Source organism: Aotus nancymaae, unplaced genomic scaffold (genome assembly GCF_030222135.1).
Source record: "Aotus nancymaae isolate 86718 unplaced genomic scaffold, 86718_ANA_hifiasm-v0.15.2.pri h1tg000019l, whole genome shotgun sequence".
Lineage (NCBI taxonomy): Eukaryota > Metazoa > Chordata > Mammalia > Primates > Aotidae > Aotus > Aotus nancymaae.
In genome coordinates, this window is record NW_026988431.1 from 51,165,001 (window position 1) to 51,702,540 (window position 537,540).

A 537,540-nucleotide genomic window follows, 5' to 3' on the forward strand; every position below is an offset into this window, starting at 1 on the left:
CATATACTGTTATAAATTATAGTGCTTAAAGCAAGATTAGGCAAATCTTTCTCGGTGAGTGGTGATCTGCTTAGACTGGCAATCATGTCACTTTACTGGCTAATTTCACAGGGTAACTATTTTCTGTTGTGAGCTTTTGAGAAGTTGAAGTCTGACAGTATGTGCAAGAATTTGGACTTTGGGTGCTGTAGTCAAAATCTGAAAGTTGAAATAGTTGCCTTAGTAGGTACCTGTGTTTTACTCTAACAACCAGAAGATAATTTGCACCCTGAGCCACCACGTGGAAGCTGAGATTCAGTAAAATCCGAAGTACAATGGTTTAGACTGCTTAAAAGTAGAATCCCATCAGAGCCATCCTCAAAAGCAAGCCAAAAAATAAATAAAAAACCACTGTAGATTTAAGTGGCAGATCCCTACAAATAAGTAGATTCAAATTAAATGTGGATGAATTTATACACATAGAGTATAGTGTTCTTACCTTATCTGACCGCCCAAAATCCTGGCTGTATGCTTTTTTCTGGGATCAACTAATTTATGGTATACTGAGAAAAAAATGAATTTCAATAGCAAGAATCCTCAATAGAATTATCTTCTTTTGGATCTCCTGGCATTGTTAGTGAAAGCAAGCTATCTGATTTCAGTTTTGCTTACCATGTGCCCATAGTACAAATAAATATAAGACTAAATGCAAAGCATTCTAAGCAAATTATAATGTTTAAGTACTGCTGTGTTGTGTGGCATTCTGATCAATGTAACTAATAACATAATGGCCCTTATAAAACACTGTGGTACTGTAAATCACATGTGTAGTACTTATGACCAAGCAACACAGTGAAAATATGTTGTAGTAGTTATTAGCCTAATCCTATTAATTCAGATCTTAACTGGAATCTTAATGTAGTTGAAAATGAATGGCACTGAGAGTAACCACAGATATTGAAATTGTTAAGTGATTTGTTGTTATAAAAAATTTATAAAATGAATACTTATCTTAGCAAAAGAAACTTTTTTAATATGTCAGAACTCCTCATTTACATGTTGAAAGTTGTTATTTCTATGTCTCTCTTGTTTTCATTAAATTAGTTCTAAGCATCTTTTAAAAGACATTTGGTTAGGAATTTCTTAATTCACAAGTAACTATAGATATTGTCATTCTTTCTAAACTAATTTTTAATTTAGACTTTTCACTAAATCAAACTGACCTTATACTTAGTCTGCAATACATAGTACCTTTTCCCTTTCAGTTCCTGATAATTGTTGAAAAAGCATATTTCTCCAGTCATAATTAGTATCTTTAAAAATCTAGCATTCTAACTAGAGTATAAACTACAGGATTATAGAGGACTTAGTATCCACAATGCCTAACACATAGTAGAAACTCAGTTTCTTGAATTGTTGCATGGTGAATGAATAAATCAATGACCAATTTCCCTTTATTCTTTTAAATTCATGCTAAGTAGCTTATTTTGAGCTTGCAATGAGATTCCAAATAATCTCATTGAAAGTATAACCCAACTTTGTTAAGGGCTTTTCTAAGACAGGCCCTTACCTATTAAGCTGTTGCTCTAATGAATTAGGCTATGCAAAATGAAACCTAGGAATGTCAAAATACTGTCAAAATTTGCTAAACTACTTGCTAGATTCTTTGTTGTTGTTTACTTCCAATTTTTTTTCTCTTGAGTTGTCCAGATATTTGAATGCTATCAAATTAACATTTCCCTGAAAGTGATTAATGTATAAGCTACATTTATTTTATTTCATATAATTAGTCTAACTGCAAATTGAAACCTGAGATAGATTAGTTTGCATGTGTGTATACATTTCTGTATCTGAAATAATAATAATCCTTTATTTTCAGTCTGTAAGCCACTAGTAATTCACTCTGTCACATCATTTATACAATTCATCTCTTAATTTCTTAGCATGCTGATATGCAATACAGAGTTGAAAGCATTGCAAAAATGTAGATAAATGTTGTCTACCCAGCTCCCTTTATCCACTCTCTGTTATCTCAGAAAAGCTATTGTATTAGCATAGCAAGATCTGTGCCATGCAAATTCATTCTGTTATGCAGTCTTTTCCTTTGAGTGTTCTTAAATCAATAACATAATTGTTTGCAAGTATTGCATCCAAAATAAAAGTCAGGCTACACACCAAAACTGGTCCAGGATGACTACTTTGCCTTCCACCCTTTAAACAATAGGGGCTCATTCAGAGTGCACTTCATGAGTTGATTTTTCACTTAGTGAATATTGCTGGTACATTGGTGATAGGTGCTTGCTCTTTGTTGAGCCACTTTGGTGATAGGTGCTCACTCTTTCTTGAGCCACTAATTCTTTCCACTTTAGTCATTATAGGAATGTTACATCTTTCAGTAAAAGTCAGCTAAATATTTAAAGTTCATGTTTACAATGTCCCTTTTTTTCTAATTCTAAATTATAATTTAGAAAACAATGAATAGTATTAAATCTTTCAGTTCTATTTTCTTTCTTATTCTTTGACTTAAATACTTGACCTTGACTTTCTCTTTTTCTCTGTATGTGTTTGAAAATGTTCTAACTATACTTTTATAGCATATAATTAAAAAGCATTTCAACTTCTATTTCTCTCTATTATTGAATGCATTAGCATAACTGTTTACATTTTCTGTGTATTTTTATATTTCATTTGGTATGCATTTAAGGGTGCTAATTATATTTTAAATCCATTGTAAGCATAGGAGTCTTTCTTTGCATTTGACTTCTCTCTAATAGGAATTTCTTATTTGTGGTATAAGTATAGTAGCTTTTGAATTCTTTTTACCCTTGTGTTTATTCAAAGCAGCTCTACCCATCTGTTAGTTTTTTTACTTCAAATATTTTTGTTTCCAAAAGTGTCAGGCAGCCCTTTCTAAATTATTCATGGGAATGGTGGACAGTGAAAATATGAACATAATAAAAGGCAGTTCAAGTGAAGACAAGAGCAATCCTCAAGTCTCATTTATTTAAGTTTAAATTCATCAAATCTTCTGCCAGAGCTGATTGACAAGCAGTAAAACAGATTAGCCTTAATTTATTTTTCTTTTTTCTTTCTTAATAATCATTCAGTGAAGGTGAGGTAAAGAGTACTAGTAACTGAAAGGCAAGCTGGTTACCAAACAATGTTCTAAGTGTCCTACACATAAATTATCTAAATCATCATGAACTCTCTAAGGTTTGTGCTGTTATCCCTGTACAATAGGGAAGACAGGAAACAAAGGCACAGTGCTTAATAGCTTGCTCTATAGCTAGTAAGTGGTGAAGAAGCCAGGATACAAACCCAGGCAATCAGACTCCAATACACATTTCCCTCTTTAAATAGCCTGCATAAATCACAACCCTTAGAATCAGTGTTCAAAAATAATATAATTCTCTATGAACCCTTTGCCTGCCTCTCTGGAGCCTGCCCTCCAGCTCCTAAGAACTTGCTTACTATAAAGTTTTCCTGTCCTAACTTAGATCTAGATCCATACTAAGTTGCCTCACATGAGTTTCTAGGACACCCAATAGGTGAGGTACTCCACTTAGAGGCACATTTTGTCAGGGTGTCTATGTCCTTTTTGTATAATCTGTATTTGTCTTTCTCCCTACGGACTGCCTGGTCAGTGTGAGATATTCATAGTGTGTCCTCCACAGCCAGCCTCGAGAGTCTGAACCAGAGCCAGACTAAGCATCTAGTTTCTCAGGTTCCTTTCTCTGGGGTTTTGCCTGTCCCTGTGCTTTGTAGTTTCTGGGATAGAACACACTTAGCACTGAGTCTGAGCACACCCAGACAGAGAACTGTTATAATCCTTTCTTTCCCTCCACTGTGGTTCATCACCTAAGACCCATAGACCCTAAGACCCTTTGTTTGTTCTGCATACCGTTTATAAGAAAGTAGAAATGAAGCTGAAAAGAGAAGTTAGCAGGTATGAGGACATCATTTAGGAGTCACTATTCAGTTGGCATGTGGATTCAAGTAGGTTAGACAGAAGTAAGACGATTGTCCTTTCGAGCCCTCATCCTGAATTGGCTACTCATTGTAATATGCAATATTATTTCCCTCTTAGATTTAAACATTTGAAAATCCCCCCTCCTTCATCTTACTTTATTAGGTGGTTCCATTGTAAGATTTAAAGTGTCCCTTTTAGAAATTTGTGTATCTTACAATTCAGGATGCGATTAAAAAAAAAGAGAAAGAAAAATAAAAAAGAAATTTATGTTTCCTCTGTATCAGATTTGATCGTTCTATTAAAACATCTGTCATAATATTTTTAATATTTCTGTAGTTTTTTAACACATTAGCTCTAATGTTAGAGTGATATTTTCTTTAAGAAAATCTGCTTAGCCTGAATACATTTCTTCATTGCATATTTTTCCTCAAGTTCTTATTTAGTTAAAAAAAAAAATCACTCAAGAGCACTCAGTCATTTATCCTAGTCATCTGTCTTATTTCCCTCAGCAGTGATTTGTCCTTTATAATACCCTTGATTCTATGTCTGCAAGAACTTGATTGATAAATATTTTTAACCTTTCCCTTAGATTCAGTTTTATCTATTTCGTATTACATAGCATCAACCTGATTCCCAGTTTCAATGATTCCAGTAAAAGTGTGCTACTTCATTTCTAACTTTTTAACCAAGCAAGGCATCCTTCCTTATTTTCTGAATAGCTAAGTCATAATGTTTTTGCTTCATACACAATCAACTGTACTCTTTATGGATTTGGAAGCCAGTTTAGATAACATTTTACTTATTTTCAGTAAGATGTTTATGTACATGAAATGTAGATGTACTGATACCTATATAAGCATCATTAGGCCTCCAGTGGCTGACTTTCATGTGTGTCCTTACTGATTTAAATAAGTTCTATTTACTACACACACAAATTTCAAAACCAACCCAAAGCTACGCGCTTTCTATTCAATCAGATACTTACAATATAAACTAAACATTAGGAAGCTGACACACATATTGAACGCCCACAGGTGTACAGTCCTGAGAGTAACCTAGAGAAGCTAGTACAATCGTGAGGAATCAATTGTGCTCTACTAGAAATAGCCCTAGCTAGCTTCCTCTAGCTGAAGTAACAGAATGAGGTTGAGTCTCAGCTCTGCCATTTCCTAGCTCTGTGACTGAATAAATCACTTAAACTCGCTTCAGCCCTAAAGTGGGGAAGATGATAAAAGCTGGCTGGAAACATTATAACATAAAATGGCAATAGTATTTAAAAAGCACTCACGGCCGAGCGCTGTGGCTCACACCTGTAATCCCAACGCTTTCGGAGGCCGAGGCGGGCGGGTCACGAGGTCAGGCGATTGAGACCATCCCAACCAACATGGTGAAACCCCATCTCTACTAAAAATACCAAAAAAATTTAGCTGGGTGTGGTGGCACACACCTGTAGTCCCAGTTACTCGAGAGGCTGAGGCAGGAGAATTGCTTGAACCCAGGAGACAGAGATTGCAGTGAGCCGAGATCGCACCACTGCGAGACAGTGCGAGACTCCATTTCAAAAAAAAAAAAAAAAAGTACAAAAGCACTTCAGGCTGGGCATGGTGGCACACTCCTGTAATCCCAGCACTTTGGAAGGCCAAGGCAGGAGGGTTGCTTGAGCCCAGGAGTTCAAGACTAGCCTGGGCAACATAGTGAGACCCTGTCTCAAAACAAATTAGTCAGGCATGGCAGTGTACATCTGTAATCCCACCTACTCAGGAGACTGAGACAGGGGGGTCACTGGAGCCCAGAAGTTTGAGGTTGCAGTGAGCTGTGATCAAGTCTCTTAAGAAAAACTAAAAAAGTCTCTCAAGTCTCTAGAGCTGCACTGCAGTCTCTTAAGAAAAAAAAAAAAAACTTTATAACTAAATTTAAACTGTTGTTATTACAGTAACACAAAAGAATATAATGATTATTCTTTTTTCATTCATCCCTTTAGTAACTTTTATCAATTCAAAAAATATTTACTGAATATTCACTACATCCAGGGTACTGTTCTAAGCTGTACGAATAGATCGGTCAAAAAGAAAATCAAGGTCAGGCACAGTGGCTCACGCCTGTAATCCCAGCACTTTGGGAGGCCGAGGTGGGTAATCACCTGAGGTTGGGAGTTTGAGACCAGCGTGACCAACATGGAGAAACCCTGTCTCTACTAAAAATACAAAAAAATAACCAGGCATGGTGGTGCATGCCTGTAATCCCAGCTACCCAGGAGGCTGAGGCAAGAGAATCGCTTGAACCCAGGAGGCAAAAGTTGCAGTGAACCGAGATTGCGCCATTGCACTCCAGCCAGGGCAACAAGAGCAAAACTCTGTCTCAAAAAAAAACCAAAGCCCCTACACTCAAAGAGCTTACATTCTAGGATAAGGGGGAGACAAAATAAAAATGAAAATAAATAATAAAATACACTAAATTGAAATAGAGTTTAGTGTTTTCGCATCCTGTGTGACTCTAGGTGGTTTCTTTGAACCAGCTTTCCCCATCTGTTAATAAGTATGATAATAATCTATCAACCATCCAAATAGGTAGTTATGTAGTGTGTGTGAAACCGTTTTATAGACTTTATAAAATATTAGTTATTGCTTTTGTTTGTCTGGTTTTTTAGCACAATTTGGCATACTCACCATAGTATGCACCTTTAGAGATGCAGAATTGAAGGATATGGTTCTCTGTTGCTCTCAAAGAACTTACAGTCAATTTAGGAAAACATGACAAATGTACCTGAAATGGTAGCAGAGTACAAGCTACAGTAACGTATAGTTATGGGCTAAATTATTTAGGGTTATTAAATGAGGCACAAATTTACATGCAAGCAAGGTGTGTATTTTTTCTGTTTTCATTAGATTGATTGACTTTATTGAAACTTCAGAAACTATGTCTTATATGTTTCTTTCTAAGATCAGCATAAAATTTGTTTTACTTAAGTTTTCTGTGTTCTTATAGCAACAATTAAATACTAGCACAGAAGCAACTCTATTTGATCATGTTATTACTATTGTCTGTGAGGAAAAATTTTTCTTTCTTTTCTTTTTTTTTTGAGACAAAATCTCACTCTGTCACCCAGGCTGGAATGCAGTGGCACAATCTTGGCTCACTCCAACCGCTTCCCAAGTTCAAGCAATTCTCATGCCTCAGCCTCCCAAGTAGCTAGGATTACAGGTACCCACCACCAGTCCCAGCTAATTTTATATTTTTAGTAAAGACGGAGTTTCACCATGTTGGCCAGGCTGGTCTCAAACTCCTGACCTCAGGAGATCCACCCACCTCAGCCTCCCAGAGTGTGGGGGTTACAGGCGTGAGCCACCATGCCCGGCTGGAAAAATTACTTTCTACACATACATTTTATGATTTTTTTCAAACTAGCTCTAAGTAACTCAAGTTTTAAAGCCTATGACACTTACCATAGGAGACACTTTTATTGAAAAATTTCTGTCATTAAACAGCTTTTTATTTTCTCAGTTTAGCAGCATTTTCTTGATTCTGCTGTCCTGAGATAAAAATGCTCCTTGGTGACTACACTCCTGCTTTTTCTCAAAATTGTTCAATTCAGATATTATTTTAAGGAAGTTTGGCATAGTGATTAAGAGTAATTATCTAGAGCCAAACTTCCCAGATCCAATGCCACTTACTAGCTTTACATCCTTAACCTGTGCCTCTATTTCCTCCTCTATAAAATGAGGCTAATGAAAATGTTTGGTCACTGGAATGAAAGTAAAGCAATTAGAATAGTGCCTACCAGAGAGTAGGTAATATGTATTATATAAGTGTTTGTTCTACTATACTTCAACTCTCTATAAAACTGTACTTGTTTTTACTTTCACAGCATCCTAATTTTAGTATAAAAATAGGAGATTCTCATTCTTTCTTAGCATAAAAAGTGAAATATCTACTGAAAAATTTTAACATCTTTACAAAATTAATTAAAAATTTGACAAAATTTAATCACAAGGCTAAACAGTGGATAAAATTTTCACTAAGACTTATTCTGATAAGTTTGTATCTAAATAGCAAGAAAAATACCCCCTAAAGAATATAGTCACAGTCATTATTTGGTATATTGCAACTTTCTTTTTTATTTTAAAAGTTTCTGTGGGCCAGGCGCGGTGGCTCACACCTGTAATCCCAGCACTTTGGGAGGCCGAGGAGGGTGGATCATGAGGTCAAGAGATCGAGACCATCCTGGTCAACATGGTGAAACCCCGTCTCTACTAAAAACACACACACAAAAAAATTAGCTGGGCATGGTGGTGCATGCCTGTAATCCCAGCTACTCAGGAGGCTGAGGCAGGAGAATTGCCTGAACCCAGGAGGTGGAGGTTGTGGTGAGCCGAGATCGCGCCATTGCACTCCAGCCTGGGTAACAAGAGCGAAACTCCGTCTCAAAAAAAAAAAAGTTTCTGTGAATCGATTCTTGTGTGTTCATTTCATTATATGAAGAGGAGTAATATCACACACAAAAAAATTGATTTTGTCCATCTGTTTACCCCAGCAGGTGTCAACCAACAGGGGAGCTTCTTTTTAAGGCCAGTTCTTGGTAATGATAGTAACAGATCATCTACATGAGGGAAAATGCTTGTCTCTTTGCTAAGCCAGAAAGAACTACATCTAGTTGGTCTAAAAACTACATTCTGTTTTATAGTTACTAGTTCAAAAGATGGCCAAGAATTATAATTTTATAATAGTTACATTTAATTCAATCTTTTTTTTTTTTTTTGAGACGGAGTTTCGCTCTTGTTACCCAGGCTGGAGTGCAATGGCACGATCTCGGCTCACTGCAACCTCCGCCTTCTGGGTTCAGGCAATTCTCCTGACTCAGCCTCCTGAGTAGCTGGGATTACAGGCACGTGCCACCATGCTCAGCTAATTTTTTGTATTTTCAGTAGAGACGGGGTTTCACCATGTTGACCAGGATGGTCTCGATCTCTTGACCTCGTGATCCACCCGCCTCGGCCTCCCAAAGTGCTGGGATTACAGGCTTGAGCCACCGCGCCTGGCCTCAATCATCTTAAAGTCTACTACATCTTCTGATTTTAGAAATGTCACAAGAGTACCTTTAAAGGAAACTGTGCTGCAAAAATGCTTCTCATGATACATGTATGATTCTTGTCTGTGGAATCACAAGCTGAGATCAGTTAATACCATGCAAAGTTTTGTACTATACTTCACCATATTCTTTGCAAAATGAAACAGTATAGCAGAGATCAAATAGAATGGTTATAGCTAAAACCTATATATTATATTTGAAAGATCTACACTTACTGAAATGAAAACTGATGTTGAGTTGAATAAGCCGGCAACACTGTCTACCTGTCCATATAGCTTACGTTTAATTTTTAGCAGAAGTAAAGAGATAAATCTGTTTACTGAAGATCAAACACAGCTTAGTGTTCACATCCGGAAAACAAGTTAGCAAGTGCCTGAATCAGGTTCTGTTGATATAAGATGATGCTGATGACTTAGCCTAAGTAAAAATATTCTGCCTAATTACAAGATTAGCATTTGGAAATTGTAATTACCTATTAATGGAAAACAGATGAAATTCAGATATTCTTTGAAACTTATATTGTTACCATTAGTCAGACTCAATCTTATTAATAACTTTAATGATGTCAGAATGTGTTCATTATAACAAATTATTAGCCCTATTAAATTTGACCAGAACCCAGTTTGAGCGTGTGGATATTTATCACCAAGGCATACCACGTAATCTCTTTGGCCGTAAGATACATGGCTGTAACATATTCAGAGCTCAGTACTCTAAGGATACCAAATTACAGATTACATGTTAATATGTATTTTAAATAATGAAGCCAGGTGTAGTTTCTAAATAGATTTTACCCCTCCCTAATTTTTCTTTCCCAATACATATTGTTAGCATCACTGGCAGACTTACAGACTTTGATCTTACTCTTAGAGATTCAGAATGGGCATCCAAGAATTGTATTATTGAAAATTTTATGGAAAATTAGCCTTGTTTTTCTCTGCTCTTAGAAACACACTCACACATATCTTTAGTGTAATTGGCCTTTTCTTGAAAGTGAATTATGTGGTATACTGTGTCCTTTCTTTTCTATGTTACTAACATAGAAAGGGTAGTGGGAGGGTAGTGGGAATGGAGGATTAATACAACATACATGATTAAAATGTTTTCTAAACTACAGCTGGTCTAGTATAATTTAGGTGGTGTAAAATTAAGAAATGGAATGGACATTGCATAAACAATGTAAACCTTGATTGTTTATGCAAATTTAGTACGATTTGATAACTTACCACTGTTTTAAAATAGAGAAAGCTGAATTTGTGTATATAAGATCATAATCTGATCAATTCTTGACATTTTCACTCTATTATAAACTATTTTAATTCAAGATAAAGAGCAGGACCCAATCGAAATCATCTCCAATGCCAAGAAAAAAAAATATTCTCTGTCATTCCCTGTCAAACTGGATACAGTGCATTAGACAATACATAGGGCAAGGGAGGTTGAGGGAGAACGAAAAGTTAAGATTGTACTAGAAGAGAGCCAGAGTTCAAGAAACTCATGTAACAAGAATCTGCATCCTGGCTGGAAAACCAAGCAGAGGCTAAGGTAGAGGATTTGGGCAATGTTGTACTAGAGCCCAGGCTTTAAAAGTATGAGGCCATAGAGCAAGACTATATACATCTGAAGAAGATGCATGAAATGCTGGCCCTCGCCCCAAGAAGCAATGTATTACTGAGTCTTTTGCCTTCTGAGTCAAGGGCTCTTTCCATACTTTCTCTTTAAGGTAGAACTAGTCCCAGGGTATTACCAGGAAAGATAAGTCTGCAGTGTGATAGGTAGATTAGGACATAAACTGCAGGCAGAAACAGAGTGATTCGGATATCAACACTTTAGTAACATGGTGACTTTGGGTGAATCACTCAACTTCTAAGTCTTCATTTTCTCATCCATGGAAGAATGTAAACATTGTTAATGTATGTAAAGCCCTTATCACAGAGCCTGGTATATACTGAGCATTCAGTAGAGGTTAGCTATTGTTATTAGAGCAAAAGCAACAGTAATGATGGTATACCACTGGCTAGTGAAGGAGAGATAAGGGTAATGGGATTCAGGCTGTTCCTTGCTCCCTCTTCAAAGTAACAGTATCTCACTTTGATTTCAGAGAAAATAATTCTGCTTGTGACAAAGAATATTAATTGATAAAAATACCTTTATAATTTTAAGTAACATACAACTCAGATGCCTACCATGTATTTCTGTATGCTGATGGTGAATTCACACAATTTGTTGTGAATATAGAAGTTGGGATAACTCAGACTTTCCAAGTATATAAACAACTACTGCAGAGTTAGGAATGGTAAGAAATGGTTGGAATGAGAGGAAAGTAGAGAATTTAGTCATCTTATTTAATCCTGTCCAACCAAGGTAGGATCCTATCCAGTTCTAGCCAAGGTAGACATTAGTGCTTGTGATTTGGATTAAGCCCAGCTGTAGTGCTTCTGCTGCAAAGTAAACACTGAAGTCCTAACATGTATCCTTGTTGGGCTTCAGAGCCAAAATACCTAGAGAAATTTTAGGAAATTACCACATTATGGTTGTTTTTGTGAAATGACAAAAAAATTCTTCATGTAAACAAAGATTAAGTCACTCTGCAAAGAATTATTTTAAAAGCACTAAAATATAGATCACTGGAAAAAGAAAAACTTTATGTAACGGCAACATTCTAGGTACCTTAGTAATTTTTATTATATTTAGTTATACCCAGCCCTTGTTCCTACCTACCGTATATCAAGTTGGTTATTAAATATAAGTTGTTTTATAGTTCCAAGATAAGATTGCTTTGTATTCGTTATCTTTTTTTAGAACTTTCAGGTCAGAAGTGCTATTGAAAAGCACCTACTTTGAGGATTGAAAATAATGTCTTCTCTTTGTAAAATAACTTGAAATTGTGTTTTATAAGTAAAAAGAAAAGAAAAGACCCTTGTAGATTTTCAACCCCTATCTAAAGCATCATGTTTTTTAACACAAAACACACAAGAAGTATATTGTACTTTGCAATCCAGTACACATATGCATATGTACACAAACCTGAAAAAATACAAAATAATACTTACCCATTACAATTTTTTTTCTGATTCCATTGCTTCTTCAACAAAACAAAAGCAACCCACTAATGGGTCATGATGCTCAGTTGGAAAAACATTGCTCTGAAGTGGCTTTCTGCTGTGTTTCTTCCTTACCCAAATCACTCTCATGCTATAAATACAAAAGGATGAGAAATGTCCTTTTTCATCTATGAGTATATTTAAACTCAAGATAGTAAATGACTTCACATGCCAATGGAGTTGTTTTAGGCAAGTTTTTAATGTAAATAAATTTAGTAATATAAAATGAAGTTAAGCAATTCAAAACTAGAAGCAAGTAGATTTCTTTAAAGTGGTATTCTATGTGAACTAAGTAAATACTTAACTGATTATAGCTCATTTTCTTGGAAGTAACTGTGAGCTTCTGGAGGACATTAAGTATTCTCACTTAGGATATTATTAAGTCTATAGCTAATGTAAATTAACAGCTTTTATGTGATATGTTATATGTGTAGGTGATGTATTTCTTCATGGCTTTGGTTGGAGTTTAAGGTAGGTCAGAAATACCTTCCTTTTTAGCACTGTTTTTCAACACAAATCACTAACCACTAATGGAGTTCATATTTATGTGCATTTGATAATGAAGCCAAATCTGGCTTCATGATGATTTAGAATACAGATACTTTGGAAACACTGGGTTTGATTCCAGACCACCCCGATAAAGCAAATATCTCAATAAGGCCAGTCACACTAAATTTTTGTTTCCCATAAAAGTTATGTTTACACTGTAGTCTATTAGTATACAGTAGCATTATGTCTAAAAACCAACATACATACCTTAGTCGAAAATGTACTTCATTGCTAAAAAATGCTACCGATCATCTGAACCTTCAGCAAGTTATAATCTTTTTGTTGGTGGAAGGTCTTTCCTCAATGTTGATGGGTACTCACTGATCAAGGTGGTGGTTGCTGAAGGCTAGGGTGGCTGTGGCCATTTTAAATAAGACAACAATGAAGTTTGCTGCATTGATTGACTCCTTCTGTAATGAGAGACTTCTCTGTAGCACATGATGCTGTTGGATCGCATTTTATTTATCTTAGAACTTCTTTCAAAAATTAGAGTCAATCCTTTTACCCTCTTTGCTCATCTGTAAGAAGCATTCATTCTAGTTTCATGAAATTTTAGCCATTCAGTCATATCTTCAGGTTCCACTTCTATTTCTAGTCCTCCTCCTTTGCCTAGCTGATACTTACCAGTCCTTCAGGTCTCACCTTAAGTATTGTATCTTCAAAGGAACTGAATTCTTATGTTACAGTTTGATCAAATCTCCCTGTGATGCTCTATTCTAGTACCTTATGCTGTCCTTTCATAGCATTTATCACAGTTGTTGTCTTTCGGGGAGACGGTGGGGGTTGAGACAAGATGTTGCTCTATCACCCAGCTGGAGTGCAGTGGTATGATCTCAGCTCACTGCAGCCTAAACCCCCCAGGCTCAAGACATCCTCCTGCCTCAGCCTCCAGAGTAGCTGTGACTACAGGCGAGCATCATCACGCCTGGCTAATTTTTTTATTTTTTTGTAGAAATGAGGTCTCACTATGTTGCCCAGGCTGGTCTTGAACTCTTGGGCTCAAGCTATCCTCCCACCTCGACCTCCCAAAGTGCTGGGATTACAGTATGAGCCACCATGCCCAGCACAATTGTTAATCATTCATTTTTTTCGACAAATATTTATTGAGCCGCCTCTATATGCCAGGCATTGTTGTAATCCTGGGCCACAGTAGAAAACAAAACATGGAGTGCACATTCTAGTGGGAAGAGAGACACATAATGAATGAATAACCAAGTAAATGGGTACAGACATACCTTGTTCTATTGCACTTGGCAGGTAACTGTGTATTTTACAGATTGAAGGTTTGCGGCAACCTTGTATCGAGCGAGTCTATTGGTGCCATTTTCCCCAAAAGTATATACTCATTACATGTCTCTTTGTCACATTTTGGTAATTATCACACTATTTTAAACGTGTTCATTATATCTGTCATTGTGATGACTGATCAATGGTCTTGGATGTTACTGTAGTAGTTGATTTGGGGCACGATGAACTGCAACCGTATAAGACAATGAACTTAATAGATAAATGTGTATGTTCTGACTGCTTCACTGACTGGCTATCCCTCTCTGCCTCTCCCTCGCCTGGAGGCTCCCTATTACTTGAGACACAATATTGAAATTAAACCAATTAATAACCTTACCATGGCCTCTAAGTATTCAAGTGAAAAGAAGAGTCACATGTCCCTCACTTACATCAAAAGCTAGAAATGATTAAGATTAGTGAGGAAAGCATGTCAAAAGCCCAGAGAGGATGAAAGCTAGGCATCTTGTGCCAAACATTTAGATAAGTCATGAATGCAAAGGAAAATTTCTTGATGGAAATTAAAGGGCTACTCTAGTGAACATACAAATGATAACAAAACAAAACAGCCTTATTGGTGACAGGGAGAAAGTTGGAGTGGTCTGGATAGAAGATCAGACCAGCTACAACATTTCCTTAAGTCAAAGCCAAATCCAGAGCAAGATCCTAACTCCCTTCAATTCTATGAGGCTGAGAGAGGTGAGGAAGCTGCCAAAGAAAAATCTGAAGCTAGCAGAGGTTGGTTGGTGAGGTTTAAGGAAAGAAGTAGTCTTCATAAAATGAAAGTGCAAGATGAAGCAGCAAGTTATGCAGAAGATCTCACTAAGATCACTGATGAAGGAAGCTATACTGAACAACAGACGCTCAATGAAGAGGAAACAGCCTTCTATAGGAAGAAAATGCTACCGAGGACTGACATAGGTAGAGAGGTGAAGTCAATGCCTGGTGTCAAAGCTTCAGAGAACAGGCTGACTCTCCTGTCAGGGGCTAATGGAGCTGGTGACTTTTAAGTTTGAAGCCAGTGGTCATTTCCCATTCTGAAAATACTAGGGTCCGAGAAGTGTGCTAACCAGCTTTGCTTGTGCTCTGTAAATGGAACAACAAAGCCTGGATGACAACACATCTGTTTATAGCATGGTTTACAGAATATTTAAAGCCCACTGTTGAGACATACTGCACAGAAAAAAATACTTCTTTCAAAATAATGCTCATTGACATGTAGAAGGAGATTAATGCCTGCTAACCCCACATTTGTTCTGCAGCCCCTGGAGAAAAGAACTAATTTCAACTTTTCAAGTCTTAATGTTTAAGAAATGTATTTTGTGGGGCTATAGCTGCCATAAGTAGTAATTCCTCTGATGGATCTGGCCAAAGTAAATTGAAAACCTTCTGGAAAGGATTCACTGTTTTAGATGCCATTAAGAACATTCATGATTTATAGGAGGAGGTCAAAATAGCAACATTAACAAGAGTTTGGAATAAGTTGCTTCCAACTCTCATGGATGCTTTGAGGGATTCAAGACTTCAGTGGAGAAAGTTATAGCCTTTATGTTGGAAATAGAAGAAGAACTAGAAGAGAGACCTGAAGATGTGACTGAATGACTATAATTTCGAAACTAAACATGAAGAGATAAGGAATTGCTTCTTATGGATGAGCAAAGAAAGTGGTTTTCTGAGATGGAATCTACTCCTGGTAAAGACAGTGTGAACACTGGAAATTACAACAAAGGATGTGGAACATGACATAAACTTAGTTGATAAAGCAGTGGCAGGGTTTAAGATTGACTCCAATTTTTGAAAGAAGTTCTACGATAAATAAAATTCTGTCCAACAGCATCACATGCTATAGAGAACTCTTTCATGATAGGAAGAGTCAATCGATGCAGCAAACTTCATTGCTGTCTTATTTAAAATGGCCACTGCTGCCCTAGCCTTCAGCAACTACCACCTTAGCCTTCAGCAACTACCACCTTTATCAGTGAGCAGCCATCAGCATTGAGGCAAGACCCTCCACCAGCAAAAAGATTATGACTCATCAAAGGCTCAGATGATCATTTGCATTTTTAGCAATAAAATGTGTTTGAAATTAAGACATATACATTGTTTTTTAGGTGTAATGCTATTGCACACTTAATAGACTACAGTATAGTGTAAACATAACTTTTGTATGCACTAGGGAAACAGTAAATGTTACTGGGTTTATTGCAATACCTGCTTTAGTGTGATGTTCTGGAACTGAACCAAGAATATCTCCAAAGTATGCCTGTAGTATATGAAATGATGACAGGTCACAAGGAGAACAATGGAGCATGGTAATGGGATAGGTTGGGGGAGGGATGTTTTTATATATAGGAAAGACCTATGATAATATAACTGATAATATAACTTTTGAGTAAAGTCTTGAAATAAGCATAGGAACACCTTTTGAAGTTAATACTTTCTTATCTTTTTTTTTAACAAATTGCATTCTTATACATTCATATTCTTAAAATTCAAATTGTTTGATGTTGTATCTCCTTGATAATTCTTCACAATAAGAGATCTACACTATGCTAGTAGCCCAGCACAGTGACTTACACTTGTAGTCCCAGCTACTCAGGAGGCTGAAGCAGGAGGATCACTTGAGCCCAGGAGTTGAAGGCTGCAGTGAGCTATGATCTCGCCACTGTCTCGCACGAGTGTCTCTCTACATATTAAAAATAATAAAAAATAAAATGCAAATATTATAACATCTTGCTAATCAGTATTAGTGAATTTGGATTAAATAGCATCTTATTACTCCTACTACTGTGGTATTTTTTAAGTTAGTATTTTCACCAGAATATCACAATCATTTTACACTGTTACACCTAGATTTTCAGGGTTGTTTTTTTTCTTTTTGTTTTTTAATTCTTAAAAGATATTGGACTCTTGAAATACTTCTTTCTGTGTCTGTTTGAGATGATCATGTGAGTTTTGTCTTTATCTATCCTACATCTATAAACATTTAAAATCATGATGATTTCTTTGTAAAGATAGTAGAGAGTAAAACAAGCCTAATTTATACTAAAACTAGAAAAATCAAACTCTCAGACATAATGAATTGAGACTGTCTTAAATAAACATCAAGCAAAAATACAATTCTATTATTCCTCTCTCCTCAAACTAAGTTATAGTTTTCTTGTTTCAGCATCCATCTTTCATATCAATGTAGAGCCATGTGTTACCTGTTATGAGTTATTGTTTATTTGTAAGTCCAGTCTTGTCTATCCACAGTAAGATATCACTTTTATAACCTCCCCCTCCCTTCATTCCAATTGTTTCTTTTTCAGCAGTAACTTAAACTAATAAGGTCAAACTTCAAAAAACTTGTAAAGTGACCAGGAAAACCTAGTTAGTAGAAATGATTGTGAATCAGAAGTCTAGTCAGTTTCATCCCAGAAATCTTGTATTTTCTTTTCAATGTATTTTATGTCCTCAGTAATAGTTTATCAGTCAGGTGTTTACTAAAAGAAATATATCTGGGGAAAGGAGTTGAGAATACTATTGTATTCATTAGTATATTGAAGGTTATTGATACAAGGGAAAAAAAGCCAAAAAAAAAAAAAAAAAAAAACCCAAACTTTGCTGAGAAAAAGAAAACAGACATGTAGGGAAGATGTCAACATCATATGGCATTTTATGATTGTGGATTAATTTGTGTATGTGTATTGTTAGAATTCACTAGTGATAGATTTCTAAAAATCTATTGGAATAATGAGATCATATCAAATAAGTTACTGCCTTGTGGGCACAGTCATCAGAATATCTTTGAGGATTCTGATATCTTGAGTATGATTTTAATGTCTTGATTATGCTTTTAAATATAGTATATGGATTCCCAGACATAAAGAATCAGGATAAGCCCAATGATTGTTATTCAGCCTGCCAACACCGATCTATAGATTGGCATTTGCGAACCACTGCCCTGTTCCATTCATTTTGTAGCTAATAACATGAGATGGCATATTATATTTTTTCCAGATGAGTTTGGTTTAACATATCCAAGTTATTGTTATCTCTTTCAATGGAGTCAGTTTTCAAGACATATAATAAACTACTTTATAGCACCACTCAATTTTGTTTTTGTTTTTACTTTACTAAAAACCATTTAACCAAGCTTGATATCACACCTTGTTCACTAGATATAACTCCAAATGCCTAAAAGTGCTGACAGAAATGCTGTCTACCCTCCAAGAATTGAGTATTTGACGAAATTTAGATTCTAGTAGTCTCCCCATCCACAATTGTGCTTTCCATGGTTTTAGTTACCCATGGTACAGTACAATGAGATATTTTGAGAGAGAGACCACATTCACATAGCTTTAATTACAACATATTGTTATTTGTTCTTTTTTTATTATTGTTAATCTCTCACTGTGTAATTTGTAAGTTAAGCTTTATCATAGGTATGTATATATAGGAAAAAAAATAGTATTTCTCTGGTTTCAGGCATCTGTTTGGGGTCTTGGAATGATCCCTGTGGATAAGTAGGAAGTACTATATTTAAAAGATTGTGTGGTAGGCTCTAAGAATCATGTTGTGGGTGTGTAGTAGGCTATGAAAATCAAAGTATTAAAGCAATGTCCACATCATTTGTATAAGTGATATTTGAGAGAAACACTGAGGTGTTTTGGTTTGTTTATTTAAAATCAGTCACATTGGTTCAAGTCTTACCTTCTCAACTGAATTATAGCACCTTGCGTGCAGAAACCATGTCTTTCATATTTATATGTAATCTCAGTGCTGGTACGGTACCTTACACAGAATAGTTACTCCCAATATTTGATGATAATATTTTTCTGCTAATGATGTCACTACACTAAACTAACAAGGCTTTTTTTTGTAATAAACAGCACAGATTTGTTTGAGCAGTCAAGTTTGTGATATTGCCTGTAGGTATTAAATGACTAATTTAACTGATCCATTAGCCTTATTACTAACAGATTTCGAGGTAATAGATATCAAATACTATTCCAGAAATCTTGATTACCCTTCATTTTCTCATCATTTTAAAAATTACAGATTTTGCTCTCAAGCTTTCAGCGTTTTTACTCAGAAAATGTTTTCCTTAGCAAAAGTCAAGGGTAACCATTTAGCACACCTTCGTGTCTGTCGTTCACATTCTTTTGCTTGGGTGTTCACCTTTGGAACCAGGCAGATTTCCCACAGCATACAAAACTACATGAGGATGCAAAGAATCAAGATCATTCAAATAGGAAATGAGGTTTTTTCCCCTTAAAAATTAATGTTTTCCATCTATTAGTATATCTAGATATAGTAAAATTCTAGCTATAGTTTAAAGAAATCTGTGCTATTTTAGAAGTTTTAGAAGCAATTACTATGGAAGAATAGTGATATATCAAATTAATACAAATTATTTTGGATTTTTTAAAAAGAATAAAAACCCCTAAAGTTCAGAAGTTCAACTACGTGTACATTTTTAAAGTTTTATTCTTTTTTCAGTTATTTAGTATTTATTTAATCATTTAACTAATCTATAATTTAACATTTAAAGTCAAAAAGACATTTCACAGATCTTTTATATATTGAAAAGCCATGTTTGAAGGAAAACTTTTTGCTTTTGGTTTGAAAGTGCTCTAAATGAGAAATCTATTTTTTTCTAATTTTTATGTTATAGTCTCTTAGGTGGAAATTAGGTAAATTATAAACATCTTGGCCCACATATCAGTAACTGACATTTGGACATACCTGCAGTATACGGAAACCTATTCAGTTGTGCATTTTATAAGAACTTGTCTGTGATTTATTTTACCTTGAAGGTGGCTATCACACATGAAGAATACTACCATAATTTATCTTGCCCTGCAAAATAAACAAAAACTTTGTGCGCTTTTCTTTTAGTTCATATTTAAATTTGTGACTGACTGACTGACTACAGAGCATTACTGGTATGTCTTAAACATATTGTTTAATTCATTATCATAAAGTTCTATTGAGAATATTCACTATTCTTATGTGAATATGCAGTCACAGGTATATTCATGTAAGAACCACATGAATCTCTCTGGGGAAAGGGAATAGAGAAGCTTGATACTGCTCAACAGAATTAAAATTTTCAAACAAGAACATAAAAGGAAGGGCAGGTCTGAGCTTTCAGAAATGACCTGCAAAACAAGCAACCACCTTGCTATGTGAGGAAGGAGATGCTTGAGCTTTATTCTGGTGGGCTGATTTATGGGCCGCTAAGAAGTAGTGTCATTTGTAGTCTTCTGACTCAGCCCCAGAAAAACTTTTTCCAATTTCCTTAATCAGCATTATTCTTTATTCGGCATATACCTAAGTCATGTTATTGGTTCCCATCACTTCCTAATCCCCATCAAGCTAGAGTCAGTGATCCTGCTCTGTGCATCAAGGTTACCCTATACTGTTCTGTTCACATAGCAAAACACTAAACCACAAATCATAGGCAACCACTGAATAAACTTTATGATTTTTTTAGTGTTCTCTCATCTCAAAAATTGGGAAACTGAGTCACAAATTGGTTATTTACACAAATCACACAGGAGGACAGAAACTATATCACACGACTGGGAAATGTCTGTGGGTTTGGAATTCACTTTGGTCAATAGCATTGAAATTTTATTTTTTAAATCATATCAGCTGAATTAAGTTACCACTTCCTGAAAGAGGTAGAGCACAGCAGCTCATAGAGCAGTTGCATCACAAAGTGAAGGAAGACAGGAATCAAGCAAAAGAATACATTAAAAACCTAATTGACATTATTTTAAACGTGAATCTGTATACAAGCAAATGTTGAAAGCTTCTTGAAGATATTTACAGTGTGCTGCTTTTCTTTCTATATTCTTTTCCATTTTCTATTTGGATGAACTCCTCTGCTTTTTGTCATTTAAATGATAATAATAATGTGGGGTCTACTAGAATGTGAGCTGCTAAAGAGCAGAGACCATCTCTCTGTGTGGACTTTGGTTTACCCAGCACCTAGCACAGAGTGATTTGTGTAATAATTTGAAAATCAAAGATTATGATTCTGTAAGGAATCCTAAAAACTCAGAGTAAAGGGTTCATTTTGAAAATGCAGAATTTGATCCTATTAATCTAGAAAGGCAGTTTAATAAAATCATTAAACCTGTTTATTGTCTGAATGTACTTGTCTTTGTTTTTGCCCTCAGTAAAAAGTTTTATTGAAATTATTAAATTCTTTTTAAGATTTTTTTTTTTTTTTTTTTTTTTTTACTTTAAGTTCTGGACATGTGCAGATCTTGCAGGATTGTTACATAGGTGTATACATGCCATGGTGGTTTGCTGCCTCCATCCCCCTGTCACCTTATCTCTCCCCAATATCCCCACCCCCCCCAACAGACCCCAGTGTGTGATGTTCCCCTGCCTGTGTCCATGTGTTCTCATTGTTCAACACACACTTATGAGTGAGAACATGTGGTGTTTGGTTTTCTGTTCTTGTGTCAGTTTGCTGAGAATGATGGTTTCCATATTGATCCATGTCCCTGCAAAGGACATGAACTCATCCTTTTTTGTGGCTGCATAGTATTCCATGGTGTATATGTGCCACATTTTCTTTATCCAGTCTATCTTTGATAGGCATTTGGGTTGGTTCCACGTCTTTGCTATTGTAAACAGTGCCGAAATGAACATACGTGTACATGTGTCTTTATAATAGAATGATTTATAATCCTTTGGGTATATACCCAGTAATGGGATTGCTGGGTCAAATGGTATTTCTATTTCTAGATCCTTGAGAAATTGCCACACTGTCTTCGACAGTGGTTGAACTAATTTACACTCCCATCAACAGTGTAAAAGCATTTCTGTTTCTCTACATCCTCTCCAGCATCTGTTGTCTCCAGATTTTTTAATAGTGAATTAACAAATTACTTTGATAAAATTCACATTTACAAAGAGAAAGCTACCACTCAGCAGAGGAAAAAACAGATAAATCGATAGCATTGCTGAGGGTCCTATCCAAAAGATAAATTAAAACAATACCAAATTGAAAATTATGAAACCAAAATGTATTTGCATTTGTGCATATTTTAATATGATTATGTTTCAGTAATCTGTTTTGCCTGTGTAACATAAATCTTAATCCAGCAAATATTCTTCAATTTTTGTTTTGTAACATTTATAATCAAATCCCAAATCTTTGATGTTATACAGAAGTTAAATTTTCAACTTTTAGTTTTCACTTTAATTATTCTTACTTCACCTTCAGAAGCAATTAGTTCCCCTAAAACAGCCCTTGGATTTTTCAACAGATGGAAGTTTATCGTAGATCAAAAACAAAGCTTCTGTTTCAATGTAGTCCTGCCTAAAGGCAGGAGAATGGACAAGAAGACTTCTTAAAGTACCCTCCATATCCCTTTGTTTTATTTGTAAATCTCACTGCTCTTTAGTGAGATAAAATAGATGGAACCTTCATGCCATAAAAGAAGATAGAAATTACACATCTCCTCAACTATCATATTCTGTAAGTTGTTTTTAACCTTTATTATTGAAAAGGCAGGCCTAGAAGTATAGTAAACAATACAATACTTTAAAGTTATTATTTCCCAACCCATGAAAAAAAGTTTTTGTTTCTCCACTTTATAGTTATGGTGTCTCTCCATTATTTTTACTGTAATTGTATTGCCAAATCAGGTATGAGATTAGATGTTGGATGTTACATGTAATCTGCACAGAAATCAAATTATTTAACCTCTAAGTCTACAATACCCCCTCCTGCTGGTTTGCTGTTAAATATTCAGTATTTCCTTGTCATGAATACAAATGGAGGACAAATTAGAATCTACAGACAGCTGACCTAAGCTTCAGATTAGAGACTGGGGGGCTTGTGCTATTTTAAATGTTTTAATTATCATAGTCCCAGTAGCCATTTGAAGGACACACTAAAATCGTTTTCAACAAAAGAAAAAGAAAAAGCTCATCCTCCTTCTTCCTCTTAATATGAATGTTTGAGTGTGATTACATTTGCACTTCCATTGGAACTATGCTAATTTACTGCATTAAATTAGGTCTATTAGTGGTAGTAATTTTTTAAACACTAACCATTCTCAGTAATATTTTCAGTTGGTGTGTTTGCCTTGTTGCAAGGATGATATATGTTTCTCATTTTATTTCATAGACAATAGATCTTCTGTATTTAAGTATAAAGCCTCATTAAAACAACAGATCTAGTAATTCCCATTGAATATGGTAAAAATATATGGGAATAATAGACTAATTTAGATGTGAGAGCATGTATTTGCATTAGCAAAGAATAAAGAACCCATGTGAAATGAGCTAAAAATACCATTCTGGGAATAGAAAATATTTAATGTGTGACAGTCTGCGATTTATCTTTAAATATTGCTGCTTACTTAAAAACTTTTACAATTTAAAGGGAAGGTTATGGATTAGAATGTTGTATTCATTGATTAAATAAAAATGTTTATAGGTATTTATAGAGCAAAGAAATAAATGTAATTTTTAAAAAAATTTGTTCATTTAAAAAGTAACTTTATATTAATTTTATTCTCAAGAATATATTATTCTGATGCCTACAGTCTTGAATTTGCATTTTTTTGTTTCTTGTATATGTTGGTGTAATGTTGATTTGATTAGTTATGCCTGACTAGTAAGCAGTAAAACATTTTTATATACTCTTGGGAAATAAATTTGGCAGAAAATCAGCATGAGTAGATTTAATTATCACTCTGAGACCTTTTCCTTTTCTAGCTTAGTGATCCTGAAACTCCATGTGTCTCTCGGAAATCTGTGTGGACGCTAAGCTTCGCTTCCCAATTTGTTCCTCCATGCAATGATAAGCCAAGCAATTACTGGTTTATTGATTTTTCATCATGGCAAATTTAAAGTTGATTTTTTCCTGAAAAGGCAGGGGTGATTAAGTGTTTCCCCTCGGTTTAGTACAAGAGAGCTATGTGGCAGAATCTAATATCCTGAGGTCAACCTCTGCAGGCAGATAATACGGTGTCTTGGCCACGTGTTAAAGAGAGAAATCAGGGCTACAAATGTGATAGGATATATGTGGAGACAGTTTAATTTGCTCCATTTATATGAACAAGTCATGTGGCACATGCTTAGAAAACATCATTTTGAATGGACTTAGAAGTGAAGCCCATGTGGGCAGAAAGAATAAGTGAGTACAAACAAGAAAGATGCTATTGGTTATTAAGGGAATTTCACTATCATTTTAAATGAAAATAAGTAAACCATTGGTATATACGATTTTTAAAGCATGAAGAGAAATCCACATATACCATTGTGAGGATTTGCTGGTCTGTAAAATGCAAAAATAACCTGTCTTTTAAGAAAATTATGATTAAGCGATGCATACTAGTTTTAAATATATGTATACATTCTAATCTTTGCATGCAGTTCTCTGGCAGCAGTATATTTTTGTGATTTGAAAGGTAGACATTTTTTAATCAAATACTGAATACATGATTCCAAAATGATTTATGACTATCTTGAACAATTTTTGGAAATGATATTTTTCCTAGAAGTTACTAATTATAAATAAGAGTATACATAAAGAGAGACATAATTGTGGTGAACTTTAAACCTAAAAATGGTGAGAAATCTCATCTATAACTTGACGGAATACTTGCTATAATTCTTAAATAAAATGGAAGTGTTCTAGTTTTAGCTTTTCCAGTTGTAGCAAGAAAATGTGTTTGCTAGAACATAAAATATAAGATGCAGATTCATCTGTACATGCTAGTTTTTCTTAGTCTAATATATGAAAGTTAAATATTTAACAAAATGTTTAACAAATTTAACCTGGTCCTAAATCTACAAAGCCCATTTTCCTACTAGTTTTATCATTTTTCATTATAATTCCTCAATATTTACTCATTAGCAGTTTATCTTTATTCTTCCTTTATCATCATGTTTCCAGAAAGATTCTAATTGTTTTTTCCTGGTAGCCTAAAAATGAAGATTGTAGGCTGTTTTATGTATCTTGTTTACTAAAAAGTCCACTTGGATGTGTCATAATTACCTGAAGTTAATTGTATGTTGTATTTTTGGTGAATCACTGAAATTATTCCATGGTTTTAATATTAAAATATTTTTATTTCTAAAATAAGACATTGGAATCCCTTGGAAACAATGGTGCTAAAAGCAAATATTTTATTATATACACAAAGCCAAGCTTACTTGAATATGTCTTTTAAAATCTAACACAAAGTATATAAAATGAATATATTAAGATCATTCATAGCATCTATTATCTCACTAAGCACCAATGCAATGTATAACACCATAATTCTGCTTCTGATTAAGTCTTTTCCTGTGAATTAAAACCCATGTGGCTAGATTGCACTTTACATTCAGGAATCTCTCTTCCATTTGGTTTATCAGTATTTGAACTCGAAAGATTTGTGATTTTTATTTTTTCTCACGTATGACAGTAAGTGTCTGGCTACTTTTTTGACATTGGTGAATCTACCATCTCAAAGTTATGTTTAGAAAGATATGTGAATTATTTTTAGTTGTGTGATAAATTTACATGAGCATGTCATTTTCCAATACAAGGTGACTTTAATAAATTCCATCATTGTGATTTTCACTGACTTAACAGTTTTTATTTAGACATTTTCCTCTAAAACAACAAAAATTACAGAAAATTTTCTAACCTTAATTAAAAAGAATCTTCTACCTGGATTGATGTGAAGTCATATGCATGTAAAATATTCATATGGTGTTTAAAATAATTTAGTTGGGGCATGATTTTTAAAGGCTTATCTGTAAATAGGAAATAAAAAGCATAACATTTCATTAAAACTGCTTGCTTAACTGTTTAACTCATTTCTCTGAGTATTTAGCTATACTCTACCACATCCTTATCCCTTTCTTAGAACCGTTACAGATATTTTCAGACTAAGAAAATGCACATATATTGTATTGCTCTTTTAAATGTTTGTTCCTCTTCCAGCCTTCAAGTAAGTGTTAGTTGATCTAATGACTAATTGATAAATCACATTCTAATGTCCCTTACCTGACTTCTAGTGTTGACTGAGCAGCACTGACCTCTTACAGTTAATGGTTGTTCAAAGGGAGAGGTCATTATGGAAACTGGATCGCTGCCTTGCTATTTCATTCACATCCTTCTGTTGGCAAAACCCCCTATCTGTTCCAGGCACCATGTTAAATGCTAGGGCTGTGAAGATAAATTAGGCAAGCTTCTTTTTCTAAAGAAGTTTGCAGCCTATTGTGGGGGGAGGGGGAGGAATATGTCATGTGCATAAACACGTATAAAACAAAGTAGAAATAAGCTCCAATAAAGAAATGCTGGTAGACTGCTTGTGAGAAGGGAGAGATTACTTGCAGCTGAGAGAATTGGGGAATGCCTTGAAGAAATTGCTTACATTTTTCAAATCTGTCAGTATGAACAAGCCTGGAGTAAACATATAGGTGGTGGGGGAGGTGAGAGAACATTTTTTAAGTTTGTATTAAATGCCTTTACCAGTGCTAGAACCAAAACATAGGTTACCTAATTTTAGCTCCACAACAACCCTGTGAATTATGTATTATTTTTATTTTATGAATAAAGCAATTGGACAAGTTAAGTGACTTCCTCAAGGTCCTACAGCTAAAACATAGTAGAGATTGCACTGGAAAATTCTTTTCCCAACCTTATACTCAGAGCTCTTTTTGCTGTGTTACAACTAACTAGTATAGCCCACACAGCAGTCGGATCTGGATCTTCCACAGCAACATGTAACTACACCAGTGCTTCCCAAACCTGGCATACATCAGAATGACCTGAGGGTCTTTTAAATATCTCGATTGCAAACACTGTATATTTTTCCTAATTTTGAGGAGTCAGCCCAAGAACCTGTGTATGTTCTTAAAGTTTCTCAGCTGATTCTTATTTTCATCCAATACTGTTGCACAGATAAGCACTTGAAAACAACTGCTGTAAGCAGTATAGCTAACCAGTTACAACCATGATTTACCACATACTACAAGAATGAGTATGTAGTCATGTATTCATATTTAATCACATTCTTTTTTTACTGGTAACTGATTTATTTAAATATTCAACCATTATTTCCAATCAGAATATCTCTGAATCCTGAAAAATAGCACACCATACTTCTTTGATACTATGGCACACTTTTTATTTTTTACATCTTTTAACATGTCTGAAATCAGAATGCATCTTACAATTAATGTCTCTTAAAAATCACTGTTAGCCAGATAGCAGTTGTGACTCTTGATGTTATTATCTATATGATGAACTTGGTTGTTATTCCTGGCCGCATGAAAGAAAGCTCAACTAAGTCCTCAACTGGCTATCAGGTAAACATTTAAAGATCACTTGAGGGGCTGGGCGTGGTGGCTCACACCTGTAATCCCAGCACTTTGGGAGACTGAGGTGGGTGGATCACCTGAGGTCAGGAGTTCGAGACCAGCCTGGCCAACACGGTGAAACCTCGTCTCTATTAAAAATACAAAAATTAACCAGGCACGGTGGCGAGTGCCTGTAACCCCAGCTACTTAGGAGGCTGAGGCAGGAGAATCGCTTGAACCCTGGAGGTGGAGGTTGCAGTGAGCCACGATCACGCCATTGCACTCCAGCCTGGGCAACAAGAGTGAGACTCTGTCTCAAAAAAAAAAAAAGGCTGAATGGGTGTCAGTAACTTGGAAGAAAACCCCAGAGAATAATGGAACCCACTGTTAAGATAAGACTGCCTCACAAATATTCTTGATGGCAAAGAGAACATAATTGTACACAAAAACATGGACACTGACAACCCTTAAATGGCAGAGTCACGAGAGTTATATTCCAAATGTGAAGTTTTACAGCTATCCTAGAAAATGTGTTTCTCTCATCTTGTCTTTTTATATATGTGCAAGAGTGATATAAAATTTTTGAAAATCTGTTTTATGTCTGAAAGAACTCTCTTAATAAGTATAAAAAATTATATATAATAGGAAAGTATTGTGCCACAGTTTAATTGACAGCTTTATTTTTCTTACTGTTATGTCAAAGAATTGTGTATTACAATTAATGGCATCTTAGATTTGATGAAATCTATTAGTACCTGTATCGCATTATTTTATTGTACAGTTTTATCATTTAGTTTCTCTGTTGTGACCTGCCATCCATGTTCAGCTCAGATAAGCAATTCTTTGTGATTATGACTGACAAGAGGATGTTTTTTCTCAACCAGTGCTGAGCATATTGGAAATTGTAGACATTAAAGGAGCTGCTTAGAGATTAGAGTATATCAAGATGTTGTTAGAAACTTTATAAACTCTAGCAAAGGGTCCATTAAAGAAATAAAATTTCCTGATAATTTTTTAAATAAAATTAATTTTCTTTTTGACAGGTGAAAGAGGCCATTCCCATATTAACCTCTACTGTTAAATGAGTAGCTTATTTTTAACTAAGTTAAGCCGAGAGATGAGTCCCTTTGTTTAACACGTCTTAAAGTAAAAGTTAACATCCTGCCTTTATCTAATTGCCATCAAAGACATTAGTCTATTTGGCTCTAGCATGATTCAATTGCATGAGGTCATGCAGCCTAGCTGTAATAACTTAAAGTGCTTTACTTGGTGATAAGGAAATATATTAAAATGCTCTCAGGTTTATTATTGCCTAAGGTCATGCTTTATGATCAGTCTATTTACTGAAGTTTTGTTGTAATAGCACTAACCTGAACTCACATTTTGAAGTCTTTCAATACAAGACACATGCTAAGTTTTAAAAATTTATGCTTATATTTTAATTCACTTAAAGTTTATTATTTTCATTTTTACCGCTTGGTAGTGGAGTTGGAAATAGTTTTATTATCTTGTCACTAAAGCATACATAAAAGGTTTTTTCCTTCAGCCTTAATTTTGAAGACAAATGTTAAAACTTTAGAAAAACTCTGCTATATGAATGGGAAGGCTTTGATTTAACTTCATTTTTACTTTGATTTCAAATCTTTCTTTATACTTTCATAAATAACCAAATGCAAGCAGGTTCTTCCAAGTCCACTCTTTGTATCCCTCATGAGCACGTGCTGCTTCATTAGGCTGGCTCAACCACCTGGTGTGGAATCTTTAGCCGCAAGAGACTCTCTTAACATCTGGCATTAGCTATGATCTTTGTATGTGTATGCTTAATCTTTTTATTGACATTTTATAAAGAAAAAATGTGGACAAATTTTGAAGGGATATAGAGCAATACAAAATAAAGTTATAGTTTATTTTGATATATATATATGGAAGAAATAAACCAGTAAATGAAAGATGGATAAGTATTTCAAATTAATTTATCTTCAAACTTAGTGTGATATATGTTGTATAAAATATATTTATGTAAAATATTGTTAGTTGAGTTATTAACCTAGGGTCAAATACAGTCATCTTTAAAAAGAAATTATACACTTTGTTCTGCTATTGAATACATTATCGTAGCTTTTTTAGTATAATTTCTAATAGATTAAAATTTAAGACGATTTGATAGTAAAACAGGAAAAGGGATTAGTATCTTACTAACTTTCTGAAAGATAATGTAGTTGAGTTTCTGAACTAGGGAATATTGAGATAATGTATTAAAGTGAATGTTTTCTTATCACAGAACAACTAAAGAACATTATCCATTATGTGCTGAAAAAACATAAATGGAGTTATCGAATAAACTTAACTGAACTAGTTACAGTGAAAACAAAAGTACTATAGCTTGTTTTTCTATGAAAATCTCTTTCTTTACTACCTTAAATTTTTTAAGAGATTAAAAGAAGCTAAATTATTATTAATATAATTCTTTAAATTGTCTTTTATATTTAAAATGGAGCAAAACTGGCACCCTGTGCAGAAAATAAAAGTAATATGTAGTGATCTATCATTCTTTTATTTGTATTTTTATAGATATATTTATTCTATTTAGTAGTAGTTAATATTTTTAAAAAGCAAATTAAGGCTGAATTATGAAATAAGGTAGAGCTGCCATTTGTTTGTTTAATTTAGGTAAAGTAGACATTATGCTTCATAATATATATATACATTTACTTGGGTATGGGACAGTGTTGAGAATATGTGTGATAGATTTGTAGGTGAATGGAGAGGAATTTGTGCTTGGAGCCCAAGAAATGGAAACCGACTCTGATATCAATCTGCTGAGCTGCTGAGTGATCTTGATTAGTGTTCATATTACATATGTGCTGCTAAGATTGGGAAGATCGTGCAGCTACTAAATGCATTGCTATTATAACTTAAAAGGACAAAGATTAACAGCAGCATTGAATACTAATGTAATGTAACAGATTTACCAAGTGTAATTTTAGCAGTTGAAGACAAACTTCTCTAATAATTTGTGGAGGGATTGGAGATACCATTTATTATTCTGATATTTATGAGGTCAGTACGTTATAGAAAACTGTTACTTTTCAGTTATTATGTTTTGCTGCCCTATTTTGATTTTAACTGAAACTGATAATTTTATCATGGTTTTCCCAGTTAATGTGGTTTATATGATAGCTATCTCATTTCCTGTTGTCTACTAGGAAATAGCCCAGAAGAAAGAGGTGTAAAATAAATAAAATAATAATTACAGCAGTACATTCACTGAAAACTGATTTTCCCATTTAAGATTTTTAATTTGGCAAATGTTAAAATGAGAAGTGTTCTTCATGTGGATTCCTAGTAATGATCAACCTAGTTTTGATCAACCTAGTGATCAAAAATGGTTTATGGTACCTTTATTTATGGAATGATAGAAACTTGAATTGACTTTCACAGTCAGATCACTTGGTCTATTACAAAATCATCCAGGAGTATTGGAGAGGCAGGATTTTGCTTTGTTTTGGTTTTTTCTTTTTTTTTTTTTTTTTTTGGTGGTTTTTTGTTTGTTTGTTTGTTTGTTTTTCTGGTGTTTCTTGCCTGACTTAGGTATGGCTCTTCGATCCCAAATGAAGAATGTTAAGCTTTTGGTATAATTGGCTTTGTTAAAATAAAATTGTATGTTTTAACTGATTGACAACCAGTAAAGGGGGACTTTAACTGAAAATTTTAGTTAAATTAAGTTAGCCATTTTGAATGTTTAGCAAATTAATATTTATGGACAAGTGTTTGATTATCTTTGATTATCAAATTATATGCTAAGTAATAAAAGTAAAGATAACTCAGTATAATTTTCAGGTATGATTATAGAACATACCAACAGTGAAAAACTTTTACTTTTGACACCTGGTGCTATGGGTTGGAATATTCTGAGTGGAATGTTCTTTAACCAGAGGTTTTTGCCTTTTTTTGTAGAATATGAAAACGAAGGTGATGTTTCAGAGAATATTTTAGATCTCGGTAGCATTTTTTATGCTTTTCTAAAACCTGTGCGTATTAGTCCATTTTCACACTGCTATAATGAACTACTTGAGACTAGGTAATTAATAAACAAGTTTAATTGACTCACAGTTCCACATGGCTGGGGGAGGCCCCAGGAAACTTAGAGTCATAGCAGAAGGCAAAGGGGAAGCAAGGCACATCTTACATGGCAGCAGGAGAGAGAGCTCGAGTGAGTGAGGGGGGAACTGCCAAACACTTTTAAACCATCAGATCTTGTGAGAACTCAGTCACTATCACAAGAACAGCATGGGAGAAACTACCCCTATGATCCAGTTACCTCCATTGACACATGATGATTACAATTCAAAATGAGATTCAGTTGAGAGCCAAATCATACCACTCTAAGTTGTATATATTTAATATAAACTTTTCCTAAGTGTTAAGTAATAACCTAAGACAATTTTTAAAGCCATAATATATTTTCAGTCAAATAGTACTCCTATTATAAGATTAGATAATTTTGAACAAATCTGATCAAAGCTACTATTTGACGGTTTTCGTTACAGAATGCTCTCTGGATAGCTGCAGATGGTACAGGAAATTGTTCTAAACATCTTCTGCTCCCCAATATAGACCAGAAATAGGCTGGGAAGTGGAGAAATTATCATATTTTTCTCCCTCTGCCACTTCCCCATAAGGAAAGTTGTTGTTGTTTTTTGACAGGATCTCACTCTCACCCAGGCTGGAATAGAGTGGTGCAATCTTGGCTCACTGCAACCTCCGCCTCCTAGGATCAAGCAATTCTCCCACCTCAGCCTCCTGAGTAGCTAGTACTACAGGCGTGTGTCATCATGCCTGGCTAATTTTTGTACTTTTTGGTAGAGATGGGGCTTTACCATGTTGTCCAGGCTGGTCTCAAACTCCTGACCTCAAGTGATCCACCTGCTTTGGCCTTCCAAAGTGCTGGGATTACAGACATAAGCCACCATGCCTGGCCTCCAGAGTGAATTGTTTATGCATTTAGTTTCTGATTATGCACACACTGCCCACAGTCACTCAGAAAACTCAAGTAAGTGAAATGTGTTTTAGTGACAGCTTAAGTCAGATGTCAGCAAACTAACACCAATCAGCCAAATCCAGCCCACCACCAAGTTTATAAATAACGTACTATTGGAACAAAAGCCACTTGCATTTGTTTACATATTGTCAGTGGCTGCGTTTGTGCTGCAGCTGCAGAACTGAGTAATTGTGACAGAGACTGTATGGCCTACAAAGCCCAAAATACTAAATACTTACTGTCTTACCCTTTACGGAAAATGTTTGCCGACACCTGGCTTAAGTAAGAAAGTAATTCTAATAGCAAAATACAATTACAAATATAATATGAAATATAATTATATATCTATATATACATACACATATATGTTATATAGCTACAAGTATACATTAAAAAAATTATTTGGGAAAGATCTGTTCTTTTCTGGTATCTGTGTACCTCTACTCCTCTTGCCTAGCTCTTTTGCCCTGCTTATTAAATATTAGCATTACATTCTTTATAAAATATATCAAGAGGTACAATTGGGGCATAAAATTTACTTTATGAATAATTACTCTTCCTCTGAAGAAGAACTGAATTTTGATTTTATGTATTTGTCATATTTTGCATACCCAGATTTCTATTTAAACAGGGTAGACTAGAGGTTTTCAAACTTTAGTATGCCTCAAAATCACCTGGAGACTGATTGTTCCACTCCCAGATTCTGATTCAGGGAGTCTGAGATAGGGACTAAAGATTGCATTTCTAACAAGTACCACGTCATGCTGACACAATTGGTCTGGAAACTACACTTTGAAAACCACTGCAATAGACCTTGATTATAGTAAAAGAGTAATAGGGACCCGTGAAAAGACAGCATTCATTGAAGTAGCCTGAGTCTTCTGAAGATTTGCCACCCTTTCCCAGAGTTGGCCTTGTGGTATTATGGAGATGAATACTGTTTTACAAGAAGTGCTGAAGACTGCCCTCATCCATGATGGCTTAGTATGTTGAATTTGCAAAGCTGCCAAAGCCTTAGACAAGTTCCAAGCCCATTTTTCCATGCTTGCATTCAGCTGTGATCTGTGATGAGCCTGTGTATGTCAAGTTGATGGTAGCCCTTTGTGCTGAACACCAAATCAACCTAAGTAACGTTGGTGACAGTAAGAAACTAGGAGAAGAAACAGGCCTCAGAGGGAAAGCCCTATAAAGTCATTGGTTGCAATTGTGTAGTAGTTAAGGACTATGGCAAAGAATCTCAGGCCAAGGATATCATCGAAGAGTACTTCAAATACAATAAATAAGCAAATAAAAAGTTTGGCTCATGGAGAAAAAGAGAGAGGGTTTGTTAAGCAAAGATGAAAAGCAGAATATAAAATAGAATATATACTATGAAAAAATTTTTAATTTAAAATTTTAATTTAAAGTTTTTTAATTGTGGTAAAATAATACATAACAAATTTTAACCATTTTAAGTATATAGTTCAGTAGTGTTATATATATTTACAATGTTGTACAACAGATCTCCAGAACTTTTTCATCTTGCGAAACTGAAACTCTATACCCATTAAACTATAACTCCCCCTTTCCCCCTCCCCCCAGCCCCTGGCAACCACCATTAGAAGTGTACCTACTTTTTTTCCATAAGTTATTGGGGTACAGGTGGTATTTTGTTACATGAGTAAGTTCTTCAGTGGTGATTTGTGAGATTATGGTGCGACCATCACCCGAGCAGTGTACACTGCACCATATTTGTAGTCTTTTATCCTTGCCCGCCTCTCACTCTTCCCCCCAAGTCCCCACAGTCCATTGTATCATTCTTATCCCTTCGTGTCCTCATAGTTTAGCTCTCACATATCAGTGAGAACATGCGATGTTTGGTTTTCCATTCCTGAGTTACTTCACTCAGAATAATAGTCTCCAGTATCATCCAGGTCACTGCAAATGCTATTAATTCATTCCTTTCTATGGCTGAGTAGTATTTTATATATATATATACACACACATATATGTCACAGTTTCTTTATCCACTTATTGACTGATAGACATTTGGGTTGGTTCCATGATTTTGCAGTTGTGAATTGTTCTGCTATAAACATGCGTGTGCAAGTATCTTTTTCGTATAATGACTTCTTTTCCTCTGGGTAGATACCCAGTAGTGGGACTCCTGGGTCAAATGGTAGTTCTACTTTTAGTTCTTTAAGCAATCTCGACACTGCTTTCCATAGCAGCTGTATTCGTTTACATTCCCACCAGCAGTGCAGAAGTGTTTCCTGATCACCGCATCCATGCCAGCATCTTTTGGTTTTTGATTCTTTGATTATGGCCATTCTTGCAGGAGTAAAGTGGTGTTGCATTGTGGTTTTGATTTGCATTTTCCTGATCATTAGTGATGTTGAGCATTTTTTCATATGTTTGTTGGCCATTTGTATATCTTCTTTTGAGAATTGTCTATTCATGTCCTTAGCCCACTTTTTGATGTGATTGTTTGTTTTTTTCTCACTGATTTGAGTTCTTTGTAGATTCTGGATATTAGTCCTTTGTTAGATGTGTGGATTTTGAAGATTTTCTTCCACTCTGTGAATTGTCTGTTTACTCTGCTGACTATTCCTTTGCCATGGAAAAGCTCTTTAATTAAGTCCCAACTATTTATCTTTGTCTTTATTACATTTACTTTTGGGTTCTTAGTTATGACATCCTTGCCTAAGCCAATGTCTAGAAGAGTTTTTACAATGTTATCTTTTAGAATATTTATAGTTTCAGGTCTTAGATTTAATTCCTTAATCCATCTTGAGTTGATTTTTGTGTAAGGTAAGAGATGAGGATTCAGTTTCATTGTTTTACATGTGGCTTGCCAATTATCCCAGCACCATTTGTTGAAAAGAGTGTCCTATCCCCACTTTATGTTTTTGTTCACTTTGTTGAAGATCAGTTGGCTGGCAGTATTTGGGCTTATTTCCAGGTTCTCTATTCTGTTCCATTGGTCTACGTGCCTATTTTTATACCAGTACCACACTGTTTTGGTGACTATCGCCTTATAATATAGTTTGAAATCAGGTAGTGTGTTGCTTCCAGATTTGTTCTTTTTGCTTAGTCTTGCTTTGGCTATGCAGGCTCAATTTTTGTTCCATATGAATTTTAGATTTCTTTTTTTAATTCTGTGAAGGATGATGGTGGTATTTTGATGGGGATTGCATTGAATTTGTAGATTGCTGTTGGCAGTATGGTCATTTTCACAATATTTATTCCATCCATCCATGAGCATGGGAGGATATGTTTCCATTTTTTTGTGTCATCTGTGATTTCTTCTAGCAGTGTTTTGTAGTTTTCCCTGTAGAGGTCTTTCGGCTCCTTCATTAGGTATACTTCTAAGTATTTTATTTTTTTGCAGCTATTGTACAAGGGGTTGAGTTCTTGATTTGATTCTCTACTTGATCACTATTGGTGTGTAGAAAAGCTACTGATTTGTGTACATTAATCTTGTATCTGGAAACTTTGCTGAATTATTTTATCAGTTCTAGGAGTTTTCTGGAAAAGTCTTTAGGGTTTTCAAGGTAAATGATCATATCATCAGCAAATAGTGGCAGTTTGACCTCCTCTTTACCAGTTTGGATGCCCGTCATTTCTTTCTCTTGTCTGACTGCTCTGGCTAGGACTTCCAGTACCATGTTGAAGAGGAGTGGTGAGAGTGGGCATCCTTGTCTTGTTTCAGTTCTCAGAGGGAATACTTTCACCTTTTCCCCATTCAGTATTTTGTTGACTGTGGGTTTGTTATAAATGGATTTTATTACACTGAGGTATGTCCCTTGTATGCCGATTTTGCTGAGAGTTTTAATCATAAAAGCATGCTGGATTTTGTTAATGCTTTTTCTGCATCTGTTGAGATGATCTTGTGATTTTTGTTTTTAATTCTGTTTATGTGGTGTATGACATTTATTGACTTGTATATGTTAGACTCTCCATGCATCCCTTGTATGAAACCCACTCCATCATGGTGGATTATCTTTTCAATATGTTGTTGGATTCAGTGAGCTAGTTTTTTGTTAAGGATTTTCATACCTATGTTCATCAAGGATATAGGTCTGTAGTTTTCTTTTTTGGTTATGTCCTCTCCTGGTTTTGGTATTACAGTGATGCTGACTTCATAGAATGAATTAGGGACGGTTCCTTCTTTCTCTATATTGAGGAGTAGTGTCATAGGGATTGGTACCAATTCTTTGACTGTCTGGTAGAATCCTGCCGTGAATCCTTCTGGTCCTAGACCGGCTCCTCTGGCCACCCTCCTGATAGATCCCTATGGTGCCAGGCAGGAGTGGCCTTTTTGGAAAACCAGTGAGATCCCAGGGCCTTTCTGCTGCTTCCTCAACCCATGTATTTCACTCAGCTCTCTAAGTTGACTGAGCTCCAGGTAAGGTCAGAAACTTCTCCCACAAATGGACCTTCAGTTTCTCCATTGGGGGTGTGTGTTCAGGAGAGGAGGCTCTCCCTTTCCCCACTTCTGCAGTTGGGGCACTCACAGTATTTGGGATGTCTCTCAGGTCTTGCAGGAGCAGTCAGCGTCCTTCAGCAGATCTGTGGCTCTTCTCAGGATTGCTGGTTTGTTCTTGCAGTCATTCTGGAGCTAAAATTCACACTGTGAGCTTCCACAACACTGCTCTATCCATCCAAGTCAGAGCTGCAGTCTAGTCCTGCCTCCCGTCCGCCATGATCAGATCAGGCTACTATGAAAATATTTTAATGGTATAGCCAATGAATGTAAGGTAATATGCAGTGAAAATTTGTTAAGAGTAGGATTAAAATGTTCCCTTACTATTTCATATTACTTTTTAAATTGTGTGACTTAGATTTACACACTGGTCTTTACTGGTTGAGTGGCCTTGGTCATATTATTTAACCTCACTGAACTTCAGTTCTTGAAGTAAAAATGAAGAAAACAATGCCTATCTCACAGGGATTTTATAAGAACTAACTATATGAAAGCACTTTGGAAGGTATCCAAATGTAAGCTGGAGGCTATATAAATACAAAATTTTGATTGTTGAAGGATATAGAAAGCAAACCTATTATGAAATAATCTCACTGCTAGGATAAAGGAAACCTTTAAAGTCTGTGAGAGGGAAGAGATGATCAAGACTGTCTTCACTAGTTATTAAGTGTATTAGATTCATTTGTTAGGTATTTCCTTTAAATTCTGACGTTTGGCCTTCAAATTTTTATTAAGGTGTACTGTTTAGGCTTTTGAGGTTTTCATTTGTCAAATTTGTTAGTTCTTGTGTATTACTAACCCAGATATTTATGTATAGCTTTGGCCTGTTAGCTATCAATGGAAATCAGAAAATCAATAAACTTAATAGTTGTTCATTGCACAGTTGATGCATTTGCAGGACTATGTTGAGTACTGTCAGTGAATAATCAATTCAGTCAAAATCTATTACCAGTTCACTGCCAATTTTTTTATAGTGTACTGTTTTATTTATGACTTTCATAGGTACTGCAGCACTTTTTATGAGGTAGTCTTTTGTGGGATTCATACTACTTGTAATTGTGATCCTTTCACCTAGTTGGAAGCACCTGTCACCCTGGAGGTATTCCTAGACTAGCCCTCTCTTGGTGTAAGAAGGGCTCTAACTCAGGCCTGGTTTCTTTCCCCCTAGGATTAATTTCATCAAATTCATTCACTAAGCCAGTCTATATTTACCGAGTGCCTACTCTGGGCTGAATACCATGGGAGCACATATAAGAGCTCTTCTGTGTTGTATCATCTAGTGGGCGAGAAACTCTATAAAACTATAATATAAAGAGAATAAAATAGATGCCATTGGGGCTTCAAATAAACAACTTTAATCCATAGAGCTTTGGGAAGGTTTCATAAGGAGTGGCATTTTAGCTGAATTTTGCGGAAGTAAAATTCATTTTGTAAAAAGTAGATGATAGGTATTCCAGCCTGAAGGAATAAGCTGAAAGGAAGTTTTGCATGCTATAGAAGTTCATAGAAGGTTTCTAATCAGACTTATATAGGTTCAAGGGAGAAGACAGATTGTAAACTAAGGGTTAAGAACAAATAAGAATTAGGTAAATGAAAGGGAGAAAGGATAGGAATGTTCCAGGTAAAGGGAATAGCATTTGTGAAACCTATAAACAAGAGAATATCGTTCTTCAAATAATTGAAAACTAAATGAAATTTGACATGGCTGAAACCAAGTGATCCATGTAGGAAAATGAGGTGCACCAAGCATAGAGGTCTTATCTTGCAGAGACTTATAAACGTTCCCTAAAAAAAGCAAATAAAAATCCAAAAGAAATTTGTTAGGTCTATTGGGGAAACACTAGAAGACAACGATGTGGGCAAGGATTTTTTGGGGTAAGGCCTCAAAACACATACAACAGAAGCAAAAGTAGACAAATGGGATTGCATCAACCTATAAAGCTTCTGCTCAGCAAAGGAAACAATCAACCAAGTGAAAAGACAAGCTATAGAATGGGAGAAAACATTTGCAGACTATCCATCTGAGAAGGGATTAATAACCAAAATATGTAAGGAACTCACATGTTCAAGTCAGCAGCAAATAATAATAATTCGATTAAAAAATCAGTGAAAAGGCCAGGCACAGTAGCCTATGCCTGTAATCTCAGTGCTTTGAGAGACTGAGATGGGAGTATGTATCGCATGGAGCCAGGAATTTGAGGCCAGCACAGTCAAAGTAGCAACACTGTCTCTACAAAACACAAAACAAAACAGGAGGGAGGTTGGTATTTAGAGACTCTCATTGTACAGCCTTTTTCAAAGCATGTAACTTAAAGAAGGAAAAACGAGCAAACTACCAGAATAGACATTTCTGAAAGGAAGACGACGTGCAACTGGCCAACAGCATATGAAAAAATGCTCACCCTCACTAATTATCAGGGAAGTGCAAATTAAAACCATAGTGAGGCATCATCTCACCTCAGATAAAATGGTCATTACTGAAAAGACAAAAATAATGGTTGCTAGCAAGGATGCAGAGAAAGAGAAACCCACATACACTACTGGTGGTAATGTATAAAGCCACTATGGAAACCAGTATGGAGGTTCCTTAAAAAACTAAAAGTAGAACTACCGTATGATCCAGGAATCCCACTGGTAGATATGTATCCCCAATAAAGGAAACAGTAAATGGAAAAAATATCTGCACTCTCATGTTTATTGCAGCACTAGTCCCAATGGCAAAGATACAGAATCACCCTAAGTACCTATCAATGGATGAATGGATTTTTTTAATGTGGTGTATATATACACAATGGAATATTATTCAAATAAAATAAGCCAAGCACAGAAAGACAAATATTATATGTTGTCAATCACATATGGGAGCTAAAAAAGTAGATCTCGTAGAGGTAGAAAGTAGAATTGTGATTACCAGAGTCTAAGAAGGGTGGGGGATGAAGAGAAGTTGGTTAAAGAATACAAAAAAAAAAAAAAAGCAGATAGAAGGAATAATGTTCTAGTAGTTCTAGGAATAATGTTCTAGTAGTACAGTAGGGAAACTGTAATTAACTATAATATTTATTATATATTTCAAAGTAGCTAGAAGAGAAGAACTGTAATGTTCCTAACACAAAGAAAAGTGTGTGAGGTGATAAATATTCCAGTCACCCTAATTTGATAATTATACATTATATACATGTATCAAAATAGCACAGGTACCCCCAAATATCTACAATTATTATATGTCAGTATTTTTTTTTTTTTGAGACAGAGTCTTGCTCTGTCACCCAGGCTGGAGTCAAGTGGTGTGATCTCAACTCACTGCAACCTCAGCCTCCTGGGTTCAACCAATTCTCCTGCCTCAGCCTCCCAAGTAGCTGGGACTACAGGCATATGCCACCACACCCAGCTACTTTTGTATTTTTGGTAGAGACGGCATTTCACCATATTGGCCCGGTTGGTCTTGAACTCTGACCTCGTGATCTGCCCACCTCGGCTTCCCAAAGTGTTCAGATTACAGGAGTAAGCCACCACTCCTGACCCTATATCAGTATTTTTAAAAATTGTTCAGGGCTCACAGAGCAGGGTTTTATAGATGGTGTTATAAATGTTGTTCTGAAAAAAAGCATGAATAGCAGCATCTTAAAAGTTGATGGCCTGTTTTATGTGGGAAATGAAATTTGACAATTCTTGTTTTATATAACAGGATTAGGATTATTCTGTGTTACTTAAAAAATGCAGGAATGCTTGGGTGTCCAAATTTTCACCAGAAGCTTTTAATGAGAATTCGAATAATATCTCCGTTTTTAATCCAGGGCATTGGTCAAGTGCAATGGCTCACTCTTATAATCGCAGCACTTTGGGAGGCTGAGGCAAGAGGATTGCTTGAACTCGAGAGTTTGAGACAAGCCTGGGTAGCATAGTGAGACCCCCATCTCAACTAAAAAAAAATTAAAAGTAGCCAAGCATAGGGGCACACACCTGTGATCCTAGCTACTCAGGAGGCTCAGATGGGAGCATCGCTTGAGCCCAGGAGATCAAGGCTGCGGTCAGCTATGACCATGCCATTGTACTCTAGCCTAGATAATAGAATGAGAGAGTCTATCTCAACATTTAAATTTTAAAAATAAAAAATAATAACCCAGGGCATTGGGGATTTTTGTGGGTTTTTGTTTTGCTTTAAAAAAAAATTAGTCTTTCAATCAGGATAATTACATTGATTTGGAATTTGCTTCTAAGAACTGTAGCCAGTTTGAAGGCTATGATAATCAGTTGTCTGGCACCCAGTCACAAGGCCAAAGATCTTCTTATCTATCTTATTCGTTTTCCTTCTCCTCTGTTTCTCTTTTTTTCTTCTTATTTCTCCTCCTATTGTTTCATCCCCTTTATGTCACATTTGCCTCTCTACCCTCTCTATATATTTCCTAGCCCCCATTTTTCTTTCTTAACTGTCTGCAATATATAATGAAAGTCTGTGTCAAACATGTCATACCTAATGAATGTCACCTTGTTTTTCTGTTTTTAAAAAAATGCATATATGATAGTCCCCCTTTTCTGTGATTTCTCTTCCTGTGGTTTCAGTTACTCACAGTGAACTGTAGTCTGAAAGTATGAAATCAAAAATTCCAGAAATAAACAATTCATAAGTTTTAAATTGTGGTGAGTAGCATGATGAAATCTCACACCGTCACACATGAACCATCTCTTTGTCCAGTGTATTCACAGTGTATACACTGCCGCTCATTAGTCACTTCGTTGCCATCTTGGTTATCAGAACAACTTTTACAGTATCTCATCATGTAGGCATTTTATCATCTCATGTCATCACAAGAAGAAGGATGTACGATAATATCTCTTAAGAGATGGGATCTTGCTCTGTTACCCAGGCTGACCTTGAACCCCTGGGCTCAAGCAGTCCTCCCACCTCTGCTCCCTGATTTGCAAATATTTTCTCCTATTCTGTTGGCTGTCTTTTTACTTTCTTGATTGTATTCCTTGAAGCACAGTTGTTTTTAATTTTGATGAATTTCAGTTTATCAGTTTATCTTTTTTTTTTTTTTTTTTTTTTTTTGAGACAGAGTTTCGCTCTTGTTACCCAGGCTGGAGTGCAATGGCGCGATCTCGGCTCACGGCAGCCTCTGCCTCCTGGGTTCAAGCAATGCTCCTGCCTCAGCCTCCTGAGTAGCTGGGACTACAGATGCACACCACCATGCCCAGCTAATTTTTGTATTTTTAGTAGAGACGGGGTTTCACCATGTTGACCAGGATGGTCTCGATCTCTTGACCTCATGATCCACCCGCCTCAACCTCCAAAGTGCTGGGATTATAGGCGTGAGCCACCGCGCCCGGCCTATCAGTTTTGTTTTTTTTTTACTTCAGCTTGTGCTGTGATATTTAAGAAGACTTTGCCTAACCTAAGATCACAAAGATTTACTACTATAATTTCTTCTGAGAGTTGTATAGTTTTAGGTTTTATATTTAGATCTGTGATCCATTTTGAGTTTATTTTTGTGTAGTATGTGAGAGAAAGATCTTACTTTATTCTTTTGCATGTGGATTATTCCAGTTATCCCAGACCCATTTGTTGACCTCATTCAGTTTTTAACTGTTTTTGTTAAGCATGGCATATATTCAAAAGCCTCTTTATAGGATGTGTAAAGGGTAGTGTAGACACCTGCACACATCTTCCAACTTGAGATACAGAAAAATGAAAACTTTTCTGCAAAATTCTTTAATCTTGCCTCTTCTGAATTTTATGCCTATTCTTCTCTTGCTTCTCTGTATGCTGTCACCACATCTGTGTGTATTTCTAATTTTACAAATTTAAGTAAGCCAAGGTGGGAGACAGGCTTGAGCCCAGGGTTCAAGGCCAGTCTGGGCAATATAGCAAGGCCCCATCTCTTAAAAGAGATTGTATTACTGTTTTACAAATTAAAAAATTAAAAGATGTTATATTTTACAAATTAAAAAATAGTATATAAATTTTTATGACTTGCTTTTTCTGTTCAACATTATGGCATACCATAGTGTAGTAATGCCTGTAGTTGTAGTTTTTTCATTTTCACCATTGTATAATATTCTATTTTTAGACTATAACAAAATTTATTTATTCTCTTGTTGATGCACATTTGGTGACTTCAGATTTTTTGCTGTTACAAACATAAACATACTTGTACCTCTTTCCTGGTGCACGTGTGCAAGTATTTCTCCAGGGTACATATATGCCTGGGAGTAGGATTGCTGAGGTACAACACGTCTTCAGTTCACACATCTCCACTTCAACCATATATTGCCATATTGTTTCTAAAGTGATTGATACCGGTCCTCACTTCCCTAAATATTCCCTAACATTTCTGGTCGCTCCACATTCTTGCCATACTTGATCTTTCCAGACATTTTGATTGTTGCCAGTGTGTGATTTCATTGCCACAGTGTGATGACTATAAAACGTTATCTGATTTTGATTTGCAAGGTCATTTCCAAGATTGCTAATGGGGTTGAGCATCTTCTCATGTATGCATTGGTCATTGGTATTTCTTTATCTGTGACATGTTTATTCAGGTTTTTAATTACATGTTTCTGTTGGTTTATCTTTTATTAATTTTTTGTAAATTAATGTGCATTACAGATACCTTCTCTTAGTAGGTCTTAATTTTTATGTATTCAAATTTATTAGTCCTTTTATGTTTTATACTTTTTATGTCCTGTTTCAGAAAATTCTTCCCTAAGTCAAGGCCATAAGCGTATTCTCCTATATTGTCCTTTAAAAACTTTATAGTTTTGTCTTTCTCATTTAAATTCTTAATCCACCCGGAATTGATTTTTTTAATTTTTGTAGGGTTTTAGTAGGTGTATGTATTTGTGGGGTACATGAAATGTTTTGATACAGGCATGCAATGCATAATAATCAAATCACAGAGAATGGGATACCTTTATCCTTTGTGTTACAAACAATCCAACTATACTCTTGTAGTTATTTTGAAATGTATAATTAAGTTATTATTGACTATAGTAAGCCTATTGTGCTATCAGATAGTAGTTTTATTCATCCTTTCTAACTTTATTGGTATTAATTTTTAAGTCTTAATATCTAGTAAGACAAGTCCCACACTTCAATTTTCTTCTACATGAACAATTTGTTTTTTTAAATCTTCGTTCTTCCATATGAATGGGTTTTTCAGGTTTCACTAAATAGATTAAGTAAATGACCAACTCAAATGGTGAGATTTTTATTGAAATTACATCGACACCATGGATTGATTTGTGGAGAATGATGTGTTTATGATACTAAGTATTTTTATCCTGGGACTTGGTATAGCTCTGAATATTTATTTAGGTTTTCTTTAGTATCTGTTAATAAACTTGTACAATTTTCTCCCTAAAGAATTGATACATCATTTGTTGGATTTATTCCTAGATGCCTTATATTTTTTGCTATTAATATTGTTATCTTTTTAAAAACTACATTTTCTGTTCAAGGCTGCCATATAGAAATGAAGTTGATTCTTGAATATTGATTTTGCACCTAACAAGTTATCTGTAGATATTTTTGGGTTTTCTATAAAAACAATCATCTTATCTTTTTGTCTCTTTCTTTCCACTTGTTATATCATTTATTTTTCTTATCTTAGTGCACTGACTACAACCACCAGTAACCAGTACCTAATAGAAATGGTGATAGTATCATCATTCTGTTTGTGATGATTAGGTTATTGCTTTTTAATATTTAACAATTAAGTGTTATACTTGCTTTATCTTTTTTGAGGGGGTGTTTGTTTTGGTGGATTCCCTTTGTTTCAGATCAGAGATGTTTCCTTCCTTTTCTTGTTTTGTTTTAATCTCAAGTAAATGTTAAGTTTTTTTTTTTTTTTTTTTTTTTTTAAGCGATAGAGTCTTGCTATATTGCCCCAGGTAGAGTGCAGTGGCATGATCATGGCTCACTGCAGTTTTGAACTCCTGGGCACAAATGATCCTCCCACTTCAGCTTCCAAAACTGCTGGAACTACAGGTGTGCACCCCAACACCCAGCTAATTTTTTTTTTTTTTGGTAGAGACCAGGTCTGACCAGGTTGGTCTTGAAATCCTGGACTCTGGCAATCCTCCTGCCTCAGCTTCCCAAAGTGAGGATTAGAGGTGTGGGCCATCACACCCAGCTGACTTTAGTTTTTTTAGTTTAATTTTTATCTTTTAATCAAAAAATGTTATTAATTATATATTAATATATCTTATGTGTTAAACTAAATTTGAGGTCCTAGAAGATATATTAATGTATCTTACGTGTTAAACTAAATTTGAGGTCCTAAACATGGTTATGATGTATTATCTATTTTTACACTATTTGATTTTATTTTTATATAAGTTATGCATATGTATGTATATATATGTGTGTGTAGTTTTTTTTTTTTTTTTAGCTCCCTTACCCTTTTTGCATCTGTGTTCATGATTTGCTTCAGTGGTCTTTTTTTGTACTGTTCTTGACTGGGTTTTAAAAAGCAAGATTGTGCTAGCCTAGTAAAATGAATTAGGAAATCAGTTTGTGTAACATCAAAATTATCTTTTCCTTGAACATCTGATAGAACTTTTCTGTAAATCTTCTGAGTATGGTGTTTATAAAAAATTTTTTTGTCAAATGATTCAATTTCTTTATGGGTTAAAGGACTACTGTAACTTCATTTTGGGTCATAGTGGATTTTATTTCTACTTCCTGTGCTCTCAGCAATACATTTAATTTGATTTTTTTAAATATTTTATTTAATATTACTTCCTGTTACGGAAGTATCATTTAGAAGTGCCAGTAGAAGTATTATTTAGATAATTCATCATATATCTCCCATAATCTAGGAAACAGTTTCTTCATTTAACTGCCCTCCCTTTCCAATGTGACAACGTCATTCCATTAAAACTGCTTTTGTCAATATCACCAATACTCACTAATTTTCTAAATCTAGTGTAATTTTTCTAATCACATGCAAACTCTGAGCAGCATTTAACTCAACTAACCACACTATTCTTTTGGAAATACCCATTTTTCAGTTTATATGACATAATACTGAATCTAGGTTTTCTACCAGCATGGCCATTCTGTCTCCTTTTCTTCTCCTTGATTTCCAAGTGTTGTTTACAGGAACTCAGTCTTTTTTCTTTTCTGTCTCTGTATTTTTCTTCTCAGGTGAATTTATCATTTTTAGTATAAATACTTTATGTGTACTTACTACTTCCAAATTTTTATCTTAAGCACAGGCTTTCTCTTCTGAACTCCAGACTTACAGACGATTTTGTTTAACATATAGTCATCTCAAAGCTATCAAACTGAACTCTTAACTCCACCCGCTCAGGTCTTTCTCATCTTAATAAATGAACCATCATTTATCTGGTTGCATAATTCTCTTACCTCCCACAAATTTTTGTTAATTCTACACCCAAAGTATGTCTCTGTCTCCTGTGCTAACCCTGATCTGGGTGTTCACTATTTCTTGCCTGGACTTCTGTAATAGCCTCACAAGTAATTGATTACTCTACTGTCTTTCATTAGAGTGACCAGTGGTTTCTCTACTCTCTCTTATATTAGAGAGTGACCGGTGTTTTCTCTGCTCTCTCTTGTGCTAGAAAGGGACCAGTGGCTAGTTCAGACGGAGTACTCTGGGAAGATCTCCCTAAGGAGCTGATATTTAAGCTAAAATCTGAATAATGAGGGATTTGCCACCCAAAAAGCATTCTAGATGGAGGGAACAGCTTCTGTAAAGATTATAAGGTTAAAATAAGTTTCAAATGCTAAGAAACATGAAGTAGGCCAGTTTGGCAAGGGGTAGAGATTTGGTTAAAGAGTTTAGCAGGAGCCAGATTACACAGGGCTTTGTAAGTAAGTATATAAAATGTGAGTTTTATTCTAAATGTGGTAAGAGGCCAATTAAAAGTGATGCTTTGAATTTAAGGAGTGAGAGAGAATTGAGGATGTGACATATGAGTCTGGTGTTTGAGGAAGATGTTAAGGCTAGAGTGAAAGATTTGAGGGTTATCAGCCTACAGATGGTATTTATATGTTACCCACAGAGATGATATAGATAAAGAAGAGAAAGGAGCCTAGATTGAGCCTTGGAGTACTCTAATGTTCAGAGGAACCAGTAGAGAAAAATGAGGAATTGTGACCAGTGAGGAAAAGGAAAACCAGAAATGTGTGATGTCATGGAAGCCAAATGAATAAAACTGTTTCAAGAATGAATAAGTGGTCACTTCAGTTGAATGATGGACTGGAGCATAAATAGAACTAGAATCCTTCTATAAAAGTCAGCATTGAGTAGTTTCAAGAACAGTCAAAGGTAGCTTTTAAATACTCTCTAGAAATTCTTATGAGAGGTAAACAAATATCTTCCACTTCTCCAAAAATGAAAAAGAGAATCCTCAAGTTTCCTTCCCTAACAAAGTAATGCTACGTCTTTAGCCACAGTAGCCTATGTTCAGCTCCTCATTACTGAGTTCCTTGTGAATATTTAGTGTGATCCAAACACTGTTCTTTTTAGACTTTCAAACATATTATTTGGATCTCTAATTTATGCTAGTTTGACCCATTTCTATTTTGTAGCAAAATTTTAGGGTAGTTGATAACCTTTTGGACCAGATCAGGTTTTTTTTCAAAGCTTACAGCTTCACAGTGTCTCTGACTAGACAGACACAAAGAAATAAATATGTTCTCCTAGCAATCAGCCATGGAGGAGCAATTAAACTTGTCTTATTTACAAGAATCCTCCTCCTTGTAGTCATCACTTTTGAACAGACTATTTGCAGTCAGTGATTATTTGAGGTAGTGCTTGGCTTTTTGAATGTGTTTACTATAGAAGATTTTGAGAAATGGTCAGCAAGGAGACACTGAAAATTATCTTTTAAATCCATTTTCTGAGTATTTGGGTAAAATGGCTTTCTGATGTGTTGGACAGTAATTGCTTCCAGGGAATTGTTTTTACTGTCTACCTAATCACTGTCTTATTGCTTCTGGATTATTGACCTCCTGTGTCCATCTGGCTGCCAGGATCAAGCCCTGAGTCAGCCTGTAAAAACTCTTCTTGAAATGTTTAAAATTAAATGTGGATTTGCAGTGGTTTCATTTTCAAAGGTTTATGTTTAGTGCTAACATTGTTATGTGATAGTTTTGTGATTATTAAATGAGTTTAAGTAGACCTAAAAGTGTGTTATGCATGTCTATGTATGTGGCATATATAAAATTTTTATTTATAATCAATCTTAGTCTTCATGGGTTGGAATTTTATTCCCATATTTTTTGCCTGGATTGAAATTGCATGCTTATCTAACATAACTAGTATTCCCTTGTTATTCCCTGGTTGTGTAGTTACAGATACTACAAACTGGTAAACATACCTTAAGAGGTTTACAGATTTCTGCATCTGTATAGATTAATACATCTTCTGCCCAAATTTTGAGACACAACAGAATGATTGCCACTACCATCTCCCCACTCCCAAAGATCACATATCTTTAGACGACTAGTCACCTATTGGTGGTAGTTAATGTTATGGCTCCATAAGAATTAAAATAATTGAAGTAGTAACAGATTGCTTAGAAATTATGTTGTTATGGTTAGAGATTATACCCTAGAGCCACTGTCATCCCACGCTAGTCACCAACAGATCTCCATGTGAAGCTCGAGACTACTGGACATGTTCTATTTGTTGTCTCCTTACCTTCCTTTTTTTCTACTGCCCCTTTTGCTCACATGTTCAGAAACCCTTGTCCTGCCTTATCCCCAGGGTTTAACACCCACACAGTCCTGGTCTTTCCATCAGTTCCTCATCCACTGGGTTTTTCCTTTGTCCAAGTTTTTCAATGCTACAGGGTCCTGTTTTCATCTATGAAATAATAAACTCAGCTCTGCTTAAGTGCCACCTTTGCCCAGAGATCATATTTGCACTTTAGTATACACCATATCTTTACTCAAAGAAAGGATGGAAATTTAATGGGAAGACTTGCCTAAGATGATATCATTAGTTGTAAAGCTAGAACTTAGAGTGCTAATATTCAGTCACTTACTTCACTTGTAAATAGAGCTGGAGTTGCCTATGATATTGCAACTTTATGACTTAAAGCATTGTATTTCTCGTGAAAAACACTTAGTAAAAACAAATTAATGGTTAAAGATAATATTGTTTGTTCCTGTAGCTGATTTCCTTCAAAGATGCTGCGGAATGGGCTAAAATATATATCTCATTTCCCATTTATTTCTTTGTTTATGCTATGCTTCCTATATCTGAATGACTGTATGTCTCAGTTTAATCTAGCAAATGAGACTAGAATGATTTGCTTTATTGATATGTTAATATATTAGAAATAGGTTAAAATGTAGAAACTTTTCTCTTTTTTATTAAGGGTACAGTCATTACTGATGTGAGATTTCCAGCTGAAAAGTTTGCTACCCTTTTTTTTTCTGTAAGTAGAATTTTTTAAATGAAATCATTAGGCTATCTCACCAGAATATTCTAATTGAAAAAAATTAGACAGCTATGCATAGAAATTCTAACTCTGACTGATTATCATATAATTAATTTCATATCATTTTCATTATGAAGATTTAAGGTTTGTCCAAAATAAGCAGCAATAAATAATAATCATATATTCCTCGATACAGCTTGGCCAACTGTATTTCAACATACAAAAACACACAAGGCCTACTTTTTTTTTTCCTTTGAGACAGGTCTCACTTTGTCATCCTGGCTCGAATGCAGTGGCACAATCACGGCTCACTGCAGCCTTGAACTCCTGGGCTTGCAAGTGATTCTTCCACTATAGCCTTCCAAAGCACTAAGATTACAGGCACCAACCACTGCATCCAGCCCCACCCTACTCTCATAATAAAGATAATGTGGCATTTAGGGCTTGTCTTGATTAAAAGCCAAGAATCTTATTCCAATTTCTTTGAAAGAATAAGCTGAATTGAGGATAAAGTACTGTCAAAATGATGACTAAATGGAAAGGAGATTATAATTACAGATTTCAGAACACAGTTTAGTATACATATGTATGTTATTCTTAAATAATGGTTTGAGGAGTGGAGATTATTCATCCATTTGATTTGAGAGCTCCATGCTTCATTTTTTCCCTGGACAGTTAGAATTTTCCCTCATGGTTCAGACTCTTAAATATATATATTCACCCTAAGTCTTTAAAGTCCCTAAAAAGTTGCCTTCTCTATTAGGCTGTTATCCTTTATTCTCCCTTTTGATTTTTCTGTCATTAGTAACACCTGAATACATTTTCCTTACTACACTCATTGACCAAAACAGAAAAAAACTTGGCATTAACATTGTTTTTAGCCATTTAGACCATTATGTTCTTATGTGGCAACTCCTTTATAAAGTAACATGAACATGACTCAATTTTTGGCTCTAAAATCAGAAGAAATAAAGATTTGCAATAGCAGTATCTATTGCTGAGCAATAACATTTTTATAAATTGATCTGTTTGCAGAAACAATTTTTAAAGTTGATATAAGTAATAGGTATTTTTTAAGTGTTGTACCTAATAAACTATGAGAAGCCTCTTACTTTATTAATCATTTGTATTTCAACTTATTTCTGGAATTGTATTATATATAATACTTTGCATCCTAATACTAAATTTCAACATATAGTAGTAGGAGCAAAGTTTCTATTCAAAGTCAATTTTATATGAAATGAGAACAACCTTGAATAATTAAAGTAATTTTTAAAAAGAATAGTTAGATGTCTTATACTCCCTGTTTTAAGACTTACTATATAAAATTACAGTAATCAAGACTGTATATTACTATAAGGATAGACATAGGAGGGAACCTTTAAATGTTCATGGAAATGAAATTAAAAGATAAAAATTATAAACTGTATCTCTCATTGTAAGCTCCATCAGGGTCTAGACACTCTTGTAAGCAATGATATCAGCCATTTAGTTCAACCCTAAAACACTGAGGGTCCTGGGAATGTAACTATGTTAATGAAGTCTTTTTTACATTATTAACTGAGAATGAATGGGTGCTTAAGATTTTTTTATGATGAGGAAATAAAAAAAGAAGTCAGAAGGAGCCAAATCAGGACAGTAATGTGGATACCTAATGATTTCCCATCAAAACTCCCACAAAATTGACCTTGTTTGATGAGAGGAATGAGCAGGAGCACTGTCATAGTGGGAAGAACTCTCTGGTGAAGCTTTCCCAGACATTTACCTGCTAAAGCTTTGGCCAGTTTTCTTAAAGTACTCTCAATAAGTACATATATCATTCTTTGGCCCTTCAGGAAGTTAACAAGCAAAATGCCTTGAGCATCCCAAAAAAGTATTGCCATGACCTATGCTCTTCACCAGTCTGCTTTTACTTAGACTGGACCACTTCCTCCTGGTTGACATTGCTTTGATTGTGCTTTGTCTTCAGCATCATACTGGTAAAGCCATGTTTCATCTACTGTTACAATTCTTTGAAGAATTTTATCTCACCTGTTTATAATTTCCATTGAAATCCCTGCTCTTGTCTGCCGCTGATGTGGGCACAACGTTTTTGGCATTCATCATCAATTGGAAAGTTTGCTTAACTTTAATTTTTCAGTCAGAATTATGTAAGCTAAACCAGTTGAGATGTCTGTGGTGTTGGCTATTGTTCGTGTTGTTAATCATCAGTCCTCTTCAATTAGGACACAAACAAGATGATTTTTTTGCGAATTTATGTCCCTGGTCTGCTGCTGCAGGCTTCACCTTCAATATCATCTCATCCCTTCTTAAAATGATTTGTAAACTGCTGATTTCTTTGGGACATTGTCCCATAAACATGTCATAAAACATCAGTGATTTCACCATTCTTTCACCCAAGCTTCATTATAACTTTAATGTTTCTTCTTGCTTCAGTTTTTACAGAGTTCATATTCTGATAAAGGTTGTTTTCAAACTGATGTTTCATCCTTCTTAGTCCCTCAAACTAGATCCTGTTCAGACATGTTATAACAAGTTAGTACAAGTTTATTTTGATGCAAACAAAATTGAAATCCATATTAGTTTTTCTATAATGTGCATTTTCCATGAACTTTTCAAGACTCCTTATATAGAACAATGAAACAGGGTAGAGAGATCCTGTTCAACCCTCACATATATGGTCAATTAATTTTCAACAAGGCTGGGTGCGGTGGCTCATGCCTGTAATCCCAGAACTTTGGGAGGCCAAGGCAGGCGGATCACAAGGTCAGGAGATTGAGACCATCCTGGCCAACATGGTGAAACCCTATCTCTACTAAAATACAAAAAATTAGCTGGGCATATTGGTGCATGCCTATAGTCCCAGCTACTCGGGAGGCTGAGGCAAAGGAATTGCTTGAACTCAGGAGGCAGAGGTTGCAGTGAGCGAGATTGCGCCATTGCACTCCAGCCTGGCAACAGAGCTGTGTCCCAAAAAAAAAAAAAAAATTTTTTTCAACAGAACTACCAAGGCAATTCAATTGGGAATGGAAAGTCTTTCAAAAGATGATACTAAAAAAACTAGATATTACCGAAGAAAATAAACATTGATCCTTACCTCACATCATATGTAACAATTAGCTTGAGTTTCACAGCAGAAAAATGTGGGACCCATAAGAATTAGCTTGAAACGTATTATAAACCTAATTATAAAAGCTACAACTATAGAACTCCTAGAAAAATTTTTGCAGCCTTGAGTAAGCAAAGATTTGTTGGATAAGACACAAAAAATGCAAACTTTTTGCCTTTTGAAAGATACCTTTAAGAAACAAAAAGCGGCGTGGCGCGGTGGCTCACGCCTGTAATCCCAGCACTTTGGGAGGCGGAGGCGGGTGGATCACGAGGTCAAGAGATCGAGACCATCCTGGTCAACATGGTGAAACCCCGTCTCTACTAAAAATACAAAAAATTAGCTGGGCATGGTGGCACGTGCCTGTAATCCCAGCTACTCAGGAGGCTGAGGCAGGAGAATTGCCTGAACCCAGGAGGCGGAGGTTGCAGTGAGCTGAGATTGCGCCATTGCACTCCAGCACTCCAGCCTGGGTAACAAGAGCGAAACTCCGTCTCAGAAAAAAAAGAAAAGAAAAGAAAAGAAACAAAAAGGCAGCTGGGCATGGTGGCTCACGCCTGTAACTCCAGCACTTTGGGAGGCCCAGGCAGGTGGATCACCTGAGGTCAGGAGTTCGAGACCAGCCTGACCAACATGGAGAAACACGTATTTTCTAAAAATATAAAATTAGCTTGGTTTGGTGGTGCATGCCTGTAGTCCCAGCTACTCAGGAGGCTGAGGCAGGAGAATTGCTTGAACCCAGGAGGCAGAGGTTGCTGTGAGCCGAAATTCCACCATTGTACTCCAGCCTGGGCAACAAGAGCAAAACTCCGTCTGAAAAAAAAAAAAAAGAAACAAACAAACAAACAAAAAGGCAAGTCATAGAATGGAAACAAATATTGGCAATACGTATTGACAAAAGACTTCAATTTAGTATATATAAAGAACTCATAACTTAATAAGACAACCAATTAAACAATGAAGAATAGATTTGAACAGATCATTCAGAAAAGAATGAATGGCCAATAATCTTACGGAAGTTGCTCAATATCATTAGTCATCAGAGAAATGCAAATTAAAACAGCAGTGAATTACAGTATACCAATCAGAATGGCTGTGAGTTAAAATCTGATAATGCCAACTGTTGATGAAGGTGTGGAGCACCAGTACTCTTCTACACGGCTGTTGGGAACATAAAATGGTATAACCACTTTGGAAATCAGTTTGGCAGTGTCTTATAAAGTTAACCCTATATCTACCATACAGCCCAACCATTTCAATATTAGGGCAGTATTTACTATCTAAGAGAAAAAAAAAATGTTCACACAAAGAGTTGTAGATGAATGTTATAGCAACCTTATTCTCAAAACCCAGAAACTGGAAACAACCCAAATGTTCATCCACGGGTGAATGCATTTAAAAATTACAGATATTCATATAATAGAATTCTAGCATTACTACAGATGTACCCAAAAACATGGATTTATCTCAAAAACATTTTGCTGAGTGAGAGACATCAGATATGAAAAAGTATGCAATTTATATGAAAGTCTAAAAAATGCAGACTAATCTAAAATGGCAGGAAGCAGATCTGTGGTTGGCTGGGGTCAGGGTAGAGATAGAAGTTGACTGCAGAGTGACACAGTAAAATTCTTGGCGACAGTAGACATGTTCTGTATATTGATTGTTACGGTGGTAACACAGGATTAACATATACCAGAACTCATCAAATTATATGCTTTGATGGTACAGTTATTAGCTATATTTTAAGTGCAATTTGAAGTATTTGGTGATTTCTTTAAACCTTTTGATTTTATGTGATGCACTTCATTATTGATATTATAGCAAAATACTCTGCTTTTAGCAAAGAGAAATTAATATCATCTCCCATCTGCTACCATCCTCCCTACCCCACCTCTGTTTAATCAAAATTGTATATAAAATTGATAAATAAAATAAGCACATACAGTCATAACTATTAATCATGTAAGGTTAAGATTAAAAGGCTACAGAGCCACCTAGTGCAATGGAAAGCATAGAGGATATTTGAAGTACTAAGACTTGGTTTCATATACAAGCTCTAGCTCTAATAGTATGTCTTAAACTTAGAAATGAGTGTATAATTTATTACCAAAAATTATGATCTTTTAGGATCAAGTGAAACACGCAGGGGCACTTTGCAAACACAACAAATCCCTATACTTACCCACAACAAGTAGTCAGGTCTTAACTGCTTGCAAATTAAAAATTCTAAGTAAGAATTAGTTTGATTTGCCAGTGAACTCTGAGAGAGCAATTGCAAATCTCATCCAGAAATCTCCAACACCTAACTAGCACATGGCATAAATACATGTTAACTAAATTAATTTTAATTCCTATTTCTGAACCCCAGTGTTTTTATTAGCTCTGTTCAGAGAAATTAAGGCACATGGGGCCATAGACTATTTTCTCTAAGCTTATGAGCCAAACATAATATGTTTACAAGAAGAGGTATTAGATCTTATAACTTTATACTGACTAATGTTCAAATATTATTATTTAGGTATCCATTTGCTTCTGACATCATAGAGGAACAGATCACAAAAGACTCAGACTTAGACTGTCTGCTTCTCCTTGCATAACAAGTCCCCTGGTTCAGGGAATCCAGTCCTTAAAGAATTTAGCATAACTGCTTCTAATCCAAGTAGGACTTTTTATGAAAGATGAAAGCTAAATAACCTGAAAGTAAATAACCATGAGAGGAAATAAAAGATTAATTCAAGTCAGTCATCACTGTATCTGTATCTTACGAAGTTAAAATCTGTATCTTACGAAGTTAATAATTCAAAATCTTTTTTGTTGTTGTTGTTGTTGTTGTTGTTGGTAAAAGACTTCTGAATATACTCCCCACTTCTGAATCTACTCCCAGTCCCATGGTGTTAGAGGTAGGTTGCAACTATGTAACTCAAGGGTAACTGGGCTGGCACCAACATCAGCACTGCTAACATCTTCCAGTAAGTTTTGGTTAATTAATATTAATGCCATACATATACCCTTTCTCTAGCTAGTGGGTGGCCAGACATAAAAACTTGTAAACAAAGGCAAAGACATTAATGGGATGATGCAAGAAGAGAGTTGGAGGTTTTTCTGTTTAATCTCCTCTGCACATAGGAATAACCCTAATCAATGCTTTTTGGGGAATATAAGGAGAATACATCTTGTTGCCTTCTGTAGGATACAGAACTAAGTAGACTAGTTGCCTCTGGGTTCAATATTTATTTCTGGAAACTCTCTCTTTTCATTTCACTACCATTCTCTAATAAACTGATACATCTGCTTTGTAAAATATAAGACTCTGGAGTTCTTATATGTGCTTATAAAAACACTCTTTTAGATAGTTTTTCCAATCTCCTGATATTCCTCATTTCCTTCTCATTGATTTTCAAGTTCAACACAATTTTTTAAAAATAAGGATTTAAACATGAGACAGTAAACTTGGGTAAAGAACTAAGGGCTTTTGAAATTCAAAGTTGTTATTTCTGTTTTTAGTAGCTGTTTCATCCTTGCAAATATGTATAATAATTAGCCACTATTAATATTCCTATTTTCTCTAATTCCTCATAAAAAGTATAACTTTAATACAACAATACATTATGTATTTATCATGAGAAATCATAACTTTATATTTGAACCCTAATTTCAATATGATTTTGTGAGATCTTATTTTTATATTAATGTCTGTATTGTGTAATGTATGTGGTATGTGTATATATATGTTTATTTTAGACACATTTGACTACATTTATATATTCATAGAGATTTATGTAGAAGCATTTAAAAAACAGGCATAGTCAGTCATAGATGTTCATTATATATAAAGGTTATTGGGGATGCAAAGATATAAAAGATAGAAGAACCTAGTAATTGCCTTTAAGATCAGAGCACAAAGCATTAGTTTGGATTTTACAAGGCCAGCCAGCAACAAAAGAGCAGTAATTTATGAGCTCAGCGTAAAAGAATAGCATAATTGCATTAAAAATTAATGCTAATGAACACTAAAATGGGGAAGGTGGTTATGATGAAAGTTTGTATTCATCTTTCCTGGTTTGAATGATGGCTAGTGGCTTGATTAATGGCTTAATTTCTATCAATTAGCGGGGAAAAATCTCCTGCGAGACAAGGGTAAATTGAGCATTGAATTACATATCTTGCTTTTGTGTGCTAAGAAAAAAGAGCTGCGTATCTCTGATATTAGCCACAGTGACAAATGTGGTGTGCCCTGCGATGTCTGCATTAGCTCTCCTGACAGGCGAGTTGTGTGTGGTTATGGGGTGTTTGGAGATGGCTGGCAGACAGCATTCACTGCAAGTTCCTTAGAAACACACAACTCTTCCATCTACAGAATTTTAATTAGAGTCAATAAGGATTCTAAAATTAAAATGGACAGCAAACAGCAAGTGCAGAATCTGTATTCTGACCTATTAATCTGGTATACCTCAAACTATATTCCTTTTTCCTACCCTATTAAAATAAGAAAACTTCCAGTAGCTTTGGTTTTGTTGGGATTATGAATTCTTACCACTCTATTAAAGTGGGTTTAACTACCTATGTTGATTACATTTGCAATAAGCATAAGGCAATAGTCTATATTTTGGAACTATGTAGTGGTTATTGGTTTAACCAAATTCACAGAAACCATTCTTGTTTTTGTAACGATTGCTGAACAGTAAATAAAGAGCAACTTAAAGTGACAATTTTCTACTTAGGTTGTTTGCAGTCTTAAAGGGATATGTATATATCTCTTTAAAATTTTCAAATGTTGAAGATTCTGAAAATACACATCTGTAACCTAGCTCAAGAAAATGCCAGAAGAGTATGATATTATATAATATATGTATATTATATATGTGTGTGTATATGTATATATATCTCCCCTACAAATAAAGCTATGTTGTATTTTACTGAAAGAGTAAGCATTAAAATGCAAAATAAAGAAGATAATACCAAGAATATTAACTATTTATTGTAAATGGAGTCGGGAAAAATAATTTGTTGCTTGGCAGGAGTGGGTAAAGAATTCATTTGACTGAAAAATAATGACTAGGTCACAATTCAGGAATTGAGTCCCAGTTCTACCACCAGCTAGCCATGTGACAGTGGCCAAGTTATTTATTAGCCTGTTTCTCATCTTTACAGAGGATAACCGTATTATTCCTCGTGGTCCTTATATTTAAATGAGGTAATCCACGTGAAGTGCTCAGCACAGAGTGCCTTAAGTTTCTGTTGCTGTTACTGCTTCTGCTACTAGAACAGCTCATCTGGCTTTTTAAACAATGACTTAAATGAAGAATTCACTTCTATGACCTTCCCACTGGAAAGATGTTACATATATTGATGATCAAAACAAAAATTTCTGTATACACACACACACACACACACACACACACACACACACTAGAACAAAACATGTTTGCTTTAAAACATGGTTTCTACCACATAACTGTCATTTTGGGTAGTTTGTGTTATAAGATATTCAGTAGGAAGTGACAGGATCTTCCATCTCTTGAGTCACTGAAGCCTGGGTAACCATGTGTCAGCAAAATACCATTTCTCTACTCAGCCCACAACATTCAGTGAGTCACGGGGGCCTCCAGTGTCTTGCTGCGTGATAAAATTCAGCTGGGCCTTTTGTGCCTCCTTATAGATGTGTGCAGGCTGGTCCTCCATTGCTTCCACTCCTCTCCTCCTCCGATCATTTCCATATCCTGACACACCACAGGTTTACCAGAAGATGTATGAGCTAAAGCCAGTTTCTGCTTGCCTGAACTCAAAAATATTGCCAGCTTATTATAAACTATACTGTCAGAAATGTAGAGGTTTATGTAAGAACATTTTAGCCAACTTCCATGTCTTTAGTACTATTACTAAATTAGCACCTTAGTATGAACAGCTATCATTTCTTAAGTGCTTTTAATGCTTCCCTACCCCTGTGCTGAGCACAAGTATCATCTCCCAGATTTTTGTGGCTTGCCTTTTCATGTCATTTTTGCCTTCTGAAATATCACCATGTTAGAGAGTTCTTCTCTGGTTACCCCATCTGAAATAGTTTCCTTTCCTCCTTTCTAGCCCTCTAGCCTGCTCTATTTTCCTTGACATTACATTATTTACTTGTTTATTATTTATCTCCCCCATTAAATCATAAGCTCATGAAGGAAGAAACTCTTACTCATTTCCAAGTCCTAGTATGTGGAACAATGCCTGGTACATTGAATGTACTCACTTATTTGAAAAGAGAAGGAGGGAGGGAAGATGAGAGTGGAGAATCTCTCAACTATCCTGTGATGTAGGCTATTATTATCTCCATGCCATAGATGAGAAAGCAAAGATCAACACAGTTTGAACCACTTGCCCAAGGCCACACAGCTAGTACACAGCCGAGGCAGGGTTTAACCCAGATCGCTCAAACCCAGAGCCCTTAAAACTCACCACTGAAAGACATTTATCTTTTTTTATTTTTTTATTTATTTTTGAGATGGAGTTTTGCTCTTATCGTCCAGGCTGGAATGCAGTGGCACAATCTCGGCCCACTGCAACCTCCACCTCCAGGGTTCGAGCAATTCTTCTGCCTCAGCCTCCCAGGTAGTTGGGATTACAGGCGCCCACCACCACACCTGGCTAATTTTTGGTATTTTTAGTAGAGACAGGGTTTCACCATGTTGGCCAGGCTGGTCTCGAGCTCCTGACCTCAGCCGATCCTCCCGCCTTGGCCTCCCAAAGTGCTGGGATTACAGGTATGAGCCACCACGCACAGCCTAATTTTTTAAGTTACACAAACTTTTTATAATTTGACATTTTCTTCCATGAAGTTTTATTTTTTAATGGCAACTTTACTGCCCTTTAATTTTCAGTTATTCAACAAATGTTTATTGACTGCTTACCAAATAATAGAGCACACTCCACTAAGTTCTAGAGGTGACACAAAGAGGTATGTTCCCTCTAGCTGGGGAGAAGCTTTCACTCAAGAAGGGATTAGCAAGGCATCATATGCTGAAAGCCAAATAAATTACAGAAAAGGTTCTCTTCCTCACAGGTGGCAAGGAGTGGCATCATCAAAAGGTAGATATCAGGCATGGCCTTAAATGACAGGGAGTATTAAGAGGTGAGAGCATTCCAGGTGAGAAGAGCTGAATGAGACGTTCATTGTAGATTTTGTTTTTAATAAAGCCTAGCCTGATGTCCAGCTCACTTGCACTTATTGAAATATTTAACAGAAATTCTTCTTCATTGGTACAGTCACATTAACATTATTCCTATTACTTAATCTGATATAGTAAGCAATTTAAGGTGAGTTTGTCTTGGATCCCTTCCAAGTAGAGTTGCTTTCAGAGACACTTCAGGAGCCTCATCGGCATTTGTAACATGGTCCTGTAGCATAAACTTCCAGAAGATTAATAGAAAAACCCTATTCCACTTAAGTTTTCTCATCTTTTAAGTTATTTGTGTTTATCAGTTCTGGAATTTTGTTCTTGGCAATGTTGGTCTCATGAACAACCTCAAAATGTTGGAGTTGGATGGATTTCTAATGCTTGCCTTGTATGGGTTTTGTAAGAAACATTTAAAATGTATTGTTTTGAAAGGGAAAACAATTGAATGTGCTCACTTATTTGAAATCTGTGTTCATGAGGAATTACCTTTAAAACTTTAAAAATCCAAGTAAGCTTTATGAGATGTTTTGTTCTCAAATTGTATTGAATAGCCAGCTTTACCGTACAAATGTATTGCTGTTTGCTTTTTTTCATTCTTGTAAAGCACTTGAAAATGCTTTACATTTCAGTTTTTTTGTTATCTGTCTTATAACATAAAAAGGAATTTTATAAATGTTTCATTCTTGACTAAAATTTGAGTTAATTTAATATGAAAATAAGATAATCTTTTGTATTATTCATGCATTTGTAGCAATACTATTAGTATATAATTTTTTCAAGAATAGTAACATAAGTAATTCAGTAACTGTGGGGCCAACTGACCCAAATTTTTTGTAACATAAAATGGATTTTAACTTTGGGGAGATTCATAAAATATTAATATTTAAAAGGAGTCAGCTGAAGTTGCTGGTTAACTTGTCATCACATCTGGGGCAATAGTGCCATCTGCAGCTCTCAGCCTGGTATTGCTGTTAGAGAAGATTGGCTTATGTTGTAATCTACAAATGCAGTACGAAAAGACTAAAATTTTCTTTTCAAATGAAAGATTTATATTGGACCTTCTCATCTTTATTTATTAATTTTAAAATTTGTATAACATTTGATAATATTTTAAGAGAAAACTCGGTAAATGTTATAAAATGCGAAATTGTCAAATACAACTTGAAGCAGGAGAGCCTAATTTTTATATTATAACATCAACAGTAACTAATAAAATATTTTTTTTAATTTTTCATCACAAAAGGAAAATGATTTTCTATACTTTGAGTTAGTATTGATTGTTGTGGTCTATAATGACTTGGCTTTCTGATTTTATTATTTTTTATTTTACTATGAAGTATATATCCCTTCTGTTAACATCTGGCAAACAACATATGGAAGTCATTTTATTTACCAATAATGTGTTTATTAAAAAGTCACCAAGTGCTAATGGTTATGTTTCCTTCATGTTTACCATGTAAATGTTTTAAAACATCCTATAATACTAATTCTCCCAGTAACTTTGTTGCTTGTCTTTAATTTTACTTCATGGCTAATAAATACAAGACGCTATGTGTGTGTTAGGCATATATGCAGCACGTATAAACAATAACTCATTAAATTACATTTTCCCAATCTTAAAATTGGCTCAAGATTGTTAAATGACAAATTGACTAACCTAAGAAACTGAATTTAAAACAATGTAATATATATTATTGATGTGTTTTTTTCTACTTCCCAAAATGACAGGGTTATACTCAAGACATACATTTGTGGACATTGACATTAGAATTTTGAGTAAGAAGCAATTTAAAACATTTTTGTGTCTATTTTCATACAGAATAGAGCTGAGGTATTATAAAGCCGAAAATGTAAATCTCCCGTGAATCATTCAAATTGTAATTTAAATATCATCCTCTTACAACCAGTAAAATTATTCCCACATTGAAACACAAAAGCTGTGTTGGTGTATTTTCGTATTGTAAGTAAGGCAGACTGGCTTTCTCCTGTCTGCTCTGTCACTTTGTTAGTTCTGAAGTGATCTTTAAAGAAGTACAAAGATAATGTCCTATTTTTCTGTAATCTTTCTCCTTCTTTCCTTTATAATTTTTTCAATGCTATTTTGTTAAGCATACTAGCTTTGACAAGCCTCTATGATAGCACTTTTATTTGTATTAGGAGCTGGTTGTATGTCCAAATTTAAAGCTACAAACATTGCAAGCTTTAGACATCAAGTACTGTTTGTGAGGTCACCTCTGACATTTAATACTAATGATGTCCTTTGCATTCCAAATAGAGAATATGTTTAGAGAAAAAAATTCAAGAGGTCCAACATTTCATTCATATGAGACATCATCCTGAAGTCAGAAATATAATGTCTTTTGGTTGGGAATTAGTGACTATGAAATAATCCTAGTGAAATTAACTAACACTTGTACAAACAGATATTTTCATATTGACATTAAAATTGGATTACACAGAATAGTACTCATGACTTTCCTCTGCTATATTAACATTATTATACATATAATTAATTAAAAATGTATCTGCTTGTATGAGATGTGTTAATATTAATAAATTATCTGGGCAAAGAACTTTCTGTCATTTCATGTGCTTAATTAGTACATTGCATAATTAAAATCTAGAGGAGCTTTCATTGTATAAAGCATGTGGGACTATTTACTCCTACATGGCACTTGGACAGTGCTTGCTTTTATTACGTGGGAAGATATATTTTTCCAAAGATGGGAGTATTGGCTGTGGTGTCTGCTACTTCCAAGCATTCCATTCTCATGTGATTTCTCACAAGAGAAAAGACTGGTTTCAGCTGTCAGGGACACATCTTCATAAGAGCCATCTTTTCCATAAATGGACTGGAGCTTATATAAGACAGTGTAATTATAAATTGTTATTTGTCAAAAGTTGAGAAAGATTTTGTCAGATAATATTTTTGTTGAATATATGAAACCAGATTTCCTTTAATACCTTTATATTCATCTATATAACAACACTTAACCTTTTCAGAATAAAGCTGCTATAAAAATTAGTTTGTAAAATACTCCACCTTCATATCAAACCAGTTATTACTATTATTAAGTAAATGTGACTATTATCCATGAGCCCTAAATCCCAAAGTGTTTTTTATTTTTTTATTTTTTTATTTTTTTTATTGCATTTTAGGTTTTGGGGTACATGTGGAGAACATGCAAGATTGTTGCATAGGTGTATATGTGACAGTGTGATTTGCTGCCTTCCTCCCCCTCACCCATATGTGCCATTTCTCCCCATGCCATCCCTCCCTGACTCCCCACCCCCCGCTGTTCCTCCCCTATTCCCCCCCCAACAGACCCTAATGTATAGTGCTCCCCTCCTTGTGTCCATGTGTTCTCATTGTTCAACACCCATCTATGAGTGAGAACATGCGGTGTTTGCTTTTGTGTTCCTGTGTCAGTTTGCTGAGAATGATGGCTTCCAGGTTCATCCATGTCCCTACAAAGGATGCGACTCATCGTTTTTGATGGCTGCATAATACTCCATGGTGTATATGTGCCACATTTTCCCTGTCCAGTCTATCATCGATTGGCATTTGGGTTGGTTCCAGGTCTTTGCTACTGTAAACTGTGCTGCAATGAACATTCGTGTGCATGTGTCTTTATAGTAGGGCGATTTATATTCCTTTGGATATATACCCAGTAATGGGATTGCTGGGTCAAATGGAATTTCTATTTCTAGGTCCTTGAGGAATCGCCAGACTGTCTTCCACAATGGTTGAACGAATTTACACTCCCACCAACAGTGTAAAAGTGTTCCTATTTCTCCACATCCTCTCCAGCATCTGTTGTCTCCAGATTTTTTAATGATCGCCATTCTAACTGGCGTGAGATGGTATCTCAATGTAGTTTTGATTTGCATTTCTCTAATGACCAGTGACGATGAGCATTTTTTCATGTGTTTGTTGGCCTCATGTATGTCTTCTTTTGTAAAGTATCTGTTCATATCCTTCGCCCATTTTTGAATGGGCTTGTTTGTTTTTTTCTTGTAAATCTGTTTTAGTTCTTTGTAAATTCTGGATATCAGCCCTTTGTCAGATGGGTAAGCTGCAAAAATTTTTTCCCATTCTGTTGGTTGCCAATTCACTCTAATGACTGTTTCTTTTGCTGTGCAGAAGCTGTGGAGTTTGATTAGGTCCCATTTGTCTATTTTGGCTTTTGTTGCCAATGCTTTTGGTGTTTTGGTCATGAAGTCTTTGCCTATGCCTATGTCCTGAATGGTTTTGCCTAGGTTTTCTTCTAGGGTTTTTATGGTGTTAGGTCTTATAAATCCCAAAATTTTTAAGTGTCTTAGCTAAGCATACAGTCGCTCCTAATTCAGTTATATATTCATATCAGCCTAAAATGAATTTAAACAGCAAGGGTGTGAGTCATTATGTTACATTTTTTCTGCCCAGCTAGCATGTGAAAAAAATGAAATATAAAAATATGAAAATACAAAAATATGAAATTGTGCATGCACAATGGCTATTTATTAAAGCAATAACTATGAAAGCAAAAGAGTAGAAACAACTAACCATCCATAGGGCATTAGTGGAAAAAACTGTCATTAAACTATAAAATAGAATACTATGTAATTATAAAACAGAATATAGAACTCTCTTAGCTGCTATGAAGTGAGATTGAAGAAATATTAAGTGAAAAATGTAATATACATAGTAGTATGTAGTATGCATATTTTATGTAAGCAAGAAAAGAATATGTGTATTTATATTTTCAAAATAAACAGTGGAGGGGTAAACACAAACTTAGTAAAAACAATTACCTCTAGATTGAAGTGAGAACTAGGGACATTCTAGACTTCTGAATGATGTTTTAAATTTTGACCCTAGAATCGTGTAAATATTTTTTGCTACTAAAAAATTATTATTAATCACAAAGCAAAACCTAAAAAATTTTTTTCAATGAACTGAAACAAATAAACCTAATTGTATATTATATCAAATTGATAGCATAATTATGCAGAGAATTATTTTATGACTTTGAAGCATAGTATTTTGGCATTTTATCAGTGGAATAAATCCTAAGATCAGAGACCATAACAGAAGTTTAAACTGTGGTTAATACACCTTGTTATTAATAGTAATAGTTTTCCTGTTATTTTGAAATTAATACATATACATATTAAGAAAAACAAATACTTTTGGTCATTTCATTAGGTCCTAAGATTTTTACAGTAAGAGAAAAGATAAACAAATATAAAATAAAATACTTTTATAATCCTAAAATCTTTAATTTGGTTGGTAGTATCAGCATGAACTCATACTAACTAAATACCCCTAGTACCCAGATTGTTGTCTGTAAATATCATTTACCATGATAAAGAGCCTGGTTTCTTTGGAGAAATGGCTATTTTCAGCTCTGGGACAGAAACTGTTCAAGGTGATTCTACAACTCTTATTAAGCCATAACTACTGGGGATTATATTGAAAGGATATAGGAACCAACTTCAAGAGGACCCCACTACCCAAAAATGAAGCTTTTGAAGCATCAAAATAAGAAAATGACTACCATGGACTGAAGTACATTAAATAAACAAATATTCATGAATTCATGAAATTCATCTTTGGTCACCTTTGTACCAAAATTGATAAGTAAAGAGAAAGAATCAAACATTTATTGTGACTTTCCTATATAGGCTGTATTTCACAGTCACTGAATATGCAGTGAGGAAATGTTCTTTATTATAGAAGAATCAGAGCTAATAAATGCAGGAAGAATGATAGAATATCACCATTTTACAACCTCTAATGAAATAATGACTCAAAGCAACAAACAATGTTGCTAATTTAGTAAGTGAAAGATTGATGGAGAACTTTCTAAGGGGTCAGACTGACTCACCTTGTCCCCACTGATCAATCTTAACCACTAAAAGTAGGAAATGTGCATCCTGATACGATGTAATAGGAATTACACAGCATCATCTATGATGTATTCTTGACCAAAAGAAATTGAACCTTAATGTAATTAAGCCTTTAGGTTTTACTAGTGGTTTACACAAAACACGGGAAATAGAGGAACATGTCACATAACATCGTGAGGATAAAATCAGCCAGATCCAGAATGTAGAAATTTTACAAGATACGTGATTTAGATTCTTTAATAAATAAGTGGCAATGAAAGGGAAAGACAGTGGACTGAAAGTGACAAAAAGAGACTTAAAGTACTTATCAACCCATTGCAATGTGTGGACCTTGTTTGGGTCCTATTTCAAACCAACTGTAAAAAGACTTTTTTACAATCAGTGAAAATTAAATATGGACTATGTAATCAAATTAAGGAATTATTGATAATATTTTTAGTTGTGAAAATTATAGTCAAATTATTATTCTTTTTAAGTTCTTATCTGTTGGAGATGCCTACTAAAATATTTAGAGGTAAAATGGTCTGATGCCTGGGATTTACTTTTAAATATTTCAGATCCACCCAAAAAAACTGAGATGTAAATATAGATAGATTAAATAAGAATAACAGAAATTTAATGGTTATAGAAGCTGAGCATTGGGTACAGGTGGATTCACTGTGCCCTTATTCCTTTTATATGTATTTCCATGATAAAATGTTAAAATAAAAGTTTAATAAAAAGCCTGCCCACCAGATTAGCTGAGATCATTGTAGCAGTGCCTTCTTAGCAGTGTTTTATGTTTTGAGTATGAGTCTTAGTTCATAGAAATGTTATATTTATGGATCTCAGAAACAAAAGAGTTTCTTGTGGTAGCTTATGTCCTTTTATCCAATTAAATTTCGTAAGTAGTAAAATTTCTTCATAGAAAGAAAGAACATTACTTAGATGCAGTGTTATTAACAAGCTCACACTAAAATACCCTGACATTATACCCTCTTTTTCAGACCAAGCCACCCTGGTAGAACAAGTAAAAAGAGTAAAAGAAATTGAAGCTATTGAAAGTGATTCTTTTGTTCAGCAGACATTCAGATCAAGTAAAGAAGTCAAAAAGGTAAGTTTTTATCCACACATTATGTAAATCTGTGGATTCCAACTGAAGAGATGCTTTGTTAATGGAAACATAATATGTGTTTCTTCTAATAGATGAAGTAGGCCAAGAGAGTGTCAGCCATGTGGCTAAGAGAGAGAAAACAAATGAGAGAGAATCACTTAAGTCACTTTAATACAAGTTTAACTTGCATTAAAAAAATACTATAAAATGTGTCTGATGTCATTTTTATTTTTAAATTCACCAAGAAGACAAAATGATATGTCAACATGATAGTTCTATAACAGTAATACACATTTCCTCACATATATGATATTCTTTTCAAATGTATACATCTACTTTTTGAATTGACATTGCTAGAGAAAAGTTACAAAGGGCTTTAATAATAAAAACTAATACCCATATTATCACATATATCTTCATTCTTTGCCCAGACAGTTATCACTTATTTGGCTCTGGTAGAGGAGCTTTGATTGATATTGTATATCCATTGAATATTTCAGATATTCTTTTTTTTTTCTTACCCTGAATACCTTCTGCACACAGGTATTCTTTCATTCATTAGTAGGACTGCTTTTAGGAATTAGGTTTCTATAGGAAACCTAATTGAAGTAAGAAAAGGCATTCGAGGAAATACATGTATTCTTTAATAGCATTCATACAACAAAAACATGGCTGTAATTAACACTCTAAAATATTCTACATCCATAAATTGTATTAATGGCCGTATAATATCCTGCTGAGATCTCCTGATGGTTATTTTTCCTCTAATATTAAATAAGTAGTTGTAACTTCAGAGATTTTACATACATGTTTATTATCTTCTTAAAATTTTAAGATGAATTACTTGTTAAAGGTTAACATTGTTTAATATGTGTTTCCAAGTAACCTCCTGAAAATAGTCAACCAATTCAAATTCCCACCCAGAAGTTCAAGGAGGTAGCTGTCTCCCACGGATATCTTGGTTAACACCAAATCCTATCAAGTCTGTCATGTTTACTGACCTAATAGGTACAAATTGGCCTGTTTCCATTAGCACTTAGTGAGATGAAAGTCTTTTCAATTACCATATGCTTTTTAAAATAATTTATTCAGGAGAGATGTATTGAGCATATGCCAGGCACAGGGCTAGATAGCCCTGGATCATCTGTGGCACTTGCATTGCCATTTCGTTGATTTCCTTTGAACTTTTGGTAGTTTGTCACCACAACTCCTAAAAAAATGGAGCTGTGAAATGGACATTCATAAATACAGTTGCCCATTTTATTTAATATTACTCTTACATATTATAAGGCTCTTCATGTATCATAATGGAATTACTATAATTCATTTTGAAACTTTTTTCCTCATATTGGTTTTCTGAAGTTTAACCTGACCTCCCTCTTCTTATTGGACTCTCTGATGATAAACTAGCATTCTCATTCTGTGGAAATGCTTATTCCTCCATAGTTGATACACTGGGTTTTAACTAAACAACTTTTTCTTGCTTGGTGTACTAATTGTTAATTTTTCCCCTTAAACTTATTTTCAATTCAGTGCCTCCAAAAAAGCATGCATTGAAAGGTAGGAAGTGGTGCCAACAGGAGAACATGCTAGAAAGCTTCAGAAGGTAGCATTTATCTTGGTGAATGTACAATAGTCCAAAGTCTTACTGAACTTTTATTAGTCACTGCACTTCAAAGGGATCAGAAGACCAGTGATAGTCTAACAATGAATAAATTCACACTTGACTGAAATATAAAACAAAGGGACAGTTATTTACTTTAGAGAGTGATATCCCTTCCTAGATTCTAAAATATCTGTATCTGCAATATAAGGGAAGGATTCAGGTTGCCCAAGAAGCCGAATTATTTATGAGAAGATTACTTAGCAAAAGGAGATAAATTATCTTGTGGACTCTTTTATCCAAATCATAGAGAGATATGATGGACTATTCCTGATGCATAGCAAGGATTCACTCTCTTGAGGACTGAAGTACCCATGACCCTAGTTTCAACATATTTTTCTCCTGGGCAGTTTTGTACACTTTGATATAAGTTTGTATCTTTAAAAAAGGCTTTTCTATGCTGGCCACCCATTCAGTTGGTACAATCTTTGTTTAGCTGTATTAATTCCACTAATTAAGCTAGGGAGCTTTTACCAGAGAAGTAGCTATTACCAGTGACATGCTAGACACTGTGTCTCCTGCAACACATATTGATTTAACTAGTTTAACTCTCTGAAATCATATTTCTCTTGTCTGAGTAAATAGGGAATCTGATAGTCACTGATATGTCATTAACTTGAGGAACCAACATGCAGCTTGTTTTCAAACTTAGTATCAGTTATTCAACCCTAATGTTGTTGTATCTGGCAGATACCCACCTATGTAGAAAAGATGGGAAAATAACCCTGTGCAGCACGGTCTTTTGGCCCACTTAGTAGATTTTAGAACTAATTTTTACAAAGTAAACCACCAGGTGGCAGCACTACTCAACGCCAGATGTTTCCTAGTGGCCATTTTGAGGTTTTGTTTCATAGTCAAGGGAAAATTTTCTCTTACAGTTTTTCTCACTTAAATAAAGAAGCAATTAGTGGTTCTCTCTACAGATTTTTTAATTGCCCATTATTAAATAAATAACTTCCAGCAGGGCACGGTGGCTCACGCCTGTAATCCCAGCACTTTGGGAGACAAAGGCTGGTGGATCACGAGGTTAGGCGATCGAGACCATCTTGGCCAACATGGTGAAACCCCATCTCTACTAAAACTACAAAAATGTGCTAGACATGGCGGCACATGCCTGTAATTCCAGCTACTTGGGAGGTTGAGGCAGGAGAATTGCTTGAACCAACCTGGGAGGCAGAGATTGCAATGAGCCAAGATCACACCATTGCACTCCAGCCTGGTGACAGAGCTAGACTCCATCTCAAATAGATAGATAGACAGACAGACAGACAGACTTTCATATTCTGATCTAACTTCTGAGAGCTTCACCTTCTATTACGTGTAAGTACCTCTCAAAGAAATCATCAATGTACTATGTAGGTAAAAACAAAATGAACTTGCTTAGTTTATATGGTAGAATCTTATCTCTGCTACCTGCAGAGGTGGTATCCACATCTTTTATTACTAGAATAAAAGTACTACACATCTTTTTAAGGCAGTTTAACATGGATAGCATCTCGTAGCTAAGCCCTATCACGCCATGGCTAAGATACACAGAATGATATGCTCTTATAGTCTCCGTAAGGCAGTATAGAGTATGAAAAATCAATGTCCTAAACCTCTTGGATTAGCGTATTTCCCACTTTCCCCTATGCAGAGTATTAGGCCTTTTAAATGTCCTTAGTTGTATAAAGAGTCAATGTAACATCACTTAGGTCCACAAGCCTTCTAGGCCCAGTGTGTTGGAGACATACAAATGTTTGAGACCTGGTGAAAAAATTACTGGCTCCTAAATATAAGAATAAAGCTTCCAAAACAAATTTTTAAGTATTTGTTTAAATGTCTGTAAAAGTTAATATTATCATTAACATTGGCATCAATTGTTAGATTTCGTATTCATAAGCATCTTAACATTTGAAAACAATTTGTAGAATACATTTCTCTTTCTAAAAATTCCTAAATGTACATGACTGTCCAGATATCTATCCCTCAGATATCTAGCCCCTTTGTCCACAAGGGAATAAATCTCTCCTATGAATGCTGATCAGCTTCCATTAAAATAAAAATTTTAAACTGGTATATTTTAATGTGATAAAATACATGCCTTAAAAAAAAGAAATGGATCTTGATATCGTCATCCCCAGAATAGCTCAGAACTTGTCTCCTCTCAACTCTCCACAGCCGCCATCCAAATCCAAATCATCATCTCATTCTTTAACTTTTATAGTAGCCCTCTGGTTGTTCTTCCTGTTTTTCCTTTTGCATTTCTCTAGCCCAGGACCCATGCAGCAGCCAAAACAGTATTTTTCAAGAATTAAGTAGACTTTCACTACTGACCGTCTGACCATTACAGAATAACTGTACCGAATTTGCCCTCCCACTATAAACAGCTATAGAACTTGACAAGATTCGTGAGACATTGTTTTTAGGAATGTTACAATAGGCAGCCCAGGAAGGTGATCCTTTAGAGAAGGGAAATAAAAGGTGAGCCCCACAGTTACCGGACTTTCTGCCTGAGGGCATTTTCCTGTTGTGGTGCTTGGAAGTGACACCCATGCAGAGTGGTGGTGTGGCTGAATTAAGGAAGAAATAGCCCAAGTTCTGGACTGCAGTATCCCGCTGTCCCTTTTGCTCACTGTACACCAGCCCCTCTGGCCTTTTCTCTGATCTTCAGAGACACCAAGCTCTTCTCTCTCAGAATCTTTGTCATTTCCCTCTGGCGAGAAAACTCTTCTCCCTCTTCACATGCCTGACTCCTTCTAAGTCTTCACGTCTTAAATTTCACCTCCTAGAGAAGCCATCCCTAGCCACCCAATCTAAAGTAGATGTTTTTCCCTTCCTGATCCCCATCATTCTTTGTCACCACCTCGTATATTCCTTTATAGCACATACTACAATTTGTGATTATGTATTATTTTGGAATTTATAATCTGTCAACTCCATTGGCAACATGTAATCACCACTTGGGACAGAGACCATATCTATTTTATTCTGCCTGCACACCCAGTGCTTAGCAATTAGTAGTGCTCAATAAATACTGGTTAAATAAATGGATTTCCAACTCCAAAACAAATTAAACTAAGAACAATTTAATTCATGCATATTTTATTCTCTCTATATTTTTCCCAGTGACATCGTTTTGGGCTTTGTTCAGAGACGTGAAATGTTCAGAAGTAGATAAGTTAAAAGAAATGGAAATTGAAAAATAATAGGTGTGGAACAAATAGGTATAAAAAAAGCTACATAACAGAAGTAATCTCTTATTCTTGTTTTTATTTAATTTTACTTTTTAATTTCAGCTTCTCATCTAATCCATTTCATATTATCCCTATAACCTTGCTGCTAATCAGTCACTCCCTGGCCTTCTTTCTCAGGGAAGAATATATTGAAGTTTAGCTGAATAAGCACTAGCCTTCTGACTCTTTCAAGGAAGAAACAATGATTCATTAGTTGTATCCCCAACACTTGGTACAGTGCATGGTACATGGCGAATACTCAGTAAAGGTGGAATGAATTGGGAGTCTATGGTTTGCATGATGATACAAGAAATCCTAAAATTTCTTTTTATGCCAAAGATATATCATACCTTTTTTTTCAAACTTTTGTATATATTTTGTAATGTTTTAAGTAGCTCCAAGACAACCTTTGAGTTCATCGACTGATGAAGGGATAAATAAAATGTGGTAGATCCAAGCAGTGAAATATTATTTAGCAATAAAGAGTAATGAAGTACTGATACATGCTGCAACATGGATGAACCTTAAAAACATTATGCAGCTGGGCACAGTGGCTCACACCTGTAATCCCAGCACTTTGGGAGGCCAAGGCAGATAGATCACTTGTGCTCAGGAGTTCAAGACCAGCGTGGCCAACATGGCAAGTTTCTACTAAAATTACAAAAATTAGCCTAGCGTGATGGCGCGCACCTGTAATCCCAGCTATTTGGGAGGCTGAGGCAGGAGGATCACTTGAACCTGGGGAGGTAGAGGTTGCAGTGAGCCGAGATCGCGCGACTGCACTCCAGCCTTGGCGCCAGAGCAAGACTCATCTCAAAAAAAAAAAAAAAAGATGCTAAATGAAAGAACCAGTCATGAAAGTCTACATGTTGTATGGTTCCTTTTATGTGAAATATCCAGAAAAGGTAAATCCATAGAGAAATGCGATTAATTGTTGCCTAGGATGGAAAGGTTGGAAGAAATGGGTACTGATTACTAATGGTAGGAAGTTCTGTGGGGCATGATGAAAATGTTCTAAAGTTGATTCTGGTAATTGCACAACTCCGTGGATATGCTAAAGCCATTGAATTATGTACTTTAAAGGAGCAAATTGTATGGTATATGAATTCTATATGTCAATAAGGATTTTTTTTAAAGATAACCTTTGAATTTACTTTTCATACCTAAAGAGGCCAACTCAGTGCTAGAAGAGATTTGTTGCAAGCTTGTTTTGATTAATAGAATTTAGAAATATGAAATATATGTATATTTCAATAGTATAGGCACATAAGTACCAATTTCTTAAGAAAAATATGCTCATCATAAGAAGTGATGAATATTTTCTCAGCATTTTTGTGTTTGTTATTCCTAAAACAAATACAATATAGTTTTTTCTATATTCTATTTCTATAGATAATTCTATTCCTAAAAATAGTTATTCCTAAAACAAACAAATACAAAAATAAAATAATTGTTTCTAAAACAAACAAATACAAAAAGTAGGGCCTTTTGGAGATGAATATCTTCTCAAAGGAGACTAATCGAACAGTTGTTATTCAAAATCAGAAATATTATTGAAGTGACACTCTAAGTGTATGGTGTTGGATAACATGTGTTGTTTCTTTCAGTCAGTGGAACCTAGTGAAGTGAAACAGGCAACTTCAACATCAGGACCAGCATCAGCAGTTGTTGAACCACCCAGTACTGAAAAAGAAATAGATCCTAGCAGCATCCCTACTGCTATCAAGTACCAGGATGACAATTCCCTGGCCCATCCAAATGTAAGATCCTTAAACTTTAAGAATGTCAATTGAAGTCTAGTTAACTGAAATTAATTCAAACTGTTATCCTTTTGTGCTAAGACCAAGAACACCATTGGAGGAAACAGGTTCATATTCCCTTGTCAAAAATAGACATGTGGCCCCAGGCCTTTAGAACTGTTATCTATATTGAAAACAGTAGGGTCCAACTCATGTTGCCTAACTTGTCGAATTATTCTGTCTATGGTTAAGAAAAATAGATAAAGAGAAGCTTTTTTTTTTTTTATGAATTGATCAGCACCATGAGAAGTATTTGTTTAAAAATCTAGCACTAAAAGTTCTATGTCTAACTTTGCTGTCTTCTATGAAACGGTGTAATTCCTCTGTGTTTTGGAAAAGTTGTAGGAAATAAACTTTACAAATGTAAGGTACAAAATTGTTAACCAATGATGTTGATAAAAGTAGCTCTTTTACTCCAAGAATTTCTGAGCATTACTAATTCTAGATAGATAGTCATCATTTAAGAGGTCATCAAGAGTTAAACAGTATCCAAATCTTGTGTTGAGAGATACATTCTACAAAGATGATTTCTGTCATATTTGGTCAAATTCAAGTTATTGGGAGACAAAAACATTTTTTCTTTTTCTTTTTCTTTTTTTATTTCAGTTATTTATCGAGAAAGCTGATGCTGAGGAAAGATGGTTCAAGAGGTTAATTGCTCTCCGACAAGAAAGACTAATGGGCAGTCCTGTGGCCTAAGTTACATATATATCTATATAGATAGATATATGGATATATAGATACAGATATAGATATAAAACTGGATTGGATTTAGCAGTAACATTGGAAATTTAGGTTTTTAAATCCCAATATTAACTTTTTACTGTTAAAAATAATTTTGCTGATTATATATAAAGGTAGTCTCATTTCGTTTGTCTCCCATGCAGGCTTGAATATTTGTTGATTTGAATTAAATCAAACATTGTGAAAATTAAAACATAAAATTTAAGATTGCATGAAAATGTTATACTGTTAATAAACTAATCATAAATAAGTCAGTGTTAAAATGAATGGTACATAGTAGTGTTTCTTAGTACAATTCAAACAATGTCAAGATGTTATTTAAAGACACAATTTTCATTAATTATGCATATACGAGAATTGAATTACATGCTATAAATATGAGATTTCATCTTCCATCTGGTATTCAACCATTTTTAAATATTTTATTTCACCTTATTGCAAATTTTTAGGCACAATAAAAAGCACCCTAAACAATGTAAGCAGAATGTGTATGTTGACGTGTTTATTTTAAAAATTTTTGAAACTTAAATAAACTGATGATTTTGCTTAGAGATCAGCTTCTACTAGATGCTCCTTTGCAACATGTGAGCAATCTCAACTCATTGTCTTAGAAATCACGTGTTCATGCTAGACCTAACTAGTTGGCCAGATACCCATGATTGAGAAATCATTTCTGAGAAAACTGATAAGAGCTCTCACTTCAGTCTTTAACCCACTGCTATTCCCTGTGGAGAAAGCCAGCTAATTGTTTTGATAAGGTTATCTGCCATTGTAGAATACCTTTCTCTAGTAGCTGAATGACAATGAACTATGCATTCCATACTGAACATGCCAGAGATAAGGACTTTTAGGCCTTGCTTTACAAAACTGGTTTTTAACAGCTGACATGAATATTTCCCATTTCTATTTTCTTCTCTTATCCAGTCATGCTAATTTAGTTTCTGTGAAGACTGTAGCTCAGAAAAAAAGATAAGCACGAAAAGTCTTCAGGGTAGGACTGCCAACATACAGGACATTTTAAAGCCATCTTCTTTATATTTCTGGGAGTATTAAAATTCAAATCTCTGTTGAAAATGAAAAATATAAAACTTACAGTCAATTGCAAATGGTATGGAAAATAAGTGATGGTTAAATATTTGTTTTAATACAAACATGCTTTCCCATTCTAAATAGATGCTAGTTTTCTTTTTTCCTTAGCTGTAAATAAAAGTGCCCCAAATGGACTGAGGTCTGTGTGGTTTTTAATATAGATGTATACAATTTTAGACTTAAAAAAGGGGTTACAGTTTATGAAATATTTTGTATTTCATACTTCATATAACTTAGAAACTATAGACGTGCTGTCACCTTATTAGAAAGTATATTTTAGTGGTCTGGGCAAGAATATAAGTTGTCATTTGGGCCACTAATGATTCTTCAGAGAAGCTGGGCTGGGCAGTTTTCTCAATATGCATATCTTCCTTATCTGTAAAAGTTTGAAAATCTGGTCTCCTTCAATTATATTTAATATCAGTGTTCCTCTGTGGCAAGTATCCCAAATACAGAAGCTTGAACTGTGACAGAATTGTATTTTAAAGCTAAGTTTTTCATGGAGGTTAGAAAATCAAATGTTTAAAATGAACTCAACTATGGTCCCTACAGGAACTCAGTGACTACGTCCCTCCTCCCTGATTTTCAACATGATTCATTTTTACATATTATTAACTTCATTTACCGGCATTTCTATCAGAGACCACAATATTACCATACAAGCCAAATCAAATGTAATGAAAAGGACTGCATAGAACATGATCAAACATATTGCCCAACTCAAGCTAGCCTTCTTCAATATCCTTATATAGTGAGTCTATAAAAGAGAATAATCCCTTTCACGTCACTTGATTAATGATAACAATTTGGACGTACATGAGACCTTAAGTGTTTTTTGAAACATTGATATCTAACAAAATGATGGATACTGATAATACAAGTTGAGTTTTTATTTCTGACAACTGAGTGTATTCTCAAGGAAAATGAAATAAGAGCATTTTTCCTGGCACTCTCTACCTATGAGGAGGCAAAGAGCTAAAGATATGCGCACAGAATACTTTGAGTCATTCACCTCCTTTGCTTCAGCATCCTCACATGTGAAATGAGTATACCAACAGCAAACCTGCCTACTTTGAGTTTTCAGTAAAACGACATAAAAGAAAGCCCTTCATAGAAACTTCTGCTATTTATACCAAGGGAACATTTGACATGATAGACATCTTAGTGAAATATGGAACAAGTAGTTGCTACACCCCAACTTGAATGTATCTAAATACATTCTTGTGTGTTCTTGAACTGCCATGGTCAGTAATTGCCATTCTAGCTGTTTCCTCAGCCTTCCCTGATCTTCTTCCCTGCCAAGGTCATAAGAAACCTTACTTGCTCTGCAATTAGTGACCTACCATCTACTAATGGGTAAGTAGATTGAGAAATCTCAGATCTTATTCACAGATTTACCCATTTATTCATTATTATCATTTTGAGTACCTAGTTCATGCTGGTCACAGTAAGATGTGCTTGAGGAATGCACACCTGAATCCAGTAGGGATCCTGTCCTCAAGAGGCTTGGTTATAAAGCCCAGACATGTAAATGATGTCAGAGATATAGTACTTAGTGACAGAGGAGTTGCAAAGAAAGGAATTATTGTAAGTTAGAAAATTAAGGAAGCCTTCATGGAAGAAATCACAACCAAACTGAGTTTTGAAGGGCAAGAAAGCTGGAGCCCCAGGAACTCCTGGTCACCCACTTATATCTTCCTGATAGCTATTCTAGAAGGCTGGGAACTACTGCAGTTTTAACATAAGACAGACAGAGTCCCTCTCATGAAAGACTCAAGTGGACCTGCTCAGTCAATCTTATCAAAAATCCAGGCAAAATTTCAGGTTCCTAGTAACCCTCTGACTCTCTCTTTCTTTTGGTAGAGAATAAGCTGAATAAGATAAGTCTTCGTTTGGCCACAAGTGTCAACAATCTTGCATACTACCACTTGTCAGCCAAGATGACAGATTCTGCAGTGGAGCTGAAAAGAGACTTTCAATGCTGATAAAAAAAGAACTGCATCTGCCAGTAAGGGCTTGCACAACCATGTGGACCACTGTGTGTTCCGTTACTCTCTGTTATTCTACTCTGTATTGTTATAGAAAGCATCATTTTGAAACTAAAAGACATAATTCATTTGCTTGTGGTTAGGTCCCTCCCCAGATTTTTCTTTGATTTGAGCATCAGGTGAAAATCTTTAAGTGAGCAAATACGATAGTAACAAAAACTAGAAATGAAATAAGTTATAGGACATTTTTAGCCACTAAACTCTAGATGAGTTTATCTCAAATACTGGTACCCATGTTACTCTTTCCTCCTTTCCCCACCCCAAAAATCCTTGTATTACAGGAGATTTTGAATCAACTCTTGGCCATTACTCAACTGATACAATGCTTGGATTATTTAGAAACTTTTTTAATGCCATCCTGTAAGCCTTACTCTTTGGAACACCTTTATAGAATAATGGAAAAGTTTTGATAAGCAAACATTTGAGTTGGTAGGGCACAGCAGAAAAACAAACGGATATAAGAAAGAACACTTACTAAATTCTGTAATCATCTTAACATTTTATCATAGAGATGGACATTGATTAATATATTCAACTCTATTTGGTGAGTTTTTTCTAAATCAAAGAAAATACTGTCATGATATATTTCCAAGTTACTTTTGCTACCATTGTTTCTCCAGAATCTGGCCTAATGTCTGACATAGAGAAGGTCTCAATAAATGTGTTTTAATGAAGAATTAATTAGCCCATCTTAAATAAGAACTCTGTTTAGCAGTCTGGTTATTTAAATTGCTCAAGCTATTTGGAGCCAGTGCAAAAATAAATAAATAAATGTTATAAACAAATTATTTTGGTTTCTCTGATTTATATCTCCAAATGCTCTGAACTGACAGGGGCTTTCAGATGTCATAGGGAAGTACACTGTACGTGGTGCCTTCTTTATTCCATTAGGAACTAAACAGTGGGGCTAGAACTGAAGCAGAGATCTTATTAGTCCTGCTCTTGCACAGACTTTTTCTAGTCTGATTTTTTTTTGTATACATATTTCAAAATGTGTTGATGTAATCATTCTGCATCCACCAACTAGCACCTATTATTGCTCTGCTTCCAAAGCTATCGGTCAGTTTTCAAGAAATAAAGACTACCAATGGAGTAAGACAACACTTTAAACTCAACAATGTAATTGTTTTATTTTTAGGTCTTGAGAAGGAACAGCAAAATGATCCCAGTGCGGTTCTCAAAGAGTGATGAACTGAACTGACACTCTCTCCTTAGCATCTTGTATTTTTCTTCAGGCTTGTCATCTCACAGTGCAAAAAACAGTAAGTTCAGGCTCTCTTTTATAATCTTTTAAAATATGAATGAGGCTCCAGGCGTGGTGGCTAACACCTGTGATCCTAGCACTTTGGGAGCCAAAGCGAGCAGATCACCTGAGGTCAGGAGTTCAAGACCAGCCTGACCCATATGGTGAAACCCCATCTCTGCTAAAAATATAAAAATTAGCCAGGCGTGGTGGCAGGTGCCTGTAGTCCCAGCTACTGGAGAGGCTGAGGCAGGAGAATTGCTCAAACGTGGGCAACAGAGGTTGCAGTGAGCTGAGATCGCGCCATTGCACTCTAGCCTAAGATATAAGGTGAAACTCCATCTCAAAAAACTAAACTAAAAAGTCAATTTGTAATTAGGATAAATTGCATGTATGCTAGTACTCTCCATCATCCCTTCACAATCATTCTGGATTCCTCTTTTCCCTGCAGTGTCCCGAGAGGCTGACTTTCACAGACTGCATCATCCAGTTTCCCTTGCCCTCTGGCTTCTGGTTTCATTTGGTCAATAGTTGGAACTCTCAGGAAATTAAAAGGAAAAAGGAGAGAGAATTGGGTATCTACCCCTGGGGGCCATGTTTCAGTATGGCTGCCTTTTTTTTTTTTTTTTTTTTTTTTGAGATATAATCTTGTTCTGTACCCTAGGCTGGAGTGCAGTGGCACAATCTCAGCTAACTGCAACCTCTGCCTCCTAGGTTTAAGTGATTCTCCTGCCTCAGCCTTGCAGAGTAGCTGGGACTACAGGCGCATACCATCACTCCCAGCTAATATTCGTATTTTTAATAGAGAAAGGGTTTCAACATATTGGCCAGTCTGGTCTCAATCTTCTGAACTCAAGTGATCCACCTGCCCGGCCTCCCAGGGTGCTGGGATGAGCCACCATGCTGGGCTGGTGTATCTGCTTTTCTAACCCTTGTAGGCTAGCCTCTGTCTCAAGGATACAGCTCTCACCATGTTAAATCAACAGCTCCGTCCTTATATCTCTTCAGACCCAGGTGCTGAAATAGTTTCCTGTAGCTACTACTCCCAAATTGGTTCCTTTAACCCTGCCCATGTCCCTGTATATAATGACTTCATTAAAGTTTTGAGTATGTCATCTTTTCCTACTGGGGCCAAAGCTGATAAAATTATATTCAAACACGTTGTATCATTTTAGGATTAATTAAGTATATCAACTAGTTTTGATAGCACAACAGAAACAATGAACAGTGACTTACCTAAGAAAAAGATTTATTTTTCCCTCAGCTGAAAGACACTTAAAGGTAGGTATGGTGGTTTCATATGTCAGGGACCTGGGCTCTTGTTTCACAGGTCTCAGTAAGTGGCTTCCACTGTATGGTTCTTAGTAGCTGCTGAAGCTCAAGCCATGAGGAATGCACTGCCTCCCTTTAAGGAGATTCCGAAATTAAACTTAAAAGAGACTTGTAAATTTACACCTCATCGGCTAGACTGAGTCAATTGACTGCTGTCCTGTTGCAAGAGAAGATTTGGAAAGGTAGTAATTCCGTTCATCCACAGCAGAAAATACCCTGATAATTATAAAACTTTAGAAAATATTTAAATCCTGGAAAAGAATCTGGCTACATAGCACATCTACCAATTCAAATTTCCATTAACTCATAGAATACTGCTAGATGGCATAATTCCTTTCCCAGCTCTCCTAAGGCTAGTAGACAAGCACTCTTTTCACAAAGTTATACTAAATAGTAGCAAGAATAGCTTTATGTAGAAACATTTCCAATATGAAGTGAACGAGGGACATATAGTGCCTGAGAATTCCTAATTACCATCACTCCTCAGCTTTCTATTCCAAGACAATGCTAGTCAGTTAACAGTAGCTCTCTGAAACTGATTGTATCCTATTTAGAGAGATCTGGCATGAACGTTTCAGCTTGACTTTGTCATAATGATATGATCTCTTGAGGAGTGGGCTCAAGGGAAAGGAGGCACCAAATCATCAATTTAATTATGGCGCCTGATCACTTCCTTGCCAATTTAAGTAGTTTTATGTTTTTACTCAACAAAACATTTCCTTCCTTAAAGGAAAAAAATTTTAAAAAGAGCTTTTCATTCATCTTATATTCTAAGCACGTGGAAGTGGCTAATTCCACTCTAATTCTATGTTTACCAACCATTCTTTGATCCCATGATTTCAGTCTCCACCAGCAGCGGCTTCCTATCAACAGATCTTTTAATTTACTAAATATTAGATTAACCAGGTGCATGAACTCCTGTGAGTGAAGCAATAAATATGGATTTTTTTCAGCCTGCACTTGGTCCTGAAGAGCCAAGAGAAATGATCTATGGGCGAAAAAAAGGTATAGTCTGGCTCCGTCTGACCTTAGGAGAAAAGGTTTGAAAAGGGTCTGCTGCTGCTTCTATTCTTACCTGGCTAACTTATCAAGGCAGCAGACCAGCTAGAAATTAAGTGGCAGAGCCGGGCGCAGTGGCTCGTGTCTGTAATCCCAGCACTTTGGGAGGACAAGGCGGGCGTATCATGATGTCAAGAGATGGAGACCATCCTGGCCAACGTGATGAAACCCTGTCTCTATTAAAAACACAAAAATTAGCTGGGTGTGGCAGTGCTGTAGTCCCAGCTACTTGGGAGCTTAAGGCAGGAGAATTCCTTGAACTCTGGAGGCAGAGGTTGCAATGAGCTGAGATCGCACCACTGCACTCCAGCCTGGCAACAGAGCAAGACTCCATCTAAAAAAAGAAAAAAAAAAGGAAGGAAGGGAGGGAGCAAAAGAAAGAGGGAGAGACAAAAGGAAGAAAAAGAGAGGAAGAAAAGAAAGAGAAAAAGAAAAGAGAGAGAAAGAAAAGAAAAGAAAGATTAGTGGCAGAAGCCCCGCTGGTAATAGAGGTGCATTTGCCTGGAGCTTCCTCTTGCTTCTTATTTTCCTGGGAATCAGATAGGTCATCGGGAAGCAGCTGGACAGAAAGTGGATTTAAAAAAAAAAAAAAAAAGGAGCTACTTAAGAACCCCATACCAAGAAGTAACAATATGTGGTAGAGTTGTTACTGTCTGTAATGGTATTATAAAACACGTCTGCAGACTTTTTGATGCTTCTCCCATTGAGAGGTGAAGATATATGTCCCCTTACATGACTCTGTGTCAATCATAGTGACTTGCTTATAGCCAACAGAATACATCCAAAGTGACACAGCATAATTTCCAAGACTAGTTCAGTAAAGGTTTGTGTCTAATTTTCTTAGGATGCTGATACATTTTGGCTGTGTGAAAACAGACTCATATAGTAAATTGGTACCAGTAGAGTGGGGCAGTGCTGTAAAGATACCCAGAAATGTGGAAGTGACTTTGGAACTGGGTAGCCAGCAGAAGTTGGAACAGTTTGAAGGGCTCAGAAGAAGACAGGAAGATGTGGGAAAGTTTGAAACTTCCTGAGACTTGTTGAATGCTTTTGACCAAAATGCTGATAATGACATGGACAATGAAATCCAGGCTGAGGTGGTCTCAGATGGAGACGAGGAACTTGTTGGGAACTGAAGTAAACATGACACTTGATATGTTTTAGCAAAGAGACTGGTGGCATTTTGCCCCTGCACTAGAGATCTGTGGAACTCTGAACTTGAGGGAAATGATTTAGGATATCTGGCAGAAGAAATTTCTAAGCACCAGAGTATTCAATAAGTGACTTGGGTGCTGTTAAAAGCACTCTATTTAAACAGCAAAAAAGTTCAGAAACCATTCAGCCTGATGATGCAGCCTGAAACCCATTTTTTGACAGGAAATTCAAGCCAGCTGCAGAAATCTGCATAAGTTAAAGAAGCTAAATGTTAATCACCAAGACAATGGGGGAGATGTCTTCAGGGCATGTGAGAAACCTTTGTGGCAGCCCCTCCCCTTACAGGCCCAGAGGCCTAGGAGGAAAAAGTGCTTTTGTTGGTGGGGCCCAGGGTCCCCCTGCTCTGTGCATCCTAGGGGTTCGATGCCCTACATCCCAGTCACTCCAGTTGTGGCTAAAATGGGCCAAGATACAGTTCAACCTGTGGCTTCAGTGGTTGCAGGCCCCAAGCTTTGGCAGCTTCCACGTGGTGTTGGGCCTGTGGGTGCACAGAAGTCAAGAATTGAGGTTTGGGAACTTCCATCTAGATTTCAGAAAATGTATGGAAATGCCTGGGTGCCCAGGCAGAAGTTTGCTGCAGGAGTGGGGCCCTCATGAAGAACCACTGCTAGGGCAGTGCAGAAGAGAAATGTGGAGTGTGAGCTCCCACACAGAGTCCCCCACTGGGGCACTGCCTAATGGAACTGGGAGAAGAGGGCCACCATCCTCCAGACCCCAGATTGGTAGATCCAATGACAGCTTGCACCATGCTCCTGGAAAAGCAGACACTCAATGTTCAGCCCATGAAAGCAGCCAGGAGGGACAGTATCTTGCAAAGCCACAGGGGTGGGAGTTGCCCAAGGCCATGGGAACCCACCTCTTGCATCAGTGTAACCTGGATGTGAGACATGGAATCAAAGGAGATTATTTTGGAGCTTAAAGATTTGACTGCCCTGTTGGATTTTGGACTTGCATGGGACATTTAGCCCCTTTGTTTTGGCCAATTTTTTCCATTTGGAATGGCTGTACTTACCCAATGCCTGAACCCTCATTGTATCTAGGAAGTAACTAACTAGCTTTTGATTTTACAGGCTTATAGGTGGAAGGAACTTGCCTTGTCTCAGATGAAACTTTGGACTGTGGACTTTTGAGTTAATGCTGAAATGAGTTAAGACTTGCGGGACTGTTGGGAAAGCAAGATTGGGTTTGAAATGTAAGGACATGGGATTTGGGAGTGGCCAGAGCAGAATGATATGGTTTGGTTGTGTCCCCACCAAAATCTCATCTTGAATTATAACTCCCAGAATTTCCATGTGTCATGGGAGGGACCCGGTGGGAGGTAATTAAATCATGAAAGTGGGTCTTTCCTGTGCTGTTCTCATGATAGTGAATAAATCTCACAAGATCCAATGGTTTTAAAAAGGGTAGTTTCCTTGCACATGCTCTATCTCTCTTCCCTGCTACCGTGTAAGATGTGACTTGTTCCTCCTTGCTTTCTGCCATGATTGTGAGCCCCGCCCCCCAAGACATGGAGGGAAGTATGAGTCAATTAAATCTCTTTTCTTATAAATTACCCAGTCTCGGGTATGTCTTTGCTAGCAGTGTGAAAATGGACTAATACAGATGCTCACTGCTGAAGCCCTGAGCTTTCATATAAGATGACCTACTACTCTGAGGCTGCCATGTTCTGAGAAAACCCTTGCACTAGTGTTATGGGATTTTAGTGTTCTAGCTAACAGTCCCAACTGAGTTTCTAACCAATAACCAGAATCAATCACCAGACATGTGAGTGAAAACCCCTGCAGCCATAGAGTCTTCCCAGCTGAAGCTCTAGAGATAAGCCATCTTCATTTCCCTGTCTAGATTTCTTACACACAGAATCTGTGAGGATAATAAAATGGCTCTTTCATACCACAGAGTTTTGGGGATAGTTTGTTACAAACAACAGTAACAAAAACACCAACTCTATTGAGTCCCTGAAAATCTGCTTGAATCACATAGTTATAAACACTGATGTTCATATTAAGGTCTTCTTAAAGCTGGGTGGTCACTACCATTAATAGAGAGGCTACATAGCATGATGCTATGAACATGAGCTATAGAGCTAAATTTTGGCAAGCTACCTCCTGAGCCTCTACGTCATGATCTAGTAAACAGGAATAGCAATTTCTGTCATACAGATTTCTCATGTGGATTAGAGTTGATAAAACACTTAGCACAATGACTAGCAAAGAAGCAGAACCAATTTTTAAAATAGTTTAACAATACTATAATTTTCTGATTTTAAGTTCCCTTTATTTTATGAAGCTTTATTTTGTTAGGGATTTCCTTATTTTATGAATTATAATCACTATATACTGCTATGGATGAACATACCTGTAAGAGTGTTTTGGTTCAATGACCAATATAATTAGAAAATGAGAGTTCCAGGAAAAACAAATACAGGGTTATTAGTGCCGTTGGCTGGAAATTGGCGTGTCCTACCAAGCTGACTGCCATGAGTAAGATTGAATGAGCCATGATCATCAGAGTGACTGAAAATTAAGAAAGAAAATTAATTCCCAAAGGAAATCACTGTAGATCTCATTATTTCAGGAATAACCTACCTTAGGACTTTAATTAAAAATAATATTTATTCAAAATAAATTAGTGCTGGCAGGTTTCTGCAGAAACTGTAATCTTGGTTATGCTAAATTTTCTTGTATTAAGGCAAACATCATTAATCTCATTTGAGATGCCTCCCTGTCTGACAGTCCTTACAGCACTAGGGCAGTTTCTTGGAGAAGCCTTTTTATCTTCACAAAAGAGTTATAACTCATGCAGATACCTAATGTAAAAAGGTCTGGGTAATTACAGCCATCACATTAAGATCTACACTGGCATTTTATCATGTTAGCAAGCATCTCATAGTAAATTTGCTCTCAAAAGGAGGCCAATATCTCAACATTACCATAAAATTAATAGTGGTTATTTTATTATTTTATTTATTTATTCCTACCAACCTTTGTTTCAGAAAAGTGCCAAGTGTTTTATTAAAATTAATAAGATACGACCAGATAAAACAGAAATTTCAGCAAGCCACTGGAGAAAATGGGACAAAAGAAAGAATGAAAGTAGAATAGTGATTGGCTGTGTCCCCACCCAAATATCACCTCGGATTACAATCCAAGTTTTAATCCCCACATGTCAAGGGAGCGACCTGGGAGAAGCCGGTTGGATCATGGCGGGAGATTCCCCCATGCTGTTCTCATGATAGTGAGTGAGTTCTCACAAGATCTGGTTGTTTGATAAGTGTCTGGTGCTTCCCCCTTCTCTCTTGTCTCTCACCCATTACCGCGTAAGACGTGCCTTGCTTCCCGTAGCCTTCTGCCATGATTGTAAGTTTCCTGAGATCTCAGGTAGTATCTTATAGCAGTGTGAAAACAGACTAATATAGAAAATTGGTACTGAGGTAATGGGGCATTCTTATAAGATATCCAAGAATGTGGAAACAACTTTGGAACTGGTAACAGGCAAAGGTTGGAGCAATTTGGAGGGCTCAGAAGAAGACACAAAGATGAGGGAAAGTTTGGAACTTCCTGGAGACTTGTTGAATGCTTTGACCAAAATGCTGATAGGGATATGGACAATGAAGTCTAAGATGAAGTGGTCTCAGATGAAGATGAGGAACTTGTTGGGAACTGGAGCAAAGGTCGTTCTTGCTATGCTTTAGCAAAGAAACTGGTGGCATTTTGCCCCTGCCCTAAAGATCTGTGGAAATGATGATTGCATCATGAAGGCAGTTTCCCCCATGCTGTTCTCATGATAGCAAGTGAGTTCTCACAAGATCTGGTTGTTTGATAACTCTCTGGCACTTTCCCCTTCTCTCTTTCTTGCCTGCCGCCATGTAAGACATGCTTTGCTTCCCCTTTGTCTTCTGCCATGATTGTAAGTTTCCTGAGACCTCCCCAGTCATGCAGAACTGTGAGTCAATTAAACTTCTTTCCTTTATAAATTACCCAGTCTCAGTAGGATCTTTATAGCAGTGTGAAAACAGACGAATACAAATAGGTAAGTAGTTAGAGGGAATGAAGTTAATCTCCATAATGCATACTGTAAAATTTTGTAGTCATATACTTTCAAGTTTGCCAGCTGATTGTTTGGTCGTATTTCACATCTTATATCACAATTAACACTAAGAATTTTGTTCTGTAGCTATTCTGATTATTTTTGTACAAGTTACTAATAGATATTCATAATGAGTTAAATAGTATCCTCCCTTAAAATGCACATCGACATATAAAATGTGAATGTGAAATTATTCGGAAATAATATGTTTGCAGATGTAATCAACTTAAAGATGAGGTCATAGTGTATCAGCGTGGGTCCTAAATCCAGAGACTGCTGTCTTTATAAGGAGAAGGAGCACTGGACTCACACACACACAGGGGAGAAGGCCCTATGACGATGGAGGAAGAGATTGGAGTGATGCAAGGCAAGCCAAGTATCAGCAACCATGAAAAGCTAGGAAGAGGCAAGGAAGGATTCTTCCCTAGAGCTTTCAAAGGAAGCATAGCCCTGCAATGGCTTGATTTCAGACTTTTAACTTTCAAACCTGTGAAAGAATAAATTTGTGTTGTTTTAAGCCATACAGGTTGTGGTACTCTCTTAAGGCAGCCCTAAAAGACTAATAAAATGCTTAAACATTTTTTTTTCCAGAGAACCTAGAGTGCATACTCAATATTAATGTAAAAGTTTGAAGGGAAAAAAATAAGGTAAAAGAAACAATCTCCTAAAAATATTGCCTAGTGTTTTATTTAACACCCCGGACTCTACTGTAGATGAGAAAACAAGTAACAAGTCAACTAATGACGAATATTATGAGAAAAAAATTGGAAGCAGTCACCGTTAGTTTAACAGATTGTTTTTATATAAAAATATGGGCTTTTGATATTTTATTATATACATTATTAGAGTCTAATTTTGCCAAAGCTATACAGGGAGGACTGTTTTCATAAATAAGAAATTGAAAGGCAGGCACTTTAAAGCAGAGGCCAAAATGATTTCAATCTATTTTAAGACTTACCGAGAATTAAAAGGGTAATATAATACCCAGAACCTGATAAAGCTGTGCTAACGTTTTGTGGTCCAAATGAAAAATTAATCTGTAATCTAAATATCCTGCAGAAATAAAACAACTGTCTCATGGCCCTGGAATTTTAAAATATGACCCTTCATTGATATGGTTGGTAACTGATGTTCACTCACAAAGACCTACTGCTAGGAGTCAGGGCACTTTGCTTCTCAGCTCTTACGACACAAGACCTGCCATCAACATAGTTTTGAGTTACACTCAAAAGGCAGAATGTGGATGTTACTGAGATCATGTGTATCTTTCATGCCATGAAAACTCACTCTAACTAGATCACAGGCTTGCAGCCTATGGGCCAGGTTCACCCAAAGATTTGTTTGGCCTGCTATTTTGTTTTTAATTAATTGCTAACTTTAATTTTTCTTAATTTTAATTAATTGCTAACTTTAAAAATTAGATTTTATATATAATTCCCTATTGCCTGTGGGCATGAATTTCTTTAGGACAATCATCTAGAACTGAATAGCAGTATTCCTTCTGCTGGAGGCAAGCCCAACTGTGCCCACCATGCCAGTCCCTGTGAATATATAGCACAGTGATAAGAGTTAAGGCCCTCTGATTGTGTGACCTTGAGCAAGTAGTTTTTCTTCTTTGACCTGCATCATCCTCTTGTATATAATAGGCATACTTATAGTGTTTATCTCATCAGATCGTTTGGGGGATTAAGGGAGTTAAAATTTATAAAGCACTTAGAGCACTGCCTGACACACAGTAGAAACTCAACAAATGTTAGTTTTTAAATTCTTATTAATTCTTATTCGCCTTATCATCTTACCTAGTTCACTTCGCTCACATTTTTACTTGCCTGATCTCTATTGGTGTTTGTGTTTTTGACTCCAACTCTAGGTAAAGCCCTATCCTCAACCGGAGGTAAAGGAGACAGCTAGCCTCCTGTGTGTTAGGCAGTGAGTGGGGCCAGCTGAGGTTACACCCAGTGATTAAAAGCCCAGATTCTACACTCGGTATAAGCTCCAATCCCAGTTCTTCCACTTTCTGGCAAGACAGGCTTTGGCAAGTTAGTTAATTCTCTAAAACCTGTGCTCACTTATGTAAAATAGTAGTCAAACTGTTGTGAATTGCAGGAACGGAAAACCAGACACCCACATTTTCTCACTTGTAAGTGGAAGCTAAGTAAGAACACATGGACACATTGGGGGCAACAACACACACTGGGCCTGTGGGAGGGGGCAAAGGGAGGGAGAGCATCAGGAAGAATAGTTAACGGATGCTGGGATTGATACCTAGGTGATGAGCTGATTTGTGCAGCAGACCACCGTGGCCCACGTTTACCTATGTAACAAACCTGCACATCCTGCACATCTGCCCCAGAAATTAAAATAGGAGTTGAAGGGAAAAAAAAAACTGTTGCGAATCAATGTGCCTAGTACATAGGTTTTAGCTTTTATTATTGACAACCTATAGCAGACCCCAGCATTTTCCCACCCACCAACAACCTCTGGCCTTGGCTGTTTTATTTCTCCCAACAGGCTGCCAGTGCCATTCAGTGGTCTGCACCTTGCTGGAGGCCGTTTTCTCAAGGGAGTTTCTAGGTCTTTGGGAGATATAAATTGGGAGGAAATCAGGTATAGCTTGGAGCCACTCATTCTCAATTCCCTAGCTCCCCTCTACCTTGTTACCCTAGAATATATATCACAAATGGCATTAAAACTTACATGACCTTATGACTGTTGCATCCTTTCTAGCTTCTTGAAACTAAAAACAATTATTTTGTGATTATTCCTACCTTTTCAAATAGTGAGGACATCTAAAATGTGACAAAGGGACGAAGGCATTCCAGGTTCTTAATGCTTTCCAAAATAATTTACTTGTCCTCTGGACAGACTTCAGTTGATTGCCTTGGCAGTGGGGCCTCCAAACTACAGCATGGACGCTCTCCAAATCTTATCAAGGATTTAAAAATAACACTCTAGACAGCCACATTAAAGTGTTCCTGAGAACAGATGACCTCAACAGTATTTTCTGAAGAATGCTTTCTACTATTCAACTTGTTTTAGGTTCTATAATTGTAAGATTTTTTATTTTTTCAAAGGAGTGTTTCTAAGACAGTAGCAACTATCAAAGTGTTGACTCAACAGAAATATCTTTCTTATAAAATTATTGTCTGTAGAAAAAAGGTTTCAGAATCTCAATGACAATAAAGATTCAAGCATAGCTGAATGTTAAATTGATTCTTAAAACTTAACCAGGAAAAACACAAACGTGGCCATAGTAGCCTTATTTTTTAAGCCAAAAAAAAAGCAATCCAAAAATCTGTCAACAGTAGATGGGTAAATTACTTGTGGTAAATTCAAATGCTAGAATACAACAAAGAAAAGAGTAAACTATTGCTACATGTAACAACAAGGATGGATTTTGCAGACATAATGTTAAGTGAAAGAAACAAATCTCAGAATACTGGTTACCGTAGAGGGACCCTTCTGGTCCCTCTATTAAAAAGTCTTAGAATTATAGAACCTAAACATGGATGGGAAAGGAACACAAGGGAATTTTCTTGAGTATTGGAAATGCTTTATATCTTCAACTGGGTGCTGTTTATATAGGTTTACACGTCTCTAAAGAGTTATTGAGCTATACATTTAAGTGCAGTAGACTTTACCATGTTTAAGTTATACTTCAATTTAAAACATAAATTTTAAAGACTAAGAAACCTTTGGATATGGACTTTCATTCTTATTCTTTTTTTTTTTTTTTTTTTGAAACGGAGTCTCACTCTGTCACCCAGACTGGAGGGCAGTGGCGCGATCTTGGCTCACTGCAACCTCCGACTCCCAGGTTCAAGCAGTTCTCTTGCCTCAACCTCCTGAGTAGCTGGGACTACAGGCACACACTGCCAAGCCCAGCTTTTTTTTTTTTTTTTTTTTAGTAGAAACAGGGTTTCACCATGTTTCTCAGGCTGGTCAAGAACTCCTGAGCTCAGACAATCTGCCTGCCTCAGCCTCACAAAGTGCTGGGATTACAGGTATGAGCCACCGGGCCTGGCTGGATGTGGACTTTCATTCATCAACTGCACATGGTTCCATTATGGGCTGTGCGTAAAGTTAGAGTTTTTGTCACCAAAAAAATTGGTATATTTGTATTTGACATTGCCGCTCAAATTATTTGCCTTTAGAGTAATAGCATTTGTTTTGCTCATTGAATAACAGTTTCAGTGTTGTTTTGTTTTTCAGGAAAATTGAAAACTTCTTTATGTACTTAAACCAAACAACCTAAGTTTGGATACCACCAGCAGCTTTACATTTATGTAATTCCACACCATCAAGTCCTTTTTTATTATCATGAGTCGGCTGTGGGTGAGAAGGAAATGCCCTTCAAAATGGTCAGTTCTGGATCAGAATTCACATTAAACCACTCACCAGCTAGAGGGCCACTTATAGCTGAATCATGCCAGCTAAAAATCACTTCCCCTACCTGAACCTGTGTGTTTGCACCTGCAAAATGTAAATAATGCCTACCTCGTAGCATTATTGAAAGAATTAGTTGGAATAAAGTTTACAAAACTCTTGGTAGATACTTTATAAATAGGAACTATTACTGAATAGAAATTAGCACTTAACCTAAATCACTATTTATTCTTTTCAACTTTTATTTCATGTTCATGGGGTACATGTGCAGGCTTGTTACATGAATAAATTGTGTGTCATGGGGGTTTGTTGTACACATTATTTTATCTCCCTGATAATAAGCATAGTATCTGGTAAGTAGTTTCTCAATCCTCACCCTCCTCCCACCTTCCACCCTCAAGTGGGCCCCAGTATCTATTGTTCCCTTCTTTGTGTCCACTTGTAGTTCATATTTAGCTCCCATGTACAAATGAGAATATGCAGTATTTGATTTTCCGTTCCTGCATTAATTACCTTAGGTTAATAACCTCCAGCTGTGTTCCTGTTGCTGCAAAGGTCGTCATCTCATTCTTTTTTATGGCTGTGTAGTATTCCATTGTGTATATGTACCACATTTTCTTCATCCATTTCACCATTTATGGGTATTTAGGTTGAATCCATGTTTTTGCTACTGTAAATAGTGCTGCAATGAACATATGTGTGTATGTGTCTTTATGGTAGAAGGTAAAGGATTATTTTTAAAAGATTATAAATTACATCCCTAAGTATCCAAGCCTCAAATATGTACAACAAAGGAACGAGGGAAAGGCCAAAACTTTTGTCTATGCTTATTAAACAACAGTATAATCTTTGGCTCAGCCCTGACCCAATAGCAGGTCTTGACTTCCTCTTCAGATTTTTCTGGCATCCTTACCCACTCCGGCTCACCCATCCATCACTGAAACAGAACATTCCCCTGCTTCTCTCTCACATTTTCCCTCACTACCACCTGAATTCTAGGACCCCACTCCAGGGCCCAGAGCCCCAGCTTCTTGCCTATAGCATCTTTTCACTAAAGCCAATCTCTTGTTACCAACCTCCCCAAAAGTGGTCTTTACTCAACAGTTTTCACACTAAACTCAATTATAATTTGTGCAAAATAAACCACTAGTCATAGGCATACACATATACAGGTAAAAGCTATAAAAGTAAATATGACCTTAAAAGTCTGCCGCTTTATTTCTTTGTTAACTCAGGTCTTCTTTAAATTTTTACTTCACTGGAGGAAATATTTGCTCTAGAGAGTGTATTTCTCGAAGGTAGAGGCATGCTATTGGCATTTAGGGAAAGACAGTTCATTGTGCCAGACTGTGTCACACATAGTGAGATGTTTAGTGCCCTTGGCCCTACCCAGTGAGGGCAATAAAGATGACTTCAGTAGTGTAGCATGGATAGCAAGCAACTACACCTGGGCATTGCCTCCCTGGAAGAGGAAACAGGGTGACTCCCAGTAGAATGTAAGCCCAGAAGATAAATTAAGGTTGATTGAAAGAAACTAAAATTACATTTCTTGCACATGAGTTTGGGGATGAAGCTTGGCACTCAATTAACTCCTATGTAGTGGAAAGAATTCAGGATTAGGAACAGCATTGCCATGGACATGAATGCAACATCTAGGGGAGCACCAGTCAAACCATAACATTACAGCCTTGTATGTCCATGAAGACAAATTTTCCATTAATGGAAGTATCTTGAGAGGGAGGCACTTTCTAATTTGAGCAAAGATGCCATATGGACTAGAGGCAGCCCTTTTGGGAGTTTGAAGACCTTGGGATCTATGCTCTTTACATCACTTAATTGCTATGCACTATTTTCCCATCTTTCAAAAGGATATAAAGCAAAACTGTTAGAGGACTGGTAAGTCAGCTGACTGGAAAGAAGGTAAAAACAAAAAATAAAATGAAACATATTTTTGAGAAAATGACTGCATGATACTTTAAATTTCTTTTTAATTTGAAAGGAGGATCGTGTGGTTAGAGAGAGGTTCTGAAACTATCTTAGTTCATGAACCCTTAGTTCCTCAGTAATTTTTTCATTGTGCTCCCCAGGTCTAAAGAAATACTGAATAGGTTCGTTATTGCATAATTAAGGTAGAAACAGCGTCTTTCTGACCTAAAAACTCAGTAACTTTAAAAAATAATGCACATAAATGGAAAGAAACATAACATTCTTAAATAATCATACTAACAGATGTGTGCCTGCCTGCCTGGCACAGCACAATTTTTCAAACCTTAGAAACAGACTGAATATTGTCACCAGTCTTTCCTGTTCCACATTAACAGGTACTTCATTTTCATTACAGCAACTTGCAAAAACCTACCTTTCCAATGATGTGACATCATCTAAAGCAATGTAGTGCAATCTAATATTGAAATATGTGAACTGCCCTAAACAAGGACATTGCACAATGTCTAACACATGCCAAGTTTCTCTCAAAATTTGTGCCATAATCCCTTGTGAGTTCGCTATGGCATCTCACTCCCAGAGGATCTCTGTGCACTGTTTAAGACAAAGGAATTAGGACAACGAAACCCTAGACACATAGAAATTAACTGTAGTAAAGGTGTTTGTAATGGCCTAATACTCATGACTTTGAAAAGCTATTATTAAGTTAAAAGTTCAGCACTAAAGAGCCTGTTTATTCTCTTTTGGGCACTTGAGATAATGTCTTCAGAAGCGTTTTGACAATTCTGAGGTGCTGTAACAACAATATTTGTAAAATTAGCTGGTGAAAGAACTGTCCACTAGAATGTAAGTTCCAAGAGGCCAGGGAGTTTTGTATCCTCAACGTCTAGAATAATGTCTGGGATATTACTAGTTCTTAGTAAGTATTTGGTGAATTAATGAAAGAAATATGAAATCATTCACATTTTGAAGTCTTGGTGTTTTTAATAGAGTTGCAGAATTGGCTTGGGTGTCATGCGTTTATATTTCCTTGGTCAGTGTCCTTCCAAATGAAACTTAAGCAACAGTGTAGTTATAGTTTTATATGTAAAAAAGTTTACCACACATATTTGCTCAATAAATAATTTTTTAAAAAGGGAGGCAAAGTATGGATGGTGGTGAGAATATAGGCTTTGGTATAAGACAAATTTGGATTTGAATTGAGTAATATCGAATTTCAATTATCAAAATTTAATCAAATTATCAAATTTCAAATCAATTATTGAAATTCAGTTATCAAATATCTCTGGGTCCCAGCTTTTTTATATGTAATATAGGAATAAACATAATATTATGTATGGTTGTTGTAAGGGTTAAATGAGAAAATATACGTGAAGCACTTAGTGCAATGCTTGGAACATGTGAAGTGTAAATGAGAACTATTATCCTACTACGCAATTTTCAGTTTACTTGGCTCATCTCATTCCTCACTCAGGAGGTGAGTTTTAAGGCATATGAGTAGAACTGTACATTATACACACCAGGCAAATGCTACTTTAGGACTGCACTGGTCTGGAATGCTTTTCCACTAAACATCCACCCTTCCTAAGAGTCTTTGCTCAAATCCACCTTGGTGAGGCATTTTCGTGTTTATAATTGCACCTCTCCATTCTCCTTGCCCTGATCAGCTTTTCTCCCTAGCACTTATCACCATATAATATACTATTTTCTATTTTGTTTTAGTCTGTCCTTACAAGAACATAAACTCCAGGAAGGAGGAGATTTTTGTCTGTTTCGTTCAATGATGTCTAAGGTGCAGATCAGTCCCCAACACTGGGTAGTCACTCAATAAATATTTGTAGAATTGAATTTATGTGATTTGAATATATTTCGACTGAATTTTGTAGGTTTTAGTTTGGGTTCATTTAGCTTGTCGGCATCATTTTAAAAAATGATTGCCTGCTTTCACCCTGCATCTTTAAGTATGACTCATCACTCACATACCATATAACCAGCACTCACTGGGGAAAGCTCCAGGTACCCAGCTCAGTTCAATTAGCTGTGTGACTAGCTGTGTGAACCTTAGCAATTTATTCAGCTTCTCTGTGTCTTGAATGCATCATCTATACACGGGGATAAAAGCCATCTCCATATAACTGTTAATAAGGATTCAATGAGGTAATGCATAGGGAATGCCTACAACAGTGCCTGGCACGCATTCAATAAATATTAGCTATTATGATTATATTTACAGCCAAGTCCAGGACCCTCTCCTCTCAGTCCTGTTATGCATCTCTATTGCTCCCATGCTGGGGTATTCAAAAGGATATAAATATCCTCCAGACCCACCCTTTCTTTCATTTCCACCTCTTCCCATCAGTTCTGAAAATGATGTCAAGGTCTCTTCAGTGCCAACTCTCCTCTGTCCTCCATTTTTTTTTTTTTTTTTGCATTTGTCATTTGTCATTAGATCCAAACTGTATTCAGAAGCCTCAGCTAATTCCCTGACTAATCTGTGCCTGGACTGAAGCTTTTATGTTTTAATAATGTGATTCTAAGAAAAATTCCCATAGAAGCTAAAGGGTAACATTACAAATTTTCTTGGCCTTAATCCAGAACTATTTTAATACTATCTTTTATCACGTAAGTTTTTTTTTTAAGTGTGTCCTCCTTAACATCTCATGCTTGTACTATTTTAAAGAGAAAAACAATTTCAGGTCTTATAAAACAATTTTGTTTGCCTTGAAATTTATTTAGAAATTTTTGTGTATATGCTCTCTGAGCTTTATGCTGAGTCCAGAGGAAAAGAAAATATGCTCTTCCCTGGATGGGCTGTGCCATCTCATCTTGGGCTGTGAAGTCTGCCCTGCCCCATGCCACCAGTCTCAGGAGAAGGAAGCTGCCAGACAACTTGGCTAAAAAAGTGGGGCGGGGAGTAAAAGGTCCAAAGGATTAAATTCCCTGCTCCCAAAATAACCCCTGAATACTCCTGTCACCTCCAAATCAGGCCCTGCACACTTCTTCATACTGGCAGAGTGCCACCTCTGTGGCCTGATCCCAAGGGGCCCTGATGAGCTATGGGTGCCCCTTTTTCTCTGCAAGACAGTCCCGTAGAGAAGCTGGAGAGCCCATTGAATTAAGGGTGGACATGCAAGATGTATTTTCTCTTTTCTTATACTCTTATCATCTCCTTACTTCATCGCTCTTCTGTCTTCTTCTCCATCTGTCTCCAGGCTCCTGAAAGACCCCGTGATAATGTTTTCTAAAACTTAATAATTTGAGTCCCACTATCATGATGTTCCCCTCCCCTGCTCTGCCTACCCACCTCCGCCCCACCATATCCAAATCCCACCTGTTCTATTTGATAGCTTACTTTTTCACTTAAAAATGTAAAATCTAGCTCTTAATGTATAGCACTGCTTTAAATTTAAAATCAGTTTCCTTGCCATAAAAGGAAAGCTCCCTGATAAATGTAATGAAAAGAAAAATATATAGTAATAGAATTTTAGTTGGATATGGCTGCTTGCTGCAGGCCTGTACTTAACTTCTGCTGTTAGGTTAAGAAATGCTGAAGAATTGTTAAAAACATATCAGCATCGAAGTGAGACTTGATCTTCGAAATAAAGACACAGAAAGAGAACCAAACTTTCTGTGAAAGTTTGTTGAAATCTGATAGGCTTCCTTCATCTCATTTCCTTCAAGAAGTAAATACACTACTTGCTAACTGTACTAAAAAACGTTTTGCACATTTTTTTTCTCATTATTTGCTCACAGCTCTTGACCAACTACCAGAGAATGTTTCGGAAACAGAACTAACTCCTGTGGATGACAGAATGCGACCGCTGAATGGGACACTGGGTGTCACCTGGTCCAAATCTTGACCCATTTTCATTTTCCCCGAAAAAAAGACTTGCGGCTCGGAACTGAAGGAGACATGCCCAAGGTCACAGAAAGGGTGGTCTAATGTTTTGGTTCCTGCAGCCCAGAGAACAAACTATCCCATCCCGCGGGAGCCTTGGCGAAAACCTGCCCCGTGGCGCAAGGCCAAAGTTCTCGCCTCCACTGTGTTGATCGCGGTTGCCTGGGCAGCGGCGCATTGTTCCCCGCCCCGTCCTGGTGACGTCACGGAGCAATGTCCAATGGGAAAGGAAAGCGGCTCGGCGTCACGCACCTCCTTTCCCGGCGGGCACCGCCTGCGCCGCGGCGAGAGAGTCGTCGTCAGTGCGGGAGGCTGGGTCGGGTTGCGGCCGCGGCGCGTTAACATCGTTTTTCCAGTCTGTCCGCGGCTGCCGCCGCCCGAGACAGAGCCAGAATGTTCAGGATGCTGAGTAGCAGTTTTGAGGAGGACCCGTTCTTCTCGTAAGTTGCGGGAGCCAGGAGCTCGAGGTCGCGCGGGAATTCAGGGATTTCGAGGGGAGCTTTTTTAAGGGAAAAGATCGAGTTTTAGAGGGCGAAAGAGAATTCGGTGTAACTCAGGAGGCAGTTTGAGGGAGACGAGAATTTGGAGGCCTGGGAGGGAAGGGAGAAGGGGACTTAGTGGTGTGTGAAGAGAGGGAAGAGAAGGATTTGGGCGCGTGAGGTGGAGATAGGATGGTTTGGATGTGTGAGGTGGGGGGAGGAAAGTTGAGGGCATGAGGTCAGGGCAGGAGGGTTGAGGGCGAGAGGTGGGGGAAGGGTTTGGGAGTGTGAGGTAGGGGGAGGAGGGTGGAGGGAGTGAGGTGAGGAAAGGGTTTGGGAGCATGAGTTGCTGGGGAGGAGGGTTGAGGGCGTGAGGTGGTGGGAGGAGGGTTTGGGGGAGTGAGATGGGGGAGGGTTGAGGGCGTGAGGTGGTGGGAGGAGGGTTTGGGGGAGTGAGATGGGGGGAGGGTTGAGGGCGTGAGGTGGTGGGAGGAGGGTTTGGGGGAGTGAGATGGGGAGGGTTGAGGGCATGAGGTGGTGGGAGGAGGGTTTGGGGGAGTGAGATGGGGGAGGGTTGAGGGCGTGAGGTGGTGGGAGGAGGGTTTGGGGGAGTGAGATGGGGGAGGGTTGAGGGCGTGAGGTGGTGGGAGGAGGGTTTGGGGGAGTGACATGGAGGGAGGGTTGAGGGCGTGAGGTGGTGGGAGGAGGGTTTGGGGGACGTGAGGTGGTGGGAGGAGGGTTTGGGGGAGTGAGATGGAGGGAGGGTTGAGGGCGTGAGGTGGTGGGAGGAGGGTTTGGGGGAGTGAGATGGGGGAGGGTTGAGGGCGTGAGGTGGTGGGAGGAGGGTTTGGGGGAGTGAGATGGGGGAGGGTTGAGGGCGTGAGGTGGTGGGAGGAGGGTTTGGGGGAGTGAGATGGGGGAGGGTTGAGGGCGTGAGGTGGTGGGAGGAGGGTTTGGGGGAGTGAGATGGGGGAGGGTTGAGGGCGTGAGGTGGTGGGAGGAGGGTTTGGGGGAGTGAGATGGGGGGAGGGTTGAGGGCGTGAGGTGGTGGGAGGAGGGTTTGGGGGAGTGAGATGGGGGAGGGTTGAGGGCGTGAGGTGGTGGGAGGAGGGTTTGGGGGAGTGAGATGGGGGGAGGGTTGAGGGCGTGAGGTGGTGGGAGGAGGGTTTGGGGGAGTGAGATGGGGGAGGGTTGAGGGCGTGAGGTGGTGGGAGGAGGGTTTGGGGGAGTGAGATGGGGGGAGGGTTGAGGGCGTGAGGTGGTGGGAGGAGGGTTTGGGGGAGTGAGATGGGGGAGGGTTGAGGGCGTGAGGTGGTGGGAGGAGGGTTTGGGGGAGTGAGATGGGGGAGGGTTGAGGGCGTGAGGTGGTGGGAGGAGGGTTTGGGGGAGTGAGATGGGGGAGGGTTGAGGGCGTGAGGTGGTGGGAGGAGGGTTTGGGGGAGTGAGATGGGGGGAGGGTTGAGGGCGTGAGGTGGTGGGAGGAGGGTTTGGGGGAGTGAGATGGGGGAGGGTTGAGGGCGTGAGGTGGTGGGAGGAGGGTTTGGGGGAGTGAGATGGGGGGAGGGTTGAGGGCGTGAGGTGGTGGGAGGAGGGTTTGGGGGACATGAGGTGGTGGGAGGAGGGTTTGGGGGAGTGAGATGGAGGGAGGGTTGAGGGCGTGAGGTGGTGGGAGGAGGGTTTGGGGGAGTGAGATGGGGGAAGGTTGAGGGCGTGAGGTGGACAGAGGAAGATTTGGGGGCATGAGATGAGGTGTGGGAGGAGAGTTGAGGTCATGAAGTGGGGGGAGGAGAGTTAAGAGCATGAGGTGGGGAGGGAGGTTGAGGGCGTGAAGTGGGAGGAGGGTTGTGGCGTGAGGTGTGGGAGGAGAGTTGAGGTCATGAAGTGGGGGGAGGAGAGTTAAGAGCATGAGGTGGGGAGGGAGGTTGAGGGCGTGAAGTGAAAGGAGGAGGGTTTGGGGCGTGAGGTGTGGGAGGAGAGTTGAGGTCATGAAGTGGGGGGAGGAGAGTTAAGAGCATGAGGTGGGGAGGGGGATTGAGGGCGTGAAGTGAAAGGAGGAGGGTTTGGGGCGTGAGGTGTGGGAGGAAGGTTGAGGGTGTGATGTGGGGGGAGGAGGGTTGAGGGCGTAAGGTGGAGGAGGGTTTGGGAGCGTGAGGTGCTGGGGAGGGTTGAAAGCCAGAGGTGCAGGGTGGAGGGGATGAGGGTTTGAGGATGTGAGTTGGTGGAGAGGATTTGGTGTGAGATGTGGGGAGGAGCGTTGAGGCTTTGAGGTAGAGGAAGGAGGGTTGAGGGTGTGAGTTGGTGGGGAGAGTTTGGGAGCGTGAGATGGTGAGAGGAGAGTTGAGGGCATGAGGTGGATGGGGGAAGATTTGAGGGCTGAGGAGGGTATGAGGGTGTGAGGTGTGGGAGGAGGGTTGGGGGTGTGAGGTGAGGGGAAGGGTTGAGGGCGTAAGGTAGGGGGAGGAGGGTTTGGGTGAGTGAGGTGTGGGAGCAGGAGGGTTGAGGGTGTGAGGTGGACTGAGGAGAGTTGATGGCTTGCGGTTGGGGGAGGAGGGTTGAGAAAGGGAGGTGGACAGAGAGCTGAGGATATCAGGTGTGGGAGGATTGGGGGCATCAGTTGTGGGGAGAAGAGTTTGGGGGCTTGAGGTGGAAAGAGGGCCGAGTAGCCTCCCTTCCTCACGCTGCTGGTGTGCCTGCTGCTCTCCACTTGGTCAGACTTTGGGTGCTCGCCATGGCTTCCTAGAGTCCGCCTTTGCAGCTGCAAGGGCTTTGCAAGTGACATAACTACCATCTCGGTGAAACTTTTGGTGAGAATTATGTTCACATAATTGCAAATGGGAGCAGGGAATATTTTATAGCTCCTCTTTAAACTGCAAATAGGAGCAGGGAGTATAATATAGCATGGCAGTTCGTTGAAAAGGGAAAGTTTTTAAAACAGCATTTTCCCTGTGAGTGGGGAATGTGTCTGTGAGAGCACAGCAAAGTTGGAGAGTTGTGCTCTCTCTTCGAAGGTGTTGCAAGTTTCCAAGTGCGCTGTTTCCTTTGCTTACTTTGTTACAGAGCTAACCTTGTTTGTGAAGGGACTCCTCTTTCTGTCAAAACTAGAAATAGGACAGGGAAGTTGATGGGGGATGGTGTATTTAACACCTCAGGGAAGCAAGTGCCATTCATTGCCTTTTGAAGGTTCCCAGTGAAATAATGAGATGCCCTAGGAAGAAGGCATCCAGAAATTAGTTTCACTATGATTTATTTTTCTGAGTTGTGAGTTTTTTTTTTAATTCTAACTTTGGCGATTATTGTAAACATATTGACATAGTCTAGTTGCATCCTTAAGAGTAGAAATTTATAATACTTTTTAGCCTAAGTGTGTTTTGCCAGTTCGAATTTTGAATCCGTGTCTAGTTTATTTTGATCCCTTAAATTTTCTAGGTTTGCAATTTGGAGAGCATTTTTAAAAAGGTTTTAAAATAACAGTTTATTGCACATATTTTTCAAACAATGTGTGTGGGGGGGGGCTCTTGTGTGTATTTGTTTGAGACAGGGTCTCACTCTGTTTCCCAGGCTGGAGTGCAGTGGCAGGATTTCGGCTCACTGCAGCCTGCACTTCTTAGGCTCAAGCGATCCTCCTGCCTCAGCCTCACAAGTAGTTGGGAACACAGGAGGGAGCCACCACACCTGGCTAATTTTTTTGTAGAGATGGGGTTTCGCCATGTTACCCAGAGGGGTCTCAAACTCTTGAGCTCAAGCAGTCTGCTTGCCTCAGCCTCCCAAAATGCTGGGATTATAGGCCTGAGCCACTTCGCGCCAGCCAATGTTTTTGTTTAAATAAATGATTAGACTTAAACGTGTTTGTACTAATTTAAAACAAAATAACAATAATTAAAAAGATAATGAACAATGGGAAAAGGAAATGATTAATATAGAAAAAATGATTAACTTTTTTCCTGAAGGTTATTTATTAAGGCATTCATGAACTCACACAAATTTATTATGCCATTTTATTTAACTTGTTTAGGAGCTGTTTGGGATACAGACAGTGTTATTTTAACAAGTTTAAATTTTTGTATTATTGTGATTCTCTTTTGAAAGCTAGTGGCCAGGCACGGTGGCTCATGCTTGTAATCCCAGCACTTTGGGAGGCTGAGCAGGGTGGATCACCTGAGGTCAGGAGTTTGAGATCAGCCTGATCAACATGGTAAAACCCCTACTTAGAAAAAAAAATACAAAATTAGCCAGACATGGTGGCGCACACCTGTAATTTCAGCTACTTAGGGGGCTGAGGCAGGAGAATCGCTTGAATCTGGGAGGCAGAGGTTGCAGAGAGCTGAGATCATGCTATTGCACTCCAACGAGTGAACTCTGTCTCAAAAAAAAAAAAAAAAAAAGAATATTTGAGCCACAGAATATTATTTTGTAAAATCCATAGATTTTATTATTTTGTGTTATATAAGCTCTGGCTTTCAAAAGAATTATAGTAATACAGATTCATAGGTTATTGAGCTGTTGAAGTTGTTCAGTCATTTGTATGTAAATATGACATGATACAATGGTTAACAGCTGAGAAGATTATGATAGACAGTTTTTGAGTTGTATTATATCCTTGGTTATACCAAAAGTTGTTTTATATCCTTCATTGTCACAGTTAAAGATTCCATCCTCAACTAAACTGTGAATGTGTAATGAGTATAATATCTTCTTTAAAATGTCTAGCAGAAGTGTAATTTAAACTCTTGAGTGATTCTTTCTGAGCAAAGGCAATGAATTCAAGAGTCAGGGTCAGAAATAGTAACAGACTACAAATAGTAAGCATACAGAAGAACACTCTACCTCCATACTTAGGATGGAAAGGACTATCAGTTGCTCTTTCAGTTATCACTGTCTATAGCCTTTCTCAAATGCAGGGAGCCATATCATAAAAATTTAAGGTAAAAGTGTTGCAGTTAACTTTTTTTTAAAAAAGGCTAATCTCCTTTATTTATCACAAAACTTTTGCATAGACCTTTTAAATATACAAAGCAATGGCCAGAACTCTGCTTACAGACTATCATCTTTCATTATCACCATATTACAGTTAACTTTATAAAATTGATTCATACTTAACAATTTCTTTTCTCCACAATGAGTTATATGTAAACACACTTTTGGGATATGGGAGAAAAAGAATGTGAGTTTATATTTATTTCAGGTAATCTATTTGACCCACCCCTTTAACCTCAACCCTTAAACAAAATGAGTATCCATTTCTTAAGTCAAACAAAGAACTCATAAAGGTGACAAACTCCTTATTGAATCATCCACTGACCTTAGGAACATAGAGAAGTAAAACACATAGCCCATGCCCACCATCTTTTATGTAAATATTATCCCTGTTGCTAACATTGTGTCAGGCAGGTCATAGAAAAGAGTCAGTAACTATTGTTTAATGGTGAGTTGCTTTCCTTTATTCTCTTTTTTGTAGTCAATTTAGTATTTTGTTGATTATTAAAAGTAATTATCATTTGCTTCTAACAAATAACATTGTTGATGTTGGCATTTTCTAATTAGAACATTACCATTTTCTAAATAGTCCATTAGAGTTGCTTATATTGTTCACAAAGTTAGTCAATATAAGCAAACTCTACTGATTTACTAATTATTTAAAAATGGACAAAAAATGTATGCTTCTTTGATATAAAAATAGAATTACTAAATAGTATGAGACTGTTAAAATGCTGTGGTTAAATTGTTAATTACTTAAAATATTTGAGTAAAAAGTAATTAAAATCAGTAATTTTGAATTCAAATATATTCAGTTTCAATGTTTACCTAGTAATAATGCATCTTAAATGTTTCTTCAGAAAAGTAAAAGGAAATGTTAAAAGTGAAATTTTAAAATTTGGTGTTTTGTTATATACTTGGGATTTTTAAACTTTGGTATCTTATGTCTCAGGACTGAAGTTATTTCATTGAATATTTGCATCACAGTATATTCAGATATACCTTTTTAAAACAATACCTGTTACTTGGTTAAAAACACAAAGGTTAAAAACTAGCACTTCCTGGCATGCAGTTTCTATCACATTTTTATTTGCTAAGAATATGTATATAGTTAAGTAGATACATATAGATGAGAGGATTTTGAGGTTAAATGGTTTTGACATCCTATACCCTAAAAAACATTGATTATATAGTATGAAAGTTTATAAATATCTAGTATGATAGGCATGGGCAAGGACTTCATGACTAAAACACCAAAAGCAATGGCAACAAAAGCCAAAACAGACAAATGAGATCTATCATTAGACTGAACTGGCAACCAACAGAATGGGAAAAAATTTTTTGCAATCTACCCATCTGACAAAAGGGCTAATACCCAGAATCGACAAAAAACTTAAACAAATTTACAAGAAAAAAACTCCATCAAAAGGTGGGCAAAGGATATGAACAGACTCTTCTCAAAAGAAGACATTTATGCAGCCAACAAACATATGAAAAAAAGCTCATCATCACTGGTCATTAGAGAATTGCAAACCAAAACCACGTTGAGATACCATCGCACACCAAGTTAGAATGGTGATCATTAAAAAATCAGGACACAATAGATCCTGAAGAGGGTGTGAAGAAATAGGAATGCTTTTATACTGTTGGTGGGAGTGTAAATTAGTTCAACCATTGTGGAAGACAATGTGGCGATTCCTTAAGGATCTAGAAGTAGAAATACCATTTGACTCAGCAGTCCCATTACTGGGTATATACTCGAAGGATTATAAATCAATTCCATCATAAAGACACATACATGTATGCTTATTGAAATGCTATTCACAATAGAAAAGACTTGGAACCAACCCAAATGCCTATCAATGATAGACTGAATAAAGAAAATGTGACACATATACACTGTGAAATATAATGCAGCCATAAAAAAGGATGGAAACCATCTGGAAACCATCATTTCCAGCAAGCTGACACAAGAACAGAAAACCAAACACTGCTTGTTGTCACTCATAAGCGGGTATTGAACAATGAAAACACATGGACACAGGGAGGGGAACATCAAACACCAGGGCCTGTTGGGAGGTGGGGGAGCTAGGGGAGGGATAGCAGGAGGTGGAGGGGCTAGGGGACGGATAGCAGGGGGTTGGGGGGATAGGGAAGGGATAGTCTTAGGAGAAATACCTGAGGTAGATGATGGGGTGATGGATGCAGCAAATCCATTCGTTATGGGTATACCTACGTTAACAAACCTGCACATTCTGCACATGTATCCCAGAGCTTAAAAGTATAAAAGAATAAATTAACATTTAAAAAAATAATAAGTTATTTTCCCCCAAAAAATTGATAATACAAATGTTTTGATCCTATTTAATTAGATACAGTTGATGTTGAATCTTATTATAGAAAATAAACTCAAGCTACCAATAGTAATTTCTATAGGGTGTCTTTCTTCACTGAAATATTCAATTTGTTTTTTTCTTTAAATGTCAAATGTGGGATTATTTGTATAAAATTAAAGGATTTAGATGCTAAAAAAAAATCTAGTATGATCCAGAATTTTCTGTTTGGTACAGAAACAAGAACTTTGACTCTTCTGAGCTACGAAAATGTAACACGCAGGTCTACAAAAAATAACTATGTTACCACTTATCAGCTATTGGAGATTAAAAGCTCAGAAGCAGGCTGGCAAACCTGTCAACCTTATTTTTTTTTTTTTTCTGAGACAGTCTCGCACTGTTGCCCGGGCTAGAGTACAATGGAGCAATCTCGGCTCACTGCAACCTCCGTCTACCAGGTTCATGAGATTCTCCTGCCTCAGCCTCCCAAGTAGCTGAGATTACAGGCACACACCACCACACCTGGCTAATTTTTTGTGTTTTTAGTAGAGACAAGGTTGCACTATGTTGGCCAGATGGTCTCGAACTCCTGACCGTGTGATCTGCCCGCCTCGGCCTCCCCAAAGTGCTGGGATTACATGTGTGAGCCACCGCACTCAGCCAACCTTAATTTTTAATCATAAATTATTGTCTCTTCTTTAAGCCTCTCAACGCTTCATATGAGCATCATATATCTGATGATCAGTATTTGGTCAAAGTACTGCCTATATTCAAAGGATGTTACTTCTATCTCCTTATATATATAATTTCTATTTTAAAGATTTTTATAAATTTGTATTTATTTTATACTTTGGAAGTAGTTGGATTTATTAAAGAACATTGCTCTGTCCTATCCACTGATGGAGTTGAAAGTGAATGTATTCTGTGTAAAAGATGTGGGTTAACTTTTTTCTTGATGGAAAACATTCTCATTGTAGGAAGCAAAACTGCCACTTTAGATAAGCTTTTGGAAACAGTGTTCAAGGTTACTAACATTTGTTTCAGATAGACAATCTGAGGTAGAGTCTTCGCCAAATTGTGATAGCTTTGCTCTAGTTAATATTCTGCCGTGTACATCTCTCATTCTAAACACTTAATAAAAGAAGCTTGAGAATACTCAGCTAAAATTATTGATTTTCAAGGTCCCACTTTATTCTAAGACCCTGAATGTCTACTGTGACGTTACCTACTATAATTGTTCTTAGGAATATTTTAATCTATAAATTTCTTGTAAATGAACTTTGCAAATTATATCATATTTGAAAGAATGAGACACTGTAAGCCTTGAGCTGAAAGGATTTCTGAAATAATCTATAAATTTCTTGTAAATGAACTTTGTAAATTATAATACCGTATTTGAAAGAATGAGACACTGTAAGCCTTCAGCTGAAAGGATTTCTAAGGTATACTATTCATTTGGGGCATTCTTTGGTTCATGAGGTAAAAAACATTGAGTTAGGAGCTAAGAAACACAACATGACTAGGAGATGGTTGCTGGGTCAAAGAATGTCATACGGTAGTGTGTACCCACAAGATAATGCCTACTTGTGCCAATTAATATTGTAAATATCTGTGAAAAAGGAGATAACTATTTATAGAATATCAAAGGAGCATAATCATTTCCACATTTCTTTTAATATCAAAGGCTTCTGCCACACCAACACTTTGTACTTCAAGACAATGGAAAAATACAATTTCTTAATAGAAATGTAATTCATTCTTTAAACATTTCTTTAGTTTTTACTATAGGCCCAACCCTGCAGTTTCTCTTAAATTTTTAGGAGTCTTGCCCCTGCCCTCAAGATCCTTCTTTGAGTGTTACATGCATTATTTCTAGTATCAAAACTTGGATCTTGTCTATTTTCCTTATAGACCAGTCTCCCTCATTGAAACTAGGGAACATTTCTTTATGATTAAGAGACCTATAACAATCTTCTGGCTAAGCTTTTGCCACTACCACGTATAATGGAAGGGGGAAGTTTCCCTTAATGAATGGGTCTGCCATGTCAGTTATCTGAGAACCTTATGTAGTAAGGTAATGCTTTTTGCTTAGAAGCACAAGTATCTATATTCTTATATAGATCAAAGGGAAGTGTAACTTGGGCATAAGTGTGTGTGTGTGTGTACATATGTATTTGAGAGAGTTTTAAAAACAGTAACTCATTCTAAAGGGAGATATACCAGCCCTTAAACACACATACGTGCATACATACATCCAAACATACACACACACATGAGCGCGCACGCACTATGTTGAAATCATTCCCAAGTGACCTGGAATCAATCTAAGAGTTAAGATATAAACACTTTCGAAGGGGAAGTAGGCAACAATTTATTTTACCTACCTTGTGATATACTCTGAAGGTAAATAATATAGAATAGAAAAAGTATGTTTGAGACCCAAGTTTATTCAGTTTGGTTGTGGTTTGTGTCAGCAATTCTAAAAGAGGTAGTAAAGTCATTATTTTAGTGAGTAAAAGCACATTTTTATTGACTTAAATGAAAATATATCCTCATGGAAAATTTGAGAAGTATAGAAAGTTTGGTAACAAAAATAATCAACCCATTATTTTGATGTATTTTGTTTCCAGTTTCCACACATGGATTTTTATTTTCCAAAATTCGGACCACACTTTATGGTTGAATATTCAGTGCTTTTCTGCAACATATACCATGAACATGTTCCTAGTCTTTAGATATTCATTAAAGCATGACTTTAGAGTCTGCAAAATATTGCATCCTGTGAATGTACAAAGCATAGTTCTCACATAAATCTTTAATGACATTTTCAGATTATTACCTTAGACTCTTTTGTACATGAAATGACTAGTTTGTACAGTATGAGCTTTTTTTTTTTTTGAGACCGAGTCTTGCTCTGTTGCCCAGGCTGGAGTGCAGTGGTACAATCTCGGCTCACTCCAACCTCCATTTCCTGGGTTCAAGCAATTCTCCTGCCTCATCTCCCATGTGCCACCATGCCCCAGCTAATTTTGTATTTTTGGTAGAGACTGGGTTTCACTGTGTTTGCCAGGATGGTCTCAATCTCCTGACCTTGTGATTCACATTCCTTGACCTCCCAAAGTGCTAGGATTACAGGCATGAGCCACAGTGCTTGGCATAGTATGAGCTTTTTGAAACCTATTTCCATTTGTTTTGCTAGAAGAATGTTTATTTTCAAAAGAGAACATTATGAATGGGTTAAAATTATAAAAACTATTAATTTTTCATTTGAGAAAAAAGGCCTAGATTAGATTAACTTTAAAAATATTAAAACAACTCTGTGCTACCATAGAGTTTTTTTAGCTCTGATATAAGTGAACTCACACTTGGACAAGAGAAACATTAAAGTCTTACCTCCAAGCAGCTGCTGTTCTGGGTAGACAAGAAGTAAACTCACTGCAAGTTTCAGCCAGATTTCTTCCTGTATGGTTCAGACAGGTGCAAACACCAGACTGTAGGCTCACTTTTGTTTAATGCTTCTTCCAACAGGCAGCCATTTGTTAATGTCACTCAAAAAATTAAAATTTTCAGCATTTGCTGCATACACACATATTCAAATAAACATTTAAATATTCTCCTACCCCTATATAAAGAGAGAAAAACCTGGACAAATTTTAAATGAGCCATATTTAGTTGATTCATTTTTAGCACAATTATGCAATGAGAAAAATTAATTTTACTAATTATTGTTTCTGTAGAAAAGTAATAGCTGTTTAGCACTCCCTTATTCAAAGAACGAAATTCAGTATTTCCTGAAGTATTTTTCTTTATTGTAGTCAAATCACATTTACATGTCTAAAGGAAAAGTTGACTGGTTTTCCTAAATAAGTATATATTAATAGGAACAAGTATTTTAGCCTCCATACTTTAATCATACTCTAAACTGTAAATGTTCAGTGAGTTTGGAGCTCTAAGCAAAAGGACCTCCTTTTGATATGCCTATTTTAAAACATCAGATGGTATAAAATCCTTTAACCTCATGCAGTTACATTTGTTAAGAATTATTTCGTACATACTGCAAAGGTATAACAAATACTTGGGAATAATCTGGTTTTTAAAGTAAGAATTAAAAAATGTTCCATAGGTAACTCATTTATGCATCTTAGAACTACTTAAAACTCTGTACCTTCAAATAAAAAGTAGAGTTGGGGGAGAGGAAGAACATTAGGAAAAATGGCTAATACATACTGGACTTAATACCTAGGTTTTGGGTTGATAGGTGTAGCAAACCACCATGGCACATATTTACCTATGTAACAAACCTGCACATCCTGCACATGTACCCCAGAACTTAAGTTTAAAAAAAGAAAAAAGATTTTATGAGGTGGAAAAAAAAAGTAGAGTGATACATACACCAAATTTTGAATTGTTAATTTTAAAGTAACTTTTGTTTTTCATAATTTGATTTTGGAAAACACAAATCGACCCCCTTTCTGCCTTCTAGTGTGCTAAAACATGAGGCGCTCATTGTACTATTAACCTATACACACTGAGATTATAAATTAAAATTAATTTATAAATTGTCACAACTTCTTCATAGTGGTCATTGCATATAGTTCTGCTAGAATAGTGATTCTCAAATTTTTAACAGGTAGGAAATCTAGGAATGGTAGTCTTAAATTTTCTTTACCCCTCAAGACAAAAATTCAAAATTAAATCCTACAAGAATTTGGTATGTAGCTGGGTACAGTTTCTAACACCTGCAATGTGAGCACTTTGGGAGACTGAAACCAGACTTGGGCCCAGGAGTTCGAGACCAGCTGAGCAACATGGCAAAATCCAGTCTCTACAAAAAAAAAAAAAAAAAAAAAAAAGAAATCCAGGCATTGTGGTGCATGCCTGTAGTCCCAGCTAAGGAGGCTTAGGTTGGGGGATTGATTGAGCTTGAGAGGTCAAGGCTGCAGTGAGCCATGAGCATGCCACTGCACTCTAGCTGACAGTGACAGAACGAAACCCTGTCTCAAAATAATAATCTGGCATATAAGAGGCTTAGAGGTTACCACTTACTGCTAATAACAAAAACTGAACAACCTGAAAAAACAACTTTTGTTATATCTAGCAGAGAAGTAAGGTCACAGGGCAGATCTCTGCCCATGTAATTGGAGATGGGCAAATCACAGAATACAGAGAATCACAGAAAGGCAGATACAGAGAATCACAACTTAACCGGAGCAGAAGGCTCCTCAGGAACCAGTGCACGGGTAGGAAAACCTGTAGTTGACAAATAACTGGAGACTCAGTGTGGGCAAGTGTCAGAGTTACAAACTCCATGGTCCCCCGTAATTTTGTGAGTTTTAGCTGCAGGAGCTCTGTTAGGTTCTAACAGTGAATATTGGAGAAAATCATCCCATGCTTCCAGCAGAACAGAGGGAAGGGGAAAGTAACCATTAAATATGCCAGATCATTCTGTTTTTCTTAGCAAGGCCTGCAGTCAGAAGAAACTTTTTACCAAAGCCCAACATACCTGGGTGAAGGGAAATACCCAACTCCAGTTCCTCCAGCCATCTTACCACACTGGAGGAGGACCAAACCACACTGGTAAAGTTTACAAACCAAGGTACACTCTCAGCAAAAGACTGAGTTAATCTTATGACTACAGAACACTTTACCTCAACACCTTACCACAGCATTACTAAAGGTCTATTTATTGCAGTTTGCTTTACTCAGTAAATATGTACTACTTTCAACAAAAAATTATGAGGCATACAAAAAGGCAAAAAACAGTTTGAGGAAACTGAGTAAGTATCCAAACCATGTTTCTGGCAAGGAATATTGGAATTATCAGACTAGGAATTTTTCTTTTATTCTTGATGGAGTCTTGCACTCTGTCGCCCACGCTGGAGTGCGGTGATGTGATCATGGCTCACTGCAGTCTCCTCCCGCCAGGTTCAAGCAGTTGTGCCTCAGCCTCCTGAGTAGCTGGGACTACAGGTGTGTGCCACCATGCCTGACCAATTTTGTATTTTTGGTAGAGATGGGGTTTCACCATATTGGCCAGGCTGGTCTATAACTCCTGACCTAGTGAGCCACTTACCTAGCCTCCCATAGTGCTGGGATTACAGATGTGAGCCACTGCACGCAGCCCAGACTAGGAATTTTTTAAAACTATGATTAATATGCTAAGGGTTTTAATGGGAAAAGCAGACAACATGCCAGAACAGATGTAGGCACAGAAATGGAAATTGTAAAAATAAAAAAATGCTAGAGATTAAAAACATTGTAACAGAAGGCTGTTGTGTGGTGGCTCTTGGCTGTAATTCCAGCACTTTGGGAGGTTGAGGCAGGTGGATTACCTGAGGTCCGGAGTTCGAGACCAGCCTGGTCAACTTGGTGAAATCCCATCTCTACTAAAAACACAAAAATTAGCCGGGCATGGTGGTACATTCCTGTAATCCCAGCTACTTGAGAGGCTGAGCCAGGTGAATTGTTTGAACCCAGGAGGCAGAGGTTGCAGCGAGCCGAGATCATGCTATTGCATTCCAGCCTGGGCAACAGAGTGAGACTTCATGTCGAAAAAAAAAAACAATTGTCACAGAAATGAAGGATTCCTTTTATGGGCTTATCAGTGAACTACGAACAGCTTAGGAGAGAATCTCTGAGCTTGAGGATGTGACAGTAAAAACTTCCAAAAATGCAAATCAGAAAAGAAGACTGAAAAAAAACCATAATATCTAAGAACTCTGGCAAGAACTTTAGGGCAACTACAAAAGTTGTAACGTGTAATGGGAGTACCAGAGGACAAAGGAACAGGAGCAATATTTGAAGACGTGAAGACTAACAATTACCCCCAAATTAATGTCATACACCAAACCACAGATCTCAGAAACTTAGAAAACATCAAGCAGAATAAATGAAAAAAAAAAAAAAAAAAGAAAAACAAAAGCACACACACAAAAACAAAAACTAAACCTAGGCATGTCATATTTAAACTGTAAAAAGAAAAAAAAAAAACTTGAAAGAAGCTAGAGGGGGGAAAAACCTACAGAAGAGCAAAGAAAAGAATTATATCTGACTTCTCTTCAGAAACTATGCAAGCAAGAAGAGAATGGCATGAAATATATAAAGTGTTGAGAGGAAAAAAAATAACCCCAACAACCTAGAATTCTGTACCCTGCAAAATTATCCTTTAAAAGTCAAGAAGAAATAAACTTTCTCAGGCAAACAAAAATTTGGTGAATTTGTTGACAGTAGACCTACCTTGCAAGAAATATTAAAAGTTCTTCAGCGAGAAGGAAACTCATATAAGTCAAACTCTGATCTACATAAAGAAAGGATGAGGATAACTCATCAGAGGATAAGTTAAGGTAAAATAGACACGTTTATGTTTCTTATTTATTTATTTTTTTTTTTGAAAGAAAAAGGGAGAGAGAACAGGAGTCTTGCTCTATTGCCCAGGCTGGAATGCAATCTAAAAATAGGTGTTAAAAACCTCTTTTTTGCTGATAATTGTGCTTAACAGCAGAGACAGGAAGGAATAAGAGAAGAAAATAACAAACAGCCAACCAATATTTCATTAAGTCTGTGAAATGCTATGCAAATGCTGAAGAGTGATTTTACTTCCAATTATGTGGTCACTTTCAAAATAGGTGTAATGTGATACTGAGAAAAATGTATGTTCTGTGGACCTGGAGTAAATAATTCTATAAATATTCACTGAGTTTACTTGTTCCAGGTCTGATTTCAAATCATAGATGTCCCTGTTAATTTTCTGTCTCGTTGATCCTTCGAATATTAACAATATGGTGTCAAAGTCTCCCACTATTATTGTGCGAGAGTCCCAAGTCTCGTTTTATAAGTCATTAAGAACTTGTCTTATGTATCTGGGTGTTCCTATATTGGGTGCATATATATTTATGATCATTGACTCCTGTTGTTGCATTGATCCTTTTACCATTATGTAATGTCCTTCTTTGTTTCTTTTAGTCTTTGTTACTGTTAAAGTCTATTTTGTCAGAGATGAAAGTTACATCTCCTGTTTTTTTGTTTTTTTTTTTCTCTCCATTTGATTGGTAAGTTTTCCACCGACGCTTTGTTTTGAGTCTTTGTGTGTCCTTGCTTATGAGATGGATCTGGATACAGCGTACCGATGGGTTTTGACTTTTTATTCATTTTGCCTGTCTATTTCTTTGATTGGGGCATTTAATCCATTTAAATTTAGGATTAATCTTGATATTTGTGAGTTTAATATTGTCGTTTAATGCTAGCTGGCTATTTTGCCCATTAGTTGATGTAGATTCTTCATTATGGAGATGCTCTTTACCTTTTGGTAAGTTTTTCGGATGACTGATACTGATTGTTCCTTTCTGTGTATAGTGCTTCTTTCAGAAGCTCTTGTAAAGCAGGCCTGGTGGTGATGAAATCTCTGAGTGCTTGCTTGTTCGTGAAAAATTTTATTTTTCCTTCGCTTATGAAGCTTAGTTTGGCTGGATATGAGATTCTGGGTTGAAAATTCTTTTCTTTGAGGATATTGAATATTGACCCCCACTCTCTTCTAGTTTGTAGGGTTTCTGCTGAGAGATCTGCTGTGAGTCTGATAGGCTTCCCTTTATGTGCAACCTGACCTTTCTCTCTAGCTGCCCTTAGAATTTTCTCCTTTATTTCAACCCTGGTGAATCTAACGATTATGTGTCTTGGGGTTGCTCTACTTGAAGAATATCTTTGTGGTGTTCTCTGCATTACTTGAAGTTGAGTATTGTCCTGCCTTACTAGGTTAGGAAAGTTTTCCTGAAGAATATTTTCCAGCTTGGATTCATTCTCTTCATGTCATTCAGGTACACGTATCAAATGTAAATTAGTTCTTTTCATATAGTCCCATATTTCTTGGAGACTTTGCTCATTCCTTTTTACTCTTTCTTCTCTAATTTTATCTTCTCGTTTCATTTCATTAAGTTGGTCTTCGACCTCTGATACCCTTTCTTCTACTTGATCAATTTGACTGTTAAAACCTGTGCATACTTCGCGGAGTTCTCATATTGTATACTTCAGTTCCATTAATTTGCTTATATTCCTCTCTAAATTGTCTATTCTAGTTAGGATTTCGTCAAACCTTTTTTCAAAGTTCTTTGTTTCTTTACATTGGGCTAGGACATGTTCTTTTAATTCACAGAAGTTTCTTTCTTTCTTTTTTTTTTTTTGAGACGGAGTTTTGCTCTTGTTACCCAGGCTGGAGTGCAATGGCGCGATCTCGGCTCACTGCAAACTCCGCCTCCTGGGTTCAGGCAATTCTCCTGCCTCAGCCTCCTGAGTAGCTGGGATTACAGGCATGCGCCATGGTGCCCAGCTAATTTTTTGTATTTTTATTCTTTTTTTTTCTGGCAAGTGACACAGCGTTAATGTGAAAGAAAAAAAAGAATGAAGAAGAGGAAGAAAAAGGAAAAGAAAGAGAGAGAATGGGAGTATTGCTTTCTTGCCCAGGCTAGAATGCACTTTATTAATGGGTATTGAAAACCTCTTTTATACCAATAATTATACTTAATGATGACAGGAAGGAATAAGGGAAGAAAATAACAAACAAGCAGCCAATCAATATTTCATTTAAGCCTATAAAATGCTATACGATTACTGAGGAGTGAATTACTTCCAATTATGTAGTCACTTTTGGAATAGGTGTGAGGTGGCAATGTATGTTTTGTGTATTTAAAGTGGAGAGTTCTATAAATGTTTATTAAGTTTACTTGTTCCGGGTCTGAGTTCAAGTCCTGGATATCCTTGTTAATTTTCTGTCTCGTTGATCTATAGAATCGTTAGCTCTTCTTGTTAGATTGATCTTTTTGCCATTATGTAATGTCCTTCTTTGCCTCTTTTGATCTTTGTTGCTTTAAAGTCTACTTTATCAGAGGCGAGAATTGCATCTCCTGCTTTTTGTTTATTTGTTTATTTTTACTCTCTGTTTGGTTGGTAAATCTTCCTCCTTCTCTTTGTTTTGAGTCTTTGTGTATCGTTGCATGTGAGATGGGTCTGGATGCAGCATACCAATGGGTTTTGGCTTTTTATCCAATTAGAATATATATAAGTTTAATACTGGCATTTGATGCTAGCTGGCTGTTTTGCCCATTAGTTAGTGTAAATTTTTCATTGTGTTAATGCTCTTTGCTTTTTTATATATTTTTGGAAAGGCTGATAATGGTTGTTCCTTTATATGTATAGTGCTTCTTTCAGAAGCACTTGTAAAGCAGGCCTGGTGGTGGTGAAGTCCCTAAGTACTTGTTTGTTCACAAAAGATTTAATTTTTCCTTCGCTTATAAAGCTTAGTTTGACTGGATATGAAATTCTGGGTTGAAAGTTCTTTTCTTTAAGGATGTTAAATATTGGTCCCCACTCTTTTCTGGCTTGTAGGGTTTCTGCTGAGAGATCTGCTGTAAGTCTGATAGGTTTCCCTTTATGGGTAACCTGACCTTTCTCTCTGGCTGCCGTTAGTATTTTCTCCTTCATTTCAACCCTAATAAATCTGGCGATTATGTGTCTTGGGGTTGGTCTTCTTGAAGAATATCTTTGTGGTGTTCTCTGTATTACCTGGAGTTGAATATTACCCTGCCTTGCTAGGTTGGGAAAGTTTTCCTGAATGATATCCTGAAGAGTATTTTCCAACTTGGATTCATTCTCTTCGTCACATTCAGGTACACCTATCAAATGTAAATTAGGTCTTTTCACATAGTCCCATATTTTCCTGGAGACTTTGCTCATTCCTTTTTATCCTTTTTTCTCCAATCTTGTCTTCTCGTTTCATTTCACTGAGCTGGTCCTCGACTTCTGATATCCTTTCTTCTGCTTGATCAATTCGACTGTTTAAACTTGTGCATACTTCGTGAAGTTCTCGTGTTGTGTTTCTCAGCTACATCAATTCACTTATATTCCTCTCTAAATTGTCCATTCTCGTTAGCATTTTGTCAAACCTTTTTTCAAGGTTCTTAGTTTCTTTGCATTGGGTTAGAACAAGTTCTTTTAATTCACAGAAGTTTCTTATCACCCACGTTTTGAAACCTGCTTCTGTTATTGGAACACACTCATTCTCCATTAAGCCTTGTTCCGTTACTGATGAGGAGTTGCGATCCCCTGTAGAGGGAGAGGCATTCTGATTTTGAGTATTCTCTGCCTTTTTAGGCTGGTTTCTTCCCTTCATTATATATTTATCCCTCTGCCGTCTTTGTAATTACTGACTTTCTAACTAGGTCTCTGAGCGGACGTCACTTGTTGATTCCCAGCGCCGAAATCTGAGCAAACCACTGCGCCGGCCAAAACAGCGGTGTTAAGATTGATGGTGCTTTTCTGCCCGGGAATCTCTGGACTCTGCACCAAGAACTGCCGCACTAAGGTGCCAGCAAAACCGCCGCGCCGGCCACAAGAGTCGCCCTGGCGACCCGTGGGGCTCCTCCGCTGAGAATCTCTTGGTCCGTGAGCAACAAATATTCGTCTGAAAGTGTGGCGTCCTCTCGTTCTCTGCACTTTCACTGGGAGCTATGAGCCCGAGCTGCTAATGATCAGCCATCTTGGATCCATTTTTTGTATTTTTAGTAGAGACGGCGTATCACTATGTTGACCAGGATGGTCTTGATCTCTTGACCTCGTGATCCACCCGCCTTGGCCTCCCAAAGTGCTGGGATTACAGGCGTGAGCCACCATGCCCGACAGAAGTTTCTTATCCACTTTCTGAAGCCTAATTCTGTTATTGGAATGCACTCATTCTCCATCAGGCCTTGATCCCTTGTTGATGAGGAACTGTGATCCCCTGTAGAGGGAGAGGCATTCTGATTTTGGGTATTCTCAGCCTTTTTACACTGGTTTCTTCCCATCATTGTGAATTTATCCACCTGTCGTCTTTGTAATTACTGACTTTCAAATTAGGTCTCTGAGTGGACATCCAACTTGTTGATTCCCAGCACCGGAATCTGAGCAACCCACTGTGCCGGCTAAAACGGCGGCTTTAATATTGATGATGCTTTTCTGCCCAGGGAATCTCTGGTCTGGCTTCCTTCTTGAGTCCCTTTTTCAATCAGCTGAATAGGTGACTCTGCCTTCCCGGAGCTCCAAACGTCGACCAAAAGGGGACCCAGTCCTGTTTACTCTGCAACAAGAACTGCCGCGCCAGGGCGCCGGCAAAACCACCACGCCGGCCACAAGAGTCACACTGGCAACTCGTGGGGCTCCTTCACTGGAAATCTCCTGGTCCGTGAGCAACAAATATTCGTCTGAAAGTGTGGCGTCCTCTCGTTCTCTGTGCTTTCACTGGGAGCTACAATCCTGAGCTGCTAGTAATCAGCCATCTTCTATGTTTCTTACTCTTAATTGATCTAATAACAGTTTGTTTAAATAGTAATAGGCACACACACATTTAAAAGATTGAATGCCAATCTACCTCTTATATTCTTCTTCCCTTTCTCCCAGCTGTATCTTCCTTCTGGCCCCAAGTCTGCTCAGTAATTTATGGCAGCAAAATGTTTTTTCTCCTTTGTGTTGCTAGTTTAAAGCAGTAGTTGAAAATGACTGAATGTGCCAGGGGAAAAAACTTAATTTTGCAGTCACTCTACTCTTTCCCTCACTTCCTTTTTGGATGATAGATTATTGCCCCCAGGTGCTGTTTTGCTGTAGGGGAATCTCAGAAATGGAGGAACAAACAAAAAAGATAATGTGAGGACACAGGGAGATGGTTGCCATCTGCAGGTCAAGGAGAGAAGAGGCCTCAAGAGAAACCAACTCTTCTGACACCTTGATCTCAGACTTCCAGCCTTCAGGACTGTTGTTTAAAAAAGAAATACGGAGAAAAAAAGAAAGGGAAGAACAAGAAAATTAGCCAGAGAAGCTAATTTAATAGAAAAAAGATATAAGTCTATTCACCCTTATAGTGAAAGAGTTTGAGAAGCATGTAAAAACAGGAAAGAAACTTAAAAATAAAAGGGCAATGCAAGGTCTGAGAGACAGAGATGGAAAACGGAAGTCTCAGATACTGAACCAAACTTTAGGACCAAGTACACATACAGCTACTCCCCCCTAATTCATGTCTATGGACATAACTTTAAATACTTTTATTCATTTCCTGACATTAATTTATCTTGTTCTAAATATGTAATTTCAAACATTTGATAAAAACTGACATCATGAAAGACAGAAGCTACACTAACCAAACAGAAGAACCAACACTTAAGGAATCAAAGTTAATGAAACAAAGAAGATTATAGAAAGTGTATTTAAAATCTTCAGGAGACTTTCAATACTTCTGTGACCAACACAGCTCCAACTGGACCAACTCTCTTGCAGATAACTTTATAAGCCCAGGATGAAATACAAAAACAAGTTACTGGAGAAGATACCAGAGAATGACCAAAAGCTGGAAAAACCTCTCCATTTGCTGGAGACGTCTCAACAGTTGAACAAAAGGAAAGACAATTCTAACCTAAAGGCAGGCCCCATCTCTTACATTTAGAGTGATTAAAACTGCTCTAAAACCTTCTAAAGTCTTTTTTACCTAACAACCAAGGACAGTGTGCAGAATAACCATAGTCACTGGAAAGGAAGGGAGCGAAGTCCCCAAAAGGAGAAAGCCAGAGAAAAGTGAGCACCAAATACTGTGAATAAATTTTGTACAAATCTCTGTCTAAGGCTTAACTACATCTGCATGAGACAGACTCAGAGCAGTTCAGCTAAGAGGGATAAATGAACTAAATGGAGATGTGAGCTACCACTCAAGAGACAGAATTTGAACTTTAAGGACAACCAGATTAGTTACCTACCTAAAAAAATACTCTGGAGGAATATATCAAAATCCAGACTCTCTACAACATAATATCCACAATGTACAGATAAAATCCAAAATAAGGAGGCTGAGGCAGGAGAATTGCCTGAACCCAGGAGGCGGAGGTTGCGGTGAGCCGAGATCACACCATTGCACTCCAGCCTGGGTAACAAGAGCGAAACTCTGTCTCAAAAAAAAAAAAAAAAAAATCCAAAATAACAGGAAAATGTGACCCATTCTCCAGATAAAAAATAAGACACTGATCCTGAAAAGACCCATATGTTAGAATTAACAGACAAGAATTTTAAAGAAGTTGTTAAAATTTTGCCTAATGAAGTAAAGGAAAATATGCTTGCAAGGAATGAAAGGATATTAATTCTCTATAGCAAAAGAGAAAGGGTGTATGTGTATACTTTTTTATGTATACACACTCTCCAATAGAAAGTCTAATGGGTGTACAATCTTTTGGCTTCTCTGGACCACATTGGAAGAAGAATAATTGTCTTGGGGCACACATAAAATACACTAATACTAACTATAGCTAATGAGCTAAAAAACAACATCTTAAGGTTTTAAGAAAGTTTATGAATTTATGTTGGGCCACATTCAAAGTTGTCCTAGGCTGCATGTGGCCCATAGGCCACAGTTGGACAAGCTTGATCTAGAATGATACAACATTTGAAAGAGAAAATTCACTGGATAGCCTTAACAGCAAAATGGAGATGACAAATGAGTTATTAAAATTGAAGATAAATAAATGAAAGTTAATATGAAAACCAGAAAAAAATTGGGGGAAAAACCCTTTAGGAATCTATAGGAAAAAATCAAAATGTCTAACATTAGTATAATTGGAGAAGAGGGTGAGAAAGGGCATAAAATTAGTTGAAAAAATAATAATGGAATTACCCAACATGGTAAAAGATAAAACTTTAGAGAATCAAGAAACTATAAGCAAACTCTAAGCAGAATTAATATGAAGAAAACCATGCTTAGGTTCATCATAGTCAAACCTTTAAAAGCAAATGACAAGAAGAAAAATCTTGAAAATAGCCAGAGAAAATGATACATTGACTGGATACAAGAGAAAAACATTTGAGTTACCTTTGACTTTCAGCAAAAGCAAGAGGCCAGTAGAAAGGGCAATAACATCTGCAGAAAGAAAAAAAATATCTATCAACCCAGGTTTATTTTTTGAAAATTTCCTTAAAAAATTAAAAATGAAATAAAATACTTTCAGGTAAAAGAAAACAAAGAGAATTTATTTCAATCATATCTATAGAACAAGAAATGTTAAAGTTCATTCTTCAATGAAGGGAAATTATACTAGATAGCAACTTGGATACTAACGAAGGAAAGAACAATCTTGAAAATGTTAAATATGTGGATATATATGAAACATCTTGCAGGGTGTAGTGCCTCAAGTCTTTAATCCCAGCTCTTTGGGAGGCCAAGTTGGGTGGATTGCTGGAGCCCACGAGTTCAAGACCAACCTGAGCAACACAATGTGACCCCATCCCTACAAAAAATACAAAAATTAGCCAGGTATGATGGTGCACATCTGTAGTTTCAGCTACTCAGGAGGCTGAGGTGGGAGGATCAATTGAGCCTGGGTGTTTAAGGTTGAAGTGAGCTGAGATCATGCCACTGCTCTCCATCCTGGGTGACAGAGCAAAACCCTGTGTCAAAGGAAAAAAAAAAGAAAAATACCTTGCTATAGCTCAGATGTTTGACCCTCAAAATCTCATGTTGAAACCTGATCCCTCACCAGGGCATGGTGGCTAACGCCTGTAATTGCAGCACTTTGGGAAGCTGAGGTGGACGGATCACAAGCTCAGGAGTTCAAGACCAGCCTGGCCAACATAGTGAAACCCCATCTCTACTAAAAATACAAAAAAAAAATTAGCTGAGTGTGGTGGCGGTACCTGTAATCCCAGCTACTCAGAAGGCTGAAGCAGGAGAATCGCTTGAACCTGGGAGGCGGGGGTTTCAGTATGCCGAGATCATACCATTGCACACCAGCACAGGCGACAGTGCAAGACTCCATCTCAAAAAAAAAAAAAAAAAAATCTGACCTCTCATGTTGATAGTGGGACCTGTTGAGAGGTGTTTGGGTCATGGTGGAGTGGATCCTTCATTAATGCCCTTCCTAGGGGGTAAGGTGGGGTAGTAAGTGAGTTCTCATTTTATTGGTTCCCCAGAGAGCTGGTTGTTGAAAAGAGCCTCTCACCTCTCCACCCCTCTCTTGCTTCCACTCTCACCATGTGATCTCTGCACATACTAGCTCCCCTTCACCTTCATCCATACGTAGGAGCATCCTAAAGCTCTCATAGAAGATAATGCTGGCTCCATGCTTCTTGTCTGCAGAACCATGACCCAAATAAACCTCTTTTCTTTGTAAATTACCCAGCCTCGGATATTCTTCTATAGCAACACAAAAATTGACTAAGACAGATCTTCAGAGTTGGGAGAGGATATTATCTTTAGAAGTGTCAGAGGGTAGTTCAGCCATTTAACAAAGAACGAGAGATACAGAAATTAATTTTTTAAAAAAAACTGAGTTAAGCAGAATGTTTACAAGCAAAGAGTAAAATAGTAAGCTTGGAAATTGAGCCAAGGACTTTCTTCCGACATTCAGCACAAAATCACAGAAGATGAGAAAAATATGCTTTAAAAAAAAGTTTGACAAGGAAGGAGAACAGATAAAAATAAGGTAATAGTAAATACCCAAAGAAGTAATTTAGGAACAATTTCTAGAATTAATGAAAGAGTGAAATGTTTTGGAACTCAGATTGAAAAGTGCAATTTGAGCCAGGCGTGGTGGCTCACACCTGTAATCCCAGAACTTCGGGAGGCTAAGGCGAGTGGATTACCTGAGATCAGGAGTTTGAGACCAGCCTGGCCAACACGGTGAAACCCTGTCTCTACTAAAAATACAAAAAAAAAGTAGCTGAGAGTGGTGGTCGGCGCCTGTAATCCTAGCTACTAGGGAGGCTTAGGTAGGAGAATCACTTGAACCCGAGAGGCAGAGGTTGCAGTGAGCCAAGATCATACCATTGCACTCCAGCCAGGGCAACAAGAATAAAACTCCATCTCAAAAAAAGAAAAAGAAAAGGGCAATTTGGTGGTTGTCAGGATAATTTTTTTTAATCTACACTTGGACCTATGAAAATGTAATTTTGATACATTAAAAATATATATAAAGACAAATAATCATAAAGTACCCAGAGAGGAGATTTCTTAGAAAGAATGAGAACCAGATTGTCATCAGACTTTTGTTCAGCAACACTAGATATAGGAAAATGATGGAGCAATATTCTCAGAATAGAGGAAATAATGTAGCTTTATATGCCCAAGTAAGCCATTGTTTAAGTTTGAGTGTGAAATAAATTTAGATATAATATACTAAGAGTTTACTGTATTCTAGAAGTTAGAATCCAGGAAGGAAATAATACAAGAAGCAGTGGTAATTCAGAAGTAAACCATCCTCAACTTTTCTTGATGGAGAGAGAATGAACTAGAGCCCTATCTCTTCCCCATTCTTTCAGTGGAATTGTTTTTCACCATTTTTCCATTCCTTGGAGCTAGCACAGCACAGATTAAAAATCCACAACTAGACTAGAGGTACAAAGAGAAGCTGGCACCATTCCTTCTGAAATTATTCCAAACAATACAAAAAGGGAATCCTCCCTAACTCATTTTATGAGACCAACACCATCCTGATACTGAAACCTGACAGAGATGCAACTAAAAAAGAAAATTTCAGGCCAATATCCATGATGAACATTGATGCAAAAATCTTCAGTAAAATACTGGCAAACTGAATCCAACAGCACATCAAAAAGCTTATCCATTACAATCAAGTCGGCTTCATCCCAAGGATGCAAGGCTGCAAATCTTAAACATAATCTATCACATAAACAGAACCAAAGACAAAAACCACATGATTGTATCAATAGATGCAGAGAAGGCCTTCGACGAAATCCAACAGCCCTTTATGCTAAAAACTCTCAATAAACTAGGTATCAGTGGGTCATATCTCAAAATAGTAAGAGCTATTTATGACTAACCCACAGTCAGTATCATACTGAATGAGCAAAAACTGAAAGCATTCCCTTTGAAAACAGACACAAGACAAGGATGCCCTCTGTTACCACTCCTATTCAACATAGTATTGGAAGTTCTGGCTAGGGCCATCAGGCAAGAGAAAGAAATAAAGCGTATTTGAATAGGAAGAGAGGATGTCAAATTGTCCCTATTTGCAGATAACATGATTGTATGTTTAGAAAACCCCATTGTCTCAGCCCAAAATCTCCTTAAGCTGATAAGCAACTTCAGCAAAGTCTCAGGATGCAAAATCAATGTGCAAAAATTACCACCTATACACCAATAATAGACAAACAGAAAGCCAAATCATGACTGAACTCCCATTCACAATTGCTACAAAGATAAATAAAATATCTAGGTATACAACCAACAAGGGATGTGAAGAACTTCTTCAAGGAGAACTACAAACCACTGCTCAAGGAAATAAGAGAAGACACAAACAAATGGAAAAACATTCCATGCTCATGGTTAGGAAGAATCAATATCATGAAAAATGGAAAAACATTCCATGCTCATGGTTAGGAAAAATCAGTATCATGAAAATGGCCATACTGCCCAAAGTAATAAATAGATTCAGTGCTATCACCATGAAGCTACCGATGACTTTCTTCACAGAATTGGAAAAAAACACCTATAACTTCATATGGAACCAAAAAAGAGCCCACATAGCCAAGACCATCTTAAGCAAAAAAAAACAAAGCTGGAGGCATCACACTACCTGACTTCAATCTATATTACAAGACCACTGTAATCAAAACAGCATGGTACTGGTACCGAAACAGAGAATATAAACCAATGGAACAGAACAGAGGCCTCAGAAAGAACACCACACATCTACAACTACCTGATCTTTGACAAACCTGACAAAAACAAGCAATGGGGAAGGTATTCCTTACTTAATAAATGGTGTTGGGAAAACAGGCTAGCCATATGCAGAAAGCTGTAACTGGATCCCTTCCTTAAACCTTATACAAAAGTTAACTCTAGATAGATTAAAGATTTAAACATTAGGCCTAATACCATAAAAACTCTAGAAGAAAACCTAGGCAATACCATTGAGAATATAGGCATAAGCAAGGACTTCATGACTAAAACACCAAAAGCAATGGCAACAAAAGCCAAAATAAACAGATGAGATCTAATTAAATTTAAGAGCTTCTGCACAGCAAAAGAAACCAATAGAGTGAACTGGCAACCAATAGAATTGAAAAAAAAATTTGCAATCTACCCATCTGACAAAATATCCAGAATCTACAAAGAACTTAAACAAATTTACAAGAAAAAAACAACCTCATCAAAATGTAGGCAAAGGATATGAACAGACACTTTTCAACAGAAGACATTTGTGCAGCCAACAAACATATGAAAAAAATCTTCTCATCACTGATCATTAGAGAAATGCAAATCAAACCACATTGAGATACCATCTCACGCCAGTTAGAATGGCAATCACTAAAAAATCAGGAGACAACAGATGCTGGAAAGGATGTAGAGAAAAAGGAACACTTTTACACTGTTGGTGGGAGTGTAAATTAATTCAACCATTGTGGAAGACAGTGTGGCAATTCCTAAAGGATCTAGAACTAGAAATACCATTTGACCCAGCCATCCCATTACTGGGTATATACCCAAAGGATTATAAATCGTTCTGTTATAAAGACACATGCACACAGATGTTTATTGCAGCACTGTTCATGATAGCAAAGACTTGGAACCAACCCAAATGTCCATCAATGATAGGCTGGATAGAGAAAATGTGGCACATATACACCATGGAATACTATGCAGCCATTAAAAAGGATGAGTTCATGTCCTTTACAGGGACATGGATGAAACTGGAAACCATCATTCCCAGAAAACTGATGCAAGAACAGAAAGCCAAACACCACGTGTTCTCACTCATAAGTGGGTGTTGAACAATGAGAACACATGGACACAGGGAGGGTAACATCACACAGGGTTTTGGGCAGTGGGGGGGCTAGGGGAGGAATAGCGGGGATTGGGGAGGGATATCATTAGGAGAAATACCTAATGTAGATGACAGGATGATGGATGCAGCAAACCACCACCTTGGCACGTGTATACATATGTAACAAACCTGCACAATTTGCACATGTACCCCAAAACTTAAAGCATAAAAATAATAAAAAAAAGAAATAAAATTCCCTACTAGCTCATACCTGAAGTTTTGAACCTGGATGACTTGGAGTATAATGGTTGTGCTCTTAATAGAAATCGAGACATAAAGAGGAAAAGCTGACTAAGGAAAAAATGTCGAAAATATAATAAGGTTTAGAGTTACTAGAATATAAAAAGGCAAATATTTAATTATAGCTTTATCATTATTTGTAATTTATATTCTGAGTATTTTGGAAAGTGTGCCAACTTCTTGGCCAATAGGTCATTGAAAATTAGCTTTAGACCTCCAAATTTCAGGGCTCTGTCCCCACTACCTGGAACCGTGCCATTTACATATGTATTCATTAAATATTTGTTAAGTAAATGAGACTATTGCATTAAAACAAGAAGAAATTGAATTGGGGATCCCTGATAATATTGTTGAATAGGTTAAATGCTTGTTAAAATGCAGATTAATGGGACATACTTGGGATATACAATATCCTAAGTGTATATTTCAGGAATCTGTAATTTTAATAAGTATCTCTAATGACTTTTTAAAGCATGTTCAAGTTGAAGTAGTCCTTAGAGGACAGGGAAAAGAACAGATAATGGATTAAAACTGGAGAAAGCATGTCTTTAGGGGGCAGTGCTTTTCAACATTTTAATGTCATCCATGTTTAAAAGATGTTTGCCCACGTACTTGGGGTACGAGGAGACAGAGAAAGACAGGAGCCTAGGTAACCAGCTCCAGGGCTTAAACTTCACTGACTGCCTCAAGACTGAGAGTATCAACATTTTGAGACACCAGAAACCTATCTGTTTCACTCAGAAATTCTATAAAGGGCAAGAAGGAAAAGGAACAACTAAGGAGAAGTTTATCAGTCAGAGTTCAAAACAGTGCATTGCCATCAAAGTTAGAGATACCTGCTGCTGAAATTCAAGGAATAATAGGAGTTGCCTTTGGGTTTCAGTAGTTGGAAGGTCAAGAGAATCCTTGCAGTTTTAATAAGGTGAAGGGAAGAAAAAGCCATCATCACATCTTTCTGACTTTTATGTCTACTTCTTCCAGATTTAAAGGATCTTTAATTAAAGAAGCCCTCCTGGGTAATCCAGGCTGGTCATATTTTAAAGTTACCTGAACAACAACCTTAATTACATCTATAATCATAATTCCTCCTTACCATGTAATGTAGCATATTCAGAGGTTCTGGGGATGAGGACATAGATATCTTTAGGGGAACCATTCTGCCTACCACAGATAGGTTCCTTAAAAATAACATTATATAAAGCAATTTCAAGAAAAAACATCCAGCTCTTACTGCCCAGTCTAATAACATAGTTTGAGAAGTTTGAAGTGCTGTAAAATACAGCTTTTAATTAACCTGGCACTATTATGTTGAATGGTATGTCTATGAATGATGATTAAGAGAGTAATAGCTTGAAGAATACAAGTTTGAATTAGGACAAGTCAAAAAGATATCTTGAAAGTATCAGCTTTTGAGGAAGTGTCCATCCCAATGGCAGTATTCTCTGTACTAATGGCCTGATTTCTAAGTATTATTTCCTATTATAATTCAAGGGAATTTTTGAGTTTTTTTTTCTGAGACTATTGAAAGATTACAAAATTAAATAATCAGAATTTGTTATCTATGCCAATGAGAACTGTTTTAATCTAGCAAAGAAAGGCTTCTAATATACTTTCCCTCTCTCTTCCCAAAACTTTCCTGATACGTAACCTATTATCTTTTTTCCTTTAGCACTGAAAAATCTTCAAATAGTCATCTATATGTGTCCTTTACTTCCTTGTAGCTCATTCATTTATTTATTCACAACTTAAAGAGTAAATTGTGTTGATTATTCTAATGTACCTTCTGAATTTCCTGTCGGAAAGTTTGTTATCTTAATATCATCTAATATCAATATTTATTTGTGGCATGCTGCAAAATGTACTGATACTGTTGAACTTAAGGATGTTATAAACTTGATGATATATGTTTCTGGTAAGCTAATGAACCCAGTAATTTATGTGTGATAGACAGCTATTAAAATGGCTTCCAGTGATCTCCACTTCCCGGTATTCATGTCTTTATGTAATCTCCCCTTGAACATGGGCTGGGACTTACTAATTTGTTTCTAATAAATGGAATACAAAAGAACTGATAAGATGTCACTCCCAAAATCACATTTTTAAAACACCATGGCTTCTGTCTTAGATGTTCTCTTACATGATGGCTTACGCTGGGGAAGGAGCTACCATGATGTGGAACAGCACTGTGGAGAGGTCCACCTGAATGAGCTTAGAAGCAGACTTTTTTGAGACTAGCCAATAGCCATATGAAGGAAATTAGAAGTGGGTTCTCCACGAGTCAAGACTTGAGATGACTAAAGCCTCAACTGACAACTTCATTGCAGCCTACAGATGCCCTGAGTCAGAACTACCCACCTAAACTGCTCTGGATTCCTAATCAACAGAAATTGTGATATAACAAATGTTGTTTTAAGCTGCTAAGTTACAACAGCAATAGATAACTAATACATGTTAAATCACAAGCATAACACATTTAAAACTGCCCTCAGTCTAAGTCATCAGTTTTGTTGCTTTCATCTAAAGACAGGAAAATGAACTACAAATCTACAAAAAGTTTATACATCTGTTTCTGCCTCAACAAACAAGTATTTATAGATAAAAAATTTTGAGACCATGTTCAGGATGGCCCGAATTAAGATATAAGCTTCTATGGCATAAACAAACCTCAGAGTGTAGTTTCTCAGACATACAGGTGGTCTTACTCTGGAGCAGCTGAAACTGAAGCACAAGAAGCCCTTGGAACTATTATCAGGACATATAAGTCCCATGTATTAAAATACTTGGGCCAGAGAAAACCAAGTATAGTTTAGGAGTTTCCTGTCGCCTAAAACCAAAAGTCACTAAAGAAGAACTTCAGGACTGCAGGTATTGGTTGCAGTAGAGATTTTTCTCTGTGTAGCAAGCACCAAGGTGAGCAGAGCCTTTAATTAAGAATAGTTAGTAATTTTGCCAAGAAATGGTTGGGGGGGCCCACATGAGAAGCAAGGAAAGATCTAAAATCAACACCCTATCATCAAAATTGAAAGAGCTAGAGGAGCAAGACCAAAAAAATTCAAAACCTAGCAGAAGACAAGAAATAACTTCAAGATCAGAGCAGAACTGAAGGAGATAGAGACACAAAAAACCCTTCAAAAAATCAGTAAATCCAGGAGCTGTTTTTTTGAAAAGATCAACAAAATAGACAGAACACTAGCCAGATTAATAAAAAGAAAAGAGAGAAGAATCAAATAGGTGCAATAAAAAACAATAAAGGGGATATCACCACAGATTCCACAGAAATACAAACCATCATCAGAGATTATTACAAACATCTCTATGCACATAAACTAGTAAACCTGGAAGAAATGGATGAATTCCTGGACACTTGAATCCTCCCAAGCCTAAACCAGGAAGAAGCCGAAACCCTGAATAGACCAATAACAAGGTCTGAAGTCAAGGCAGCAATTAAGAGCCTACCACCCAAAAAAATCCAGATCCAGATGGGTTGACAGCCGAATTCTACCAGACATACAAAGAGGAGCTGGTACCATTCCTTCTGGAACTATTCCAAATAATCCAAAAAGAGGGAATCCTTCCCAAATCATTTTATGAGACCAACATCATCCTGATACCAAACCTGGCAGAGACTCAACAAGAAAAGAAAACTTCAGGCCAATATCCATGATGAACATAGATGCAAAAATCTTCAATAAAATACTGGCAATCCGATTGCAACAGCACATCAAAAAGCTTATCCACCATGATCAAGTGGGATTCATCCCGGGGATGCAAGGCTGGTTCAACATATGCAAGTCTATAAACATAATTCACCACATAAACAGAACCAAAGACAAAAACCACATGATTATCTCAATTGATGCAGAGAAGGCCTTTAACAAAATTCAACAGCCCTTTATGCCAAAAACCCTCAATAAACTAGGTATTGATGGACCGTATCTCAAAATAATAAAAGCTATTTACGACAAACCAACAGCCAATATCATACTGAATAGGCAAAAACTGGAAGCATTCCCTTTGAAATCTGGCACTAGACAAGGATGCCCTCTCTCACCGCTCCTATTCAATATAGTACTGGAAGTTCTGGCCAGAGCAGTCAGGCAAGAAAAAGAAATAAAGGGTATTCAAATAAGAAAGGAGGAAGTCAAATTGTCTCTATTTGCAGATGACATGATTGTATATCTAGAAGACCCCATTGTCTCAGCCCAAAATCTCCTGAAACTGATAAGCTACTTCAGCAAAGTCTCAGGATACAAAATCAATGTGCAAAAATCACAAGCATTCCTATACACCAATAACAGACTTAAAGAGAGCCAAATCAAGAACGAACTGCCATTCACAATTGCTGCAAAGAGATTAAAATACCTAAGAATACAACTAACAAAGGATGTAAAGGACTTCCTCAAGGAGAACTACAAACCACTGCTCAACGAAATAAGAAGGACACAAACAGATGGAGAAACATTCCATGTTCATGGTTAGGAAGAATCAATATCGTGAAACTGGCCATACTGCCCAAAGTAATTTTCAGATTCAAAGCTATCCCCATCAAGCTACCAATGACCTTCTTCACAGAACTGGAAAAAACCACCTTAAACTTCATATGGAACCAAAAGAGAGCCCACATAGCCAAGTCAATTCTAAACAAGAAAAACAAAGCGGGAGGCATCACACTACCGGACTTGAAACTATACTACAAGGCAACAGTAATCAAAACAGCATGATACTGGTACCAAAACAGAGATATAGACCAATGGAACAGAACAGAGGCCTCGGAGGCAACACCGCACATCTACAACCATCCGATCCTTGACAAATCTGACAAAAACAAGCAATGGGGAAAGGAGTCCCTGTTTAATAAATAGTGTTGGGAAAACTGGCTAACTATGTGCAGAAAGCAGAAACTGGACCCCTTCCTGACACCTTACACTAAAATTAACTCCAGATGGATTAAAGACTTAAACATAAGACCTAACACCATAAAAACCCTAGAAGAAAACCTAGGCAAAACCATTCAGAACATAGGCGTGGGCAAGGACTTCATGACCAGAACACCAAAAGCATTGGCAAGAAAAGCCAAAATAGACAAATGGGACCTAATCAAACTCCACAGCTTCTGCACAGCAAAAGAAACAGTCATTAGAGTGAATCGGCAACCAACAGAATGGGAAAAATTTTTTGCAATCTACCCATCTGACAAAGGGCTGATATCCAGAATCTACAAAGAACTAAAACAGATCTACAAGAAAAAAACAAGCCCATTCAAAAGTGGGCAAAGGACATGAACAGACACTTTACAAAAGAAGACATACATAAGGCCAACAAACGTATGAAAAAATGCTCATCATCACTGGTCATTAGAGAAATGCAAATCAAAACTACATTGAGATACCACCTTACACCAGTTAGAATGGCGATCATTAAAAAATCTGGAGACAACAGATGCTAGAGAGGATGTGGAGAAATAGGAGCACTTACACTGTTGGTGGGAGTGTAAACTAGTTCAACCATTGTGGAAGACAGTGCGGCGATTCCTCAAGGACCTAGACATAGAAATTCCATTTGACCCAGCAATCCCATTACTGGGTTTATATCCAAAGCATTATAAATCATTCTACTATAAGGACACATGCACACGAATGTTCATTGCAGCACAGTTTACAATAGCAAAGACCTGGAACCAACCCAAATGCCCATCGATGATAGACTGGACAGGGAAAATGTGGCACATATACGCCATGGAATACTATGCGGCCATCAAAAATGATGAGTTCGTGTCCTTTGTAGGGACATGGATGAACCTGGAAACCATCATTCTCAGCAAACTGACACAACAACAGAAAATCAAACACTGCATGTTCTCACTCATAGGCGGGTGTTGAACAGTGAGAATACACGGACACAGGGAGGGAAGCATCACACACTGGGGACTGTAGGGGGGAAATAGGGGAGGGACAGTGGGGGTGGGGAGTTGGGGACAGATAGCACGGGGAGAAATGCCAGATATAGGTGATGGGGAGGAAGGCAGCACATCACACTGCCATGTGTGTACCTATGGAACAATCTTGCATGTTCTTCACATGTACCCCTAAACCTAAAATGCAATTAAAAAATAAAGAAAAAGAAAAAAAAAAAAGAAATGGTTGGGGGGACCATCTGATATATAGGATGGTTCAAATTTTATAAACATTTATAGTGTATACTGTGTGTGGAGCCCAGTGGTTTGTAATATGAATGAATAAAGATACAGTTCCTAGTCTAGAAGAACTTTAACAGAGGAGTGAGACCTTTGTGTATTTTAAAATTAAAATTATAAAACTTGTATTAGTTTTCTATTGCTACTATAACAGATTACCACATATTTAGAGACTGAAAACAACAGCAGTTGTCTTATGGTAGAGATCAGAAGTCCAAAATGGGTTTCCCGGGGCTAAATCAAGGTGTTGGCAGGGCTACATTCCTTCTGGAGTTCATAGGGGTGAGTCTGTTTCCTTGTCTTTTCTAGCTTCTGGAGACTGCTGTGTTCCTTGGCTTTTGGCCTCTACCTCCATTTTTAAACCCAGCAGTATAGCATCTTATGATTATGACACTGCTGTCTCCTTCTCATAAGGACCCTTGTGATTACATTGGGCCCATTTGGGATAATCCAGGATAATCTCCCCATCTCAAAATCCTTAATCACATTAGCAAAATGTGGTAAAAATGGAAGACATAACAAAGATCCATAGTTGTGTGGAACATTCACATTAAGAGAAAAAAAAAGGCAAGTCCAAGACTGGGGAAAAAATTTAAAACCTGTATCTGATAAAAGTCTGTGTCCAGAATATATAAAGAATTCTTATAACTTGATTTTTAAAAATGAAGAAAGTATTTGAATAGACAGTTCTATCAAAGAAGATATATGAATAACAATACAAAATAAAACCACAATGAGATGTTATGACATTAGCACTCAAATGGCTAAAATCTGACTATCCCACATCAGCAAGAATGCCATGCAACTGGAACTCTGAGTTTACAGTTTTATAATATTTACACACTCTTCTAATACAAGCCAGCAGTCCTGACTCTTAGGTGTTTACTTAAGGCCAAGTATGTATTCACAAAGACTAGTATGTAAGTATTCATAGCAGCTTTATTATTAATAGCCAAAAACTAGAAACAGTTTTGTGATTATGATATTGATATAATCATATGTATGAACTTAGCAATAAAACTGAATGGACTGAAATATGGAACAATATAGATGAATCATAGAAACATTATGCTAAGGAAAAGAAGCCAGAAACAAAAGATGACATAGTATGTGATTCCATTATATGAATTTTGGAAAAGACAAAACTATAATGACAGAAAGCCTATTCATGATAATTAGGAGCAGGTAATTATCTGCAAAAAGACGAGGAAACTTTTTGGGGTGATGGAAATGTTCTACATCTTAATTATGGTGGAGGTTATGACAGTGTACTTGTTAAAATCCAAACTGTACAACTAAAATTGGTAAACTTCATTGTATGTAAATTACACCTAAACAAGACTGAATGAAAGCACCTGTCTATACACACAAGCACAAATCCAGTTAAGCAGTTTGCTAATCTTCAACTCACACTTGGAACAGTTATGCTTTTTTTTTAACCTCCAAGGTAATGCATGAATAAATCTGAGCTCTTTTGGAATAGGTTTATGTATGCAAATATGTGAAATTCAGAGGAAATGTTCTTTCTACCTGGAATTACAGGCAGAAGACAGAATTTTTGAGCTTCCTCCTTTGAGCTGGAGCTGCAAGGAAAATTTTAGCGTCTTCATAATGACATCAGAGGATTGGAATTAGAACGGGAGAGGGTGACCTAAGAAGAATATAACTGAAGTGGAGAAGTGTGAAAGGAGGCCAGACTATTGGGGGGGGGGTTCCATTGGACTGCAAGAAATCATGGTGTACCTTAAGTTCTAGAATGAGGAATAAGGAGTTGGCTAGTGGATCAGTAACTGTCCAACTGGAACAAAGTTGGGAAACCATTGTGATAAGGTAAAAAAAAAAATTTAGATTCTTCAATAAGACTTGTGATGAAAGGGTTAACATCAGATTATAGTGTTGATATTTATAAAGCACACAGAAAAGAGCCTGAAATGTGATGATTGCTGTGGGTGGTTTTTTTTTTTTGGTGTTTTTTTTTGACAGAGTCTCACTCTGTTGCCCAGGCTGGAGTGCAATGGTGCAGTCTTGGCTGCAATCTCCGCCTCCCAGGTTCAAACGATTCTCCTGCCTCAGGCTCCTGAGTAGCTGGGAGTACAGGCATGCGCCATCATGCCTGGCTAATTTTTGTATTTTTAGTAGAGACGGGGTTTCACCATATTGGCCAGGCTGGTCTTTAACTCCTGATCTCGTGATCTGCCTGCCTCAGTATTGGGCTGGGTGAGGTGGCTCACGCCAGTAATTCCTGCTGTTGTTTTAAAATAAATCACTCTTTTTTTTTTCATGAGAGTATTAAATGATAGAATAATAGAGTGACATCCAAACATGAGTTAGGAAGAGGAGATAAGAGAAATGGACATTTATTCAACATATTTTCACTCAGATATTTTGTTCTGTGCTTTCAGATTCCACTATTTAGTTTCAAGAACAGGGATATGCAATATTACCCTTATTCTACAACAGGAAATTTAGGCTCAGGAGGAGAGGCTCAGGTTCTAATTAATTCAGGAGCCACAAACACAGAAAGGATACTGTTTCTCAAAGGTTGTTGAGGGACTACTTGAATTAACATCATCAGGGAGGTTGGGTGCTGTGGCACCTGCCTGTAATCCCAGCACTTTGGGAGGCCGAGGCGGGCAGATCACGTTAGCTCAGGAGTTTGAGAACAGCCTCGGCAACATGGCAAGACCATCTCTGCAAAAAATATAAAAATTAGCCAGGGAAAGTGGCATATGTCTGTAGTACCAGCTACTTGGGGGGCTAAGGCAGGAGGATAGCTTGAGCCTAGGAGGTTGAGGCTGCAGTGAGCCAAGATCATACCACCGCACTCCAGCCTAGGTGACAGAATGATCCCCTATGTAAAAAAAAAAAAAAAAAAATTTATCAGGGATGCATGTCTACAAATCATATTCAGAGCAAGTGAATTTGATTGGGGTAGAGAGGGTGGCAGGGGTAGAGAGGGTGGCAGTGGTAGATAGGAATCTGCATTGCTAACCATCTCACTGTTGATTGGTACAGATATTTTGGTTATGTGGTGATTCCTAGTATTTAGAGTTTTTAGAAAGTTAGCTTCATAAACATTATCTGTAGCTTTGACTTTGTCTATTTAAAAATGTAGCTTTACAGTGGTCATAACATAGCTATAGTTCTCAATACTTGTATTTCCTACATAAGAGTTAAAAATAAACCAGTCGGTATTTATTAATCCTCTCTAGAATTTATATTATTGACTGCCCAAAATGGCCTTTACCTGGAAACAGTATTTTTCAGATTCCTTTATTTGCCGTTTCTTTTAGCTTAAGCAACCTGAGACATGTTACTTTGTGTTTACCATTTTTATGCAATATGGGATAAAGGTGTATTTTTTATTACGCATTAAATGAATTATAGTGGATAAAAATAACAGGTTTTCATTAATTTTATTTATCAATACAGATGCTTCTCAACTTATGATGAGATTGCATTCCAGTGAAACCATAGCAAGTTGAAAATATTACACATCAAAATGCATTTAATACACTTAACCTACTGAGTATTATCAAAACATATACCTTAGCCTACAGTTGGGCAACATCATGTAACATAAAGCCTACTTTATTGTAAAGTGTTGAATATCTCATGTAATTTATTGACTACTGTACTGAAAGTGAAAAGCAGCATGGCTGTATGGGTCCTTGAAGTACTATTTCTACTGAATGCATAGTGCTTTCATACAACAGTAAAGTCAAAAAACTTTAACTTGAACCATTGTAAGTAGGGAACCATCTAATAAATGGATCTTTGTGAGAATTCTATCCTGGTTCTGAATAAAGTAGAATTCTATTCTACTCTTCTTTTATCTCTTTAACAAACATATTATCTCAAAATAATTCTTTGTGGCATTTAGCTGCCTACTTATTTAAATTCCAACACTGAATCTTTCTCGATTATATATATTTTCAACAGTGAATCCATCCTTGGACACCGAGAAAATATGCGACAGATGATGAGAAGTTTTTCTGAACCCTTTGGAAGAGATTTGCTCAGTATCTCTGATGGAAGAGGGAGAGCTCGTAATCGTAGAGGACATAATGATGATGAAGATACTTTGACTGTAAGTTCTTTTTTTTTCAAAGGCAGTGAGAAAGACCTGTAGGAATTTGAAGGAAAGTACTACAGAAGTATATATCTATAATGATATGATATAACTAATATTCTTGTTATAGAAATAGCTATTATATAAAAGGGGGGACCTTTGGAAAGCTGAATCCTTGAATAGTGACTTGTCAGCAATATAGAATTCCACTGTGCTACCAAAACTTTGAGGACCATAGGGTTATATATTACAAGGCAAACTTAAACCATTATTTTTTATATTTATGTATACATTTCTCACCTTATAACATCCTCCCATATCTGAAACTAGAACAGGCAAGGAAATGTCCTTTCTCTCCCATATGAATTGTTTTAATACTTGAACATAATATCAAAAGCTGCAAAGGATTATCTTTGTTGGACCAGGAAACAGTAATATTCCATATGGTTACCTATGGACTTTCAAAGCTTAGGTTAACCTTTAATTGTATTTCAAAAGCCTTGCAACTGCAATATATTTTCATATGTCTTGCCTTAGAGCAAAGCTAGAGGCTACAAACATACTCAACTAAAAGTTAAAAAAAAGAAACAGGATATTTATATATTGTAACCATTCTTTTTTGCCTCTCTTATTTCTGTTGCTTTTTCAGCCTCAGGAATGATAGTTCTAAGATAACAAGTCCTCAGGGGTTTCTATAAAGATGAATTTCTGCAATTGAAATGTAGATATTTGAAACTCAGTAAACATTTAATTGGTAAACTGAGAAACTTCTATATAATAAATGTCATAATCAAAATTAATTGGATATTTTTCCAGGCAACGAATTGTTCTCTTGTGCCTTTTGGCAGTTTTGGTGGTATGGTTCGTATCAGACACAAATCATTTTAGCAATATTTTCTGACAAATACTTATTTTTTATTAACTCAGACTGACTAGATTGGCATGCAATCTCACTTTCATAATGGCTTTTTAATATTTATACTGAAAACCTCTGTTTCATGTATCAAACTTACCTTAGAAAGTTTAGGCACATGTTTCCTGAAGTAAGTCATTTCAACATATATAAAATTCATCTTCAAAAAAAGTAGATTTTAATAGATGAATATTTGCTTGATTTACAAAAGGGATTCTCATAGTTGTGTTTGAAAGCTGGGGACTTCCACATGCTTATGATGACTTTCCAAAAGGTTAAAAAAAGAAAAAAAGTACTAAACTGTAGATAGTTAAGCACAACATTTGGAAAAGCACAGATTGACTGCTTTGTCTAGGATTTTGTTGCCAACTTGCCATGCAGCTTTTTCTTGTCTATATTTAAGAATGGCTGCTCTGCAACCACCATTTCTACCACCTGTTTCTTAGGGTTTTTGTGCTGTGTCTGTGATGCTAGCTTCCAGCACACTAAACGCATTCTAGGGAGTAGCAGAAAATAACATGAATTTGGAACATTTGTATCTACAGTCTCATGAAAAGGGTTTTTTAAATTTTTTTGTGCTACAGTTGAATTATTTGTTTCCTTGAAGTTTGACATACAGGTATAACATTTGTTCCTCCTGACCAGAATATTTAGTAAGATAAATGACAAAAGCAGTTATAACACAGAGTTATGAGTAAAATGATTAGGAAGTTCAGCATGCTATGGGAGGGAGCACAGATGGGAAAAAGCACCTTTTGAGGTGGGGTGGGTCAATCCAAGTAGACTTCCTGAACCTTAAGGATTAGTAGCAGTTAGCCAGAAAAGGAGAGAGAGGAAAGGAATACTGTTCAACACAGAGAAAACAACCTGTGCAAAAACCTGGAGGCTAGGTAGCTAAAGATGTTTAGAGTCAATTAGCGCCAGGGTATAAGTTGAACCGTAGACACTGATGACGATGAAGAGGTAACCAGAGACTTCTTTAGGCCATAGTAAGGAAAGTAAACATTATCTTAAGAGCAAAGGAAGCAGTGATGACTAATTTCAAAGTGGTAATAGAGTCAGATTTTTGAAAGATTAGAAGAGACTACAGTGGAGGCAGTGAAGTCAGAAGGCTGTTGAAGAATTCTGGATAAAGTATTAGTGATGGCTTACTTCTACTAGTAATGACTGTGATGATAAAAATGAATTATTTCATTCGAGAGAGGGTTAAAAGGATGAATGGCTAGAACTTACCGATTGATAGGGTTGAAAGAGCAATAGAGAGGGAGAAGGGGAGTATCACACCCATTTTTCTGGCATGAGGAATGAGGTAGATAGGAATGCCACTGAGATAAGGCATTGATTCAGTACAGATATAAGAGTGGGGTAGTCAAAACCATCATTTTAGTTTTGGGTGTTTTGCATTTAAGACATCTGGGGTTTTCCAGGTAGATTTATCTGGTAAACTATTGGATATATGGATTTGAGCTGAGCTAATTTGTTCATTCATTCCACAAATATTTATTAAACCCTCTTAAATGCCAGAAATTGTTATACATGTATTGGGAATATTGTAAATAAAATTGACAAAATGGCCCTGTGTACAAAATTTTTGAAGGCGTTAAGGGCCCACTGAAGTCTCAACTCCATTTTGTACCCCAACTTTTTGTCACTCTAGTGTGTTGGGTCACCCCAGAGCAAGTGCAGACACATCTTTTGGTGGTTTATTTGAACATGAATTGAGAAGAGGGCAGATATACCCAAATGTCTAATCTTTTCCTTTCTGTCTTTTTCTCCTTTGGATTAACCCTTCCATATCTGATGAAATAAGAATGGATTCTCAGTCTAGTGTTGAATTCTACTTCAGTCCTTTTTGTACTCAAATATATATTAATACTTCCTAAATGTGCCTTTGTTGTTCCGAACTATATTAAGTGCAGGTTCCAAGGAGGAATTTGGTTTTCCCACCTATTTTCCATTGTGAATATATGTAAAAATCTAATAGCAAGAGAAGGCAGAGGCACAAACAGGCCTTAGAGATTCAGCGCTCCACTTGCTTGAACAGAGAAGTTCCTTAAACCAAGCAACTCCTTCTATTTTATAACAGATGATTTACTGGGTAACACATTGGAATGTGTGCTTGACTTTTATTTGCTGGTGAGTCTTCCAGTGATAAAACCTAAAATCAGTGGTAGATTTTCCTAAAACAAAGTGTCTTAACCTCAGTGCTACTGTCATTTTGGCCTGGGTAATTCTTTGTTCTGGGACTGTCCTATCCATTGTAGGATGTTAAGCAGTATCCCTGACCTCCATCCACTAAATGCTAGTTACATGCTCTCCTCATCTGTGACAGCCAAAAATCAGTATAGTTACTGCCAAATGTCTCCTGAGAATCAAAATCAATCTTGGTTGAGAAACTACTGTTTAGAGGAATTCTTAACTGTTTTTCTGAAGAAGCATACCTCATGCTTCAAGGGTGTAGCCTACTGACCCTTCAGTAGGCAGAAAATTGGAGGCCTATTTAGTAAAGTGAATTGACTTCTGTCACCTGGATCCTACTATGAAGAGAGGAAGGCTGCCTACTTACTAGAGGGGCAGCTTCTTTCAGCCATGTAGTACTGCTGGGGGTGACATTGGCATCTTATACCCAAAGTTTTACTTATTTACATGGTGGAGTATTGAGAGATAAGGAAAATTATGAAAACTATCCTATGCTAGAAAATATATCACTTAGTGTTTAACATATACCAAATTCTGTTTTGAAAAAGTGAGTAATGAGTGATTAGGTGTATATGTGTATTTATATATACATGCACATGTATATGTGTATATATACACATGTGCATATATGTATTTATAATGTTACAGTTCCCTAATTATTTGTATGTTGGCTCTGGGATTTTGTGTATGCTTCAGTTTTCTCCTTAACTAATCACTGTTATTGTATGCTCTTTAAGTTATCTTTGTTGGTTGATTACTGCATGAGATTCTACTAAATGAATAAAAAAAAATATTTTTCTGTTTTGGAAGATGTGTTTGCATCTTTTATGTTGTACTTATAGTTAATAACAAATTTCCTGATATTCTGTAGCATACAGAGGTCAGCCCTTTTCAGACAGTGGACCAAATGTTGTCAAATATGAGAAACTGTGTGCAGCAATTAGAAAGAAACTTTGTAAGTACTAAAAATATAGCATTGAGAACATTGTGTATACTTTGGTATATTATATATCATAGTGGCTTTCAAACATTTTTTAACCATAGTGGTTAAAAAGATATTTTACATGCTTAACCCAATAAGCAATATTTGTATACTTTGTAAATGTATTTGAAGCAAAAGTTTCATGAAAAAAATGACTATACTCTTTACAGTATATATAGTTATTTTCTAGTCTATTTCATGTTTTTAAAATCCTGGTTACAACCTACTAAATTGAGTTCATAACCTCCAAGTTTGAAAAATAATGTTTACTTTCAAAATTTAAAAAAAAAAATTGGAAAAAAGTTAACCTCAAAAACATTGATTCCACTGAAAGTCACTATTGTAAATGAACATTTTATATGAATTTGCATAATTTTGTTTGTTATTAACAATAAAATTAACCTGTTTACTTAAAAGGATTAATATTGTTAATGTTAAGAATAATATTAATCTGTTTACTTAAAAGGATTTGTAACATCTGAAGAGTTACGTTTTAGGGTTTTATAAATAACTCTGAAAACAGAAATTTTAGTAATGTTGTTTAGGTATAAAACCCTGATAGTTCAAATACTTATAAACTAGTACTATAATAATACTCTTTCTTTTCTACTTAACATTAAAACCAGTCACTTGATGTGATCTGAAGAAGACCCAAATCATTCTAGTCATCCAGTTTGAATTCTATGGATCATTTCAGAATGCCCAAATAATCTAGGGCATTATTGGTTTTAGTAATGTAGCAATCTGGTACCTACAGGAAGAGGTATGAAACTTGATGTATAACTAATTGGCTTGATTGGCAAGATTACACACAAGGGTCAACCACTGACTATAGAAGTATCACAAGTTTGGAGGCATAGCATCTTTATTGAAATCTGAGCCACAAGCACCCAAAGACTTAAGGATCTCTGAGTGAGTCACTTACCAGTCTTTGTAAGGCGAGTGGGTTGGTACCCAAAATGGATGACCATTAGGACTCTAGGGATGCCTTTTTTTTTTTTTTTTTTTTTGGGTAATTTTTCAAGTTACTTCTCACTTGAGAACCTGGATGTGCCCTTTGGCTACACCATATTGGTAGTTTAGTATCCTTAGGCAGAACTTACAGCTAGTGTTGTTACTTATTTGAACTCTCTGGCAATAATTATTTATATTTGACCCGACTCTGAATTTACAATTTGTTTACCTGTAGGGTCAACTTTCAGTGGATCCAAATGGACATTCATTTTGTTCTTCCTCAGTTATGACTTACTCCAAAGTAGGAGATGAACCGCCAAAGGTTTTTCAGGCCTCAACTCAAACCCGTCGAGCTCCAGGAGGAGTAAGTTTTCTATAAGCATTCCCAGAACTTTATTAAGTTGTGGAATGATAGACTGTCTATAGAAGTATCACAGGTTTGGGGACATAGGTGTAGTTAACTATTAAAATTTGATCTGGTACAAGGTGGCTGGGGGACAGGAGGAAGGTGTGGGAGTTGGGGTTAAGGTTGTCCTCACTGTGGAAACCATTAAAGCTCAACTGTATTTACTTAGTTTGTGGCAATTTTCACCTCCTTGACAGTGCCTTTTTTCATGTAAATATCTATTGATGTTTATTACCTTTACATGTTGACAAGGTAAAACAGTAAAGCCTTTGTTTCATGAAATAATGTCTACTTTTAAGTTTACATTTGAAGTGAATTAACTTTTTAACTCAAAATGTTTTAAGTGTACAAAAAGGATATAGAGAATAACGTAATAAGTGCCCATATTCCTGCCGCCCAGTTTAGTCATATCATAACATTTTTCTCTTTGCTTCAAGTTGTCTCTTGCTTTGTTTTCTTTTTAAGCAAAAATGTACAGAGGTAGTTAAAGCTTCTAATACAGTCCTCTGTGGTCTGCTTTCCCTTTCTCCCCTCCTCAGAGATTACCATTTTCCTATATTTGGAGTTTATCATTTTCATGCATGTTTTTACAATTTTATTATTTATGTTTATATCATAAAAAATATAACGGATTATTTTTGAGATTTCCCAACAATACATAAAGGGTGTCATATTGCGTGTGTCCTCTGCAACTTGTCTTTGCTGAGTAATATGCTTCTGAGATTTATTCAAGTGGATAAATGTGGCTGTCATTTAACTTCTATGTAGTATCCAAAATATGAATGCACCATGATTTTTAAATCATTTTCTGTTGATAGATATGTAGGTGAGTCTAATCTTTCACTAATTCATCTTTATACATGGCTCCTTATACAAAGAGTCTAGGAATGGTATTGCTGAGTTGTAGGGTATGTGTACCTTCATCTTTACCTAGCATTTCCAAACGACTGTCTCACAGTGATTGAAGTTGTTGGCTTCTGCAAACTGTGGTTTGTGAGTTTCCATTTCTCTTACTTCCTTGTTAGTACTTATAGTAGAAATTTAGGTTTACCAGTCTAATGAGTGTGAAGTAGTTCATTTTTTAGTTCTTCCATATAAAGATGAACCTTTTAATGATGTTCTTGTCGTAATTCTGCTAATTGATCTCAAACATTTTAATTCTAAAAGTGATAGTCTTAAAGATAAACAGAATATAATTGTATATGTCCCACAGTAAATGATGTTAGTAGCTATCATAAATATTCTGATAACACTTTCACAGAGCTGATAGGTGGGAATCATGAGATTCAAGCCAATCAACATGACTGACGAATAATTAGTTGCTCTTATTTGTAGGAATGCCATCATAAACTTCTTTCTATTACATTGTCCAAGATAGTCTGGAAGGCATTAAATTATAATTGTTACTTTTGTTTTAATATTTTATTTTAATTTGGAAAAAGGTTGAATTGTATGGGTTCTGTTTGTTGTAGACATTTTCATTTCAAGGAGTTCAGGAAATATCAGAGACTTACTACCACAATTTTACCACAAGTTAATAGTGGAACAGAGTACACATTATTTTTAGAGCGGTAGATCTATGGCCATACCTCAGTAGGTAAGCTGGCCCTGAGAATTTTAGAATTATATACAGTATATATATGTTTAAGTAATAATGAAATATCTTTTGTTTCTTTATTTTTATAGATAAAGGAAACCAGGAAAGCAATGAGAGATTCTGACAGTGGACTAGAAAAAATGGCTATTGGTCATCATATCCATGACCGAGCTCATGTAATTAAAAAGTCAAAGAACAAGAAGACTGGAGATGAAGAGGTCAACCAGGAGTTCATCAATATGAATGAAAGTAAGTTATCACACACAAAAAAATTCTTTCTCATAAGATTAACAACTGTACTTGACGAATATTTTTTGTAGAAACGTCATAAGATGTAGTTTTTGAATAATATGTAGTGAATACTTTGTGAAAGTAATAGGATTGTGGTTCCATTCTTTTATAGGAGAGCTCTTTTTTATAGTGATTTTTGGTAATATGGTATATTATTTATTTTTATCTTATACTTGAAAAGTGGAATCTTTTGAATTATTTAGTAATACTATCAGTAGGCAAAATGAGTCTTTAAATATTTTTTTCTGATTATCAAGAAAGTACATTTGAAAAGTATAAAGACATTAAATGAAAGTAAAAAGTATAAAGACATTAAATGAAAGTTGCCAGGAAATTTTTTTTATTAAAAAAAAAAGTATAAAGAAAAAAGTCATCCATAGCCCAAACTCAAAATACTATTAATATTTTAATGCATTTCTTACTAATCATTTTATATATATATATATAAACACACTTTTTTCTCATTAGTATTTTACTTTTATATAGTTTATATTGTACTTATTTCAATTTACCATTATAATTGTAAAATCACCTATGATGCCATTTTTCAAATAAGCGGTTACCTAAAAGTTTCATTATAAATAAGCCATAATTTTTACTTAAATCATTCTGTACTGTTGAGCACTTAGGCTTTTGTATACATAAGATTTTAATTCCTGGTATGTTAGATTGCATTATGTCTCTGCCTCTCTCAAGTAAATCTTTTCTTTTTCTAGATTTTATATTTATTCTTCAATGCATTTAAGACCTTCTAGTGTCCTAACCATTCTCCTTGTAGTTTTTTTTTTTTTTTAGACGGAGTTTCGCTCTTGTTGCCCAGGCTGGAGTGCCATGGCACAATCTCAGCTCACTGCAACCTCCGCCTCCTGGGTTCAAGCGATTCTGTCTCAGCCTCCTGAGTAGCTGAGGTTACAGGCATCCATCACCATGCCTGGCTAATTTTGTATTTTTTACTAGAGACGGGGGTTTCTCCATGTTGGACAGGTTGGTCTCGAACTCCTGACCTCAGGTGATCCACCCGCCTTGGCCTCCCAAAGTGCTGGGATTACAGGGGTGAGCCAACGTGCCCGGCCGTAGTTTTTAATTATATTACAATCTATTAACAAATTTAATCAATACATTTACATTATTTTTATTAATTTTTAAATCAATATTAAGCTTTTATATTTTATTGTATTAATTTAATAATGAAATATTAAAATTTAGTTGGATTCATCTCCTATTTTCAGAAAGTATTTTGAATAACGTTTTTCCATAATAAAGTGTTTAAAGTGTTATACTAAAAAAGAAATTCTGGCTGGGTGCAGTGGCTCACACCTGTTGTCTGAGCACTTTGGGAGACTGAGGCAGGTGGATCACAAGGTCAGGAGTTAGAGACCAGCCTGGCCAACATGGTGAAACCCCGTCTCCACTAAAAATACAAAAATTAGCCCAGCATAGTGGCATGCACCTGTAGTCCCAGCTACTTGGGAGGCTGAGGCAGGAGAATCTCTTGAACCCAGGAGGTGGAGGTTGCAGTGAGCCCAGTTGCCCCATTGCACCCCCAGCCTGGGCGACAGAGTAAGACTCCGTCTCCGGGGGGAAGGGAGGAAGAAAAGAAATTCTATTAACGTTGGAGTTTGATAAAATTATTCTTATGCAGTAAGATAGAAGCCATGATAATGTGACCTGTGCTTAATTGTAACCTCTGTAATTTTATCACATTTAAATATATACTGAGTATTTCATAATAATCAACATTTTGATGAAATATATAGTGAAGGAACACAATATTTTAAAGCAGTCTGAAAGAAGTACTATCATCTGTCTATTGTTGCTATTGTGGAAGTTAGATTACTTACTTCATAACAACATGAATTGACATTCTAGCTGAGTAACCTGTCTTAGGAAATTGACAACAGAAACTTGTGAGGTCAAGTTACATAGAAAGATAGTACTAGCCACAGAAGTATACATGTATACAGGAACAGCATATTCACTATGAGATGACCCAGGAAGAAAAACTATGAGTCATAATTGGGTCAGCTGGTCCTTTGGGTAGAATAATATGATACCCAAGCAGGTGAAAAAAGTAGATCATTAGTAGGAATAGGAGAGGAACAGACAGTATTACTCAAGTCAAATATTACTCTAGTCAAAGGCCCTTATATTTGAAGTAGCTCCCTGCCTTTATTTTGAGGTTACACTAATGAAAACACCAGGCTAGACTAAAATATGTGGAAGCAAGGTGGTAACCAACAGTTGATACCTTAATACTTATTCTCGTTATCTTGGTATTTAACGTAGGTGATGCTTGTGCTTTTGATGATGAGTGGCAAAGTGAGATTTTGAAGTACAAACCGGGACACAATCTAGAAGACACTAGAATGAGAAGTGTTGGCCATGAGAATCCTGGATCCCGAGAGCTTAAAAGAAGGTAAAAGTTGTTCATAAAATCATTTGTTTTTTTAAGAAGTAAAGTTACGTGATTTTAATTCTGTTATCAGAAAGTTTTGACGACCATCCAAGTTGTATCCACAGTATCCTTTGTGAAAGATGTAACAATTTTACATTAAATTGTGAGTATTCCACACAAATTTAAATTTATATCTAAAAATCAATAGTAGTTTAGGATTGTATGGTTAGTAATTCACTAGTAAACTATGCCTCAGAAGATAGAGACCAAAATCCTTTTGAGGAAAACTAATTTACTATAGCGTAGTTATTCTTGTAAAACAGATTCTCATCTGAATATAGATAGAGTCATACATTTCACACTGGTAAAGATACCTAGAGATATGATAAGGGAAGAGGGGCTGTATTTGGAAGACTTAACAACTTTCTTAACAAATCAAAATTTAGCATTTAATAGTAAATGAAATTTCAGACACTTGTATAATATGTAACAGTACATGCAATGCCGTATTTGATGTGTATTAGATATTTTGTAAGAATTTTGCAAAAGCATTAACTTCTTTTAGAATTTCCTTTTAGAATAACTATGAAAAATAAATTTGCTGAAACCACATATTAAAGATTATAGAGATTTCTGGCTGGGCATGGTGGCTCATGCTTATAATCTCAGCACTTAGGAAGGCTGAGGCAGGTGGATCACTTGAGGTCAGGAGTTCAAAACCAGCCTGGCCAACATGGTGAAACCCCATCTCTACTAAAAATACAAAAATTAGCCAGGTGTGGTAACACACACCTGTAATCCCAGCTACTTGGGAGGCTAAGGCAGGAGAATCCCTTGAACTTGGGAGGCAGAGGTTGTGGTGAGCCAAAATTGTGCCACTGCACTACAGCCTGGGTGAGAGAGGCAGACTCCATCTCAAAAATGAATAAAGATTATAGAGATTTTTATGCATTTTGTACATACTTTAGAGCTACAGTTTAATGCAGTTCTCTGGGGGGAAAATGGAAAACTATCTAATTTCTATCAAATTACACTCAAGAGAAAGGCCTCACCAGACCTTAAACGAAATCTGTTCTAAGCTATAAGAGAGTGGAGAATTGCTATAGAAGGTGGAAGGCTTCACAGAACCAGCGGTGGACAAGTGGGTGTCAAGTAAATCAGAAGCCTTACGCAGAATTTCATATGCTAGGATCTTTTCTTTTAAAAGAATTCTTTAGGAATTTACAGTCCTAATATTTTCTATTGAATTGATTGAAAACTTGCTCCCATATTAATTATAGATATTTGTCTCATTTGAAAAATATATTGATTAAAAACCTAGCAGTGCCAAGTTTGAATAGGAAATCCAAGTCCCACTTAGAGAAGGCATGCTCTCTATGGATGACCTATAAATTTCTGGCCTTAACAGTGGCATTTTCTTCTAACCAACACTGTCCAATGGCATTTTCTGAAATGACTTCTGTAATGACAAAAATGCTATATATCTATTCTGTCCAATGTAGTAATCACTAGCCACATATAGCTATTGATTAACTCTCAGAACATTGCTGGTACAACTAAGGAACTGAATTATTTTATTTGATTTTAATCAATTCAAATATAAATGTGGCTAGTGGCTGCCCTACTGGTAATATTAAACAGTGTTTAAACTGTAAACTGTTAAATCTATCTCCAGTAAACAGCTGTTGCTATCTTAAATTCACTGAAATAGTCTGCCTTGTTTTTCAAAGTTATTAAGAAACTTTTAAGATAAAACTTTTCTTATATTACAGTGGTTTTTAACATATTGTTATTGATTTATAAACCACTGACCATTTTTTAAATGATACTAATATTCACATGTATATTTCTCAGGGAGAAACCTCACCAAAGTCCAGCCATTGAATATGGAAGAAGATCAAATGTTTTGGGGGACAAACTCCACATCAAAGGCTCATCTGTGAAAAGCACCAAAAAATAAAAAGCCATGCATTTGAGTTGTTTAGTTTTGGTTGTTTTAACAGTTAGTAATGGTGCTGGGTAATATACATAAGACCAATCTCCTGTTGTTAAATTAGTTCTGTCCTTGGCAACTTTCTTCTGATATCTGAATATTCATGAAAGTCCTAGCTTTATATATCGTCCCTCTTTTAGGAATAAAATTTTGATTTTCAACAATGTGAGTAAATTGTGAAATAGCCTATTATTATAAAACTCTTTAATACATTAAATTTTTAAAGCTTAAATGCTGATTTTGCTTCCCCAGTTTTTGTGTTGGCTAGTTATTCTTTTATATTTATCAAGATTGATTGCACAGCAGTTCTATCACTTACAATTAATATAAGAAGTTAGATTGTTAAAAAAGTCTAAGTTTTACTAACACTGTACTAGGGTGATATTGATAAAGGTTTAAATAATTTATCTCTAACTTTATAATGTGTTGTATAGCCAGCTAGCTTAAAGCTTTAAAAATAATAAAGCTAAACTACACTAGTACTCTTATGAGAAATTAGTTATTATTTTGATAAAGGGCAAGATAATCAAATAGTTTATTTTCAAAGAAAAATATTTTAAATTGCTAATGTACATAATTATTTTGGTTATAATTTCTTTATAGAATGTATCTTTTCTATATTTACGTTCTTAACATTCATCAGACATCATATTGACCATTCTCTTTAACTTCTTAATGTGGCATATTTCTGCTCTCCTTTCCCACAAACAGCTTCATCTGTCTCCAGGGTTAACATTCTAAAACTGGAGAGTCCTTGAAGAAACTCTGCTTAGCTTTTTTTGTGACATTTAGAAAAATACATTTGGTATTCTCCAAACCAGAATGATAGATTGTCTCAAAATTTATTAGACAGCTGATGTGTGTTTTTGAACAAGGTCTTAATAATTCAGTTGTTACTGTTTTTAATGATACCATTAAAATCAGCTTTAGCTTTTTTATTCTAGAATTTAACCATTAATCTGTTTTTATCAAAGTTAGGTTTGCAGTTTAAAAGAATATAAAAATCTTAACTCATATCTGTTCTTTTAATATTTCTATCAAGGAAAAAATCCCCAAAAATCCGCGATCATTCTCTAATCCTAAGTATTTTTCTTTTCAATTTTATAAGTAAAATTATATGACTGTTCTCATACTTCTCTAACTTTTTATATCATATTTTTGTTAATTTTACTAGTTGTGTTTTATACCTTTAGTCATTAAAATAAAATACAAATGTGTTAATTCATTGTTGAAATTGAGCATGTATTAGTTAAAAATTTCCTCTTAGGCATACTTTAGTATACTATTAACATGCCATAATACAATGGGAAATTGTCATAAGGCACAAATTTTAAATAACACCTTTGTATATATTAACTTGATAGAGCAAAGTCTTAATAAAGTACATACGTTATTTTCCTTTTGCCTAAATCATTACACTGATGAGAACTTGAATCATTGTAGTAAAATCTAAAGACACACTTTAATAAATAATTGTGTTTAACAGTATAATTCCTGTACATCAGATCGCTGTTAGTGATTGTGGTGAGGCAAGATTTGAGGCGGTAGTACTGAGGAAAGTTCTGTTTCTTTCTTAAAAGTGAACTCTATCTTTGTACCATAAAAAAAAAAAACTATCAATATCTATACCCAGAATGTTTGTTTGCAACAACTTCTTATGATGGATATTTAATACTGTTAGTCTGTAAATTTAAACTATTTAAAAGTATATACAGGCTGGGTGTGGTGGCTTACATCTGTAATCTCAGCACTTTGGGAGGCCGAGGCGGGTGGATTGCTTGAGGTCGGGAGTTCAAGACCAGCCTTGACCAACATGGCGAAACTCCGTCTACTAAATACACAAAAATTAGCCGGGCATCATGGTGGGCACCTGTAATCCCAGCTACTCAGAAGGCTGAGGCAGGAGAATCACTGGGACCCAGGAGGCAGCGGTTGCAGTGAGCCAAGGTCGCACCCCTGTACTCCAGCCTAGGCAACAGAGCAATACTCCAAAAACCTACATACACACACTAGGTAGGATGGTTTATTTTATGATTAATATTTTATTTTCACTCCTTTTAGGAACCAATGAATTGTTTTACATGAGTTCATGAGGTTTTTAAAATGAAATAAATAGAAGCTTGTTTTTCATTTGTATATACATTATTGTTACTTCCATGAGAATTCTTTTTGTTTTTGTTCTTGGAAATCTACTACAGGGAGAACTATAATTTTTCTTTTCACTGTGGTCTATTGCAGCGTCTTTTAAAGTGATGTACCTTGTGCCTACTTAAAAGAGTCTGAAGGCCAAGTGCAGTGGCTCACACCTGTAATCTCAGCACTTTGGGAGGCTAAGGCAGGCAGATTGCCTGAGGTCAGGAGCTCGAGACCAGCCAGGCTAATATGGTGAAACCCCGTCTCTACTAAAAATACACAAATTAGCTGGGCATAGTGGTGGGCACCTGTAATCCCAGCTACTAGGGAGACTGAGGCATGAGAATCACTTGAACTTGAGAGGCGGAGGTTGCAGTGAGCCAAGATCACGCCATTCCACACCAGCCTGAGTGACAGGAGTGAAACTCCATCTCAAGAAAAGAGTCTGAAAAGTCAGTGTGTTTAAATCTATGAAATTACTTTCCACATAATTTGCTAATTGTAAAAAAATTCAGACTTACAGAAACATTAATGGCTAATCTTTTGGGAAATCAACTAGAATTAAAATAAGGAACAATAGATAGAAGAAGATAATCAAAATTAAAATTTTCTAAGGTCCTCGTATTCTTAAAGTTCAAGGTAAAAGTAAATGATTAACTTATGACTGTTAAGAATGCATGTCAAAATAGGGTAACCACAAAACCGACAATAGAGTGTATACCTCTGAAGCAGATAAAAAGAAAATGAATTCAATCTCAAGGCAAGAAAGGAGGAAAAGATAAATACAAAACATTTAAAAAGATGAGAAATAAATGCAAGTATGTATATAAGTAATGACAAAAAAATTAAAAAACAAAAATTGTCAGTTCAAATTTTTAAAAATCTAGCTCTATACTATTTCCAAAAGTCATATTCAAAAGACATTAAACGGTTGACAGAGGATATGATGGCAAATATTAGCTGTAAGAAAGTTGGCATATCTATATTATAATAAAACATGTAAGGCAAAAGTGACTACCAGATTATAAAGGGGGACCCTGCTAAATAAAAGATTAGATTGATCAGGAATATACATCAGTTCTAAGTCTATGTATACCTAATAACATAGCATTAAAATATATGAAGCAGTATTTGAGAGATGAGACTTCTCATTCTAGATAAACAGAGCATACACATTTTTTCTTATTCCCACTAACAACTATAAACTCTGGAATTAATTCTTAAACATTAGAGCAGAGAGAAAAAGACTAGCTATGGACTTTGGTACTAGAAGAATGATATGGCATGAAAGGAGTGAAAATAAAATATTAATCTGAAAAATATACAACATGTTACATAGTGTATGTATGTAGTCTTAAAATAGTTTATAGACTATCATAAACTGATACAAATATGATTGTGGGATATAGAAATTAATAATCCTCTTTCTATGGTGCATAGAGTTCACTTTTTTAAAAAAATGACTTTTCATAATACTGCAGCCTAAAATTTGCCTCACCAGAATCAGTGTATTTCCAAGAACTGGAACTTTCTCAGTTTGTTTTCATTTTTTTAAATGATTGACTTTACTATTTGATTATATCCATTATGGAAAATGTAAAGATGCAGAAGAATGCTAAAATAGAAAGTGCCCATTCTCCCATCCCCCCAAACAACAAAAGATTTGTGTATTCATTTCTAGTCCTTTTATATGGCTATATAGAATATTAAAAACAAAATTAATATTGTAAAATGTATATTCTGACTTTTCACATTTTTGAGTGTTTCTTAAGGACAGTAAGTATTCTTTGAAAGCATGATCTTCAGTTTCATTGTTTACATCAACGTCTAATTGTAGCTATACCATACTTTACCTCCAAATACTTGCTATTCAAATTGTTTTAAATTTTTGCTATTGTGAATGTTTATGAATATCATTTTTATTCATAACTGTATGGCTAATCATTTGTTTAAGATAAATTATGGGAACAGAGTTACCAATTCAGAGTATAGTTATTTTCAAATTTTTTATACATTTTGCTAAATTGCTTTACAGAAAGATATTTATAGTCGTACCAATGAATGTCCCAGAAATGTCCATTTTTTAAAATATCCTTTGCCCAAAGAGAGTAGTGGATGTTACCTCTCAAACTTTTACTATTACAAATTTTAATAGTTGTAAAATATTATCTCCTTATCTTAATTTTGCACTTTTTCTCTGATCATTATAATGAAGTATTATCCTTTTCCTTATGTTTACAGCTGATTTGCTTTGCTTTTCTGTATATTTGAAGCAGCGCAGGTCTTGTGGAAGGAGATTCCAACATACGCAATTTCTTGTCATATCATTAGTTCTTCCTAAATGAGCAAGGCATGAAACTGCATGTATTTATCACATTATTTCAAGTTAAGTATCCCAATGTGACTGAAATTATGGTCTTTTCTCTTCGGCAGCCATGTTATTTTAATGTTTCTGTAATCTAACAAAATTAGGTCTTATTCTTCACATAATAAAGAGGTTTTGACTATTCCATGAACCCTATATGTGATACGATAGTGAAGAGTAAACTTAAGATCTTACCTAGCTACCTCCATTTTCTATCAAGGTCTTCAGAACTCTATTAACTGCATACTCGTGCTCCTTATAGCAATCACTATCTGTACCCATGGCAATGCTGTTATAGTAAATTCCAGCTTCCTTATCACCTCTAGAATTCCACCTCTGGAATTGTAGTCATATAATATCTACCCTTCAGCATAGAACAAGAATATTTCTGCTCAGGAGCTAAAACAACCCTGCATTTGTGTCCATTGTCCCCTTTGAGTGACATCAGAGTCCTAGCTTCTTGGCAGTTGCAGAGAACCTCTTTAGTTTGGGGACAGCATGGTTTAGTCATTGGAATATGGCACAGGAATCACTCCTGTCATAGAAGATCTAAGAACTTATGATGGTCCTGTCAATGAACTCATCAATAATGACATTACCACCAGGCTGAAATTTCTTCTTTTACATGCGTATAGAACTCTCCTTCAAAGCCCAGATATTTGCTTGGGTGGTGACCAGGAGACTACACCTGGCTGGCCAACTGCAGGGGATTTAATTGATAGAGGGGTTGGCTGGCTGTGGTCTGATCCATTTCTGCGTTTTATGTGATAACCGTCTTCCAATGGGCTGCTCCAAGTCAATGACTAAGTCCTGCAGGAATAGGTCTGTTCCTGAAAGTTGTCAGACTCTGACGTCTGACTTTGGCTCAAGAACTTACCTAGTTACCTCCATTTTCTCTCTCAGGTGTTTCTCCTAATCTTTGATTGATTAATCCTTTCTTGACATCTGCTTCTCAGAGAACCCAGAAAAATGCAAGTTAGTAGTTGACTTCAAAGAACAAAATGGTTTTTTGTCTTTCATACTTTGCGAGAAGAATGTAATCAACATTTTATTTTATTTTTTTATTTTTTATTTTTTTTTGAATTTTAGGTTTTGGGGTACATGTGAATAACATGCAAGGTTGTTGCACAGGTGCACACGTGACAGTATGATTTGCTGCCTCCCTCCCCCTCACCTATATCCGGCATTTCTCCCCATGCTATCCCTCCCCAACTCCCCACCCCCCACTATCCCCCTCCCCCCCAACAGACCCCCGTGTATAGTGCTCCCCTCCCTGTGTCCATGTGTTCTCCTTGTTCAACACCCGCCTATGAGTGAGAACATGTGGTGTTTGATTTTGTGTTCTTGTGTCAGTTTGCTGAGAATGATGGTTTCCAGGTTCATCCATGTCCCTACGAAGGATGTGAACTCCTCCTTTTTAATGGCTGCATAATATTCCATGGTGTATATGTGCCACATTTTTCCTGTCCAGTCTATCATCGATGGGCATTTGGGCTGGTTCCAGGTCTTTGCTATTGTAAACTGTGCTGCAATGAACATTCGTGTGCATGTGTCCTTATAGTAGAACGATTTATAATCCTTTGGATATATGCCCAGTAATGGGATTGCTGGGTCAAATGGAATTTCTATTTCTAGGTCCTTGAGGAATCGCCACACTGTTTTCCACAGTGGTTGAACTAATTTACACTCCCACCAACAGTGTAAAAGTGTTCCTATTTCTCCACATCCTCTCCAGCATCTGTTTTCTCCAGATTTTTTAATGATCGCCATTCTAACTGGCATGAGATGGTATCTCAATGTAGTTTTGATTTGCATTTCTCTAATGACCAGTGATGATGAGCATTTTTTCATATGTTTGTTGGCCTCACGTATGTCTTCTTTTGTAAAGTATCTGTTCATATCCTTTGCCCATTTTTGAATGGGCTTGTTTGTTTTTTTCTTGTAAATCTTTTTTAGCTCGTTGTAAATTCTGGATATCAGCCCTTTGTCAGACGGGTAGGCTGCAAAAATTTTTTCCCATTCTGTTGGTTGCCGATTCATTAACATTTTATATTTTCTCTAAGATTAAGGCATGGGATGGCTCACCATATGGAATGGCACATATTTTTCAGTTCCTTCTCTAAAGTTAATGGATCATCCAGGCCCATTCTACCTATTATTTTAATCCAGGGCCATAGTAGTAACATGTGAGGTTATATCTACAGGAGACAGAAGGTCTTTACCATGCACATGGAGGCTGTCAATGGGGAGAAGGCTGTGGTCAGAGCACAGGGAACAATTAGCAAAAAAGTAGACAGCAGTTCAAAATGCGGTGTGGAAGTGAGAAAGGCAGAGTCTAAAGAAGCAAGCCTCCTATGTCCTGGAATAGTTGGATTGTTCAGTTGTGTTCTAATTCATTTTTATATTTTGACAGTGTGATGTTTTGATACATGTATTCATTGTATCATGATCAAAAGAGGGTAATTAGTACACTTATCTCATATACTTATCCATTCTTTGTGGTGAGAACATTCAAAATCCTCTTTCTGGGTTATTTTGAAATATACAATGTGTTATTGTTAGCTGTAATCACCATACTGTGTAATAATTAGAACTGCTAATTGTAACTTTTTACATTAATCAACCTCTTCCCATTTTCCCATCTTCCCTACTGTCCCTAGCTTCTGGTGACCACTATTCTGCTCTTTTTTTTGAGATGGAGTCTCACACTGTTGTCCAGGCAGGAATGCAGTGGTGCCATCCCGGCTCACTGCAGCCTCCATCTCCCAGATTCAAGTGATTCTCCTACCTCAACCTCCCAAGTAGCCGGGATTACAGGGGCCCACCACCACCGCCCCGCTAATTTTGTATTTTAAGCAGAGATGGGGTTTCACCATGTTAGTCAAGCTGGTCTTGAACTCACAACCTCAGGTGATCCATCCACCTTAGTCTCCCAAAGTGTTGGGATTACAGGCATGAGCCACCACACCTTGCCCACTGTTCTCTAGGAGATCAACTTTTTTAGATTCCATATATGAGTGAGATCATGTAGTATCAAATTCATCATTTTAAGTATTCTTTTATATCGTCATTTAAAAAATATTTTCCTATAATATATTTTTGCTCACCATCTTTTTTTTGTACCCCAGACCTTCCAATGAGGTCTTTTTTTTTTCCTGCCTGAACTATATTCTTTGTTTTTTGTTTTTGTGAGACAGGGTCTTGCTCTGTTGCCCAGACTGGAGTGCAGTAGCAGCATGCTCATGGCTCACTGCAGCCTCATCCTCCCAGGCTCAAGTGATCCTCCCCACCTCATCCTCTGGAGTAGCTGGGACTACAGACATGTGCCACCATGCCTGGCTAATTTTTTAGGCATTTTTATAGAGACAAGTTCTCACTATGTTGCCCAGGCTGGTCTCAAACTCCTGGACTCAAGCAGTCTTCCTACCTCCTCTCCCCATAGTGCTGGGACTACAGGCATGAGCCATTGTGCCTGGCCTGAACTATGTTCTTTGGAAGTTCATTTAGAAAGACTATTTTCATAGTTAAATTGAACCAGGTTTGAAGTGGGGATTATCTGAAATTGTTGTTATTTAACCCAATAATTGAGCAATACTGTTGGTAATGGAATTGTAATTTGACAATTGTTTTCTCCCAAACAATACTAAATATAGTACTTCCTTGGTGTCTAGATTTCACTGTTGCTCATGAAAAAATGTGCAACCAGGATGATGGTGTTCCTCCTTCGATAATTTATCTTTTCTTTCTGGCTGCTTTGTTAATTTTTTAGCTTGACTTTGATTCTCTTCATCTTTTTTAAAACTGGGATATATTTAGTTGTGGATTTCTTTTTCTTTATCATACTTGGGAATCATTTAGATTACCAGGTTTGAGACTTGATGTCTTACACCAATTTTGGAAAATTATCAACCATTATTGCTTTGAATAGGGTGTCTTCCTCATTTTGAGTTGATTTTTAAGATGAGAGGTGGGGATCTAGTTTCATTCTTCTGCATATGGATATCTGGGTTCCCCAGTACCATTTGTTGAAGAAACTGTTCTTTTCCCAATGAGTATTCTCGGCAGTTTTGTCAAAAATCAGTTGGCTGTGGGTATGTGGATTAATTTCTGGATTCTCTATTCTGTTTCACTCGTCTATGTGTCTGTTTTTATATCAATACCGTGCTGTTTTTGTTACTACAGTTTGTATATATTTTGAGGTCTGGTAGTTTGGGGCCTCCAGCTTTATTTTTTTTTCCCTCAGAATTGCTTTGGCCATTCAGGGTCTTTTCTAGTTCGATAAAGAATTTTAGAATTTTTTTTAGAAGAATGTCATTGGTATTTTAATAAGAATTGCATTGAATCTGTAGGTTACTTTGGGTAATATTACCATTTGAACAATATTCTTCCAATCCAATCCAAGTCTTCTCTCCCAAGGAATGAAGATTTTTTTGCCTTTTTTGGAAATGCTTGTGATATGGTTTGGCTGTGTCCCTACCCAAATTTTACCTCACAACAAACAGAACTTGAGGCAAAAAGCAAAAGTATGGCCAGGCATGGTAGGTCATGCCTGTAATCTCCCCGCACTTTGGAAGGCCAAGGCGCGTGGATCACGAGTCAGGAGTTCAAGGCCAGCCTGGCCAAGATGGTGAAACCCCATCTCTACTAAAAGATGGAGGCAGTGGCAGGCACCTGTAATCCCAGCTACTCAGGAGGCTGAGGCAGGAGAATCACTGGAACCCAGGGGGCAGAGGTTACAGAGAGCTGAGATTGCACCACTGTACTCCAGCCTGGGCAACAGAGTGAGACTCCATCTCAAAAAAAAAAAAAAAAAAAAAAAAGAGTAAAACAATCTCTTAAGAGAATTTCATTGTTCTAACCAATTATTTTGTGTGTGTGTTTCTTTTACATCAAGCCCAATCTCTAGAAAGACCATTATAATTTCCCTTTAATTATAGACAACTTCGTCATTAAATTTAATTGTAGACAACTTTTTTTTTAATCCTCCTATGTGACTGATACAGACCATTCATAACCTGCTTGAACTTTCTGGTTTGTCCTGAACATCTCTCTTTCTTAAACCAGTCATTTTATTCAAGGATTAAATTTACCATACTAGATTCTTTCTCATATAAAATTATTTTTCTTTAAGCTTTCTTACAAGAAAAGAAACTTCTTTATTTTTATAACTTTCTTTATGTCTCTGTTATTTTCTGGTTCCTTTTACCTTCATTTATACGTAACAAAGTTATTTAAAAATAAGCTTTGAATTAGACAAAAATTGTTCACCTTTTTACAAAGGACATTTTTTTGTTTTAGAAAGAGTTTTTCTACAGTATATATATATGTGTGTGGGTGTGTGTATATATATATATTTAATTTATTTATTATACTTTAAGTTCTGGGATACATGTGCCAAATGTGCAGGTTTGCATAGGTATACATGTGCCATGGCGGTTTGCTGCATCCATCACCCCATCATCTACATTAGGTATTTCTCCTAATGCTATCCCTCCCAATCCCTCCATCCCCTCCTATTCCTCCCGAGCCCCCCACCCCCTGACAGGCCCCCATGTGTGATGTTCCCCTCTCTGTATCCACGTGTTCTCATTGTTCAACACCCACCTATGAGTAAGAACGTGGTGTTTGGTTTTCTGTTCTTGTGCCAGTTTGCTGAGAATGATGGTTTCCATCTTCATCCATGTCCCTGCAAAGGACATGAACTCATCCTTTTTTTATGGCTGCACAGTATTCCATGGTGTGTATGTGCCACATTTTCTTTATCCAGTCTATCATTGATGGGCATTTGGGTTGGTTCCAGATCTTTGCTATTGTGAACAGTGCCACAATAAACGTACATGTGCATGTGTCTTTATAATAGAATTGATTTATAATCCTTTGGGTATATACTCAGTAATGGGATTGCTGGGTCAAATGGTATTTCCATTTCTAGATCCTTGAGGAATCAGCACACTGTCTTCCACAATGGTAGAACTCATTTACACTCCCACCAACAGTGTAAAAGTGTTCCTATTTCTCCATGTCCTCTTCAGCATCTGTTGTCTTCTGATTTTTTCATGATTGCCATTCTAACTGGTGTGAGATGGTATCTCAGTGTGGTTTTGATTTGCATTTCTCTAATGACCAGTGATGATGAGCTTTTTTTCATGTGTTTGTTGGCTGCATAAATGTCTTCTTTTGAAAAGTGTCTGTTCATATTCTTCACCCACTTTTTGATAGAGTTGTTCGTTTTTTTTCTTGTAAATTTGTTTATGTTCTTTGTAGATTCTGGATATCAGCTCTTTGTCAGATGAGTAGATTGCAAAAATTTTTAAAGTGGAAGCAGAGGTGAAACTGTGTTATTGCCCATTGGCTGGGCAGCTGACCTCACAGTCTTTTGCTTTCACTGATTTGCTAGTTTATATTTGGCATGCTCAGGAAGGAAAGAAGGGGAAGGGTTACAGGAGCTGAACAAAGGCAGTAAATTACTTGGTGAGAGATGCAACTTTAAGGAAGGGTCTGGATTGTGCAAACATGGAGGACATGATCCAGTTTCAGGCTCTGGCCGGTTGTGATAACATCTTTGCAACAATTTCAAGGCCTATAGCTAGCTTGAATGCTGGGAACTGAAAAGGGAGTTATTTTCCTAGTCCTTGGGCCTTATTATGGCCTGGTCAGTGGCATCAGCAAGCCGCTTAACCATGGATTCCAGTTCTTTGGTATTTTATCTCTCTTTACCCTCCTTCTCATCCAAGGGAGGAAGTGGAGGCCTGTGAGGAGGGAGATGGGGAGGGGGTCTCCGCTCTCATCATAACTCAAAAACTCTGACCAGTGATCCACCTTTAGAAAGCCATCTCACTTCTGTGTATAAGAGAAGGTATGTGTGCTCTGTGTCCGTCTCCTCACAGAGCTGCATGAACAGACACGAGTTAAGGGCATGTACTTTAATGTGGTTGATAATTTTAATCACATCCTGCAAAATGTTAAGTTCAGATGATGCTTTTTGGCTAACTAGCATTTCTCTGTGGAAGATTCAGTGTGTAGACTCACATTCAGAAGCAACCTCTTTGACCCCAGAAGGGAAACCAGAAAGCCATCCAGTCATGGGAGGTGCTCTGTCTGTGCATTTACCGACACAACCAATTCAGTTTTGCTATGTAATCCTTCAAAGACTTGACTAACTGCAGCCGTGGTGTTGGTTGCAACAGAAGTGCACATAATAGCCAGGTGCGGTGGCTCACGCCTGTGATACCAGCACTTTGGGAGGCTGATGCTGGCAGATCACGAGGTCAGGAGTTGGAGACCAGCCTGGCAATCCTGGTGAAACCCTGTCTCTACTGAAAATGCAAAAATTAGCTGGGAATGGTGGTACACACCTGTAGTCCTAGCTACTTGGGAGGCTGAGGCATGAGAATTGCTTGAACCCAGGAGGCGGAGGTTTTAGTAAGCTGAGATCGTGCCACTGCACTCCAGCCTGGGCTACAGAGTGAGACTCCATCTCAAAAAAAAAAGTGCACATAATATATCCTCATGCTTATCCTCCTGAAAAATCACACAAAAACAAGCATTATTGCCTTGCTGACAACCTTGGTAAACTCGTCAACCTGGATTGTGTACCACAGTGACTCATGAATCCTTTTTAACAATTGTGCCTCAATATCCCCTGCTTTTTCATCAATTCCTCTATGGTGCTAGTCAAAAGAGGCATCCATGCCACCTTTTGAACTGCAGCATCTCCTGGAAGTTCATGACAAATGTCCTTAGCAGCAGGCAGGTTCAACTCTTCACCAATAGTAAAGGGTTTCTTAACTTTAGCAATGCTGTTAGCCAGTATAAATAATGCTCTCAGTGCAGACACATTTGATGAAGTGGTGGCCTTCCATAATTGCTTCTGTTCTTAGTGTTCATGATTTTTCTTTTGAAAAACTCCAAAGGCTTCTCTTTTAATGTAGGGTGCTTGATCTCCATGTGGCAAAGCAGTTTTGAAGGTTTTCATGGCTTTGTTGGATAGCTGCTTGCCACAAATTAAAGCAGGCTTAAAGAATGTGAATCACCTGTTGCAATGAACCTGCAATTTAAGCAGGTATTTTCTTTTAAATGCAGCTTTCTTTTCATTGGTAGTCTTAGAGTCTTCTATTGTCTCATCATTGGGTCTTTCCCCATTTTCAAAGAAGCTCTCCAGTGACATTTATTTTTCACTCATTTTGGCTAGGGTTAGCTTGTGGGCTTACCAAAACTGTGTCTGAGACAAGTGCTCAGTGTGGGAAGGAAGTGTGGATGGAAGTGGTAAATAAAACAATGGGTGTTGGATTTTGACTTTAAAGCCTGCCATTAGATGCAGCTGTACAATTGAAGTACATCAACTCACTTGCCTCTGTAAAGCTTGCCACCAGGTGCAGCTTTTGTCACTTGTCACTAACAGGATTTTAATATGAATCTCCAAGCAACTGATTTATTATGTTCTCTGTGCAGTCAAACCTCTCTGCTAATGTTAATCTGTATTTGCAGCTGCTCCCCAGCACTAGCAGCCCTGCCTTAGCTCCACCTCAGATCATTAGGTAATCGTTAGATTCTCATAAGGGGTGTGTAACCTAGATCCCTCTCATGCATAGTTCACAATAGGGTTCATGCTCCCATGAGAATCTAATGCCACTGCTGATCTGACAGGAGGCGGAGCTCAGGTGGTAATACGATTAATGAGGAAGGCTTTAAATACAGATGAAGCTTCACTGGCTCATCCACTGCTTACCTCCTACTGTGTGACCTGGTTCTTAACAGGCCCTGGACTGGAACTGGTCCCTGGCCCAGAGGTTGGGGACCCCTGTGTTAGAGCATGTAGATGCTGAGTACATGCACCAACCACAGGTCCACCTTTGGATACTTGACCTTACTAGTATTTTATGAATATGTATGTACAGCTGCTATGTTGCCAGTGAAGGGTCTTGACTACAAGTCATACAGGTTCTTGGCATTTTGAACAAAGAATTGGACAAAAACACACACACACACACAAGTAAAGCAATGAAAGAATGGAGCAAATGAAGGCACAGATGTATTGAAATGAAAGTACACTCCACAGAGTGGAAGCAGGGTCTAGCAAGCAGCTAAAGAGCATCTGATACAGAATTTTAAATACCAACTAGAGGTTTCCCATTGCTTACTTGGTTACACCTTATGTAAATCAAGGAGTGGCCCACAACCAGTCTGATTGGTCACAAGAGGTGACCAATCAGAGGCTGCAGTGAAGTTACAAAGTTACACATGAGGACTTGGCCTGCTACCAGTCTGATTGGTTGCTGGAGGGGACCAGTCAAAGGTACTTTCCATTTTTCCATCTGCAATCCAGTGCATTGCCAGTAGCCTCTGATCCTTTTGTTACTTGGGAGTGGAGCGGTGGGGTTTTCCTTTTGAGTCATTTCTAGGAAGTCAGCACCAATCGGCCTTAAGTTCCCTGCCTCCAGACCCTATTCTCCTGCCTCACCCATAAAGGGAATTTCCTAGAGATACTAGAGGCTGTCTCTCTGTCTCTGAGCAGTCCACTCTGCCTCTCAGAGTGTACTTTTGCTTTTTTTTTTTTTTTCTGAGGTGGAGTCTCCCTCTGTTGCCCAGGCTGGAGTGCAATAACACAATCTCAACCTCTGACTCCCAGGTTCAAGCGATTCTCCTGCCTCAGCTTCCTGAGTAGCTGGGATTACAGGTACGTGCCACCATGCCCAGCCAATTTTTGTATTTTTAGTAGAGAAGGGGTTTCATCATGTTGGTCAGGCTGGTTTCGAACTCCTGACCTCGTAATCCACCCATCTCAGCCTCCCAAAGTGCTGGAATAACAGGCATGAGCCACCGCGCCCAGCGGTCCTTTTACTTTACAATAAACTTTTCTGCCTAACCTTACTCTGTACTTGCTTTCAAATTCTTTGGTGTGGCAAACTCAAGCACCTGAACCAGCCCACTGACAACAGCAAGGATAGAAGTAGTGAGATCGGTTAGGAGGCTATTACATTACTTCCCTCCAGAAATGACAGTACTGAGAGGTGGGGAGAAGCAAGTTCTGGATATTTTTTTAAAGTAGAGCTTACAGGACATGCTGACTGATTAGACAAGAGATATCGGAGCGTGATGTCAAAGTGACTAACATTTTTGGCTAAAGTTTACCTTTATGAGATAGAGAAGATTGTAGAAAAAGAAGGTTTGTGGAAGCAGATCCGAAGCTCTGTTTTGGACCTGTTAAGTTCAACATGCCTCTAACATCCAAGCAGAATGGTCAAGGATGTAGTTTTCCACATGGACTGGACATGTCATGTCTGACTTTGAACAATAACAAAGAACATTTTGAAATGAGGAAAAGTATTTGTAATTGTAATTGGTAGTTCATTCACTATAATTTTTCCACTTTCTCTTTCAGGCCATGTCCTATAGAAAATTAAAAAATATATTTGTTATAGACAATTTTGCTTTTTTCTACTTAAATTCTGTTATAAACATTTCTCCACATTGCTTTATAGGCCTAACAACCATGTTTAAAGGCTGTATCTTCATATAGAGGTAATATTTAAAAAAGAAGACGAAGACCAAAGGACTCCCCTTCCCCAATCCATACACCTGTGCGGTCTTACTGGGAGCAAACACTTGATTAGCTCCGCAAAGCGATTGCACTTTCTCTTCCAAGTCGGGAGAGGGCGCGCGGGCAGCGTAGGCACTGCTCCGCGCTCCAGTCCAGTTGCTCCTCTTTCTTTCCCTCACTGTTATTCCTCGCGTCCCTTGCCCCGGAAGCGCTCTTGCGGCACTGGCTGCCGGCGTGACTTTGAGCGCTTCCCGGTTCTCTGCCGGCAGCTGAACCGACCCGGAGCCTCGGGAGTTTGACGTGTGTTCTGCGCTTGCCATGAGGCTGCTAGGAGCCGCCGCCGTCTCGGCTCTGGGGCGTGGAGGGGCCCCCGCCTTCCTGGGCTGGCAAAGGAAGCAGGTACTGGAGCACAGAGAAGCTGAATCGGGACCATTCCCGGGACCTTGTGGTCCCTTCAGGGCCATAGAAGGCAGTGACACCCCTAGGTCCTCCTGACAGCTCCGAATACTGACGGTCGCGCGTCAGTGCTGAAAAGCCCCTCCGTGCCTGCACGTTAGCTCATTAACTCGTTTGTTTTGCTCTCTGGTACCCTGGCGTTTAATCAACTAAAACTGCCTGTCGCTCAGATACTTTGATATTTTATCTACCTTTTCTAAGTTTTTTTTTTTCCCCTCTCTTTCCCTGGAAATAGTTGTGGTTCATTTTGGATGTGCAGTCCTGTAGGGAGTTATTTAAATTGTATCTGAATTCCGTAAAATAGGGATCCCAACCCCATTCCACCAGAGTGAAGTTAAAACAAACTTCATGAATTGTTTTTGTTTCGAGGGAATTGGAAATCTCTCGGGGCTGTCTTGGAGCCATTAGTACCACTGCATAGAGCATGAAAGTTCTCGAACATATTTGTTGTCTGTAACCTACAATGAAGGAGAAAGGGGAAAAAAAATAAGTTAAATTTAAGCTGACCCTTGTATATTTTCTATTAGTTTTTGGAGTTGTCTGTGATTTTATCTGCCCCAGTGTGTATTTTCAAATCTGTAGCAAAAAGTATCTCCCATTTTATTTTAGTTAAATTTAATTTATTCATTAGTTTAAAAGAATACATCTTTTCTGTCTTCTCTTGTAGTATCTTCTCTGATTACAAGAGTTCCAGGCTTAACCGTTTCCCCTGCCGCCTTTCTCAGGCTGTCTCATATCTACTGAGACTTTTTGGAGGAATAATGTCCACCATACTCCTTTTGATTGTCTGTTGTGCTCTCTTATTTTTTCAGGTTAATTGGAAAGCCTGCCGATGGTTTTCATCAGGGGTGATTCCTAATGAAAAAATACGAAATATTGGAATCTCAGCTCACATTGATTCTGGGAAAACTACGTTAACAGAACGAGTCCTTTACTACACTGGCAGAATTGCAAAGATGCATGAGGTATATATTCATGGTTGATTCCAGATTAATTAGAGCCTGATTTTAATTGTTTTGTTGCTATTACTTAATTAAGCTTACAAAACTGAAAGATTAAAACAATGGTAACAGTGGACCTTTGACAGTTAGGCTTATCTGTCAAAGTTGCTTAGGTATCTGTTTTCTAGTTTTCTTTCTTTTTATTTTTTATAGATGGGGTCTCACTTTGTTGCCCAGGCTTGTCTCAAGTAATAATCCTGGGGTCAGATTATCCTCCTGCCTCAGTCTCCCACAGTGCTGGGATTATAGGCATGAGCCACTGCACCTGGCACCTGTTTCCATTTCAGTTAAGATTTCTTTCCTTCTTGGAATGCAGAGGCAGAGAAAATCTGAATTGCTGTGCTTGTGTTTAGGTGAAAGGTAAAGATGGAGTTGGTGCTGTTATGGATTCCATGGAACTAGAGAGACAAAGAGGAATTACTATTCAGTCAGCAGCCACTTATACCATGTGGAAAGATGTCAATATTAACATTATAGATACTCCTGGTGAGTTGGATTTTTGATTTTATTGCAGCTTCTTATGGCAAAAGCACATTTGGTTCTTTCTCTTACTATGACCCGGTTAATTTTTGAGTATCAAATACTCAAAAGTATAATGCTGAATTCCTATTAAAGAAGACTGACTTGGGACCTAGAGCACTTCATCCTTAGTCTTCTTTAAAATTTGTGCACATAAATTGTGAGTAGGCAGAGTCTTGCCTTTTACATATTTTAGCTGATTCTAAAGGTACCTTTGCTCTAGTATCTTCTTAAAGTGACCTTGCCAGGCCCTGCACCTAAGGGTTGGTCAGTAGTGTTGGTGAGCTCAGGAATCTGCATGCTAATTAGAAGACTTATATGATGAGCAGAGATACAAAAACTTTTCATAGTGCATATATTAAACATTCAGGTTGCTCTTTAAGACCCTCCCTTACTTCATCTTATTCAGGGCATGTGGACTTCACAATAGAAGTTGAAAGGTCCCTGAGAGTGTTGGATGGTGCAGTCCTTGTTCTCTGTGCTGTTGGAGGGGTACAGTGCCAGACCATGACTGTCAGTCGTCAGATGAAGCGCTACAACGTTCCATTTCTAACTTTTATTAACAAATTGGACCGAATGGGCTCCAGCCCAGCCAGGGCCCTGCAGCAAATGAGGTAATGAGCCTTAGAATGAACAAAGAGATGTGATGGTCTAGACAGCAAGCTTTATATCCAGAAGGATGATTAATTCACTGTCATTAAACTTTATTCTTAAATTTAATTAATGCCCTTAAGTAGTTTGCCATGAGATGAGATTTTCTCGTTTCCAGAGGGAAACATATTTTCTAGAACAACATTAACACTTCCTTTCTGTACCAGATAGAACCAGTGGTATTTATAGCATTTAAAATTTTACACAATACTGTATATTTCACAAAGCCTTTAAAAAGAGTCAGAATTTCACTTTTCACCTTTTGTAGATGTGCAAATGTAGTTATAAAGTTCATATTTACGTTTCACATGGTGTAGTTGACGGATATATAGGTGTAAAGTTTATGGTAGTGGACAAGGTGAGAATGGCATGTCTGATTACAGAAAAATCTGATGGAAGTGATATATTTGTTATGAAGTGAGCATTTTCTTATTTGGGTGTTTATAACTTTTTTTTGGTAAAATGTTTTTACTTTTTGTCCTTATTTTACTCGTGCTTGGCAATAGATGGACTTTTTTCACCAAATCTTCTTCTGAATTTCAAGAAAACTCTCTTGGCATTTATTTGTTTACTTTGGTTCGTTCTTTTTTCCGCTCTCATTTATTTGTTTTCTCATTTTGTAAGTTCTATTAAACAGATAAAAATCTGGAACTTCTGGATCTGACCTTCATGTCTTATCTTTTCTATTATACTTACATTTTCTCTCTCCTTCTCATTTTACATTAAGCTTATGAGAGAATTCTCGAGGCTTATCTTCCACTTCACTAATGTGATACTCATTTGTGTCTCTTCAGTTACTTAGCCTGCCTTAAAACTTTTTTTTCCCAGCAATTATGTACTTAATTTTCATAAACTTTATCTTTTATTGCAACATCTTTATCAGTAGAGGTAATTGTTTCTCAAATCTTTACATTTTATTTTTTTCCCTCTAGTAACTGTCTTCTTGGAGAATAGTGCTATTAACTTCACAGTTCTCTTTCAAGCTTTTGGCTTCCTTCAGATGTTTGGTGATTCTTGGACCTTTAAGCATAGTTATAGATGGGAGTCTAGAGTCTAGACTAAACAGTGGTAGCTAGAGCATATTCTTCTCCAGTGAGAATTCCTGCCAATGAATGCAGTTTCTGTTGAGTTTTGAGCCTGGCTGGGGGTACAGGCTGATGAAGAGTGTTTGACTTCAACACCCACTCTGAGTTTTCCTATAAGAATAGGAAAAATATTAAATATAAGAATAGGAAAACTCAGACTGGGTGTTGAAGTCAAACACTCTTCAGGTAGCTGTACTCAGTTTTGCCAGAGTTAGTTGATGTAAGAATGAGAGGTGGGCTTGGCTATCCTATTTAATTTCCTGGCCAGCCCCCCATTATCTGTTCTTCCCACTTCTGCTTTTGATGCAGAGTGTCTGGGGATCTGATGGTAAAACAGTTATTTTGGAGTTCTTTTTGTTGCCTAAATGGGATCGTGGCTTCCTGAGCTCCTTGAGTTATGTTGTCAGTCTGTTCCCAACTGCTGTATATTTTCTGTTCTGACCTGATGTTAACACCCTTCTCAGTTCTCCAGTGTCTGCCATTGATGTTTTAAAATATTCATTTTGTCATTTCAAAGGGATTTGGGGAGAAGAAGAAAAGTAAACCAGTGTATTTTTATTTTTCAGGTCTAAACTAAATCATAATGCAGCATTTATGCAGATACCCATTGGTTTGGAGGGTAATTTTAAAGGTATTATAGATCTTATTGAGGAACGAGCCATCTATTTTGATGGAGACTTTGGGTAAGTACTAAAAATACATTATTAAAATTTTATATTTTAAAAAGCATTAAACATAAGGAAAGGATAAACTCATCAAACCCAGAGTAGGTATCTTTTTTGAAATGTGGCTGGAAGAATACTCTGAGATGGTTTTGTTTCAATACCTTTAATCCTAGTTGCTCCTCGTTTTATTTAATATTTATTCTAAGAGAGACTATGTTACTTTTTGGTATTATATCACGTTATGGGATGCATGGTGTGGTAGAAGGAGGCCTTCAGTTTGGGTTAGAAAATTTTGGGGTTAGTAAATATATTATATCTTTTTCCACTTGTTCATTTATTCATTTATTCTGTGGACTTTTATAGAGCAGCTGCCAGGTCTGAGGTACTGTGATAAAAATTAGGAAGAAAATAGAGATCATAAATATTTATTCTACCTGCTTTATAATTACATGGGCAAAAATGATTAAAAAGTTAAAACAGTTAAAATTGTGCAAATGTGGTTTGGGAAATACAAGAAATAAATTGGTAACTTTTTGACATGATATTTGGTCCCTCAGCTTTTGAGTGACTTTTACATACAAAGTACTGTAATTGTCTGGTGGTTATTAAACCTTAGCATTCATAACAATCACTTGGAGACTTTGTTGAAAGACATAGTCCTGGCTCTACCTCCAGAGATTCTGATTAGTAGATCTAGAGAGGGGCCCATCATTTGCATTTCTGGAGGGTTCCCAGTTGATGCTGCTCTTACAGGTCTGCAGGCCACACTTTGAGTTACACTGATCTAGACAGTATAGGGAGTCATAAATGATCCTTTGTTTTGAGGAGTGACCTCTGTAGCTTGGTAGTTTCTCCAAAGGCACTTCCTGAGGGATTTCCTTCCTCTGCTATGGAATTGGGATTGCAGGTCTAGCAGGTGGGTGAATGGCATTGTGATCAGCTGTAGAATTTATCTTCATCAGCCATCTTGTAGGCAGGAAAAGGATGGAGTCTTTCCAGTGGATAAAGTGTTTCTTTCACTTTTTATGTGACAACTGATTAATGACAACAGAGTTTACTTAACCACTCCTTAGGATATAGGGCCCAATATGGCATGGTGTTTCATTTTTTATTTTCCTACTTTATTCACTATGTCCCAGCCCCTACAACTGCCTAGTATGTAAAAGGGACTCAAAAATATTTGTAAATTAATAAATAAATCCACTTTCCCAGAATTACCAAGGCATATCTTTCTTTCCTTCTTTTTGAGATGGAGTCTCGCTCTATTGCCAGGCTGGAGTGCAGTGGCCCGATCTCGGCTCACTGCAACCTCTGCCTCCTGGGTTCAAGCGATTGTCTTGCCTCAGCCTCCTGAGTAGCTGGGACTACAGGCATGCACCACCATGCTGGGCTAATTTTTTGTATTTTTAGTAGAGATGGGGTTTCACCATGTTAGCCTGGACGGTCATGACCTCCTGACCTCATGATCCGCCCGCCTCAGCCTCCCAAAGTGCTGGGATTACAGGTGTAAGCCACTGCACCTGGCCAAGGCACATATTTCTGTTGTCAGAAGTAGAGGCTCTTAAACATTGTACATCAGAACCACAAATGCAGCTTCTTCATGTACATGTACCCTTCCCCAGCCCTAGTTCACTGTATGTATATTTGGAAAGGAATCCACAAATGATTCTGACATGTGAAAGGCTAAGAAGCAGGGAGCTTGCCAGGAAGGATGAAATGAAGATTTGAAGGCTGTGAGGAGCCTTCTTTAGAATATTGAGTTACTTTTGTTTCTTTGAAATGGCTTCTTTTGTATTTATTAAAGTTAGGAATGTGTTTTCTGAAAAGCTTATTTTTTTGACGTTAATTTCCATTTTTAAAGAAATACCTTGAAAAATTTTTGGACTGCTTTTAAATATCAAGTATATTTATTTTAGCCCGGAACATTTTATTTGTGATTTTACCTGTTCAACCTCTGGAGGAATGGAGACCCGATGTCACAGGTTGAAGAGTCTGTCATATTTAGTCACCCTTTTTTTTTTAACTGCAAACTGGGATATTCTTTGTTAAAACTGTATGATCAAGTCTGTTATTAATAGAAAGGAATAGAGTCAGATCCCTCTAGTGCTGTGTCTAGAGATTGTTAGGTTGGATTAATAAGAATATGATTAATAGAATTTTCAAGAGCTCAGATGGGCCCCACACAGGTTGGCTTTGAATCTTACCTCTTCTGTTTACTAGTAGGACAGCCTTGGGCAAATTACTTTGCCTATGTAAGTTAGTTTCCTGATCTGAAAATGCAGATAATATAAACTATTTTGTATATGAAGATCAAATAAATTACTTGTCAGATATTTAGTTCAGTGCTTACTACATTATAAGCATTCAATAAATGGATTCTCTTATTACTTTGCATGCTTGCCAGTTTTTAAATAGTTAGAACACAGTAAAAACTACACTGAAGAGTTTAAACTTTGATTCAGTTGATACTTTGTCAAGTCATTGTTTTGAACTTGTATTTTACTGTGTATTGAATAAGGATAAACCAGGTTGCATTAAATTGGGAAAAATTTTGTATTACATCTTTTATCATTATCTTCTGTAAAACTTGATATGCAGGAAAGTAGAATGTGATGTCTGTTATAAAACTGGGGATGTTTTTCTCATTACAGTGGACTGTTTTAGCTTTTCCAGTTACTAGTAGTACAGCCTGGACCTTAAACTTGCCTGTTCCAGTATTTTTGTCTACTATTCTATCTACATTTTAAAAGCATATGTTAGTCTAATTTGCCATTTGAATGCAAATGTATCAGAACTCTTTCTTACCTAAAAAAATTGTTTAACCCTTAAGCATATCTTTTTCATTAGTCCTTCATATATCAATTTGAATATCCTTAAACCACCAAAATATTTGTTTTCTTAGTGAGATTGTTCGATATGATGAGATTCCTGCTGAGTTAAGGGCAGCGGCCACTGACCACCGACAGGAGCTAATTGAATGTGTTGCCAATTCAGATGAACAGCTTGGTGAGATGTTTCTGGAAGAAAAAGTCGCCTCAATTTCTGATTTAAAGGCAAGTGCTCTCAAAATAAGTCATATTAACAACAAAAAGAAGTCATTTGTTTTTTGTAGGGAGGGGACATGATGCTTTTATGTATGGGCTTTATTAATGAAATCTCAGTACATTTATTTAAAATAATTGGCTTCCTAAAAAATACTTGAGATGGTATATTCCTTTTTTTAGGTGAGTTATATAATAACTTCAAATGAGAAAAGTTGTTGGGTCCCCTTAAATTATTGGGGACCTGATTTTAGTCTCTATTAGAGCCAGCCCTCCAAAGAGTATCAGTTCATTTTATTTATTGTTGGTTGTGGCACTATTCTTGGCCTCTTCTAGCTGCTAGAGCTAAAGCTCCACTACGTATTCTCTAAGGTCTTTTCAGCCAGCAGGACACCTTGATGGTGTTTGCACTAAGGGTCGGGGCAAGACCTGGAGCCTGCAACTGTCATGACTTATAATTTATGAGAGATTTGTACTATTTGGTTTCCTGTGTGTATGTTCTTTACAAAAAGAAAAGATAGGTTAAATGTTTCTTAATAGAGAGTATGTTCATATAGCTTAAATATTTAAAAGGTATACAAAGGTAAATAGTAAACACCCTTTTATTTTTTCTTCCATCTGCCCAGTTCTCTGCCCCCTCCCTGAAACAGGTTACCAGTTACTAGCTTCTGGTGTACCTTTCCAAAGGCTTTTGCACATATATTACTTTTTCCTCTATTTTGTGCAATCAGATAGCATACTGTTTGCAGTGTTCTATTAGTGTATCTATTTTCTGTGTGTGTGTGTGTGTGTGTATGTGTGTATATATATATTTAGCAAATTTAAAATGAGTGAGAATTAGTGATCCCAAGAGTGTTGAAAGCAGTTGTATATTAAATCACTTCCCAGCCCTGAAGAAGGAAGTGATTCTTTTCTTTGTATTTTGACTTTAAGTTCATTGGGGACCTGATTTTAGTCTCTATAAGAGTCAACACTCCAAAGAGTAGAGTATCAGTTCATTTTATTTGTTTGTTTGTAATTGACTTGAAGCACAACATGTAATTTTAACATTAACTATCATTAAATTGTTTTCTTTTGTAGCTAGCAATTCGAAGAGCTACTCTGAATAGATCATTTACTCCTGTATTTTTGGGAAGCGCCTTGAAGAACAAAGGAGTTCAGCCTCTTTTAGATGCTGTTTTAGAATACCTTCCAAATCCATCTGAAGTCCAAAACTATGCTCTTCTCAATCAGGAGGAGTAAGTCTTGAAAATTGAGTGTTAGTTTATGCAGAAATACTTTTATATTTATACACTGTGAAGGACTTTTAGGATGGTCCTTCTAGTTATGTCTGTGATTTTTTTTTCATAATTTACAAAAATAAATCATGGTTTTTATTTGGGTAACAATTTTGACATATAGAAAAATGTTTATTATTAGTTGCCATAGCATATTCCGTTTGTGAGTTAAAAGTGATGATTCGTTTTACTATCTCTCAAGGTTTATATCATTAGAAAATTTTTTCTTATTTGGGACTAGCTGTTTTCAGACATACTGTTAAAAAAAAAGGCTTTAAAAAACAAACGTCAGAAAAAACTTAGTATTTTTCTTCCTTTCCCTGTGAGACCATTTCTGTGTGTTTTTTAGTCTACTCTTGTCCTATCACTATGTAGTAACTAAGCTCTAGAGTTTTTTTTTTTTTTTTTTGAGACAAAGTCTTGCTCTGTTGCCTAGGCTGGAGTGCAGTGGCACATTAATAGCTCACCACAGCCTTGAACTCCTGAGCTCAAGTGATCCTCTCACTTCGGTCTCCCAAAGTGTGGGGATTACGGGCATGAGCCACTATGCCCAATTGAGAACTTATTTTTATTTATCTCTTTCAGTGAAATTTTACTTATGTGTGATAATATCCCACACGTGCTTTTTCTCAGATAATGCTTCTTGATGAAATAAATTGATAGAAATATTAAATAATTACATTTCATAGATTTGTATTTCTTTTATTTTAAGTGACTCAAAAGAGAAGACCAAAATCTTAATGAGCTCGGAAAGAGACAATTCCCACCCATTTGTAGGCCTGGCTTTTAAACTGGAGGTAGGTTGCTTGCTAATGTATTTAACTGCTGTCTGTAGATTTTTTTTCCCTCTAGGCTTTATTCACATTACAAAATGACTCTGACCTTTATGAAAGATTTGAAAAATAGGAAAAATAGAAGAGGTAGAGAATTTCCACAGCTCTGACACTCAGATGATGATGGTTCTTTGTTATTAGGTGCATTTCTTTCTAGTCTCTTCTCTTTGCATAAAGAGTATAAATTTTTACCTAAATCATACTACCTGTATAATTTTTTCTTGCTCTTTTTATTTAATGTTACATTAGATAATGGTCCATGTTTCTATAAGTAGTTTAAACATTTTAAGTAGTAGCATAATAGTCCATCAGGCAAATACACCAAAATTTGCTTAAAATTTCTCAATCGTTAGGATGTTTATATTGTTTCCAGGTTTCTATTGTTATAAATAACATTGGGTCCATTTCTAGAAATGTGTCCTAAGGAACTATTGAAGGGTAGCAAATTGATGTTAGCTTCAGCTTGCCTTATAAAACCGAACTCTCACAAACAATTGAAAATTCCCAGGAATTACAATTTGATAGACTGAGATGCATTCTTACAGTGTAACATTATTCAGACTTTTTCATCTTGATGAAATAACTTTTGATTTTTAAAAACAATCAGTGCTTTAAAGTTTATATAGTCAAATATGTCAGTCTTTTTGTTTAGTCATTCTTTAATTTTTAACCTTAGAAACCTTTTATTTGTATATATTTAGTTAATATTTGCTTTTGTTTTTTCTACTTTTTTATGGTTTTTTTTCCTCATCATTAATTCAACTGGAATTTATTTGGCGGGTAGGATCTAAATGTATCTCCTCTGCCTCCAAATAGAATATCAATTGTCCAGTTGTGTATAAACAATCCTTTCTACCTTTTCCATTGATTTGTCATGTTTCTTTATCATCTATTGACAAATATATTTTACCCTTTAGATTTTTACACTATATGGGCTGTATGGTCTAATATGGGTTAGTTCTATACTTTCTCAGTTTCAAGCATTTTAATATGTTTTTATATCAGTCAAGGTTAGTTTTATCTTATTACCATAGTTTTTGAAAAATTTCTGTTTTACCTATTTATTCCTCCAAATAAATTTTAAAATCACTAATCACATTTTTAAAATTTCCTGTTGGGATTTGATTGCTTGTTTGTTAAGCCTATAATTAGCCATGGTAAGAACTGGCAACTTTTAAATATGTGTTAATTGGTCACCACTAGTTTATTCAATCACTTCACAGAACTCTCTCTCTTTTTTTTTTTTTTTTTTTTAAGACAGAGACTCTTTCACCTACTCTGTTGCCCGGGTTGGAGTGCAGTGGTGCCATCTCGGCTCACTGCAACTTCTGCATCCCAGGTTTAAGCAATTCTTCTGCCTCAGCCTCCCAAGTAGCTGGGATTACAGGCACACCACCATGCCTGACTAATTTTTGTATTTTTAGTAGAGACAGGGTTTTGCCATGTTGGCCAGGCTGGTCTTGAACTACTGAACTCAGATGATCCACCCTCTTTGGCCTCCCAAAGTGCCGGGATTACAGGCGTGAGCCGCCAGCCCAGCCACAGAACTCTTACTTGCATGGTTTTCCACGTGATTATCAGAGATTGTGTTTTAGATTTATAGCACACTGCTATTTCTAGTGGTATCTTTGTTGTTTTTCCAATTATACCTTGTTTTTGTTTTATATTTTATTTTATTACATTAAACTTATGAAATAATGTTAGAAGACAAAAGATACTTTCTTATGTAAACAATTTAAAAATTTTGTTCCAATATTAATAGCTTATTTCAAAGGAAACAGAAGTGTCTTAGATTGTGATACCAAAAATATTGATGAATAACAACCATTTAATTTATCTGTGTTCAAAGCTAGTATTAGTTTATGACAATAAGCTGACATATGTAAAATAGATTACTAGAATTGGGAGGGAATACTTGGAGGGAGTCACAAAGTTTTCCTCAATAACTTTGATTCTTATGGTTCTTTTTGTTCTTCCTGCCCCTACCCAATCTTGACTTCTAGGCAGGTCGATTTGGACAGTTAACTTACATTCGCATTTACCAGGGAGTGCTAAAGAAGGGTGACACCATCTACAACACAAGGACAAGAAAGAGAGTCCGGTTGCAACGGCTGGCTCGCATGCACGCCGACATGATGGAGGCAAGTACAGGGAGATTGTGAGATTAGAAATTCCTCTAATATGAGTGAAGTAGACCCTTCTTGGTATCCTGAACTCCACTAGAAAATTAATTCTGGTTAAATGTATGTTTCTAGTTTCTTCCTTTTCACTTAAGTGTCTTACAGCTCTGATCTAGCACTTTGCTATAGGTTAAATTAGAAGATGTTAACAACTCATTTTTTTAATACCACTGGTATTAAATTTATATATTGTGAATTAGCTATATTTTCTCAAGGGTCAAGTTTAAGGAAAATAGGCAGTTCCCTAACACCCAGAATACAAGACTCAGCATTACAAATAATGTAATAGGCATTTAAGACTGTGGAACTGTGATTCTTAAAGATGAGAGTAATAAATTTACACAATTTTCCACATTGTTTTGATTTATTTGCTTTCTGAAAAACAGCAGGCACAAAAGCCCTGTTTAACCCTAGAGGTTTTATTCCTATTGGAGAACCCACTGCAAGACCATATTTGTGCCGGAATCCACCTGAAGATTTAAAAACTTCAAGGGCTGATCTGGGAGATAAACTTTGACTTAATGCCTTGAATTCTTGAACTGACTCTGAATCTGCCATAGCCTTCTGTAGTCCTTATGGTTAGGCTTTGGGAGGAACACCGGGTACATGAGTTTTTTCACTATCCCCACCCTTTGCCAATCCAGCTGTAGATTCCTGGAGAAATTTATCAGTCTAAGAAAAATCCTACAAGTTTTTTGGTAGCTATAACTTTTGTTTCTTCTAGAAGAATTGTCAGTCTCAGAATCTGACAGCATTGCTGTTTTGTGAGATAGTCAGCAGGGGGCAGGCTAAGTGAGTCTCAGAGCTGTTTCATGGACCAAGAGCTGGAAGATTTGTACAGCTGTGTAACCATTAAAGAAAGACACGTCTACTCACAGCCACAGCTGTTGTGAATGAACTGTCAATGTAAAAGGACAAAAACTAGGAAGGTTGGAGGCACCAATGCTTTGTTTTTAGATTTCCTGTGTTTTCTTGACTGCTTGCATCTGTGAGAAATTAAAATTATTATTAGTACATTGGGCTCCATTCTTCCACCTTTGTTTTCAAAACTTCCTTTACAGTTTTCCTGGTATGTCTCTGTCATACACAATCTCATTGTCTAACTGTGGCAACGTGTATAGTACATGCCTTTTAATTCCATAGAAATAACTTTAGAACTTTGAGGGACTGTGTTGTTAGTACTGCAGATCCTTCAAGTAATGAGTTTTCTGTTTAATTAAAGTAAAATCTTGTCTATTGATATGTGTTTTAAATAAAGGCCTTTTAAAAATATGTCTTAGCATTGTTGATTGTTATTATTGTATTGGTTCTAGCTAATTGATTCTCTATAGAATTCAAGCTGAAAGATTCTGCCATGCTTATTTGTATACAATGTGTATACTGTACAGTTACTTTTTAGTTACCATATCTCTATTTGTATTACTTGCAAATATCACTTTGTGTTATTTCTTGTTTTAGGACGTTGAGGAAGTATATGCTGGGGACATCTGTGCATTGTTTGGCATTGACTGTGCCAGTGGAGACACATTCACAAACAAGGACAACAGTGGCCTTTCTATGGTAAGCCATTTAATTTCAAAGCTACTTACCACTAGAATTTCAAAAGTCTGTGTTTTTATGTAGTGCATTTAATACATCAGAGAAACAACCACAGTCATTTTCATTGAGTACCACAGGTATCAAGTTAGTTGTGGCTCTTTGAATATTGGTTATAGCTCTTTGAATGTCAGTTAGACAAGTGCTCTATAAGCTAACTTACCTGGTTTTTCATAGTAAAAACTAGGAAAAGTTTTTACCGTAATAAAAAGGAAAACTTAGAGGATCCACAATCCTCCCAAGTGTAGCAAGAAGGAAAAATCTCCACCAGATCGTAACTGGACAGTGTGGCTCTGAGTCCTCCACCCTGAGACCTGCTTCCACAATCGGTACATTTCTAATTGTAACCACTAGCATCAAGCTAGTTTCAGTGGAGTGCTACTTCCTTATTAACTCAGTAGCCAGCAACTATACTGTTCCCTCAGTCCCTGTGAGACCGGACTGTATCATTTAGACTAGACTGGATAACAGAACATAACCAGGCTCAGAAGGCAATATGCAGCTATACAGTCTGACTTATATAAACAGCCTGCCCTTTGGAACTCAGAAGTCCCTTTTTATCATTGAGGGATTCTGAGAGAAGAGCATGCACAGGTAGTTCCTGCCTGTGAATTCTCTTCACTCACTCACCTTTTTTGCCTCTGTAGGAGAGCAAACTCCTCCTACATTATGACCATTTGTTCATGAGAATATCTTTTTTTTTTTTTTTTAATTTTCACTGAGGCCCTGGGTAGAGAGTGATATCTTTCATGAATTCAGTAAAGAAAGAGTATGATGAGTACATAGGGTGACAGGTAATTTGCAGTGGGTCGTTTACAAATACGGACTCAACTCTAGCAGATAAGCACTGTAATACTTCCTGCTATCTAATGATGAATTCATGATTTTACAGTTTAGTTCTTTTGTCTATAATATCCTCTAATGCGTATAGTATTACATGTTGATTTAAGACACCACAAAAAAACATAAATCTATATAATTTTTGTTTGAGATCTAGATAAAAGGAATGTTTTCTAAGTATTATTGATAAGGCCTTCTCTAAGTACTTGTCATTAGCAACATGAAGTGATTGGTGGTTGTGGGCAGTGCCTACCAAGGCTTTGAAACAAATAGGCCTTGGCTAGAGTCTCACGTTGCCCTATGCTGCCTAATGGCCCTTAGACAATTTATCTTATTTCTAAGACTTTAGTGTCTTTATTCATAAAATGGGGTAATACCTGCTTTTCAGAGTTGTGATTGATTAAATGAGGTGTCATGGGTATTAAGAATTTGGTGTCTTTTCAGTGTTTCCCTTATCAGTAATTGTAGTATATTTTGATTAAATAAAATAACTTAGAAGATTGTAACAGCCACCAAGCAATAAGAATTTCACCTCTCAGCATTTGGATTAATGGTGGTGATTATGTTGAACAGGTAAATAAACACATTCAATTATTTTATTTTGGGATGGAGGAACTTATATAAGTGGATAGCTTTATTTATTAGTATGTCGTATTAATATATACTTATTTATTTAATGCAAAACAGACCAAGATATATATTGTCTAGCCTAAAGACATTGGCTAGTATTTATCCTTTGTTCTTAGTTCTGTTGTAAAGTGACACATTAAAATTAATCTATCCCTGACCCATAAGGGTCTGTTTTTGAATTCTGTTTTCTTTTAAAAAATATTTTAGGAGTCAATTCATGTTCCTGATCCTGTCATTTCAATAGCAATGAGGCCTTCCAACAAGGTAGGAGTTTGATTTAAAGCTCAGTATATCACAGTTAAAACTTGAGCTTTTTCATCTATCTCTACAATGCACTTGATATCTTATAACAACCAGCAGTCTTATGGTCTCTATTTCCTCTGTTGATATTGAGAACTTCTTTTTAAATTTACCAGTCTGTTCCTAATGATAACTCCTCAGTATATTTGAATAAATTGAGGGTCCTAAAATATTCACCTGACTGTACTTTATAACTCTTTACTATATTATTGGCTTCAGAGTGGTAAGTATAACTTCCTGGATTCAGATCATAAACAACTGGAAAAGGAGAATCAGGGAATCCGGAGCATTTCTCCTAAGATGTAGTAAAACCCCACTATAAAGTACTTTAGAATGTTGAACTGATTAATTGACTCATGGGTTATAATATAGCTCTAGATTTTGTGCTAGTTATGAGATAAATGTCTAAGTATTGCATGGAAAGCTTGTAAACAAGACTGTTTTTTCACTTTGAAATATGATTTTTTTAAAAGATAATTTTATACTTTATAGTATTATATTTGGGTTTGATGTAATTTAGCTCTTAATAAAGCAAAAATTGCATGATTAGGTTTTGCATTTTCATTCTTTGCCATGAGATTTAGTCTAATCTCAAACCATAATTTTTTTAGTTCCTAAGTTGCCTTCACATTCATAATAATCATGTTAACATGGTATATTAAAATTCACTTATTCGTACATTGAGTGAACATTTTATGATTTGTCATTCAGAACTTGTCATTACAAAACATACTCTGATAAATTGTCATCTGTGATATATCACTAACAACTACTACTACATCGATTTTGAGGAACCTTGAGATTTTCCAGACCTTTTCTTAATATAGAAAAGAGAAGATTGAGAAATATTAAATTACTTTGTTTTCTCAGAAACTTGAGGAAAGGTGAACCTTGAATCTTAACCTCAGTAGGATGCCATAGTTTGTTACAAGTACATTGTTTTTTTTTTTTAATTACATTTTAGGTTTTGGGGTACATGTGAAGAACATGCAAGATTCTTGCATAGGTACACACGTGGCAGTGTGATTTGCTGCCTTCCTCCCCTTTACCTATATCTGGCATTTCTCCCCATAATATCTCTCCCCAACTCCCCACCCCCGACTGTCCCTCCCCTATTTCCCCCCAACAGACCCCAGTGTGTAGTGCTCCCTTCCCTGTGTCCATGTGTTCTCATTGTTCATCACCCGCCTATGAGTGAGAACATGTGGTGTTTGATTTTCTGTTCTTATGTCAGTTTGCTGAGAATGATGGTTTCCAGGTTCATCCATGTCCCTACAAAGGACATGAACTCATCATTTTTGATGGCTGCATAATACTCCATGGTGTATATGTGCCACATTTTCCCTGTCCAGTCTATCATTGATGGGCATTTGTGTTGGTTCCAGGTCTTTGCTATTGTAAACTGTGCTGCAGTGAACATTCGTGTGCATGTGTCCTTATAGTAGAACGATTTATAATCCTTTGGATATATATCCAGTAATGGGATTGCTGGGTCAAATGGAATTTCTATTTCTAGGTCCTTGAGGAATCGCCACACTGTCTTCCACAATGGTTGAACTAATTTACACTCCCACCAACAGTGTAAAAGTGTTCCTATTTCTTCACATCCTCTCCAGCATCTGTTGTCTCCCGATCTTTTAATGATCGCCATTCTAACTGGCGTGAAGTGGTATCTCAATGTAGTTTTGATTTGCATTTCTCTCATGACCAGTGATGATGAGCATTTTTTCATATGTTTGTTGGCCTCATGTATGTCTTCTTTTGTAAAGTGTCTGTTCATATCTTTCGCCCACTTTTGAATGGGCTTGTTTGTTTTTTTCTTGTAAATCTGTTTTAGTTCTTTGTAAATTCTGGATATCAGCTCTTTGTCAGATGGGTAAACTGCAAAAATTTTTTCCCATTCTGTTGGTTACCGATTCACTGTAATGACTGTTCTTTTGCCGTGCAGAAGCTGTGGAGTTTGATTAGGTTCCATTTGTCTATTTTGACTTTTGTTGCCAATGCTTTTGGTGTTTTGGTCATGAAGTCCTTGCCTACGCCTATGTCCTGAATGGTTTTGCCTAGATTTTCTTCTAGGGTTTTTATGGTGTTAGGTCTTATGTTTAAGTCTTTAATCCATCTGGAGTTAATTTTAGTGTCAGGTGTCAGGAAGGGGTCCAGTTTCTGCTTTCTGCACATGGCTAGCCAGTTTTCCCAATGCCATTTATTAAACAGGGAATCCTTTCCCCATTGCTTGTTTTTGTCAGGTTTGTCAAAGATCGGATGGTTACAGATATGTTGTGTTGCCTTTGAGGCCTCTGTTCTGTTCCATTGGTCTATATCTCTGTTTTGGTACCAGTACTGTGCTGTTTTGATTACTGTAGCCTTGTAGTATAGTTTGAAGTCTGGTAGTGTGATGCCTCCCACTTTGTTCTTCTTGCTTAGAATTGACTTGGCTATGCGGGCTCTCTTTTGGTTCCATATGAAGTTTAAGGTGGTTTTTTCCAGTTCTGTGAAGAAGGTCATCGGTAGCTTGATAGGGATGGCGTTGAATCTGTAAATTACTTTGGGCAGTATGGCCAGTTTCACAATATTGATTCTTCCTAACCATTAACATGGAATGTTTCTCCATCTGTTTGTGTCCTCTCTTATTTCATTGAGCAGCTGTTTATAGTTCTCCTTGAAGAGGTCCTTTACATTCCTTGTTAGTTGTATTCCTAGGTATTTTATTCTCTTTGTAGCAATTGTGAATGGCAGTTCGTTCTTGATTTGGCTCTCTTTAAGTCTGTTATTGGTGTATATAAATGCTTGTGATTTCTGCACATTGATTTTGTATCCTGAGACTTTGCTGAAGTAGCTTATCAGTTTCAGGAGATTTTGGGCTGAGACAATGGGGTCTTCTAGATATACAATCATGTCGTCTGCAAATAGAGACAATTTGACTTCCTCCTTTCTTATTTGAATACCCTTTATTTCTTTTTCTTGCCTGATTGCTCTGGCCAGAACTTCCAGTACTATATTGAATAGGAGTGATGAGAGAGGGCATCCTTGTCTAGTGCCAGATTTCAAAGGGAATGCTTCCAGTTTTTGTCCATTCAGTATGATATTGGCTGTTGGTTTGTCGTAAATAGCTTTTATTATTTTGAGATACGTTCCTTCAATACCTAGTTTATTGAGGGTTTTTAGCATAAGGGGCTGTTGAATTTTTCAAAGGCCTTCTCTGCATCAATTGAGATAATCATGTGGTTTTTGTCTTTGGTTCTGTTTATGTGGTGAATTACGTTTATAGACTTGCATATGTTGAACCAGCCTTGCATCCCCAGGATGAATCCTACTTGATTATGGTGGATAAGCTTTTTTTTTTTTTTTTTTTTTTTTTGAGACGGAGTTTCGCTCTTGTTACCCAGGCTGGAGTGCAATGGCGCGATCTCGGCTCACCGCAACCTCCGCCTCCTGGGTTCAGGCAATTCTTCCTGCCTCAGCCTCCTGAGTAGCTGGGATTACAGGCACGCGCCACCGTGCCCAGCTAATTTTCTGTATTTTTAGTAGAGACGGGGTTTCACCATGTTGACCAGGATGGTCTCGATCTCTTGACCTCGTGATCCACCCGCCTCGGCCTCCCAGTGCTGGGATTACAGGTGTGAGCCACCGCGCCCGGCCGGTGGATAAGCTTTTTGATGTGCTGTTGCAATCGGCTTTCCAGTATTTTATTGAAGATTTTTGCATCTATATTCATCATGGATATTGGCCTGTAGTTTTCTTTTCTTGTGGAGTATCTGCCGGGTTTTGGTATCAGGATGATGTTGGTCTCATAAAATGATTTGGGAAGGATTCCCTCTTTTTGGATTATTTGGAATAGTTTCAGAAGGAATGGTACCAGCTCCTCTTTGTATGTCTGGTAGAATTCGGCTGTGAACCCATCTGGACCTGGGCTTTTTTTGGGTGGTAGGCTCTTAATCGCTGCCTCAACTTCAGACCTTGTTATTGGTCTATTCACGGTTTCAACTTCTTCCTGGTTTAGGCTTGGGAGGAGTCAAGTGTCCAGGAATTTATTCATTTCTTCCAGGTTTCCTAGTTTATGTGCATAGAGTTGTTTGTAATAATCTCTGATGATTGTTTGAATTTCTGTGGAATCTGTGGTGATATCCCTTTTATCATTTTTTATTGCATCTATTTGGTTATTCTCTCTTTTCTTTTTCATTAATCTGGCTAGTGGTCTATTTTGTTGATCTTTTCGGAAAACCACCTCCTGGATTTATTGATTTTTTGAAGTGTTTTTTGTGTCTCTATCTCCTTCAGTTCTGCTCTGATCTTAGTTATTTCCTGTCTTCTGCTAGGTTTTGAGTTTTTTTTTTTTTTAATCTTGCTTCTCTAGCTCTTTTAATTTTGATGATAGGGTTTCAATTTTAGATCTCTCCTTGCTTCTCATGGGGGCACTTATTGCTATATATTTTCTTCTAGAGACTGCTTTAAATGTGTCCCAGAGATTCTGGTATGTCATGTCTTTGTTTTCGTTGGTTTCGAAGAACATCTTTATTTCTGCCTTCATTTCATTGTTTATCCAGTCAACATTCAAGAGCCAGTTGTTCAGTTTCCATGAAGCTGTGCGGTTCTGAGTTAGTTTCTGAATTCTGAGTTCTAACTTGATTGCACTGTGGTCTGAGAGACTGTTTGTTATGATTTCCATTCTTTTGCATTTGCTTAGGAGTGATTTACTTCCAATTATGTGGTCAGTTTTAGAGTAGGTGTGATGTGGTGCTGAGAAGAATGTATATTCTGTGGATTTGGGGTGGATAGTTCTGTAAATGTCTATTAGGTTTGCTTGTTCCAGGTCTGAGTTCAAGTCCTGGATATCCTTGTTAATTTTCTGTCTGGTTGATCTGTCTTATATTAACAATGGGGTGTTAAAGTCTCCCACTATTATTGTGTGGGAGTCTCAGTCTCTTTGTAAGTCTTTAAGAACTTCCCTTATGTATCTGGGTGCTCCTGTATTAGGTGCATATATATTTAGGATCGTTAGCTCTTCTTGTTGCATTGATACTTTTACCATTGTGTAATGTCCTTCTTTGTCTCTTTTGATCTTTGTTGCTTTAAAGTCTATTTTATCAGAGATGAGAATTGCAACTTCTGCTTTTTTTTGCTCTTCATTTGCTTGGTAAATCTTCCTCCATCCCTTTATTTTGAGCCTTTGTGTATCCTTGCATGTGAGATGGGTTTCCTGGATACAACAAACTGATGGGTTTTGGCTTTTTATCCAGTTTGCCAGTCTGTGTCTTTTGATTGGGGCATTTAGTCCATTTACGTTTAGGGTTAATATTGTTATGTGTGAATTTGATACTGCCATTTTGATGCCAGCTGGCTGTTTTGCCTGTTAGTTGATGCAGATTCTTCATTGTGTTGATGCTCTTTACCATTTGGTATGTTTTTGGAGTGGCTGGTACTGGTTGTTCTTTTCTATATGTAGGCCTCTTTCAGGAGCTCTTGTAAAGCAGGCCTGGTGGTGATGAAATCTCTGAGTACTTGCTTGTTGGCCAAGGATTTTATTTTTCCTTCACTTATGAAGCTTAGTTTGGCTAGATAAGAAATTCTGGGTAGAAAGTTCTTTTCTTTAAGGATGTTGAATATTGACCCCCACTCTCTTCTGACTTGTAGGGTTTCTGCTGAGAGATCTGCTGTGAGTCTGATGGGCTTCCCTTTGTGGGTTACCTGACCTTTCTCTCTGGCTGTTCTTAGCATTTTCTCCTTCATTTCAACCCCGGTGAATCTGACAATTACATACCTTGGGGTTGCTCTTGTTGAGGAATATCTTTGTGGTGTTCTCTGTATTTCCTGGAGTTGAATATTACCCTGCCTTGCTAGGTTGGGGAAGTTTTCCTGGATAATATCCTGAAGAGTATTTTCCAGCTTGGATTCATTCTCTTCGTCACATTCAGGTATACCTATCAAACATAGATTAGGTCTTTTCACATAGTCCCATATTTCTTGGAGACTTTGTTCCTTCCTTTTTACCCTTTTTTCTCTAATCTTGCCTTCTCATTTTATTTCATTGAGTTGATCTTCGACCTCTGATATCCTTTCTTCTGCTTGGTCAATTCGGCTGTTGAAACTTGTGCATGCTTCGTGAAGTTCTCATGTTGTGTTTTTCAGCTCCATCGATTCACTCATATTCCTCTCTAAGTTGTCCATTCTCATTAGCATTTCATCAAAACTTTTTTGAAGGTTCTTAGTTTCTTTGCATTGGGTTAGAACATGTTCTTTTAGCTCACAGAAGTTTCTTATTACCCACCTTCTGAAGCCTGATTCTGTCATTTCATCACACTCATTCTGTATCCAGCCTTGTTCCCTTGCTGGTGAGGAGTTGTGATCCCTTGTAGGAGGAGAGGCATTCTGGTTTCGGGTGTTTCATCCTTTTTGTGCTGGTTTCTTCCCATCTTTGTGGATTTATCCACATGTCGCCTTTGTAGTTGCTGACTTTCAGATTGGGTCTCTGAGTGGATGTCCAGTTTGTTGATGATGAAGTTATTTCTGTTTCTTAGTTTTCCTTCTAACAGTCTGGCCCCTCTGCTGTAGGACTGCTAATGTCCACTCCAGGCCCTGCTTGCCTAGGGATCACTTGCAGCAGCTGCAGAACAGTAAGGGTTGCTACCAGTTTCTTCTTCTGCTATCTTTGTCCCAGAAGGATACCTGCCAAATGTCAGTCTGATCTCTCCTTTATGAGGTGACTCTTTGGATATACAGGGGTCAGGGAGCTGCTTGAGGAGACAGTCTGTTCTTTATAGGAGCTCAAGTGCTGAGCTGTGAGCTCTGTTGTTCATTCAGAGCTGCTGGGCAGGTACGTTTAAGTCTGCTGCAGCAGAACTCATAAACCCCCTTTTTTTCCCAGATGTTCTGTCCCGGAGAGTTAGGGCTTTATTTGTGAGTTTCCGTTGTGCTGCTGCCTTTTTTCAGGGCTGCTCTGCCCAGCAAGGAGTCAGGCTAGTCACTGTCTGCCTGCAGAGGCTTTGCTGAACTGCTGTGGGCTCCGCCCAGCTGCCATGTGAACTTTCCTACAGTTCTGTTTATATGGGTGTAGTTAGAACTGCCTCGGCAATGGTGGCCCACCTCTGTAATGGCAGACTCTCTCTGTAATGGTGGGTTGCCTCGGCAACGGCGGGCTGCCTCAGCAATGGCAGACTGCCTCCGTAGTGGTGGAGTGCCTCGGTAATGCCCCTCCCCCACAGAGCCGGACCATCCCAGGTTCAGCTGTGCTTGCTGTGAAACTCTCAATCCAGAGTGTTTCCAATTGCTGTTTTTTTTTTTTTGTGGGGGTGGGACAAGCCGAGCCTGATTACCTGGCTCCCTGCCTCAGAGGCTTTTTCTTTAGTTGAACAGTCAACTTTCTCCCAGGTGTTCCAGTCACCTGTTGAAAAGGCGCTGGGATCTGTGTGATTTCCCATGCGGTGACCCACTGCACTGGCTGAAACAGCGGTGCTGAGATTCGTGGCGCTTTTTTGTCCGGGAATCTCCTGGCCTGGCTCCCTGTTTCAGTCCCCTTTTTAATCAGATGAATGGGCAACTCTTTCTTCCCAGAGCTCTGATCACCAGCTAAAAGGGCACCCAGTATTTTGTATGGAGAACCGCCGTGCCGGGGCACCAGCAAAACAGCCATGCTGGCGACCCGTGGGGCTCCTCCGCCTGGGAATCTCCTGGTCTGTGGGCAATAAAAATCTGTCTGGAAATGTGGCGTCCACTCACACTCTGCGCTTTCACTGGGAGCTGCAATCCTGAGCTGCTCCTAATTGGCCATCTTGGATCTTCCTTACAAGTACACTGTTAAAATTGCTTGCTTTTTTCTCTTTGGAAGTATGCAATGTTAAAACTTAGGCTTATGTATTATGCTTCTTTTCTAAACTCAGAGTTTATTTAAGAGATTTAACTGTTGATAATTTACAATAATGGAGCGAAATCAATGCTTCAATAGCCAGAAGTTTTTTTGGTGTTTTTGGGGTTGTGTATGCATTAAAACATTTACAGATGGCTGCTTGCTGAAGTAAGTTAATTTAAATCAAATAACGAAGTCTCCGTGATTCTCAATAGAGGGGGCAGGGATAGTGTTTCTGCTAAGTTGAGAATATTTGGCTTGTGTAGGAAAAAGGCAAAACACCTAGAAAGGCTAACCTGGGATTCAGTCCCGGTTTTGCCATGCAATAGTTATGTGGCCTTAAACAAGTCACTTACCTCTCTGCACCTTATTTCCTCACCTGTAAAATGTGGATAATTCTGCCTTTCAGCATTGTGGTTGGGATTTGAGAAAACAAATGTCTTGGCTTGTGGCCCCCTTACTCCATCTTCAGTGCTGGCAACAGCTGGTTAAGTCTCTTTCATGTTTCAGATATCTCCTGCCACTTCTTCCTTTGTGGAGTTCCTCTGACCCATCCTCTGGCTTCCCCCTCCATGTTTTAAAGGCATACTTGATTATATTGTACCCACCTAGATATTTGATAACAATCTCCCCATCTCAAGGTCTGTAACCTTAATTACATTTGCAAAGTCCCCTTTACTATGAAAGGCAGCATATTGACAGATTTGGGAGGATTAGGGTGTCTGTGGAGGGCCATTACTCTGCTCACCACGTGGGATCACGTGGGAACTAAGGAGAATAAAGGTGCATCATACCACATCCAGGCAGATTGTTTTGAAAGGGACATGTCTCATTATCTCATTGTGGTATTTTCCTATTTGTTGGTCTTAACTATCTTGTTTGGATCTACAGTAGTGTCTTGGTAAACATGCTGATTCCTTTGATTATGTATAGGATTTCTAAAATGTAACCCAGATTCCAGTTTCTACTTTATGGGCAATTTTCACAGAAGGACAGTTTGTCAGTGTAATAGGAAAGGGCATAGACTTAAGTCTTGGACTCTTGTTTTCTATCTTGGTATGGAAAGAAAATTCTGTGCAGTAGAACTGGATGTGTATCATTTTTATTTCTTAACTGCTAATGTATTTTATTTCATTCATAAAGTTCTTTCTAAAATCCCATTGCTTATCATGCTTAGCAAAACAAATAGTGACTTTCTTTTTCTTTTAAAGAACGATCTGGAAAAATTTTCAAAAGGTATTGGCAGGTTTACAAGAGAAGATCCCACATTTAAAGTACACTTTGACACTGAGAACAAAGAGACAATTGTATCTGGAATGGGAGAATTACACCTGGAAATCTATGCTCAGGTAATGAATAATAAGGAAATTAAATTGAAATCTGTTTATTACTGTCTGTGTTTTGTTAAAAGTAATAATTCTCAGTCTAATGTCTGTAACTGTGGTTCTTCATGCTTCAACTCTGGTTTATATCCAGATGTGGTCAACTGCTTCCTTTACTATATGTTACAAAATAATTATTTTTGATCTCTAAATCTTTTTATTTGGAAAACGTTCTGGACTGCTAGAATCAAGGCTCGGAATTTGCAACAAGAATATCAGTCCATCTCCAGATCGTGCTTAACTGGGTCTAGTAAATCCTGGTCCAAGCCTTAGGGAGACAGCCTGTGGTTGTACCAACTCTTCAGGCCATTTCTTCTCAAGTCAGTAGTTGAAGATAATTATAATATGGATAAAAGAAAGGGAAGGTGGGGCCTATACCTTCCCAGGAAAGGTCTTGTATGTATTGATATATAAGTAAAAACCAAAGATACTTGATTAGAAATTTTGGTGAGCTCATATCTTTGAAGTTGAGATAGAAAATCCTGACAACAGATTTATATATTATTCCAGTGAATGTGTAATAATATGGAACAATGGTGAAGTTTTAGTGGGTAGATTAATTGGAGGTAAATATAAATTTACCATTGTAACTTAGAATTCATTTATATAAAATCTGTAAAAGCAGTTTGTATTAAGCATCACATACCTAATCCTTGTAAGATACTAAAATGATTTGAAATTTATTTATCTAGTGTATTTAAATGAATGCTACTAAGATATACAAGATGCTTGGGGCTTTTTCTTTCAGTTTATTTTTTTTTATTTAAATAATAATTTCCCCACTCTTTTTAGAGAATGGAAAGAGAATATGGCTGTCCTTGTATCACAGGAAAGCCAAAAGTTGCCTTTCGAGAGACCATTACTGCCCCTGTCCCGTAAGTATGCATCGTAATTAAACATTATGAGGCTGAAATTGAAGGCTTTTTATTATTGGATATACATACCACTATTACTGTTATAAAGACATTTTTATATAGTGATACTTTGTATTATGGAATCTATAAAGTTCCATACTGTAACCAAGACATTTATATAAAGTGACACTTTGGGATTATTTGGCTTTATGAGCTACGTGCCAAGAAGATTGGCATACACATCATTAATAGGCATGCTTACACTTCCTCCCAGTGTTAGAGATTTTGTTTATTCCAGTTGTACTTCCTTTGGCAGACGGCTATTATGTTTTACTTTAGTGCCATATTGTGGATGCCAGAGAACTTGCATTTGCCAGGGAATAATCTCCTGCAAGTGAAGAAAATTAATGCTATGATAAAATTCAGAAAACATTGAGGAAAACGTATTTGGGTTTATATTTTGTTAGAGGCAAAACAGTCCTCACAAAGAGTAGTACTTTTGTTAAATTGTTGCAACTATGATATACTTAAATATGGTGCCTATCTGGATTTATGTGAATTGTGATTTAGAGTTAAAATTAATAAAGCATACTGTGACTATACGAGGAAGGCTCAGTTTTCAGAATGGCATCAAATAAGGTAAATTATACTTTACCTGAGATGCTATGTCATGAAGTAGAATGGTGTAATCTAATTCAATAAAGTCATCATTTCTTTGCTGTGACAAAAAATAAAAACGCCTTGTTTGAAACTTAATATCATTGGCAAAAATTACATTTAATTTTGAAAATCATCTTTGATTGGTAGATGAATATTTTATTTCCATTTAGGTAAAAATAAAAATTGAACATCATAATTTATTCAATTTAATGTGACAGAAAATCTGTTTTCTTACACTAAATAAAGTGGTCTTTCAGATGCATTTTAAAATCATGATTTTTATGTTTGTTCCCCCAAAAAATGTTTCCCTGTTTTTAGTTTCCAAGTTGTGGTAGCTACTTAAGAGAATTACCATGTGTAGCTTATTATTTAAGAACATTCTGTGTTTCCATTGTACAGAAAAGCGTAATTTAAGGGATAAACTATAGTTTACATTGAAAGAATCCAATTTTATAATAGAAATTTTTTTTTGAAAACCGAAATAAGGCTGGGCACAGTGGCTCACACCTGTAATCTCAGCACTTTGTGGGACTGAGTTGGGCAACTTGGCTGAGCCTAGGAGTCTAAGACCAGGCTGGGCAGCATGGTGAAGCCATGTCTCTATAAGAAAAAACAAAAAAACCAGGCATGGCTATGTGTGCCTGTAGTCCCAGCCACGTGGGAGGCTGAGGTGGGAGGACCATCTGAGCTTGGGAGGTTGAGGCTGCAGTGAGCCATGATTACACTACTGCACTCCAGCCTGGGTGACAGAGTGAGACCCTGTCTCAAAAACCAACCAACGCACAAAAACCAAACCACCTGAAAATAGTAAAACGTACTCAGTGTAGTTAGTGATTGTGTAATTAAAGCTTTTTTCTGAACTGCACAGTAGAGAAAAAACAGTTTCAGTATGGCATGACTATAGAAATTTGAACACAAAACTAAGATTGCTAAAGGAAATACTCTGTATTAAACTGAGCACAAAAGCTAAATGTCAGATTATAACTCAAGATTTTACTCTTCTGAAAGCACAGCTGTGCTTGTGACTGCCATAAAAAGTGGCCCTGAGGATCTCTATAGAGCAGATTAAAGGTGAGGAGAGTCATTACAATTGGCCCTTAGTATCCATGGGGTATTGGTTCCAGGATTCTCCTCAGATACCAAAATCCATGGATGCTCAAGTCCCTGACATTAAACAGTGTAGTATTTGCGTATAACCTATACATACCCTCTCATATGCTTTAAATCATCTCTAGATTACTTATAATACCTAATCTAATCTAAATGTTATGTAAATAGTTATATTACTTAGGTAATCATGGAAAAAAATCTGTGCATGTTCAGTACAGATGCTACCATCCATTTCTCCCCCCCGCCCAAATATTTTTGATTCTCAGTTGTTTATACCCATGGATACAGAACCCATGGATAGAGAGGCCTGACTGTATATTGAACACTTGGGACTTTATCTTGCTGCTACTAATAAAACTCTCTAAACCTTTTTGTTCTAGAAGAGGGTTTCAGTAAAGTATCATAGTTAAATCTATGTTGACTAACATGAAAGAGTAACAGCTACGATTACCATGATGCTTTTTGAAAGTGCAGTCTAGATACTATATATTAATAGTAAGTGTTTCATTGAAATCCTTGGCTTTGCCTTGCTATTGTTATGCTTCCTTGTCAGTATGTTCCCAGAGAATGCAACTAACTAAGCACTGTTATTAGGCGAGTTTGAGGCAAAGGAGGTCTGTGGTTTGCATCTCTTAGCCAAATCAAACAACTTTTACACCAGTTACTGTTGCTTTGAACTCTTCCTACAATTTTTCACCTTCTCTGATCTTGATTGCAACTGACCTCTCCTTTAAAATTCCAGGTTTGCTATTAATTACAGAATGACTATAGGGACACTGTTTATCCAATTATGAATTATAATACTTTTGATAAATGTTAACCTCATTAATAGTGTATTTTATAGAGACTACTTACCACTTGCTTGACAGTTTGAATTTTTACCATTTTATACCATGTGTCTTCAGTAGAATTTTGCCATATTACATAACCACAGGCAACCCAGGCTAAATGTAGAACGAGCATCATTTCTGGAGGTACATTTCCAAAATTGTCTGGTGGGGAAAGCGTTTATATGATAATTGTATATATAGTATTAACCTCTTAAAACAATCTAAATTCTAAATCATGTCTTAGTTTCCTTCATTTGTGTTCAGAAAATAATTAAGCTATGGATCTGTAAAATTTCTGAGGCCTCTTTTTTGTTGGATTAGATTAGAAATGAATATTTTTACAAAAACTTGTGTGTTTTTAACATAGCAACTAACTATTTTAGACAATTGAGATTGATTTTAAGGTTGGAACAAATGGTTTTCATCATATTTATATACCTGGAATATTTTGTGCTTCTAGCGGTTCCTTCATGGACTTGAGTCTTTGATAAAATGTGTTGTCTTCTTCATCTGGGTTCTTTCCAGTTTCTCCTTCAAATGTGAAGTTGACTTCTGGTACAGTTTCTTGTCCCGTTGAAGGGTAAAGTACTTCAGCTGTGCAGTTCACCATAACTTGCTGTTGAAATTTAGTGAAAGATCCTTATATGTAGAAGGCTATTCATTATTATCATCTTTGAGATATGATTTAAACATAGGGCCCTAATGGTGTTGTTTAGACTAAACTTCAGAGTGCTTGTTTTCAGAGATATCTAATTGGGCCTGGCCTATTAATATTCTAGAGTTATGTGAATACCCTAAAATAGATAACTTACCTTATAAATGATAAGGTGTCATAATCTTGTAAATTCTAGTCTTAAAACTGTTAATATATTTCAGTATTAATGGGGTATCCATTTGCAAGGCCAGATTTTAGTCTGACTTTATAATACCAATTCAAGACTCTGGTTACTTTTAAAGTTTTTCATTAGTCTTACTCTTTGTTCCTGAAATAACACATTTTTTCAAATGCAGATGCAGCAGTCTGTATCTGGATGTAAAATTAGAAGATTATAGCATTGGGTTATGCTTTGTAAGGATGGCTGTCTAGCAGCTTAGATGTCTTTTAGTGCATCTCCTTATGAATTATGCTCAACAGAAAGGCAAGCTTTTTAAAATTTCAGGATGGCTGTGGTACAGATTGCAGTTTCTTTCTTTTAAGTTTGTCTCATTAATAATTTGACAGTTGTATAATCTTTAAAAATTTCCCTTCCCCATTACTGAAAGATCTTTATCTGAATGCTGGTATCAAGCTGGCATTCTGTTGCTTGTGAATATCTAAGAGCACTTTCTTTCTCTAAAAACCCAATGAAAAATAGAATGAGAAAAGCAGACATAAGAAAGTGATTGGGGGAATAAATTACTTCACTTATTTATATTAGGTATAAGTTCAGATTGCCCTATGAGTATGTAACTTCTTAAGGAAATTCATTTGAACTTAAGTATATAGTCTTTTTCCATATAATTTGATAGAAATAATTCATATATTCAGGAATACCCAAAGATAGTAAAGAACTGATCCTTGTAAACTTTGCCCATATGGTCAATATTTTTTAGAGGCAGGGATTTCACAGTAACTTTTTTAAAAGGTAAAACTGGCCGGGCGCGGTGGCTCACGCCTGTAATCCCAGCACTTTGGGAGGCCGAGGCGGGTGGATCACGAGGTCAAGAGATCGAGACCATACTGGTCAACATGGTGAAACCCCGTCTCTACTAATACAAAAAATTAGCTGGGCATGGTGGCGCGTGCCTGTAATCCCAGCTACTCAGGAGGCTGAGGCAGGAGAATTGCCTGAACCCAGGAGGTGGAGGTTGCGGTGAGCCGAGATCGCGCCATTGCACTCCAGCCTGGGTAACAAGAGCGAAACTCCGTCTCAAAAAAAAAAAAAAAAAAAGGGTAAAACTACTCAGTCTTACGGGTGTGATCAGCAAAGGTGATCTGGAATATTTAGAATCGAATTTAATTTAATAAGAACATTTGGCTGGGCATGGTAGCTCATGTCTGTAATCCTAGCACTTTGAGAGGCAGAGGCAGGAGGATCGAAAAGATAAGCCAGGTGTGGTGGCATGCACCTGCAGTCCCAGCTACTTGGGGCTTAGGTGGGAGGATGGCCTAAGCCTGGGAAGTTGAGGCTGCAATTGTAGTCCAGCCTTGATGACAGAATGAGACCCTGTCTCAAAAACAAAAACAAAAACAAAAAACATTTTACTTACTTTTTGTATAATTTCTTCAATAGCAAATTTAAGGTGATACTTATGTCCTCTTCCTGGAATATCCTAAAATTAAGAAAATGTAACGGAGACAAGAAAATATTATAACAACAAGTCATATACTTGTGTTGTTAGAAGCATCCATCTCATTTGGTTGGAGAGGCTGGCTGATGGGTAATGGTGAAAGCCTTAGGTCTTGTAAAAGGCATGTCACCATGAATGTAACATTTAATTTAGCAAGTCCCCTATCAAGTTTATTTTGGATGAGAACAAAAGGGTAGGATAAAAGCATACATATAAATTGGGCACAACTTACTTTCAATCATCAAAAGACTTTAACGTCTGGATCTGTGATTCTAAAGTCTCTACATAAGAAATTTTGAAACAACTTTTAATTCTAAAGATGACAAATAATATCACCTTTGAGAAGATTTTTCATAAAGCTCAGTGTACCCTCCAAATAGTGTTCAGTGAATGTGAATTTCATTTTGAGGTAGATTACTGCAAAGAAATTGGAGACTTAATACACTTAAGTATTGTTTTTACTTGTATATTAGCAGAACTGCAAAATGATTAACAAATTTTATAAGACTAAGAAACGAGTATTTCACATTTAAATCAAGATACAGATTGAAAATTTATACCTAATTATGTTATCTGCTACAGTTTTAAAATAAGATCTACCCTCCGTCACCTCTTAAAGACTGTTCGCAGTTAAAATTCTGTTAGATAAATAAGAGATAATCTCAAATCCAACAGATTTTTTTTTTTTTTTTGAGACGGAGTTTCGCTTTTGTTACCCAGGCTGGAGTGCAATGGCGCGATCTTGGCTCACCACCACCTCCGCCTATTGGGTTCAGGCAATTCTCCTGCCTCAGCCTCCTGAGTAGCTGGGATTACAGGCACGTGCCACCGTGCCCAGCTAATTTTTTGTGTTAGTAGAGACGGGGTTTCACCATGTTGACCAGGATGGTCTCGATCTCTTGACCTCGTGATCCACCCGCCTCGGCCTCCCAAAGTGCTGGGATTACAGGCTTGAGCCACCGCGCCCGGCCCCAGCAGATTTTATTAAAATGAAAACAAACTTCTTTAGTGATTGCTGAGGACTTAAGCATTTAATTCAAGCCTTTAGCAGAGGGTGCACATCATTTAAGGCAGTCACGTGGTAGTGGCGTTTGAGTGGCTAAAGGCCAGCATCAGCGCACAGTGCTTTTATTCTTTGACTTTCATTGTCACTTTCTCTTGCTGTTTGTTTCCCCCTTCATTTTGGTCAAAGGGTCTAATAGGGATTTGTCTTAAAACTTAGGCAATAGTCGTTTGGAAGATGGGAGCTTTTGTTGGTCCAGATCAGAGTAACAGATGAGAAACGGGGCAGCCTTAGGATTCTTTTGAATGGTTCCTACACTTAAGGAAAGCGCCGACCCTTACTTAGAGCGTTTTCCCATTTTGTAATTGGGTGCGTAAAAACGTTGTCTCTGCCTCAAGGTGAAAACAGTACCGGGCTGTCTCCAGAGACTGGAGTATAGACAGTCCCCCAGAAACATTAATATCTCAAGACCAGATACCAGCAGTGTGTCCTAAAACAGAAGATGGGTAGGGGTGTCTGCACACAGAGGCTGAGACCTTGGGTGAGTGGAGGGAGCGCAATCCTGGAGTCCCTGCTGCCCGCCCCTCCCTGATAAACTTACCTCCATGCTGGCTTGTTTGACCTTCTGCACCTGAAACACCCTGTGAGGGGTCCCCTGCTGGTAGTTGATGTAGTTCTGCACCACCAAGGCCGCCCTGGAGACTGGGTAGTTGGTCGGCGGGATTTCCATTCTTGATGAGCAGTGACTACGGGGCTTGGGCTGTTCAGGGTTAATGGTACAAAAGCACCGCCCGTCCTGCTTGCTGCTGGATACAGTTGTCCAGGCAGAAAAGTCGCGAGCTTCTTCTGTCCCTGTTTTCCTCCTTACCGCTCTCCGACTCCGGAAGCTGCTGTTTGGGCTAAAGTTTCCTGCGTTCCAGCGCCCTGGGCTGGCTGCTACTGTGGCCCCGCCCCGCCACTGGCGGCAGCCGCCTTCCTTACGCGGCCAGCTGCTTCCTACTGGAGCAGAGGCCAGCCTGCCGTCTGGCACCTGCGGGTGGAGGTGTGGGGAGGGAGTCAGTGGGCTAGGTTCTCTGGGATTGCATCGTTTGTTTCAGTGACCTTTATAGAAGTGCAGGGTGGGGCTTTCTGGCCTTTGCTTTTTTAGGACATCTCTGAGCCCTCCAATTTCCTGTCCATGGAGAAAAAGCCTGGTTGCTTCCCTTGCATACTGGAGCACAACTTCCTTATACACTGCACGCAGTGTCTCTGACAGGGCAAGGTGCACTGGTACTCCAGGTAGTGATTCGATTCCTTCATTTCCCTTTCCCTTATGAGAGTTCAGCAAGAGGCTTGCTTATTCTCAGCTTTTTGTGGGTTTGGACCAGTTCTGTCCAAATCAAAGTATGAGAATCTGCAAACTATAATATTAAATTGGGGGATTATGTAATTTGGATCAGGAGAAATGAAAAAATGCACCTGTACCCCTCTCCTTTACTGATCTTATAAGGTTGAAGTTTTGGTGTAACGCTATGCTTCCAACTTGAGTCATTTTGAATATTTTACTTAAAGGGCTAAGATATACTTAAAAACTGAACTTATACAAAACACTGTCTCTGGTATGTGGTCTCCCTCATTGAAATGGGCCTGTAAACCTGACTTTGTAGAAGTACCGGTTTATCCTCGGTGGTCTTAGGTTAATTGGGCTCAGATACCTTGGAGATTCTACCAAGGTTGGCCAAGGTCTTCGCTGCCTGGATTGGGATCATTAACTTGGTAGTAATGCACATACCCGAGACTCTTGAGGTTTCTCTCTTTCTGATTATGTAGATTTTGCAGTAAATCTGGATTTTGGACTTTGGCCCCAGTTTCATGCTTCTTGTCTCATGGGATTTGGGGGTTCTGATTGACTTTGCTTTTAAATACCATCTTCTGTCTGCTTGCCTGCCATCTTATATCATTTTTCAGTGAAATTTTTCTCAGTCTTGTCTGTGTGTGAGAAATTTGACTTGGGAGATACAGTCTGTCTCTTACACATGGCCCTGTCTCTCCATATTTCTTAGGTCAGCAAACCCTGACCCACCCATAGCAATATTTTTGCAAATACAAAATAGCAGCCAGTTTTTCTTGGGGTTGTCAGATATGAGCTTACACTGTCTCCTGAGAAAAATTTACCAAAGCATTGGTGAAATGTGGGGAACTTTGACATAAAGAAGACTGTTCATTTGAAATGTACTTTAGAAGAACAACACCAGAAATCAAAAAACAAGACTTTTGGTGAATAGTATTTGTCTTATTTATCTAAGATCATTTTAAGTAGATGACTGCCCCTATTTTATTTCCATACTTCAAGGCTTTTTATTAATCACATGGCTTATATTTAAGCTTTTTCCTCTCTCCTTGAAGAGGAAAGATAATTAGTATTTTACAGTGATAATATATTTGTCTAAAACTGGCTTTAGCTCACCTTTTTCCTGTTTCTTTTTTTCTTCCATTAAAAATTTGAAAGATGATTCATGAGACTAAGTCATTCTGTCATTATATGTGCAATCCAGGAATATCTAGTCCAAATAAACAGCCAAAAATGTCTAAGAAAAAAAATCACTATTGTGCTTTAAAAAAATGTGGCCAAATGAACTTAAATAAAATAGCCTTTGTCATTATGCTTGTAAGAGGCAAGTTTTCAAGATAAAAGAGGAGCTCTTAAATATGATTTAATGATTTTTAATATAAAGTTCATAAATTATATTTTTTAAAATATATAAAGTATTTCTGATTAATAGATGAATTTAGGTGAGTCATAACAAATTAATATGTATTTAAAGTTGATTATATGTTTTCTTCCAGGTTTTATTATATAAAATTAATGCTGATAAAATATTCAAGTTTATATAAAACTAAATTGGGTCTTCTCATGATCTAAACTTTCTAAATTTTATATATTGATCTAATGGGCCAAATAAGTTACTGATTTGATCAGTTGTTTAAGATTACAAGATATAAAGGCGTTTGGATCTTATAAAATTATTATGCTACTATTAATTATAAAGACCAAATGTGTTAACTAAAATTATAATTTTTTAGTTCTTCAGTAACTTTCAAACCCTTACATAATGTTAAATTAGTCCTGGGATAATTGGACAATTTCTAACTAATACATGATACAGAGCTTTGGTTGCTAAAGATAGTTTCAATTTACCTTTTTTCTTATACATCCTAAAATGACTATGAATTAACAGAATGTGCATATACTTTGGTCTTTACACATATGTTGTTTTGCCACCTTAAAATTATAGAAGTAATCTAAAATTTGTATTTACAAAAATTTAGCTAACCAGGTGCAGTGGCTCACATCTGTAATCCTAGCACTTTGCAAGGCTGAGGCAGGAAGACTGCTTGAGCCCAAGAGGTTGAGACTAGCCTGAGCAACATGGCAAAGCCCTGTCTCTACAAAAACTACAAAAATTAGCTAGAAGTGCTGGTATGTGCCTGTAGTTCCAGCTACTCAGGAGGCTGAGGTGGGAGGATCACTTGAGCCCAGGAGGAAGAGGTTGCAGTGAGCCGAGATTGTACCACTGCACTCCAGCCTGGGTGAAAGAACCAGACCCTGTCTCAAAGAAACATTTTAGCTGGACATTTCTTGGTTTTCTGTCTTCTAGTTTTCCCTTTGGGAAAGCAGAAATTGATTACTTTGGTTAAAAGTGATGATTAATAAGAATAAGAATATACTTGGTATAATAACTACAGAAAAACATGAAAAATATATATACATACACACACACAAGATAATGAATGTGAATTTTTACTTAAACTATTAGTTTGTTAGAATGGTAGTTTCTATGTAATATATGTACTGTTTTATTTAATATGCTGATAAAATGAATTGTCAGAATATTACATTAATTATAAAATTTAAAATAAAAACTTTAATCATATTTTCATTTTACATAATTATGTATTATATATTTTTAAACAGATATACCTCATTTTGTTCCACTTTATTGTGTTTCATACTTTGTTTTTTTTACAAATTGAGGATTTGTGATAACCCCATGTGGAACAAGTCTATCAGCTCCATTTTTCTTTTTCTTTTTTTTCTTTTTTTTGAGATGGAGTCTCACTCTTGTCACCCAGGCTGGAGTGCAGTGGCACAATCTCAGCTCACTGCAACCTCCATCTTCCAGGTTCAAGCAATTCTCCTGCCTCAGGCTCCTGAGTAGCTGGGATTACAGACACCCGCCACCATGCCCAGCTAATATTTGTATTTTTAGTAGAGACAAGGTTTCACCATGTTGCCCAGACTGGTCTTAAACTCCTGACCTCAGGTGATCTGCCTGCCTTGGCCTTCTAAAGTGCTGGGATTACAGGCATGAGCCACCATCCCGGCCTCAGCTCTATTTTTCTGATAGCATATTCCCATTTCACAACTCTATGTCACATTTTGGTGATTCTTGGAATATTTTACACCTTTTTCATTATTATTATATCTGTTGTGGTGATCTGTAATCGGTGATCTCTGATGTTTTTGTAATTTATTTTGAGGTGCCTCGAAATCTGCCTATATAAAATAGCAAGCTTCATCCATAAAATTGTATGTGTTCTGACAGCTCTACCTACTGGTTGTGCTTGCACATTCTCTCTCTTTGTCAAAGCTTAATCCAGAGCAAGGGTCTAACTCTGTTCAATTTTATGAAGGCTGAGAGAGGTGAGAAAGTTACAGAAGAAAAGTTTGAAGCTAGCAGAGTTGGTTCATGAGGTTTAAGGAAAGAAGCCGTCTCCGTAACATAAAAGTGAAAGGTGAAGCAGCAAGTGCTGATGTGGAAGCTGCAGCAGTGATTCAATAGATCTCCTAAGATCGTTGCTGATGTTGGCTACACAAAACAACAGATTTCTTTTTCTCTTTTTTTTTTTTTTTGAGATGGAGTCTCACTTAGTCACTAAGGCTGGAGCGCAGTGGCGTGATCTCAGCTCACTGCATCCTCCACCTCCTGGGTTCAAGCAATTTTCCTGCCTTAGCCTCCCGAGTAGCTGGGATTACAGGTGCCCACCACCATACCTGGCTAATCTTTGTATTTTTAGAAGAGAGAGGGTTTTACTATGTTGGTCAGGCTGATCTCGAACTCCTGACCTCATGATCCACCTGCCTTGGCCTCCCAAAGTGCTGGGATTACAGGTGTGAGCCACTGCACCTGGCCAAACGAGATTTTCAGTGTAGATGAGACATCCTTCTGTTGGAAGAAGATGCCATCTATGACTTTCATAGCTGGAGAGAAATCAGTGCCTGGCTTCAAATCTTCAAAGGACAGGCTGTGACTCTCTTGTTAGGAGCTAATGCAACTGGTGACTACGTTTGAAGACAGTGCTCCTTTCCCATTGTCAAAATCCTAGGGCCCATAATAATTATGCTGAATCTACTCGGTCTGTGTTCTGTAAATGGAATAACAAAGCCTGGATGACAGCACATCTGTTTACAGCATGCCTTATGGAATATTTAAATCCCAGTGTTGAGACCCATTGCTTAGGGAAAAAAAGATTCTTTCAAAAGATTACTGCTCATTGACAATTCACCTGTCACGCAAGAGCTCTGATGGAGATGTACAAAGAGATTAATGTTGTTTCCATGCCTGCTAATACGACATTCATCCTGCAGCACCTGGATCAAAGATAATTTTGACTTTCAAGTCTTACTATTTAAGAAATACATTTTTAAAGGCTGTGGCTGCCATAGGTTGATTCCTCTGATGGATCTGGGCAAAGTAAATTGAAAACCTTCTGGCATGAGTTCACCATTCTAGATGCCATTAAGAACATTTATGATTCATGGGAGGAAGTCAAAATAACATTACCAGGAGTTTGGAAGAAGTTGATTTCAACTCTCATGGATGACTTTGGGTAGTTTAAGACTTCAGTGGACGAAGTAACAGTGAATGTATTAGAAATAGCTGGAGAACTAGAATTAGAAGTAGAGCCTGAAGATGCGACAGAAGTCCTACAATTTCATGTTCAAACTTGAACAGATGAGGAGTTGCTTTCTTCTATGAATGAGCAAAGAAAGTAGTTTCTTGAGATGGGATCTACTCCTGTTGAGACACTGTGAATATTGTTAAAATGACAACAAAGGGTAAACTTGGTTGATAAAGCAGTGGCAGGGTTTGAGAGGATTGACTCCAGTTTTGAAAGAAGTTCTACTCTGGGTGTAATGATATCAAACAGCATCACATGCTACAGAGAAGTCTTATGAAAAGGAAATTCAGTCGGTGTGGCAGACTTCATTGTTATCTTAAGAAATTGTCAGAAATTGTCATGTGACTGGGTGAAGTGGTTCACACCTTTAATTCCAGCTACCTGGGAGGCTGAGGCAGGAAGATCATTTGAGGCCAGGAGTTTGAGACCAGCCCTGGGCAACATAAGTGAGACTCGTCTCTAAAAAAAACATTTTAGAGGAGAGATCCAAGATGGCTGATGATTAGCAGCTCGGGCACGTACCTCCCAGTGAAAGCGCAAAGAACGAGAGGACGCCACACTTTCAGACGAATATTAGTTGCTCACGGACCACGAGATTCCCAGTGGAGGAGCTCCACAGGTCGCCAGGGCGACTCTTGTGGCCGGCGTGGCGGTTTTGCTGGTGCCTTAGCACGCCAGTTCTTGGTGCAGAGTCCGGATATTCCCGGGCAGAAAAGCACCATCAATCTTAACAGCGCTCTTTTGGCCGGCTCAGTGGATTGCTCAGATTTCGGCGCAGGGAATCAACAAGTTGGACGTCAGAGACCCAGTTAGAAAGTCGGTAATTATAAAGACAACAGACGGACAAATATATAATGAAGGGAAGAAACCAGCGTAAAAAGGTAGAGAATACTCAAAATCAGAATGCCTCTCCCTCTACAGGGGATTGCAATTCCTCATCAGTAACGGAACAAGGCTTAATAGATTACACCGGTATTCCAATAACAGAAGCAGGTTTCCAAACGTGGGTGATAAGAAACTTCTGTGAATTAAAAGAACTTATTCTAACCCAATGCAAAGAAACTAAGAACCTTGAAAAAAGGTTTAACGAAATGTTAATGAGAATGGACAATTTAGAGAAGAATATAAGTGAATTGATGGAGCTGAAAAACACAACACGAGAACTTCGCGAAGCATGCACAAGTTTAAACAGTCGAATTGATCAAGCGGAAGGAAGGATATCAGAAGTCGAGGACCAGCTCAGTGAAATGAAACGAGAAGACAAAAATGCAGAAAAAAGGATGAAAAGGAATGAGCAAAGTCTCCAGGAAATATGGGACTATGTGAAAAGACCTAATTTACGTTTGATAGGTGTACCTGAATGTGATGAAGAGAATGAATCCAAGTTGGAAAATACTCTTCAGGGTATCATTCAGGAAAATTTTCCCAACCTGGCAAGGCAGGGTAATATTCAACTCCAGGTAATACAGAGAACACCACAAAGATATTCTTCAAGAAGACCAACCCCAAGGCACATAATTGCCAGATTTATTAGGGTTGAAATGAAGGAGAAAATACTAAGGGCAGCTAGAGAGAAAGTGCAGGTTACCCATAAAGGGAAACCTATCAGACTTACAGCAGATCTCTCAGCAGAAACCCTACAAGCCAGAAAAGAGTGGGGACCAATATTTAACATCCTTAAAGAAAAGAACTTTCAACCCAGAATTTCCTATCCAGCCAAACTAAGCTTTATGTGCGAAGGAAAAATTAAATCTTTTGCGAACAAACAAGTACTTAGAGAGTTCACCACCACCAGGCCTGCTTTACAAGAACTTCTGAAAGAAGCACTATACATATAAAGGAACAACCAATATCAGCCTTTCCAAAAATATATCAAAAAGCAAAGAACTTTAACACAATAAAAAATTCACATCAACTAATGGGCAAAACAGCCAGCTAGCATCAAATGCTGGTATTAAACTTACATATATTTTAATTGGATAAAAAGCCAAAACCCATCGGTATGCTGCATCCGGGCCCATCTTACATGAAACAATACACAAAGACTCAGAGAGAAGGAGGAAGATTTACCAATTGAACAGAGAGTAAAAATAAACTAATAAACAAAAAGCAGCAGATGCAATTCTCACCTCTGATAAAGTAGACTTTAAAGCAACAAAGATCAAAAGAGGCGAGGAATGACATTACATAATGGCAAAAGGATCAATGCAACAAGAAGAGCTAACGATTCTATAGATCAACGAGATAGAAAATTAACAAGGATATTCAGAACTTGAACTCAGACCCGGAACAAGTAAACTTAATAAATATTTATAGTACTCTCCACTTCAAATACACAAAACATACATTACCACCTCACACCTATTCCAAAGGTGACTATATAATTGGAAGTAAATCACTCCTCAGTAATCGCATAGCATTTCATAGGTTTAAATTAAATATTGGTTGGCTGTTTGTTTGTTATCTTCTTCCCTTACTCCTTCCTGATTACATCATTAAGTATAATTATCAGTATAAAAGAGGTTTTCAATACCCATTACTAAATTGCATTCTAGCCTGGGCAAGAAAGCAATACTCCCATTCTCTCTCCCTCTTTCTTTTCCTTCTCCCTCCTCCCCATTCTCTCTCTCTCTTTCTCTTCCTTTTTTCTCCTTCCTATTCTCTCTCTCTCTTTCTCTAAAAAAAAAAAAAAAAAAAAAAAAAAAAAAACATTTTAAAAGAAATTGCCACAGGCACCTCAACCTTCAGCAGCCCCCACCCTGCTCAGTCAGTAGCCATCAGCATCAAGGTAAGAGCCTCTAGGCTCCTAGACTTTCATTCTCCACTTGTAATTCTGATACTTAGCTCAGATGATTGTTAGCATTTTTTAGCAATAAAGTATTTTTTAACTAAGGTGTTCATGGTGCGGTTTTTTTCCAGACATAATGCTATTGCATATTTAATATACTATAGTATTGTGTAAACATATAGTTTTTATAAGCGCTAGGAAAACAATTTGTGTGACTTGCTTTATTGCGGTAATTAGCTTCATTGCAGTGGTCTGTTACTGAACCCACCGTGCCTCTGAGATATGCCTGTATGTTGTGATGCTTTGAAAAAGAAAATGAAGCCCGGCGTGGTGACTCACGCCTATAATCTCAGCACTTTGGGAGGCTGAGGTGGGCGGATCACGAGGTCAAGAGATCGAGACAATCCTGGCCAACATGGTGAAACCCCATCTCTACTAAAAATACAAAAATTAGCTGGGTGTGGTGGCACGCACCTGTAGTCCCAGCTACTCAGGTGGCTGAGGCAGGAGAATTGCTTGAAACCGGGAGGCGGAGGTTGCAGTGAGCCGAGATCGCGCCACTGCACTCCAGCCTGGCTCCTGGCGACGGAGTGAGACTCTGTCTCAAAAAAAAAAAAAAGAAAAAGAAAATGAACAAAAAATGTATTTGTAGTGTACTATCTTCCTCATAAACTGTTTTAATTTATTTATAAATACAGTGTTTCTTTAGACTAGCTTTTAAAAAATTTAATAGTAAGCAATACAGCATTTCTCATCTTTTCTAGTTACATTAGCCAGCCAACTATAAGGTAACTAAAGGATGAAACGGTTAGTTCTCCTCTTAAGGCTTTTTCTAAGAAGTTGGAGGAATTTTTTTCTCTTATTTTTTTTTCTTTTTGATGAGTCATTTATCTGTGAGCCAGCCTCTTAAGTTGTCATTGGGCGCGTGAGTTTTTTTGGATAGGTCCTCCTTTGATAGTGTCCAGTAAAGTGGCCGAGTACATTCTGATAACCCAGAAGGAACTTTTTGCTGATGATGAAATTTTAAGTTTCACAAATTGCTAGTTAACATCTCCTGTGTTACTACCAGTAGTGAGAAATAAAATATGTGACCTTCCTAAAGTCGCCATTTTGAAGTTTTATGAATGCAGTCACCATCTCTGTATATCAAAGCTAGTCACATAGGTTGTGACATAATAGGCATTTAAAAGTATATATACCAATTTAGGCTCTCTTTAAAACAGAATTAGAGATATGATTTGCTGAGGAAAACAAAGCGTAATCATTACATTTTAAAAAACTTAACTGCCTATTTAGATATTAAATAAACCACCTTAAGAGAATCTCATTCCTATATTTGGGTCCTTTTAAGTCTTTGTTACTTACTAAGGCTTCATGAATGATTAGTCATCAGTCCGTTATCCTCCAATTTGGATAATGTGTGGATTACCTTCAAAGTGACAATTATTGTGGATCTCTAGGATCCAGTAAATTATAATTTTATGCAACTGTATGAACATAAAGCTAAGTAGAAATACCTATTGTTTGCAACTTTGGTATGACTCTGAAGCCAAAACAAATCTACAAATTTGAGGTAAACAACAAAACCAACACAATTCATACATATATATAGTTGTTGAAGACAGTGTGACCCTGACATAATTTTTTTTCAATTAAAAAAATAGATATAGTGGGTGCAAGTGTAGTTTTGTTAATGGATATATTGGGTAGTGGTGAAGTCTGGGCTTTTAGTGTAACCATCTGCCAAATAGTATTCATTGTACCCAATAGGTAATTTCTCATTCCTTACCCCCTCCCCACCCCACAATTCTAATCAACATTAATTTTAATGTGACAGACGATGTTTTGCCAAAGTGAAATTGTGTTTCATAGGGTGACATTTCTTTCACCTTCAGCGTTTCTGTTTAGCTGTCAAGCAGTCTTAGTTCTTCTACCTCTTCTTTTTCTAAACTACTGCAAAATCTGTCTTCTTGTAGCACCTTCTGAAAGCTTTTGAATTGAATAAACTAACCCCAGCATTCATGGGTTGGTTATCTTTTTCGTATCAGCCTTCTAGAAGAATGTTTAAGGCCCTTGATTTTAGAGCAAATCCTGACTGCCACTTAATGCTCTGTTGCATTGGGTAAGTTACTTAGTCTCTCTGTCCCTCAGGTTTCTCATCTGTAAAATGGTGATAAAAGTAATGCCTACTTCATGGGTTTGTGGTAAAGAACAAGTAAGACCATCCATATAAGGTGCTTAACATAAGCCTAGCACATAAGTATTCTGTTGTTTAGCAGCCTCTCGATTATAAAGTCAGGTGTGGTCCCAGAAAGTGTATGAAATTACTTGATTGTGGTTTGGTCCTTTAGAGCAGTGCTGCCCAATAGAACTTGATGCAGTGATGGAAATGTTTTAATTTAAATGTAAATAGCCATGGTTAGTTATTATCATATAGACATCACAGAGTACGTTTGTATAGATGTTCTATAATTGACAAAGATTCGATTTAGAATATCTCACAGAGAACTTTGTGTATACCTTAGAATATGTCAGCACACCACAGTTTTGGAAATTTGCTTGTTCTAAGCGGGCATCTCCTACCAGCTTAGAATAGGCAAATATTGATATTTGCTTCTTCCAAACCACTCTCAGGTTTGTATGCAGGAATACACACTCATTAATGTCCATTTTCTTATCTGTTAATAATTTTGAAAGCAGCTCTTCCATCTTGTGGTCTTGAGGAAGATTTCAATTTAAAGGAAGAAATGCCTTGCAAACAGTAGATACTCATAAAATGATTTTCCAGTGAAACAGTAGCCTGTGTTTACATATAATATTTCAACATTAATATGATAGAATAAGCACTTTACATACATACTCTTAGTATATTAATGTTGCATTAGTGGTTTGAAGTAAACAGTGACCTGCGTACATATGTGTCTTTGTGAATGACTTACTTATGTTGGTCTTTACCATTTTGCCAGTGATCATTTTCAGTTGTTAATTATTTCACTTGGAAATTCCTTTTCTTTTATTGCCTGAATCTATAATGCCCAAGGAATAAAATCAAATAAGAACTATCTGAATAAATTACCGTTAGCCATGAAAGGTCCTATTTTCAAGTAGCTGTCTTTGGTTACAGAGATTTAAGGAAAGAATACTCTGTTTCAGGGAAATGGGCAAGGTCTTTGGAATGTAGGTTATTAGAACAAGAACTGTAGACTGACCCATTTAATTACTTGACTTTTACTTTTTTTGTGTGTGAAATTCATCTGTGCATTACCTTGGGTAGCGTATCCCACCCTCACCTCAAGTAAGAACAGAAAAGAGAGGACTCTTTTTAAAATAAATTCTACAATAAACGTTTACAGCAAGACCATCACATTGAAATGAAAAAGTAAAAATAATCAAATGTGTTCTTTTAAATTAATAGGAGTTATTTTATTTTATAATTACATAATGTCACTTTTTTTTTTCCTAAATAACTTTCAGGTTTGACTTTACACATAAAAGACAATCAGGTGGTGCAGGCCAGTATGGAAAAGTAATAGGTGTCCTGGAGCCTCTGGACCCAGAGGACTACACTAAATTGGAGTTTTCAGATGAAACATTTGGAGCAAATGTTCCAAAGCAGTTTGTGCCTGCTGTCGAAAAGGTAAATTTTTTTAAAAAGCCTTTTTGTATTTTTACTTCTAAAAACAGTTTATCCGGTATTAAATCATACTTTATCTTCCATCATGTTGTCTATCACGGTTCATTTTAGTTACAGTCCTGTTTCTCTGATTGTTAAGTTTTCCATCTGATTTAGAATCTCTAGTTCATTAAGTACAAGAGCTATAAATCCATGCTGTGACAATGATGAGAAATTATTATGTTTTTGAATCATCGTTATATTTTTCTTAATAAATTGAAATTACTGCACTGATTGTAATCAGCAGTTAAAATTTGTAGTGGTCCTTAGGGATTTATAAGACGTTTCTGTGTACTCTTGTAGCAGAATGAGCATTCTTTAGATTCCTAACACCTGGGTGCTACTGTCTCATCTCTGCTACTGATTAATGTGCTTTGGTAAACAGTGTTCAGAACAGTTTCTTCATTTGTAAACTGAGAGAAAATACTTAAACCTGTACCTCTTACAAAATTGAGGATCAGATAAGACTATGTGACATCTCCCTGGAGAAGTGGTTTGCACATATGAAGCGTTAGTGTTTCGTTCGCTTCCCAGGTCATTTGCTTTACGATGTTGTAGGCTGGGCACGATGGCTCATGCCTGTAACCCTAACATTTTGGGAGGCCGAGGTGGGAAGATCGCTTGAGCCCAGGAGTTTGAGACCAGCCTGGGCAACATGCTGAAACCCCGTCACTACAGAAAAATAAAAATAAAAATAAAATTAGCCTGGTGTAGTGGCATACACCTATAGTCCCAGCTGCTCTGGAGGCTGAGGTGAGAGGATGCTTGATTGTGGGTTTTTGTTTTTAACCTTTTAACTTAGAAAGATCTTATTAACAGGTTATAATTTTGGTTTCAGTGGTGGAACTTTTTTTGCGATTAATGTATTCTATTTCAAGACAATATTTTGTCATTCACACATTTTTAAATGTCTTATGTCCCCCAAGATTAATGTAGATGAAGGAGAACTTAGTTTCAGGTATATAACTTATAATTTCGAAATGTCAAGAAGGATTTTGTGCTATCTGTGCAGCCATGATATAGTGTTGCCAAGAAAAACTAACTTAAGTGGTAGGAGCTCTACAAGTATTTAAGTGACTGAATTAGTAAAAATTGCAAGCTCATCAAATTGTACTCTCTAAATATGTACAGTTTATTGTATATCAGTTATACCTCAACAAAGCTATTTTTTAAAAAAAGAATTGGATTTGAAAAAAATGATTAGTTGCTTTTTAATTCTAGTTCTTACTGACAATGTGTAACACCAGAGCTGTAATGTAGTGATCTGCCAATGAGGCAAAGCAGTTAGAGCTATGTAGCAGGGCTCAAGACACAGCTAGTGAATAAACACCAATTTTGGTGGGGATTTTCTTTTAGAGAGTTTCTTAGTTTTGCCTTTCCACTGTTTCCTCATTGTAAAATTAAAATCATGCTGTCTCTGTGATGGGTTATGAGTAATTGAGTTGAGTAATTCCTGAAGATGAGGTTATGAGAAAGTGATCGTTAGCACTCTAAGCATTGCTTTCAAACCAGCTTACTCCCTTAAGTAAAATTCTTTTCCAAGGAATTGCTCATCTAAATGCCATAATAATAAAACTTAAATAGTAAAGTTGTACTATTTACAATAGCAAATGTAAATGGAATCAACCTAAATGCTCATCAGTGATAGACTAGATAAAGAAAATGTGGTACATACATACCATAGAATACTGTGCATCCATAAAAAAGATCATGTCCTTTGCAGGGAGGGACATGGATGGAGCTAGAGGCCATTACCTTTAGCAAACTAACACAGGAGTAAAAAACCAAATACCACATGTTCTTGCTTAAATGAAGAGAACACATGGGCACATAGAGGGAAACAACACACACTGGGGCCTATTAGAGGGTGAAGAGTGAGAGGAGAGAGGATCAGGAAAAATAACTAAAGGGTACCAGGCTTAATACCTGAGAGATGAAATCATCTATATAACGAACCCCCATAATACAGGTTTACCTGTGTAACAAACCTACACATGTACCCAGAACTTATAAGGTAAAAATAAGATAGTAAAATTTTAAACATTTTTAAAAAATTCTTTTTGAGGGGTGAAATATAACACACATAAAAATGTACACTTCTGAACACAAATATTTTGGGGTTCTTGTTAATGTATCTGCAAGTAAAATCCACTCCAGAAGTTGTGTTCATTCATTAACAGGGGTTTTTGGATGCCTGCGAGAAGGGCCCTCTTTCTGGTCACAAGCTCTCTGGGCTCCGGTTTGTCCTGCAAGATGGAGCACACCACATGGTTGACTCTAATGAAATCTCCTTCATCCGAGCAGGAGAAGGTGCTCTTAAACAAGGTATGCTGTGTCCAGGCACCTTAGCATGTCTGTTTTCCTCATAGATCATCATAGCCTTAGATAGCAGCACTATTTTTAGTCTTCTTCACTCAGATAACAAGGCACCACACCAGGGAGTATTGTAGGTAGTGGGCAAACCTTTATGGAATTGAGATCAAGGTTAATTGTTCTGTTCTCTTTCTTGCAAAACTAAAAGGCAATCATGTTCTCCTAAATTCTTTGGGTTTTTTTTTTTCATGTTTGAATTCATAGATAATTTATAAGTTCTGTTTTTAATAGAGAAGACTGAAATGTTCAGAATTCTAAGAAATATTTTAAAGATATCTTACCTGTAGTCTTGTTATTTCTAGTGACTTATTCAAATATCAAGAAATCCATAAATTTGTAAGTAATCTCTTCAGTATGACATTGTATGTTTTTAGGCATTTTGAGTATGGCAAAGTATTTTGAAAGAATTTGGTAAACCTTATTCACAATGCAGATTTCTTGCAAAACTGCTAAAATTGTCAACATTTCTCACAGAATAATACTTGTATTTAAATGCTGACAAACTAGAACCTTACGCAGTTGCAAACATATCTGATTCTTTGCTTTCGAGAGAAAAAAAGTTAGTGACAACATAGCAGTTTCACATCAGGGTTATTCAAGAAAGGAACTTCAAAGTCGTGTCCTGAAGCAAGAAAATTCCATTCTCTTTGTCATCTTTTCATGTCTTTTATGTGAAAATACATTAGTAATGTCCACAGGTGTCTTTACACAGTAGAATAATGATTCACAAAACATTTCAGAAATATCTTCATCAAAGAGGATTAAAGGGGAAAGTAGAAACTTTCTTCATCATATTTCCCAAGCATTCTGTAGAGCAGGATTTTTCTGATTCTGTATGAATTTTGAACTTTGTGGTATTTTTGGTCACACTTTGCATCTGTGATCAGGTGTGGGGCAGTGGTTGGGGAGGGTTGCTGATTCCTTATTTTACTTCAACTAATTGGAGTTTTTCATAATGTATGTTTCAGTTTCTTAGTTATGAAAGGGAGATTTCCTTTATATCAACTCTCTATTAAAAATGCAGTAGAAATTTGTGATGTAGAAATCTTGTCACAATCTGAAGATTGTGTTAATAGGAAACAGGTAAATAAAATGACAAAGAAGATGAGACTTTATTAGGCATGACTCACATTAAAATACTTGTCTTCTTACCTCTGTGTGTTTACCACTCTAGTATGTCTTGAACTGACAAATTAGTTATAATCACTTTATATACTTTTTAGAAGTACAGTTAAAACAAATTAGAAAGTACAGATTGTTCTGTCCTGGTTCTTTCCTGAAATTGGTAGCTTTCCTGGAAATAGGAGGTTACATAAAGCCAGATAATTGATGTGGTTATCAATTAACAAGGAGCTTCATCCTTTTTAACTGCTCCTACGTTTTAATATAAGTAAATGTAGATGTATATTTAATATAAATAGATATATATTTAATATATATCTACACAGATCTGCTTGAGGAAAAAAATTTCTTTTAGGACTTGTATGAAATGTGTCATCCAAAACTGGCAGGGTGAGTTAGCCTTGGAGTTAGCTTTGGTGATTTAGCTCTAACCTCATGGTCTAGGGTTAGAGGAAGGCATGTGTAAGGGTAAGATTCATTTGGAGCTAATATAAGCATATATATCCTGTGAAAAAATATATATGAATATTAACTAAACAGTTGAATATGTACCATTTAGTTTTTTTTATTTATGGTATAAATATTAAGTATGACTAATTGCCTATTAGATGTACAGGGGAAAAACACTAGTTTATAATTGAATTGAGAAGGTTTTTTTTGTTTTTAAATTTTTATTTGTATTTTTATTTTTTTGAGACAAAATCTTACTCTGTTGCCCAGGCTGGAGTGCAGAGGCGCAATCTTGGCTCACTACAACCCCTGCCTCCCAGGTTCAAGCAATTCTCATGCCTCAGCCTCCTAAGGAGCTGGGATTATAGGCATGCACCACCACACCCAGCTAATTTTTGTATTTTTAATAGAAACAGGGTTTCGCCATGTTGGCCACGCTGGTCTTGAACTCCTGACCTCAAGTAATTTGCCAATCTCGGCCTTCCAAAGTGCTGGGATTACTTTTTTATTTTTGAGACAGGGAGTCTTGCTCTGTCACCCAGGCTGGAGTGCAGTGGTACAGTCTTGACTTACTGCAACCTCGAATTCCTGGGCTCAAGTGATCCTCCATCTCAGCAACCTGAGTAGCTGGGAAGGGGCATGCCACCATGCCTGGCTAATTTTTTTATTATTATTATTTTTTGTAGAGATGGGGTATTGCTTGGTTGCCCAGGCTGGTCTCAAACTCCTGGGCTCAGGTGATCCTCCTGCCTTACCTTCCCAAAGTGTTGGGATTATAGGTATGAGCCACTGTGCCTGGCTGAGTAATTTTATTTTTTACAAGATAAACTATGCAAACAAGCAGGATACTAGCATGAGAAATAAGTTACCTTGCTGTTTCTTCATCTGATTCTTATTTCTCCATGATTGAAAGACAAAAATCTTCAAAACATCACACTGTACTCCCCAAATATATACTGTTATTTTTATTACTATTATTAGAGACAGAGTCTCTGTCACCCAGGCTGGAGTGCAGTGGTGCGATCTCGGCTCACTGCAACCTCCACCTCCTCGGTTCAGGCCATTCTCCTGCTTCAGCCTCCCAAGTAGCTGGGATTACAGGCGAGTGCCACCACACCCAGCTAATTTTCACATTTTTAGTAGAGACTGGGTCTCATTATGTTGGCCAAACTGGTCTCAAACTCCTGACCTCAAATAGACCCACCTGCCTTGGCCTCCCAAAGTGTTGGGATTACAGGCTTGAGCCAGCGCCCCCTGCCTATACAATTATTATTTGTCAATTAAAAATTAAAACTTTTTTAAAACATTAGATTTGAAGTAAAACTAAAAAATAGCTTTTTCTATCCTAATAAAAAAAGACAAAAATGTAAAAGGTAAAAAGAAGTTCTTGCCACACTCAGCAAGAAAATCAACTTTTTACATACATCTCTGTTGAATGCCATGTTAGAGTTTCACAGTGAAAATGTTGGTAAATGAGCTTAGAAGAATAGCTTATAACTATAAGATATTATAGTTATTATGATAGTATATCATACTATTATTATATGTTATATCTTATTAAAATTGGAAGAACAGTAGTTCAAATTCTCCTCTATTCTTCATTTAAAAAATGAACACTGGAATTCATTTGAGCCTAATTTTAAATGTTGTTCATGAGATTGATCAGTGATGTAACCTAAAACTGAAAGGTGCGATTGACTTGCCCACAGATCTGCTTGAGGAAAAATTTCTTTTAGGACTTGGATGCAATGTGGCTATAGAAAAATGGCAGGGGAGTTAGCTTTGGAGTCTTATCTCATTGTATAGGGTTAGAGGAAGGCATGTGTAAGGGTAAGATTCATTTGGAACTAAATCAGAGAGAGATTTAGAGAGTTAGAAGGAAGGGAGCACCCCAGAAGGGTGAGGGGATGTGAAACAGAACCAAAAAGGCTGTCCTCAATAATTAGGTGATGGACATTGTATGTTTGCCTCTTTCCTTCCCTTTAAAATAGAACCCTTTCACAATCTAGATGTTTTACATTACTGTCCTATTGAGAACATTAGATAATGTATAACTAAATCTAGATAAGTCTGCTCACATCTCTCCTGGGTGCTTTTCTTCATATTAATTACATTTATTTGGAGCCAAGGAAGCTCTGCCGTTGTAAAGAAGTTATGCAAGCAATAGAACTGTCTCTACACTCTAAAATTGTTAGTTTGATTTACATGTCCATGTAGGCTTCTGCAGGGCTTAACCAATCAAGCATAGGAGTCTGCAGTATCTCTACAAGTTCAATTATTTGTCTTTCAGAACAAAATTCACCCATTAGAACTAATTAGTTGAGTAGGTGTGAGCTAAGATGTGATTTAAATTTAAAAATATTTCTAATTACATTCCTGTTGTAATAATGATTGCACTTAAGCTCTACTGTTTCTAGTAAGAAGTGCTGAGTGAATATATAAGAACACTTGTTAGTTTTAGTTTATTATAAACAAATTGATGCTTCTGGAAAAACTATGATTATGTTTAAACAAAATGTTACCCTTGTCATCATTTCCGTGTTTTGCTGAAAGCCTTTATTCGGAAATAATTTAACAAACTTGAGGCTGAAGTATTTGTCACTATTACATCTTCTAAATTAAGTACAAATGTTTGAGGTTTTATTATATTTTCTCCATATTGTTACATTTAAACATTAGTCAGCGCTTTAACAGGAAAAAAGTGTTTTGTTGGTTATGTATTAAGTGGGATAAAAATAAATACAAACACACTGACTTTTAATGTTTAAATTGCCCAATCTAGTCCAGAATCCTTATTTTGTAGATGAAAAAATTTGAGACTTGGACAAACTGTGTTTTTCCAAAAGGCATATAACTTCTTTGAATCAGAGCAAAAACTAGAAACTTGGTCTTCTTATTCTCTATCAGGTGTTGATATTGTTCAGTTTAGAAAAGGAAAGACAAATTGTAGGCATGGCTTGATTCTTGCTTCTGAGTGTAGGAAGGGTACCCTCCACATCCCCTACTGCCCTGTGACAAAAGTTATTTTCTTATAATTAAAAATAACTGTCTGCCAGGGACCACAAGAGAGAATGTGTTTATCCAGCCTGGCCAACATGGCAAAACCCCACCTCTACTAAAAATACAAAAATTATCTGGCTGTGGTTGCAGACCCCTGTAATCCCAGCTACTCGGGAGGCTGAGGCAGAAGAATCGCTTGAACCTGGGGGATGGAGGTTGCAGTGAGCTGAAATTGCCGCATTGCACTCTAGGTTGGGCGACAAAGCAAGACTCAAAAAAAAAAAAAGAAAGAAAGAAAGAATGGGTATACCTTGGTCAAAGACATAACAGTTATTATCTTTACCCTTGAAGATTTTCAGAGAGAATAAATAAGTCAGCTGGATAATTTATATGGTAAAGGACTTGATCAGATGTTTTAAGACCCTTTTGTATTATTCTCTGCTATTTAATGAGTTCTAAGGATAAAAATATGATAATGGAAATATTAAATGTTGGTATTTCCATTTAGAAGAGTGACTGTTACTACTACAGGAAAAATGAGTCTAGGTCAAATATTTTAACCTTGACGTTTGTGTTTGTACCTTTGGGAAAGCATCATCTATCTCCCTTTTGTGTATCTGGACAGAAGAGTTGTCGTTTGTATGAAGACTAATGAACCTTTTTTTTTAACCCAGCCTTGGCAAATGCAACATTATGTATTCTTGAGCCTATTATGTCTGTGGAAGTTGTAGCTCCAAATGAATTTCAGGGACAAGTAATTGCAGGAATTAACCGTCGCCATGGGGTAATCACTGGGCAAGATGGAGTTGAGGACTATTTTACACTGTATGCAGATGTAAGTACGCTTAGTCATTGACAGTCTTGCTTCTGTTAACCACAGGATATCCAAATTAGCTTTTGTTTTTTTAAATGGGCACATTTGCTTGCTGAATTTGTGGCTTTATACATGTGGCATTTTCTATAATTTGCTATTAGAGCAACTCTTAAGTGCAGAAGTTAAAAATAAGATTTATTTTATCTTGACCTTTTGTGAATATGTCATTTTCTTCTATGTATATTATCTCTCTTTCTTGGATAAGCACAGACTGACAAAAAGAAAAGGGAAAATAAGATGTGTATTATCTCTCTCATTTTAGCTTTATTTGCATAGCTACTTTATTGCTATCTTTAATTTATTGGAATATTTTAATTCCCTTGCCTATACCTTTCTTGACTTAAATCTCAAGGGAAAAGGTGTTTATTACATTTCTTAAGACCTCCTGGAAAACACTAGTCTCAGCGTGTCATTAAGATGTCCAAAGGAAAGTTGTATTCCCATTTTTGCAGAAGAAACACTTGTGAGTCCTTGAGCTGTGGCTACAGAGCGGAGTGGGGATAGGAGGGAAGAGCTGTCAATGGTGTTCACTCCATGAAATGGAAAGATTTGGTTTGTGGTTCGACTGGCAAATGAAATAATTTCCAAATAGGGTTTCCACTTGGAATAAAACAAAAATGTTTCTCTTTGGCTTTTAATTATTTTAAACTAAGAGTAGTAAGTAGAAATCTTAATCTAAAGGAATTAAATGGCTAAAGTGCATCTGTGTTTTCTCAAATATTTTTCCATAAGCAGTGCTAAAATATCTACTGTGTTTGTTTTCAGGTCCCTCTAAATGATATGTTTGGTTATTCCACTGAACTTAGGTCATGCACAGAGGTAGGCAAGTTTAAACTTTACCGTAGTGCCCTTCAAAAGACCATACAAAATGATCAAATTTACAAAATCTTGACCTTGCATGACTTTGCTTTATAGTTAAAAACAAAACAAAACAACAACAAACTATCTTTTTTTAAACCCCTAGGGAAAGGGAGAATACACAATGGAGTACTGCAGATATCAGCCATGTTTACCAGCCACACAAGAAGAACTCATTAATAAGTATTTGGAGGCTACCGGCCAACTTCCTGCTAAAAAAGGAAAAGCCAAGAACTAACTTTTCCTACTTTGAGTTGACTAACTTTAATTGAATCTGCGTGGTTTCAATACTTTGATGGATTCCAGTGGAATAAATTCAGGCTGCTGAAACAAGAAATTTTGAGCCTGGGAAGCAGGCTCTTCTTTCTTCAAAAGAAGCCCTTCTTATTCATATCCAGGAGCTTCTGTTCTATTCAAAGGTAATTCTATGTCTGTCTCAACTCTATTGATTGGTTTTATAGTTTATTGAAAATCCTCAAATAAAATATAATAATCACTGAAATATGTTTAATATTTATTTAAGGGGAGAAGAGTTATACTTTTAAGCCTAGAATGTATGTACATTTCCCTTCCAAGGTTTGTGTTATAAGAGTTTTCAACATAGAGAAAAACTGAAAAAGTGCAAAGAACAACCACATGCTTTCCATCTACCTTCCTTTGTTAACAGGTTGTTTATCATACAGTAATTTGTTTTATCATATTTGCTTTAACTCTCTGTTGTCTCTTTAAGTCTCATACCTCTGTATTTTTAAACTATTAGTTTGCTGAAGACTTGAAAGTGAATCACATACATCATGACACTTCTTGGAGTGTCATTAATGGGCAGGCTTTTCTGTTGAAGAGTGGATTCTGTATGATCTTCATAGAGAGTGCTTTTCAGATTCTTCATTGGGATATTAAAATGTTAGCCAAATTTCTCTCTGTTTTATATATGGCTGATTATTTTAATTTGTAGTTTCTGCAAATTTGTAAGTGCCTCTGTTTTAGGAGTATAAGTATTACTTCCTTGTGGTCTATTGCGAAGTAAAAAGTGGACCCTTGCATACGCTATTCTCGTTTTTGTTCATCTTAATGTTTCTGTACACCTAAATCAAATGTAATTTATAAAGTTAGTTTCATCAACCTAATGAATGCTAGCTGAATTTGAATTCACTTGAATTTGTCCTATATCGTATTCACTGAGGTTGTAGAAGAACAAATGTTAATCGTTTGTTTCCAGGATAAGTTGGGCTTTCCCAAGCAGTTCTATTACAGGGTTCAGAATTGCTTCATCCAAAAATCATCTGATGGCATAGATGGATCCTAGTCCTTTCCATTACCTGATGATAGAAATAAAATAATTGATTTTAAATTCCTTTCCTTTTCTTGACTTACAAACGTGGGTTTATACTTTAAGGTTTCTAGGGAAAAAAATATTTTTAAACAGTATTGAGCAGATATTTTCAAGGCATTTGCTAAATACTTTTATTTTTATTCTTTTGTGGCGGAGTCTCGCTCTGTTGCCCAAGCTGGAACGCAGAGGCACCATCTCTGTTCTGCAACCTCTGCTTCCTGGGCTCAAGCAATTCTCCCATCTCAGCTGCCTGAGTAGCTGGGACTACAAGTGTGTGCCACCACTCTCTGCTAATTTTTTGCATTTTTTGAAGAGATGGCGTTTTGCCATGTTGTCCAAGCTGGTCTCAAACTCTTGGGCTCAAGCTCTCTGCCTGCCCTGGCCTCTCAAAGTGCTGGGATTATGGGTGTGAACCACCATGCCGGGCCGCTAAATACATTAAATGCATTATATAATTTCATTCTCACAACCCTGAGAATACGTACTGTTAGTATGCCCATTTTTTTATAGAGGAAGCACAGATAAGGTAAATAACTTTAATGAGACCACAAAACCTAAGTTTTTAAATTGATACATTAATTATGATGATTCACCAAGTGCATATCTCCCACGAATGTCTGTTGCTACGATAGCATCAGGTCTGAAAAAATGTGGTTGCTTTGGCATTTCATTAGCATCTTGTGCCATTCACAATAACTTTGAATATTGTTCCTAATGAGGATATACATTCTCTGTATCTTCCTGGAATTTAGCATGATTCCTCTGGCTATTGAGAATAGTCACAACTATTGGAACTAAACTGGATAAACTTGGATAAGTAAATAAAAGTTTTACTTATTTTCAATTTGTAAAACATCCTGGTTATAATGTTACAATGTCAGAAAAGGTCCTAGATGGCTGGGCGCAGTGGCTCACACCTGTAATCCCAGCACTTTAGAAGGCCAAAGTGGGCAGATCATGAGGTCAGGAGATTGAGACCATCTGGCTAATACAGTGAAACCCTGTCTCCATTAAAAATACAAAAAATTAGTGGGACATGGTGGCACATGCCTGTAGTCCTAGCTACTTGAGAGGCTGAGGCAGGAGAATCACTTGAACCCAGGAGGCAAAGGTTGCAGTGAGCCGAGATTACGTCACTGCACTCCAGCCTGGGCTACAGAGTGAGACTCCATCTCAAAAAAAGAGAAGGAAAGAAAGAAAGGAAAGAAAGGAAGGAAGGAAGGAAGGGGAAGGGAAGGAGGGAAAGAAAGAAGGAAAGAAGGAAAGAAAAGGTCATAGATATTTAATCCAACACCAGCATTTCACAGGTAATGACTTAGGCCTAGCTGGTGGGAGTAATTAGAATAGGATCACAAATGGACAGATCAGGACCGGAACCCACATCTCTTTCTAACTCATTAGTTTATTGAATCCAACACCAGCATCTCATATGCAATGACTCAGGCACAGCTGAGAGTTTATGAGATCCCAACTAGAATGGGATCACATAAGGACAGATCAGGATCAGAACCCACATCTCTTTCTAACTCATTAGTTATAGTTGGTAAAGATCACATACTAACCAAAGTCTGTAGCATGGAAAAAAATTAATGAGAATATTCATAAGTGAGGGTTGCTTATACTGCTATCAAGAAGGATAATTGTTGGCTAATTTGAATATTACATACTTGTATTGGAGAAGAGTAGCAGCACTAGGCAGTATTGTACTGATTCCCGACCCTCACTGCACTTTAAAAATCACTGGGAGAGACTTAAAAAGAAATACCTAGGCTCACACCCAGGAATTTAGATTATTTGGCCTGGATCAAGATAAAAGTTTTTTGGGTGATTCTAATATGCAGACAAAGTTAAAGACTACTGAAATACTGCCTGCACTGCACTTAAGCCCAAGACATGAAATGAAAAATTTGTGAAATTCAGAAGTGTCATATTGTATTCTTTTGTGTAAGATTAGAATTTATGTTTTTTTTGTTTGACAACTTTTTTTTTTTTAAGAGATGGGGTCTTCTAAGACCAAAAACATCTGACTCAGCAATACCATTACTGGGTATATACTCAAAGGAATGTAAATCATTCTATTATAAAGACGCAGGCACACATTCATTGCAGAATTATTCACAACAGCAGAGAAATGGAATCAACCTAAATGCCCATCAGTGATAGACTGGATAAAGAAATGTGGTACATACACATTGTGGAATACTATGCAGCCATAAAAAAGAATGAGATCAAGTCCTTTGCAGGGACATATATGGAACTAGAAGCCATTATCCTCATCAAATTAACATAGGAAAAGAAAGCCAAATACTGCCTGTTCTCTCTTACAAGTGGGAGCTAAATGATGAGAACACGTGGACACATAGAGGGGAACAACACACGCTGGGGCTGGGGCCTATTGGAGGGTGCAGGGTGGGTGGAGGGAGAGGATCGGGAAAAATAACTAATGGGTACTAGGCTTTACCCCATTGATGAAATAATCTGTACAGCAAACCCCCACAACATACTGTTGTGGGGCATTGTTACCTATGTAACAAGCCTGCACATGTACCCCTGAACGTAAAGAGATGGGGTCTCGCTGTGTTGCCCAGGCTGCTCACAAACTCATGGGCTCAAGCAATCCTCTGGCCTCTGCCTCTAGAGTAGCTGGGACAGTAGGCACACATCACCATACCTGACTTGATAATTTTACCTTAAAAAACAAAAAAGTCAGTGTTTCTGTTTTTTGTTATTTCTTTCCTCTGCTCACTCTTAGATTGTGTAGTTGTAAAATCACTAACATTTAGTCAGCTCTAAAGTTTAGGATTTTTGATATCTTAATATTTTTGAAATCTGGGTAAGTCTCAAAATTGACAGCCAACCCAATAGGAGTGAATTATGACATGTTGGAATGTGTCCTTTGTACAAGATAGCTATTTGGGTGCTAAAACTGTAAATTGTTGAACTGGAGCTCTAATTGCCACTGAAAGTATCTTCAAATAACATTGTAGTGCATCATTGAAATAAGTTAATTGTATTCAAGGAAAATTTATTGTGAGCATTCATTCATTTATGAATTCCAATAAGTCCTAGGCAGCACGTTAGGTGACTATAGTACTTTGAAAACTAGGAAAAATCACAAAACAGATCAGAATTTTCTAATTTGAGAGAAATCGATATAATAAACTAATATGTCATGAATGACTTAACATTCAAGTACAAATATATAAGCTTCCAACTGACTTTCAAAAGAACTTATTTAACTTCTAAAAATTCATAATTCAGGTAGGAAGAAAATGAAACTATGAATAAAATAAAATGGAATGTAGACAAATCCCTGGTATTGTTTTACATGTCTTAAAATTCTGGAAGTTCTAGAGATTAAGAAAATGAATGTGATGCTGTTTGTGATTGTCATTAGCTAACAGTGATGCAGAATAACTTAGACTCTTAATGAAAAGAGGACTTAGGGAATTTAGTTTTTCATTTTATGCCAAGTGATTTTTTTTGTTGTTAGCTAGTGGAACCACTGTTAGTAATATTAAGTTAACAATTTTAGAGTTTGAACTAGAAAAGATGTTCTGAGGCTGGGCGTGGTGGCTCACATATGTAATCCCAGTACTTTGGGAGGCTGAGGTGGGCGGATCACTTGAGGTCAGGAGTTGAGACCACCCTGGCCCACACAGTGAAACCCTGTCTCTACTAGAAATACAAAAATCATCTGAGCACGGTGGCATGCATCCATAGTCCCAGCTACTCGGGAGGCTGAGGCAGGAGAATTGCTTGAACCCGAGAGGCAGAAGCTGCACTGAGCTGAGATGGCACTGCCACTGCACTCCATTACTCTAGCTTGGGCAACAGAGTGAGACTCTGTGTCAAAAAAAAAAAAAAAAAAAAGATAAAGATGTTCTAATGGTGATACTGATAAATTTTTAGTTGGTTTAACTTTTGGGGGCTTTGTAAATTTATAAATTAGGTACTTGTGTTTGTATATTATTTGTATGTGTGTTCAGAAGAATGAGAAATGCAGATTCAGAGATGAGACCATCATTTTTTGCAGTTTAAAAAAAAATGCTGATCCCATTGCAGCATACACTAATTATCCAGGCTTTACATTTTAGGGCTGAAACCCTGAGGAACCTGCTGGTGACTGTTTAGCACGGAGCAGAGTTCAGGTCCGTGTGCTTCCAGAACTAAAAGCTAAAGCAGACCAATTGAGAAACAAGCAAAAAACCAACATCTGTGAATTTTTGAGTTTTTACTTGTAATCATAGGCTTTCCCAAATTATTAGAATGTCTATACCTTAGCTGTTTTACCAGAAAAATGCTAGTACAGTCACTTGTTTAGAAGCTGGAAAAATATCATTTTTTCTTTTTAGAAATTACTAAGTTCTGTTGGTGCTACAGCGGATCCTTCTTCAGTTCCAGAGGCTTCTTCTGGTGTCTGTAGCCCTTGACAGTGGTACTTCACTTTAAGTGGTTTGCCAGGGTACCAGACCAAGTGAATACGACAGGGAATTATTTCCTAGGAAATAAGAGTTATAAAATATTATGATCTGCAAAAACTTATGGTAAAAACAATTCTACATACAATTTTATGTTTTACCTGTGTTGATAATTCATGAAGTAGAACAGTATAATCAAAATCAATTGTATCATCATTAGTTTTCTAGAGGGAGAAAAAAGAGTTAGTATAATAAATATGGTGGTGTTTGGCGTAATAAATATACAATACATTCTTGTTTTGAATGGATGCCTTGACTCTCCTACTGCCTTTTAGATTTCAGCCTCATGGTTTTTGGTAGTATTTTGCTTCAAGATATGGAAGTCATCGATCCTCATTTTTGTCTTGTCACTGAGTTACATGAAAGTCTGGTTGAATGTCTATCACTTTTTCTCTCTAGTATTCATAGTTTCGGATGGAGACTGAGTCTATGGAGATAGGGAGATTCTTTTAACAACCTTTAGGATCTAGATACTGTATATGCACCTCAAGCCGATGTATTAGCCCTGATATAACAGACAGTAAGACAAGGGGAGGGACAACTAGTAATTCTAGAATGTCTACCATGGGCTAGGTTCTGTGCTAGGCACCTTCTACATGTTCTCATGTAATTCTCCTTTACAATCTATGTATTATGAGCCTAGTTTTACAGGAGAGGTAATTTGAGGTTACAGCTAGGAAGTGACAAATGGGAATTCCAAATCAGATCTACTGACTCCAGCACCCATATTCTTCATATATACTACATGAAGCTATACCACACTGTTTCTAAAACCAGTGCCTTAGATATTTTTCAGTTGGCAGGCAGTTGTCTTTACCTCTTTTATGCAGTGTTTCTATACATTTTGTTAGTGACTAAACCAACTCCATATTTTCTTTTTGACATTTCCTTTAGATTGCTTATCTGTTCACAAGTAAAAATGGAAGAAAGAACATTTTAAAAAAAAAACAACCCTCAATTTGGATTATAATTTTAGTCTTCCTACAATGGAGTACTCCATTTTTCTGAGAGAAAGAGAATGAGTTACTTAAAAAAACTTTTTTTTCTTTTCTCTTTCCTCCTTTTCCCCTGTTCTCCACTTCCTTCTCAGCTCTTTAGAAATGGAATCATAACCTTTACTTTCCCTTTTACCAAATACTCCCTACATGGCAAGCTTATGTATGTGCTCACTCTAAAGCTCGAGAGCTGGAACTCTCTCCCACCAGGAGAAGGCATTGGGAGACAGCAGTCTGTTTACAACCTCAGTTAGGACCATGAGGGAGCTCTGTCCAAGTATCTTGAGACAATGGCCAGTTTACAGTCTAGCTCTACCCACATGGCACCAGCTCAATCATCCAGTAGATAAGGTATTCAAGCGAGTCACATAGACCCTGCACCTACTCGCTTCCTCCCCTGCATGCCGTTCATGCCAAGTCCCCCTTTAAAAGCCCTTGCTCTTTGTCCCAAAAGGGAAACAGTACCTTAAAAGCGGGAGCCTATACTTGTTCCCCTAAGCTAACTTTGGAATAAAGTCACTTTATTTATACCAGACCTCACTTTTGTGAATTGGACTCTGCAAGCAGCAAACGACTAAACTTGCATTTTGGATATATTACCAGGTTTGTGTTAAGACTACTAAAGAACACAAAAAAGCAACCGCCCACCCAAAAAAAAACAGTTTTGTCTCCCCTTTGCCTACATTGATGAAGATTTTTACAAGCCATGAAATTTCCAGTAGGTGAGGAAGTCTGGAGGGAGAAGATACAGGAGAGGACCTGGATAAATCAGAAAGCAACTGTATTTTCTGTGGTGTCTTCTTGGCAATACTGGGTAGGTTTCCCTCCTGTCTCACAGTGCACCCACGAATGTTCAGAGCAAACATCTGAGGCACAAGCAGCAAAGTCAGAGAATTCATGAGAGAAAATTCAGTGTCTCTTTCATAAGGGAACAGTTACTGGAGGTTCCAGTGATGAGTTTGGCATTGTCGCTTTGAGGATACGTTTAGCCTTGTTTGACCTCCATTTGGTGGCTGTCTTGACCTTGGAAGGAAACAGTTATCTATCCCAAGATAACTGGATATTTGTCTCAGACTTCTGTGCTGTCTGTACTATTTTTCTAGTCTTGACTGTTTATTATGCATTTTTATAATTTAAAAATTGGTTTTAGGCTGGACATGGTGGTTCACACCTGTAATCCCAGCACTTTGGGAAGCCAAGGTAGGAGGTCACTTGAGCCCAGGAGTTTGAAGTTTGAGACCAGCCTGGGCAACATAGTGAGACCTCATCTCTATTAAAAAATAATTGTGTGTGTGTGTGTATATATATATATATATATATATATATGTATGTTTTACTTATACACTTAAAATGTTTTTTTGAGAACAGTGTCTTATTCTGCTTTTGAAAACAACAGTTCTGAAGGAAATCATGGCAGTCTCCAGTGAGGCAAAAAAGAGGCCAGAGCTTAAAACAAATGTTAGGATTCCAGCCCCATCTGACAAACTATTTTGCTAAAAGCGCAAAAAGAGTGTTACCCATTTTTAAATACAAAATGGGTCATGTGAGTCATGATAATGCTTGGAAAACCCTGTATCATTTGATTGAGAACTTCTTCAGTAAAGTTACTGAAACATCCCCTTACATTTGTGTTTTTATAGATTCCTCCTCCTTTAAGAGGAACCACCATTAAACCAAACCAAAAAGCACAGCTTATTGAAAAACTGCAGCTGGCAAAGTATGCCAGGATTGGACTGCCTTCACCAAGTCAAGCTCTGCCAAGAAGTCATTTTTAATATTCAGAAATTATCTTTTTGGCTTCAGTTCAGATCATCATAAATGCCAAATCTTGTAGCCCAAATTGATGACGATTTGTTGTTACATTTCCTGGTAACTCAGCACTTAACCTTGTTGGAGACAGACCAGAAGTATTTTGTTTGTTCCCTTTTGCTTGCTCATGACCCAACCCACCCCATGCCTCTCCACCCTACTTACCCCAAAAGAGAGAGAAGACTAACAGAACCAGGGTGGTTTTAGTAGTGAGGAAGTAGGCTTAAGTTAGTAATAGAAGTTATAAAAAGTAGATTTCAGTATAATAGAAAAAGTAGACAAGATGGCTTCTTATGTAGCTTTGACTAGTGGAGACTTATACTTAGGGTGAAGATGAGCTGACTGATAGTGATGTGCTACAGGTTACATAGTTTAGGGTGCTTACAAATCTGGTATTGATTGATAGGAGTTAGAACAATACTCAGCTTGACTTTTCTCAATTCATATTAAAGGCTAAAGGTATGGTCTTATCATATATCCCTTGTTCTTGGCACAGTCTTCATAGTATTGGGAATGACATCTATTCTTCAGTTCTAAGGAAAGAGTTGTGCCAGTAAGATGGGTCTTATTTTACATTTGCATTTCAAACCTTTTTTTGCACACTCTTCCCTCAGGCCTTGTTCATTTGGGCCTGTGAGTTTATAAGCTTGTACTTCATCACACAATTGCATTAAAAGGTGAAATTACCCTGAGTATCAAGACCGTAATTCCCACTCAGAAAGTTTTTGGAAAAATTATAATCTTTATACTTTTTTTTGAGCTACCTTGGGCTAAGAGCACTGTTAAATACAGTAAGAAGTTATTCTTCAAAGGTGTAGCTTTTTTAAGTTTCCTTATTCTTTAGTCCTGGCTTTCAAGGCCAGACTTCCTTACTATCACTGTCTCCCTGCTCTGGTCACAGCAAGCAACTTCCCAGCCAATCCTTATCTATAGGGCCCACATTCTACTCACTCTGCAAATTACCCCTCCTGCCAGAATAGTTTCTCCCACTGAAACTGTCCTTCCCCCTAGTGTAACCCCCTCTCTGCACCCTTCAAATTAGCTAACCAGGACCAGTTTACGTTGTGCGGTCCAGTTCCAGCCAATGGAGACAGGACACAGTAGTAGAAACCCATTGTGTTAGAAATAAAAACCTCTTGCTTTCCTTTGTTTGTGGTGCTCTTGCCATTGCTCCATCTGTGAGATGCACCCTTCTATGGAAGTAAATTTGCCTTGCTGAGAAAATTTATGTTTGAGTGCTATTTCTTTTGTAGCACTAAAATTTGTTTCTAACAAGCACCTCCAGTCACTGCTGCCTCTGTGCTGTACTGGCTTTCTCAGCCCTAGTGTCCTGTTGCTAGTTTCTCAGGACAGTATTTAGAACTTCTGCTCATAGGGTATTTTTTTAAAATCATTGATTGTTTTGTCTGTTGCTTGTGTTGCTTCTTTTGATCAGGATCACAGGAGACCTTAGTGGCCACTGAACAGCAGAATTTGAAAAATCTTTGTGGATATGTGCATACTTTAAAAGAACCCTAAGCTGAAATGCATATCAACCTTGAAACCAAATTTCCTAATTGCTCCGGTGATTTAAATTTGTATTAGTTTCACTTCAGTCTGTTTGTGAGTCCTCATTTAATAGGCCCTAAGAGATGAAGTGATTTGCCTTGGGTGACCCAGCAAGTCAGCTGCATATTCAACTATTATTTATCTAACACCCAAACACCACGGGGGAAAAGTAAAATCTAAAACTCTTATTGACCATTCTCCCTTTGCATTTCTGTTTTTTAACTGTCTAGTTACATATATGTAATCGCTTTCTCACTTGCAGTTTGTTTGAGTGGACAGAAAATGAACTTGAAAGACTGGTTAGAATGGGAGAGAAATACAGCTGCTATTTTTTTTGTACTCTGGTATGTCCTAGTGGTAAAAATATGTCATATGCAACTGTAAAAGAAAGGGAAACATGTTAAAAGTCCTAGTTTTTCTCTGTTATCTCAATGTGTTGCTCTATTCCTATTAAGTTTTCCTCTCACATTCACTACAATCAGTTCTACATTATCTTGACGCCATTTTCTACACTTAACTTCTTCCCCCTAACTTTTCAGGTAAGGTAAAAGCCTCTTGTTGAGGATGTGGTCATCTTGGTAGATGAGAGTGTGTCAGAAACAGAGACAGAAACTTATCTAGCAAAAGAACTAGTACTGTATCTTGACTTGTTCTATAGCGACAATCAATTAGATGGTAATTTCTATTTACGAGCACTCTATAAGGGGGAAAGATGTTCGTTTTGATAAGTAAAGACAAAATCTAGGTTTCTAATTGATGTCTATTGTACATGTGGTCTTTGGAAAGCAAACCAAACTATTTATTTTTGGCAAAAAATGATGGTATAATGCTGGGCAAATCCTGTACTCAGAAGATATTTACTGATCATCCATCCATGGGTGAATCTGTGAACAAAACAAATCTTTTAAACTGGTGCTTATGATTGGCTCAGCTTGCCTCTCTAAAACTCCCAGTACCTTCAACTCTCATCCTGCTCTCAGCGGATGACTTTACCTCCTCTTTCACTGAGAAGACAGAAGCAGTTAGAACTTCCGCAAATCCCACTTTGATATCTGCTCTCCTAGTACTGGGCCACTGTTTCCTGCTTTCCCTCTAGGTGAACTCTCCGTGTTCCTACTATCATCTGGATTGATCATATCCTCTCTTGCCTATCAAACATAGTAACTCTAACAACTTTTCCCTCTCTTTCCTGCAATTCCTACTTTGCCTTTCTCTACTGGACTTTTTCTCATCAACATATAAATATGCTGTTACTTCTCCCAACCAAAAATAAGCAAAAAAAAAAAAAAAAAAAAAGCCCTTTCAGCCCTTTGCCCACCCATCATCCAGCTGTAGTCCTCTTCTCCTTCCTTTTACTCTTCTTTATTATAGCTAAATTTCTTGAAAGGACTGAGTGTCCACTTCCTCTCTTCCCATCCTTTCCTGAACCTACCCCAATGAGGCTTTTGTCCCACTGTGCCAGTGAGAGGACTCTTGATAAGCTCTCCATTGACTTCCAGTTGCTCAATCAAATGGGCAGTTCTCAGTCCTCATCTTACCTGACTTTCCAGCAGCATTAATACTACCAGCCAGTCCTCATCCTTGAGATACTGTCTTTTCCCATATCTCCAACTGCTTAAGTCAGACGTGTTCCATGATGCAATCCTTACATAACTTAACTTCATTTTCTACACTCATTACTTGTGACCTCATCCAGTCTTGTGACTTTAAATACTATGTATATGGTGATAACTAGAGCCAAGACCTTTCCCCCAACTTCAGACTCTTCTGTCCAGATGATTATACAAATTATCTATTTGGTTATGGAATTTAGAATGCCCCAAATCAAGATAATTTCCCTCAATTCTGTTCCTCCTATAAGCTTCCCAAATCAGTAAATGAAAATTCTATCCTTCCAGTTATTCACACCAAAATTCTAAAAATCATCTTTAACTCCTCTCATGTCTGATACCCATATCCAACCCATGAGCCAATACTGTCACTCTACCAGAATCCAAGTGTCTTTCCAGCTCCACCCTGGTCCAAGCGACCACTAGGTCTTGCCTAGAATATTGCAATACTTTTTTTTTTTTTTTTGAGACAGAGTCTTGCTCTGTAGCCCAGCCTGGAATGCAGTGGTGTGATCTCAGCTGACTGCGACCTCTGTCTCCCTGGCTCAAGCGATTCTCCTGCCTCAGCCTCCCGAGTAGTTGGGATTACAGGCACCTGCCATCAAGTCCAGTTAATTTTCCTATTTCCAGTAGAGACAGGGTTTCACCATGTTGTCCAGGCTGGTCTTGAACTCCTGATCTCAAGTAATCCACCCACCTTGGCCTCCCAAAGTGCTGGGATTACAGGTGTGAGCCATTGCACCCCACCCAATATTGCAGTACTTTACTGGTCTGTTCTTAACACAGCAGCCATAATGATCCTATTGTAAGTCAGATCATGTCACTCCTCTGGTAAAAACCCTCTAATGGGTAAACGAGTGAAAGGTAAGACCCTGTGAATGGCCTGCAAGGTCTTACATGAGCTGATGCTCTCCACTTGCCCCACTCCATTTGATCTGTTTCCCAGCATGTTCCCTTTGTCACTCAGTTCTAGCCACAGCAGCCTCACTGCTATTTCTCCTGCTCTCAGCTGATGACTTTGTCCCATTTCACTGAGAAGACCGAGCAGTTAGAATACAACTTCCACAAACTCCCACCTTATATCTGTCTGTCCTTTTACCAGCATCTGTGCCACTGTTTCCCTCTAGGTGAACCCTCTGTGTTCCTAAGATCATCTGGATTGATCATATACTTTCCTGCCTACTCAAAGACATAAACCTTGCAGCCTCAGTTCCCTCTGACATTTTCTTTCCTTATGGGAGCGGGGCTCAGCTCACTCTAACTTCCCTTTGGTCTCTACTCCAAAGTCACTTTTGCTCAAATTAGCCTTACTTCAGACTAAGTAGTAATTCTATCAATACCCTACATTCCCTTTTCCCTACCTCATTTTTTTGTTTTTCTTTTCTTTTTTAAGAGACGGCATCTCTGTTGCCTAGGATGGCGTACAGTAGCTCAATCTTAGCTTATTGCAACCTCCAACTCCTGGATCAAGCAAAAATCCTCCCACCTCAGTGTCCTGAGTAGCAGGGACTACAGGCATGTGCCACCATATCTGGCTAATTTTTAATTTTTTTGTAGAGATGGGATCTTGCTATGCTGCCCAGGCTGGTCTCAAAATTCCTGACCTTAAATGATCCTTACACCTTGGCTAATTTTTTTCATGGTATTTACCATCATGTAATACATATTTATTTATTAGTTGACCGTCTTCTCTCCCTAGAATTAATGAGGGCAGCAACATTGTGTTCACAGTGTATCCCCAGCCCCTGAAACAATACTTAGCCCATTGCAGGAACTCAAATATTTGTTAAAGAAATGAAACGCAATTAAAACTCTTGAAATGAAATTAGAAGTTCACATGAATTCAGTCTAAGGAGACTGCACTGATTCTTGTGGCACAAGCTAGTTTTCAAGTTTTTCTTACCCACTGCCTCACACTAGTGAGCTGTGCCAAGTAGTAGCGTGAAAACTGGGTTGTCATTTCCCACATCACATAGGAGCTTCCAAGGAAAGCCAAATCCCAGATGGGTCTCAGAGAGGGATCGATATGTCCATGATTATCTGAGAGAGACAAAAACAGCACATTTGTATTAATGCATTTTTGAGACAAAATCTCAGAAGCTTCAGATATGAAATAAGGTTTAAACTTAGTCATACCCATCATCCCCCTCACAGTAAGACCTTGAGCCAGACATGTGATTTATTTGTATCTGTTTCTATGTGACTTTGTGGATTTATATTCTTCAACTTGCCAAACAGTAAATGTATTCTGAATCAATTTAACGGCCACTTGCTGTACTGTATACATGCAAAATAAGAGCTACGAAGCCTATGTCCTATCAAGCCTATGTCCACAAAGTATCTCGGACCCATCCTGTCTTCTCCAGACTCACTGCCACCACCCTTCATGCCTGGGCTGCTTCTCCCTGAGACCACAGCCACTGTCTGCTACCAGATCTCTCAGATTTCAGTCTCCTCCTTCCAGCTGTCTCACATCCAGCAGCTAAAGTGACTTTTCCACACTCATTACTGAATACTCAAAGTTGACATTCAATTTTACCTAGTCTTATTAGTTAAGAAGCATTTTTTTAAGAGACAGGAACTTGCTCTGTTGCCCAGGCTAGAATGCAGTGCCACAATTAGACTTCACAGTAGCCTTGAATTCCTGGGCTCAAGCGATCCTCCTGCCATGGTCTCCCAAAGTGCTGCTGAGATTACAGGTGAGGGCCACTGTGTTGGCCAAGAAGCATTTTTAATTAGGTTGAAAAGTCTATCACTGTCATTCTCCACCTTACCTTCTGGTTTAGGTCTACAGTCAGTGTGATGTGTGGTCTTTGCTTCTCAGTCTGCCAAAATATCTTTGTGCTTCTCTGATCATTGGCTTTAAAGCTAATCAGTGTATTGGCAGCATCTCTGTCACTTTTGTTTAACACATGAAGAAATCAGGTAGATTTGTTCTATGGCGTTATTTTTGGATCTAAAATATTTTAAATTTGGCAAACATCTTTCTTAAAACTTACACAATATCAGACACTGTGAGAGGCAGGGATACAATGACTAATAAATTACTGTTTGTGATTTTTAGGAGCTCAGATTTAATGAAGTGACTGTTCATGAACCATCATTTTATGCAATTTTGCAGGGATACTATATTAAGGCCTAATAATAGCACAATACATGAGGAATACTAACAAGCTTATTAGGAAACTAATCCTTTTGCGTAAAATAATCCTTAGCATAAATTCTATTCTGTATTGGTAAAGCTTGACCACTCGGTGGTCCCTTTATGTCCCTTTAGTTTACCAATACAGAATAGAATTTATGCTAAGGATTATTTACCCAAATGAATGCTCAATTCATTGAGGTAGGGAAAAGGGAACGTAGGATATTGATTATAATTCAAGCAGCATTCATTGATTTCTTGGGATCTGTGCAGGATACCAAGATGAGTCCCCACCCTCCACATGTTGACAGGGTGGGGTTATAGTTGATAGATCCCTTAAGAAAGGGAGGATCAGAAAGCTGAGGGACAGCAGGGAAAGGACAAGATTCTTTGGGCTGGAGAGCGTTGGGGGAAGCTTCACAGAGATGAGATTTTTGCTGCACCTTAAATTGCTGTCATGTGTGTGAGGGTGTGGGTGGAGGTGGGGGTGGGAGCAGGAGTCTGAGTGAGAGAGCGAGCACGTGAAGGTAGGAAGGCACGGGGCAGGGGCAGCCTCAGTGACTGGTCTTGATACAGTATACAGTATACTGGCACCAGATATTCAAAGGCCTTGTTTGCAGAGCTGCCAGAGCGGGTATGAAGTGTGACTGAGGAGTAAGTGTGAGAAGATGACTTTGACTGCTGGGTGCGGTGGTCTCAGGGAGAAGTAGTTCAGGTATGAAGGGTGGTGACAGTGGGTTTGGAGAAGACAAGATGAGTCCAAAACACTTTGTGAATGCAGACTTGATAGGAAATGGCAAGTTATTAAATGTCAGGAGATTAGGTGAAAATGACTGAAGTTTCTGGCCAAATCTAGGAGAACAGTATACTGTCATACAAATGTAGGACAGAATGTGGGAACGTTTTGGGTGAAAACAAGTTGAGTTTGTTATTAGGTGTATTAAATGCAGTGTCAAGAAAGCCATGAAGTTAGATGATATAAAGTGCTGTAGATAGGCTGGGCACAGTGGCTCAAGCCTATAATCCCAGCATTTTGGGAGGCTGAGGCGGGTGAATCACCTGAGGTCAGGAGTTCGAGACCATCCTGACCAACATGGTGAAAGCCCATCTTCTATTAAAAATACAAACATTAGCTGGGCGTGGTGGCCTATAATCTCAGCTACTCAAGAGGCTGAGGCAGGAGAATCGCTTGAACTCGGGAGACGGAGGTTGCAGTGAGCTGAGATCGCACCACCTCACTCCAGCCTGGGTGACAGAGGGATACTCTGTCTCAAAAAAAAAAAAAAGTGCTACAGATAAATGAGGAAGGATAAGAAGTAAGATCTGGTTGGGGTTCTTGGTGATCTACATAGAGTAGAAGCCAAATAGGAAGAGGCTGAGGATGCAGCAGTGTGTATAGAATCTACTTTTGAAAAGTAGACAGAATAAGGAAAAAGGGGGTGATGGGTCTATGAAGAAATTGATCAGCACAACTCTGATTGATGATCTCTATAGGACAAGAGAAGGAACTGGTTGACGAAGATTTTAAAGGTGGGAAGGATACTGATGGGGCAAAATTATGAAAGAACCAGAGAAACTAGAGCCAAAGGTATACATAAAAGAGGTCTTAGGATCAAAGAGAGCGTTGGGGAAGATGTAGCGACTTTGTGAGGTGGGAAGAAATGACAGGATCAAATGTCTCAATCTCAGTAAAGCAGGAGGCAAGACTTATCTCCTCAAAGTGTATGAGGCCAGGGTGCGGGCCTTGAAGAAATGGAAAAGCTTCAGCACAGCTGTCATGTGGAGGACAAGAAGATGTTAGAAATGAACAGTGAGCAGCACTGAGGGCTCAGCACTTGGAGAAACCTTTTAGAACAAAATACCTGTTGAGAATCAAGCAAAAAGGTATTTGTTACCTTCCATTGTCATCATTCAGTTTAAGATTTTTGGTTCCATAATGCTTTCCTGTTAATATCCAAGTGCCTTCAAACTTGGAACTGAGGACTTTCAGTACTCTTCACTGGCTTTTCTGTGTAATTTCTTTAACCTGGTAATGTCATTTTTCCTGTCAGCATATGATAAGTAATCAACAGGGAGCTGTGACTATTTTTACAGATGTTATCGTAGAAAGCGTGTTTCAGAGTTCTGCTTCCTGACTAGAATATCAGTATTTCACAAATGAATTTGTTGTTCCTCATTGGGATGAGCAGTTGAACCATAAGAACTTCAGAACATTTTGTAATACAAGACTCTGAATTCAACACCTTGGATATAAACTTTATTGCTTATTTTACTATTAAGAGGTTTCCCATCATTCTTGTCTTCACTGACTGAAAACTTCCTTGATCCAACTCATCATCACGTATTCTACCTTTTGGTGCTGCTATGAGTTCAGATTTGTGAGATAAAACCCATCACCCTAGAAGATAAATGAGTTATACTAAATACTGTGAATAGTGCGAACATTTGAAGGATACGTGCTGGCAGCACTGCTGTAGAATCACCTGGGAAGACACAGCTTCAGTGGTTATTCTCAGGTCTTTAGTCTTTGTGGGTAGTATACTTGGTTTCATCAATAGGAAGTTTACGAATTCATTTGAGGTAAAATTTTTACTCGTAAAAAACAGACAACTTAAGGGGAAAAAAACAATGTGAAGCAAGGATATTCCAAAATGGATTAGATCTTCTCATTTATCCATTATACGACAACAGCACAATGCCTTGTATCGATTAAATACTGAGTAGCAATCTGCTGAGGTTCGAACTGGGTAAAATTTATGTTACCTAAAACAGATAGATGATTTTACATACACAGACAAGCTACAGATAGCAGCATTAAATGTCTCTGCTGAATTTCCTGTGACAGCAAAACTCGCAAGTTTTTTGATGAAAGGTGCCCTCTATTAAAAAGATTGAAGATTATTGTAGAATGGCCCCTATGGATATGCAGGACTTATTAACTAAACATAATTCAGTTAACCTGCACTATTAAAGAGTGTCTAAAATCTCGTGATCCTGTGGCAAATATTCAAAGAAAAGATCCCATACAATTTCTAAAATTTGTGTTTTAAGGAGTACAGATAAGCCCTATTTTCCCAACTAAAGGAAAACAATCCCTAAATAAGTATAGATTTATAAGTATCGGTCATTAGCTCATTTATTTCAAGCAATACTAAATATAAACCAATTCTGCTACAACGTGAGATTTTAATTGCTCCTGTTGATTCTTTGGCACAGGACTTGATCCCAGTTGTCAGAGAACTGTATGAGAATCATTCAGGGTTCAGAATTTTAGAAATGCAAGAAGCAGCATTCCACTTCCAGGTTTTTAAGGACACTTAGTAAATCAGTGGGGAGCACAGACACTCAGGAATGGAGACTGCAGAGCCCCCAGTGTTGACATGGGTTTGCCACAGAATCTGGGCAAGTGAGCGAACTGTGGGAGAGGGTGGGATGATGAGTGCTGTAGTGGTCAGACATCTTAATACCCAGGAGCAAAGCCAGAGATGACTTTCATGGTTTTGAAAATTGGATTTGCCAGTAAATGTGCTGAGTCTCAGCTGCTGCCCGCACATTCTGGTGAGTACCAAGAACAAATGAGCTCAGCTTCACTTCAGCTTAGTCACTTCAGAGGGCAGGGCTCCTTTGTTAGAGACAGCACCACTGCCCATTAACCATTGACCTGAAATGAGATAAACATGACTCCCCTGCAGCATCCCAGAAAAGGTCTCACCCGGCCCTGGGGCATAAGGCTGTGATGAGCAGAGTGGAGGCTCTGGAGGCTGTCATATGAAGTTTCAAAAGCCACTGCCAGAAATAGAGATGTCACCTCAGCTCCTGGACTCAACCCTGAAAACAGCACCCCTGTATGCATATCCTAGTTCAGAATCCTCTACCTCTTACCTGGTTCAGTTCTTACCGTGCGCCTCATTCTGGGATGGAAAATGAGGAGACTAAAGGGATACTTAACTGTTGGTGGAGTTACTGCATTGGACTCGAGATGAACAGAAAGATAATACCTCTGAGTTTTGTTTAAATTATGAGGCATACCACAATCTTTAGTTGAATGAAAGTACCACTTTAGGGATAAAAACCGAAGTGATCTTTTTTTTTTTTAAAGATTTAGTTATTACATACATTCCTGAATATAGAATTCCAAATGCTGATTCATACCAGGTATGCTGACTATCTCCAGGGGGTTTTTCAGTTGCTTCATTTGCTTGTAAAGCAGGTAATCCTCTTGCTGTCTTTTCTTTTTCTCGATGAGCCGTGTACAAGTTACATTAATGGCTGGTCGGGGTTTCTGATTCTTGAAAAACACTCGAGCAGAACATTTCCCCAAATGTCCCTCACCTTCCTGAAGTAAAGATTTTGGAATTAAACAGGATACTTTCTCATCACCTCCCACTCACCGCAGTGCACACAGGCACACACAAGATTGAGAAGAGTTCATTGTACATGGCAGGCAGGCTCTGGCATCAATAGATGTAGTGGGTTTTGCTTTATAGAAAGTGTTTTCTGTTGTCATAGCTGAATACAACAGTCCTCTCTTTGCTATCATTTAAACTTTTCTGATTGTGACTTTATAAAATGATGTTGGGCATATTTCCAAAGAAATATCATTGACATCCATTGAACACTGCTTGGCTCAAACCTCTAGGGCAGTGGACACTTTCCTCTTTAATGTGGACCAACATAATCCTTAGGTGGACCTCAAAGTTACTAACTTGAACTAAAAGATGAAGCTGGCTCCTAATTTTTTTTGAGACGGAGTTTTGCTCTTGTTGCCCAGGCTAGAGTGTAATGGCACAATCTTGGCTTAATGCAAAATCCACCTCCTCGGTTCAAGTGATTCACCTGCCTCAGCCTCCTGAGTACCTGGGATTTCAGGCATGCACCGCCATGCCTGGCTAATTTTATATGTTTAGTAGAGACGGGGGTTTCTCCATGTTGGTCAGGCTGGTCTCGAACTCCCGACCTCAGGCGATCCACTCATCTCCGCCTCCTAAAGTGCTGGGATTATAGACATGAGCCACTGTGCCCGGCCGAAGCTGGCTGCTATTTACAAAAATAACAACATCGTCTTCATGCTGCCTTATGAATTAGGTCCTCTTATTCCAGTTTGAAAGATTAAGATATTGAGGTTTAAGGAGGAACCTACTCTGTGTCTCACAGCTGATAAGCAGTAGGCCAGGGCTTGACCTCACTTCTGTCTAACACCAAAGCCCAGACTCTGCACTAACTTCATCTCTCTATGCTAAGATCTAGTCCAGAAGAAATGGAGGCACTGATCATCCACATGGGATTCATTCAACTACTTGAGTGATGTTTATTTGCATTCATGTTTAAATATAGATGTTCTGGATATTCTGGGATCTCCCTCACTTTACAATCCAGAAACAGCTGGAGCTTCAACCAGGCATCATACATATGACTCATTTCTAGGATAGTGGTTCTTCCCGCTTTGAAGGAATTCCCTAGATTTCTTAACCAGATAATAAAAGCCAGGGAATCTATTCCCTGAAAAATGCACATATCAACACTGGGCCTAGAATTTGAGGAAGTTCATGGGCCTCTTCTTGGCCCTACCCAAATCCAACTCTTGTTGGCTGGTTGTGAAGTTGAGGCGATAATCTTTTTACTTTGATGGTTGTTTATAAACAAACTGGGTGAAGTCCCAGTGAAAAGAACAACTAAAAAGAAAAAGAAAAAAGTCCATGAGGAAACAAAGTGTAATCAAAATTCTATCTGTGCTTGAGCCCAGGAAGTCAAGTTTGCAGTGAGCCATGATTGCACCAATTCACTCCAGCCAGGGAGACAGAGCAAGACCCTGTCTCAAAAAGAATAAGAAATAAATAAATGATCTGCTTAACAAGCCTGTTTCTAAAACTAACTGAAAAAACTGAGAAACACTTTCCAGTGGGCAGCTTCTACTGTGAGTGCTGGTTTTGAGTGAAAGGGAACTTCCATACTGCTTTAAGATGTTAATTATTGTGTAACACAGAAGTGGTGAAGGAAGCATTCAGGAAGAGGCTTATGAAAGGGCAGAAGGAGGCTAGTACATGCCTCCTTTGATGTCTAAGCCATTTCCAGAGAAGAGAAAAAGAACCAGGTACTGTGTCCCCTTTTCCCCTCAAAACATCTCCATGGAATCAAAGCCATTGCCTGAGGATAAAATAACTGCCCTTCACCCTCTGAAATGGAGCATTTCAGTTAGCTAGCTGTGCTCTTAATGCATCTACAGGATAAAATCCAGGGAAGCATATTGTTGGCGAAGATAATCTAGTAATTGTATTCCCTCTAGCTTTAGTCTAACTTTCAGTTTGCGACACTAACAATCAAAAGCATCTTTCTTATGCTTTAAGGAAATTTTAATTTGTGGGTTAATAAACAAAGTCAGAGCATACTGCTGTCATGTTGGAGCTTGTTTCTGAATACTGGTGAGCATTCTTCCAGGAGCATGGGGTTAAGGGAGTAATGCCTTCACTCTCGAAACTCTGCCACCCTGGAACACTTTGATCCTGGATGCTGCCTGCTCTAGGCTGCTTCTCAGCACGAGACAAAGAGCATTTGGGCCGGTTTCCACTCCGCCCATGCTCTGATTGCCGCCTTTCAGCTTGGCCCAGCACAAGGAAGTTCATCTGGCTCTAATTTCTGTATGAGTTTTCTCTTTACTCTCTTCTTGAAAACAGGGAAAAGGAAAGTTGGCAAAACATGGTCTGCTTGATCAAAACTCCAGTGAGCCTGATAACGGCTGGAGCATGTGCTGGTGTTTTACAGAGCGCATCTGTGTACGTTAGCTCGTGGGGTTGGTCTCATGCTATACTGGCCTGCTAACCAGAAATGTCAGCAGCTGACAGGAAAAGAATAAGTGGCATTTGAGAGTGAGTCATTCTGAGGACTCTGAGGAGCTGGGAGGGATACCAGTGGGAGCTGTGAAATTCTCTCTTAGGGGTCCCAAGGAAGAGGGAGGTGATGGCTTATATGGATTATTTTAAATGCAATCTTGTGTAAGATCATGAAGTAGTTAAATATTGAGCTCTTGCCTAGTTCTGTCCTTTAATTCTTGATAACAAATAGGAAACAAATCAGGAAAAAACAAAAACAAACCTCCAGGTCACTATATGTTAAGATTCTCACTTTTTTACAAAGCCATGTTTATAGCAGTTGCTAATAGGATACTTTACCAACGGGGCTGCTTACCTCTGGGTTGTAGCGCTCTGTGCTGAAGACCACGTCAACTTTACACCCCTCTTTTGGATTAATCTGAAATACAGAAACTGAATCTTAGTATAGTGGAAGCTCCCTTAAACATCATCATAGCCAGGAATCACACTCTTAGGATAACATAGCATGCAAATGCTAGCTGTAGCATTTAACCTGAATAAAATTGGTGATTGCTTGGAAGAAAGATTTCAAATTTTGTTCTGATCATGCCATTCTGCTTGATAGTTTGACACCTACTCACAAAGAGGGAGGTTGAGAAAGAGAAATGGTTGTTTTCTGACTGCACTGACTTTGTGAGAGCAGCGAAAGGAGAAATGAACAGGTGTGTGCAGGGAGCTGGAGGGAATTCCTTCATCCCCAGCTCCTCAGTGCCTGCTCCACGCCCTGTCCTGGGTGTTGGGGCTATATCAGTGAGCAGGACAGACGACGACTTGCCATCCTGCCACCCACAGCCCAATGGGGATGCTGGTGACAAATGCAGAACAAGTAATTATGTTTTCAGGGGCTGATGAGTGAAGAAAGAGTGGTGGTGTAGGAAGGTGCTTGGGAAGAGGCGATCCCAAAGATGAGACCGGCAGGACAGGAACCAGCCATCCCAGATCCAGGTGGGGGATGCGCACTGCAGGCAGAGGGGACCCACCAGCACAGGCAGGAGGTGGAGCTTGAGCCTGCGACAGGATGAATCGCCAACACTGAAGAAGTTTTCCAATGCTATGCTCTTTCTTTCCTGCAATTTTTACAGGCAAGTACACTTTTAAACTTCTGAAATGTTCATGTCTAGCCTTTTAAAACTGTTGAATTGATTCCAGTGAATATTTTGGAATATACATATCTATGGTCATTATGGCAATTTAAACTGTTTAGAAGAAGTTCATATTATTTGCCATCATTTTTTTAAGAAAGCAAAATGATAATTCAGTAAAAGAAATATTTCCTAGAGAGGAGAGGGAACTTTCTGTTGTATGGAGTCGAAGTTGTTTCACGTACCATTGATTAAGGTTAGACTCTGGAAACACTAGATTCCTTGCAGTCTGAGTGTAGGAATGCAATAACCGAACAGCATTATTTTATTTTAAATAGACCGGATATCATCCATTTCTATTATAGATTCTTTAAAAATGCTGGGAAATGGGAAGAGAAGGAAAGGATTCCATGGCAGTTACTTATGTAGAGAATATTTAAACTTGTACGTGCATAGATGTTGCTGGAGAAGAAGTGGAACTCCCAGGAGTACTCACTGCACACAGAGCAGTTTGCTGAGGGCTCATTGTCAAGATTCAGATGAATTCTGTTGTAAGCTGAAGCACTGATTTTGGTTGACACAGTGCACACACACGTCTGTCTTTTCACTCATTCACTGTTCACCACCTACTATGCCAGGACTTGGGTAGATATATGACATCCGGCCCAGGCTTTCCAGAAACCTACTTCTGTCACGGAAACAGGTTTGCAGTGCAGCTGATCAGTGTGCTCAGCACAGCCTGCATGAGGGTGCTAAGTTTAGGAGGCCTTCTAGAGCAGGCGAGGCCTAAACTAACTGTGAGGAGCCAGTGTTAGTCAGGCAGAGGTGTGGGAGTGGGATGTAGGGGTTGGAATTCCAGGGGGACAGTGAGGCTGGAGAAGAGGTGTCTGGGGAGGCGGGTGCATCTTACTTTCTGGAAGCTGACTTGGAACTTGATCCCAAAGTCTGGAAGAGTAACATTAAACATATCCACAGTACACCGGGTGTTGTGAACAGTAGGATGAGGCATAAACAGGGCTTAGGACAGTACCTGGGTCGGGGTAAAATTCAGTCTGTTCACTATTTTTATTATTATTAAAATCTATAAGCATGAGAGAGTGGAAGAACTGGGCTAAACGCAAGAGGCTGACCCAAGTTCAAGGATAGGGAAGTCATATAACATGGTCTCTCATCAAGGTTGCTCTGAAACACCCAATGAGTAGTGAAAGGATATAAATGAGACATGCCTGACAGTGGTTGGGCAAGGCTCTCATGACCTCTATCGCAAAGATTCCTGAAGTTCAGCATCTTTAGTACCTGCCAATATGGGAGGAACACTGGGCTGTGGCTTGCTGCCTCTCATACTCCCAGCCACATGGGCACCCGCAAATAACTAACACTCAAAAGGCAACACTCCTGCTTGCCACCGGGTTCTAAGCCTTGAAAGGCTCGATGCACCAGCCCTGTCCCCGCTGTGTGCACCGCAGCACCGCAGTCTGCCTGTCCTGTTGAGTAGGGGCTTCCTGGGTATGGCCTCCTGCAGAGTCAGCGATGCCCTCAGGTTTCTAGCCCTGGGGTGGGCAAGGGTGGGCACGGAGGCCATTCATAAAATGAGGAGGAAGCCGAGTTGGGTGGGTTCAGTCTCTGGCACATGGGGAAATTTGAGATGTCTTGGAAAATGCTGAGGGTTGTAGAAGTAGGATCAGCAGAGGTAGTGGTGAAAGCCATAGCATTTGATGCAGTCCCCCAGGGAAGGTGTGTAGACATCAGCCTTCACATCAGTGATACACTGGGGCATGGTTATACACTATACAAGGAGATTCACTAAGGTCTTCCTTATTCTTTTCCTTTCCTTTTCTTTTTTTTTTTAATATGGAGTTTCGCTGTTGTTGCCCAGGCTAGAGTGCAATGGCACGATCTCGGCCCACCACAACCTCCGCCTCCCAGGTTCAAGCAATTCTCCTGCCTCAGCCTCCGAGTAGCTGGGATTACAGGCGTACACCACCACAACCAGCTAATTTTGTATTTTTAGTAGAGATGGAGTTTCTCCACGTTAATCAGGCTGGTCTTGAACTTCCGACCTCAGGTGATCCACCCACCTTGGCCTCCCAGAGTGTTGAGATTACAGGCGTGAGCCACTGCGTCTGGCCCAAGTCTTCCTTATTCTTGATATAATTGTGCATATTTTAAATACAGGACTTATGATGATGCAACAGTTTTCTGGAAACATGGAGGCAAAGTGAGAAAGGCTTTAAACTGGTGTGGAGTCTGTCCTTTTTTTAAAGAGTTATTTTCTTTGCTGTTTTGATTTCTTTATTTTGTTTTAATAATGAGGCACTCTTAAAAGTGTCCACATTTCATCCAAAATAAAAGTTTTATATTTTTGGTTGTACTTTATCATGTCTCAAGACACAGTGGTTTTATCTCTCACAAAGGCCTCTCCCTTCTCCCTTCCTCTGAGTCACAAGTGACCCGTGCTGCTTTGCTGGCTCTGGTGAGATGAGCCACACAGCCACAGGCCTGTGGGTGGAGTCGGCGGCAGCCAGGGCCACCTTCCTCTGGACGCAGTGTCTCGCACTGGCTCTCCACTAGTTGTGTTGAACTTTGACTGTCCTTGATTTAAAATGTTCTGTGGTAAAGGGGTCCTTGGTCAACGACATCGTTCCATGATTTCAGCTTCTACCTTATTCAAAGTCCTGTGCCGGGTGCAGGAAAGACAGAGCAAAACAGCAGCAGCCGCCCTCAGGGCAACCTGGGGGAGACGCCTTTAAGTAGAGCATTGTAGGATTGACTATTTGATTATGGCTGACTGAAGAGCTATGAAATGATAGCTGGAGAGTTGATCTAGTCTAGGGATCAGGGAAATGACATTTGAGCTGAACTCTGAAGATGAAGAAGGAATTGATCTTGGTTGGGGGAGGAGAGCTGGCACGGGCCTGAGGAGCAGCCATGGGGCCCCAGGGCAGAAAGACTGGAGCCGGAGCCAGTACAGGGAAGGGGCTGAGTGGGTGGCAAGGGCCGCACCTGCAGGATTTTGTCCTGAGAGAAATGGAAAGCCAGGGACTAGAAGGAGGGGTTTTGAAAAGATCCTTCTAGCTGGAGTGTGGAGAATGATGCTGGAGTGAGGAGGTGTGCAGAGTGAATGTAGAGAGAGCAGGAGGCTGGCCAAGGGGGCAGGGGAGAGGGAGCAGGGCTTTGAGCCAAGGTGAGGACAGTGGAAAGGGAGAGGAGCATATGGTGGACCCGGCATGCCAGGTTGCCCCGAGCCAGGCTGCAGCAGGCCACCCTTCCACCAGCCACGTGAGAGCAGTCATAAACCACCAAACCCCGAGTCCTATCAGAAAGTAAAAAATAAACAGGTAATTGAACATCGGAAATCATCACTGGAATATAACATTCTATATTAAGACAACATTTTTAACATCATGTCATTTAAAAGATGCTTGTGTGTACAGAATAACGCAATTTGCCCAATAATTGGGCCAATTGCCTGGTACTGTTCTAAGCACTCTGCATGTATTAAGTGTGCTAACAAAGCTTTGAAGGTCTACTCAAACTCAGTAGTAATTACAGAAATGTAAACTAAATAAGCAGTAAGTTAGTACAGTACCACTAGTAGACTGGCAATCACTTAGGAAGTGGCAGGGCCCATTGCTGGGCAGGGTTTGGGGCTTTATGACAGCATTCTGGCATATGCAATCTGGCATATGTGGTCAAATCAAGCTTATGTATGAATGCCCTATGACCTAGAAATACCACTCTGGGCATGTGTCCCAGAGAAACTGTGAAGCAGGTCTGTGAAGGAACTGATTCATATAAGGATGTTCACTGAGGCACCATGTGGGGAGGTGAGGCTTTGCAGGCACCCACCTTATAAAGACCTCTGGTCTTGCCCAGGGATGCTCCTTCTGTGTCTTACACAACCGGTTGCTACAGCCACATGGTGCAAAGCTAATCCATTCAATTCAAAGCCATAAAAAAAGTAAGTAGATATTTTTGAAAAAGTGAAGTCTGACAGGGGCCAAAGGTGACCAACAATTCTAGCTTTCCTGAGGAAAGGAGGATTCCTGTAATGCAAATCATGGTGATTTCATTTCTTTCCCCCACACACTGCCAGAACTGCCCATCTGTGAAACAGATCAGGAAACTTTACATCCCTTTCTTTAAACACAGCCAAACACAGAGCATACTGTTCCAGTAATTTTCAGAAAAGGGCTATTTAATTAAAAAAAATCAGCAAGCAAAGCAAATGACCATATGACTGTATAACCTGAAGAAATAAATTAGTAGCTCTTTGCTGCAGATTTTTAAAAAATTGTGTATAAAAGAGGAATTGTATACTACAGCCTGGAACTAAATTCTTTATAATCATGGGCCACTAATAACATAGTTTCTGCTCTAATCTTATTTTTTGTTTGTTTATTTTACAGGTGATTTTTGGCCCCACAGGGGGCCAATACCATCCCCCTTCCCATATACTTTCCACCTCCCCTTCCTCATACACCATACCATCATTCACTCTTTAGGGACTGATTTTTGGTTTGATTGATTTGCAATCAGTTTTGAGGGAAACAGGCCACTTTCAAAGCCCTGTTTGGGAGCATGTACAATGGAATGCATTCAACGACCTGAACTCATCACACTATATTTTATTTATTTATTTTTTGTTAAATCCTTAACAAATCAATATTAAGCATTCATTCAGTGCTTACATATAAAGCATCCTGCCACCATCGGAGGGAATCATGATAAAAGCGATTACTTATTATACTCTTACTATGTGCCTCACCCGACCCAATTTGGTACCCATGTGCTAACTTATTATTATCACTGAAGCCCTTTAATAGGTATAATTGTTAGCCCCACTTTAAGGATGAAGAAATGGAGGCACTTGACCAAAGTTCAGGAATTGGCCAAAGTCACAGCACAGGAAGCAGGGAAACCAGCCTGCAGAGCCCCTGCTCTTCCTGAATACTGCACAGAACTGCACAGAAAAATAGAGCCCAGCAACCTCTCTAAGAAAAGGAAGAATAAAAGCTGGCTGCTGGTGTGTGTGTGTGTGTGTGTGTGTGTGTGTGTGTGTGTGTGTGAGAGAGAGAGAGAGAGCATGCTGGGATGCTCTTGCACTGTGCTTACAACTAAGCTCCCTGTGGACAAGAACCACTCCAAACCTTCCTCTGGAAAGGAGACTGCCAGGTATGGTGTGTGTATTAAAGTGCTAGGGCTGCTATAACAAAGTACCACAAACTAGGTGGCTTGAAACAACAGATATTTATTCTCATACAGTTCTGGAGGCCAGAAGGCCAATATCAAGGTGTCAACAGGGCTGTGCTTCCTCTGAGACTCTGGGTAGAATCCCTCCTTGCCTCTTCCTAGTTTCAGGTGGTGGCTGTCAATCTTGGCATTCTTTGGCTTGCAACTGGATCACTCCAATCTCTGCCTCTATTTTTGTTTGTGTTTGAGATGGATCTTGCTCTGTTCACCCAGGCTGGAGTGCAGTGGTGCGATCATAGCTCACTGCAGCCTTAAACTCATGGGCTCCAGGGATCCTCCAGGCCACCTTTATCTTTAAATGGCAGCCTTCCTCTGAGTCTGTTTGCATATTCACATGGCTTTTATATTATATAAGGACAGCAGCCATTGGATTTAGGGCCCATTCTAATCCAGTATGACCTCATCTTAACTTGATTACATCTGCAAAGACTCTGTTTACAGTTAAATCACTGAGGGTTAGATGCAGGTCTGTGAAGCAGGTTTGTGAAGGAACTGCTCATACAAGGATGTTCACTGAGGCACCATGATATAACATTTCTTTTTAGGAAACACACCTCAACACATAACAGATGGAAGTAAAGGTGATCTGAGAGTTTAGAAGGAGCCCCTGGATGCAGACCCTTTCAGACAAGGTATAAATGAAAGCATGACCCAGTGCAGGTGGGGACATCTCCACGAAGGACTAGGATTAGACAAGCCAAGAGAGAGGAAGAAGGTGCTCTGGAAAGGTAGAGTGTGTGCCAGGGCATGGAAGTGAGCAGCTCAGCCTGGGGCAGCTAGCAACTTAAGTCAGGGTAGACTTGGGGTTGAGGTTACAGTTGTGGGTGGGGGCCAGATTAGAGACGATCTCTTACAGGGACCTCATTCTAAAGCAGTGTCTGAAACCTGAGTGTGCCACACAATCCCTTAGAGGGCTTCTGGGCCACACCCAGAGTTTCGATTCAGGAAGTCTAGGGTGGGGCCTGAGAACTTGCATTTTAACAGGTTCCATATGATGCTGATCCTGTCGGTCCAGGGACCACACTTCGAGAACTCTCTAGCTGCTGAGTGGAACCACTCAAGTTCTAAGGGGAGCAGGTAGGAAGTGATATGTAGCTCAGATGACAGTCACTAGGATACAGCTGACTGCTAAATAGGAGATTGATTCTAGGACCATTAATTCTCTCCAGAAATCTGAGAGTATCATCAGGACCAAATGAAATGGAGGAGTGTTCTTTCAAAGTGTGGTGACTTCAGGAGTCTGGAGTTTCTGGTGAATCAGGTTATGACACCTTAGAAAGTGCAGGTGGCAGGTCTACCCTCTGCTTCAGCAGGAGCAAATAATAACCTCCATGGTAACACAGTATGTGCTGTTCTTCAAGAAGGACACTTGGGATAGGTGTGGTGGCTCACACCTATAATCCCAGCACTTTGGGAGGCCGAGGTGGGCGGATCACCTGAGGTTGAGAGTTTGAGACCAGCCTGACCAACATGGAGAAACCTGTCTCTACTAAAAATACAAAATTAGCTAGGTTTGGTGGTGCACACCTGTAATCCCAGCTACTCAGGAGGCTGAGGCAGGAGAATCGCTTGAAGCCGGGAGGTGGAGGTTGCAGTGAGCCGAGATCACACCATTGCACTTCAGCTTGGGCAACAAGAGTGAAACTCAAAAAAAAAAAGTATCAAGAAGGAACACTTGGAGAAGGCAGTTTGGACTAAAATAATTTTTAAAGAAAATTCTCACCTTGCTTCCTGTTACATGGATAACAGTTTTGCTTTATAGTGACAGTTACATATGCACCAAAAAGTTAAAACTGCTCATTCTAATGGCAACTCTGCAAAGACATGTCCTGTTTTCAGTAAAAGCTGTTTATAGTAAACCACAAAGCTTTGTGTTCATGTTAATGGATCAAAGATTTTTCTTCCGGTGGGTGTCTGTACTATCTTTACATTAGGCACCACCCACTTTTTTTTGAAATATTGCATAAAATCAGCAAAATATTACATAAAGTCAATTTGAAATATTAAAATATTTAAATATATTTAAATATTTTTCAATATTTGAAAGTTCGGATAAAGTCATTGAAATATTGGATTTGTTAGAAATGAACCCGAGGAACTTGATGAGGGATAGAGAAGAGGTATGTATTCTACGAGCACGTTTAACACATCTAACATCCCCCTTTAAACTCTCTCAAAACACCACAAATCGTGGAGCAAATAAAAGAGCAGGAATGATGCCCTGGAGAAACCTCGCTGTGCACCACCACACGGAGAAGTCTCCAAAGACTTGATTCAGCCCGAGCTCCTCTACAGAAAGCACTTCCTATTCCCCCCTCTTCGGTGTCATTGGTTGCTAAGCGCTGATCCTTCCTGTTGCGTTAGTGCCATTAGTGCCAGTGTAACAACGTTAACCTTCCTGTTCTCAGGCTGGCGGTGGGTGGGTGGGGACGAACCTCTTTTGTCTAGAGCTCACAGGTAATTGTTTTTTTAATATTACGTTTTAGGTTTTGGGGTACATGTGAAGAACATGCAGGATTGTTGCATAGGTACATACATGGCAATGTGGTTTGCTGCCTTCCTCCCCATCACCTATATCTGGCATTTCTCCCCATGTTATCCCTCCCCAACTCCCCACCCCCCGCTGTCCCTCCCCTAGGTCCCCCCCACAGACCCCAGTGTGTGATTCTCTCCTCCCGGTGTCCATGTGTTCTCATTGTTCTTCTACACCCGCCTATGAGTGAGAACATGCGGTGTTTGATTTTCTGTTCTTGTGTCAGTTTGCTGAGAATGATGGTTTCCAGGTTCATCCGTGTCCCTACAAAGGACACGAACTCATCGTTTTTTATGAATGCATAGTATTCCGTGGTGTGTATGTGCCACATTTTCCTTGTCCAGTGTATCATCAGTGGGCATTTGGATTGGTTCCAAATCTTTGGTATTGTAAACAGTGCTGCTGCAATGAACATTCGTGTGCATGTGTCCTTATAATAGAACGATTTATAATCCTTTGGATCTATAACCAGTAATGGGATTGCTGGGTCAAATGGAATTTTTGTTTCTAGGGCTCACAGGTAATTCTAATCTTCCTCCACGCATCTTGGGACTCACTGGTCTAACAGACTCAGCTTCTAAATGTCGCCTCCATCATTCACATTTGGTAAGAAACATAAATGTCAGACTATTCCAGTAAAATCGAACTTCTTCATTTTATAAGGTTACTCTTATGAGTCAGGCTTAGTTGGAGATAAGTAAACAACTCATTTGTGAATAAAAATTGCTGTGCTCTCCTTATGTTCCAGACGGAGAGAGCATCAGTATATTATATTATACCCTGGAATCATTTTATTGCATTTTCCTTCTCTCGGGCAAGGCCAGATAAAACAAATACAATTTGTAGAACAGAAGTCAGTTACCTTCTGATCAGGCCAAGGCAGTGGGGCCCAAGGGAGCCCTTCGCATGTGGATGCTTTGCTTTATCAGGGTAGGTAGCAGTGGAGAGGAGAGCCGGAATACTGTGTGTCTTCTCTTTCAGCCAACCCTGGGTCCCACATTCTTGATCTGGGTAGGAAGTGAGTGGAAGCTGCCCGCTCCAGGTCCTCTCTGGCCTCGGGTGGGAATCATCAGAAAAGGCTGGTTGAGAGAGGGACATGAGGCTTCAGGTCTGCTTTTTCCTGCTGGGAGCATTGGGAATGGGCTGCGTCCTGGCTTGTCTCCCTGTTCCACGCGCCTCAGTGGTTCCAGCACCCTTCCAGCGACCTTCATTTAATTTAACAAATGTCTAATATTTGTCTCTAGCAGGCCCTGTGCTAGTACAATGAAGGAGATAAAGACATCTTATAATACCTTGCGCCCTGTAGAAGCCGACCATCTCATTTAAGATAGGCAACCACATGGGCAGAATGGAAAGAAAAGTGGCTGTTCAAAAGCTTGGACAAAGCAGCCTATGGTCGAGCACTGAGATACAGTGAAGAGGGCAGATGGGTTCACATGTGAGATTAGCAAGGCTGCAGACATGAGCAAGACAGGAGGTGGGAGCAAGAGCTGCTTTTGCTGCGCACTGGCATACGTCGGGCAGAGCAGTGAATACTTGCAGGAGCTCACAGCCAGCCTGAACACCGGGTGTGGAAGGCTGAATAATGTCCCCCCAACGCCCTGCCCAAAGCTGTCCACTTCCTAATCCCTTGCATCTGTGAATACGTTATTTTACGTGGCAAAGAGGATTTTGCCAATGTGACTAAGGATCTTGAGATGGGGGGATTATCCTGGATTATTCCTGTGGGCACAACGTAATCACAAGGGTCCTATGAGGAGCAGACAGCGGTGTCATAATCAAAGATGCTGTGCTGCTTGCTTTGATGGAGGATGGAGTTATGAGCCAAGCAGCGCAGGTGGTCTCTAGAAGCTGGAAATGGATTCTCCCCTAGAGCCTCCAGGAGGAACAAAGCCCTGTGACACCTTAATTTTAGCCTAGGGAAACCTATTTCAGGCTTGTAGCCTCCAGAACCATAAGTAAGTTTGTGTTGTTTTAACTCAGTAAGTCTGGGGTCATTTGTTAGAGCAGCGATAGGACACGACACCGATACAGAATTACTACGATCCTTAATGCCACGTTCTGTGTGGGATGTGCTCTTGGGATGACCATGGACCACATACATCCCATACACTGCCATGGTGCAAGACTCCTTTTCTTTTCTTCTTTTTTTTTTTTAATCACACAGGGCCTCACTATGTTGCCTAGCCTGGAAGGCAGTGGTGCAGTCGGGGCTCACTGCATGCTCAGCTTTCCTGGGGTCAGGTGATCTTCCCATCTCAGCCTCCCAAATAGCTGGGACTACAAGGATGCACCACCACACGTAGCTAATTTATTTTTTCTAGAGATGGGGTCTCATCACATTGCCCAGGCTGGTCTTGAACTCCTGGGCTCAAGCAGTCCTCCAACCTCAGCCTCCCAAAGTGCTGGGATTCCAGGCGTGAGCCAACATGCCTGGCCAAGATTTTCTTTCTTAATTTGACTTTTCTGGCTAGAGACATCCTAAACAACCATAGCAAGCCAGCCAGAGTGGACTTGTTATGGCTACTGTCCCCAACCACTGTGGGACTATTTCTGTGAAACATTCTTCAACTGAGGTACCATTCAGAAAGGCAAATGAATGCCAAGGTCGCGTTAGTGTCATACATCTCTGAGGTGAGATACTGCTTTACAGCAAGTGTGATCAAGGGTCCGGTTGGATTTGGGCGAGTGTGTGTGCATGCATGTGAAACATTCCATGCCTCATGCAGTCATTGTGGGCTGATAATTGACATGCAGTCTCCAGCAGCACAACCTGGTCCTTAAAGGATGAGTCTGCAGCCAAGCCAGACTTCTGGTAGTCAACAGTCATGACCCGCCTCCGGTGGTCTTGATGTGGGAGGTTACTAATGCTCTGTGATAATATGCATCCCTGGCTGTGACTCCACATGTGGAAAGCCAAGTGGAAAACATCATGGGCTGGCAAAAAAAAAAAATTGTGGTTTAAAAACAATTTATTACAAAATGGTAGAAAACCAAAAAAATTCCTATTGGCTTGCTCATCTGGGTGCAGTTAGTTTAGGAGACTGGGCTAAGTGCCAAGGAGGTCAAAGTTGAAGCTTTACCCCCAAGACCTAGTGGCCTTTCCCACCCCATGCTAGACCCAGATTCTGTGATGAGAGCCTGCAGACCAGGTGGGTAATGGGGTGGAGACAGTAGGCGCACCTGTGCTATTTCAGCACAAGCATTGCCTGGAAGGAGATTCCTGCCTGTCTGTTCTGTGCTTTCAGGATCGTTACGTTTCATCCTTAGGACAGTGTGAGGGCACTGAAGAGATCCTAGTTTCTCTTGCAAATATCCCCTTCCCTGCCATTCTTTCCTAATGCCTATAAAAAGTACTTGGGAGCTTTCTTTACATGAAAATGAAGACTATTTCACTTGAGTATTTTATTACTTATCTTCTCCTTCTATGTTCATTGCAGCCTTTTGAATTCTGCAGTTTTTGTTTCTATGGACTATTTAATATTTTGCTTTCCTCATCTCCTGAATGATCACCTCTGAATTACTGACATTAATGGAGAGGAGACCTCAAGAGCGGTAATTAGATAAATTATATTGTATTAATGTGCTTTATAGGTTGAAAGTCACAAAGGAATAAAGTTTTTCATAGTGGAGTAAGTGCTTTCTTAACTGCCCTGTGGCCTAGTGGACAGGCTCCATGTTTGCCGTCAGACCCACGGTGGCCTGAACCCCAGAGCACGGGCTCCTGCCTAGTGGCCTGTATGGGGCTGACCTGATGCTTACCCAAAGCCAGTTGCTTTGCTCTCAAACTTGCTTATATCAGATATACTTAGTACCCGATTACATAAATAAATGTTATGTAAACTGGTGAAGAGCAGGTACAAACAAAGATGTCACGTCCATGAAATCCAAGATAAATGCTTTAGAAATTTAGCTGTTGAATTGGTGTCAGTAAGCCAAGATTAGTCAAGAAAAAGTAAAAGCAGAGGATTATTCATCATATTCTTTGGGAGCTCATTCCACTATAAGTAAAACAAAATGGAAACCACAAACGATTCCCTATGGGTGTGTTTTCTTGCTAGAAAAACTGTGATATGGTTGGATGTTTGTCCTCTCCAAATCTCACGTTGAAATGTGATTCCCAGTTTGGAGATGAGGGGGCCCGGTGGGACATGACTGGATTGTGGAGGTGGGTCCCTCATGAATGGTTTGGCATCATCCCCTTGGTGATAGGTGAATTTTTGCTCTGAGATCTGGTTGTTTAAGTGTGTGGCAGTGCCCTGCTTGCTCTTTTGCTCCCATTCTTGCCATGTGACATGCTGGCTCCCTACGCCATGACCGTAAGCTCCTTGAGGCCTCACCAGAAGCAGATGCCAGCACCACACTTCCTGTGGAGCCTGAAAAACCATAAGCCAATCAAAGCTCTTTTCTTTATAAATTACCCAGCCTCGGACATTCCTTTATAACAATGCAAGAAATGACTAACACAGACTTCAAGGAGCTCCAATTAAATGGCCTTGGCCCTATATCAAAAGATAGATGATAAATGTACACTTACAGATTTTATTTTAAATTGAAGCAATTAAGGTATGGGCGTAACTCCCCTCTCCCAAGACACTTTGTATGTTTCCAACCACTGGTCTTGGCCTGGTCAGAGGGTGTGTTTTTTGTTGTTGTTGTTGTTGTTTGTTTGTTTAAGTGGCCAATTCCCAAACAACAGCTGATTCCTTGGTCTGTCACTCAGGCTGGACTGCAGTGGTGCGATCTCGGCTCACTGCAACCTCCGCCTCCCCAGTTCAAGCAGTTCTCTGCCTCAGCCTCCCGAGTAGCTGGGATTACAGGCACCCACCACCATGCCCGGCTAATTTTTGTATTTTAGTAGAGATGGGATTTCGCCATCTTGGCCAGGCCGGTTTTGAACTCCTGACCTTGTGATCCACCCGTCTCAGGCTCTCAAAAGTGCTGGGATTACAGGCTTCAGCCACTGTGCCCAGCCCGGAATGGGTTGACTTTCTTCTGGAGTGTGTGCACTTGAGGATTTCAGCCAGTCTCTCAAAATGTTAGTAAAAGGCTGGCCTCTCACCAAATGCACCACACACAGGCAGTGGCCCCAGAAGTTGCTGAGTGGCAAGTGGAGATGTCTCCGAGTAAGAGACAGCCTTGAATAGTCAGGAGCAGGGCAAACATTGTGGGGCTGATCCAGGAAACCCTGAGTAGCACAAGAATGCTCAGCACCATCCAAAATCTCCTACCGCTCCAACTGTGGGTCCTGAGCCTAAGCCATGTAATATTAGAAAAGCAAATGCCTCGTTGGTTATAGAAAGGTAGTGTAAGGCCAGATAAGAGAGGCATCAGGTGGGGGCAGTGAGGGAACACAAATCGTAATCTGTGATCTCGCCTCCAGTTAGGAACAAAGCACAAAACAGTACTTGCTCTACTCCACTCCACGACTCCCGCTAGCACTTAGTTCTTCCTTGCATTTACTACCGCAACTACTGCCGCGTTTTACCGCCAGAGGGCAACAGTGTTTAAAATGAAAGATAACTTGACGCGCCAAGATCTCACAGAAGGAATTTCAGAGGGAGAAGAGGTCTTAAACATCATTTAGTCCAAAGGCTTTCAAAATTTTTAAAAGCTGCAACCCACAGCAAGAACTGCATTTCTCATTATGACCTGGGTCATACATATGTATCTGAAACACATTTGGAGACACTGCTTACCCTTGCTTTTGCAATGCACTCTAATCTTTTCTCGCCTATACTATTTCGTAGTCAACAGGATCCCACACTAAATTGACTTTATAACCCTGGTGAGCCTTTAGTTTGAAAAACTCTGACTTCATCTCAGCCTCTCATCTTACAAAGGAGTGCAGTGACCCCTAGAATGGGGAGAGATCCCCACTAGCTATACTTCTGTCCCCTACCTGGCTACCTGCTTGCTTCTCAGGGTCAGTTCTGGATGGATGATAGGCCTGCAGCAGCTGAGCACTCAGTCCAACAATGTACTGATTGGGTAGAATGCACACCAGAGTTTGGAGACCAATCATGTTCTACTTCTTTTTTTTTCTTTTTTTTTTTGAGACAGAGTCTCGCTCTGTCAGGCTGGAGTATAGCGGCATGATCTCTGCTCACTGCAACCCCTGCCTTCAGGTTCAAGTGATTCTCGTGCCTCAGCCTCCCATTGTAGCTGGGATTACAGACATGCACCACCACGCCCGGCTAATTTTTGTATTTTTAATAGAGATGGGTTTTCATCATGTTGGCAAGGCTGGTCTCCAACTCCTGACCTCACGTGATCTGCCTGCCTCTACTTCCCAAAGTGCTGAGATTACAGGCATGAGCCACCACGCCTGGTCCATGTTTTACTTCTCCCCATTGCTATGACTGCTTTTGTAATGGAGGCAGGAGTTTCTTATGGCCACACTGAAAGCTCTATGTAGATGTGTCTGTGCTCTTCACTCAGGCAGCCAAGTGCTTCAAAACAGAGAATCTCAAAGAGGCCTTCCCTAATGACCCTATGTTAAATGTGAATCAGGCCACACTATCTAGCCCAGTTCCTGGCACAGAGTAAGCATTCAATACAGAGCTACTGGATGAACAGACTGCCCCCGAACTCACATTTTTATACTTTTCAACTGGCACTCATATCATCTTACATGACTCCTAAGACCACCTGACATTGTTGGCAGAACATGAATTATTTCCATTGCAAACAGGGAAATAGCCAGAGAAGACTTAAATAACCTTCCCCAAAGCCAATGGCTAAATGATGTTTAAGACCTCTTTAAGATTTATTTAACATATATAAAATACCCAGCCCCTGCGTCCTCATTGGAGCAATGCAGGGGCTGGGAATTTTTACTTTATTCACTCAGGTTTTGAGAGCTAGTTTGATTATTTTATGAAGGGTGTCAAGTATCTTATTTTATTTTCAAGGGGGTCACTAAATGCATGAGAATGCAAGCTATTTTATTTTTCCTTTTTAAAATGGGTTTGGAAGGGGAAAAAAAATCCCTGGGATTGAAAACTGGTGTACCTTAGAAATCTGAGTGAGCTTGGTTTTCTGTAGGGAGTCCTGCCCCAGGTAACCAGGGAGCAAATCCAAAGTCCTCAAGGTCCATTACCTCACTGCTGTGTTGTACTAGGAAAACTGAACTTTTTTGTACCTCAGATAGCAAGGATTGTTAAGACAGGTGACAAGAATAAGTTGCTCCTTCCTTCCTTCCTTCTTTCCTTCCTTCCTTCCTTCCTTTCTTCCTTCCTTTCCTCCCTCCCTCTCTCCCTTTCTTTTCAAAGGGTCTCACTCTCTTGCCTAGGTTGGAATGCAGTGATGCATTCTCTGTTCACTGCAACCTTGGGGTCCTAGGGTCCTGGGCTCAAGCAATACTCCCATCTCAGTCTCCTGAGTAGCTGGGACCACAGCCCTGCACACCACCACACCCAGCTATTTTTTTTTTTTTCTGTATTTTTGGCAGAAATGGTGTTTTGCCATGTTACCCAGACTGGTCTCCAACTCCTGGGCTCAAGCAATTTCCCCACCTCGGCCTCCCAAAGTGCTGTGATTAGAGGTGTGAGCCACTGCGCCCGGCCAGATTGCCATTTTCCAGGAAAACTTTGATTTAATCATTCAATAAATGTAGTCATGCCAGGTGCAGGAATAAATTTTGAAGAATGGAGGCTGAACTTCTTGAAGGACTTTCCAATGGTGTCTGCTACCAGGCGTTCGGCACTGTTAAATGAAAATCCTGCTGCCACACTTTAAAACTCCAGCTATTTATTAAATACACGCGATACTCAATTCCAGATTCTTTGAGGCTGTGTGTCTGCAGGCTTTGTGGAATATCTCGGGGTTGTAGAAGGAGCAACTTTGCTTTTGGGACAGACTTGGTGTAGTTCTGTAACTTTTGTATCTATGTGATGAAGAATGCAATATAGCTTCACACACACAAAACAGTACCTACAGCCAATGCCGTGAAATCAGCAACCAAACAAGGGGTTGTGAAGTTCTCATTCATTCGGTTCATATAGAACTCTGAGCCTCAGTTCACTCACTTCTATCGGATAAAAGCAGACGCCAGCATTAGCAGATTTCTGCCCAGGCCTGCGTGTAAATTCCAACCACATTACTCTGAAGCCCTAGCTTGGCGGCCTGCAATTAACAAGAGACGGTCGTCCGCGGTATGGTATCGCTACTGGCTTAGATTTTGGAAATCCCGCCCAAGACTTTGGCTGCAGTCACTAGTAGGGCGCGCGCACAATAATCACCCCCTTAGCAACCAACTCTGGGTATCTCCAGATAAAATTAAATGTTACTCTTTCAGCCTGTTCCTCAATTTCCCAAAGCATCTCGCTCCCAGGTATGGGAGATGTCAAGAGCGCTGCCCTGTGAAAAATTTATGGCCTCATAAATGCTGGAACAAAGAGCCAGCTTTCTGCAATGCACCGATGGGCCGCTTCCACGCCCTGGGACACTTGGAGGGCGCCAGGCCCAGCTGGGATGTCCCCTGGCGTCGTGTTCACCGCACCTTCCCTCGCGCATCCGCCGTTGGGCGGGCGGGCGCGCGCACCCAGGGTCACCACCCAGCGCCGTGCGCGGACAGCCCAGGCGCGCGCCCCGGCACGTCGCTCCGCACTCACCCACGCTCGGCCCTTCTGCACCTGGGCCAGCACTCGCAGCGCGCTGGGCGAGCCCGCCCGGAAGTTGAAGAAGTGCAGCGCCGCGCGCGCCGCCTGCTGCAGGAGCCTGCGCTGGAGCCCGGCATCCTGGGGCTGCCCAGGGTCCTCCGCGCTCTCGGACACCGCGGCCGCCACCACCGAGGCGAGCAGCAGCAGCAGCGCGATCAGCGGGGCGGCGGGGCGCGGGCCCCAGGGCCCGGACCCGGGAGCGGGTGGCGGTGGCCGGCGGGGCTGCATGGACACGGGAAAGTTGGCTCGGCACCCGACAGACCCGGGCTCGGAGCCGGCGGTGCCGGCGCTCGCGGAAATAAGGCCGAGGTGGGCCCCTCCCCTCCGCCCCCGGGGCGAACGTCTGGCGCGAGCCGGGATCTCCGTGGGGCCGCGCCCTTTCCACGCTTCCCTCGACCCTTGGGCTTTCTCTGCCCCTCCCCGCTGCCCCGGCTTGGTGCCAGGAGGCGGCGGCGCCTTCGCGGCGCGGGGTCGGGTGTTTCCGGCCCAGACAGCGAGGGAAGAGGGAAGGGATGGGGGTGGGGGGACAGTGGGGACGCCTCCCCTGAGGGATCGCGGTCCGCCCGTGCTACCTCGCCCCGCGCCCCTAGCCCGGCTCAGGGGCTCGGCGTTTCCCCTGCGGTTTCGCAACCCTGGGGTTTTAGACGGAAACTGCTTGGGTCTCCAAGCCTTGGGGCTGTGATTTCCCAGCAGGTGAAAGGGAACAGGCAGAGAAAGGGGCGGGCCGCACTGGGCATTGATGGGGCTCCTCGTGGCACAGTCACTGTGGAAGTGGGAGAAGTCAGTCGCCAGAGGGCTGGGGCTGGAGGGGAGGGTGAAGGACTCCGGAGCCTGGCGGCTGGGGACGGGCCTGCCCAGGAGGAGAGGCGCTGAGGAGGGAGGAGTGGGCAGCAGGGCAGGGTAAGATAAGGCCTGAGAGTCCCATTGGTCTCAGAGCAAGTAGGTCATTGATAACCCGGGTGCGAGGCAGATTTAAAAGCTGGGGGTGGAAGCCGGATTCCAGCGGCATGAGGCATGGATGGGACTTCAGGGAATGGAAATGGAGGAATGGAGGCAGCAAGTGTTGGCAAGTGTTTTTTCTTTGAGACAGAATCTTCTTCTGTCGCCCAGGCTGGAGTGCAGTGGCGCACTGCAACCTCCGCCTCCCGGGTTCCAGTGATTCTCCTGCCTCAGCCTCCTGAGTAGCTGGGATTACAGGTGCCCGCCACCACGCCCGGCTAATTTTTGTATTTTCGGTAGAGAAGGGGTTTCACCATGCTGGTCAGGCTGGTCTCGAACTCCTAACCTCGTGATCCGCCCATCTCGGCCTCCCAAAGTGCTGGGATTACAGACGTGAGCCACCGCGCCCGGCCCGATAGCTATTGTTTTTAAACCACAGACAAGAGAAAAAGTCCTGTAGAACAAGGGCTCAGAGGGGAGAACTGGTACTGCCAGACACTCCCAACATCCATTTCTCCATCCTGCATTTTGTTCAGGGGTCTACCCCTGCTCGAAACCTGGACCCCAGTGCTGTTATGGGGCTAAAGGAAATCCCTTCTTCTTGCCAATGGGTGGTTGAGGCTGGGCATGTGCCAGTTCTGCATGAGATGTGAGCAAAGCCTGCAGGCTGATGGACGTGGTGCCATCTCTGGAAGGATCCTCTGTCACTGCACTTCTTCCTCTGGGCGTTGTCTGTCCCTGTCTATCTTTCCTTCCCTCTGCAAATAATTGCGAAACACCTACTCTGCCAGGCCCTGGGGAAATGAGGCTAAACAATCACAAACATCTGTGCCTTCCTGGAGCACACCTTCTAGCCAGGTGGGGCCCAGACACTCAATGAGGCCAAGGGAATGTGCCCTATGTTGGACGCAGTTACATGCCAGGGAGAAAAATGAAGCCAGAAAAAAAGTGGGGAGTCGGGAGGTGGTTAATCTTAAAAGGTGGTTAGGGCAGGCCTGTGTGGGGAGGTGATATTTGGGTGAGGACCTGAAGGAGGCATGGGAGCCAGGTGACATGTGTATAAAAGCACTGTAGGCAGAGGAGACACAAGTGCAGAGGCGGGGGCGGGAGTCCACCTGGCACGTTTGAAGTTGCAGCCAAAGGCAGGTCGCAGGGAATCGGTTGCCAGAGTGGAAAGAGAGATGACATGAAAGTCTATCTGGAGGGAGAATCCAAGGGGGAGAGTGCAGGTCCTTGATAGGTCCCGGTGAAGTCTGGCCGTGCTGCCCAGAAGGGTGCCCTGGTCTTGCTGGCTGCCTGAGAATGAAGCCCATTTCAAGAGTGGCGGAGCAGAGAGAGGGGAGGGCCCTGGGTTCCTGATGACATTGTTGAACACAGGAATCAACTGATCCTGGAACTTATTTCTTATTATTTCACTTATTTGAAGCTGGAGTTGCTGTTTCTTGCCCTCAGAGGCAGCCTAGCACAGATAATCACCTCCCAGAACCTAGTCATCCCCCATAGTGTGTTTTGTACTGAAATAATAGAATATGTGAGACTGGGTAATTTATAAAGAACAGATATTTATTTCTCACAGTTCTGGAGGTTGGAAGTCCAAGATCCAGGCACCAGCAGGTTTGGTGTCTGGTGAGTGTTTGGTGTTTGTTGTCTGTCTCTGCTTCCAAAATGGGACTTTGCATGTTTCATCCTCTGAAGGGGAGGAACGCTGTGTCCTCACATGCTGGAACCCACTCTTATGACCTAAACACCTCACACTAGGCCCCACCTCCCAATACTCTTGCATTTGGAATTGAGTTTCAGCATGAATTTTGGAGGGGACAAAAACGCCCAAACTAGAGCACCCTCCAAGAGGTTGTAGTAGCAGACTTTTTGAGAATTGATCACCTCCAGGTTTTATAAATTTTCCTCATTTTACTCGGCTCTTTGTCCCCTATGAGTATGTTAGACTGCTTTCAGCTGTATGTCATAGAAAACCTGATTAACAATGTGGACTATTTACTGGTCTGGAGTGGGAGATCTCAGTGTTTTTCAAAGACCTAGGCTCTCTCCATTTTTGTGCACAGCCATCCTCAGCTGGTTGGCTTTTTGTCCATGGACTCGTAGCTTCATGGTTATAGAATGGCTGCCACAGCTCCAGACATCACATCTTCACGGGCTGGAGTTGCAGCCAAAGGCAGGTAGCAGGGAACAGGTTGCCAGAGTGGAAAGACAGCTTGACATGATGCACCTGTTTGTTTTTTGCATCAGGAAGAAATATCTTTTCTAGAACCTCTTCCTATACCATTCTTGTGCCCAGACCTTCCCTTATACATCATCAGCCAGATCTGGGTTGCACTGGCAAATCCTAGGCACAAGGGAGGCTGGCAAAGTGAGTATCTGTCATTTATCAGAGTCAGTGGTCTGGTCTGTAAAATAGGATTACATTTAACTGCATGGAACAAACACCTGAATGACATTGGCTTAAACAGGAGAGGAAATTGCTTCTCACATAAAAGAAGTTGTGCAGTAAAGGTGGGGTGGCAGACAATCTGTGGTTAGAACTGCAGATCCACGAGGTTGTTAGAGGTCCAGGCCTTTTCCAGATCTCTGCTCCCACATCCTGAGAGTGTGTCCCTTGCCCTCAGGGTCCAAGATGGGCACTAGCCCTCAGCAGGGCTCCCTTTACGGATTTCCTAGAAGTCCTACAGGGCACTTCTGCCCTGTATCTTATTGGCAAGAACTTAGTTGCAAAGGAAGCTGGGAAATGTAGTGTTTACTCAGGGTAGCCATATGCCAAAATAAAACTCAGGATTTTGTTACTAAGGAAGAAGACTGTGTCTTACATTAGGTATCCTAGAAGCAGGTCCTGAAACAAAGATTGTTTCCAGAAGAAATCAGTAAGGCGCTAGAAGGAGGATAGCCATGCAAGGATCTCAGACAGTTATATGACAGGTAGGTTCAGCCTGACCTGAAGGGGAGCTCTCAACTGCAAACGATGCCTCTGAGATGTCCCTGCCCCAGGCAGAGTGTCTGGGCTTCCATTCTTCTATGCCTGTCAGCCACTGGCTAAGGGCTACCCTCGGTGATAACCCCGGTACTTCAGTCTTTCTATAGATGGGCACAAAAGGGCAGTAGCACAAGAACAGCCCTCCCAGAAGAGCTGCAGGAGCCTCAGATCAAAAGCAAAAACACGCTAAGTGAAAGGGCAGACTTAGAGAAAGGGATCCAGGAGTCTCTGCAGAGCCCCAGCGGGGTCCCTGCAGGGGTAATGCCTAGTGGGAAGGAAGTAGCCACCTCTGTTACTGAGGCAAGGAACGGAAGGGCAGGAATGGCTGATAGTGGCCAACAGGCAGCCTGTGCAGCACGTGTGCAATTCCTGCCTATGTGATGGTGAGAATCATGGAAAGTCGAAAGCAAGAGGGAAGATAGAAAAGACCGGGAGACCAAGTGCTGCTGTGTGAGCTCAGGGCACTCTTCCGAGGTTAGCTATTTTAAATAGTGATAAGGGTTACAATGGGGGCAAATTGATACTGATCAGGAACACATATGTAGACATTTAGTTATGGTATTTATTTTATAAACAGGAATTTTCTAGAACACAGAATATTTCCTTTGCTGAGAAATGTCCATATTCTTGGTCCGCTTACGTGTGGGGTTGTTGGATTTCTGGTTGATTTGTAGAAGGTCTTTCAATATGAGGGAAATCAGGCCTTGGTCTGTCATGGGTATCTGTATGTTTTTTCTCAGTTCATAGACAGATTTTGTGTGTACACGGATTGTTCTTCCTTGCCACATACTGTGTATGGGGATTACATTGCTAATGTCCACCACATTCTCCAAAAGACCTGCCATCATATCCCACCCCCTACCCAGGGCTGCCGGAAGACTGTGCCACGTGGTCAGGCAGCAGGTTCTGCCCTAGCCTCTGCACAGGAGCAGATGTGTCCCCACAAGGGGGTCCTGATATGTCCTGTTCCCTAGTTCCTTAGTCATTGCTCATGTTATCATGAGCATTTTAATTTAGAGAACTTACTTTGTGTTTAAGAAACCAATCCATATGTTTATTTCCACATATGGATTGTAAACTCCTCCACGGCAGTGACACCGAATATCTCATTTTCTACTCTGCATTCCCTGGAACAGTGCCTGGGAATGTGTGCACACAATATGCACCAATATAAATTTTTTTTAAAAGAATGAAGAGTAAAGGGCTATATAGTATCTACAACTATAATGACTTTTAATCGTATGAAAAGATACTCAGTACAGAAGGTGAGAGGGGAAATTGATATGACCTGTTTGGTGGGCTGTTTGCAATATCTATTGAAATTGGAAATGCATCTGGCCTTTGACCCAGCAATTCCACCTTTAGCGTTTATAAGAACAATAAATCCCTGCCTGTAAATAAAGAAGTGTGTGCAAGGACGTTTATTTCCACATATGGATCGTAAACTCCTCCTCAGCAGTGACACTCGTTTTCTACTCTACATTCCTTGAACAGTGCCTGGCACACAATAGGCACCAATACAGATTTTTTTTTTTTTTTTTTTTAAAGAATGAAGAGTAAAGGGCTGGGAAAACACCTGTGTTTCACAGTTGAATAATTATGGTACCTCCATAGAATGGAATATTGTACAGCCTTGAAGAAGATTATATATATATAATATTTGAGATGGAGTCTGGCTCTGTTGCTCAGCAGGCTGGAGTACAATGGTGCAATCTTGGCTCACTGCACCCTCCACCTCTCGGGTTTAAGCAATTCTGCCTCAGCCTCCCAAGTACCTGGGACTAAAGGTGTGTGCCACCACACCTGGCTAATTTTTGTATTTTTAGTAGAGATGGGGTTTCACAGTGTTAGCCAGGATGGTCTTGATCTCCTGACCTTGTGATTTGCCCGCCTTAGCCTCCCAAAGTGCTGGGATTACAGGCGTGAGCCACCAAGCCCAGCGAAGAAGAGATATATTGAGGTGTGTGTGATACTGAACTCTCTGAGGTGTAATGTTAACAGCAAGGTGTAGAGCAGGTCAAGTAGTAAGCTGCTGTTTGTTTAGAAAGAAAAAAGTAACATACATAAATGTGGAAATATGCAAAAACTGCCTCTGCCGAGGTTTACAAGAAATTGCCCATATAGAATGACAGAAAATCTCTTACCATAGGCTCTCTTTTGTGGTGGTTGCTTTTTTTATGTGTGTGTAATGTATGTTACCTATTCTAAATAAGTAAACAAATGAGGTGCTGTTTCCCAGTGCATTTCAATCGTTTCTCCCGTGGTAGGAAGGACCACAGGGGATTTACAATTCTACCTGCCCGCGGAGCCAGAGGAAGCCAGCCTTGCTTGCTTGTGTAGTTCCAGCTTGTCCTCCTTTCTCTGAGTCTTGCCTCGCCACACTCTTTCTTGCCTCGGACCTAGTCATGTTTCCCCACATTGAAACTTCCAGGGAAGGAGCTGCTGAGCAAATTCATAGTGTGGTGTCCGTGGCTGCCATGGCTCACTGCTTCGCTCCTCTCAGGAGTATTGTCATTTAAATAGGGACAAGGTCTTGAGCCAAGAGACCTAAGATCTGACGGAACAGACTTGCAGCATTGGCTCCTGTGCCCTGTGCTAGGTAGAGGCATCCAGCATCCCCCAAACAGCCATGCTTGTCCCCTTCTGTCCCCTTGACTACATAAAGAGGCCAGAGAGGAGGGAGAGGGCTCTGAGAGGCATTGGCTCTTCCTTTTCCTTGTCTTAACCAACTCTGGCTGCCTTAACAAAATACCACAGACTGGGTGGCTTAACTAGAGAAATGTATTTTCTTAAGGATTGGAAGCTGGGAAGTCCAAGATCAAGATGCTGGCTGATTCGTTTCCTGGTAAGGCGCCTCTTCCTGGCGTACCCTGGAACTGTGTGCTCACAGCAGAGATGGAAGCAGCAAGCCTCCCATGTCTCTCTCTCTTTTTTTTTTTGAGATGGAGTCTCGCTCCTTTACCCGGCTGGAGCACCGTAGCGCAGTCTCAATGCGCTGCAACCTCCACCTCCCGGGTTCAAGCAATTCTCCTGCCTCAACCTCCCAAGTAGCTGGGACTACAGGCACGGACCACCACACCCAGCTAGTTTTTGTATTTTTGGTAGAGACATGGTTTCACCATGTTGACCAGGATGGTCTGGATCTCTTGAGCTCGTGACCTGCCCACCTCTGCCTTCCAGAGTGCTGGGATTACAGGCTTAAGCCACCTCGCCCAGCCTGGTGTCTCTTCTTAAAAGGACACTAATCCCATTATGGGGTTAGTAATTCTGGTTAGACTTCAACTAACCCTAATCGCCTCCCAAAGGCCCCACCTCCAAATATCATCACAGTGGAGGTTAGGGCTGCAGCACATGAACTGCGGGGGGACACAACTCGGTCTATAGCAAACCCCTCGCAGAGGGCCTGGGATGTGTCTTCCCGGGAGATGAGAGACGAAGTGGTTGCCTGCAGAGAAAGAAGGGTATGGCGACACTGCCATCCTGGCTACCTTTGGCCACTCTAGCTTGTGGAATGTAAGAGGGCCCAGGAGCCAGTTCCCATGCACCTCAGGCCCCATATTCTCTTAGCCAAGCCCTGAGAATACATCAAGAACAGGTGAGGGCATGTGGACACAGGTGTGGGGAACTCCCAGCAGCTGGCCCCTCTTCCTGCTAATTCTGCTCTGATTTTCACCTTTGCTGGCCTCTCTCCAGTGCTGCTGAACACACCTCTTTCTGGTGGCCTGCCTGGAGGGAGACAGTGTGACGTGGTGGGCTCAGGACAGGCTCAGGACCCTATTTGGACAAGTAAGTGAGGAGAAGCGGTTGGTGGAGTCTTGGAGGGAAGCTCTCTTGCTCCTCTGAGAGTGTGTGCTCTCCTCCTCTGCCGCGGAATGAGAGGAAGCCTGTGCTGTAGAAGTTGCTGGTGCCGTCTTGCCTTTCCCAGGAAAGAATGCTCGGGTGGCGTCGACTCAGTGGAAGGCAGAGATGAGGCCCAGAAAGAAACCAGGCCCCTGGGGTGTTACTAACCCACTGGACCATGACTCATCTGAGGCCTGCCCTGTCTCTAGACGTTTTGTTATAAGAACCAGTAAGTCGATTTTACGGTTAAAGCCAGCCTGAGTGTGGTTTTGTAACACCGGTTGAAAATTCCTAATGGATTGCTGAGGCAGTTAGTATCGGCAGGAACCACAGAGATCTAGGGCTGCCTCGTACTGGGGGTGGGAGGTGGGAGGCAGCGGGGAGACTGTGCCGGGGGGTGGTGGAAGCCAAACACAGTCTGGGGACATCACAGCTGCTACCTGCCTTAGGACCACCATTATCTTCAGAGTCCACCAATTTTGGGATCACCCAGGTGAAGAAGGGATATTTCCCTTCACCAACAACTCCCAGCCATGGCAGTACTGCCTTGTCAGCCACAGGAGCCAGGCCAAGCCATGACCCCAGGTCAGAAGTGACTGCTCCCAGGCTGGACAAGAATCTGCTTCCATTTGAGCACCATCTCTCAGCTCCACAAGCTCTGCCGCCCTCTCTAAGGCTGTGAGGGAAGGCAGGGTTGGGGGGAGACAGGAAAAAAGAGCATGGGGAAGGAGAAGGAATCCCTAAGATAGAGGCTTTAACCTACATCATGGATGAGAGTCACACCAGAGAACACAATAGAATTACTGGGGTGGGTGTTGTATTTTGCAAAGGAACCCTTAATTGAGACGCCTCTCTCTCCCTGCCCCTGCACTCACTAGTGTAAGCACCCACATAGGGGCTTGGAAAGCAGAGTTGATATCAGTTATTAGAAAAGATAAAAACATCTCCTCCTCGTGCATGAGCGTGACTGCCCAAGGTGCTACCAGAAGCTTCTTCCTTCTGGATGTGCATATAGAAGGATGTGCACACAGACCGTCTCTGGAGGGACAAATCAGAACCGACTCACAATGGTTAGGGAAACGGAGGGATGCTTGGGGTCAGAGGGGCTTTCTCTAACTGTTAATTAAGTCTTTGGGTTCTTTTCTGTTATCGTTTGTAGGAAGCACAGTAGCTCAGAGAGTAGACTTGGAGCCGGGCTGCCCGGTTTGTAGCCCAGCTTGACCTGTGTGATCTGAGGTGAGTAATTTCACCTGTCTATGCTTCTGCAGATCTGAGGTGAGTAATTTCACCTGTCTATGCTTCTGCGGCTCTCAGGTGAGTAATTTCACCTGTCTATGCTTCTGCGGTAGCTCCTACCTCACTGAGTTGTTTGTGAGGAGCAAACAACTCACTATCTGTGTGTACGTAAAGCATTTAGGGCAATGCCTGGCACAAAGTAATGGCTACGTGGTTGCCGTTAATATTATTATTGCCATTAACTTAAAAATTAGATATAATCTTTTATATGCAGTCACCTGTGGATTTTTTTTTTTCACAAAGGATGAGAAGGGATGGCAGGGACTGAAACCTGCTGGGCCATTAAATAAAATCTCAGCTATTACTTGTAGCCCCGGTAATCTAATCTTTCATTAGAACTATTTGCATTTAAGAAAATATGAATCTGTAACCATTTTAGGTCTTCCCCTTGGCAGAGGCGAGGTTGGGTAAGGTTGGCAAGAAGAATATGGATGATCCAGCCTTAACTATTGAAATCTGATTAACCAAAGCTAGGGTGTGACTGAGATGATTCTTATTTCAGAGCTTTGGAACCAGAATGCTGGTGGAGAAAAGGCAGCTCTCCTGGTTCCTTGGGGCTGCACCTTGCATGCTCTGAGGGGGCCTCGGCTTTTGTTTGGTGGAGCCCTGTAAAGCTACACATTTACCATGCTGTGTTCCTGAAGCCCTCGTAGGAAGGCACTTAACTACCCACAGAAAGAACAGAACCCCTCATCAATGGAGCGAGCTGCGTTCCCAGAGCATTTGGCTTACTGGTCTCTTCTGTGAAGGTGCTTGGGACTCATAGGGGGAATTCGCAGTGTCCTAAATATTGTGCCTGTAAGCTGCCTGGGGTTTATGTTGCTGTGTTGAGTCCCCGGCGATGGTATTTTGCTTTAGGAGCAAGACCCAAGGCTTGGAGCCTTCAGCATTACGCTCACATCCCACCAGACTCTCAGCAGGAAGGCAAAGGCGGCAGTGCCGAGGATCCTAGAATCTGGATCTGGGCTGCAATGGAACAGCTAACTAGAGTTTTCTGAATCCATGAGATTAAAGAAGAAACCTTTCCAGCTTGAATCTAGTGAGACTGAATTCTTTGGGGATACAGGACTGGAGATGAGGTTCTTTCTAAAAGAGATGCCACAGAAAACAGGGTGTTTGCATTTATTCCTGTCACCAAGGAAAGATTTCACATGACATAGTTTAGGTAGAGACTGACAAGGATGTGTTTGGAAGTGCCAGCACCCAAGGGGATAAGGTAATCAGCCCTGTCCAAGAGAGCTTTCCGATGGCAATGATCCATACCTGCACTAGCTATATGTGGCTACCAAGTGCTTGAATTACGGCCAGTGCAGTCTAGGGACAGAATTTTTAATTGTATTTAATTTAAATGGACTTAAATATATATAGCCATGCATATTTCCATGGTGGCTGATGATTACTGTGGCCTACAGCACAGTTGTAGACAACTAACTTTTCCCTATAACACTTTGTTTGGGAAGAGAAGGGGCAAGTCATATTTTGGAGAGCTGTGTTTCAGACGTGATGCTATATGCTTTCTCTTACAGAAAAGTCTTGTTTAATCTCCACAAGTCTGAGAACTAAACTGGGTGCCAGAGAGAAGTAAGTTGCCAAGGTTGCCTCAGTAATAAGGGAGCAGGGGGGCGAATTCAAGCTCAGGTATGGCCCACCCAAGTAGTGCTTGTACATTCCACAACTAGGGAGACTCTAATAGACTGAAGGGTTTAGATGACAGCAGCAAAGTGAATTAAGGGCCAGGAAATGTGGCTTTGTTGTTAGGGAAGTTGAGATTATTTCACTTCAAGAGAAGAATACTGAAGAAGTCAGTTAATCTTTAGAACTACATTCAAAGATCATTTCCTTTTTTTTTTTTTTCTTGAGATGGAGCCACACACTGTCACCTGGGCTAGAGTACAGTGGCATGATCTCAGCCCACTAAAACTTCCACCTCTTGGGTTCAAGTGATTCTCCTCCCTCAGCCTCCCGTGTAGCTGGGATTCCAGGCACCCACCACCACACCTGGCTAATTTTTTGTATTTTCAGTAGAGATGGGGTTTCACTGGCCAGGCTGGTCTTGAACTGTTGACTTCAGGTGATCTGCCTGCCTCGGCCTCCCAAAGGGATTACAGGCGTGAGCCATTGCACCCAGCCTCAAAGATCCTTTCTTAGAGAAGAACAGCAGCTGGCTGACTCTGTCACCATTAAAGAACACTACATTCTATTCTGGTTTACATGGGAGTTTGGAAGGATGTGATAAAGCTTTGTTTCTGACATTGGCACATTTCTCTTTACATCCCAGGGAGCCTGGTTGGACTTCAGGCCCCTGTGAGTCTGACTCTGTAGTCCTGGAGGAACTCGACAGCCAGGGACTTAGGACCATTTGTGTGTGGCATTTGGGCTAACCAGACTGTTGGCTTTTAAAGAAGATGGAAAGCATCAGGTTTCCTATATTTAAATTACTTGGTGATCTCAATACTTGTTAGCAGAAGTTCGCAATGGAGATAGCCTATTTGCTCTACTAGTCTTGATGCAGGGATATTACTAAGCTTGAGCTGATTAACAGAACTGTTACACAATTCTGTGCTCCCCTTACTTATGGCATGAAACAATTCTTTTAAAACCTGCCATGTGTTCACATTTAAAGCTAAAAGTAATTTAGATTACATGGTTTTGAGAAGCCCATGTTGACATATAATTGCCAACAGATGGGTTTTCAAATGTAACGAAGTGAAAATGGTCAGTACCCCATGTGTTGGTTTTTGCAATTTTCCAAAGTAAGCCCTGATTTTTGGCATGTCATACTAGTCAAGAACACAGTGTCTTTACAGCTCAGTTATACATTTTTCTGACAAATTGGGCATGGCATTTCGTTTTTCCATCAGTCACTTAAGACAGGACATTTGCCATTCCAAGAATGAATTAACACTCTTCTAAGTGATCTATAAACTGAGATGTAAAATAAATTACAAATTGGGACTGTTTTAGTTTTTCAAGCAAAGAGTATTTAAATAAAGCTTGAAATCATAAACCTTATTTCCTGTTTGAGAAGATGCTATATTCAATACAGAGCGAAATAAAGGTTTTAAAGTTTTTTTTTTTTTTTTTTCTGGCAAGAAGAGTTAGAATCTTATGTTCTTCAAATAAAATTTCAAGGCAAATTCATAACACTTGTTAATATTTGTATGCCATGAACTTTCTGGAGTGATTGATTTATGCAGTTCTGTTTATGACACTGGAGTTCATCAGTCAAATTTGCGCAGAGAGTGTTATCAAGGCAAACCAAAACCAACTCCTCATACCATAGAGGAAGGCATCTGCCCACACATCGCAGCCTAGATAACAGGACAGTGTGTTAGAAAGCCCTCATTCTATTTTCCCCTCTTCACCATTATTTCCACAGGGTGCAGAGCAGGGCATATGTATGATAGTGAGAACAGAATTGCCGATAAATAAATCGCCTAATAGACAACACAGTCACCTGGATGACTTAGAATAATGAATACATACAGACAGAGGTTGGTTGAATCCTTGGAATGTTCTTCTGATGGTGCTGATTTGTGTGTGGTTAGTTGTTAAAATCTGGAGCTCCTGCAGGGAGGATGATTGGTGCAGGCTTCTATTCAGCCACCCTGCCCCTCATTCCTTGGAATGTAACATGCAGTGGGTGGATCTTCAAGTCCAGAAGCAGAAAAGCTGGATTTGTGGGCGTTCAGAAGAGTCAGCAAGTTGTGAGAACAGTAAGGGGTAGACTGGTCTAGGCGGAAGATGTGGCCTGAGTGAATGAATTGTAGGCAAGACCAAACAGAACAGCAGTGAAACGGGCTGGAATTGCACCAGTGGCTACTTGGCAGTAAAAGAAAAAGGTGGAAGACCTTAAAGCCCAGCAACGGGCATTTGCTCTTAGAGGCTTCTCTAAAGTTCCTGCACACCTGGCCGGAAAAGCGCCTTCTGTGCACAGGATGACTTGGGTTGGATTATTTTTTTGAAACAAATGCTAGTGTAAAAGTGTTTTTCTCTTCACTGGTAAATATCAGAATTATGATCGGGCTTTAGGATAAGGGGGTACTGTTGCTGGCTAAAGTGAAATTCTATCTTTTGACTCTTACAGGACTACGAAGGATGGTACAGGGCAAAGAGCTCTGGTCTGAGACTCAGAAGACATGGGGTCTAGTCCCAGCTCAACCACTCGAACTGGCTCAGTCTCTTTAGTATAGAATGCTGGGTGTGGGATGAATTACATGGTAATCACAGGGAACTGCCAGTTTGAAACACTGTAGTTTTATTCTCTTTTACCTGTGCCTACCCAGCGGGGAGAACTGTGCTAAGTTGTCCTTTTCTTTGCACTAATTTCAGTAGCGTCTTCCCACCTCCTGAAAGGATACTTGTGCCCTCTTGCTGTCATGCAGGCATCATGCATGGCCATATGTTAAGTTAAAAAAAATCCAAACCCCCAAAAGATCAGTAGTTTAATTGATATGCTTATTGTCTGAGCTAAATGAAACGAATGTCTGGAATTTGGTAAGTGAGATGACTCCTATTTTAAATTGTGAATAAACCGATGTGGCAGTCAGAGTAATCTAGGATATGCTGCAGTAACAAACAATGTCTACATCTCAGGACCTAAGATAGAAAGGGTTATTTGTTGTTCTCATCACAAGTCCATTATGGGTTGGCTGGGGGTTTTACCGTAGAATTGTCAGTGTTCTTATCCCACAGGGCAGGCCAGTGGAGCAGCTGCATCTGGAGCTTTTCTTGTTGCTATGACTGAGGAAAAAGAGAACAGGGTGAATTATGCTTAGGCTCTTAGAGTTCCTGTTCAGGAGTGTTACATATTACTTCTGCTCACCTTTTATTGACCAAAGCATGTCATAGGCTATGCCTGACTTCTTCAGGGGGTGGGAAAGTACAATACCATCATGCTCTCCAGGAGGCGGAGAGCTGGAAGTATGTGGAACAGCACAAATGCTTACCACAACAGTGACTGCCGTGCTAGACCCAACCTCGTCGGAGCAGTCTTTCATGTATTGTATTAGTTTGCTGAGCTGCCATAACTGAGTACCACAGACTGGGCAGATCAGACGGCATTTATTTTCTCCCAATTCTGGAGGCTGGGAGTCTAATGGCATGGTGTAGGCAGGGTTGGTTTCTCCTGAGACCTCTCTCCTTGGCTTGCAGATAGCTGCCTTCTCTGTGTGTCTTCACATCATCTTCCCTCTTCATGTGCCCATGTCCTTGTGTCCTTACAAGGACACCAGTCACGTTGGACTACAGTCCACTCCAATGACCTTACTTTAATGAATTACCTCTTTAAAGAGTCTGTTTCCAAATGCTGTGATATTCTGAGGTGCTGGGGGTTAGGACTTCAACATGTGTTTGAATTTTGGGGAGACACAATTGAGCCCATAATGGATATCACGTTAACATTAGAACCTTGTCTTATTAATTGGGCCTGTAACAATGGTAATTGTTAATAGCAATTAGTAATTAGCAAAACTTTTTGATACATATTATCCTTATCCCTATACTGGGTATCAAAAACTCTTAAAATATATATATATTTTTTTCTTTTCTTTCTTTCTTTCTTTTTTTGTTTGATAGGGTCTTGTTCTCTCACCCAGACTGGAGTGCAGTGGCACAATCTTGGCCACAAGATGTATTTGTGCAAATAAATGATTTCTTGTTATAACATTCATGACAGCTCTAAGATGCTGGGATTAGAGTTTAAAAATTGTAGATTTAATTGCAGGCCCACAGAAGGTTTTCCTAATGCACCTCATACCTTAAACTCTCTTTAAACACATTGGATACTACAGAATCCAGAAGACTGACTTAACTTTTTACCGGTTTTAATATTTCTCCTGTGATATGTGTTAGGAAACCATAGACTTGTTACTTTTACTGAGTATTTTCCTTCTATTAGACATGATTGGCTGGGCATGGTGGTTCATGCCTGTAATTCCAGCACTTTGGGAGGCTGAGGTGGGTGGATCACCTTGAATTCTTGGTCAGGAGTTCAAGACCAGCATGGCCAACATGGTGAAACCCCATCTCTACTAAAAATACAAAAGTTAGCCAGGTGCATTAGCATACGCTTGTAATTTCAACTATTTGGGAGGCTGAGGCAGCAGAATCACTTGAACCCAGGAGGTGGAGGTTGCAGTGAGCCAAGATCGCTCCAGTACACTCCAGCCTGGGTGACAGAGTGAGACTCTGCCAAGAAAAAAAAAAAAAAAATATATATATATATATATATACACATACACACAGAGACACACACAGAGACACACACACACTGACACACACACACACACGATCTAGGCTGGTGTTCTGAGACTTGAGCATGCATTAGCATCTCCAGGAGGGTTTGTTGAAACAGAGAAACAGACAGCTGAGCCTCTGCCTCAGAGATTCTCATTCGGTCGGTCTGGGATGGAACTAAGATTCTGCATTTCTGACATATACTCAGCTGGTGCTGATGTTGCCGGTCAGACCAGACTACAAGAAGCACTGGTTTAGGAAGTTGCAGGTGAGGTGATGGGAAACCATCTTTCTGTATTTCCTCATCTTTGGGGCTTGAGGTGCTAGAAGGCAGCCAGGCTAATGTGGGTGCATCACTGACACCTTCCAGTCACAGGAAGACAGGGAGTCGGAATTGTCAGAATAGTGAATGATACACTGTGTCACCGGCACCAGCTCTTTAGTATTTCTTAATCCTTACACGAACCGTGTAGTATTACCCACTCTGTGTAAGGCCTGCTTCCTCTTGACCTATTCTTCAGTCATTTTGTTTCTGTTTTAGAACAGAGGGGCTGGTACAACATTTTTTTTTTTTTTTTTGAGACGGAGTTTCACTCTTGTTACCCAGGCTGGAGTGCAATGGCGCAATCTCGGCTCACCGCAACCTCCGCCTCTCGGGTTCAGGCAATTCTCCTGCCTCAGCCTCCTGAGTAGCTGGGATTACAGGCACGCGCCACCATGCTCAGCTAATTTTTTGTATTTTTAGTAGAGATGGGGTTTCACCATGTTGACCAGGATGGTCTCGATCTCTTGACCTCATGATCCACCTGCCTCGGCCTCCCAAAGTGCTGGGATTACAGGCTTGAACCACCGCGCCCGGCCCACAGCATTCTTTTTAACAGTTATGCCAATTGCACCGAAGTCTTGAGAAGAAAACACTGACCCAGTCCTTTTCTGTTTAATTGCAGGCCTATAGAAGGTTCCCGTAATGCATCTCATACCTGAAGCTCTGTGCTGCTTTTCATATCATGCATCTCTGGGGCCCAGTGCTACCTGTGACCACTTCTGCTTTGGGGTCCCAGAGCTCCTTGCCAAAGCTCAGCCCTGTGGCCCGCACTCACCTCTTTTCCTGATGGCCTTAGCCTCCTGTTTGGGACTGTACACTCAGACCATGCTGTTAGGACTGACGGATTTTTAGTCCCCCAAGTAACAGTGAGCGCTGAATTGACAAGTGGACATGTCCAGAGAAGGGGGCCAAGGCAGAGCAAGCTCTCTGCTTCTCCAGTATCCCTTCTCCATTTCTTCCTTACTGTGATGGTCTGAGTTTTTGCATTCCTCCCAAATTAACAGGCTTAAGTCCTAACACTCAAGGTGATGGATTAGGAGGTAGGGACTTTGAAAGGTGATTAGTGCCCGTATGAAAGAGGCCCGAGAGTGACACCTCATCTTTTCCATCATGTGAGGTCACAGCAAAAAGGCACTGTGACTCCTCACCAGAACCTGAATCTGCTGCCACCTTTATCTTGGACTTCCAGGCTCCAGAACTGTGAGCGATACATTTCTGTCATATAAGCCACCCAAGTCCATGGTATTCTGTTATGGCAGCGCAGATGGACTAAGACACTTACTGAGCAGACCTAAGGGTCGTGTAGGGTGGTGATGTGCGCACCTAAACACTGGGCCAGTGCTACTGGAGCTAGGGGCAGTGGTGTGACCTGATACTGGCTCATGACATACGAGAGTTCTGTGTGGAGGTTCTGAGCAAACCTTTAAAAGGAGGTCTGGCTCAGCTGGGTGCTCTTATTGCCCTCTGCCCTTCACCCTTTCCCCTTCTTCCTTCCTGGAAGGCAGGTGCTAGGCTTGGAGGTGCAGCAGCCGCTGTGCTACGATGCAGGCTCCACGCTGAGCAGGTTGGAGCAGGAGCCTGCCTCTCCAGTGGCAACCCCAGTAGCTGCTGAACGAACTACAGACTTCCTCTCACGTGAGGGGAAAAAACCCTACTAGACTCTGCCTGTGTTTGTCAGATTTTCTTGCTGCCTCCGTCAGCACAAAGTCTGAGAAAGAAGAGAAGTGACTGGGAAGTGACATGTGAGTGTCCCACCACTGATGACAGTAATGAGAATCAGCAGAACAGCAGCCATGTGAGCAAACATTTCCTGAGCACTGACTCCAGGTCAGGCATAATGCCAGGCTCTTGACATGGCATTTTGCAGGTGAGGCATCTAACATTTAGAGGGTTTTAGTAACATGCCCATCACAGCCAGGAAGGGTAAAGCTGGGATTCACACCCAGGCCAGTCCAGCCTCCCTGGCCGTCATCAGGACTCTTGATCTCTCTAACTTGGTCCCCAGACCTCTGACTTTGGTGTCTAGAGTCAGGCCTTAGGCACCTGTCCACTTTTAAGGCCCTGGCTCTCATGGCTTGTATCCCCACCAACCTCCCCCGTCCCTTCCCTGCAAACACAGCTGCCCCTCCAGAGTTGGGCTGGGGTTGGAGCCCTCTCTTCCCCTGCTGTGCCCACCCTCTCCTGTCTGGTGACTCCTGCAGGACAGGGCTTCTCCACCTACTATTCCCTGTGTTCTCCTCCTTTGTGTTCCTTATCAGAATAAGAACAGGCATGTCCTCTTCTTAGAGTTTGGATTTTTCAGAGTTGCAGATGCATCTGCTCTTCACACTGTATCTGTATCATTTTGATTGGTGTCAGTTTCTAGAACACCTTAGGCACTGGAAACAAGTACCAGAGGAAAACAACAAATAGAAAAATCTGTGCGTTATTATATACTGGCTATTACTAAATTCTAAACAACATTATAAAGAAAAATGGGTACCGTATTGATAAATGATAGAACCTTGGAGTTGAAAAGAATCTTGGGGCACCATTCAGCCTCACCCTTTCCCCTGAGGCTGAAAACCCAAAAGGTGAGCTGGGCGGGTAGGGGATCAGAGGGTTTACAAGGGAACTGAGGCCTGAGCATTCTGTACAGAAAGAATAAATCCTGCATCTTCCACGCACGTGTTCAAGAACTTTCAAATGTATCAAGACACTGTTGTGATTGATAGAATATGGATTCCTTTAAAAGCATCCCTGAATGTAGAGGTTTTGACCATGATGCATTTTCTGGTGTATGTGTGTGTTTAAGGGGGTCTTCATATCCAGGGAGTGATGAGCTCCTTCTCAGGCAGACCTGCCGCGTGCTGCTCACTCATCCACGAAAACTCCTTGGGAGCCTCAGAGCTAGCCTTATCTTGCATCCAGCTCTGCCTCTGGGTCACTTCTGCCGTTGCCATGGTCCTGTGTAGTGTGACTGAGAATAAGCCCCTCCATCCTTTGGAAATCAGAGTCTGTGTCCTGGTCCACATGTGTCCTGGCACCTCATTCTCATCTTGACCTAGGGTGACAGCTTGTCCTGGTGTGCCAGAGAGTATCCTAGATTTAAAACTAAAAGTTATGGGTCTGGAAACTGAACTGGAAAGTTCAGTCCCAGGAAAACTGGAATGGTCGGTCACCACTGTCTACTCTCTTCAGGCTGAACAATGCCATTTCCTAAAATGTTTACAGCACACAAGGTGTCTACATCCCGCCATCCTGGTGGCTCACACTCCAGTTCAACAATGTCACTCTGACACGCTGCATCTTGAGCTGAAGGAGATCCTCTGTGTTGAGGTTGTGGGTCTGTCCATCAAGGCGTTCAACTTTTAACCAACTGTTCCACAACACTGGCTTTTAATGCATGTGTGACCGATTAAAGCCACAGGCTGTTCTCCATAAACTTCTATCAGGTCACGTTACCCACCTCCACCCTGTACTTGGCAGTCTTTTGATCTAATGGCAGTTTATTTTAAATTTAGTTTAACTTATTGGCTTGGGACTAGCCAATGTCCCTTTTCAGGTGATGTTAGAAGTGAGTCCGTGGCCCATCTTATTGGTGGTCTCGCCCAGGTGTGTGGCTTCTGCACATTTGGTAAACACACCTTCTGTGGCCTCATCCAAATTGTCGATACAAATGTTTGGCGCAGACCCCTGGGGCACATCACCTGAGACATCCATTGAGATTCACATCAAGCTGTCTGTTAATAATCTATATTTCCTTGTTCAGCTACCAGGGAATAGATCTAATTGTATTTTGTCCCTTAGGGGTGACCCCAGAGGCTTCAGGCACATGCTGATGAAAAATCAAAATCTGTTAGTGGCTGAAGCATATTCCAGAAAGGCTAGGATGCCACCAAGTCAACACCACTCTGAATAAGCATAGGTAATTGAGACATTGACCCTATAATTATGTGGGTGGTTTACTCCCAGCAAAGGTCTAATCCTCAATTGGTTCCTCTTTGCCACTCATAGGTCTCTGAGTCACTTCCTTTCACCAGCCATCTTTAGTAAACTCCTGGGGAGTTACAATCAATTTGCTGAATATTTCAAGATTTTATTCCATCACGTGAAGAAATAGAGTAGTGGGATGTACCTTCAAGTATAACCTCCTAGAATTTGTGTTTTAACTTTTTTGTCCCTGTACCTGTGAACTTTTTAAAAAATTGAGTTAATACCTACAGGTAAATGCCCAGATCCTAAGTATTCAGTTCTTTGTATAATCCTTGCCCCCAGCACCCCAGTCAAGATACGGATCCCACCTGTCACCCTAGAAATGCTTCGGTACTTCCTTCCAGTCGGTTTCCCCCTCACCCTTCATATGGCCTAAGACTCTACCAATCTGAGTGGTTTTAGATACCATGCAAATATAACCAAAGGTGATTAGAAAGAAATGCCTATAAAAATAAGATAAGACCTATATACATGTTTTGAAAGTAACTACAGTTTAGCATTTTCCATCTCCGTTTATGGCACAGGTAACCAAGTGTTTACTACATTGTTTTCTCGTATTTTCTATTGCATTGTTTTCTTTGAATAGTTCATTGTCATACCAATTAAAATGTTTATTCTGTGTTGCAACTTGTAGTATCTTAAAATAACATATATGTAAAATTGAACTTAAAAGCGGGGGATAATCTGCTGGAACGTAAGAGTCTGTAGGTATACAACAACCAGTGTCATCATTCCTGGCTGAAGAACTGTCTCATGGGGCCTGCAGCCAGCAGAGGTGCGCACAGGTGCAGGGGTGGATACTGCCTGGCCTCCATCTGGTGGTTTGTGTTGGCTGCTGTTTGTGGAGACCTGCATTTGTAAGAGCTTCCCTAACTGCTGTGGCTGACACGCCTGCAAGCATCTGTGGAATGTAATTAGTGCAGCCCAGCCTTGCAAATAGTAAATTCTTGTTGCAGGAGATGAACTGGACTGACCCATTCATAATACATGGATAGAAGATATCTACCTATATTTTTGTACTTTGCAAAGAGTGTTCAGTGTTCATTAATATGATGGTGACCTTAGAAAAATTCTGGGAAGTTCTCTAAGTCTGATAGCAAATTATGTTTTAGCTATCCTGTCTTAAGTTCAGCTTTAGTGTTTGTGATGATTAATTTTATGTGTCAACTTGACGGAGCTAAGGGATGCTCAGCTCACTCGTAAAATAGTACTTCTGGGTGTGCCTGTGACGGTGTTTCTGAGAGAAATTAGCATTCGAGTTGGTGGACTGAGTGAAGAAGAGTGCCCTCAACAATGCGGGTGGGCATCATCCTATCTATTGGGGGCCCAAATAAAACAGACAGAGGAAGGGCAAATTTGCTCTCTGCTTGAGCTGGGACATCCACCTTCTGCCGTCAAACACCAGCTCTCCTGGTTCTTAGGCAACTTGGACTGGAAGAAACCACACTGGGTTGTCTGGATTTCTAGCTTGCAGACAGCCGATCTGGAGACTTCTCAGCCTCTGTAATCCATGAGCCAATCCCTCATAATACATCTCGTTCTATATATCTCTATATATCCTCTTAGCCTGTTTCTCTGGAGAACCTTAACCAATACGGCATTTTGCCTAACTATGGTAAGATGCTACTTAGATCCCTGCATCGCAATGAAGAAATAGTAGTAGTAACAGCAGTAATAAAAACCGCCATGACAATAATAGCAACCACTTACTACTGCTCACCATGCCGGCAGCTGTGCTGAGCAGCTTGTGTAGATCATCACAATTAATTCCCACAGCAGTACCATTTATAGATCAAGTAATTGAAGTAAAACAGGTGAAGTAACTTTCCTAAAAGGATAAACCACATTAAAAGCAGAATTTGTATGAGGTGTACCTTTCAGTGTCCCGGGAGAAAATGGCTAGTGTATTTAAATGGAGAGGTTGGAGCCAAGTATGATAAATAATGGAGTTTTCACATGTATGAGGAACTGCACCTAGACGTGTTCCTGAGTCTGTCTGTCTGGACCATTCTGTGCTATGATGTCCTTCTCATATCTCTAGCTCTCATAATAAGTCATATTATCTTGAAGAGTGAGTCTCTGGCTCCCCTGCTCCTCCTCCTCCTTTCTCTTTCTTCTTCAATTTTTTTCTTAGCTGTTCTTTTCTGTTTATTCCTTGCATTAATTTGAAGATGTACTTGAAGAGTTCTATGAAAAAAAAATCTTGATGGGGTGCGTTGGCTCACACCTGTCATGCCAGCACTTTGGGAGGCTGAGGCTGGCAGATCACTTGAGGCCAGGACTTTGAGACCAGCTTGGGCAACGTCAGTACTACCCTATCTCTACAAAAACGAAAAAGAAAATTAGCCAGGCATGGTGGCTTGTGCCTGTAGTCCCAGCTGCTTGGGAGGCTGAAATGGGAGGATTGCTTAAGCCTGAGGAGGTTGAGTCTGCAGTGAGCTGTGATTGCACTACTGGATGCCAGCTTCAGGGTCTAAAAAAATATATATATATAAAATTTTGTTTTGTTTTTTTTTGAGGCAAGGGTTCACTCTGTCACACAGGCTGGAGTGCAGTGACACGATCACAGCTCACTGTAGACTTGACCTCCCAGGCTCAAGCAATCCTCCCACCTCAGCCTCCCAAGTAGCTCGGACTACAGGCATGAGCCACCACACTCAGCTAATTTTTTATTTTTTGTAGAGTTGGGAGTCTCAACTATATTGCTCAGGCTGATCTCAAACTTCTGGGCTAAACCAGTCCTCCCACCTTGGCTTTCGAAAGTGCTGGGATTACAGGCATGAGCCTCTGCACCTGGCCAAACTATCATCTTACTTATAATAGTTTTTAAAACTCTCTTGGATTTTCTATACTAAGGTAGTAAAAATTCTAAGAAGGCCCCCAAGATTTTCACCTCTTGTGCATACCCCATATAATCCCCTTCCCTTGCGTGTGGGTAGAACCTGTGAATATGATGGGACAGTCACTCCCATTATTATGTTGTGCCATTTAAGACAGTTCTAGGTGACCAAAGGGAGATTCTCCTGGTGGCTTTGAATATAAGTAAGCTGTCACAGTGTAGGCCAAGTGACAAGGGACTGCAGGTGGCTTCCAGGGGCTGAGAGCACACCCCAGGCAACAACCATCAGAAAATGGAAGCCTCAGTCCTACGATCCCAGGAAACTGAATTCTGCCAACCACATGAGTTTGGAAGAGGATCGTAAGCTCCAGCTGAGAGCAGAAGTAGGGCCCCACCTTGATTTCAGCCTGCTGACACCCTGAGTAGAGATACAGACTTCTGACCTACAGAACTGTACCATAATAAATATGGGGTTTTAAACTGCCAAGTTTGTGATTATTTGTTACCCAGCAACAGAAAGCATTGCAAACATTCACAGTGTTAGCAATTAATGGCAAGATTGTTTCTTCCTTTCCAAACCATATACATTTTATATTTATTTCTGGCCCTATTTTGCTGGGTAAAAGCTTAGGTTAAATAGAAGGGATGATATTGAAAATCCTTAAATTTTTCTTGATTGTAAGGTAATTCTTCTAATGTATCTTCATTAACTATGTTTTGTAACCTTTTAGAGGACATCTTCGAGAAAATCATGAGCTTTACCTTGTCTTCTTACTTTGCTAAGAGTTTATTTTCCAATTACAAATGAGCTTTAAAGTTGTTAAGTGTGTTTTCTAGAGCTATTGAAAGAATACACTTTTTTTTCCTTTTTAACATGTTGTTAGTTTCTACATTGATAGATTTTCTGAAGTTAAGCCATCATTTCATTCTGGGAATAAATCCTAAATTTAAAAATATAGTACGATGCCAGATTTAGATTGCTAATGTTTTATTTAAGATCTTTGTTTTCTTCAAAGGATTGGTAAAACAATTGTGAAGCCGTCAAGGACTGTTGCTCTTTTTTCCTTCTTACATAGACATTATTATTTAGCCCAGTTTTAGCTTCATAGCAAAACTGAGCAAAAGGTACAGAAAGTTCCCATATTTCCTCAGCCTCTTCCACTAACAACATCCTGCACCAGAGTGATACGCTTATTACAACTGATGAGCCCACACTGGCACATCATTATCAGCCAAAGTACATCGTTTACGTTAGAGTTCACTCTTGGTGTTGTATATTCTGTACAAATGTGTAACGACATATATTCACCATTGTAGTATCATATTACTGCAATGTGAATACTACACTGTATGATACTACAATGGGTTTGGACAATGTGTAAGGAAATATATTCACCATTGTAGTATCATACATAATAATTTCCCGATCACAAAAAGCCTTTGTGCTCTGTTGAGCATGTCTTCAACATCTTTCATTCCTCCCTACCAATCCCTGGCAGCCACTGATCTGGAAAAGGCATCAGATGCCTTTTTCAGGGTGTTGCATAGTTGGAATCATATAGTATGTAGTGTTTTAAGATTGGCTTCTTTCACTGAGTAATATGCATTTGTTTTCTCCATGTCTTTTCATGGCTTGGTAGCTCGTTTCTTTTTAGCACGGAACAACATTTCGTCGTCTGAATGCGCCACAATTTATTTATTCATTGACCTGCTGAAGGTCATCTTGGTTGCTTCCAAGTTTTGCCAATTATGATGAATAAAGCTGCTGTGAACGTTCATGTATGGGTTTTTGTGTGGCCATAAGTTTTCAGCTCGTTTGGGTGAATACCAAGAAGCACAATTGCTGAATCATATGGTAAGACTATTTTTAGTTTTGTAAGAAACTGCCAAACTGTCTTCTAAAGTGGTATATCATTTTGAAAGAGTGTTGTTTTTGTTGTTGATTTTTTTGTACCTTTTATTCAGCTGAATAGAATAGTCTATTTTCATTGTGGAAGCACATATTTTAGTCATTTATAATAATTATAGTGTGGATTTAATATACTTACCATGTGGGTTCACACCTGCCAGTGCAAGCCCATCTCTTATCCCATTTTCTTTTTCAAAATTTGTGATGCTCAACTGTTATTCTGTAAATCCCTCCCACCCCTTCACCCTTGAGTTGTTGATTTTTTTAAAATAATTGATTAAATTTTTAAATTATTGATTGTTTCTAATTGCTTACAGATCTTTTCAGATTTTTTATTCTTCTTGAGTTTTTAAAATATTTTCCTAGAAAATTGTGTCCTTAATCTATGGTTTTATTATAATATTGTTGTTCACAGTATTCTTTCATGAGGTTCTAAAATTCCCTTTACATTTAATTTTTATTTTTAGTATTGTTGATATGTGCCTTTTCTTATTTATTATTTACTAGGTTTGTGAAGGTTTTATTTATTTTACAAGTCTTTGTCAAGAGTCAGCATTTGGTTTCATTAATCTAGTTATCTTTGTTTTCTTATTCATTTCATTTTCTGTATTTATTAGCTCTTTCTTCTACTTTATTTTGTTTATTAGTTATATAACTTCCTTTTTTTTGAAACTGGGTCTCACTCTGTTGCTCAGGCAGGAGTACAGTGGCATGATCACGGCTTACTGCAGCCTTGACTTCCCATGCTCAACCACTCCTCCAACCTCTCAGCCTCCTGACTAGCTGGGACCACAGACACGTAGCCACCATGCCCAGCTAACTTCTGTATTTTTGGTAAAGGTGGGGTTTTGCCATGTTACCCAGTCTGGTATCAAATGATCCTCCTGCCTTGGCCTCCCAAAGTGCTGGGATTACAGGCATGAGATACTATGTCTGTCTTTTAAATCTATTTAGTTACCTTTGTTTTTTATTTCATTCTTTTCTGTCCTTACATTTGTTAGTTTTTTCCTTCTATTTTATTTCATTTATTAGTTATATAACTTCTTGAACTGACTGTTAAATCATTAGTTTTTAAATTTTTCCTTTTTTGAGTGTATCTGATTTTTTCTCTCTAGGTTCTGCATTACCTGCATTCCATATGATATGTAGGGTTTTCTTTGGTATCCATTTCTAAATACAGTATTTTGTAATTTTTAAAGTGATTTATTCTTTAAGTCATGAAATAATTAGAAAAGTATTTCTGGCTGGGTGCGGTGGCTTATGCCTCCCAGCACTTTGGGAGGCTGAGGTGTATGGATCATTTGAGGTCAAGAGTTCAAGACCAGCCTGACCAACATGGTGAAACCCATCTCTACTAAAAATACAAAAAATTAGCTGGGCATGGTGGCGCATGCCTTTAATCCCAGCTACTCAGGAGGCTGAGGCAGGAGAATTGCTTGAACCCAGGAGGCGGAGGTTGCAGTGAGTCAAGATTGTGCCACTGCACTCCAGTCTGGGCCACAAGAGCAAAACTCTGTCTCAAAAAAAAAATATGAAAAATGTTTCTTATTTTTCAAACATGTTGGTTCATTTTTTATTTGTTTTGCATTCTTAATTGTATTTTATTATGGTTTGGGAACTTAATCTGAATGATACTGAGCTTTTATTTACTGAGATTCCTTTTGATGTTCATTCAGTGATCAAGTTTTATGAATGTTCAGTTTTTTCCAAAATGCTTCAAATGTGACAAAAAAAATACATCTCTAATGTTGGGTACATGAGTCCACGGTCTCACATTTTTGAGGTCTCGCTTCCTTTACTGTGTTCTTACAATGGGAAGGCTGGTTGTCTTCGTTAGATCACAGGGCTTTGTGGGTCCCAGACTAGCTCTCAGTTTAATTTTTTGAGTAAGGATTCCTATAATCTGGGGAAAATGTAAATGTGAATACCATTCCCTTAAGTGGAATACGGTTGGGGTTTGATTTTATGTGAAAAACTTGCTCTTTTTTATCCATAGAAGCAGGCAGATTACAAAACTCCCTTGACACCCACATTGTTGATGCAAAATGTCTATTTATGTGTATAATTTTTCTATCTTCCTTTTCATAGAGAGGCTTCACAGGGAGTTCCAAAACTTGTGTTGGATTTACTAGAAATTTGAGAGGCTAATCCCTACATGAACACTTGGATGGATGATAGAGATGTACCAATTATGATCACATATACATGTATGTATGTATTTCTTATATATCCAAACAGATATATATGCAGCACTATAACTTAAATTTTCACTATAATGTGTGAGCTAGCACCTATTTCAAACACTGCTTTTGGACTTGATAGAAATACATTATATATTTTTAATTATATTTAAAAAATTCTATCCAATTGTTTGCAGTCATTAATTAGGGCATTCAGAGCTGTCTCAGCAAACTTATTCTGTACTTGAGAAAACAGGAACTGAATTGTTTATCATCAATTTGTGTGACTCTCTACAGAGACTGAGAACAGATTTGACTAGCTTTTTCCTTCTGCTTTTTTTCAAAGAATATTTTTATAATATGTGGGACAGGGACCGTTAATTTTCTCCACTGCGACATTACCACACTGTCCTGAGCCGATTGCACTTTTATTTACTCTTCCATCTTTATAGATGGAAGGCCACCAAAGGCTTTAGTAGGCCCCAATTTGGGAATATAATCACTCTGAATGAAGAAACCAAAGGAAGTAAACTGTGCTGTATTGGGGGGAATTAGGATTGGGGTGAGGTAAAGTCTTTTTTAAAAATGTACTAAAAATAAGATCTCCCTTGATTTTTGATGAAGGCAAATTATCCTAAATGCTTAAACCATTTGACTTAATTATTGGCAAGGTTATCCATTAAATTTACTTTCATCCACTATAGTTCTGAGCTCAGTTACTTTTTGACTCATTTATTTTTCTTAGGCCCAGAGAGAGGATGAGTAGGAGCTCTCCTCGAAGGAGGCCCACGGTGGTCCATTCCTTCATTCTGGCTCATCTTCCTCTAACTCAAAACGACACATTGTTTCTCTCAAGAAAAGTGATTTTTGAAACCATTATTTTTGCTATTCGACAGGCAGGATTGTTTGTTTATAGTAATCCCAACTTCAGTCATAATACTGTACACATGGTGCCCAAGAAGCTGGTGGTTCAGAAAGACAATGCTTCCAACGTCGATGGGCGTTTTCCAAGTATTTGATCTGTGCCAGGTGCTGGGCTAAGAGCTATTGGGCTCTTATTTGGTCCTCAGGTCAGTTCTGCGAGGAAGGAGCAGGTCATTTATTCTGAAATTCAGAGCTTGGCAGGGTTTGGATCCTCATTTACTGTTGCTCTGCTGGCTACGCTGCCCAGATGATATCTATTGTTATTATCCTGTACTCCTCATCCTGATCTTGACCTTTGTTGGAAATAGATGCTCAGTGCCGCAAAGAAAAATTAGCACTGAGACAAAGGATCTTTCAGCAATGCAATTTTTACTTCCTGGACTGCAGGAAGGGTACTCTCACTAGCCATTTTGCCATAAGAATACAATGAACAAAGGAAAACAGACATATTATTCCTTACGCATTTGGGGTTGTCCTTACTTCTGTGTTTGATCTCTGTTGGCTGGAGCCAGACCTCACAATCTAAACTATAACCCAGCTGGCTAACAACTTAAAACTTTTCTAAACAGGTAAAAGCAATGGAGAGCTGGGACGTGCCTAGGAGCACATCCAGCACAGATATTTTGTGTTAAAGTACAAGGACGTGGAATATACTACGTGCCTGTAAGCATGGCACGTTTAACAACTACAGAGGATAGGGCTTAACAAAGAGTTATTAGCACGCTTATTCTTTAACAAGAAAGCAAACTTTAAAAAGGAACTTTGCTACTTCCCACAACTTTGAAATGTGAACCAGTGTGATTGCCTGAGAGAATCATTCTTTAATGCATAAAAATAATTTATAAAAGTACTCTTTCTTAAAAACATTCCTTGAATGCCATTCTAGAAACATTTTATTTTTTTCTTTTTGAGATGGAGCCTCGCTCTGTTGGCCAGGCTGGAGTGCAATGGCACAATCTTGGCTCACTGCAACCTCTGTTTCCCAAGTTCAAGTGATTTTCCTGCCCCAGCCTCCCAAGTAGCTGGGATTACAGGTGTGCGCCACCATGCCTGGCTAATTTTTGTATTTTTAGTAGAGACAGGGTTTCACCATGTTGGTCAGGCTGGTCTTGAATTCTTGACCTCATGATCTGCCCATCTTGGCCTCCCAAAGTGCTGGGATTACAGGCATGAGCCACTGTGCCCAGCCTCTGGGAACATATTCTTCTCATCATTGGCACTGTGGGCTGGGGATGGTGGCTCATGCCTGTAATCCTAACATTTTGGGAGGCAGAGGCAGGAGGATTGCTTGATACCAGGAGTTTGAGACCAGCCTGGCCAACATAGCGAGACCCTGTCTCTATTCAAGTATTTAAAAATTAAAAGAAATTTGGCAGCACGTTAGGAAGGACAGGACCCGCTTAGATAATCTTATGACTGTGCGACAGGATAGAGAAGGAAAGAAGGTGAGTTGTAAGCTATAAAGGAAGATTGATATATGGGATAAATTAATGAATGACCCGAACTGTACTTTCTGTTTCACAAAATGCTATGTAATAGAGAGAATATGAGCTTTGTGATTAGACCAGGTTTGAAATAGCATCCCGCTCCTTGCTGATGGTGTCCTGGACATGTCATATAAGCTCTCTCAGCCTCAGTTTCCCTGAGGAAAGAAAGCAGAAAAAAAAATGTTATGGTCAATGAAGTGTCATTCTATCAGAAAAGTAGGTTACAACAACATGGTCTGTTAATCAGAGCATTATTGAGAATGCAAGTCCTCAAAGACACACCTTTACTCTAGCACCACAAAGGATGCAGGAGAGTAGTGGGAATGCTTGGCTGTTCCTCACTCTCTTGTGCACCCCTTCTGCTTAGAATTTTGTCTCTATAAGGAGCCAGGACCCCTTTCAGGGAAGCTGCTTTTCCGTCTTAGAGAAAACCTGAGGATTGATCTGGAGCAAAATAATGATTTCAAGTGGTTGAGGAGCCGTGACAAAAGGACATAGGCATTGACCTGGAGAGCTCCTGCCTGCCTTTGGCAATGTGAACGTGGCCCCGAAAATGATAATTCTAGTTCGTTGAGTTGGATTTGTAAAAAGTTCATAATATTTAAAACAAAAAAGGTAAAATAAAGTTAAATAAAAAAGGAAGTCATAATAAGAGTGTGGATGCACTGCTGTGTTTAGTTTTGGGTTGATTTTGGTAAGTAGGAGAAGAATAATCCACGTGGGAATTTTCCTTCTTCTGTTGGGCTATGTCTCCTTGCAAACATTGGGTGTGGATGCATACTTGTTTCTACGTGAGGAGAGGAGGGCTCAGCTTGTCTGGCTCTGGCAATGTGGGGTGGGCTCCGTATGTTGGTAGGAGGGTAGGCTTTGGGCTTCCTGCAAGGCAGTGGTGACGCCGGCTGGCCCCCTTGCCTTGTTTCACACTCCTGCTTCAGATCTCAGCTTAAAGGTCTGTTTCTCAGTAAGCTTCCCACCCAGACTAGGTTACCCCTCTCAGAACCTTTCCCTTCAGTATTTAACACAATATGCAGTTGTGCAGTTATATGTATGATTATTTGATTAACTTCTTCCTTGCCCACTGAGCTGTGATCTCCGAAAGGGCAAGGCCCATGTCTGTTTTGCTTATTATGTTATTTTCTAATACCTGGCACAGGTACATCACAGGCTTTCAATAAACACTCGACACATGAATAACTGGCGTAGTGCTATACCATCCTTTATAAATGTAACATTTGGGTTCATTCCCACCACTCCTGTACAGGGTGTAATTAACATGCAAATTTCTACCCCTAATACAGTAAATGTTTACTCTTCAATTTTATTCTCTACAACTTAACAGTAGTTTGATTACTTTAACTTTTGCATCTCTGTCCTCCAAAAAAAGAAAATTATCATAGACTCATGGCACTAAAGGGGACCCTGTTATCTCAGCTGGAGAATTTACATATTAGACTAACATTAAGCTATCCAGTCAAGATACCAGCTTCCTAAGTTTTGGCAGGGCAAGGAGATGGGGAAGGGCGAGTGCCCCCAGTCAGGGGGCAGCATGTGCAGAGCTCTGCGGTGGGAAAATGCCCATCTGGAATGCTTGAGGAGCTCATAGAAGGCCAGAGTGGCAGGAGCAGGATGGGGAAGGTGAAGTGAAGTGAGCAGGTGGGCGGAAGTGAGATATCCCTCTGATGGGAATGCTCCCCTGCCCCCAGTCATATGTTGAAACCTAATCCCCAATGCAATTATTAAGAGATGCTCACATGAATGGAATTATGCCTTATAAAAGGCACCAAGAGAGCTAATTTTTTCTCTTCTGCCATGTGAGCTTACAGTGAAAAGACTACTGCGTATGGGGAAGTGGCCCTCACCAGACACCAAATCGGCCAGTGCCTTGATCTTGGACTTCTCAGCTTCCAGAACTGTGCGCAATAATTTTTTTTTTGTAGTTATCCAGTCTGAGATATTTTGTTACTGCAGCTCAAGTGGACTAAGACAAATACCAAGTTCCAAAGACCGTATTAGGATTTGGCCTTTGTTCTGAGAGTGATGTGAGGCCATTCAAATGTTCAGGCAGAAGTGTGATGTGTTCAGACTGTGTCTTCAAAGGCTCATGGACTGCCCTGCTGTCAAATGTGGATGGGCAGGGTGGATGCAGGAATTTCAGTGAGGAGGGTGTGACTGCAACACATGGCAGTCAGGATGGGTCTCCTCCTCCCCCATGCTGTCCACCACTTTAGAGGACATCAGGTTACGTGATATTTGTAAAAATGACCTTTCTCAGCAATCAGGTGCACTGGACCCATGGTGGGGCTTTGAGGGACCTCTAAGGTTTCAAAAGTACCCCAGGAGGGTTCAATATTTTAATGATTACTGACTCAAGGGGAATAAGGCCTCCTGAATTGCAATGACCATATCCTGCTACACCCCTCATGCTTTTTGGCAGCGTCCCTTTTGAGTTTTCTCTAACCCTAACTCTGCTTTGCCTGAGAACATTATCCTCCAGAGCCCAAGGGAGCATGGCCTTAGGCTGTATCTTGAGCAATCTTAATACTTTATAAAATTCAATTCCATTTCCTCCTACTGACCTGCAGAACTTTTACTTGCATCATTTATTAATTATGAAATTTAGGAAGATACCCAGGTAAACAGATATGCTGTCTTTCAAAACCTCAATAGTGAGAAGTTAAGTAATTTTTCTCTGGTGGAATTACTAGTGGAGCGATTTTTTTTTGTAGTGTTAATTTTCCATCACAAATAGTAGGTCACTCACCAACCTTCTGGAAATTCAAACTAGTTTTAAGGAATTGGAGTAAGATTTAGGACTACATGTATCACTACATCTTAGATTCAGCAATTAAAACAGTTTATTTCAGGATACATTGTATAAGACAGTACTTTGTTCTTCTCTAATGAAAGAGAGATTCTTTATGAAAAGATATCAGATTCATTCTTCTGCCCTCTTGGAGCCTGTGGAAGCCTGCAAGAATAGGGCTCCTGAAATGGCAAACATGTCTGGAAGGCTGTGCTCTGAGGCCACTTTTGCTGGCTCTCAGTGGCATCTCTGGAACCAGAGGGAGCACACAACTGTTGTTGAAATTGAAGGTGTTTTATATCCAAGATGAAACTGAATTTTATGTGGGATGCACTTATGTGTGCAAAGAACAACACAGTGATCCCTGGCAGCAAATAAAACAAAACCAGAGTCATCTGGGGAAAGGTAACTTGTGCCTAAGGAAAGAGCAGCATGGTTTGTGCCAAGTTCCAAAGCCACCCTCCTGCTAAGGCCACTGGGCACAGAATCCATGTGATGCTGCACCACTGGAGGATTTAAATTCATTGAAAAGTAAACAAATAAAATTTTAGGCTTGTTCATTTGAAAAAAAAACAGGAGGTATCTAATTTCCATGTGCTGGCAGGGCCAAGCAGTGAAACGTGGGGCTGAAGGCAGCACGTTAGGGCCCCTCCTGAGACTTGCCCTTGGCAGCACATAGGCAGCCTGTCTCCAAGGTCCTTCCACTTGCTGGCTGCTCCTCTGTCCCAGGGGGTCATTGATGGATGTTTTTTTAAATTAAATTTTATTTTTTTGAGACAGGGTCTCGCTCTGTAGCCCAGGTTGGAGTGCAGTGGCGCGATGAGGGTTAGTATGGGATGAACTGCTGGGGAGAGGGCTGGGCAACAGGACTCGACTGAGGGATCTCAAGTGTCCTTAGCAGGAATATAGGCTCCAGCGGACATCTGTTGTGCACCTCAACACGAAGCAAGGACCAACTCTTAACTCTCCGAGGGGAATTTTCAGGAGTGATAGGGAAGATGTTTTGAGGACATCCTGAAACCACACATAGGTGCCTCTATTAACCAAGTGGAGAGAGGCCCTTGATTATAGAGCTGGGGGAACTTGGATGCCTCTGGTACACGAAGAACCCTGCAGTGGGGGCTTAACTTTCGTCCTTGGGAAGGTCCCCACCTGCCTTCTCGATTGTGAGGGATTCTCAGTTGGTGGCCTGCCTGTAAGCCGCTCCTCCATTGTGCTCTGTTACGAGGGAGGGATGTATTGATGGAGACTGAGTGGAAATGTTGTTGAAAACTTAAATGCTGGAAATTCAAGCTAGTTTTAAGGAATTGGACTAAGATTTAGGACTATCGTTCTTTGTTGGAAATCATTCTTTGTTTTACCAGTCAACTTTCCCTCCTATTCTTCATGGTGGTTACCATGATATTCATTCTGTACCAACCTCCCAACCTAATCCCTCCATTGTCACTTTAAGCAACCACTTGTTCCTTCTACCTTTCAGAAAAAATAAAAACCTCTTCCTGCCACCAGACTTAACGAACTGACCAGCTCCACCCCATTCTCCTCTTTTCGTTGTGATGGAGGGAGTGTCCCTCTCCCTCCCCATGGCCAGTCCCTGCACCGACACTGTGTTCTTTCTCCTCTAGCTTCTCCCTTTCTGTAATCTTCTCTTTCTCTGTTTCTCCTGCCTCTTTCATTTTATCATTTTAAGCATGCTTAAGTGTTGCCCATCTTCAACCAACAAACTAAGCAACAAGCCAACCACTTCTGATATGGAAAACCGGGCATTCTTATTCCTCTAGTAGCATGCAAATTGGTACAACCTTTTGGAAAGCAAATTGGCAACACCTAACAGAATTTAAATGCCCATGCCCTTTGATCCTGCAACTCCACCTCTATGAACGTATTTAGAAGTGTGTTTGCACACACCGTGACATGACTGAGAACGTGCATTGTGGCATGTAACAAACAGCACAAATACCCATTAATATGGGTTTGGATTGCCATGTAGCTATTAAAAGAATGTAGTTGAGCTGGATATTATCTGTGTGTATTATTCAGTGTTCTTCAGAGGAACAGAACTGATAAAAGATTCTCTCTTTCTCTCTGACACACACACCCCTATCTAAATTATAAACCCTCCACTGTGACTGGAGGCCCATTAGCAGAGGAAAGATCATCTCTCCCAGCTGTGTCAGGAGAAAACCAGATGACTTCCAATGTCCTGTGAGTCTAACTTTTTATATCATTAATATAACATTGTCAATAAAGGTTTAAAGCTTAATCTAGAAAAGAAGCATAGAATGGGCTTTATCATTGAGGAGGCCCTGGTAGTACTGTCCCCCAGATGACTTGAATCTTTCCGGGTTCCCAGCAACAAGTCACTGACCTGCCTAAGGAATTTCCATGGCTCACTTCCTCTAGAACCCTGGAAGGGGGGACCCCAGATCAGCTGGCAGGAGATTCATCTCCACTAAGAGGCTTCCTTACCACAAAAGCCTCCAGTTACATCCTTGGTTAGGTTTTACCACCTGCTCTCAATCTCAAAGTCTATAGCAAAAGGGAGAGCTACAGGGGCTCCCTCTCCAGAGCACAAGACAGGCTGCGTCCAGGGGTGCCTGGTTTAAGCGTATTTTTCTTGGGCGATGAGTGGCTTGGGAAGGACATGCTTTATCTTGCTGCCATCCTCTGCTAATTTAAGCTGCACCATGCTTGTGGTGTTTGCATCAGCCCTTTATTTTGACAATGCAAATAACTCTAGGGCAACCCTGTCCAACGGACCTATCTGTGGTGATGGAAATGTTCCATAATATCTGTGCTGCCAAATACGGTCATCACTAACTCTATGAGTCTATCAAGCCTGGGAAAGGTGGCAAGTATGACTGAGGAAGTGAATTTTGAATGAAATTAAACTTAAATTCATTTAAATTTAAGGAAGCACAAGCAGCTAGTGGCTGCTGTATTGGGCAGTGTGGCTCTAGGCCCTTGAACAGAATTGGTGTGGTCTTGATTAAGCTCTAGTCTTGAAATGTTAAACTGATCTTCTTAAAATATGCTTTGCTTCTTCAGCTGGAGAGCTAGTATAAACTATCTGTATTACCTTTAAACCAACCAATTAACCCATCAACTAACCAGTCAACACCCCCTGCCCACCTACTGACTTTCGTGGCTTTCACAGCTGTCTCTATGCTGATGCCTTCCAAATCCCAGATTCTTTGCTAAGCTCCAGACCCAAATGCACAACCATCTAATGGACGTCTGTCTATACCTGGATTTCCTACAGGTAACTCAGATTCAACCAGTTCAAACAAAATCAATTGTCTTCCCACTTTCTCCAAACCTGCTTTTCTTCTACGAGCTCTAGCTCAGGAATGTCACCTCCATTCTCCCACTTGCTTGTACTGGAAACCTGCAGCTTGATCCTCACTTCCCCCTTCTCTCATCCATCACATTCATTCAGTTTCCGTGATCTATAAATTCTGCCTCCTAAATGATTCTTAAATTCTGCTGCTTCTCATCATCTCCACTGCCACTGCACTGGTTCAAATCACTACTTGATATTTCTTTTCTCTTTTTTTTTTTTTTTTGAGATGAGATCTTGCTCTGTTGCCAGGCTGGAGTACAGTGGCACAATCTTGACTCACTGCAACCTTTGCCTCCTGGGTTCAAGCAATTCTCCTGCCTCAGCCTCCCGAGTAGCTGGGACTACAGGCATGTGCTGCCACGCCCAGCTAATTTTTGTATTTGTAATAGAGATGGGGTTTCACCATGTTGGCCAGCATGGTCTTGATCTCTTGACCTTGTGATTTGCCTGCCTCGGCCTCTCTGGGATTACAGGCATGCACCATCACACCCGGCCACTATTTGATATTTCTAAAATGCAAATCTGATCATCTCCCTTCCTTGCTTAAACTACTTCAGTGACTCCCGATTTCTCTCAGGATAGAGCCAAACCTTCTAACATGATCCCTCTGTGGTCCTCCCCTGGCCTCCCTTACCTCCTCTGTGGTCTTCCCCTGGCCTCCCTTACCTCCTCTGTGGTCCTCCCCTGGCCTCCCTTACCTCCTCTGTGGTCCTCCCCTGGCCTCCCTTACCTCCTCTGTGGTCCTCCCCTGGCCTCCCTTACCTCCTCTGTGATCCTCCCCTGGCCTCCCTTACCTCCTCTGTGGTCCTCCCCTGGCCTCCCTTACCTCCTCTGTGGTCCTCCCCTGGCCTCCCTTACCTCCTCTGTGGTCTTCCCCGGCCTCCCTTACCTCCTCTGTGGTCTTCCCCTGGCCTCCCTTACCTCCTCTGTGGTCCTCCCCTGGCCTCCCTTACCTCCTCTGTGGTCCTCCCCTGGCCTCCCTTACCTCCTCTGTGGTCCTCCCCTGGCCTCCCTTACCTCCTCTGTGGTCCTCCCCTGGCCTCCCTTACCTCCTCTGTGGTCCTCCCCTGGCCTCCCTTACCTCCTCTGTGGTCCTCCCCTGGCCTCCCTTACCTCCTCTGTGGTCCTCCCCTGGCCTCCCTTACCTCCTCTGTCGTCTTCCCCGGCCTCCCTTACCTCCTCTGTGGTCCTCCCCTGGCCTCCCTTACCTCCTCTGTGGTCCTCCCCTGGCCTCCCTTACCTCCTCTGTGGTCCTCCCCTGGCCTCCCTTACCTCCTCTGTGGTCCTCCCCTGGCCTCCCTTACCTCCTCTGTGGTCCTCCCCTGGCCTCCCTTACCTCCTCTGTGGTCCTCCCCTGGCCTCCCTTACCTCCTCTGTGGTCCTCCCCTGGCCTCCCTTACCTCCTCTGTGGTCCTCCCCTGGCCTCCCTTACCTCCTCTGTGGTCCTCCCCTGGCCTCCCTTACCTCCTCTGTGGTCCTCCCCTGGCCTCCCTTACCTCCTCTGTGGTCCTCCCCTGGCCTCCCTTACCTCCTCTTATTTTGGCTGCTTCCTCCCCTTGCATTCTCTGTTTTAAGTTTACCCCAAATACATCACAGCAACGCTCACCTACGGGCTTTGACAGCTGCTGCTTCCCTGCTGAGAACCCTCTCCTTGCCCACCTGCTGTGGCTTAATGATTGCTACTCATCTTTTAGGTGTCAGCATTTAGACGTTACTTTCTCTGTGGTCGTCTGGGCCACATGCTGCCATCTGGGCCACATGCTCCTCTCTGTGCCCTCATAGGACCCTGCAATTTCCAGCTGCTCCACGTGACTATAGGTTCCTTGAAAGCAGAGCTTAACACTGACACATAGCTGGTACTAAGCCTCCATAACAGAATCCTTAAATGGAGCATGTCTGGGGCAGGGCTTATGGGGAACTTCTTCCTGTGACTTCTTCAGCTGCTTTCTGCCCTCGTGGAGATTTTCCTACATGTCAAATCCATGCAGAGAGCCTGCACGGTTCATGGAAAATGGCAGCTGGAGCGCTGTCCTCCTGGTGCTGATCTCAAGAAGCAGTTCATTTGGAAAGAGCAAGAAGAGAGTCCTTTCTCCCTACACTGAACATAGAGCCGCTAGGCCCAGGGCAGCCTCAAACAAAATAGGTGGAGTCTCTGTAAGTTCACAGATGGACAAATGCCTGAGAATAGAACACAAAGTAGAAATTGCCAACACTCATATTGTGGTAGGATAAGCTTCCGGCCATCAGACGCAAGGTTTTACTTTTTTATTCTTTTTGTTTTTCTTTTTGAGACAGAGTCTTACTCTGTTGCCCAGGCTGGAGTGCAGTGGCACCATCTCGGCTCACTGCAACCTCCGCCTCCTGGGTTCAAGTGAGTCTTCTGCCTCAGCCTCCTGGCACTACAGGCGCACACCACCATGCCTGGATAACTTTTGTATTTTTAGTAGAGACAGGGTTTCACCATGTTGGCCAGGCTGGTCTCAACTCCTGACCTTGTGATCTGCCCACCTTGGCCTCTCGAAGTGCTGGGATTATAGGTGTGAGCCACCGCACCTGGCCTAATTTTTATCTTTTAAAAATATTTTTTGAGGGTCTCCTGTGTGTGTCTGTTCTAGATGCATGTAGTTGGAGCTGAACTAACTCCAAAATACACACAAGCAGCCAAGTCTCCGGAAGTAACTGCGGCACAGAGTGCAAGAGCCTTTTAAAGACTGCGCTCCTCTTATAGTCACCTTATTTCCCAAAGTCAGGGAGGTTGAAATGCCGAGAGTATGCACTTTGCTAAAAAGGAATATTTACAAAACTGTAAGTGTATTGCACCTCTTATATTTTTATGAGTAAATAAAAGCAAAGTAACAAAGAGCTAAAGAAATGCCTTTAGTGAAGACGGTACTCTTGGAAGTCTGAGCAATTGCAGAGTGAGACCAAGAGTTCTCCGCCATCAGGATACTCCTCCTCCAACTAGGAAGGGGCTGCTCTGATAGAAACTAATGGGGCCGACATCGGGCCTGGTGGTTTCCTGAGGATACAGGAGAGGAGACACAGAATTCCAGCACTAGAAAACACCCAACAAAAGGAGTCCAGATCGGGAAACGATTTCTCAGCTACTGATGGACAATGTTTTAATCATTGTTTCAGTGGGAAGAAATACCCAAGGTTGGTGGTGGGGTTGGAAGTAGGGAATCGATTGACTTCTGCAGTCATGGTGAGTGAGCAGGACAGGCAGCTGGCCAGTGCCCCTCCCACTGCCCTCCCGGCAGAGAAGGAAAGAGAATGGCTATTTCTCTGCCTTAGAGTTAAAGCACTGAGGAGAACATGAGAATGCTTGCGGGAAGCCAACCACATTTGCTCTTTGCTGACTTTTGTTAACAAGCATCACTTGGTGTGACGCTCTCTTCCCATATTCGCATCCTCAGCATCAACACATACGTGGGAAATACTCTAGAATTTGCAGCCAGCGTTGGGAAAGCCTTTCCACTCCACACCAGGCCCACATTCTGGGGGTGGGTTCCAGACCCAAAACAGCTCCTTCCGCTATACCCACAGCTCAACTGTCTGTGGTCACTGGTTTAAATTTCCCTTTATTCACATGTTGCCTCCCCAAATGGATTGTAATACCTTTGAAGATGGGGAGTATCCCTTGCACATCAGTGCTGCCCACTTCATCTATAACAACACACAACAGGTCATTAAAACACCGAGTGAATCAGACAGAGGTGCTGGCGCCAAGCAGTGTAGTTCCTAATGTGTGTTAAGCACTCTCGATGTGTGAAGAATCGTGGGCTTCTCTGTTGTTTGTTCATTCACTCTTTCCTTCATTCAAACATGTGGGAAATGCCCAGTACATTGGGTCAGTAGAGAAGCCAATCGCAGTTCTTCGTGTTGGTCAGAAAGGCTCAAGGGACAGGCCCTCTGCACTAACACCCCTACGTATCTGCATCTGCTCTGTCTCTTATTTGTTATGCCATTTATGGCTTGTAAAAAGAAAAGATGAAACAAAGTTCAAATGAAGTTCATTGTGTGTTTCCTTACAGCTTACACTTGGCAATCCTCTAGGGAGGACTTTGGCTGAACCCAGTAAACCAGGAGGAAAAGAATCACAAATGTCTGGAGTTTGTTGACTAGAAAAATTCCCTGTGGTCTGACAGATTACCCTTTCCCACCCAGACGTTCTCATCGGAGAAACCAAAGTTTCACTTTCAACTGACGCAGCTAGTTGAAAGTCCTGCGTGTTTCCCCAGGTAGCTAAATAATATGCTTCCGTATTGATTTTTCAGATTAGGCAGAAACTTTGACTTCCTCCTATGAAAGATGAAAATTTAGCACTTTCGTGCCCCTGTTCCTCCAATGTAATTATATTGTGTTTTTTGTTAAGTTGCTACTCAAAGTTAACACTGTTTTGATTATTGTAAGTGTTTTCCCCAGTAAGGCACACAGTGTACACTGATACTACGTCCGTTGTTACACAACTTCTTTTTCTCACTGGAGTTCAAAATTATCTTGTTTTGATATTCTTCTGTCCCCAATTCTCCTTCAGCTCATTGCCAGAAGTATTAATAGTTCAAACACATCAGGTAATCAACTGATTTTTTTTATGTTTCACGTACCCCCTCTGGAGCCCACTGGCCTCCTTCTCTGATGTGTCACTCAGCTCTCCTTAGTTGGATCCGTCTCTTGAATCCTTTGTAGGCCCTTTTTCTGGTTTGCTCCATCATTTAGTGGAATATATCCTCCAGTACCTTCCCAGTAAAGCATGTTTTGATTCTATTGGATTTTTTTCCTGTTTTTATATTTCTTTAGAACTGAGAGCTCATTTTTGTTTTACAAATAGTTTGTTGTTTTTCGTAGATGCAGTTATATTCTCTCCCTGAGGATATTAATTATAGTTTTCCTGAAAGTTTATTCTGCTTTTTGTGCTGTCTTAGCTTTCTCTGAATTTGTTTGTTTGATTATAATCCCGGTAGTCATTGTCTATAAGTCTTTTCTTTGAGGACCTTGGTTTCTCTAGAGAAGAAATTTCTAGCCTGCTGTCCCATGTGTCTAAGCTGGGCCACCAGGATTCTCAGATGCTGTGGCAAAAGGCTGCTGGCTGTTCCCACCATTCAGCGTGCTGACTTGTCCCCCATCCCCTTCTCTGGTATGTCTTCTATTGGATGAGAGAGGTGTTTGTCTGCTGGAGTGGAGAAGTGATCAAAGGATCAAGCTGTATTTAGTGTAGCCTTTTAACCAACATTCCACAACTGGAGAGGTTCCTGGGGCCTCCAATTCTATCCCTACCAGGGGCTTTGGGGCCAGTCTGTTATCCACCTGCCTCCTCTCTGCAACCTGTGCCTGGTCTCTAAGTTATTCACCATTTCCCACCTGCTTTCCAGTTTCCAACGTTGTGTTTACCTCTCTCTCTCCACACTTGTTTCTTTCTCTCTTAGCTTTGTCCTTGAGACGGTTTATTTATTTGTTTGGTTTTTTTCATTTAACGAAATTTCTATACTGTAGTGAATTTTGGGGGTGGGAATAGAGGCAAAAGAGGCTGTTTGACCCATCGTTGTTATGGTTTAAATGTGTTTCTCAAGTTTTATGTGTTGGAAACTTCATCCTGATGCAGCACTGTTGAGAGGTGGGAACTTTAAGAGGTAATGAGGTCATCTGGACAGTCTTAATGCCATTATCTTGAGAGTGGGTTAGTTATTGTGGGAGTGGGTTCCTGATAAAAGGATGATTTTGGCCCTGTTTTCTCTCTCTTTCCCTTCTACCTTCCACCAAATGATGGCATAGCCAGAAAGCCCTCACCAGATTCCAGCACCAGCCTCCAAGATGTGAGCCAAATAAATCATCGTTTATAAATTACCTAGTCTCAGGAATTCTGTTTTAGCAACACAAAACAGCCTGAAACAACCACGTTAACTTGGCTGGTTAACCCATCTTTCTTGAATGGAAAAAGTAAAAAGCACTTGAAATACAGTCTGTGGAAACTCTACCCAGTTTGAAAATGTTGCTGAATTCTCATGTCTCTAGGCACAGTTCATAACCCTCATGGAGCTGACGCTGCCAGGTAAAAGGTGAGCTATTGCAGTATGCTGATCATTTGAGTGAATACATGAGTCAGGTGTTCACTTGTAGCACCGTTGACTCCTCTGAAAACTAATGGACTCCGAAACTCAGAAGAGGGGAGAGGACAGCAGCTTTAGTAAACTTGGGGAAAAGTGGCTTCCATATTTGATTGCAAATTAGAATCACCTAGGAAGTTTTCAGAATTATAGATTCCTTGAGATGATTCCAGAACTAGTTGAATCCTAATTTCATGAACTAGGTCCTGGATAAACTGCATTTTTACCAACAAAGTACCCACATATAGCGTTCTTGTTATGTGAAAAAATACACTTGTAGTGTTTAAGGCACTGTTAATCATATCTTTTGTTGCTTACAGCTGGAAGTATTCCTAATAGATCTGCAGGGCTCATCAGAGTCCTTAGACACTGAAGTGGGGCGCGTGTGTCCATTTAGAGGAGTGTAGATGTGTAGACAGGGCTCGGCAAACATCTCTGGGAATATGCAGCCAGCTGAAGGGCTGCTGGGGATGATGGGGAAGTCTCCAGGTGCTCCCCAGACTTCCGGTGTGGACCTGCTCCTCACCCTATGCTCCTCCCCTCCCTCGGCCCAGCACACCTTACTCTGGTCTCCCTGGAGGCATTGGGATGGAGCTGTTTGTCTATCCCTATCCCTGGTCCACACGTCTCTGTGCTTTATGCCCCAAGCCTCACTTTTTTGATTCTCAGATGCTGTTTTAGAGTCACAAATCTGAATGTTGACATTTTTGGCTTTTTTCAGTCCCTCTGTACTCTTGCATGAGGCTGTTTGGTCACTGTTCAAGGAAAGGAGCAAAGAAAAACCCACGGATTAATATCTCAAGATAATATCTAGCCACCCTTTTTAATCACAATCAGCCCATTGTTGCATCCACCCCCTACCTTACCCTCAGCAAGATAGCTTCGTTCACTCCCAGAAACCACTGGAGGCAGATTACATGGATCCCACAGAGATGGCAGAACACAGGGAAATCTGGGGAGGGGGCAGTGGCTGGAGCCCAGGGACTAAAGAGTGCAGTGGGGATTTTTTATGTCCTTGGAGGGAGTGAACTCCAGTGCCAAAGTCCCAAGTCAGGAAGGCAGTGGGAGAGAGCATAACCCCAGAGGGGTGTGCTCATGGATCGGGGGGAGGTAAGAGCTGTGGGTGGGGGTTCCAAGCAGCTTTTTTTATTGAAGAAGCCACAAAAGCAGCCCAATTTCAAGGGGAAGGGAAATCGATTCTATCTCTTAATGAGGGAGTAGAAAGTTTCTGGATGAGCATGTGGAATTGGAAACATTTTGTGGCCATTTCTGGAAAATACAATCTACTACAGCAAGCATCCCACTCAAAGACTGGTGCCGTGGGAACAGTAGGATAATTAGACTTTCATATGGCGGTGGGAATTCGTTTGAATTCTACTGGCTAGCTGAAGGGAAGGGGTCATTTTTGACTAGGGTTAGAAGATACTGGATTGGGAGCATTCAGGGTACAGGCCAGGCCACTGGGGAGACTACCTAGTGTAAGACTTGGGGTTTGGGGTACAGGAAAGAGTAAAGAGGAGGGGATGGTTGTGGCACCCTGACATGAGCCTGCTCATCCCTCGGGGTCGGCATTTCTCACCTGCCCCTGTTGGTGTCTGCACAGCAAGCCTCGCACCTGCTGTGAACGCTCTGCAGAGACTCCCACAGTGCTTCCCTCTCTTCCTGTTATCCACCACCCCTCATTCATTCCCGTCCTTCTACCTCTGCACAAGGTGCTCCCTTTACGGGTCTCACAGTGTCCTGTATGTCCCTCTCTTGTTGGCTTTATTAGTCCGAACTGTCACATACTGGTCCCTGTTCATCTCTAGTTTAGGGCTGTGAGCTCGTTTAGAGTAGGAACTGTAATTTTTACCTGTCTCTCAAAATGTCTAAGTGAGAGGCCTCTGTCATGTTCACTGAAAGGATGGATGAATTGTTCAGCATTCATTAGGCCCTGCGATCATCTATAAAAGTCTCTTCCATCAGAGGCCAGTGGAGTTTCTGAGGCTGAAGATCTCCTCTACTCCTCCAGCAGCCAGCAACCTTGAGCTCACCAAGAACCATGTCAACAGCCAGACTTCCTGCACTGCCGACAAATGTAGCTCTCTTATCACAGCCTCTCAGTTCTCGTCCTCCGTTTCTTCTGTTATATGCTTGTTCTTCACCATCAGGGTGACAAGGTCCCTCTGCTAGAAAGTGGCAAGACCACAATTTGCACCTGGGTCCAAAAACCCCGGGTCCCTGACTTTTATTAGCACTGTGACTCCCACGGCGGACTCTTCCCAGCCAGTGTTCTAGACATGCACCCTCACCGACATCAGTTCTTGCCTCTCTTCCTTACATTTTCAACTGCTCTCTCTTTCTGTTGCTTCCTTCCCCTTAGAATATAAGGTGCAAACAGCTCCTAATTTAACCCACTTCCATCCATTGACCAAAAGTTCCTTTCTAAATATTGCCTGTTTTCCTTTCAAATCCAAGTTTCTGCAAAAGCATCCTGCGTCTCTTTCTTACGAACACTGTCCCCTGTTTTCTTCCTTTTCTTTTCCATGTTTCTGCGACTGGTCAGTTACTCCCTGGGTGACACATTCTTTCTAAGGGGTTTCATACATTCAAGTTTTCTTGGCTTGAAAACCACTGATCTCTTCAAGGTGACTTTGTAGCATTCTGTTCCAATCTGGCAGGTGTTATTTTTATGAATTGGCAGTGGGGGTGGGGGAGATAATGTTGCTTACATAGATGTGGGTTTTTGGCCTCTCATACTGTATACTTATATACTACCTAAATGGAGTTGACCTGTGCAAGGAAAGAATGTGAAGCTGAGTTACCTGGGAGCTCGAGAAACAGAACACTTAGATTGAACACTTGGTTGCCATTGTGCCAATAACTTCTCTTTTCCACTCTCCTGAGCAGCAGTACCACAGGCTTGAACTCTGCGTCATGCTTTTTGCATCAATGCTGGGCAAAGTCAACTTGCTTTCCCATAAGTAGTAGAATTATGGGAAAGTAAAATGATTTCTTTCCACCTCATAAGGGAGTGGCTGAAGGCCAGCTTTAATAGAAATAGTGCTTTGTTACTCAATGTTAGCATTTGTAAGCATTAGGAAATGCTATTTGAGTGTCTTTGAACTCTATTATCCTTTCTTTATTGTCATGTTCTTCCTTAAAGGAACGTGGGGCATCTGCTTGTTGGATTCAGACAGAGCATGATTTTTAATATGTATATTCCTGCTCTTAAGCCGGAGTGTTGTAAATCACCAGCTAACAGTACTAAGTATTACCGTCCTCTAGGCACTGAAATGAGCTGCTGACCCAGATTCTTTAAGATAATACTCAGTCATAAAATGTTATTTCCCATATTTAAAATTTATGTTTTTCTGTTCAAAGAAAATGAAGTGAAAAAAAATCCCATCAAAGAAAATTACCTGGTATTTGTTACCCAGTTATGTGTTTTGGTTGAAAGTTCTTCTAATTAACTGTGAAGGCGTAATGTGATCCTCCTCCACTTTCCTTTCTTCTAGTGTATTTTCTTCCCCTTTTCATTTTCTAGGTCATGTAAGAAATCTTTAATTGTATAATTTGTTTTTTTCCCAAAAAAACAATGCTCAAAATCCTCTGATTTTTATCATCTGAGTTCAGACATCCATGCATATGCCAGCAAATAATATTGTTGTAATAAAATTTCCTCCCGTGATCATCAAAGAGATAAATCAGATTTCAAATCCCAACATCAATGCGTTCATTTCTCAGAACTCCATGCTCATAAACAACTTCCACTTCTGCCCACCCACGTGCATCTCTCCTGTGGCTCTGAAACTGCATGGGTGAGGAGTAACCAGGGTCCCTCATACATGGTGCTGGAAATTTTGAGTGAAATGAGTTAAGGAGCACAATAGTGTGACAAGAACCAGATGGTACGCTTTTCCAGGAGGAAGTCTTTACTCTCCCTGATGTAGTTACTACGAGAGAAAAGTGCTATTTAAATTAAAAATTACTGCTTTTGTCTTCTAGGAGTTGAGCATCATGTTTCTGGGGTCTTATAATATAGCCTTAAAATTGTTTTCTTAAGTTTTTGGAGTATCTTGAAGGGCCTCTGTCGGTTTTTGTTTTTGGTTCTTTTTGGAGACAGGCGAGGATGAGTGGGAGACAGTAACACTCAGATTGCTGAACCACCCAGTATAATAAAAGAAGATGAAACTGAAATGTCAGGGTAGCTCTGGAGAGGGGTAAAGAGCCTGGGAAAGGAGAAGCAGTGGAGATAGGAGCAGAGGGATGGGGAGGACCCAGGGAGTGGTAGTGGGATGAGTCTGAGGTCAGGGCTGACAGCAGAAAACCCCCAGGGCTTGGATGGCCAAGGACCTTTTAAGAACAATGATTACCAGTTTTCAGTTTCAGGTCGTTACTGGTGGAGGGTGTCCAGGTTCTTGGCATCTTGAACAAAGAATTGGGCAAAACACACAAAGCAAGGAAATAATGAAGCAACAAAAGCAGAGATTTACTGAAAATGAAAGTACACTCCACAGTATGGGGGCGGCCCGAGCATAGGGACTCAAGGACCCTGATACAGAATCTTCTGAGGTCCAAATACCTCCTAGAGGTTTCCCACTGGCCGCCTGGTGTTCACCCCATGTAAATGAAGTGGTGGCCTGCAATCAGTCTGATTGGTTGCTTTCCACTCAGAGGCTGAACTGAAGTTACAAAGGTCACATTCCTATGCAAACTCCTAAGATTCACTTTAGCATCAGATGCTAAAGTGAAGTTACAAAGTTGCAGTTCTATGCAAACGAAGATTTGGCCCGCAATCAGTCTGATTGGCTATGGACAGCAACCAATCAGAGGCTGAAGTGAAGTTACCAAGTTGCACTCCTATGCAAACATCTGATTGGTTGCTTGGCACCAATCAGAGGTACTTTCATTTTCCCATCTGCCCTGCAGAAAAGGTGGGGTTTGCAAAGGGAGTGTAGCCTCTGGTCCTTTTGTTACTTAGGTGTGGAAAGTTAGGGTTTTCCTTTCAATTCTATGAAGTCAGTGTGAAACAGCCTTAGGTTCCCTGCCTCCAGACCCTATTCTACCTCAAAGTTGTTCTCTGTTTGGTGGGTTGGCTCTGCTTCCTCTGTGTAACCTGAAAACTTCATGGATAGCCCGCCATATCTGGCGAATTTGTACAGGTGGGTTTGGGGACTAAAGGGAAAAAAGGACCATGTTCACCGGGGAAAGAAGTGACATAAGGAACAAGAGGCAGGGGCATGACCACCCCCATGCATCCCAGTACCCTCCAGAGTGGCATTAGGAAGGGCCTTGGGATCTTCCCACACAACTCTGGTTGGGTTTGTGTCTGGGTCTGAGAGAAGTGGCACAAGAGGAACCCAGAAAGTGGAAGGAGGCCAGGGCTGGGGAGAGGGGCCTGGGGAAGGGTGGGAAGGCTGCAGGGCGGGCTTGGGGGCAGTTGTGGTTGTCAGGAGGGCGTGTGGATTGTGAACATTCTGTGTTCCCTGGAGATATTTGGCGGGGTGGGTGGGAGGGGGAAGAATCTGATAAAATACTAAGTTCTTTTGACCAACTAAGTTGGAGCATTACAGGTGGGGCTGTGTTACAGACTGGAAGTGGGGCCTGATTTGTGTGTCTGGAGCTTCTGAGGTCTAGGACTTTTGTTTTGCACAAGCCACTCAATCCACTTTTGTGAGAGACAGAAGCTGGATTAAATGATAGCTATATTTCTTTAATTTCTCCTATTCAAGAATTGAAGGATAGGAATTTCTAGGTCCTCTGTCTCTCCCAATTTGGCCAACACCAGTAGAGAAACTACTAACTATTTGATTAGTTTCGTTTTAAGGGAACCCATTTAAGGGAACCCATCAAGTGCTAAATTTGTTGACTTTTTCTTTTTAATAAAAGAAAATGTTAAGAAAAGAAAAAGAAAGTGATATGTTTCACAACTGGTAAATTACAGTAAGCTATGACATGTATGAATGTCCCATGGCATTCCAGAGTCCCTCAACTACCCACAGCGCTCTTAGAGATAATTAGAAAACTTCAGAGTAATCAAACTTGTCCTGTGGATTTTCTTCCTGTGGTACAAATTAGACGACAAAGCTTGCAGTAGAAGAAGAAAAGACAATCACTGCATATTGCTGGGTTGTGAGTTCTGAAGCAAACTTGAAATTGAAGGTTAAAGCTGAGCAAATGTAGCAGAGTGATCTGTTTCTTTCTCTCTTTTTTCTTTTCTTTTCTTTTGAGATGGAGTCTCGTTCTGTCACCCAGGCTGGAGTGCAGTGGCGCTATCTCGGCTCACCGCAACCTCCGCCTCCCGGGTTTTCAAGAGATTCTCCTGCCTCGGCCTCCTGAGTAGCTGGGATTACAGGTGCACACCACCATGCTCAGCTAATTTTTTTGTATTTTTTTTTTTAGTAGAGATGGAGTTTCATCATGTTGGCCAGGCTGGTCTCAAACGCCTGACCTTGTGATCCGCCCATCTCAGCCTCCCAAAGTTCTGGGATTACAGGTGTGAGCCACTGCACCCAGCCTAGAATGATCTGTTTCTAAAGGAAGTGATTCTAATGCAGAGATTATGGCCTGAGATTTGAGAGTGGGCAGTGAGTGTTGTGGGGGCAGGCACTGGCCTGCTGTGCAGACAGAATAGAGAAAGAGAAATGGTCCTCTTGAAACAGAAGTCCTTGGGGTAGACATTACTGATGACACAGCAGAACTGAGTGATGTGCTCCTTGCTGGGGAGGAAACCAGTGTTTTAAAATTTTCTACGTATTTAAGACCCTTTGGACCATAATCCTGGAGCACTTTGCTGTTCTAAGTGTCTGATGAGGACTACTAAGCTGCTGGGTTCCAAGATGCAACTGCCAGATATGTTATTTTTTGACAAGAACAGGAGCTGGTAGATCCCAAGTCTGGGACAGGGCCCTGGTGTCCTGCTGACCCTGATTGGAATTCATTTAGAAAAATGCAGATGGGCTGCACCATTTCTTACTTAAGGATATAATATACACATAATGCTTTAACTGAAGTGCTGGAGATGTTTTCTAGAGATCTCACTGAGCAAGAGATCTAGTGGGCCAGACAAGGCTAACCATCAAACTGGTGCCCCTGTTTGAGTCCCTGAGACAACTTAACTCCAATCAGGATTCACACATCAGGAGCTGTGTGATAGTGAGTGCAGAATTAATAGGGTTTCACTCTTCAGACTTGTCTTGAATTCTACCAGCGACTTCTCTCAGTGGAATTTATTTATTTATTTTTGAGATGGAGTGTTGCTCTGCTGCCTAGGCTGGAGTGCAGTGGCACGATCTCAGCTCACTGCAACCTCTGCCTCCCAGATTCAAGTGATTCTCCTGCTTCAGCCTCCTGACAAGCTGGAATTACAAGCCTGTGCCACCAAGCCCAGTTAATTTTTTTTTTGTATATAATTTTAGTAGAGACAGATTTCACCATGTTGGCCAGGCCGGTCTCAAACTCCTGACCTCAAGTGATCCACCCGCCTTGGCTTCCCAACCTCAGTGGAATTTAGATCTCTCAATTTCTTAGTTTTTGAATTTTGAAGCTATGTTATTGAGTGTGTTAGGATTTAGGACTGTGATATCTTTCTGTTGGATTGAGTCCTGATCATAATAAAGTACCCCTCTTTATGTCTGGGAACACTTCTTGCCTTACAATCCCCTCTGTCTGATATTAGGTTAGCTACCTCAGCTCCCTTGTGGTGAACATTTACATGTTGTCCCATATTCAGTCTATTTCTTATGTTTAAAATGTGGTTGTTGTAAGCAATGTATATTTTTATCCAGTATTACAGTCTTGGCTTTTTACTTGGGTTATTTAGTTAATTTATACTAATGACTAATACATTTGGGTTTATTCCTTTTTTCTTACCTTTTTTTGATTAACAAACATTTGTTGTTTTACACTAAGGAGTAAAATAGAATAGACTTCATTACTGTCTGCTTCCATTTCTTCAGTGCTAATCTCTGGCTTCCTTTAGTTCTGGGTTCCATCAATTGAAGAGGAAAAGTAACAGATTCTCCAAGTGTACAGGTGAACAGTAGGTGGTTTAAGCTTAGAAATGAATGGCCGGAAGGATAAATAGAGATAAATAGACATGGAGAATCACATTATTTGAAGGGATCCATGAGATACATGGTTTTATAATAGAAGGGGCTGCATTTTCAACAATGGAAAAGAAAAATAATGTCAGTTATTCTAAATACTGTATAGTAAAACCTCCTTGGCTCCAAATGTAGCCAAGTTTATCAATTTTATTACACTTACAGATACTTCTATCTTTTGAGAAGAAGTCATGTTATTGAAATTCTGAAGTCAAAATTAAGCCTCACTATTTAATTGCTTAATTTTCTTAAATCCTTTGGGTGATTTTAGTAGAAGTAATTGGTATTATCTGATACCTATTCTATCATCTTTCCTCTTCCTAGCTTTCTTTTTGATTTTATTTATTTATTTATTTTTTGAGACAGGGTCTCACTCTGTCACCCAGACTAGCATGTAGTGGCACCATCTTGGCTCACTGCAATCTCCGCCTCCCAGGTTCAAGTGATTCTTGTGCCTCAGCCTCCTGAGTAGCTGGGATTACGGGCAAGTACTACCACGCCTGGCTAATTTTTGTATTTTTAGCAGAGAGGGCGTTTCACCATGTTGGCCAGACTGGTCTCGAACTCCTGACCTCAAATGATCTACTTGCCTCGGCCTCCCAAAGTGCTGGGATTACAAGCATGAGCCACCATGCCCTGCCTCTTTTTGATTTTAGAGGAGGAATTTTTACTTACGTGTTTCTACAGCTAATATTCCCAGCTCCTTCTAGCTTGGCCTCACCCACCTCCTGTGGAATATCACCTTCGTGTGTTTTGACATGTTTGCTCTCACCCTTTCGGCTTCTCCTCAGAATGTATCTTTTGTCTCTCCTGCCATTTCTAGTTACATGCAGTCTCTTGGATCTCTTTTCCAAGGTTTTTACTCTGTACTTCCATTTTCTATTTACTAATTTTTTTTATTTTTTCTCAAAAGGTTTAATTGAATCAGGTCATTTAAAAAGCAGATGCATATAAACACAAAAAGAGTTCAGATTTGGACTTCCTGCTGGCAGGAACATAAATAGGAAAAGAAGAGTTCAAATTTGTATGTTTACAAAATGGATCCATAACAATTGTATATATTTACAGAGTACAAGTGATATTTTTGGTACATGCATACAGTATGTATAGAGCTCAATTTTTCTTTTTAATTAAAAATTTTATTATTTACTCATTTACTTGTTGATGTATTAGCTAGGATATTTTCAGCTGCATGTGACAAGAAATCCAACTACTAATGTAGCTTAAATAATGAGGATATTAGTAATCTCGCATGACGAGAGTTGAGAGACAGGGCCGTTTGAGAACTGGTGAAGTGTTCAGTGATGATATTCAAGACCCAGGCTCTTTTCATCTTTTAATGCAACCATTCATGGTATGCTGGTGTTTATCCTCAGCCTTATCTTCTCATGGTTGCAAGATGGCTGTCATAACTCCAGGCATCACACTTCACATGACTATGTCGGAGATGGAAAAAAAAAGTACTTTCTTTCTCACAGTTCTTTTCATCAGGAAGGAAAGCATTTCAAAACCTCCTTATCAGACTTCTATGAAGCCTTTTCTCAGAATCAGGTCACATGTCCTGGTTGCAAGGACTGGGAAAATTAGTTTATGGTATTTTAATCCTCTATAGTAAGTTTTGGTAGCAAGAGAGTAATATTTTGGAATGTTATAATTTGTGGTAAGAAACCAGTCATGTTTAGCCCAATTAACTTTTTAAATTTACCTTTTAGTCTTGAGCTCCAGATCCATATAACCAATTGCTACTGGAAATTTCCATTTGGAAGACCCACTGATATCTCAAATTCAATGTATCTGCCCTTTCTCCCTGCCCCTGTCTCTTCTCTATACTCCATCTCAGCAAACAGCACCACTATCTACTCAGCTGTCAAGCCAAGAACGTGGGTGTTATCTTTGCCTCCTCTCCTTTTCTCATCCTTTTCCATCATCTTATATGATTGCCTCCATCTCCTACAGGCCCCTCACATCTGCCCACTTCTCTCCATCTTTGTGTCCTCATTGCCTCTATCCTGTGTTGTCCATTTCTGAACCACAGAACAGTGCTTAACTCAGAGCAGTAAGTCAGTTTGTGGGATGAATGTTTCCAAATGAGAGACAAATATTTTAAGATAAACAACGACTACTATCTTGCCTTATCAATTAGCTTCTTTTCAGGTGTTAAAGGGACCTATTCTTTTTTGTTGGGTGGGTGGAAGACTAGATGCAGCAGGATGGGTTATTGACAGAAGAGAATTAGAAAGGTTATAAAGTTTTTAAGCTCTCTGTTGGTCCTGTACTAGCCTGTGCTTCTCTCCTTGTGCTCTCCTCACATCAGGAAACAGAGGATGCTGTCCTGGAGGTCATAATAACCTAAATGAGTAAAATTCTGAAAGCCAGTTTTCAATTCCCAAGTGTATTGAGCATCTAGAATTTCCAGGGAACTTGATGGATCAGAGTAATGCAAAAAAGCAGGACCTCAAGCCCCAGGGTTTTATAGCACCTGTAAAACATGTTTTATAGTTTCTGTTGTTACGCTAAATATTTGACATCATATGGCACTTTAAGCACATTGATTTATGGTAAGTCAGCAATTGCATCTGTAATAAAAAGTCCAAAGTATGGGTTTTAAAAGTAATCTACTGTATTTATTATTGACATAAACAGTTACCTGCGGTCCATTTGAACATCATCTTAGATTTAACTCATGTATTAAAGATATTATATTTTCCACTCAGCAAGGTCACCTTCAAGGTGAAAACTGTATGTGGCTGAAAATGAAAAAAATCCAATGTATAAAGATAAATATTTGGAAAATAAATGATATATAGGATTGCATTTTTATACACTCCTGATTAATAATCATATTCTGTTTATTTTTTACACCCACTTTCTTCTCCCCATCTCCAACTCCAGCAACCACGAATCTGTTTTCCATCTTTATAACTTTGTTATTTCAAGAATGCTATGTAAATGGAATCACATAATCTGTAACCTTTTGAGGTTGACTTTTCTTTTTTCCACTCAGCGTAATTCCCTTGAAGTCGTTTTAGTTTTATGTGGAATGTCTGCCTCATGCTTGTTTCAGCAGAGTAGTTATAACTAGGGTGGCAGAATTTGACTAATTCAAGAAATACTTCAATATAAATCAAAATAAGAGAGTCCAAATTCTAAGTAATTTTTTAACAGGGCAAGATTATTTATAATTAAGAGTCCATAGTAATGAATGCCGAATATTTATTTTTAGACGGTGTTAGAGCAAGTTCGGACAAAAATGCACCTAGTTCAATTATGAGGCAGTTGGCAGCATGATTAAAAGAACCACCAAAATTCCCTAATGCTAATTTAAGAGTATTTTAGTAAACATTTGAGGAAAAAATATGAAAAATGTTGGAAAATATACCATGTTTATTTTACATGTGCCAAATGTGTATTAATTTATGAGCATTTATTGTATCACCTTGTGTGTGTGTGGTAAGCCCAGAATCATGGAAAAACAAAGTCGGCATGGGCCAAAGGGACACATTTGTGTTGCCTTTCTTTGACTAGCCAATGTGTTTCTTGCTGCTGTTCTTAAGATATTGTATGTGGGTTTATGTTTGTTTTCAAAAATAAGTGAAAAGTTTGACAAAGGCAATTTCTCTTTAAATAACCTCAACAGAAGGAGGTCTGCTGTTTGGGGTTGGTTTATTTTAGGGAGCATGTTAGCAGGCTGTGCTAATTTTAATAACAGTCTCCAAGGCCACTCCCAGGTTCAGTGATTCTCTAGGAGGACTCATAGGACTCAGCATAAGTCATACTCAGGATTATGATTTATGACTGAGAAAGGATACACAGCAAAATCAGCGAAGGAAAAAGACACATGAACTGAAGTCTGGAGGAAACAAGGTACAAGCTTCTAAGGGTCCTTTCCTAGCTGAGTCACACAGGACACTCTTAACTCCCCCAGCAACAAACTGTGACAATATGTATGAAATGCTGCCAACCAGAGAAGCTCATTAGAGACTCATGCCCAGGGTTTTCAGTGGGGGTGATGACATAGCACTTTCTATCTAGCACATACCCAAATTTCAGGCTCCCAGAAGGAAAGCAGGTGGTCAGCATAAACCATATTATTTGTACAAATGGTTCAGGCACAGTGAGCCGCTCTTATCTACTAATGGAGGGAATCCTCCCAAAATCTAAATTTCCAGATGCCAGACAAAGGCCAGCCTTGCAAGCTGGTCTTTTCAAGGATAGCAGCTTAGGCCTGCTGTGTAAGTCTTTTCTGCCCATAAGCACATTTAGTGTAATGCCTTAGTCTATCAATTTGATCTCCATCTCTCTTGACTCCTCTGTCTTGGAACTCAAGTGAATAAGGGAAAGTGTTACTTACTTGTTTTTGTCACCCAGGCGGGAGTGTAATGGTGTGATCTCAGCTCACTGCAACCTCTGCCCCCCTGGGTTCAAAAGATTTTCCTGCCTCAGCTTCCCAAGAAGTTGGGATTACAGGCATGTACCATGAAGCCTGGCTAATTTTTGTATTTTTAGTAGAGATGGAGTTTTGCCACGTGGCCAGGCTGGTCTTGAAATTCCATAATCCCTTATGTTTTCACAAGGCTCACCATGTTGTACAGTGCTTTTCCTCGACATAGTCTCAACTGGTTATTATTTAAAACCACTAAATTTTGGGATCATTTGTAACCAGAAAATAATGAATAAAATCATGAGTTCTATTTCACAGTGGCAGAAATCAAGACTCAGGGACATTAAATGATGGTACGTCAGAACCAAGTACCAAGCAAGGACTTCAGATTTTTTCCCTCCACTATACCACAATACTATGATTCTTCATTCTTACTCAGTCCACATACAGAACCTTACATAAAAGATGGAGGCTTGATTCCAAGTTAATTATTTCAGCCACCTCATCTGTAATTTCAGTTTGAATTTAATGATATTCATATACTGTAAACCTCCTCTGTAGAATTTAAAGAGCTTATTCTTAAAAAAAATATGTGACATGACAAAGGATATAGAATATTCAAAACAGTTTTTGAGGAAGGAGAACAAAGTGGGAGAATTTATATACTTAATTTTGAGATGGACAAAAAAGCTACATTAATTAAGACAATGTGGTATTAGCATAAAGATAGACACAAAGACCAATGGATACAATAGAGAGCCTAGAAGTAGATCCATAAATATATTTTCAACTAATTTTTTACATTTGTACTAAGGCAATTCAGAGGGAGAAAAGATTGTATCTCTAACAAATGATACAGGAGCAACTGGGTGTCTAAAAAAAAATTGACCTTGACCCTTAGTCAGACCATCTACAAAGTTAACTGGATCATACAATTAAATATAGAAGCTAAAATCGTAAAACTTACAAAGCACAGGGAGAAGTTTTGTGACCTCAAGTTGGGAAAGACTGTCTTAGATAAGAAAACAGAAACAATAAAAGAAAAAAATAGGTTAATTGAACCTTCATTAAAATTATAAACATAAAATCTTCAAGAATAGAAGATGAGGTTTCTGGAATGGTAGTATGAGTCACTGACAGAAATAAAGGGAGAGAGAAATAATTCAATAATGTAATTGGATTCTTTAGTACCCTACTTGCAATAATGGATAGAAGAGCTAGGCATAAAATCAAGAAGGATGAGAAGACTTGAAAATCTCTCAAAACTATAAATCACAGAGACCTAACAGATGACTATTCAGTACTCTACCCAACAACAGCAGAATACTCATTCTTCTCAAGCACACATGGAGCATTCTCTAGAACAGACCATATGGTAGGTCACAAGGAAAGCCTCAATGAATTGAAAAGGATTTAAATCATATAGAGTATGTCTTCTGATCAGAAATAACAGAAGAAAATTTAGGAAATTCATAAATATATGGAAATTAAAGAAAACATTTCTAAATAACGAATGGGTCAAATAATAAGTCACAAGGGAAATTAGGAAATGTTTAAATAAAAACAAAACAGATACTAACATTTATATGATGCAACTAAAGCAATGCTTAGAGGAAAATTTATAACTCTAAATGCCTATGTTTAAAAAGAAAAAAAATACTTTATCAATAACCTAATTTTATACCTCAGGAAATAAATCTTCAGGAAGTAAAACCCAAAGCAAGAAGAAGGAGGGAAATAATAAAAGTTAGCATGAAAATAAATGGAATAGGGAACAGAAAAACCACAGAGAAAATCAACAAAACCGAAAGTTAGTTCTTGAATCAACAAAATTGACAAAGTTTTATCCAGGTTGACCAACAACAATAACAACAAAAAGAAGACTCAAATGACTAAAAGTCAAGAATAAAAGAGAGTTTATAACTACCAACATTATTAGTCATTGGAGAAATACAAAGTAAAACTCCCATGAGATACTAGTATATACCTATTAGAATGGCTAAAATAAAAATTTTAAAAACCTGACAATATAATATTGATGAGGATATAGAGCAACTAGTGGGAATGCAAAAAGCCAAAGCCAGCTTTCATGGCAGTTGGCAGTTTCTTAAAAAGTTAAACATATACTTACAGAAACTGACAAGTTGATCCTAAAATTCATATGGAAATGTAAGAGACCTCAAATAGCTCAAACGATCTTGAAAAGTAATCACACAATTTAGTAATCCTATTCACTGGTATTAACTCAAGAAAAATAAAAACATAAGTTCTCAAGAAGACTGTACATGAATGTCCTTAGCAGCTGCTATAGTCAATGTTTTTATCCTTCCTCAAGTTCATATGCTGAAACCTATTGCCCAATGCAATAGTATTAAGAAGTGTAGCTTTTAGGAGGTCATTAGGTCATGAGGGTGGAGCACTCATGAATGGGATTAGTGCCTTTATAAAAGAGGATGGAGGGAGTCTGTTCACCCTTTTGTCATGTGAGGACACAAGAAGGTGCCATCTATGAGGCAGAGAAGGAGCCCTCACTAGATGTTGAATCTGCTGGTGCTTTGATTTAAACTTCACAGTCCCCAGAACTCTGAGCAATAAGTTGCTGTTTATCAATTACAGTCTAAGGTATTTTGTTATAGCAGCCTGAAAGGACTAAGACAGCAGTTTTATTCATAGTAGCCCACACTGGAAGAAACTCAAATGTTCATCAACAGGTGAATGGACAAATTGTTCTATACCCATTGAGTGAAATGCTACTCAACAATAAAAACAAATAAACTACTGGTGTATACAAGATTCATTATGAAATTCATTGATGAATTTCAAAGGATTTTTGCTGAGTGAAAGAAGACAACCACAAAAGACTACATATTCTATGAATTCACTTATGTGAAAATCTAGAGACAGCAAAACTATAATGAAGGGAACCAGATCAGTAAATGACAATAGTGTTCACTACTACTATCTAAGTGCATTTACTATACAATTATATATATGAAATATATATAATAATTGCAGTGTGGCAACAGACTATAATGGCAATGAGTCTTTAAGGAAATCTTAACCGATTTTCAATTTCAGGTTTGAAAAATTATCAAAATTCTAGGCAAAATATTCTTCTTCTCAAATAATTATGAGCGATTTATCTGGGCAACTCCTACATTCCAGATTGCTAGGAAGACTCAGTGAAATGGAAGGAAGTGATGTGGTAACTCTTCCAAGCCTCTACTCTCCATACAATTTATTCTTCCCTTTAAAAAACCATCCAATATTCACAGAGAAAACTTCAGAATCCTTCCCTCTATAACAGAGAGACAAGGCCAGAAAATGTAAAATGCTCGAGTTAGAAACAAACAGTAGCCACAGGGTCTCACAAACATGTCAACAGATCAGTCATGTGGTTATAAGCAATTAGAAACAAACATTTAGCAAGCACTGGAAGGAAGAGGAACTTTCAGGAACTCCCTTGTGAAGACTGCACTTGAGGTGACCTTGGAAGAAGAGCATAACCGAGAACTCAGGGCCATCTTACAACTGGAACGAGGGCTGTACAACCCACACTGGCCTGTGCCGATGGGTAGTAACGTGGCAGAACTTCCGCAGTGCAGAGAGAAAAATTTAGAACGGATATAATTTCTTAGCCACCCCTGGCAAGGGTATCATAAGGATAAATTTAACTGTTGATATAATGACTCAATGTATATATTTTGTCATCAGTTTTATTAGTCATGCTCATGTTTAATAAATATTGAACTTATTCCAGAATTGGAAGTTTGATTATTCTCAATAAAACTTTTGTGGTTTTTGTTAAGACTCTTAAAACTTTTTTCGATGTATCCTAATGTTTTTCTGCTGAGACTCTACTGTTAAAACATCTATTTAAAAATATTATTTATATGATATTTAATTTTAATAACAAATGTCATGAGTGATAATAATGACAACAGCTGCAATCTGTGAACTTAGCCTTTCTTACTGATTTGAAAATTGCCTGCTTTTTGAAATAAACTAATGAAAATTAAAGATGTACAGTTTAATACCTTAGATTTTCTGTCCTTTAATTCATGAACTAATTAGGTATTGTCTGGCCCTCACATTTTTTTCTCTTAATGCATCAATGCTTTCAGAATTCTTTTAAAGCTCATTTTTTTGAAAGTAGTATTAGGAGAAGGACTGTAAGAGCTTAGCTAAGACATTTGCGTTTCATGATTGGAGACTGTTCTAAGTAAAAATGACATTGCCCTTGGCTAGAGAGGGGTCCGCAGAGGTGTAGGTAGAGCCTTTCTCTTGCTCTCTGGGTCTGTGTAGGACACTGCATCAAAGGATAAAAATGACAAGCTGTTAATATTTACATATATCAAAGAGCCACATGATTGTGGTTTAGTTCTCATTGCCATGAATTTTGTTCCTAATTTAGATAATTTTAGTTATCAGATCAAAACCATCACACTTTGTTTAAATCAGAACATGCTGAATTGGTTTTCTTTATCCTTTCAAAAAGCTCCTTCTTGTTAACCATATTAGTAGTGGGCTTTTAAAAAAGGACTTTAGCTTTACAAAGCCAGGTTAGTAAAAAAATAAAACAGGACTTAACCCTAGGAATCTTTTGCCTCATTTATCTAATGAACACATCAAGTGGATTTTAAAAGAGAGTTACTGTCCTAAAATATAGAAACAAATGTACTAGAATTTATCTTTTAAAGTAGCACTTGAGTGACATCCACTGGTTTGACAGCTTTATTGGCTGTGTGAGAGAGAGGTTACCTCTGATGAGTGCCAAATAAATAAGAAAACATTTGAAGATAGATGTTCTTAATAATTGTACACATCTGTCCAAAAAGCAAATGATTTCTACCTTTAAAAATTTATCCACTACTATAGACAGATCTCCATGCTATTTCTGGAAATCTATGCAGCATGTCTCAGTTTAAATTGGCAAAAATTCAAAAGCTTAACAATACAATTTCTTGGTCAGACTGTGGAAAAATAGTTTTTTTTTTTTTTTTTTAATGACAGAGTCTCACTTTGTCATCCAGACTGGAGTGAAGTGGTGTGATCATGGTTCACTGTAGCTTCAACCTCCCAGGCTCAAGTGATCCCTTTGCCTCAGCCTCCCAAGTAGTTGGGACTACAGGCTCATACCACCACACCTGGCTAATTTAAATTTTTTTTGTAGAGATGGGGTCTCACTATGTTGCTCAGGCTAGTCTCGAACTCCTGGGCTCAAGTGATCCTTCAGCCTTGGCCTCCCAAAGTGCTAGGATTACAGGCATGAGCCACTGTGCCTGGCCAAAAATAGGCATCTTCATAATGTGAAATGCTACAGCTGTTTAAAAGGAAATTTGGCAATACTTAACAAAACCATATATGCATTTATTCTTTGGTTCAGCAATTCCACTTTAGCCTGAAGACACGTATTTGCAAGATTGCTTATTGCAACATGATTTGCAATCACAAAATACTGGTAAGTTACTAAATATGCAAATATAGAAGGGTGTTTGAAGAAACTAGTATTAATACACACAATGCAGTACCATGCAGGTGTAAGAAAAACAACAAGGAAAATCTGTATGAACTTATATGGTGCGATCCTCAGGACATATTGTTAAGCAGACAAAGAGATAACTTTTAACAACTGACATCCATATCAGTGCCGTTTTTTTACCTAATCCAGTCATTAAGTTTTTAGTACTAGAAATTTCGGGTGAATCAGGAATGGTGGAGGTGGGTGGAGAAGGCATTTTGAGCCAGGTACAACATCTATCTTTGGCTTCTGTATGCCAGCCTTCCTACATACTAATGTAGTCTATTGGGGATTTGGAGGGTCAGGTCACTTATCTTGATGTGTATATGGATAGATGGATAGATAAGAGATCCAAAGCAGGTAATAAACCACATGTGTTTGGGTCTAGGTGTATGAATTGAAACAGACACGGACTCTGCCATGTTGCAATATTCACAGACAAGTCATGCTTGAGTCTGGTAATTTCATTCACTCCAAGATTTCACACTGATCTGTTCAGGTGGGTGTGTGTTGATTTATATTTCTGTCTTATTTTTAGTAGTCCCTCCTTGGCCTGAAAGGCTGAGTTGGTATCATGTGGGAAAACCCTACTACTTTCCAAATTGTAAAATGCATCCTGCTTTGTAGGGTAATGCTCACATTTCCCTTACCCTTGCTTTTATCCCGATGGGCTTATTTTATTTATTTATTTATTTCTTATCTTGTTCTCTTTCTTCTTCTCGCTTTGAATTCCAAAGGTATCTTTGTTGCATTTATTTTTTTTTCTATTAAGATGTGGGGCTCTTAAAAATTTCCATCAAAAATAAAACAAACACAGAAGGCTGGTGCAGAAGCATTCACCTGTGCCGCAGAACTGGAAAAATACTTTTTCCTGAGACGTTTCTCTGTCGCCATCTACTGACAAGCTGAACATCGTGCCACCTGGCAAAGGAAAAATATTTTAAACACTTGGTCTATGAAAAGAATGAACTTGGACCCGAGGCAGTAAATTCATAACCTGCAAGGGGAGTGCTCATATATACTTCCCATAGTGATTCCTCCAACAGGTTAGTTAGCTTTTTCTTAAAATATATTCTTATCTTTTGTGTTTATCCTTCTTAATATGTAATTTACAACTATGTGCACATTATTTTATTATTTATTTACTTAGATGAATTTTCACTCTTGTTGTCCAGGCTGGAGTTCAATGGCACGATCTTGGTTCACTGCAACCTCCACCTCCTGGGTTCAAGTGATTCTCCTGCCTCAGCCACCCAAGTAACTGGGATTACAGGCATGTGCCATCACACCTGGCTAATTTTGTATTTTTTTTTTTTTTTTTTTAGTAGAAACGGGTTTTCACCATGTGGGTCAGGCTGGTCTCCAACTCCTGACCTCAGGTAATCCACCTGCCTCAGCCTCCCAAAGTGCTGGGATTATAGGCATGAGGCACTGCTCTGCCTGTACATTATTTTTTATTGCTCAAAATAAAAGCAATTTTTGTTTTGTAATGGAATGTTTATGTACTTGGTACATAAACATTCTTTCAGACCTATTATTCATTTATTTAAATTTGTATAAACTTATAGGGTACAAGTGCAATTCTGCTACATGCGTAGATCATGCAGTGTCAAGTCAGGGCTTTTAGGGCACCCATCACCCAAATAACGAACATTGTACCCATTAAGTAATTTCTTCACCCTTCTGAGTCTCTACCATCTGTCATTCCACTCTCTATGTCCATGTGTTCACATTTGTTAGCGGCCACTTATGAGAGAGAACATGAGCTCCCAGGACTGCTCAGTGGATGCTTTCCTACTATCTTGGCCACTAGTTTTGCCAATTCAGTTATAAAATATAAGGACAGCCTTAGACTCCTAAAGTACATATATCTTTTTTAAAATCAGTACTTCATTCACATAATAATACGCACACTTTTCATTCCTGTGATTACATAAATCAGAGATTATAGACTTTTTCATGAGTCAACATATGGAAGTAAACAAATGTCTAGTCCCATGATTCAAATCAGCGTAGTTATTTTCACCAGACTTCAAAGGCTTTCTTTGCACATCTTCTATGCAGAGTTGGAGGAAGCTAATATAGAAGTCAAGGGAGTCTGAATCCCTTTCTAAGACCTTTGTATATGATGTTGCTTTTGTCTGAAATGCCCTTACTCTGCCCTTCCAACCCCCACTCCCAATTGTCTTCATTCTTTGAGATCAGGTTCATTTTTCACTGCCCTGAGCTCCCAAGCAGAACAGACACTCCTTCTCTCTTGTCACATAAAGAAACCTGCACTGCAGGTGGGGAGAGGTGGGGGTGGGGGTAGACCAGGGAGACAAAAGAAGGCACTGAAAAGGTTTACAGTTTGGCTTCCAATATGAAGGGTGAAGATAAAGAGAATGTTCTGGCTCACATAACACTCAGGAGGAGTGGTAGGAAGTAAATACACATGAAGACTGAATCCAAAACTTGGATTTTGGGGGGTTACCCTATTGCCTTTTCTGTCTGCGTTTCTAACTTTGCTCCGAGGCTGCAGCTACCCCCACACCTGTGAAACCAGGCTGGTCAATCTAGTGACCTTGTGTCCCGGATGATAAAGCCTATACTTACACTTCGAATTGCTCTCACTTTTCCATCACTTGGTAATTATAAAAATATAAGTGCAATTTGTTTAGCTAATAATAGGTCAATGCAGTTAGAATGAACAAGTTCATTGTTTGGACAGGAATAGATTTTTCCACAGCAGTAAGCTTTCCTTGTTACACCACTGGGTGGTGCAACGTGCTTCTGATTTAAGGGGCTCACTGATTTACTTAGGCCGTTTTCAAGCTGGGCCCTGTTCCAGATACTTGAGATACAAAGATGCACAAGACTCTCAGGAGGTCAAAGTGTGGTGGATATAGTTTCAGATTTACAGAAAAGTTGTAAGGCTAGTACAAAGAGTTCCCACATACCCTCTACTCAGACTCTTAAAATGGCAACATTTTACCACATTTGTTTTATTCTTTCTCTCTCCATATACATATATGTATATATATCTACTATATACACGTGTTCTTTGACTTTTAAATATCTGAGTATGTGTTTTCTAAAAACAAGTACCTTCTTTTATAACCACAGTACAACAGTCAAAATCAGGAAATCAATGCTGATAGAATATAAATTATTTACTTACAGAACTTAGATTTTGTCAACTGTCCCAGTAAGGTTCCCTATAGCCAAAGCCATCCTGGATCATGTTTTGCATTCAGCTGTCACGTCCCTGCAGTCTTCTTTAATCAGGACAATTCCTTAGTTTTTTATGACTCTGAGAAATACAGGCTGGTTATTTTGTATAATATCCTTCAATTTGGGTTTGTTTGGTGTTTCCTTATGCTGAGATTCAGGTATGAGCTTTTGTTAGGTAAACCACAGTTTTGTGTTTTCAGTTTCAGTGCATATCTGGGGGCACATGGTGTCACTTTGTCTCAATACTGGTAATATTAACTATGATCCCTTGTTCAGGTGTGTGGGCCAGGTTTCTGCACTATTTTTTCCTTTGTCATTAATATATCTCTGGTTAGGGGCTACTTTGAGATTATGCATACATCCTTTACACTTCAAACTTTTATCCACTAATTTTAGCAACTATTAATGATTCTTGCCTGGATCAAATATTATGACAATGCCTAGCAAATAGCGGTTTTCTATTCCCATCATTCCTTCTACATTTACTGATTGGCTTTCTACTACAAGGAAGAGCATTCCTTTCTCTTCTGTTTGTTTAGTATTTCTCCCAGGTCCAAGGCAAGAATGTAGACTATCTTCACTGCTATTTAACGTTGAACTGCAGATATTGGCTACTGCAATTAGGCAAGAAAAATCAATTGAAGGCAGAAGGACTAGAAAAGAATAAGTAAAACTCGCTGTCTTTGCAGATGGTATGATAGTACACCTGGAAAATCATAGAGAATTAACAACAAAACTAAGTCAAGCAAGAGAAGAATTCAGTAAGGTGGCAGGACATACAATTAACATACATAATCAACAGCCTTCACATACATAATCAGTAGCATGACATAAAGAGAGAGAAAACTACATTTACAAAAGCAACAAAGGATAATAAAGTTAATAAGAAACATGTAAAATGTATATGAAGTAAACACTCTCAAAAGACACAAAATAGTTTGAAAAAATGGAACACCTCTTCTTTTTGTATGTGATGATTTAAATTAAAAAGTGAAGTCTTAAGTTAATTTTTAAAGTTCATCAAATAATACCAAGTTTTCTTATGGAGCTAAGCAAGCTGATATTAATTTCAGATGAAAAAATACGAAAGAATATCCAGAAAAACAAAAATAAAAGCTATGAAAGGGGACTACCTCTACCAGTCACTAAAACACACTCTGAAGCCTCTAAAATAAAAACTGTGGTCCTGTTGCATGACAAGAAAGACAGGCCAGTACAACCGAAAAGAAAGTTTAGAAGTAAACCCAAATACATATGGGAATTCAGTATACAATAAAGGTGGCATCTCAAATCACTTGGACAAAGATGGACCTAACAATTGGTTAGCCGTTTAGAAAAAGATAAAAAGTTTGACCCCTACCTCATACTAGGCAAAAGAATAAACTCCAAATGGGTCAGGAATCTAAATAATGAAACCATATAAGTACTAGGAAAAAAATGAGTGAATTCTTCTATAACCTGGGTACAAGGAAAGGATTTCTAACTATGTTTCAAAATCCAGATGCAATAAAAGAAAAAAAATTGATAAATTTGACTATATTCTAAAAAAAGAACCCTTTTCATGACAAAACAAATAAGCCGAAACCTCATAAAGACAAGGGACAGCTAAGAAACTGGGAGTAAAAGGGTGATATACCATTAATGTGCTGTTAAAATTGAGAGGAAATACTTCTTTTGTGCTTAGGATATGAAAAGCTGCAATGAACATCCTTCCTTTCTCAATAATGGGAAAAACTCAGATGAACTACAAAGTCACAGTCTTAACTGAAACCATCAGATGCAGCTGGGTTGCAAGGCAACCAAGTAACCTGAATTCCTAAGAAGGGCAAGCCCCCATGGGGAAGTTCTCAGGCACTGCACAGGGGAGTTTGCACTGACTAAAAAGCTCTTTCTTGTGTCCTTCCCTGGGTGCTCAGTTTGGTGGGTACATTACCTTTTTCATTATATTACTCTCTGATTTTTTTCTGTAGGTTTTATATTTCTATAATAATTTTTTAAAGACCTGAGAATTAAAGGAAGTTTCCACACTCCTAGAACCAGTTTTAAACCCATTCAATTAATCAACTGCCTCAATAGAACTTGTTTTGAAAAAAACCCTTCTTTCTCAAAGTCAGCCATGACATATTCACTTCAATAAATTCAATGGAGAATTAACAAGTCTTACCAGAATGTCTACTCTTTTACAGATGATGGCAAACCCTTTTCCCTTTGAAATGCACCTATTTCTGAACTCCATATTCCCCAAAGCTCCATAGAGCATCAGCAGCCTCCTCTGCTTGGGGAGACTGCCTACCCAGCATAGCTTTTCGTCATTAGAGTATACGGTAAATCCAGTTTTGTTACTTTTCTTTTTCTTTCTTTTTTTTTTTTTTTGAACAGGGTCTTGCTATGTCACACAGGCTGGAGTGCAGTGGTGCAATCATAGCTCACCGGAGCTGCTATTTTCTGGGCTTCAGTGATCCTCCCACCTCAGCTGGGACTACAGGTGCATGTCACCACACTTGGCTAATTTTTGGTTTTTGGAGAGATGAGGTTTCACCATGTTGCCCAGGCTGGTCTCCAGTTCCTGAGTTCAAGCAATCCACCCAACTCAGCCTTCCAAAGTATTGGGTTTCCAGGCGTGAACACTGTGCCCGGCCCAGTTTTGTTTCTTTTAGTTCAGATATTGATGATTGTCTCATAATTTTTTGACAAATCAAAGCTCCAAACTAAAAAGATCATTTTTATTGTTGTGTGGGCAACATATAATAGAAATGCAACAATGGAAGTAGACAGACCGATAGAGGCTATTGAAAATCTTCTGTGAGGAGCAAACCCCTGGAGTTAGAAAATAAAAAGAGAGTTTGGCATTAGAAACTGTATGGATTTACCATAAACAGAGTCAAAATAAATATTTGCAACTCCTATCAGCAACAAAGAGCCAATTTAATCAATAAGAAAAAACCTCAGTAACTCATCTGGAAAAATAAGCAAAGGATATGAAAAGAATTCCTAGAACAAATGTAAATGGCTATTAATCATATAAAAGAGGTTCAATATTCCTCAACACAATAGAAATATAAACTGAGACTGCACTATGATAGGAATTTTTCACTGATCATACTTGCAAAGACCAAAAATCTGATAACAAGCTTGATTAGGGATGGTGTGGCAAACAGGCTGTTTCCAAGATTGCCTTCAAGAATAAGGACAATTTCTAGGCTATACTGCTGGGCTGAAACGAAGAAAAATAACTCTGCATAGTAACTCTGGAAGGATTCAAAATAATCCAGTAATGATGATTACTTCCCATGAGTACTGGGTATAAGGAGACAGGAAAGACTTGCTTTGAAAGTTATTCTCTTTGGTACTGTTTGAATGATATACCAGATGTACTTCTCATCAAAAATAAGCAAAACAAAAAAATTTTAAAGAGCCTGTTGCAGTTGTCTGATAGCTATCATTCTGGTAAGAGGAGTAGTCATGGAGAACTTGCACAACTAGGGTATATTTTGGAAGAGAGCTGACAAGACATGCTGAAGGAGTAGATGTGGGAGATGAAGTAAGCCATCAAGGATGACTGGTAGATTTGTGGCTAGCTTGTCCCGTTTACTTTGCTGAGGGACACTTAGAGAGGAACAGGTATAGCATGGGTGAGAGAATTCAAGCCTTCTGTTTTAGATGTGATAAGTTTGAGATGCTTATTAGTCATCCACATCATCCACATGATGTCAAAAAGCAAGTTGGAATGGTAGTCTTACTGCCCAAGAAAGGAGGCTGGAATGGAGGCATTTTAGAGGCAATAGCATATAAATCCACATGGATAAACAGAAGTGCAGTATAACCCACATATGTAATTTTACATTTTTGAGCAGTCACATAAAAAGTAAAAATGGGTGAAATTAGTTTCAATATATATTTAACTCAATATGTGCAAAATATTTCAACATGTAATAGCATTCAAATCAGGAAGTTATTTTTTTCATACACGCCTTTGAAGTCTGGTGTGTATTTCATACGTATTGCATATCTCATTTCCAACTATCCACATTTCAAATGATCAATAGCCCTACATGGCTACCTACTGGATGCAGAGGGAGGGTATTTAAAGCTATGGGAATGGACGAGTGGAGGAGAGCACAGGACTGGGTCTTGAAGCATTGAATATCTAGATTTTGAGAAGAGGAGGAGTTGACAGATGAGACAGCAAATGAGATAGGCCAGCAAAGTAGGAGGTACACAAGGCAAGTATGGTGCCAAGGATGCTAAAGAGGAAGGGCTGTCAATTGCATCAATTGACAATAACAAGTCGAGTAAGATGACAGTGAAGTGACTAATGTATTTGGAAAGATGGAGTTATTACTCATCTCAGCAACACAGTTTTATTAGACTGGGAGCTCCTTCACTGGAGCTGAAGAGAGGATGGACGGTGAAAGTGGAGACATGCATAGGTATCTCAAAGGCAGCACCTGACCCTTGGCACTCTCTCCTACCCCCTTCTCTCCCTAAATTTTGATCTCTACTGGGGTCCCAAGCTAGAAATCTGGGAGACACTCTCAAGTCTTTCCTCTCAGATCGCATAGGCTATTATTTACAGTTATTCCCATTTTACCTTCTAAATAATTACTGATTGTTTCTTCTGTGCCATTTCTGCTTTTTACTGCTATTAGGCCCTAGCCATCTCTAATCGTTCCGACTGTAGCATCTTCCTAGTAATCCTCACAGTTTTCAGCCTCTAGCTTTGACATCCTCAAAATTCTCTTGGTAAAGCCTGAGAGCCCCCAGAAAGCGAAGCGGTCCTGTGCTGGCAGACCGATTTTTTTTTTTTTTTAAACACAAAGCTTGCAGTCCTGCTGCTGTGTTCGAAATCCTTGCATGGCTCTTTTTGAAACCGGTTTAGTGTTTCTACTCGAGTTCCTCCTCTGTCGTTGAATACGAACACATATAAACCCAATTGTGTTTCACGCTTTTTTCTTTCTTATCCCTCGTAACTGCCCGCCCTCCAACCAACCCGCTCAAACAAGCACCCTGACTGGCTCATTGTCACTCATTCTAGCCTGGGTTTCAAGTTCAAGGAGCTTCAGCGCCTCTCACTCCCTTGCCCCAAGCTGGTTAAACTGTGCACCTTTTCTCCCCTTTTCAAATGCCCTTCCCAGATATTTATATGGAATTCAATGCCATTTTCTGCTGCTGTTCTCACCACATTCATTCATCATGTTGAGTTTTAAAAGTACTAGATTCTGCCGGGCGCGGTGGCTCACGCCTGTAATCCCAGCACTTTGGGAGGCCGAGGCGGGTGGATCACGAGGTCAAGAGATCGAGACCATCCTGGTCAACATGGTGAAACCCCGTCTCTACTAAAGATACAAAAAATTAGCTGGGCATGGTAGTGCTTGCCTGTAAATCCCAGCTTCTTAGGAGGCTGAGGCATGAGAATTGCCTGAAACCAAGAGGCGGAGGTTGCAGTGAGCCGAGATCGCGCCATTGCACCCCAGCCTGGGTAACAAGAGCGAAACTCCGTCTCAAAAAAAAAAAAAAAAAAAAAAGTACTAGATTCTGTCAATTTCTCTAACTGAACTCTGGAATCTTTGAGGTCAGAGAGCTTGCCTCAATCCATTTTGTATTCTCAGTACGTGACACATGGCTGGACACACCAGAAGTTGTCCGACCAAGTTCGTGGGTATTAAGGGTGGTCAAAGACGCTGGGGAGACCAGTGCCGGGAGAAGCGCAGGTCGGGGCACTCCGGAGTCTGGTGTGGAGCGGAGAGGGAGCCCCACACTTTCTCCACGCGGAGCTGCGCAGAGTCTGAAATAGGTGTACGCGTCAGCAGGGCAGGAAACGAAAAGACGGCGCGGTAATTGGTGGAAAGCTGGAAGTGGGCGCTTCGGGGGCCTCAGCCCCACGAACACAGTCACCCAGGGAAAGCGAAGTGCAACGCGCTCTGTCATCACCCGCCCGGTGCGCCTTCCCAGCAGTCTCGCGGCCGCTCACGTGGGCGTGGCCGTGCGTGACCCGCCGGGGCGTCACGTGAGCGCCCGGAGTCATGTGATCGCCGTCTGCGCTGCGCTCCGCGGGTGCTGCTTCCCGCCGGGTCTAGGAGTTGTCACCGCTTTCCTTTCTCCGTCTCCGGCCCGAGCAATGGAGGAGGAGGATGAGGAAGCGCGGGCGCTGCTGGCTGGCGGCCCTGAGGAAGCCGACAGCGGCGCCCCCGCCGCCCCCAGGGCCCTGCCGGCCCTCTGCGACCCCAGTCGCCTGGCGCACCGGCTTTTGGTGCTGTTACTAATGTGCTTCCTTGGCTTCGGTGAGCCGGGAGGGTCGTGGGGAGGTTGGGGCTGATCTTTAAGGAATTCCTGACTTTCTCTTGAGGAAGATCGTCATTGTGGTCACTGGTGCCACCAGGCCCCGGCGCGGCTTCTGTCTTAAGCTCCTGGGCCTCCTCATTTTCCCCTTTGCGGCTCCACCCACACCTGTGGATGCTGCTAGTTACTCCGCGACCGGTACGTGGAGGTCGAGAGACTGAGCTGGGCGAGTTTTTTCCCGCTCCTTTGCTCTTCAAGAAGTCCCAGGGGCTAGCAACTCGCCCTTGAGGCCGTAGATTTGAAGGTAACTCTAGATTTTCAAGGTTGCTCTCTTGGCACACGTGTTCAGAGGAAATTCAGAAAGCTTTAACTGTTCCTAAACGACTTTTGTTTGTTTGGTTTTTGGTGAGACAGGGGCTCACTCTGTCACCCAGCCTGGAGCACAGTGCTGTGAACGTGGCTCACTGCAGCCTCCACCTCCTGTGCTCAAGCGATCCTCCTGCCACAGCCACCCAGGTGGCTGGGACCACAGACAGGCACCACCATACCCAGCTATTTTTTTAAAATTATTTTTTTTAGACACTAGGTCTTGCTATGTTGTCCAGCTTTTAAAACACATGAATGATTTTGGCAGTCTTTTATGTATTTCTCACCCTCTTTTGAGAAAATGTATGAGTGTGTCTTGCTGATAACTTCAGTGAATGGATATGTTCTCTTAATCTTCGCTCTGCTACTGTGAAGCAATCATACTGGACTGGACTTGTGGTAGTCTTGACAATGGTTTGTTTCACTTAGGATATCTGATGACTCTGAAAACCATTTCTTGATAATTAGAAAAAAATTTTTTCTTCCTATGTTACAGTTTTTAATTTATTAAGCAACTAGTCTAGTGCGAATTTGGTATGAATGCGTTTTTCAGGAGGCTAACTGGAGCCCATGTAATCAGCAGGTTTAAGAATATTATGATGGATAACTATGCTACTGCTGGACCGTATAAATAGACTTGAAGGATGCTTTAGGCTTTGGTTTCCTTGCAACTCTTTTTGCCCCCTCTCCCCTGTTTTTTTAAAAGATGATGCCCATCCTTTAGCTTTAAAGCATGACATTGAATCCCTTAAAAGCGATTAAAGCAGAGTTTAGAAACAACAACAAGAAAAAAAAAGAAGAAAGAACAACAGTAGAACATTAAAAAATTGTCCCTACTCAAGCAGACAGTTTTTTGGTAAATTCTGGTTATCGGCCTAGGTTTCAGAAACCAGATTCCTGCTTTTCTAATGACAGTTTTTATGCCATTAGAAACAATAGCCTCGTGTACTTGTAGAGTTAGTAGAGCTATGAAGGCAATATTATCTTGTAGCCTACTAAGGAATCTAAATTATTTTATCTTTAAAATAAATCTGAGTGCATGATCAGATCTCTCCCAACTTCTGTCTTTCTAATCCCCCCAAAGCATGTTTTAATTTAATCCTTTAGAATTCTCAGTTTTATTTTTCTTCATTCCTGGCACTGTATTCACTAAATTATTTGATTTTAGGTAGTTTGTAGAATTAGACAACTTGTTTCAAATATTGGTTTTGTCAGAATGGTTATACTCCATTCCTTTGTTTCTAAGCCAACATTATTAGGAAACTTAGGTTGTTTGTAACGTTTTTAGTGTATGTGTGTTTGTAAATAAGGAAATAAAGAAAATATAGATGCTTCCTGAAAATGTTAATAAAATAATATGTATGTGAAGCATGATGAAAGTAAAATAGAAAAACATTTAATTGTTGATTGTTGACTTTTTAATTCAGGTTCCCAATATTTGCTGTGTATGAATACTACTAAGTTATGCAAATTATTTGATACAACTTAGAAAATGCTGGTGGATAAGAAAGTGGTTCAGAAATGTTTCTGTAGTGTCAGCCCATAGTATCAGCATTCAGAATTGTAATTTCAGTAGTAACTGCAACTTGAAACTTTTATATAGAAAGTATTATTACTTACAAAGTATTTGCTCTTTTCTAGGCAGCTATTTTTGCTATGATAATCCTGCTGCCCTTCAGACCCAGATTAAACGGGTAAGTTGATTTTTCACCTTTATTTCTTTTGTTTTATTTAAAGCAAGTGTAGCTGTGGAGGTATTACCAACCCTCAGGAGACCCAGTCTGAAGAGTCCACTGAATCTGTTTTGACATCTATAGTCACCAGATCCACAAGTTGCAAAAGGTGTTTTTGAGTTGAAACGAGCTACCTACCACAAATAATTCATTGATAGCACGTATGTGACTTGGAATTGTTTCAGACCTTAGATAAATAATTATGTGGTATTTCCACAGTATTGCCAAAAATGTGAGCAGGTTTTTGTTTGCATTTCACTCTCCGAGCTCTTAGTCATCTGAATGACAAATGATTTGTGAAGATAGTTTTTTTGCCTTCTTAAATAGGTTTTAGTTGTTATTTTGTTTTTTAAATGTGGATACTGATTGTAGAGGATTGTCCATGTCAGGATTTTTAGTCTGGTTTTGTCTTGTAAAAACATACTTGATATTTATAGTTTTTTGGGTATATAGATACTCTTTTTTCTTTGCAGGTTCTTTTTAACCTTTGGACAGGGAAAATGCATTTCTCTTTCATTCATTCTAGAATGAAAGAAAAAAGGAAGTAGGAGCACGCTTGAGGGGTTGGAGACCGTAGGGTAGGTAGGGATAGGCTAAGATTATCCTTATGTATGTGGACTCCTCCCACCCTACCCATGAAGACCCTGAAATGGCATGTGAACTCAAGAAGTTCCCAGGTTTCCCAGGTGTGACCATTTTTCTGGGCTAGGGGCCATAGGTTTCATGAGATTCTCAAGGAAGTTAGTGACTTACAAATGATTTAAAAAACTTGCCCTTTACAGAAAAAAGACTGTAACTACTTTCTATTTTAGATTGTCATATTTTGATTTGTTAGTTGCTAAACTTAACTATTTGAGAAAAAATAGTTTTATTTTCTTTTCATATAGGATATGCAAGTGAATACCACGAAATTCATGCTGCTGTATGCCTGGTATTCTTGGCCAAATGTAGTTTTGTGTTTCTTTGGTGGCTTTTTGATAGACCGAGTATTTGGAATACGGTAAGCTTGAAAAAAGTTTCACCTGTGAGTAAATCTTACCTGATTGTTAGAAAAATACAGAGCTAGATTAAGGTGTTTCTAGAAAGAACTGAATAAACTTCTGTATTAACTGTGATAGTTTGCATGAGTTTTTTAAAAAAAATGAATTTTATGTCTCTGGATTGGTTTTTGAAATTTGGTATTTCAGTTAAGGTCAGTACTAGTAAATACTGTTGATATAGGTAATTCAGTTATCTATGGGAAAATTATACTCACCCTTGGGATCAGATAAACCAGGTTCTGAACCTCATCATTGCCACATGCTTGTCTTCCTGGCTGTTCTGAGCTGTTTGCAGTTTCCTGAGCTTCAGTTCTCTCATTGCTAAAATACAGATGATTTCTACCTTGCAAGGGGGTTCTAAGGATTTAGTGAGAGAGGAATGTACAGTATTTGGCACATAGGTAGTATGTGCTTCCTCCAGCCCCAGTGAGATTTTCTATTTCTGCTTTTCTTAGGGTGTAAAACATTTTGTGACCACTTCTGTTAGATGCTGAGGACGGAGTAACACTATGAGCTTTGCCATTGTTCATCCTTATTATTGTATGTTGTTAGTGGAACTGAAGAGGAATATAGACTGGGACTATTTTAAGAAGGCAGAGACCAAGATGATGAAAGGTCTTCAGACCACGGCTGGTGAATAAAGATTAAAGAAACTTTAAGAGTTTATACCTGGGGACTAACCTTTAAAATTTTTGAAGAGTTAGAATATGAAGGAAGAATTAAGTTTGTTTTGTTTGGTCTCAAGAGAGAGAATTAGCTTGAAACTTCTGGGGAACAGATTCCTTTTAATATGAAGAGTTTGCTTGGTCAGATTGTCAGGAGATGACAAAAATTATCTTGGGACCATAGTGAGTTTTCCAGTGCTAGAGAACATTCAGTAGAACATGGCATGGCCATTTCACAAGGATCTGGAGAGAGATTTAAGTTTAAGAAGTATGGTTACTCTGATGGCCTTTAAGGAATCTTCTAATACTGGAATTTTATTATTCTAGGGGAACATTAATCAGATGCCCAGATTGTAGAATGTTAGACTTGTATAACGTGGTTGATATTTGTCCTTTTAAAAATAGGTTTGGCCGGGCGCGGTGGCTCACGCCTGTAATCCCAGCACTTTGGGAGGCCGAGGCGGGCGGATCACGAGGTCAAGAGATCGAGACCATCCTGGTCAACATGGTGAAACCCCGTCTCTACTAAAAATACAAAAAATTAGCTGGGCATGGTGGCGCGTGCCTGTAATCCCAGCTACTCAGGAGGCTGAGGCAGGAGAATTGCCTGAACCCAGGAGGCGGAGGTTGCAGTGAGCCAAGATCGCGCCATTGCACTCCAGTGTGGGTAACAAGAGCGAAACTCCGTCTCAAAAAAAAAAAAAAAAAAAAAAAAAGGTTTTAGTTTTCCAGAATTATAACCACTTAAAATTACTTACTGTATAATTCCTTGAAATCAATCCTAAACACTTACTAGAAATTTTATAAAGAATTTATGTTTTTAAATAGTTTTGACCGTGGGAGCTTCTTGAAGATTAGTTGATTAGTTTTATTTAAGAGATGATAATGATTTAAACTAATATACGCTATTGCTAAAGCCTCTGGAATCCCCTTTGAAGTCTAGACTTCTGTAGATTAGCATTCAGCCTAGGAGAGTTGCTGGCTTCAGAGGGAGATGAGCCCTTTATTTTTCTTTCTTTGGAGGGAATACAGAGGGGACAAAGAAAGCTAAAGTGAATTATTACTAAAGGACTTTGTGATTACTGATACTAATATAAACAGAAATTAAGAATTTTTTTTGTCTTTCCCTTTCCTTTCTCTTTCTCACTCTTATTCTTTTTTTCCCAAACAGATGGGGGGCAATCATTTTTAGCTGCTTTGTTTGCATTGGACAGGTAAGGAAGGCCAACACATTCATTGATTATTGACAGTGACTTTTAAATTCTTATCTAATTAATTCCATTGGCAAAGACGTGTTTAATTAATGCCCAGCTTAATTAAGCAGAACCCATAAATGCCCATATGATGCAATCCATGGTCTATTTTAAGCCTTGAAATAAATGAACATTAATATTTTAACCTCACAGATTTATTAAGGAGGAATATTAAAACCATTGTAGAAGTTGCGATTTATCATGTTACTTTTTGCTTCTCTTTAATACCTTGAATTTACTTTTTCGTTGATTTGCCATTAACTTCTACATTATAGGTTGTTTTTGCTCTGGGTGGAATATTTAATGCTTTTTGGCTGATGGAATTTGGAAGGTTTGTATTTGGGTAAGTAATACATAATTTTATTTATCCTAATGTATTATTGTTTTAGTGTTCATCTCTGAAAGATTTTTAAAAAACATTGTCTTTTCTGGGGAATTACTTCACATCCTTGAAACCTAGCTTCATATATATAAGAATATTTCTTAGTTGTCTTAGTTTTCCTTTTAAATAAGCAACAGTTTTGAGTGGTCCTAGTCAACTCTGTGTGGGGTTTAAGTATTAAATAGTTCTCTAGCAATGATATTTTTCCTAGTCATTTTGACTGTTCTCTTGTATTAGAGACTATGATTTGAACCACATTTAGAAAAGTGTAGACCATCAATTTCTAGGTTAGTGATTCATGGACATTTCACTCTTTCTTAGCAAGTGATGTGAAGGTCCTTTCAACCCTGTCCAAGAGTCTTGCTTGAATGAGCTCAGTACATGTAGGCTGACTATTCTGTGTGAATTCTTGTAGACTAATAGTTCTACCTGAATTGCATTGTCTGTTTGGTGAGCCATATCATACAGTCAGTAAGGCTGTTCTGAGACCAGCCTTGGGCTTGCTGCCCTGAGGGACCCAGATGGCAGAACTTACTCAGTCTTAAAAGCGTAACTTATTTAAGCTTTGCACAGGTGTCAGGAGCATGTAGACATAGGTGACATACCCCAAAAGTGAGACAAAGAAGGACGTGAGAGAGAAAGGAAGCAGAATGTATGTAAAGATATGACAGGGATTCAGAAACAGAAATGTGCTCAGAAATGGCCTTACAGATGAAGTAGGCCTTGACAGAAGGACAGGATTTGGACTAGTAGAAGAGAGGGAAAATGTTTTTGGACTAGGACAGAGTCACAAGAAATAAGACTATTTCTTAGTCCTTAATACTGAGGAGGGCTCGTTGTAAGAATATTGAGGAAGGAAGCTCCTAACTGAAGGCCCTTGGAGGAGAATCATAAATATTGGAACTTATTGAAGGAAAATTAAAACCCAGGAAGCAGGAGAGTGTTGAATATGGAAAGTGAATGGGGGGACTGACTGATGGAGAGCTTTGCATATTGTTCTGAAAAGTGTGAATTTTATGTTTTCACAAAGCATGGACCACTTTTCCCACATCTGCATTTTGTATAATATTGATGGTGATGTGGTAACCAAGGCTCCTTTTATTGCCTGTCGTGGTTATTATTGCAGCCTATCATATGACTCCAACACTTAGCAGTATAAAACAATCATTTCCTTATGCTCATGGACTTTGTGGGCAGGAATTTGGACAAAGTATAGCAAGGACAGCTTGTCTTTGCCCTCAATGTCTTGGGGCAAAGATTCATGGAAGGCTGGGGCTGGGATCATCTGAAAGCTCATTGACTCACACATTTGACACCTGGACTGGGATGCCTCAAAGGCTGGGACTGCCGACTGGGGCACTTAGATGTGGCCTCTCCTTGTGGGTTGCTTTCTCATAGCATGGGGGTAGTAGTTCAGGGCTCCAAGTGCCAGTGTCGGAGTGAAAGGGTGATGTCACCTTTGATAAATGAGCCTTGGGATCACACTGCCTCGTTTCCACCATATTCTGTAGGTTGAAGTAGTCACAAATCCACCTGGTCTCAAGGGGAGGGGACAGAGACCCCATCTCTTGATAGGAGAAATGCCAACATTTTCAACTGCTGCATTGCTAACTATAGTATTTCTTTAAAGTTGAGACTTTTCTGTGTTTTTTTTTTTTTTTTCTATTTTTAGGATTGGTGGAGAGTCCTTAGCAGTTGCCCAGAATACATATGCTGTGAGCTGGTTTAAAGGCAAAGAATTAAACCTGGTGTTTGGACTTCAACTTAGCATGGCTAGAATTGTAAGTATAATGAAAAGCCTGATGAAGCCAAATGGGAAGCAAAAGATTAAATCTTATAGTTATCTCTTAAAAATCACAGGATGAAATGTATTTGTGTATGGTAAATTAGATATTAACTTTTATGTATTTCTCTAGAACATAGCATAGCATTTCCCTTGAGTAAGGCATTTCTAACCTTATTTCATTTAGTAAACAGTTTAAAATGGCATGTACATTAAATTAGTTCAAAGAATCTGAGGATAGGGAGGGATCTTATAAGTTTTGTTGTCTGATTTCTTACCCATTTTTGGCATCCCTGCTATGAACCTCTCCACATATGGCTGTCCAGGTTCTATTTGCCATATATCCAGGGATTGCAAGCTTGCTCTATGATCAAACAGCCCACCTACTTCAATGAACTTCATGAAGCATAACCTCACATAGCAATGAAACTTCCCTTTACAAGTAGTTTTTACTGATGGCTCTTCTGCTCTCTGTAGGGAAAGCTTCCCTCCTCTGCTGTGCTGTGCTCCTTTATAGACAGCTCTTAAGTTCTTGGTCATATGTGCTCATTTCCTGTGGTTGTCTGAGCCACATGACATGAATCTAGCTCCCTTACCATGGTGCAGTCTCTCTGAACTTACCTCAGTTAGGCAGTAGTCCTGTTGGTATTTGGAACCTAGAAATGATCATGGTGTTTCAGGTTTGGTCTGATAGAGGCTACCCAAGGGAAACAACATTATGGTTTTTCTTTCGTCCTTTGTTTCAGACAGGGTCTCACTCTTGCCCAAGCTGGAGTGCAGTGGCACAATCTCGGCTCATTGCAGCCTTGACCTCCCAGGCTTAAGTGATTTTCCCACCTCAGCCTGTAGAGTAGTGGGGACTACAGATGTGCACCACCATGCCCTGCTACTTTTTGTATTTTTTGTAGAGACAACATTGTGTTTTTATTAATGCAAACTATAAGGTGTGTTGGCAGTCCCAAACCCCATTAGGATTTTTTCCTCATAAAGTCCCATGAATAGAGTATTAAAAAAAATTTTTTTTTGCTGCTAAAAATCAAGCTTTCAAGTTTTGACTTTTAATAAGTGTTGTGAAAATACAACATAGTCTCAGGAAAGAAGAAATTCTATATAAAAAGCTTTTAATATAATACTTCATCATATGAGTATTTCTGTGTTTCTTTTTTTTTTTTTTTTTTTTTGAGACGGAGTTTCACTCTTATTACCCAGGCTGGAGTGCAATGGCGCGATCTTGGCTCACCGCAACCTCCGCCTCCCGGGTTCAGGCAATTCTCCTGCCTCAGCCTCCTGAGTAGCTGGGATTACAGGCACGCACCACCGTGCCCAGCTAATTTTTTGTATTTTTAGTAGAGATGGGGTTTCACCATGTTGACCAGGATGGTCTCAATCTCTTGACCTTGTGATCTGCCCGCCTCAGTCTCCCAAAGTTCTGGGATTACAGGCGTGAGCATTTCTGTGTTTTTATACATGTAGGTTCTTTCTAATTTTTCACTATTATAAATAGTGCTGTAGTCTAACACTCTTTCTGTCAAAGTTATATGCATCTCTTTTAGTCTCCTTAGACTAAGTGGCTAGGAATGGAATTATTAAGTCAGTATATTGGTTAGGATGTCTGAGGACTGTTGAGACATATTTCCACATTATCATCCCAGAGACGTTTACATCCCCATCTGTGGGATATGAGAGGATCCCTTTTATTGTAGCATTGATAATACAGGCTACTATTACATTTTAAAAACGTTACTGTGTCACTTTGATAGGAAACATCTAAATGTTTGAATTTGTAATTCTTTGGTAGATAGTGTGGTTTTCCATGTTTTCTAAATTTTATCTATAACAGTATTCCCAGAGGCTTCATTACGAGTCTTGTGCAAGTCAAGATATGTTTGTGGCAGTTTGTGAATCCAGTTGTCTAACAACTTTTTAAAGAAGGAAGTGAAATCAGTTGAGTAAGACTCAACTGACTTCATTCTGGTTACTAGAATGTTGGGTTCTTTTCTGTCATTTTAAGTTAGTTATAATTCATTAAGCTGCATTCTGAGGAGCCCTAAGTTTCCGTCTTTCTCTATGTGTGCATATTCTTTTGATGATAGAGCTGATAGGATTGCTAATGGAAAATATGTGGAGTATGGGGGAAAAACAACAGGGGAGCTCAGTATGGCAGCACAGTTTTTGCCTAAGCAACTGTAAGCGCTGTAACCTAGCTCTTGATACTCCGCCCACCATCTCCCAAACCAGCTCCTGCTGCAGTTTTCACATCCTCAGTTAAAGGCAGCTGGGTTTTGGGCATGTTAGATTTGACATGCCTGCCATTCATCCAAGTGGAAATGTTGAGTGGGCAGTTGCATATACAGGTGTAGAATTAAGGGGAAAAATCTGGCCACGTGATGTATGTTCAGGAGCAAGGAAAATGCTACTTAAAATTGCAAAACTTGGTAAGATTGCCAAGACTGTGAGTATTGAAAGAAAAGAGATGATGTCAATTGACCAGGCCCTGGGGCCCTTCCCACATTTGCAGATTGAGAAGATTGAGGTGGAGCCAACAAAAGGGCTCCACTGGGGTGGGCAGAAAGGCAAGGAGGAACCTACAGGCTGTGGTATCCTGAAACCCAAGAAAAGAAATCAACGTGGAGAGGATGTCAGCTGTGTGAAATGCCATTGATTAGTCAAACACTACTGAAGACTGAGAACAATTCTCACAGCAAATACAGTAGCAAATTTTACATGGCTGTTTTTTATAAATTGCAAGCTAATGGCATTACTCAAATGAACGACAAGGTAAACAGAGACCTACTGGAAGCTTTCTCCAGTGTCACCAAAAATATAAGTTCGCAAAGATAGGATGTTGCCTTAATTATCCTTTCATTCTAAAATATCTATTAAATAACTATTTATAATCTCTATTAACTATTTAAAAGATGTATTAAATAAAATAATATGACCTGGCTTAGCAAGTACTCAATAAATGTTTGCTGAGATAATGAGTTTTAAAGTAACGATAGTGAAGGAAAATCAAAAGGGTGCTGGATCTCCAATCCCGAGCTAAGACATGAATAATAAGAAAAATGAGAAGTCCATTGAAGATATGTGGTGTATGCTAATAATTCAAGTGTCTAAACAAATGAAACTCAACAGCTCAGGCAATAGAAAAATCATGGAGAGGTAAATCCAGGGCCCTGCTGAGGCTGCACAGGGAACAAGAGAAGCACAAAAAAGACAGAATTTATGCCACCCCCAGCAGTCCTATAATGGAATAGCTCTTGGCTGTTTTGATTATAAAATCATCTTACATGGACCCTAAATACATAAATCAGATAAAAGTTGAGCAGCTTTGGCTGAAACTGAGGTGGATGCCTGAGATCTGACTCATTTCTCCTCCTCAAGATCTTGCTACCACTCTCATAACCCCTAAACTGCTTTTAAGAAGCCTCTGAGATTGCCTTCTAGAAACTCAGGACAACTTATATGCAAATATATCTATGCTTCCCACCACACCCACTGCTAACCACCCAGGACTAGGCCCTCTCATCTCTGTTTTGGGTTAGTGCTATAGCTCCCTAACTGGTGCCTTTGCTTTATCTTGTGGTCTGCTTTGAATATAGAGTGAGTGCCAGAATGAGTCTGTCAAAGTGTCATGCCACTTCTCTACTCAAACCCCAGTGGCTTTCTCTCTCACACAGAATAAAAACAGAAAGTTCTCTAGCTCTGCTTCCCACCATTTCCTCACTGGGACCTCATCTCATCCTCTCCCTTCTCCATTTGCACTGTTCCAGCCTCTACTCTCCTTGCCATTCCTTGAACTCCCCAGGTGAGCTCCTCTTGGGGCCTGTGCAATGGCTGTTCCTCTGCCTGGAGTGCTCTTCCCTTAGGTATCCCCACAGTTTTCTGCAAGTTTATACTCCAAAGTCACTTTCAGATGGGAGGCCTCCACTCCCAATTTTATATTCTCTTTTCCAGCTTTTTTTTCCCCATTTTTTAAAAGTACTTGTTGATATTTAATATACTAGATATTTTACTTTTTTTGCCAAAAAAAAGTTGGATATTTTTACCAAAGAAAGTTGGATATTTTTATGCTTTATTTATTTTTTTGAGATGGAGTCTCACTCTGTTGCCCAGACTGGAGTTCAGTGGCACAGTCTTGGCTCACTGCAACCTCTGCCACTCTGGTTCAAGTGATTCTCCTGCCTTAGCCTTCCAAGTAGCTGGGATTACAGGTGCCTGCCACCATGCCCGGCTAATTTTTGTATTTTTAGTAGAATGGGGATTTCACCATCTTGGCTAGGCTGGTCTTGAACTCCTGCCCTTGTGATCCACCCGCCTTGGGCTCCCAAGGTGCATAACTTTTACTGTCTTCTTTATGGACATTCAGAGGAAGATGTTTTTCTCCCGGATTTCAGTGCCAGGAAAAGTTGTGTTTTTTCTGAGTTACTGGTATATTTTTGTCTTAGGTACTCTGGATTTTATAACTCATGTATCACTTTTGCTTTGGCTGGCAAGAAGTTCTACAGGTACTGTGTTATTTTTTATACTAGCAGTTTCTAATAAATAGGCTGTCTTTTTTTTTTTTTTTTGCTGTTGTAGCTATCTGTGGCTTTATCTTGGTTTGTCAATTTTTTCTTGTAGTGTTTTTTAAAGGAAATTACCCCCTGTTTAATTTGGATCCTATTATACCTATTTCTCTGAGCCACCACAAAGCCCTTTTTTTGAACAAAGCAGAGATATATATAATTGAAAATACTACTGTTGGTTTTCTTTCCTTCTCATTTAGGGAAGTACAGTAAACATGAACCTCATGGGATGGCTGTATTCTAAGATTGAAGCTTTGTTAGGTTCTGCTGGTCCCACAACACTTGGGGTCACACTTATGATCGGTGAGTGAGTCCCATGTCCCACATCTCATCTCTCCTGAAAGCTTGTCATAGGAAGTATCGTAGCAGGGAGGAAGGAACACTGGAGTTTGTGTCACTGTGGTTATAGTTTTGTCTCCAGGGTTCTAATGAACTCTTTGACATGACTAGAAATAGGCTATCATTTACCCTATTTGTATATTAATTTCCACTTTCTGAAAATGGATTTAAAATTTATTAAAATGGATGGCCTTATTCCTTGTTGTCTACTTATTTTTATTTTTATTTTGAAACAGAGTCTCGCTCTGTCACTTAGGCTGGAGTACAATGTGGTGATCTTGGCTCACTGCAACCTCCACCTCCTAGGGTCAAGCAATTCTCCTGCCTCAGCTTCCCAGGTGGCTGGGATTACTGGCTCCCACCACTGCGCCCAGCTAATTTTTGTATTTTTAGTAGAGATGGGATTTCAGCATGTTGGCCAGGTTGGTCTCGACCTCCTGACCTCAGGTGATCCATCCACCTTGGCATCCCAAAGTTCTGGGATTACAGGCATGAGCCACCGTGCCTGGCCTGTTGTCTACTTTAATATTGCCATTTGCATCTCATACATAAAAGATTATGTATGTAAAAACTCTTTGAGAACAACCTGAAAATTTATTTAGGTCAGGTGTTAATTAAAAGTCCATAGCATAAGGGAGAATCGTTTCCTTTTAATCAAATACTGACCTTTTCAGTCAGTGTGCCTGGAGGGCTTAGATTTTATAGAAGTCTGGTGTGATATGATACGGTTGAAAAACTGCTAAATTGTGAGTCAGGAGCCCTGGACTCTAATGCTAGCTCTTGCTAGTTCTGTCTTCTTGGACAAGAAAGTTAGTAACATCTGTGTCTGTTTTCTTTTCTGTAAAAGTACACTTGTTTCAACAAGACTGTATAGGTCATTACTGTCCCTAAGTTCTCTTGGCCAAGGCTCCATGGTGCTAGTTGCTGGCTGGGTCACTGGGAAGTGCACGATGCCCTCTGGGTTTACCCCTTTTGCCTTTTCTCTGGGCGGGCAGTTTGTCTAACAACCCATGGTGTGTATTTGGCTGTTGGCAGGGCTCTAGAGAGAACTGTGTGATGATAGGGTGAAAACTCTGTGCCCAAGATACGCTCATCTTTTATTCCATTTTTCCCCAATTTTTAAATTGCCACAAAATTATACGTATTTATGGGTACAGTTTGATGTTTCCATACACAGATACATTGTATAACAATCAAATCAGAGTATATAGCATATCCATCACCTCATGCATCTGTCACTTTTTTGTGGTAACAACACTCAAAACACTCTCTTCTAGCTATTTTATAATATACAATACCTTGCTGTTAATCATAGTCACCCTACTGTGCAACAGAACACCAGAATTTACTCCTTCTAATTATAACTTTGCACCCCTTGATTCATCTCTCCCTGTCTTCCTGTCTTCCATCTCCTCCCCAGTCTCTAGTTAAACCACAGATCTACTTCTACTCTCAGGTTTTTTTTTTTTTTTAGATTCCAAGTATAAATACTATTTGTCTTTCTGTGTTTTATTTCTTATAATTCCTTGATACATACAGCCTGGTAAAAAGAGGACAATGGAGTGGTAATCCTAAACAGGCAAGCATATTTAAAGATTCTTCCAAACTCTCCCTCTCAAATCTTTTGTCTTACTTAAAACCTCCTTTTTACTCTTAAATGCTTCTTAGTATTCCATGTAATTTCCTCCACAATGGGGAATTTTAGAGTAAGACTTTTAGAGCCAGAAAAGACCTGTGCCATCATCAAGTCAAATCCTCTTATTTAAAACTGGGGAAATTGCATCTGAGAGAGCTTATGTTCCATGTCCAGGGTGATTCAGCTTGTTAGAAGCTTCTTTTGGAAGTTCTTCCTGAGAAGTGTACCGTTATTCACTCTTTATCCTGATTTTCTATAGTGATATGAGATTGGCATTAGAGAGATATGCTGTTCTCACAGGAAAGAGCTTGAGAGTACTGTGCTTTGGGAGGGTGGGGCCCTTGGGCTGCCAGAGGAGAGGAGCAAAGGCTGGAGACTCCAGGAAAGCATCCTAAGGAAGAGAGGTAGTTAAAGAGCCTAACTTGGCTTTCATCGTTTTTTCCCTGGCATCCATTGACAATTGGTGCTTAGACTGAATTAAGAAATGAGGACTAATTCAGTAGCTGGTCATCAGCTTTCTTCAGTCTGTATGCTGCATTACAGGACTAGACTAGTTTTTTCTAGTCTTTTCCTTCTAATCTTTAACTTTGAACTGGGAAATAATACAGTAAAAGCTACTCCTGTTTGCTGGGTATTTAAATGTACTCTTCCTCTTCTGTCCTGCTTTAGTAATTGTAGATTTTTCTCATGTCTTTAGGTGACATCCCTTTCAATTGCTGCTTTCTGCTGTTTATGTAATGTACTTCTCTTTAGGAACCTTCAGTTTGGTTCTCTTGTTGGAATCTGTTTTTCTTTTTTTTTTTTATTTAGGGGGTATAACATGTGTTCTTTCACTAATCTGTGCTTTGGCTCTTGCCTACTTGGATCAGAGAGCAGAGAGAATCCTTCATAAAGAACAAGGAAAAACAGGTAAGTCTAAATGAAAAAAATGGGACTTCAGGAAACTATGGCCTTTGTGAGATTTGACAATGAGGTAAGTTCCTAATGAAGTGTTATAAAACCAGGTGGAGTTTAATACATGATTTTTTATTTTTTATTTCCAAATTGATTTTTACTTTTCTAAATTTTTAGATATATTTCTTTTCCCCTTAAACCTTTTGGCAGAATTTACATTCTTGATTGTTCTTTGTGTATTTGCAAAATGGTTATTGTTCTTGGAAGGGAGCAGGGAAGGTAGATGGCAGTTCTGGTTTTGCTTTTTTTTATGTTATGTCTGTGTGAGTTATCCCAGAAATAATGTTTGAGTGATTTACTAGAAAAGCATTTTTTAAAAACTGAATTGCAAAGATTAATCACGTGATTTTAAAATATGATCTTGATTATAGATGAAAGCTCCTTAGGTATGTGAAATTATGCTGATAGTGTCATCCCTTTCTTCTCTAAGGTGAAGTTATTAAATTAACTGATGTAAAGGACTTCTCCTTACCCCTGTGGCTCATATTTATCATCTGTGTCTGCTATTATGTTGCTGTGTTCCCTTTTATTGGACTTGGGAAGTGAGTATTCTCTACGTTTCCATTGTTTCTTGTCTAAATTATCATGAGAGTTCAATCACATAAATGTAGTTTTTAAAACAGTAAATCTTGCTTCTCTGGTTATAGTTTATATTTTCACAGGAATTACTATAGATCCTAGAATATACATTTTATTTTAGCTTAAGGTTTAGTATTGGTTTTATACTTTTATTATTCTTTTGAAGAAATACCTGTATTAGTCTGTTCTCATACTACTAATAAAGAACTGCCCAAGACTGGGCAATTTATAAAGGAAAGAGGTTTAATAGACTCACAGTTCCATAGGTCTGGGAAGACCTCAGGAAACGTATAATCATGGTGGAAAGGGAAGCAAACACGCCCTTCTTCACATGATGGCAGGAGAGAGAAATGAGTGCCAGCAGGGGAAATGCCAGATGCTTATAAAATCATCAAATCTCGTGAGAACTCACTATTATGAGAAAAGCTTGGGGGAAACCACCCCCATGATTCAGTTACCTTCCACAGCGTCCCTTCCATGACTTGTGGGGATTATAGGGATTACAATTCAAGATGAGATTTGGATGGGGACACAGCCAGACCATTTCAATACCTAATAATGTTTGATTCATAATATTGATTTGTTTTAATAGTTGATTTTAGACTAGTATTCTTTTTTATTCCCTCATTATTCCTTGATTAGAAAGGCTCTTACTGAGAATGGAGACTGTTTATTGGTGCACTGTGACTGGGCACATCTCCATTTGTTAGAACTGTAATTCTGCCAGACTTAAATTCTGGGTTCAACATGGATACAGGGAGGGGAACAACACACACTGGGGCCTGTAAGGGGTTGGGGGGGCTAGGGGAGGGATAGCAGGGGGTTGGGGGCTAGGGGAGGGACAGCATTAGGAGAAATACCTAATGTAGATGACGGGGTGATGGATGCAGCAAACCACCATGGCATGTGTATAGCTATGTAACCTGCACGTTCTGCATGCACGTGTACCCCATAAGTTAAAGTATATATATATATATATATATATATATATATAAAATTTGGGGTTCAAGGCAAATTCTTCTTTGCTTTATCCTCTACTTCTCTCTCCTTTTTCATTGGCAGCTGCTTAAGCTGAGCAGTGTGTGTTTGTGTAGGTGTATGGTTTATACCCTTTATGTTCAGACTGTCCTTTTAAATAATTTGAGACAAGATCCCTATTTATTATTTAGCAAAGTACCCAGCCAGTACTGCTTTTAAGGAAAAGAAGCAGCCTTAAGTCCCTGTGGTAGTGTATTTGATTTTCTGAAAATTTGTGTATATTGCTTGCTGCCTACCAGAAAAGGAAAAAAATAGGCATCATATTTTATTTAGTTTTATTTTATTTAGTAAACATTAATATAAATACTGAAGCTCTAGCAGATTGCTTTAAGGTGAATATCAAATAAGGTGAGAAATAGTATCAAGAAAGAAGTTAATTAAACTTAATTAATTAACTTAATTAAATTTTTATTCAACTTTATTTTTTGAAAACAGAGTAGTTCTAATATGCTAATTTATCTTTTTAATTTTAGAGTTTTCTTTACAGAGAAATTTGGATTTTCTTCCCAGGCAGCAAGTGCAATTAACAGGTATTTTTATTAATTTTTAAGTGCCTATTGCATACAAAGTGTGGGTCTGTATAACTAAATGTTACAAGAAACAAAAAAGATGTATGTGACTTAACTATTTTTAGTGTGAAACTGAGAGTACCTTGGGACTTGAATTCCAAGTGGCCATGTTTAAGTTAGTGGAAAACCAAAGAAGTCTTGAACTGCTTTTTATGTTTCTATTTTCTGATGACCATTTTATAAGAATGTTAAATGAGTTAGGATTTGCTTTGCCTGATATTTTCAGGACTTTCTTGATAGTCATGTTTGGCTGTGTTGCATTTCATGAAATGTCTTATGTTTTCTCTGGGCAGTGTTGTGTATGTCATATCAGCTCCCATGTCCCCGGTATTTGGGCTCCTGGTGGATAAAACAGGGAGGAACATCATCTGGGTTTTGTGTGCGGTAGCAGCCACTCTGGTGTCCCACATGATGCTGGCCTTTACGATGTGGAACCCTTGGATTGCTATGGTAACGTCTGTGTTAGCACGTGGTGGGCTCAGGGCTTCAGCAAGGAGTCTGTCATGTTCATCTAAGTAAGCATGCTCAGCAAATTCAGATGACAAGGCCTTTGATAGTGGGGAAACAATGACTTGATTCCAATTTCTACAAAATAATTATTTTTTAAAGTATAATTATGAATTATTAACATATGAGGGGTCTTTTAATTTCATTTGGTGTATTTAACCAGTCAATTTCAGTGCTGAAAGAGAATTTGAAATAAAGTGACTTTATAAAAGCCAGAATGCTTATTAGCCCCATTTGTTTTTCTAAAATAAATGACTTAAAAGAAGACATTCCATCAGAGATGGCAAAAAACAAAACAAAACAAACAGAACAAAACTATTGGACCAGTAACCATTCTTTTTCTTTGACTTGCTTAGTAGGTTAAAAAGTGATAATAAATTCAACTTTTTATTACTGTTCTTCAAAACGTCATTTTTAAGACTTGAGGCCCTAGAGCTGCATTTCCTACTTGTTAATAAAGGAATATCTGGAACACAAATATTTGTGCAGTGAGTGGGAATTTCTGTAGAAGTGTTTCTGCAGATACAGTACAGACTCCTAGAAGCAGAGATGCTATAGCAGGGGTTTTGCATATTTAACCTCTTGGTAGAGATTGTAAAACCTCTCCAGTAACTTTCCACCCATGTATAACTCTAGAAATGTGCAAATGTGACTTTTTTTAGCATCCTTGCTAGTCATGGGCATTGGCATTGTGTTAATCTTTGCCAGTCTGATAGGTATTAAGTGGTACTCATTTAAGTCACAACATTTCCTTTTTAATAGAAGGAAAAATCAGCATTAGGTGAGGTTTACCAAGCATTGGTGGTGGTCATTGGGTGTTGGTGACTCAGAGGTGGATGTTGGACTGCTGGCATGATGTCACCTTGATTGCCTGATCTGTAGTTCCCAATAAATACTGGAAAATTAGCTTGCCTGAAACATGGGTAAGAACTTTTAAAAAATTACCTTTGTTTTCTTACTTGATCCTTGACTGCATCTTTGGCCTTAGGCAGTTATGTATGCCTATAATAGGATGACAAGTGAAAACGGTTAAGACACTAGAGGGATACTCTTAGGGCATAGACTCTTTTTGTATATTTTGAATATGAATTTTAGCCTAATCACAACAAAATTTGCTTGAATATTCATATATTAACTACTCTGTCACGTTTGCTAATCTGCATTAAAGGAAAATCACCTTTTGGTTAATGTAAGACCTTGAGCTTTTTCTGTGTTGCTTTCTATAGTGTCTTCTGGGAATCTCCTATTCATTGCTTGCCTGTGCATTGTGGCCAATGGTGGCATTTGTAGTTCCTGAACATCAGCTGGGAACTGCATATGGCTTGTAAGTATTTACACTGTGGATCATGTATGTCTCTTTTTGCTGTGTCAATTTGATTATCATATAAAACTCCAGATGTGAATCTGGTTGTCATCAGCTTCTGGGACAGCTCTGAACCTGGAGATAACTGGAAAAGTCAGTAAATCTGTTTAAGATACTGTTGTGGCCACTAAGGAGCCTCCAGGAAGAGGGCTGGAGTAAACTAACCCAGAAGAGGTCCTTGCTGACATTACGATCTCCCTGCCTGATTATGTGAAGCTTAATGAGAAGCTGAGTCCAGTCCCTGGCACAGAAAGGCAAAAGGGGGAAACCACACCTGTGGTTGGTGTTCATATGTCCCTTCTTTCATTCAGCACAAAGGTATTGAGTCCACGTTGCACTTAATGAGGCAAGCTCCCTTACCTTTGAGCAGTCTAGCAGTGGAAATAGTTATACGGTAAAAACCAATCCAAAATCTAATCAAGTCATCTCTGGTTGAAAACATCTCTGAACACAAATACGATGTGATTCACAGATACTAATATTAATAGCGAAGTGTTAGCCTATGTGTGAAGACCTTTGAAAATGAAACATGTCTTTATATTTCTGCCATTGTAGCATGCAGTCCATTCAGAATCTTGGGTTGGCCGTCATTTCCATCATTGCTGGTATGATACTGGATTCTCGGGGGTATTTGTTTTTAGAAGTTTTCTTCATTGCCTGTGTTTCTTGTGAGTATTTCGTGTGACAATATTTAGTTTCTTTTACTACATAACAGATTGTTCTTATTTTTACTTAGGCATATCTCCCAGATTTGTCTAATTATTGCCTGTGTATTAGAATTTCACAGCTGGTGACTTTCTAGCCCTCTGAAGATGCACAGGTATTTTTCAGGAGATTCCTATCTTTAAAGGCAGTGATGGAGTTGGTTTCATATTCTGTTTTAACTACTTACAGTTTTTAAAAAACATTTTCCCACTTAAAGTGGAACAATTTGAAGAGTCCTGAGTATGTCCCTAGTGTGACTCTCTGGAAATTGGTGTAATTTAGGTGTAAGTGCTCGTGGTTATTCATTAGGCCGTTTTAAGTAAGGCTTTTATTTTTAATCTGTAATTTCATTGGTTTGAAATAGGAAGCATTAGGAAACTTGAAAAAAATATAAAAATAAATTAGCATTTTTCCATAATCTTTTCCATACACATAGATTTGTTTATCTGAAAAGAAAATTTTCCGTAACACATTAAGATGTCTTTTATACTTCAGTATTGTGCTTAAAATAACAAACCACATTGACAATTTTATCAAACTTTGTTTTCATTTACGGGGAATAAAGACTATCCATACCTGAAGTGTGGTATTTGCAGATAATCACTTATGAGTTGCCTTGAATGCATTTTATTATTTCATAAATAAATGCGCATGTCAAGTTTTAAAGACAAATGTTTAAAAAAGTGGGTCATGTAAGAATTTCAAGTATTAGGTCATAAAATGTTTTTTGTCTATTTTTGATGCTGCAGCATGTGGTTAAATGTCAGTCCACAATTCAACACACACATTTGGATCTCAAACCAAACACTGTGCCATTTGAAAATGTTTTTCTATTATTTTATTTTATTATTGCTACTTTCTTAGAGATAGGATTTGTCTCTGTCACCCAGGCTGGAAAGCAATGGAGCAGTCACAGCTCACTTAACTCTGAACTCCGGGGTTCAAGTGATCCTCCCACTCAGCCTCCATAGTAGCTAAGACTACAGGTGTGCACCACCGTGCTTGGCTAATTTTTAAGTTTTTTGTAAAGATGTTGTCTTGCTGTGTTGCCCAGGCTGGACTTGAACTCCTGGCCTCGAGCGCTCCTATTGCCTTTGGGATTACAGGCATGAGACAAAATAATAAAATAATAGGGCTGCCCTATTATTTTAAAGTAAATTAAACAGTGTTCTTCACTTATTAAGGGAAAAAGCTAAGGGAAAACTGAATTTTGAGGTCTTGACTCGCTATGGGCTTCTGGGAGTCTAATGATCACATTTTAATGTTTGTTTACTTAAAATTTATAAAATGGACATAGTATTTTTAGACTGAAAACCCCCAAAAGATTACTGTTTAGCTTTCTCTAAAATGATAAACAGTCAGGGGCTGACAGGAGTTTTTGGTAAGTCCTGGAAAGGACCAGCACTGAGAAAGGGAGAGGGAAGCGGGACAGGGCTGGCCTGTGGCTGGGGTGGCTCCCTTTTTTATAGGGGCCTCAACTTCTTTGTTTCTGGCCCTGCCACCCCTGGGCTGAGTAGCCGTTAGAGAAAATGCTGTGTAACTTATTTTTAGTGCTTTTGGAAAATAAAATAATGTGAAAATAATATTTTTATTTTAAATGCCAATTAATAAAGATTTGTGTATAAGCTTTACTTCATAATTGTGAATACATAGGAATCGTTGAGAAGAAATACTTTTTTTAAGGACCCTATGTTTTTTCACTCCTAGTGTCACTTTTATCTGTGGTCTTACTCTATTTGGTGAATCGTGCCCAGGGTAAGTAGAAGATCTGATATTTGCTTCTCAAACCGCAATGGTCATCTTGTGGGGTCTCTGGGTTGTCTGCCTCTTTGGGAGCCAGTGCTTTAGTTCATGCAGTAATGACTTTCCGTTCATAATGATGGAAACACATGTGATTATATAATACGTAATTATGTTTTCTGGGCCTTCACATTTATTAAAATTGCTGTCATTTTAAAAATCTTCATGCCAGATCAGTTTCTTATAAAATCTTAGATGTTATTTTTACACTAGCATAAAGAAATATGGCATTTAAAAAGTAACCTAAAGCCCCTCCGTGTTATTGTCCTACATTAAAACAAATAAGAACTAAGCAAATTTATAGCTACAATTTACATTTTAAGGTTGAAGATGTTTGATTTATAATTAGAAATTAGAGTTTTTTTTTTCTAATTCATACTTTATGTATTAGTGCATTTTTTTGTTGTTCTTTGTAAGATTTTATGTTGCCCTTAGTAATTTTTCTAACTACTTGCTCCTAAAGGGTATTATATATATTTAGTAGAATATAATATACAGCTGCTTAATTTTAGGTCATTTCCTTTTTTTTTTTTTTTAAATAGTTTTCTTTCTTTCTTTTTTTTTTTTTTTTTTGACAGTGTCTCACTCTGTCACCCAGCCTGGAGTGCCGTGGTGTGATTACAGCTCACTGCAGCCTCAACCTCCCAGGCTCAAGTGATCCTCCCACTTTTTAGCCTCCCAAATAGCTGGGATTATAGGCATGTGCTGCCACAGCCAGCTAATTTTTAAATTTTTTGTAGCTATGAGGTCCCACTGTGTTGCCCAGGCTGGTTTCAAACTCCTGAGCTCAAGCAATCCTTCCACCTTAGCCTGAGATTTACAGGCGTGAGCCACCACACCCGTTCATTTCCTTTAATTTCTCTTAATTTTCATTATTGAATATTAATACAATGTCCTAATTTACAACACCTGAAGCAATTCATAAGTCCAAACTTAAAAAAATGTTTAAATCAAGGGGTGATTATATCACATAAGATTCCATTTTTTTCCTTTGGGAAGGTTCCAGTAGATAAACTATTTCTGTTTATCGTCCATAGCTTTTTCTGTTACTTAAAATACAGTATATTTGTGCAAATGGTTGCATGTACGTGTGTATGGTTGAAATTTGCTTATTGATAATACTTATATGGGAAAGATTCTGTGTTTATTTGTGTCTTAGGTGGGAACCTAAATTATTCTGCAAGACAAAGGGAAGAAATAAAATTTTCTCATACTGAGTAAGTATAAAAAGGGTGAAAAGTTGTCTTTATTTTGGAAATCTTAAATATGAGCATTTTATTTCAAGGTTTGGGCTTTGAACTTTTTGTTTGAGTCTCACACCTGTCATCCAGGCTGGAGTGTAGTGGCACAATTATAGCTCATTGAAGCCTCAACTTCCTTGACTCAGGTGATCCTGCCATCTCAGCCTCCCAGGTAGCTGGGATTGCAGGTGTGTGTCACCACATCTGGCTAATTTTTTGTATTTTTAGTAAAGATGGAGTTTTGCCATATTGTCCAGACTGGTCTAGAACTCCTGGCTTAAGTGATCTGCCTGCATTGGCCTCCCAAAGTGCTGGGATTATGGATATGAGCCACCGTGCCTAGCCTGGGCTTTGAACTTCTAACAGATTAGTCTTTCTTGAGTTTTGAGAGCTATTATGTCTGAAACTGTTATGACAAAATTCTTGTTTGATTCAGAAAATTTAAAGATGGATATTAAGGCTTAAAATGAAGGAAAAAAATTGGGTTTAAGTTGCCCTCTCAGAGAGAGAGAGAGAGTGAGAGACAGAGAGACAGAGAAATAGAGAGAGAGAGAGAGATCTATGGTACTTGTAGTTTATTGGAGTAAAGGCCTTTGTCCTAAGTGCCTAGGCTGGGCTTACCCTTCCGTTTTTTCAGATATTTTCTTCTTTTAAACTAGTGAATAATTTTTCATCTTCTGGTACCAATATGTGGTTCTGTGTTCTCTGACTCATTTGGAAGAGATTTAAGCATGGTGTTTAACTTAATTTTTTTCTAAAAGTATATACTGAACCATAATAGTGATTCTGTTTCCTGTTATTTCTAATATTTTTAGACATTGAAGTTTTTATGATTTTAAACATTTATTTGTAAATATATATACCATGTGGTTTTAAGTTTTATGACCTTTGACTAGGTTAAAATCTGGTAGAACAGTCTGTATTTTTGGGATGGGATGGCTTTGGTCATGTTAAAATCACTTTTAACAAATTCATCTTAAAATAATCATAAATATGAGTTTTTAATATCTTTATGATAGTCTCATATGTTAAGTTTGGAAACAATATAAATGTCTTAAGAGTCGGGGAAATGGTTAAATATATTATGACACATCCATGTAATATGTTGTTAAAATCATGTTTTAGATTTTTAATGTCATAGATGCTTAACATGCTGTATGTTAAGTAAACAAAAGATAAAAATGCAGATATAATATCCTAATTTTATTCAAGAAAAAGTATGCTGTCAATTGCTTGTCTTAAACCCAATTACTTATGTATAATAGAAAAAAATACCACTAGAAATAACCTCAAAATAATAATTAAAACCTCAGACTATTAATTAAAACCTCAGAATAGTTTTCAAATTTTCTACATTGATCTTTTGTGACTTTTAGAATCAAGAAGAGTTAAAAAGTTATTCAGAAAAATTGTGTAGCTTACTATTTGCTATTACATGTCTTGTAATGCTTATGGTTTTCATTTTGTAAGTCAGATGAGCTTCATGTTTTTTTCTTCCTCTTTTTGATAATTTATTGCATTATGTTTTGCAGATGAGAAGTTTAAATGAATGTGTCATGAGAACGGACTTAACACATCATTGGTTTGAAAACCTCCATTTAAAAAATTTAGAGTTTAGTCACTAGAAAAAGTAATGGACTGAAAAGTTATATTTACATCCACATATACCTATTTCAAAGTGTATTTGTGAGGATTATTGTAGCCTGTGTCTTTTGTATTGTGTGTTGCTGGAGAATTCTACGTTTAGTAGGCTAATCAATAATGAAAGCGTTAGAAAATTGCTCTGGAACATCCAGGTGAACTTCAGGAAGGACAGTGAAAAATAGAAAACATTGGAGCTTCTTTTGAGATAATCTTCATTAAGTATATACCTTAGGGATATCACCTTTTCTTTTTTTTTTTTTTGATACGGAGTCTCGCTCTGTGGCCCAGGCTGGAGTGCAGTGGCACAGTCTTGGCTCACTGCAACCTCTGCTGCCTGGGTTCAAGCGATTCTCCTGCCTCAGCCTCCCGAGTAGCTGGGACTACAGGCACGTGCCACCACGCCCTGCTAATTTTTTGGTATTTTTAGTAGAGATGGATTTCACTATGTTGGCCAGGCTGGTCTTGAACTACTGACTTCGTGATCTACCTGCCTCGGCCTCCCAAAGTGCTGGGATTATAGGCATGAGCCACAGTGTCCAGCTGGGATACCGCCTTTTGTCTTATAGCTGGAAAAAAACTTTGAGGGGAATAGAAGGGCTACTTTATACAAAATAAACAATGGCATTTTCATAGGCCTTCCTTTTAGTGGTAGGGCATAATGCTAGGGAATATGTGAAGATGTTTTTATGAAGTCTTTCTGATCACGACCAGTAGCTTGTGCTGTACTCTGTAGCTATGTGGATTGCTGAGCAATGACCCTTTCGAATTTCTTATTTCTGTGTTACTGAGGACCCTAATCACTTAGGGACATAATTTTATAGTACAAACTTTCTGTACAATTTTTCTTATAGTCTAATTAGTAACTAAAAAGTGTTCTTCAAATTATAATTGCCTATTTACATCGATAAATAAAAACACTGCACAAAGAGTACTTGATGTCTTCTTTTGATTTTAAAAAATACATGAACCTCGATTTTAACTTTTATTCATGCAGAAGATTATCTAGAAGAAAACCCAAGTTAGAATAAAGAAACCTTGCCCAATTACAGTCATTGAAAGATTGTGGGGTAGCTTTTTCTCCAGAGTAGAACTTTAAGTAACATTTGTGGTTTTTTATATTAAGTAAAATGTGAATATGAAGCTTCTCTGATAAACTTGAAATACTTTTTAATGTTTTTCAGCCTTAACATATTATTTGTTAAAGTCAAGGAATGCAGATATTTTAGACAAAATACGAAACCAATGTGTTTAGCTGATTGCATTGTTTACAGTACCTGGCATGACATTGTAAGCTTACATGTTCGGAAACAGATTGAGAGTACGTTCCTTATGCAAGGTAGCTGGTAGCTTTATTTACATCTGTTTACATCTGTTTTTCTGACTTACAGTTTATTGTGTTGATACGGTTTGTCTCTGTGTCCCCACCCATATCATCTCGAATTGTAATCCGTACGTGTTTGAGGGAGGGACCTCATGGGAGGTGATTGGATCATGGGGGCAGTTTCTCCCACGCTGCTCTTGTGATAGTGAGGGAATTCTCATGAGATCTGATGGTTTAAAAGTGTGGCACTTCCCCTTCACGCTCTTTCTCTCTCCTACCATCATGTAAGACGTGCCTTGCTTCTCCTTTGCCTTCTTCCATGATTGTAAGTTTCCTGAGGTCTACCCCAGTAATGTGGAAGGCCTCAGGAAGGCCTTTTATTTACAAATTACCCAGTCTCAGGTAATATCTTTATGGCAGTATGAGAACAGACTAATACATGTGTCATTATTGAGTTGTTAATTCTTTAGGCTCTGACTGCCATATGACTGTTTCAGCACATTGGTATTGAATATTGACCTCACAAATCGGGGAGAATACAGGAAGTCCTCACTACTGCTGGAAGGCCCATGTAGCCTGGCCTCTTGTGTTGTCTCTCCACCGCCTCTGTGCCCAAGCCACAGTGAGCTGCTTACATGTTTTCAAATGGGTTGTGTTCCTTTCCCTACCACTGGCTTTGCCCACTCTGTTCCTTTTGCTTAGAATGTTTTATCCAAGGCTCTCTAGAACCTGTTTTTACCTGATTATACCAGAAAACCTTAGCCCTCAGCTCAGAAGCATTCTTCTTCATGCAAGTTCTTCCTGATCCTTCAGGCCATATATTGAGTTCTTCTAACATTGCTGCAATCTTGCAGTATTCCTTTTTTAGTTTACCTCAACTTGTAATGAAGAATTTGTGATAATATGGGCATGGGTGTCTCTCTCTTCCTTAGACTGTAAGCTCCTTGAGGGCAGGACTGCATCTATTCGTTATTGATGGTTGTGTCAATAGTGCCTAGCAAAAATAGGCACAAAATAAATGTTTTTTTGAATGATATATAAAAAGGAGAGTAAATTAGAATAACCCTTTTGGAGGACGAATTGGCAATATGAATAAAAAAACCTAAAAGGGGGATGGTGGTAGGCAGCATGCCTTTTGGCTTATCAATTCCATTTTTAATAATAATTTGTCCTAAAGAAACTATCAGATGAATATACATGTAAATATATTTTAAGACAGTATCTTCATGCCAGATTTTATAATAGCCTAAAGTATAATACAAAGCCACTCTAATTTACAAGAATAGGAGATTTGTTAAATATATCATATTACATAACTAAAGTGAAATATTAAGTAGTCATTAAATGGTTAGAAAACATTGACATGGAATAATGTTGATGACATTTTTACATGGAAGATTCATAGTGGTGACATTTTTATAAAAAAAAATATCTGCATGATAGTGTACACCAGTGTCTCTGAATGATGAGTTTCTACTGGCTTATATATATTTTCCGAGTTTTTTCAAAATAATTTTTTTTTTTTTTTTGAGCAGAGTTTTGCTCTTTCACCAGGCTGGAGTGCGATCTTGGCTCACTACAACCTCTGCCTCTTGGGTTCCATCATTCTCCTGCCTCAGCCTCCCAAGTAGCTGGGACTACAGGTGCATACCACCACGTGCAGCTAATTTTTGTATGTTTAGTAGAGATGGGGTTTCACTATGTTGGCCAGGATGGTCTCAATCTCCTGACCTTGTGATCTACTTGCCTTGGCCTCCCAAGCCCACAATAAGCCCACCACACCCAGCCCACAATAACTCTTTATTGTGTAATGGTTTAAAAAACCCCACAAAGAATATAATTCAATGCAAGTTTGAGTCCCACTGTTTTTAAAAAAAGATAATGTTCGGAAGGTAGGAAAGTAATAGGTAGTGTTTTTCAAAGAACTCGGGGGTTGTAGAATGGGAGTTGCATGAGTTAGAAATCAAATTTGCATTGACAGGCATAAAATTGCATGTAAAGGGAATTTTCAGAGAAAAATGGAAGAGAATGGCATCAAGGAGAAATGAAACAATGCCTTTATGTTTTAGTCCTAGTATTCGCTGGTAGCAAAGAACAGCCCCACCTTGTGTGCGTGCTGCTCATGATTTCTGGAAGGCCTCAACCCCAGCCTCACATCCTTTGCCCTCTTCCATTTGAAGGTTCCTGAGTGCCTCAGTGGGGATTTGGTCGTAGGCCTTCAGCAGTGATTTGCTGCCAAAAGGTTCATGGAAGAAAGCTTTGAGTTTTTTAAAGAAATACTGAAAAGCCGTGACGTCATGTAGGCCAGACAGCCAAACTTAGTATAAACTTACTGGCGTTTTTTTCTCTCAAGTGTATTTGTGTATATGGTCATGTACTCCTGTGCGCATGTGTTTTCTTCAGTGGATCTTTATCATTTCCACGTTTTGGCAGCTGCCTGCTGCAGTAATCTACCATATTCCCTAAGCTGATGTTTCCCCTTGTAGATTTGGCAGATTTATCACGTAATGAAAATTAGTAGACCTTCAGGGCACTTCATTTCAGATTATCATGTACTTGGAGGCGTTCGTCATTTTGTCTTTTTGAAGAGGATCACCTTTGGTGCGTGTTTCCCAAGTTTTACTGCATAGTAGCTTTTGTGTTTCCATTTTCTTTTTAGCAAAATAGAAGATTACTAGAGTTCCTTCTATAGCACTCTCATTCTTAATTTATGGAACATAAGGATATGACTGATATATGTTAGATGTGTATTTATTGGTGATGACCTAAAATGTCTACAAATGTGTCTCTTCACACCTTGTGTAGTTGATGGGTTCGGCAAGCTGGGACCTCCAGGATTGCATTCACATTCCTTTGGCCACTGTGGTAAGTGAAGTACCCTGGAGAGGCAACAGCGTGCCCTCTGGAATTTCTAAGAGTCAGTGAGTTATACCAAACAGCTGAGTGTATGTATGCTAACTCCTCACAGGTATTGCTCCCCTCCCCTCAGTATTGAGGCTTGTTCAGTTTTCCAAGGAAAATCTGATTATTATGGGGGTCTTACCATGTTCAGACAGTTTTTAACCTTTTGAAGCCAACCCTGTCTGTCCTGGGGAAGAGGTAAAGAAACATTTCAGGACAGAAGGGAAACCCCTGCCTCCAGCCCAGCAGAGCCCAGATTTCACAGGGTAAAGTGAACAAGATGGATAGTGAATAGAGTGGGGGGGAGGAGGATGAGAGAAAGGCTGAGCTGGAGCTGGAAGCAATCAAGAGCTGGGAAGAGAAAAACGGCTGGAGGTAGTAAGAAGGTGGGCCTGGCAGCAGGTCATCCCAGGATTTTAGAGTCATGTCCATGAAATGGAGTGAGTGTTAGAGGGAAATTGAGAGTCCTCTTCAGGCTCTGGCAGGGTCCATGGAGGTAGAGTCCAGGCTTAGTGGACGGGAGGATGCAGGGAATGGGCCTGAGGACAATCATGTTTAATGGATCTCTTAAAATGTTTTCCATGACTTCCGTTTTTTTCAGAATTCTGCGAATTTTAATAGAGATTTGTGCGTGACACCACAATTAGGATGCAGAACAAATAGTTCCTTAACGTTTCAAAGGAAAAACATTATAATTGCCTTTTAAGATAACATGTATGTGTTCTCTTCTTGTGAAAATATTTGAGTTGTCTTAGAAAGTTAATGTTTCAGCACTTAGATTTTTTAAATGCTTTTGAGTCTTAATGCTAAGTACATATGTTTTTATGATCATACTACTTAATATGTTTCATAGACAGTTTTTCACCTTTTAACATTTCTGAAATTAGGATGTGTCTTATCTTTGTTAGCATATCATGATTCAGAGTTCAGTAGTGGGGAAAACCAGGCATGATGCTTATGGCCATGTCACGTTGCTTGCTGAGTAAGCTTTTGGGTCTTCATTTTTGGCATAATTGACTCCAAGGCTCTTTACTAGAACTGGCGACTCAGAGCTTTGGAAAGCATGGACCACCTTGCTCAAGGGTCTCAATGATTGGGGAAATGGGCAGAGGATCGGTGATTCAGTGACTGACACAGCATGTTGAGGGCTGTCAGCGCAATGACAAGACTTAATGAGGTTCAGAGAACCTAGGACACCTGCGTGATTTGAAGAGAAGGTAGTCGTTGAGCTGCATTGTAAAGAGTGGGTAGGATTGTTCATCGAAAGCAGAGAAGGTGCAGGATGGGAAGGAGGGAGGAGGAGAAGAGCTAATCCTGAGAGGCTGCTAGTTAATGGAAATGAAGTGAAGTGGCATGTGGGGAGTTTAGGTGTGCAAGGCAGATCACTGAAGCCTTTTTTTTTTCCATGTTCAGGGTTGTGATCATCATCTTTTGAACTTCTGGAAGATATTTATGCTGGTGATTGTCAAGATAGGATTTGAATTTTAGAAAGATGACCCTTTAAGCAGTAGGAAGGGAATGGATTGGGGGTTGAGGGGAACAAATTTGGAGGCAGGAGAATGGTTAATAGGTTGGAGCAGTGAAGCAATGGGTCTTGAACTAAGGCAGTTGCAGTGAAGATGGAAAGGAGGAGGGACAGGTGCTAGTGATGCTTGCGAGGTCGAACTGACAGGTGGTCATTTGCTGGATGTGAAGTGGGGGAGAGGCCAGAGTTAAGGAAAACTCCCATATTCCTGCCTAGGGTGGACAGTGGTACCATTCAGCCATCAAGACCACAGGTGAGAAGGTGCAGGGTCGGGAGGAAAATGAGTTTAGTTTTGGCATCGCGGAGCTTGCGGTGCCCGAGATTTGTACGAACAGGAATGTAGGTTCAAAATATGAGAGGATTGGTCTCGGGAGCGATTTGGGAGCCATGAGGGAGTCAATGAGATTGCCCAGAAAGAATGTGGGGTAAGGAGATAAGAGGGCCAAGGACAGAGTCCTGGGACACACCCACTCATGGGGTGGGAGCAGGGAGAGATGCAGTCTATGGAACTGAAAAAGGGTTTAAGAGGGAGTGAGTGAGTGTCAAAGACCAAGAAAGGTAGAGAGGCTAGGGGCTGACAGTGTCCATTTAACTTGTAACTGGCAAGTCATTGGTGTGTTTTTGAGAGCGATTTCAGTGGACTGAGGTGGTGGGGTAGGCAGCAGCCAGGGCGTAATGATTTGGAGTATGAAGCCAAGGTAGAAATTACAGTAAAAATTGTAGCCTGCCCTTTGCAAGAATCTAGGCTATAAAAAAAGAGAGTATAAGAAGCCTGCAGAGCCTGCTGCTTTGGTTGTCAGGTTAATGCTTTATAAAGGCCTCTTTCTTAATGGCTTTTTCTACTTGCAGAGTGGAATATTCTCAGACTCTGCGATTCTTTAATTTTCTTGAAGTGGCCCTTTTTGCTTTTTGTTCATGATTTAACCACTATAAAAAGGCCCAGCTACTGCTTGCTGCAAGAACGTAAGTTTGGCTTCTTATCATGGAATTCTTTTTGAGGCCATTACCTTTGAAGTTGTTTGATACATAAAACACAAACAAATCCTCAACAAAACAAAAAGTTGGGAAGTACAAATACTAAAGAGATGTTGCTTGTTTATGGGAAAGTAAAAGATAATGAGAATACATAACTTTATAAACTCAGGTTATGCTTAATTGCAAGCAATTAAAAACTTTCTCTTTTTGATTGCTTTTGAAATATGGGATAAAAAGAAAAAGTGAGAATGGCTGCAGGTTGTGTGTCCTGGAATTGCTTTGAAATGAAGCTGGTGGGTGTCAGAACAAATAAATCCCAAACAACTTGTGATTTAGTTTTATAGGCACACATTCATGAATTGGATTTTTCAGTATTCCGGAAAAGCACACACAGGAGAAGCATTTGCAATATATTCACTTATTCCACAAAGATTTAGTGAGCACCCATATGCTCAAGCCTCTGCTAGATCTGGGGATGAGGGGGATAAGAGGATTTAAATAATGCCTCTCATACTTTCAGAAGGGGAGATGTGCTAAGAGAGGTGTGGAGGATGGTTCAGGGAAGAGAGGGCCTTCTGATGGATGATCAGGGGAGGCTTTTTGGAAGAGGTGGCATTTGAGCTGTTTACCGAGAGACAGCTGTTCATTCTCTTTGACTAGTTTGTTTCATGTTAGCACCTTTGAGTTGTCTGTGTCTTGACACTGTTTACTTATTTGATTTTCTGATGCTCTGTTATCTGACAGCGACTCCTGTTCTCTGCCAGCACTTTCTATGATTCCTGTGTATCCTAGGTCCTCTGTTCTTTTTCTTCACTTCTCTCTTAGAGATACCATTTTCTGATACAGCCCTGTATATTTGCCTACACAGTTGGCCCCAAACCCAGAGCTTGAGATCCAGTTGTCTCTGAACCTCCACCCTGCATTTCCAACTTGAGGTCTCACCAGGAGCTCACAGTAGCTTATCTGAATCTGAGCTCTCTCTAACGGTACACAGTCCCTTCCCTCCTTTCCTCCCTTGCCCACCCACTGAGTGCTAGGTGCTGGTTGATCATTCTTCTGATTCCTCTGGCTCAGAGTCTCAGAGCCATTTTTGTTATGTCTCCCTGCCAGTCATGTTTAAATAACCATTTTATTTCTGTTCATTTTTTACAATATGTTTAAACATTTTAGCTCTCCTCATGCCACCTTAGTCCTGCCTGTTATCTGCATTCTTGGATCCCTGCAGTGGTCTTCTAAATATCAGTCATCTTTCTTTTCATGATTGACATCACCAGGGCTCACTGCCTAGCACACTTGCAATGTTGCTGGGATACCATGTTCTGTGGGTTGAAAAATGGACTCATGAGGGAGAGAAAACAGACCTGAAATGATAAAGGAGCCCATGTGAACTGATAAGCCCTATCTATGGGAGAGTCAGCAGTGCAGAGTGACATCTGAGGCAATTGGAGGAAGCTGAGCCCATGGCCTATGGAAGTTGGGAACGTAGGCATTTGGAGAAGGCTTTGTCAGGGGTTGTAGAGAGGTAGACGACGGGCCTGTGGCAAACCTGGGAGAAGTTGGAAGCCACAAGGTGTGGGAGAGCCATGAGTTGAAGAGTTCAGCTGGGACTAGACTGACAGGGCTAGCATGCCAGCGTGAGGGAGCTGAGCTTTATTCTGTAGAAGTGAAGAGGGGGAGAGTAGACAATTGGGGAGGATGGCATATACGGAAAATACTGTTTGAAAGAGAATCTGGAGATGCTGTGAAGGGAAGGGAGGCCAATATGGAGACTGTGCAGGAGTCTAAGCTGTGACGTTTTTAATTCATTCAAAACATGGGGGTTGCCAGGTTACGTTTCTAAATCATGATTTTGATCATACTACACTTCTGCTGAAATGCCGTTGGTGATTTCCTCCTGGCATGAGAAGCGGTTCTTCAGCTGGCATTAGGAGGGCTTCGTCATCATGTCAGCCCGCCCTTCCAGCATTATCTCCAACTCCTCGCCTTCAGAAACCAACCAATGACTTTCACACAGATGACACTTGCTCACAGTGATCTCTCTTTCCATTTTCTCCGCTGCTTGGGAAATTGTCCTGGTTGAAATTTCTCCCAGCCTTCAGTGTACTCATAGGTACTTCATGGCCCTCTCTGCCCGAGCGCTCTCAGCCCCCTTTGGAACTCCTCTAACGCTTACCGCCTGTATTGTTCATTTTGATGATCAACAATTGACATGGTTGCTTCTGTAGCTGCTGAAGCTGTTAATTAGTACCCATATTGTTGTTTGTATGTTTTTATATTTTGTTTCTTCCAACAGTCTATAACCTCCTTAAGGGCTGGGATTGTGTTTGGCACTTTCGTAGCTGGCTATAGCCATCATACTTTCATCCAATATGAAAATACTAGCCCCATTCATGGGATTTTGAACATCGTAGTATTTGCTGACCTTTGGTTTTGTTTCAGCCTGTCCAAACAATCAGGAAGATTACGGAAGATTCTAAGGGCCCAGGGGGATAACAGATTTGAGGATCCCAGCTTTCTCCAGGGGAAGTGATCCCTTGCTGATCACAAGGAAAGTGACGAATATCGTTTTGCCTCAAGTTGGACAGTGGATTCCTAGCTCTACTTGCAGTGGGGTCCTTTTCCCAAAGGGAAAAGCCTAGTTTGATCCTAGTCTCTTGAGATAATTGTCCCTGAAAACCCAGGATATGATGTCAACTAAGTTAAACTTTTTTGATCCTAACTGTCCAGAAATAAGTTAAAAATAGATGTTTATACTTTGCTCTTAAGTAGGTCAAAAAACTGCAGAAGTGAATTAGCCTTCTATGGATCAGATAAATAATTGCAAGCACATAGGTTAACAAGAACTTAAAGGCAGGAAATCTTTGGCTAGGAGTGTAATGTACTTGCCTTTTAGACAAAAACAGTGCATCCTGAGGATTCTAGGTTAGTTTTCTTTCCACCTCCCAGGTTGAAAATCTGGTGGGCATAGAGATAGTGGCTTTATGGGATGTGGGCTGGCTCTAAGCCTTTCTTGGGGGAGCCTGGTACACCAGTTCTCCAGTAATGGGAAACCTTATTAATTTGTAAGGGGTGATAATTGGGACTGTAAGTCAGCTGAAACTTGCCTATATGTTATGCAAAGAAAGGGCCAGAAATAATTAATAATATAAGCCAGAGAGCTGAGAATGTTCAAAAGAGCAAACATTTTAAGCTCTCTCAGCTCCTATAGAAACATTTATTTATGTGGAAACAGCTGACCTGCTAATTAGAAAACATCCTTGCCTATTCATTAAACCAATTATCCTGAAGAATTCTGCTAAGCAACACTTAGTCCAATTCTAATTATTGTGTGGCCTTGAAAGCAATAAACCGTACTTTTAGAATAAAATTTTATAATGCTGACATATACGTGGTTTACTCAGACATTTCCCATAATTGGAGTGAGATAGTAATGAGGGGTTATGCTTATTTCTTATAAGAAGAATTTAACCACCTTCTCTTCAGAGGGAGATTAGTGAATTATTAGATAATGTTATGTTTAGACCTGAGAAATCTTTGGAAATCATGATTGTCAAAAATGAGAGTTGTTTTTTTTTTAAGTTATCTTTTTGGATTGCCTTGGATCTTAAATAACTAAAAAATTTTCTTTCTAGGGAATAAACATCATTTTGACTTAAGACATTGATAAAGATTTTTTTCATATACTCTGACATCATGTTTAAATTTAAAAATAAAGTCAATCAGTTTTCATGCAGCCACTTCTCTGTATCTCCCACTTTCTCCTGCAGAGCTTTTCCTAGCAAGAACCCTGGTTAAGAAGTGTAGTAAAGGAACCACAGGGTCTACTCAGCGTTCTGCAGATAACAGCAATTGTGCAACAAACGAGCCGACCTCAAGTGACAAGCCGGTGCTGTCAAGGAGAACTTGGACTGGCTCTAGGCTGGTGTTTGGATGGGGGCATACTTTTCAGGCTTAGGAGCATGTGCCTCGGAGGCCACTGCCTGGCTTTGAAAGCTCCATTCAACCCTCTCATCGGGCATTCTCCCACTGGGTAAGCTTGGACAAGTTACTTCAAGCCCTGTGCTTCAGTTTCCTTCTCTGTAAATGGGGGAAGCAATAGTTTCCACCACAAAAGGCTATTGCGAGGATTAAATGAGTTACTTCATGCAAAGGTGCTCTTTCATAGTAAGGGCTTCATCTACAGGTCCATTTGCTCACTCATTCATTCAGCCCCTATCTGTTGTGCCCTTGCTATGTGCCAGGCCCTGCTATGGAGACTGGTGTCGAGGGGTTAGCCATCAGGGGAGAGCTCTGTCCTATTGGAGCGTATACTTCAGTGGAAAGAGACAGATCATAAATAGGTAAATGAATCAACAAGTCCAGGTAGTAATAAATGTTACAAAGACAGTATATAAAGAACTAGAGTGATTGGGTTATGAGAGAGGTCAACATTAGCTAGGGTGGGCAGGAGTGGCCTCTGAGAAGGTGACTTTTGATCTGAGGCCTGAATGACAAGAGACCAATGTCAGCTGTCCTTAAGAAAGTTTTCCTTTGTTTTGGTGGCTCTCTCCATACTCATATATATATATATGTGTGTGTGTATACACACACACACATACACACACATACACACACACAGATATATATATTTTTGAGATGGAGTTTTGCTATTGTTGCACAGGCTGGAGTACAATGGCGTGATCTTGGCTCACTGCAACCTCTGCCTTCTGGGTTCAAGCGATTCTCCTGCCTCACCCTCCCAAGTAGCTGGGATTACAGGCTACTTTTGTCCGTACTCTTATTTTAAGCTGTCTTACATCAATATAAAAGTGTCCTTTGCAGCCGGACACTTTCAGGAGGTCTTGAGCCCTCTCCCACTAGCACTCGTCTGTGTTGAAACAAGTTGTTGCGAGTGTTGCTGGAGCTCGTTTTCCCCGAGCTTCACCTCAGCAGGACCCAGATCCGTGCATCCCTGGGCGTCTCTTGCTTCCCCCCAGCTGGATGCTCGCCCACCTTGTTCTGCCTCAGTTTCTGGAGAAGCCTGACTCTATTGTTGCCCCCCGAAAGAAAGTACAGGACTGGGTTGAGGCAGCTGCTCACACTCACCAGAGGCCTCCATATCTTGTAGGCCACACTGGCTGCCGTCAAGAGCTGGCAGTCCTGAGAAAGCAGAAAGCGGATGGTGAGGTAGAAGGAGCGAGTGACGTGGAAGGGCACAAAACAGAGGGCGAACAGGCCGCACACCAGTAGGATGGTCCGGATGGACTTGGCTCGGGCTGTGCTGCCTGTCCTCATGAGGTTCTCCTCTGGCTTGGTCAAGCTCCTGACCATCAGTGAATAGCATACCAAAATGACCAAGGAGGGAAAGACAAAGCCAGACAATGTCAGAATTATGCTGTAGGCAAAAAACCGATCGAAATTCTCTGGGTTGGTTGTGTCATAGCAGATCATCCGGCCATGGATGTAATCGGTGCGGGAGAAGGCCAGTGTGGGCAGCAGCTGGAGGACCACCAGGGCCCAGGTGGCACCGGTGCCCAGCCAGGCATGCCTGCGGGTCCGGTAGGGCAGGGAACGCAGCGGGTGGCACACACCTAGGAAGCGGTGCACAGAGATGCAGGTCAGCAGCAGGACGCTGCCGTAAAGGTTGGTGTAGAACAGGAAGCGCACCAGCTTGCACAGCAGTTCCCCGAAGAGCCACCTGTCATCTAGTGAGTAGGTGATAATGAGGAAGGGCAACGTCAGCACGTAAAGCAGGTCAGCCACCATCAGGTTCACCAGATAGATGGTGGCACAGCTCCAGCGCTTCGTTTGGCACCAAGAGAGCCACAAGACAGTGCCATTGAGGGGCAGCCCTAGGATAAAGACGATACTGTAGGTTACGGAGAGGTAGACTTGCTTGTACTTCTCTGAGAACTGGCAGAGACCTTGTTCCTGTGAAGTGTTCATGTCCAGCTTCTCCATGTCCCGGGAGGCTCCCCCAAGGAGCAAAACTCCACAACAGCTCCTGCTTCGGCTTCCCCTGGAAGGAAACAAAATGGACAGCATAGTGTCATGACCTCAGCCTGGCGTCAGCCTCTGCCTCAGCCTGGCATTCAACTTTGTCTCCCCAAGTCTAGTCAGAGGCTTTGTTTGAGAGACCAACTCCAGGAAAATAGAGTATTAAACAAGGGCCAAACAGTCTTTCAAAGCCAGGCTTCTAGACTTACCAGGTCCAAAGGGCTGGCCTCACGTGGACTTGTATGTTCTCGCTCTAGGCTGGGTTGTGATAGGAATGGTCGTGGGATGACACTGTCATTTAAACAGGGTACTCAGAACCTCCAGCTCTGTGGCTCCCCCTCCTGCTAGAATCCTTTGCATAGAGTCAGGAAATCTCCAAGGGGAGATATTCTAGCCAGAAAAGCTGGTATATTCCTAGGGGCCAAAACTGCTCACAAGTTGGTCCTAACCACACAGACCATAGTAGAGTAGAAAGTGATCCTTGGGGATTAGAGAGGATTAGGAAAAGCACAGGTTTTGCCTACAGGCTCTGTTGGAGGATTTGGATTTGTATCTCTTTCAGGATTTCTTAACTGAGTATTTGAATACTGGGGCTGATTTGCTTATTAACCATCTTAGCATCCGAGCCGCCAAGAAAACAAAGCTGAGCCATGAAGCCAGGTGCAGCTTCTTCCTTAATCCTTCCTTGCTGACACAGCAGATGCAACAGGTGGGCCCAAGTAGCTAAGGAAGCCCCGTGCGGAGCGTGAAGGGGAGCCAGCGTGTCGGCCAGCCAGTCAGCGTGGAGCCACGGGAACAGACGTTTAATTCTAGGGCTTCACGTTAGAAGCTAAACATTTAGAAAGACAGGTTGAAACAAAGGAAGAGAGAAAGGCATAAGTTAGGTAATTTTGGGATAAATTGAGTGTTGCCTGCAAACTATAATATAGAGAGAACCAAAGAAACAGAGACTTCATTCACTCAATCAGCAAACGTTGATTGAGCATTTGTTGAGTCAGGCCCTGGGGACATGAAGATGAATAAGACACAGCTCGCTTTTCAGGAACTCGCAGTCTGGTGGGGAAGACATAAATGGAAACAGCTAATTGTAATATGATGTGAAAAATGGCCAAGAAAGTGCTGTGAAAACCAGCAGGATGCAGCCAATTCTCCCCTGAGGGAATTGAGTGCAGGCTTCTTAGAATACGCAGCACTTGAGCTGCTTGGGAGAAGAAACATGAGCTTGCTAGCAGAGATGGGTGAGAGGCACTGTGCAGGCTGAACCGCGCACCCACGGGAATGGAAGCCAAAAGGGCACAGTGTGTCCAGGGAAGGCAGGAGAGTCAGCAGCTGTAAGGAGGCTGTCATTAGCAGGACGGTGATGGGATAAGGCTGCCGTGTTGGTTAGTTTCAGATGTCTTCTTGACTAGGTTAAGGGATACTCAGGTACCTGGTAGAGCATTCTTTCTGCATATGCCTTTGAAGGTGTTTCTGACAGATTAGCGTGTGAATCAGTGGACTGAGTAAGGAATAGCCACCCTCACCCAGTGTGAGCGGGCACCATCCAATCAGATTGAGGGCCTGGATAGAAAAAAAAAAAAAGGCAGAGGAAAAGCGAATTCATTCTTTCTACTGGAGTTGGGACACCCTTCTGCCCTTGGACGTCAGAACTCCAGGTTCACTGGCCTTTGTTCTCCGGGACTTGCAGCATCTGCCCACTGGGTTCTCAGGCCTCCAGCCTCAGACAGTTACATCCCTGGCTCCCCCGATTCTGAGGCCTTTGGACTCCGAATGTGCCACACCACCGGCATCCCTGCTTCCCCGCTGGCAGATGGCATATCGTTGGACTTCTCAGCCCCATAACTGCTCACGCCAACTCCCGTAACAGATCCCCTCTCCTGTGTCTGTATAGGAGACATAGGTGGCAACATGGACCTGGGCCTGGAACAGAGAGAGACTGGTCAGATCAGTGCGGGGCTGTTGCAGTACCTGCAGGTGAGAGATGACCAGTATCCCAAGCAAGGCCGTGCGGGGTGGATGCAGAGCGGGAGACGCTGCTGAGGCAGGAGTGACAGGCCTCACTGGATGTGAGGCATGAGCCAGATGAGTTGAGGGTGTCTCTGAGCTCTACGGTGTTGGGGACTGTGTGGGTGGTGAGGGCCTGAGAGAGCACGAGGCTGAGGACTGGCGTTCTGAGGTTGTGGGGGACGGTGTCTCTCCATGCCTCAGCCTGCTGAGGGGCTCACCATCCTGCTCCCTGGCTTTAACATCTGGAGAGCAAAGCTTTTATGGCTGGGTAAGTAAGAAAGCCGTTTTCATTCATTTTGTACCCTGTAATTTCTTCATGCTGTGGGGCTGGAAAATGCTTAGTCATTTCTAGTGAAGCTGCCTTCCCATCTCAGTGTCAGCTCTCAGAGGGAAGCTGAGGCGGGAATCCAGCCATGATTTAGCACTGGCTTCAGTCTGGCAGTTGACACACATGATCTTACTTACTCCTTAGAACAACGTTGTGAGCAAAACATTATTACCTCTGTTTTATGATGAGGAAATTCAGAGTCAGAGAACCCTCTAGGGCCCATTAGGACCTTTAGTCTAGCAGGCAGTACACTGATCTGGCCACAGGCTAATGCCCTTCAAAGGACTGGTTGGGGTAGTGAGAAGTGCTCAAATCACGCCTCTGCCAGGGACCAGTATGCCCTTTAAAGTACTCGCCTTATCTCTGAGCCACGATTTCCTCAGCTGTAAAATGAGATAATCCCTTTTTGGGGAGACTGCTGTGAGAATTACCTAGAAGAGAGGCAGGTGCCCCACAGGGCTGACACAAGGAGAGAACCAACACATTTTCTCTTCCCATCTCTTCTCTCTCCCTTTTTTAGAGACAGTGTACTCTGGAGCTCTTTGGTTTATGTGGTGGGGTGGGAGGGCAGGTAGGGCTTTCCTATCCCAGGACTGGACAGAGTCACTTTATTCTTGTCTGTTACTGTTTATGAGCCCAATTTTGTCCACCACCAATTCATATGTTGAAGCCCTAACCCCAGCGTGACTGTATTTGGAGTAAGAAAGTAATTATGGTTAAATGAGGTCATAAGGAGGGGCCTAGTCAGATATGATTAGGGTTCTCATAGAAAGGGACACTGGCTGGGCACAGCAGCTCACGCCTGTAATCGTGCACTTAGGGAGGCCGAGGTGGGAGGATCATTTGAGGTCAGGAGTTTGAGACCAGCCTGGCCAACATGATGAAACCCCATTGCTACTAAAAATACAAAAATTAGCCGGGTGTGGTGGCATGCGCCTGTAATCCTAGCTACTGAGGAGGCTGAGGCAGGAGAATCGCTTTAAGCAGGAGACAGGTTGCAGTGAGCCGAGATCATTGTACTCCAGCCTGGGAGACAGTGACACTCCATTTCAGAAAGAAAAACAAAACAACAAAAAAAGGGACACCAAAAAGCTTGCTCTCTCTTTGCCATGTAAACACATGGATTTAAATCTGTGAATTGACTTTAGCATTTAATATGTTATCTCCATCTGGAGAACTTCTTGAACAATTGAAGTCATTTGATGGAGTCTCATAAATGCCTTCAGACAATAAAAGTTTGTTCTACAAGTTTTTAAAAATAACGATTCATATGTATAATTCTTAATTTGCAAAGATGAACTAGGGACTTATTTACATCACAGCAAAATTATTTGATTTCTTAACAGGTTTATATGAGGGGGGTCCCCTGGGTACAATTAATTAGGTGGTGGATTAAAGTAGCAGGTGGTTTATTTTGAATTAATTTTCTAATGTGCTTCAAATCCACCAGATAACTTGATGTTATTTGGCCACGTGACCACTAGGTGGCAATGAAGACCGACAGACAGGTTACAATCCCTCCCAACCCGCCCCACCCCCCCACCGCCCCTCCACCCCAAAAATGGAAGCCAGAATTAGGGTTGGACTCCTGTCCAGGTATAGCAGCTGTGAAAGAGATATAATTCATTGCGGACATATAAAAAAAATCCCACCAATCAAACAATCTCCTATTGGTCTGTTGTCTACAGTTACTATGTTAGGTTTACACAAAGAAGTGGAGTGTAGCCAGCTGAAAGCTGCCTGTTGCAATGATTCTTCAAACCATCACGTGAGATAGGCATGGCAGGCACTGTTCCCCCACTTTACAGCTAAGGAAACTGAGGTTCAGAGAGTTTAAGTAGAGGTCATGTCTATGGTGATTTGGGGAAAGCGTGGACTTTTTACAAAGCAGACACTTAGCAAGTTCCCAGATTTCCAGGGAATATTTTCTTACCTACTTGTCCCTCCAGTGCCTGTCACCACAACCTGGGAAAAAAAAGATGTGGAAATAAAGTAGCAAGTCATCTCTCAAGTCACTAGATATAGCACCTCTGTCATAGACGACAGAACCCTAGCTCAAAAAGCATGATCTGGAGATAATAAAAAGAAAGATAACAATATATAATATTAAAACTGTCAAGAGTGAGACCCCTCTCCCATCCCAGTATTAACCAGGCCAAACCCTGCTTGGCTTCTGAGATCAGGCACATTTAGGGTGGTATGGCTGTAGACACATAGCAACCCTATACTCAGTTTCACATATACCTTGAGTCTGATCATAAATGGCACTGATGTTAGCTTTTTAATGATTTTGTATTATATTTTTACAATGTAGGCTTACACTTTCTTTCTACTTGGGCTCCTGTTCTATGTTTGAATTGCCCTGAAATATGGGAATCCCAGGATTTTTATTTTTTCACAATGACAGCAAATTGGGTTCTTTAAATAATTTAGAAGACTTTCTAGAGACAGTGAGTACTTAATTTTAATAATTAATTTGTATAGCAGCTTGCACATTTTTGTTTTCTGTTTACAAGGATCTGACACAATTGGCATCTTCAATTTTGTGTAAACAGGGGGAGTGAAACATATTGTCACAGCAGAGAAAGTGGCTGCTGTGAAATCAATGTTACTCTGTCTGGAAAAATAATTGCTACCTTTGTCTTTTTAATCCACCAGTACATTTGTGTGTTACCACCAATTGACTCTAAAATCAGAATTTTTAACCTCAATTAATGACGTGGTAAAAATAGCTGTAGCTATACTGTCCTGTGATTGTAAAAGCCCATCACTGCCTCTGGGCTCAGGACTGTGAAAGGGGATCTCGAAGAAAACTTTTTCCTTTTACTTTCATTTAGCATCAAAGATCTTTAAATGTATCATGACTGAGTCTTTTCTGAGTGCTGTGTATGAAGAAATGTAGAAAGCTGATTTGGTTTGGGGCAAGATAGGAGATCAGTTGCAAAGCCTGGGGCTCCAGGAGTCATGGCAAAGTTGCCTCAGGCATCTGCAGAGTAGAGGCTGTATCCCAGGACCCCTCCTTTGATCTGGTCTTACCCTCAGGCAGCAAGTTCCCCTGACAGGCTGCCTGGAAAATGCTGCTTACCCTTGTGGGGAAGAATCCACAGCAGCTCTGGAAACTCAGCATGTTGGGGAGGAGGGAGAAATACGCTGTCTTAGCCTGAGCCACCCAGAAAGCAGAGCCAGGGCTGAATGGGCTACCATTTCATGGGAGAGTGCAATCCCAGGGAGCAGGAGTGAGGGACGGGGGAATGACCTGTTGAAGGAGGGAGAACCAAATGTGAGGATTTGAAGATGCCTTGTTGAGTTGGCCCACACCCAAGGCAACTGAGTGCCCAATCCCAAGGGACTGTCCTCTGAGAATCTGAAATCTGAATCTCCTGTGTCTCAGGAATCCACTGTGCCTCATACCCCCAGGCACAGGAGAGGGAAGGATTTATTCAGCAGCTCCCCTCTCCTACTGGCCAGATCCATGCTCCCTGGATGAGCTTCAAGGCTGTTCTTCCTGCAGGGGCTTGGAGAAAGACAGTTCTCCAAAGGGGGCTGTAACAGCAGGTGCATAGCACATCCTGTGAGAACAGAAGAGGATCAGAAAGAGAAGACACAAGAGAGAGGATTTCTGTTTTCATGGAACCCTGTTTTACTTTTGCCCATTGGAGTATTAAACCCTCCCTCCCCACATAGTCCTGGGTACCTCTACATGGGATATGAAGGGTTCGTGCTGTATCTGACCCGGGATACTTTCATGGGAAGTGATTTTTCCAGTTTCTTTTTAGTAATTTTTCTTCTATAGAGTTGTCTATCATTGATTTCTAGGAGTTTTTAAAATCTATTTTGGGTAAAAGCCTTTTCGGTTACATGTTACAATAATTTTTTCCTACTCTGTGCCTTACCTTTTCTCTGGCTTAAAGGTATATACATATGATTTTTTAGAGGAATAGAAGTTCTTAATTTTAATATAGTCCAAATTATCAATTTTTCTTTTATGGTCCTTTTTGTATCTGGTTTAAGAATCTTTCTTTACCTTGGGGTCATAAAGATACTCTGTGTTACCATAGGAAAGCCTTTCCCCTTTAGCTCAAATTGATTTGGCTCACTAAAGGGTTTAGTGTTTGTGTGTGTGTCTGCTCTATGTGTGTGTAAGGAAAACAGAGAAACCTGCTCAGATTCGCATATTGAAAAAATATCACTATGCTGTTTGGAGAGCAGGGAGTGCTGGGAGATGAATTAGGAGGCGATTGCTCTAGTCTGGAAGATAGATGAGGAATAGGTGGGTATGCAGAGGGCTAACGAACATGACTTGGTGATGAATTAAATATATGTGTGAGGGAGGGCTTAAGGACTAATCCTAGCAACTCTTCTGCTGCTACCAACCGATGCCTTCACCTTTCTTGTGTTTGTTTTTTTCATTGCTTTTTTTCTATTCACTTCCTATTTCTTCCTTGCCTCTCCTGACTCTAAGTTTCCTCTGAGCATCCTTTAGCTTCTGCTTCTGTTGCAAATTACTAACTCTGCAAGTAGTCGAAGAAATTTTCCCAGACACTGATTGGTCCAAGTAGTCAGCATTATTTCTGGTTGAGTAGGACAGCACAGCCAAGCCTTTTAACCAGGCAGTAGGTCAGCACACATATCAGCTGGCTGGGTGGCCCCTTCATTATGGCCAGGGGCTGGTGGGACGGGGCTCACGGAATTAATGAGCAGTGCGCACTTGATGGATGAATATTTAGGGTTGCTCTGTCTGCAGGGTCTTTCAGAAACAGTGTTCCTCTCAGAAGGGGGCTGGAGTAACAGGTGCATGGCATGTCCTGTGAGTGTAGAAGAGCAGCAGAAAGAGAAAATACACTCGAGAGCAAACTGTCTTTTTCATTTCATGTTTTTAAATAATGTCTAAATTATGAGCTTACTTTCTGAAACACATACTTAGAAATTTCTCATGACTCTAAAACAAATATGAATAGCAAATGTAATATTTGAAGCTGGTCTCCAACACAGAGCGTTTCATTTATTAATAGTATGCCAGTCAGAGCTTTGGCTCTGAGATATTTTGTTCATGAATAAACCATACATTTGAATTGACAGTACTATTAATGATGGAATGCAGTTATATATGTTTATGGTAAAAGAGCAAAGTGTGTATTTTTGAACCTGATTATATACAAGACAGATTAAAAACAGTAGTTTTAGAAAATGAATAAAACCCTTGATTTCCTGTTCAGTAAAACATGTCAATGGGGAGGTCTCTGAAAGCCTTAGGGTAAAATATGACGGGAAGGTATGGAGTTGCAAGGGGTTTCATTTAAACACAAGGCTCATGTATTAATATTTTCATTGATTTGTTTTCCTGCCAATAAGTTCTGACATAAATATGGTGATCTATAATGTATTGACCATAAAAGTCAACATTATTTTTAAAGCTGAGTCAGGGAAATAAAACCTCATTGTTAGTGCTGATGTATACGGTATGTAATCCTGTTGAAAAATTAACCTCTCTTGTCCTGCTCCTGATTGAACTAAGTAAGAGGTAAGCACAGTGATAGCCACTGACCTTCTGTGCATGTTTTGCTCTACGGCCAGTGTCTGGTTTGCAATGGGATTGGCCCATGGTGTCAAGTAAAGGGCAGTGCATATTTAACCCTCTTCAGAGAAGACTCTGCCAAGAATGACAGCTGATCAGCAAAAATCTTTGCCTTTTAGAGGATCAAAAGACCTGTTAAACTCTTCTGGACACATACCATGGATCCCATAACCTGTATCTTTGGTGAACAGTGAGAGCAATGACAAGAGGAGAGGTGGCACAGAGGCCCGAGCACAGAGAGGAGATGTGGAAAGCATCAGCTGTGGGTGCTCACGGAGAAGAGCCTGAGTCTAGGACGCCAGAGGCGAGGGCTGCACACCCTGTCTTCTGCACAAACTAACCACAGCAGTGATACAGGCTTCAATGAAATAATCACTATGAAATGAAAAGCGAGCCAAAGAGAATTTAATTTAGTGAATAGGAAAAAATGCTAATGAGACGTGGTGGGGGTCTGGATGACCTCTCCTCTTACTCTAGTTTCAGGACAGTATAAATTTGGTGAAAATAGCAAAATACTGAGAATTTTATTTTATTTTATTTTATTTTGAGATGACGTCTCACTCTGTCACCTAGGCTGGAGTGCAGTGGCACAATCTTGGTTTACTGCAACCTCTGCTGCCTGGGTTCAAGCAATTCTTGTGCCTCAGCCTCCCAGTAGCAGGGATTGCAGGTGGGTGCCACCATGCCTGGCTAATTTTTGTATTTTTAGTAGAGACGGGGTTTCGCCATGCTGGTCAGGCTGGTCTTGAACTCCGACTTAAGGTGAGCCTCCAGCCTCGGCCTCCCAAAGTGCTGGAATTACAGGCTTGAGCCACTGTGCCTGGACAATACTGAGAATTTTAAAGCAAGAGGGGCCCTGGGTGCCAGGCAGATGTAGTCACTTGATAGTTGAAGAAACTGTTAAACCCAAGTGGTTAAATAAGTAGTCCATGGTTAAATAGCTGGTTAGTGGCTGAGCTATGTCTGCAATCAGCTATCTCTGGTTCTCTGTCTAGGGCTCTTTCTACTCCACGTTATCACTTAGAAGCCATGACTGTACACATACATGGAGGGTATTCCACAGGACCACTTGGATCTGGCTTCTGATCCACCCCTGCACTGCAACTGGTCTTGTCAAGCCTCCCCATGGCCTCCATGTTGTCAAATTCTGCGGAAACTTTACTGACTCATTGAAACTTCCAATCAGTATATGCCACAGTCGAGCGCTCCTTGAAGCAGTCTCTCTTCTTGTTTTCTCCATTAGTTAGGGCTTTCTTGCCGGTGGGGAAAACCCATGCCAAAGGCAGCCAAGCAAAATGATAATCTATTGTCTCATATACTCGAGCTGTCCTGGCGAGGGTGGCTTTAGGTATGGTCTGGTGCCAGAGCTCAGATGGTGCTGCCAGGACTGCGGTTTCTCTATTTCTTGGCTCCACTTTCTCCAGGTTGGTGACATTCTCATACGTGCTCTAGTCTCCCCTCATGGTGACAAGATGGCTGCCATCGACTCTGCTCTCATTAACTTATGTGCCAATCCAGCAAGAAAAATTATACCTCAGCCAGGAAGTCCTGAGATGAGTACACACTGGTCCTATTATCTTGTCTTAAGCTCCGTGTTCATCCCTGAAGCAACCGCTGTGGCCAGGGTGATGGAATACGTTGATTGGTCAAGGCTTTAGTGAAATTCTTCATCCCTAGGATCTATGGGAGAATTAGTTTCACCCAAATCTCATGTAATTAGAGTGAGAGAAAGGCTGTTCCCCTAAAACATATTTGGGTTTCTGTTACCACAAGAAAGGGGCTGAATACTGGGAAGCAAACACAACAAATGCCTGTAATTTCTCTGACATCACACTTTCCTATTACACCTCCTACCTCACTCTCTCAGTCTTGCTCATGGCATCATCCTCCTCAACTGGCCTCTGGTGTTGGAATTCCTCTGGCTTCAATTTCCAGCCTTCTTTCCTCCCCGCATGTCTATAGTTGTCCCCAAGGCAATTTCATCCAGTGCATTGTGAGAGGAGAAGATTATCATAGCCCAAAGCTCTTTGAGTTAACCTTGGCTAAGGTTATAGTTGAAATTGTAGACCATATAATTTAATGAGAAATAATATTTAATGGGAAATTGTGAGAGGAAAAAAGACTGTTGACACAAGTGTATGTGAGAATGTGAAGCACCGAGCTATTCCTTGTCTGTTGCTCTAAAGATAAGGAACACAGTTGAGGGATATTTACAAATAGTTACCATAATGTCACAAAGAATAAAGTGTATTGGCTAGATGGGCTGAAAGTTCTGTTAAGGTTAGATCTCTATATACTTGCTCTTCTCATTGTGAAATTGAAATTTTGGCTGATTTATTTTCTGGGAAGGTAAAGAGATTTCCTGGGATATTTCCCTTATTTCTTAAAGGGGTTTATTGTAATCATCTATGGAATATTATCTTTAATCATGAGGCTATGGTTACTGCAAAATAATCATTTTTTTTGTGGGGAATTGCAGGGAATTGCATTTACTCACTTTATGTGTGTTATAAGACTTTGTATATATGAGAGTGTGTCTAAGGTAGGAGATTGGATTCATGTACTTAGGCTGCCATGTGCCCACCAGCATTGCTAATGACATCAGTGACGTTATTCCTTAACTCCTTTTCCACATGAATTCATATACCCAATTTCTAGTCAGAAACCATTAAGCCCCTTTGTTTTAGTTTTCTTGTTATGGGTTTATTTGAGAGAAAGAAACTTGTGAGTCTAGAAGAACAATTTTTTTTTTTGAGACGAAGTTTTGCTCTTGTTGCCCAGGGAGTGCAATGGCACTCACTGCAACCTCTGCCTACTAGGTTCAAGTGATTCTCCTGCCTCAGCCTCCCAAGTTGTTGGGATTACAGGCATGCACCACCACCCTCGGCTAATTTTGTATTTTTTTTAGTAGGGACGGGATTTCTCCATGTTGGTCAGGCTGGTCTCTAATTCCCAACCTCAGATGATCCACCCACCTTGGCCTCCTGAAGTGCTGGGATTACAGGCATGCGCCATTGCACCCGGCCTCTAGAAGAACAATTTCTAAATAGTGTGGGAAACTTCCTTTCTTCACACCACTGATGTCTTGACAAACCCCTAACTTACATCCACAACTCTGTTCTGTCCTCTGAGCTCCAGACTCTTATATAAAATTGCCTGCTTAGCACTACCTGGATACTGTACAGATTTCACTGACCTACTATGATCACAAGTGAACTTCTAATTTCCTCTTTTTTTCCTCCTACCAAATTTGCTACTCTACTCAACATTCTTCATCATTTCAGTAAATGGCACTCTTATGTATCGAGTCATCCAAGCAAAAATCCTAGAAATCATTCTCTATTCTTCTCTTTTCCCTTCTGTCACATCAGTCCATCACAAAGTCCTTTCAAATATCTGTTAAACAGTCCACTTCTGTTCACTCACTGCATCACCTAGGTCTTTGCCACTGTGACGTCTTGCATGGCCCACTTCAATCATGCCCTTCACTGCTCACCATGCCTCCTTCTCTCATGCTTCCTGCACAGCAGCAAGGTTCATAGGAACGAGGCACAAGTCAGACCATGTGCCCTTCTAAACTTCCTATTCTTCTCTGGAATAAAATCCAAATGTCTTCCCAGGGACTACAAGGTTCTGTGTTGTCTTGTCCTTGCCTGCCACATTCCAAACTTGTCTTGTCCACTCTGCTTCTCTGCCTGCAGTATATTCGGTGAGTTATTTATGAGTTGGAAACAGCACACACACACACACACACACACACACACACACGTATTTATGAGTTGGAAACAGCACACACACACACACACACACACACACACAGGCACACACACCCTACCCTTTTTGGTATAGTCAAGGTCCAGAAACTTGAGAAAAAGGATGTCCACACAAGATGGGAGCAGATGAAGCGTATTTTCATAGAGCTTTTTGCTTATTGCCAATTCCTCATTGAGATGTCTGTGCTGAATAAAATAAGGTCTTGCTGGTTCTAAGAAACAGCCAGATTTTTGGTGTACTCCAAATCTTTTTTATATAAGACACACATTAAGACTTATCTTAACATTCTGTGTGCTGTGCTTTTACACTTACCTGCTTTGAACCAAATTCAGCATCAACAAAGCCATATCCTTGTTGGAGGAGAGTCAACATTCAATTATGTAGGAAAAATATTTCTGCCTCTAGCTTTCCAGAATTTATTTTTATTTTATTTAAAAAAATTTTTAGTAGCTTTTGAGGGTACAAGTGGTTGTTGGTTACATGGATGAATTGTATAGCAATGAAGTCTGAGAGTTTAGTGCCCCCATCACTTGAGTAGTGTACATCGTACCCAATATGTAGTGTTTTTATCCCTCCGCCCCACCTCCTTTCTGAGTTTCCAAAGCCCCTTGTCACTCTGTATGCCTTTGTGTACCCATAGCTTAACTCCCACTTCTAAGTGAGCACATACAGTACTTGGTTTTCCATTCCTGAGTTATTTAACTTAGAATAATGCCTCTAGCTCCATTCAAGTTGCTGCAAAAAGTATTATTTAATCCCTTTTATGGCTTGGTAGTATTCGAAGGTGTATATATATCACATTTTCTTTATCTGCGCATTGGTTGATGGACACTTAGGTTGGTTCCATATCTTTGCAGTTATGAATTGTGCTGCAATAAGTATACACGTGCAGGTATCTTTTTGATATATTTACTTCCTTTCCTTTGGGTAGATACCCAGTAGTAGGATTGCTGGACCGAAAGGTAAACCTACTTTTAGTTCTTTAGGAAATCTCCATACTCTATTCCATAGAGGTTGTACTAATTTACACTCCCACTAGCAGCGTATAGGAACACTTACAGTGTTTCTTTTCTTTTCTTTTCTTTTTTGACTTTTTACTCTTACAGGAGTAAAGTGGTTTTAATTTGCATTTCCCTGATGAATAGTGATGTTGAACATTTTTTCATACATTTGTTGACCATTTGTGTATATATATATATCTTCTTTTGAGAAATGTCTATTCATGTCCTTTGTCTACTTTTTTGATTGGATTATTTTATTTTTTGCTGATTTGTTTGTGTTTCTTTTAGCTTCTGGGTATTAGTCCTTTGTCAGTTACAGTTTGCAAATATTTTCTCCTATTCTGTGGGTTGTCTGTTTACTGTCATGATTATTTCTTTTACTGTACAGAAGCTTTTTAGTTTAATCAGGTCTCATTTATATATTTTTGTTTTTGTTGCATTTGCTTTTGGGGTCTTAGTTATGACTTCTTTGCCTAGGCCAGTGTCCAGAAGAGTTTCTCTTACATTATTTTCTAGAATTGTTATGGTTTCAGTTCTTAGATTCAAATATTTGACCCATCTTGAGTTGATTTTTGCATAGGTGAGAAATAGGGATCCAGTTTTATTCTTCTACATGTGGCTAGCCAGTTTTCCAAGCACCATTTATTAAATAGGGTGTCCTTTCTCCAATTTATATTTCTGTATGCTTTGTTGAAGAAGTATTTGGTTTATTTCTGGGTTCTTAATTTTGTTCTATTGGTCTATGTGTCTACTTCTATACCAGTACCATGCTGTTTTGGTAATTATAGCCTTGTAGTATAATTGGAAGTCTGATAATGTGATACGTCCAGATTTATTTTTTTCTTAGGATTGCCTTGGTTACTTGGGCTCCTTTTTGGTTTCATATGAATTTAAGGATTTTTTTTTATTTCTAATTCTGTGAAAAATAATGTTGGGATTCACTCAGGGTGGCTGACAAAATATTAGCGAAATAGTCTCAAATCTTTTGGAAGGCTGAAAGGTTTTAATGGAACGGGCTGAAAGCAGCCAGTTCATTACATTAGAATTTTGTCATAGGATAAAAGATTAGGGACAATAAAAGCTTTCCCAGTGAAGTCTGTTTACCCCACATTCCTTTGTCTCTGCTCTAAATGTTTGCTCAGGTAAACTTTGTGTTGGATGGTCCTCTCAGGTGGAAATTGAAGGGGAATTACCCATTAATGGTGTTTATTCTGGGCCTGGAACCAAAAGCTTTTATCATTTGCAAAACCACTCTTTTAACCATGTTAATTATCCATGAGCATGTTGACTTAGAACCTCTGTTATTAAATCTATACTGAATAAATGTGAGGAGGTACAGAGAATTGTGGTTGATTAGCTGCAGTCGCCCTCTGAAAGCAGTTGACAACCATCCCTAGCCCACTTGAAATCACTGTACTAGGTGTGAGAGTGCATTCGTTCATCCGTTGTTGAGTCAGGGTCTGCAGGACAGACCTCCACAGGTGGCGATCAACATCTCAGGTGGTGACCCCGACGTGATAAACATCACAGACGGTGACCCTGACATGATCGAGGTATCAGGTGGTGACCCTCACATGACTGAGGTCTCAGGTGCTGACCCTGGCATGATACTCACCACAGCAGTTGCCTGAATAGGGAATCACCACCTTGACCGATGCCACATTAACAAGAATTACATTGAATCTGTAGATTGCTTTGGGCAGCATGGTCATTTTTACAATATTGATTCTTCCAATCCATGAGCATGAAATGTATTTCTATTTGTTTGTGTCATCTATGATTTCTTTCAGCAGCGTTTTGTAGGTTCTCCTTGTAGAGATCTTTCACCTACTTGGTTAAGTATATTCCTATGTATTTTATTTTACTGTTTGCATATGTCGTAAAAGGGCTTGAGTTCTTGATTTGATTCTCAGCTTGGTCATTGTTGGTGTGTAGCAGTGCTACTGATTTGTGTACATTGATTTTCTAACCTGAGACTTTACTGAATTTGTTTACCAAATCTAGGAGTCTTTTGGAGGAGTCTTCAGGGCTTTCTGGGTATACGATCATATTTTCAGTGAACAGCAATAGTTTGACTTCCTCTTTTCCAACTTGGATGCCCTTTATTTCCTTCTCTTGCCTAATTGCTCTGGCTAGGTCTTCCAGTCCTATGTTGAATAGAAATGGTGAAAGCGGGCATCCGTATCTTCTTCCAGTTCTCATGGGGAATGCTTTCAACTCTTCCCCATTCTGTATGGTGTTGGCTGTGGGTTTGTCATAGATAGCTTTTATTATTTAGAGGTAAGTCCTTTCTATGCCTAGTTTCTTGAGGTCATAAAAGAATGCTGGCTTTTAATAAATGCTTTCTCTGGATCTGTTGAGATGATCACATGGTTTTTGTTTTTAATTCTGTTTATGTGATGTATCACATCACATAATGTATATACATTGACGGGTGTATGTTAAACTATCCCTGCATCCCTGGGATGAAACTCACTTGATAATGGTGTATTATCATTTTGATGTGCTGTTGGATTTGCTTAGCTAGTATTTTCTTGAGAGCTTTTGCGTCTATATTCATCAGGGATATTGGTCTGCGGTTTTCTTTTTTGTTATGTCCTTTCCTGGTTTTGGCATCAGGGTGATATTAACTTCATAGAATGAATTAGGGAGGATTCCTTCTTTCTCAATCTTTTGGAATAGTTTTAGTAGGATTGGTACCAGTTCTTCTTTGAATGTCTGGTAGAATTCAAATCTATCTGGTCCTGGGCTTTCTTTTTTTGTTGGCAGTTTTTTAATATATTATTATTACCAATTCAGTCCTACTCCTTTTATTTGTCTGTCCAGGGTTTCTTCCTGACTTAATCTAGGAGGGTTGTATGTTTTCAGGATTTATCCATTTCCTCTAGATTTTCAAGTTTGTATGCATAAAGGTGTTCATAGTAGTTCGAAATAATCTTTGGTATTTCTGTGGCATCAGTTGTAATGTCTCCAGTTTTATTTCTGATTAATCTTATTTGAATCTTCTCTCTTCTTTTCTTGGTTAATCTAGCTAATGATCTATCAATTTTGTTTATTTTTTCAAAGAGCCAACTTTTTGTGTCATTGATCTTTTGCATTTTTCTTGTTTCAAGTTCATTTAGTTCTGCATTTCTGTGTGTGTGTGTGTGTGTGTGTGTGTGTGTGTGTGTGTGTGACAGAGAGAGGGCAGTGGGGGGGTTGGAGTCCCGCTCTACTGCCCAGGCTGGAGTGTAGTGGCACGTGATCTTGGCTTACTGTTATCTCCAAATCTCCACCTCCTGGGTTCAAGCAATTCTTCTGCCTCAGCCTCCTGAGTAGCTGGGACTACAGGCCCATGCCACCATGCCCAGCTAATTTTTTGTATTTTAGTAGAGATGGGGGTTCACCCTGTTACCCAGGCTGGTCGTGAACTCCTGAGCTCAGGCAATCTGTCTGTCTCGGCCTCCCAAAGTGCTGGAATTATAGGCGTGAGCCACCACTCCCAGCCTTTTTTAAAAATTTGAGATGGAGTCTTGCTCTGTTGCCCAGGCTGGAGTGCAGTGGTACGATCTCAGCTCACTGCAACCTCCGCTTCTGGGGTTCAGGGGATTCTCCTGCCTCAGCCTCCTGAGTAGCTGGGATTACAGGCATGCACCACCATGCCTGGCTAATTTTTGTATTTTTGGTAGAGATGGGTTTCACCATGTTGGTCAGGCTGCTCTCAAACTCGTGATCCACCTGCCTCAGCCTCCCAAAGTGTTGAGATTACAGGCATGAGCCACATTTTTTGTAGGGCTGATCTGGTAGTGACAAATTCCCTCAGCGTTTGTTTGAAAATGCCTTTATGTCTCCTTCATCTATGAAACTTATTTTTGCTGGTTGTAAAATTTTTGGCTGACAATTATTCTGTTTAAGGAGACTAAAGATGAGATCTCAGTCCCAGAAGGGACTGAGATTTGTAAGATTTTTGCTAAGAAGTCTGCTGTTATTCTAATATGTTTTTCTTTATAAGTTACCTGATGATTTTGTTTTGCTGCTCTTATAATTCTTTCCTTCATGTTGTTTTAGATAGCTTGATGCTTATGCCTTCATGATGTCCTTTTTGCAATGAATCTCCCAGTTCTTTGGGCTTCTTGTATTTGGATATCTGAATTTCTATCTAGCAAGGTCAGGAAAGTTTTTTTCAGTTATTCTTTCAAGTAAGTTTCCCAAACTTTATGCTTTCTCTTCTCCTTCAGGAACACCAATTATTCTTAGGTTTGGCCTTTTTACAAAGTCCCATATTTCTTGGACACTTTGTTCATGTCTTTTTTTTTTTTTAATTTTTGCTTGATTGGGTTAATTTGAAAGCCTTGTCTTTGAGCTCTAACATTCTTTCCTCTACTTGTTCTAGTCTATTGTTAACACTCTCCACTGCATTTTGTAATTCCCTAAATATGTCTTTCATTTCCAGAAGTTCTGATTCAGTTATCTGTAAAATTTCTTTTTAGAAAAATTTGCAGTCATATCTTGAATTGTTTTTAAACTTTTTTATTTATGTTGTTTTTCACCTTTCTCTGATATCTCCTTGAGTATAATCAACCTTTTGAATTCTTCATCTGATATGTCAAAGACTTCATCTTGTTTTGGATCCACTGCTGGAGAGCTAGTGTGCTCTTCTGTGGGTGTTAGAGAACCCTGCAAACCTCCAAACGTGCAACTTTAATGTTTATAGTTTATTGTAGCATTGGGATTTCTGTGCTTTCATGGGTGAAGACTTTGTATGTGTTTCTTAATTATAGGCATGTGATGACTTTCTCAGCTGCTGGTTGTAGTAGCAATGTGCTCAGTGTGTGAGCAAGTTCATTGTCTCCTATGTGGTTGGGATAGCAGAGGTCTCTTGAAGCTTATCTTATTCCTCCGTGGTGTGCACGTGTTTATGTTTTTTCCCCCCAGTATTTTATTTACTAGGTTGAATAGTTCAGGCTTCAGGCCAGTAGGGGAGGTGTTCCTGGGTAGAAACCTGTTGTGGCTAAAGCAGGTGAGTGAATGCAATACTCAATGGTGGGCAGAGATCCTAGCCTTGACACAGGTGACTGGGGGAGCTCTTAGTGAAACACACTGAGGTCTTATCATGAGGAAGGGTGGGAACCACCTCAGTTCCCCTGCCAGTCCAGCAGGAAAGCAATCTATCTTTCAGACACACTCCTGTCCCAGTGTTATGGCTATTCAGTCCAAACAGGTACCTCTTTTCATTTGTGGTAATGTTGATGTTCCAAGTAGAGAGAAGTTGTGACTCTACATCTCATGCAAGTTCTACCTGTGGAACACCCTAAGTGTTCCAGAAAAGCCATCTATAGGCTCACCAACACCAGACTTCCATGGGAGAAGCCCTAGCTATGTCTGCAGTGGTGAATGAGGGTGAAAGAAGTCCCCTGCTCCAAGACCCTTCATTAGCACCAGGGTTGCCTGACTGTTGGGGTAGAGCTGTAGACTTTCTCCACTGAGCCCAGCACTGCAACTGTGCCTCTGATGAAAGAAACTTCCCAATAGCAGACAGATCTGAGACTCATGGCCTGCCGTCCAGATTCTTTTGTCCCATGGGGTGTTCCCTTGTTGTGGTACACTCCCCGTTTCCCTAGAGTAGGAGTCCCTAAGAGCCACATTACTGTAAATGCTGCTGTTCCTCTGGGTCTAGCCACCCAGTGGGGCTGCCTCACTCCAGGCTGGTGCTGGGGAATGTCTGCAAGGGATCTTGTGATGTGCCCTGTCTTCAACTCTCCCAGTAGCAGGTACCAGCACCAACTCAGATGGGGGTGGCAGGGGAGTGAGGTAGGCTCTGTGAGAGTCCTTGGTTATACATAGCCTCAGGGTATTGGTTTTCTCAAGTGCCAGTTGTAGCAGTAATAAACTGATCATCTGTGCAGTCTCAGGACCTCCTGATTATCCAGGGTGTTGCAGGCGATGGTCATAGCTGAGATCACACACAAGAATTCTCCCTCTTGGGTGCAGGATTATTCTACCTGCAGATACTCTCATGAATTGTATATGTTAGCCTCCAGCCGGGAGGTGGCACTTGCAAAAGAGCACCAGCTGTGGTGGTAGCATTAGGATTTGTGTTTGCCTTATGTTACCCAGGGGAGGTACTCTGGTGTCTCAGGTGATGGATGAGGCTATAGAGCTCCCAAAAGTTTTTGTCTTTTATATTAAGCTACCAGGATGGGTAGAAGGGCAAAACCAGGTGGGGGCTTGGTCAGGCACGTCTGCCCTCTGGTTCCTGATGTGCAGGGAGCATAGTTGCCTGTGCTGCACAGAAGAGCTTGTGCAGGGAGTGGGGAGTAGCAGCAGCAGTAAGCCCATCCAACTCCATGCACTTGGTAAGGCAGATCTCTCACTCACAGTGTTCTACCAGCAGGAGCTAGCTAAGTTCCAAGTAGTCTTCACTCAAAACTCAAGTGCCCCAGGTCATAAGGCTTCCAGGGGAGACAGTAACTGAGGCTTTCAGTCCACATCTACACCCCTCCCAGTCTGTCTGCAAACCTGGGGCACCCAGCTCCTGCACTCATGGCTGTAGCACACTTCTCACTTGCTCCTGGTTCTGACCAAGGGAGTTTGTCCCCACTTGAGATTATATTGTGAATAGGTTTAATTAAATTAATTTATTTTATTGTATTTTAAGTAAGGGTACATGTGCAGAACATGCAGGTTTGTTACTTAGGTATACACATGCCTTGGTGGTTTGCTGCAGCCATCTCCCCATCATCTACATTAGGTATTTCTCCTGTTATCCCTCCCCAATCCCCTCACCCTCTTCCATCCCTCCTCTAGGCCCCCCACTTCCTGACAGGCCCCAGTGTGTGATGTTCCCCTCCCTGTGTCCTTTTTTATGGCTGCATAGTATTCCATGGTGTATATGTGCCACGTTTTCCTTATCCAGTCTATCATTGATGGGGATCTGGGTTGGTTCCAAGTCTTTGCTATTGTAACAGTGCCATGATAAACATGTGTGTGCATGTGTCTTTATAATAGAATATTTTATAATCCTTTGGGTATATACCCAGTAATGGGATTGCTGGGTCAAGTAGTATTTCTATTTCTAGATCCTTGAGGAACAGCCACACTGTCTTCCACAATGGTTGAACTAATTTACACTCCCACCAACAGTGTAAAAGTGTTCCTATTTCTCCACATCCTCTCCAGCATCTGTTGTCTCCAGATTTTTTAATGATCGCCATTCTAACTGGCATGAGATGGCATCTCAATGTAGTTTTGATTTGCATTTCTCTAATGACCAGTGATGATGAGCATTTTTTCATATGTTTGTTGGCTGCATAAATGTCTTCTTTTGAGAAGTGTCTGTTCATATTCTTTGCCCACTTTTTGATGGGGCTGTTTGTTTTTTTCTTGTAAAGTTGTTTAAGTTCTTTGTAGATTCTGGTTTTATTCCTTTGTCAGATGGGTATGTTGCAAAATTTTTTTCCCATTCTGTTGGTTGCCAGTTCACTTTAATGATTGTTTCTTTTTCTATGCAGAAGCTCTTAAGTTTAATTAGATCCCATTTGTCTATTTTGGCTTTTGTTGCTATTGCTTTTGATGTTTTAGTCATGAAGTCCTTGCCCATGCCTATTTCCTGAATGGTATGGCCTAGGTTTTCTTTTAGGATTGTTATGGTTTTAGGTCTTATGTTTAAATCTTTAATCCATCTGGAGTTAATTTTTGTATGAGGTGTAAGGAAGGGGTCCAGTTTCAGCTTTCTGCATATGGCTAGCCAGTTTTCCCAACACCATTTATTAAATAGGGAATCTTTTCCCCATTGCTTGTTTTTGTCAGGTTTGCCAAAAATCAGATGGTTGTAGATGTGTGGCATTCACAGATCTTGGTTCTTTGAAATTAGATGTGTGTTCTTGAGGAAGAGAAGGGAAAAGCAGCTGTTAGTGATCTTGCAAGCAACTTTTCACACAGGAGTTAGAAAGTTCTGTGTGATGTGGAAGTGAAGGTATCAAATAAAAAATGGGTGAATTGTGGCTTGTCTTCATCTTAAGAAACAATGTGTTGGGTTGGTCTCTTTACTCACAATTGTATGGGAGTTGTTTTGTGATGACTGATCAAGTATTTTTGTTGTTATTGCAATTCATTGGGAATTGTAGCAGTCAGCTTTTACTAGGTATTGCTGTAATAACAAAGAACTCTAAAATCTTAATGGCTCACAACAGCAAAGGTTTCTTTCTCATTTACAATATATTACCTGTGAGTCAGTCTTGGCTCTCTTCCACGTTTCTTCTTTATGCAGGGATCCAGGCTGATGGAAGAGTCCCTATCTGGGACATATTTATAGCCGAGGGAGAAAAGAGGGATAAAGGAAACATGAATGGCTTTTAAAGCTTTTGTTTAGAAGTAATGTGCTTCAATTCCACTCATGTCATTGGCCAGAGCAAGTCACATCGTCAAACCTGACATCAATGGGGCAGTGTAATCTTCTCACACAGAGGCAGAGCACAGGATTGAGAATGTTAATATAATCTTCAACGGGACCTTTTTAATGAAGACCCATGGTACAGCTGCTGAAAAATGTTGGCACCTATAATGCAAAAAAATTAAAGAAAAAAAAACTAATGTCTTCAATTATGATGTATTGGCTTTATACATAAACCATATAATGCAGGACAAAGACCATGAAATGGAGAATTTGGAGTCTTTGTATGCCAAAATAGTTCACTGTGTGAGCTGGAGCAAGACATTTATTATAGCTAGGCTCTCTTTTCTGCAAAACAAGTAGCTTAAATGAGATGATCTCCAAGTTCCCTACAAATCGAAGATGTCTATGTTCCTCTGATTCTAAGTGCTTGCTGGCTGGTGACTCCGAGTGACAGTAGTGACAAGGTTGAGGGCCCAATTTGCAGAGGCTCTTAGGGCAGTTAGAAAGTCTGTAGGCAGGCAGTGAGATCTAAGACCTTTACCCTTAGTTGACATTGGATGGGATGGATCCTGTACGTTAATTTCTTCCCACTGAAACCTTGCCACTTGCTCACGTGGGACTGCTCTTCGGTTTAGAAGGATTTTTCATTCTCAGTTCTCTTAGCCAAAGGGCAAGTTCTGACAAGGTAGTTGTTTGAGTATTGTCAATGAGTGATAATTTTAAAAAGCAGCAGTAAGATGTCAATGAAAACTCTGACTCCAGTCTGGCCCTAAGTTGTTCGTTTTTGAAAAGAATTTTTTTTTTTTTAAATTAGACTTAGAAAATCTCATCCATCTGCAGCTAATTCTGTATAACTCTTGATGCTAAATGAGCCTCAGGGGTTTGGGAAACTTGTTCAGTGAGATGCTAACCTGAACCTGTCAAGATTTTCTTTTCTCAGTACATCTATTCTCATTTTCCCTTGCTATTTAGGTCCACTTGACATATATCTTAAATTAGAAACACTCAGCTATTTCAACCAGATTTTCAGCTTACATCAGACCCTGCAGAGCTTCAGCCGCTAAATAAAAAACTGGACCAACTTCTGGTAGACTTTGACATGCCCATTCTTCATCTCAACTTAAATGATTTCATATGCAACAATGTACTGTATAACGATGTTTCAATTAATGACAGACTGCATATGTGCCAGTGGTGCCATAAGATTGCAATGGAGCTGAAAAATCACTGTTTCCTAGCGATGTCTTGATGATCCTGATCCTGTGTAGGCCTTGGCTAATGTATGTGTTTTTGCTGTAGTTTTTAACAAAAATGTTTAAAAAATTAAAACAAAAACAAACAACAACTAAAACAACAAAAACAATGATGGCTCGTGCCTCTAATCCTAGCACTTTGGGAAGCTGAAGTGGGTGGATCTCTAGAGTACAGGAGTTCAAGCCCAGCCTGGGCAACATAGCAAAACCCCATCTCTACAAAAAATACAAAACTTAGCCAGGTATGGTGGTGTGTGCTTGTAGTCCCAGCTACTCGGGAGGCTGAGGTGTGAGGATTGAGCCTGGGACCTGGAGGTTGCAGTGAGCTGAGATCATGCCACTGTGCTCCAGCCTGGACCACAGAGCAAGACTGTCTCAAAACAAGACAAAACAAAAACAAAAAGAAGAGACACTTATAAAATGAAGATACAAAGGAAGAAAATGGTTAGTACAGCTGAACAGTGCTGTTTGTGTTTTAAGCTGTGTTATGAAAGCCATAACATTTAAAACATTTAAAACTTAAAGCTAAGGTTAATTTATCATTACAGAAAATAATTAAAGATAAATATAGTGTAGCCTAAGTATACGGTGTTTATAAAGTCTACAGTAGTGTATAGTTATGTCCAGGATTTTTATGTTCACTCACCACTCACTGACCCACCAGAGCAACTTCCAGTCCTGCAAGCTCCAGTCATAGTAAGAGCTCTAAACAGATGTGCCATATTTTATCTTTTATACTGCATTTTTACTGGACCTTTTTAATGTTTAGATATGGTTAGACTTACGAACTTACTCCTGCATTACAATTGCCTACAGTATTCTGTACAGTAACATGCTGCACAGGTTTTTAGCTCAGGAGTGATAGGATATTCCGTGTAGCCTAGATGTGGAGTGGAGTAAGCTACATGGAATACCATCTGAGTTTGTGTAAATACAGTCTGTGGTGTTTGCACAATGACACAGTCGCTTAATGATGTGTTTCTTAGAACGGATTTCTGTCATTAAGTGACATATGTCTGTATTCTCAAATATGTGTCCTGAAAATGCTGCTATTCTCTGTGACATGAAAATATCGTTGCCATTGTTATCAATATTAGCAATTAGAATATTAATTTAATGTAAAAGACTACTTTCCTCCAGTGTGTTAAAACATTTTACATAAATATTATCCCCTGGGGAAGCTCTCACACTTGTGCATCAGGAGATAGATAAACACAGGGTATTTATTGCAGTATTGTTTGTAATCAGAGAAAAGTGGGGGATACCTTAATATTCACCAATAGGAGAGTTGATAAATATATTGTGCTGTAACCATACAATATTGATACAGCATTTAAATGAAATGAAATAGGCCTTCTCGGCCGGGACCCCCCAGGCTGATTGGCCCCTCTAAGGTGAATCCTCCGGGCGGCAGCCGGGCCGGTGCGTCGCCTGGTCCCCGTGGGCAGCCGGGCATGGACCCTCAGGCCGCCGGGGCCCAGGCGCAGGAGGCCGCGGAGCCGTCTCGGGGCTCCGCGCTGCAGAGCGCGCGGGAGGCGCCCCCCAGCCCGGAGGCTGGCTTTGCTACAGCTGACCACTCCAGTCAGGAGAGAGAGACTGAGGCGGCTATGGATCGACTAGCCCGCGGAGCACAGAGCGTCCCTAATGACAGTCCTGCCCAGGGTGAGGGCACCCGTTCTGAAGAGGAAGGCCTTGCTGTGAATGAGGAGGACTCTGATGGAGAACTGAATACCTGGGAGCTGTCAGGACGGATAAACTGTCCACCCAAGGAACAGCCTGGTGGTCTTTTTCATGAGGACTGGGACTTGGAGTTGAAAGCAGATCAAGGGAATCCATATGATGCTGATGACATCCAGGAGAGCATTTCTCAAGAGCTCAAACCTTGGGTGTGCTGTGCCCCACAAGGAGACATGATCTATGACCCCAGCTGGCACCATCCGCCTCCATTGATACCCCATTATTCCAAGATGGTCTTTGAAACAGGACAGTTTGACGATGCCGAAGATTGAGTGTGGAGCTTTCTGCCTTGTAGATGGAGGGGCCTCCATCTCTTTTCCTGTCTTGGAGGTGAAAAGCTGTATCTGAGAAAATGTTCACGGTGATCCCTAGTCTGGGGTACACAGACCAGTGTTCAATAAGGCCCCATTGTTCTCCTCACTCTATTGTTGTTCTTAATGGGCTCCTCCCTGGAATGTGTGTGTGTTTGTGTCAGAGGAGTTGTGTTCTTTGTAAATAAATGTTAAAAACAAACAAACAAAAATAAATGAAATGAAATAGTACTACATATATTAATATGAATATATCTCCAAAACATGTTGAGTGAAAAAAGCAAGTTGCAGAATTATACATACAGTATAAGACCAATTACATACAACATAAAAACATAGAGACTACATGTTAACGTATAGATACACACATTTACAATAAAAGTAAAATTACAATATGTGAGAAGGATACACAAGAATTTTGATATAATGGTTACCCCTAGGGAAGGAGGGAAAAAAGTGCATGGGTAATCAATTGATGTCTGTAATGTTTTATTTCTCAAAAAAGAAGAGAAAGAAAAAATAAATATTATAAATGTGAATCTTGGCTAAATCTTGATGGTGGGCGTGAGGGTATTTGTTACTGTTGTTTCGTGATTTTTGGCATATGGGAAATCTTTAATAATAAAACAGTCAGTTTCTCTTCTCCATTACCCCACTTTTTCTCATAACCTCAGAGAGATATGGTAGTATTGCACATGAAAAACAATCTATCAGACTGGTTATACTTCATGTGGTTTGAGAAGGTGACCTCTTCTTTCTTTCTAATTTAAAAACATCACCTCAAACTCAGATTTGAGTAGGTTTCAAAAAAGAGCTGGAATCTAAGGGTGTTTCATTTATAATGATTTTTTTTTTTTCCAGAATTCCTGAGTCCCCTTCCTTGCTCCAGCCACCTCCATTCTTAAACCCTCTGTGGGCTTCCCATTGTTCTCAGAAAAAAAAACCCAGGCTGCTCTGAGGCCTGCAGCCCTGAAGCATCCAGCCCCAGCTCCTCCCCTGCCTGTTGGACTTTCCTATCCTACCACATTCCCTATTCTTTCCATGGAGGCAAGAGGAGTTAGGGTCTTCACAGATTGGTGGCCTCTGCCAGGCTTGCTGTCACCCCTAGTCCCTCTTCATCTCTAAGCTCTAGGTGACTCTTCCAGGACACGTGTGTTGGTCTCATTCTCCACTGGCTCCCAGTGTTAGGCATGGTTCCTAGGACATATGATCAATATATATGTGTTAACTCTCACTAACTAACCTGAAATTCGAATTATAGATATTAAATGGAACCAGATGATACTTTAACACCCACCATCCCTTTTATGAATAGTGATATGTTTATTTACCCTTGCTCTATTTTTCTATACATGACCATGATACATATAAAGTTAACTGCCTTATCTGATTCATAGAAATTTCTACAAGTGTCTTTGGACATATCTACATTTAATATTACTTCATATTAGTGATTCGTAATGTAAATAGCCTATTGCCTTATGAATTAAGTAATATTAGTTATTTTTAAGTAAGTTATCTGTAAAATAGATGATCTGTTCTCCAGGTCAGGAGCATGCATTGATAACAGAAATGCCCAAGAATTTTCATTGAGTTTAAGATCAGTATTGGCAAGCACTGCATGGGAAGGAAATCACAGCAACATATCCTGATAAAGTAGAAGCCTGTCTAAAGCAGGCTTAAATTAAACCAAAGAGTTTGAAATTAAGTATAATTTTTTGATAGTTTCATTGTATCAGACAGCTTCTTGGAATGGATTCATAGGTTGGCATTGGAATCAGAATCTTCCGGCAGGGTATGGTGGCTCATGCCTGTAATCCCAACATTTTGGGAGGCTGAGGTGGGAGGATCACCTGAGGTCAGAAGTTTGAGACTGGCCTGGCCAACATGGTGAAACCCTGTCTCTACTAAAAACACAAAAATTAGCTGGGTGTGGTGGTGCATACCTATAGTCCCAGCTACTCAGGAGGCTGAGGCATGAGAATCACTTGAACCTGGGAGGTATAGGTTGCAGTGAGCTGAGATTGCACCACCACGCTCTATCCTGGGTTTAGGAGTGAGGCTCTGTCTCAAAAGAAAAAAAAAAAAGAATCAGAATCTTCTGAGCTAAATGATGCAAGTGAAAATTTACATAGTGTCTCTTTTACTTTTGTAGAAGAGGTTAAAAGTCTGCACCTCTTAATAAGGTATACCTAATAACATGTTAATAACTCACATATTGTCCGCTTTGGGCTACAGACCTTAGACGAAAGGGCCTTCATAAATGATACATGTCTGACAAATAGGTGATACATTTTTCAAATCACATAAGCTCTTCAGAATCAAGTCTGCTTTGTGGAGATAATTAAAGAAAATCAATGTGTGTTGATTGATAGATATTTGACTTGAAAACACATTCTCCCCCCAACTCAGACAACAGGGCGCCTGAGCTTCAAGACCAGTGTTCTCTTAAGACAGAGTGAGGGATGGGAGTGGAAGGCTTGAGTGTTCTGGGTGTAGGACTTAGGACTCCAGACACCAGATTCTCCCTGCAGTACTGGTCCTGACCCTAACTCCCCACTGAGCTGAAGACAATTGAGTTGAACTCCTGATCTCTCTTTCCCTGAGTCAAGGAGTATGATTCTTTTTGTCTCACTGGAACCATGGGAAGCTTACTTCATCAATGTTGGTAAAGTGCTAGGAAGGTGAGAAGCGCTGTGCCCATTCTAAGCAACATTATTGATTCAATTTTTCCTTGTGGTTAATATAAAATTCTCCACATATCAGATAATGGCTCAGCATTGCATAAACAGCCAAGAGTCACTGGCAGGAGAGAGGTGGCCTGTGTTTTCTCTTAGGAATATTGATGTCTGTAAAATGCCTTCAGTTTCTCTAAAAAAAATTATTACATGATTTAAACTGATTATGTTATTATTGTATTTTTGTTTGCTTGTCCGAGTCTTTTTAAAATTTGTATTGTTTTGTTTTTCAGTAATGATCTGAAATAATGTTGAGCCCAGTAAATCTTTTATGTGAAGGAAGGCCCAGACTGGTAAAAATTTTGCTTATCTATTTTGGGCTACCCTGTCCACTAAACAATAGGGACACACACACACACACACACACACACACACACACACAGAGAAAACAGAAAACTCTGTGTGTGTGTATTTAGTATATGTATATAGTGTGTGTATATACATATATAATGCTAATGTGCATTACCCATAATTCATAATCTTGTTCATTATATCACAGGATATGTGTTACATGTATATATATATGTGCACATATATACACATGTATAAAAACATATAATGTTAATATGCTTACCTACATATTTATCATTATTCTACTGAAATAACATAACTAACTCTTTTTTTTTTTTTTTTTTTTTTTTTTTTGAGACGGAGTCTCGCTCTTGTTACCCAGGCTGGAGTGCAATGGCGCAATCTCGGCTCACCACAACCTCCGCCTCCTGGGTTCAGGCAATTCTCCTGCCTCAGCCTCCCGAGTAGCTGGGATTACAGGCACGCGCCACCGTGCCCAGCTAATTTTTTTGTATTAGTAGAGACGGGGTTTCACAATGTTGACCAGGATGGTCTCGATCTCTCGACCTCGTGATCCACCCGCCTCGGCCTCCCAACTAACTCTTAATTATAGCATTTAGCTAATTCACCATTCTTAGATTTTAGGAATTGTCTTCCTGAAATTGCTTTAAACAGGAATTTTATAAGCATATATAGAACCTAGACCAGTTACTTTATTGCTATACTTTAAAGAAACTTGAGTTGGAATAATACAGCTTGGTCATCTACATTGTAGTTCATCAGACTTGGTTCTGCATCACTTCTTTATGTTTCCAAATTCTAAACACATCCTCAGGAAATGGAAGATTCAACACCACTGGTTATTGTGAAAATGGATGTTCAGTGGACTGTCACAATGAAGGTGAAAATTCCCTTTAAGTATGTAAGGGTCTAGTTTGTTAAAATGAACAAACAAACCTGTTTCTAATAGTATTATGGTGATGACTTTCTAAAAGTTTTTATCTTCCCTTGGTACATATTGGAAAAATAAGTCAGTTTGATTATCCCTCGGTTTCCGTGTTTCTTCTAGACGGGATTGCTATGCCAACACGCCCCACGTGTGGAACTGTGTCTCAGTTCCCGCTCTCAGCTCTACTCAGGTGTCCTCCTTGCACCTTCCTGCCTCCAGTCCCTTGAGCCAGTGGCACTGTCACTCAGATGTCCAGGTAGCTGACATGAGTGGTAGAAGCAGGCATTATTCTGTATAGTCACACTATTTTTGTGTAGCTCAGCCATGAAAATAGTCTACATATACATCACCAAGTTTTTAAGAATTTGCTTCTTTAATTTGTTATTCATTCATTCTTTTCCTATATCGTCTATTGGCTGCTTGGCGTTTACTAGATGCCATGAAACACATTAAAGAGTGGAAGATAGCTCTTTAGGAAGTTACAATCTAGTTGAATCAAAGCAAATGTTCTATAGAAAAATGCTTAGTTAAATTATTATGGGCAGAGGCTGGTAGCTGTTCCTCGGAGTCTGTTCTCCCCTTTTTCCTCAGTAACAGAATCCCCAGTTTTCAACTGGTCACATGGCTGCCCAGAATAAAGCCACATCTCTCAGCTTCCGTTGCAGCTTGGTGTGCCAGTGCCCAAGCTTGGATGATGCTGTAGAACAGGAAGTGATCTGGAGCAGCTTCTGAGAACCTCCTTTAAGTGTCAGCGCGTCTCCTTTGGCCCTCCTTTTTCATGTCTTCTTCTTGATCATGGGATTTGGTTGTAACTGCTGGAGTTCCATGTAGATGAGGGCCTCACTTAGGAGTGGGGGAGTGAAGTCTGACAGGAGCTAGGACCCTGTGTTCACAGGGCTGCATGTTGCCCTGGGTAGCCTACTCCTGGACTTTTACATGAGAGAGCTGATGAACTGTGATCTGTCTGTTCTTTTGGGTATCAGGCACTTCCAGCCAAATATGCTCCTGATAGGAATGTCCTACAAAGGGTAAACTTTAAGTGTGGAGGGGACAATATACAGAGCAGTGATCAGAATGGGGAATGGCAATGATGGAAGGCTTCCTGGAAGAATCTGCCATCCCAGCCCTAGCTCTTCCCTTATCTCTCACTACTTCTTCTATCTTACTGTTTTCTGAACATGACGCTTTCTCTCTTCCTGACCTTTGCTCATGCTGTTCCTTCTGCAGTGCTTTCTCTGGTTATCTTCCTGCTCGTCTAGTTAATTTTATAATTATATTAAATTATACAGTCCACATAAGTACTTAACACAGTTAAACTGTGTAAACACCATGCACATTTCAATGTTATCCTCCTTATGGTGATTTCTAGCCAAATCAAATTTTGCCTCTTTTCTGAAACGTCTCTTGAACACTCTTCCTTTTTGGTACTGTAGTAGTACTGATGCTCAGTACCCTAACACCTAACTACATTTCACTCACATCAGAACTCTGATATCTGGCACCTAGTGGTGCTCAGGAAATGTTTGCTGAATGCAACTATATTATACCAAGGGACCTGTGTTCTGTTTAGAAGTGACTCTGGCTAGTTATTTCTGTAGCTACTACTCAAGAGGAGTGGAGGGACAGGAGCAATGTGGCCCTCCAGCTTCCATCTTCTTTGCCATTGTGTCACCTCCCTATCCGCAGGCTGTTATGGCCACTTCCGTAAAGGAAGGTCATAGCAAAACAGCTTCAGCCTCGCCTTAGCCTGCCTCCTGAATCCTTAGCTTTGCCAACTTGAATTCTAACCGCTGCTTTTTTAGGGGTCAGAGGAGTGGAGGCAAACAAACAGATCAATGTGGGGCTGGGAGGAGTCAAAGCTGTATTTGCAAGTTTACCTCATTTTGACAGCAACAGGACTGGTATTTGGAGGCAACTTTTATACAGTATTATGTTCTATCCTTCGGTTTCCATGCTTCTGCTAGATGGGATTACGATGCCAACACGCCCCATGGGTGGAACTGTATCCCAGTTCCCACTCTCAGCTCTACTCTGGCATTCTCCTTGCACGTTCCTCCCTCCGGTCCCTTGGGCTGGTGACACTGTCACTCAGCTGTCCAGACAGCTGATATAGGTGGGAGAAGCAGGCATTCTTCTGTTGTCTCAGTTGGGCTTGCACAGGGACTTCTGCTTGGTCTTTGGGAGTTCAGACACTAGAATGTCCCCTGTCAAGAATAATGAGAGCCTTGACACTGAAGGGATGAGGGAGATTTTGCTCTAGATGGTTTTTGAAAAAAGGAATTCGTACTGTCAGATTTGCACGTTTTAGTGATTGAGAGAGAAGGACTGATTTTGATGACTCATTTCCACAGTCCCTGCCCTATTTCTTGGCCTTGTCTCTGGAGAATTGAGTGGAGGTGTCCATCTAGCTTCCTCCCATTGGAGCTAACACTGCACTGGCTGGATTTGGGTACCACATTCCCACGGTGGTATGTCTTAGGTCTCAGGCCAGCATCCATAGAGATCATATATTATTGTAATTGCCTATTTTATGAAGACCCTTTTAATCACACCTACTTTACCCAGGAAAGCAATTCTTGCTTTCTTATTCGCAAGCTTTTTCCTGGTAGTAGGTGATTACAATATGGTCCCTTATCTAAGCCTTTACCTGTGATTTTCAAAGAGTAAAGTTCCCCAACTGAATATTAGTTATCCCTCTTTTTTTTAAAACTGACATTAGAAAATGGCTAAAGAATTGTTATTGCCTTCTAATTGTGATGTGCTTTTTCTCCACCCACCTCCTGGGTGGGTACAACAGAGTTTGCAAGATGGCAGCTGCAGAATGGCATGTGGCCCATGGCTTGTAGAGAACTTAACATTGTGGGGGAGATTATTTCCTAGTTAATAAGTGGGAGATTTAAACTCACATAAAAAGCTAGATTCTTAACTTTTAGAAAGTCAGTTTCCACTTGATGACAGTCAGCTAGTACTGGGCGATGGTTGCCTCTCTTAACTGAGGCATTTGCTCACCAGTTCATCATCACTGGCCTATGTTTGTCCAGCTTTTTCATTATCTGCTTAGCCCAGAGGGCATTTGGTTTGAAACCCTTGACACAGCCCCCTTCTCCAACTCTCACACTTTTCAGTGTCTCCTTTGCTACTCCTGCTACTCCTGGAGATACTCCCTCCAATGGGCCTTCTTGTCACCAATCCCAGATGTAACAAATCCTGTACAGCAGCCCTATGCACTCCTCCTGGGGAAGAGCGCTATGCTTTATTTCCCCACAGACTTAGTTTCCATTGGGAAGCTGAGTGCTGACCCCCAGGTAAATATTGGAGATCTATCGGCAGATCCCAGCCTGTTGGCTGGAGGTGCTAGTTCTGGTGCCATGGACACATGGGTCTGACCCTGTGGTCTTTTGCCCGGTTCCTGAATGCCCAGTTTTGAACTTGATTGCAGCCTAAAATTAGGGACAGAGCATTATGGGGAGTTGTTTTTATCCTTTGGGAGAACTGTGGGCATTCCCCGTGATAAATGCTATAATATAATGATAACCACATGGTTGCTTTATAGTTTTTTCTTTAAGTTCCTTTTTATAAATCACTCCTTTACATGCCTCCATGACCTGATGAAGTAGGTGTTATTATTTTGCAGATGAGCCCTAGAGGAGGCTCAGAGCACCTGCCCAAGATCTCATAGTCACAGCCCATAAGGGTCTCAGGTGCCTGTTTATTCAAAAAAATTTTTTTAAACTATCATATTGCCCACTGTGTGGCCCCAATTTTAGACTTGAATGTTTCTCCAAATTTGTAAATGCCTATAGACACAACTTAGCACACAGGAGCATCAGGGTTATTAGTTACATTCACCCTATCACTGAACAGGCCATCAATAGAACCCAAAGAGAAAAAAATCTCCAGTACTGTTTATATGCCAGTGAATTTCTCAATTTAAACTGTCTGAATCCTGAGCTATAAATGGTAGAAATAGATACATTTTTAGTAACAAAAAAGGCTTTTGCATTTCTGAATATTCAGAAATTTATAAACCATTATCTTCTTTATCATATCTACATACTTTTATATTCTTAATTGTTTAAAATTAAAGTTTAAATTGACAGATGTTAAAAAACTTGGTTACATTTCAACTAATAATAATCATATGGGTTTGATATGCTAGTTATGTTTTTAACTATCTATGAAAATAAATACATAACTACTAATTTTGTTTTAAAGTTTTTCTATGTATTATCTAAAATTATGGTACATTTGCCACCCCTTGGGGAAATCCTGCTTCTGATGAAAAAAACCATGCAAATTGCAGCTCTTTATTTTTGTGTCACCGGTGAGCTTTCGTGGCTCAGTGTTGTAAATGCATGATGTATAATGTAACAGTCATGGAACTGTAAATGAAAATAAAATTTCAGGACCCTCTAAATTTATTATGCCAAGGGAAGTTGAGCCCTGGAGACTGAACCACATAGCAGTTTGCAATTCTGATTCTTAGATTACAGATTAGCTCTCTTTATTTTTCTTGTTCTATAAATGACTAGGAGAGACCAGAGAGCAAACCTTACACCCCTTCTAGTCACTGATCTTTGTTTTCAGGTTAACTACCTCTTTTATTATCCTGTAGCTAACTCAGACCACACAGTGCCCAGGAACCCATTATTGTACCCATCTTCATATGGAATGTTAAATATACCTCTCCTGAAAGAAAAAAAGAACACCTTGACTAATCAGATCATTGAAACTATGCATTAAGCCTTACATAGAAGGGTGCTGAAATTCTGTTGATCTTCTCTACCCTTTATATAAGCAATTGTAAACTTCTACACTTCACAATACTGACTTCCATTCTTTGGGATCTGTGCTTCCTAGGAAGCTCATCATCAAACTTCGCATTTGAATAAACTCTTTTAAAACTAGATTCTGACCGTTCTGATTATTTTAGGTTGACAGAACAGATTCACTGGGGGTACTTGGCAACATCTGTGTTGTTGTCACTATCTGTTGGGCCTTCCTAGGGGTTTGTGTGGTCATGAGGAGAGCTGGTGTTTTGGAAGATACTGGGTGTTCTGAGCACATAAAATGACCTATGTTCTTTGAGGGATACTCCCTTTTATGATGGTTCTTTCTCAAGTCTGGGGACTTGCATTCTTCACCAGGAAGAACCTGGTTTTCAACCAGGGATAAATTTTGTGGAGAATCAAAATTTATCCCTGGTTGAAAACCTCCATCTCTAAGAGCTTACAATGGGAACTTTGAGCCTTTTGAACTCTATTAAGCAAATTTATGCACATCTCTAAGGTAGTTATTAATTTGAGCAAAAGGTCCTGATCCTTTTTTAAAAACATGGATTTCTACCACTAAAGAAAAAATGAGAAAATTTTTATATATTTATTTTTAAAAATCACTACACTGAAAGCAATATTAAGACCAACAGGAATTCTTTTGGTTTATGTGCCAGGAATTCATGTTGCCTGGATCTCAGTTTCTTTCCAGACACTGAGTTTATTAATTGAGTTATCTATGTGGTTCATATTGGTAGGGGAGGATGTAACCAGCTTATGAGATTCAGATCTGGGGAAATAACTTGGGAGATGCCCGTTGGACTAGCTGGAGAGAAAAAGAATCTGTTAGCTCAACCTGTTTTATATATTAGCGTGATCCATCGATCCACAGAAGAATCACTGTAGAACATTTCTTTCTACATTTTTAAAAAAGCATATATTGTTGTTTAGATATGTCTATCCATTCTAATAGTCACAGCGTTCTTCTGAAAAATAATTTGTAATCTGAAAGGGATTATGTTTTTTAAATGTATGCATTTGGTCTGGAATAGCCCTCAGAGGATATCTGCACATATAAGTAGCAGGCTACAAACAGGACTTGGATTAATAGACCACAGTGGGCTATTTGTATGGAGAGTTTAAGTGCATATTATTGTTGTTTCTAAATTGTATTAATAATAATGCCCTACACATGTCTAGCATGTGTATGACATTTTACTCTTCTACAGAGTGCTGTTGCATACATTGTCTCATTTGTTCCCCACAACAACCATGGGAGGGAAGTTGGGATATTTTTAAGTGTTGACACTGAGGTCCTTTGCTTGAGATCAAAAGTCCCAGTAATGTGTGGGAAGGAAAAGATGAGAAGGAGACACAAGCATTATTTTTACTGTATTTTTGACTAGTGTCATTGCAAGTGTTCAGACTGGATTTGGACATTTTAGTCCCCTGGGAGAGACCGTATCTCATTATTTCCTCCACCTTGTAGGTGGAGAACTCTCTCAGAGGAAAAGCTGCAAGATGAAGGGAGAATACTATCTCACACTTTACAACGATTAATTGCAAACTTTTGGATTCTTTATTGAACACTTTGCTGTATCCTTCTTTTTCATTATGTGCCATTTCTGGTAAGATCTGGAAAATCAAATAAGCATGTAGAGATTGTCAAGGAAACACACTATTCTGTTATTACAGGCAGTAGTGAACAATCGTGACTTACGTATTATAGGGGGAATATTTTGGGTTTTCCTGAAACATGGGAAACCAGAGACAAGCTGCATAGTATGTTGATAGCCTAGTGAAACTAGGAGTCTGGAATCCTGGATCCTGTACTGAGAAATATTTAAATAATGTATTATAATGATTATTTCTACACAATACAACTCTAGGATGAAATGCTAATTTTATTTGACTTACATAAAGGGAAATTATTACTGCAGTTACTTTTAAAGAGCTCCCTGGGTTTGCTGGGAGTATCTGAATTAACAGTAAATTGAGCTCCATTACATATTAATGGATCCAGCTGATTTATTGGTGGTATATCTGGCAATTAGCCATTCTGCATAGTATCTTCTGTTTGGCCATTACTTTTCACTATTGAGTGCAAGCTCAGGGATGAGTACCTTGAGCCAATGGGGAAGTCTGCCTGTCAACCTAATAGGGTCTTGCATCATTTTAATGGTGAGTTATGATCTGTCTTGAAGGATATTTGGACACACTTAATATCTTTTGGATGACAACCATTGGAGGCATAAATGAAAGTACATGTTGTCATTGAACCACTAAAAATCTTTACTCAGTCACCAGATAGCCATTATGTTATATGAATCTCTTTGGATATTTCCTTTATTTTAAAAATTATGCAATTGCTTTTAGCTCCTGTGGCATTTACAGAATGAATTGTTGTGAGTTCAGCGTAGCACAGCAGGTTATGGCCAAGAGTGTTTATTTGCAAGAGTTACTTTGGGGTTCCTAATTTGTCCTCAAGAGAAATATTTTTTGCTCAGCCTGCAAAATGTTGTAATAAAAATTGGTGACTGATGTTGATTATAAGATTAAATGGCTAGGCTACAGTGCCCAATGTTGTAAATCAAAGCAGCCCAAAGTTGTGATTGGCCACTAGAGAAGGTTCTAAGTGTGTTTTCCTGAGTCGATATATTTCAAGTCTTTATAGTATCGACTCCTAAAGTTTATTGAAACTGTATTTATTTATTTATTTATTTATTTATTTTATTTTTCCACTTTCATTTTATTTCAGATAACATATTAATGAGGTATTTTGTCAGGAATAGCAGCAGCATTGGTTGAGGGCTTGTTAGGTGCAGGACGCTGAGCTACATGTTGAAGACATGCAAAATTATAAAGCACACTTCCTCCTTTAGAGAGGTGCAGTGTTCATGGAGAAGTAACTTCTAGAGAGAGGAAACATACATCACAGCAGCAAACTTAAATTTCTGCAGAGCTCTTTAGTGTTTCTTTTTCCTTTTTTTCATTATGCTGAAATACATATAACATGAAATTTACCATCTTAACCACTTTTAAGCATGCCATTCAGTAACATTAAGTACATTTGGACATTATGCTAAGTGAAATAAGCTAGTCACAAAAAGATAAATACTGTATTGTTCCACTTATACGAGGTACTTAGAGTAGTCAAGATCATAGAGACAGAAAGTAGAATGGTGGTTGTTTGTCAGAGGATGCAAAGGCAGGGAATTGGGAGCTATTGTTTCATGGGTATAGTGTTTTAGTTGTGCAAGATGAAAAGAGTTTTAGAGATGGATGGTGGTGACAGTTGAAACTGTATTTAAAACATTTTTCTACAGTGTTTTAAATTAGTTTCTAATACAATTTAGTTTTGCCTATCTAAACATGCAGTAGTAGAAGAACATACATGACAATTCTCCTCTTAGAGGGAAAGCAGTTTAAGAGCTGGCAAAGGCACGGGAGTTGTGAAACCTAAGTTAATTGTCTGAGTTCTTGTTGGAGAGTTTTTGTGTTTGGCTGTTCAAAATTAATTTCTGTTTCCTAAAAAGTTTTTTGAGGAAGGGGCCCTTTCCCCGTTGTTTATAGTCTGGTGCCATCCTTCTTTGTCCAAGGGGCTAGCCCCTGATCCAACATAGCCAAAGGGCTGTCCCTTTTTGGAGTTTGACTGTTGAGTAGAAGATCAAACACTGAAAAACTCTGGAGTTCCTAATTTCCAGTCTGATCAGGTTGTTGCTATCACTTCCATTGTCTGGCTATCTGAGTGATAATTGTTTTTCACATCTGTTTCCCTTACATTTAACAATTCTGGGAGCCCCGTGCTAACATCCTAATAAATCCTACTTGCTAACCAAGCCAAAACTGTTCTCTTGCTTGAAACAAAAGACATTAATATATAAATTGGGCATTTGTGAATCCACAAGAAACTGAGGTTTCCTGATTGGACTGTGAATATTTATTCATTAATTTATTCACCAAATGTTTATTGAGCATCTACTGTGTGTTAGGTACTTTTCTCAACACTTGAGAAACAGAAGTGAATAAAACAAACAAAAAGATGTGCATTAATGAAAGTTGCATTCTAATTAATGGGGATAGATGATAAGCAAGATAAATATATGTATTTTTATATATGAATATATGATATCTAAGTTGAGGAGTGATAATGCTATACATATTCATGTAAAATATTTTTCATATTGATTCTTTCCTTTTAAAGTTCCATGGATCAGATAAGCCTAATTTGGGGTGGGTGATACGATGGAATGACTGGGACTGAAGCTCTGCCTCTCTCTTGTACCTTGCTCCATCTGCATAGCTCTCAAAAAGCTTCTAGTCCGGATTTAAGCCAAGGGACAACTATCCAGCTGAGTGAGGATGAGTGTCTGCTGAAAGCAGCGACCTGGACCTGGAGAATAGGGGACTTAGGTCAGACATCGAAGTGGCAGGAGTTGAGCAAGGGCTACAGTCTTGGAGACGGGAGGTTCTTCCCTTTGGGGCCCTACCTTAAATGGGCCCCAAAGGGCTCAGGTAGGTCAAAGGATGTCAACAGTATTGACTCAGGAAAGTCAAACTGGGACTTGGGCAAGTGATCAAGGATACAAACTGATCTGTGGTAGGGAAGGGGAGTCCAGGTCAGAAAGGGAAGGAAGCATCATGGGACTGTGTGAGACAGAGCTGGGTAATAGCTCTCAGAATTGGTCAGGGATCGTTCAAGGGAAGAGAGCTTGCCACACTAACCAAGGGGATCCCACAAGGGATGAAAACAGAAAAAAGCTCAGACTCGCTCAAAAAAAATAGAGGTTGAGGGGATCAAAAGGACTATTTGTCTTCTTGCTTGAAATGAAATCTGTTGAGAACACTCCCTAACCTGATGTCTACCTGAGGTCAAAATGAAGAGGTTTGGTGAGCTGTGCTAGGAGGTGGTTACGCTAAGGTGGGAAGGATCCGCACCAGCACCATCAGTCTGGAACAGAGGATGCAACAGAGAAGAAAACTTTCTGCCACTCCTGGAGACCCCTGACTGGCGTGTAGGTCACCCACAGAGAGGGGCTGGGTATATGGACGAAAAGCACATGCCAACAAGGAATACTCCCAGTCATTTGTCAGCGACCTGCCACTGGCCTGGAATGAAGAGAAAAGTTATGATATTTATTAATTTCCTATCAATGTGGATGGGCAGGAACAGAGGAGGCTCAACAAATACTTGACAGGTTCTGTTAGGAAATGAGCACCAAATTGTTTTCTGGAACATAATCACTCATTCCTGATGATTTTCTATAGGAATAAATGACACTTTCAGAAAAGAACCTTGTAATGCCTTTAAGGTTTGTGGAAACTTGGGTATCTAATTTTAGTACATGAAACATTGTTTTTGTTATGTGTTGCTGCACAAGGTAACCCAAAACTTAGTAGCTTAAAGCAACAGTTTTTTTTATGATATTATACAGTTCTAGATTCAGTTTGGTGGTCCTTACTTGCAGTCAGATTGTGGTTGGGGCTGTAGCCATCCGGAGACTCACCAGGACTGGAAGATCTACCTCCAAGATGGTTTCTTTTCTCATACATCTGGCATATGGGCGAAGGTATCTGGAATAGCTTCAGCCTGGACAGGTTCTGTCTTTTTTTAATGCAGTCTCTGCATAATTAACTTGATATTCCTCAGAGAATGAGGGTCTCCATATAATTGGATTTTTTTTTTATATTGTGGCTGATTTTTCTCAGAGCAAGTGTTCTATGAGAGCAAGGCAGAAGCAGTGAGCCTTCTTATGACTTAGTCTCAGAAGGCATAATGAATTATTTCTATCTCATTCTATTGGTTATATAAGACTAGTTCAAAATCCTTTGAGAATGGACTACACGGGACTGTGTATAACTAAAGGCATGGCTCACTGTGTGTGTGTGTGTGTATGTGTGCATATGCATGCATGCATAAATATTGGAGACTTCTATCACGAGCATGATGTTTTCTTCTCCTTGGCATATATTATAACTTTAGCAGAGAAAAAAGATCTTTGATGAATCATTGGCCTTGAATTTCTACAATAAGATTTAAGATGGCTTAGTGATAGGTTCTTGCAAAAGTATCAAGGTCACAACTAAATGAAGAACTAGTTTTTCTCAGAGGTATTCCCAAGACTTACTGAAATAGAACTCAATTTCAGGACACAGTGGAAAAGTGAATCACATCTGTGCTGTCCAGAGGAGAGTTTGAATAATATCAATAAGTTTTATATTTATGTAGATATGAATATGCTTGAAGTTAAATGATGTTTTTAAGAAAGCAAATGAATGAGCTTAAATTTTTTTTAGACTTCATAACAAAAATCATTTATTAAGTAGCCACAAGCTAACAAACCCTGTTCACCTGCCTCTTCCCCTTCCTGCCTGGGAGGGGGCTCCTTGGTGTTCAGAGTCACAGAGTAGGGGTCCAAGTTGGGGGACTCCCAGTTCCTCCCCACAGGCCTTGCTGTCAGCTGTGGATCCAATGATGAAGATGATGAAGACAGTGACGACAATGAAGAAGAAGAAGAACTGGAAGTTTGTCTTGGACTGTGATGAAGCATGGAGAATGCATACTCGAGGGAGCTCAGAGCTGGCTTCCCTGATGCCTAGCATAGTGTCTGACAGGTTTGTTGAGAAATACACTATTCTGGAGTCTGCAACAGATTGTTTTATGAAATATGCTCATTATGTTCACCCACTTCTCATGATTTTTTGTCAGTACTAGTTTAGACATGGATACTTTTATAAGTAAATATTCCTTTAAATTATGAAAAATCTTGGTCATTATCATAGTTGTAAGGGGATCATTGATTCTCTGGGTGTCTTCTAGGGCTACTTTTGGCTAAAAGCAGAGCATCTTCAACATTTTTAGTGTGATATTTTTTCTCTACTGAAGAGAAGAGAAAGTCAGAAGGAAACTGCCACTGGTCGTAACTCTAACCGTGAAGGGTGTATTGGTTAATGCTACAGGAGGAACAGAGAGGAGCAGGAGGAACAGATTTCCATTGGGAAAGATCTCATGATTGCCAGTGAGGGAAAGCACAATCAGACTGCGCAAGAGGTGTCAAAAAGTTGAGAAATGAAAGATGTGTCATTTCAGTGGCATGACACCAAGGGAGGGAAGATGATTTAGGTGGTGGGGGAAGCTCACCAAAATTCAGTTCTAACTCTGAAAAGGTGTTGCTAAGGGGTGGCTTCCAAAACTTTAGCTTTCTCCCCTCACTAATCTCCATTAGCCCTTTACCAAGCCCTAATAATGAGAATAATAAAAGTATATTATTTATTGATATGAATAATGGGTATCTTCTTAGTCTCATTTAAAGTGTGAAAGCAAGCTTATTAATCTATTGTAATTTGTCTGTAACATACATGCAATATAGGTAGAAGATACTTGCTTAATATTACCACCATCACAAAGCAAGACCTAGCTCTTGTTTCAGTCAGATTTCCACCATTCCTAAGGTCCTTCTATAATTCTGGAGCCAATACTCTGACTGTCCTATTGCTAATCATCTGAATAAGCAAATGGAGAGATCTAAAGAAACAAAAAGTTCAGATTCTTAAAAGTCTATTATGTAATAAAAAAGATGGAAAGAAAGGTAGATACAAGGATAACAATAAAAGAGCAGTAAGCACCAGTAAAAGTGGTGTCAGGAATGCTAAAATCCCAAGGGTTGAAGCTTGGAAAAATGACAAGGATTACAATAGATTTTTTTTTTTTTTTTGAGATGGAGTCTCACTCTGTCACCCAGGCTGGAGTGCAATGGCATGATTTTGACTCACTTTGACCTCTGCCTCCTGGGTTCAAGCAATTCTCCTGCCTCAGCCTCCCAAGTAGCTGGGATTACAGGCACCCACCACTACATGCAGCTAATTTTTTTTGTGTTTTTAGTAGAGATGGGGTTTCACCATGTTGGCCAGGCTGGTTTTGAACGTCTGAACTCAAGTGATCCACCTGCCTTGGCCTCCCAAAGTGCTAGGATTACAGGTGGGAGCCACCGCACCTGGAGACAATAGATTTTTTAAAAGCCATGTTCAGAGAAAATAAAAGTTAGCATCATGTTGACTATTCAGCAAAAAAACTGATCTTTTCAACCTATATTTTTTTTTGTGTGTGTCATGCAGAATGTTCTTTGTGTCAAAAGGTGAAATAGACAGTGGTAAAGAGTATTGGGGACTGGGGCCAGGAGGTGGTATTACAAGAGGACTTTGGGCTTTTTTTTTTTTTTTTTCTATCAGCCAACCTTGAGTGCAGTGGCTTGATCATAGCTTACTGCAGCCTTGACCTCCTGGTCTCAAGTGATCCTCACACCTCAGTCTCCTGAGTAGCTGGGACTACAGGTGTGTACCACCATGTTCAGGTAATTTTTAATTTTTTCGATAGAGACGTGGTCTCACTATGTTTCCCAGGATGGTCTTGAACTCCTCACCTCAAGGAGTCCTTCTGTCTCAACCTCCCAAATTGCTGGGATTACAGGCATGAGCCACTATACCTGGCTTGACTGCTGGCTTTTTGAAGTGGCTGTTACACTCAGGGCTGTAGAAGAACTTCGTTATGAGTGTCCTTAGCTGATGCTCATAATTGATTAGGAATTATGAAAAAGGAAGAAATACCAGAAAACTAGAGATGGGAGAATGTACACATTTTTCAACAATCAAATGCAGGAGTGGTGCAGAAGGTGGAGCCCACAGAATCCATGTCAGTGATCTTGGTGTTGATTTCAACTAGGATTATGAAGTTAGTTCAGAAATTAAGGTAGGGATCACTAGGATACAGGAAGAGTTCATGCCAAGTGAATCTTGTCTTCTTTTTGATAAGATCTCTGACTATAGATGAGAGATATACGGTAGTAATAGTCAGCCTGGACTCCAGGAAGGCACAAGACAATGTTCTTTCTGATAGTGGCTGACAATTTATATATTTTACAAACATCTATCAATCCCTTACTAAGTGTGAAGTGCAGAGGATTCAAAGATGAATGTGATGTGCTATTGAAGAACTCACAGGCTTGGTGGGAGATAATACATAAATAAATAATCATTATATAAAATAGGGGTTGGCAAACTATGACCCATGAACCAAATTAGCCTGCCGCCTGATTTTGTAAGTAAAGTGTTATTGGAACATAACCATGACCATTAATTGATATATTACATATGGGTACTCTCATGCTAAAATGGAAGAGTCAAATAGTTGCAACAGAGGCTACATGTTCTGCAAAGCCTAACTTACTTATTATCTGGCTCTTTCCTGCAAGTTTGCTGACTCCTGCAATAAAGCAAAAATTACTATTAGGAGTATAGTCAAAATGTTATGGAAATATAGAGGAGAAATCAATTAATTGTAGTGATGGGGGTGCATTTGGGAAGGTTTCAAGAGGTAGGAGCAGTTGAGTTGTACCTTAATAAAATGATGGGGTCAGGCGCGGCAGCTTGCCCCTGTAATCCCAGCACTTTGGGAGGCCGAGGCAGGAGGATCACCTGAGGTAGGGAGTTTGAGACCAGCCTGACCACATGGAGAAACTCCATCTCTACTAAAAATGCAAAATTAGCCAGGCATGGTGGCACATGCCTGTAATCCCAGCTATTCAGGAGGCTGAGGCAGGAGAGTCACTTGAACCTGGGAGGCAAAGGTTGCAGTCAGCAGAGATTGTGCCAGTGCACTTTAGTCTGGGCAACAAGAGTGAAACTGTCTTAAAAAATAATAATATGATGGAAATTTTTAGTAAAAGAAGATCATAACCCTCTCCTTTTCTTTTCTCCCTCTTCATACTGCAACCTCTTTATTGTTCCCTCTCTCTCTCTCTCTCTCTCATTTGGTTAAAATTTTCTTTTCAGTATTTCATAAAAGTTTGACTGTATGTGCTCCATGTTCCAAGTTAACCTGGTGAGGTCAACAAAGGGCCAGTCTGTGAAGTGTGAGGACAAAGAAGTGGTATTGCTGTGAAATAGGTGACCAGCAAGTCTTTATTTTAGTAGACATATATCCAAAAACGGGGCCAGAATGGTATCTGGAGTAATGAACTGAGGATGGGGAAGGATGTGGCGGTATCGTGTTGAAGAGTTTTATAGTGTACCTGTCTCTTCTCACATGAGGTAGGGAACCAGACAAGGTGTCCAGCCCAACATTATCAAAAGGCAAGTGGGGGAGACCCATGTGTCAGGTTTGTCCCTTATATATGAGGAGCATAAAGAATAGGTATTCTTCTTCTGCCAGAAATAAAAGTCTGGAGGCCCAGCAGATCTGCTGAGTGACAGAATAGGGCTACAGAAGATCTTGGGAGGCTAGAAGGATGGTTTGGATTTAACAGGGAAGTTTAGTAAGGATGAGTGGAAGATCCCATTCTGAGTTTGGAAAACCAAGTGCATGACACAGATGAGGGATCGTGGGCCTCGTCACAAGGTTAGTCAAGAAGTCAGTGTGCTTGTCCTAAGCTTTGGCCTGTGTTAGTAGTAGAACAATAAAAGGAAGATAATAATTTTTCTTGACTTTTGACTGAAGACAGGGCACCTGGATCGAACATTCTAGTGTTGCACTATGAAAGGATTAGACAGAGTGGAAGTCACTCAGGGTGGGATCACCAAGAGGATGAAAAGACCAGAAGTCATTTTATATGTGAACTTGGGGAAGGAACTTAATTTAGACTGGAGATCAGAAGGCTTAGAAGGCACACACAGCTGTTTTCAAATATTTGTCTTATGGAAATAGTTTTGGACTTGTGTTTGCTTCAGAAGAATTGGGGCCAATTAATGTCGGTGGGGGGTGGAGATAGATGTTCCTTACAACAGAGGATCTAGAGATTGAGTAGCCTCAGAAAGGTCTCAGTCTTGGCTAAATAGTCACATGATGGTACTCAACCAAGTAAGGATGGAGGAGGAGAGAGGACATAAAATATCTATCAACCCTTCTATGTTTTGACCCTGTTAATTAGCATCAAGCTTGATACAATTATAGAAGTTGCACAGGGCTTAAAGAATCAAACCGCAGATCCAGTTTAGAAGTTTCCTTTCCTTACTTTTTCCTAATGTTTCTCAATCTCTGTTGAATGTATCTCTGGTTTTAAATCCCCAGCCTTGAGGTCACAGCCACTCCTCAAATCCACTCTTGGTGCAGAGCCACATGTTCTTCTTGGCCGTGGTTTTTCAGATCAGTGTGGCTCCAAAATCTTTTGAACTTTTATGTTGCAGAACCTATGGCTAGTTTAACTTAGTGAATTGCTTCATTAACTGTATTTTTATACAGACAATTCTCATGATTCTAACTGAATTCCCTTTAGAGCTTACTTTCTGTTTCCAACAGAAGCCAAATGGAAAGGTGACATGGCAGTGGTGGCTCCCTGGTCCATATCTTTCCTGGGTATCATATTTCCCCATCAGTGGGATGATTTACTAATCTCTTTTAGGAATTGAGAGAGCTTCTCCTTCTCTTTTCCATCTTGCCAGGTAGTACTTGAAATTTGCAGATAATTTAAGTATCATTGTTAAACGTACTCATTAACCACTTCACTGAAGTGAAAACCCATAAACTTGGTTCACAGCACAAACAACTTTCTGTTACAGGGGCCATATCTCTTTGCTAGTAACAAATCCACGCTTAACCAGTGTGCATATTTCCAAAATACATCCAAGTCGAATTTAAAGGATTATAGGAACAAAACAATAAAGAGGTTTAATCCCACTATGTTATTTCTCCCAGATTACACTATTGCCTTTTTTCCCCCAGGGGCCCCCAGGGATTGAGCCCAAAGCAATAATCAGTGAGGTGGTTTTCTGGATCTGGAAAAGAGAAGTTTCAGTAGGGAGGGTTTTGTTGTCCTTCACATGCCACTTTGGGGTTGTTTTCTGTATCCATGTCTGGGTCTTATTTACAAACTCAAATGTTAACAAAATAAAAATCCATTGCCCGTGTTCTTAAATCAAATAAAAGAAAGCCACCAGAAAAATCCTAATGGCCCTGTAGCTCTGAGAAAGTAGAAGTTGTATGAGTCGAGGAAACCTGAAGATCAAAGCCTTCTTCTCTTAGATCTAAACCCGCAGCAAGTCTGACAATAGCATATGCCACCAAGAAATAAAAACACTATCTTATGGTTGAAAACAAAAAGGAGACCCAGGCTACTGAAAAGAGCTTTTCTCCCCCACCAAATGGGCATGCCACGTAGGTTAGTCTGCCCATTGTTTATGAGTACTAGCTTTGTGCAAGGGCTGCACTGGACACTGTGAGATACGAAGGTGATTCATGGCAATCCAGGTTGGTCCTGAAGCAGTTTTGGTCCTCCAGAACCTGGTGATAGTGAGAAGAAGGTGTTGGCAGTAGACCTTATCTCTGCACGATAAGAGTAGGACAATGTAATTTGGTGGCTTTGGAGTTAATGGAATGGAGCTGTCAGGATCATCACAGCGCTGGCTTGAGCAACAAACTGAACTAGGCTTCCACTCAGCCTCACACATGGTTTCTTCCAATGCACTAATTGTTCACTGTGATTCATACGTCGTTCTGACAAGATGGCAAATGGAAAATGCGGAAAGTAATTAAGATAAGTGTGTGTGGTTTCAATGATCATAATATTCAGCCCTGAGCTGAATGTCATTATCAGGGAGAACCTGGAGAAGGGCTGCATTTGAGCATTCAGAGAAATGGACTGAAGAAAGAGAGGCTTCAGGCTTAAGCTGATAGTTCTTTTCCAAAATTTAAAAATGGGAATTCTTTGTTTTTGGTTATGACCAAATTTTCTAAGGCCTTATGAATATGTATAAACTGACCAGGAGGGCTATAAATGAATATATATGGGTTACATATGACCATGTAGGTTTTTGTCTCTTATTGAAACAGAATAACATTGGAATTATAGTCTTATAAATATTTCTTATAATTATAGCTATACATTTCTGAAATCATTTTCCACAGACCAAATCATTGGGAAATCAAATATTTGCCTATTTTGAAAGTCTGAAAAGTACTTTATGACAAATAATGTATTTATTATTATAATAAATATAGTAATGCTTACTGCAGATGTTGTAGAGAACAGATAAAACTGAAAAGAGAATTTTTTTTTTTTTTTTTTTTTTTTTTTTTTGCATTTCATGAAGCTGAGCTAATCTCTTTTGTGGTCTTAAAAAATAATGTGTACGTGTGTGTCTGTATGTTAACAAAACTAGTTTTATGCTCTCTAATGTTTTCTATTATGATTTTTCTCACTTTCCAATTCATTGAAATGTCTATGAAGTTTTGTTTTTAATGACTGCATAATATTTTATTTTGTGTCTGTGCTATAATATTCAATCTACATATAGACATTTGGGGCTGTTGCCCACATCTTTGGTGCGTAAACATTTGACTGCAACCTTAATGGTTTTCTTTAGATGTAGTCCATAAAGTTGAATTTCTGGTTTAAAAGATATAATGCCATCTTTAAAGGTTGCTCTGGTACAAAGAGACAAATGTTGAACAGTTGAATTCAAGAAGATCTATTTTTTCAAGTCAGGAAATTATTTTTGTACTGATTCCTCTACTATAATTTGGTCTTCATGATGCCACAGTGATTCAGACTTTAGAACCATGCAGACTTGGATTCAGATCCTAGCTCTGCTACTTATTAGCTACTTGATGTTGGTCAAATAACTCAACTCCTCTCTCTAATGTTCTTATCTGTAAAATGGGAGCAAGAGGCCAGGTGCAGTGACTCATGCCTGTAATCCTGGCAATTTGGAAGGCTGAGGCAGGTATATTGCTTGAGTCCAAGAGTTCGAGACCAGCCTGCATATCATGGTGAAATCCTATCTCTACCAAAAAAAAAAAAAAAAAAAAAAAACAACATAAAATTAGCTGGGCATGGTGACACATGCCTGTAGTCTCGCCTACTTGGGAGGCCGAGGTGGGAGAATTTCTTGAGCCTGTGAGGCAAAGGTAAGCTGAGATGGCGCCACTTCAGTCCAGCCTGGGGACAGAGCAAGACCCTGTCTCAATAAAGTCAAATAAAATGGGAGAAATAATAGGTTTTCTGTGAGGATTCATTGTCTGAGTCTTGGTAGGAGCTCACAGAATACTTGTTTGTTTTTCAAGGAGTATGCAAACTGATGCAGATATGGAGGTCAGTTGGATGATGAGGATACAGAAATGCAAAATCATACTTGCAGACATTTGCTTCACTCTTTCAAAACTTTATTCTAATATAAAAATTCACAATGGTCAGGGATTGATATAGTTGGATGTTTGTCCTTTCCAAATCTCCTATTGAAATGTGATCCTCAATGTTGGAGGTGGGGCCTGGTGGGAGGTGTTCAGTTCATGGGGATGAATCCCTTATGAATTTCCTGGTGCTGTCCTCACGGTAATGAGTTTTTATGAAATATGGTGGTTTAAAAAGAACCTGGCACCTCTGCCTCTCTTGCTCCTAATTTGCCATATCATGTGCCTGATCTTTCTTTGCCTTCAACCATGATTGTAAACTTCCTGAGGCCCTCACCAAGAACAGATGCTGGCACCATGCTTCCTGTACAGCCTGAATAACTATGAGCCAATTAAACCTCTTTTCTTTATAACTTACCATGTCTCAGGTATTTCTTTGCAATGCAAATGGACTAATATGAAAAATTGGTAGGAGGAGTGAGGTATTGCTATAAAGACACCTGAAGATGTGGAAGAAGCATTGAAACTGAATATTGGGCAGAGGTTGGAAGAGTTTAGAGAGCTCAGAAGAAGAAAGGAAGATAAAAGAGAGTTTGGAACTTAGTAGAGACTTGTTAAGTGGTTGTGACCAAAATGTTGATATAAATATGGACAATGAAAGGCCAGGCTGACAACTGCTCAGATGGAAATGGGGAAGTTATTGGGAACTGGAATAAATTTCACTTTTATTATGCCCTAGCAAAGAACTTGACTGCATTGTGTCCATGTCCCAGGAATCTATGGAAGTTTGAACTTAAGAGTGATGACTTAGGATATCCGGTGGAAGAAATTTCTCAGCAGCAAAACATTCAAGATGTGGTCTGGCTGCTTCTAACGGCCTAGATCAGATATAGGAGGAAATAAATGACTTAAAGTTGGAACTTATATTTAAAAGGAAAGCAGAGCATTAAAATTTAGAAAATTTGCAGGCTAGCCCCGTGGTAGAGAAGGAAAGAGCATTTTCAAAGGAGAAATTCAAGCAGGCTGCGGAGTAACCACTTGCTAGAGAGATTTGCATGACTAAAGAGAAGCCAAGTGCTAATATCCAAGATAATAGGAAAAAGACCTTGAAGGCATTTCAGAAATCTTTGAGGTAGCTCCTCCTATCACAGGCCCACGGGCCTAGGAGGGAAGAATGGTTTCAGGGGTCAAGCCCAGGGCCCCATTGCCCTGCTCATCCTTGGGACACTGCTCCCCATACTGGCTGCTCCAGCTCTAGCTGCGGCTCAGAGGGCTGCAGGTATAGCTTGGGCTGCCACTCTGAAGGATGCAAGCTATAAACCTTGGCAGCTTTAATGTGATGGTAAGCCTGCAAGCACACAGAATGCAAGAATAAAGGAGGCTTGGCAGCTTCTTCCTAGATTTCAGAGGTTATAGGGAAAAGCTTGAGTGCTCATGTAGAAGCCTTCCCCAGACAGCCTCTACTAGGGACAGTGCCAAGGGAGAAATGTGGAGTTGAAGCCCCCGCACAGAATCCCCACTGGAGGTACTGCTTAGTGAAGCTGTGGGAAAGGGGCTGCCACTCTCTAGACCCCAGAATGGTAGAACCAGTGGCAGCTAACACCCTGGGCCTGGAAAAGCCACAGGCACTCAATACTTATCTATGAGAGCAGCCATGAAGGCAGAGCTGCCCAGGGCCTTGGGAGCTGGCCCTTTGCACTTGTGTGCCCAGAATGCAGCATATGAAGTCAGGGATTGTGAAGGAGCTTTAAGATTTAATGTCTGCCCTTCTGGATTTTATACTGGAGTGGGCCTGCTGCCCCTTTTTTTGGACTGATTTCTCCCTTTTGGAATGGGAATGTTTACCAAATTTTTGTACCCTCATTGTATCTTGAAATAAGTAACTTGTTTTTAATTTTACAGGCTCAGAGGTAGAAGGAACATGCCTTGAGTCTCAAATAAGACTTTGGAGCTTTGAATTAATTCTGGAACTAGTTAAGATTTTGAGGGACTGTGAGAAAGGATTATGTTATTTTGTAATGTGAGAAGGACATGAGATTTGGGGAGCCAGAGGTCGAATGATATAGTTTGGATGTTTTTCCCCTCCAGATTTTATATAGAAATGTGATCCCCAATTTGGTGATAGGGTCTTGGTGGGAGGTGTTTTGGTCATGTGGGCAGATCCCTTATGAATAGCTTGTGCTGTCCTCATGGTAATGAGCGAGTTCTTGCTCTGAGTTCATAGCAGATCTGGTTGTTAAAAACAGCCTGGCACCACTCTTCTCTCTCTTGTTCCAACTCTTGCTATGTGATTTACCTGCTGCCCCTTTGCCATCTGCCACAATTATAAGCCTCCTGAGGCCCTAATTAGCCGTGGTTGCTGCTTCCTGTACAGTCTGAAAAACTATGAGCCAATGAAACCACTTTTCTTGATAAATTACCCAGTCGGAGGTATTTCTTTATAGTGACACAAACAGACTAACACAGGGATAAAAGCCATATATTATTCAGTTATTTGACAAGAATGCCAAATAATTAAATAATTAAAACAGTGTACCCACTGGCACACTCACCAGTTTACCACACAGTGGCTGGTTTCTTTCAGGGGACAATCAGGTCTCCCATGAGAAGCAAAATTGTATAAGAAGCTAACCAGAATCCCATCCTTTGGGCTTTGAGGCCACTTTAGTGACAAGGCTTACTTTAATGAATTACAATATAAAATTATAGCAATTGTGGAAATGCATTAACAGAAACAAAAGTGATAATTCTGACTTCTGAGTAATCTCATACTTTCATAAGAGACACTCAATGTTTGGAGGTTAGAAGTTACAAGCTTATTAACTATCTTGAAGATTGACTGAGAAAGTCTTACAAATCTACTTAAAATGCATAAGGAGTGAGTAAAATGCATAATATTACAGAATTTTTTTTTAAATTCTGTAATCTAGGCAATGAAACACTTTTTGTTTTCTTTCCCTAATTAAGCTTCATAAATTGACTATGTAAGCAAAGGCCGAAGCCATTTAAAGAAAAAAAGAGCTTGGTTGTTAAAGATTAAATAAAAAGTGTGGGCGCTCGATCATCATGGTGGACGGGAGGCAGAACTAGATGGCAGCTCCAGACAGTGCAGCATGCGGAAACTCACATTATGAATTTTAGCTTCAGATGGACTGCAAGAACAAACCATCAATCCTGAGAGGACCCACAGACCCTCCGAAGGAAGCAGACTGCTCTTGCAGGACCTGGGAAACACCCCAACTACTGTGAGTGCCCCAGCTGCAGAAGTGGGAAAGGGAGACCCTCTCTCCTGAACACACATCCCCACTGGAGAAGCTGAAGGTCTATTTGCTGGAGAAGTTTCTGACTTTACATGGAGCTGAGTCAGTTTAGAGAGCTGAGTGAAATACAGGGGTAGAGGAAGCAGTAGGAAGGTCCTGGGAGCTCACTGGCTTCCTGTCTGGCGCCATAGGGATCCATCTGGAGGGTGACCAGAGAAGCAGGGGGTAAAACTCCACAGGGAAAGGAAATTTCTAGCTGAATCTGTAACAATTTGAATGGGGTGAAAACCCTCCTGCCCAGAACGTGGGGGAGGGCACAAATCTGGTGTGCAGACTCCACAGGTGAGGGAAGAACCAAGCCCTTTTCTTTCACAGCTGGGAGGTGGGTAGGCTGGGGCAAGTTTTCAAGCCCATCACACACTCTGCCTGGAAACAGACTCAAGACTGTTGGTGGGGGGCATGGTGAGAGTGAGACCAGCCTTCAGTTTATGTGGTAGTTGGGTGAGGCCTATGACTGCTGGCTTTCTCTGACTTCCCTGACAATCTGTAGACTCAGCAGAGGTAGCCATAATCCTCCTAGGTACATAGCTCCAGACCTGGGAATCTCATCCCCATCCCTGAGAGCAGCCACAGCAAGACCCACCTAAGGAGAGTCTAAGTTCAGACACGCCCAGCCCTGTCTCCACATGATGGTCTTTTCCTATCTACCCTGGTAGCAGAAGACAAAGGGCATATAATCTTGGTTGCTTAAGAGCCTGGCTCACTGCCAGTCCCTCTCCATACTACTTCAGCTGATGCTTTCTGGAAAGCAGGAGGTCAACCAGCACATGACAGTACTTAGCTTTGGTGGTTTAATGTTCTATTTTTGTGCTGGTTGGCCTCCTGCAAATCCTGGAAACACATCAAAACAGAACCTCTTTAAACCATAAGTCACACAGGACCCATATAACAAAAATACATGTTAAAAAGCAAAACCAAAAATCAAAAAATCAAAGTACACAGGCAACAAAGAATATGATAACTGCAATGGTACCTCACATTTCAATACTAACATTGACTATAAATGCCCTAAATGCTCCACTTAAAAGATACAGAACTTCAGGATGGACAAGAACTCACCAACAGACTATCTGCTGCCTTCAGGAGACTCACCTAACACGTAAGGACTCAAACTTAGGAAAGAGGTGGAAAAGGCATTTCATGTAAATGGACACCAAATACAAGCAGGGTTAGCTATTCTTATATCAGAAAAATTTTTTTTAAAACATCAGCAGTTAAAAGAGAGAAAGAGGGACATTATATAATGGTAAAAGGCCTTGTCCAACAGGAAAATATCACAATCCTACACATATATGCACCTAACACTGGAGCTCCCAAATTTATAAAACAATTACTAGTAGACCTAAGAAATGAGATAGACAGTAACACAATAATAGTGGGGTACTTCAATGCTTTACTGATAGCACTAGACAGGTAGTCAAGACCGAAAGTCAACAAAGAAATAATGGATTTAGGCCAGGCCCAGTGGCTCACAGCTGTAATCCCAGCACTTTGGGTGGTCGAGGTGGGTAGATCACCTAAGATCTGGAGTTTGAGACCAGCCTGGCCAACATGGCGAAACCCCATCTCTACTAAAAGCACAAAAATTAGCTGGGCATGGTGGCAGATGCCTGTAATCGCAGATACTTGGAAGGCTGAGGCAGGAGAATTGCTTGAACCTGGGAGGTGGAGGTTGCAGTGAGCTGAGATCATGCCACTGCACTCCAGCCTGGGCAACAAAGCAAGATTCTGTCTAAAAAAAAAAAAAAAAAGGAAACAATGGATTTAAACTATACCTTGAAACAAATGGACTTAACATATATATACAAAACATTTCATCCAACAAGTGCAGAATACACATTCTATTCAACAGCACACAGAACTTTCTCCAAGAGACACCACATAATAGTCCATAAAACAAGCCTCAATAAACTTAGGAAAACTGAAATTATATCAAGCACTCTCTCAGACCACAGTGGATTAAAACTGGAAATCACTTCCTAAAGGAGCCATCTGAACCATGCCAATACATGGAAATTAAATAACCTGCTCCTGAATGAATATTGGGTCAAAAACAAAATCAAGATAGAAATTAAAATCAAAATTAAGATAGAAATTAAAAACCTCTTCAAAGTTTTAAATTCAAAACTTGCATTTCTCTAATGACCAGTGATGATGAGCTTTTTTTTTCATATGTTTGTTGGCCATATAAATGTCTTCTTTTGAGAAGTCTCTGTTCATATCCTTCACCCACTTTTTGATGAGGTTGTTTTTTTATCTGTATATTTGTTTAAGCTCCTTGCAGATCTGGATATTAGCCCTTTGTCAGATGGATCGATTACAAGAATTTTCTCCCATTCTGTAGGTTGCCTGTTCACTCTGATCATAGTTTATTTTGCTGTGATAAGCTCTTTAGCTTAATAAGATTCCATTTGTTAATTTTGCCTTTTGTTGCAATTGCTTTTGGTGTTTTAGTCATGAAGTCTTTGCTCATGCTGATGCCTGAATTGTACTGTCTAGGTTTTCTTCTAGGGTTTTTATGGTTTTAGGTCTTATGTTTAAATCTTTAATCCATCTTGAGTTAATTTTCATATAAGGTGTAAGGAAGGGGTCCAGTTTCAGTTTTCTACGTATGGCTAGCCAATATTCCCAACACCATTTATTAAATTGCAAACCCTTTCTCCATTGCTTGTTTTTGTCAGGTTTGTCAAAGATCAGATGGTTATAGATATGGGGCATTATTTCTGAGGGCTCTATTCTGTTCCATTGGTGTATATATCTATTTTGGTACCAGTACCATGCGTTTTTGTTACTGTAGCCTTATAGTATAGTTTGAGGTCAGGTAGCATGATGCTTCCAGCTTTGTTCTTTTAGCTTAGGATTGTCTTGGCTATACAGACTCTTTTTTGGTTTCATATGAAATTTAAAGTAGTTTATTCAAATTATGTGAAGAAAGTCAATGGTAGCTTGATGGGGATAGCATTGAATCTATAAATTACTTTGAGCAGTATGGCCATTTTCATGATATTTATTCTTCCTAACCATTAGCATGGAATGTTTTTCCATTTGTTTGTATCCTCTCTTATTTCCTTGAGCAGTGGTTTGTAGTTCTCCTTGAAGAGATCCTTCACACCCCTTTTAAGTTGTATTCCTAGATATTTTATTCTTTTTGTAGCAATTGTGAATGGGAGTTCACTCATGATTTGGCTGTGTGTCTACTCTTGGGGTATAGGAATGCTTGTGATTTTTGCACATTGATTTTGTATCCTGAGACTTCGTTGAAGTTGCTTATCAGCTTTAGGAGATTTTGTGCTGAGACAACGGGGTTTTCTAAATATACAATCATGCCATCTGCAAACAGAGACAATTTGACTTCCTCTCTTCCTATTTGAATAGCCTTTATTTCTTTTTCTTGCCTGATTGCCCTGGCCAGAACTTCCAATACTATGTTGAGCAGGAGTGGTGAGAGAGGGCATCTTTGTCTTGTGCTGGTTTTCAAAGGGAATGCTTCCAGCTTTTGCCCATTCAGTATGATATTGGCTGTGGTTTTGTCATAAATACCTCTAATTATTTTGAGATACATTCCATCAATGCCTAGTTTATTGAAAGTTTTTGGCATGAAGGGGTATTGAATTTTATCAAAGGCCTTTTCTGCATATATTGAGATAATTATGTGTTTTTTGACTTTGGTTCTGTTTATGTGATGGATTACATTTATTGATTTGGGTATGTTGAACCAGCCTTGCATCCCAGGGATGAAGCCAACTTGATCATGCTGGATAAGCTTTTTAATGTGCTGTGGGATTTGGTTTACTAGTATTTTATTTAGGATTTTTGCACTGATGTTCATCAGGGAATATCCAGTGTGGCCGAAAATTTTATTTTTTGTTGTGTCTCTGCCAGGTTTGGTATCAGGATGGTGGTGGCCTCATAAAATGAGTTAGGGAGGAGTCCCTCTTTTTCTAAACCACAATGAGATACCATCTCATGCCCATTAGAATAGCCATCATTAAAACTCAGCAAAATCGGCATACAAGGGATATACCTTAATGTAATAAAAGCCATCTATGACTAACCCACAGCCAACATAATGCCTAATGGGGAAATGTTGAAAGCATTTCCTCTGAGAACTGAAGCAAGACAAAGATGCCCACTTTCTTTCTTTCTTTTTTTTTTTTTTTTTTTGAGACAGAGTTTCGCTCGTTACCCAGGCTGGAGTGCGATGGCGCGATCTCGGCTCACCGCAACCTCCACCTCCTGGGTTCAGGCAGTTCTCCTGCCTCAGCCTCCTGAGTAGCTGGGATTACAGGCACGTGCCACCGTGCCCAGCTAATTTTTTGTATTAGTAGAGACAGGGTTTCACCATGTTGACCAGGATGGTCTCGATCTCTTGACCTCGTGATCCACCCGCCTCGGCCTCCCAAAGTGCTGGGATTACAGGCTTGAGCAGGATGCCCACTTTCACCACTCCTCTTCGACACAGTACTAGAAGTCCTAGCCAGAGCAATCAGACAACAGAAAGAAAGGAAGGGCATCCACATCGGTAAAGAGGAAGTCAGACCGTCACTGTTTGCTGATGATATGATCATTTATCTTGAAATCCAGAAGGACTCCTTCAGAAAGCTCCTAGAACTGATAAAAGAATTCAGCAAAGTTTCCAGATACAAGATAAATGTACAAAAATCAGTAGCTCTTCTATACACCAACAGCCACTAGTGGAGAATCAAATGAAGAACTCCATCCCTTTTATAATAGCTGCAAAAAATAAAATAAAATAAAATACTTAGAAATAGACTTAACCAAGGAGTTTAAAGGCTTCTACAAGGAAAATTACAAAACACTGCTGAAAGTTGCAATCTATCCATCTGACAAAGGCCTAATATCCAGAATCTACAAAGGACTTAAACAAATTTACAAGAAACAAACAAACAACTCCATCAAAAAGTGGGCAAAGGATATGAACAGACACTTCTCAATAGAAGACATTTATGTAGGCAACAAACATATGAGAAAAAGCTCATCATCACTAGGCATTAGAGAAATGCAGATCAAAAAACCACAATAAGATGCCATCTCACACCAGTTAGAATTGCAATCATTAAAAAGTCTGGAAACAACAAATGCTGGCGAGGATGTGGGGAAATAGGAATGCTTTTGCTCTGATGGTAGGAGTATAAATTAGTTCAACCATTGTGGAAGACAGTGTGACTGTTCCTTAAGGATCTAGAACTAGAAATACTATTTGACCCAGCAATCCCATTACTGTGTATATACCCAAAGGATTATAAATCATTCTACTTTAAAGACACATACACATGTATGTTTATTGCAGTGCTCTTTACAATAGTAAAGACTTGGAACCAACCCATCACACAATGGAGCCTGTTGGGGGCTGGGAGGCAAGTGGAGGGAGAGCATTAGGACAAATACCTAATTCATGTGGGACTTAAAACCTAGATGATGGGTTGATAGCTGTAGCAAACCACCATGGCACATGTATACCTATATAACAAACCTGCATGTTCAGCACAGGTATCCCAGAACTTAAAGTAAATAAAATTAAAAAAATATATATAGACAACAGAAATAAATGGAAACACATCCCATCCTCATGGATGGGTATAATCAATATTGTGAAAAACTACCATACTGCCAAAAGCAATCTACAAGTTCAATGCTATCCCCATAAAAATGCCACCACCATTCTTCATGAAATTTTTAGAAAAAACAATTCTAAAGTTTATATGTAACCAAAAAAGGGCCCATGTAGCCAAAGCAAGACTAAGCAAAAACAAGAAATTCTGGAGGCATCACACTACCTGATTTCAAACTATACTGTAAGGCCATAGTCACTAAAACAGCATGGTGCTGCTATAAAAATAGTCACATAGACCAATGGAACAGTATAGAGAACCCAGAAATAAACCCAAATACTTCCAGCCAACTGATCATTGAGAAAGCCAACAAAAATATAAAGTGGGGAAAGAACACCCTTTCAGCAAATGGTGCTGGGATAATTTGGCTAGCCAAATGTAGGAGAATGAAACTGGACCCTCATCTCTCGCCTTATACAAAAGTCAACTTAAGGTGCATTAAGGACTTAAATCTAAGACTTGAAACTACAAAAATCCTAGATGATAACGTTGGAAAAACCCTTCTAGACACTGGTTTAGGCAAGGATTTCATAACTCAGTACCCAAAAGCAAATGTGATAAAAACAAAGATAAATACCTGGGACCTAGTTAAACTAAAGAGCTTTTCCACAGCAAAAGGAACAGTCAGCAGAGCAAACAGACAAACCACAGAGTGAGACAAAATCTTCACATCTGACAAAGAACTAATATCCAGAGTCCACAATAAACTCAAACAAATCAGTAAGAAAAAAAAGAAACAATCCCATCAAAAGTGGGCTAAGGACATGAAGAGACAATTCTCAAAACTCAGGAATGGAAAACCAAATGTCGTATGTTCTCACTGATATGTGGGACCTAAGCTATGAGGATGCAAAGGCATGAGAATGATACAATGGACTTTGGGGACTTTGGGGACTTTGGGGGAAAGGGAGGGGGGCAAGGGTTAAATGACTACAAATATGGTGCAGTATCTACTGCTCGGTGATGGTGCACCAAAATCTCACAAATCACCACTGAAGAACTTGCTCATGTAACCAAATACTATTTGTACCCCAATAACTAATGGGAAAAATATGAAAAAAGTAAAATAAAAAAGTATATTATTTTTACACCTAAGAGGAATAACTAGGGATGAGAAAAGACTACAGTTCTTTAGTTCTCAATGTATAGCTTTCCCAATCACTTCACAGTGGATTGTTTTTTAAAAGATAGTTTAAATTAAATGTAATAAATACTAAATTCTAGAATGCAGAATCATGTAGTTTAGAAAGATGGAAGCATTATTTCATTTAGGGCTGCTATAATAAAATATGATAGAATAGACTGAGTGGCTTAAATGACAGAAGTTTATAACAGAGGATTGGAATAATGAGGAACTGGTTAGTAAGAGGTAAATAGAATTCAGAAGAATACAAGAATAGCAGATATAAGGAGCAACCTCTACATCTAGGGCCAAGATGGATCAAAGGATGAACCCCGCTTGCCCCGGAGCTGAGATACAGACCTCATTGGAAAGGGTATGCCCACGGCTAACTGGATGGTGGAGTCACTGAGGTTCTATGCTGGCAGAATTTGTTGGAAATCAGCCCTCTGGGGCCAGGGGAAGCGTCCACAAGAAGTGCCACACCTGGGAACGTGTTTTGAACCTTCCCAAGAGGGAGCTAGGGCAAGTAGTTCACTAAGACATGCCTTGCCAGTGGCACTCCACTGTGAAGTTGCCTTAGGGATGCTGGTGGAAGCTGCTGACCACTGGGTACTTCTGGATGCTGCATGCTGCGGGAGCTGGGTGCAGGAGAAGCCACCTGCATTGTAGGGACAGGTTGCTAGTGAAGCCATGTGTGCTGCGGGGCTCTCAGGCGAGGAGCACACCAGAACCAGGAAAGGAAATCCCTTTCCTCCAGTGCACCTCCCACACCATCAAGTGGCAAAGCCTGTCATGCCCACTGGCAAAGGAGACATATTTACAGCTCAGTACCACAGAGAAAGCAATAAAGGGTGGATCTGGAGCTCAGGCACAATGCGTTGGTACTTGCTACAGTTTCTTTGGCTACTACGTTTCCATACATACTCTTCCACATACATTTGACCTTCTGTGTGACAATGAAACAACTCTATATTTCTCCCAAACAAGATGCAGCTATCCTTTTTACAAGTAAAATTCTTAGCCTCTTCCCCAAATGAAGGGACACACAGTCCCAATAGTCATTGTAGCCATCACTGGCTATGTTTATTATTCATCAAATTCTATTAAAGGCCCACTACCTACAAACTAGGTTGTAAAATTAACCTCCAACAACTTGTATGTAAAACCAAAAAATAAGGAGATAGAAGCAAATGTTAACATACAAATAAACACACACACATAGCAAGCAAGAAGAAAATGTGCAAAGCTACTGCACATGTTGTTTCCCGGTAATTGAGGTCGATGGCTTCCTTCTTCTATCACCTTTATCATATGTCTTCTGCCTTCCACCCGGAATCTCAGTTAGTTGGAATTTTTTACCTGGCAGTATAATCCAAACCTTCCAGAACGATCTGAATCCTCAATTTTCTTCTCTTTTCTTGGTTGCTATGATTTCCCTCTGAACTTCACTACTGTGCTTGGGAGTACTAAGAATCCCAAGGAATCCTCTGTGCTACAGAAATAGTTATTCTTCCCCTAATTTTTGTAACTTAATTTACCCTTGGTAATTGGATAAATTTCTCCAGCCCAAAGAATAATCATTTTTTCTGTCTTCTGTTCAGTGGTATAGGCCTAAAATGGCCAAGTTGCAATCTTATCTTCCAAATCAGTGGAACCAGTTTTGTGCCCTGAGACTGAAGTATTCCTTCCATAGGAACAAAGACCTACAACTAGCATAGTTCAAGGTTTCTGGTAAAGGAAGCATCAATTCTGAGAGTGAGGTATTAGATATAATGATGAGAAGAGCCACTCTCATTTCTACTTCTCAGCTCATAAATCTGTATATTCTGCTGTGAGGAAGATAGCAGCAGGTACTAGCCTGTGATTCAAAGCATATATTGTATCCTGTAAGACACAACTTCTTTTCAGGGTGCAGGGTCTCAACTAGCATCATAGCTGAGTTACTGTAAGCCATTCCTCCTTTCAATTAGCTAGCCAGTTTATTTCATGTGTTTGAGACCATTGTTGTACTTCCTTCTCTGTGAAATGGAGTTTGTTGATCAGAAGCAATGCTATGGAGCATGCCATGATGATGGATAAAGCATTCTGTGGGTCCATCAGTGGCAGTACTCAACTGCCATCTTCTCTGTTACCAAGGAAGGCAAATATGTATTCAGAATATGTGTTTGTTGCAGTGAGGACAAAATCTATACCCCATCTATTTTGGAAGGAGTCTAGTCCAATTTAATCAACTTGCTACCAGATGGTGGTCTGTATCCCTGGGAAATGGTGCCGTATCTGGGGATCATTGTTGGTCTTTGACAGATTAGTCATGCTTAGTTCATTTCTAAGGGATGTCCATGTTGTTGAGCCCATACATAGTCTCTGTATTTGTCCGTTTTCATGCTGCTGATAAAGACAAAATGAGTGCATCATTTTGTCCATTTGATTATTAAAAGCCTATTCTTGGGAATTCATGTGGAGCACAAATATCTTCCTCATCAAAGTGATCACAAGGAAGTCATAGGCATGGATTGAGAGAGAGGAGGCAATGCAACAGGAATTGCGTGGAAATCTGAGTGACCTGCTTTTGCAACCTTCTCATACCTTTCAAACTTGTTTGAACTTAGTCTTCCAGTTTATGATAGAATGCTGCTGTGCACTCTCAGCTTATGGCTAGACAATGCTCAGTTCATCATGGGAAGTTCAGGACTCACGGTCACCTGATGGCCCATGGTTAGGTGTTCAGTCTCTATCAAGGCACAGTAGCTGCTTCCCAAAAAGAAAAAAGTTATCTGCAAAAAATGACATAAATTATTGCCAGCATCCCAGAGGTTTGCATCATGAGTCTTCTTTTTTACTTGCCAGAGATTCCAGACATCTTATTTGCCACAGAGATTTCAGATATCACTGAATCAGTTGGATAATAAGGATGAAGTGGTAGAGAGGCTTGTAACTATAGTGTTTCCAGAATTCAAAAAGGCCTCCCATGCACTGTGCCTTTTATTTGGGCGTAGGTGGTATGAAGTGCAGCAATTTACATTTAACTTTGGGGTGGATATCTTGACTTGTTCCATACCTTTAAACCCTTAGACACTTCACTGAGGTTACTGGGGTCTCCTGAAATGTAGCTGGGCTTGTCTTTTATATATCTTACTAAGATGTTAAGTACTTGCTCCATCCTGCCCATTACAGCCCATCAGCATAATGTCAATGCAGTGGATAAGTGTGAAGTTAGTGGTGCATAAAGACAATCAAGATCTCTGCAGACTACATATGGCAGAGAGCAGGAGAATTGATATAGCCCTGAAGCAAGACTGTTTCCCCTGTAAGGTAAAAACAAACTACTTCCAGTGGTCCTTGCAAATTGGTATGAAGCAAAAGGCATTAGTTACATATCACGTGCCTGTGGCCATGTTTGTTTGCTCTAGCAAAGATACTACACGTAGGTCAGTAGCTGTAGTTGTTACTACCTGATTAAGACTGCGATAATCCACAGTCATTCTCCAAAATCCATCAATGTCTGCATAGGTCAAATTGGTGAGTTAAATGAGTGTGTGATAGGTACCATCCTTGCTTCTTTCAAGACTGTTATGGCGGCATTAGTCGCTGAAATTCCCCAGATTTACTACCTTGGTAGAAACGGGAAATTCCAGTGGCCCTTATCCCATAGTAATTCTTCCAGTTGCTGAGTGTGTCTGTTTCAATTATACATTCAGAAACTGTGGAATAACTGCAAAGTAGGTCCATGAACCAGCTGGGTCCACTGTAATTTGGAATTGATGTATGACTCCATCTATCACCTGACCACTGTGAGCTCTGCAGAGCTCATGGTGGCATTTTCAGTCTCTAAAAATTAGTGTCGATTCAGGGCCAGTGTTTGGCAATCTTTGAAGGTTCGAGTATTTCTTTTTTGCAATGTATAGACACTCTAGTACATGGCTGCAGGTCCTTTGGGGAAACTTGGAGAAGTATTTGCTTGTGAACTTATGGACTCTTTTGAGGCAAATTCTATCACAAATTAAAATAGCTAGGAAATATACAAGAATTAACATATATTTATCTGAAAATATAATTTATTGGTTAATTTATCAAATGACATGGTGAACATTTTTTGTAAAAGATAGGGCACAGGAGAAAACATCTTGTTTTTGCCTGATTTTCCAGCTAAAATTAAGGTCTGGGGCACTTCAAGGGCATCATCACTCAAACCCTGGCTCTCTGCAGACTTGCAGTAATATTTATAATGACGTGCTGATATTAGAAACAATAAATGAAAGCCGAGAGAATCCTCTTACAGACCAGAAAGCAGCTGATTATTATGACAAAGGTCTTTGCAGCCAGTAAAGGTCAACTTGTCACCTTTGCTCTAGCTGCAAATCCTTTTCATCAAGTTGCCTTTGAAAAGTCACTTAGGGCAATAGACCACGCATGTGCTTCCTGACTATCTGAAAATATAAAGTAGTAGAGAGCCTAGAAATTTTAGACACAAAAATAAACCAATTTAATGTGAGCAAAATGCTTCGAAATGTTGCCAAGTTAAAGAAAAACTAAAATTCATATTTAGTCCCCAAGCTCTGTTGAAAAGTGTAGATTCCATTGTTACTCCGTTGCATATCTTATTAGTCCTGCAAATAACAACTAGATAGCTTGGCTTGAGGATCATCCTTCCCTTCCTGAATGTACATAGTTACTGCTAATTAGCAGGTAGATTGTTTGAAGTGGGCAAGAAGCAAAGTGCTTTGGAGAAACCAGAAACTAGAAAACCTAATGAATAATTGACAGTTTAATAGCCAAACAAACACAGTCCAGAAGCTTGATTTGGCAAGTCAAACCAAGAGGGCACAGCATTACTTTCTGGGAAGAAAAGCCACCTTTGACTTTTGTGCTAGAAGCCTTCATAGTTCAGGTTGCCGGCCACTAAAGTAAATAATTTATTTAAAGGAGCTGATTTGCTATTTTTGTCACCGAGGTTCATTTGCCCAAGGCATCTCATAAAATAACTTGTTTTTAGTTTTAGATAATTTCAAAGCCATGCATTTTCCTCCTTCTCTAATTTAAAAATCAGTATTAATACTTATTAGATATTTTATCTGATTAAATATTAGGTCTGGTTTGCTTTTTAAGGTTGTATCCATGTAATTTAAAGTGGTGAACACATTAATGATGTTCCATTACTGGAATGCTTTTTCTCTCACTTTTCACTTCTGATGACTATTAATATATTAATTGCAAATAACAAATGAACAAAAAACAAAATATAGTTATCAGCTTTATTGTTTTTGAAAATGATAACCATCCAGAGACAACTTTCTGTATATATTTTTTCTAATCTCTCCTAGGTAAATGTTTACATAACCTCTGGCTAGAGTGTATAGCATAACTTTTAAATTATTTCATATGTTGGTGTATTCATTCAACAGCTCTGAACCTACTTCAGTAATATTTTTCACTGACTCTAAAATTCACATTTATTGCTTGAAGGTCACACACATACAAGCCTGCCTTATCCAATTTCTTCTTTTTGGTTTACTATATTATTAGTTGTGTGGTTATTTGTCACTTTTGGGGTGAGAGAAGGCGTTGCATAATAGTGTAAATTATCACCTTCCCATTTACTTTTAAAAATTCCTAACTTAGGCCGGGTGCAGTGGCTCACACCTGTAATCCCAACACTTTGGGAGGCTGAGACAGGCAGATCACAAGTTCAGGAATTCAAGACCAGCGTGGCCAACATGGTGAAATCCCATCTCTACTAAAACTACAAAAAATAGCTGGGCATAGTGGCGGGTGCCTGTAATCCCAGCTACTCGGGAGGCTGAGGCAGGAGAATTGCTTGAACCCAGGAGGCAGAGGTTGCAGTGAGCCGAGACTGTGCTATTGCACTCCAGCCTGGGTGACAGAGACTCCATCTCAAAACAAAAACAAAAACACCTAGCTTTCACATTTATTGAAGTACTTTAAATGCCAGTTACTCAGCTTCAAAAGAAGTAGAACTCTAATGTGTGTATAAAAGTCTTTGTAAGGAGAATAGTCTTCAGACCATCAATGATAAAACACAGTTTAGTGGGAGAAGAGTCTAAGGTACACATTAGCATTTATAGGAGACCATCCCTTAGTGACATGGAATGAGTCTTGCTCTCTATATTCAAGTGAATGGCAGCATCCTAAATGGAGAAGAAATCTGTACAGAGGAGCACTGCTAGTTGGGTGCAAATACCTTGATTTTCAGAGGTGGAAGATAGCAGGTGCTGGACATGGCAGAAGAGAACCAGTATAGACTCACTAAGGAAAATCTGGAAAAAGTAACAAAGAAAACATTGGGTAACTGTTAGTGGGTGCTTTGAATTATGTTGAACCACATGAAATTGCTGCCATTGAACCATTCTTGACCTAGAAAAAAGACTTGACCTACTAAATACTGTGTTTTGACTTCAACAAACTTTAGAAAGCCTTGCAAGAGTGAGATGATGAAAGCTAAGGTGGGTTCGCTGCTAAGTCCCAGAGTATGACTAATGGCTCAATGTCACCTTGACCAGGGTCTCTCGCTGAGTACCAAAGGACTCCAACCTTGGCTCCAGCCTCTCCAATGTTTTCATCAATGTCTTAGTAAAGCTGCATAAGGCAGACTTATTAAATTTGGAGGAAACACGAATCAAGAAATATAAGTAATACTGAGTTTAGATTGCAAATTACCTCAATTAACTAAATATCAAGGTTGAAATTCAAAAATTAAGTAAACAGCAATGGATGGAGGTTCTTGTATTTACAGTCATTGAGTTCATCAGCCCTCATTGAATCCCTACCATGTGCCAGATGCTGTTCTGGGTAGTGGTAATACCATGATGAACAAACCAGCTGGGATCCTAGCTTGGAGCTTGAGTTAACAAAATAGACAAAAACCAAACTATCCATTTTCCAAGGTAGGAAAGGAAAAGAGAGATCATCAATGCAATAGGCTCTTGTGAACAAACTCTGGAGGTTTTGGATCACCTGGAGCTTTAGTGCCACATTCTGGAAGCCTACTATGTGTCAAGAATTGTACTAAAACTATCAAGTGTACTAAAAGTAAAACGTGGTGTGTTTACTAAAAGAAAAAGAACCAATAACATCTTAGGGGTTTGCCATCATAATTGAATGTTTAGCCCGTTGAAAGTGACATGCACACAGTCTTCTGGGCTTTTCAGATCACCCCAAGGGTGAGTTTAGGGATGGGGTGGGTGGGAGGAATAACATATTTTGAAAGGGATGTTGACAAACCAGAGTGTATTTAGACAAGGAGAATTAGGATGTTAAAGGATCTGGAAGTTATATATTTCAAAGAATAACTGAATGAACTGTAGAAAAATACACACTAAAAGCAGACATTCTAATTGTCCTCAAGTATTTGAAGGGCTGACAAGTAGACAAGGAAGGAAGCTTACTCTTTGTTGCTCTATTTAACAAAAATAGCATAAAGCAATGGAAGTTCCAGAGAGAGTAATTTTTATTTTGGTATAATAATGACACATCTCATATATAGAAGTTGTCCGTCAATAGAACAGGATGGTTCCTGAAGTACTGAGCTTTCTGTCTCTGGAAGTTTTTAACTAGAGGATTGATGGTCATAGACAATGAGACAGCATTTCTGCATTGGATGAGAAGTAGGAGAGGTACCCTGGTGGGGTACATCCAGCTCCACATCTGATTTTAGTGATGTATTTGCATGTATTTATGTGAGGATATAGTCAATGATTGGTTTTCTTTCTCTTCAAAGGAAAAAAGAAGAGTATATGTTGAAGTTTGAGGATAGGTTTCTCCCAAGATTTTGGGACCAGTCTAAGTTAGAGTTGGAAAGTCACTCCAAATTAAGTATGGAGATGCTAGAAAGGATGAGGAATGGGCCACAAGGGTTAGGGATAGGATCATGACTGGAAGCAGGCAGGTGGCCAGTGCAAGGAGGTGAGGCGTTAGTCCAGTTGCCACAGTTAGACCCTGGGGATGACGGTGGGATCTTAGCTAGGACTCTGGGTTGCAAGTGGCAGAAACTCTAACTCAAAGTGCCTTAAACTAAAAGGAGATTTGTTGATTAATGCAATTAAACAGTCCAGGGGTTATTCTAACTTGACGTATAGTTGAATCCAGATGCTCCAATTATCTATTTCTTTCCCTCCAACTCTTGTTTTCCTCTACGTGGCTTACATCTGCCATGTAGGAGGGTGCCTGACAGAATAGATATTTAACAAAAATTAGTTAAATGCATAAGTGAATGAGCCCTTCAGCTTGGCAACCCTAGCTGAAATCTGCATAGCCAACGTCCTAGGTGGACTCCAGTTTAGTCCAACCTGATCATGTGCTTAAATTGAAACCAATTACTGGTGATGGAGAGGATGGAACAAACTGGGCTGGATTGGCTGGGCCTAGGAATAAACAATACTTTGTTCAGTTTTATCTCTCCATCCTTCCTTGTAGGTTTCTTTAGTGAATGTCCTTTTACCTTTCTTTTGTATCCTCTACAGAGACTGGCATGGTACTAATGCAAAGTTTTTAGTGAACCAATGTTTGTTTTTCCTCTGACCAGAATGGCTCTTAAGAAACAACGGTGCTAAAATAAGTGGTTTAAACATCTCCTTGGAAAACTACGCAACAAAAGATGTGAATTAATTCAGAACTTCATATATTGCTTCCAGATAATTTTCGTGTGCATAAATATGAGTGGCAAATACGATTTTGAATTCATTCTAGTCACCATAGAATGTTATTCTTTCAACATTTTAATGCAATTAAAAGAATAAAATTTAATGAATATCTTCTTTAACAGGAATAATTTTCACAGAAAATTTATCTTTCCATTGGCATATTAGTGGTAGGGAAAAAACATCAAACTTCTATCTCTGGAGCAGAATCAAGGAATGGTTCATTTTTAATATATTTTCACACAATTTTTACCTTCTCTATAATCAGAACTTGACTCCAACGGTTGCACTGCCCTCTTCCTCAGCAGTAGGGCTGTGTTATAGAAATACTAGAAAATGGTACTGAAAATGAATTCAAGCAAATGAAAGGAACTTTACTAGTAGACTCTTCTTTCTAAGTCCATGGGGAGCTGACTTTTCTCAAATGCTGGAATGTTTCAGTGATTTGGGCTAGCAAGAATAGGTTAAAAAATCATTACAGACTGCAGAGGACGATGATTTTCTAACAGAAAAAGGAAGAGATTCTTTTTTCCTTGGAGAATCCTGCCATTTTATTAGATTGATGCAAAGGGGCTTGCGGTTTTTGTCTAATTTTAATGGCAAAAGCAGCCATTACTTTGGCACCAACCTAATATATTTGAAATGGCCTTGCAATGATACACCAGCAATCTGTGTGTCTCCCCTTTTCCTTCCGACTCTAACTTAACAAAAATGGAAATATACTCATGTTCCATGTAAAATTAAATATATTTGCAGTGTATTTATCCTACCTGATCACTATTTAGCTCTTAACCATGTTCTTCCCACATCATTATTATAGCATTATCTCCTGAGAGTTACTGTGTGTAAGACACATGATGATTTAAAACAAACAAACAAACCTATGTGACTGATACCTCAAATAAAAACAGGCCTATCATTATTTTATAGGCAGACCTGGTATTAAAGTGTCTGAAAATCAATAGAGCCTACCTTGATAAATATAACTCTAGCATTCAGAATGAATAAGACATTAAACATCATTTTGCTTGTGTGTATATTTATCTTTTGTTTGAATCTTGTCTTTCTCTATCAGCTTCTCAGAATTGAGGTTAGATAAACTGTTGGAGAGAATGAAAATGATGATGATGTTGTACTGTAATGTAACCAGAACATGTTGGGAGAATTTTGTGAGTGGTGTTTTATTTGTATTCTGTATTTATGTAATGGCCACAGATGTTACTGTTTTTCCTACCTATTACGGTAGAGGACATTTGTGATGGAGGCCATGTATATAATTAACTCCTTGCAAGTACTGTATTTTGCAAATAGATGGAAAAATCTACTTAACAGGTCCAGATATCTTATAATGCTCTATTCAGAAAGTCTAATCATCCAAAAGACATCAGAACCACTACTACCAAATGCAATGAACAGGTTAAAAGACATGACTAGTGATGTCCTATTGGTTTGACAGATAATCTTACCTTAAGGTGGAGAAAAATCTGTCTAGGGGAGATGGACTTAAGGATTGCTTGTTTAAACCTTCCACATTTCTTTTTGTAGCATTTTGTAAGTGCTGCTAAGTGACACTTGCCGCTTGAGGAAGTCATAGCTTAGTGCCTTCAGAATCTCTACACAACGACTTGGGTTTAAAATATTTTTGCTAGCTTAGAATTTAAGCTATAAACGCAATCGGTGGAAAGGGCAAATGGAATATTTTATAAGCATGAACTTCTTTTAAAATTGACCTTTCTCTAAGGGTTTTTATTGTTTTTCAAAATATTAGATGCATCATGGAGAATTTTAGTAAATACAAAACACTCTTTTGAATCACAGTTAAATTTTGAATCATTCAGAGACCCACTTTTTTCATATAGGCAATAAGCAACATGTTACCTTCTGAAGCTTCAGTGACCTTCTGCTTAATTGTGCTAGACAATGAAAATTTAGTCAATATTCTTTAGCATTCCTTTTGCTTAGTAACTTGTATTCGTTTGTAGCTTTCTGATGTCAACCTGATTGATTTTGCATATCCGGGTAGTGGTGCATCTTTTAGAAGGAAGACTTGCTTTCCAGAATGTACTGATATTGATTGTCACTATATTGCAGCCAGAGAGATTACGACGTGCACTTAGAATTTCACCTAGTTTACTTATGGTCCTGGTTGACAGAGTTTGATTTATAGATAGACACTGTGAATGGCCCCTTGCAGATATTACATGAGGGCAGTAGGAAAGCTCTGCCCAGAAATCTCTTCCATTTCTAGGGTGCCTGAAATTTCGCTTAATTGATATTTATTACTTGGGGTTAAACATTGTTTTCTTTGGTTAACCTTATTTTAAAACTATAAACTTTAGTATGAAGTAGTTTCTCCTAATTGTATTTACTTGGTGTTATGGAAATATAAACTTTCTTGGTGGAAAGATAATCTTAAATGAAGAAAAAACACTATATATAAAAAGATATTTTGGTGGTAAATCCAAGTTCCTTCAAAAGTTTTGCTAATGGCCAATCGTGATGTGTGAAAAAGACCTTTTTTCAGAAATCCTGGCTTTTAAAAAAATTGATGGATAATACCTGACATATTTTTGGGGTACATAGTGATATTTTGATACATACAATGTGTAGTGATGGAATCAGGGTAATTAGCATATTCATCACCTCAAACAATTACCATTTTGTTTGTGTTGGGAACATTCAAAACCCTCTCTTCTATTTGAAAATATATGTTATTCTTAACTATAGTCACCTTACAGCGCTATAGAACACTAGAACTTATTCTTCCTATCTACCTGTAATTTTGTATCCAACCAACGTCTTCCTGTTTCCCCCTCCCACCTACTCCTCTCAGCCTCTAGAAACCACTGTTCTACTTTTTTTTTTTTTTTTTTTTGAGATGGAGTTTAGCTCTTGCTGCCCAGGCTGGAGTGCAATGGCGCAATCTTGGCTCACAACAACCTCTGCCTCCTGGGTTCAAGCGATTCTCCTGCCTCAGCCTCCCGTGTAGCGGGGATCACAGGCATGTGCCACCACACCTGGCTAATTTTTGTATATTTTTAGTAGAAACGGGGTTTCTTCATCTTGGTCAGGTTGGTCTCAAACTCCTGACCTTAGGTGATCTGCCTATGCTGGCCTCCCAAAGTGCTGGGATTACAGACATGAGCCACAGCACCCAGCCCACTGTTCTACTTTCTATTCTATCAGGTCAATTTCTTAAGCGTCTGCATATGACTGAGAACATGTGATTATCTTTTCTAGTTACTTCTAATTCTGGTTAACCAGTACTGTAGGTTACAAAACAGTAAACACAAACACAGAATGATCCAATTTGTTGCAATAAAAGAGAATAAAACAGGTTACAAATGCTGTATGCTTAAACAGATTGATAGTTTTGTGTTTTTTTTTTGCAGATTGATCCTGTTATTCCTTTTTGCAAATTAAAAAAAAAACAAAATAAAACCTGTTAATTATCTGGGATAGAGTAAGTGGAATTTGGATTAATAGTGATAGAAATAATAAAAAACAACATAGTTAGTTAAAAAGTGACATTTCTAAAATAACTGAAAACATGTATACATTAGAGATCTCTGTGTTTTGGAACTACTTGGCAACCCAGCCAGTCACTCTGTGATAGGAAATCACTTTTCTGGTAGAGTGCAATTGTTGAAAATAACATTAATTAGTGGCTTGACAGAGATGTCTGTGAATTGAGGTGTGAGGCAATGAGGATAACAATGCTCTTATCCCTGTTACCTGCTGGAGTAGATTGTAGGCCAGAATGAATGGAGGAGACTCACAACATAGTGGACCCTTGAATAGGGTTGAGATGAGGGCAGAGTTCACGGGGTGATGATGACTTTGAGGCCAGTGAGCAGGGATAAAGCCATGCCTAGTGCTGGCTTTTATTGTCTGTACTATCTTGCTGGGTCCTTTAGAAAGGTGAGAGGATAATTTGCTCACTGCTAAACTAATGATGATGCACCAGCTTCATTTGAAATAAGGAAAGATTAGTTATACAACTGAATAGCAATGCAAGTTGACATAAGAGCAACCATAGAATAGTAAATCTTAAAAAATGTTTTCATTGTTAAATGAATGCTGTGCCTCCTGTTGACTGGTTCTGTTCTCACTGTGATTTGGGATTAGCCATGACTTCCTTCTCTTCAAACTACTATTATTGTTGATTGCATGCTTTGAATAGTCATTAGAGGCAAATGCACCAGGTCAGCAGTAGTTATCTCTGGACAGAGCTATTACGAGTGATTTGTATTGTCTTACCCTTTCCCTCCATTTTCTAATTTTTCTGTCATGAACATTAATTACTTTTGTAGTATGAAAAATAAAATATAAGTATATATATACATGCTTGTATATATGAATAAAAATATAACAATAATAGGGTATTTTGATCTCTGGACATGATGAACACATTGAACCTAATTCTGCCAGCTGGGGAAACTATTTCCTTTGCACAGACTGGACTAGTTGGAAGCCAGAGATAACATTCTTCATAAATGTGTCAAATACATCTCTTCTCCACTATTCTAATTGCCTCCCTAAAGGACTGAAGCTGTTGAATTATCAAATGCTTAGTTTACTGCAGGGAATAATTTATTTACCATGTAGGATTATATCAAACAAACATGTCTTAATTTGAATTAGAAAGCTGACCTGTTTGTAAAAGGCCACCCCACTGATACTTTGATTTAAGACTTTAAAACCAACAAACAAGAAAGTTTGAAAAAGGGAGGAGTTCCCATTATGTTAAGAAACATGACTTTGGAAACAAATTAATAGAATTACCTTAGTTTTTAAGTGTGTTTTAAAAGATTGTCTTTAGCTCACTGTTAGTATAAATGCTAGTGTAGTCTCTGAATTTTTAAAAATATAGATCAAAGTCTTACTTTTGCTTAGGCAAAATTCTACTAAATTATACATACATATATGTATATACACACACATACATACACACATATATCCATATATAGATCTATATAATAGCTCTTAAATATTTTATTCATAATTTATTCATATATTGCTTAATTTTAGAAAAGGACTTGACGTAGCTTATATCCAGTTTCTATGGAAAGAAATATAGTTGTTTTGCTTCTTCAAACAAAGCTGCAGTTAGCATATTCTCAGACATATATCAGAAGTTTTACTATTTTTCAGCATAAATAGCCAGAGGTAGGATTACTAAGTGAAACCTTAGGTTTATTGGGTTACAGTTGTGTTTATTTATATCCTGAGAATTAGAGTCTATTTCTCCAAAGCTGACCCTGCTGGGTGCTATGGCTTTTATAAATTTGTACCAATCTGATCACTGAACAAAGGCATCTCACTTTGACTTCAGTTGCATCCTGACTACTACGGGTGAGGGTGAACATCTCTTCTGTGTCAACGGGTCATTTATATTTGTTCTGTCACTTGCCTTCCATAGCTTTTGCCCAATTTTTTATTGGATTGCTTTTTTTCATATCAATATATGAGAGCCTTAAGTATTTTATGAATAACCTTTTGTTGGCTATCTGGTTTGCAATCTTTTTTACTCCTATCATTTGAGATTTTAATGATATCTTTTGCTAAACCAAACTGTTTAATTTTTATGTCATCAAATATTTTGATCTTTTTCTATATGGTTTTTAGATTTCTGATCTAGCATAGAAAGATCTCTCTCAGCTTATGAAATATTTTCCATGTATTTTTAAAATTTTTGATTAATCCATTAATTTTACATGTAAGGATTTAATTCATTTGGAATTTATTTTTTAAAGGCGTGTGAGGTAAAATGTTTACCTTTTTGGTCTTTCACATGCATAAGCAATTGTTCAAGCACCATTTATAAACAAATAACCTTTCCATTTAAATTTTAAATACCACCTTCATTCTACTTCAGGTATTCATGCATACTGAAAGAGATAATTAAAACACAAACCTTGAAGTGCACACTTTATCAGTCCAGTTGACTAATGTAATTTAATGGTAAATAAAATATGCTTTTTAAGCAATGTGCATGAGTGCACACAGACATACCTTCCCAATATGATACCAGCACCTCCTCTTACTAATTGCCCTTGAAATTCATATAATGGATGTGACTCATAATGAACCTTGTTTGCTGGTTTTCATGCCTGTACTTTCCGAGTTGTAGCTGGTCTAAGAAAGAGATTTTTTATTACTGGATATTTTTGGGTATAGTAGCCCATGTCACGTTTTAATAATAAATTTCTGTTGACACTATGAATTGTAAACCACAAAATTCATCTAAACACATTAAGGAAGAGAGTTGGTATACATTTATTGTTTATGTATTTCTTTAATTTAGCCTTATCGAAGTTCATCAGATATATTGTGCATAATCAATTTGTTTTTGATTTAATACTATTTCATGATATGTATTTATGGTGATTCAAGTAAATGAACTTGTATTGGCAATTTTTCTAGACATAAATGTAACCAGAAGTCATAAGGTTTTATATACTGATAAAGGTTTTTAAATGGTAGAACTCTTATTTGATAGAATATTCTTGATCCCATTTAAGAAGGTAAATTGATTTGATATTATTATTTATATCACTGTAGTAATTGATTTAACAGACTGCTGTTCCAAAGATTGATGTATCACTCATGTGACTGTGTTAGAACCAGTTCTTAAAGAAGCAATTCCAGAAATTAAGAAGGTATACAGGCTGGGCGCGGTGGCTCAAGCCTGTAATCCCAGCACTTTGGGAGGCCGAGGCGGGTGGATCACGAGGTCAAAAGATCAAGACCATCCTGGTCAACACGGTGAAACCCCATCTCTACTAAAAATACAAAAAATTAGCTGGGCATGGTGGCGCGTGCCTGTAATCCCAGCTACTCAGGAGGCTGAGGCAGGAGAATTGCCTGAACCCAGGAGGCGGAGGTTGCGGTGAGCCGAGATCGCGCCATTGCACTCCAGCCTGGGTAACGAGCGAAACTCCGTCTCAAAAAAAAAAAAAAAAAAAAAAAAAAAAGAAGGTATACATATGATCTTTTTACCATAACTTAAAAATCTTAATTTCTTCCTTTTTTTCTTTGTTTTAATTTTGAAGATAGTTAATATAAATACAAATGTGATTGTATTTTGTTTGCTTATTTTAATGCCCAATGACCCACGAATAAGTGAGATAAAAATAAATAAATGGGGTTTTACAGTGAATGTAAAGGGAAGTAGCTGGCTTTTAGGTTTTCAGGGCATGATGGTCAGTGATATTTCTGAATAGGAAAGGTGTTTTCTTACCTATGCATCCTTGTCATGCATGAGGCCTGTGGTGAACATCACTGCTGCTCCCAGATAGTCAAGCTCCCTCTGCTGGACATACCCCAGATCACTCCCCTGTCCCTGTGAATTAGATGTCATGTCACTTGTTTGGCCACTGAACTGTGAATGGAAATGCCATGTCTACTTCCAGCCTCAGTATGAGAGCTGTGTGCCTGTTCTCTTTCATTTGACCAAAGGCATTTCTGATGCTGGAAGTGTGTTAGCCTGTTTCCCAGAGTGAGGACAACATGAAGAATCCCCATTTGTGTTGCAGTAGATAAGGAGTGTGAATGGGAACTAAACCTTTGCTGTTTGAGGATTTGTGTAATTTGGAGGTTGGTGGTTGTTACAACATTGCCTACCTTATCTTTTTAAATAGAAGCACCTTAATGCTGGCAAGCACTATTAAAGCAATTCTGAAAGGCAATAGGTATACAGTTAGTTTTCTTTCAAGCTTATTATGAAATCAATCAAACTTTGGCAATAGTTGATTGATTCACCCAAAGCTGGGCAAGTCAAATTGTCTTTCACAGAAATTTGGATTAGGCATTGAAAGAAATGCAGTCTTACGTTTGGCTGGATAGAGTAACAAGTAGCATCAACCTGGAGGCTGCTGGGCCCTTGTGTGCACACAGAGTAGAAATGAAGCATGCATGTAGAGGGCCCAGAGACTATGGGTGGGGAGAGGAAAAGAGTGGGAGGGAGAGAGACAGACAGAGAGAAGAAGCAATTTGGTTTGGCTGCTTTGGTTCCTGATGACTCTCTAGTTTCTGGTCTTCCTCCTGTCCAGGGATACTGTGAGAAACATGTAGTAAATCCTCCTCTTGCAACTTTTTTCCCCTAAAATGGTTCAAGATAGGTTTCTGTATTTAACACCCCAAATCATTGGTTACGGCTGTACCCATTGCAGGTACTGCACCCAGCCCTCTGACAATATTCCTATGAAGACTCAAAGCAGCAGTTTCCATTTCCATTTGTGGGTCTGCTTGGCTGTGAAGTGAGCGTGTGCATCTGCCACAGGGCCAGCTGGCAGAATGCCCTAATAATAATATCTGTTAATTACAAAAATGAAACTAAACTACTCTCTTAATCATCCAGATGATATGGAAAATAGGGTGTGGCTGGTGCAATGCAGTGGAGAGTCCGTTGAGTTTTGCTAACTTTCTCAACCCATGGTATACAAGAAAATCTGAGTCTAAGATGCCCAAAACCACAGAACATTATCATAACACTAATTTTGGAAGCCTCCCATTACATATAGAGTTTTTCATTAAAGGGAAAGATATATATACAATATTTAACACAGAACCATGTGGAAGCAGGGGCTCCTTCCTGATACTTCAGAAAAGTTTGTGATCAGGAAGGAAGTGCATTGCTACCTCCTGAGGGTAATTTCTAGTAAAAAAGCTAGAGAGAAATAAAGGAAAATATGCAGCATCCAAATTGTGAAATAAATTAGGATCTCTCTTATTCAGTAATGACCTACTCAAATCTCAATTGCATCCTTGATGCCTTCCCGGAGCAAGCAAAAATGTGAAGGTTTTTCAGCAGGGTTGCAATAAAACTAAAAATGTGTTTACATTAAGGTCTCTAATTGCTGAATTATGTCTTGGGGCCAATTTTAATAATTGCTGATTTAAATTCTGGGGTAAAGATATACAACCTGGGAAGGAGAGTGGGGGGTGGCTCACTGTGAATGAACAGGGCAGGGTAAGAATTACAATTAGGCTTGATAGAGTTTTGTCAAAAAAAGAGAGAGCAAGAAAGAGACAGAATTAATTGAAGTTGGGAGGATTCCATCTAGATCTTACATACTTTTTATGACTGTTCCAACCGAAATAACATTTTATAGTTTAATGACGTTTTTGTAATTAATTACAAGTTTTTTTTAACCACAGTTTATGCCAGACAATATATAGATGCTAGGACTACAGCAGTTCCGTCTTCTTAAATCTCTTTGTCTCATTTGAATATGACAGCTATAAAACTATATTTTGCTAATAAAGAGTTTACTTCATGTATTTGGACCGTACACAGTTCCAAAAGGAATTTTAGGAGGTTCAAAAATTATTTTAAACAATTCCATATGGGAGTCGTATCTGAATTATTTAAGCCCCATTCATGGGAAGTAGTGCAAACTGCTGTTCTAAACTTCCAGGTGCATATGCTTGTCATCCAGTGGTGATGAATAATGAAAATAGAAACAGGATCCTGAAAATTCACAAAAAGAAAAAGAAGACTGTGTCTTGACAATATATCTCCCAGTGACAGATGATACTATATGCCTATACCATGAAGAATCTATATTATTATAAGATGTATTTTAAAACATCTACTGTTGAATAGATAATGTCAAGCATGCCATGTAATTCTAAATATGTAAATGACATATAAGAAAGAGTGCGTTTCCTGCCTGCCTCTGTACCCCAGTTACCTAGCTCTTTCTAAGGCAATCCCTTTTTTTGTTTGTTCTTCCTGAGATAATTTATACAATTGCAAACATGTAGCTGTGTGTGTATTAATTCCTACACTAATAATACCATACTATACATTGCTTTGCTCCTTACTCTTTGTTTGTTTAATATATCTTGGAGACCATTTCTTATCTGTACATGTAATCCTATTTCATTTTTTGATGGCTTCCTATTATTTCATTATATGAATAAACTGGAATTTATTTACTAGTTACCTATTTGTGGACATTTAGATTGTAACTTTTTGCTCCCATAAAAAAATTTCAGACTTCCGCCAAGATGGCCGAATAGCAACAGCTCTAGTCTGCAGTTCCCAGTGAGAGTGTGCCAGAAGATGAGTGATCTCTGCATTTCCGACTGAGTACCAGGTTCATCTCATTAGGACTAGTTAGACAGTGGGAACAGCCCAAGGTGGGCAACCTGAAGCAGGATGGGGCACTGCCTCACCTGGGAGACACAAGGGGCCTGAGACTCTCACTCCCAGCCATGGGAAGCCATTAAGGACTTTTCCCTACACTCCAGCACTCTGGCTCAGATACTGAACTTTTCCCACAGTCTACACAACCCGCAGACCAGGAGATTCCCTCTGGTGCCTACAACACCAGAACCTGGGGTTTCCAGCACAAAACTGGGTGCCCGTTTTAGTTGAGTGGCACCTGGAATGTCCATTCCCCTGCAAAAGGGGGCTGAAGCTAGGGAACCGAGCAAGCTTGCTCTGCGGGTCCCACCCCCATGAAGACCAGCAAACTAAAACACACTGGCTTGAAATTCTCACAGCCAGCGCAGCAGTCTGAGCTCAACCCAGGACATGTGAGCTTGGTGGGGGAGGGGCAACCACCATTGCTGAGGCTCCAGTAGGTGGTTTCAACATTGCCTGTGTAAATAAACCCTCTGCCTCCAGGAAGCTTACATAGCAGCTGGATGGATCCCAGCACTGCAGCTCAGCAAGACCGCTGCAGGCAGACTGTCAAGTAGATCCCCTTCTCAAGCTGGGCAGGGCATCTCAAAAAAAAAAAAAAAAAAAAAGACAGCAGCCTGTCAGGGACTTACAAAGCCCCCACCTTCCTGGGACAGAGCACCTGGGAAAAGGGGCAGTTGTGAGTTCCACTTCAGCAGACTTAAATGTCCCTGCCCAGCAGCCCTGAAGGGAGCAATGGAGCCCCCAGAAGAGCGCTTGAGCTCCATTAAGGGACAGGCTGCCTCCTCAAGTGGCTCCCTGACCCCGCCCTGTATCCTATCTGGGAGATACATCATACAGAAGAGCTCTGGCTGACATCTGGCAGGTATCCTTTTGGGATGAAGATGCCAGAGGAAGGAACAGGCAGCAATCTTTGCTGTTCTGCAGCCCCCGTGGGTGATTCCCAGGCAAGCAGGGTCTGGAGTGGACCTCCAGCAAACTCCAGACTTGCAGCAGAGGGGCATGACTTTAAAGGAAAACTAACAAACAGAAAGAAATAGCTTCAACATCAACAGAAAGGACACTAACTCAGAAACCCCATCCAAAAGTCACCAACTTCAAAGACCAAAGGTAGATAAATCCATGGAGATGTGAAGGAACCAGCACAAAAAGGCTGAATTCGCCAAAGCCAGAATGCCTCTTCTCCTCCAAGGGATCACAACCCCTCACCAGCAAGGGAACAAAACTCGATGAAGAATGAGTGTGATGAACTGACAGAAGCAGGCTTCAGAAGGTGGTTAATAACAAACTTCTCCGAGCTAAAGGAGCATGTTCTAACCCAATGCAAGGAAACTAAGAGCCTTGAAAAAAGGTTAGAAAAAATGCTAATGAGAATAACCAGTGTGGAAAAGTACATACACGACATGAGGGAGCTGAAAAACATAGCATGAGAACTCCATGAAGCATACACAAGTTTCAATAGCCAAATCAATCAAGTGGAAGAAAGGATATAAGAGACTGAAGACCAACTCAATAAAATAAAGTGAGATGGCAAGATTAGAGAAAAAAGAGTGAAAAGAAATGAACAAAGCCTCCAAGAAATAAGAGATTAGGTGAAAAGACCAAATCTACGTTTGATCAGTGTACCTGAAAGTGATGGGGAGAACAAAACCAAGTTTGAAAACACTCTTCAAGATATTATCCAGGAGAACATCCCCAAACTAGTAAGGCAGGCCAACATTCAAATACAGGAAATACAGAGAACACCACAAAGTTATTCCTCGAGGAGAGCAACCCCAAGGCACATAATTGTCAGGTTCACCAAGGTTGAAATGAAGGAAAAAATGCTAAGGGTAGCCAGAGAGAAAAATCGGGTTACCCACAAAGAAAAGCCCATCAGACTTACAGCAGGTTTCTTGACAGAAACCCTACAAGCCAGAAGAGAGTGGGGGCAAATATTCAACATCCTAAAAGAAAAGAATTTTCAACCCAGAATTTCATATGCAGCCAAACTAAGCTTCATAAACGAAGGAGAAACAAAATCCTTTAAGGATTTTAAGGACAAGCAACTGATGAGAGATTTCATCACCACCAGGCCTGCCCTACAAGAGCTCCTGAAAGAAGCACTAAACATGGAAAGGAACAACCAGTACCAGCCACCACAGAAACATACCAAACTGTAAAGACCATTGACACTGTGAAGAAACCGCATCAACTAATGGCCAAAACAACCAGCTAGCATCAAAATGGCAGGATCAAATTCACACATAACAATATTAACCTTAAATGTAAATGGGCTAAATGACCCAGTCAAAAGACACAGACTGGCAAATTGGATAAAAAGTCAAGACCCGTCAGCGTGCAGTATTCAGGAGATCCATCTCACGTGCAAAGACACACATAGGCTCAAAATAAAGGGATGGAGCAAATGGAGAGCATAAAAAGGCAGGGGTTGCAATCCTAGTCTCTGATAAAACAGACTTTAAACCAACAAAGATCAAAAAAGACAAGGGCATTACATAATGGTAAAGGGATTAATGCAGCAAGAAGAGCTAACTATCCTAAATACATATGCACCCAATGCAGGAGCACCCAGATACATAAAGCAAGTTCTTAATGACCTGCAAAGAGTTAGACTTCCACATAATAATAGTGGGAGACTCTAATACTCCATCAAAACTGAACAACATGCTTCTGAATGATGACTGGATAAATAATGAAATGAAGGCAGAAATAAAGATGTTCTTCAAAACCAATGAGAATGAAGACACAACCTGCCAGAATCTCTGGGACACATTTAAAGTAGTGTCCAGGGGGAAATTTATAGCACTAATTGCCCACATGAGAAGCAAGGACATTATCTAAAATTGACACCTTAATGTCACATTAAGGAACTAGAGGAGCAAGATCAAACAAATTCAAAAGCTAGCAGAAGACAAGAAATAACTAAGATCAGAGAAGAACTGAAGGAGATAGAGACAAAAAAAAAACACCCTTCAAAAAATCAATAAATCCAGGAGCTGGTTTTATGAAATGATCAACAGAACAGATAGAGCACTAGCTAGACTAATAAAGAGGAAAAGAGAGAAGATTCAAATAGATACAATAAAAAATGATAAAGGGGATATCACCACCAATCCTGCAGGAATATAAACTACCACCAGAGATTACTACAAACACCCCTATGCAGATAAACTAGTAAATCTAGAAGAAATGGATAAATTCCTGGACACTTACACACTCCCAAGACTAAACTAGGAAGAAGTTGAATTCTGAATAGACCAATAACAAAGTCTGAAGTTAAGGCATCAATTAACAGCCTACCAACCAAAAAAAGTCCAGGACCAGATGGGTTCACAGCCAAGTTCTACCAGACGTACAAAGAGGAGCTGGTACCATTCCTTCTGAAACTATTCCAAACAATACAAAAAGAGAAAATCCTTGTTAACTAATTTTATGAGACCAATATCATCCTGATACCAAAACCTGGCAGAGACACAACTAAAATGGACAAATTTCAGGCCAATATACATGATGAATATGGATACAAAAATCTTCAATAAAATACTGGCAAACCAAATCCAACAGCACATCAAAAGGCTTATCCATCACGATCAAGTTGGCTTCATCTAAGGGATGCAAGGCTGGTTCAACATCTGCAAATCTATAAACATAATCCATCACATAAACAGAACCAAAGACAAAAACCACATGATTATCCCAATAAATGCAGAGAAGGCCTTCAACAAAATTCAACAGCCCTTTATGCCAAAAACTCTCAATAAACTAGGCATCGATGGATTGTATCTCAAAATAGTAAGAGCTATTTATGACAAACCCACAGCCAATATTGCACTGAATGGGCAAAAACTGGAAGCATTCCCTTTGAAAACTGGCACAGGGCAAGGATGCCCTCTCTCACCATTCATATTCAACATAGTATTGGAAGTTCTGGCTAGGGTCATAAGGCAAGAAAAAGAAATAAAGGATATTCAATTAGGAAAAGATGAGTCAAATTGTCTCTATTTGCAGATGACATGGACATGATTGTATATTTAGGAGACCCCATTGTCTCAGCCCAAAATCTCCTTAAGCTCATAAGCAACTTCAGCAAAGTCTCAGGATATGAAATCAATGTGCAAAAATCATTCCTATACACCAACAATAGAGAAACAGAGAGCCAAATCATGAGTGAACTCCCATTCACAATTGCTACAAAGAGAATAAAATACCTAGGAATACAACTTACAAGGGATGTGAAGGACCTCTTCAAGGAGAACTACAAACCACTGCTCAAGGAAATAAGAGAGAACACAGATGGAAAAACATTCCATGCTCATGGTTAGGAAGAATCAATATCATGAAAATGGCCATACTGCTCAAAGTAATTTATAGATTCAATGCTGTCCTCATCAAGCTACCAACGACTTTCTTCACAGAATTGGAAAAAACCACCTTAAACTACATGTGGAACCAGAAAGGAGCCCACATAGCCAAGACAATCCAAGAAAAAATACCAAGCTGGAGGCGTCACGCTACCTAACTTCAAATATATTACAAGGCTACTGTAATCAAAACAGCATGGTACTGGTACCAAAACAGATATATAGACCAATGGAACAGAACAGAGGGCTCAGAAAGAACACCACACAACTACAGCCATCTAATCTTTGACAAATCTGACAAAAACAAGCAATGAGAAAAGGATTCCCTATTTAATAAATGGTCTTGGGAAAACTGGCTAGCAATATGCAGAAAGCTGAAACTGGATCCTTTCCTTACAACTTATACAAAAATTAACTCTGGATGGATTAAAGATTTAAATATGAGGCCTAACACCATACAAACTCCAGAAGAAAACCTAGGCAATACCATTCAGGACATAGGCATGGGCAAGGACCTCACGACTAAAACACCAAAAGCAATGGCAACAAAAGCCAAAATAGACAAATGGGATCTAATTAAGCTTAAGAGGTTCTGCACATCAAAAGAAACTATCAATAGAGTGAACTAGCAACCAACAGAATGGGAAAAAATTTTTGCAATGTACCCACTGACAAAGGGCTACTATCCAGAACCTATGGAGAACTTAAACAAGTTTACGAGAAAAAAACAACCCCATCAAAAAGTGGGCAAAAGATATGAACAGATACTTCTCAAAAGAAGACATTTATGCAGCCAAAAAACATGAAAAAAAGCTCATCACTGGCCATTAGAGAAATGCAAATCAAAACCACATTGAAATACCACCTCACACCAGTTAGAATGGCGATTATTAAAAAATCAGGAGACAACAGATGCTGCAGAGGATGTGGAGAAATAGGAACACTTTTACACTGTTGGTGGGAGGGTAAATTAATTCAACCATTGTGGAAGACAGTGTGGTGATTCCTCAAGGATCTAGAAATAGAAATACCATTTGACCCAGCAATCCCACTACTGGGTATATACCCAAAGGATTATAAATCTTTGTATTATAAAGACACATACACACGTATGCTCACTGTGGCACTGTTCACAATAGCAGAGACTTGGAACTAACCCAAATGCCCATCAATTGTAGACTGGATAAAGAAAATGTGGCATGTATACACCATGGAATACTATGCAGTCATACAAAAGAATGAGTTCATGTCTTTTGTAGGGACATGGATGAAACTAGAAACCATCATTCTTAGCAAACTGACACAAGAACAGAAAACCAAACACCGCATGTTCTTACTCATAAGTGGCTGTTGGACAGTGAGACTACATGGACATAGAGAGGGAAACATAACACAACGGGGCCTGTGGGGTGGGGGTTAGGGAGGAATAGCAGGGGTTGGGGAGGTTGGGGAGGGATAGCACTAGGAGGAATACCTCATGGAGATGGTGGGGTGATGGATGCAGCAAACCACCACCATGGCACATGTATACCTATGTAATAAACCTGCATGATCTGTACATGTACCCCAGAATTTAAAGTATAATAAAAAATGTTTCAGTAAAGATCCTTATACAGGCCAGGTGCAGTGGCTTGCACCTGTAATCCCAGCACTTTGGGAGGCTGAGGCAGGTAGATCACCTGTAGTCAGGAGTTTGAGACCAGCTTGGCCAACATGGTGAAACCCCATCTCTACAAAAATACAAAAATTAGCTGGGCATGGTGGCGAGCACCTGTAATCCCAGCTAATCAGGAGGCTCAGGCCGGAGAATCACTTGAACCTGGGAGGCAGAGTTTGCAGTGAGCCGAGACCGTGACATTGCACTCCAGCCTGGGTAACAGAGCAAGACTCCGTCTCAAAAAAAAAAAAAAGAGCTTTATGCAAATATCTTACATATAAATACCTAGAAGTGAAACTGCAGAGTCAAAGGGTATGCACACTTTATATTTTGATAAATATTGCTGATTGTCTTTCATTTATGTGTGTCATTTTATAATCTAACTGGTTATGTATAAAATTCCTTTCTTTTTCATACTGTCTTAAAAACTCTGTGTTTTAAAATATTTTGATCTTTGCCTACCTACCTAACAGGTTAAATGGCATATAGTTTTAATTGGTGTTTCTCTGAATGCAAATGAGGTTGCACATCTTTCTATGTTCAAGAGAAATTCATTATTTCTTTTTTAGTGAGGAATCTTCATATTCTTTTCTCCTTTTTCTATTAGTTTGTTGGCTTTTTGTTCTTATTGCTTGTAGGACTTCTTTATTAAATTATTTGTCTGGAATATGAGTTGCAAATATGATTTTGTAATTTATTTTTTTACTAATCAGAAATTTTAAATATTGGTCAAATTTATTGCCTTTCTCTTTTTTTTCCTGGATTTTGTGTCATACTTAGACCATTCTGAGTCCGATTAAAAAATAATCTTGTTTTCTTCTATGCTTTTATGGTTTGATATTTCAGACTTTATCTTTAGTCCAGTTGGAATTGATTTTATTAGAAAGTATGACGTAATAAGCCTATGTTTTTGTTTTTCCCCTTGGCTGGCCAGTCAGTGGTCTCACCATGAAGTACCTTTCAAGATGGATTTAGAGTAATCTGAGAAGTTTTATAGCAGTGAGAGCAGGCAAAAAGGAGCTCTCAGGGATCCCAGCAATAAATTCCAACACTTTTCTTTGCCTATACCGCTTTTATCTCTCTTCCTGTTCCCACCTGGGTTGCTCTTGATTTTGTTGTTTTATCTAATTCCTGGGTGTTCCTAGGGTGGTCTTCCACCTTCCAGGAGAATTGGATTAGCTACCTGCTTCCTGTTGGAAGAAAGGAACAAGCAGGTACACAACATGCACACGTCTATGTGATGAGGCCCTTAACAAGCTGGATGAGGCCAGGTGTTCTGCATTACTGGACATTCAAGCTCCTTGGGCCTTTGAAGAGTGGTTAACTTGCCGGGGGGCAGGGTCACAGAGATTCTCATTGAGATTGAGGGCTCCATGTATTTTTTAAATAATTCTGCTGTTGACCTAAACAGCTATTTATTGGAGGATAATGTTTGGAAGTTGGTGTAAACTATAATGAATATGCTTATGTCTCTGTGGGTAAACATTGTTTGTTGATATAGTTTGGCTGTGTCCCAACCTAAATTTCACCTTGAATTGTAATAATCCCCACCTGTCAAGGGAAGGGCCAGGTGGAGATACTTGAATCATGGGTGCAGTTTCCCCTATACTGTTCCCATTGTAGTGATTAAGTCTCGCGAGATCTGATGGTTTTATAAATGGGAGTTCAGCCACACAGGCGCGTTTGCCTGCCACCGGATGAGACGTGTTTTTGCTCTTCTCTCGTCTTCTGCCGGGATTGTGAGGACTCCCCAGCTGTGTGGAATGGTGAGTACATTAAACCTCTGTCTTTTATGAATTACCCGGTCTCAGGTCTGTCAGCATGAGAATGGACTAATACATTTGTCAATACATATAACTTATTTATGGATTTCCTATTCTTTGCCTAGTCCTTAGTCAATAGGGACTTTGAAGGCTGACCTCATTTCTCCTGTGGCAGCAGCTTTTCTAGGAAGGCAAAAATGATTTCTTTGGAAGGAAGCTTGGCAAAAAGCATGGTATTGAGAAAGCTGATGCCAGCACCAGGCTTAGTTTCCTCTTCTCTCTCGACACACTCCCACCTGCTTCATGATTCCCTCCGTCTCTCATACCACTACACCTGGGACCCTCAACCCTCCTCATTTTCGTAGCTTTTCTCAAGAATTCAGTATAAGGCAGGCCTGGTCTTATTGCCTGTTCTCTTTCTTTTACCCTTACATCCGATAAAGTGCCAGCTTCTGGAAATTTTGCCTCCCGTGTCTTTAATTTCTTCTCTCCTCTGCCTTAGTTCAGGACTTAGACCACTCTCATCTGGACCACTTTTAATTGGGGACTTTGATTCTGGTTAGACTCATTTTTCATACAGTTAAAGGGGTCACTTAAAAATATTTCACGTGCCACTTCTTTTATATTGGCCTGTGTTGTTTGTGGGATAAAGCCAACCTTTTTTTTGGGCTGCATTGTGATACCCTCTGATCTGCCCTGCCTACTTCTCTGCCCATTTGTTGCTATTCCTTGCCTGGTTCTTCTTTCACATTCCAAAATGCAGAACAGCTGTAGTTCTTGTTGGGCCTCTCTTTGTTCAGGCTGTGCTCTCAATCCATTCTCCTTTTATCTTTCATGAAATGATGATTACTCTCCTGTAATACAGCTCAGGCATCATCCCCTGGTGAAAGTCTCCCCTCAGGGTTCCCCATTCTGTTTAGGTAGCCTTCTTGAGAGATTCAAGATACTCAGAGCCTGTCTCTATCACTTCCCTTATCCTACTCTTTATTGCTTCTAAATCATTAGTATTTAAACATCTCATCCCCTATACTAGGCTTAGGGCAGAGATAAACACTGTCTTTTTATATTTCCTGTGCTGAACTTGGAGTTTAGCACATGTTTTAACTCAGTGCTTGTTGAATTAATCTTGAATGAATGAATGGTTGAAACTGAATGACTATTTGTGCATAAATAAGCTTGCTGACTCAGAAAACATTTCTGATAAGCATGGCATTGTTGACTCAAAAAACATTTCAGGAAACACTTTTTATTAAACTAGATATAAATACAAATTCATTTTTTTCTCCGGTTTATCAAGAATCTGAAGGAGAGATCCTAAGAGAAAACTTCATTTCTCTTTCCAGTTTTCCATTGGTCTGATTATTTTTTTGAACTTGGTGTCTCTTGGGCATTGTTGAGCATACTTTTTATTCTTATTGTGATGCTACTGAAATATATAGATTAAGAGGAGGATGGAGTTGTTAGTAAATGTAGGAGTAAACATTGAAATGATTTTTTTAAAATTTGCTCTCAAGGCTATTTGAAGCCATTTTTATAAAAAGCCAGTTAAAAAATACTCAGAAGATATAGATAGCTTAGTCCAGTACCAGATGATATTAATTGAAGGAACATTATAATTGTGGTAACTTGCCATGAATTTCTGAGGAGCAGTTATTCCACAGATGAGCTCAGCTCTTGAATTAGTGTTATTAGTAGAGCCTCTTAAAAACCTGTTTACTGATTGACACCATGATAACAGCATTGCATGCCTGATGGTTGGTATACGGACTTTGATTGTTGTTCCGTGTTACTGAGACCTGATCCACACTCAATCCATCAAAGCACAGTCAACTGCATTAGGAAATGAGGGCAAACTTTTGTTCAGGAATGCATTTGGTAAGTTTAATCTTCTAAACCTGGAACTAGGTGATGATATGGATAGTCTGCTCAAATGGAGAATAATTTATTGTGATTTTTGGCATGCAATTTCACCCCTGCTGGTCCAGAAACTCATTACAAAGTGAAAGTGATTGCTAATCAAGATTTCTAGGCTATATTCCTTCCCTGATAAGTCTTCTCATCCCTCTGACTCCTGACATTTTATCCTAATTTTCAGCTGATATCAGCATGTAGCATGTCTTAACGTAAGTAATAAAATATTAGGGTTACCTGATTTTTTAAAATATTAGGGAAGAGTCATAAATTATGTAAAATGATTTTCCTTTGTTTTGATTTTCTAATCATGATGTGTCTGTAATGGGAAATGTTTGAATCTGAGGCATTACAGCATTAAAATGGCCCATTATCTGGAATCCATCTTTTCATTGGTCTATAAAAACTTGAAAGGTGCCTTATCATGCCTATTCCCTAGCCCTCCATTCCTGGATCCTTGCCAAAGCAGGTAGGATTAGAGCTAGTTGGGATGGCATCGTGGTTGGGGCCAACATGGCATTTGTAACTGGTATGAAGTATTTCTAGGGCATTGGGAAATATGGGGGAGGGGAAATGGCTGAAATGGGATTTAGAGTGAAACCATATAGGAAAAATGTTACGTGCGTTTTCATAATTGTTTCACAACCACAGTTATTAATAAAAATCACAATGTACTGTTTGGTTTTGATACTTAAATCCATTAAAATGAAATGAGTAATAGTTAATCCATATTCCTAGAAAATAATGGCATTTATACTTTTGTGTAGTTTGCAAAAATATCACTTTTATTAATATATTAAACTTTTATTTTGCAGATTATAGAATGTGACTATTTGGAGTTTTTTTGGTTTTGTTTTTGTAACTAGATATTAGTAAAGTTTTAAGGAGCAATATTAAACTAAATACTGGGTGGGTGGTATGCTTTCCTAATACATTAACTATGTTCCAATATGTGTATAAATTATCTTTTATGCCGTCAGAGACAGTTGCTATTTAAAGCAGTTTTTAGTGAGGGTTTTTGTAAAACAAATTTTCATCCCCTAATCAGAATGTTTATGTGCTGAGTTTGGTTAACGAAATGCATGTGGTTATATATAAAGTTTAAATGGAGTTTCAGAATTCAACAGAAAGTCTTTCTGGATTGTGGAAACTTTTCCCAGTAAAATTATTTTGCTTTCTTAATGAGATTTTACAGCACAAGGCATGTGTGTGTTTGTGTTTTAAACTAGAAATTAAACATGAAGTTGAGTCTGTTCAGTTAGAACATGGGAGGAGACTTCTCTGCTGAGAACACTTTGCCCCCTTTAGCCCTCCACGCCCAAGCAGTGGGCTTTGGGCACACAGAGGCTGAGACTGCCTGTGTGTTGAGTGGAGCCCAGTCCAGTCAGACAAAATATGGGTCTGTGACTCACGGGGATTCTCTGTCTACATTCAGGAGCTGAACTTTCAATTTGGGCTGCTCCTTGTTGAAACTTGAATTCATGAAGTATTCAGGACATTTTTATTTTTAAAATTAAAGTGATATTTGTTACATCTCCCACAGAGAAAAATGTGGGTCAAAAAGTCAAAACTACATCTGACTTAAGGTGCTCAGTGCCAGGTACTTCTGATCAGCACTTTCCTTGGTCTCACATGCTTCCTTAAAACACGTTAATTTTATTTGGGGTTCTGGCTCAAAATCATAACTGAAAAGAAACAAATCTACTTTTAAAGGTTTAAGAAACAAGGGAGCTCAAACTACAGCGTGAACAAAAATGGCTCTCACAAGGAGCCCGCCAACAATTCTGCGAGGTTTTTATTGCATTAGTAGGTGGCTGATGCCATCTCATTTGACATTTGGTGCAATACCATTGTGATGCAGGACAGGTGGGCCCTAGAGTGGAGCCTAGCCTGCCAGGGTTCTTGACTTCCCCAAAGAATGAATTCAGAAGCAAGCCAGTGGTAGGGTAGAAGAAAACAGCTTAATTAAAGTGGCAGTTTTATAGCTCTGTCAGTGTTGCACTGCTGTGCTGTTCCTGCAGAGCATAGGCAAAGAGTACCCCATAGGCAGTCAATTTATACCTACTTCTCATTATATAAGATTAGGAGGTAGTTTATTGCAGAAATGTCTGAGAAAAGGGTAGTAACTTCTGGGTCATCAGGTCATTGACATGGAAAGGGGGGATAGCTCCTGGCTGTTGCCATTGCAATGGTAAATTGACATGGCACACTGGTGGGCATGTCTTACGGAAAGCTGCTTCCACCAGGCCCTGTTTTAGCTAGTCCTCAATTTGTTCTGGTGTCTGTGCCCCACCTCTGAAGTTGAGTCCTACCTCCTACCTCATTCTCCTCTCAGATGAGATACTCAATCTTAAAGGGGCTGCAGAAGGGCAGAAGTCCATCTTCTGTAACTGCTTTCTGCTGAGTTTATGGGCAAAGGCACTGCCTAGCATAAGAGGAGTAAATATCTCTGGGTACCTGACCTAAGGAGCCCAGAGGCAGGACACTTTCATTCTTTGGGTCAGGAGGTAGGATGCAACCCAGCCTTGTGCCAGCATTGTCTTTACCTAGAACTATTGTAATCCAGAAGATACAAACTTGAATAAGAAGTTAAACAAAGTAGGGTCAAAAATTAGTAACAAGAAGCTTCCTATCAAAGGTCTTAGGTACTTAGGTAAAACCTAGGTAAGACTTGGAAAGGCACTTTTGATAGTCAACCAGCTTTAGCTGGGGTCAGTGCCATTCTTATATCTACATAACCAGGTAATTGCTCATAAATCTTTTGGATGTTAATTCAACTTGTCCAGAGTTGACATATGAGCAGCAGTTTTTATTAATAAGGAAACAGATTCCACCTTGTTCAGCTAGCAAGGAATCCAAAGCTAGTCTATTATCAAAAACTGCACCTGCTAGAGTCTAGGGACTCTTGAATTCCCTTTAATTCCTGGCCTGTTGTAAGGAACGTGGCTGTGCTGCGGTAAACCTCCTGCATGACTCAGCAGGATTGGAGCACAGGTGCACAATTCTGTGCCTTATATAATCACAGCTATGTCAACATAACAGGCTCATCCTCTGGCTCTCAGCCACTATTGTTTGTGAGGTGTATAAATGCAGCACTGACACTGAAAGAGCTGCTGAGTAAAGCCATGTCTCATCTGCCTGCCGTCTCTTGAGTGTTTTTCCAGCTCCCTGCCCCCCATCCACCCACTCCCCTTGGACCTTAGCTGGGGTTTGAACCTGACCTGCATTGGTGGCTGGCTAAGGATTCTACAGTTTGAGCCAAATTCTTTAGGGCTAACTCACGGTAGGCAAGGCTGCCTCAGGGTGCTGCTTGTCTTATCACTGCCCTGATTCCTGCCAGAATTAACCATATTGCTTGTTTACTTCTGGTATTCTTGGGTCTTACGGGGTTGTAGACAGTGACCCTTGGAGGGGCTAGGGTAGCCAATGTAATTACCTCTGTTCCAAGTTTTTGACTTATAAGGGAAAGCTGCTCCCTGGGAAGTGAGGAATTACGAGGTGTAACTTCTTCCCACTCATGGCCACAAACAAAAATGAACCCAACTGGGGCACAAACAGGCCCTCGAGGGTGTGATGTTTATGCTTTACTGCCAAGTTGGGTCTAGAGAGATATTTTCCCCCAGATCCAATGGGGATGTTCAAACAATCTTTGTTTTCCAGAAGCGGGTGTAGTCCCACCTTCCCAGATGAGGCAGTTGTTTTTCTCTTGTATGTTCTGATCTGGAAGAAGGCATCACATATGGTCTCCTTGCTTACAAATGGAATTCCATTTACCTCGCTGTAGCCTTGGGAACTTGGCAACTAGAAGTGGATCAGAGCATAGGAGGGAAACTTCTACTTTTGTGTCATTAACACAACAGTGGATGCAACAGAATCATTAGTGCATTGGAGAGAGATACTCAACTTCCCAGGTCCAGGTAATCATGGTGGGGGGACTCAGGTGGAATCTGTTAAGCAGGGGCGCGTTCCACTTAACAAGTAGGAGTTGGCCAGGTGTGGTGGCTTATACCTGTAATCCCAGCACTTTGGGAGGTGGAGGCGAGCGGATCATGAGGTCAGGAGACTGAGACCATCCTGGCTAACACAATGAAACTCTGTCTCTACTAAACACACACACACACACACACACACACACACACACACACACACAAGCTGGGTGTGGTGGCAGGTGCCTGTAGTCCCAGCTACTCGGGAGGCTGAGGCAGGAGAATTGATTGAACCCGGGAGGCAGAGGTTAGAGAGCTGAGATCTCACCACTGCACTCCAGCCTGGGTGACAGAGCAAGACTCCATCTCAAAAAACAAACAAACAAACAAACAAAAACAAGAAAACAAGTAGGAGTCTGGGTATTTGGGAATCAAATGATTAGGAGATTTGGGGAAATGGCAGTGAGATCTTCTGGATAAACCAGAAGATAGAACTCTCTGTTGTGGGGATGTTGATGACAAATCCAGCAACTATGAAGATGGTTCCCTGATGTTATAGTTGTTGAAATATTTACTATGGAATTATGTTCCCACCCATGTTGGATCAGGGTAACTGGGAGAGCAAACAGGATTAATAGTGGCAGCATGCTGTCCAGTTGGACCTTAGACCTTAGAGTGGACTCTACACCCAACGAGGACAAAAGAAATGTTTCCTAGGAGGTTGGCTAAAGTAGCAGAAAAGAAATATTACAACCAGGAGGAAGAGAAAAAAGAAGCTTGTATTCCCACCCACAGCATCACGTTACCACTTCCAGCTGACTGTTGATTCTTTTAAATAGGTAGCAGACAGCCTCCAAAGCCTCACAGATGTAGGCTGTGGTATCCTCCTTTTGTGCCTGTGCCTCATAAGAAACAGGTTTAATCCTGGGCAGGTGTACCCAACTAGTTATTCCCTGAAGTTTATCAGCAGTGGGGGTACTCAATGATACCAGATAGTGGCCCCTCCGTTTTGGTTGTATTGATCTTCAGGGATCCTTCTTTCCAAGTTTTTAGCAGGACTAAGTCTCCTGGTTGAATGGGGTATTCAATATTTCCCTTGTGGGAGGGGGTGATACTTTATTTCCATAGACTTGGAAGGCCTTTTCAACCTGGCCTAAGTTGACAATATGGGTGAGCTTTCTGTGTGTCTCCTCCTTGAGCAGGAGATCTGAAGTTAAAAAGGGCCACCTCTAAGTCTTCTCAAATGCACTAAGTTTTAGAGTTCCCTTTGGGGCCATCCTTACACGTAAAAGGGCTATGTGTAGGAGAGAAACCCAGGCCTCCGAAGTCTCCTTACATAGCTTTGGTTTTAAAAACATGATTAGCTTTTTCTACTTTACTGGAGGATTGAGGTCTCCAGGGAGAGTGAAGATGACGGGGGGTAATATTGAGAGCTGAGGAAACCTGCAGGGTCACTTTAGCTGTGCCTGAAGGAGGGTCTGTTACCCTTCTGCAGACTTTTAGGTAATCTAAACCTTGGGATGATCTTTTTAAGTAAAAATTTGGACATAATAAATGCCTTCTCTGTCCTTGTGGGGAAAGCGTCTATCCACCTGATGAAAAGTGTCTATAAATACTAGCAAATGTTTGTCCCCTGTATGGTGGCATCTGAGTAAAATCTACTTGTCAGCCTTCCTCAGGTATGTCCCTTGCTGTTGTACAGGTTTGAGTAGGAGGTGGGCGCATGGGATGCCTTCCTGGGTCATTATGGGCACGAAGTTCACAGGCCTTGGTTGATCCTCTTTACAGTCTGAAGTGGTTCCTTTCCCAAGATTTGAGAAACTAATTTGAATGGGGAGTCCCATCCTAAATGTGAGGACTCATGTAAATGCTTAACTATCTTCTGTTTCTCAGCTTTGGAGAGGAAGAGTTTGTTCTTTCTAGGAACCACCCTGAAGGATCCTTCTGTAAGCCTTTCTGTTCTGCCCGTTTAATTTCCTCAGGGGTGTAGTATTGTGCTGCTGACATGGGCAGAGTACCTGGCGTTGGTGCAGTGATCTGGAACACTGGTGTTTCTTTAGCTGTGGCCTTGGTCTGTTCACCAAAGCACTTCCTCTGATAATAGAGGTGTCTCCCTTCTGGTGTCCCCTGCAGTGAATGACTGCCACCTCCTTTGAGAGCTAGACAGCATCTGAAACTTCGAAAACCTCAGAGTGATGTCGTTTGGGGGATCCCTGAGCTGTTAGCAGTCCCCCTCCTTTCCATGTAGCAGCAAGAGCATGGGGCACCAGGAACCCCTATTTGGAGTCATTAAGTACATTGACTCTTAAGTCTTCCCAATTGGAGGTCCCTAATGAAAGCAATCAGTTCTGCTTTTCGAGTGGGAGTTTGGGGTGGCGAAGCTTTTGCCTCAATGATTTCTCATTGGCTAACTACCACATAACCTGCCTTTCTTACTCCCTTATGCATAAAGCTACTCCCATCTAAAACAATTCAACATGGAGATTGGGCAGGGGCTCATCTTTGAGACCAGGCCCGCTTTGGCAGGTCTGTTTAATGGTTTCCACACAGCAGGGAGTAAGTCGGGAAACTGTTTTCTGAGACGTGAAGTCCACAAACAGGGTAGCAGGGATTAAAACTTGACACACTTTAAGAGTAACACCTGGAGTATGAAGCAGAAGGACTTGATATTTTAGTAAGTAACCTCCTGTCACTGCCATTAGTGTCTTTTTGCATCCCAAGGTAAACTTTCTGGCTACTTGTACCAATAGAGCAGTGGGGATCATAGTTTGCAAGCACCCTGGCCACCCAACTGCCACTTGTCTAGCTGTTTAGAAAAGTAAGCCACTGGTCTGGGGCTAATCCTGATCCTTTGAGTTAGGACATCCCAAGTCACCCCTTGTTTATCAGCCACATAGAAGGTGAAAGGTTTTTCTAAGTTAGGGATTCCCAAAGCAGGAGCTGCTCCTAGTTTTTCTTTTAGGGTTAAAAATGACTGTTGGCAGGTTCTATCCAAATTCAAAGTCTCGTGATCACTCCCTTTCAGAGCTTCATAAAGTGGTTTTGCTATAAGCCCAAACCTGGGGAGGAATCTAGATCTGGCAAAATCTGGCCATTTCCAGAAGGGCTCTTACCTGTCTCTCAGTCTGAGAGGGCTGGTGTGCCAAGATGGCCTTGGGGTGGAATCCCGCACTAGAGAGCTGGTGAGAGACTAGAGGATTGAAGAGGCTCTGAAGGTGGTGGGCACAGGTCTTCTAGGGGGAGCAGTTCAGGGGGAGCCATCTAGACTGTGTGGTGTAGCTTCTGGGTGCCTGGGAATATCATGAGCCAGACACACTCTACAGCTAGTCCTTAGGTTAGGATTCTGGTGGCAGACCATAAAAGCATGCACATAAGAAACTTCTTCCCATTTTCTTTGCTTTTTACAAAGCAAATCTAATTGTACATATTATTGTAGTGTAAAGAACCATGCTTAGGCAAAATCTGTTGGTTTGCCAATTTGTATTGAACCCAAATGTTATTACAACAGAAATGAGATTTTTCTTTTTCTATTTGTCTAATTTAAATTGGTTCCAATTGTCTAAAAGCCTAGTGGCAAGTCCCTCGGGATGCTTGCTATTGTTTCCATGTCTAGTAAAGATCTCTACAGGGGGTTTCAGTTGGCCCAAGTTCAGCAAATGCTTAGTTACTTCTCCCTTTTAATTTCCCATTTTCTACAAAATACAGATAATAGGGCGCTACAAAAGTGGATTGTGCACTACAAATGAGCATTTGGAGGTTGAGCCTAAATTCCACAGAAAGCGAGGGTTATGCAGAGAGGGGCTAAACAAATGGTGACTGTGGATGGGAGGAAGGGAAGGGGGTAAACAGCATTGCCCAAGGGGAAGCCCTGGAGCACAGACTCGTGGGAGAACTTACCCAGCGGTGGAGCAGCAAGTTTCACATGAGGTAGCAGCACCCTGGCCACTTGCCCATCCACTCAGCTCTGCTGCCTGCCAGGGATAAATGATGGCTCTGAAAAGAGCCTTTGGCTATTGGTACAACTCTGTAGTGTTAGCCCTTTATTGTTAAAGCTTTTGTGTTACAGCTCTAGCAGCCTCTGTCACAGACTGCTTTGCTGTCTCTTGCCATCTCTGCCTGTTGTCTCACTGATCTCTGTCTCTTGCTGTCTCTCACAGTCTCTTGCTGTATTCTTGCGTCTTGCTGACTGTCATCTCTCTTCTCTTGCATTCTCTTGTTTGCTGTCTTCATTCCTTTGTTAATCACTGAATGATGCAAGGCAGGTGAGCCTCAAAACTGGGGCTTAGCCTAGGAGGGTTCTTGTATTTACCTAGGAAAGACTTCAAAAACAAGCCAGTAGTGTTATACAGCAACTTTCATTGAACTGGCAGTGTACAGCAGCATCAGAGGTACTGCTCCTTGTGGAACAGGGTTGCCCTGGGCACACTGCCTACTGGGTAGCCCTTGAATTCTTTCCTGGGTGAAGCCAAGGACTCTCTCAGGTTGACACATAATTTTGGGGCTCACCTGCCTCAGTTGCATCTATGGCAGGCCATACTGCCCCCGTATGGGGCTCCATTGCCAGAGTTGCTTTCTGGGTAGGGTCTTGAATGGCCTTGCCCTGAGCTCCCTTATCTAATCTTGTGGCCGCATTTGAGGACATTGCTAGGGTTTGGGAAAAAGAAAAAAAGGGACAGGCATGGTGGCTCATGCCTGTAATCCCAGCACTTTGGTAGGCTGAGGCGGGCAGATCATGAGGTCAAGAGGTTGAGACCGTCCTGGCCAACATGGTGAAACCCTGTCTCTACTAAAAAAATACAAAAATTAGCTGGGAGTGGTGGCCTGTGCCTGTAATATCAGCTACTTGGGAGGCTGAGGCAAGAGAATTGCTTGAACCCAAGAGGCGGAGGTTGCAATGAGCTGAGATCACGCCACTGCATTCCATCCTGGCGCCTGGCAACGGAGCAAGACTCTGTCTCAAAAACAAAACAAAACAAAAAACTATTGTGTATGATTCTCCATCTTATGGAGATGAGAGAGCCACAGATGCACAGGTACACGTGTGTGTGTGTGTGCGCGTGCATGCATCCATCTGTGTAAACCCACAAATATTCAGTTGCCTTCAGATAAAACAATGATTTACTTAATAGTACTAAGTTTCAGTATTGTGATTTATGAAACAGTAGAAAGAAAAATGTGCTATTTAAACAGGAATTTAACAGAGGAAACACAAGTTAATCAGGAAGAAATACATTTTAAAGGCAATGTAAACCTCCTTCAGTGGACTTTGCCAGGTGATGTGGAGGACAGTGACCTAAGGCCCCAGCTCCTCGGGGCAAGCATAGCAGGCAGTGTGCAGAGTACTTAGGTGTCCTTTCTAAATAATGTCTTTCCTGTTTAATTTCAGGTGGAATGAGGAAGCTGACCTCATGTTAATAAATAGCAGTTTGATTATCTGTGAGGAAATTTTCTCTTTAAAATGGGAATTATTATCCTAGGTTTGGAGTTCATGTATGGAACTCAGGGGTTTCTGACTCTTGAAATTGTATTGAAAGTTTTGGAGGTATTTGTATGTATGTGTTTTTTCACAGATAGGTTTGTGTATACGTACATTTTTCTAGGTATAGGTTTTGTGATTTTTATCAAGTTCTCAAAGGGGCATGTGAACACTCCCACACTGATTGAACAATCATGGCTTAAATGATTTAGGGTTTTAGGTCTTAGGGGTGGTAGACTGTATTATTGTTGTAAAGTATTCACTGTGCCTTCCCATTGGCACCGTCTTGCAGAAGGATTAGAGTCCCAGCCCACTGATGTTGAGCTTGGCCATGTGACTTGCTTTGCTCAATGAAATATGAGTGGCTATGACACATGCCACTCCTGAGAAAAGTTTAAAAGCCATTGCTTGTTCCACCGTCACTCTTTTACTTCTGCCATGTGACTGACATGTCCCAAAGAGGGGCTGCACCTGCTTTCTTGACTGAGAATGAAGACACCAGAACTGAAGTTGACTCTGGAATGTGCCACCCTAGTAAGAAATAGACCATATTGTTGTAGGCCACTGAGATTTGGGGGTTCTTTGCTGCGGCAACATTACTTAGCATGGCACGACTGCTCCAATAGGTGGCAGCCTGCGTTTCCTTCAGAATCTTACAGGACACCATTGGAAGGCCCTAGTGTGAACAGCTTCCTGCGGTATAGTCCATCAAGAAGTGACACATTTTTCCTATGGATTCTGTGTGGTGCTTCAAGGTTTCCCCGTGGAGACAGACATAAGACATTAGTCCTGTGGGGTTTGTCTGTTGATACTCAGAGGCCATTTTGCCAAGCTCAGAGTGCTTTTCTCTAGCAGAAGGGAGCCACTCTGTTCCTGTTTCTTCTCTCTGCCCTGTGGCTAAGTGTGTGAAGAAAAAAATCACTGATACGAGGAGATGTCTCAAGTCAGGAACAGCTCTTTGAAGCATAACACAAACCGCCTAACAGTCGTATGAACATACTGAAAAATTATGGGGTGCATATCAAGTGTGCTGCAAAGTATACTATAGATTTAGTTTCTAAAATGCTCCCTTACTCTAGGAACGTCAAGGATGAGGAATAGATGTTACCACAATAGAGCACAGTGAAAGACCACTCAGGTAAGAAAATAGATTTCAGGGGTGACTCATAAACAAAGTACTACCTTCAGGAAAATAAAGAAGCCATCCATTACCCACACAAAATGCATAATAATAAGGACAAGTGCTTCATCACTTCATACTTGACGGTTAGAGGTCAGAACTCACAAGGGAAACACTGCAAACTCTCATTCTTTAGTCAGATTGGGTTGCACATGAATCATGTAACTATTCTGTCTTTGGAGAGATTTGACTTATTCCATACCCCCAGATTCTTAACTACTACCATGAAGTGCTTTTAATTTTTAATAATTTTATTGGTTTTAAAAAATCTGCACTAATTATCCTAATGACTTAAAATGGAGAAGGTTACCGGCCAGTTTATAAAAGATCTGCCCTGAGGCTTTTTACCCAGTGGAAAATGATTATAGGAAACCATATTGCTATGTCATTAATACTCCGAGTGGAATAATTTCTTACTCATCCAGTACTGTATATCTAAGAAATTGTTCAGCTGCTTTTCATCACAGCTTGTAAGACTTTATTATTTCATCTGTGGCATTTACTCATTTAGTTAAGGCTTATTTATTGCCTACTTTTTATTAGCCAGGTACTGTTCTTGGTGTTGGCTCAGCAAAGACTCCACTCTTCAAGGTGGTAGCATTCTAATGAGGGAAGGCAGAAATTAAATACTAACAGCAAAGATAAATAAATGTATAATATGACAGGTGGTGATAAATACTCTGAAAATGATAAAGCAGAATAAGATGAGGTAGAGAATTATGTGCAGGGATATTATTTTAAACAGGATCATCAGGGCAGTTCTCATTGATTAAGGCCATTTATGAAAGTCCTGGGTGAAGCGAGGCAATGTCCAGGAAAAGATCAGTTGGAAGAGTGAGGAACTGGATTTATATCTCATTTTACTCAGACACAGTCCTGCAAAGTTGTATCTAAGTTGAATTTTATTTTAAGCATATTATGAAAGCTTATTGTAACTTCTTTTTGGGTAGTGAATCTCTTTCTAAAATGAAGATCCCATTGGTAAACAATTATGCTCTCTAAGTAGTCTGCATTGTAAGTGCAAGTTTCTACACATTGAATTCACTTTAAGAAGGCTACACATGATCAGGGTAAGATGTTGTCAATGAATAATGGATATGAAGAAGAGTTTTGAACCAGTGAAAAGTCTTAGGTATAGATTTTTTAAAAAACTTTTTGAAAAGTATGTCTAATTATAAACAATTCAACAGTGTTGCATAGTTGAGGCTCTTAGAATACCTCTTTGAATTGATAGCCAGAATGCTTTATGATTAGCATATGCAAGTCACATAAATGCTTTCAAACTGTCTGAGAGCTCTTAAAAATGATTTCTGTAGTTTGGTTAGCATTATCCTTATACTCTTATTTACCCTGAGGATATGCTGGAAACACACATTTTTCAAAACTAGTGTAGACATAACTCAGGCCTTGGGCAGGGTATCATAATTTCTAAGTAAGGGATGTTTAAATCTATAAGACTGGGCACTGCTCCTCTTTAAGTTATCCTTCTTGGGTTCACCGATTTATTATTAGAAAACCCCTTTTAACAGAAAAGAGTTACCAAACTTGTCATCACCCCCATTAATAAATAACCTTTATGCATAAATTTTGACTATAACAAAAGCTGCATGATCTGGCTGTGGGAATCCAAACCTCGGGGAATATGAGCTTTGATTGCTGTTGCTATTTTAGAACATTACAGTTGCTGTTACTTTGTAGAAGAACTTAACTGGTGTGAAGGTGAACAATCAGTACAAGAAACAAGGTTCCTCATCTCTTTCACCTTTTTGCCACCTTCCCTTTATCCCTTTCAGTAGCTACAGTAGATGCTAATGAGGTCCAATCAGATTTATCATTTTAGTATTACGACTTGTTTCAGGATTGGAGATTTCTGGGGAGTGCTTTTGTGACAGTCCCTTTCCTTCCTCCTCCCTCACAGAACACTCACTGAGTCATCCAGATGACTGCACTGTTCCTGGGTCACATGCTCACCACTTACAGACATCTTTTTTAGGGTTACGTGGCATGCTGTTTTTGCATGTATTTTCTCAACTGAGTTAAATAACACAGCTGTTACTTTTAATATGTAAAACCCTTTGTCTCTTCATGGCAGCATGGTATTTTATAAACAAAACACTTTCATCTTGAATTTACAGGTGTGTCACACCAAGCTCTTGTCTGAAAAAAAGTCCAAACTTGGTTTATTTCTCTTTTCTAAGAAATTTCTTTTCTTTTTTTTTTCCATGTGGTTTCCTCTAAAGAGTCTATTTGTTCATATCTGTGTCTTGAAATAGGGCTTGACAGTATTATAAAATCAATAAATTCTATTTAAAGCACCAAACAGAATCCCAGTGGTTGAGACTGAGCGGCCAGCTTTCCTCCTGATTCCACACAAGCTTGTTTCTCTCTCTTCTCTATCTTTCCATCCTCCCCCTTTTCAAACTTCTGCATGCTTATTTTTAAAGTGGGTTTTCTTGCACTCTTGACTTCCGTATCTGCTGTATTAGTTTTCCAGGGCCGCTATAACAAAGTATCACAAACTAGGTAGCTTAAGACATTAGAAATTTATTCTCTCATTTCTGGAGGTTAGAAATCTGAAATGAAGGTGTCTTTAGGGCCATCTTCTCTCCAAACTCTCTACGAAACAATCCTTCCTTGCTTCTTCTAGCTTCTAGTGTTTACCAGCAATCCTTGGTTTCCTAGGGTTGTTGTATATCATTCCAGTTTCTGCTTTTGTCGTCACTTGGCATTTTCCCAGTGCTTTTTCCCATAGTGCTTTTTCATCTCTGTATCTCTTTCCAAATTTTCCTCTTATGGGGACACCATTTATTGGATAAGGTCCCACCCTAATCCAGTATGATCTCATTTTAACTTGATTACATCTGCTAAGACCCTATTTCTATATAAGCCCTCACTCTGAGGTTCCAGGTGGGCATGGCCTTTGGGGACATTATTTATCCCTGTACACCTGCACAGAGCTATTCTTACTGAGAGCTTATAAGTGGTCCAACATCAGCAATTATTTTTCTTTTGGGAAATACTTCAAATACATAGCATATTTTTTTGAGGGGGAGGGTAAACTAAACTTTTGATCGAAATGTAACATAATACAGAGTACATCCACAAATTATAAGTGAATGCATTTTTACAGAGTGAGCACAGCCGTGTAACTACCACTCAGATCAAGAAATAGAAGATCACCAGCAACCCAGAAGCCTCCATCATGTCCCCTCCCCAGTCATTGTCTCCTTTGAATATCAGTCTCTGTTGTGACTTCAATCACTGTTGGTAAGTTTTGCTTGTTTTTTAATGTGATACATATATACTATATTGTATCTGGCTTTTTTTGCTCAACTTTATGAGTTTCATCCATACCATAACATGTAGCTGTATTTTGTTCATTATCTTGGGTGCCTAGTATTATATTCTATGAATATGCTAAAACTATTTTTCCATGGTGTTGGCTCAGCAAAGCCATGGACTGATGGGCATTGGAATTATTTCAGGTTTTTTGTAATTACAAATAATACTTTGTGTACATTTTGGTGCATCTCTTTGGATGCACCTATATATGTCTTTGTGTTTGCTACCTGCTTAGAAGTAGAATTGTTAGGTCATAGAGTATGTGTTTATTTAGCATTAGCAGATACGGTTTTCCAATGTGGTTGCACCAGTGTACACTCATACCAGAAGTATATGAGACTTTCAGTTGCTCTGCATCTTTGCCAACATTTGAAATTTCTCTTTTCCATTTTAGCCTTTTTGGTGAATATATAATAACATTTCATTGCATCTTTCGGTTGCATTTTCCTGATGACTGATGATCTCGGGCATATTTTACTATATTAACTTGCCATTCACATGTTCTTTTCTGTAGTGCTTTGTAAAATTATTTTGCTCTTCATTTTATTAGATTTCTATTTTTTATTTGTAATTTATAACAGTATTTTACATTTTCTGGATATGAATTCTTGTCAGATATATGTGTTTCAAAATTTTTCTACCAGGCTGTGGTTTCTCTTTCTTCCTGGTGTTTTAAAATCATGTCAATTTAGGTATCTTTTCATTTATGGGTGATAGCTTTTTATATCTTATTTAAGAAATCTTTGATTGTCCTAAGTTCATGAAGATATTCTCATATGTTATCTTCTAGATGATTTATTTTTATTTTGTATTTAGGCCTATAATCTATTTGGAATTGATTCATATGTCTGTGTGAAATAGAAGTCAAGGTTTTTTTTTTTTTATATGAATCTCTAATAGACTGAATGCCATTTATTAAAAAGATACTGCCTTCACATTTTATATGTGCAGGTCATTTCTTGGACTTTCTACTCTGTTTAACTTGGTACCAACATTATTTTGTTTTTGTTACTATAGCTTTATAATACATCTTGATATCTAGTAGTGTAAGACCTCAGAGTTTGCGCTTCATTTTAAAGATTGTCTTAGCTATTCTTGGCTTTATGCATTTCAATAAAAATTTTTAAGTCAGCTTGCAAATTTCAAAAAATAGTACCTGTTAGGAATTTGATTTGAAGTTATTGAGTGTGCAGATTAATTTAAATAGAACTGACATCTTTACAATATTTAGTCTTCTAATCAATGAAAATGATAGTTTTCTATTTCAGTGATGGCAAACTTTTTTAGTAAAGAGTCAGACAGTAAATATTTTAGAACTTGGGGATTATATACAGTTGCTGTTGCATATTCTTATTCTTTTTGTTTTTTTAGCTCTTTGAAAATGTAAAAAACCCTTGTTCACAGGCAGTGAAAAACAGGCTGTAGGCTGCAGTTTGCCAATCCCTGCTCTATTTTAGTTTTTATTTAATATATCAAATAGTGCTTTATAGTTTTCTGGGGAGAGTTCTTGCATTTAAAATATTACACTTAAGTAGGATGTTAATGACAGTATTTTTAAAGATACCTTTTACCAGATTAAACAAGAGCCCTTCTACTTAGCTAGGAATTGTTTTTACATATATGCCATGGAATACTATGCAACCATAAAAAGGAATGAGATCATGTCCTTTCCTGGGACATGGATGGAGCTAGAAGCCATTATCCTGAGCAAACTAACACAGGAACAGAAAACCAAATACCATACGTTCTCACTTATAAGTGAGAGCTGAACAACACACACTGGGGCTTATGGGGGCAGGGGTGCTGGAGAGAGGGAGAGCATCAGGATACATAAGTAACACATGTGGCCCTTAATACCTGGGTGATGGGCTGATAGGTGGAGCAAACCACAGTGGCACACATTTACCTGTGTAACAAACATACACATCCTGCACAGGTACCTGGAACTTAAAATTAAATTTAAGAGTTGTTTTAAAATTATTATTGACTGTTAACATGTATCAAATGCTTTTTCTGAATCTATTAAGATGATCGTATGATTTTTTCTTTTACTAGTTAGTGTGGTAAATTATAATTTTTTAAATTATACTTTAAATTCTGGGTTACATGTGCATAACATGCAGTTTTGTTACATAAGTATACATGTGCCATGGTGGTTTGATGCACCCATCACCCCCTCATCTACATTAGGTATTTCTCCTAATGCTAGCCCTCCCCAATCCCCCAACCCTGCTATCCCTTCCTTATCCCCCTACCCTGCAACAGGCCCCTGTGTGTGATGTTCCCCTCCCTGTGTCCATGTGTTCTCATTGTTCAACACCCACTTATGAGTGAGAACATGTGGTGTTTGGTTTTCTGTTCTTGTGTCAGTTTGCTCAGAATGATGGTTTCCAGCTTTGTCCATGTCCCTGCAAAGGACATGAACTCATCCTTTTTTTATGGCTGCATAGTATTCCATGGTGTATATGTGACACATTTTCTTTATTCAGTCTATCATTGATGGGCATTTGGGTTGGTTCCAAGTCTTTGCTATTGTGAACAGTGCCGCAAGGAACATACGTTCCTTTATAGAATGATTTATAATATGTTCTTTTATAGAATGATTTATAATCCTTTGGATATATATCCAGTAATGGAATTGCTGGGTCAAATGATATTTCTAGTTCTAGATCCTTGAGGAATCACCACACTGCCTTCCACAATGGTTGAAGTAATTTACACTCAGTGTAAAAGCATTCCTTTTTCTCCACATCTTCACCAGCATCTGTTGTTTCCAGACTTTTTAATGATAGCCATTCTAACTGGCATGGGATGGTATCTCACTGTGGTTTTGATTTGCATTTCTCTAATGATCAATGATGATGAGCTTTTTTTCATGTATTTGTTGGCCACATAAATGTCTTCTTTTGAGAAGTGTCTGCTCATATCCTTGTCCACTTTTTGATGAGGTTGTTTTTTCTTGTAAATTTATTGAAGTTCTTTGTAGATTCTGGATATTATTAGCCCTTTGTCAGATGGGTAGATTGCAAAACTTTTTTCCCATTCTGTTGGTTGCCAGTTCTCTCTAATGATAGTTTCTTTTGCTGTGCAGAAGCTCTTAAGTTTAATTAGATCCCGTTTGTCAATTTTGGCTTTTGTTGCCATTGCTTTTGGTGTTTCAGTCATGAAGTCCTTACCCATGCCTATGTCCTGAATGGTATTGCCTAGGTTTTCTTCTAGATTTTTTATGGTGTTAGGTCTTATGTTTAAGTCTTTAATCCATCTGGAGTTAATTTTTATATAAGGTGTAAGAAAGGGATCCAGTTTCAGCTTTCTGCATATGGCTAGCCAGTTTTCCCAACACTATTTTTTAAATAAGGAATTCTTTCCCCATTGCTTGTTTTTGTCAAGTTTGTCAAAGATCAGATGGTTGTAGATGTGTAGTGTTATTTCTGAGGCCTCTGTTCTGTTCCATTGGTCTATATCTCTGTTTTGGTACCAGTACCATGCTGTTTTGATTACTGTAGCCCTGTAGTATAGTTTGAAGTCAGGTAGTGTGATGCCTCCAGCTTTGTTTTTTTTGCTTAGTATTGTCTTGACTATGTGGGTTCTCTTTTGGTTCCATATGAAGTTTAAGGTGTTTTTTTCCCCCAATTTTGTGAAGAATGTCAATGGTAGCTTGATGGGGATAGCATTGAATCTATAAATTACTTTTGGCAGTACGGCCATTTTCACGGTTCTGATTCTTCCTAACCATGAACATGGAATGTTTTTCCATCTGTTTGTGTCCTCTCTTATTTCCTTGAGCAGTGGTTTGTAGTTCTCCTTGAAGAGGTCCTTCACATCTCTTGTTAGTTGTATTCCTGGGTATTTAATACTCTTTGTGGCAATTGTGAATGGGAGTTCACTTATGATTTGGCTCTCTGTCTGTTATTGGTGTATATGTTGTGATTTTTGCACATTGATTTCATATCCTGAGACTTTGCTGAAGTTGCTTATCAGTTTAAGGAGATTTTGGGCTGAGACAGTGGGGTCTCCTAAATATACAATCATGTCCATGTCATCTGCAAATAGACAATTTGACTCCTCTTTTCCTAATTGAATGCCCTTTATTTCTTTTTCTTTATTTCTCTGGCTCTGGCCAGAACTTCCAATAATATGTTGAATAGGAGTGGTGAGAGAGGGCATCCTTTTCTTGTGCCAGTTTACAAAGGGAATGCTTTCAGTTTTTACCCATTCAGTAGATTGGCTGTGGGTTTGTCATAAATAGCTCTTATTATTTTGAGATATGATCCATTGATGCCTAGTTTATTGAGTTTTTAGCATAAAAGACTGTTGAATTTGGCTGTGGGTTTGTCATAAATAGCTCTTATTATTTTGAGATATGATCCATTGATGCCTAGTTTATTGAGTTTTTAGCATAAAAGACTGTTGAATTTTGTTAAAGGCCTTCTTTGCATCTATTGAGAGAAAAATGTGGTTTTTGTCATTGGTTCTGTTTATGTGGTGGACTGTGTTTATTGATTTCAGTATGTTGAACCAGCCTTGCATCCGAGGGATGAAGCCGACTTGATCATGATGGATAAGCTTTCTGAAGTGCTGTTGGATTTGGTTTGCCAGTATTTTATTGAGGATTTTCACATCAATGTTCATCATGGTTATTAGCCTGAAATTTTCTTTTTTAGTTGTGTGTCTGCCAGGTGTTGGTATCAGGATGATGTTGGTCTCACAAAATGAGTTAGGGAGGATTCCCTCTTTGTGTATTGTTTGGAATAGTTTCAGAAGGAATGGTACCAGCTCCTCTTTGTATCTCTGGTAGAATTCAGCTGTGAACCCATCTCATCCTGGCCTTTTTTTGTTGTAGGCTGTTAATTGCTGCCTCAATTTCAGGCCATGTTAGTGGTCTATTCAGGGATTCAACTTCTTCCTGATCTAGTCTTGGGACAGTGTAAATGTCCAGGAATTTATTTATTTCTTCTAGATTTACTGGTTTATTTGCATAGAGGTGTTTGTAGTAATCTCTGATGTTAGTTTGGTTTTCTGTGGGATCAGTGGTGATATCCCTTTTATCATTTTTTATTGGATCTACTTGATTCTTCTGTTTTCTTCTTTATTAGTCTGGCTAGCAGTCTATGTTGTTGATCTTTTCAAAAAACCAGCTCCTGGATTCATTGATTTTTTTTTTTTTTTTTAAGTTTTTTTTTTGTCTTATCTCCTTCATTCTGCTCTGATTTTAGTTATTTCCTGTCTTCTGCTAGCTTTTGAATCTTGCTCCTCTTGTTCTTTTAATTGTGATGTTAGGATGTTGATTTTAGATCTTTTCTCATGTCTCTTATAGGCGTTTAGTGCTATAAATTTCCCTCTAGACATTGCTTTAAATGTGTCTCAGAGATTCTGCTGCATTGTGTCTTTGTTCTCACTGGTTTTGAAGAACATCTTTATTTCTGCTTTAATTTCATTATTTATTCAGTCATCATTCAGAAGCAAGTTGTTCAGTTTTGATGTAGTTGTGCAGTTTTAAGTGAGTTTCTTAACCCTGAGTTCTAATTTAATTGCACTGCGATCTGAGAGACTGTTATGATTTCCATTCTTTCACATTTGCTGAGGAGTGTTTTACTTCCAATTATGTGGTCAGTTGTGGAATAAATGTGATGTAGTGCTCAGAAGAATGTATATTCTGTGGATTTGGGGTGGAGAGTTCTGTAGATGTCAATTAGTTCTGCTTGGTCCAGATCTGAGTTCAAGTCCTGGATATCCTTGTTAATTTTCTGTCTCGTTGATCTGTCTAATATTGACAGTGGGGTGTTAGAGTCTCCCACTATTACTGTGTGGGGGTCTGAGTCTCTTTGTAGGTCATTAAGAACTTTATGTATCTGGGTGCTCCTGTATTGGGTGCATATATATTTAGGATAGTTAGCTCTTGTTGCATTGATCCCTTTACCATTATGTAATGACCTTCTTTGTCTCTTTTGACCTTTGTTGGTTTAAAGGCTGTTTTATCAGAGACTAGGATTGCAGTCACTCCTTTTTATTTTATTTATTTATTTATTTGCTATTTTCTTGGTAGATTTTTCCTCATCCCTTTATTTTGAGCCTATGTGTGTCCTTGCACATAAGATAGGTCTCCTGAATATAGCTCACCGATGGGTCTTGACTCTTTATCCAATTTGCCAGTCTGTGCCTTTTGATTGGGGCATTTAGCCCATTTCCATTTATGGTTAATATTGTTATATGTGAATTGATCCTGCCATTTTGATGCTAGCTGGTTGTTTTGCCCATTAGTTGATGCAGTTTCTTCATGGTGTCGATGGTACGTTTTTGCAGTGGCTGGTACTGATTGTTCCTTTCCACGTTTAGTGCTTCCTTCAGGAGCTATTATTGTAAGAGGGGCCTGGTGGTGATGAAATCTCTCAGCAGTTGCTTGTCTGTAAAGGATTTTATTTCCCCTTTGCTTATGAAGCTTAGTTTGACTCGATATGAAATTCTGGGTTGAAAATTCTTTTCTTTAAGGATGTTGAATATTGGCCCCTACTCTCTTTTGGCTTGTAGGGTTTCTGCCGAGAGATCTGCTGTGAGTCTGATGGGCTTCCTTTTGTGGGTAACCCAACCTTTGTCTCTGACTGCCCTTAGCATTTTTTCCTTCATTTCAACCCTGGTGAATCTGATGATTATGTGTCTTGAAGTTGCTCTTCTTGAGGAATATCTTTGTGGTGATCTCTATATTTCCTGAATTTGAATGTTGGCCTGCCTTGCTAGTTTGGGGAAGTTCCTTTGGATAATATCCTGAAGAGTGTTTTCCAATGTGATTTCATTCTCCCTGCCACTTTCAGGTACACTGATCAAACGTAGATTTGGTCTTTTCACAAAATCCCATATTTCTTGGAGGCTTTGTTCATTTCTTTTCACTCTTTTTTCTCTAAGCATGCCTCCTTGCTTTATTTCATTGAGTTGTTCTTCAACCTCTGATATTGTTCTTCTGCTTGATTGATTCAGCTACTGATACTTGTGTATGCTTCATGAAGTTCTTATGTGTTTTTCAGCTCCATCGAGTCATTCATGTTCTTCTCTATGCTGGTTATTCTAGTTAGGATTTTGTGTAACCTTTTTTCAAAGTTTTAGCTTCCTTGCACTGGGTTAGTACATGCTCCTTTAGCTCGGAGAAGTTTGTTATTAACCACCTTCTGAAGCCTGCTTCTGTGAATTCTTCAAACTCATTCTCCATCCAGTTTTGTTCCCTTGCTGGTAAGGAGTTGTAATTCCTTGGAGGCAAAGAGGCGTTCTGGTTTTTGGAGATTTCAGCCTTTTTTGAACTGGTTTCTCCCCATCTTCATGGATTTTTCTACCTTTGGTCTTTGAAGTTGGTGACTTTTGGATGGGGTCCCTGAATGGATGTCCTTTCTGTTGATGTTGAAACTGTTTCTGTTTTAATTTTTCCTTCAATAGGCCCCTCTCCTGCAGGTCTGCTGGAGTTTACTGGAGGTCTTTCAGACCCTGCTTGCCTGGGAATCTGCAGGGGCTGCAGAACAGCAAAGATTGCTGTCTGTTCCTTCCTCTGCTAGCTTTGTTCCAGAAAGGTATCCACTAGATGCTAGCCAGAGCTCTCCTGTCTGAGGTGTCTCCCAGTCAGTATACACGGGGGTCAGGGAGCCACTTGAGGAGCCAGTCTGTCCCTTATTGGAGCTCAAGCGCTGTGCTGAGATCTGTTGCTCCCTTCAGAGTTGCTGGGGAGGGAAGTCTGCTGAAGCTGAACCCACAACTGCCCCTTTCCCACGTGCTCTGTCCCAGGAAGGTGGGGGCTTTATTTGTAAGTCCCTGATGGGCTGCTACCGTTTTTCAGAGATGCCCTGCCCAGCAAGAATGGAGTCTAGTGACAGGCTACCTGCAGAGGCCTTGCTGAGCTGCCACGGGCTCTGCCCAGTTGCTGTGTAAACCTCCTGTTTACTTTGTTTACACAGGCAAGGTCAAAACCACCGACCAAAACCTAAGCAATGGCGGACGCCCCTTCCCCTACTGAGCTTGAACATCCCAGGTGGACCTCAGACTGCTGTGCTGGCTGTAAGAATTTCAAGCCAGTGGATCTTAGCTTGCTGGTCTTTGTGGGGTGGGACCCGCCGAGCCAGATCACTTGTCTCCCTGGCTTCAGCCCCCTTTTTCAGGGGAATGAGCAGTTCTGTCTTGCTGGCGTTCCAGGCACCACTGGGGTATGAGGAAAAAAAAAAGCTGCAGCTATAATGGCCGCCCAGTTTTGCGCTGGAAACCCGGGGTGCTGGCGTTGAAGGCACCAGAGGGAATCTCCTGGTCTGTGGGTTGTGAAGACCATGAGAAAAGTGGAGTATCTGAGCAGAGTGCCAGAGTGTGGGGAAAAAGTCCCTAATGGCTTCCCTTGGCTAGGAGAGGAAGTTCTCCGGCCCCTTGCATTTCCCATGTGAGGTGACACCCTACCCTGGTTTGACTTGCCCTCCTTGGGCTGCACCCACTGTCTAACCAGTCCCAATGTGTTGAACCCAGTACTTCAGTTGAAAATGCGGAGATCACTTGCCTTCTGCATTGCTCTTGCTTGGAACTGCGGACTGGAGCTTTTCCTGTTCAGTTATCTTGCACACTCTGTGATTTTCAAGTGTTAAACCAACCTTGCAGTCCTGGAGTAAACCCCATTTGCTAATTGTGTGGTATCTTTTAATATCTATATCTTTATCTGTATTGCTGTTTTCTTGTTTATATTTTCGTAAGAGAGATTGGCCTGTAGTTTTCCACTTTTCAAGTGTCTTTGTTATGTTTTGATAGAGAGGTTATGCTGACCTATCTTCTATTGTCTTTTTGTATTCTCTGAAACAATTTGTATTTTGAGTGAGGTCATCTCCAGCTCTCAAGACCAGCCCAGTTACCAGCTGAATACCACTGAATGAACAAGTACAGTTGGCCCTCGGTATCTGTGGGCTCCACACCTATGGGTTCAACCAGTTGCAGATCAAAAATGTTTTTTAAAAATCTGCAAGTTTCCAAAATAAAGCTTAAATTTTCTGTGTGCTGTGCGCTATGTTGAATCCATGTGAAGTAATAGGCAAGCATTGTATTATTGAATACAATAATAAATGTAGGTTATGTGCAAGTACACCATTTTATATAAGACACATATAAAATCAGATAATCCTCAGATGATGGTTCCTCAGATGATGGTATCTGTGGGGGATCCTAGAGACAATCCCCCATGGATACCAAGAGATGATCATATATCCATAGTCATACTACCATTGGTTAATTATGGGAGCATGAGGAAGTCACTTCACCTCTCTGAGACTCAGCTTCATCATCCGTAAAATGTTGCAGTTGAATCTTTAGGTAAAGTCTAGCTTTAATGGCCTGTGATTCTCTTTCATTCTGTTTCTTGGAATGTGCCATGAAGATTGTGCTTTGCAAAGTGCTTTGAGCTGCTTTTCCTCACTCCTACAAGATGGCAATTCTAATAATCTCAAGCATTTGTTTTGAAATTTATATTGAATTATTAATAAAGTGCCCTCTATGGTGAGTAAGTCGAGAATACAGTGGGGAAGTCAAGAAGTATGAAGATCTCAACTAGGAAATATCTGTCCTTTGCACTTGGTAGCCAAACTCTGTCACTGGAGATGAAGAGAGGGCCTTGGCCACTGTGCCAGGTGTGCCTGCTACAGTTCTTGGAAAACAGAGGCTGCTCAGTAGAGGAGGGTGATATATCTTCCTGACAAAGCTCCTGTCAAGAGAAAATGTGCGTAACTCAGCCCTGAGCCTTTCTATGAGCTCTGCCAAGTCCGACAGGCAGGTAACGAAACACTGAAAAAGTAATGTCAGCCTAGCCTGGCGAGTGCCAACACTGCTCCCTTAATTACTCTACCTAGTGACAAAAGCTATTCATCAAGCTCGAAATAAAGTGGTTTTAAAGTCCAAAATTTATGTGCCAGCCAGTCAGAGGCTGTAATTTTGGGGGCATTGGTTTAAAGCAACATAAACTAAGATGAAAACAAAATGGGAGAGCCAGGTAACTTTACATTTACACAACAGCACCATCGGGTTTGTCTTTGGTCCTTTCCGATTTTCTCACCATGTCTTTTTCCCCATGTTCTAGCCAAATAAACCATTTCATCCAAGCCAAGATCCCATCCTGAAGCCAAAAGGAAGATTAATTCAGTCTTGATTTACTCATTAAACAAATATTTGTTGTATTAAATGAGTATAGTGAAAAGAAGGCTGAATAATCCTGGGGGAATTAATTCATTTATTCAGCAAGTATTGAATACCTACAGTGTGCCAGACATCAACTAAAGGGCTAGGAAAATGATGGTAAATAGGACAGCAAAGGACTCTTTTCTTATGGTGCTTACCTATGTATACAGAAGAAAACATAAATACACGAGAAGCTGTGGATAGTGATAAATGAGAATGACGGCGAGTAGGCAGGGAAACACAAGAAGAGGCATATGGAAATCTAAGCACTAGAGCAGGGATATACTTAATGCATCTGGTGAATGGAAAATGGGCCAGTGTGGCAGATGTGGGAAAGAGTGGAAATAGGCAAGGTCAGAGAGGTTGACAGGGCCAGATCAGGAAGGGCCTCTGAGCCAGAATGAGGAGTGTGAATTTCATTTTAAGTACAATGTAGGCCATTGGAGAGTTTTCAGCAGAGTGATCATGTGACCAACACCTTATTGAATGTGAAGGAGTTGAAAAGGTTTTTGCAAAAGAAGAGTCATTATCTAATTCATGATTTATTGAACTTAAACATTTATCGAACCTTTGTTATGTGCCAGGTGCTGATAACAGAAAGATGAAAAAGATACTGACTCTGTCCTCAAGGTGCTTACATTCCAGTGGAGACACACAGTCTTGTGCATGGATAAAAACAAAATGGCAATAATAAGCAACAGTGCCTTAGTGGGGCAAAGTCACGTGGTGCCACTTCCATCTGTTTTTTTTAAATGCAGAAAGGCACCTACTACATTCTAGAAGATAAATATGTCTCTAGGTCGACTCTCCCAGAGGAAGTGTGAGTATTCTAAGAGGCACAATGGAGCCACAAGTCTCAGGACTTAGGTTCTCTTCCCTACATGGCTGGGAGACACTGTGAAATGAGAGCAGATGTTTTTGGGAATCCAGGCTTCGTTTTTCTCATCAGTAAAAGAGGGTTAAAATATTTGCACTATGTAGTCTCTTATAGCTCGTCAATCTGAAACCCAAGGGATCCTTTGTCTGGATCATTGATTTATAGGATACATTTTTGCCTTAGTAATAGGGAAGACTAACTTTGAACCCCAATAAAACAAAATGTTATCCCCCAAGAAGAATTTTAATCTTTTCATTAGTAGATATGTATTGTAAAAATTGAGCTTAATTATGATAATCATTTAAAATTTTTGAATGTTTATAGAAATTGTATAGAATTTTAAAAATACTTTTGAATTTTAACAATTTATGGGATTTTTTTTTTCTCTCCTGTTTCGAAGTACCTATATTCTTAATTTTATCTTATGTCCTGAAAAGCCTTAAATGTTTACTTTCTGGATCTTTATCAAAAAAGAGTGCCAAATCTTGTTTTGAAACTGGAATGTTGTGGAACACAATATTTCCCAGAGAGATATCCCTGGAATTCTCTTCCCACTGATGCTCAATGCAGAAGAGGGTACTCTGGTCAAATGAAGGACCTGACAACTCCTGAAGTAAATAACAAACTCATGGCCACAAACAAATGAATGTACAAATTCATTTTACTTTAACTGAATGCTTCTCAGTATCTTTGAAGACAGACTCTTCATTGGATAATGATCTTCAAAATGCCTATTGGGCCCTGACTGTGAGCTGGGTTCTCTCTGGCAGACTCCTGTGTTCTCTAGGCGTGCACTTTTATTCGAAGCCTCTGGCTGCAATGGTAGGGAAGTCTATGTTTGTTTTAGGGTATAGTCTTTCCCCTTTGCTGGACCAACTTGGCTGCCAACTGGAAACCACACATGCCTAAACAATACTTTTTCTTCCCAACCCTGGAACTGTTCCTTCCTAAAGTCCTATGCCTGGATGCCAGTGGAAGCAGTTTGGCCTCAGATTGAGGAGACCTAAAGCCACAGACAATGTGTAAGACATTGAAATTGCCTTGCCTGGTAGAGATGAGGGGTTTGAGCCATGTCATTTACACTCTCTGGCCAGGTTTCCCTTGTGACTCTAACAGAACATTGTGCAGCACACTGCTTCCCCTTGGTTTCCCTGTGGGACATCTGAAGCCAATGAGAACTTCACAGAGCTCAACCTATGTGTGTAGGGACTGAGCTCTGTGAAGCTCTCATAGGGTCCAGATGAGCAGGGCCTGTGCCCTAACTCCTCTCCCACCTCAAGCACTACCGTTCCAATAATAACTGCCATCTCTTTTGAACTCTGTGAACCACCTGAGCAGGCTACGATACTAGCCTTTAGCAGTGGCCAGAGTGATTCACATAGCACCTACAGGGTCAAACTCATTGAGGGACATTATTAGCAGGTGTTCAACAACTGAGACAGATATCGGCTGAATGAGTGAGTAAACAAATGCCATTCAGCCTCCTGGTCGGCAGATAATCATGCAGTATGAGGATTCCAGACTGCTCTCTGTGCAAGCGATACCATGTAGAGAGGAGGCAGGGCAGGAAACCTGAACAAGCATGGGTTTGAGTCCCAGACCTGCCAAGCAGCCAGACACCACCTTGATCAAGTTTTTAAACTATTCCTGAGGGCTAGTTTTCTTCTTCAATACCTACCTCGCTGGATTCTTGGGGTAATGAAGGCTTCATAAGGGAACTTATGTGACAACTGTGAAGGGTCTGGCACACGATAAGAACTGAAGGGATCACAGTGATAAAGAGGTCATTAGGGTTGAAAGTTCCACTGGCCATCACCCCATCGACTCCCCTTATTCAAGATGAGGTGACTTAGTCAAATGCCAGTCAGTGGGAGACCACAGGTTCCCTCAGTCCTAGTCTAGTGCTCTGTGTTATACATTTCTGCCTTCAATTGTACATTAATTTCTGAAAGAAAAATTGTGATTCTAACTTTGAATATCCCTGTAAATTCTGACTTTCCATTAAAGTCGAAGGGTGGGTACCTGGCTTCCAGTGTTTGTAGGCTGCTCAATGTGATTTTTGAACCATGAAGCTGAGAACATTGCCTTCTAGAAGGAAGGCATCTCTTGCTGACACTCACAGGTTGCCAGGCTGGGACTTGGGAACACCAGGCTCACAAATGCCCCATACATGTAAGCAGTTGGCTTATCTGTCTCATGCCTTGAGGAAGGTGAAACACCGAGATGTTGTACTGCTGTCTGAACATACCTGGCTGGGGCTGCGGTATGTTTGGCTTGGCTGAGGGTTTGAAGGAGCCACCTGAGGTGACTCAGATAAGTAGCAACATGGCAGGGAGGAGAGGAGCAGAGGCAGCAGAAGGGAAGAGAAGAACAAAGGCACTTGTTGTAGGCTGGAGCAGGTAATGGTCTTCCTGCTCCAGCCTACAACAGTGTTATACACCGTGTCTATATTCCTTGCCAGATTGGCCCATAAAAATTGCATTAAACACATAAGCCATATGAGCTATAATCATCCTGAACTGTTAAGGTTACCTGAGTTTCTGTGAACTGGACTGAAGACCTACTCACTCAGCATTTTCATAGTATTAGTTACTATTAATTATTTTGTTAAAAATAATAAAGTATACTGAAGAATATGTCTTTTCCCTTACTGTCCCCAAACTGATCCCACTTCTAGAATTTTCTATTGATAGTTTAGGTGTCTTGTAGATATTTTCTTTGTATGCATAACTGTAGTAGGTATAAAGTCCACAGACATCACTCAGAAAGTGACATTTAAAGTGTCACTGAAGGAGGACAGGAAGTGAGTCATGTAGCTATGGGGGCTGGGGAGTCCCAAACAGAGGGAACAGCAAGTGCTGAGCCCCTGGATAGGCTTGGTGGGCTTGGGGAGAACAGCAAAGAGGACCTGAGGCTGGAGCGGAGTGAGGGAGGAGGAGAGGTGTGGGTTGGGGTGGAGAACAGATAGGGCTTTGTAGGTCAGGGTAGGTGCTTGGGCTTTAACTCTGAGTAACACCATGATCTGACTTATTTTTTAATAGTGGGGAGAATCATTTGGAGGCTGTTGTGTAATAATCCAGGTGAGAGATGATGGTAGCAGGAAACTTGATGGTAGTGGAGTGTAAAAATAATTGCATGCTGGATATATTTTCAAGGTACGGCTAATGTGATTTGTTGCTGGATTGGTTGTGGAGTGTGAGAGAATGAAAGGAATGTAGGGCAACTTCTAAATTTGGTGTCTGAACAGCCAGAAAGACATGGTGGAAAATTCATGGTGGGGCCCGTGTCACAAACCAAGCCCACTGGGCACAGGGTCTGTACTTCCTCCTCCATGCAGTCTTGCCTCCTGGGCACCACATAACCTTCCATAACACTGGGTGTGGTAATAATTTGCACTCCAAGGCAAAGAACAAAATATCAGAATATTGCCTTCAGTTAAGTTGGAGACTTTTTAGCTCAAATCAGTTATAGTGTCTGAAAGAGTGTTCTGTTGGTCATTTCTGATACTTAAAAGATGCTTACTAGAACCCAGATAATTCATCTCTAGAATTCTGGACTTGCTGGTTGGGAATGATTGCACTAGACCATTATTCTAGAAAGTCTAACGTTTCTGTTTTTGGTGACTACATTCTCTGTGCAAGAGTTTCATGGGGTTTCTTTTGTTCATCGATCACTTTCTGTGCCTTATAATGAAAACACAGTGAAGACAAATGTGCTATTTATAATTTTCTTCCTGGAGCCATTTCAATTAAAAGTTAATTAAATGTCTTCACATCATAATTTTAAAGTATTCTTTCAGTAATAGTGAGACAATGTAAAAGCTGTAAGAGTCCCCAAGTCTAAAATAAACTTATGCAAATACCTTTTCAAAATGCCACAGTGTGCACAGACGCATTACTTAAACATGGTTAGTACTTTTATGTCTTTATTAATTTTATTAAACTATGGAAAGGATGACTTGGGATTAAGGGGTATTCAGGGAAGACTTTTCACAGTGTTAGAGAACAGCATAGTAGGGGATGTTGAGCCTTCTTTGCTTTGGAGCTGGTGGTTCTCACATTTTGGTGCCTCCCAGGAAACACTTGAATAACTGGTAAAGTGCACGAAGGCCTGGGTTCACCAAGTAGGATGTGGCCTGGGCCTTTCGTATTTTTCTTTGGTTCCCTGGGTGATTTTGAATACCCACCAAAATGTGAGAGCTACTGCTTTAGAATGCCAAACTTCCTTGGTATTTTGGGTCAGTGATTCTGGATTCTGAACATGACACCGTAGGAGGTGAAATCTGTTCTGCTCAATGCTTTGGGTGCCTTAGGTGTGATATCTAACTCCCGCCTTCCAGGAGTGTGATGTCTGAAAATGGCTGAAGTCAGCAGGGGTCCCAAACATTTCATGCCTAGGAACACCTAATGCACTCTTTCCTTAGAAAGTGAGCTGTGGAAATCTGGAGTTCCATTGGCAAGACTGCAAATGCGTGGGTTTGCAGGTGATGTATTGATTTGTATCAAAGCAATTCTCTTATTTCTCTGCCAAACGCATCTTTCCCTATAGGAGCCCCTAAGTCTATTTTTCTGCCAAGGACCCTATCGTGGTTATAAGTGGTTATAAGTGGAAGAAGGGGAGGCTATGTGGACTCACTCCAACATTAGAGATGAAGTCTCCCTAATCAAAGGCAGCAGAAGATGCATATCTAAAGTCAAAGGAAACAGGGTTTCTGCAGGATTTAGACAATTTTAATTCCATATTTTATTTCCACTGTGGGAGAGAGAGACATCTTGAACTTCCCAATAATAGTAACTGTTAAAAAGTGCTAAGTGGCCGGGCATGGTGGCTCATGCCTGTAATCCCAGCACTTTGGAAGGCTGATGCGGGCAGATCATGAGGTTGAGATCGAGACCATCCTAGCCAACATAGTGAAACTCCCTCTCTACTAAAATACAAAAATTAGCTGGGCGTGGTGGCACACACCTGTAGTCCCAGCTACTCGGGAGGCTGAGGCAGGAGAATTGCTTGAACCCGGGAGGCGAAGGTTGCAGTGAGCCGAGATTGCACCACTACACTCCAGCCTGGCTACAGAGCAAGACTCTGTCTCAAAAAAAAAAAGTGCTAAATATTATCCCAATAACATTCTGGACAATATTTTAGTTCTTCTCATAAACTCAACTGAAGATTCAGTATTAGGTTCATTTCACAGAAGAGGAAATGGAGGTATAGACACCCTGCCCAGGGCCATGCCTGTTATGAGAGCTAAGATCCAAACTCAGACTGACTGGCTGCAAAGTATATAATTTTAACCATTATGCTGTGCTGTCTCCCAACCTAGCAAGATTTATGCCCCTCCACCCCATTCCACTATGCAGGCCTAGGAATCATAAATGGGAGTGATACAGAGAGATGAACACTCCCAGGCAGCCCTGCAGACAGTTGAGTCGTCTGGTGTCAGGCAAGACAACTGGGGGTTCCTGGGAGTCCTCCCTTGCCTGAGAAAAACAAGGACCAGGGTGGGATGAGGGTGGGGATGGAGGCATGCCGGAAGGTGGTCAGCTGGAACACAGTGGCACAGCTGAACTTATTCCTTATGGGTGGCATCCATTGTGACTGGGCAGTGCCTGTGGCTTATCAATCCTTGAATGTTCTGAGTGTCACTCCTGGATGTATGTTCCTCTCCCTGAGAGCCATTGCTGGCTTGATGATAGGCCCTGAATTATCAAGGACCTTGTACTAGGACAGAAGAGAGAGAGGCCAGTTGTTTAATGGGCCATCAAGGGCTGCTGACAAGTGGCAAGCTGTGATCTATTGGGAAGGTTTGAGTTGCAGGGTGGGAATGGCAGAGGGTAGAGGAGCTTCAGTGAATAGGATGAACACCATGATCCAGGGCAAGATTTCTAAAACTTGGGTAATACAAGGATCCTTTTTTTCTGAGATGGAATCTCACTCCTGTCTGCCAGGCTGGAGTGCAGTGGTGTAATCTCGGCTCACTGCAACTTCTGCCTCCTGAGTTCAAGCAATTCTCCTGCCTTAGCCTCCTGAGTAACAGGGATTACAGGTGCCCACAAACACACCTGGCTAATTTTTGTACTTTTAGTAGAGATGGGGTTTTGCCATGTTGGCCAGTCTGGTCTTGAACTCCTGACTTCAGGTGATCTGCCTGCCTTGGTCCCCTGAAAGCACTGGGATTATAGGCATGAGCCACCATGCCCAACCAATACTATGTTGAATAGAAGTGGTGAGAGAGGGCAAATGCAACAGGCATTTGTCTTGTGCCTGTTTTCAAAGGGAATGCTTCCAGTTTTCTGCCATTTAGCATGATACTGACTGTGGGTTTGTCAGAAATAGCTCTTATTATTTTGAGATATCTTCCATCTATATCTAGTTTATTGAGTTTTTAGCATAAAGGGCTGTTGGATTTTGTCAAAGGCCTTCTCTGCATCTATTGAGAGAATCATGTGGTTTTGTCTTTAGTTCTGTTTATGTGATGGATTATGTTTATAGATTTGCATATGTTGAGGCAGCCTTGCATCCCTGGGATGAAGCTGACTGGATCGTGATGTACTTTTTGATGTGCTGTTGGATTTGGTTTGCCAGTATTGAGGATTTTTGCATCAATGTTCATCGTGGATATTACCCTGAAATTTTCTTTTTTAGTTGTGTCTCTGCCAGGTTTTGGTATCAGGATGATGTTGGTCTTATAAAATGAGTTAGGGAGGATTCCCTCTTTTGTATTGTTTGGAATAGTTTCAGAAGGAATGGTACCAGCTCCTCTTTGTACCTCTGGTAGAATTCAGCTGTGAACCCATCTCATCCTGGCCTTTTTTTGTTGGTAGGCTATTAATTGCTGCCTCAATTTCAGACCTTGCTATTGGTCTATTCAGGGATTCAACTTCTTCCTGGTTTAGTCTTGGGATGGTGTAAATGTCCAGGAATTTATTTATTTCTTCTAGATTTACTGGTTTATTTGCATAGAGGTGTTTGTAGTAATCTCTGATGGTAGTTTGTATTTTTGTGGGATCGGTGGTGATATCCCCTTTATCATTTTTTATTGCAACTATTCAAATGTTCTCTTTTCTTCTTTATTAGTCTGGCTAGCAGTCTATCACTTTTGCTGATCTTTTTAAAAAAATCAGGTCCTGGATTTATTGATATTTTTGAAGGGTTTTTTTTGTGTATCTCTATAACCTTCAGTTCTGCTCTGATCTTAGTTATATCTTGTCTTCCGCTAGCTTTTGAATTTGCTTGATCTTGCTCCTCTAGTTCTTTTAATCATGACATTAGGGTGTCGATTTTAGATCTTTCCTCGTTTCTCTTGTGGGCACTTAGTGCTAAAAATTTCCCTGTAGACACTGCTTTAAATGTGTCCCAGAGATTCTGGTGCATTGTGTCTTCATTCTCATTGGTTTAGAAGAATAGCTTTATTTTGCTTTCATTTCATTATTTATCCAGTGGTCTTTCAGGAACAAGTTGTTCAGTTTCCATGTAGTTGTGTGGTTTTGAGTGAGTTTCTTAATTCTGAGTTCTGATTTGATTACACTGTGATCTGAGAGACTGTTTGTTATGATTTCCATTCTTTTGCATTTGCTGAGGAGTGTTTTATTTCCAATTATGTGGCCAATTTTAGAATAAGTGTGATGTGCTGTGAGAAGAATGTATATTCTGTGGTTTTTGGGGTGGAGAGTTCTGTAGATGTCAGTTAGGTCTGCTTGGTCCAGATCTGAGTTCAAGTCCTGGATATCCTTGTTAATTTTCTGTCTTGTTGATCTGTCTGATATTTACTTAATGGTCAAATAAAACATTAATTATAAATTCTTTATCTTTATTAATTATAAAACAAAAAGATGTAAAATGACATAACAATAAAATTCAAATTAGTAGCACTGATTTAATGTGATAGATGCATTTGCTTTGCTGAAACAGCCACGCCTTGTAATATAACTATGGGATTGGCACTACAGGCTCTTTGGATGCAGATACCGCCACTTCACATGGGATAGGATGACTCGGTTAACATTATACAGTTGTCTACTGCGAGACCTTTGTCTGTGAAGCCCTTTGGCTTCCATCATATGCAAAAATGTTATTGGTAAGTTATGTCCATTTCTGAATAACTCCTTGGTGCCAATGTGATTGTGCTACAAACTCGGGTACCAATGTTGTATGATGGTTCTTGGTTATAAGTGGGTGATTAGATAACAAAAAATGGACTTATTATTATTTTTTTAGATTAATTTGGGATTATGTTTCACTGGAAATTAAGCCCTTATAAGAGCAGGGGCTTTGTTTTGCTCTCTGCTGTATTTTTGGTGCTGAGCATAGTACCTAGAACAGCTCTGCCCTATAGATAGATAATCCAACCACAGATATGAATCACACATGCAATTTAGAATTTTCTAGTAGCCACATTTCAAACAGTAAAAAAGGGACAGTTGGAATTAACTTTAATAACATTATAGCCCAGTATATTCAAAATACTATCATTTTATGTGTAATTGACATTCAAATCACTAATGAGATATTTTACATTTTTTTGTTCTAAGTTTCAAAAATTTGGTATGAATTATTTTACATTTAAAGCATCTCTCAGTTAAGGCTAGCCACATTTCAAGTGCTTAGTCACATGTGGCTAGTGGTTACTGTATTGAACAATACAGATACAGAAAATAATAGGTGCTCAATAAACTTTAAAAAAATATTGCTGATGGCCAGGTGCAGTGGCTCATGCCTGTAATCCCAGCACTTTGGGAGGCTGAGGCAGGCAGATCAGGAGGTCAGGAGATCAAGACCAACCTGGCCAACATGGTGAAACCCCGTCTCTACTAAAAATACAAAACTTAGCTAGGCATGGCGGCACTTACCTGTAGTCCCAGCCATTCAGGAAGGTTGAGGCAGGAGAATCCCTTTAACATGGGAGGCAGAGATCGTGCCATTGTACTGCAGACTGGGCAAGAATAAGTGAAATTCCATTTCAAAAAAAAAAATTGCTCTATGAATGATAAAAAGAACTTTGAGGTCCTCAAACATTCAAACATGCTGGTTTCAGTGATTCTGATGCTGTCACTCGTATTATAGTGGGGAAACAAACAAAAGAAGTGATTGTCAACCTCTTACTTCTCACTTGCATAAATGCAGTGGCATCCTCCTACCTAGTCACCTTGCATCCAGCCTAGCTCCCTTGTAATCATTGCTACCCAGCACAGCTAGACTGCCTTTTTCTAAAGTGCAAAGCTTATTAAGTCCTTCCCTTGTTCAAAAACCCTCCAGTGGCTTCTCCAACATTAAAATAAAGTCCAGATTCCTTAGCATGGATTGGAAGGCCCATGATCTGGCCCTTATATTCTCTGCCTCATCCAGACTGGATTTATTCCTGTGTTTTTTTTTTTTTTTTTTTGGCTGTTTGTTTTCACATGCTGCTTCATGTGACTGCAACATTCCTTCTCCTCATTCCTTGGCTAACTCCCACATATCCATGAAGTACAGGTTAAATGTCACTTCTGCCAGGAAGCCCTCCCTGACCCCATGGACTATTTAGCTCTCTGATTCTTGCTGCTGCGTACTGCCCTAATTAAATATTCTTTACTCTCAGCTCCCACATCAAAGCCCTGTTTTCAGGAGCTGTGCCTCTTACTTTTTGGCAGCTGGGACAACTTAGGAAAGACAAAGTCTGACTTGGATCATAAAGGACTAGGAGATTTTATTGTCATCACAAAGTGTGGTCAGAATTCTTGAGAGAAAAGAATTGGACATTTTCTACTTGGTTAAAAAATATGTTAGGCTAAGCCTTAAGTAAATTGCAGAAATCCCATTCTTCCCATCACCATGTGGACCAGGGAATTATTCTAGTTAAGGTCAGCTGGCCACTGTGTTCTTTTTTTCCGTTGGGAGCTGTGAGTTGTCGGAAAACTTGTGACTCCTCTGTCCTTGAGTATTGAGGGTTCTTCCTAGGTCCTCCCCCTCATCAATTAAAATGACTCACATAGCAATGATATTTAGCATACAAATTAACTAGAACAGTGGTTCTGAACCACAGGAGCATCTCAGAATCACCAGGGAGTCTTCCTAAATTACAGCTGTTACATATCCACTCTCCCCTACTCCCCTTCTAGGCCCATGAATCAGACTCTCTCAGGATGGGGGCCACCAATGTATACTATGTGCAGGCTTCTCAGACAACTCTGCTATTTCATCTCTGGTTAAGAATTACTGAGCTAGGGTAAGAAGAGCAAAGTAACCTAAAACCAGAGACTTTGCAGATTATGATGGCTGGTTTCCTAAGAAGGCAATGTAGGTGGCTAGGGGCAATAACGTTTCTTATTCCAGGAGCACAGTCTGGAAGAACTATTAACCAGGGCTGGGAAGGGGCAGCTAGTGTTGAAAGGCAAGAGAATTCGGAACTCAACTGATCAGGCTCACCGTTTACAAATCTGAGGCCATGTTGTTTTATAATTTGTTTCTGTGAGAATATATTGTGAGCATTTTTCCAAATTGTATATACTTTTCTATGACATCATTTTAATGAGTGCATGGTATTTTTTGTATATTCATGCCACACTTTATCATCCTTATTGTTAGACATTTAGGTAGCTTATGCAATATTGTGCTGATATAAATAGCATTGCAATAAACATCCTTGTAGCTAAATCCTTGACCAAATAACCGATTAGCTTCACCTCCTCGAAACTGATTTTTTTCTCTTTATTTTGAGATAATTAAGATTGAAATGCAGTTGTAAGGATGAATACAGAGGTCCCTCATACCTTTCACCCAGTTTCCCTGACTGGTAAGATAACATATCACATATCTGTAGAACTATATCATAACCAGGCAGTTGATACTGATACAAATCTTCAATACTTGTTTTAAGTTTTTCAGTTTGCTTTGGCCAGGCAGATGTTTTAGATACACTATTGGGGAGCTTTAATTGTGCATTTTCAAGCATGTTTCTTTCTTCTTTTATCAACCATCCCTTCCTGTCTTTCTCCTTTCTCAGCTGAGCTCTGCCATAATAGTTATCCTGCCCTGATGGCAGTATTTCAGCTGTCTTTGTACAGGTGCATGGTTCTAGATTTTCAGAATTCTAAGCACTAATGTTCTCCAGAGCCCCTGTGAAATAAAGAGACTGTTTCTTCTGTCATCAAATTGTGGCCATCTGTTGGTTTCTACTCTTTAATATCAATGCAGGTAACACCTAGGGTATCAGAGCCTGCAGGCATGATAGATACAGTCTGTGGCTGATCAGACTCACGAATTAAAGGTGTGAGCCAATCTGTAAAGTTATATTTCCTTTGTTCTTATTTCAGATTCTATGTTGCCACATTTTATGAATATATGAAAGTCTGTCTATGAAATACTAATATTTCACCTTATGAACAAATAAAATAATGTAAACTTTAAATAAAAATACCAAGAATTGTGTAATTTCCAATTTAAAATGGCAGTTTGAGTGAAATGGCAGCTATGTTCACCTTTTGCTTCATAGGGGTCCCACTTCAGTGCTGTAGATGGACAATCCCACCATACTTTGTCAGAACAGGAACTTCTGCAAATAATGTCGGTTACTATTGTGTTTGTGTCTGAAATTCATTGCTAGCATAATTGGCACTTTTTGTAATTAGAAAACAGTGTCATACACATATTCATTAACTGGCGGTACTGATGCTGGTTGTACTTCTGAAAATATGCCTGAAAACCAACAACTGAAAAGGGAAGTAGATTGATAAAACACTGTTGAGACAAATATGAGTGACAATATACCGTGCTGTTAATTTCAGAGAAAGCACTTTATGAAATATTACATATAACGCTGAGAAAATAAAAGACTGCATTAAAGCAAAATAGGCTACAATGATGTAGATTTATGTGCCAGCATTCTCACACTTTGTATTTATTTCAGTGAGACAATTAATCATGAATTATGCAAGTTTTGATTTATGCAAGGTCTTGATTGATTTATTCCTAACATAAAATGTATCCGTCTATACTAGATTTACTCTACACTTTGTGCACAATTCAACCAGTATGTACATTTAAGATAAGAGTTTGAAACTTCTGAGTCCTAGTGGAATTGAATTTCTTTTTTAATTTTATTATTTATGAATGAGATTTTTAAGTCGATTGCTTGAAATTTATGATTACATTTCTCAAAGTAACAGTCACTAATTAAGAACTCACACTTATTGATTATTTGCTATATATATATATATATATTTTGAATATTTGCGCTTTACATATTCATTCTATTTTAATTTGGTCCCTAAAGCAGTCTTGGGCCTATCACCTTACTGAATTTGTGAAAGAGCCAGATTTCAAATAGCTGTCTGGCTCTGGAATCCGTGATTTGTCTGGGAGCCCATAGTCTCTGGGGAAGGCAGTAGATGTGACACGAAGGTTCAGTATCCTCCAAATGATAAACTTTTGTGGCGTGTATATGCATTTTTCTGGGCTGAAGATCCAGGGCTTGCATCAGATATCCATGATGCTTGTGGACCCTGGCTGCATCCCTTCCAGTGTAATGCACTCCAGAACCACATAAAATGACTCCAGAACGACTCATAGAGTCCTCCCTAACTCTAACTGCATATCAACCATTGCAGTCAGCATTGATGTCTATGGAAAAACATTTCACATCACACAGCAACTGCGGAATCAGGGTTTCTCTCTCTGCCTGATGTTTTCTCTTGACAAGTTGGAGGGTGGGGCAGAATCTATCATCTGCAGGGGGAAAATCTTGATGACCTTCTCAACCCTTGTGCTCCCTCAGTTTCTAAGGGGTCCTAGCCCTGTCCTCAGCATAGTGTTGGACATCCATTCAAATGTAGAAGACTACTCAAACAAAAATCCATCTCATTTTCTATTGCTCTCCATTTGTTTCTGTCTGGTGGCCACTTCTCAGACACTGTGTTGCCTTAAATTAATTAAGTTCCTGCGTCATCTCTTCCTTCAGATTGGTAGCCTGTTTGTTTATCTTGAGATCCTCAGAATGCTCATGATCATGTGGAACAGGGACAATAACACGTAAGTGTCAGATTCCTGGAGGCCTTTCTCTGGGGGTCCTGAATTCTCACAAGGCCTCTGCCTGCTGCTGTGACTCCTGAGCCTTTGTGGTGTGGACGTGGTAATGGGAGGGAGGTCAACTTCAACTGTCTGTGCAGAAGAAGGAAACAGCCAACAGGCTGGAAGAAAGGGGAATGGAGTGAAGAAATGAGACAGCAAGTCAGCAAGGAGGGCAAGGAGATGGGGGCCTCTCTGACAAGGGGGCTTTGTGGGGAGAGAAGGCAAAAGTGGTCATGGAATATTGTTCTGCAAGTCTTGTGCACCTCCTCACCCCCAGCTCCTGGCTCCAGTTTAGTTTTGAGAATCACATTGGTCTTCAAGCCTTTTGGGATCAGGCTTCCTGTTATATGTAAATGTATAGCCAGGCTCATCCTGGTGGGGCCATGCAGATTGAAGTTAACTACACATAGTTTTTAAGAAAAGAGGAAATACTATATGATAGAAATATTGAGCAAATTGATCAAGTTGAGTTTTATTAAATGTTTGCATTTTTTAAATTAAAAAATTTAAACTATAGAACCTAGTCTTTATAAAATTTAAACAACGAAGTATGTAAAATGAAAAGTAAAACTTCCCCTCTGCTTCAACCTCCTTCTTTTCCTATGCCAAGTAACTCCTGAGAACAATTTGAATTTGCTCATCAAATCTTTTTGTATAGTGTTTGTCTTTCTGTGGACAAAGCCTCACAGAATATTGAGAAGGAAAAAAATCTCTTCTCAAGGAATATGAAGTCTGAATAGTGACAGCCATAGAATTTCTTCACCCCGTTTGATCAGAAAAAGTAATTGCTTCTTCTATCACACTCTTGAGACCACTCGAATCTCCCTTGCAGGAAACCATCTTTGTGAATAGATCCAGAGTTCAGAGATGTGAACTTAGAGTGGCACATAGGAAATCCCTTATGTCTTCGTTGCCCTCTCCTGACCACACAGAAATTGTCTTTTCCCACTGCCATTCATTTGGTTTAGCTATGGCTGCTCCTGTAGCTGTTTTTTTCCTTCTCTTTTTTGACAGTGTCCTCTCCGTCAAAATGTTTCTTTGCTAAGCTCCCCAAGGCCATGTCAAATAGAGCGCCAGGAACATCTGAAATAAAAACAGCATCCGTCACAGTGTTGATGCTGGCTGTAAATCAGTGCATTGGCCAGGTTTACAAACCATGGCCGATGCTCATCAGGGGCTGACAGCATGCTGGGATGCAGAATTTCTGACCGAGTGGCACTCTGTGCTTTGCTAGCACAGCCCCAGCAGCTTTTTTGCAGGCATGCATTTGGCCTGTTGGGATCTTGTCTGGTTTTGACTCATCATCTACATCCTATGTTCTTGCTGTAGGTTCTTGAACCTCTGTGTCCTCCAGGGGTGCTCTTATTCTGCCCTCCCTGCCTCCTACTCTTCGCACTCGTTTTGCCCCTATAACTCTGATCCTTCAGGTCCCAGCTCAGTGTAATTTCCTCTGCTCCCAACATCATGCCACGCTGCTTTTCCCACCCTCCTCTCCTCTTGCCCATTTTGTACTTCATCTAATGCTCTTCACACTTACAATTTCTTGGCCAGTGTCTCTTTTCCCTGCTAGGTGGCAACCTTCATGACAGCTGGGACTGTGTCTCTCACTATCAGTGCTATATCCTCAGCATCTTTTCCAGAACTTGGTACAGAGGAGATGCTCAGTAAATAGGTTGTCAAATAATGGAATGAAGCAAGAGCAGGGTTTCTAGCTTGCTTAATTGAAAGGATTTGATGAAGCTTGGTTGAAATACAAATTCTTGGCCTCCTCCATTCTGGAAATTCTGATGTAGCAAATCTGAGATAGCATTTCAGAAATGTGTGTTTTTAACAAGAGTCACTTGTGATTCTTATGCTCCGGTTACCTCTGAGGACTGTGTTGGAGACCCCCGAGGGGCAGCAGAGAAAGGAGAAGGGAAGGAGCACTGGCCTAGATGTCTGAATATCTGCCACTAACTAACCTGTGAGCTCTGGGCCATGGAACTTCAAACTCCTCCGTCTTTATCTTCTTATCTGTGAATCCAGAGATGTGATTGAACAATCTATGTTCTTTCCAGCTCTGATAGTCTCTAAAACTTCCTTTGCACCCCTCAGAAACCATATCAATATAAATCCTTTCCCTTCCCTACTTTCTTTTCTTGCAGGCCCAAGCAATGGGCATGTGAGAGTAAAGTGTGACTGGTAGAAAAGCATGCAGATAAGAAGGGTCTAGTAGCTTACATTATCCACTAAATTATGGTAGATTCATTGACTCGGGAGGAAGGAGGATGATAATGCCTTACTTACTTTGGTCTATTGTGGACAAATTTTAAGTTGGTTCTCATGATCCCTGCTTCTTGGTGTTCATGTCCTTGTATTATTCCCTCTTTTTGAATGTGGGTGGGACCCATGACTTTCTTCTAACCAAGAGAATTTGCAAATATGAGATGTCACCCATGTAATTACGTTAACTAAGATGTCTAGTTATCAGACTGGCTCTAGAACCTTTTTTTCTATTGCTGGTTTTGAAGAAGCAAGCTGCAAAAAATTGTATAGCCATGAACAATTAATTCTGTGAATAGGCTGAGGAAGCTTGTAAGTGAACTCTTCCCCAGTCAAGCCTCTGATGAGAACCTGGCTCTTTCTGACACATTGATTACAGCCTTGTGAGACTCTGAGTAGAAAACTCATCTAAGCTACATCTGAATTTCTGACTCAGTGAGACAGTGTGTTGCTTTAAGCATTAAGTTTGTAGTTTGTTACGCAGCATAGAAACTAATAGCAATTGATGCAACAATACCGTACAGCAAACTGTCTTCAGATTCAGTGACGTACAATACGCATTTATTCTCAGGTTGATGAGTCTGCAGGTGAACTGTGCTGTGACTAATTTAAGCTGGCCTCAGTGAGGTTATCTCCTGGCTGTAGGTTGTGGTCAGGTACGGTCCAGATATGTTGGTCCTGGGGCCCAGGCTGAAGGTTAGCAGGTTCTTCTCATAGTAACTCACTGGCACTCCTGAACCAAGCCAAAATGTACATGTACATCAAAGCCTATGCTTGTGCCATATTCACTAACATTTCATTGGCCCAAATCAGTCACATGGCTAAGCCTAACATCAATGGAAAATGCATATTTTCTGATCAGTAATACAAAATATCAAAATCAATCAAATGACTTAGTTTTGTTTGAAGTACCCTCATGTATACCAGCTCATTCTGTTCTCCCTAAAACCTTATGAAGGCAGAAGAACTTTTTTTTTTTTCATTTTCAGATGAGGAAAGAAGGGCCATGAGAAGTTAGATAAATTTCTCAATATGCAATGTCTGGTTTTTGGCAGAGCTGGGCCAATAACAGAAGTCTTCAACTCTGTTCAGTGCTGTTCCCATGACACTAGGATTTCACAGGTGTAGTTGATTTGTGGTAACAGTGAGCAGCAACACGATTTTGAGTGTTTTAAAAAGCCATTCAAGTATTTTAAACCATTCTGAATGGCTTCATTTCCGTGAATGTCCTGCTCCCTCATCTTGAGACTTTGCAGTGGCCACTCCTGTCTTTAATGGGTTTCCCTGACCCTTCCCAACCCACAGTGCCCTGCACCCCAACAACCCTTGCTTATGTTGAACTTTCAGATTTAGCTTAAACTTTCACTCTTTCAGGAAGCCTTCCTTGACTTGTGCTATTTTCATATTCCCACATTGTGCTTGCATTTCTCTCAATTGTAACCATAGACTCACTGCTCATAGTTCACTGTCTTCCTGCTGGACCATGAGCTCTCTGGAGGCAGAGGCTAAGCTATGCCCCCCCCCACCACCAGGCCGTTTAACATCTAGGACTAGTAGGCACATACCAAGTGTTTGCTTACTGAATAACTAATTCATGCTTTCTGTTTGTGGTCTCATAAACCACATATGCTGCTGTTTATCTGTGGCGATACCCTGCTTTAATGCTTTTATACCATTGTTTTACTTACCTTGAATAATCCTTTGCTTGGCTTTGTTCCTTCCCAGTTATCACATAAAACCTAAATGATTCTTAGGAGCTAATGTGGCCAACTAGTAATTTTCAAATAACTTGCAAAGTCTCTTGGACAAAGAATAATAGGGTGTTCAGTGCTGGGTGTGGCATAAAAGCTTAGCTAACCAAGTCCCATTATTTTTTGGCAAGAACCATGGCCATAGGCCGTGAAAACTCTTGAAGGTCGTGCTCAGAAATTTGGACTCTAATCTGAGGTCAGTGGGGAGTCATTGTCATTTTATAAGGATATTGATATAATGAAATGAGTGTTTTAGATACATGTAAATGGATGAGAAAGGGAGAATGAGGTGTATCTGTGAGAAGCTGCTGTCCTGCTAAGAAATCTTGGTGGCTTAGACCAGAGTAGTAGTGGTAGGAAAGGAAAAGAGATGATAGATTCAAGAGTTAATAAAACACACTTATTAGAACTTGGTGACTCTGTGAATATGGCTGTGAAACCCCTGCTTGCCTGAAGCATTTTGGATTTTATGAAAAAATAAGTTGAAGCCCAGTTCAGAAATCTGTGACCTAAGAACAACTCTCATGTATAATGCAAATAGAATGACCTTTGGAGTCAGAGTCTAAGCTGTGCCTACTTGGACAAGTTATTTAACCTTGCTGAGTTTCAGAATGCATAATGAGGAAATCGAAGCTTCCATCAAAATCAAATGGAATATATATGTAATATGATCAATGGGTGGTAACCACATTAAACTTTCAGAATATCCCCACTCTGCTCTACACACATAAGCGTGTGCGCGCCCCTTGTTTGTATTTATTAAAAGTTTACACATTCTTCATGTGTCAGCTGCCACCTCTTCCCTGACTTCAGCTCCCACCTGAAGTGGTTTGTATCTGAATGCCTGTAGCATTATTTTATTTTATTTTATTTTTTTGAGACAGAGCCTCGCTCTGTCAGCCAGGCTGGAGTGCAGTGGTGCCATCTCGGGTCACTGCAACCTCCGTGTCCTGGACTCAAGCAATTCTCCTGCCTCAGCCTACTGACTCATTGGAACTACAGGCACCTGCCACCTCAACCAGCTCACTTTTGTATTTTTAGTAGAAGACAGGGTTTCACCATGTTAGCCAGGCTGGTCTTGAACTCCTGACCTCAGGTAATCTGCCTGCCTCGGCCTCCCAAAATGCTGGGATTACAGGTGACTGTAGCATTATTATCTGTACCTTGCATGTAGTTTCTTTCTTCCTTTTTTTTTTCCTTCAGGAACATACAGAGTTTATCCTTCTCTTCACATCCAGTATTATTGGCCCCAGTGAGACCACTCTCATGCTGTATTCCTTTTTATTCCTCTACTCCCCATACCCTTGTCTCCACCCACCTGGGCAGCCATCCCAGTGTTTAGTTTTCTATCCTTTTGTTCGTTCATATATATCCTTGCAAAATGTCTATTGTTCTGTGAAAATGTGTTGTTAATTTGCATAAATGAAACTGTATTCTATGCCTCATTCTGTTTCTTTCCTTTTTTTCAGAACTGTATTTTAAAGCTCCATTCATGTTGCCATGGTGTGCACCTAATCTGTTCCATTTGACAGATGCTTACTATTCCACACTGGGCATCCCTCACATTTTACCTGTTCATTTGTCCAATGGCAGACTCCAAGGTGGCTCCAATTCCTCCTTTCACAAATGCTGCAATGAACATCCTTAGCATGTCCCCTTATGGCTGTGGTTCTCAGTTGGGGGTGATTTTGCACCCCCAAGAACAATGGGCAATGTTGGGAGGCATGTTTGCTGGTCACAATTGGAGGAGGATGCTCCTGGCATCTATTAGGCAGAGTCCAGGGATGCTGTGGACCATCCTGCCGTGCACAGGACAGCCTTTCTACAACAAAGAATTACTTGTTCTCAAATGTCAGTTGTGCTGACGCTGAGAAACTCTGCCTTATAGCCATGCATGAGGATTTGTTGGGATAGATTCTTGAGTAGGCTCGCTGGGTCACAGTGCATGTGTATACTTGATTTGAGTAAGTTAATAGCAGACTGCTGTCCAGCGAGGCTGCACCAGCCCATGCTCCCATCACAGTTCACAAACCTCTGATACCCCCACGTCCTGCTAAGTCTTGGGTTACCCAGCTTTTTAATTTTCGTCGTGTAATATGTATAAAATAAGATTCACTGTTTTAGTTTACATTTCTCTGATTATTAAAGAGTTGGCTATGGTATGGTAACTTGTTGGGAGGCTAAAATACACAATTGAAAAACTTGAAGTCTGCCGTTTTGCCTCATAAAAATTTTGAACAATTATTGGCCTCTTTGAGCATAAATGTGCTTGCCTATAAAATCTGGAATAAAAATAGTAACTTCCTAAGATATTATCCTTATAGTATCTTATAATAAATGAATGAAATAATAAAGCCACATCTGGCACATAGTAGGCACTAAACTAAAATGCTATTATGATATACTTTTCTTACTAATTTATATACCTCCCAGTACTTGGCACATAAAAGTGCTTAATGCAGTGTTTTGAGTAAAGAACTAATGTCTGAAGGGAAAAGGGGGGAGGGAGAAGGAAAAAAAGGTACTCTCTAACCTAGCCCACCTTAGAGCTAATATTATTCCACAGATGCTATAAATCTCAGGGCAGCCAAATTCAAGGCTGTGAGAGACAACTTCATTCCTCTCATTTTCTGATGAAAAACAGTCACAAAGACAAAAGAGCTTGCATCTTAAGGGCACTTTCTATTTATTAAATGCCTAACGAGTTCCAGGCATTTTATATACAAATATGTCATTCAATCCTCACGACTGTCCTACAGTAGATATTTTTATCCCCATCTCACCGGAAACCATATATAATATGCTTAAGCTACCTCGCCTCATAAGTAGTGACAGATTTGAACTTGGTACTTCTGACTCCACTTGGCTATGTTCCTTCTGGCTCTGAGCTTAAGTCTGCTCTCAGAGAATATGTAATTTACATATGCCAGGGATTATACCACAGAGAACATGGCTGGGGAGTCCAATATCTCAAGTTGTTTCATTTGCAAGTTTATCAGATGTCTGACTATGTGCTGGGGTAAGAACTCCTAGGAAAGTTGTATCCTGAAACTGGTGTGTGAGAATCTGTGTGTGCTGTGATACGAATGTCTCTAGTGGCGCCACACAAACAAAACACAAAAGCAATGTGTATATTAGAGGCAGTGTTGTAATTCCGCTGTGGTTTTGTGCAGCTATGCAAATGATCTCTGAGCTTGGTCTTGAATCATCCCAGATTCAATGCAAATGCCATGAGCAGTTCAAAAATAGATATGAATATTGTACGTGGTTTGTATTTCCAATCTTCGAGTTCCCTTCTTCATAATTGGGTTTACAAAACACTTTTATAATTCTGGTAGTCTGATGAAAATACTGTTTGCCTGATCTCCATAAAAATTGATTTCAAGAAAGGTTAATTCTGGGTTTATAAAAAGACTAAATCTTTTCCTTAACAAGCTTATTTCCTGCCTGACAAATATAATGAGCTAATTAATAAACATGAGCTCAATTTTGGCCACTCTTCTTGAAGTCAGACAGAGTTTTACTTGGAGAGTTACAAAGGGATGAGGAGGGCTTCATTATTGTATGCTAAGTGGAGTCACCTTCCTTTGTACCCGGTTCTTTGTAACATTCCTCTCATTTAAAGGCCAGAAGCTCAGATCTGACACCTGGAAAGTTGAGAACTCGGCAACAATACCCAACAGAAAAAGGGATGCTTAATTACTTTCTTGCACTAATCGGTTCCTCGAGGAAGGCAGGCCCCAAGATGATGACACATGCGCCCTGAAAATGGTGTCTTTGTGCTTCTCTTTGATGGCTATAAAATGCACTGACATGTTTCACTGCAAATTACTTCTTAAACCATTAACCATAGCCTAATAAAGAGAGACATTTTGATAGAATAAAGTGACAGAGGTTATTTTTGGATAATGAAGAAACATTTATGAGTTGATGTAAAAATACGGTTTAAGTGACAGAACGTGTCTGCTTCAACATATAACATCTGTAAGGCAGCTTCCTTCTCAGAATGGAATGGACTCAGCATTTTTGAATCTTTTGTGATGTGACCTACGATGAATTTGGTTTTAGCAAATTTCCATGAATTTGGTTTTAGCACAGGATTTTTTTTGAAAGATCCTAGGAATAGGGTGACTGAAGATATTGAAAATGATGTGATAATTGAAACTTTGACCACTTCAGAGCTGCCAGGGACAGTAGGACTTGAAAGTTGGAGCTTTGGATTAACATTTTAAGGCTTCTCAGTAAGGTTATTGGTGGCGGATTTGTTTTGGATTGGTTGGGCTGTCTGACCACCCAAAGCCAACATTTTGGCAACTGTTCTGCAGAGAACACGGCCCCTGTAAGGTGTGCAAAGCCTCAGGCAAATGTATTTTGCTGACCCTTGAATAGAGAAACAATTAGATTTATAATACAGGACAAAATTCCTGGGCTCATGTGAGATAAAGTGATCTGTCAAGGAAGTTTTAGAATTCTGGATAGAGGGGAGGTACTGGCTTCTGTATTGGTTTATTGCCCAGTTGGTGCTGGTGACGGTCCTGTGTCCAGGTACCATCCTCTCTTGTTCATGGCCAGAAACCATCTCTTTGTGTTCTTTATTGTGAAACATGCTCTTCCTGGCTAATTTTCTCTTACACAACCAGAAAAAGATAGTGATGCTGTAATTGTGCATGCTGATATGACTTTTTGCAGTCTATCTGTATTGAAATTACCATCAGCAGAAAGGATAGAGGAGGGCCTGAGGGCAGAGGGAAAAGAAGGCAAGGCCAGGAGGCATGGCATATATTGGTTGTGTCTGTGTTGATGAGGTAAGGGAGGATGTGAATAGAAAGGGCTCAGTGACTTTGAAGAGCAATTATATTGAAAATCCTTGAAGGAGATAGACACAGGTATACCTAAAGGATTGTATGGCAAGTGATGCAGGGTCTGCAAGGATGGGGACAGAGGACGGGTGAGAGCAAGTGGTCACCATCCTTAGCAGAGGGAGTTGTATTTGGTAGAAGGCCCCTGCTACCACCCTCATTGTACTGGGGTGTTTAGACTGGAGGTGGCACCTTGGTCCAAACACAGATGGACAAGAGCTGAAGAACTCTTCTGAAGATGTGGCTTCAGCTCACAGAACTGCGGTGACCCATCATAAGTGATGTGTCCAACATAAATGAGAGACACTCCAAATGTCAGCATTATCCTTGAGCCAGTACTCCACTGACCAGATCCCTGTCTTTGAACTAGAGCTTCCCCAAGACAACCCAAATGCCAGAGCCCTTCGAAGCATCTAGGAACTCTTTGTGCAGGGACTGGGAATAAGTGGCTTGGGATGACTCTGAAGAAGAGGAGTGAGGACTGGGGCTCAGGTGGTTCAAATGAAGAGTATGGCGCTGCTGGTCCTGCTATGTCCCAGGCAGCAGGGGAGGGCACTTCTACTGACCAGTACCCGTGCAGGACCTGGTCTAAACCTGCGTGCTCCTCCAAGACAGCACTCTTCAAAGCATGGAGGAACCCTGAAGCCCAGGTCTAAGGTATTATGGTAGAGGGAGCACATAGCTGCAAAGAGACTGAGCATTGTGTGTGTCAGAAAAACCTCAGAAAGATGGGGGCAGGAATGGGTGGCCTTTCAGCCTGAATCCCCTTTTTCCCACAGGCTGCCCTGCCAAGCTCCAGCCCGCCTTGATACTGGCATTGTTACCCCAGGAACAATGCTTCTACTCTATGCTCCAGCTCTGCAATATCTGCTTTTGGCTTCTAGGTGGTTAAGTTTAAAAAAAATTGTTTTTGCTTTCCCATATTCATGCATTCTTATTTTCGTAATTGCACCTCCATTTGCCTTTTAATAGCCGGCTGTATTCTCTCTCAGTCCACATTTTTAGAGCTGGGTTCAGCAAACTTGATCTATAAAGGGATAGATAGTAGTTTCAGCTTTGTGGGTTGTGTGGCTTCTGCGTAACAGCCCCACGCTGCCATTGACGGGTGGAAGCAGCCACAGATAATACACAGATGATCAGGTACAGCTGTGTTTCAGTACAACTATTTTCAGAAATAGTCCAGATTTGGTACTTTGGTCACAGTTTGCTGACCCCTGCCTTAGACTCCAGAATCTCAATGCAGTAGCTTTCAAACTTATTGAATATGAGTCATAGGAAATACATATTTTACTTCACAAGCTAGTATATACACACATATAACTGAAATAAAGTTTTCATGAAATTCTACTTAGTTTTCTTCTTTTGATGTACTCTTATCTGTTCTACTTCTATTTCTATGCTATCTTTTAATTCTATTCCATTCTATATTAGTCCATTCTTGCATTGCTATGAAGAACTACATGAGAACAGGGTAATTTATGAAGAAAAGAGGTTTAATTGCCTCAGTTCTGCAGGCTGACAGGAAACATGGCTGGGAAGCCTTAGGAAACTTAAAATCATGGTGGAAGATAAAGAAAAGGCACATATTACGCGGCAGGAGCAGGAGGAAGAAAGCATGAATGGGAAGGTGCTTTTAAACAATCAGATCCCATGAGAACTCACTGTTATGAGAACAGCAAGGGGGAAGTCTGCCCCTGTGATCCAATCACTTCCTCCCAGGCCCCTCCTCCAACACTGGGGATTACAATTTGCCATGAGATTTGGGTGGAACACAAATCCAAACCATACCATATTCTGTTTTGTCTCATCTTAAAAACATGCTGGTCCTGACTTACTGATTTGATTTCATGACCCACTAAAGGTTGTAACCAACAGTCTGAAAATCAGTGCTATATTGGAGCTTGGAGCTCACCCTGCTGTATGGGCCAGAAGTGGGCACTTGGCAGTCAGCTCATTACATTTCTGTCTACTGTAGGACTCCTCTCCTATTTAGTCAGCTAGGTATTCTGAATTTGCTTCCCTAGGGAAAGAAAAATCTGCTGAACTGCTAAGAGAAAAGAGCCAGTTCTTGGCTTTTGACATACACTGTAACTTAATGTAGATTTTGGAGACAAGACCAGACCAGGTATATGTTTCATAGGGTCCAGTACAAAATGAAATTGCAAAGGCTCCTGTTAAAAATTTAAGAATTTCAAGATGGCAGCAGCAAAGTGTTAAACTAAGCACAGGGCCCTTCTCAGCTCTAGGTCCTCTGTGACTGCACAGGCCGCCCACACAGAAAGGTAGCCCTGCTTGGAGGCAATGCAATGAGTTAGATAAAAGCTCTTTTCCAAGCTTGGTGGAGGAATGACTGAAAGGAGAAGGTGTGGAATGAAACGGGGAGGAAGAGTCTGGGCTTGGATTGATACATGGATCAGGGTTAATTCAAGTCTCTGGATCCCTCCCAGGTTTCTCCTGAGCCATCCACTCAGTGGAGCCCGGGTCAGTGCTTTAACAAGTGGTCTCCTCTTGAGTGAACACTATACTTTGCCTGAATGGCTGAGCTGGGCTTGTTGCTTTACCTGTCAGTATCAGGTCCAGTCACTTTTGGCCATCTAGTGAAGCAGAGGCCTGCATATGCTGAAGGCTTGGCTTTATCACCACTTGTCAGTAACAGCCCCTTCACAGTTCCAGGATGCAGGAGGTGCCCTGGTCACTAGGAGGAGTGGCTCCTGTGTTTGGAAGGGTGGGGCTTGTATTAGTCTGCTAGGGCTGTCATAACCAAGTACCACAGTCTGTGCGGCTTAAACAAAAGAAATTTATTGTCTCAAAGTTCTGGAGCCTAGAAGTCTGAAATCGAGGTGTTGGCCGGTTGGTTCCTTCTGAGGGTTGTGAGGGCGAATCTGTTCCGGACCTTGTTCCTAGCTTCTGGTCTGTTGCTGGTAATCCTGGGTATTCCTTGGCTTCTGCCTCATCACCCTGATCTCTGCCTTCATCTTCCCATAGTGTTCTCCCTACGTGCATGTCTGTGTCCACATTTCCCTTTTTTTATGACGGTACTAGTCATATTGGATTAGACACCCATCCTACTCCAGTATGACCTCATTTTAACCAATTACACCTGTGATTATTTCCAAATAATATCACATTCTGAGGTCCTGGAATTTAGCATATTAATTTTGAGGGAACACAATTCAACCCATACAGAGTTGAAAGAAAGCAGCTGGTCATCTTTCTCCTGAGAAGCCACAATGGTAAACATCTTCGTAACACTTAGAACTGTAACTCCAAGGGGAGCTGTGGCTATTGGTCACCTGCCAACACTTACTTGCAATCCCCTCCTCCCTTCCTTACTTGCCATTAGAGAGACTGGGAAAACCAGATACTCCCCAGTATCTCAACCTCCCTTGTAGTTAGGGGTGGCTGTCTGACCTATTTCTGGCTAATGAGATTTAAGGGGATGTCAGTTGGTGGTCTCTGGGAAAGATTTTCTTCGCAAGTAAAAATCAGAGGCCAGTGGGGAGAGAGTTTTTTCTGCTCTTGGAATGTTGCTGTATGAGATGGTGACGTTGCTCCAGTTTTTCTGCCACCATGAAAGAAAAGTCAGTAGAATCAAAGAGCCTCACTCCCAGCACTGTGACCTCCATGAGTCCCTGGACCAAATCAGGAAAGCTGTTCTCTGCACAGCAGGGTATCAGAAATGTTTAAATATCTACATTGTTTAAGACATTGTTGGCTAGGTATTGCTACTCACAGCCAAGGGTATGCCAGCTAATACAGATGTTCTGCAAAATGGGAAAATATGGTTAAATAGATTAGGGAAATAGTGAATGTTATAATTTACCTGATAGTGTTACGGTACATAAAAGAAAATCAAAGCCTTTAAGAAGTTCTTTTAACCTCAGTGTTTCTCAAATATTTTTAACTGTGAAGACTTCTTTTTCTGTCCTTCTCCTCCTCCTCCCCTCCTGTCCTCCTTATCTTGCGGTCTGTCCCCACCCCTTTCCCTTTATCTCCATGTCTCCATATGACATCTATTGATGTGACCACTGTTTTTTTTAGTATAACATCTCTTGATAGAAGTCATTTTGAAAAATGCTGAAGGCATGTATCAGATGTGTTCAAGTTCTTTCCTGAAGCTGAGCTTCTGACTTTTACTGATGCCCATACCCTCTTTGTAAATTAGTACCTCCAGCACAGCCATCTTCCAAGAACAAGCACCTCACTAGTTCCCATTCCCTGTGCCAGGGGGAACAGGGCCGTACATCTTGGCCCATAGCTTTAGAAAGATGGCTGACTTCGCCGAAAGGCTCCTCGTGCTCCGGAGTGGCCTCCCTGGGCGAAGCACTGATCTCTCACCAGCTCCTCCACCACCTCTCTGTGTTTCTCTCAGAGAAAAGCTGAAAAATATGGGAGCCAGAGGCTGTGCTTAAACTGTCAGCTCCAGAAGAGCCATCATCTCCCTGGAGCTAGCAGAGACTAAATTCGGGGAGAATGTGTGTGCTCCCTTTCCGGGAGATGGAGTGGAGCAGATGGCCTATTCGCCAGAAAGGAGTTTCATTCGCATGAGCTAAAACAAACTACAAAGAAGCAGCTCTGCTTACAGCAACTTGCAGCTTCCAGGGGGTACTTACTCACTTGCATAGGAAAAGAACAATTGCATGCCTTATGCGTTGTGATCCCTGGGTTGGTAAGGTAGAAAGCAAAAGCCAGTTTTCACTGCTTTATATTTGTATTCCATGTTGATAAAGTTATTTTCATCTGCTCCATGGGAGCATTCTCTTTGCTATCCCCTTAACACAGGAAAGATAGCTTACCTTTTTTCATTTCTTAAGCCTAGCAAGATTAGCATTTGCATCTTGTGATTTGCTTAGTGCATTGAGGGGGTACTTTCACAAGGTCACACATTTGAATAACTCCAACATGAAGTTCACACACCTAGCACAGTGAGTGCTATAGGTGTAATGCATCTAGTTACTCTAGATTTAGAATTAGACCAACAGGGTGCGGATGCTGAGCTGCTAACATACGATGTTTCGGAAGTGGCTAGGCTTTTCTAAACCTGTGTCCTTGCCTGTATAGAAGGAAAGGTGATATCTGCCCTGTGCAGTCTATAGAATTGTTGTGAAGTTTCCATTAAGAAGTCTGAGTTCCTTGTCTTGTTTATTCTTCAGCACCAAGCTTGGTCTCTGGCATGTAAGAAAAATTCAACAAATGAAAATCGAATGACAGGATGAATTAATGAGTAATGGTTACTTTTTTCTCACTGCACTTTTAAATCTTATTCCTAGCATATACAGAAGTTTTTAATTATAGATTTAGCTGTTTGGTTTGTGAAGTTATTTGTTAATCTTTTGAGTTAATATTTTATCTACTATCTTGATACCTACTTGGCTTGAAAATGGCATACTATAAAGTAACAGTAATGATCACGCTATTTTTTCTTTTAACACTAATTATCTAAGAGCTAGATAATTAGAATAGATGCTGAAAGATTGAGATCCCCAGCATGTTTCAGTTAGATGTTTGTCATGATGTAGACCCAGAACGATTCATGCCTTTCCTGCCACTGTTTTCCGTGCACTATCAAGTATGTAAAGAAGCTCTCCTGGGGTTCAGAGGATAATGGTGATAACAGAGTAGCTGTGAGGAGACATGACTTAATACTTTTGGGTGATCATGGGAAGGAAGGAGTGGCAATGTTTCTTTTTGATACGAAGGTAGAAGTTCTGACAGTGTGGCGATTCCTCAAGGATCTAAAATAGAAATTCCATTTGACCCGGCAATCCCATTACTGAGTATACACCCAAAGGATTATAAATCATTCTATTATAAAGACACACGCACATGTGTGTTTGTCGCGGCACTGTTTACAATAGCAGAGACCTGGAACCAACCCAAATGCCCATCAGTAACAGACTGGACAAGGAAAATGTGGCACATATGCACCATAGAATACTATGCAGCCATAAAAATCAGTGAGTTCATGTCCTTTGTAGGGACATGGATGAATCTGGAAACCATCATTCTCAGCAAACTGACACAAAAGAAAACCAAACACCACATGTTCTCACTCATAGGGGGTTGTTGAACAATGAGAACACATGGACACATTGAGGGGAGCATCACAGACTGGGGTCTGTTGTGGGGGGCTAGGGGAGGGACAGCAGGGGGTGGGGAGGTTGGGGAGGGATAACATGGGGAGAAATGCCAGATATAGGTGACAGGGGGATGGAGGCAGCAAACCACATTGCCATGTAAGTACCTATGCAACAACCCTGCATGATCTGCACATGTACCCCAGAACCTAAAGTACAATTTAAAAAAATAAAAATATTTTCTGAGCACGTACCATGCCAGGCACTGTGCTAGGTGCTGGGTGCTGGGGAGAGAAGTGTGAATAATATAGACATTCTTGCCTCTATAGTGCATGGAGTCTAGTGGGAGGATAAATAGTAAGCAAATATTGGCACAAAGAAATGTATACATATAAATTAAGACAAAAAGCTAAGAAGGATATCTAAACAGTACAATGAGAAATTATAATTGGGAGAGAGATTTAGACTAGGGGACAGAGAGAGTTTCTGCGTGAGAGTGGAATAAGCCGAGACCTAAGCTGACACCTAAAGGGTGAACAGACGTGGCCAGGTGAAGAGGAGGGAGAAGACCATTGCAGACAGGGGTAAACTGCAAAGACGGTGAGGTGGCCTGGGGGCAGGACTGCAGCCCGGAGAGAGGGCAGATGACAGTGGTAGAAGTGAGTCTGAAGAGGTGAGCAGGACCAGGTGGTGTGAAGCTTTGTAGGCAAAATGAAAGATATGACGTTTTATCTTAACTGTAATGAAAAGCTATTGAATGGTTTATTACTTACAAAGAGTAAGATTTACATTTTTCAAAGATCAGCGTTGCTCAATGTGTGAAGAATAAATTGCAGTCAAGTAAGAATGACCAATTAAGAGGCTATTGCTGTAAATTGGTCAAGTACTAATTTGAATGAGAGAAGTGGAGGTGGAGAAAATGAAGGAATTCAAAATGTATTTTGGATGAAGCATTTCCAGGACTGGTTGAGGAACTGGGCATTTTGGGGTTGAAGGAGATGCTTCATGCTGGAACGATTGGCTGGGTGGAGGAGCTGTTTGCTGAAATGGGGACCATTGGAGGAGAAGCAGAATTTGATGGGAAGATTTCGAAGTATGAACTCAGGATATCCTTTCTTTAATATTTAAAAACATATCAAGATTGTTTTTCTGATTCAACTTTTCATATTTTCTAAGCAGCTGCAGAATATATTTATTGAGGAGGGAAATGAAATTTACATTTGTAATCCTCATGTTTTGATTTTTAAAAACAAACTTGTCATTGGCTATGTTATGTTCCTTAGTAGCTATCAAGCAGATCTTGAGACATAGAATATATTAACCACCACACGTTCATTCTGTGGATCTGTGTCAAGAGAAGTGTGGAAAAATTGCTTGCACTTTATAATAAAAGCAAGTCTACTTGGCATTGTGTGACGGAGATGTTGGTTAGATTTCTCAGATTGTAGGATATAAAGAGCAATTAGAGTGGAAACCTTTATTTACCTCTCCAGAGTAGAAGGGAGATCATTAAGAGTCATTTATATTAGAAACTCTTTTTCACAGTGGGAGGAGAGGTTGAAGGCAGATTAAGTGTGCAAACCTGCCAGTTTTTTCAGGTCTCTGTTGAGATTTCACCAGTCTTCCCATATTTGGCAGCATTAGGCAAATGCCAATGGGCCCCATTCATATAAGGATATGGTGCTTATTCCTTAGCCTTTAAAGAAGCTATGAGACACTTTCAAATTTTACTAATGTGTTATTTTGGAACAGAATGGTTTATTTTAATTTCTAGGCCTATAGCCCAATGCTTATTTACTTGGTAGCGATAAAATATGTACTCTTATATTTCACAGAACATTTAAAAATGTTTATTTGAATGAAAATCATCTAACTCTATAGTTGGAGTGAAGTGATGGATTCAAAGGATATCTTAAAGAGAATCAAGTAGCTTAACTTATGTACTAGTCAGGGTTCTCTAGAAAGACAGAACTAATTGGACAGATGTATACATAAAGGGGAGTTTATTAAAGACTATCGACTCACACAATACTGAGATCCCACAGTAGGCCATCAGCAGCCTGAGAAGCAAGGAAGCCAGTCTAATTCCCAAAGCTGAAGAACTTGGGGGCTGATGTTTGAGAGCAGGAAGCATCTAGCGTAGGAGAAAGATGTAGGCCAGGAGGCTAAGCCAGTTTAATCTTTTCACGTTCTGCCTGCTTTTATTCTGGCTGCGCTGGCAGCTGATTAGATGGTGCCCACCCAGATTGAGGGTGGCTCTGCTTTTCCTAGTCCACTGACTTAAATGTTCATCTCCTTTGGCAACAACCTTACAGACACACCCAGGAATAATACTTGCGTCCTTTAATCCAATCAAGTTGACACTCCATATTAACCATCACAACTTATTTGCTCTAATTGGTAATCTGTATCAAATGACATCAAAACACATTGCTAATCATACATCTAAGTGTCAAGATTGGACACCAGTCACCAACAGGTCCACGATCAGCATACTTTGGATCATTTGGAAGGTGTATACCAGGTCACCTGTTTATGGATTGTACATCAAAATACTTCAGTAAAAAATGACAAGTTTATGATCTATTCTTCACTTGCTATTTATGAAATGCAAAAGTTAAGTCATTGTTAGAAATATTTCATTAACTTAATATCTAGTGGGAAGATGCTGAGAATGTCATGCACATTTAAAATAAATTATTTAACATGAAAATCCATCTGTGTTACTGGTTACATAAAAAAAGCTTTGCCTAGTTCCTTGGCTGTTAAGAGATAAAGCTTCATTTTCCATGTCAAACTTAATAATCATAAAATACGGTGTGTATACTTACTACATTTTCTTATGAAGGATACCAAGTCCTCGGTTATCTTTGAAACCCTCCTCCACGGAACTGAGAAATTTCAGGTACATAAAAGTCCACTTAGGAAATAGTAAGGTTGGACCAAGGAGATGACAGTGTAGTTGTGGGACATAGGCCAAGGTACAAAATAGTTTTGCAATTAACCAACTTTTCACTGAGAGTAAGCACAGGTCATTCTATTTGGAAATGACGAACACTACTCATTTTATTATTGTTACCTACGTGTATTCATTTCCTTGAGCTGCTTTTACAAAGTACCACAAACTGGGTACTCTCAGAATACAGAAATGTATTCTCTCACATTTCTGGAGTCCAAAAGTCATAATCAAGGCAGGTGTGATTTCTTCCTGAAAATTCTGAAATACAAGATTCCTTCCTTGACTTCTTCGGCTTCTGATGGCTCCAGCTGTTCCTTGACTTATGGCAGCATCTCTGCAATTTCTGCCTCTGTCTTCATGTTGTGTTTCTCCTCTTTTCTCTCTCTCTCTCTTTAACAAAACACTTATCATTGATTTTAGAGATCATGTGGTTAATATAAGATGATCACATATTGAGACCTTCATTTAATTGCATCTAGAAAGATTATTTTTCCAAATACGGTCACATTAATAGCTAAGAGGGAGTTCAGACTTGGAGATATTTGACCCACTACTATTAATTAGGAACACTTATAAATGTTAGTTTTCTGTTTTTGATAATTATACTATGGTTTTCAAAGATGCTGATATTAGAAAAGCCATATGTATTAGTTTCACAACTTATTGGAAAGTCTAAATTAATAGTAATAATATTACTTCAAAATAAAGTTTTTAAAAAAGAAAGCAAGCTCCTTAAATAAGGCTTTCTAAACTTAGTGAATTCAAATTTCCATGGGAGAGGATGAGGAAATTTAATATTAATAAGTTCTCCAGATGATCATTATGTAGAATCAGAAATTATAATTCTCCTCTTAGAGAAAAGGAATGCAAAGTGAAATAAGTCTCTTCTTACTCACTATTGGATAAAGGATAATCGTGGGCCACATTTCAGTATATGGCTGTTGTGTATGGAAGTCTGGGTGCTGCTCCTGCCGGTTTGCATGGTGGCCCTGGGTTCCAAGAGATTGTCCAAGGCTAGCATTTTAACATTGCAATGCATTCGAGTTTAACAACTCCTTTGTAAACTTCCATCGCTTTTGCAGTACTGAAATCCACTCCACAATTTCTTGTATGATGACTTTTGTTTACTTCATCATATGTCATGGTCATTGATTGTATTTGAGATGAGTTTTCAAACATTACAGAGAGAAGCGTAATTTTACTTCATTGTAGTTGCCAAAGGTTAATTTTCGTTTAAATGCTTTACATTGCAGCCTGTTTGATACATAGTCCTTTAACAATCTGATTCACTAATTATTGTGATGATTACTTCTGCAAATTTACTCTTTGGAAAGTGAAAAGACTTAACTAGCCGTTTTGTGGACTTGGCATCAATACAATATTGATGTTTTCATTTGGATAACTAAATGTCTTTGTATCAATTGGCTGGTGGTTGTGGTGCTTATAAGCTAAGCTTCAACTGATTCTAAAGGTATGCACCATCTAAGTCCCTTACTGTAACTTGTCAAAAAAGCCTATCTGAAGAACAGTTAGCACAAGGGGTGCCACACTTGCTCATGTCACTCAGTAAAGCCCTCCAAAAATGCTGGAGGAGGCCACCAAGGGGAAGAATCTCTGCATCTGCATGGACTGATATGATAGCCAAATTGCCATCATTGTGACAAGGAAAGTAAATAAATATTAACAAGCTTCCAGTACCACATCAAGGAATAATGTGAAAGGAAGGAATACAACAATTTTGCCTTTTGGGGATGTGTGGATGTATTTTCCCCTTAGAGTATGGGTTTAGTTTGGAGCCAGCACCTTGCACACGAGGAAATAAATGAAGGGAGTCTAGCAGACAAAGGAGAGATGGGGAGAGAAGTTAGGGCAGAAGAGAGCAGAAAAGAGGGGAATCCTCCCAGATCTGCCAGGATATTCTTACTGGTCATACTGAGGTAAACTCAAGACTTTAAACTGTTATTAGTATTTGGCCCCTACTCTTAAATTTCAGCCATAAATTCATTGCTTACTTACATATTTAATCCATTTGATTATTCCTAATGTCCCAGCTTCACATGTTGTCAGTAGTGAAGTTAGATCCCATGTGTGAAGAAAACCAGAAGTCTTCGTATTGTCCCTGCTAGTACTCAAGCGCTCATCTTTAGTCCTGAACTCAAACACAGATTGTAAGTAAGAGAATATTTCACTCACACACAATACACTTATGTTATGCCTTCTTCCCTAAATATCTGCGAAGCCCAGAGTTGGCGGCATCAATGTTTTTTTTTTTCCAAATAAGACACAGCCTACGATACTATTAAGATAAGACTTTCTTATCTTATTAAGATAAGACATGTTACAACGTGATGACAAGTATTCACTTATGATTGAAACTGAATTATGTTAACATTTTGGATATGAATATTGGCTTCTGTAAAAATAATTACTTTCATATTTTGAGTCACCTCAAATAAACTTATTTTTCTATTCCTTCTGTAGTACTTCTCTTCCCTTCCTATCACAGCCTTGAGTGTGGTAGTTACTAAATAAATAGTAAACTTTTTTACTAAAAAGCTTTTTTTAGTAAAAAAAAAAAAAAAGTGGTAACAAAAGTTTCAAACTTTCACCTCCTGCAGAAGAGCATACTTTAAGGGGGACAGCAAGTAATTTGCCTTTAGATATTCATTCAACTAACACTTACTATGTACTTATTACATTCTAGATACCGTCCTAGTGAATCAAGGATGAATGAGACATAGTCCTTGAGCTCACAGCCAAGTGAGGGAGATGAATATTGGTTCAGGGCTTTCGCCAACCAGGGTCCCACTGGTAGATCTCTAGTCTGTTCAGTGAGTTCCCTCTCTTGACTCCCTAGCAGAGGTATTTCCTGGAGTGTGGGGAAGTTTGATGGGATAAGAACCAAGTAATGTCTGGTGATAAGGGGAGAAATCTGTTGTTTTAGGCAGCGAGGGTGAATATACTCGCAGAGTTGGGCTGAAGGGAAGTGAGGAGGGGAAAGGAGTATTGTCTCTGGTGCCAAAGAGGAATCAGATGGCACAGGCCCAGAGTGCAGGAGATGGGCAGCTCTCCTTGAAGATGAAGGTTGATGGCACAGGTCCAGAGTGCAGGAGATGGGCAGCTCTCCTTGAAGATGAAAGTTGATGGCATAGGTCCAGAGTGCAGGAGATGGGACGCTCTCCTTGAAGATGAAAGTTGATTGGTCCTAGGCAAGGACTCAGAACTGACATGGCTCCCATCAGTTCTCAGGCTTCAGGGATCCCATCTCTTTCTGCCTCCTCCCTACTTGCTCCTTTTTTTCCTAATCCTCCCTGGAGTCCCACCCTTCCCTCCCCTCTGTATTCTACCACATACGTTCTCCTCTAATCTCTTTTTTCATAAAAGAACTTATTGGCAAGACATCTTCTATCCCTCATTTTCCCCCAGAGTTTCTTGATGTCAGGAAGAAAATCTTGAAACACCCCCAAATAGTGAGGGAATATATATTTTCTTTATTTTTTTTGACTGCAATAAAAGAGTGGAAGAAAACAGAACATTTCCATTTCCATAGGAAAACAGCACGTTGATATTCACACACACACACACACACACACACACACACTCTCTCTCACACCCATCATGGGATGAAGCCTTGTGAGATTTAGTAGAGGCATATAGAAAAGTCCATGAGAGCAGAGGGAAGAGAGCCAGGGGTGAGCACAGCCTTCCAGCGGAAGTGATGCTGGAGCTGAGCCTTGAAAGATGTGTGAGATACCTGGGAGGGAATGCCAGGGCGAAGGGTGGTCAGGAAGCAACAGTGGTAAGAGCTTTGGGCAGGCCGGGTAGGCTCAGTGGGAGAATGGTGGGCAATAAGGTGGGCAGCTGGGGAAGCACTGGATTGGAGTCAGCTCTGTAAGATTTGCTAATGAGTTGGGCCTTGACCTTCCAGGTGATGGGAAACTATTACCTAAAACGCAGTCACCTCTTCCTGTCCTTTCTCTAAATCAGTCTAGACGTTAATAGCATTCCTATCCTGCCAACTTGGGCCCACCCCAAGAAACCCAGTGAGAAGCTGTCATTGAGTAAGTGATCCACAAGTTCAGCAGGAAGGGCCTTGCCTTCTACTATTCCTCTCAGCCTGTCTAGGTAATCAATACTTATATATCAACAGAGAGCTAAAAGAAAAAAAGGAAGATAAATTACAGATGTTGAGTAAGATGGAGCCTTCAGATTCATGGAGGCCTTGGAGAAGCAAGGTTTAATTAACATTTCTTACCTTGGCTTTGGCTCAGGTGATGAATGAAAATGAATTGATGGACACAGGTGACAGGCCTGCCACTCCTAGAGTGAAGAGCTCTTGGCATCCACTCACGCCCATCCCACACCCATCCACTCATTTTCTAGGAAAACAGAAACAAGGAATTGGCTTCACTTTTTCCTTTGTTTTCTTCTTGCTGCTGTCAAGTAATAAAAGCCTCATTTTAAGAAAGAATTAAATAATTATCACTTGTTATGTCATGCTGGTCAAAATAATGAGTTAAAATCCAAAAATAGTTTTTAAAAGACTTAAGTAATCCATTTAGAAGTAAACCAAAAAGGTTAAAATTTTCCAGGAGATACCCATAAACATTCAACTTTTACCCTTTTCGATATCACCTGGGGGAATACTTGTCCTTTCAGGTCTCACTTTATCTACACAATTTTCATCTTTAAACCACCCTGGAGCCTCTCAGGCTGACCTGGTATATTTACTGTGGCGAAGATTCTGTAAATCTCCTCCACTGATGGGTATAGTCAGCCTTGGCCTAGATGAGTTATTATGTATGTAAGAGTGAAAATCAGCTACTCACTTGAAGGGCAAAGATGTTGGGAGTTACCTGAGGGCATTTTGAAAATGGTTAAGTGTCTGTAATTGTGACTTCGAAAGGACATTACATCTAATTAAAAGCAGTGGGCATTACTTAGAATTTCATTTAGAATTCTGCTTGACATTTCGTTTAGAAACTTTACCTGGACGTCTGAGTCTGGGTGAGGTGAGAGATGTCTCTAGATCCTGTATTTTTAAGGGAAAATCCATCTGCTTCCATTTCAGTAACCCCTACACTTTCCCCAGTATAATTTTCTCAGAACTTTTTTCTCAGAACTTTCCCTCTCCTTCTGCCCATTTCTTCTCTCAGTGGCTGGGGAACAGGTGTTGTCGGTGACAGGGTAGAGACAGATGGGTGGTCAGAGTAATTGCTGTAATTGATGGTGGTAGGATAAGAACTCCAGGAGCAAACAGAATTGTTGCCATTGCCTTTTCCTTTTCCTCCCCCCTCCTTTCCTCTTTCTCATCTTCAACAACATTCTTCAAACTGAGTAACAGACTTGTCTCATAATTTATGTAAATTTAATAATGGTTTTGTGGGCCTGGGGAATCGAAGTTCGTAGACTACAGCTTTCTTCCGAGGTGTTGTAGGATATCACCCAGGGGGTGTCATTACAGGCACAGTCCTCATTCAGAATTCTACCTTCTTAGAATCTTTATGCCTGGGCCTACACTTGAGATTTGCACTCAGGAGTTTTGAGTAGGGAAGCCTGGAAATGTGATTTTTAAGCAGACATTTCAGGTGATTACTTTTAATGGAATGTTTATTCATTATTGCTTATTATTCACTTTATTCAGAAGTCTTCAAGTAGCCACAAAACCAAAATTGAATAATAAACTTCCATATGCCCATCACCCAGTTTCAACAATTATCAGTATCTTTTTGTTTCATTTATTTCCCCATTAAAATTTTTTCATTATATATTTTAATATGAATCCATATACAAGTTATTTCATGAGTAAATATTTAAATATGTTTAACAGCTTTTTTTTTTTTGTTTTTGCATAGCTGCTATGGCATGTCACATCGAATGAAATAAATCTGTAGTATTGGTTAATATTCAGCTCATATTCAAATTTCTTTGATTATTTCAAAAACCTCTTCTTTGGTTGATTTGTTTACATCTGTCCACCTAAGGACCATACATGGCACTTGGATGCTGTGCCTCTTAAATCTCTGTATTCTCTCATTTTCTTCATGGCGTTGAAATGTAGAGACCAGACTTTTTCCAACTTTAAAGTGCATATAAGTTGCCTGTGGAAGTCATTTAAATGTAGATTCTGACTGAGTAGATTTGAGGTAGGGCCTGAGATTCTACATTTCTAACAAGCTTTCAGCTAATGCCAAAGCTTCTGAGGTTGGGGAGGCAGAGGACCAGATTTTGAGTAGAAGGTTGCTAAGAATGTTTCACATTCTGGATTTGGCTGATTCCATCCCTTGCTGTAGAATTTGTTTTTCCAACCCCTATAGTACCTATAAATGAGAGATGCAGAGGCTTGAGAGGATTGTTTCAATTGTAAAAATTTGACAGGGATTTTCTAAATATGTGGGGTTATCTACTTATTGCATCGTATAATAAGACATATAATGACCTGTTATTGTTACAGGAGCAAGAGGTTCATATGCCTGCTGTGCAGTAACAGACTCATTCTGCTGAGACAGCAGGGTTTGTAGCAGAGAAAGAGTTTAATGATCACAGGGCACTGAGCAAGAGGATGGAAAGAGACCCTCAAATCTATTTCCTCCATGAATTCTGGGCTGGGATTTTTTAGGGAATCATGGAGGCTGAGGCTCTGGAAAATTGGGGTTGTTGATTGATAAGGGATACAATCTTGGGGATGTGGAAACTGCATTATTTGATGAGTCAGCTCCTTGTGGGCCCTTCAGACCAGCTTGTATCAGTAGAGTCCTTCAGATCAGCAGGCAAGTCAGTGGGGTCCTTTCTCCAGCTGAATCAGTAGTTTTATTAGTAATCAGGACCTGAAGGAGTATTTCCAAGGGAAAACTTAATGTTTCATAATGTTTAACTTGTTTTCTATAGAACAATTAAAAGGAACTATAATAACAGGGTCTGCATGATTCTATACAATAGGCACCAAACAACTATGAGGACACAGGTCAGAGAGGAACAGAATGATTAATGCTCAATGTGCTGCAAGCTTGGTTTATTTTTGTTTCTTCTCCTCATTTCTTCTCTGATAACTTTTATAAAGTTTATGGGGGTGGTTTCATTATTTGATTTTTAGAAATTCTAAGATTGACCAGTGGGTTGAGATGCCAGGTGATTCTGATTCCGTAATTCCATAAATAATAGTATGAGAAAACTTGTCTTAAGAATAACCTTTTGGTTAAAACTGGTGATAATAAGTAATATTCATCAAGTATTTAATTAGTGTCAGGCACTATTTTTAAGTATTTAAAGGTATTAAATTACTTAGTTCTAATAGCAACCCTAGGAGAGAGATAGTACTATCAGTTCTCTATTTTAAAATTGGAAAACTGAGTCTTAGGTAAGTTAACTAATTTGCTCAAGATCACACAGCCAGTAACTGACAAAGCACAATACTAACCCATGCAATTTGATGCTATTTAATGCATTTAAGACCAAAAAGCCCTGGGGATGAGGTGACACCATCATTTATATCACCTGGCCTGACCACTTGGCTTATCCATATTCCTCAAGCTAGTATCAATTTGTACACCTTTATACAACCAGATTCTGTCTTTTTCAAAGTAGATTTTAGTAGGTGGGGAGGAGGAAGATGGCAGTAAAGTTGGAAGGAAAAAATACAGAGTAATTAAGGAGGATAGGAGAAGGGAGAGAAAAGGAGAAGGCAGTGCTAGGGAAGGTAGGACTTGGTCAGGTCTACCTAATTCAAATCAATTGATTAACCATGCCCTGACTTTCTACATAAGTTAGCCAACTGCATTTAGATGGAATACAGTCCACATAAGAACCCTCACTTCTGGAAGTGGAGGGCATTTCACAACCACTCTCATGCTTGATAATTTTCTAGAGGAACTCACAGAACTCGCTGAATCTATACTCATGGTCATGGTTATTACAGAGAACCGGTGCAGATTGGGATCAGCCGAGGGAAGAGATGCACAGGGCAAAGTCCAGGAGTACCAAATGTGACTTTTGGAACTTGTACTTATCCTTTCGCCATAGAGTCAGGCGGCAATATTCTTCTGGTACCAATGGGTGACGGTACACCAGGAGTAGGGAAGCTCACTGAACCTCAGTGTTTGGGGTTTTTACTGGGTCTCTATGCTATAATGATTGATTCAGTCATCAAGGCATGATTGACTGCTCAGAGAGGCTGATCTCAGACTCCAATCTCCAGCCTTTCTGGAGGTTGACTGATAATAACTGATACCAAGCCCCCACCCTAAATCATATTGTTTACTACCTGGTGTGGCCAGCCTCCTCCCCACAACACATTGCTAGGCTATCCAGTGTGAACTAAGGCCAAGGAGAAAAAAGACACTCTCATCAGACATGGCCTTCTAAGGGCTTAGAGACTATATCCCAGAAGCTGAGGACAAAGGCCACACCCTGTTTTGTACAAGGTCAAATTTTTTACTCCACACCTTCCATTGTAGCAGGAGAAGCCATACTTGTGTACTTGGCTCCACTTGGGGTACCTTAGGGAGCAAGTTCATTCCTCCCCAGTGGGTGAGAGACCATTCTGGGGCCTACTCCGGAGCCAACCCAACTCATGGGGTAGAAGATGAACCCTGTTGAGAGAAGGGATTCCTCTTACTTTGCATCTAAATTCTATCAGCACATTGGTCATATGATGTGTAATAAGCATGAGGTGAAATTCCAAATTCTATTTAATAAATTTATTTTCCTCAGAAGCCCCATGAGTTGTTAACCCAAGGAAAACCAATGCTATGCTTGATCTTAGCAAAAGTAATGAAAAGCAGCAATAGTATAAGAAATAATTAGGCCTAAGTTGAGGGATTATAAAATAAATGGACATGTGGAATCTTAATTTCCTTCCCAAGCCTTCACAAAAGTTGAGATGCAGATTTTATAAGTGGAATTTAAAAAGAATTCAAGGTCATTTAACTGTTCTTACTTGGTAGAACTTCATGTAACCATCTCAGGCAGACAGAGAAACTCTCAGGAGAGTCTGTAGATGGGGTTCCTTGTTACCTCATCAGCGATAACTGCAAAAACATCCATTAACCATAGGCCACTGAGCAAAGACTCCATTGCCTGCTGGGGTAGTAGCATTCTGGCACCCAGATGGGAAGGTTAATCTCAAACATCTGCCTTTGGCTAGAGGAGGGAGCTTTGATGACTGATCCTTATCACCAGAAACCTTTTCTTACTCATCTGTATCCCCATTACTGAGCCGAGAGCTTGGCAGACAGCAGGCATTATTTGTGAGCCTTCCAAAGGAACCCTGAAAATAATAGTTTATATGTAAACACTTGCTGTCTCCACATTGGAATCCATTTGGAAAATCATTTTCAACAAGCTTATTTTATTAATTACTGTAACAATCCAGGACTATATAGAGACAACAAAATGAAGAAAATTAAAATGCGACACAGAACCTATCAAGGCATAAAAGGTTTGGAAACAATAGTTTGTCCTCAAAGTACTTAAGTGCCACAGAAATAACAGTCAATAAAGCAGCTGGTGTGAAGACTGAATAAGATGACTTTATTTATTGTTGAAACCAAACCAAACCACCTATCAAGTGATGTGGCATTGTAGTCTTTTCAGTCTTACTACCTAAATAGGTTTTTTCTTAACAGCTTCCTTGAGATGTAATTTACATACCATATAATCTACACATTTAAAGTGTACAATTCTCTGGTTTTTCTTATAGTTACAGATATGGGCAACCTTCACCATAAGTTCTGGAACGTTTTCATCACCTCAAACGGAAACTCAGTAGTATCCTCTCCCTATCTCTTTACCCCTTCACCAGCCCGGAGAAACCACTAAATGATTTTCTGTCCTCTAGTTTCCCTGTTCTGGATATTTCATATGAATGTAATCACACGGTAGGTGGACTTTGTGTTTGCCTCCTTTTACTTAGCACAGTGTTTTCAAGGTTTACCTGTGTTGAAGCATGCACTAAATCTTCATTCCTTTTGATAGTGGCGTATTCCATTGCATGGATATACTGCGTTTTGTTTATCCACTTAGCAGTTGATGGATGTTTGGGTTGTTTCTACTTTTTGGCTTTTATGAATAATGTTGCCATAAACATTCCTATGCAAGTTTTTTGGTGGAAATGTGGTTTTATATTCCTAGGTACATACCTAGGAGTAGTAGAATTGATGGGTTACATGGCAGTTCTCTGTTTTATTTGAGGAACTGCCAGACTGTTTCCCAAAATGGTGGCACAGTTTTACATTTCCATCAGCAATGTATGAGAATTCTAATTTCTCCACATCCTTGCCAATATTTGTTATTTTTTCATTTTTGTTTTTAAAAATGTTTTATTGTAGCCATTGAAGTGGATGAAAAGTGATTTCTCATTTGTGGTTTTGATTTGCATTTCTCTAATAACTAACGAGATTGAACATCTTTTCATGTGCTATTGTCCATTTGTATGTCTTCCTTGTAAAAATGTCTATTATTTTTAATATTTAATTTTCTTAAGTCTCATCTAAAGTGAGGTTGTAATGACTACTTGCCAATAGGAATAAATGAAATCGTACATACATTTAGCTTGCATTCAGCTCCCAACTGATAATTCTAATTATTTTCATTACATACAACATCTCTTAGCCTCTGTTTCCTTACCTCTGTTGTTCTGAAGTTAATTTTTCTTCTGTTATATCACAATTATAAAAGTAATCACTGGTATTTAACATTAAAGAATGTTTTGTGCTAAATCTTAATAAGTAGAATTACTTGATTTCTGCTAATTATGATCTTGGTATTGCATATTGACCCTCTCTTACCTGAACCACTAATTACAGTGAAATGGACATCCTGGAATTTCATGTGAAGGCACAGTGTGCAAAGCTCAGAATTCATATAGTTTGAGGCTGGTGTTATAAAAACAGTCACTTAAGTAGCCCTTACTATGTGCCATGCTATAAGCTCTCTCTCTCTCTCTGTCTCTCTCTCTCTCTACACACACACACACACACACACACACACACACAATCACACAAAATGTTTATGGGAATAATAATTAATTACTGAGTACCTACTATGTGCCAGCCCCTGTGCTATATATATGCTGGTGATTTAATGGCGAGTGAAAAGAACAAGGTTTCCTTCTGCCTTCAGAGCCTACAATGTAGAGGGGAAGTGACATTGTTCACATACTCACACCAATGAGTGTAAATTACACTGAGATAGAAGCTGTGGGGGAGTGGACATGGTGTCATGCCTATGTATGCTGAAGGGAACCGCTTTTCTGGGGAAGTAATGACTGAGCTGAGAGGCAAAAGGAATGCCTGATAAGGATTGAGAGGTGAGGTGCCAGAGGGAAGAGCAGGAGCCAGTGTCCTTAGCTGGAGGAAACAGTTGCGGTGCAGGGTAGCAGGAGTATATATAGACAGCAAGAGAGAGAGAGTGCAATGGATGATGTGGGCAACTGCCCTGTAAGCCTTCTGAGAGATCTTGATCTTTATTCTGAGAGCAATAGAAAATGATTAAAAGATTGCGATTAGAGGGATAATGTGATGAGTGTTCTGTTATGCTGGCTGTAGTGTGGGAAACAAAGAGGAAGGGCCCTGAGGGGCCTGGGGAGACCAAGATAGCAGAAACTCAAAGAAGCAAGTTGGAGAGGTCTGAGTTACTAAAGCAGATGACTCTGTGCTGGCATGATTTGCCTTTGTAAGGCTTGGGTATTTGTCTTCCCAGTCATGCTGTGGGCTATTTTCCAGGTGCCAGCCAGCATCTGACAAGAAAAATCAATTTCCCAGACACACATGTATGTGATGTAGAGATATTAACATGGAAAGACTGAGCCCGTCCTGGATGCTACCCTGTTATAAATCATAGAATGCCTGGGACGCAGCTCCCCTCTTGTTGCCATTTTATCCCTAGGTGTCCTGCAGGACCTAACTTCATGTCCCATTTCTTGCTTGATGTCTTTTTCCACCATTTTGCCCCCTTTGATCTCTCTTTTCTGGACTTTTACTGGATTTTGTAATCTTTTCCTAGTTTGAGCTTTGCAAGGTCAGTACTTAGAGTCTTTATTGCAGTTGGGCCACCTGCTGTCCCTAGGTGAATATATCTCCTTATGACCTCATGTATCCGACAGCTGGGCTCTCCATGGGAAGGTTAACAGCAAAGGATAGTAACATTCACTTCTACTAAATAATACTCAAGACTAAAAGATGTTAGAATTACTTTTATTAGAATTACTGAACAGACACATTAGCTTACATAAATAATCATTGAATTTAAATAGATAATCACCACTGCTATTGAGAGGGGCTGTGTGTGTGTGTGTGTGTGTGTGTGTGTGTGTGTGTGTGTGTTACCTATTTTTTTGTCTGTTCTCAATGCTATAGCCAAAGCATCTAGAAGAGTGCCCAACACATAGTAGTTAATTATGTTTGTTGGATGAATGAAGGAATTAACAGCACTTACATGTCAAGCACTGTTTTAAGTGTTTAATTGGATAATTTCACATAATCTTCACAGCAACCCTAAGAGCTGACTTTATTATTCCTCTAAAGTACTATAGAAATAAAATGTGAGACAAGTCTGAAATTTCAAATTTTAGGGTATCCCAATGTGGAGGTTTGAGCAGGCTGGGATCCCCAGCTGGAAGTAGAGTACACGTCAGAGGACCAGGGCGGGGAGCATCTAGCAGAAGGCCTGGAGAAGGGTTGGCCCTCTGTGTTGGGGAAGATGAAATCGACCAGCCCATCCTTGAACTTGACTTTGTGGAATTGACCAGCCCTGTCTATAAAACTTAGAGTCCCCCATTGGGAAACTGACCACCACCCACAACTCCGCCAGTGAAACTGTCCAACCCTTCTCCGCCTAATTGTAAACTGAACTACCCACTCCCTTGACTGTAAGAGGGCTGGGGTTACGGTTACGGCTGCGGCTGCCCCACTCCCCGCACTGCCAATAAAGCCTCTTCTTTCAGGGCAAAAAAAAAAAAAAAAAAGTAAAATGAAACAGGTAAAGTTAATTTTATGGTATACATTATTTAACTAAATTGAAAATATCGAACATGTAATCGACATACAAATTTAATGATATTTTACATTCTTTTTTTTGTACTAAGCCTTTGAAACTTAGTGTGTATTTCACAATGACAGCACATCTCATTTCAGAGTAGCTGCATTTCTAGTGCCCTGTAGTCACATGGTTACTAGTAGGCTGCTGTACTGACCAGCAGAGCTCTAGAGCTTAGGATAGTTAATGTGCCCAAAGTCCCAAGGTATCAAGTTGCAGACCTGGGATTCAAGTCTAGGCTATTTGGCTCTAGAACTCTGGTCTTAATCATCAGGCATGCTGCCTCCTAATGAGCTACAATTTAAAGCAGATTTAAGAAACACCTAGAGATAATTAGGCAACTTATTAATCTTTAATCATTATCAAGTTGCAGTCAATATAACCTTGTGGCTTTCTGAGACTTGAACAGAAGATATTTTTCCGGTTTCTGCTTAACCCTTTCTTGGAGTTGGCTTCCTTTGGGGTTTGTTGCCTGTTCCAGTAGTTCAGGCCAGCTTCCTGTCAAAGCTTTTTATAAGGAGATGCCATGAGCACAATTTCTTTCTGTGATAGGTACAAATGGCACAAAGAGTTTGCCCATTTTGCTTCGACTGTTTGAAGAAAGGGAAAGCTTGGCCTCATCCTGCCCATTTTTGACGACAAGATTCCTGCTGTGTTCTCCTTGGCTTCCTTGTTGTTTCCAATACTTTATGACCAAACTGAACTGGGAAGAAAAGCAGAGTTGCCCGAGTGCCTTCTCCATCAGAAAGAAGCCTTTTCTATCACTTTGAACTTAGAGTTATATTACTACAGCATTTAAACTCAATAATTCTTTGTAAACCATTACAACCCTGGATATCATATTTTGTTTTGGAAAAACTGGTTTTTAAAAGGGAGACCCTTGTCTTTTTTTTTCTATTACAAATTAGTGCTTCTGTTTTGCAGATAAAAGAAATCCTTACCATTTCTACCACTTAGCACATGGTCATTGTTTAGTTTTCTATTGCTGTGAAACAAAATATCCACCAAATTTAGGATCTTAGAATGTCAATTTTATTTTATTTTGTGGGTCAGGAATTGTGAAAGGACTGGACTGGGCAATTATCTCTGAATGTGGCATCCCTGGACACATCTACAGTCACCTGCTGCATAACAGTGTTTCAGTAACAGACCACATAGTGATGGCCATCTAGGAAGCTAAGGTTAATTTACTACTGAGAAAAATAGTTAAAAATATAAATGTAGGGTAGCCTAAGTGTACAGTGTTTATGAGATCTGCAGTAGTGTACAGAAATGTCCTAGACCATCACATTTGCTCACCACTCACTCACTGACTCACCCAGAGCACTTTAGTCCTACAAGGTCCATTCATGGTAAGTGCCCTATACAACTGTACCATTTTTAATCCTTTTATACTGTATTTTTACCATACTTTCATGTTTAGGTACACAAATATTTACCATTCTGTTACAGTTGCCTACAAACTCAATACAGTAACATGCTATACAGGCTTGTAGCCTCAGAGCAATAGGCTATACCATATACCATCTAGGTTCGTGGACATACACTCTATGGTGTTTCTACAGCAACAAAATTGCCTAACAACACGTTTTTCAGAATGTCCCTGTTAAGTGGTACCTGACCATGCTTCCAGGATAGCTTCTTCACCCATATGTCTGGTTCTCAGTACTTTTGCTTTCCACATGTTATCTTACCCTCTAGGGTCTCTCCAGTGTTGCTTGGGCATCACAAAAGGGTGGTTACATGGTTTCATGGTGATCACTGTTCTTACATGGTGACTAACTTCCAAGAGATAGGAAGCAGAAACTACCAAGCCAGTTAAGGAGCATGACTAGAAATGGTACAACATCACTTCTGCCATATTCTATTGATAAAAGCAAGCTCAGAATCTTGGCCCAACCAGATTCAAGGGGATGGAGAAATAGATTCTACCTCTTGATGACAATGTGTCAAGTTGCACTGCATAAGAGCTTGTAGGGTGGGAAATGCTCTTTGGAAAATGCAACTAACCAAATACATGCCATTTTGGGTGGTGGTCGTTTGTCTCATATCAGCCTATCTTTTCTGCCAGTGAGATAATAAACATCTCTTTATGCCTTCTTTTCTTTGGAGTCTCTAGAGGCCAATATCATCATAATAAGCACTAAATACTTACGACTGATTTGCTGATATAACATCCAAAGATAAATTCATAGTTGAAAGTTTAGGAAAAAATATAAGTACCTATTTGTACCATATATGAAAACTGGCTTTAACCAAATGGTTTACTTACATTGCTCAAATACATTGTTTTTCCCTTGCTGTACCTAGCTTTACCATTCCTTTACACCTGTGTAAATCATCCTTCAAGTTTCATCTTATAATCATCCTCCTCCACAATGTCTTTCAGATTAATGAAGGATGGCAGCTATTGCTTGTTCTATCTCTGTGTTATATCAGCATTCCCTTTTGTTTTCACTCTCCAACACCAATTCCCTATGTTACATTCTCTCTGTTGAAATCCCTAGTGTGGTGTCTGTGTTCCTGACTGGACCCTGACTGGTACACTGTCTGTCTTAGTCCATTTTGTGGTGCTGTAACAGAATACCACTGACTGGATAATTTGTAGTAAATAGAAATTAATTTGACTCAGTTCTGGAGCCTGGGAAGTCCAAGAGCATGGCACCAGCATCTGGCGTGGGCCTTTGTGCTGCATCATCCCATGGTGGAAAGTGAAAGGGCAAGAAGGGGTGAGAGTGAGAAAGCAAGATGTGTTCAAATGGACTTTTATAGCAAACCTAAACACAAGATAAATTACCCATTCCTGCAATAACTAACTCCTGAAATAATGACATTAATCTGTTCATGAGGGCTGAGTCCTCATGATCTAATCACCTCTTATTAGGCCCCATCTCCCAGCACGTTTGTGCTGGGGATTAAGTCTCCAACACATCAACTTTGGGGGCCATATTCAAACCATAGCACCATCCATACCGCTGATTCAATAATTGTGTCTGCTTTGTGACATGTCCTGTAGAAGACCTGAGCTGTTATTTACATTTTTTATTATCATGTCATATTTTTCATTCTTTTCCTGTTTATATTTTAAACCCCTTGAGACAAGAGGTTACATGTTTTGTTACTTTGTGTTTCACATAACATTTTGCAAGGCATCATGTGTTTATTGTGTGTTCCTGGCTCAATAGTAAATAATACATGTTTGTCAGAGTTTTGAGTGGATTTGGCAATCAGGGATAGCAGGTGTGGGGTCCCACGTCTTCCTGAATGATCAGGGCAAAGGGATTGATTGCTTATAGGGCTGGATATGTTTTCCTCCTGAGCTGCCATTAATTGATGAGCTGATGGTGGATGAGTCACAGTTATAAAATGTTTACTCCATGGTTGTTAGTTTAGGAGATGACATTCTGTGTGAGCTGGAATACTTTAAATTGATACTTGGAAACATTGTATTAGTTGAAGTGACTTTTATTCAAGTTGAGGCAATTCTGGTTGATGGAATCCTAGTGTCATGTTTTATTCTTTCAAGTTAATTTTGAAAGCACATAATTTTGTCTTGAACACATACCTAGGTTATGAAGATGAAACTTAAGTAAATTAAGTTATTTAAATTAGGAGTAGTGGAATGGATGTGAGATAATTTTTGCTTTGATGTTTGTGACACTGTCTCTATATGCCCTTGAAGGTTTAAGAAAAACTTTACAGTGTATTTAAAGGTCCTTTTTTTTTTTTTTTTTTTTTTTTCAGGGACAACATCTGTGATTGTTTATGCTTCAGCATTTTATGGTGAAGTAGGAATTAATCTGTTAAACTACATAACTGGTTTTCATCTTTCCCCCCAAGCAACCCAAATCTTTGATTTCACAAGAGTTTAATTTCTCCATAACATTACTGTGTTGAAGAACTTCCACAGCCTAGCCTTTTCACTTCCGCCTAGACTGTCACATGTTTAAAGGAATGGACTGAAAAGGCAAATCTTGCCTTATTCTTGTCCTTGCTTTGCTCACGTGGTTGTGAGTTTGGATAAAATAATATATTTATTCAGCTGTCAGAATTTGGATAATGGAGATTTTTGTGATATCTTTTACCTTCTTTTTGGTCAAACAAATACATTGATTAATCTATTACATTTGGTCGAACCCATAGAACAAACCTTTCTTTCTTGGTGATGGTTTTTGTCCAAACGTGTCATTTGGAGAAGGGTTAAAAACCACGGTAGCCTCAATACTAAACGGCAAGCCCAGTCATCTGGAGTGCTTCTCTGCTGACTATCAGAATAAGTGGTTAAAATTTAAAACTCTCACCTACATGGCTTTCCTCTGTAGTAAAAAAGTACAAATTTGCAAAATCTGCTAAGGAGTATGTAACAACGAACTGGCCAAAGCGATTAAGAAAAATATATAACGTTAAAAAATAAGTACAAATTTAATTATCCATTTCTTAAAGTTGGCAGTATTAGGGTTGTGTTTTGTTTGTTTTCAGCTTGTTTTAATTACATTTTAACTGAGGAACTATGTCCATGAAATGAAACTCATTATCAATTGTCATTATCCAGTTTCATGTGGTTGACTGCACAACCGTTTCAGCACCGCTCCTTTTTGTCATTTTTTTGTGCTTATAAATAATTTGAATGCTTTAATAATGTTTGGTGCTTTCCGATTCTGGGTGTGATTTAAAATAAGTGTAATTTATTAAAAATTTCAGATGCTTGCACAAGTGTTCGTGGATCAGGAATTAGTCGTGTATTCATAAAGGGATAAATCAAGGCACTGAGGCAAAATCCATGAGCTGTTTTAAAGTAAGAAGGGATGCCTTTACAGCTCTCAAAAGTGTTTGAAAATTAAATGTTTGATTTATTATGGCTGTGTACACACAGGGCTCAAATTATTCACATATCATTTGGAAAATGTAAAATGCTTAATGTTCTGACATTATGTGATAATTGCTATTCTAATATATCGTGTCTACTAAATCTTTCTGGGAGCAGGCGAGGGTGGCATTGATATACAGGAGCACATGCTTTGTGTACAAGTAAATCATTCTTCCATTGAATTAAGGCCAAGGAGCGAGCATTGAGTGGAACTTAAAGTGATATTACAGTATCTGGTGCTGTTCTAATCAAGAAAAATGTAGCTGTGCTAGTGAAAAATTGGCAGAAATATACAAAAATCCACTAAGGAGAAAATGGAATCAAAGATTTATCAGTGATGCTTTTTGCCAAGTTTCCAGAAATCATGGCCATCATTCAGCAGAGTTGTTTTTCAAGGTTGATGCAATCTTAATTCTCTTTTTTTGTTGGTCTCTCTCTCATGACATGCATTAGAATCATTCCCTTTTTGTGGGTGCTTATTCATTAATGGGTTACAGGCCTGCTGCTATTATTATTCACCTTCTGCAGATACCTGTCTACATTATTTTGACAAAAGGTGAAAGGGTACACTGTATAATAGTGACTAGGGAAATAATTAAGGAAGAACTACAGAATTGGTAATTTTATTTCCCAAATGCTAATGTATGTAAATATGGCTCTTGAAGCAGGCCATATTTAAAGATGTAAGAAGTCCAACCAAATGCTTGTAGGAACTGGTTGACTAATTTTGAGTCTTTGCTTTAGTTGTAGAAAGAAACAGCAGGCCCATTATTTTAGTACAGTTTGGCCTCTATCAGGGCACTCAATTCCTGCCATTGACAATATAGAGCTCAGTACCGAGAGGAAGGAAGAGTGTTCTTGACCTACAGACGCACCTCTTTTCTTTTCTGAAAATCAGAAGTAGTGAGACAGGACATTTTAGTTGAGGAAGGTAATACACGGATGTGTTTTGGGGTGTAGAGGTGAGGGATGGGGAAAGATAAATTAGGCTAGGCACTCCATGTCAATATTGGGATAGTGAATTCATTAAGCATCTTCAAGAGCCAGCTGTATGAGGAGTGTCTACTCTATTAATTAGTTACACTAGAGAATGACCAAAGATCCACACACACACAAAAAAAATCATAAATTCTTTGCTCTTGAGAATCTTACCACCTAGAGGCTGGAGGTTCTGAGGAGTCCCAGAAGTGAGGACACACACACACACACACACACACGTGCATGTGTGTGTGAAATGACCTACCAGTGTATGTTTCTGGGAAAGGTTGCAGCACTACTCACACTCATCTGAATTTCTTCATATTTATTGTCCCTTATCTGTTGGCACTGGAGTGTTGAAGCCCTGGCATCTTCTTGGTCTAAGCCAGTGCTCAAGGGAGACAGACTTCAGATTCCAGTGGAGCTAAGGTTAGTCCCAAATATTCTAAAACAGTGATTCTGAAACATTTTATCACAAGACCCATTTACACTCTTATTGAGGACTTCAAAGAGATTTGGTTAAGAATGTTGTCTTTATCAATATTTACCATGTTTAAAAATTAAAATATTAAGAATAACATTGAACTCACTACTTATTAACACAAATAACACATTTTATTATGTTTTTCAAAACAAAGAAAATGGAAGAGTGGCATTGTTTTACCTTTTTTTTTTTTTTGGGACCTCTCTTTAGTGTCTGGCTTGATAGAGACAGACAGCTGGATTCCCAGATTTGTTTCTGCATTCAGTCTTGCACAAGTGTTCTCAGATATTACATAGACTCTGGAAAGCTCCACTGTATACTTGTAAAAAAAAAAAAAAGTGAGTACAAAAAGCAGATCACGTGTTAGTATGAAAATAATTTAGACTCACAGCTCCCTGTGATGAAGACTGGAATCATATTACTTTACCTAATTTCTTTTTTTAATTAAAAAAATGTTTAATTATACTTTAAGTTCTGGGGTACATGTGCAGAATGTGGAGGTTTGTTACATAGGTATACACATGCCATGGTGGTTTGCTGCATCCATCACCCCATCATCTACATTAGATATTTCTCCTAATGCTATCCTTCCCCTAGACCCCCACCCCCTATCCCCAGTGTGTGATGTTCCCCTCCCTGTGCCTATGTGTTAAATTTCCACTTATGAGTGAGAATATGCGGTGTTTGGTTTTCTGTTACTGTGTTAGTTTGCTGAGAATGATGGTTTCCAGTTTCATCCATGTCCCTGCAAAGGACATGAACTCATCCTTTTTTATGGCTGCATAGTATTCCATGGTGTATATGTGCTACATTTTCATTATCCAGTCTCTCACTGATGGGCATTTAGGTTGGTTCCAAGTCTTTGCTATTGTGAATAGTGCTTCAGTAAACATGTGTGCATGTGTCTTTGTAACGGAATGATTTATACTCCTTTGGGTATATACCCAGTAATGGGATTGCTGGATCAAATGGTATTTCTATTTCTAGATCCTTGAGGAATCACCACATTGTCTTTTGTAAGGTCTGTTCTCACCGAGTGTAAGATGAAGAAACTGAGGCCAGCACCAAAATAATCCAATGCAAAGGGTTTTATTCAGGCTCCCGGACGAGGTTCTGCAGTCCGACAGGAGGGGCCGGAGAAGTCCCGGCAAGGCAAGGGGGGCGTGTCCGAGCTCCCCGCGAGGGGAGGGGGTGTGTCCAAGCTCTCGGCGACGCAACCAGCCTTGTATCTTTCACAATGGTATTCCACCTAATTTCTAAGGAAGAAAGAAGGAGCATTGTCATCTGATAGTTTGGGGAAACTGACAGGCAGTGTCACAGATTGGAAGCCATAGTCTAGAATCAGAGCCTTGTTTCTGCCAACTACATACTAGCTGTGTGACCTTGGCAAGTTAGTTAACCTCCTTATGGCTCAGTTTTTCCATCTTTAAAATGGAGATTTTAAAGCCATCACCACCCTTTAAAAGCCTTCACCTCTGATGGCTGTCGTGAGGCTTAGTGAGATACTATAGGCAAAGTGTTTAGCTAATAGTAAGTGCTCAGTAGTGGCTTTTGTTTCCTTGGTTATTATTACGGTTAAGGCACCAATCCACTAGGAACTTCAGTTTCCCTACTTGGCAAATGAGGCTGATATTAATGGTTCCTAGCTCTAACATGCTATGATTTTGCTTCAAAGCCTTCCTTTCCCGTATTAGAGGTGGAGAGTCTGGGGGAGGTGTATATGATTCTAATGATAAGAAAAGCATTTATTTTTGGTTACATTTAGTAATGCCTCCATCTCCCTCCCCCCAATACCCTCTTATAACTCTATTTAAAACTTTCCAGGGCTTTAAGAATACAACTTGGTCTAAAAAATAGTTGTTTCCTTGGGGGAAAAAATTAAGTTTAGGCTTTTCAATTGGAACCAATATGTATATCAGAGCAAACACAAGTTTAAAAATTTGTTTCCAGGTCTCATAGCGGTTTCAGGTCAAAGTCATAATAGGGTTTATCTCATGTCTAAATTTAATTGAGGGGTAAATGAAACTATGTTAAAAGATTTTGCTGACTCCTCAGTTCAAAGAACTACACAGAATAGGTAATAACCTTTTAATGGAACAGGAAAGTAAGGAGCCCAGATTCATGGAACAGGGGTAGAGGAGAAAAAACTGGGGCTAAAAAGCATGTTGAAAACACAAGTGTTGGGCCTGCAGTTTGATTGAAGACCCAGATCAAAAGAAATCAATACAAATGCTTTGGTTTATTTTTTCCTCCATTTTCACTTAAGTACTAGCCTCTAATACAATGAAACACAGGCACAAAGCATATTAGAAAGGAAATAAGACAAATGGTCTCAGAAGTAATAGGAAGGACAACATGTGTTGCATCCTGCTTAGTTTAAATTTACCAGAGCCTTGCTACAGGGCCATGTGGGAAGGCATGAAGATTTGCATACAGGGACTTCACTGGAGGGGATTCTTTTGTTTTGGAGACAGAGTCTCACTCTGCTGCCTGGGCTGGACTGCAGTGGCTCAATCTTAGCTGACTGCAACCTCCACATCCTGGGTTCAAGTGATTGTCCTGCCTCAGCCTCCCAAGTAGCTGGGATTATAGGTGCCCACCACCACACCCAGCTAATTTTTGAATTTTTGGTAGAGACAGGGTTTCACCATGTTGGCCAGGCTGGTCTTGAACTCTTGATAAGTCAGGTGATCCACCTGCCTCAGCCTCCCAATGTGCTGGGATTACAGGTATGGGCCACTGTGCCCTGCCTCACTGGAGGGGATTCTTAGGGGAAATATTGAGAATACCACAGATAAGCATGGTTTTTTTGCCATGGGGTCTCAAGAAGAGTATGATAGCAAGACTTGACTTTGGTGTGAAAATGTGCTACAATTCAAGTCACAGAAAGTTGTGTTGATAGCAACAAATTATATGACAGTGGCAAACATAATGGAATAAAACTAATATTTTACAGTGAGAGATGACTGTCAGGTTAGCAATAATATAGCTTATAGACAGAATGGTTTACATGAAATAAAATTATATTGTAATTTTGATACTACTGACACTAGTAGAATTATGCTTAATGTTGACTTTTCTGTCAAAAACCATCAGATAAAATAATGGAAAGCATAGGATCTTGCCGGCAGAGGCAAGCTCAGATTGAACCAGCAAACTGCCTCTAACAAAGAGGGATGTGTATGTGCTCAAAGGAAAAGGATAATGGGTGTAATAAGATATATTAAGAATTCTGTTACTTATGGTAATCACTGGAAAAATGAATAATATTTCTTATCCTTTTCAAAAAATGTGTAGGTCTGAAGAAGCAGAGTCTGGTTTGGTGCCATTTGCAACCTAAAATAATTATCTATTGACCTTATGTCATAAGGAACTAGAATTCATCCACTTGGAATTTGTTTAGTCATCAAAACAGTTATCTGCCATCTATCCCAGAAAGGAAAAGGTCCTAACATGGCAGAGGGGCACAGATTCAACACATGGATTTTTCTTTTTGTGCTGAGCAAATCTTCCTGATTATGGTCTCAAACAGCTCTCCCAAGTTGAAGATTTGACAACTCTGACTGATGCTTATAAAGAGCTGGGAAGTGGTTCCATGGTTCCATGGTACTATGGCAGGTATGTGCTCTGTGGCCATGGATGTCTGGGATTAGGTGTCCAACCAGGGGGCCCATCGAAATGACAAGGGAAGATGAATAGCAGAAAAGCAGGAACAATATTTCTCTTTGAAGAACTGGCTGAGCCGATCTGTGGGCCAGACAGAATTCTGCTGATGCCATTAGAAGGTGCCTAGAATTGCTCTGGGCATGTAATAGTTATTCACATAACAGTTTGATTGAAGTCCTTAGACAGTACAACTGAGCGGGACACATCCATGTAATATGTTTATCTGATGATTAATTCAGCTGCAAACTGGTTTCTTTTATCTGTTTACATAAGAAGCAATCTGCTTCAGAAAGAAAATGACATTTAAATTCTAATACCGTCTGTCCTTTGTGATAACTGGCACTTTAGCAAAACTGCTGAAATAGGAAAGATTTTAAGGATATCTACCCACTTGACACAGGTGGAAAGAATGAAGAGACAAGGGTTTCCACTATCGACTTCAGTATGAGTTTGTGCAAAGAGCTTCACTTCTCTGTCCCTCACAATTAATCTTTGAAAAATAGAGATGCCTCCCTGTGGTAGCAGTCACTAATGCTCAACTCACTCATATCCAGTTCTTTCCACCTTTTGGGCTTGTGGGAGGTTTGCAGCTTCCACCCAATTTTGCAGTTTGGTGGGACCATGAGACCAGTGTTGGCCAATGAGCCACGGGCAAAAGTAATGTGTGTCACTTCACTGCTAGTGGGAAATCTCCAGGATTCTTCTGCCCACGCTGCTGCAACCAGGAGCATTTGAGATGGTGGGTCCTCTGTCTGCACAGGTTCCAGTGAGAGGATATGGAGCAGAGCTCTCTTCACCTTCACCTGCACCACCACCAATGCATGCTGGACACATAATGTCAGCAAAGAATGAAGTTTTGTTTCAAGTCTCTGAAATGTGATAGACAGTTGGCACCATAATTTACTTTACCCTGCCTGATTCTTCAATCAGAGGATTATTTCGTTTGTTCTAAACCTCTTTCCAACACACACACCTCTGGTTCTTTAGGCTTTAGAGTACACCAGTGTCACATCCTGTTGGTTCAATTTGCATATTTCTGGGTCCCTCCCCCTGACAGTTGGACCTCAGTAAAATTGGTGCGAGTTCCACAAATCTTTTTTTCCCCCTTTATTTTTAAATAGGATTTTTATGCCATTTTGATCCAGGAGGAATGACCTCACCTCAAGAAATGTTGTAAATCTATATCATGCTATAAAGACTCTGGTTATTATCTCTCAAGTTCTGCTAGTCAGACATGTTCAGATATTAGCAAAAGGTTAAAAGCATTTAGGGAAGGTATAAGTGTAATAAATACAGAGTTCACCAGCTCTGTTTCAAAGCTATATGAAGCAGAGATAAAGTCAAGACACAGAATATGTAATTAATAGACCTGGCCACTTTTTAAATGAGAATTCTAAAGATTGTAAATCATTTGGAAATTGAAATGAGGGCCTGGAAAACAAGTCAAAATTAAGAAATATCAAATGAAAATGAATTTGAAGAAATATAAGTAGAAAGGGTGAGGCAATCCCCTCATAGTTGATTTGGGAGGGAGCTGGGAGGGCAGGAGCCTTGGGGACCTTGGCAGACTGTGTGGGGAAGCCGGAAGCCTGTGCTTAACTCCCCTTGTGGCTTTGGGGCTGTCTAGTACTCTGGGGCTGACTCAACAGATCTGTTCTTGCCACTTGGAAAGATTATAGTCTTCTATGGATTAAAAGGAGGTGTTCCAGTCTTCTGGAGGTGGATTCTACTGAACTCACCGAAGAATTTGCTCCTTTAATTTTTTTTAGAAATATATATATTTTTAGAATAAAAGATTCTTTGTAAAGATAATGACTTTTATTTCTTCCATCTACCTCCAGCTATCTATTATTTCTCATAGCTACCAGAGAGTGTTTGTAGACTTGTGAAATTTGAATTGTACCAATTCTACAAATTCTGCTTTTGGTGGGATAAGAATCATTTAGGAATTCTTCCGATTGTAGTTTATTGTTCATGACAATAAACAATATTGTCATGGTGGATGACAGCTTAACAACCACTAAACACAGCTGCAGGGACAGAGCTGGCAGCTTGATGTCCGTGGGAAGCATAGTCCATCAGAACCTGTGAGGTCTACTTGCTTCAGAAATGTGTGACTAGAGAAGAACTAACTGCCCATATCAGGGCCACCCATGAAAAATAGAGAGGGACTCTTAGGGTTAGGGTTGAGGGAAACAGTGGGTAATGCTAATCTGGGGCTTTAAATCAAGGAAACAGCCTGGCAAAGGTAGAAGTGGTTCTGCCAGCCAGCATTTGAGATGTCCTGAAATAATGGTTTTATACACTCAGTCAGCCCATCACCCCATCCATTGCTATCTATCTGTCCCAAACCATTGCCGATATGTTGTTCAATCTGTTTTGAGTGATTTCTTTTCCACTGAAAGGCAGCTTTTGCTGTTGCTTATAAACAATTTTATTTGTTTGAGAGAAGTAGAAGCTGTGAGTAGCATAATTTTTCTTCTTCCATACTGACTGTTGGGGGGTGCCTTCACCCTGTACTCCCACCTCTGTCCTGAAGGGGTTCAGAGTATGCCATCCAAAAACATGCCACTCTCGCATAAGGATTATTTGAAGCCGAGAGCAATTACGGAAAAGCAGACATGGTATGCTCTCTCTGTCCTCCCCCTATCCATTTAAAAATAGAACATAAATTCCCCTTGTGAAGGTGACCCTCACACTTCCCATCCTGAAGAAAAGATGCAGTCTTATCCCTGGAGATGAGATGGCAGCAGGAGAGCAAATAAACCTTAGTAACTAGCTCTTATCCCATTAGTTTCTCCATGTATATTCCTTTTCACCACTGGCTGACCCTAGAAGCTCAAAGTTCTTTTCCTTTATCTTGCTGCTTCTCTACAAAATTATTGTTCTTTGCTAAGATACTATATAAGCCCAGGTTCTAACTACCCCTTTGAGTTACTCATCACTGAGTATTCCCATGTGTATATATGATGCATGGGTTAATTTCTATTGTTTTTTTCTTGTTAATCTATCTTTTGCCAATCTCATTTACCCGGCCCAGCCAATAAACTTGAGATGGGTAGAAGAAAGAGTTTTGTCTCCCCTACAACTTCATGTCCTATTTTTCATGACATTATTTTAATGATTTTTGACTCAGGTAATTTAGAAGGAAGATTTTTGTTGCAAGGGAGAGAAAGCCAAGGTGAATAGCTTACGTAGAAAAGAAAGTGAGTGTGAGTATATTCACATGTGTTGTGTGTGCATGTGCGTGCAGGTGTCATATACCTGAAGAGTCTAGGGGTATCTGAGTTCAAGTATGGCTGGACCTAGGTACTCAAATTATGTTGTCAGGAGTCTTTCTGTGTTTTGCTTAATCTTTCTTGTGTGTTGGTTTTATTCTCATGCTGATTCTCCTTAAGCAATAGTAAATGTTTTCTTGATTTGCATTCTTTCTTCTAGATTAGCAGAATTAGTGGGAGGAGTGTAACTGTTTCTCTAGAGTTCCAGTGGAAGTTCTAGAGCTGATGTTCATTGACTCTGACTGGCTTGCCTTGTGACACTGTCCTTGAACTAGTTACTGAGAACATTGAGATGACTATGCCGATTGGCCAGACCTTGGCCATGTACCTACCCGCAGATATTACAGATGTGGTAAACCCTGCCTGAACCATATGAAAAAGGAAGAGGGAAGGGGGGGTGGTGCCCCAAAAGGAAATCAGAACATTCTTGCCAGAAAGAGGAGAAATAGCTGCTGGAGGCCAAACTGTACATCTATGCACTGCAGAAGGCGTATTGATGTGTCCTGCCTGATAGTGGAATTTGAAGTTTGTAGGTTCTAATAAACAATTAGGCACCAGAGGATAAGAATTAGATTTACTTGTTTCTCATTCACTCCATCAACCAATCAGTACATGAAATGAAAATATCCAGTTCTCAGGGAGTAGCATCCTTTATTTGACCTGTTTTAGGAACCATGAGAGAATTTGCATAAGTAAAATTAATGTTGCTTCTTAGTGCCATATACTCAAGCCCTTCAGGATTTCTATTATAAACTCCCATTTTACTATGATATCCAAACTTGTCATTTTTGTCAATGAGAGGTATGTCGTTACATGCACAGCTCACCGTATGTTATTTTATATTTGGCACAAGACTCTTCATTACTTTCTGTAATGAAAGTCACTAGTTGTTCTTGCAGATGTGACGCAAAGTTCACCTTGACATTGAGATTTCACTGGAATAAAAACTCCCCAAGTTGTGTGGCAGAATCCTTTATATTCTGAGTGGTATAAGTGTAATGATTTAGAAGGTGAGCTGTGGTCAAATCTCAGCATCACCATTGAATGAGCTGGGTGATGTTGGGATCCCATCTATAAAATGAGATAATAAGAGAATCACTCTTATAGTGTTTCGTGAAGATTAAATAAGTGAACACATGTAAGGACCTTAGAAGAGTGTGTAGCATATTGTTGGGTTCAATCTATTTAGCTATTCTTTTTTGTTTTTGCTGACCTATTTCATGATAATCTTTTTTTTTATTACACTTTAAGTTCTGGGGTACCTGTGCAGATCATGCAGGTTTGTTACATAGGTACACATGTGCCATGGTGGTTTGCTGCATCCATCACCCCATCATCTATATTAGGTATTTCTCCTAATGTTATCCCTTCCCAATCCCCCACTCCCTGCTATCCCTCCCCTAGTTCCCCATCCCCCAACAGGCCCTGGTGGGTGATGTTCCCCTCTCTGTGTCCATGTGTTCTCATTGTTCAACACCCACTTATGAGTGAGAACATGCGGTATTTGGTTTTCTGTTCTTGTGTCAGTTTGCTGAGAATGATGGTTTCCAGCTTCATCCATGTCCCTGAAAAGGACATAAACTCATCCTTTTTTATGGCTGCATAGAATTCCATGGCGTATATGTGCCACATTTTATTTATCCAGTTTATCATTGATGGGCGTTTGGGTTAGTTCCAAGTCCTTGCTATTATAAAGAGTACTGCAACAAACATACCTGTGTATGTGTCTTTATAATTGAATGTTTTACAGTCCTTTGGGGATATACTCAGTAATGGGATTGCTGGGTCAAATGGTGTTTCTAGTTCTATATTTTTGAGGAATCGCCACACTGCCTTCCACAATGGTTGAGCTAATTTACCCTCCCACTAACAGTGTGAAAGAATTCCGATTTCTGCACATCCTCTCCAGTATCTGTTGTCTGCAGATTTTTTAATGATTTACATTCTGACTTATGTGAGATGGTATTTCATTGTGGTTTTGATTTATATTTCTCTAATGACCAGTGACCAGTAATGAGCTTCTTTTCATATGTTTTTTGGCTACATAAATGTCTACTTTTGAAAAGTGTTCATATCCTTCACCCACCTACTTTTTAATAGGGTTGTTTTTTTTCTTGTAAATTTGTTTAAGTTTTTTGTAGATTCTGGTTATTAGTCCTTTGTCAGATGGGTAGATGGCAAAAATTTTTTCCCATTCTGTTGGTTGCCGATTCTCTCTAATGATAGTTTCTTTTGCTGTGCAGAAGCTCTTAAGTTTAATTAGATCCCATTTGTCTATTTTGGCTTTTGTTGCCATTGCTTTTTGTGTTTTAGTCATCAAGTCCTTGCCCATGCCTACATCCTGAATGGTATTGCCTAGGTTTTCTTTTAGGGTTTTTATGGTGTTAGGTCTTAAGTTTAAATTTTTAATCCATCTGGAATTAATTTTTGTATAAGATGTAAGGAAGGGATGCAGTTTCAGCTTTCTGGATATGGCTAGCCAGTTTTCCCAACACCATTTATTAAATAGGGAATCTATTCCAATGTATTAGATGTAGATGACCTGAATCATTAGGTCTCTTCAGGCAAGTTCTTTTATGATTTTATGTTCAGGTTGAAATAGGAGTTGTGGTCTGGGATTTGTAGCCTTAAATATTCTTAACCTCATTCTTTATTTTTTTTAAAAAAACAAAGAACAACAACAACAACAAACAACTCCACACTGGGATGAAGTTTTAAATAAAGCAAATGCTAATTTTTAAAAGGCTACAGTTAGCATAATAAAGAAAAAGTAATTATAAAAATTGTAAAATCCAAAATTAATTCTTTACCACTCCAAAAAAAAAAAAGCCTAGACATGTAAGCATATAAGCAATTGGAGAAAGTGATTAATAAAATTTTTAAGATATAAACATTCAAAAGCTCACATTGTAAACTTCTCATATCAACAATTGTCCATGATCATGGGGGAGAGATGGGGAAGAGAACAGGGAAGAGAGTGGCTGGAACATTGTGTTAGATCTCTTCTGAGGCCTGGTTAAATCGGCACTGCTCGGCTTTCTTCATTTCCGAGTCTACTCTCTGGCGTCTCTGATCCCTGTTTTGTGATCTGTATTGACTCCTTAGAGTTTTCCTTTTTTAGCTTAATTAATCTGATTTATTCTGACATGACACCTTGGGCCTGTCCCTCAAAGTGGGAGATTCAACCCAGGATCCAGCCCTGCTGAAACAAGGAGTACATATGATCAATTTAGAGAGAGGAAAATAATTCCTTTTTAGTTGTTTAACTAGATTGAACTTTCAATCTATGAGAATGGTTCACCTGGTATTGTCATCGGGACATAATCTCACGTGACCAATAGACCAGTGAAAATATTGTGCTTTAAGAATTCATCTGACATCAACATAGCATTACAAATAATAGGATAATCCTTCAGTTGGTTAATTTAGTCAAAACATCAGTTGAACTGTGTATTTAACCAAATTGGCCCATGTGATATTTGCTCTTATTTTTTCCACCAGAGTTTTATGTTTAAAATTTGTGAAATTGCTCCAGGAGAATTTGCTATCCTGGCACCAATGACTGGGTTTTTGTAAAATCTGTATAAAAGCAGAGTACAAGCCCCCAGAATTTGCTAAAATAAAATAATTATCAACGAGTCTCTAATTTCTTTTGTGGAAAAGTGATTTGTAATATAGACCAAAATTTTAAAAACTGTCTAACATGATGGACTTCTATTGTTATCTATTCTCATTTGTTTTATCCAAAATTCCCTTTAAAAAGAAAGCTTTTAAAACTCTTTTAAAAGTTTTTTTAATTATAAAAGTGATATATGTGAAACACTGTGAAGTTGTTAGAAGCAACGAACAAGATTTGCATGTAACATTATGGATAGATCTTAATATAGCCCTGGATGAAAAAAACCAAAAATGAGATTTAAAAAATCATAGTACCATTTATGTAATTAAAATTACATATATTAAAGCAACACATTTTACTACACGATATCATAATTTCCTATAGGGAAGAAATGGGCGTGAAAGGGAATAACACAATCAAGCCGACAAGAGAAAGGCCTGTAAGAATAAATGGTAATGTACATGTCCCTGAGGATCAATAAAAATAAAAGAAAAATTTAAGTATAAATGATATTTATCGTAAAAAGATAAATAAAAACAGACTGTCCTGCTCTGCTGAATAATCACTCTATGCATGCTTGTCTACTTACTTAGAGTCTTTTCTTCATTTTTTAAAGAGAAAACTCTCAAATGCTGCCTATATGATTTCCTGAGGGACAGAACAGTACAGACTTATTCATAGCAACTTGAAGTTGTGAGCCTGTGGAACCAGCTCAGGCTTTCTTATTCCCTTACCTGTTTTCACCCCTTCTGATTTACTGGCTTCCACTTCTCCTTGTCTGCCTGCGGAGCATCGGAGTTGAAATGTCCAGTGGACGGTTGGAACTATAGTCCAGATATCAGGGGAGGAGCCAATGTGATGATAATAATGTGGGTGGTGTCATCTTTTAAAGGCCATTCATTTAGCAAATAGTTGTTTTTATTTTATTTTATTTTATTTATTTATTTTGAGATGGACTCTCACTCTGTTGCCCAGGCTGGAGTACAGTGGCGTGATGTTGGCTCACTGCAACCTCCACCAATGGGTTCAAGCAATTCTCCTATCTTGGCCTCCTGAGTAGCTGGAATTATAGTGCCCACCACCATGCCCAGCCAATTTTTGTATTTTTAGTAGAGACAGTTTTCACCATGTTGGCCAGGTTGGTCGCGAACTCCTGACTCCTGGTGATCCACCTGCGTTAGCCTCTGAAATTGCTGGGATTTCAGGCATGAGCCATTGCACCCAGCCTAGCAAATAGTTATTAAGCAATGAATTGATTAACTACTACAACTAATTCTACAGTTATTTATTGAGGTCCAACTATGTGCCAAGCATTATATTAAAGAGAACTAGGAGAAGATGAACAACCCTACAATGGGTTGATTCTTTGTATTTATTGTGTGCATAGCCTGTTAACTTGTAATTTTACTTTTAAAGGTAAAATATTTGGGAGTACAGTGAATATAAAGCATATTTTCTTGCCAGAGACTTTCCAGGTAGAAGACTTTCTTTCTGAGCTTTAAAACAGTTCAGGCTGTACAGTGGGCTATAGAGTTCTCTTAAGGGGTCTATGTGGACTTTCACCTCTGCTTAAACTATGAAGAGAGGATTAAGTTAAAAAAACTTAACCTATACACAATACCTCGAGGGAATGTTTAAAGCTACTAAAAGGACATTTTTCAAGCATCTTTCAAGTACAACTTAGAAGCATGTTTTTACATGGAAACCTAAATAAAATTCTAATGTGTGAATTTTATTCCCTCAGAAAGATGGATGATTAACCTCTCCATTAAATTCTGATTGAATTTTCTCCTTAAAAAAACACTGCACTTCCACATTCAAAAGTCATTGTTGTGCCTCTCTGATGCTTAGATAAAATTGAATACAAAGGACATTTTCAAGCATCTTTCAAGTACCTTTAATACAACTTAGAAGCATGTGTTTATGTGGAAATGCCTGACATTCACTTAGGCAATGAGGTGGAAGAAAGGGGACTTCATTCTACAGTTTCTCATAATTAAGCTAAGAGGAGGGAGATAAACAGATAATAAAAAATAATGTAAGAAACTTCAAAAATCTGAGAATGCACAGAGAAAAAAACTTTATTAAATGTAAAATATTCATATCTATTCATTAAAGGAGTTCTCCCCAAGACCTCCACTGGATAGATTTCTCACTCATCCAGGGTATCCACAAATACTCACATACTGATGACTCAGATTCCTGGTCTGAGGGTGAGAATCCAATTTCCACTTCTAGACTGAACATCTCTTCCTGAATATCTTGTAGGTATGTCATAATACATAATTAAAACTAAATGTATGATTTTTATTCTCTCAAAAAGTTGAATGATTCACCTTTCCATAAAATTCTGATTGAATTTCCTTTCTTGAAAAAAATCACTGCTCTTTGACATTTAAAGGTCATTTTTGAGCTTATATGATGCTTAGGTAATATAGAATGAACTAAAACAAAATAATTTTGAGCTTACTTTGTCATTGCCATATTTTTAAAGTTTGATCAAATGTGAAACATTCATACATGATTTACAATATCAGTAAGAAGGTTAGTATGAATTTCCTATGACTGGATTCTCGCTTTTAATATTCTAGAAAGATTTTTGATAAAGTAAATATTTCACTATTGTAAAAGCTTATAAGATCTATTGGTCATAAAAATCCAACTCCAAAATTCCAAACTTGGACTTAAATTTTAATCATATTCTTAATTTGTTGTCATTGGACATTCCTTTTGCACATCCATTTAATAATTGATTTTGGTTAGCACTATTTTTCCAAGGAGACGAAAACAGGGCAGAAAAGTCAGATTCTTCCAGTGCATAAGCACTTATGAATATATTAGATGTTCAGAATCTATACAAATGCTTTCCATAAAGCTGCTTATTATTCATACATAATGATAAAAATAATGACTAACAGTTATGTGTTTTTTTATAGTTTACAAAGCACTTCTGCATACATTATTTCATTTTATTCTCATAGAAGCCCTGTGAAAGAGGTATTATTATAATCATCATTTCCACTTTGTAAATGAAGACATAGAGGCAGGGAGAGTTGGAGTGACTTGCCCAAGGTCACTGGGCAAGCACTGGGTTCCAACCCAAGCCTGCTAACTGCAAATTTGTATCCTTCACATCAGTTGCACATCTCCTCTCATTTCTCTTAGTACATGAGTTTGTTTTGCTTTCAGGTTTTTAGCAACCACTATTAATCTGAAAAATATCACCTGTGATAGCCTCCAAAGGCATCTCACATGAAGAAGCTGATCCCATGTCATTTATGGGGGAATTTTGGCTATCATTACAGAAGGAATGAATTCCCGATACATCAGTTGGATGACTTAATTTCTAGTTCATGGTTCCATGTTGCCTGATGGGAAAAGCTCACATTAACCTGGAATACACTTATTCTTTATTTTCTCAGTCAATTCAACATTTTCTTCTATTACCACCCTTCTCATGAAAGCTGCTTCTGAATTCCCACAGCCCTTACAGAGTCAGGCTTCTAGGGTTATTGGGGTGGGTTAAAGAGAAGCACCAGGTCCATGGGTTTCATTTGTCCAGGCTGACATCTGCTGAGCAGAACATCATCCCATCTGGGCCTCAAGCATCATCACCTCTCTGTACCAGCATCTGCTGAGATGTCTGAGCTCCCAGTTAGCTTCTGGTAATCAGTCTCCTCTGGCATCTTCTGTAGGATCCTTTTTGTTCTTACCACAGGCCACTTGGGTCTGCTGTCCTTTGGTGCTATGTCTTTGTGGCTCTTGGTCACAGGGGGAAATGTCTCTTGGATCTTAGGTCTTGCAGGGAGGCTGTGAACTTGTGTCAGGCTCTTTGTAGACATCGGTATGAAACTGCTTACTAGCCCTGCAAGGCAGGGGAGTGTCTCTACAAGGCTTGTTTCCTTCCTGAGCCGAGCGTGGGGAGCCTGCTGCTTTACCTGTTATTTCCTCCCTTCTTCAGGCTCTGCCTGGGGGTGGGTAGTATCCAGGGTTCAATTTGGCCATCTATCTTGTTTTGGCTACTCATCATTGGCCATCTATCTTGCTTCCCCCAAGAATCAGTTCCATTCTCCAGTCCAAGGACTTTTTCCACTCAAAATTCCTTTGAATGCTGAATTTAATTGCTATTTAAGTATTAATTATTTATATACTAATTGCTTAATTGATAATTTCCTTTTATCCCTGTGTTCTACTCTACTCCCTCCTCCTTACCTATAGACAATGATTTCAAAGTAATGTGTTCTACTTTGTTTTTTTAAAATGTGTATTATTTTGTGTGCCTGCCTTTAATTTAAATAAATCAATCATATAATGCTTAGTAATGATAATAGTACACTTGACATTATTAAAATATCATCTTTCTTCTTTATCTGTTTCATCCTCATAGTAGGTAGGTGCTGGTGAGGGATTGGCATGAGAAGCAGATTATTTCAGCATGCATGGGGACATCTGAAATGTTCTTCTGTTTTTGCTTATTTGGATAATTTATTCCTTTTAAACAGATACTGAGAACTTTATTAGCTGGAGGGTGGTGGAAAAACAAATGCCATCTCGGCTTTCAAGTAGTTTCTAGTCTTGAGGGTTTCAGTGTAGTTGGGTGTCATGTTGACTGTCTATGAGAAAAGCTGCATGGCTTATCTCAAATCCCATTTCAGGAGGCAAAAGAGGCACCAGGACAGTTACCTAGCCTAGGGTGAGAGGGGATGCCATCACTGCAGATCTGCAAACTCCCTCTCTGCAGAGCCCGTGTAAGTCCGTTCCTGTCAGAGCCGCTGCTACTGCCACGTAAGAAAACTGGCTAGTCTGGGGAATGACTCAGTCTTGGCTTAAGTGGCAGTAAAATAATCCAAGAATCAGCAAGAAATCTAAAAAGGCATAGTCTACATAAAAATTCTTTACTGTCCTCAAATTGTATAGTAAGCCTCACACTTGAAATCTGTTGTGCTTTGTGGGTTGAGCATATTCTCTTTCTGTTGCTGTGAATGACGTTCCAAGGCTAAGTGTGAGTGTGGGGTTGAGTGCTGGGATGGTTGGTCATTCTCGCCTTAGTTTCTAGCTGCCAATACCATGGGGGTCAACATGTGGCTTTTGGCCTCCTTTAAGGTTAATCGTCAGCACAAGGATGGCCAGAAATCCAGAGAGGGCAAATTCCTGTAAAAACACAGCATGTACATACACACAGCCTCATAAGACCAGGAGATGGGCATGGGGATGCCTATAAGAAGGGGGTGAGGCTAAGAAAAGGTGGTTAAAAGGAGTGACCAGAGCTGTTTTTATGTGAAGTCAACCTAGCTTCAGTCCCCTAGTCTTAGAAGAATTTCCTTTATTATTATTATTCCTGCCTTTGCTCATGGAGTATTTTCCACACTCCTGAACCCTTTGTGCCCCCTTCTAAAAGTCTGTGTGCCTGCATTCAGGCAATGCTCAAAACATGGGAGATCATGCTTTGCAAAAGTCAAACTGATTTCTCCTTTCATTCTAGGAGATTTTACGTTGCTATCTTAGGAAATGGAGATGAAGAGGCCTTAGTTTTTGGTGATTTGATTTGCATAAAACTCAATCATGTTGATATTTCTGATATATTATGATCTGGTAAAAAAAAGTATAGTCTCTATCTGGGAGACGGGGTGGTTCCTGTAATAAGTTTCTAAATTTCTTGAGAAATTCAATTGCAAGGCCATCTGGTTCAGGGGGTTTATGTCCTTGTCATGAGATAATTATATTATCTATACATCAGCGGTGATATCCTTCCTTTTAACTGAGTCATCCCACAATTTCTGAAAGCATTTTTATCATTCTTTTTAATTAAATGAGTAGAGCAATGTAGACATGTCAAAGAATGTTCACAAAAAGGTTGAATATAGTATTTTCTGGTTTAGTTTCTTAAACAGCAAAGGTGGGTCTCTCCTGCTTTTTTCTCTCCTTCCCCAACTATAATACTCTAGAAAATTTTAGTAGGAATATACACAGCAGAAATGCAAACTGGTACATAGTGACAAAGGATGAAATGATTATTTCTTTTTAAATTAGTAGATGGGAGTAGCGATGGGGTAAAGGTTAAAATGATGTAAGGGGAGTTTCCAGGCATTTAAGGAGTTGTGCCAAAAGCGGAAGAGAGAAAAATGTATGTGTGGAAGTTTGCTGAGGGGACAGAATGAATCACAGTGGACAGACCTAGATAAAGGAGAAGAAGTAAGTGTGGGGAAGGTAAACGAGACAAAGACATCAAGAGAGTGAGAGTGAGAAATAGGGGAGGTTACTGTGAGCATCCTGAGCCTAAAACACAAGGTAGAAAAGTCTACATCAATAATCACATAGTGGAAATTTTAATTCAATGTTTGTGATTTGTTGTGGAGGAATGTAGAAACACAGATGAATAAGCTTGGGAAGGAAATGAACTAGAGGAGAATACATAACCACAGTGATTTTCTAGTTATTTATTTTCTGTAAGAAACAGTGCTTCACTCTTACCTGTAGTCCCAGCACTTTGGGAGGCCGAGGCAGGCAGATCACAAGGTCAGGAGTTTGAGACCAACCTGGCCAATATGGTGAAATCCCATCTGTACTAAAAGTGCAAAAATTAGTCGGGCGTGGTGGTGGGTACCTGTAGTCCCAACTACTCAGGAGTCTCAGTGAGCTGAGATCATACCACTATACTCTGGCCTGGGCAACAGCGTGAGACTCCGTCTCAAATACATATATAGCTACATACATAATACTGCTATGGGCCTCACTGACATGAAAACCAGTGACCTAGAGTCTAAAGCCATTGTGTCCCATTAGCAATTTTGTCGGTCATCTTAAAGAAACAAAATCTGAAGGGCAGATGATCATGGTCCAGAGTACTCTGGAACTATGAGCTGAATGGAAAAACGGAATGAGAAATTTGACCGGCTGAAATGAAAAACCTGGCACCTCACATGCTTTTCTCTAAGAGTTGTACCGTTGGCATGAAAAATGTGAGTGGAGTCTGTATAAATTGTTTCGGTAATGTTTGTGTTCTTCTAAACAATTTCAAAGACTTTCACTTCTTCCCACTCATCTTCACCTCACTTTCCATTTTGTGTTGTAAGTTTTGCAAACGTTATCTGTAAATACAAAGTTTTGAACAATTCTGTGTCTAGGATTTTATCTTACTGATAAACTCACACATGCAGGTAAGTATGCATGTGTATCCTTCAGCAATACCTGTAATAGCAAAAGAAAGAAACAATGTAAACATGTATCACTCAGGTAGCATCTACAAGTCAGAAGGATAACATTTAAAACATTATTTCTGGATTTGTTTCTTTTCTCTGGGTCCATAAGCATTTCCAGTTAGTTTGAGAAGCCCATCTACCTGAGAGGGGAGCATTATTAGTTTCTGATATGCAAAGTAGGATCACGCAGCAAGGTGGTGCCTCAAAAGCCAGGCTTTTGTCTGGAGAGAGGATTTTGAAAATATCATTAGCTCCCTTCTCCAACATAGAAAAGAACTGAAAATGGTACTCCTGCCTGTGACAGCAAAACCATGGGCTGCCTTCTTTGTCTTTCATGGTAGAAGGAGCCTGGAGAGTAGAGGAGATCAGAGAAAAAGCCTGACCCTTTTCTACCTTGGGAAATTTGGAGAAGAGGAAGAAATGGATGGAAGCCAGTGAAATAAAACATATGTTCCAATTTTCCCCCTTGATGATTTTTTCCAGGCCCGGAGCAGAAAGTTGGATAAGGAAGGCTGACCCTGAAGGCAGGGGGTGCTTTGCTTCCCTTTCTTTTTTTTTTTTACCCTGCTTCCCTGCTTTCCCTTTT

At 39.4% G+C, this 537,540-nt stretch overlaps 7 protein-coding genes and 3 pseudogenes across 14 annotated transcripts in view; 7 read left to right on the forward strand and 3 right to left on the reverse strand.

Annotated features, from left to right (window-relative positions):
• Positions 1–74,438, forward strand: part of RSRC1 (arginine and serine rich coiled-coil 1) — a 405,395-nt gene extending 330,957 nt beyond the window's left edge. The window contains exons 8-10 of the mRNA XM_064378499.1: positions 66,360–66,466; positions 72,952–73,104; positions 73,750–74,438. Coding sequence (XP_064234569.1) covers positions 66,360–66,466; positions 72,952–73,104; positions 73,750–73,842 — 353 coding nt within the window. The 3' untranslated portion in view covers positions 73,843–74,438. The remainder of the gene's footprint in view (positions 1–66,359; positions 66,467–72,951; positions 73,105–73,749) is intronic.
• On the forward strand, positions 14,752–33,610 carry LOC110568006 (small ribosomal subunit protein eS12-like; annotated as a pseudogene).
• A 22,035-nt stretch (positions 74,439–96,473) lies between the features above and the next one.
• MLF1 (myeloid leukemia factor 1) lies at positions 96,474–146,284 on the forward strand. Of its 5 annotated transcripts, none has more exons than XM_012447388.3 (8): positions 96,474–96,627; positions 134,187–134,334; positions 135,133–135,177; positions 138,300–138,383; positions 139,600–139,728; positions 141,457–141,616; positions 143,945–144,074; positions 145,908–146,284. In XM_012447388.3, the coding sequence occupies exons 1-8, from the start codon at positions 96,581–96,583 to the stop codon at positions 146,011–146,013; spliced, it is 849 nt and encodes a 282-aa protein (XP_012302811.2). In that variant the 5' UTR covers positions 96,474–96,580; the 3' UTR covers positions 146,014–146,284. The 5 variants fall into 5 exon arrangements, with proteins under 5 accessions (XP_012302811.2, XP_012302812.2, XP_064234931.1 ...); XM_064378860.1 differs by lacking the exon at positions 96,474–96,627 and adding an exon at positions 99,453–99,470; XM_012447389.3 differs by lacking the exon at positions 135,133–135,177.
• Positions 146,285–161,302: 15,018 nt separating this feature from the next.
• On the forward strand, positions 161,303–214,299 carry GFM1 (G elongation factor mitochondrial 1). The gene is made up of 18 exons (XM_064378863.1): positions 161,303–161,483; positions 162,353–162,505; positions 162,895–163,027; positions 163,470–163,674; positions 165,363–165,479; positions 168,364–168,518; positions 169,587–169,740; positions 170,492–170,576; positions 172,616–172,753; positions 174,251–174,352; positions 176,066–176,122; positions 185,210–185,347; positions 186,173–186,255; positions 204,374–204,536; positions 206,753–206,897; positions 212,192–212,352; positions 213,157–213,210; positions 213,356–214,299. The coding sequence occupies exons 1-18, from the start codon at positions 161,403–161,405 to the stop codon at positions 213,485–213,487; spliced, it is 2,256 nt and encodes a 751-aa protein (XP_064234933.1). The 5' UTR covers positions 161,303–161,402; the 3' UTR covers positions 213,488–214,299.
• Positions 186,289–193,077, reverse strand: LXN (latexin). Its single transcript, XM_064378862.1, has 6 exons — positions 192,770–193,077; positions 191,085–191,147; positions 189,273–189,450; positions 188,860–188,996; positions 186,890–186,952; positions 186,289–186,622 (listed from the first exon to the last, which is right to left on the reverse strand). The coding sequence occupies exons 1-6, from the start codon at positions 192,896–192,898 to the stop codon at positions 186,524–186,526; spliced, it is 669 nt and encodes a 222-aa protein (XP_064234932.1). The 5' UTR covers positions 192,899–193,077; the 3' UTR covers positions 186,289–186,523.
• A 4,502-nt stretch (positions 214,300–218,801) lies between the features above and the next one.
• Positions 218,802–252,792, reverse strand: RARRES1 (retinoic acid receptor responder 1). The gene is made up of 6 exons (XM_012447330.3): positions 252,517–252,792; positions 235,350–235,412; positions 232,320–232,503; positions 226,929–227,065; positions 219,165–219,227; positions 218,802–219,083 (listed from the first exon to the last, which is right to left on the reverse strand). The coding sequence occupies exons 1-6, from the start codon at positions 252,790–252,792 to the stop codon at positions 218,934–218,936; spliced, it is 873 nt and encodes a 290-aa protein (XP_012302753.2). The 3' UTR covers positions 218,802–218,933.
• Positions 252,793–253,923: 1,131 nt separating this feature from the next.
• On the forward strand, positions 253,924–267,639 carry LOC135275894 (putative uncharacterized protein CCDC28A-AS1; annotated as a pseudogene).
• Positions 261,547–346,328, forward strand: MFSD1 (major facilitator superfamily domain containing 1). 4 transcript variants are annotated; one of them, XM_012447329.2, is made up of 16 exons: positions 261,547–261,565; positions 323,240–323,292; positions 324,219–324,331; positions 326,208–326,250; positions 326,565–326,632; positions 328,344–328,452; positions 333,223–333,325; positions 335,808–335,906; positions 336,382–336,493; positions 338,042–338,098; positions 338,431–338,587; positions 339,871–339,968; positions 340,563–340,675; positions 342,420–342,467; positions 343,672–343,729; positions 345,286–346,328. In XM_012447329.2, exons 3-16 carry the CDS (start codon positions 324,222–324,224, stop codon positions 345,287–345,289), a joined length of 1,179 nt encoding a protein of 392 aa, XP_012302752.1. In that variant the 5' UTR covers positions 261,547–261,565; positions 323,240–323,292; positions 324,219–324,221; the 3' UTR covers positions 345,290–346,328. The 4 variants fall into 4 exon arrangements, with proteins under 4 accessions (XP_012302752.1, XP_012302751.1, XP_021525203.1 ...); XM_012447328.2 differs by lacking the exon at positions 261,547–261,565 and adding an exon at positions 279,011–279,117; XM_012447327.2 differs by lacking the exon at positions 261,547–261,565 and adding an exon at positions 321,023–321,234.
• Positions 346,329–357,044: 10,716 nt separating this feature from the next.
• Positions 357,045–358,143, reverse strand: LOC105713554 (P2Y purinoceptor 3-like; annotated as a pseudogene).
• A 23,718-nt stretch (positions 358,144–381,861) lies between these two features.
• Positions 381,862–382,681, forward strand: LOC105713567 (coordinator of PRMT5 and differentiation stimulator-like). The gene has a single exon (XM_012447324.2). It carries the CDS (start codon positions 381,862–381,864, stop codon positions 382,414–382,416), a length of 555 nt encoding a protein of 184 aa, XP_012302747.2. The 3' UTR covers positions 382,417–382,681.
• Positions 382,682–537,540: the final 154,859 nt, after the last annotated feature.

Bases quoted from the DNA above. Each gene is read 5' to 3' on its own strand.
- MFSD1 (XM_021669528.2), top strand. From the start codon at position 321,072: ATGGAGGAGGAGGATGAGGAAGCGCGGGCGCTGCTGGCTGGCGGCCCT. The intron at 323,293-324,218 runs GTAAGTTGATTT...CTTTTCATATAG, and splicing joins TTCAGACCCAGATTAAACGG to GATATGCAAGTGAATACCAC. The intron at 326,251-326,564 runs GTAAGGAAGGCC...TCTACATTATAG, and splicing joins GCTTTGTTTGCATTGGACAG to GTTGTTTTTGCTCTGGGTGG.
- MLF1 (XM_012447388.3), top strand. From the start codon at position 96,581: ATGTTCAGGATGCTGAGTAGCAGTTTTGAGGAGGACCCGTTCTTCTC. The intron at 96,628-134,186 runs GTAAGTTGCGGG...TATTTTCAACAG, and splicing joins GAGGAGGACCCGTTCTTCTC to TGAATCCATCCTTGGACACC. The intron at 139,729-141,456 runs GTAAGTTTTCTA...TTATTTTTATAG, and splicing joins CCCGTCGAGCTCCAGGAGGA to ATAAAGGAAACCAGGAAAGC.
- LOC105713567 (XM_012447324.2), top strand. From the start codon at position 381,862: ATGGACCCTCAGGCCGCCGGGGCCCAGGCGCAGGAGGCCGCGGAGCCG.
- GFM1 (XM_064378863.1), top strand. From the start codon at position 161,403: ATGAGGCTGCTAGGAGCCGCCGCCGTCTCGGCTCTGGGGCGTGGAGGG. The intron at 172,754-174,250 runs GCAAGTACAGGG...TTCTTGTTTTAG, and splicing joins TGCACGCCGACATGATGGAG to GACGTTGAGGAAGTATATGC. The intron at 213,211-213,355 runs GTAGGCAAGTTT...TTAAACCCCTAG, and splicing joins AACTTAGGTCATGCACAGAG to GGAAAGGGAGAATACACAAT.
- LXN (XM_064378862.1), bottom strand. From the start codon at position 192,898: ATGGAAATCCCGCCGACCAACTACCCAGTCTCCAGGGCGGCCTTGGTG. The intron at 191,148-192,769 runs GTAAGTTTATCA...TCTTAATTTTAG, and splicing joins TCAAACAAGCCAGCATGGAG to GATATTCCAGGAAGAGGACA. The intron at 186,953-188,859 runs GTAAGTAGTCTC...TTTTTGTCACAG, and splicing joins TTCAAACTGTCAAGCAAGTG to CAAAGAAATGATGACTTTAT.
- RARRES1 (XM_012447330.3), bottom strand. From the start codon at position 252,792: ATGCAGCCCCGCCGGCCACCGCCACCCGCTCCCGGGTCCGGGCCCTGG. The intron at 235,413-252,516 runs GTGAGTGCGGAG...TCTGTATTTCAG, and splicing joins TGCAGAAGGGCCGAGCGTGG to ATTAATCCAAAAGAGGGGTG. The intron at 219,084-219,164 runs GTAAAACATAAA...CTTATTTCCTAG, and splicing joins TTCATGAATTATCAACACAG to GAAATAATTCCCTGTCGTAT.